Source organism: Glycine max, chromosome 6 (assembly GCF_000004515.6).
Source record: "Glycine max cultivar Williams 82 chromosome 6, Glycine_max_v4.0, whole genome shotgun sequence".
Taxonomy (NCBI): domain Eukaryota; kingdom Viridiplantae; phylum Streptophyta; class Magnoliopsida; order Fabales; family Fabaceae; genus Glycine; species Glycine max.
Genome location: NC_038242.2, coordinates 5,420,105 through 5,957,414, shown reverse-complemented (window position 1 = coordinate 5,957,414; position 537,310 = coordinate 5,420,105). Strand labels below are relative to the sequence as shown.

At 32.3% G+C, this 537,310-nt stretch overlaps 56 protein-coding genes, 3 long non-coding RNA genes and 3 pseudogenes across 117 annotated transcripts; 29 read left to right on the top strand and 33 right to left on the bottom strand.

The window, feature by feature from the left end:
* The first annotated feature begins 2,978 nt into the window (after positions 1-2,978).
* Positions 2,979-4,772, top strand: WRKY37 (WRKY transcription factor 37). Its single transcript, NM_001251732.2, has 3 exons — positions 2,979-3,668; positions 4,120-4,245; positions 4,323-4,772. Exons 1-3 carry the CDS (start codon positions 3,058-3,060, stop codon positions 4,486-4,488), a joined length of 903 nt encoding a protein of 300 aa, NP_001238661.1. The 5' UTR covers positions 2,979-3,057; the 3' UTR covers positions 4,489-4,772.
* Positions 4,773-8,348: 3,576 nt separating this feature from the next.
* On the top strand, positions 8,349-12,953 carry LOC100802812 (cyclic nucleotide-gated ion channel 18). The gene is made up of 6 exons (XM_003527764.4): positions 8,349-9,077; positions 9,166-9,378; positions 9,448-9,761; positions 11,415-11,526; positions 11,618-11,854; positions 12,018-12,953. The coding sequence occupies exons 1-6, from the start codon at positions 8,601-8,603 to the stop codon at positions 12,741-12,743; spliced, it is 2,079 nt and encodes a 692-aa protein (XP_003527812.1). The 5' UTR covers positions 8,349-8,600; the 3' UTR covers positions 12,744-12,953.
* On the bottom strand, positions 11,190-12,179 carry LOC113001940 (uncharacterized). The gene is made up of 2 exons (XR_003267350.2): positions 12,022-12,179; positions 11,190-11,880 (listed from the first exon to the last, which is right to left on the bottom strand). It is a non-coding gene; the product is annotated as an uncharacterized lncRNA (long non-coding RNA).
* Positions 12,954-23,015: 10,062 nt separating the features above from the next.
* Positions 23,016-24,507, top strand: LOC100776044 (uncharacterized). Its single transcript, XM_003526410.5, has 2 exons — positions 23,016-23,648; positions 23,953-24,507. Exons 1-2 carry the CDS (start codon positions 23,359-23,361, stop codon positions 24,419-24,421), a joined length of 759 nt encoding a protein of 252 aa, XP_003526458.1. The 5' UTR covers positions 23,016-23,358; the 3' UTR covers positions 24,422-24,507.
* Positions 24,508-30,512: 6,005 nt separating this feature from the next.
* LOC100820405 (putative peptidyl-tRNA hydrolase PTRHD1) lies at positions 30,513-33,148 on the top strand. The gene is made up of 2 exons (XM_003526409.5): positions 30,513-30,885; positions 32,626-33,148. The coding sequence occupies exons 1-2, from the start codon at positions 30,535-30,537 to the stop codon at positions 32,806-32,808; spliced, it is 534 nt and encodes a 177-aa protein (XP_003526457.2). The 5' UTR covers positions 30,513-30,534; the 3' UTR covers positions 32,809-33,148.
* A 1,967-nt stretch (positions 33,149-35,115) lies between these two features.
* LOC102666450 (uncharacterized) lies at positions 35,116-35,534 on the bottom strand (annotated as a pseudogene).
* A 1,629-nt stretch (positions 35,535-37,163) lies between these two features.
* On the bottom strand, positions 37,164-39,129 carry LOC100802282 (F-box protein AFR). Its single transcript, XM_003527763.5, has one exon. The coding sequence runs from the start codon at positions 38,733-38,735 to the stop codon at positions 37,536-37,538; it is 1,200 nt and encodes a 399-aa protein (XP_003527811.2). The 5' UTR covers positions 38,736-39,129; the 3' UTR covers positions 37,164-37,535.
* An 11,346-nt stretch (positions 39,130-50,475) lies between these two features.
* Positions 50,476-51,732, bottom strand: LOC102660753 (uncharacterized protein At1g10890). The gene has a single exon (XM_006582423.4). It carries the CDS (start codon positions 51,730-51,732, stop codon positions 50,476-50,478), a length of 1,257 nt encoding a protein of 418 aa, XP_006582486.1.
* An 8,352-nt stretch (positions 51,733-60,084) lies between these two features.
* Positions 60,085-64,514, top strand: LOC100819874 (E3 ubiquitin-protein ligase MBR2). 3 transcript variants are annotated; one of them, XM_003526408.5, is made up of 6 exons: positions 60,085-60,238; positions 61,853-63,038; positions 63,109-63,159; positions 63,239-63,337; positions 63,646-63,810; positions 64,158-64,514. In XM_003526408.5, exons 2-6 carry the CDS (start codon positions 61,875-61,877, stop codon positions 64,302-64,304), a joined length of 1,626 nt encoding a protein of 541 aa, XP_003526456.1. In that variant the 5' UTR covers positions 60,085-60,238; positions 61,853-61,874; the 3' UTR covers positions 64,305-64,514. The 3 variants fall into 3 exon arrangements, with proteins under 3 accessions (XP_003526456.1, XP_040872268.1, XP_040872267.1); XM_041016334.1 differs by lacking the exon at positions 60,085-60,238 and adding an exon at positions 60,446-60,466; XM_041016333.1 differs by lacking the exon at positions 60,085-60,238 and adding an exon at positions 60,519-60,844.
* Positions 64,515-67,474: 2,960 nt separating this feature from the next.
* On the bottom strand, positions 67,475-72,979 carry LOC102666090 (uncharacterized). The gene is made up of 2 exons (XR_414621.4): positions 72,379-72,979; positions 67,475-68,452 (listed from the first exon to the last, which is right to left on the bottom strand). It is a non-coding gene; the product is annotated as an uncharacterized lncRNA (long non-coding RNA).
* On the bottom strand, positions 69,860-72,520 carry LOC100819343 (uncharacterized). The gene has a single exon (XM_003526407.5). The coding sequence runs from the start codon at positions 71,615-71,617 to the stop codon at positions 70,358-70,360; it is 1,260 nt and encodes a 419-aa protein (XP_003526455.1). The 5' UTR covers positions 71,618-72,520; the 3' UTR covers positions 69,860-70,357.
* A 1,724-nt stretch (positions 72,980-74,703) lies between the features above and the next one.
* On the top strand, positions 74,704-81,525 carry LOC100818803 (uncharacterized). Of its 2 annotated transcripts, none has more exons than XM_003526406.5 (13): positions 74,704-74,859; positions 75,880-75,927; positions 76,103-76,151; positions 76,226-76,274; positions 76,880-76,950; positions 77,394-77,452; positions 77,597-77,689; positions 78,727-78,784; positions 78,961-79,097; positions 79,180-79,236; positions 79,713-79,810; positions 80,565-80,755; positions 81,208-81,525. In XM_003526406.5, exons 1-13 carry the CDS (start codon positions 74,782-74,784, stop codon positions 81,276-81,278), a joined length of 1,059 nt encoding a protein of 352 aa, XP_003526454.1. In that variant the 5' UTR covers positions 74,704-74,781; the 3' UTR covers positions 81,279-81,525. The 2 variants fall into 2 exon arrangements, with proteins under 2 accessions (XP_003526454.1, XP_006581410.1); XM_006581347.4 differs by lacking the exon at positions 74,704-74,859 and adding an exon at positions 75,673-75,723.
* A 1,512-nt stretch (positions 81,526-83,037) lies between these two features.
* LOC113001939 (plasma membrane ATPase 4-like) lies at positions 83,038-84,018 on the bottom strand (annotated as a pseudogene).
* A 45-nt stretch (positions 84,019-84,063) lies between these two features.
* LOC102665489 (uncharacterized) lies at positions 84,064-85,533 on the bottom strand. The gene is made up of 2 exons (XM_006581346.4): positions 85,136-85,533; positions 84,064-85,033 (listed from the first exon to the last, which is right to left on the bottom strand). The coding sequence occupies exons 1-2, from the start codon at positions 85,164-85,166 to the stop codon at positions 84,507-84,509; spliced, it is 558 nt and encodes a 185-aa protein (XP_006581409.1). The 5' UTR covers positions 85,167-85,533; the 3' UTR covers positions 84,064-84,506.
* Positions 85,534-85,680: 147 nt separating this feature from the next.
* Positions 85,681-93,089, bottom strand: LOC547525 (plasma membrane ATPase 4). The gene is made up of 16 exons (XM_003526404.5): positions 92,932-93,089; positions 91,036-91,155; positions 90,696-90,932; positions 89,495-90,256; positions 89,291-89,413; positions 89,099-89,203; positions 88,863-89,007; positions 88,602-88,766; positions 88,191-88,429; positions 88,064-88,096; positions 87,875-87,956; positions 87,624-87,784; positions 87,359-87,532; positions 86,626-86,808; positions 86,353-86,534; positions 85,681-86,011 (listed from the first exon to the last, which is right to left on the bottom strand). The coding sequence occupies exons 1-16, from the start codon at positions 92,977-92,979 to the stop codon at positions 85,915-85,917; spliced, it is 2,856 nt and encodes a 951-aa protein (XP_003526452.1). The 5' UTR covers positions 92,980-93,089; the 3' UTR covers positions 85,681-85,914.
* Positions 93,090-102,028: 8,939 nt separating this feature from the next.
* Positions 102,029-106,174, bottom strand: LOC100817371 (COP9 signalosome complex subunit 5a). 2 transcript variants are annotated; one of them, XM_003526403.5, is made up of 6 exons: positions 105,629-106,174; positions 105,268-105,549; positions 105,018-105,165; positions 104,764-104,846; positions 102,451-102,528; positions 102,029-102,364 (listed from the first exon to the last, which is right to left on the bottom strand). In XM_003526403.5, the coding sequence occupies exons 1-6, from the start codon at positions 106,073-106,075 to the stop codon at positions 102,275-102,277; spliced, it is 1,128 nt and encodes a 375-aa protein (XP_003526451.1). In that variant the 5' UTR covers positions 106,076-106,174; the 3' UTR covers positions 102,029-102,274. The 2 variants fall into 2 exon arrangements, with proteins under 2 accessions (XP_003526451.1, XP_040872266.1); XM_041016332.1 differs by having other exon boundaries at positions 105,018-105,549; positions 105,629-106,163.
* A 1,004-nt stretch (positions 106,175-107,178) lies between these two features.
* On the bottom strand, positions 107,179-115,151 carry LOC100801201 (protein KAKU4). Of its 4 annotated transcripts, none has more exons than XM_006581343.4 (13): positions 114,647-115,151; positions 114,155-114,219; positions 113,526-113,602; positions 112,534-112,646; positions 112,325-112,461; positions 111,984-112,157; positions 111,246-111,513; positions 111,030-111,109; positions 110,897-110,924; positions 110,493-110,559; positions 110,081-110,166; positions 108,254-108,353; positions 107,179-107,877 (listed from the first exon to the last, which is right to left on the bottom strand). In XM_006581343.4, exons 1-13 carry the CDS (start codon positions 114,927-114,929, stop codon positions 107,547-107,549), a joined length of 1,809 nt encoding a protein of 602 aa, XP_006581406.1. In that variant the 5' UTR covers positions 114,930-115,151; the 3' UTR covers positions 107,179-107,546. The 4 variants fall into 4 exon arrangements, with proteins under 4 accessions (XP_006581406.1, XP_006581408.1, XP_006581407.1 ...); XM_006581345.4 differs by having other exon boundaries at positions 113,526-113,593; XM_006581344.4 differs by having other exon boundaries at positions 112,325-112,455; positions 114,647-115,148.
* A 2,081-nt stretch (positions 115,152-117,232) lies between these two features.
* LOC100800661 (uncharacterized) lies at positions 117,233-121,317 on the bottom strand. Of its 15 annotated transcripts, none has more exons than XM_041016329.1 (6): positions 121,055-121,317; positions 119,656-119,717; positions 118,900-119,572; positions 118,659-118,761; positions 117,838-117,874; positions 117,233-117,732 (listed from the first exon to the last, which is right to left on the bottom strand). In XM_041016329.1, exons 3-5 carry the CDS (start codon positions 119,525-119,527, stop codon positions 117,838-117,840), a joined length of 768 nt encoding a protein of 255 aa, XP_040872263.1. In that variant the 5' UTR covers positions 119,528-119,572; positions 119,656-119,717; positions 121,055-121,317; the 3' UTR covers positions 117,233-117,732. The 15 variants fall into 15 exon arrangements, with proteins under 15 accessions (XP_040872263.1, XP_040872262.1, XP_040872261.1 ...); XM_041016328.1 differs by having other exon boundaries at positions 117,233-117,642; positions 121,055-121,314; XM_041016327.1 differs by having other exon boundaries at positions 117,233-117,874; positions 121,055-121,315.
* A 4,435-nt stretch (positions 121,318-125,752) lies between these two features.
* On the bottom strand, positions 125,753-126,822 carry LOC100816826 (fasciclin-like arabinogalactan protein 10). The gene has a single exon (XM_003526402.4). The coding sequence runs from the start codon at positions 126,603-126,605 to the stop codon at positions 125,886-125,888; it is 720 nt and encodes a 239-aa protein (XP_003526450.1). The 5' UTR covers positions 126,606-126,822; the 3' UTR covers positions 125,753-125,885.
* A 5,587-nt stretch (positions 126,823-132,409) lies between these two features.
* Positions 132,410-136,589, top strand: LOC100816305 (uncharacterized protein At2g24330). Its single transcript, XM_003526401.5, has 6 exons — positions 132,410-132,689; positions 132,848-133,117; positions 133,784-133,928; positions 134,853-134,962; positions 135,397-135,823; positions 135,987-136,589. The coding sequence occupies exons 2-6, from the start codon at positions 132,851-132,853 to the stop codon at positions 136,262-136,264; spliced, it is 1,227 nt and encodes a 408-aa protein (XP_003526449.1). The 5' UTR covers positions 132,410-132,689; positions 132,848-132,850; the 3' UTR covers positions 136,265-136,589.
* A 3,228-nt stretch (positions 136,590-139,817) lies between these two features.
* LOC100815770 (ubiquitin carboxyl-terminal hydrolase 26) lies at positions 139,818-151,896 on the top strand. 5 transcript variants are annotated; one of them, XM_014776225.3, is made up of 17 exons: positions 139,821-139,974; positions 140,099-140,136; positions 140,631-140,729; positions 140,828-141,424; positions 142,150-142,405; positions 144,552-145,288; positions 145,375-145,483; positions 146,520-146,698; positions 147,075-147,359; positions 147,436-147,634; positions 147,967-148,038; positions 148,299-148,529; positions 149,051-149,314; positions 150,214-150,361; positions 150,522-150,607; positions 151,400-151,515; positions 151,606-151,896. In XM_014776225.3, the coding sequence occupies exons 3-16, from the start codon at positions 140,650-140,652 to the stop codon at positions 151,412-151,414; spliced, it is 3,258 nt and encodes a 1,085-aa protein (XP_014631711.1). In that variant the 5' UTR covers positions 139,821-139,974; positions 140,099-140,136; positions 140,631-140,649; the 3' UTR covers positions 151,415-151,515; positions 151,606-151,896. The 5 variants fall into 5 exon arrangements, with proteins under 5 accessions (XP_040872256.1, XP_014631711.1, XP_014631707.1 ...); XM_014776221.3 differs by having other exon boundaries at positions 139,822-139,974; positions 140,625-140,729; XM_014776223.3 differs by having other exon boundaries at positions 139,833-139,974; positions 140,071-140,136; positions 140,625-140,729.
* Positions 151,897-153,928: 2,032 nt separating this feature from the next.
* On the bottom strand, positions 153,929-164,620 carry LOC100815240 (protein arginine N-methyltransferase 1.5). Its single transcript, XM_003526399.5, has 23 exons — positions 164,290-164,620; positions 163,116-163,233; positions 162,888-162,997; positions 161,712-161,801; positions 161,541-161,606; positions 161,163-161,242; positions 160,920-160,995; positions 160,730-160,816; positions 160,459-160,525; positions 160,046-160,137; positions 159,924-159,959; positions 159,742-159,810; positions 159,128-159,196; positions 158,941-158,994; positions 158,747-158,821; positions 158,263-158,355; positions 158,080-158,183; positions 157,815-157,863; positions 157,640-157,726; positions 157,356-157,461; positions 157,185-157,272; positions 154,380-154,473; positions 153,929-154,262 (listed from the first exon to the last, which is right to left on the bottom strand). The coding sequence occupies exons 1-23, from the start codon at positions 164,425-164,427 to the stop codon at positions 154,179-154,181; spliced, it is 1,932 nt and encodes a 643-aa protein (XP_003526447.1). The 5' UTR covers positions 164,428-164,620; the 3' UTR covers positions 153,929-154,178.
* Positions 164,621-165,897: 1,277 nt separating this feature from the next.
* Positions 165,898-170,189, bottom strand: LOC100527232 (uncharacterized). 2 transcript variants are annotated; one of them, XM_006580894.4, is made up of 5 exons: positions 169,906-170,189; positions 169,055-169,269; positions 166,377-166,655; positions 166,170-166,213; positions 165,898-166,075 (listed from the first exon to the last, which is right to left on the bottom strand). In XM_006580894.4, the coding sequence occupies exons 1-3, from the start codon at positions 169,993-169,995 to the stop codon at positions 166,385-166,387; spliced, it is 576 nt and encodes a 191-aa protein (XP_006580957.1). In that variant the 5' UTR covers positions 169,996-170,189; the 3' UTR covers positions 165,898-166,075; positions 166,170-166,213; positions 166,377-166,384. The 2 variants fall into 2 exon arrangements, with proteins under 2 accessions (XP_006580957.1, NP_001236754.1); NM_001249825.2 differs by lacking the exon at positions 165,898-166,075 and having other exon boundaries at positions 166,177-166,213; positions 169,906-170,098.
* A 4,352-nt stretch (positions 170,190-174,541) lies between these two features.
* Positions 174,542-179,206, top strand: LOC100814719 (glucan endo-1,3-beta-glucosidase 5). Its single transcript, XM_003526398.5, has 2 exons — positions 174,542-175,257; positions 177,987-179,206. The coding sequence occupies exons 1-2, from the start codon at positions 174,923-174,925 to the stop codon at positions 179,098-179,100; spliced, it is 1,449 nt and encodes a 482-aa protein (XP_003526446.1). The 5' UTR covers positions 174,542-174,922; the 3' UTR covers positions 179,101-179,206.
* A 1,890-nt stretch (positions 179,207-181,096) lies between these two features.
* Positions 181,097-189,562, top strand: LOC100800133 (DDB1- and CUL4-associated factor homolog 1). The gene is made up of 15 exons (XM_006581333.4): positions 181,097-181,251; positions 181,368-181,560; positions 181,838-181,919; positions 182,040-182,156; positions 182,240-182,421; positions 182,569-183,388; positions 183,539-183,636; positions 183,728-184,151; positions 184,272-184,874; positions 184,947-185,129; positions 185,274-185,840; positions 186,089-186,199; positions 186,463-186,581; positions 186,701-188,270; positions 188,781-189,562. Coding segments are annotated over exons 1-15 (5,772 nt in total). The 5' UTR covers positions 181,097-181,250; the 3' UTR covers positions 189,483-189,562.
* A 2,158-nt stretch (positions 189,563-191,720) lies between these two features.
* On the top strand, positions 191,721-193,063 carry LOC100814183 (acetylglutamate kinase, chloroplastic). Its single transcript, XM_003526397.5, has one exon. It carries the CDS (start codon positions 191,882-191,884, stop codon positions 192,911-192,913), a length of 1,032 nt encoding a protein of 343 aa, XP_003526445.1. The 5' UTR covers positions 191,721-191,881; the 3' UTR covers positions 192,914-193,063.
* A 989-nt stretch (positions 193,064-194,052) lies between these two features.
* Positions 194,053-198,909, bottom strand: LOC100799592 (DDT domain-containing protein DDR4). 3 transcript variants are annotated; one of them, XM_006581332.4, is made up of 7 exons: positions 198,712-198,909; positions 198,420-198,539; positions 198,172-198,292; positions 197,448-197,534; positions 197,309-197,346; positions 197,136-197,217; positions 196,571-196,927 (listed from the first exon to the last, which is right to left on the bottom strand). In XM_006581332.4, exons 1-6 carry the CDS (start codon positions 198,729-198,731, stop codon positions 197,211-197,213), a joined length of 393 nt encoding a protein of 130 aa, XP_006581395.1. In that variant the 5' UTR covers positions 198,732-198,909; the 3' UTR covers positions 196,571-196,927; positions 197,136-197,210. The 3 variants fall into 3 exon arrangements, 1 of the variants encoding a protein (XP_006581395.1); XR_001388594.3 differs by lacking the exons at positions 197,309-197,346; positions 197,448-197,534; positions 198,172-198,292; positions 198,420-198,539; positions 198,712-198,909 and adding exons at positions 194,053-194,668; positions 195,057-195,099; positions 196,158-196,284; positions 196,394-196,486 and having other exon boundaries at positions 196,572-196,927; positions 197,136-197,219; XR_001388595.3 differs by lacking the exons at positions 197,309-197,346; positions 197,448-197,534; positions 198,172-198,292; positions 198,420-198,539; positions 198,712-198,909 and adding exons at positions 194,053-194,668; positions 195,057-195,099; positions 196,158-196,284; positions 196,394-196,486 and having other exon boundaries at positions 196,572-196,728; positions 197,136-197,218.
* A 1,681-nt stretch (positions 198,910-200,590) lies between these two features.
* On the top strand, positions 200,591-228,563 carry LOC100813647 (uncharacterized). 4 transcript variants are annotated; one of them, XR_414615.4, is made up of 37 exons: positions 200,591-201,556; positions 202,647-202,779; positions 203,406-203,684; positions 203,806-203,973; positions 204,074-204,289; positions 204,921-205,015; positions 206,291-206,465; positions 207,082-207,506; positions 209,841-209,964; positions 211,388-211,462; positions 211,571-211,642; positions 212,527-212,664; positions 213,187-213,340; positions 213,787-214,154; positions 215,083-215,546; positions 216,181-216,519; positions 216,905-217,129; positions 217,783-217,873; positions 218,387-218,464; positions 218,694-218,984; positions 219,111-219,308; positions 219,938-220,426; positions 220,681-220,842; positions 221,025-221,354; positions 221,455-221,537; positions 221,653-221,757; positions 222,255-222,483; positions 222,806-223,165; positions 223,655-223,756; positions 224,173-224,316; positions 224,878-224,966; positions 225,666-225,748; positions 225,856-225,971; positions 227,155-227,240; positions 227,523-227,622; positions 227,826-228,032; positions 228,169-228,563. XR_414615.4 is itself a non-coding variant. In XM_014776218.3 (36 exons), exons 1-36 carry the CDS (start codon positions 200,781-200,783, stop codon positions 227,889-227,891), a joined length of 7,428 nt encoding a protein of 2,475 aa, XP_014631704.1. In that variant the 5' UTR covers positions 200,591-200,780; the 3' UTR covers positions 227,892-228,563. The 4 variants fall into 4 exon arrangements, 1 of the variants encoding a protein (XP_014631704.1); XR_414616.4 differs by having other exon boundaries at positions 201,342-201,556; positions 202,652-202,779; XM_014776218.3 differs by having other exon boundaries at positions 227,826-228,563.
* Positions 228,564-229,358: 795 nt separating this feature from the next.
* On the top strand, positions 229,359-235,966 carry LOC102660627 (potassium channel KAT3). Its single transcript, XM_041016321.1, is given in 13 exon segments — positions 229,359-229,728; positions 229,820-229,981; positions 230,268-230,429; positions 231,055-231,112; positions 231,200-231,517; positions 232,235-232,461; positions 232,568-232,676; positions 232,757-232,789; positions 233,421-233,606; positions 233,844-233,921; positions 234,764-234,830; positions 235,386-235,538; positions 235,741-235,966. Coding segments are annotated over 13 exon segments (1,848 nt in total). The 5' UTR covers positions 229,359-229,537; the 3' UTR covers positions 235,845-235,966.
* Positions 233,155-236,717, bottom strand: LOC100798551 (uncharacterized). The gene is made up of 4 exons (XM_014776219.3): positions 236,612-236,717; positions 236,280-236,331; positions 235,973-236,130; positions 233,155-233,180 (listed from the first exon to the last, which is right to left on the bottom strand). The coding sequence occupies exons 1-3, from the start codon at positions 236,676-236,678 to the stop codon at positions 235,983-235,985; spliced, it is 267 nt and encodes an 88-aa protein (XP_014631705.1). The 5' UTR covers positions 236,679-236,717; the 3' UTR covers positions 233,155-233,180; positions 235,973-235,982.
* A 14,421-nt stretch (positions 236,718-251,138) lies between these two features.
* LOC100812576 (FCS-Like Zinc finger 10) lies at positions 251,139-253,630 on the top strand. 3 transcript variants are annotated; one of them, XM_014776215.3, is made up of 3 exons: positions 251,139-251,364; positions 251,779-252,906; positions 253,094-253,630. In XM_014776215.3, the coding sequence occupies exons 2-3, from the start codon at positions 251,795-251,797 to the stop codon at positions 253,248-253,250; spliced, it is 1,269 nt and encodes a 422-aa protein (XP_014631701.1). In that variant the 5' UTR covers positions 251,139-251,364; positions 251,779-251,794; the 3' UTR covers positions 253,251-253,630. The 3 variants fall into 3 exon arrangements, with proteins under 3 accessions (XP_014631701.1, XP_014631702.1, XP_014631703.1); XM_014776216.2 differs by having other exon boundaries at positions 251,357-251,484; XM_014776217.2 differs by lacking the exon at positions 251,139-251,364 and adding an exon at positions 251,443-251,669.
* Positions 253,631-257,035: 3,405 nt separating this feature from the next.
* LOC100812023 (C2H2-Zn transcription factor) lies at positions 257,036-262,848 on the bottom strand. 3 transcript variants are annotated; one of them, NM_001289383.2, is made up of 12 exons: positions 262,707-262,848; positions 260,067-260,317; positions 259,892-259,979; positions 259,424-259,483; positions 259,276-259,308; positions 258,870-258,947; positions 258,587-258,630; positions 258,365-258,405; positions 258,176-258,258; positions 257,989-258,080; positions 257,773-257,884; positions 257,036-257,565 (listed from the first exon to the last, which is right to left on the bottom strand). In NM_001289383.2, exons 2-12 carry the CDS (start codon positions 260,252-260,254, stop codon positions 257,455-257,457), a joined length of 930 nt encoding a protein of 309 aa, NP_001276312.2. In that variant the 5' UTR covers positions 260,255-260,317; positions 262,707-262,848; the 3' UTR covers positions 257,036-257,454. The 3 variants fall into 3 exon arrangements, with proteins under 3 accessions (NP_001276312.2, NP_001354429.1, XP_040871956.1); NM_001367500.1 differs by having other exon boundaries at positions 260,073-260,317; XM_041016022.1 differs by having other exon boundaries at positions 257,151-257,565; positions 260,067-260,685; positions 260,787-262,746.
* Positions 262,849-266,624: 3,776 nt separating this feature from the next.
* Positions 266,625-271,968, bottom strand: LOC100798025 (uncharacterized). 5 transcript variants are annotated; one of them, XR_414613.4, is made up of 9 exons: positions 271,845-271,968; positions 271,345-271,616; positions 270,332-270,949; positions 269,466-269,665; positions 269,124-269,368; positions 268,649-268,784; positions 267,897-268,511; positions 267,457-267,695; positions 266,625-267,053 (listed from the first exon to the last, which is right to left on the bottom strand). It is a non-coding gene; the product is annotated as an uncharacterized lncRNA (long non-coding RNA). The 5 variants fall into 5 exon arrangements; XR_414609.4 differs by having other exon boundaries at positions 267,897-268,784; XR_414614.4 differs by having other exon boundaries at positions 268,296-268,784.
* A 2,741-nt stretch (positions 271,969-274,709) lies between these two features.
* Positions 274,710-276,176, top strand: LOC100797490 (molybdate transporter 1). Its single transcript, XM_003527756.4, has one exon. It carries the CDS (start codon positions 274,743-274,745, stop codon positions 276,129-276,131), a length of 1,389 nt encoding a protein of 462 aa, XP_003527804.1. The 5' UTR covers positions 274,710-274,742; the 3' UTR covers positions 276,132-276,176.
* Positions 276,177-282,149: 5,973 nt separating this feature from the next.
* Positions 282,150-285,125, top strand: LOC100811494 (syntaxin-32). The gene is made up of 5 exons (XM_003526393.5): positions 282,150-282,695; positions 282,801-283,051; positions 283,134-283,309; positions 284,057-284,251; positions 284,890-285,125. Exons 1-5 carry the CDS (start codon positions 282,458-282,460, stop codon positions 285,047-285,049), a joined length of 1,020 nt encoding a protein of 339 aa, XP_003526441.1. The 5' UTR covers positions 282,150-282,457; the 3' UTR covers positions 285,050-285,125.
* Positions 285,126-286,339: 1,214 nt separating this feature from the next.
* On the top strand, positions 286,340-290,351 carry LOC100810956 (syntaxin-32). Its single transcript, XM_003526392.5, has 5 exons — positions 286,340-286,922; positions 287,009-287,259; positions 287,343-287,515; positions 288,843-289,037; positions 289,978-290,351. Exons 1-5 carry the CDS (start codon positions 286,691-286,693, stop codon positions 290,135-290,137), a joined length of 1,011 nt encoding a protein of 336 aa, XP_003526440.1. The 5' UTR covers positions 286,340-286,690; the 3' UTR covers positions 290,138-290,351.
* A 2,174-nt stretch (positions 290,352-292,525) lies between these two features.
* Positions 292,526-295,261, top strand: LOC100810419 (nucleolar protein 12). The gene is made up of 3 exons (XM_003526391.4): positions 292,526-293,360; positions 294,081-294,342; positions 294,639-295,261. The coding sequence occupies exons 1-3, from the start codon at positions 293,037-293,039 to the stop codon at positions 295,019-295,021; spliced, it is 969 nt and encodes a 322-aa protein (XP_003526439.1). The 5' UTR covers positions 292,526-293,036; the 3' UTR covers positions 295,022-295,261.
* A 2,457-nt stretch (positions 295,262-297,718) lies between these two features.
* On the top strand, positions 297,719-318,993 carry LOC100796955 (protein TIC236, chloroplastic). Of its 3 annotated transcripts, XM_041016293.1 has the most exons (24): positions 297,719-299,887; positions 300,217-300,415; positions 300,524-300,583; positions 300,666-300,770; positions 301,414-301,554; positions 301,810-301,872; positions 303,035-303,265; positions 303,362-303,445; positions 303,941-304,098; positions 304,309-304,831; positions 306,797-306,967; positions 307,116-307,175; positions 308,251-308,373; positions 309,620-309,895; positions 311,481-311,546; positions 311,939-312,067; positions 312,156-312,977; positions 313,056-313,336; positions 313,520-313,776; positions 314,541-314,782; positions 314,913-315,080; positions 315,979-316,251; positions 316,565-316,756; positions 318,861-318,993. In XM_041016293.1, exons 1-23 carry the CDS (start codon positions 298,011-298,013, stop codon positions 316,706-316,708), a joined length of 6,453 nt encoding a protein of 2,150 aa, XP_040872227.1. In that variant the 5' UTR covers positions 297,719-298,010; the 3' UTR covers positions 316,709-316,756; positions 318,861-318,993. The 3 variants fall into 3 exon arrangements, with proteins under 3 accessions (XP_040872227.1, XP_003527803.1, XP_014631700.1); XM_003527755.5 differs by lacking the exon at positions 318,861-318,993 and having other exon boundaries at positions 316,565-317,063; XM_014776214.3 differs by lacking the exons at positions 314,541-314,782; positions 314,913-315,080; positions 315,979-316,251; positions 316,565-316,756; positions 318,861-318,993 and having other exon boundaries at positions 313,056-313,395; positions 313,520-313,615.
* LOC100809891 (psbP domain-containing protein 5, chloroplastic) lies at positions 318,063-322,983 on the bottom strand. Its single transcript, XM_003526390.5, has 11 exons — positions 322,805-322,983; positions 322,555-322,718; positions 322,303-322,411; positions 321,727-321,776; positions 321,397-321,464; positions 321,227-321,325; positions 320,401-320,460; positions 319,490-319,549; positions 319,349-319,403; positions 318,936-318,985; positions 318,063-318,375 (listed from the first exon to the last, which is right to left on the bottom strand). The coding sequence occupies exons 1-11, from the start codon at positions 322,876-322,878 to the stop codon at positions 318,277-318,279; spliced, it is 888 nt and encodes a 295-aa protein (XP_003526438.1). The 5' UTR covers positions 322,879-322,983; the 3' UTR covers positions 318,063-318,276.
* A 2,967-nt stretch (positions 322,984-325,950) lies between these two features.
* LOC102660748 (uncharacterized) lies at positions 325,951-328,426 on the top strand. The gene is made up of 3 exons (XM_006581326.4): positions 325,951-326,040; positions 326,264-326,585; positions 327,522-328,426. Exons 2-3 carry the CDS (start codon positions 326,277-326,279, stop codon positions 327,552-327,554), a joined length of 342 nt encoding a protein of 113 aa, XP_006581389.1. The 5' UTR covers positions 325,951-326,040; positions 326,264-326,276; the 3' UTR covers positions 327,555-328,426.
* A 929-nt stretch (positions 328,427-329,355) lies between these two features.
* On the top strand, positions 329,356-331,184 carry LOC100809355 (polyadenylate-binding protein-interacting protein 5). Its single transcript, XM_003526389.5, has 3 exons — positions 329,356-329,471; positions 329,797-330,127; positions 330,909-331,184. Exons 2-3 carry the CDS (start codon positions 329,798-329,800, stop codon positions 331,026-331,028), a joined length of 450 nt encoding a protein of 149 aa, XP_003526437.1. The 5' UTR covers positions 329,356-329,471; position 329,797; the 3' UTR covers positions 331,029-331,184.
* Positions 331,185-332,802: 1,618 nt separating this feature from the next.
* On the top strand, positions 332,803-335,873 carry LOC100796426 (dnaJ homolog subfamily B member 1). The gene is made up of 3 exons (XM_006581325.4): positions 332,803-333,402; positions 333,970-334,346; positions 334,907-335,873. The coding sequence occupies exons 1-3, from the start codon at positions 333,238-333,240 to the stop codon at positions 335,343-335,345; spliced, it is 981 nt and encodes a 326-aa protein (XP_006581388.1). The 5' UTR covers positions 332,803-333,237; the 3' UTR covers positions 335,346-335,873.
* A 385-nt stretch (positions 335,874-336,258) lies between these two features.
* Positions 336,259-343,000, bottom strand: LOC100808809 (death-inducer obliterator 1). Of its 2 annotated transcripts, none has more exons than XM_014776212.2 (5): positions 342,820-343,000; positions 339,773-342,083; positions 338,315-338,435; positions 337,464-337,514; positions 336,259-337,376 (listed from the first exon to the last, which is right to left on the bottom strand). In XM_014776212.2, the coding sequence occupies exons 1-5, from the start codon at positions 342,977-342,979 to the stop codon at positions 336,450-336,452; spliced, it is 3,570 nt and encodes a 1,189-aa protein (XP_014631698.1). In that variant the 5' UTR covers positions 342,980-343,000; the 3' UTR covers positions 336,259-336,449. The 2 variants fall into 2 exon arrangements, with proteins under 2 accessions (XP_014631698.1, XP_003526436.1); XM_003526388.4 differs by having other exon boundaries at positions 339,773-342,142; positions 342,820-342,957.
* Positions 343,001-347,842: 4,842 nt separating this feature from the next.
* LOC100795904 (E3 ubiquitin-protein ligase At1g63170) lies at positions 347,843-352,293 on the bottom strand. Of its 2 annotated transcripts, XM_003527753.5 has the most exons (5): positions 351,872-352,293; positions 350,957-351,650; positions 349,783-349,908; positions 349,293-349,578; positions 347,843-348,423 (listed from the first exon to the last, which is right to left on the bottom strand). In XM_003527753.5, the coding sequence occupies exons 2-5, from the start codon at positions 351,529-351,531 to the stop codon at positions 348,190-348,192; spliced, it is 1,221 nt and encodes a 406-aa protein (XP_003527801.2). In that variant the 5' UTR covers positions 351,532-351,650; positions 351,872-352,293; the 3' UTR covers positions 347,843-348,189. The 2 variants fall into 2 exon arrangements, with proteins under 2 accessions (XP_003527801.2, XP_040872241.1); XM_041016307.1 differs by lacking the exon at positions 351,872-352,293 and having other exon boundaries at positions 347,845-348,423; positions 350,957-351,772.
* A 4,675-nt stretch (positions 352,294-356,968) lies between these two features.
* LOC100808283 (serine/threonine protein phosphatase 2A 57 kDa regulatory subunit B' kappa isoform) lies at positions 356,969-360,270 on the top strand. Its single transcript, XM_003526387.5, has 2 exons — positions 356,969-358,760; positions 359,632-360,270. The coding sequence occupies exons 1-2, from the start codon at positions 357,606-357,608 to the stop codon at positions 359,968-359,970; spliced, it is 1,494 nt and encodes a 497-aa protein (XP_003526435.1). The 5' UTR covers positions 356,969-357,605; the 3' UTR covers positions 359,971-360,270.
* A 1,060-nt stretch (positions 360,271-361,330) lies between these two features.
* On the bottom strand, positions 361,331-367,163 carry LOC100807750 (cyclin-A2-2). Its single transcript, XM_003526386.5, has 12 exons — positions 367,045-367,163; positions 365,996-366,340; positions 365,523-365,748; positions 365,011-365,144; positions 364,516-364,608; positions 364,136-364,269; positions 363,619-363,694; positions 363,454-363,530; positions 363,136-363,169; positions 362,869-363,018; positions 362,638-362,772; positions 361,331-361,793 (listed from the first exon to the last, which is right to left on the bottom strand). Exons 2-12 carry the CDS (start codon positions 366,281-366,283, stop codon positions 361,731-361,733), a joined length of 1,410 nt encoding a protein of 469 aa, XP_003526434.1. The 5' UTR covers positions 366,284-366,340; positions 367,045-367,163; the 3' UTR covers positions 361,331-361,730.
* A 2,668-nt stretch (positions 367,164-369,831) lies between these two features.
* On the bottom strand, positions 369,832-373,046 carry LOC100795377 (glucan endo-1,3-beta-glucosidase). Its single transcript, XM_041016308.1, has 4 exons — positions 372,854-373,046; positions 371,243-372,778; positions 370,917-370,987; positions 369,832-370,571 (listed from the first exon to the last, which is right to left on the bottom strand). Exons 1-2 carry the CDS (start codon positions 372,927-372,929, stop codon positions 371,706-371,708), a joined length of 1,149 nt encoding a protein of 382 aa, XP_040872242.1. The 5' UTR covers positions 372,930-373,046; the 3' UTR covers positions 369,832-370,571; positions 370,917-370,987; positions 371,243-371,705.
* A 6,157-nt stretch (positions 373,047-379,203) lies between these two features.
* On the top strand, positions 379,204-386,011 carry LOC100807222 (protein TIFY 8). Of its 4 annotated transcripts, none has more exons than XM_003526385.5 (6): positions 379,204-379,734; positions 380,445-380,632; positions 380,750-381,186; positions 381,312-381,402; positions 385,155-385,383; positions 385,680-386,011. In XM_003526385.5, the coding sequence occupies exons 1-6, from the start codon at positions 379,527-379,529 to the stop codon at positions 385,766-385,768; spliced, it is 1,242 nt and encodes a 413-aa protein (XP_003526433.1). In that variant the 5' UTR covers positions 379,204-379,526; the 3' UTR covers positions 385,769-386,011. The 4 variants fall into 4 exon arrangements, with proteins under 4 accessions (XP_003526433.1, XP_006581386.1, XP_040872239.1 ...); XM_006581323.4 differs by having other exon boundaries at positions 379,219-379,734; positions 381,315-381,402; XM_041016305.1 differs by having other exon boundaries at positions 379,236-379,734; positions 380,453-380,632; positions 381,315-381,402.
* A 12,387-nt stretch (positions 386,012-398,398) lies between these two features.
* Positions 398,399-400,326, top strand: GA3OX2 (gibberellin 3-beta-dioxygenase 2). The gene is made up of 2 exons (XM_003527750.5): positions 398,399-398,930; positions 399,692-400,326. Exons 1-2 carry the CDS (start codon positions 398,434-398,436, stop codon positions 400,236-400,238), a joined length of 1,044 nt encoding a protein of 347 aa, XP_003527798.1. The 5' UTR covers positions 398,399-398,433; the 3' UTR covers positions 400,239-400,326.
* Positions 400,327-403,334: 3,008 nt separating this feature from the next.
* Positions 403,335-408,707, bottom strand: LOC100806690 (coiled-coil domain-containing protein 93). 3 transcript variants are annotated; one of them, XR_414607.4, is made up of 12 exons: positions 408,460-408,707; positions 408,212-408,377; positions 407,655-407,735; positions 407,261-407,374; positions 406,990-407,169; positions 406,597-406,676; positions 406,075-406,114; positions 405,805-405,912; positions 404,735-404,815; positions 403,946-404,068; positions 403,506-403,644; positions 403,335-403,409 (listed from the first exon to the last, which is right to left on the bottom strand). XR_414607.4 is itself a non-coding variant. In XM_006581322.4 (11 exons), exons 1-11 carry the CDS (start codon positions 408,603-408,605, stop codon positions 403,624-403,626), a joined length of 1,140 nt encoding a protein of 379 aa, XP_006581385.1. In that variant the 5' UTR covers positions 408,606-408,707; the 3' UTR covers positions 403,424-403,623. The 3 variants fall into 3 exon arrangements, 1 of the variants encoding a protein (XP_006581385.1); XR_414608.4 differs by having other exon boundaries at positions 403,556-403,644; XM_006581322.4 differs by lacking the exon at positions 403,335-403,409 and having other exon boundaries at positions 403,424-403,644.
* A 13,002-nt stretch (positions 408,708-421,709) lies between these two features.
* LOC100806164 (probable 2-oxoglutarate-dependent dioxygenase AOP1.2) lies at positions 421,710-424,300 on the bottom strand (annotated as a pseudogene). Its single transcript, XR_414605.4, has 3 exons — positions 423,844-424,300; positions 422,226-422,546; positions 421,710-422,125 (listed from the first exon to the last, which is right to left on the bottom strand). The product of XR_414605.4 is annotated as a probable 2-oxoglutarate-dependent dioxygenase AOP1.2 (transcript).
* Positions 424,301-433,195: 8,895 nt separating this feature from the next.
* On the bottom strand, positions 433,196-446,306 carry LOC100805628 (transcriptional corepressor LEUNIG). 4 transcript variants are annotated; one of them, XM_003526382.5, is made up of 18 exons: positions 446,050-446,306; positions 445,579-445,676; positions 445,311-445,420; positions 444,178-444,528; positions 443,993-444,081; positions 443,588-443,666; positions 443,431-443,506; positions 443,175-443,224; positions 442,243-442,554; positions 441,913-442,119; positions 440,807-441,052; positions 440,578-440,722; positions 440,025-440,134; positions 439,695-439,844; positions 435,126-435,281; positions 434,796-434,912; positions 433,959-434,165; positions 433,196-433,550 (listed from the first exon to the last, which is right to left on the bottom strand). In XM_003526382.5, the coding sequence occupies exons 1-18, from the start codon at positions 446,079-446,081 to the stop codon at positions 433,407-433,409; spliced, it is 2,679 nt and encodes an 892-aa protein (XP_003526430.1). In that variant the 5' UTR covers positions 446,082-446,306; the 3' UTR covers positions 433,196-433,406. The 4 variants fall into 4 exon arrangements, with proteins under 4 accessions (XP_003526430.1, XP_006581383.1, XP_006581384.1 ...); XM_006581320.4 differs by having other exon boundaries at positions 440,807-441,037; positions 446,050-446,302; XM_006581321.4 differs by having other exon boundaries at positions 440,578-440,695; positions 446,050-446,300.
* Positions 446,307-457,726: 11,420 nt separating this feature from the next.
* Positions 457,727-463,647, top strand: LOC106798914 (uncharacterized). Its single transcript, XM_014776209.3, has 8 exons — positions 457,727-457,788; positions 457,902-457,965; positions 461,457-461,766; positions 461,854-462,072; positions 462,166-462,429; positions 462,508-463,068; positions 463,231-463,338; positions 463,570-463,647. The coding sequence occupies exons 3-8, from the start codon at positions 461,461-461,463 to the stop codon at positions 463,645-463,647; spliced, it is 1,536 nt and encodes a 511-aa protein (XP_014631695.2). The 5' UTR covers positions 457,727-457,788; positions 457,902-457,965; positions 461,457-461,460.
* Positions 463,648-468,034: 4,387 nt separating this feature from the next.
* LOC100793803 (probable indole-3-pyruvate monooxygenase YUCCA4) lies at positions 468,035-471,205 on the bottom strand. The gene is made up of 4 exons (XM_003527749.5): positions 470,398-471,205; positions 469,528-469,776; positions 469,281-469,403; positions 468,035-468,506 (listed from the first exon to the last, which is right to left on the bottom strand). The coding sequence occupies exons 1-4, from the start codon at positions 471,013-471,015 to the stop codon at positions 468,288-468,290; spliced, it is 1,209 nt and encodes a 402-aa protein (XP_003527797.1). The 5' UTR covers positions 471,016-471,205; the 3' UTR covers positions 468,035-468,287.
* A 10,329-nt stretch (positions 471,206-481,534) lies between these two features.
* Positions 481,535-482,600, bottom strand: LOC100805091 (uncharacterized). The gene is made up of 2 exons (XM_003526381.5): positions 482,082-482,600; positions 481,535-481,964 (listed from the first exon to the last, which is right to left on the bottom strand). The coding sequence occupies exons 1-2, from the start codon at positions 482,162-482,164 to the stop codon at positions 481,607-481,609; spliced, it is 441 nt and encodes a 146-aa protein (XP_003526429.1). The 5' UTR covers positions 482,165-482,600; the 3' UTR covers positions 481,535-481,606.
* A 3,665-nt stretch (positions 482,601-486,265) lies between these two features.
* LOC100804558 (probable protein phosphatase 2C 22) lies at positions 486,266-489,594 on the top strand. Of its 3 annotated transcripts, XM_006581319.3 has the most exons (5): positions 486,557-487,100; positions 487,797-488,006; positions 488,415-488,626; positions 488,886-489,442; positions 489,525-489,594. In XM_006581319.3, exons 1-5 carry the CDS (start codon positions 486,975-486,977, stop codon positions 489,527-489,529), a joined length of 1,110 nt encoding a protein of 369 aa, XP_006581382.1. In that variant the 5' UTR covers positions 486,557-486,974; the 3' UTR covers positions 489,530-489,594. The 3 variants fall into 3 exon arrangements, with proteins under 3 accessions (XP_003526428.1, XP_006581382.1, XP_006581381.1); XM_003526380.5 differs by having other exon boundaries at positions 486,266-487,100; positions 488,886-489,594; XM_006581318.4 differs by having other exon boundaries at positions 487,800-488,006; positions 488,886-489,594.
* Positions 489,595-491,616: 2,022 nt separating this feature from the next.
* Positions 491,617-499,758, bottom strand: LOC100804030 (pleiotropic drug resistance protein 1). Its single transcript, XM_003526379.5, has 24 exons — positions 499,168-499,758; positions 498,896-499,016; positions 498,694-498,782; positions 498,513-498,597; positions 498,277-498,436; positions 498,087-498,163; positions 497,915-497,968; positions 497,725-497,815; positions 497,304-497,605; positions 496,923-497,204; positions 496,504-496,820; positions 496,250-496,410; positions 495,850-495,953; positions 495,571-495,727; positions 495,376-495,483; positions 495,123-495,286; positions 494,432-494,764; positions 493,922-494,212; positions 493,761-493,844; positions 493,540-493,673; positions 493,196-493,423; positions 492,927-493,098; positions 492,533-492,787; positions 491,617-492,159 (listed from the first exon to the last, which is right to left on the bottom strand). Exons 1-24 carry the CDS (start codon positions 499,485-499,487, stop codon positions 491,902-491,904), a joined length of 4,347 nt encoding a protein of 1,448 aa, XP_003526427.1. The 5' UTR covers positions 499,488-499,758; the 3' UTR covers positions 491,617-491,901.
* Positions 499,759-511,753: 11,995 nt separating this feature from the next.
* Positions 511,754-513,393, bottom strand: LOC100500647 (uncharacterized). Of its 4 annotated transcripts, none has more exons than XM_026128685.2 (6): positions 513,132-513,393; positions 513,022-513,064; positions 512,800-512,955; positions 512,558-512,653; positions 512,393-512,470; positions 511,779-512,064 (listed from the first exon to the last, which is right to left on the bottom strand). In XM_026128685.2, exons 1-6 carry the CDS (start codon positions 513,248-513,250, stop codon positions 511,978-511,980), a joined length of 579 nt encoding a protein of 192 aa, XP_025984470.1. In that variant the 5' UTR covers positions 513,251-513,393; the 3' UTR covers positions 511,779-511,977. The 4 variants fall into 4 exon arrangements, with proteins under 4 accessions (NP_001237319.2, XP_025984470.1, XP_025984473.1 ...); XM_026128688.2 differs by having other exon boundaries at positions 512,800-512,945; positions 513,132-513,230; XM_026128687.2 differs by having other exon boundaries at positions 512,800-512,950; positions 513,132-513,225.
* An 839-nt stretch (positions 513,394-514,232) lies between these two features.
* LOC100306322 (putative histone H2A) lies at positions 514,233-516,098 on the bottom strand. Its single transcript, NM_001250079.2, has 2 exons — positions 515,974-516,098; positions 514,233-514,818 (listed from the first exon to the last, which is right to left on the bottom strand). The coding sequence occupies exons 1-2, from the start codon at positions 516,085-516,087 to the stop codon at positions 514,522-514,524; spliced, it is 411 nt and encodes a 136-aa protein (NP_001237008.1). The 5' UTR covers positions 516,088-516,098; the 3' UTR covers positions 514,233-514,521.
* A 1,134-nt stretch (positions 516,099-517,232) lies between these two features.
* LOC100803494 (EG45-like domain containing protein) lies at positions 517,233-519,327 on the bottom strand. Its single transcript, XM_003526378.5, has 3 exons — positions 518,812-519,327; positions 518,419-518,719; positions 517,233-517,439 (listed from the first exon to the last, which is right to left on the bottom strand). Exons 1-3 carry the CDS (start codon positions 518,924-518,926, stop codon positions 517,433-517,435), a joined length of 423 nt encoding a protein of 140 aa, XP_003526426.1. The 5' UTR covers positions 518,927-519,327; the 3' UTR covers positions 517,233-517,432.
* A 2,936-nt stretch (positions 519,328-522,263) lies between these two features.
* Positions 522,264-529,235, top strand: LOC100793268 (probable 1-deoxy-D-xylulose-5-phosphate synthase, chloroplastic). 2 transcript variants are annotated; one of them, XR_414602.4, is made up of 11 exons: positions 522,264-522,579; positions 523,606-523,725; positions 523,831-523,995; positions 524,218-524,368; positions 524,604-524,872; positions 525,586-525,871; positions 526,423-526,715; positions 526,918-527,196; positions 527,387-527,671; positions 528,122-528,356; positions 528,677-529,235. XR_414602.4 is itself a non-coding variant. In XM_003527748.5 (10 exons), exons 1-10 carry the CDS (start codon positions 522,430-522,432, stop codon positions 528,272-528,274), a joined length of 2,151 nt encoding a protein of 716 aa, XP_003527796.1. In that variant the 5' UTR covers positions 522,265-522,429; the 3' UTR covers positions 528,275-528,478. The 2 variants fall into 2 exon arrangements, 1 of the variants encoding a protein (XP_003527796.1); XM_003527748.5 differs by lacking the exon at positions 528,677-529,235 and having other exon boundaries at positions 522,265-522,579; positions 528,122-528,478.
* Positions 529,236-531,908: 2,673 nt separating this feature from the next.
* Positions 531,909-537,290, top strand: LOC100792745 (boron transporter 4). The gene is made up of 15 exons (XM_006581316.4): positions 531,909-532,140; positions 532,232-532,350; positions 533,127-533,232; positions 533,346-533,428; positions 533,555-533,747; positions 533,859-533,997; positions 534,088-534,253; positions 534,370-534,536; positions 534,790-534,963; positions 535,065-535,160; positions 535,255-535,371; positions 535,457-535,764; positions 535,922-536,189; positions 536,293-536,430; positions 536,919-537,290. The coding sequence occupies exons 3-15, from the start codon at positions 533,138-533,140 to the stop codon at positions 536,940-536,942; spliced, it is 1,968 nt and encodes a 655-aa protein (XP_006581379.1). The 5' UTR covers positions 531,909-532,140; positions 532,232-532,350; positions 533,127-533,137; the 3' UTR covers positions 536,943-537,290.
* Positions 537,291-537,310: the final 20 nt, after the last annotated feature.

Sequence of the window (537,310 nt, the reverse complement as noted above, 5' to 3'; positions counted from 1 at the left end):
ACAGGACGAAAATAACAGTGGACAATAAAATATAAGATTAAAGTTTCCCCAAAAAAAAAAAGAAAAAAATATTTTTTTTGGGGATTGGATGTTCCAACAACCGGATCCAACTTAAAAGCGTAGTCCTTGAGGATATAAGAGACAGATGAGTGTTTTTTTTTCAACAACAAATATAAGAAGGGATCCCTATTCATAATTCATCCTCCCCCTTATCCTTATTCATCCGATTGGCAGATCAGATTTTTTATTCCACTTAAAAAAGAAAGGGAATTTCAAAGGTTTACATATATATGGATATTTTTGTGAAACTAATTTTTAAAAAATTTTGAACAACAATAACTAAACAAGTAGAAACAAATTAGAGAAACGGAAAATGTAAGTTTGGCATTCAAATTGCGCGCTGTTAAACTGCTAATAACTTAATTCAATATGGTCGACGTGTTGTAATTTAATATTCATTTACCAAGTCCAAATTTCCTACATCGATCCTTTTCAATCCCGTGGAAAACACATTCAAATATTCAATCCCCTTAATGCATGAAATGACAACCCTGGTACCGCATTCAATCTTCAATTTCAGTATGAGAAGATCAACCCGTTCCAGAACCATATGCATTTCACCTCAGAAAAGACAAGTCAAAGTTTGAACTTAAAATTTATTAAATTTGACATTTTATCTTATTTCACTTAGTGGTTGGATGGGAGAATTTATTAAAATTAAGAGGGTGAAAAAAAAATCAATAAAAAAAAAAAGAAAAGATATGATTGGTATGCTAGTTATACGTGTTCGTCTACATTTATATCCGATTGATGTTTCACGAGTTTAGACTTGTTTCTTGAAAAAGAAGACTATAGAAAAAGACTTTCAATTTCTCATCTTTTAAAAATAAATTAAAATTTTAGATTTTTAGTTATTTAAAATTCTGTTTTAAAATTCTAAAATTTTAAATTCTTCAAAAAAAAAATATCTAAATAATGAATTCTAGACGATAGAAATTCAAATTTTCAAGATAAATTATTTTAATCAGTTAGAATTCTCTATCCAAACGCACTTTTAAGAATTTTTTTAGAAAAGAAAATGATAATTAGTAAAAAGGGACTTACTAAAAAAAATTGTCTACTGAATTGTGACTTAAAGATTATTTCTTTATATATATATAAAACTAACGATCACCTTCTAAGTGTTTTCGAATTAGGTTGTGCATTAACTATTTAACCTGAATAGCAAATGTTCTTTTAGAAAATTGAAATAAATAAATTGAATATGCTATAATGTTTTTGCTAACTAAACAATGTAATTATCAAATGAATTTTATAAAATTTTACCAAAAATATATTTAAAAAATAACCTCGATCCCAATTAGAACAGAAACTACTATTTAAATAAAGAAATGGGAAAATGAAATTTGAGATGCCTCTCAATTTTCCACCTCCACGAGTCTATTCTTCTGCAAGACTTGTCAACCTTGCTAAGTGGTAACTCTTGCATTGGAAGGGAAGAACGGGTCCATAGTCCATTTGAAGTATGGTAATTGCTTTTGTAGATTTTTTTTAAATGACTTTTCTAGATTTTGGTCCTTTAAAATTTGTATTCCACTCTTATAATTTATGATTTAGGATCGATGACCCACTTCAACGTTGACCACACACAACAAATTCCGCCCGTTAGTTACCGATTACAAATCCCCAAATTCATTAAGATGTTCTCTCTCTCTAATATACTTATTTTCATGATTTTTCTCAATTTTAAGAGTATTATATCTGTAATTTATTCTTATTTAATATAATAAAAATATTTATTATTAATAATAAAAATATCTATTTTTAAAAATTTATTTTAAATTATAAATCAATTATGTTTACAATTTATTAGATTCCTACACCAATATATAAGTTTCTCTTTACTGATAAAAAAATAGCAAAAGGACGAATTTTAAGTAGGTTAAAAATTTAGATCCAGTCTTGTTTGTGAGATACTTCAGTAGTCGATTATAAGCTACTTTAATTTGCTTATAACTCATAATTTAGTTTGACGATAAGTTGATTTTCATAGACTATTTTTATGTATCATACAAAAATAAACTAACATATAAATTATTATTTTCTTTTTCAATTTTATCTTCTATACATACAGGTCATATGCTTGGTGTATATGTCTTATACTCAGACATAACATAATACAATTCTCATTAAGGGATAGTGGAGAAATCGATAAGGAGCAATTATCAAGTTATGACATTGTCTTCTAATTCTAATTGTGAGTTAAGGAATTAATATTGTGTGATTTAATTAAATATGAGGATAAAATTTATAAATAATTTTATCGAAGAATAAAATCTAAAATTAAATACAAAATAGAAGATCAAAAATATAATTTTACCTATTATATATTCAATAAGATAAAGGAGAGAAGTAGATTTTTACTCATCTCGATATACATATAAACATATTGTACTTAATTCACTTAATGGTTGAAATTATTTTTACATGTCCTTTTACTTTAAAAAAGAAAATTAGAGATCATTCCAACGTTAAACAAAAGAGAAAATTGAATTACTCGACTAGTGATCTTGATAATAACATCTTTGTTAATATATTTGAATGTTTGATTTTAAGCTAAAGCAACGAGAAATATTTTGTATAAAATAAATGATGAGGAATACCAATAAGATTCTCTTTAAAACTAATTCTTTTTATTATTGACTAAAATTATTAAAAATATAAAATTTAATTAGTCTTACTTTTAAATTAAATAAAAAGTAAAACTTATTAAAATTTGTAGAATTTTCTAATAAAAACTCAAGATAAAAAGAAACTCCTACAGTTGTACTTAAAAAGTAAAAAGGCAATTTGGCTGAAATGCAAGTATGCAACACACCCATATTCTCTCTCTTACCCGGTCATCCAGTGACCTTTCTCCCCAATATATATTCCTCTTCCCCTCCATCTCCCCAAGTCTTTTTTCCTTCGTAACATCTTTTTTCTCTTTTTCTTCCCATAGCATTCTGACTCATACCCAAATTATTTATTGTTTGTCTACGAAAGCAGTGAAAAAAAATGACAGTGGAGCTTATGGGGTTCCCCAAAATGGAGGAACAGAAGGCAATTCAAGAAGCTGCCTCCGAAGGCCTCAAGGCCATGGAACACCTCCTCCGTCTCCTATCCTATCAACCCTCTCACCTCCACGCTCACCACACCGACGCCACCGTTTCCAACTTCAAAAAACTCATCTCCTTACTCAGCCGCCGCACCGGCCACGCCCGTTTCCGTCGCGCACCTCTCCCTTCCCCGCCACCGGCTAACCCGGTCACCCTCCACCAACCTCCCTCCACCTTCGTCCCTTCGCACTCCCAGTCTCTAACCCTCGATTTCACAAAACCTAGCATTTTCGCCTCCAACGCCAAATCCATGGACCTCCAATTCTCTAAAGAAACCTTCAGCGTCTCCTCCAACTCCTCCTTCATGTCCTCCGCCATCACCGGCGACGCCAGTGTCTCTTACGGCAAACTAGGATCCTCCCTCTTCCTCACTCCTCCGCCAGTCTCAGCCGGAAAACCTCCTCTCTCCTCCGCTCCGATCAAGAAGAGGTGTCACGACCACCGCGAACACTCCGACGAGATCTCCGGGAAACTCTCCGGCTCCAGCAAGTGCCACTGCACTAAGAGAAGGTACACCGTACACCCGCGTCTCACCCTATAATAATAAGAATAATAATTTCCCCTAATCGAAACCCTAGAAACAATTTGACTCGGTCCGAGTGTACGATCGAGAGTCAACGATTTCGGTAGTGGTGCAGTTGTTACTTGTTAAGGGCATTCAATGGATAGTCACAAAGCACGCGTGATGGTGACAGCAACTTGTTTTTCTTTTTTTTTATCTTTCTGACCTTTTTGTCCTGTGCCGCGTTTGTCAATCCACGATTTTTTAGAAACCATGTCTCACAATAAAGACAACAAAATGGAACTTCCCCCACTTAATAATGTTGTTATCCATTTTCGCTGTTACGAACCACCTTTATTGTTACCATTTGACTGTTGCGCGCCGCGCATGTTATCAACAACGGCGCATCGTAGTTGTTTTATTTTTAATTAAATTAAATATTTTTATTTTGCTTTTCAGGAAGAATCGAGTGAAGAAAACGGTAAGAGTTCCGGTGATCAGTTCGAAGATCGCCGATATTCCGCCGGACGAGTACTCGTGGAGGAAGTACGGGCAGAAGCCGATCAAGGGATCGCCGTACCCGAGGTGAGTGATTAGTGGACGTTGATTTGGTGTTGACTTTGCTCAAAGATGTGTTAACTGACGTTGATTTGTTTCCTCAGGGGGTATTACAAGTGCAGTAGCGTTAGAGGGTGTCCGGCGAGGAAACACGTGGAGCGTGCTCCGGACGATCCGACGATGTTGATTGTGACATATGAAGGGGAGCACCGGCACTCGATGCAGGAGAACATTTCCGGGGGAGTGGGTTTGGGATTCGAGTCAACGTGAGGGTGGTTGCAATGTAAATCTGACATTATTAAAAGAAAAGATTATATTACAGGGGAATCTTAATCTTCTCCCACCAAAGTCTTCTTATTCAACTTTTTGAAAGTAGTTTGGAGCCAAGTGTGAATTAGAAGGGTAGTTTGTTTAGTGGGAATGGTAAAAGGTCCCAATCCAAGTTGATGCCTCGGAATGGGAAAAATGGAATGACGTTTAAACTCCATTCTCTTCCCTTCTTTGCGATCCACTTAATTGCGCACACAAGCGTTTCATTTCGTCAAGTTAATATCTTGCAAATCAAATTTTAAAACTAGTTTCAGTTCTTTTTTGGTAAACCCGAGTAGTAAGTCTAATTAAAAATGTCTAAGGGACATGGTTTTTTATCCATTATATTACACTATGTTTGATTTCTAATGTATTCTTAATTTCCAATAACTTCAATATTTTCAAACAAAAAACAAACTTCAGTCTTCTTACAGAAAAAATTATTACATGGTATTTTATGGTACCTTTTGAGAAAACATCTTAATTAACATTCATTGAATAAAAGTTTATCATATAAACACTTATCTTCAAATTTATTCTATAATCGAAATGATCTAATTAAACTATATTAATTAGTTATCTTAGAGAGATTATTAAAATAAATTAAAAAAACTTATAAATATAATAAATTTTTTTTATTAACTTTTTTCAAATACTTACACAAATATTAATGTTATAAAATAATTTTAAATAAATTATTATAAACGCCTTAGTTTGATATTCCTTTCTTAATTGTTACTCTAGTGTAATTGTCTTTAGTTTACGTTTTTGCTTTATATTCCTTTCGGGTGACTTTCTCCCTCTCTCCCTCTCTCTCTCTCTCTCTCTCTATATATATATATATTGTCAGGAAGGTTTTTTAAAGAATTTGAAACGGGTTTATGAGAGCAAATTAGAGCATTTGTGCCTTTACCCTTCTTATGGATCACTGAAATATCCAAGTTTTCACTTTGAGATAGAATATATGGATTTTATTTTTTTACCGAGAGCATATGGAGTTTGAATGCATTGAGTCCATTGACTTGAACATATTTTAGTCCGTAAACCCTCGTTAATTTACGATTGTTTTTATTCGCTGAAATTATTCCCTTTCTCAAAAGTTGTAAAAAATGAATCGTGGAGTTTTCCTTTAGCCTCAATGTTTCTCTGATTTTTTTCAAAGACTGTTAAGTCTTTATCCACCTTTTACTTTAAATAAAATACTCAGAAAAGTAGTTAAATTAAAATACTTACATACAAATGGAATACGTTTTTGTTTCACGCAATTGAATTTACGTAAACTGAAATGGAGTGTGAAAATTTATCTATATTTTTCCTACGAGATGCATGAATTATATCTAAGATCATAATACCGTGTAAGTGTGAAAAATTATCTTTTGCGACACTTTCCACCCTCAAGCACTGAATAAATAGGTTAAACAAGAAAAGCCAGCTATTACTCCATTTGTCAAAATGGTTGACAAAGCTTCCTCCACGAGCACTAGCTACTAAATAAAGATGACTTAAACGTGCGATCAACGTTTTATAAAATTCCACCAGATATTCTTGACCAAATGGAGTTTAGTCATACTAATTCACGAACCAACCATATCAGATCAGCTAGTTCCCCAATACCAGGTTATTGAATTGAAACCCACTTATTCTTTCCGTAGATTTGTGATATCTTGACTATTTATTCAATTATTGTCCACGCACCATATTCTGAAACATATTTAATTTATTTATCCAGGACTTGGAAGACTTGCTTAGTCCATGGTTAATTATACTCCCAAGTAAACCATGTTACGCTGGATAATTAGAGAGAGATCATTTTTAGCACTTTAAATTTATATAGTTAGACACAATAAAAATATTAACTTTTATTTTTTTCATTTTCATTCATTTTAGACCTATAACCGTAGTATTAAAAATTCACACATGATATATGTGCCTGAAATTGAGGATTGAAGTGTGTCATTTTGATATAAACATGAAATCAGTTAACTTGATAATTTCGTTATAGGCTGATTTCCTCATATTTATAAAATAACTGTTATTAAAAAATTAATTTTCTTGTCACCAATTGGGAAAATAATTTATGTACACCAAATGCTACTTAAAACTTAGAAAGAGGAAGTGTATGTATAATAGGTGATATTATATAATAAAAAAATAATAATAAACATCAATAAAGTGTTTAACATATAAAAATATTCTCATTCAAGCCATAAAAAATTATTTTTTTTAGCCTAAATCAGAGATCTAAACTCTAAGCCATTTCCTAAGTGTACTGTGTAAAACAAAACCCATACAAAGGTTCTGGTTCTATGATGGGTTCTCTCTACCCACCTCTACCTGTTTTTTGGGTCAAGAAACTTCTGACCTGTGATGTGGACTCCTTATGGTTGTCTCGGGCCTGTCATAGAGTTCAATAATGGGCCTATTTAGAATAAGAAATTCAAGAATGTGTCCTGATTTTTGTTTTCCGCAACTGATTAATCACCTAACTTTTTTTTAGACCTACTACGCATGTATTTAAATGAGTTCGAAAATTTGATTTTAGATGATTTTAATATAATATACTTATTTAATGATTGTCTCGGGTCTATCATAGAGTTCAATATTGGGCCTTTTTTATTCAAAAAAAATGAGTTCGAAAATTTGATTTTAGATGATTTTAATATAATATACTTATTTAATGATAGTCTCGGGTCTATCATAGAGTTCAATATTTGGCCTTTTTTATTCAAAAAAAATGAGTTCAAAATTTGATTTTAGATAATTTTATTAAAATTAAGTTTAAAGTCAAATGATTAATGTTTAAAAACATTTCTCAAAATTAAGTTTGAAGTAAAACTTACACAAAAACTGTAAAAAATATGTTTTTGTTAAAATCACGTTTAACTATATTTTCTTAATTGAAACAAAAGCTTCTTTTTGATATAATCTTAAGTGAAAGAAACCCTCAAACTTGTTATGAGATTTCCAAGAGCGTCAATATTATGGTTATTAAATTTGGACCGTTCTTGTTGGGATGCCTTTTTCTCTAGTGATTCATTTGCATCCTTTCTTTTGCTAAAACAAATAAGTTCGGACCATTCCGACAAGGTTCATTTGTCACACTCTTGGCTAAAGTGATTTTTTAAAATCCTCATATTCGCCGATTCAATTGCTTTGTAGCAGTAGGATTGTTGTATTATGATAGATTTTATGTACAATTTTGTATACTCGGAGTGAAAAGGCTTAGATTAACAAAATATTAGTCCTCAGAATCGTGGGACGAAAAGTGGTAAATTAGTCCTCATGTTCTTCTGTTGCTCGTTTTAAATCAACACATTAGTTTCACCTATTGTGCCGTGTGGTGGCAATTCTATTTTCTACTTTTTGCTATAAAAAATCATCGGGTACAATTATGTGTTCAGTTTCTTGTGGAATTTTTTTAGTTTTGAAAGCAACTAGACCATCCGTAGTTACTGCTGAGAAGTAATCACATCTGAAGGTGTCATAGTTAACTAGTTATGATCAACCACATCTGAAAGGTGACACTAATATATAATGAAAAATTATTACATAGTACAAAATTATCACATGTTTATAGTTCTAATTAATTTCTACGAAAATCTAATTCAGTTTGAATAAAATGTGTGAATTATTATGATACTTTTTTTATGAATAAAAAAATCAATTTTCATGTAACATATAATTTAAATTTTCAATTTACAAAAAAAAAATTAACAACTCTCAAACTGAATTATATGTCATGTGAAAATTGTTTTAAAGTGAATGAAAAAAATAATAATATTTTTGAAGAGAATGTAAAATAAGAAGCGAGTTTTGAGGCATATTAAGATAGGAGGGAAAATGTTTTAAGAAAGCCCAATGGCCTTCCCTACGTTTACGCAATCCCTTTAGTTTTGCGGGAAATTCTGAGCTTTGAAAAATGGTGGGTTGAAGAGGTAGAGAAGATCAGCAATAGCACTTTGTCTTGTCTGTGCCCTGAAGCCAGCCATCCAAACCCCGCTGCGATTGTCCTCGTTCTCGTTCTCGTCCTCTCTCAGCCGCGGAATCCGTCCCCCCGGAATCTGCCATGGAAGATGTATAGAATATTATCGACGCCGGCGTCGAAGTTCCGCCAGTTCCGGCGACTCCGGTCTCGACCGAAGGCAGCGACAGCGACAGCGACAGAGGAGGAGCACGCGTTCCAGATCCTATGGCGTTACCAGATCCTGGACCCCGACAGCGACATCGTGGCCTATTGGAACCGGGTGTTCCTTGTTACGAGCCTCCTCGCCCTCTTCATCGACCCTCTCTACTTCTTCCTCCCCACCGTTGGCGGCCCCGCCTGCCTCCAGGCTGATCCCAAACTCAGCATCCTCGTTACCATCCTCCGCTCCTTCGCCGACCTCTTCTACGTCCTCCACATGATCATGAAGTTTCGCACCGCCTTCGTCGCCCCCAACTCTCGAATCTTCGGCCGCGGCGAGCTCGTCATGGACGCCCGCGAAATCGCCATGCGCTACTTGAAGTCTGATTTCGTCATTGACCTTGCTGCCACCATCCCTCTCCCCCAGGCACAACACCATAAATTTATTTATTAATACTTTCTTCTTCTTTTAATTAGACAATATTGATTATTTCCATTCTGTTTTCCTTTTGCAGATTGTTATTTGGTTGGTGATTCCTGCCAGTAGAAACGCAAGAACTGACCATGCCAACAACACTCTTGCACTTTTTGTTCTTATTCAGTATGTTCCTAGGTTGTTTCTTATCTTTCCTTTGAACCAGCGTATTCAGAAAACCACTGGAGTTATCGCCAAGACTCCCTGGATTGGAGCCGCATACAATCTTGTTCTCTACATGCTAGCTAGTCATGTAAGTAAATTAGCACCTTCACTTTGTTGTTCCTTCAGCTCAATGGAATTTTAATTATCGTGGCTACAGGTTACAGGAGCGACTTGGTATCTATCATCAATAGGGAGGCAATTTAGCTGCTGGAAAACGCAGTGCCAACTGGAGAACAAATCCCATACCCTCTCTTGCTTTTCTAGTTATCTTGATTGCAATAGTTTGAACCTCCCTGATAGACAATACTGGCTAAACATCACCCATGTAATCAGCAGATGTGACGCAAAGAGCAAGATCAACATCAAATATAAGTTTGGTATGTTCGCAGATGCTTTCCTCAATGATGTTGTCACTTCCAGTTTCAAGGAAAGATACTTCTATTGTCTTTGGTGGGGTTTGAGAAATTTAAGGTAGGCCATCCTCATCTGCCTACCTTTCTGCCTCTGCTACTATTTTGTGACAAATGTTGAATTTCATGTCTTGGATCATACAATAATAGAGTTTTCTGAGCAAGTTAACATTTGCAATCTCTATCACAAATGCATGTTCATATGTAAAACACTACGAGATACTGTAATCATTTAAAGTCTCCCACCTCCACTGCCAAGGACCCTTAAAAGTAAATTATGTGGATGGTTTTAGTTTGATTTTTTTGGGGACCAACTTCAGAAACTTGCAATGCAAATTATGGTGTTTCACGTCTTTCTCTCCTTTCTTGTATTATTCTATTTAGACTTCTAAATACATTTAAATAAGAAGAAGAAGTGCACTATTCCATATTAAATCCTCACTTAGGTTATTTTGAATAGAGGAAGTTATGCACCCTTCCACCAGATTTCGGCTTTTGTTCAATTTTGTATATAAGTGGAAGTTACTAGTTATTAGAACGGCATCCATCCTAGTCTAATCCTCATGCTGATATTTCCTACAGTACTTATTGTCTGCTTTGGAAGTGACATCTTGTGCTGTTGCTTTCTTACCTTTCCTGTTCCAAATGACAGAAACTAGATATTTAGTTTAATTTTAATGGCCCCACAACAGAGTTGCTTCTTTCAAAATTTAAGATATGGAAAGGAACATTAGATTCATTTATAAGTAACTATCACCTGCATGATGAAGAATGTTGGTAAAATGACCAATAATGGTGATTTTGGATAACTAAATATCAATGTGAGTTGATCTATAAAGTATTTACTAATGTGGATGATTCAAGCTACGTTGGATTTGAGCAACGTTAATCAATAATTTGTCATTTGGGTGGCACTTCACAGAGTCGCGTCACAAGTTCAGGTATTTTTACTAGCTGGGTGGTATAACCCTAGGTTGCTTCATCCAGTCATTCTTAATAATAATTAAATAATTTTAATAATTGAATAATATAAGTGATTTTATATTTTAATAATTTTAATTTAAGTGACTTTAATTAATTTTGATGTTGTTTTTATTTTTATAAATTGTTGATTTTAATAGTTACTTTCATTAATTTTGAATGTTGTTTTAATATTTTTAAAAGTTTAACTTTGAAATATAAAATCTATTAAATTCTAAGAATAACCACTCATTAATAATATTTTTGAAGCAGTAAAAAAAGAATGTTTTTGAAAAAAAAGAGAGAAATGAATGGCGTGTTTAAAAAGAAAAAACAACATTCAAAATTAATTAAAGTTACTTAAATTAAAATTATTAAAATATAAAATCAGTTAAAATATTTAATTATTAGAATTACTTAAATTAATTATTAAAATTATTTAATTATTTCTAAAAATGATTGGATGAAGCTATTAGGGTGATATGACTGATCCACTCAAATTCAAAGTAGTTTGAATCACCCACAATAATAAATACTTTGTCGACTAACCCATATTAGTATTTAGTTTCTTAAATCACCCTTATTGGTGAATTTTCCAAGAATGTTTTACAACTTAGATGAACTTCAAATAAATTACAAACTAACTTTTGGAATAGCAAAAATCACCGTAACATTTTCATCCTATATTATCTTTTACACATTATTACTACATACTACATGCTCATTGAGATCACACGGTAATTCCCCTTCGCAGCTCATATGGACAGAATTTGGACACCACCACATATCTTCCAGAGACACTCTTCTGCATCGTCTTATGCATTGCTGGATTGGTTCTCTTTTCACTTTTGATTGGAAACATGCAGGTAAGAATGCGAGAAAACCATATTGACTTGTCATTGAGTGATTTGTAGCATTAATTTTGGTTAATGAATATGTTTTTCCCCCTTGTCAAAGACGTACTTGTCATCAATGTCAGTTAGACTTGAAGAATGGAGGATTCGGAAAAGAGATACTGAAGAGTGGATGAGGCATCGCCAGTTACCACAGGATTTGCAGGAACGTGTCCGTCGTTTTGCTCAATACAAATGGCTTGCAACAAGAGGAGTCAATGAAGAAGCCATACTTCTTTCACTACCTTTGGATCTTCGTCGAGAAATTCAACATCACTTGTGTCTTTCTCTTGTGCGCCGTGTATGTCTCTCTCCCTTGGCTTGATGCTGCATATGTACCAATGCAAAACTAAGTTAATAAGCATTAAGCAGTTGAGAAAGCAAATTATTTGAGAAACTAAACCTAATTTCACTTCCCTAGAGATTAATATATAATACAAAACTTGCTCTATTAATTTGTATAGGTACCCTTCTTCTCACAAATGGATGATCAACTTCTTGATGCTATATGTGAACGGCTTGCGTCATCACTGAGCACCGAAGGAACCTACCTATTTCGAGAGGGTGATCCAGTGGATGAAATGTTGTTTATCATTAGAGGTCAATTGGAGAGCTCCACAACCAACGGAGGAAGGTCTGGATTCTTCAATTCCATCTCACTCCGGCCTGGTGACTTTTGTGGGGAGGAATTGTTGACATGGGCCTTAATGCCAAACTCAAACCTCAACCTACCTTCTTCTACACGCACAGTCAAAGCACTTACTGAAGTTGAAGCTTTTGCACTACAGGCAGAGGATCTGAAATCTGTGGCAAGTCAGTTCAAGCGTCTTCACAGCAAGAAACTTCAGCATGCATTTAGGTACTATTCCCATCAATGGAGGACATGGGCTTCTTGCTTCATACAAGCTGCTTGGAGACGGCATCAGAAGAGAAAAGCAACAAGGGAGTTATCCCTCAAAGAGGGTCTCTACTACCTGGCATTGTCTGAGGCTGAGAGGGATGGAAGTGGAAATTATGAGATCGAGGAATCCTCAGGGAGTGTGAAAAAGGTTCAGAATCTAGGTCCAACTGTTTTTGCCTCAAAGTTTGCTGCCAATACAAAGAAAGGAAACCATAAGCTACAAGATCCTGTGCCCCAATTGTTCAAGCCAGATGAACCTGATTTTTCTCTAGACCACGAACAAGTTTAGTGAGCACAAGAACCAATCACCAGCTCAAAAATGTGCTTAACACCGGTTCAATACCAAGTTTTATGACTTGGATGTAAATGGTACTGATAGATTAGTAATGGTGATCACATTTTTTTTATAAAAAAAATCTGTCTTGATTGCATTCATTTGCATGTACTGTATCCCCGAGACAGATATTTAGAAACAAAGTAGATAGAATCCCGATCAGTATTTATTTTACAAGAATAATTATTTTTTTTCTTTGAAAATTGGTTTGTAAAAATTGAAATCAACTTTAAATTGCATTTGTAAACTTGATTTCGCCATATAACCAATACGTTTATATTGAAAAAAAATAAACCAAAGTTAACTGTGTGAATAAAATAAATACAAAAAATTGTTTTAATCCCAAAATTAAAATGAATGAAATAAATAATTATATTTTTTTAAGAGAACATTAAATTATGTAAAATTAAATTTTGACTTCTTAAGAACCGACTTTTGAGCCATATTATAATAAATGTTACATAGGACCCAAAATGTTTTAAGAAAGCTCAATGCTACAGTAAAACAAGCTCATTCCAATGAATAAATAATTTTGCTGGTGGAGTTTTGTTGTGATGTGCGTAGGCTCTTCCCCGCCCTTCCCTACGTTTACGCACTCCCTTCAGCTTTGCGCGAAATTCTAAGCTTTCAAAAATGGGTCGAAGAGGTAGACAGCAACACCAATTGCGTGAAGTTACCTAGGGTGGGACCACCAACTTAGTAAAAATATCTGAGTGGGTGGTGTCACTCAATGTGGTATTACTCAGCTGATAAGTTGCTGATTAACTCACTTAAATTCAATGCCCACATTGGTACATATTTTGTGGACCAACCTACATTGATGTTTAATTTTCCAAAATCATCCTTATTGGTCAATTTTCCCATCATGTTTGTGACTTTGTGCTACTTCAAGTCACTACTTCTTTTTTCCTTTTGGTTAGTGGAGGTCCTATCATTGTCCCTATAGCTAAAGGGTCACGGGGTCTCATTAGGAAGTTCATTGTGATCCGATGCTAACTCTTTGAGAAAATTTTTGGTAGGTAGATAGAGTTTTTATCATTTGAACTTCAATTAATAAAGACATTTTCTAAAGATAGGCGCATTTCTAATATAACTCACATCCCAACTAATGGTTTTTTTTCATGCTATGACGTATCAAAGGATTAAAAGCACTTCCTCATAATGTAATGAAAATACTTAACAGTACCCCTAGACCCTACTTCATGTTTGGGCTACTTAAACATATGCTGCATTATTGACACTAAGATGGAGTTCCAGGATAGCATTGACAATTCATTTTTGGATTGCACTTTATCTTATCAACTATTTTCGCCATTTTCTATTGTTTCATTCACCTTTTTTCCATGGCCTTAATGCATCTAACTGATCTAAGTGACTAAGTGGACATTGAAACTTCATAATGCTTGATGGATCAAGTTTTCCTAAAAGCCCGATAACCTATTGTTCATATATGTTGGTGTCGAAGTTAGGCACCAGCCTCCATTCGAATGATTGCTTTTCGTAGCCAAACCAAACTTTCTTGTATAACACTTCCATCATTCATTTGGGACGCTACAATGTTGCTTCTCGACATTGACGCTCACTTTCGAAAGTAGAAAGAGACAAAAGCAAAGTACTGCGGTTTATCATTGTCTTCTTTTATTGATGGAGTGGTAATAAATTATTGTAATATTACTACTTATAAGTTTCATTGCATTTTTGTGTGTTATATCATTTATTCTATTTCACATTTTTTCTCTTTTCTCTTATATTTTTAAATTTGTAATAAAAGATTTTATAAAAAAATAATTTCCCTTAATTAAATGATAATTGAAGTCACAGTTTTATATTTATAATTGTGCAATTCCGTTTATACAAAAAAAAAAAAGTTAGGCATGAAATCTAACTTTCGCGCAAGTTACGGTTAGGAGAAAGTACAAAATTTGGGTAACAGTAATTAAGTATTTTTAATGTTATTCACCTCAATAATCAATGCTAACTTTAGTGTTAATTTTAAATGAACAAATTTAAAATTCCATTTTTTTATAAAAAAACAAAACAAAACAAATTATAAATCACTGCACGTCATATTTATCTTCAAATAAATCATCTAAAAACAATACTATTTCCCATAGCATATAAGTTCACTTTTACTCTTTAGTCTTTACTATAACTCATCGGGGCACAATCAATCAATGGTTGCCTATAATGGGTTTACCAAGAGGCATTTAAAATACTTTTCTTAAAGCATCTTTAACGGAGTATAGTTATTGGGTTTCATATCTAGGTTTTCAAAGAAATATTAGTCACACAATGAAGAAAGTGACTCTCAATGCAGCAAAAATTGATGACAGAATAACAGTATATATATCACCGTTAAAGTTGTTTATAGAAGCTTTAGGTGTGTCTTTTGTTTTAATGTTAAACAATTCTTTTATAAGTTATATTTTACATTATTAATAAACACATTTCTTTAATATTTTATACTGTATAATGTTAATTTTTCTGTCTTGTTGCATTTTATCAATTACTTCATCTCACATTTTTCTCTTTTTTATGTGAGATAAGATAAGAAGTGCGTGTTTTAGGACCATGTTTGAAACGCGCGCAGATTCATACTTTCCCTCCATACGTCCAAATTAAGACCAAAAAGTGGAAGTTACTTCAGATGTTTTAAGTGGATGTTATTTTTCATGTTTGTGATGAGTTTCATTACACACTAGAAATTCACACAAGGTAAATAACACACTTGACACTTCATACTCAGAGCTTACTGTAATTATGTTAAGAAAATATCATTGGGCTGATTTCTAAACATGGTGCATAAGATAAAGTTATGTACTTTATTTGTTTTCATTGAGTAACAAAATTTAGAGTTTTTTATTCTTTTAGAAGGTTACTAGTAGCATATGATAATGGTAGAAAAATATCTTTCTTTTATTTGATTTCCATGCTCTATTGATCAATGACCTAAATAATATCCAATAAAAGTTTTAATGTCTGGATCAGTATGTAGGGTCATCCTACTAGGGTGTTTGGGACAAGAAAAATTATAGTTAAGTAATATTATTAGTATTAATTCAAGACACATTTTCTATGGTTTTTCTTTTGTCTTGCTTGATGTTTAATTTGTTGGCTTCCACATTGGTATATTGGCTTTCCCTTCTCTGGTATGCGATGGGCAGGATGATATGGGTTTCAAAATTCAGCATTGATCTAATTTTTAGAGTAGTTGTAATTGAAGTTAACAATCTTATTATATTATATATGACAAATTATGGTCAAACAAAAGTGTAAAAAAGATTTATATTGTTAGTATATTTAAATTAAATTTTAAAAGATACAAGAGTAATAAATTTTAAAAATTGCTGTTTTCATATAAATATTTTTAAATTTTATATGAATTTATTTCACCTTTTAAAAAGAAGTAATTTTCGAAATAAGTTACGTGAAACATTTCTTTAATATATTTCTTTACTTCTTTAAGTACTTTCAATAGTGTATTATACTCAATATAAAAATTTATATGAATAACCTATACAATGAAAAAATAATGTTTGCTTCTAAAATAAAATTTATTTTTAATATAAAATTATATCTAAAAAATGTATCGAAATAATTATTATTAAATAATTTTTTTCAATTTTATTAATTTTATTGGGTTGAGTGACCCGGATAACGATGATGAACAAAATAGTCAATTGGAAAATTTCAGGATAGCATTAGCATACTATGTATTAGAGTCAGCAAGTAAAAACATACTACGTATCAGTTCACATGTAAATACAATTAAACATAAAGATTCTTTATAAAGATCCTCTGTCAAGGAAAGGAATATTAAACACATAAATTAGTTTTAACCTTGTGAACTGATTTATCACAATATATAAAAGAATATTAAATAATTTGGTTTGGGTTGAATTTAGTTAAACTTATAATTCAACTCAATTAAATTTGAAACCATTTGATTTAGGTCAATTTTTAAGAAGAAAAATATAACTCAACTCAAATCAACTCATTTGTAAACTATTTGGATTGGGTTGAATCAACGAGTCAAAAATATTTTATTTTGTTTGTTCCTTATTAAAATACAATATTTTTTATAAGTTAAATTTTTTATTAAATGAATCAAACACAACTTTTTTTGTTGAATTTTTTATTTTAAAAAATTGTGATGTTGTCACTCTTTATTTCACTGCATTGACTCTTATCTATTTATATATTTATGGAGATGAAAAATTAAACATATTATATTTGAGACAAGAAATTTTAATTAGCATAGGGAAGATCAATTTCATACACTTTTTTCTACTAAAATTAATGGGACATTATGAGGTCTATTATTTGGTCTTGAAGATTAAGGATACATTAATGTTAACTCAATTCATGACGATAAGTATATGTAATCAATAATATTTGATTTTTAAAACTTAAAAATATATATTATATATTACATACATTATTAATAATAATAATTTAATACAAATTAACGGATTAACGAGTTAATGGATTCAAATATTAAAACTCATCACCCAACTCGAAATTAAATAATTTTGATTGATTGAATTTGAGTTTAATTCAAATACAAAATTTTTTTAACTCAAATTATTTAAATTAATTTTAATCAATTTAAATTTAAGGTTACTCGTATCCACTTACCCCCTTAATTATTGGGGTGGTATCCAAAATCCTTTATAAAGATCGTAGCAAACCCTAACCAGATAAGACGTGCATAATGACCCAAATATGCTTTATATAATAAAGACTGCAGACATTATCTCTCTCTCTTTATGATTCTCTCTCTTTTTAAGTCTAAAATATAATTTAAAACTTTTATAATATGCAGATCGCAACAAACGCTCACTTGATTTGACTTATATATCTTCGAAAATTAAATATATTTCATGATATATCATTTTATAATTTTAACATGAAATGAACGGTTAACTTAATTTTTTTTATCTCTCTCCGTCTATTAATTTTTATTTCTTTCATTCTAACTTGAATTTAAATATATATTTTATAAGTGATCTATTGATTTTTTAATAACTACCTTAAAATTATATTATAAACAATAATGTATAATTAAATGATAGTATATAAAATTATCAGAGGATATTGAATCGAATAATAATTAAAATTTTAGTTTAAATTCAATATCTTGTTTATAAAATTTACTGAAATTCGTTTGGTGATGAAATATATTAATAAACTGTATTAGAATTTAAAACTTGGCTGCTTAAGCAAGAAGTGATGCCAACTGGATCAAGTGCATAATTGATTAAATTAGTCTATTGAAAGAGATAAGGTAGGTCTGCAAGAGTCACTTTCCAATTTCCTCCGATCATATTAATCTCATCGCAGTATTTCTAACTTTTTTTATTATGAAATTTCCTTATTTTGGAATATCTGTCTGCCAATAAGCCAAAGTCCACCAAAATCAAACTGTGATATTAATTGGTATTTTTTCTTTTTGTTGTTCAATGTCGCCTTGTACCACTCTGTTTCTAGGTCTTCATTGCTTAATTAAATCAAACACCTAAATATGTCTATCCGTCTCCACACTCATTCCCATAAAAGAATATCTATTTAATAATGGGATATTTACCAACTAGTAGGGACATTAACAACTGCAAAATTCGTATTAAAGCCATGTTCCGTACATTATTATTGGTGTGATCTACTAGTATTAAAAACGTCCTTATCTGTGGCCTGTTGCTTTTTTATCATCATGCTTCAATTATGATCTCGATCAAGTTGGCATTTTAAAATATATTTTTATTTGTAATATTTAAAAATAATATCAAAAAATTTATAATAATTTATATATCATGTTTAATGAATTGAATTAGGGCTATATTGGTTGAGATTTTAAAATATGAATTCCTATTGTTGAAGTAAAAAAACTAGTTAATTAATACGAGTAAACTTAAAATAATATGAGAATAAATTCGTGATATATGTAGTCAAATTTATGCTAAATACAAAAAATATATAATAAAATACACACGTCATGATTTTAACCTAGCAATCGCCAACATACACATCATCGCATCTTTTAAGATGCCCATTTTCCCCAACATTTCAAGACCTTTTTCGTGGGTATAGTCATCTGAGATCCCAGATTCAGATATTTATTTTATGCGAAGACGGGAATGGGAAAAAAAGAAAAATGAAACTAAGTTTCAACTTCCTAACATGGACCATATCACACTTTATTCTCCTCGGACAAAAAAATCTCTGTTTTGCGGATGCGGAACTTTCATATAATAAAATTATTTTTAATTATAAAATATAACTTTTATATTTTTAAGTAATTGGTTTGAACAAACTGTGACAAAGAGGCTTCTTTGAGAGCTTCTGCAAACGTATGGATCCAAAAAGACTATTTTAGGGAAAGATAGGAGCTATTGTTTTTATTTCTTTTATAACTATTTAAACATCCCGTGTTTAACAAATAACGACTTATACAAAAAATATTTACCCATTTTATGCACAAAAATAAAATTTTATTTTATTTCAAAGATAAAAATAAAATATTTGATAAAAAAATTGTATTGCCAAAAAATATTTCAAACAATAAAAATTCTATAATTCATATCAGATATCAATTATTTTTTTAAATAAAATAATTAAAAATTTTGTTATATAGTTTAATAAACTATTTTGTATAGATATACTACATTGTTAAGTAGTTTGTAGGAATATTCTATCTACTTGTGAATTTTATTCATTATTATTCAAATCATTAAGATGATAAGTGAAATCAGAAAAGTGTGCAACATGCATAAAATTCTATAGAACAATACATCAAACATTATGATGAGCTACGACTGTTTGTCTCCCTCATGCCACTAATACAGAAAGAATTTATCTCTAAAACATAATTGCTAAAAACTTCAAACATTGCTATTAGTACTATTTTTAATGCTTTGGACGATTTTCTAGTCTCAAAAACTCGACAATAAATAAATAAGATTCACATCAATAATCTCACAATTCAAAATAAGAATGAAGTCATCATATATAATAATAATAACTGAAAGTAACTAAATTTTATACTGCTTTCATTCCTAATTATCAAATCATTTTAACTAATTCACTCCTTAAGAAAAATAATTATCATATTAAATTTATCAATTATTTATAATATCATTTTAAAATTATTTTTTTATTTTCTCTCTAATCACTTATTTATTTCTTATTAATGTTTGGAGAATGAATAATTAAGTAAGGGTGTGTAAAAAATAATTAATACATATAGAAATTAAAAAAAATCTTATATAAAGGAACAAATAATTTTTTTTAAAAAAATCTTATAATTAGAGACAAAGGGAATAAGAATGATATATAATGTAATACCTAGCCTTATTATATATAAGAAACATATACCTAATTCATTAACATCAATAAATTTAGTTAAATTAGTTGATTATAATTAATAAAATCATAAATTTATTTTTCATTCCAATAATTATAAAAATAAATTATTGAAGTAGTGATTATATTTAATGATAATACTAATAGTTTAAGGGATAATTTTTTCAACCAATAAATATGACATATATGTTAATAGCTCAATAAATATATTTGCTTTCAGGGTAAATGAGTGGATATCTCATTAGTAGAATACACAATAAATTAAGCACGTAAAAGGAAATAAGCAATTAATAATTATAAAAATAGTCATGTGCTATAATTGAGACACAAAAATTTCTAAAATTAGTGTCGCATTTAAGGAAAAAAATTGTCTTCAAATAAAATAAGTGTTGCATTTAACTTTTCAAATGTAATATTAATTATTTTTTTACTAAAAGTAACACTTTAGTTTTTTAATGTAATGTTAATACTAAGGTTAGTTTTGTAAAATAATCATTATTTTTTTATCTATTTATTAACTTTTTTTATTTGTGTAAAATAACTTTAAACTAAACTTATTTTAAGACAAAATGAGTATTTTTTTTCTATAAACATTATATAATATTTAAAATTGGATAAACATAAAGGTTTGTCATGTACTACAGTTTGAAAAGAAAAATAAATTTTAAAAATAATGAAAAAAGGGTATCCGAGTGTTAGACAAGTACCGAGCTTTGATTCAAAAAAAGATGCAAGTGTTATCCGAGTTTTGAACTTTATTGTAAGAACCAAGCTTGGATGCAATAAGTAAAAGGTGTTGGGCAAGTATCAATGTCTACAATATTTGGACATAAAAATATTAAAAAGAAGCTAAATGGATTCTAAGCTTTAATGCATAAATGATTTAGATGTCTGATAACTTTTGGACTTTGATGCTATTAGGCTCAAATGAAGAGGTCAAGCACGGATTGGGCTTGGATGCAAAAGTGCAAACCATGTCTAGCATATTATGGGCTTTAATGCAAATGATTTGTTCATGTAAAGTTGTTGAAAAACTATTTTAAGATCGTTTGGATACGACAACCAAATATATTTTTACATAGTAAAATACAAAAAATGATATGAATGAAGGTGAAAGGAAAAAACATTATTGAAAATTTTGAGATTAATTTGAAGATGATATTCTTTGGGAAAGAAACTGTTAGAAAATCACAAGCTTCAAATGTTTAAATGGGCATGAAATGATTTTTTTTTAAATTGGCTACTCTGATATCAATTTTTCTCTCAATCACAAACTTATTTTAGTTATGGGAGGTTGTGCTACAATTTAATGGGATAATTAAGTTTAGTTTTCAATTTTGTTATTATTTTGTATTAGTACATGTTTCTTCTAGGGTTGTTATTGTCTACCTAGAGCATGAATACACATAACTCCATTATCTGTTAGGTCTATTTATATAACAATTCATAATAGATAATTTTATCATAACTTGTTTCCTAAAATTTGGACATAAAGATATGATGATATATAATCAAATATGTAATGCTTTTGATTGTTAACTTCTCAGTGATTCTCATACTATGATATTGCATATATTGCATATGGTGATACTTTATTCAACTTTTTGTTGGTACATATGCAATATCATAGTATGAGAATCACTGAGAAGTTAACAATCAAAAGCATTACATATTTGATCATATATCATCATATCTTTATGTCCAAAGTTTTTCTAAGGAAATTTTTTTATAAAAATACATGGGTGAGTCAAATGAATCTCGTCTAGCAAGTTTTTCTAAGGAAAAATTGTAACCGTAGACTTGCCTAAAGTTGTTAAATACGGATTGCGGTAACACGAGCCTATGCAAAATGTCACATTCATTTATTGCTTTAATAGCATAAACCACAAACTGAATCGAAGTGGTTTGCATACCCAACTTCAGATGAAATGACAACTTAAATGAATAAATTATTTTTTAAATTATAATTATAAATTATCAATGACAGACAAGTATACAATATCGTTCGTTCTTTATTATTATTGTCGCAATCTCTCTATTAAATATCCTACCAACTAAACATCAAAGTCTTTATTCTCATTTCATCCCTATCCTCCCAGAGCTCCAAGATGTACAACATCTTATCCAAAATAGTTTGAAAAGATAGTAATTTGCATAATGATTATTGGCATTTATAGTAATGTAACGTGTTCGGAAGAAAACCATATCAAATTATTTTTTCCCGCATCTATTTCTTCAAAAATATTTTTATTGAAGATACAGTCTAACACTAATTATGAACAATTCTCTTAACAAAAATTCAACTCCTTGGTCCCATATTGAATGATTGAACTCATTCTCTAAAGACAGAAAATATAAAACAAATAACGTAGGAGTAGAATTTTACGGGTTACGATGGGAAGTTAAAATATTTAAAAGGAATGCGGTTTCAGGTTTCAACATTCAATATTTTTAAATTTTTACTATATTTTCATTTATATTTCATCAAAATTAAAGTAAATTTCGAAAGACGTCTATAATTTAAAAGCAACAACAAATGATCTTTGACATATATGCAAACCATATTCAGGAAACAAAATCTTGGTTTTAAAAAGACCGATAACTCTAGTACTTCTTTAACAAAACAAATTAATGAAAATTGACAAGGAGTGTACGAAAAAACCTGGTGAATTATTCTATTATTCTTGTCCTCCTGAGAATTAAGGAAAACAAAATGATTCAATTGAAATATACGGAATCGAAATTCCCGAATAAGGAAGCATGTGCTTGGTGTGATCTAATAAAAGGAAACACGAGAGGATAAGCATCGGACACCCATGATGAACAACAACATTATACACATTCAAGGTAAACGGACTTTTCTGGTCCCTGTCCTCGCCACGTCATACGGAACGTGTCATATGCTTCTATCTCTCTCTCTCTCACACTTTCATTTTTTATATAATCCTTCCCTCTTTCTTCATCTCACTTCATTTTTTTTCCGCCTTATCTTTCTATCCTCTCTCTCTCTCTCTCTCTCTCTCTCTCTCTCTCTTTTCCTTCGGAGTGTGTTTGCAGATTGATGACAAGCAACCCCATTACGTGGAAGCCTAAGAGGAGAAGACGACGAAGAGGACAAGGTTAACTGAATCGCCGCTTCTGTGTGGCTTCGTTCTTTCGTTTTAGTTTTTTCATCTTTTTAGCTTTAGAGGGTAATACATTCTTTAAAAAAATGGAGGTTTTGGTGGGTCCCGCTTTCACCATCGACGTTCCTTCGTCTCCGCCGCGGGATGGCGGTTCCGAAAATCGGATCTTCCTTAACGGGTCACCCGAAAAAGATGATGGGTCGAACTTTCGGATCTCGGGCCCACCCAAGTTCTTCGCCGGCGGCGAGTCGGAGAGTTCGTCGTCGATCGGAACCCCCGATGACAGCGACAACGAGGAGGAAGAAGTGCAGAGCCAGTTGAAGATACGAACTGGGTTGGGTTCTTTGGATGCTATGGAAGATTCTCTTCCCATCAAGTTAGTTCCCTTAATTTCTCTCTCTTTTTCCCACTTCTTTGATTTGATGCTCTCGTATTCATCGAATGTTTTTCTTTTTTCCCTTAGATTAGGTCTTTTTTATTTTGGGTTTGTTTAAATTAAAAAGTATATTAATTTTTTCATTTATTTTAGGATGTTTAAAAAAACTAGAAACTACTGACTGGTAATTGCCTAATGGGTACTAGGATGTGACTACGTGTGATGTGTGTGATTTTTTCTGTTAATTTGATTTTGTATTATGGTAACTAATATGTGTTTTGGGATTTTATGGTAAGCGATGCAGGAGGGGATTGTCTGGTCATTTTGATGGAAAATCAAAATCGTTCTCAGATCTATCACAAGTGAGTAATTTGAGTAATCTGAAGGAGTTGCAAAAGCAAGAGAGTCCTTTCAACAAGAGAAGAAGGGTTTTGATAGCATCAAAATGGTCCAGAAGATCATCTTTCTATTCCTGGTCCAACCCACAATCCATGCCTCTTTTGCCTGTGGATGAGGATCAGGATTATGATTATGAAGAGGAAGAAGAAGATGAAGAAGAAAATGCTAGAAAAGTTCCCTCTGCTTCATCTTCTTCCTCTTCCTCCTTGGCCGAGGAAAAGAAACAAGAAGATCAAGTTCAGCTAAGATTCAACAGAATGCCAGAATCTTATGCTGCTCATATGAGGCTTAGACTTGGAAGCTTCAAGGCTAGAAGCTTTTCTCTTGCAGATCTGCAAGAACATGATGATGAGGAAGAAGGTGATGATCATTAAATTAACATTTAACATAGGGTTTTATTTTTGTTTTATTCTTTTGTTATTGTGGTTGTTACTAAATAAAATTAAATAGTATTAAGTAACTGTTAAAAAACTTATCCTTTTCTTTTTTTACTTTTGTTTTAAAAAAATGGATTTTGCTAAGGGGTGTACTGTGCATATCCTGTGGGTATTCTAGTAAAGTTATGAAAGCTTCTTGGTTTCATAGAATGACAGGAGTTCTGAGCTTTACTTTTCTTTTGATGGTGTTTGTTTGTTTGCCAATATAAAAGTGGATATGGAAATTGGGACGCAACGCATTCATATTTTCTACAAGATGGAAAAGATAAACAACCAAAATTGGGTGAACAATATCAATACGTTTGAGTTTGTTGGTTTTCTTTTTTCTATTTTTTTTTTCTTTTCATACATAGTGGCCAATTGGAATGAGATAGGTGGCGGATGATGATGGCCATGAAACCATGGTCTCTTGGTCAGTGTTTACTGTTTAGAGCGTATCTTGAACAAATCTTATCCTATCTTTTAAACTATATACTTCACCCAAAAAAAGAAAGGGTTTTTCTATAATAAAAAAATTATCATTTATTAAATTATTTATTTTATGAATTGCAAGTTGTGCCCCCCTTGTCTCTTGTTCAATAAGAATCGAATTTGAAGTGTATGTAGTCTTGATCTACCTAGGTAGGCATTGCCATTTTGGTTTTTTCGTATTATCTTAACTTGACTTCGACTTCTTTGCTTATTGGCTAAGCGTATAACATGGCTAGGGCTGACTTTTCAAGTCTCATATGTAAGAGATTTGTTGTAGGTTCCCTTGGGGTATGTGGATGAGGGAGTGTGGACCCCTTCTATTCTCTCCGATAATTAATAATATTGGGGAATTGGGGATGAGCATTGGATTCCAAGTGTTTTATTATTATTTTTTAAAACAATAGTTAGTTATCTTTACATCAAAATACAAATAATCTTGAGGCAGCTGATTGCATCTAGCTAGAATTAGTGCTTAAAATTAGCCACCGATAACTTCAGAATTCACATGCCAACTGCCTAAACATATTTTTGGGTGAACATCTCAAACCATGAGGCTCGTATTTCTAATAAAGGTAATTACATTATATATTAATTATTATTCGACAGACATAATTATTTGATTAATTTTAAAAGCTCCATGTTAAAGGATTAAGCTGAGATCAAACTAGGACACACATGCCCAGAATGAAGGTGTTTTTTCTTTGGGTAAATAATTATTTTTATTTCTGAATGTGTAATGTGTTGACAAATTCATTTCCAAAAGATAAAAATTTAAATTTTAGTCCAAGAAAATAGAGAAAGTGTAAAAGTGTGATAAATTCATCAATTTAATCTTCATCTTTTCTATTTTTGTATCGTTGCAAACATATAACATTACAATAAATACTTAAAAAATAAGAAAACAAGCATAAATTAGAACAAACTCAATAATAAATATAATATTGATTGATAAACATTATAATTTTTAGATACTGTTACATTATAATTTTTAGAACAATAGATAGATTCTGTCATGTTTTCATGTTCCAATTGAATATTTTTCTTTTTTATTATTCTTAAAGAAAAATATTTTTCTTTCTTTTTGCCAAACATATGTGAATCCAATCACGATCATCTAATAAGAACAAGAAATCTTTTTTGCGATCAATCCTTTTATCGTCCCATTCTTCAAAAATCAGAAAAATCATTTTCAATCAAGTTTGAATTTTTTCGTTTGGAATCCAGACTCTTCTATTACATTTTTATTTTTATTTTTTTATTTTTTTTTTCTTCCATCATTCCTTAACTCCCACAAGGTTTGGTCATGTAGAATCTGATCCATTTTATCATTGAGTGAAAAGTATGAAAAAAAATCAAATTAATTTTTCAATCAAAAGTATGTAAACTCTTTCATTAATGGGCGGACAAAAGTTAATAAATTAATAAATTTATCATATTTTTTTCATTTTTGAAAATTAAAATTAAAATTTTTATCTTTAAGAAATAAATTTATTAATATTTTACACATTCAGAAATAAACAACACATTCAAAGATAAAAATAATTATTTATTTAGTTTTTTCTATAAAAATAATTATTTATTTAGTTTTTTCTTTGGTGGCGTTAAAGTGGAAAAGGAAAAGGATAAGATAATAAATGAAAAACAGATGAACGCTGTTTGAAGATTCGCATATGTTGATGACAGAACGGTTAAGATTTGATAAGATGTTGGTGGAAGGGATGCATCTTGTTAGCAGCCTAGTTGCCGCTGCGAGCCTATAACTTGATTTGCCACTCCCAACAAACAAACAACAATTTCATCTTCTTATCTATATTCAGAAAAAATGTTATAACATTTTCTATTATTTGACTAAAAAACATACGAAAATTATGCCGAAACTCATAATTATTTTTTCTCTTGACGCATAAAAAAATGAAGTAAAGATTTTTTTGTCATTCACTTGTTTACTAGCCCCTAGCCTGCATCTTTATATCAGGGGATAATAGTTATTCGAAATAATGTTCTAACAAAATGAGAAGAAAAAATACATTTTCTATCTTTATTCGCACAATAGATAAGATATTTTTTCTTCCCTTCTGTATATTTAATCTTCTTTATGAATCCAAACATAACAGCCCGGGGTAGAGTGATAAAATATCAATGTTTTGCAGAGAGTGAATGAGGATGAAAAATGAAAACGTGTTGGCATGACCGGCTAAATGACCTATGTCTAGGCTCCACTTTTATCAGGTTTTTGAGGATTTCAAAAACAAAGACTAAATTATAGAAATTGATGAGATTTAAAGAAATTATATATTTTTTTAAGTCTTACTTAAATCTCTCTTAATATTTAAGAAAATTATATATGCTTGTTTTTAATTTTTAAAACTTTACAAATTTTTCTAAATCTTTTCCAAACATTAAACGGTAATAGATTATGTGCAACCCATTAATAAGTATTTTTTTTTTAAAAATATCATCATCTTCCTCCTTTAAGTATAGAAAATTTTGATAAAAATAAACAAATTACATAAAATTTAATCAAACTATCATATAAGTAAACTTATAAGTCAAATGATCAGCACCCTAAACAACTTGACCAATCAACCTCATTCCAATAAATAAACCCATAAGTTAAATAAATAATTATAGATTTCAAAAATTAAATGAAATTATCTAAATCAACTTCATACCAGCAAGAATAACATATTATAATATATATATACACACACATATTCGAATTCTAAACTAAAAACTTATAAAAAATGATCGAAATCTATAAATTATCGAAATCTATAATCGAAATCTATAAATCATAAAATTTTTGTATAAGTTTTAAAAAATAAAAACGTGTATTATTTTTTAAAATTTCCGAAAAAGGCGTGTATAATTTCTTTTAAATCTCTAGATTTGATCCATAATCAAAATATATTTAGGTTAGACTAGATTATTCCTAAAAAAGTTAGACATGTTAATAATATAGACTAAAATATAATTTTAGTCTTTATTTTATTTATTTGATAATTTAATCTTCTGTTTTAAAATACAGAAATTTAGTTTTTTAATTCAAAAAATTCGTAATTTCGATCAAATCAAAACCTTATATTTTAAAAGTAACATGTCGTTTTTTACAGCAAAATTATTCTCATGTTACTTTGTTGTTGATGAATTGTGCATGCTTCATGGATGCTCAAATTAAACAGTACATAAAAAAAATCAGTCGGGTGGATTTTAAAAACTTTTGCGTCACCATTTTTTAAAAACTTTTGATTAATCCCTCACCACCACCAAAAAAAATCAAGAATGACTTGTTCGCATAACAAGTTGGTCATAGCTTAGGTCATAGGCATTGACAGGTTATCCAACGTGCTCTCTCATCTTCATAATGAAGGAAAATAATGTGAACCTAATTTTATGCATTTAATAAAAGAATGTTCTTAACAAATACAGTACTTATTTTAAATATGAAATATAATTTTTTAATTATCTAGTTAAGAAATGATATGTTTTGATAAATAGGGTTAGGGTCAAACACTTTTGATGCATAAATATTAACGGCGTGTTTGATAAAAGCAAAACATACTGAAAAATAAGTAAAATGAACAATAAATTTTTATGAAATTTACATTTTTATTTTTTACTTTGAATTAAAACTTTTTATCTTTTTATCTTTTCATTTTACCAAACATACACTAAACATCAGACTAGAAGCAAACTCCTTCTACCATCCGGACAACATGTAGTGATTACTACATGTAATCATAGATAATGTTTGGTTATTTTGATTTAAGTGTATTTGTGGTGAAAATTTTAAAAATTGATATGGGTTTTACGCTTTTATACTACTACAATTCAAATTTATTTTCTTAATTAATCTTTTTTCCCTTTGACACCCAAACATAGCCGTAGACCGTAGTCCGTGGATACCAAGATTTTATTAACAAGAATTGCTAACTCCAATAACCTCAACTGGTCCGTTATTTGACTTATATTTTTTCGCTTAAAAAAAATCCAAACCAAACTAGATCTATAATAATGTATATCAACTTGAGTTTTTCTGATTCGGGTAGAATCCTATATAACTCGGCTGTGAACAATTGTTTATCATCCTTAACAAATGCGTAATTAATGAAATGAATCTTAAACAATTTGAATGTATGGTTATGCTCCGCATTATGTTTTAGCACTTGCACAAAACGAGACTAGGACTTCGATATTGAACAAACCCATTCACACCATGTGTAAAATACGTTGAAAGAGGATCCAGTTCCAAGGGTACAAGACACGAATTTATTTTAATAAGAGCACATATAACTTATTGGGTTGAAAGAAAGTTGCAGATTAGATTGTTTTCAAGTTAATATTTCTTCCAATGCACGGCATTTGTGATTTATATATTCCAACTTTTTTAGAAAAAAATGAAAATTCAGAGACTTTATTAAATTTCACATATAGTTCAAGCATCTTCAGATTAATTTAACTAATTTTATAACTTACTGTCACTATAATTCCTAGAATGAATGAAAAATTTTAACTTAAGGAACTTTTTTTTAGTCTTGTACTCTTGTTAATTCTAAAGACTAAAATGATTACTTGCTATTATTTTTATAACACATAAAACTAAAAAAAAAAAAATCTAAATTTCAAAGTATTTAATGAAACAAAAATATTTTTTTTAAAAAATTTAAATTAACATGCAGGTCTCTAAATTATGTGACAATTTTTAACTATGTCGTTAATCATGTTTTTTTTTTCTTCATTTGGTCTTTAAATTTTTACTTTTTTATTAATTAAGTCACTGTAATAACAAGAACCTAATTAAAAAATAAACACAAGTTCAAATATTAAGTTAAAGAAAAAAATATAGTTTATGTATCTTATTAAATATTGTTATAGCTTATTTAGAAATTTAATTAAAAATGGATAACTTTCGATGTTAGTATTATTCTTACCTCGGCAGAATGAATATCAAGTTTTTTTTTACTACACCGTAGATCCAGGTTAGAACATGAATATGTGATGATAATAGTCTATAGAGTATAGAGGTTATTTAATAATAATTTTTTTTTAAATCTTGTCATTTTAGTTTCTTTAATTCTTAATTAACACATTTCATTTCTTACTCTTAACAAGTTCATGATTTTAATTTATTATTTTTTTAATTAAAACATTTCGTTTCTTCATTTAAAAAAAATCATAATATGTATCTTTATTATTCACATTACAAACATTTTTTTAACTTTAATTGTTAACAAACTTATTTTATTAAAAAAAATACATAATCAAATATAAAATTAAACAAAAAAGATGAAAACTATAGATTTTTAAAAATTGAAAAATATAATGTTATAATTAAGAAATAAGAAAAAATAAAATTATAGATTTTTTAAAAGTAAAAGATAAAATATCTAAATTAAAAAATTAAAAGAACTAAAATCACAATTTAAAAAAATATGTAGAATAAAATTAAGTTTGAGTATTTTAGCCTAATTTTTTAGTAGGATGTTGAATTATTTATCCTTTTAAATTAGGTTTTGGAACCAATATATTAAATTTATATTCTGTGAGAATATTTTCAATAAAGATTATTGTGGTGATAGATGGTAGCTAGTGTAGGTGTGAGCTTATCAATGGCCTGCGGCATTCCATTACGTCTCTCCGCTTTCCCAAGCACCACAATTAGGGCTACACTTCCCCATTTACACGCGCCTTCTATCTCCAGCCGCCCGAGTCCTCTCAGCTCCAACTCAATGAGTCAACCCGCCACAACGAATCACGCGGATGTTGTAGTGCAGTACGTGGTGCTCCGCCGAGACCTTATCGACACGTGGCCGCTAGGGAGCGTGGTCACTCAAGGTTGCCACGCTTCTGTTTCCGCCGTTTGGTTCAACAAAGACGATCCTTTCACCGTCGATTATTGCAGCCCCGATAAAATTGATTCTATGCACAAAGTATGGCTTCTCTCTCTCTCTCTCTCTCTCTTTTTTGTTTTTGTCTTATTCTGATGAGTGAAAGTCAATGTTCATAATCTGTTGTCAATTTTGGGTTTTCTTGTTTGTAAAATTTGTTTAATTTTGTAATTTTGTGGTTGAATTTTGAAATTGAACAGTTATTATATTGCAAGCATTCCTTTCTGTGGTTCCAAGTTCCAACTAAGAGTTTGTGTTGTTTGTTGTTTGCCTCTGCAACCAAAAATGTACCTACCTGTCCCTAGTAGAGCATCAAATCCTAATGCGTTGTGATGACTATATGGTGTTATTACTCGAAATCAACTACAGAAGTGAAAGAAAAACTTAGAATAATAGAATTTGTATTGGGGATTTCCCCTTAATATCGCTTTACCTCTTAATTAACAAAGCTAGATGGATGATCCATATTGGCATCGAAAAAATCTTGATTAGATAGAAATAAGGCGTTGGAAAGAACCTTTTCTTGAACTTATTCATCGGAACTTGCTCATTGGCATCAAAAAAGGGTCAACAGTTGCGATCGCAGCTGCAACATCAAGATTTTTGGCCTTTTGGGGTTTCTGTGACCCACAATTGAGGCTGCATTTGTCTGCAATATCAGTGATTGTGATAAAAATACAATTGCAGCCACTACTGCAATTTAAAACATTGATTGACATTGGGTTAGACTGATAGTTAGTTCGTGGTAGTAAGGTCTTCTAGAAACCATGTTAATGAATGCTCCGGCCTAATTTTGGCCCCTTTCTATTTCATTTTTTAAGGCGCAATATGTGCTAAATGACAACATAAGACAGAAGAAATTGATGATTGTTGGTGACCTGTAGTCTGGTTTTGGGCTTTTGACCCTTCTAGGTGGTGCTTTTGGCCAGGAACAAATGTTCTAGATTGCTATTGGCTTGCTGCATACTTGGCTGAACTAGAGGTTTTTCACATATTAGATAGATCAAGATTCATCTTCGTACTTATGGAGCAAACTGGCAGTGCCTGTTTCTCTCCGGCTTCACTAATTAATTCCATTCTCTCTATATTAGATTTTGAAGAGAGTGCAAAGAAGCATCTAAATATGATTTTATGCATATTGTGAAATCTAGCTATTTCTTGCCCACTCTTTGTTTTTGAGGGCAATACAAAAGCCTTTTGCTGTTTGAAGATTAGTGAGCTGTGTTTTCTTTACTTTCTCTGTCTAGCGAGTCATTGTTCAAATGATAACTTTAGAGGAAAAAAAACCCAATGAATTAACTGCAAAATGTGTGTATGTATTATGTTGCTCTTTATGATGGATGGAGATCAGCTTTTAGTTTAATTCTATCCACATAAATATATTGTTCTTCCTCTGTTTACTTTTATAAGAACTTTTTCGGAAGTTTGTTTAAGTCTTTTTCATAGACTCCTGCCGAATTATTTACTGCATTATGTTTTTGCAAAAATACCCTTAAGTGGAGATGCATTAATTAGATTAGATTAAAAGAGATTAAGAAAATGAAATCCCAATAATTTTAAGGGTAAATTTGGAAAAATATACAACTTGTTGACAAATTTAATACTACTAATTAAATCCGCTAAATTTCTTAGTTAAAAAGGTTTTATACATAGGACCAGTAATAGTAGTATCTATCTATGCAAAATGATTTTTTCTGCTCTGGGCCATGTAGATCCGATTCATTTGTGCTACAGCTGAGTATCTGGTTTATGCGTTAAATGGTTACTGAACATCAATTGTAGGTTACACTTGAAGTAAAGGGGGAACCCCAGATCAAAAACTTGTCTGAGAAACTTACAGCTGGTGGGATTATTCACAAACTGTGGATTGAACAACCTGAAAACATACCTACGTGCCTTGCAACAAAACCTTACCCCAAGTCAATCGTGTCTTCATATTTTAAGAAGTTGAAACTATGTAAGTGATTTCATTTTTGATGTTGCTTTTGTTATCCCTCTTGCTCCTATTTGGTGGAAAATGCACTGAACATCAAGAGGAGGGGAATTTTTTATTCTTTGCCTTCTCCCCTAAAAGTCACATTAGAGCAAATGACTGTTAAGTTTATTAACAATTTAAGCCCAATTTTATTTTGACTTGAGAATATCAAGAGGAGGGGCGGGGGTACGTTTGGGCCATTTAAAGGTGGTTTTGATTTTCAAAGGTTGTCGTTTATTTAAATCGTTTTGGGCGTTCTGAGACTGTGCCTTTCTGCACTACTACTTGACGAAATCTGAACTGGGAAGAGGCCTTGTTTTCTTTTGGCAAGTAAATTGTTGTTCTACTTGTTTGCATTTGAATTTTAGAGTACCCCTCATGTCGCAAATTAATGTAATTATCTAAACCAGTGTCTGGCCTTTCAATTTTTTAAAATGACCATAGAACGTCCACGATTCATTATTTTTACTGTAACTGAAGCAGAGTCAAGTTGATAATAATAAAGTATACATTTTAGTATTATAGTTATAATATAAAACATTGAGCTAATATAAAATTATTAAAAAGTTAAGTTAGATAAAACTTTAAACGAACTGAAGATTGGTTAAAGTATACCTTTGGTACGTATCTTATTTTCAGATTTAGTCCCTTATCAACTTTAGCGAAATTGTCTATCTAATGTCGTTACTAATGTGCCTGACAAATTCTCATCTATTAGTGGTACAACCTATTCCCAGCAGATTCTGGCTTGTAAAAGTTTCTTACTAATGTCATTACTAACGTGCTAACGTGCTTGACGAAGTTCGCATTCATTAATGGTGCAACCTATTACCAGAAGGTTCTGCCTTCTAAAGGGGGTGTTAATGATTTTGCCTTATTTACATCAAGGGTAGTCAACAAAGGGATACTTATTCAATCACTTTGCATGCTGAATTGAATTCTTCCATGAAGATTTGGGTGAATAAATTAATGGACTCTGAAGAACTCTAGCAAGTCATTAGTGATCTTGTGCTTTCTTGAAAGTTTCTGAAAGGCAACATTGCAAACGCATAATTGCATAAGTATCATTTTTCTCAGTGAATTAGCCGGTAGCTGTGTACTTAGAAGCCAGGTAACACTTGGCTGAACTACCCTTTAGCGCAAAGATATTTAGTGAGAAACTTATATAGGCTAGAATATGCTAGTAACAGATTGTACTGCCGATCGATGAGGACCTTGTCAGGCATGTCAATAGGTTAGTAAAGAAATTAGGTGGATATGACGATTTTACCATAGTTTTTAACATTTTGTAAACTAGATCTATTTGGTATGAAATAAAGATATTGGATCAATAGAAATTCAAAATAAGTTAAAATACCAAATTGAATAATTCTGTACCACGAAATTGGTCCAAGTAGTCCATTCAACAGGCTCGCTAATAATTTAATTGGATTGGGTCTGTTACTTTTGCAAGCATTAAGCTTTTTAGGATTTTTTTGTCATAAAATAAATAGAAAAAATTTATGCAATGATAATGTAAAATTTTTTACACCCATTCAATTATAATTCATCATGATAAATTTGTTGACTTTTTAAAAAATTATTTTAAAGTAATTTAAGTGGTGATTTAAAATTAGATGATAGTGTAAAGATGTGTTTTATATTATGAATATATAGACATTAAACTCAACAAAAAAAAAATAAGGGACCAAATTAATATCTAAAAAAGAGATAACTGGCCAAAGAAATATTTTTGCCTAAAAGAATCTGTTGCAAATTTTAGAAGATAATAAATCATAGTAAGTATTTTTTTTTGTAAGAGATAAATATTATTAGTTTATGATTCTTTATTGATCTTAGTGATATTTTTTGACCACGATATCTGCTGCCCCGGTTGACTTAGTTGTCCAATCTAAAGTGGCACTTTTTTAACTACTAGCAGTTACCATTATTTTTCACAACAACAACAAAAAAAAAAAGTAGTTACCAATTTCAAGCAAGTAAACTGGAAATCCAGTGATTGTCACTGCAGGAAAGAGCCTTTGAATTCGCATAAATATGGAAGAGTAACCTCAACTAATCCTCAAAATTGTATGAATTAGAGTTTAGAAATCATTGAGTAGTTGTTTTCTGATTTACTTTAGTCATTTTTAAATTCAAGAATGAAGTAAAAATTAAAATAAATGACCTTTTTGTATAGTCAATATGACTCATGGAAGATTTGCTAAAATATCTTACAAATACAACAATCTCGGAGACTTACTTAGCAATTTAATAAAATATGGCAATACGAATTCCTGAAATGGAAAAACATTATATTTTGATCAGAAAATCATATCATATTATCGACTATCAAATCCATCCCAATACTAGTTTTGGTATACAAGGCTAGATCTTATGCAAAAATCCAAAATCCACATCTAAGCTGATCCTAATGATTCAATCAAAACCCCGCATATACATGGAAATTGAAAAGTAGTAAATAAAACCCGAAATAAAAATGTAAGGCGAGGATCGGGTTTTTGCTTGGTCTGTATGATGATGCAGCATTACTGAAGGACGAGTTTTCTGGTGCACATGGTGCAGTAATGCCTGCGCTTGGTCTTAGAGTACAAAGGAAGGAAACAGAAACTCCATTGGCTCTCAAAGTCCATAGCCTGGATCATCCCTCCACAGTAAGGACACGCTCCTGGTGCTGGCTGCCTTGACACCACCCGCACACAAACACCAAACACATATTCTCTGAATATTATGTTAAGGTAACAATACTTGTTTGCTAGCTATGTCGACAAGGATGTTCTTATTTGTATTATTAGGAGGGAAGAGATGAAGGATGATTGAGTATGAAAGAAACAAATATATAATCAGAGTCTAGAACCTCCAGCTCAGACTTTTCTTATCACCGCCTCATGCTTATACTTATTACTTGCCACGCGTATCACCATTTCTCGTCAACTGTCATGTCTCCATTGGACCATTTTTTCAATTTATTTTTTTAGGATTTTACTGTTATGATATTCGTTAAGAATCTAAGAGTAGAATTTTTTTCCCCTTCAAATCGTGCATTCCACATATGTCAATGCTAGTATTATATCATATGGATTAATTATTTTTTCAGAATAATGTGATTTATAGTTAAAAAATATATTCTGTAATTTTTTTATTGCGAAACAAATTAAGAAGTCGGACAGTACCTCATGCTTAACTTTTTTATTGTGAAAAAAAAATAAAAATTACAGGTGACGTTTACTTGCCGCCGTAAACTTTTCGCTAATTGCTAAAGCAAAATTAATGCGTGCTAACTGCTCCACGAAAACAATCCTGGGCACCATAAGAAAAATTAATTCTGAGAAAAATATTATTGCGCATCAATTCTTACACATTCCTTGGTCCTTATATATATACCACGCCATTTTAAGGAAAAATAATTGCACAATGATTTTAACACATTCCTTTGCAGTAAAATACTAAAATATAAAGATAACATAATAAGAAATAATGTAAAAATACATGGTTCTCCTTTCTTTGTGTAGAAGAAAGCTCACAAGTATGGTGAAAAAATAAATTTTATGAAAGGCTGATAGTTGTTTAGATTTGGGCCCAAAGACCGATTCAGTCAAAACCAAACTGATATTTTCAAGTTGTTGTCGATCATGGAACCTTAGCTGGTTTGTTGCTTTCAGGAATGTGAAAACGGGCTAATCCAACTTAACCTAATTGATCCTTAATTCGTGAAAATATAATAATGTTATAATTATAAGAATGTTATCCAAATGATATAAAATTTTCTTTATAATTTATAATAGCCTACAAAAATAATGTGTAACAAAATAATGTTTATTCAAACAATCATAAAATAAAAATTATACATTATCAGCTAATAAAAAAAGGAAATCATTCTTGATAGTTTTTAAAATATTACTATAAAAGTCAATAAATTTAATATATATGTCATTTTTTGATTAAACAAGAGCATAAAAACTTTTGTACGCTGAATGTAAATATTATTTATTCATGCTTTTAATCATACAAAAAAACGAGACTTAAATTTTAAGGTTTTATATTTCTATTACTTTAGATAACCGATTAGCATGAACTTTATGTTTGGATCAAAGGAAAGAAAATAATTGTTTTTATGAAATTTAAAATTATCTTTATCAGTTAAAAATTAAATAAGGAGGAAAATAATTGATTTCAATTCTTTTTTCTCTCGACTCAACTTTAAAATTATCTCCTTACATGGTCTGTGTTGTGATCCGGTGATTGAAAATAAATAGTCTCCCACTTGCTTGTTAATTTTTTTTACTGATTTATTTTCTTTCTATTGGAATGATAACGATGATACACTGAAAAGGAACAAGGGATGTAGATCATAAAGCGAAATATCAGTATATTTCTCTACTTTTTAAAAATAATATTAGGTTTAAATAATTATAGTAGTAGCTCAGAACATGGCCTCCACGATGAAGCTTGAAAGCTATGATTTCCCTTTTTCCGAATCCAAGTTGTAGGCGAAGAAGACATGTTGAATAATTATGGTGTTATCCTAGCATGCTACCACACACATTGTGTTCCTAATCTGCACTACAGAGACTGCGATTCAGACTGAAGTAACAACTCTAAGATCCACCAAAGCCACTAATAAAATAGAAATGAGTGGCAAAGTGGGATCCAAGACATGTTATGTTCACTTTGCCTAATAGAACAAAACTAGTAACATGTCCACCCTGGCCACAATTCAAGCATAGAGCATTTGGCAACTAGAAGGAGAGAATTCACGGAAAGCACGCGGTGCCTCCACAACCTCCCACGTCACACTCACTTGCTCATTATTACTATTCACACCCACATTAATTTTCCCAATGGCCACGTTCAAATCCAAAGACGCCACGTAGATTCGGTCCTCCAACCCCGTGGCGCAAAACGGCCTCTTTATAACGTCCCTGGGAAACCTCCCCCCTTTCACGTAGCGCCACGTGTCGAACTCCTCGTCGTAGACCTTCACCGGTGCGTCCCCGTACTCCGCGATCACGAAAACCCTTCCCCCGACCGCCACACTCACCCCGCTCCATCCCTCCCTCATTCCGCTCCCCATCTCCCGCCACGTGTCCCTCTCCGTTTCGTACACCCATCCCCGTGGACTCAACATGAACGGCCACCACCACCCCTCGCTCACGTAAACCTTCCCCCCCGCCGCCACAACCTCGTACCTCTCCAGCTCCCCTCCCAGCGTCTTCCCCTCCCGCCACGTGTCGCTTTCCGGATCGTAGATGTCCGTGCCGCCGCTCCCAACGGCCACGATCTTTCCCTCCACTCCCTCCGCCGCGAAGAAGCCCCTCCTCCTCCCACCCGGCGTGGGCGCCGCCAGTGCCCACTGGTTCGTGGCGGCGCGGTAGACGAGGGTGTCGGAACCTTCGCCGCCGCCGGCTATGACAAAGAGCTTCCCCTGGCGCGGCAGCGCCGCGCTCGCGAACGCCGTGGAGGAAGTGTTTTCCGGCAAGGGCATTTGCGGTAAAACGAACCAGCGCCCCGAGGAAGGGTCCAAAGCCTGCCACTGAATTTTCCCGGTTTGTGAATGAAACGCTAGTACGAAGAGATGAGGGTGGGAGAGGGTCTTCTTGGAGTAAATAAAGGAAGGGTGCGTTATTGCTCTGTTCCACGTGGACGAAACAGAGCGTGACAGTGCCTGGTACGGATACGGAACGTGAAGAAGGCATAGCTCTGCAATTTCGTAGGGTAACCCGGGAATAAGCTCCTCTTTCTCCTTTTCGCCTCCCACAACCGCCATGGCTCTAAAGATAGTGAATTTTATGTTGGGGTTCAGAAATAATCCAAGAGAAAACTCGGGAAGGAAGGTCTTTATAAATATAATTATTTGGAGTAGGAGTAGTAGATGGGATGAATGAGTGGTGATGGCCAACACAAAAGTGTTAATCATTGTGACCCAAATCCAAATGGACTTATAATTTTGATATTAGTTGGAGGATGGGAACGCGAGTGGAAGTGGGGTCTGGTGCTTCTGTGGCCGATATGCGGGTTTGGATCAGATATCTCTATAATTTTTTTTCTGCTCTGTGGGATGTTGATGGGTGAAAGATATGTATGTGTTTGCTTCTCCGCATGAAGTTAACGCCCCAACCAAGGGTCATCGCCCCCACACATTCCAGTAAAACATGTTTTTCCTAATATCCTTCCTTCCAAAACCCTTTTTTTTATTTTTTTAATTAATTTCAACTTTTAGACCTGCACCCATCGTGATTCTTGCTCCAGATACTAGTCACCCCACCTGGATGCTATTGTCTTGTCACTTGTCACTTCAAATTTCTTAAACCCAATTCATCTTGTCACAAAAGGATCACTGTACTTTTGGATCCGATTACTATTAAACTCTGTGCGAACATGCATGCTTAAAATTATACTATTGTTTATTTTCCCCTTAATTATAGGGTATTCATATAAGTGAGTCAGCAAGTAGCTATAATAGCTGATTTAAAAGTACCAAAACAGAAATGGTTGAAACTAACAACAGACTTAAAAATAGAATTACGGTGCAGTTAACATGTTCCATCAAGTTGGGAAGATAGATGTTTAATATCCCTAACTTGAATGTTAGTGAATGAAACAAAAGTCTTTAGCTAAGCTTTAATGAATGATTATGCTGACAAATCTTGGGATTTGAAGCGCACAAGTTTAAGAAAATTGGAGAGAGCATGTTTTCAGATAAAGTGGCAGTCAATTTTTAAATATTTTGTGACATGTAAGATTACTAGTTATTTGAATGAGAAACTTATGATGCAATATGTACGAAGAAAGATCTGGTTCCTCAAATAGTAACTCTAAAATAGTTTTTGTTCAAAAAATATTTTAAAATAGTTATTATTTATTTTCATAATTCATTTTTTTAAAATTTGTTTTTAAAGAGTAATAAATCTTATTTATTAAATTCTAAGAAAATGAACTATAAGAATTAAAAGCAACTCTTTTTAGAATAAAATTAAGATGGACAATAAATTAAAATTGAAGTGTAGTTCTCTATATACAGTAACAAAATGAGTCTTTTATTCTCTGATAATTACTGTTGGAGAAATTAGTTTGTTCCTCTTTTATTCCCTCTTTCTCCCCCCTCTCTCTATAGCACGAGAATATTTTTATTACAATTGTATAAAAACGTTTATTCTCGTATAAATATATGTTTAAAGTATTAGGCATCATTATAGAATGATGTGAAAAGTATATCCAATGACTTCAGCATTTTTGTTAATCTATTATTTGCAAAATTTGTCAAAGTTTGCGTTCAAGCCAACTGTGTGGGTGAGGCTCATAGGACTTACTCCAAATTTGTCTACTCATGCATAGTGTACCCCAAATTTTAATTCCAAATACGTACACAATACACAAAAAGGGCAGTAAGCAAGTAGCCAAGTAAAGCAGGAAGTGAGGAAGATGGCAAAATAGTTTTCTCCCCCATTATTCGGTGTAGGAGGTCAAAGGCTACGTGTCACTGCACAAGCAATTGTGGTAACATGTGATTTGTGAACATTTGTGGCATAGATATTGAATATATCTAAGAAAGGGGAAAAAATATATCCAAAAAGAAATGCAAAATGATAATATGCATGTTTAAATTTCAGTTGCAAATGCCGTGCAACAAAATGACTTTTACAAAAGAATCTTCATTCTTCCTTTTATGAAATAAATTTAGTAGACAATTGATTTAATTTCAAAATTTGTGCATAATAAATTGAACTAAAACCAAACAGCCACAATAAAGAACCGAAGCAATTGTTGTGAAAACAGGAAACATGGTCCGTGACCATTTTCTAATTTTCTTGAGTTCCTACTTCCTACTACCCCCCTGCTTTTCGAAATTTGAAAAATGTTAAAAGAAGACAAAGAACCCAGTTTGTAACTGTATACAGAGAGCTACAATTCAATTTTAATTTCTTTCCTAAGCCTTATATTTCTTTTTATAAAATTTGAATACAATAAGCATTATTTTTTTTTATTGATTTATCATCCTTTAGTTTCTAGTGGACCCCGCATTACACATCATGGTGTTTATGCCTTGGCCCCAAAGCATCCAATTCCATCTTGATTGGGAGAAGCATGGGTGTTGTACTTAGAGGCATAAGGATCATCTTTTAAGATATAGTTAACACGATCGAAAAAAGGTAACATCGAACTTAAGCGAAGCGAATCTTTTGACCTTTGTTGATACTTTTTGGTGGAGAAATTTGGATGACTACAAACTAATTTAATTTGTCGTGCAGTCAGCACCAAGTGTCCATGATTAATATCTTCTTTCAGGCCTTTCTCAGATGACTTTTTACCCTAGCTATTTTAAATTGATTATCAGGTTCATGTTATGCCTAACAAAACACTGAGACAATAATTAAATACTTTTAATTTGAAAATAGAAATTTGTTAACGTATATTATACCCTTCATTCTATTAATACCTTTTTTTCTATTCTTATCAGTAAATAATATATATAGTTAACAACATATTCTATAATCATTTTTCTACGTACTTATTTTTAGTGAATTCATGTAGGTCTCACTAAGAGAATTTGCATGATGTTTCTCCTTGATACACGCATAAAATGTAATACTAAACACAATAAATATATGGATTATATTCTTCACATGATAAATTCTATGTTTAAATGAGTATGACTTATATAAATGTTAATCATTAAAAGAGAGAATATTAGAGCACTTGTCTGAATAAGAAACAACTTGGCAGGGCATGGCAATGTAAATTCCTTTTCGGTTTTGGCCTGCCCGCAACCATAATGCATCCTAATACATAAGTCTGATCTAAAGTGCGCTCAATTTACTTTTTCACTTTCCAAATATGAAAACACAGGGAGGAGAAATCCAATCAATTAAAATGTGAAACCAAATTCGTCAACGCATGTATGTGAGTACTAGTATTACTCAAAAAGAATTCTGTGACTTGTGCAGCAAAATGTGGGAACAATTAAATGATGAAAGAGGAAATAATTGTGGTAAACTCGCTCATGCATTATGAACTGACTTGACACAATGTAAACCTAAATCTTGTGGTAACTTAATGATCTTAAATTAAATTGGGCCCATTATACCCCACTCTCACATAATGGCAAAAAATGTGTCGGGTCAGAGCCTAGCCCAGCATGTACAATTTCAAACAGTGTTCGCCTCTTCCCAAACATAAGATTCAGGTCAGGATGCTTCTTGAACATTTCTTTGACCTCATGAGCCAGCTACTCAAATACTACATTTAAATATCATGGAGATATAATTTAATTGGTTAAACACGATGTTTAATTGATTAAACAGGGTGGGTGTGAGAGTGTTGTAAAGGTACTTAATACCTTTGTTTAATTCATATGAATAAAAAAATACTAGGTTTGAAATAGAAAAGTAAAAAATAAATAAAATGGATGAAAATTAGAATAAATTTAAAACCTTTTGAATGAATGGAATTGAAATAAAATAATGATGATTTTTTATACTTTTTTGTTTGAGTTAAAAATTAAAAGAAAAGAAAAGAAAAAGTAAATTAAAAAAACATTTTATGCTCTACGTAATATTTCTGCCTTCTAGTTTCAGTAAGCGATTTTAATTTATTAATAATATCGAGTATTCAATTATTATATTAATTCTTATAATATTAATTCACAAGGGATCGTAATAGAGCCCTATGAATCTATGATCAGAATATTGAGGTATCGGAGCCCCTAAGCAACACCAACACCGTACCATGCTGCTCTGAAGACCAAATTATGCATGGAAGAAGCACTACACCACAGAATCACCACCAATCATCTTCCTAACCCACTTTTTACCTAAAGTTTATGTTTGTAGGAAGGATTTTAACATTTCAAAGAATTTAAAATACATGAAATTTAAATTAATTCTATTTAAAATTCTTTTATTTTAATACTTAATTTAAATAAAACAGTTTAAATTTATTATTTTTTAAAAATAGATAAAACTATTCAAAGTTCTTACTGGTATAATTGTATATACTTGGGTGGTATAGTCTAATAACACACTCTTCGATATATATACGTACTCTCCCTAATTTCAATTTTGCTCAACAAATCATCGCCGTACCACAATTGAATACCATCAGTCCATCACATGTCTTATGACTAACAACACAAAGCTGCTCAACATTGTTCGCGTTTCACCCACACATACACAATGTTAATAATAAAAAAAAAAACAAAATATTCTAAAAATTCCACAAAATCATGAAAAAATTAACATACATATAAATTAGAATAACCGTTAATAATAATAATAATAATAATAAATTGTTTCAATTAGCTAATACAGGAAATTGCAAAAATAGTTGACACAGAAATTTTTTTGAAAAAAAAAAATAGTGCTATTGAAGCTAAGATATAAAGTTTATGTATCTATTAATCAAAGTCAAAATACGGGTAGTGTGAGACAAGGAATTGTGAATACTAACTCAAAACGTAAAGTATACAAAAGTCATGTGATCAATACATTTACTCAAAAGCATAAATACCAAATTGTCTTTAGAGTAGATAGTTGCTTACGAATGTGTCAAGAGGAGCATATATATTGAGAATCACTCACCACAAAACCATTAGGACCACCAAAGATCTCAAAAGTCAAAATCATGCACTATGAATTGGTTTTTCCAACAAACTCCTCCGAGAAATAGAAGAACAATATGAGGGGTGAGGCTTGGAAAAAAAAGATGATGATGATGATGAAATGTAAAAGTAGCCAAGGCTAAAATGTTTTTTTTTTTTTGCATGCTATTTTTTTATCTATAAAAATTAAACATAGTATCACAGAATTTATAACACTCTCAACCAATTGAGCTCTGCATGCTATTATCTAATAAAAAAATTATCATATATAACTTGTAAGTTTATTCACTTATATAATAACTATCTTGATAGTTATACTGATAATGATTTTTAATTAGTTAATAATATAAAAACTTCTACATCCAGTCACCAACAATGTATGTTTGATAAACTAATTTCATTAATGGTAAAAAAAATATTGGGAAAAAATGATTTGTCATTAGCATAAAATAATATTAGTCACGAATTTTAATTTATCCTTATAAGATCATCATTAATGCAAAATTTATTAAACACTTAAGAAGTAATTTTGATAAATTTTGACTTTGATATATTTTGAATCAAGTTTTTTTTTTCACAAAAATTTGTATTAAGTTCTCACTTAAAAGAGTTCTTAATTATAAAATTCATGTGTATTAAGACTTCTTTAAATTAATAATATTTAAACTTATCAAGTTTGCATGTAACCGCAAATAAATTAAAATTATTTTTATTGTACCTAAAAACAAAACCTAAAGAGATTAATTGCACTTGTATGTTGCTTCATCACCTGCGATATGCTCCGGTTAGCTAGTTACTGTTGGATGGCTGGATGCCATATGCTTAAGAGATATTGTTTTTTGTATGAATAATTTAATAAAGTGTTTATTTAATACTTTAAATATAATTAACTTTTATTTTATAAGTACTTATACATAAGTTATTTTTATAATTGAAAAGGAAATATAGTTAAACTATTTTTTATTTCAAGTTGCTTTTATAAGCTCCAGATACAAAAATTGTTGAAATAAATTGAAAACAACTTATAAACATTTCAAAAGCTATTTTTATAGAATCGCTAAAATATTTACACAAATATTTATATCATTAGATATACTAAAATGAATTATGAATAAGTTTTTCTAAACACAAACGCACCAATATATATGACTCCTAAAATGAATTATCGCTAATATACTGGATTCTAAAAGAAGTTTCTGCAAAACTTTAGAATACTTGGATTTTCCGGTTGCAAGCTTTTAATTTTAACTTGAAGACTTCTTGTGTTGTGTTCAAATTAAGGGAAACATTATTTACAAGTTTTATCAGCAAAGAGCCTATTAATTCATGCGTCGTTCACAATTTCTCCATAAGAATCAAAGAAATCGTAATATTGATTCAGATTCTGCACTGAGCCATGTTGTAGATGTTTGCCTTTCTGCTTGAGGGTTGGAAGGTAGATTGTAAGCGAGAAAATGATGTGCAATTATATGTTTTTCTCTCCCTTCATATGTCTCAACTAGGAGAGAAATTAAGAAACATAAAATTTTAGTTAACATTTAAATATAAGAACTTGATTGAATAAGCTTTATTGTAATCTAGAAATATTGAGGGTATGGTCTAATGGTACTAGATGCAAGGTTAAGTGGGAGGATTTATCCACTTAGAAGTAGGAAACTTAGGAATGAGATCGAAAGGGGCAGTAGGCATCAATTAATTACTTATTTAGAAGTTAAAGTAAAAAGAGAATTAATTAGAGTTAATTGGATCCAGGGTTTAATTAAAAATAATTATTTTAGAATCTATTAAGTTAGAAAAATAGCTTAAATAAAAAACATTCCTATAGCAACTATACACACACGTACATCCAAATTTATAAGCCCATCAAAAATGACGATTATACAGTATAATCACATAGAATTGAAGGTCCTATAAGTTAGAATCTATTATGTTTTTATATGTTGGAACATATATAAGGTTGTGATAATTCTATTTATGTGTGTATATTAAGGTTTAATGAGTAGAAGAATTTGTTTATAAAGTGTTTGAGCATAATTCTAACAATTAGATCAATTATTTATACTAATAGATCTAAAATGATAAATTTTAGTTGCAAAAATAATCGTTTTAAAAAGTTATAAGTGATCTAAAAAGATTATGACTTTTTAAAATGTAACTTTTTAAGATGACAGTATAATCATTCTAAAAAATCATTTTTAACGATTCTAAAAATCTTTTATCTTGTAGTGATTATTTTGTAAAGTTGTGAAAAGATAATTTCTCAAAAATATACTCTTCTAATTAAGTAGAGAAAAGTATCTCCAGTTATTTCATATGAATAAGAAAGTCACCGCAAAATAGGTATATTTTATAATTTTTATTATAATAATAAAAAAAAATATTTTTTTCATTATTTGTGGAACAATATTTTTTCAAAATAAAAGTGTTTAAATTTTTATAGTATGTACAATATTATTACACACATTAAAAAAAACTACAATCCCTCCCTCAGTTCTTTACTTTTTCTCAACAATATCTCTCACTTTCCTGATTCCTCCCCCGATTAACTAAACCTAAGACTACCAGAAAAGATATCCAAACGTGTCCCACCAAAACAGAAATAACGCGTCCATGAAAGAATTTTCTTTCACCATAGAACAGTAAGATAAATATTTTTATACAGAAATAATTTTTATATAATCATGAAGGATACTCAATTGATAATAGAACAGTAAGATATCGATTTGTTTGAATAAATATTTTACTTGTTATTTTTAATTATAAAAATATTATTTTTAAATTTTTTTCTTTAATGATTATATAGAAACCTTGAAAACAATAAAAATATATTTATTATTTTCACTAAATAAACTTATTAATATAAAAAATGAAATTGAAATAATACTTTTATAATTTAAAATCAAAAACATTTTTTCAAATCAAACCGTTAGCTAACATTCTTGTATATTTATCAGGAAAAAACATGAATGGCTTCCTAGAAATGAATCTGATATATATCTAGACTATTCTGCTGGTTGGTGGCAACATCATTGTAAAATATTTAACCTGGGATAAACAAAGTCATTCGTTTTTGCTACTCTATTTCTTGAAACCCACCACGTAATTAGCCGAAAACTTCACTTGTTCCAATCATTTGAGTTTCTAAGCTACGCGCTATAGAAACCTTCCTATATAATATTTTAGTTAACTTCCAGAACTGCAGCTTCTGTAAGAAGCTTATTTGTTTTCTCTCCTATATAAGCAATTAATAACTAGTTTTTGCATATGATCATCAATTACAAAAACCAATATATATAGCTTCTACAAGAACAAATGGATAGGCAAAGATCTTCACCCCTCATTAGACAATTACTGAGGTCTATGAAGAAACTGAAGTCTCTAATGCACTCTTGGCGAATGCATTCTAGTGTATCCAGAAGTTTAAAAAAAAGATGGTTTAGATTGTTCAGTAAACAAATGGGCATGCAAAGGTTCCTTGAGGATGAAGAAATCACTGATGAGGATCATACGGTACAATATAAAAGAACAATAAGTTGTGTTTGGGAAGATGATATTGATAAAAGGGCTGAGGCTTTTATTGCTAACTTTAGACGTCAACTATGTTTGGAGAGAATAGTTTATTATTCGCAGCCAAAGTGTTATATAAGTGGACATAGTCTTTAGGGTGACAAATTAGGAAGTGATTCAACTATATAGTTATTTTCCAAGTTTTTTTTTTATGCGTGTCCAAAGTTGTGTTTTGGGGTTTGCTTTAAATAATTCAGGTTTGCATGAACTACACTGTAGGCTAGCAGTGTTACATGTTTTTGTCCTCTTAGCCGCCCAACTTATCACATGTTTTCTTTGCTCTCCTGCTCGACAATGCAATTACAGGAGACTGTCTTGACGATGTTTTTGAATTTCTTCTAGTTAAAGAAATAATGAAAGCAATGAATTGTAATTTTTTACCAGCAATATATTATAATTAACTACGCTTGTTATGAATATGGTTTTGGTTTTATGGATATGTGCACTTATAACTATTGAGATGTAAAAAAGGTTATGAACTAAGGAATTCATAAACATGGTCATTCACAAATATTAATAAGTTTTAGAGCTTAACCGTGATGTCCTCAAAATATAAACTAATTTTATAGGGTCATTAATAACAAATTACCGTTAGTATGTTTTAAAGATAATTTTATAAAAAAATAACAAATTTATCATATGTATATGATAATTTACAATTAGATAACAGTATAAAATATTACAATATCAATGTATAACCTTTAAATTCTAAATATAATTAACGTAGGTTTTATCTTTTTCAACAATTTTTTTTTCAAAGTCAACAAGTTTTGTGTGTCACAAATGTACTTGGCCTAATTTCTTTCAAAACGTACATATCATCAAAATAAGTTTTATCTTTATCTTTTCGTCTTTGTAAACAAATTTTTTCATTCACATAATAAGAAACTGACAAAATACTTAAAAAATCTAACTATCTATTCACTATATTGGACCTTATTATTTAGTTTATTTAAAAACTGGACACTAATAAGAAAAATATGAAAATGGGCTTGCATATATACTTAGAGGGATCTGCTATTCACACCTCCAATATTCTCACTATCCACTTGGGTGGCTTTTCCTATATTCTGAAAATATCTTTCACACTTAATCATAATTTTATTGGCAAAATATACAACAAAATCATATATTTGTTGTGTAAAGGGAAGTACAAAGAACACACTCAATGAAAACATAATTTTGTTGTGTTTTTTTTATTAATAAAGATGTGATTTGGTTGTGTAAGAGAGAGTGAAAAAAAAACATATAATAAAAATGTGATTTTATTATTTATTTTGTCATCAAAATCATATTTATGTTATATATTTTTTTATAATTTTTAAAATTAATTAGAGATATAAGTTACTTTTTTTAAAAGTAATCAAATTAATTGTGACATAAATATTTTAAAAAATTGAAATTAAGATACAATTTGTCATTTTAACGGTAGTCAGTATGATATATCATATATATTATTTGTTTTAATTAAATTGAATTAATTAGATAAAAATTAATATTTATAAAGGTAATCAAATTAATTATTATATGATTTGCCTTTATTGATGATAATCAAATTAATTATGACATTGATTTTGTATCATAATTACCTTTATAGAAGAATTTTGATGATTGTATTTGGGCACTAAACTCTTAATAGAAGGGAAACTTCAAATGGGTAATCCTTTTTAATTACCTGTGATTTTCTTTTTTATATCGCACAATTATTGTATAAAGAATGTTCTTTGTTGTGGTGGACATTCGTGTGATGTTCCCTGAATCATGCTTCTTTTTTAGGTTTGATTTGGCTTGTCTGCTGTTTAATGCGATTTATTCAGTCTTGCCAACTGCTTGTTTGATAAAATGTCTAGACTAGTTGATTTGGCTAAATCTCAGCTCTTCGCTACCGTCCCTTGATTTCTGTCATTTATTCGAAGCTTTCTCAACGTTTGGGGTTCAGCAATATCATGTTGAGTGTGTGTGTACGTATTCTCTGTACGTTTGACTTGGAGTTTGTTTACTGGTTCAATAAAATGCATACATTCATGAGAGGCTTATGATGAATGACTCTTTCTTTGTTTTTAGTCTTCGTGTTCTATTCATTAGTTTTAGCTCTTGGTGTGATTTTAACTCCTGGTGCTCCTATAGTTCAAACCAAAAGACAAATATGCAGAGATTGATATAAATGCTTTTAGTTCTCGGTGCTTTTAGGGTTCAATGACTGAGTTTCAAAAAGGGACACCATCAACATGTTTTACTCCGCATGCAAGATTGGTTTGTTTCATAGCAATTACATAGTACTACGTGATTGGAAGAAGCTGAGTATTGAATGAGACACTGGTGCATCGCTCCTCTGCATTTTCGTTTCTTCATTCTTCATGCTTAATTCTTTTCTAGTCAAAGTCTCCCGGTTAGTTTTGTCCCCTTTCTTATTGTATGAATGATTAAGTTTTGCATGTGTCACGTTTATGTTTGCTACACTAGCTTCCCTTTTATTCTCTTTTTGCTAACTCTTGGTTTATAATGTTTTTATTGTTTTTTTTTTTATTATTAGCATTGCTTTTATTTGGGTATGACATCGTGATTTTGGTGCATCAGGGACGTCACTCTTTTGAGTTAAAAGGTTTTGAGAATTGTTCAAAAAGAATTTAAGACAATGGATTTGGAATGATAATTTAGATAGGTAGTATTGATAATAAACGTTAATAATTATAACTTAATTAGGTAAAATATATATATATATATATATATATGGATATTTAACTATTTATAATTTAATTTAATGAAATTGCTTTAAGGAGTTGGCTTTTCGTGTAAACCTCTGTCAATTTTATATATTACGACGTATGAGTTACAGTTGAGATTCAAAAATCTTAAATTTAATACATATAAAATAGTAGGATGTTAATTCTCCGTTTATCCAAAAATAAATAAAATAATTCTTTGTCATTGATTTTCATTTTAGGGTGAGGCAAACACTTTTCTTACAAGTAATTGACTCTCGAATTTAATTTTAATTCTAAAGACTATTTTTTTTTCAAAACATTTTTTTTCCGTAATTTTACTCTTAATAAACTATCTCGGCCACTCCTCTATTTTAAAACATTTTTTTACCGTCCCGTCGCATTTCAGTTGTGAGAATATGGAAGTGAGATTATTACTATCTAAATGAACATTTTCATAACCCAGACTTACTTCAATAGCATAAACTCAAAAGGATAAACATTACACAAGGGATAGTAATATATAACATGCAATAGATAATAACATACATGCATTTAAACCCTATAACTATACATACACAAGTTACAATAACATTAATATTACATATGTTTAAGGAAATCCACTAGCCAAGAAAATCAACAAATGTTTAACACATCTCTGCACCTACTCTCAGGTTAGAAGAGGTGTGAACATTAACATCTCTTTAACTTAGGCGTTCTTATATTCTGTATCTATTTCTCTTGTTAGTATCTCATATGATCAAATTTATACAAATGGTGGCTTGATTCGATCACTTGGTTTTTTGATGGTCAATGACATTCTGAAATGCACCAGCCAATGCTCTAACTTTATTCCTCCTCGCTTCCAATTGCTTCCTTGCATCCTCTTCGATCACATCATTGGATACTGGAGACTGAGCCTCTTTCTTCTCTTGCACCCCACCACCTTCTTCTACTTGCTTTGGCTTTGGTGACTCAACCTTTTCTTCTTTAAATTCACTCTCTACTTGTTCATCTTCATTTTGTCCTTCCCTCAACTCTTTAACCTCTTCACTTGTTACTTCTTCAACTCTTTCCCTCTCTTCCACTACCTCTTCCTCATTGTTGGGCTCACTTTTGTGATCTTCTTGTACTACAACCCCACTTTCTTCTCTTTCTTGTTCTTGTTCCTCTTCTTTCGCTTCAACTTCTTCAGTTGTTGAATGATCAATTTCTGGATGAATTTCGTTAATGTTGCACTCATCTTGGTTTGTATTCTCATCCTTTTTTTCTTCTGGCACTGTAGGAATGTCCTTCTCATCATCATCCTGAACATGAGGTTGATCAGACTCATCGAGCTTTCGGCCATGTTGTTCACGATCATGTTCATGTTCAGAGCCAACTACTTGACTTGGTTCTTCTTCATGATTCTCCACATTTTTCACTTCTCCAAACTTTTCTTCATTTATAGCTTCTTCAGCTTCTGCAGTAGTACCACTACTCTTTGAAAAGTTGGTTGAGTTAGCAGAAGCATCGTTACTTATTACCTTCTTACTAGTTGAAGTAGAAGCGTTGTTGTTGCTCTTCTTGGCACTCAGTGGTTGTATTCTCCCTTCCTTTGGGGTCTTTGAGAGCCTCTCCGGAATGGGTTTTGAAGGGTTATTAGTAGTTTTAATAGGAACACTCGAAGATCGAAGTTGTAGGGTTCTTTCACGTGGGCCAGGGGACACAAGGGCCTTGTTTTGTCTTGAAAGAGAGGGTGTGTGTGCGTGTTTCTGTAACCTTGAAGATGATGATGGATCAAGAGATCTTCTTCTATTTAGAGTGGGCTTGGTGGGAGCATCATTCCTAGGGAGCTTGAAGGAGGAGTGAGAATCAAGGAGTGAGCTGATTGTGGGCTTGAGATAGTTAGGGACTTGTTTCTCTGATGGGCTTGAGGTGGCCTTGTTTGTAGAGCTTGTTGTTGATGCCTTGGTTGGGATCTTTTTGGTGCTTGTCATGGGAGAATTTGAAGATTGAGCCTTCTTCTCCTTCCCAGCCACACTAGTTTCTTTTGCTTTTGTTGCCATATATATTTCGCTGGCTCTCCTAAGAATTTATTCAGAATAACCTACATTTGTTACCAAAAATCTGAATGTGAGATATAAATTATTACCATGAAATTACTAATTAAGATTCAATTCAATTATCAATCTGAATTTGAATCTGAAAGTAAACCCTACTATCTTCGATTCAATTAAAAAAATTCAACCGTGCCTCCTGGAGTACTGATTTTGAGGAAATGCTAGCAATACATATGATGTCCATTCCACTCTTCGTTTTTTTAGTTTTGTTAATGATCAGCAACATCAATTAGACTTTCTTGATTTTTCTTTATTTTATTATAATGAAGGCAATAAGCAGCAAAGCTCGATATTATCAAGAGGTGAAAGGGTTTAATTCAATCACATTTGATAGATGATACACACACATTATCACAATTAATTAAAAACAAATTTACAACACTGATCAACAACTTTGACATAACATGTTGCAATTGTTCCACCGTGTATTTTCTGATATTAATTCAGAAAAAAAAAATTAGTATGATGGAATAACATGAAAAGTCTATTTCAACTTTAACCAGGAAAAAAGAAAAACATATTCTATCTCCACAAAAATAAGAAAACGTTCCTTATTCCCTGACGTAAAACATACGAGAAAGCTTGTCATAATTGTACATCTAAGCCCATTAGTACATGTTCCTTCTTTTTTTTTTTAAATCATTCACATTAATGGATTCTTGACAGGAAAAAAATCCATCATTGTCAGAAGATGTTTTTAATTACGAACGAATTAATTGTAAATGTAAAGAATATCGAGAGATCTCTCTTCAATATACATAAAAAAAGAAAAAACAAAGATACTTAAAGTATTTTTAGTCAAGTAATTATAATCAATTAATCATCATGTATGGATATACTTTAAAAAAAAATCCATGTTCCTTCAAAATGCAAAGAAAAGAAAAACAACTAATGGACATGTGACACAATGATTAACTTGCACTTCTTTTTTATACCAGGAGAAGCAAGCAAGATTCAAGAACTCGATGCAAATTGAAGTTCAACATTGAAAGAATGATAAATAAATAAAAGAGTAGATGTACAACAACCAAAGCAAAGAAGATCAGGGTTCAGAAAACGTACCTTGGTAAAAGAAAGTTCATGGAAGAGTGAAGTTTTGGGCACAAAGCGAAAATAGCTTTGAAAGATGAGAATAAATTAATGAAGAAAGTGGCAACAAAACGAAAACAAAATATTGGTTGGATGATAAAAATCAGAAAAAAAAAGGGGGTATGGGATGCCTAATAATATCATAACGAAGCGCAAATTTTGCACAAACTAAAAGGTGGTGATGGTGTTTGTGAAGGTGTTAATTGATCAAAACAATAAATTGTCTTATTTTATCAAACAAAGCTGTGAATAACCGGAACAACTGGGTTGGATAGTTGACCTTTTCCTTCATAATCCAAAACAAATAAATAAATTTGTTTTTCCAAGTCAGTTTTCTTCAAATGTTAGTTTGTAATATACGAATTCTCTCTAATTGTTTCGTACTTTCGCAGCCGTTTTAAGTCTAAATATGGATCACTCATAATATTTCACGTTATCTATTTATAGACAGATGGTGTAAAATACTTGAATTTCTCATTAATTTAAAAATTGAAAGTTTCGTGAATATGAAAAATATTAATACATTATAAATAAAATATTTAATTAATAAAGTTTTATAATAATTTTATCGAAAAGTAACTTTTAGTCAAACGTACATGTGAAAGATTTCTTGCAGCTTTGTAATTTTCTAATCGTCCAAATTCACCACTTGCTTCTTGCCCATTTCTTATTCTCTTCTAAACGGTTACAAAGAACAACGTGTTTCTAGATATCTTCCCTTCTTTGCTTCTCTCAGACACCTTTATCTCCTTCTTGCTCATTGAGTTTCATTGTAAACGTGGTGGCACCACCTTCAAGGGTGGATGAACAAGGGGGCTTGCCCATTTTATTTTATTTTTCTGTTTTAGAGATAAATACTCCATGTTTTTTTTTTTTTGTAAATTTAACTTTTTTGGGCATCGATTAATAATTCGTAAAAAACTAGAAGTAACTTTTAATTAATGATGAAGTCAACTTCCCCATCCTAAGGGATACTTTCCCATGCCATAATGGCCTTCTTATTATAATATAATAACTCGTCAATTTGTATTTTAATTTTAACAACAAATTCGTTATTTAAAGTTTAATAATCAAATAATTCTAACATCTAACTCTCTCAATGACGTACAATATATTCAATTACTATTGTGCAACAAAATTTATCTCAAAATGCAAGTATTATTAACAATATTTTATAACCATTACACGCATTAAAAAAGTTAATTTTTTTAAATATAGTTTAATACTTTGAATAGGACATTAATTTCTTTTATATTAGTATTTCTTTTTGTACCTCCAATTTAAGGGGAAAAAGCCAAGACTACTAAATATCAATGTTTTTTATTAACATATTATAAGTGAAAAATATGCATCAAATTTTTCAATAAATAATCTTTATAAAAAAAATTGGCTGATTACTTTTAATAGAATTTATCTTTTTAATCACATTTTTTTTCATTTTTTTAACCTATGTATTGCTGGTAATTTTTGAAAGAGTAATACAATATATTTTTATTGAGTTATTAACATTGATACTAATGTTTTAATAACCCATTGGAAAATAAAATTGTAATATTCTTGCTAAATTCAGTCAACTTTTACTAATGACATAGTATTTTTTTTATTATTTTTCCCTTCAAATAATATGCTATTTTTTTAGTGTTTTTAACGTATTGCCTGGGCCAAGCCCAACTGGAGTTTATGTGATGTGGGCGGTCACGCGGCAATGCCGGAGAGGTGTGGTGGCGTTGCATTTGGCACTATCACCGTATAAATGTTGTTGGCCTCGCATATACTTTTCCATGTTTTTTCCCATTAAAGTTTGTCGCTTATAAACACTCACTGTCTATTTTTTATTTTTCTTAAATGGCTGAGGAAGCCCATTCTCATTTATTACAAAATATTCATGCCCAATTGAAGAAGAGAAAAATCTATTGTTAGAAAGAGACATGCGGTTTACTCTATTTTATTATCACTGATAAATGATGTAAAATTGACGGGTCGTCAGAAAATAGCATGGCCTCACAATTTTTTTGATAAATACTGACAATTAGCCGGCAGAAATATATATTCAGATGTTTGCTTACAAATGTTCATATTTATCAGTTTAAACCACGCAAAGTTATTAAATTAATAATTAGTTTGATTTTTCACGATACATGTAATACATGATCCACAATGCTTCTTATGGTTGATTTCTTGAAATTGCAAACATGCATAGGCCACGCTGTCATTTTACTTTATTCTTGGTTCGTAGGCTGTCATATGAACTCCTCCATTTTATGTTGTTTTATTATTTCTTTTGTAGCTGAAAATACGGAAAATCTCCATTATGGGGTAACCACGTTGGAGGCTTAGGTGTTAGAAACCATTTCCAATTAATGGGTGCCAAATATTTGTGGAACCCTACCAACCACAACTAAATATGTTGGCAACTGACCCGGTTGGCCTTGAAGCAATGGTTTTGTTGGTGAAGAGATATAGCTTTTTTATGAGTTGCAAAAGTGTTATTACGTTAGCTAAACTAATCCCACGAGTTGAGCCTTGCCCTTAAAGCCTCACCACACCAATAACAACTATGTGATGGTGGCTAAGGCCAACCATAGTGGACGAAGCCAATTTGTCCATTATTGTTTGGTTTGATTTAAAATATATTGTTGAGTATATTGAATGCACTGAATGGTCCAAATTGGCCACTTCCTAGTTCCTACCCCACTCATATCTTTTGTGGGTTTTCTTCAGCAATGCCCCCTTTTTGTGTGATTAATTAGCCTATGACGTTATATGGCCAGATAGGCTTAAGCTTATCTAAATACTTAGCTACCAAACAAGACCTTAGGTAAAAACAAAGTATAGCTAACAAAAGGGTTACATCACCAAGTGATAGTGGTGGAGGAATGAGCATGCGCCATCCCCTCCCCGTGTCACACTTGGCTTACATGCAAACCAGTCGAACTTTAGCCTATGTTTTTTCTCTTTTGGTCGGAAAACTTTTGTTAATTATGTGTTGTTCTTCCCAAGTTTATACGTGGACTTTTTCTACTTATGGATCCTTATAATTTATTCGATACGAGAGCTTGTTTTGTGACAATCTACGTTTGTTGTTTTTTGTTGGGAACAATTGGATTGGGATATATATAATTGAGGTTCTCTATGCGAGTCTCTCTGTTTTCCTTTTTTTTTGGGGGGGTGGGAAAATTAATATGCGAGTAATGCTGCTGGAGATAAAGTTGGTTGGCAGAAAGAAGAAAATGAGAAAAACATAGTGAGTTTGATTTTTTCTTTTAATAAATTAATAATTAATATTTATCAATAAAAAATAAGTAATCATTTATTACAATAGACTTGTAATATTGAAGTATATATTCATTTGAAAATATCATATGTAAGATATGTCCTTATGCGAATTTATATGGAACGGTAAGGAGTTTCTATTTTGAAAAAAGAATAAGTTTTTTCAATTTATTTTCTATATCTAATTAGAAAAATTTTATTTTCTTATTATTTTTATATTTTCTAAAAATCATTTTCTATAATTAAAATAAAATATTATTTTTTCAAATGAAACGATGATTGACCAAGTCACTATTTTCTCAAACAAGATTTAATTAGCTTCGAATATACTAATAATTCTGACTACTTAGACCATGGTCCCATTTACTATTTGTAGTGGTTAAGTGGGGAGATAACTTGACGAGTTTTACAAAAGAGTAGACCGATATTTATTTAATATCATATTGAATGAATGTTCCAATTTTTTTCTTACTTAAGCGTCTATTCCTTAGGGCGAATAGAACCTACCCAAAGGCAAATAAATACATTACTTTTATTAGGGTAAAGTTTGTCTGACTTATAATTTACTTTCATTTTTTTAAAAAAGGAGACTTATAATTCACTTTCATTACCATCAATCACCGGTGGATTAAATATAGTATAACTTTTTGTGAAATATAGTTTAACTATAAGGTTAAAGGTTCAAACTCGTCTTAACATAAAATACGAAAGATACTTTGGTTTTTCGAAGAAAAAAATTAGTTTCTTAAATATAAATGTGGAATGTTTTAACTTTAGTCCTTTTATATTAAATACATAATTAGTCTATACAAAATGAACTATATATTAATTGAGTCTTTTGGAAAAAATTTCACAATTTAATTTGAACTCTGAAAATATTAACTAATGACTAATGAGGTAAAGAGTGAACAAGATTGAAATATGTAATGTTTGTAATTTTGATAAAATATTTTTTTATATTTAAAGTGTTTTCATAGTTTTTTTTCTTCATAAAATACTTCTTTCGTTTCGTGATAAATATAAAAAAATAATAAATAAATAAATAATTATAATAATTTTATAAAATTAAACTTGTTATCAATATTATATTAAAAAATTAAAGTGACACTTATTAATTATATTAGTGAAAAAATATTATTAAATATTATATTAAAAAATTAAAATAATACTTATTTTGAGATTTGTTTTATACATGACACTTATTATAAGATGGAAAAAGTAATAAAATAGGATTTAAATTAATGTGTTTCCAAGTCAAATAAAATGCGACATGAGGTAGTATTTATTTATTTTATTTTTTTTGGGGAAGGGGGGTAAGTGACACGGTAGTATATCTTATGGGAGTAAATATTTTGATTTTTTTTAGAGGAAATATTTTGATATTAATATACTAATAAGTACTAGTATACTGCAAATTCAATGCAACGAAATTGTTTGCAGTTTGATCGTAAATAGAAGATTAACCAAATGATACAATTACATGGGGAATGTATAACTATCAAAATAAGGAATAGGAAAATGTAAAGTCATTTTCTATTAATTATGATCGATGATTCTCGTGACTTTCGTGGTGGACAATGTGCGTGTTTTTGATAAAAGAGGAAGGACCGAAACAGTGTTTTATTAAACCTTCTCCCCCATGTATATATATATTATTTTATTTTCAACTGCATAATTCTCCTCTTATATCATACATCCAATTATCTATTTCAAATAAGGACATTTATAATGCTTATTTTATTTTAAAATGAGTTACGCGATTTTGAAAATATCAACTCTTAAATTTATTTTCTAATAAATTTTTTAGAATATGTGTGAATTTACAATTATTTGATAATAATGATATTTTAAATATTTTTTTTATATATTTGAAATATTTTATAAAATATTCAAAAATAATATTTATCTGTCGGGGTTATTACACTGGTAATATATATGTTATTTATTTTTTGTGCATATATACTATATGTTCATATATTTTCTCACTAAATTTCCTTTATATATAAAATAAAAATTACACCAATATGATATGTAATGAGATAAGTATAGCCAGTGTATCAAATAATTAATTATTCTATCGTTTCTTATTATAATCGATTGTTTTGTGCATTGACAATATATACTTGCTCGGTAAAAAAAAAAATACTTTCTTATGGTATCATGTTAATATGTCAATAGTATATTTTCATGTTTAATACGAGGGTTGAATTAGAAAATAATATATAGTTATTTTTTCTTAACTATTACTATTGCCGTCCTTGACACTTAAATCCCATTATTATTGTTGCAATAATATATAATTATTTTTTGACATGGTTGATATCATGAATGTTTCTGTTATCGTTATTATTATTTATATTATTATTATTATTTTATTTCTGTTAAATATAATACAAAACAATACAATATTACTTGATATGTACCAAATATTGAATAAAATTAGAATTTATTCTATTTTATCTATTTATTATATTCTATTATATCTTTACCACCAAATATATAATTTGAGTAAATAAAAAAAATAGCGACGGACTGACTTGGCATTTTAAGAATCTATTTCATTTAAATTTCTAAATAATTGAATTCTAGAGGCTAGTTGAATAGAATAATCTGTGTTACGATTACAATATTATTTATTTTAGATAACATTCATTAATAAATTCAATTTATTAAATCAATCAAATCCTGGCATGAAAAGTAACAGAATTAAAAAAAAAAATAAAGAGAAAATAAATCAGTGGGTTTGGTACGGGGAGGAAGAAAAGAAACGTAACAACTCATATACACACGTTATATTCTAAAACTTTTGTACTAACGACTAAATATTTTTATTTTATATTATTAGGAGAATCTTACTTAGTTAAATTGATTCAACAATATAAATCAATTGGACACCGTGAGCTAGACCTCCTTACATCTCTTTTCTATTTTGAGAAAAGAAATAAGTGAAGTTTTTTATTAGATTGAATTGGATTTGGAATTAATTTTAGAAATTAATTGAATTTAATTTATTTATAGAAATCAAATTCAAGTATTTATAAATTTATAACAAATTTATGCACAATGCTCGTCCAATCAAGTTAGACATCTTGATTACTTAATTAATTTAATCTAATCTAATTAAACTTAGACGTGCATATTTATATAAAATCCATGATTTCATTAATTTTTTTTATTTTTATTATATTATAAAATTATCACTTAACTCATAATTATTTATGAAAAATATATCTAATTATTTTTTTAATAACTACTACTTCATATTAATTATATAATGAATTATAGATAAAATATTTGATAATCAAAATGTATAAATGTACGTATAAATCATTAGTTTGAGTGGTAGTGAGTTCTCTGTCAATAAAATGGTTACTAAAAAAAAATTACATAAATTTTCTCCAACAATATATATTTAAAGAATTATATCAAATATTTTATCTATAAGTGATTATAAAGTATTTGATATCTAGTAAAAAATATATTTGATATTTTAATTTTTTATTATATTTATTATGCATTTTATGATTTATTTTTTACCAGTATCTTATCTTTTATTTAATAATTTCTCAAATTCCGCTACAAGTATCTTATCTTACACGCGCTTATATTATTATTTATGTAACTTTTTTTTTTGGAGAAAAATATATAATTAAATATAAATTTCTAATAAAATCTATCAAATAATAAACTGGAAAGATTAAATTAAATATATTTTTTTATCTTGAGAATCAATGAAATCCAATTCACAATTTGGCAAAGTGATTGAAAAGCTGAGATTCATTGGTAGAGAGGTGAAGAAATAGAATTTAGGATTGGGAGTGGCTTTCCCATTCCTTTCTTGGCAGCAAGGTTCTTTGAGTGTGACACTACATTAAATCCAGGCCCTCCATTATCCTCATTACCGATCAACGGTCGAGATCTCCTCCCTCTGGCTTTTCAATTAGGACGGCGCCACTATGGTTCCGCTCCTCAAACCATAAAAATAAGATTATTATTATAAAAGAGCTTCATTGGATTAGAGGACTGAACTTTGCTTCTCTCTCTCTTCTACGTCTCCTTCCTCTCAAACGGAAAACAACCGCAACAGCAGGTAGCAACTGAATTCAATTTTCTCGCCTCCACTCACGCCTATTCTATTTTCTTTTTTCTGTCAACCTTATTTGAAAAAAATATATTGTTTGTATCAATTTTCTTGCGTTAGTCCACGTCCATCTATATATATATAATAATACCAATAGTAATAAACCACGATTAAATTTTAATTTTGATGTTTTTTCTATTTGGTTGTGTGGCGGAGGTAGTAGTTATTTTAATTTTGGTAAGTATGGTGTGGTTAGTGTTGTTGAGCTTTTTATTAAGCGCTGAAATAGCGTAGACGAAGTCCTTATGATTGTGTGGAGAATATTTGAGGCAAGCCTTCGTCCTTTCAAAACGGAGCGTCCTCCCACTTTTTCTGGAATCAACCATTTACGCCCCTCTTTTACTCTTTTTCTTCCTTTTGCGTTTACTCATTGTTGTTTTGTTTCACTCTTAAAAAGCATGTTGCTTTGTCGAGTTTTTTGGTTCTTTGGAATAGACTGGTTTTGAGGAATTGGGTTGTTTCTCTGTTTCGTAGTGGAATTTTTTTTTTTTTAAAAATGTTGCTTTGCTGTTTGCCTGATCATGGTTTCTGACGCTTGGCTTTCAGCGTGTTTTGGTTTGTTGTTTTCTGTTTCACTTCCTTTTTGGATAAAAATTTGTGCTTCAGGTTTCTTGTAACGCTAATAAATTAAAGGAGAAAAATTATTATATATTGTTTGGTTAAATATATTTCTTTGAATTCTGACCACATGAGATTATTGGATTTATTTATTATTGTGTTGAACTGATTATCTGATTCTGAGTATTTGCTTTATTCTTTATTGACATTTCGTGTTTTTTTACACCTGCAATACTCTTCAATGTTACTACCTGTTTTCTAGCTTTTTTTATGTGATTTAATACACTTGCTTCGGTGTCGTTCAATTTCCCTAAGCATGTATTTCATTGAACATGCAGAATTCAAATAAGTAATTCAGTTGAACCTGCGATATTCTGAGAGATAAATCTTTCTAAGTAGTATGAATTTGGCATCAGAGTAGCTTGAGTTTTGCAACAATGTTTCCCATTGATTGAATTTTCTAGTCAAAGGGATTTCTAAGTGTTCACTGAGAATGGCTGCTTTTACCTCCCTAACACCGCGAGCATGTTAACAATGACTTTGTCTTATGACCCCTTTTTATCTTATAAATTGTTGAAAATATTTCCTCTTCTCCCTTTCATGAGCTTTGTTTAAATTCATCTGAAGCTCCCTGTTAAGAATCCAATTGAAATATTTTTTATAACTCCAATTTTTATGTAAATACAAATATAATTTTACTCTGTTATTTCAATGCATAGAATTAGTATCCAGAGATTATAAAGAAGGTATTGCTATGAAGACATTTATCATTGTTACAGGTCAAGTTTGTAGATATTAGTGGGAAATTGTCCTATTCCCTGATGGAATCTGAAACCAAATTTATGCACTAAGTCTGAGTCTGACCAGTCTTTTATGTTGTGGCTTGAATTGAGCTCTTCACATAAGTCATTGTTATCAATATACTAGTAAAAATTATTGTCTTGTACAATTGTGTAGCCTGTTTGAGCTTTTGATGATGTAATAAACCATTCTTTCATGTTACAGATTTGAAGGGAGTACGCAATTGATGGATGGATATTCTGGTAAAAGAGCCATTGATGGGGTGGTAGTCCCTAGAAAGGGGATGGGCCTTGCATTTAGAGATACTGCTAATGCTAGAGATCGAAATGGTCAGGTGTGCAGCCGCATTACTTGCAGCAGCAGAGTCAATACTCCTAAAGGCACTCAAATTGGTTCTTGTGAAAAAGGTAAATCTTTGAAACCTTCAATCCAATCTTCTTCAGCTGGCAAGGAAGCAATTGGAAGCTCCTCTAGAACATGTTCCAAGACTAGTAGCCCTGGAAAACCACCTGTAAAGCCTCGGAAATCACCATCATCTCAGTTAGAGACAGATTCATCTGAAACTAGTAGTGTACAGGATGATTCAGAAGCTTCAAAACTCACCTCTCCCCCTCAAAAAAGTCAGACAGGGGGTCAAGCTGAATTGGAAAATACAGTGTCTGGTAATGTAATGATGGAGGTAGGAAGCTCTAGTATAGTATCCAATACAAGATCTCGGAGGAATTTTCATCCAAATTCTGGATTACGTGGCCAAGAAATTAAAAGCTCTGGTTCAGTGACTCGTGCTGGTACCAGTAGGTATGGATTGAGGAACCTCAAATGCAATACTATTTCTGATGTCATCCCTGCTGGTTGTTCACCTTCAGATTCAACCCTTAACAGAAGGAAGGATGTCATAAAAAAGAGAAATTGTGAAGGGGAAGGTAGTTCCACTACTAGAGGGAAGAAAATGAGCGGGTCTTCATTAGAAGCACGGAATTCTGGCCCCAGAAATGGCATATCTATCTCTGATACAAGAATATCTAGGAATACTCCTCACAGGGACAGGTCAGACAGCAACATGGCACCAGTTAGAACTCGAAAATTGATTAGTGGTCATACCAGGGGAAGGCTTTCTAGCCAAGGAAATGCTAATCCTGTGCCACCTAATGAGTCCCTTGTCATGATACCTTCTTTGCCTCGTTCTGGTGGTCTTAATATTCCAGGTGTATCACGTCATACTTCTGTAGATAGTCCCTTAAGTTGTCCTAGCTCTCATAGCAGACCAGGTACTGGCAATGAGGAGTTATACGGTGTTATGCCTGTGTCTCCTTCAGAATATGGCCTCACTCATTCTCTAATGAATCTGGATAGCTTTCGACGACGTTACAACATTGATAGTATTGCAGAGGTATTTTCCATTATATATAAGGTCTTTAATGTGAGTGCTTTTAACTAAATTAGTTCATAATTTTATTTAGGTATTGGTGGCACTTGAGAGGATTGAACAAGATGTTGAGCTAACACATGAGGTAATTATTGAATCCTGATTAAAAATTTTATTTGACATAATGATCAGTTATTTGATGCATTCATTTGTCATCTTTGCAGCAAATTCGTTTACTGGAATCCAACTTGTTCCTTACTGGACTGAACTTGTATGATCCACATAGAGACATGCGATTGGACATTGATAACATGTCATATGAGGTTTGTTAACGTCATAAGGTGCTACAATTCCGTTTGTTATAATTGTTTGCTTGTTTACTTCTTTTTCTGATAATATCTACTGTGTTTTGATAGTTCTGTGATTATTATGAAAACATTCTTAAGAATACATGCTATTAAAACAATGTGGAGGATTATAATGTAATTTTTAAGTGCTGTTTATTGGTACTACCCTGCTTCAACTTTTGAGGGAGTGGTTTGAATTTAAGCTGAGTTGCAGGAGATGGCTTTTAGTGTAAAATTTATTTTTCCAACTATTCTCACCTCCCAGAATTTTCTTTAAATGACAGCAATTGCTGGCTTTGGAAGAGAGGATGGGTACTGTGAGCACAGCTCTAACAGAGGAAACACTATCAGAATGCCTAAAGAAAAGTGTCTACCAGTCCTCACCCTCTGACAATGAAGCTGAGAGTTGCAATGAACCTAAGGATGATACAAAATGCAGCATTTGCCAGGTATCTCTCTCTCGTTTTGAACCTTTCAAGGCACTCAGGTTGTCATTAAGCACCATCATGGCTCTAACTTATTTTCCATGATGGATTGATGGTCTACCTGCGTCTTGTAGCATTTTTGATTGACAATATCACAAAATTGGTATTTCATTCCAGCAGAGCTAAATTAAATGTTGGTTGGCAAAAGGGTCTGCCTCTTTCTGTATATTTCATTGTAAAGGTTTATAAGCACTTAATAGCATACATTTCACTCCTTTGCAAAAAGTAACTTAGGACAAGCCATTATATCTCTCAAACTGATATGCACTTTATTGTTACAACATCTGATTTTAAATTGACTTGATTTGTAGGAGGAATATGTGGCTGCAGAAGAAGTGGGGAGTTTGCAATGCGAGCACATGTATCATGTGGCTTGCATACAGCAGTGGCTACAGCTAAAGAACTGGTGCCCTATTTGCAAAGCATCAGTGGCACAGTCAAATTCATCACCATCCTAATGATCCCATCAATTGCAATGTTAGGCCAGACGAGGGAGACTGATTTCTTTGTACCCCTCTTGCTGTTCATTTTTTTCTTCATCACTTTTGTACAAAATACAGTTGCTCCTCACTTATTTTTATTGGTCATTTGTACATAGCCAATATTTTCATTCCCATTATACAATAATCCAAGCCATTGGCCTGATATAGACTGGAACTTCTTGATAATCTGCTGGTGCAATGTCTTACAGCCTTCCTCTTATGTTCCTTTTTTCTTTAATCCATACATAAAGCACTAAGGAATTAGGAAGGAAAAGTAAAGTGTAGGCAAGGAAGTTTTTTTATTTTTATTTTTATTACGATTAAAGTGTTTGACAACTTTTTAAAACCTGATATATTAATTTGGGGCTGAGCTTTAGATGTAATTTCTTTAGTTGTCACCTAATAAAAAAAGTTCTTATCTGAACTAAATTTTGAGAATTTTTATTTTTTTTTGAAAATTCTAGTTGAAGCTCTAAGCTCTTGTCATTCTTATTTTTGCTTTTCTTAACCAAGATTTGAAGATAGTTATTGGGTAAGGTAAGGAATTGCTTATTTATCTAATGTTAACTTGGTAAGTAGAGAGAATTTTCCTAACGGGAGTCTTTAAGATTTAATATAATATATTGTTTTTATTAAAACTGTATTAATAATAATTTTATATATTTTACAAAAACTATTAAACAGTGTCTTTAACATTCTCTAATAATCACAATATTTATATTTATTTATAAATTCAATATTGAAATAGTTTTTGGAAAGTTTATGAACCAAACCAAGCAAAGTCTTATATTGAATTATACCGAATTGATGGTTACGTTTACAATGGAGTAGTTCTTTAACTTTTTATTGTTATGTAGGAGATTATTTGCGCGTTTAACATATTTAGTTGAAACAGAAAAATAAGTACACTCATAGAACACTTAAAGCAAGCAGCTTCAACTTTACAACCGGGAAAATGAAAGATCAATCATTGAAAAAGTATCTTTTGAAGTGAAAGTTTTGTGGAGGGAAAACTATAATACGCTAGGTTTAGCTTAAATATATTTATTTTAATAAAATATTAATACTCTAAAGATACTAGTTAGAGAATATTAGTAAAAAAAGGATGTTATCGATATATTTTTATTATGATTTGCAATAATTATTAATTTTTTAATGAGGACATTTATTTGTCTTTTATTTTTCGCACTAGATTAATCTATAATATTGGATCCTGCTTTCAATGAAAAATGAAATTTGAAATTGTTAGGATTCATCGTAAGATATGAGACTTGAGTTCCCCTTTTAAAATATGAAATTTTAGTATGGGATCTATAAGATTTTTGATTCACCAATTACAACAAGTAGCTTTTATGGTATGGTTGTCATTTCTCCCAAAGTTTAATTGGTTCCATAATCTTTCACCATATCTCTTACGTGCAAATGAGTGATGTAGACAGTAATGTTGACATTACAGTGTTCGAGCATGTTTAAAAATTAGGTAAAAAATGACTTTTAAAACAAAAATATTTTTGTATTTTACTTTTATCTATTAGATTTACATTGAAACTCGTATTGTAGTAATTTCAACCGCAAGTTAAATATGCATTTTGTCTGACCCATGTCAAAGGGCTAGTTTGCAATTGGAAGGTGTGAGACTTGTAAAGCATGGTGAGATAGAATTCAATTGCAAGGTGTGAGACTTTTTATTAGAAGTAGGAAATTTATAAGACCTTGGAGTTGGACTCTCCAACTACAACAACTAGCTTTTGTGGTTAATACACTTGGACCATGTTTCATGAAAAAAGAAGAAAAAAATCCAATATTGTAAAGCTTGTAAATGAAACACTATATAACCTAGGTCCTTTTTTCATTTTGTATTAACAAAGGGAAGAAGGCCGTGACAATGCATCTGTTTGATATCTAAGATACATGTTTACAATGTCAAATCTTGTTAACGTCCTACTAGAAAGACATTTTATGTTTTCAACCGTTCATTCAAGTGCATCACAAAAAGCTGTAGTGACATTTTTCAACAAAAGGGGAAGGAAGAGGTTTGTACAATTGTACGAAAAGATGAAAATATCTTTTTTCGCTTTTGGATCTTCGATGGAAAAGGTTACGAAAAGGACTAAGTTCGCGAGGACTAACACCTCATAACCGAATATAGTTTTCAAATTTGTTTATTTGTTCGAAGTATTATGCACTGCCAGATGGTGATAATGGCAGCTTTTAAGAATTTGAAGACATTAAAAAATTCATTTTTCCACTCCCAAAATTATACAAAACCAGACTATTCAATAACTCCAATACAATTGCGTATATTAATTCTTAAAATTAAGCAACTTCAGAATACTATTAGAACAATGAGTTAAAGTTCTTATAGAAGAATTATTCCTTATATAAGCACCTACAAGCAAGTTGTTCAACCATTAAAAAAGTACTTTTTCTTTAAGTCAATATGAAAGATCATGTGAGGATGGACAATTAAAATGAGATCCACTAAATATTTAGTAAAAAAGTTCAAGTTTTATCATTGGAGTGAAAATCAGTAAAAATCTTCAAATCTTATGTAAACAATAAGAGATCTATTAAAAAAAATTAAGAACCCGTATTGAGTTATAGCATTGGAGATATTTCCAAGTCATTCAAACATGCTGCATACAGATAATTTCTAGCATACCAAACAATGCACATAATACATTAACAATCGTCGGTTTTACATTTGCAGACGCAATCTACAAGGCCATGTCAAGGTCATAGCTTCCATTTCCTGCCACTGGTTGTAAAGGAGTAAAAGTGTAAAACCTCCTTGCTGTTCTGGTGATTCTAGTGACATGGGGTGACATAACTTCATATTAATACCATAGATGAGCAACTAAGTGCACCTGATCAGAAACACAAATGACGGTATCCAAATAGAATTGTGGTAAGAACAGTACAAAAATTTCTGTTTCGCAAGATTTCTTGCAAGTCAAACTTATATCTTTCCCAGTAGATTATGAAAGATGATTCAGCAGGAGGGATGCAAATATTGCCTTTTTGGAAGCATAAGTGTTGGTATGTTTGCCAAACTTACAAGGAAAATGGAATGCTAGAAAAATGAATGAGGAAATTAATAGATGACAGTTTTAAAAGAAATGAATTCCAAATCAATTGGACGGCCATTTTGAAAATGTCTGTATGCGTGTGTATATTCAGAGTCAAGTTTTTCCAAGCTGCTTTAGATATGCACAAGCACATTTAAAGAAAAAGATCAGAGACAAAAGCAGTCAAAAGCATTATGTATTCTACCTTACCCCTCTTCAGCCTGTACATTCTTAATTTTCCCGAATCTGACAGCAACATGCATTGTCTAAGTAACTAAGTACACACTTAACCTATAGAATGGACTTAGAATAAGCTGAATCTGCAGTCTGAACAGTGTGCTTGTTCCACTTTATACAGAGAATCACATCACCTTATTCAGATAATCAATATAAATATTCATAACAAGTCAACAAGAACCAACTACAGAGCAAAATAGCACATTTCAGTCTTTGGGAAAAACATAGTACCCAGCACCCGCTTCAACTTTAGCCTTTTGGAATCATTGTCTGTATTTTGATAAATTTGCAGATGGCCGAATCTGTATCCTTCCAACGGAAAGTTTATAACCACCAACTGAGGCATCGACACTCAACAAAAAATGACAGATTAGGTGGAAATGGCTATTTACAGATTTTTTCCCAAACCTAGGCTCTTGTAATATCATCTTTATAATGCTGCCCTGAGGGTTCCGTCATATCTTCTACCAGTTACCTGAATCCTCCGAGAAACACCAAACCTTTTTTTTTTTGAAACGGCAAAAAATAACTCATATATTAGAGCAAGGACTTTAGTTATCATGCCAAGATAGGAGTCATCACAAAACCACTATCTCAGTAATAACTAAGACCTGCAAGCCTGCAGCAATACATCTAAAACCTTCCCATATTAAACCCCACAACAACCCCCCAACAATCTGAACCAACCAGATCATCATACATAGTTGACCCATCTCCCAATATGACCCAGCACCCCAATATCCCTCTGTTCCACGAGGAATAGCCTTGGATACATACTCTCAGTTCATTGGCCGTGTCTTCATCCAATCTTAGTTGCACCTGCAGAAGATTGAAAAGATGCCATGCACAACAGCCACTCAGATCACACATGGCCGTTCAAAGTTATAAGATACAACACAAATAAAACCCAACCTCAATATTCTAAATAATTAATATACCAACTCAGTAGATTAAGTCATTAAACACAAATCTTCCAGTATCATTTAGGAAGAAAATGTTTTACGTTGTATATTATCTAAGGGACATCATCAGAGTGACAACCAAGAGGATAGAATAGCATAATTCCTAAATATTCAAGAAGAATTAATAAACAAGGAAACTTCAATGCTCATTAGCATTGACATCAAATCAGTTTCCACAATGTAGCCTGATATGGATTGTATATTCTGCACCACACTATACAACATTCCACCTTTTGGTATTTACTATGGATTATTATTGTCACAGGCATAACCACTTGAAGCTCAGTCTATAAATATCCAATAACAGGAAGACAAAAAAAAATCATGTATCATGTCTTCAACGCAAGGACAGAAGGAACATCAGTTAAAAATGTATCATCGAACAATCAGTACCTAGTACCTAATGACAACACTGAGAGATTCAGGTAATTTTCAGCATTATTGGTTGTGTGATACCAAGAGGAGAACAAAATGCTACCAAAAGCAAATGTGTTGAGAACTTTTGGTAATGAATAGCATGTTATGCCTATACACCATGCTACTATGACATTTGCATGCTGCAGCTAAATATGTCGAAAATTTTATTTTTCACTAAGCTGTGAATGGTTACAGATTTTATAAATTTATGAAATTATCTTCATACATTGTGTAAATTGGATCTGTTGCGAGTTGTAACAAATAGTAAAAACCCAGAAATGGCAAGATCATGATTAAAAAGTTTCTTTTTCTTTGTCTCCTCACTGCATTCATAATCATAACCAAGTTTTCCAGTAGAACTTTCATCCATTTTAGGCCTACTCTGCTTTTAATTCCAAAAGTTTGCAGATAAAGATCACATCCCATATGCCACTATGATTGTAAAACACAAAAATGTACAGGCGACTTTTATTAGTCATATTTTACACAAATTCATCAAAATGGATAATGATCAACTAATACAAGGCAAAAGTATGACTCCTTTTCATTCACAGACTAAAAAACAGATAATTAAACTAATGAAACATCAAATGGATATGATACCTCAATAGGCATTCATAAAAAAAAAAGAAAAAACTCTGTACATTAAACTGACCAAAAGGAAATTTGTCAAAATTTATAAATCTCACATTTTATTGAAAATAACACTTACAGTCACCAAAATAATTTGCACTAAAAAAGTAGTGTAAGTTACAAATCTACACAAGACTAGAAAACAGAAACACTACTTTGGGTATTGAAGAATTTGGACATCAGGGAGTACAACCATAAAACTAAAATGACCATAAAATTTTCAATAGATGTTAATGTGTTATTGATATTGAATTTCAATCAATCCTCAGATTTTAAAAATACATACAGAGCGACCCTGGAGCTCTTATACAGGTCATAGTTCCTTGATCCCAGCTACACAACAGTATCCCTGCAAAACTTTCTTAGTTTTCTTTCTCATCGGCTGTAATGCAAACAAAAACCTTGAGATCTCTAGCAATGGCAAATACAGAGAACATCAATGCTAAAAACATACAACAGTGCAACCAATCCTGGGTTTGATTTGATAGTACCCTTGGTTGCAGTTAAATAAATCTCTGACCTATCCAAGCCCTACAAATAGCAGAGAATCCAGAGATAAGACACTTTGAATCTCAAAACCAATACTTCATCCTGAAAGGGCTAGAAGTATCTATTTGTCACCATCTGGTTCATACTGGCGCAGAGAACTGAACCACTGATCACCAACCATTGCTGAGCTATCAGAACTAGAAAACAATTATTCATAAATGAGTTATTCCTCAAACGATTGCATGGATATTTTCTCCATCAGCAAAGGCCAATCTTCTCCAAGTTGCCGTGGATTTAGCTCCATGGCAACTTTAAAATCATGCAAAAAAACTGAGCATGGTGGTCTGTGTTCAGGCACACCTTCTGCTGACCCATCAGCACACTGTACGTGTAAATGATTATTTGGCCACATGCCGTTGATGACCTTACCCTGCATCTGCTGTTTGGGGGCAGGGGGCATCCTCAGCTCATTTGTAGACCTAGCTCCAACTAATTCAACACAAGACCTGATCAACCGTTTCAAGTACACATCCAACATACTATTCAACATATTTGCACATTCCATAGAAACAGCTCCAAGACCTTGTACTGCAGCAATCTGCTCCATGCGCCTCTGCAGTGTATTTGTATCAGACAACCTACCACTGTCACAACAATTATCAAAATCACCAGCACTACTCACTGGCAATGTTTTGCGGGCTCCCCCTACACTTGCTGAGCAGTAAGGAATTCCAAGAGGTGCTATCAAGGGACTTCTAGAGAAACCCAGGCGACTTAACTGATCCACTTCTTCCCCGTCTTCAACAATTGACATTTCAGCTGGCCCTTTCCCGCGTATTCTTGGTTTTTCTGTAGGTCTCCGAACAGCATCTCCCCTTTCATTCTCAGGTAGCTCCGCAACAGCTTGAAGATGCTGTATTGGTCTCTGATAATCACATGGAGTACGAATTCCATTCTCCATGTCAACCTTACTACCAGAGTCTTCTGAACCCATGGATTGGTGAGAAACAGAATCAACCTTCCCATTTGGTCCAAGAGGGCTTGGTCTATCTCTCAGCTTCCGTTCACGTACTCCAGACCTAACCTTGGGGGATGCCGGCAAAAACCCATTTGACCAAATGGGTGCTTTCTGATTCTGATTTTGGAAGCTGGCAACACTGTGTTCATGCCCATCTTCTCTGCCAGGAGATATGTCTGAAGCATGTTCTCCGGACTTCAGGGGACCTGGCGGATGGATTGGTGGTGGGGTCTTGGCTTGGCATGCATTCTTCAAAATTGACTTTATAAAATGATTGTGCAATGGAAGATTCTCCCTCCCAAGCACTCGAAAACATAACTTATCAAACTCGGACTTGCTCAGCTTCTGACTCAAAAACCTGTTCAAGTAATAAAAGTACCGCTTCGACTTATCCGCTCCAAGCTTCTTTACAATCTGTGCTCTCAATTCACCCAAATCAATTCTTGAGCTCTGCTGGGGTTGCATTTCTCACCAGACAGATTCATACAACGCCCAACAAATGAAAAAAACAACCCACCCACCAAAAACCTCAATTCGACCCAAATTGCAGCTATCTCTGCTTCCAAATAACACTAAACTCCCCCTCCCCCATATCAGCTTATTCCAATTTCCAAATCAGCTAATTACAAATCGTACATATATCAACAACCAGATGCATGAGTGATACTAATGACAGAGTAACCCACAGTGAAACTTGCAATTCTGCACAAAAACAGGGTTACCCTTACACCTAAAAAAAAATCCAAATTCAGCAACAAAATAGAACACACAATGCAAAGCGAAATCCCATATGTTCCTCACACCAAAACCCTAGAGATCAAACCGCAACAAAACTCCCCAACTTCGAGCACGAAAATCCACAAATCAAACTGAAATTCGTTGAATTGAATGGCATATCAAAAACCCTAAGTTTGAATCACCAAACCCGGGTCCGAAACGCCATTGTCGTGTCGAACAGCGCGAAGCGAACATTACATCACTGCCACCAATTTAAACCCTCATTGTTTCGCCGAATTCTATGCCTTCGAACTTCGAATTTCGAAATTCGAAGTATAGGGGAAGAGATCAAAACTGAAGTACCACAAAACAGGAAAAAGGAAGGAACCGAAACCGAACAAACGAAAAATTCAAATTGCAATGGAAGGAAGCACAATGAAGAAGAAGAAAAAGAAAGACTAAGTGTTTCGGGGGAAAACAAAGTAGTTATACATTGATTGAACTCTGACCTTCGCAAAGTTCACGAATTGCTCACAAATCTCGAACCTCACTCACTGGGTTTCCATCTTCCAAGCTTCGCCTTTGCCTCTCTCTCTTCCTTTTTTTTTTCTTCTTTTTTTTATCTCTCTCTCGATTTTTTTTTATTTCTATTTGTTGGTGATTTTATATTGAGTTTTGCTCTTCTTTACTCGATCGCTGCTAATAATATTACTATCCTTTCTTCTATTAGCCCTATCTGTTTTTTTTTTTTGATAAAATTACATTTTTTTCCTCTAGTTATATCTAATTTTGATTTTAATTTTTCTTTAAATTTATTCATTAATTTAGTTCTCAAGTCCATATTTAAATATTGATAATAAAAAATATTAACAGACATAGACATATATCACGTTCTTATTTAACTTTAATATTTTTATGTTTATTGTTCAATCAAAACATGACACATGTGACATTTAACATTTTTTTGTGACAGTCAAAGTCAACATTTATAAATTTGTGAATCACATTTAGAGACTTTGATATAATTAAGAGATTAATTTGGTGAATAAATTGAAAGAATAACTAAAATCGAAATTACAAACAACCAAATGATAAAAAATACAATTTTACCTGTTTTTTTACACTCATCTTCTCTTAGTAGTGGGTCTTCTTCATTTTATTCTTATACAAAAATGTTATATTTATTTACATTTATGATTGATGATTGAATATATTGTTAATTAAAATCAGTTTTTCTATATCTACGCAATCAAATAGTGTAAAATTGTCATTGTAATTATTATTAAATATTAATTATAAAAAAATTGATAAATACTCGACATTAATATTTTAATATTAAGTTTATAGTTGTGTTAACTCAAGCATAATTATTTGGTGAAACAATTTTGTTCTCTAGTTGTTTATAAAAAAAAATACTCTCTTGTTAGTCTTTTTTTATGTTTTATTTATGTAATTAGGGGAGTGTGTATTTCCTATTTATTTGACAGAATAAATGTCTATTTTATATAATTGAAAATATAAATCATAAATTTTATAATTAAAATTTATGAAAAATAAATATTTTTAAAATATAAACTATATTTTATTTTATAGTTAGTAGTTTAAATTATGATATAAGTTTTTTTTTCTGACAACAAATATGTAATAAAGAGAGAAAAATGACAAATGAAGATTCATCACACCCAGGGTTAATGTCCCTTGGTAGGAAGTCGTGACAATACAAATGGTGACTATTGGAGTTGCACATCTTATCTACTCTAGTATCGTATAGTTCAAAATTACTCTCTTGATTTTTTTTTTAAGCACAAGCTACCATTTCAGTTGCGAGAATTCATCACATGCCTCTTCAACAGAGCTAGATGATGATGATGACTAGATTATGAAGAAAAAGGTGTTGGTGTTGATCAAAGCTCGATGTGAGATACAAAGTTTTTAAGCCTTGACTATATCCTTCCACTATTATTATGTGCTTTTAATGAGAGTGTTTTTCAAAACATTGAAAGCGGTTGTTTTTTATTTTGTGTAAGTGATCAATTCCTAATAAAATGGGAGAGAAATGTATATTTTTTAGAAGATAAAGGAGATGAACAATAGAATGAATCTTTGTAACAGGAAGTCTGGTGAGCAAAATATATGTGCCGTCGGCGACTCCATCATACCCAGCAAGTAAACCAGCAAGAAAACTGGTGTTATCTTAAGTCCAAATAGTTTTTCGTGGAACAATTTATGGGATTTTTTTAATTATTATTTTAAAATTTGAAATATGAAAATCTTCATATCTTTATCGTTATACTTGCTTAAAAAAATTCTTTATCTTTATATGATAAATGTAGGTAGGTATATGATATTTTTGCATTTTAATTTTCCCGTCGTCCAAATGAAGGTTAGTTATATCAATTTACTTGAGGATTTCTAAAGCCCATTGATGATTAATGTAGATTTTTTTTTTTTGGTGAATAATGATTAATGCAGATGGTGTTTCGTGCAACAATTTATGGAATTTCTCTAATTTTTTTAAAAATAGTAAAAGACAGCAAAGAAAATACTGATATTCCACAATAAAGATGCTAGAAATGAGAAAGGGCTAACATTTCAGAAACATGGACGAAAAACACTAGTGTATAAAAGGTTAAAAATTCCAAACAAAATATAATATTGTTTTCATCAAGGGTATTTTTTTGGAAAAAATAAATTAAAAAAAGTGGGTAGTGGGAGGAGGAAAAAGGAAACTGAGAATAACATTGCCCTTTATTTTTTCTGGGCCATATCTAATGTGGCCCACTCTAGCAGGCCGACCGTCACTTAGAAAGCCCAGCACTTTTTTTTCTTCTTCCTTTTTGGGTCAGCACTACGCACACTTTTACACCAATTGCATTGGAAGAATGCATCACCGCGTTGTGTTGTGATTGAAAATGGAGAGCGATGTTGAAGAATCTATGCGGAAGAGGCCCAGAAAATATCCTTTCTCCGCCGATTCATCCTCTCGCAAGGTCTCTCTCTCTCTAGTCATGGAACTGTGTCCCAACTCTTACTTGCAAATTGTAACTATCACTGTGTTTGATGTGTGACAATAAAACCTAGTGTAGCAGTGTTTATTCATCTAAATTTCTCTATTAATCAAAATTCTATCTGTGACTTTACCTCATTCTAGAACGTTTTGGAACGATGTGTTTGTTTGATTTATCTTGCTTCTTCTAAGCTGAGTTTATTGGCGATATTATTTCCTTCCGTAAAATTGTGAGGTTATTGATTTTATGGTGGTTTTTTTTATATGGTGCTGATTTCTTGACATTTACTTTTAGGCTCAATCCACAATTTTGATCCCTCTATTTTAAAATAGAGACATTTGCTCCCTTTTTAAAAAATCTGCGATTTTAGTCTCCAATTTCAAAATAGAGTCATTTGATCCTCCTATTTTAGAAAATTTACAATTTTAGTCCAATCCTCAATTATGCCCACGTTTTATTTCTTTTATTTTGTTCAGTTAAACTCTAGACCTATCATGTTCATTTAAGGTATCATTAAAAAATGATTGAATTAATTAATTATAATGTAAGAAATAAAATAGATAAAATTAAATATTGGACCAAAATTGCAAATCTTCTAAAATATGGGATCAAAATAGTGAATTTTCTGACCAAATGTCTCTATTTTGAAATATGGGAACTAAAATCGTGGATTTTTTAAAATAGAGAGACCAAATGTCTATATCTTAAAATGGAAGGACCAAAATTGTGGATTGAACAAAATAGGGGGACCAAAATTGCATTTAAGCCTTATTTTTACAAAGATATCCTCGGGTAAGGTTTGGGGAAAGTTCATCTAAGATGCTGATGGCTTCAGTTTTTTCAAGTGTAGTTACTAATTAATTACTTGTAAATTGTAACTGTGACATTGTTTTGTGCCGTTTTTGTACCTGATGAGTTGATTGTTTTTTCGTTCATGATTATTTTCTGTTTCATTATTGTTTTTTTCCCTCTCTATGAGCTGATGATTGTTGAATTATGCAGCAATTTGAACAATATTCTGGACGGACATTTGCAATTATGGGGGAAGTGGTAATGGTTCTCACTTTCATAAGAATAAGTTTTTATTTGGATGAACATATGAACACGCTTTTTTTATTTTATTATTTTAATTTCTTACAACTGTCTCCCTTGTTTATGCAAGTTACATACGTATTATTAGTAAATTTTCTTTGCTGAAACTATAGCTGGGTTCTCTTTTTGTCAGAATTTTATGCAAGATGATGATAATCGTTTGGAGATTACCCGAACTAAATGTAAGTCTATAATCTCTTCAGCACTTTTTCCATTTTCTAGATAACGTCAATGATTCTATTCTTTTCCATGGCAGTTGGAAGTTTGCTTAAAAGACATGGAGATTTGACAGAGCGGCTTGCTAGGTAAATCACTCTTGCAGATGCATGTGGCTTCTTTCTGTAATTGAACTGCAAATTAATACTTATAGAATAAACTCGATCGTGCTTAACTTTGTATAGTGTGCCTTCTTTCACTTTGTTGGTTACTTGTATACCATGGGATGGGGTAGGATTAGAAATATATTTAAAGTACACCATGGGAAGGGAAAATGGGGAGAATTTAGATAAGTATAGCTGATATTAAAAATTCAGTCAAATTCTTCTTGCTTATCAGAGGCTAATAAATGAGAAGCCAGAAATTAGGAATAGCAACCATATCTTGTTGGTTTTTTTTTCTTTTTTCGAAACAAAGTAAAAGAAATTAGAAGTTATGCCATTTGATGCCTTGACCTTATATTTCATACCAGTGAAAGTAATGAGAAGCCAGAAATTAGGAATAGCAACCATATCTTGTTGGGTTTTTTTTTCCCGAAACGAAGTAAAAGAAATTAGAAGTTATGTCATTTGATGCCTTGACGGTATATTTCATACCAGTGAAAGTAAAGTGATAATTATCAATAAGGCTTTGTTTCTCAATTTTGCTTTTTTTCATTTCTATTTTTTTTTTTTGGATAATACTGGGTTCACAGGGATTCTGACAAGATAATATTTGAGCGTCTACAGAAGGAGTTTGAAGCTGCACGAGCTTCTCAAACTGAAGGTAGCTTACTTTGGTCTTCATAGATGAATTCTTTAATAAACTAATAATGGACAGTATATGGATATGTCTTGTCTCAAGTTTTTTTTCCCATTTATTTCCTTTGTTGTACTTTATTCTAGCTGATACGATTCTTTACCTTTGTCAACAGATACGTTTCTAACTCATGAACTGGACCCAAATAAAATAAAAGATTATTTTTGTAGAATTTGTGTAGAATAAATATCAGGGCTATTTATGCATGGAATAAGAAAAGGGAATTGAACAGAAAATAAATATTCTATAATTTAAAGCATTTTAACAAGATAAGATTATTAAGATTTGAATCCTGGTTCAATTGATGAGATATACTTTTGTAATGAAGTACTGACCAACTTTTGTTCATTAATTTCTGTATAGATGTCCAGAAAATGCTCCTTAACCACTTTTTTTTTTTTTTTTTGTAGAGATATGTTTAGACGGGGAAGAGTGGAATGATGGTCTACTAGCTACAATAAGAGAGCGGGTATTGGTTATTGGATTATTACATTCTCATTTCGATTGGTGTTCTGATATTTGACCTTGGTGGTCTGTGTAATTATCAATATGTTTCAGTTTCACTATTGATGTTCATAATAAAGTTTGATACATTAAAATTTGTTCATGTCAGGTGCATATGGAGGCGGACAGAAAAGCAATGCAAGGGGATGCGGACATATTAGCATGTCCCCTGGAAAAAATTACATATAAAATTGGAAACAAGGTAAATGTTATATGACTACACCTGCCTGAAACACTTCTCATTGTTAACAAGTAATGACTTGTTATTTTTATTAAAACATTATACTTGTAATTGTTAAGCATAGATTTCAAAGATTATTGACATTAGCCCGAGAAGAAAAAAAATAGGGACATAAGGTAAAAGATTAGAACTTGGAGGTCATGTATAAATCAGTTGTGTAAGAGAGAAAAAAAGCTAGGAAGTGTTCAAGAGGAGTTGGGGTTGTATTTTATGTGGATATTGATTTTCAGTTTTATGGAAGCTTTGTGATACTAAAATTACCAATAGGCGCTCAAGGTTTACAGATGTATGTACTTAATAGGGAAATTGTCTTGTATGGATTCTAGGTTTTGGTATTTGACATTGACTTACAGAGATTATTGTTCTGAAATTATGAGTACTGAACGTGAGTTTTGGTTTCTCTTTTCTATTTGCTGAAACCGGGTGGGGGGTGAGAGGAAAGAAAAGGGGATCCAAATTTCCCATCAATCAATTAAGTGAGGGCTCCACGTCTCAGCATCTAGAAGAATCGCCAGGCATCAGTTTGAGTTCGAGATCGTGGGAGTAGGCAGTTCTCTATGAGCTGGATGTTGAATTATCACAAAGATTTGTGGAAGGCGCTTCTTCGATTAGGTGTCTGGTGGCAGGGGTTGTGCAAGTGTTGTTATGTAATGCTAGGAAGTGCTCATATTGTTTAGAAACTATTAGTTCTGACTTCTGATTTCTGCAATTGTGTGGTGAGAGTGGATGGAGCAGAGTGCTTTTTTTTTGTGTCTCTTTTACCTTGTTATGGGACTGGATTATATTTATGGCTCTTCTTTGGTATTAATTCTGCTCATGTTTTTTCAAGGAAGTTGCCTTTCTGCAATTGTTTTGTTTTCTTAATAATTTTTTAATCTCCCTCCAAAAAAGTTTAAATTGTTGGTATGTCTAATTAATTGTGTTTAGATTAGTTGGCATTTTGTGTATTAACTTCCTGACCAGATCATAATGGAATTTGTTTGTTTATTTATAATCAGGTAATTTGCTGTTTGGAAGGGGCAAGAATCGGCGTACAATATGAGACATCGTTTGCTGGTGATTTGGAATAAAATTTCTTTTGACTAACTTATTCACGAACATGATCATGTTATTTAACTCATAAGACGACAAGATGGAGGCTGGGTCTTTTTTATTTATTTGCTCCTTCCCTTGTGTCTTTGCCTTTGCCATTAGATGATGATAAATGATAAAGCCTGTTCATTTTTTAACAGGTGAACCTTGTGAGTTTTACCATTGTGTGCTGGAAAGCAAGTCATTTCTTGAAAAGATGACTGTCCTTGAACACACAGTTCCATTTTTCCTGCCAATACGAGAAATAGAAAATGATCTCCATTCATCCAATGCAATGGTAAAGTCATATATATATTTACACCATGTTTATTTCAATTATTTGTTTTCTAATTAGCATTGTTTTATTGGTTTGCTTTCAGAAACTCATAGATCATGTTGGAGATCTATTGCAGGCTTTTGTGGATAGACGGGAACAGGTAGATTGCCCATGTATGTAATCATTATGAAAAATTTTGATTTGTTTATTTTTTAGAATAACAATATTATGTATGGAGCGAAGGTTTACAGATATACAATCATGCATAGGAAGTACTTTCTGACTATTTTTCATCCATATGTCCAGAAACAATTTTGGTGAAATATATATATGAAGTTGGAAATGCAAACAATTTACTGTATCTTTTGCCCCTTATATGTGCAAGGAATATAATTGAACAATGTCTGCATTTATGTGATAAAGGTTGGGTGCATAATAATTCGACATCTGCCCCAGAATATCTTTGAAGAATTTAATTAGAATGCATTGATATTGTAAATGTTTGGACTTAGTAATCCATTGTAGAGAACCTTTTATTTATAAAATCTGATAGAGAACCTTTGTCATCTAGTATGTTTAAATTATTCTGATACAAAAATACATGCATCTTTTTTTTCTCTTGTGAATATCATGCAGGTCAGACTTATAAAGGAGCTGTATGGAAATCAGATTAGAGAGCTGTATCATAGCCTTCCCTACCATATGGTCGAATTTGTATTAGATGATTCTGATTGGTTAGTATCTTATAGTGATCTAATTTTTCACAACCATTTTTTTTTCAAATTTAGTATCTTGGTAGCCCTTTAAAATTTTCTTTCCTCCACTGGAATCAATGGGAAACTTGGAGGTTATTTCAGTATGCTTGAATAATCGAATAAAATGTTTGTTGAGGCGAAATCATTGGTGAAGTGAGTGATACTGGGGTGGTGGTTTTTTTTTTTTTTCTCTATCCAGTTCTTGTTTTTCTGGACATTCTAATGTGTGATCTGATGCTAAAAGTAAAAGGTGACTAGGGTGAAGTTGGGTGTGCTGCAGCTTTCAGTGCTACAAGAAAGCACATGTTAATGGTGATTTTACACTGAAGTTAATACATTTTGGTTGACCTTGACACATGCTGATCCGGAATTGAATTACAATTACCCTCCCATCAATTTCCATCTATATTTGCCTTCTGTCAACCAAGTTATGCTGAAATTTGGGTCAAGTAGCTTGGGTGCTGGGAGAAATGGCTTATATGAAAGGAATATACAATTTTTATTTGTTTGCACCTTCATTTTGAAAGTTCATTTGTTTATTTTTTACATTTAGTAACATTTCTTTGTGTATTAGAAATTTATTATTATAATTTCTTATCTACATTTCTTTTTAAATTCAATATCCTTTCCTCCAATGAAATTGAATATGCATGTAGAGAGAAAAAAACTAAAATGAAAGGTTAAACGATATTCTCTGCTCAATGGGTTCTTTATTATTATTATTTTTTTGCAGCAAGGTGACAGTCAGCCTTAGATATGCAGATCTCATTTCGGTGCTTCCAACTCGAATTTCAGTGCTAGCCTGGCCTATGTTCAATAAAAATACTATGAGTAGGAAGGAAGATGGACTCTCGGGAAGTCATTCTTCCCCAATTCGCCTAACATATGCAGAAGATGCCTTACGAACCATGAGTTTACCCGAAGGTTCAAAAACTATATAACTTTGCTGAATGCGGTTTTCTATTGTGCATAAGCACTTGATAACAAGTTAAAAATAAAAATAAAATTATTAGTAAAGAAAGTATTTATTATATTGAAAACATAAAAGTCATTCAATACTTGCCATTTTAAATTAATTTAAAATATTTAATAGGGTGCATTTAATGTTTTCATACCATGTACTCATGGATGGACACACAATAGACCGTTAATTTATAAGAACATAATTATTTTTGGTCTTTTGTCATCAGCTGTTCATGTCCTAATCGGATGTGTGCAGCTAGCCAGCTAGGTGAAAAATTAGCATTTTTTTTTTAAGTTTCTCCAAGTTTATTTACAAGCCGGCTTCTGTGTTCCTTTAATTGTGGCACATATTTCTTCATTGTTCTACTCATAGATCTCTCAATACTGATTTTATATTTTCTTTCCCATTCCAGCATATGCAGAGATTGTATTAAACTTACCACAGGCGATTCGGCAGACGTATCATCAAAAAGCCACCGCTTAGAGCTTTGCCCTTTCAGTAGCCTAGATGCATCTGTAAAAATTCTTGGTAGAGATGTTAAATATTAGAAAAACAACTTCAGAATTATTACCTATTTACCTAGTCAAATTGCTCAGGTTGAGTTCATTTTGCTGTAATATTGTCATATAGCATTTAGCATTTGTACTTCGGCCTCTCTGGCCTCGTTATTCCTTCAATACCTACTCCGGTGTCTTGTATCATTAATACAACAGGGCTAGGTTTACATCTATTCAAACTGCTGTCATTCATCTTTTCTTCATAATTCAATATGTATATAATTTGATTTCATATAAGTTCCATCTTTTTTACATGGCAAGCAAAAATGGCAAGTATGAAGGCATGATCATCTGCTAATTGTTTAAATTTGAGATAAGAATAAATGATACTTCATTCTGAAGTAAATGTCATACAGTGCAATACTGCTATGATTGCGGGTAAAGTGCACTTGGGGTTTGGACGGTTTTGTGTTGTTTTTAGTGGACCACGGGTAGATTTGTTTTTACGTCAAAAATTGTTTTTGAATTGTTAGAATTGATTTTGAATTGTTTGCTATTTTCAAAAAGGTATTAGGTACTCAAAATCCTTCTTGAGTAGGTAATTTAATGCATTTCATTAAGGTATTAGGTACTCAAAATCCTTCTTGAGTAGGTAATTTAATGCATTTCATTATGTCAAATTTATTAGTGTTTGTAAGGATTGCACTCATGCAAAAAATTACTTAATAACTCTATCAACAACGAAAAAGAAAATTGGTAGGCACCATATTCGGAATGCATCATTGTAAGTTGTAGGTGGTGCAGTTCGAATAGACTTGCAATTGTGAAAATCTTTTAAAGTGGATAGACATCGAATTTGTGAAATTATCACTTTATTCCTTTGGAATCTCTATCTCCAGGCAGCGCAACAATAAAATTATACTTGTTGAGGGCAACTTTATCTCATAACCGACAAGCCTTAGTGCCCTAAGCTGACCACCAAATTTCTTTGTAAGAATGAGGAAGAAAATAAAATTTTTGAAATTGCTAAAAGGAGATTTAGGAGCTACGATTACAATTTTTATAAGCAATCACGGAAGGATAGATCTTACCTCTGGATGGTTTAATTCCATGGATTAACAACCCCCTCGTTAAAATAAAAAGGGTGTGGTTGATTTCTATTTAGTTTTTAAAATGTAACCAAACAAGGTTATTCAAACACATAATAGTGTGTGAAATTGAGGGAGAAGTTACACAAGATCAAAACAAAGCTGATAAAATATGTACCTTTTGTTTGTTTTTTGGTTTTTAAAATACTTGTTTTGAAGATATTTTTTTAAAAAAAAAAAACTTAATGGATTTCAGTTGAGAATTGATGGCTAAGAAGTTTGAAAATATTTTGGAAAACAACTTTTGAAATAAAAAAGTGAGAAGAGAATCATACACGAAAGATATTGGTAATGCTTAGTTTTTAATTTTTCGCAGTATTTCAAAGATTAGGGCATTTCCACCTAAAACATTATAACATTGCTATTCCATGTAAAACTTAGCTTGATATTGGGCATTCACATGGATTCAGACAGGAGGAACATGTACTTAGCCCATGAAAGTGAAAAAGAAACGTACATGAGGACCATCTTATGCACTAGGGCTGGTGAGGTATAATTGGGGAATCTATTTAAAGGCCAGTATCAGAATCCATCTTCCTTTATCCTGATAGAAAATCAAGATAGAAAATATATTTTCTTCATCAGGAAAAAAAAATATAGAGCCTTAAAGTGACCTTGATATCATTATCATTCTCAAAATAAGAGTAAATCATTCAGATTTTGACCCACAAAAGGACTTTCATCTTAATCTAAAGGCGGATTAACTTGGGCCTTCATTATATTTGTTGTTCTAGTTCTTGGACAAGCACCAAAGTGTGTTCTGCTTGAAGGTTGTCCAAACTCCTTAAACTTTATAATGCTGTTGGATTGTATCAATGTCTTCAGCTTCACTGATTCAACATGTCCTTTCAAAGTATGAAGCTCCCTGAGCATGTGAACCAATTTAAAAAATCTCTGTAAGACACTATCACATGTATAATTTATTAAGTCATCCCTCAACATTATAATTGAAGGACAAAACTTACATATAGTATTCAGTATGTGCTTTTAGTGTTCTCCAATTAAAAATTAGAGTTTCATCTCAGAAATTGCTGTAATAAATGTTTGCATACAAATTACTACTGAGATGAAACTCCAATTACGATTAGAGAACAAAATCAAAAGTACCTATAGAAATCCTTTCACACACAAACTTAATGCCATACTATAGAACAGTTAAAGTGAAGTCAGTGGCTTACCTAGCATCCTCAGCATGTCTCTTAGCTTGCTCAGCAATCTCTGAAAGCTCCCTGTAACTGTTCTTGTAATTGAAAAGGTTGGCTGTTTCAGGTGGCTGAAGACCATGAAGAGTCCTCTGTGCAGTTGCCCACTGTGCTTCTCTCCCTTCTTTGCCATAGTCTCTTTGTAGTGAAGGTAGTCTGTCATAAACAGGTTTTGAACTTTAAAGTCTCTGAATTAAGATCAACAATGCAATTTGTAATAAAATAATAACGGAGATGAAGAAATTACCTTGTTCTCCAAAAGATTATTCCAAGCCTTCCCACTCAGAACATAGCAGATTGCGAATTTGAGAATATCTAGAGGGATATATGTCAATACACAGTAGAGCCAGATTACACCAGCCCAACCCCATCCCATTCCCTGAATTCTTGCAAAGCCCCAATTAGCATATACTGCTAGAAAAGTTGTCACCTGTCAATCATGAAGAAAGCCAAAGGGGGTCTAATGTTCACTCCGTTGAGCTAGTGAACATTTAATAATACCATCAATAACAGCACAAGCACACAGGTCTAAGAGATGTCTATAATTCTACTTTAGAATTTCGTATGTCTCAAATGACAAATCACCAAATATTATAAATTTAACCTTTGTGACAAAACATCATGTAACTAAATATTGGTTTTTTTCTGTATTGTAATATGCCTCAACCATTAAACCACAATTCAGACTATCAATCAGGGTGGTGCATCAAAAAGAGAAAATGATAGCATCATTAACCATTTGCAAACACCACACAGTAAGTTGCAAATGCAGATCCACGTAAAGCGATAAAACAACCGCATAATCAAACCTGCTATAGATTATATAGAGTAGTATACATCCATGAATGAGCTCAACATAAATCGTTAACAGTTTATCTGATCCCACTCTCTTAGAAAACTGCCAAATAATGAAAGCCTAATTTGAAAGAATGGTGTAGATTTAAACAGGGAATAAACTATCAAGAAAATTGACCATCTAAAATAAGGAGAAGTGTATGCCAGCTTTGTTAAACAGTATAGGAATTCCTGCAATGTGAGCTTGGACGACCTCTTCTCTGCAAAATCTCCCTCTTTCAAAACACCCAAAATCTTGTCCTTGAATTCAGATTGCACCTCATCTGCTTCCCCATCCTCAACTTCCATGTCATCATCCATCTCCATACCTTGATCATCATCAAAACTAGAGAAGTCCATTTTAGTATCTGCTTCCTTCAGTGAATCTGCACAATTGAGTCGACGAGCAAGGGGTGAGAATGTGCTGACCCTTTGACTTCTGGAACGATATTCCGCCCTGGTAAGGCATGTGCTTCGGCTGCTGGAGCTTCCCCTTTTCCTTCTTCCCTTTACCTCCCGCCATTGAATTGAAACAAACGCACGTTCCCGCAAAGTCACTGTTTGTTTTTATTCAAGTTTTGTAAGCGACAGCGTTAAGAGAAAACTGATTTCAGAGTGAATGAAGGCGCGAATACTAAGTGGGGTTTGCTCATGCTTACCAGAGAAGATTGCGGCTGCAGTAACCACCATGTACTTCTTAAGAAAAAGGGTATAATGGGTAATTAAGAGGTAGAAAGGGGATATAAGGGTATACTTAGAAAAAAGGAGATGTATATAGCAAGAGCCCACACTAAATAGTTTTTCTTTTTAATTCCTTAATAAATTAGTAAGAACCTAATTATAATAATGAGCAAGAAGAGATATTTTATCAACTTCCTGAAACCAGTTGTTTTCATCCAACAACACAACATTCATTTTTCCTCTCATTGGTTAAGAAACTTAAAGATAGAAAAGAGAAACAAGCACAATGGTTAACTGTACTACTACTCTTATTTTCCTCTCATTAAATTATCAAATACTAAATTTTTCTGTTTAATTTCAATGGTGAGGTGTACGTTGGTGCTTCCACCACTCACTCATCTTTTTTAGGCTGAACATGAACGAATGCAAAAAAGAAACATGGAGATTGAACTCATTATTGAGCAACATTAATCAAGATCGGAAATATATTGAGTTTTTTCATCAGAAAAAAAAAATATATATATAGAGCCTTAAAGTGACCTAGATATCATTAACATTCTCAAAACAAGACGAAAAGTAAATCCTATCAACCACGTTATTTGGTATGGAATAGAAGAGTAAACCATTCAGATTTTGACTGACAAAAGGACCTTCATCCTAATCTAAAGACGGATTAACTTAGGTCTTCATTACATTTGTTGTTCTTGTTCTTGGATAAGCACCAAAGTGTGTTCTGCTTGAAGGTTGTCCAAATTCCTTAAACTGTATAATGCTGTTGGATTGTATCAATGTCAAGTCCCTTCAGCTTCACTACTGATTCAACATGTCCTTTCAGAGTATGAAGCTCCCTGAGCCTGTGAATCAATTTTAAAAAAAAAATCTCTGTAAGACACTATCACATGTATAATTTATTCAGTCATCCCTCAACATTATAATTACCACTTCATGAAGGACAAAACTTACATATAGTATTCAGTAGGTGTTTTTAGTGTTCTCCAATTAAAAATTATAGTTTCATCTCAATAATTCCTGTACTAAACGTTTACATAGAAATTACAGAGATGAAACTTCAATTATGATCAGAGAACAAATTCAAAAGTACCTATAGAATTACATCTAAGTATTGTCCAATCCTTTGTCACACACAAACTTGATGCCACAGAATCGAACACTAAAAGTGAAGTCAGTGGCTTACCTTGCAACCTCGGCACGTCTCTTAGCTTGCTCAGCAATCTCTGAAAGCTCCCTGTAACTGTTCTTGTCATTGAAAAGGTTGGTTGTTTCAGGTGGCTGAAGACCATGAAGAGTCCTCTGAGCAGTTGCCCACTGTGCTTCTCTCTCTTCTTTGCCATAGTCTTTCTTTGTAGTGAAGGCAGTCTGTCACAAACAGGTTTTGAATTTTAACGTCTCTGAATTAAGATCAACAGTGCAATTAGCAATAAAATAATAATAGAGATGAAGAAATTACCTTGTTCTCCAAAAGATTATCCCAAGCCTTCCCACTCAGGACGTAGCGGATTGCAAATTTGAGTATATCAAGAGGGATATATGTGACTAAACTGTAGAGCCAGATTACACCAGCCCAACCCCATCCCATTCCCTGAATTCTTGCGAAGCCCCAGTTAGCATACACTGCCAGAAAAGTTGCCACCTGGCAATCATGAAGCAAATCATTATTGCCCCAGAAGAAAGCCAAACGCTTTTTCAATTAATCAAATCATTTGTGTTGCTAACTGAAAGTGTAACTCCTTAGATTCTAATTTACTCACGTACTGGAGTACTATGCCAATGACTAATGCTTCCTTCCTAAGACAACTGAAGTATTGAGTCTATTGACTTAATTTTGATTCCATTTCAATGCTTAGTTTAGTTAGAGATCTTTTTTTTTTTTTTTTTGAGGGCAAAGGTGAATTTTATTAAAATATTAAGGTCTCTTATCACAAGTCGTGACAGAGAATACAAGTTACAGGCAAAGGTGATTTTGATTCCATTTCAATGTTTAGTTTAGTTAGAGATCTTGTTTATCAGTTTACATTATTTTTTCAATGGTGGATATGGATGTTGAGTGAGGACAAGTGAAGGATCATGGAGACCAGGTTCTTGACAAAACATAATGACATGACACTTCTTCAATCATAAAATCAGAAGAGAAACTAACAAATAACTATGTACTAGGTTGCTGATATGAGGTTTAAGATTACCAGTTGTGCAATCATAAAAGCACTCAGTAGGAGAAGACCAGGTCTTTCAACATAGGACCAGCTGCGGGACCTTGTCACAAAAATTAGTGCTTGACTTATAATACTGACTTGTAGGTACAGGGCTGCCATCATTTCTCCGGGGCTGTTCCTTATAGACCTCACACCGAACTTGTCCTGCAAGAAAGGAAGTTATGTTCATAGTTATTACGATTTTCGCTATGAGGTGTTAATAATATTGAGGGAAACACAAAATATAAATTATTACCGAGAAGAAGTCGGTATCCTTCATGAGCCAGAAAAATACTACTGTCATTAGTGCCATGTAAGCTCCTAGCACAACACCAGTGGCAAATATCTCCCTCAGCTTCCAGCTGTCTGGCATTGGAGATGGTTTCACTCGATCCTTGGATATTGTCATGATGGTACCTAAGGTATAAGGGTGAAGGAAATCAAATTAAACATTTTCACAGCATAGTCAAAGTAAATAACATGAAAGTTAAATGAATAATATCTTACCATCGTTTAGTATGGCAATAATCAACACCATGAAGGGTGCAAAATCAAATTTCCAAATCAATGCAATAAACATGAAACCAAACTGCCACAAAGAGAAATAGATCACATAAATTATATGAACCATGTATATATAAGCATGCAAAGAATGTTGACATGTTTTTTTTTAGTTAACTTATTTTCTGCACTTACCACTATACGAATGGTGATTGACACAGCATAGATCTGCCATAATCAACAATCAACATTTCTGAGTTTAGATTGTTAAAGATATTAAAATAAAGTCAAAAGATTAAATCATGCATGCAAGGAAACTAACAGTATAATTCTTCATCCTTTGGAAAATTGCCCTGCTGGTGAGCACTGCACTAATAATGACACTCAGACCAGGTTCAGTGAGGACAATGTCCGAAGCACTTCTAGCAGCATCTGTAGCGTCAGCAACAGCAATTCCAATGTCTGCTTTCTTTAATGCAGGAGCATCGTTGACACCATCACCTGTCATTCCACAAATATGCTTCCTCTCTTGCAGCCTCTTCACAATTTCATATTTGTGTTCTGCCGTGTCATAGAAAGAGGGGAAAAAGGATTAAAATGTTGCCAAATGTAAGGCGATTTGAAAAGGTAAATGATGTTTGAAATAGTTGAAAGCAAGAAACTAAGTGTGATACTGATAGAGTGATGCTACAAAGTACCATCATTATTATTATTATCAAGGACAAGGACCTACCAGGAAATACTCCAGCAAATCCATCAGCCTTCTCAATCAATTCATCAACTGGAACTGCTGAAACAGCAGCATCCTTGCTTTGACCAAGCAATGAAGAAGATGGGTACATGTTTGTTCCCATCCCAAGCCTTCGGCCAGTTTCTTTGGCAATGGCAAGCTGATCACCTAGAGAACAAGAAACAAACAACTTGTAAGCTACATGATTTCATTTATAGTTGAAAATATGAACTACAAGAATGTAACAGCTCCCTCCAATCTTACCGGTGATCATCTTAACATTCACACCAAGGTTTAGAGCTCTTGTGATGGTTTCCGCACTGTCATGCCTTGGAGGATCAAAAAGTGGTAGCAGACCAACAAATTGCCATGGTGCACCAGGACTATCCTTGTTTTTCTCAGGTACTTCCTGTTACAGACAGGCCATAAAAACAACAATAAATGAAGGGAATTGAAATAATAGATTTGAAACTAGAGATGTTAATATCAGCCTTGCTAACCTGTCTAGCAACACCTAAAGAACGGAGTCCACGCTCAGCAAACTTGTCAATCGTTCCATGAACCCTTTTCCTTACATCCTCTTTGCAGTTGCAGAGGTTCAATATCTAAGCCAGGAAAAGAAAAAAACATATATTAGTCATCTAAAATCTTCACAAATGTAACCAAATGGTGCCAAATAAACACATATATACCTGCTCGGGAGCTCCTTTGCTAGATCGATGCCAATTTCCATCAGAATCAATGTAAGTTAGAGCAGTCCTCTTGTCCACAGGATTGAATGGAAGAAAGTGGACCTCCCTGATACCAGCTCGTGCCTGATCAATTCACAGTAAAAGTTAATTTATTTATCACCATTCATCCCAAATCATAAGAGAGAATCATTTTGGCATATGTACCTCCTTTGGATCAGCAAGCATCCCAACTATTGCAGCATCTATAGCATCCTGATTCTCAGTCCTAGAAGCCCTTGCTGCAAGAAGGATAACATAGTCCTTCTCAACACCCTTGGCAAAAACCTCAATCAGGTTTTTATCAACACTGAGCTTATTCAGGGTCAGAGTTCCAGTTTTGTCACTGCAGAGGACATCCATTCCTGCCATTTCCTCAATAGCTGTCATACGTTTCGTAATAGCGCCTTGCTGCGAAAGCCTGTGCGAACCAATAGCCATAGTGACAGACAGAACAGTTGGCATGGCAATTGGAATTCCTCCAATCAAGAGAACCAACAGATTGTCAATCCCATCTCTGTACTTGCGGTGCTGTATTGGGTACATGACTATGAGCTCAATGATTATTCCAACCGCGATGGAGCAAATGCAGAAGTTACCAATTGCTGTAAGCACTTTCTGGAAGTGACCAACTTGGTTGGTGCTATCAACCAGATGAGCAGCTTTGCCAAAAAAGGTGTGCACTCCAGTGGCAATCACCACTGCTTCTATCTCACCCTTCTTAACGGTTGATCCAGAAAACACTTCTTCAGAGGGATTCTTTGTCACTGGAAGAGATTCACCAGTCAGAGCAGACTGATCAACACTCAGAGCATCACCCTCCAGAAGACGGGCATCAGCAGGGATGATATCTCCCAGTTTGATGCTGATTATGTCTCCCGGGACCAAAATTGCAGCATCTTGCTCAGTCCATCTCCCATCTCTAAGAACCTGAATTTTTTGTTGCAACAACAAACATTTAGGCTGAGTTTGATTTCTGTTTTTAAAAACTAGTTTTAATTTTCCAAAAGCAACTAAATAAGGTTACTCAGACAATTGAGAGGGCAGTGCAATGTGAAACACACTAAATTTTGTGATTTTCAATAAATTTCATCTAATAAAAGAGTGTCTTCCTAACATTTCTCTTGAGGACAGAAGATGAGAAAACATCTCCCAACTGTTTCTATTTTTTGGTTTTTAAAACACTTGTTTTGAAAACAATTTTTAAAACTTAATAGAAATTAATTGATGATAAGTAGCATGAAATTGTTTAAGAAAAACAGTATTTAAAACCAAAAAGTGAGAAGGGAAACATAGAGATCCTAGTACAATAAAAAACAATACATGTTGCATGCATGGCACAAAGTTAGATTATTTAGAGTGAGGTTACCTTGGTCTTGGGAGCCAAACCAGCCATGAGTGCAGCAGCAGCATTACCAGCATTGTTTTCTTCTATGAAACTGATTGTGGAGTTAATGAACAATAGAGCAATGATACCAACAAAATCTTGCCAATCCGGAGGCCTTCCTCCACCATTAGCCAAAGCAATGGCCATTATAGCAGCAGCTTCCATGACCCATGATAAGGGGTTCCACATGAAACCCAGAAACTTCAAAAGTTTGCTCTCCTGTTGTTCATCATGCAACAATTAAATAAATGGTGACAACTATAAACATAACTGCAGTGTGACATTAGAAATTAGAAACCAAAACAAAGAAAATGAAAAGGACCTTTTTCTCTTCCAATTTGTTTGGTCCAAAAACTTGAAGCCGGCTGGCTCCTTCGTCTGATGTTAAACCTGCTCTTGAACATTTCAGCGACTCAAACACTTCCTCTACTGGAATTTTTTCCTGAAATTAAATGGGACACTGCCTCGTTATTTCTCCAATTACACAACACCATCAACTAACTTTAACATCATGATGATGTACTTAGCTCCTTCATTTTTTCAGGGTTATAAAGTAGAATTCACCCAGTACTACTGCTACTGAAGATTTTGGGCAGCAACTAACAAATAAGTTGTTTGTCAAAAAAAACAGCACAAGTTTCGTGACTGTATAACTCTTTAATAGAATTTAATTAGAGACTTAGAGTGCGTAATGGAAGAATTATATGGTGATTGTTAATAAGAATTTTTATTTTGTAATAATCATTTGAAAATTAATACTTAAGATGATTTCAATTATTGATAGACAAGATTTAAACTCAAGAAAACATAATCAAAATTCAAATAATATATGTTAAGAAGCACTGCGGATGCATCTCATCATCTCAACGCAAGAGTAAGACAACCGGAAACCAATTGAAAATTAAGTAAATAAATACATATATTATTATTATAGGTTGACTTGCCTGCTTGCTTCACGAGTTCTCCAGTAAGAATGGGAAAAATAAGTCGCTAATTTAATTTTAATGAGTTGAATAATAATAGTAGTAGTAGTAGTAGTAATAAAACGTTATTTGATAATAAAAAAATGAAATAATTTGATAAAATAGTAGTAATTACTAATTAGGAATCGTATGCAAAAGAAAAAGGACACAGAAATGGAATAGAATGTTAATGGTGTGAGGGACACGCGTCTGAAGCTCGTGAAGGGAAGCTTGTAAAAGAATAATCGGTTCAGAAAAGCCTATTATTTGTCGTGATTCTTTCTTTCCGTGCTACAGTGGTGTAGCTGTACTGCCGATTTATAGCACTCTTTTTTTCTTTTTTTTTTTTTCTTTTTTCAAGAGCTGATTTATAGCACTAAAAACAAAACAGTTATTGAAGTCATCAGCCTTTTGTAATATTTTTTTTAAAAAAAATATACAAGTCAAATTTTAAATAAAAATTTAAGAATTTTTTGAATAAAAATAATATAAAGTATATATTTATTAATAATGATTTCATTTCATTTCAACCTTGAAATACTTTTATCTGTTTCTTTCTCTTTAAAATCTTTAAAATACAAAGCGTCATAAACACTAAACAGGGAAGATGCGGGAATGAAAAGAAGTGTTAGCGTAAAAAGGGGTTTCGGATTCACGCGGCAAAAGGCGCCACATCACGTTTCTCCTATATTGGCAAAGTGTTATAAATATACGTATTGATATAATGTAAAAGTCATTATTATAGAAAAATAAAAACAAGTGATTTTTTTTTTGGTACAGATAAGATCAGAAGTAAATTATATACGAATAATCAAACTTAAAAAAAGTTATATATAGTTACATAGTAACTTAAAAAATCACGTAATCTTTTTTAATAAGGAACATGATTTTTATAGTTTAATTTAGATTATTTATAACTTAATAATTCAAATTTTATTTTTCGTATTCTCACGTATATTTTTTTCAGAAGTAATGAATCCGTAAAATTTTCGAAAGAAAATTGTGTAGTTATATTTGTAAACACAAAGCTCCGTCCATGTGCATGAGAAAAAACTCAAAGCATGGTTGGTGTAATTAGTGTAAGCTTAACCGAAGAAAATAAAGGATTTATGTTTTGTTGTCTGGAGTTGGGAAGAATAAAGGATGCAAAAATGCAAAATGAAATTGCTCACTGATTATTTATTTTCTGTGGAATGAGAGAGAGAAAGAGAGGGAAGAAGAAGAATGGTAGAGAGAAAATATATATATGTATATACCAGATCGACGTTTTCGTTTTTGATTTCCTCAAGGCTGATACCGCCCATGTTGGAAGGTGGAGTAGTGTCGTGGTTGCAATCAGAATTGAAGTAGCAATTGAAGGAGAAATTAAGATGGTAGTGGGTGCAGTGCCTTATGGGGTGCTATATATATGCAATATTGTGGGAATGGCCTTGTAAGTTGTAACAAGTTGTAGGTGAAAGAGAGAAGGGTGTGTGGTGTGGTTTATGCGATTATGTGGGTGGTGGGGTACCACAGAGCAACACTTTTTATGCATTGACCTGTGCTACGCGCGCCTCATCCTCATGCTATCAGGGGTAGGTCTTTCTCCCTTCCTTTTCCCTTTTATTTGCGTACCATCTTTTACATTTATATTAGCCTACATAGTCTATTTAGTTTATCAATTAACTTTTTTTACTGCAAAAAAATTATCACATTTCATTCAAACCAATCACATCAATACAACCGACTACATCATAAAATAAAAAAACTATGGACTAGCATGGAATTTAAACATCCTGGCTAGTTCTTACATTTTTAAAATAATCTATTTACTTCCTAAGTGTATAAATACTACCACAAAATAATTCAACTATTAAACATATTAACAATTTAGTCTTGTGACAATGTCAAAGTGGTTTTTGTTTTGGGATGTAATCCCTCATTTTTGTTTCAGTAGAGTTCTATAAGAATAGAATTGGTCTTCATATATAATTATATAGGTTCAAATAGTTTGTTTGCATGAGTTTGGTTTTTGTTCCCCTATGGTTTTGCATATGATCTTGGATTTGGTTTAATGAATTTCGTGAGAATCTTTTGGTAAGTTTTACGTTGGTGGCGTCAATGTAGTTGGAATCAGGTCTATTTTTGTCTCTCTTTGGATCTTCTTTCTTTTGTCTTAAAAAAAATAGTCCACAGGGATGTATATGACTTGAATTAATTTATTATAATATTTACATATTTTTAGAAAAAATTTATCATTTTAAAAACATAGAAAATAAATTATCAGACAAATGCATATAAATAAACTATTTAGTCTTTATATTAATTTGAAACGTAATCACATTTTATTTACTTTGGTACATCACATTTATTTTATACAGTCATTTACTTATTTACTTCTCAATCCTTTATATGTATATCGTTGTTACTTGTCAAATTTAATTTGATATCTAACCTGCTATATTTTTTTAGGAGAAACGTTTAAATTAAGAGAAGATACGTATTGAAAGATTATATTTGACCAAATGTGGTAATTCATGTTGACTTATATTTTACAATGGCATCAAAACTTAGTTTTTTGCAGTAAAAAAACACTCCTTTAAAAGTATTTTTTTTTTAAGGTTTTCACAATTGAAGAGTATTTACACAATTGGATCAATTTAAAAGTAGCTCAAATCATATTTTTCTACACAATTTGAAGACAATATACATCAAGCTAGTCAGCAACTAGTACACGTGAAACTATATTTATCTTTGGAACTGAGATTCTCCTTTTTAATATTATTCTTATTTTCTTAATCAATTTCTATGGATACTTATTAATAAATTCTCCAACATGAAAGATAGCTATTCTACGAGTGACTTGAAAATTTACTTCATATATTATATGAATTTAACCATTAAATGATGTGATTGTCTAAATTATTTCATATACCAAATTTTAATTAATTAATTAATCATTCATAGATACTTCATATCATAACTAACATTTAAATATTTTTTAAAAGGCATATGATCATTCGTCAAAATGAAGTTGATTGATAAAGTATATAGGCATGTTTTTAAATTATATGAAAATGTGATATACTTAATTACTACTAATTGAAAATTAGATAGATGAAATTTAATATTTATAGATAAGTTATTGGAAGAAGTACGTTTACCAACACTTATTCTTGACAAGTGAATTTCTTTCTCTTTGTATTTCATTTTTAGAACGTTGTATGGAAGTTACCCTTTTAAACTTATGAGATTTTTTTTTTTTTGCTTTTAAAAGTTATACAATTATTATAATTTTAAATACATTTTTAATTAAAAATTTATATTACAATTTTTTGTCAAACGGGCTAAATGGTCTAACTGGAAGACACGAACTTATTTTCTTTTTTTGATTGAAGTTTTTTTTTATTAGTTTCATAGATTGAAGTTTGGAAGAATGAGGAGGAAATTATTCTATTTTAAGGAATAATTAAGTATTGACGAGTAATTATTCTATTTTGGTTTGCTCATGAATTGCTTAAAAAAAGGTAAATTACTAAACCATGAAAATCGAACTAATTAACATAACGCGTTAACTGAACCAACCATGTTGTGTGTTATCCTTTCCAAATGTGAAACTCACAAAACGATTCTGCTGCGTTGGTGTACAATGACAACTCAAAAGACGTCGATTTTGCAACTATTGTTGAACAATTAATGAAGACAACTTAAAGACGTTAGCGTTTCTTCTCAAGTCAGATGTAAGTTAATATTTGATTTAATTAATCATTTCATCTCAGTGGTAAGTAATTTTTTTCCCTATAATTTACATTTTAATCTTTTATTTTTTATAATTTAAAAATAATCTTTTTAATCTTTATATTTTATATTTTAATTCTCTTTTAATCTCGAAAGTGATTTTTTTAATCCCTTCAATTTGTATTTTAATTACCTTTTAATCTTTGTTAAAAAATAACATATAAAAATAATTGGGTACAAATTAGTTATAAATCATCAATTATTTTTTATTACAAATCATCTTATGATAAATTAGTTACAAATTATTTTTAATTTTTTTAGTTAATTGTAATTGATAATGTTATTAATATAGTTTGATGATAAAAACTAAAAGAAAATTAAAATATAAAGTATAGGGACTAAAAAGAATATTTTCAAACGAGACTAAAAGAGAAATAAAATATAAATTATAAGAATTAAAAAAATCACTTTCAAATTATAAAAATTAAAAAAAATTAAAATGTAAATAATAAGGATTAAAAAAATAACTTTTAAACTATAATAACTATAAACTTATAGGAACAAAATGGGTATTTAAGTGTTAATATTTTATGCCGGTGAAAAAATAAAACAAAAAGGAGGACAAACTTGGTAATAACATAATTGCCACATGCATTTGTGCGCTGGAGATACATGCATCCATTATACTGTAAACAGAAGCAGCAAAGTGCAAAGTACTGCAAAAATACTTTTCCAATCTAATGATTGGTGGCAAAAAAGTGGAATATAAGAGTTTGTTATGGTTCTCCATTTCTTTCTCTGATCGTGTGCTACGCTTTAATTTGAGCTTAAATGCTTAATATGTGCATATGCACCGGCAATTTGGTAGTTCGTTCTTCTATATAATAAAGAAAATCGGAAATAAATGTTGCATGATAAATATATATATATAAATTAATGAGTAATGTATATTAGTTTGGTTTCAACAGACATTTTAACTGAACTATATTCTCCACTTTTGTTCTTGTGCTAATATTGAAGTAAATAACAAATATTTATCCATTATACTTTTCTCCTTGGGTTCAATTTATTCAGAAAAACTACCATGGGCTTGCTTCATTCATTGGCCCTGGAATATATAGATAGCGATATGATTGGGACCTTTCATGTTGTCTTTTATTTATAAGAAACATGACAACAAAAATGGAAGAATGTATGTATTTATAATAACAATGTATATATGTTAAAGGAAATAAACATGCATTTAAATAGGAAAAAAAAGTGAGTGGGTAAAGAAGTGAATGTCAGAATGGAAAGATGACATGCTAGACGCATACATGTCACATGTCATGAGCGTAGTAGAATCACGCAACACGGGAAATGATTAACACAAAAACAGAAATCATTGTGCAATTAATATTTTTCGTCTTTCTCTGAGTTAATTGTTATCTCAAATTCTTCTTTTGAAAACAAAGAAGCACGTGTAGCTTGATCAGTGACTGGAGTTACAGAAATTGTGTGCACTTGCTGGATTCTTATTCTCGAATTGAAGGCTATTTTCATAGTAAGAGAAATGCTACATTGGACGAAAAAAATTAACACGAAAATATAATCAACTTCTATAGCTATATACACACACACTTCAAAAATAAAAAATAAAAAAAAATTCCATAGATGAATCAGATAGAAATAGTTTAACGCAAATCAGAAAATCATAAACCAAGAGATCCAATAGCAAAATGTGACGTCAATTATTTTTGGGCTTTTAAGCATTATAAGATTGAAATAGGTTAATTAATTTAAGATTATTATAATATAAATCTTAATAAATCCTAATTTGACTCTAACACTTATATTTTGACATGCTATATCAACAAATATGAAAGATTTATTTTAAATGTTATTTTAATTTATCATCAATTTTAAAAGTCTTGTTACCTTTAATTTATTCTTATTTAGTATAAAAGAGAATTTATCATTAATAATTAACATATATTTTTATTTTCTTTATTTTTATTTATACATTTTTTCAAATTTAAAAATACTTGTATAATTCATAGAAAATTTGCTAATTGTTATATATTAGTGAATCTCTCACTAAAATTTAATAATTTACCTTTTTATATTGTATGATATACGTAATTAAATTTGTACCTTGTGCCCAATTTAGATTTTTTTTTTATATATTTAATAATAAAATAAAGTAGTATTTTTTTATTTATCAATTAAAAATAAAATGAAATATGCTAACAATATTTTTTCAAACCAGCCGGCCAGATCTGTAGCTTTTGAATACACGTGGTCTTACTTCGGTTGGCAAACATGATATATTATGCCTTACATAAATTAAAGAAAAATATTTTTTTTCCACATACCTATATTCCCCCCCATATATAGCAAGAAGGCAATTTCCACCTTTTAGGCCCTTCTACTAATAATAAAAAAAAAAAGAGGCAACTAGCCAAGTACAAAACGTTGCTGCCTAATATAAATTTAGGGCATTTATTCTAAATGTCCCTATTAAGCTTGTTGCTTTTGTGTAATAATACTTCTCTATTCCGTTTTTGCAATTTTAATTCGAAAGGATAAATGACACAAGGCCTAAAAATTAAAATGGCTAACTCTATTTATTTTGTGGAAATTAAAGCGGCAAACTATTTATTTTGGCCTCATCACATCGGAGATTTGAGTGTCATCTGGCATGCCATTATCGAAAAAAGTGTATGTTGGAAACTTTGAAGTCTTCGATATATATAGATGTATTTTAGCTGACAAGATAAGCTGAGGAAAGTTAGGGGGAAAGAAGAGAAGAGATAGGAAGAGGGTGAGGGAAGAAGAGAGAACTTTCATATTTTTTAAATTGATAAACCAGAAGAGGGAGAATTCATTTTCACGTTTAGATGCAAAAGTAGTGATAGTGTGTGCTTGAAATACACCTAAGTACTTCAAATCCATGTCCAATGGAAAATATATAATTTGTAATTTCTCTAGATCTTCTTTACAGACATAAACAATTCTGTCCAGAATTTTAATCTCGTTATGTAGATTGATGTTGCTGACAGAATTAAAATTGTATCTATAAATCCTACTTGTGATTTAAATAAAAAAATAGAAATATATTTTTTCTCCCTTTGCTTAAGTAAGAATCTCAATAATGCGAGACTAAATTATGATCGAATTATTAAGGCTGGTCCTCCTATAAATCGTTTTTCGCGGAAATGAAGAGCTTTCAAAAATGTCAATAGGAAGCTTTCACCATGGACTTTATTCACTGTTTCTTCTTTTCTCTATGCCGCATGGAATATAAATAAGCATCTATGCTTCAAAAGAAAAAGATATGAATCTAGATACATAGAATAAAACTATATATGATTTATAAAAAAAATACAAAACTATATATGCAAATAGAATTCAAGCAAGAAGGACGTGGTTGAAATTGAATGGCATACATAAATATTTTCAATTCAATAACAAATTTGCAGTTGCCCCCTAACATTGTTTATATTCTGCAAAGTGGTCCTTGCTCATTGCATTTGCATCCAAACATTACCCCACAAAGTTCCTTAGGTTTTCTCTTTTTGACCTACCAAATTATATAGAAGATGGACACGCCTCGAGTATAAAGTTGAATAAAAAAAAAAGGGTTGGGAAAGAAAGGCAGAGATAAGAGATGCCATTAGAATAATTATTATTGCTGACAAAAGTTGAATAAACTATAGTTGTTCTCAAATTTTATTGGCACACTAACCAAAAATTAATGTTATATGTGATGAGGACCAAGTGGAGCAAAGATTCTTAGGAACAGCCTTACACAAGGACATGCGATATGGATTGGGTATGCAAATTCCCTGCTGGTTGGGTCAGGACGAATGTATACGATGGAATAGTGAAAATTTAGACAAGTGTTTTAAGGCTCAGGCATTGTAAAATCATCACATATGTTGTTTCATTGTCACAAAGGTTTTAAATTGGGGTGTAGGTGACAATTTTCTTGCAACTTTTGATATTGTGAGAAATTACAAATAAATATGACGGATGTGATGTGACTGTAATTATGATTGCAATAACCCCAAAAACCTTCATATTAATTTGACCAGCATGATTACACTGATTTCAAAAATCTGAAGTTACGACTATAATTTTGTTACCGACATTTTGAATTGTGACTATAATCTTGTTACAGATATTTTTTTAAAACTTGAGTGTGACTAAGAAACACATAATACATAAAGCACAATTGTATAGACAATCCATCCTCAAGTGGCCAAGGCATTTTTCTCTTTGTGATAACTCCGAATTACTTCTCGTTACCGGTCAATTCTGATGAATTTCAGAACCAATCATCTTCAAAGTAAAGTTCTCTTTTCTTTTTGTCCCCCACCCTTGTGCTACTTCTACGGTGTTATCTAGCGGTATCCTCATATTGGTCACTCAATATAAAGTATAAAATACAACATTTCATTTATTCTTGACTTTTTTTCTTCAAATTTGAAGTTGTAAAAAACAAAGAAAACAAACTTATACTGTAGACATACGAGGCCACGACTACGCTTAAAGGAATTTTTGTATACACATTATAATACAGTACTAGTGAACATACATAAAGTTTGTTCAATAAGAAATGATGTGACGATATAACAATTTTTTAACATTCTTTTTTTTGTTCTTTATTGGTTGCCTTAGATACTGTGAAGTCGTGATAAGATTATGATACGATCTTAGACACTAGAAGTTGGATTTCTCACGGGAAGGAAGAGTGGTAGGACGTGTCTCCAGAACCCAAAAGAAAAATTGGTTGGTGAAGTTGGTAAGGGGGTAGTGGTCACAAGAAGAAGGGATTAGCAAGAGACAAATATAAATAATATTTGGCAAAGTGAAAGAAGAACATATGATGGTCTGTTTTGCCAGATTGTTGGATTCTGAAAGTTGCTTATGGAAGTAGCTAGGCTTTCATGATATATTGTGCCAGATTCTAGCAATAGAAAAGAGTGGAGTCCGTGGGGGTGGGTTAAGTTAAGTACCATGTGAAATTGTCACAGGTACAAATAAACAACACCATAAAATAAAGAGGACCATTAGCTTGTGAATGAAGACGTCCCTTATTTTGTTATCCCCTGAGAATCTTATCGAACGCATGTTGCTTTGACAAATGACAATTGACAATGAGAGAAAAAAAATAAAGTGGAAAGAATTTCTTTAACGGACTTTAGAGATCATTTACCAAAAAATTCTCATATTAACGGTTACTATGTCCAAAGACTTTTTTAAGAAAATAAAAAAAGTAGATTTTTGGTATGACCAACACAAATATACATTTGAAAGTTAATAATAGTACACAAAGCTTTTCTAAAATATTTTGAGTGACAAATAGAGAGAATCATGAGAAGCGTGACATTTTCATTTACGACTATTCACAATTTGGCAAAGCCAAAATAGAGCCTAAAATAAAAATTAAGCTAAAAGTAAGATAATTTGGAACTTGGAAAGTTCTGTTTGGCTTGGCTTTTGGTTCTGAATGGGGAAGAAGGACAAAGAGTACGTCTTCACTGAGGCCTCTCTTATTGGGTATCTAAATGATTATAATGTGAATTTATCGTACATAAGAAAACAACTTGTAAAATTGTAGCCTTCCATGTATATTCATGTGCAGACACAGAGACTGAACTAGTCTAGAACCTACTTTTTCTCATAGCCATCCATTGATACGTAACCAATTTCACCACTGCTGTCTAGTGTGCATCATAGTCTAGTTTCAACGATCCCTCAGATAGATCAAATCATGGCGTTAAATCTAAGTTTGCTTACATTCGTCTTATTTCGGCGCTTAATCTCTGTTTATGCCGTTATTAGTTAGTATCATTGTAGGATGTTAGCAACATATTTATTTACACTTTCTTTTTAATTTTTTTAATCTGGTGTAAAATATCGTGAAGATTATCCTTAATACAGTAATAAAGTTGCTGACTTGACACTTGGGTTCAAATCCTAAAAGCGTTTTTCAGTTTTTTTTTTTTGGACCAGAAACAGTTTTTTCTTCTTTAAGACTGTTTACATTTACTTTCTCCAGACATTCATTAAGTGAGTGCCTCATGCATTATGCCACTACTTTGAGTAAACAAGCATGCTGACTTCACTAAATAACTTGAATCTTCTATCAATTAAATTAGTATAAGATTTTCTCTAAAGAAAGAAAATGCTTCAATATAATAAAATTTTAAACATTTCTCTAATGTATTGGTTTTCACCTTTTCTGTGACATGACAATTGCCAGCCGAATTGAGTTATTGCCTTTCATGTACTAATATTCCCTTCTGTTTAACAGTAACTATAATTATAATATTTTTTATTTTGAAATTTTGACTTTAGACTGATAAAATAAAATTCTTCGAATCCCACGACTATGTATAATATTAATGACTAACTACTCTTTTAAATTCTCTCCAGTAGCTCACAAACAAAAAATTGCAACTAATTTATATAAATAATGATGGATGCCACGCCATTAAGACGACCCAAGCAATCCAACGTCTATTTGTGATAGTGAGTCTAGTGGCAAATTCAGCCCTAAGACTGCATCAATCACAACCAGCATAATTGAGTCCGTCGATAAACAGCAAGAAAATTAACTCAGCTGCAACAAGTAATAAAAGGCTAATATTAAAGCACAGACAATTGTATTTGTTAACTTAGTATTTGCCAACGGTTTTGTTTCTGTTAGATGAATTCCACTGCATGGTTGACAGTACATGCATACTCTTGTGAAATAAAACAAGAATATGCACAGCGCGAGGGAAAAAAAGAGGCAAAATACAAGGCTAGATTTACTGTTAAGAGTTGGCCGATAATGAGGACATATCCAAAAAAAGGAAAGAATATATAAACGCATGTCTAGCTGAGCCAGAATCAACTTTCAATCATTGGTTCGGGACCAGATGGTTCTGTGCGAGTTCTGTTTGCTTGATGAACGGAGTTAAACAGAATGTCCTTGATGACCTACATAGAAGTAATTGGCCATTATATATCAGCAGCCTTGCAAAGAATAATTTAACAAGGGGGAAGGAAGGGGCAATGCAAGTCACCTGCGACATTAGACCATGCACTTGCTCCACAGTTATTTTTGCGCTGTCACGAGTAATCTTAGCAAGTGGAGATTCCTCCTGCAAATCATAGAAATGTCAGTATCAGGTATGCAAGGACAAAATCGTTAATATCAGCATTGAGTGATATTCATGAATTCTGGTTCACAAAGTTGACACACAACAGCTTCAAATGATTAACGGTCACAGACCTAATATACATTTGCATGGTTCTCTATCAGTTTCAATTTTCTTTTCTCAATTAAGATTATAAGAAAAAATAGATTAAAATATTCAAGAACAAGGATCAATCAGGAATTTATAATTAGCAATTGCAATTTGTCCCAAGATTTTTGCTTCTGTGACAGGTCTATACTTCTTTTTCAATAGAAAAAAAAAAGGAAGCCTTTTGAAGAAAGGGATTAAAGAAAACAGAATTGAAGATACAAAAAACACAAAAATAGTTTATCCCTCCATTTTCGGGAAAGGGGTATTCTCATATATATACCACTTAGCCACAGTGCCATAACATATATATAGTTTTGGCGGCATAACTAAGTGGTATGCACATATATGTGCAATGGGCATACCCATGATCATGACAAGGCAATATACAATGAAATTTTACACATTACAGTAGAATTGCCCCCATCTAAGAAACAACTGTTCATCATGTAAATGTGGAAGTGATATGTTACCCAATAATATCTTGTAAACTAATCAAACTTCACATGATTTTTGCCATTTTGTGCATGCTACATGTGAGCACAAACACACACATGCATACTTGTAGAAAGGTAAGTAATAATAAACAGTAAGTTGACCAAGTAAATCTAGGATGTCAAGGGGAAGCCAACATTACAAATTAAACCAGTAGAATTTCAGTCGTATTCAACAAAAATTAATCAGACACCAAGTGCAATTTAGTACTCCAGTAACTCATTCACTTGATGGTTTGACATATGACTTGGCCAAACAGAAACAGGGTCCCAGAGGTGACAAGTGACATCCTCATTTGGAAATGCAATTATCCAATATTTCAAAGGGTTTTTTTATTATTGTGAAAACAACACATTGAAAGGGAAAAGTAAAGATTAAAACTAAGACCAAGTGTGATTCTCTTTTCTTTAGCTATAACATATTTTTGTTATTGTGAAAACAACACATTTAAATGGAAAAGTAAATCTAAGACCAATTGTGATTCTGTTTTCTTTAGCTATTAAGTATGGGATGGAAAATTAACAACAAAGTGAATATGGGGTACTGGGGTTTTGAAAAATCATCTTGCAAACAAAAAGACATTGGGGGGCAAAAAACATTAGATGCCAAAGCAGTAGTTAGTCCAACAAGCTCAACCATCCACATATCCAACAACCAAATCGTGATCTTTTGAGGAATGGAAGTAGCAAACAACTTTACCAGTTAAGTTGGCCAATGTCAGACAAACAGTTGAAACTTCATGAATGTAGCAACTAATTACATGTATGACACTTTTAAACCCCTTCCTAAAGAACAAGTCAATAAGATTCACACTTATTTTAATAGAAAAACTCTTGCATGCATGCATGCATATCTTGATGCTGACATATAGCTATTGAGCTATGAAACCAGTGTGAGCAAATCCATTAATGGCATGCATTACTTTAATACTCAAATGAAAGTTGGTATAAAACCATACAACCCGCTTCTCCTGACTGTAGGCTCTCTTACACCTATCATTTTGGTGTTAGTTTTCTAAGAAACATAAACCTCCATTATACATAGATGTATGCATATTTCAAAAATTACAATTATAATAAATTTCATTTAACTTTACAACATATATAGAAATCAGACAGGCAATCCTAGCAGTCAATCACTTCAGTGTAAGTGCCAGAACACATAATTATGATCTTAGAGGAAAATTTTGTTTGGAATAAAGGGCCTAATCTTATGACATGACAAAGTGGCACCACTGCTGAAGGAAACTTCGCAGATGCTTACAAAACCATAAACAAAGGTATGATTATTAGTCTTGTTAGGCTCAATTTTTCTTCCCTACAATTTCTAGACTGATGATGAGAAAGCAAAATGAAGTATACTGATCATGGATTCTCACAGCTGACCTTTAGAAACAGTCTTCAAAGTTTCAATGAGTAGATGTATATCTAAATTTCCATGCAGCATGAAATAGATGACAACAGATAAACACCCAATAAGGTTTTTTATCATCAAATGCTATGCTGCCATGAAACACTTCAATAATTCAAAGGAAACCTCAATACAGAACATCCAATAAATGAAGTAAATTAGTAAAATACTGCAACAGTCACTCACCTCTTTCTTTCTAGGCGTGGGTGCTATTAGTGGCCCAAAGCGTGAGTGTGCCAACTGATTCTCTGCCTGTTCTAGCTTCTCAGCTGCAATAAAGGAATTCTCCAACTGAGATACATACTTTTAAAACATAATAGTAACATTGATAAAAGCCATTCTCCAAGACCAATGCAGAACCATTCTAGTCCACAATCATGTCAACAACAAACGGCAGAACTCAAACCAAAATAAAAAATATACTGCAGCAAAAAGAGTACCTAAATCAGAGATTTGTCCAGCAACATAATCTCCATTGCCCAACAGAGGAGAAGACGACAGTGTATTCACCCAATACTTGTTCCACAGCAGGTCCAAGAGGTGTGAATCAAGAGAGGACTTAAAGTAAGTAATATCCAAGGCATAATACTGCAAAATCACACAAGTGAAATCGAAAAAAAAAAACAAATAAATAAAAATGAACCAGGGTAATTGTATATAAATATTGGAAAAGAAAAAAGAAAAAAAGACCTGTTTACAGTGAACACCAAAATCCTCAATCTTATTGAGAGGAATAGTCTGGTACTCAGAAATAGGCTCATCCGGAGGCTTATACCCTTCAGGATAAGTCCTGAAAGCCCCAATCTCAACCTTCCCCGCCGAAACAGTCCTCGTCGGGTCAATCACAACCGCTAGAAACGGCTCTTGAAACTGCTGATTCAGCATCTGCGTCGAAACATCGATCCCCGACAGCCAGCAACCGTAACCAGGATGAGAGTGATACCATCCCACAACATTCTCCAACCGCCCAGCCTATATTTAAAATATATATAAAAAAATCAACCAAAATTGAAATTAGGGTTAGGGTTAGGGTTTAGGCGAACGAACGAACCTGTTTGTTGGTCTGGGAATAATCGACCATGTACTCGTAGGCATCGGCCTGGGCATTGACGCGAGTCTCGGTGCCTTCGACTGGGAGGGCGAAGGCGTCCATGACGATGATGGCGTCGGCGTCGGTCTTGCCCTGCATGAGGCCCATGACCTCGATGGTGCCGCCGGAGCGCGCGTGGACGACCATCTTGAGGAGCGCGAGTGCGGAGATCTTCACGCGCTTGAAGTAGTGGGGGTCGTTGGCCCAGGGCTTGTCGCGCTGGAACTCGTTCTGCCCCGCCTCGTCGTAGTAGAAGATCGAGTCGTCGGCGTTGGTCGTGGTGGTAGCGGTGGAGGAGGTAGCGGCGCCGCCCGGAGTGTCCATCGGGATGATGTTGTTCTCGAGTTCCCATGTTTTCTGCGCGATCGCCGATGAAGACGACAACCCTTCCATTTCTTTGCCTTGCATATTGCAGCACTTGGACCAGACCGCTCTTCTACTCTCTTCACTATCACACTCTCCTTTTGTTGCCTCTACACAGTGAAATTTGAATTAACAAGTATTTTCATATTATTCGAAGTTTCTTTTTCTTTTATAAGGGTACTTTGATATTTTCAGAGATTTTTTTTATAAATAATAAATTAAAAAGATTTAATGCTATCTTTATCAGGACTGCGGATAGTATGTAGATTAGAGTTTTAATGTATTTTTTATATATTAAATTAATGTAAAAATCATACTTAATTTAATTTTATTTGAAAATAATGATATCTTTATTATAATAATATTTTAAAAATTATGAAATTTACTAGAAATTCAAATAAATTTTAATTTAATTTTTTATTCAAATAATAGTATTATTACAGTTTAAAATCAAATATGGTTTCATTTAAATTTGAAGATAGTATATATTAATAAAAACAATAATAATTTAAATTTGAAAAAGTTGTATTTTTTGTTAAAAAAAAACAATTTTGCTTTAATAAATGGAGATGGGAATTACTAATTTTTAATTTATGGAGTATTATGTAACAAGAAAAAAAAACATAAAAATTAAATTATAACCAATTTTACAAGTCAATTATTACAAAGTTATTTCAACTTTCTTCCATAAAGTTTAAATTCAAAATTAACACTCAAACCAATATGGACAAACTTGTCTGACTTTAACAATCACAAAACACAAATTCTAACTAATCTGTAGTTTAAATTCTTTTACACTAACAATGCATACTAAACTCCAAACTTTAAATCCATCAGTTAATTGTTTTTTAGGGATAGTTACAAATTATTATCTAAAATATTATATTTAGGAATTAGTGATAATCTTTCAATAACCACAATGAAATATCGACTAAAAAAACTATTTCATATGAACGAAAAGATTATTTAAGTCATTATCTTATTTTCTTTTTATTAACCTTTCCTCTTAAACCTGGTAAACCAAACTATGTACCTGAGAATTTAAGTTAAACAATGTGCGTAAATCCTCATTATAAATTCCTGATTCCAAAGCGATGCATACAAAAACCTTTCTAGTCATCAAACTCAAACTAATTCGAGTACTTTGATGTTACAAAATATTATGATTCACTAGAGGAGCCTCATAGAGAATGCTAGTGCAAGGACCAGTGTTACCATTCAGGCTGCACATGTTCGTGCATGTCATAAATCCATGTTACCTAGTTAACTAGGTAAAAAAAAAATGTCGCTAATTTAACTATTTATACAGCAAATACATTTCCAATTCCTGAACCTGATTTCCCTGAACGTAATCACCAAAAAAAAAGAGAACAAATGAAAGAAAAAAATAAACCTGTCTAAGTTGACGTAGACTCATTCGTGAATATTATTAATCTCACAACAAATGACCTGCAGAATCCCTATACTTTCTAAGCTAACAGTGACTTACAATTTAACATACATAATACAACAGGCATCATTTGACACCCTTGCCCCTGCCCCTTCTGTTGTATCTGGTTGCAATTCTTCTTCCCTTTTGCTTAGCAATGCTAGTTGGTGTGGTTGACAAGCCTGATTCTACACCCGGCTGAACCTCATACACACTGGAACTGTTCTGTGAACCAGAGACAACACCGCCAGCAACGGAGTCGTCCCCAATCACATCAGGCACCTCCGCTGATTCACGCAACGTCTGACACTCCTCTTGCTCAAGACCCTGAGCTGTCCTTTCCTGACTTGAATCAGTCGTATTAGGTTTGTTGTCCAATGTTTTTGTGCTCTGTTCAATAACCTGCCCTGGATTGAAACTAGCAAACAGGAAAATGGCAGAATTAATTTAAATTTCCTATTTAGATAACTGGAATAAGAAAAGAAGGGTTTCCTTTCCCAGACAGCTGGGGGGGAAAAGTCAGTTGATTTGGCCATATATTTGAAGTCAAATAAAAAATTGTTCATTCCAAATTTAGCAATTGAGGAAGTAAGGTTACCAACAGAGAATCATGGCTATTTGGTAATGACTAATGAAATTAACTTAGTAGCATGATGAACGTAAAAGTAAAATTTAATCCACAAATTTACACTCCACTGATTAACTAAAAGCAAAAGGCACCTAGGTTATATATAAATAGGTTTTACATTGAGAACATTCAACATCAAAGAAAAGCCAGTGAACCATAAATTTACCTTGGCTCTGAAGAGGGAAAACCATTTGCTAATGCATCTTCTGCTCTAACCTTCTCTTTGATTACTAAGTGGTTACTATCTTGTAATCTAGAATTTATTGCTGCATTCAAATGAAGGATCAGCATAAAAATGAAAACTAATTAATGCTGACTTAAATATTTAAACTCTAGAACACAAGGGGGAAAATTATCATAACCGAACAAGGGGAAAACACCATAAATCTATCAACACATGCAAGATTCTGTAGATTACCACCCTGATTTATGTAAACATATCCTTATGAAAATGCATAACATATTTAATCAAGAAACAATAAAATTGGATCCAATCATACTCCTCATAAAATGCGTGGATCATGCCCTAGCTAAAGGGCAAACTCAAGACCTAAAGTGAGTAACAATAAGTGAATAAAGGTTTGGTTATGTGGAAATTCTAACAGAGAGAATATGAACACAATGAACTAGTACAAAACTCAAGGAAGCTTATACTACCCATATAATTTTTAGAAGAATAGTGCACTGGCAGCAATAAACACAGTAAATATGAAAAACACATCTATTTTGAAATACAGTGCATAATACACACACACAAAATAGTCCCTAAAATTACAAGCATTGGTCAATTTAATTCTTAAAATTATAAAAATATCATTTTAATCCTTGAAATTGACAGCCAGTCATTTTATTTTAGTTTATATGGTAGTAAACTGTAATTTTAAAGACAAAAATGAACATTGTTTGGTAATGCCTAGAATTAAAACAACTATGGTTGGACTATTTGGTGCAATACTAAGTAATATATATACAACTGTTGCATAAAATCACAAAAAAGAAAATTATTTCTAAAAGTAATATCTAAAATGACAGAAACTGAGAGTCAGGGACAGCTTTGTGTAGAAAATGACTGTTTTAGAAACTAATTCTGTATTAGAAGCTCAAATAATTGCGTTAGAAAACAGTTGTGTTGGAAATTGCAGAATAGTGGTTATGTGTAGAAAAACTGTCGGCTGTTATATATGAGTATATATCTGATAGTATATTGTGTAATTAGGCAATGTGAAGTTATTTGTGATTTGTGGACAGAGAAACTCTCTGTAGGAGACATCTTTCTCTGGGACAACAAGTGTATAGTTGTATTTGTGTAATAGGAGATTTTCATCTCTGGGACAGCAAGTGTTTTGCTGTAATGTGTGTGATTTCAGTGTTTAATATTATTTTATTACTCTATCAATTGGTGTTCTATTATAATAATTAACTCCTGTCCCCACAAAACCCCAAGTGAGATGATCAGGGCTACAAAACACTGCAAGAAGGGCCAGTGAGACATCACAAATCACAATCATAAGTTGTGATTTCCCAAAGTACAGAAATAAAAAAAGGATGAAATTTCTCTGCATGCATTGCACATTGCAACAAAACATTGAATGAATTACTTTAACCTGAATGAAGGACTACAAGCCTCCACCAACAATCCAAACACTCTGGGGATGTCAAAGGCCTACAATAGTCAGATAGTCCCCTAGCTTATGGGAGTTATGGAGTTGTGTTTACTCAATTTTCAGCCAGATTCAACACAGAAAGCCACATGAATTGCACAATTTCTCTGAGCTTCACTAGCAGATACTAATGCTATGAGAAGACACCAGTGATTTCAAGGTTTCAAAAGTAAACACTAGGCATTGTGCAATGGTCCATGGTGCACTGCTAAACGCTATAGTATCTCACAATAGCATTATTAACAACTGTGACTATATAAGTTGCAAATAGCACATTACATCAACCAAGCATGTTTTCTGATCATAAGACAGCCAAAGGAACTGATTCATACCTTCTCTAGTTTCTTCAACAGAATCTAGCTGATGACCAGGCCCATTTGTGTCACTGATGCCATTGACTTTAACCAGACCGCCATCCCTGTTACATTCAGAAAAATGCTAAAATTAGAAAACAAATAAGACACAGGGCCTGAATTCATACAAAAAGCTTGACCAAATCTCTGTACATGGGACACTTGGTAATCATAGACATTGACAGATCAAACTAGAGATTATTGAGGAAAGTTAAAAATTCAGCAAACTAGAGATTATTGAGGACCTTATATGCATTGTATAAGATAAAGTCGGGGTGACAAGGGAGAATAAGGTAATGTCAGAAAGTAAATGAGAAAACACTTAACCTGACGAAATAGACCAGCACAACTTTATTGAAAAGAAATGACAACATGATAGAAATACTCTAACCTGTGCATATCATCCGAGGACCCATCTCTTAGTCCTGAAGTAGTTATTTCGCCGCCATCTTGTGTACCTATGTGGCATGGATTTTCATAAGCTAAGTAAAATTGTAAAACTTCTACTGAGAGACAGTGGAACAAAACTATTGTACAATACATGAAAAAGAACTTTATCTGCTAGTCAGGTTCCGTTAACACAAAGAACAATGGATTTATACATGTAAGTAGTTAAATCATACTTGTCTGCTCGAATAATAACAATTAGTAAATAACATGTATGCCAAATTGCCCAATTATAATTCTCCTGAGTATCTCAAAAGCAAAAGCATTGATAATTAACAAATGGTTTTGATTCTAAAACATATTTGACTAACATATTAGGTATATTGTCATAGTCAGCAGTTGCGTTACCTCTGGTCTGCTGAACAGCAACAGAGCCCTTGGAAAAAAGAAAAGAGAATTGTGTTAGGCATGAAATAGAGTTTATCTTTAAAATCCTTGAATGAAGGGGGGTTGTTATATAAACTTCAGTTCAGATGCACACCTGATTCTGTTCAAAATTAATGTTAACTGGATTAGACAGCACAGATTCAGGTTGGAACTCATCTAGTTTACTATCCAAATCTGAAGAAGGGAAATGAAGTTAAATGAGTAAATAACCAAGAGGCTCTATATGTTTTAAGGAATAAATATGTTTTACCAATAAAAAAATTTATCATCAGAATAAACCAACAGGCCTCCTAAAGCAGTAGAATCATACCTGGAGAGACCTGAGAACCTAATCCTCTGGCCAAGTTCGCAGATGCATCCACTAAATTTGTTGAATTGTGTACTCTCTCTCCCAAACTAGCTCCAATATTTTCAATAGCTGAAGAGTTTACATTATTTTTATTCTCCATGGCAAATGCAGACCAATCAATTTTTGAGGATGGAAGTGATCTAAGCAAATCCTCTGTTGCCCTGGATCTTACTCTTCGTATTTCATCCTGAATACTCCATGAACCAGTAGCAGCAGAATCCCTTTTCAACTGCATTCCAGTATCAGCCAGCCCAAATAAAACAATCCATCAACACAACATCTGAATATTGTAACCCAATCAACCCAAATGACAAATGATATTCCAGAACATGAGAAATTCTATCAAGGCACATCACATACCATAATAAAATAATTAAGGCAGCTAAATGGTGAAAAAGGAAAACATAAATCCTCTGGTAAAAATAATTAAGGCATATCACATAATTTACTTTGTATTGCAACAACTGTATTAGTTTTCAAAATTTTAAGTTCATGAATTTTAGTAATAATAATTTTTCTGGTTTAACTATGCCTCGTGCCAGCAATATCTGCTCAAAATGTAGAACCCAATATTCTAAATAAAATTTCCAGTAAAGTAAATGACATATAGGTAAAAATCCTAGTTTGAAAACAAAATTAGCTAACAAAAAAAACACCAATAAGATATATATGCGAGTTCCAAAAAATAAAAAATGGCACCTTGGAGGGTGGTGTAGAATTGTTGCCAAATAGATATGGTGTTTCTTCTTTAAATAGCTGAATTCCAGATGGTGTTTGAGGTTTAGTATGGTCTATGGAAGGTGATGCCCATGGAGGGCGTGTGCGCATATACAACTTAGCCACATCCACTGGTGATCCTTCATCTTTGGGGTCCTGCATATCAACCAGGTATACAGGTAAAAACAAACCATTAATCTGAAATCATATTACCATGATATACATTATACGAAGGGAAAAGGGGAAGGAGATGAGATAGCATGTACAACGTTGAAACATCAATATATGTTTCTCCACAAACTGAGAGAGAGAAAGTTACTAACTTGTGGTAATGCAACCAAATTCAAACTAGGACTTCCATAACCTATATCTGAATTTGTATCTAAACCTGACTTCTTTTCCCGCAGCCATTTCTTTGCCTCCATAATGGCAGCACTATGGAGCTCAGGTGAATCTGTATCTAAGAAATAATTAGACTCCATGGTCAGGAAACAGTAATATGTTAAAACTGAGTTAAGTCTGTAGAGAGTACCACTTCCAAAAATCTTGTTGGGTATATCCGTTGGCCTCTTATCCCCATCATCATCATTTGCAGGATCTACCACTCTTGATCTTATTATTTTTATCAGCCTATCACATTCTTCCCTGATCAAATATTACACTCTATTAGAATCTTATACCGAACAACTAGAGGAAACAGTTTATGTATCCATAAATGCAGTTCCACTCTCTAAAGTTTATACAACATATATAGCTAAAGGTCTAAAAAGTTTAGTCCAAAGCATTGATGTATTCAGCTATTCTAACATGATGGGTGCACTTTATAAGGTAAGGGTCGTATATCTGTTGACTGATAAATAAATAAATCAACAGTTGAGATTTTAACAACTTTATAGTTTGTTATACATGTGTATATATTTTATCACAATATCAACCATTGATTGAATCAGTTATAACTTTGCACTTCACCTTCTAAAGTGTATGCCTCATATTAGAGGAGTCAAATCCATCGCTGATATATGCAGCATAGCACACTTTACATGATCATGTTCTTTGTCTGGCCTGGGTTAATGCTTATTTTTTTATAGTTCCCAAACTTAGGCAAGTTAAAATCACCAAGATAGTATATGAATGGAGGAAATTTTGAAGTCAAACAACGCTGAGTATTGCTATAAATTTAAAAATTCAGAATTGCCTTCTATGATTTGAAAACTAGCATCAGGGATTCTGGATGGTAATCATGGTATACAAATAGATAACTATGTAAGAATTATTTTAGAGGCTAAAATTACTGCTAAGTTTAAATACAACTCTATGGAAAATAATAGATAGCCCTAAAACCAGGATGCATACATAATTACATATAGTGTGATTTTATTTAACTACAGGAAATTACATTGTTGACAAAAGAGTATCAACAACTTTCCAACCAATTATCATATTCTAAAACAAGGGTAAAAAAGTAAAAAACAACAAAGGAAATATCCACATTTTAAACTTGTAATTAATATAATTCTTCAGTACCTTGAGAATGACTCCTTCATAAGTAGTTGCTCAATCATATGCTTGCTTTTGCTATTCCCAACACATGGCTGGAGCCCCTTCACAGAAAAATTGATCAGTTCAGATGTCCCATACTTTCATCACAGATATCAATAAAAATGTGCAATGCTATTAAACGAAACCAGGGGATTCATGAACACAAGAAACCATCGATCAAAACTGTAACTGAATGGAAACATAATCTACATTCTACAGTACTGTCAAAAGCCCATGCATTTCTAAAAATGATTAATGCTTCAGAAAGTTACCAAAGGCCCATAAGTTTGTGAAACAACAAAGTTGTCTAAGAGGAAGGAGTGAAGACTTCTAAAATTACCAAAGGCCCATAAGTTAGTGGAACAACAAGTTGTCTAAGAGGAAATATTAAGAACAGAGTCATGTGAGTTCATGTGTCAACATGCATTGCATGCATAATAAGTAAAAGCACGTCAATTTCCCAACCAAAAGAAAACAAAGAAAAATTAGCATTCATAATTTATACAGATGCATTACAAACCAACAAAAACAATTGAAAATACCTACTTCCTAGAATAAACATAAAAAAAGCCTTAAATCTCAAGAACAGAACAACATAACAGAGAGTCAACTACCTTGCTCAATGCCACATCACCTTCAGAAGGGTTATCATTTTCATCATCGAAAGTACCAACTTCCTCTGCAAAATTAAGCACCAGGCACATCTTTTAGAAGGGGACAGCTATAGCAACAGGCCAAAACCAAAGGGCATATATATTTTGTTTTTTCAACAAAGCACGACCATGACCATGAGCATGACCCATACTCAACGCTAAATTTAAAAGACATAACACATTCACCCAACTTCGTCAATTTTTCAAACCCAATCAAGCACTTTAATTACAAGGCACCACCTACCTCGACTACTAGATCTACCAAACCTAGATCAACTAAAGTCAAATTAAAATAAAGTCAGCATACAAAAGCTCTGTTACTCCACATACTCAACATAAAACAAAATCCCTATATTAACGAAATTAAAGCCAGAAAGTACAGAAACCCTAGTAGTTCAAGTAAAACAGTATAACAGTAACAAAAGTGCGTATACATTGAATAGAAATCATTACCAGCATCGGAATCGTTAGCGGAAGAGGAATGAGAAGACGTAGCAGAGGAAGAATCAGAAGGAGAATTATCGAGATCCAAAACAGAGGAGAAGATTTTTCCGGCGCCAGAAGCAATGAAACGCGAGGGAGAGATAACGAAACGAGAGATCCAATTAGGGCTCGGAGGCTCCGGCGGCGGCGGCGGCGGCGCGGGGCGGTCGTAGGGGGTGCGACTCCTTGCGGCTGCGCTCCGGCGCGTGCGGACAATTTTGCCGGCGGATCGAGATCCGGGAACGGAAGCCATCGAAGCACGTGGGAAAGTGCTTCTGTTTTCGTTGCAGAGTTCAAATTTTCAGTTCCAAAAACACCACTTAACTTCACTCTTCTCTTCTTATTTCCCAGAAACAGACGCCGAGTTTGATTGTTGTAGCGGTTATCTTCAGTTTATTGCGTTTTTTATTTTTAACTTTTTTCTTTTAATATTTGTTTTTATCGTCAGTGTGTGTTGTGTGGGCCAGGAAAAATGTTGCCTCTTGTGATTTTTAAATAGAAAAAAAAAAAGTATATGCTCGTGTAGGGTCTTTTATTTTATTTTATTTTCCGTTGGAGGCTAAAGTTCAAAGGTATCTTTCGGGAATAAATTTGTGTGTTACAGCTTTTTTCAATAGAATTATAATCAGAAAAAAAATTGACGATCGCTAAAAGAATGAGGTTTATTTTTATATAATTAAAATTAAATTTATAAAATAAATATTTTTAATATATACATTATTATGATTAAATTTTATAATAAATCTTCAATATATAAATTATATTTTAGAATTATAACAAATAATTTAAATATTAATGTAAATGTTGGCTCAAGCAAAATTGTTTGAGAAAATAGTTGAATGTAAACGTTGTTTATATTTTTATCCAATCAAACTCTATTATTGTTAAATTTGTTAATTTTTATAATAATTTTTTTAAAGATCATAAGAAAAGTTTATTTTAGATTAATTGATAGATAGTATGACAAAAATTATAGGAAAAGTGTATGTCTATTAATTTCAATTTTTTTTCATAAATAAATATTTATAATTTATAATCCTAGACAAAAAGAATAAGGCACTATAAAAATGCTAAATAATTGATCCTTCAAAGGACGATAAAAATTGGAACCAACGGCCACACTTTTGTGTAATGTTGGTTCATAAAAAAAAGTCACCAAATTCATGTTTCTTCCTATCTTTGTCTTCGTGTTCAGTTACTTTCTTGGTTTTTGACTCCTTATTTTCATAGATGGCTATAGAATGATTGACTTGTGAGTTTTTAAACAAAAAAAGTGTCTTCGAACACACGACAATGTATGAAATATGAGTTAATTATTAGAACTGAAAATGAAAAGAAGAATAAGAGGAGCAGAGAAGAAGGAAGAATAAATAATCCTTCGATTTTAAAGGACTCAAAGGAGAGAAAGCAATGAAAATTGCTTAATAATATGAAAGCAATTCCGGACAAAATATTATAACGGAATAACATATTAAAATAGATAGAAGACGGTTTTTGTTAATATACTTTAAATATTTTAAAATTATCCAAAGTTTGTTTGAATATTTTTTGTGTAACTGAAAAGTCAAATATTCTAATTAGAGTGATTTAAAAAAAATAAGGTAATTAGTATGCAACTATTGGGGAAGATCCTAGATCCTAGGTCTAGAAGCTTTGAATGGATGGAGGAGGGGAAAACGACATCCATAAGTTGCAGCATATTGACAATCCCAAAAAACATGAACCATAGACCCAAAGGGCGTGTGCATCTGTCATGGAGTCGAATTACTTTTGTACAACCATTAGCCATATATTCCATTTCCGCATGTGAGGCACGACACAAGATCCTTCTCAATTTATTTAGAAAAAAAAAATACGGGAATAGATGGAGAGTCTTTTATAATAAACAAAATAAAACCATTCTTTCTTCTAATTATATTATTTTACATTTTACCAGTTTAAATCAGCGATTAATATGACTAGATTTTCCTCTCTTTTTTTTCCCTCCAAACCAATTATACATGCTAGAGGTACCTGACATTTCTTTATCTTTTCCTTTTATTTTTATTAATTTAAATAATCTAAAAATGTACTACTCTTTTTTCTTTCTCTTCTATTTGTTTTCTTTTTTCTTTTTCTTCTCAAAACTGAACAAAGGCTATGTGCTTGTCTTGAATATGTTTCTAGATTAAAAAATACTTTTACAGTATATTTTAATATGTTTAGATGAGTTTTCTTTTCTTTTAATTTTGTGCTGAAGAACTAAAAAAAAACCATTTATTTTTCTTTTGTGTCTAGAGTTTTGCTCTTCTTAAAAGTACTCTAAAAAAAATCAAACTATAAAATAGGGACATTTCCCAAATTTAACATATATTGTTTAAAATTTTAAGAATTATGCACTACCAATATAAAGTAGTTTAACAAACTTCCATACCTGGTAATTTGTAATTGTATGATAATACATAATCTATTTTCTATCATAAAATAGTTTTAATATTTTTAAAAAGATTTTTCATAAAAAATATCATACTTTTTATTAAATCTATCCACATGAACCCTAAGTTACGTGGATCAAAATGGGGGAGGAAAAAAAAACAAAAGTTTTATTCAGTGACATGGAAACATCCCTACTTTAGAATCATTATAATACATCACAACTAAGCGGCTATATATACAAGGAAAAGAAGTAATTCATTGTTCTACAGAGCATAAAGCTAGCGGAATCACTTTGGTGGCACAGGAGTAAATTAACAGGCTCCCAATGGCTAGCATACTAAATGGTAGTTAATGGTAAGCATAACAGAAACTTGGAATATAATCCACATTCAACTATCAATCTTGTAATGTTGATCCCTCAAGTTATCACAAATGCATTAGATGACCTAAATGTAACCTTTGCGAGTTGTCACACCAGCTGCATCAAGATCACACTGGTTTCTATGTTGAGTGTATCTCTTCCTCTCATTCTGCTTCCTTCAGTTCAAATACTGCTCCAACACTTGAAAATTAATAAGTACATTAAAGGGAATAAAACAAAAGAGCTCAAAATACCAGGGTCTCACCACTGCTACCTCATACTTCAAGTCAGAAAGAAATATACTATCAGTATCCAGTTTAAAGTCGTCACAAACTTCATACAATAACAGAAAGGACAATGAAGGTTATTTGTAGACATAACTTACCTAATTGTCATTGGAGCGAGAATGACGTCTCCGCGATCTGCAAATAGGACAACTTAAAGTATTAAAATATAATATATTACTTTTACATGAGCACAACAAACTTGGCGTTATGATTAAAAAAACCAAACAACACACTAAATCCCCCTGGTAAGTCTATTCAAACACAGTCACTCTCAAATCTCAATATTGATTGCCAAATCACATTGAATTCTGGAAAAATGATACTGTTCAATCACTTAAATTCAGTTTAAATCTCATTCTTAAAGGCTATGAGAAAATTAGCCATTCTATATGGCTAGCTTCTAAGATAAACGTCCAAAAAGAAAAGACAGTAAAAATAGCTCACCATTATCTGAAAATACAACAGGAAGAACATAATGTATTGAATAACAAAAAAGGGTATTCTGAAAAAATGCACATATATAACAAGTAACAACATATACCAGATTGCTAATAGTTAATAAATGATAGAGATTATGATTTCTTTTCCAGTTAGTATGCCTTGGAGGAGGTATGTATAGATAATATATCCTTTGCAGTAATGATAATGACATATCCCCTCAAGAGTCAAGATGTTAAATTAGATTATTAACATTCAAATGTCTAAATATAAAGAATTTGATTCTAGGTGGCTAAAGACGGGTAGACATATCAGGGTGATGGGTGATGTTCAACATGGAATCAGAGAAAAATCGATTTCTTGGGATGTTTGTTAGCTTCATATAAACTCAGTTTTAGCCTTAAAAACTCATCAGAATATCAATAGAAATGTCAAAACTGAAAAGAAAAGAAAGAACAAAGGATGGAAATGTACTACCCACCTGCGAAAACCACTTCCACCTCTCAAGTGGCCAATTGTACTAACAAAATCATCATCAATCTCATCTAGCCTATACTCGCCATACTCTACAGATGCTACAGAACCTTCATCAGAATTTGAAGTATCAGAACTTAAATGGCGATTAACCCTACTTTGATCACCAACTCTTGTCCTTCTTCGGTTTCTAGAACTTCTAAAGTTATTGAAGGCATGATACAAAATACAAGAGGTCCACCAGTTACCTTCATCTCCAGGGAAGTCCTCAAACTCATCTGCACTGTCATCATCCCCATATTCAATCACATAATCTCCCAAGACCACTCCCCGTGGAATTTCTGAATGAATAGTGCTCAAAACATCTATGATCTCAGATGACTGCTGAAAATTTTTCCAATCAAGCTGTCGGACAGGATCAATTTTCGATGGACAAGCATGAGGGTGTTCCAGTTGAGCATGTTTTTGTAGCTCGGAGTAACTTCCAATAAATGCACATTGCTCCTCTTCACAGCAACGCTTCTTCTCATCAAGATGCACACGAGCTTTATCAACAATAATCCACCCAAAAACATCACCTCTACACAACGGACAACTCAGCTTGTATTGACAATCAGATACCACTGACTCACTATTTGCCATGGAATTTGCATCAGACATTTGGGAGGTTGAATCATATGTTGAAGAGGATGGCATGCTATGTGTGCTTTTAAAACGATCCAAGCAATTTGAGTGCAACTGACTTGTGTCACATACAAAAGAACGACACCCCTTATCATAAGATGAACACTGAAGGAGCACACTATTATGAGGGACTTCCAAGCATATGGGGCAGATTACATCTTCCCACCTGGTATCCAACAGAATATCCTCCATGCTGCCTGCTCTAAGTTGGACAGTTGGACTACACTACCACAAAATCTGAAACCAAGCACAGGCCACTTACATCAAGTAAATAAATAATCAGCAGTGTGTGTTTGTATAGTCTATGGCATGCTCCTTACTATTCTCTTGTCAGATTATATTGATGCAAACCTAAGTAGCAATCCTGGATTTCAGATCAAGCCTAAGAAAAGAAGACAAAATTTGAATTTAGCTTGGAACCAACAATACACAAGTATATGGTAAACATGATCTAAAATTTTAAATTCAGGGAAATTATAAACCCAACAAGAATTTTATTTGTAACACTAACATGGTGTTTGGTTAGAGGAGAATGGAATGATGGGAAGGAAAGTAAGAGGACCAAAATCCCTTCCCACCCATTTTTGCCCTCCCTCCAAACATAGGAGGACTTAAAGGGGAGGAAAAATACTAAAAGTTTGTTGACTGTACAAACTAATTGTCCTTGGTTTGAATACTTGATTCGAATGATTTTATTTGTCTGCTGTGAGTGTATAATAATAAATTATTTTATTTTCCCTTTCCTCTCCTCCTATGTACAACGGTTTGATGTGCTTCTGTGTGACTTAGAGGTCATTGATTTGTGTCATGGAATCATCCTCTTGCAAATGCAAGGTAAGGCAGCCTACTATGGATACATAAAGAGTCTGGCCCTTCCTAGACCTCAGCAGCGGGACATTTATAGCACGAGGTTGCCATTTTTTCCCTTTCCTCTCCTTATGGACCAAAGAAGGAGCCCCTTCCTTCATCCTTCCCTTCCCCTCCCCCTCCTTTAAACCAAACAAACACACTATTTTCATAAACTCTTCGAAGGATTTGCATCTTTTGATACAAACTATCATAATTATTGACACAATATATAAATGGGTGGCCTAATTCAGAACACTCCCACTAGGTAGAAGTAAACAGCCTTTATCACTGCAAGCTGGAAAGGCTGTTTCCAGAAAATAAATCAGTCGAAACTAAAAAAATCAGATGAAAATGAGGTCAATTGGCAACCTGATACTAACTTATTAACACGAACTGGTTTTCAGACACAATCCAAAAAAAACACATAACGGTGCATCTAGAGCTCATCAGATACACTAGATATATCATATATCACCCACTCCTTAAATTAGATTAGCGAATAACTAAATATTTATATCAAACAAAATAATCAGATCAACATAACATCCTCTAATTAACAAGGCAAGAATAACTCAGTAGGCCTTCTTAACAAGAAGATTAAAAAATATATATAAAAAAAAAATCAATAGGATCGTACATCAATAACCAAGTTGACCAATCTGAAACAACAGGTACGGCCGATAAATTATAGAACTGTTAGATTCAAATGAACAAAAAATCGCATTATAAATTTATTCATATATTAGAGGGAAAAGAAAATGTCAATTGCTAGCCCTAACCAGTGTGGTTAAACATAAATCGAAGAGGAGACAAAAATAAAGTAAAAATAGGAAAGGAGAAATGTGACATTGAGAAAAGGTAGAAGCTGACCTGATACGAGAAAATTGATGAGTGAATAGGGAAAATTGGTAGGGATATGGAGATTGGTGTGTGAGTTGAGTCAAAGTGACAGGGGATGTTTCGACTTTCGATAGTAGGTTAGGTTCGTGCAAATGCAGATTAATTGCAGTTAGGGAAAGTATGAGGTTAGGTAGCATATACAAATTCCAACAGCTACGCACGCATGTTAGAGAGAGAAAGAAAATAAACATAAGTAAAGGTTGTCGTGGTACACTAAGTTCAGCCCCAATGACGTAAATGCCCTTTTCAATGTCCGGAACTAATTAGTAATTAGTTAATTACCATAAGCGTGTGCTACTTAGGTAACTTAGTTTGTATTTGATAGAAGGAGAAGAAAGACCAACAAGATTCATTTCTCCTTGCTTCTTCTCATCCAAACTAGAAAAGACCAACAAGGTTTCTAAAAATCTCTGCAACATTTTGTCTGAACTGTGCTTAAAAAATTATTTTTTATTTGTTTTGAATAACAAATCCTATTTATTTATTAAATAAATATTTAAAAAAATACGTATTTTTAAATTATTTGTTTTAAGTTTAAATAAGTTTGTCCACTATATATAATATGTATTATTATTCTGGATTATTCATTGATCCAATAAGTCCACACGTCTTAGCCTAGCAAAGGCTCATCACATCACACGCTTTGAACTGACAGGCCAAGTTGTTGTCTAGAAGTCAATTTTATTTATATTTTATCAAGGGGAAATAGAAGTCGATATTTCTAACATGTAAGACAATAAATTGTTGTATAGTCTTGATTCACCTCCACGTGTTATGTAACTGAGTAATATGCCTATGAAGTTAATTCTTTCTTGTAAATTGAAAAAAATTCAATTAATATCATTCCATTGCGCACATAAGATATCATTTTTAGTGGGTAAAACCGATTGTTATGATATAAGTGTTCATAATATTTGCACCGGAAAATTAAAATTTATTTTTCATTTAAAGTATATTACAATAATAATAGATAGGAAAGAATGATTTGTATATTTGGATGTGTGTTTTTAAAATAATGATTTTTTTTCAACAATGTAAAAAAATTATTTATAATATTAAAGAGATATGAAATTAGATCTTTTTTAAAATTAAGAGATTTTATTTAAATTTATTTTTTATATTTTTATTTTTATATTTAAAAATAAAAATTAACTCATATTTTATCTTAAGAAACTTCCTTATATAAGACAAATATAATTTTCAAATAATCACATAATTATATATTATAACTAATTACATGATTTGATTATGATATATAACAATAGAATTTTATTATTATTTGGTGGACAACTTTCACATTTATAAAATAATATATTTTTATATTAATTATATGTTTGGTGCTAATAAATAATATAATAATATTCCACTAAAATATTGATTTGATTAAATTAATTTTTTTAATTTAATTATTAAATAAATTATTTTCTTTTCTAAATATTAAAATACTCATTTATGTATGACTCTAGTTCAATACTAAATTGAGACTAACTTTATTATAATTAATTTATTAATCAAAGTATGTATTATTAATCAAGGTAAGCATCCAATAACTCTTTAAGATTCGAGTAACATGAAATAACATTTTTTTACCTTCAAGAATTAATAGAGGAATCATGTAATATTTGTTTATATTATTTATAGCTCAATGTTAACATTAGAGTATTGTATTACTATCAAACTCAAATTTTTTTTCTTTCATTAAATTGTTTTGATCATGATCTTAATTATATTAGAGTTCAAACTCATTACCAATATTTAATGGACTCCTTTTTTTTATGAATAATTGATTCTACAAGCATTTAATCATGTCTAATATTCATTCAACTAGTACCCTAAAATATTAGGTGTTCGAGATTAAAATATAATAAATAACTTATTAATTATTATGATAATTTTAGGTTAAATGAAACTATTACATTTTTTCTTGAGATATTCATATTGATATATTAAGATAATATTAAACCATTGGAAATTCTCAATTGAGTCATTTCAATTATAACATCTACATGCACATCATCTATATATGTAATTTAATAAATAAGATCTATTAATTTTTATTTAATAAATATCATTACATATATATTGATCTATCTAAATTATTAATGTCTTATTTATTATATTTTTACAACCAAAAATAATTTAGATTAAAATTATTATAATTTTTTTCTTGTTATCATAATTTAATTATAATCTCTATTATGATAACAAGTATCTAATTCTAATAAAAAAAATTCAAATTAACAATTTAATAAAAAAATATGATAATAAAATAAATAACCATTTTTTATTAAAATTAATAACATAATAAATTATATCTCTATCATACACATTTATTTGTAACAAAATCTTCGGAGAATTTAATATAATAGGATCATTTTTAGAGGATACATAAGATATCATGCCTAACTTAAATAGCTCTAGCTCACTTAATGATGCTTTTTTTGCTTGCATTTTCATTTTTTCTGGTGGGTTTTGATTTAAGGAATCAATCACTCCCACATTATTTATGCTAGAAATGCATCAAATGGACATCGGGCACCCACACATCAAATCTGGGATCAAATTTGATTTGTTAAAGTTGTTGTAGCATTTATTTTTGTTTTTTTATTGGATTGATGATATATAATTATTTTTGCCTCAATGACAATGACATATTAATAATAAGGTTTGATAACGTGATAGATAAAGTGTTATGTCATCACTTAATAAAATGAGATAATAATCTAAAAATAATATATTTTTCGGACATAAAAAATATATTTAAGTCCTTTATTTTTCCTCTATTTAATCACATCATCATATCATCTCATTGAAGATGTACTCGTAATTAATTAAGAAAATTATTCTTATCTAATTGAAAGGAACTTTTTGGTTGATAGCTTTTTTATAGTCAGAACTTCACATAAGAGTTGTACTTGTGTGTATATTGAAAAAAATTATGCAGGCAACATTTTTTTCATAGCCATATTATCAATGTAAATTACTATACACTGATTTGATCGATAACTAAAATTTATGAAATATCCCTTTTCAACATCTTTATGTTCTCCATTCAATACATATTTTTTGTTTACATTTATTTTCTTACCAAGTTCTCTCGAGGCATTGTTTGCATGAGAAAAATGTTAGTTGACACTTCTTGACATTCTTTTTCCGGCAAGTTATTAAAATCGGAATGGGCGATTGGTTTGACTGATTTAACCAGTTAGGTGTCCGGTCTGATATGACTACAAAACCGATAGATTAATAAACCGGTCAAAACCGTTTAAATCGATCAAAAACCGATGAAAATCGACGGTTTTTCGTTTCAAAACGGGCTGATAGAATCCGTCTGATTTAGTAGAAAAGACCCTCACTAGCAAAGATCTTTTCGATCGAAAACCGATAAAGAGTTATTAAAATCCGTCAAGATCTTTTCTTTCCTCACTAGCAAAGATCTATCATAGAAAAGACCAGTCTCCCTCTTCGTCGGAACCACCACACGGGCCATCTTCTACCTTTGCCTGCAATATGGAGCCGCCATGGCACCGCTGCCTCGTCTCCTCTGCTTGCCCCTGTGTTGTGGCTTTTGAATTTTGGAGTGTTTAGTTCTCAATTAAATATTTCACTGCTTTTGCTATGTGTTTTTTATTTTTTCAATGTCAATCAACAGCTGAAATAGCAAGTCATAAATCACGAAATTTTATTTTTCACTGTCATTTAGTATCTTTTCTTTCACGTAGCTTTCGAGCTTGAAAGGTAAAAGTAGCTTTTTGATTTTTGGTCTATCCTTGACACTTGACACCTATTAACTCTTTATTACAGTTTATATAAAAAGAACTCTTTATTACAATTAATTTGTAAAGACCTGTGGTTCATATTTAGAATTTTGTAAGTTCACTTTTCATTTTTTTTATATTATTATTTTGTTTAAATATTATTTTGTGTGTAGGTTCATTACTAAATGTTTAGACGGTTGGTTATTTTGATGTGTGCATATTTTTAATAATTCAACATTAATACATTATATTAAACATTTAAAATTATTATTTAATTATTATCGGTTGAACTATGGTACTTCAACCTAGTTTTAACCTTTGAACTTTAAACAAATGGCTTTACCGATTCTGATTTTAAAAATCTTATTTTTAAGGATTCTCTTTATAATTGATAATAATTTATTAGAAATTATCATTTTTATATATTTAATTTTGTTTTTCATTTAATAAAAAATAAATTTATCAAAATTAATAATTTTTAATAAATTATAATTAAATATAGAAATAGTATGGAAGGGAGAGTGCTGCTAGCTAGCATTCCACTTGTTAGCATTTACAACCATACTGTAAAATGATCTTGCCAAGCAGGACCTTTAATTTGTTTTAAAAATTTGATAAAAAAAAATTTTCATTAAAAAGTACACGGAAAATATATTAGTAACACTAAATGCTAACTTTTTCATTCAATTTTTAATTCTTTAATCGGGTTCTCTCAGTTTATTGGTTAGTATAATTATATTGATCTGCATATTTATATAAAATGCATTTACTTTATTCTCTATTTTGTACGATAATATTTTTTATATACCTTATATGAAACAACTTTTATTATCTCTTTTGCGTTGAAGTAAAACAGGGTGATACGATAGATAGAGAAAGAGAGAGTTAGAAGTTAGAAACATAGAAAGAATATTCAATCAGATCAAAGAACGAATCCCATCAACAGACTAACATCATCATAAACAAGCGTTTTCGCAATAATTAACATCTCCTCATCCGTGATAATTAACAGCATTGTTTATCTTAATTAATTTTCTCGTCATTTAGAGAGCGAGCATCACGAGGGAAGCGATGGCGGAAGCAGCACCAAAGAGTCCCATGTAGACGCGGGAAGCATCGCTGCTGGGACCTGGTGCCAAAGCAGAAGGTGACTGTGCAATGTTATCACCGGCACCGTCGGCGGCGGTTGTTGCAAGTGGCACCGTAGCAGATGTCGCTGCTGCTGCCGCAGATTCAACGCCAGGTGCAACGATAGGCTTGCTAACCTGAAGAACCGAAACGGTGTCGGGTTGGCTCGTCACGGACCTCACAAGCACAACCTCGAAAGGTGCATTCGGTGCGGCGGCGGCGGAACCGAACGCAATCTCCCCCTCGTTGATGAGCGCCACGTAGATGTAACCCTGGTTGGGCTTGGCGACACCGGAGGATTGGAATAGGGTTTCGACCTTGGTGCGACTACCTTCGGCTTCCATCAGCTTCTTCTCGTCGTAGAAGTTGACGAGCACATGGGTGCTAAGGATGGCCTTAACGGCGTCTTGCGACTTGCCGGAGAGGGAAGCCATTGCGGCGTCGTCAAGGGCAAGGACTGTAACGGCGTTACGGCTGTTGATTTGGTCCGCCAGCTTGGTTTCAGTTAGGTATTTGTTGAACTGTGCATATTCGGGATATTCGCCCAACAATTTGGTGATGTCCAAACCCTGAATGCTTGAACAGAATGCCAAGACAAGAGCCACGGACAGAAGAGAAGATCTTGTGTAACCCATTTTATTTTTTTTTACTTTTTTTTCCTTCTCTTCTGTTTTATTGTTTATATCCGAAACCAATCTGGATGATGAAAATGTATGGGATTGTTGTGTTGGGTATTTATAGGGGTTCTGTGGGATCAATTGAAGGTTATTTTTAGTTGGAGTCAAATTTGGGAGCGAAAGACTCTATCTGGGTGATCATTGCTATTTTTGATGGAGGTTTTGGTTGGTCAAGCATGGTTTGTGTAATGAAACGTACGTGCATGACGAGGGATATAATAATATAAGCATGTAAAACGAGTATTTATTGGTGGATCGTGATGCGATGCTAAATATTTAACGAAAATGTCTCAACCGATTAGCAGATCAGCAAGAATCGCAGAATAATTCTTTTGACTAGAAAAACTGCAGAATAATGTTATGTTATATTTTTGTTTGTATCTTTTCAACCAGTCGTGACCGTCTCAACAAAATTATCTTCTCTCATGTTAATTTATTCTTTTACCAACATGCATGTTGAGCGTCCGTTCTTCCTTTTCTCTCATGCAAAGGGCTATCAGAAACCCGAAACCCGATACCCAAGTGTCCATCTTCATTTTTTTTTAACAAACTTTAAACTTAAACTTAATTATAAATGAGTTTTATTTTTTTACAAACATGCATGTGAAATTATCTGAAACCCAAATGTCCATGCATCTTCATTTTGCACTTCATGCGCAACCAATGCAAAGAAGTCTTGTATATTCAACCTATTTTGTTTTCTTTAATTTGACCATTTTTAGTTAGATGATTATTGAACTATTTTTTTGTGATTGAGTTCCTTATTTTTTAATCAGATCAAGCATGCCGATATCTTGACCAATTTTCACCATCGCATGCATGTAAGATTCTTCTGAAGCACTTCCTTTTGTGTTTTTAACCTTACAAATGAATCTATGTCCTAGATAGAATAATTGGTATATAAAAGTTTAGCTTCAAACACAAAACTAAATTGAAACTATTCATAATAAAATTATTCAAAAATGTTGCATATGTATTTTCTTTATTTCACACTTTAATCATTTTATTAATTCATCTTTCAAGTCATCTTAATATATGTTTTATTTAGGTTATTTTAAAGAAATAATTAAAAAAAATTAAGAATAAATAATATTTTTAAATTTATGTTGTTAAGCATGTTAATAATTTTTTATTTTTTAGAAAATATAAACTTCTTTAAGAAGTTAATTAAAGTATACTAATCATATAAATAATTTTTTCAATGTAAATATGAAAATATTATAAAAAATTAAAAGATAGTGTCATCAAGTCCTGAGTTTGTAACATAACATACTTAAAAAGAGAGTTTTATTATTCATGTTATTCTATTTTGAGAAAAAATAATTTTAAATATTATAAATAGTTATTTGTGTAAAATAAATAGATGATTAAAATATTTATATATATTTAATATTAATATAGTTGTTTTCTAAAAATTATTAGGATCATATCCAAAAAAAGATACCATAGTATGTTAACAACAGTCTCAAGATTAGATAGGAAAATCTTAAAAAAAAAAAAAACTGTTAACAACTGTGTGACCTAAACATTCAACTAAAAGATAGAGAAAGTCTCATTTAAATACTAACCCACCTCATTCACAAAAATCAACGAGTCACACCATTTATCTCATTGATCTATCTGCTAGCAAGCAACGTTTCCAGCAAAAGGAAAGAAGAAGGTCCAAGTTTGCGTTGGAGCTCTGACAAGTCGGCGATCACAGATGAGAGTGCTTTGGCAGTAAATTTCGAAGAAAGAGACAAAGATGGTGGGGAAGAGGGCGGCGGAGATAAGGGACCTGTCCCGCTGCTTGCGATTGTGAACCCTGACCAATTTCATAACTCGCCGGAAGACTGCCATGATCTACAGTGGTGTGTGGTTACTGATTTTGTCAACGGAGGCAACACGGAGAGAGACGGTGCATCCAGGAGCAGCGACAGAAACCAAACCAAAAAAATGCTGACTTGTTGATATATATTTTTTTTTTCACGCATGTCAATTTTTGATTTGTTATATCTAAGGATATGCGTTGGTTAATTTTTAATTTGTTGTGTTTAAAAACAATGTCTACAAAACTTTATTCTAAAAGATAAATCAGATGTTGAAAGAAAGAGGGAAAATATTACTTAGAATCTTCACATGTACGTGGAAATAGAATCTTCTTTTATTACTCTTGATAGAATAGATACGTTGACTGAAGAACACATAACAGGGATTGAGAGTTTGTAAAGAGCTTCAACCATTAAATGCACAGAAACACGCAATGTAAAGGGCCAACGAACTACAACAGCTAGCCAATTCGTATGATCAGGGTAGGTGGGACATTAGTTTATGTTAAGAGCCAACGCAATAGCGAGCCCTTTCTCTTATTCTTAGCTAGGCAGCTGCATTAGTTTATGTTTAAAAAACATTAGGTGTTGCACAATCATTTGTTTAAATTCATTTGTATAAAATAATAAAATAAGTAATTTTTTTTTTACTTTTTGGTCTGTTTTGATTTCAAAGGAGAAAAAAATAACTGCTTTTTTTTATACTTTTTTTAAGAAGAAAAATTTATGTGTTTTTAAAAAAACTTTTTTTAATTTTGAATAAAATGGCCCATTATAATTTTTGTATTTTGGAGGCTGGGTCGTTTGAGCTTGGAATTGGTCTTGTTCGATAAGGTAACACCTAATCATTTAAATTAGTATTGACACTACTAACCGTAATAATTTAATCATTTTATCTTTCTTTTTCTTAATTACCCTTTCAACAATCCTTCTCCTTTACTCTCTCACTTCTCTATCATAACACTCCACCCCATTTCTCTTTCTCTCTTGCACTATTTTCTTCTCCTCCTTTTTAATTATAATCAAATTAAATATGATACAAATTAATATCATAATTTGATTTAATTAATGTTAATAAAGATAATTTATATCTAATTAATTCAATTTTAATTACAAAATATATTAATTATTAATAAAAATGATAAATTGTTTCACAATTAATTACATGTTTAGTTAATTAAAAAATTCATAAAAAAAAATACGTAGGAGTAAGTACATGGATAGGCATACGGTAGCAACTGGCCACGTAACAACAAACCTCGAATGCCATGTGTCACACTTTTCAAATGCTTGACTACACCCACCCCTCAGCAAAACCCAACAACACCAACGTTATACATGGCCATTCTCCCCTGCACGCCACTCCCATTTCTTTCTCTGAGAACCACGTTAACCTCAACACTGACAAACCCACCAACAACGAGAATTCGGTTGTTCCTAGCATTGAACACATTCGCCAAATTCGAATCTGTGTCTTCCTCAACCTCTTCATCATCATCATCAACAACGTACCAGCAGGTGCCGGAGCAAAATGCTAACGACATGGACTGCATAGCAGATAACATGTTTCACAGGTACACATCCAACGTCACCAAGAGGAGTGGCAAAAAAACAAGCATTGTGTGAATAATCATCGACTATTGTCAGGAAATAAAAAGCAGCACAAGTAAAAGGAGTTCTATATGATCCCCATAAATCACTACTGGATTTTTGTTCACTCAAAGGAAATTTCTCTCAATCTTGTTTGGTTCTAAAACAGACTTCACATGTTTTATTTACTAAATTGTTATCTTGTGTTTTTCAACCTCAAGAATTAACTAGGTGATTTTCAAAAAAGGATGTCCTAATTATTTGTGCCACAAGTCCATGAAATACAAACCATCAATTTTGTAAGTTCTCACTTTTCTCTAGTAAGTTCAGTTAAACTTGAACTGTCTTCTTATGATATTCTAGTATTTGCACTTGTTTCACATATGATGGATGAATTGAAATGTGTTGTTTAAATCACTAATAAGTTATGTGTTATGTATGACCGAATTTCGAAGACGTTAATTGAAACGGGTGGACAAAGGGATGAGTTCTATTTTCTCATAGGGGTTCGCACTTTTCCTTGTCCAATTCTCAGGTCATTGGAATTCAATTTATACGGTGATGAAGTTTTCCTCACCATCTTATGTTCTTCTTATTATTTATGAGACTCATTCTTAAGAGTCTTCTCTTCATAATGATTAATTGTCACCAAATTTCAATTCTAATACCATAAATGATTATATCACGAAATAATTATGTTTTATATTTTATATTTTGCTAAAGTATAAATATATATAAAAGAATTACAATAAAATCTTCTAAGATTGAACTATACAGATTGATTATCTAAATAAAACTCCTAATATTATATCTAGACTAAAAACAAATTAATTTACATAATATTAATAATATAAGTTAATATACTAATTACACATAATTACTCACAAATTTATTATATCTTGTTATCTAAGTCATGATATCATTAAAATCTCCTTCTGCATCGTAGCATAAAGTTGCCATTCCCTGGTTATGTTACTTAATTGGTCCTAGGGGCTTTGCTCGGGTGTATCAAAAAATATATTATGTATCTTTTGGAATTTTAGCTTTTCATAATTTAAATTCATTCTTATTGATAATTGTTCTGTTATGGCAGTTTTCTTTTTCTTAGCTGTAACGTAAGAGGAAAAAAAGGTTTGAACCCCGACACTTGAAACATGAACCTATGCTATTAGGTAAAGTGAAATTATATATACTTGTTTATGGCTTCCACCGAGTATATCTTCGTAAAATGTTCCCCAAAATATTTGAACCCCTGGCACTTGTGCATATAATTTTATGTGCTTTATTAGTGCTTCGATTTATTTATTTTTGGTACATTCGATATATTTGAAAATGCAGAGAGGAAAACAATTAGAACGTTAATTAACAGCATCTTTTAATATACTTTTTTAACATTTTTTTATTAGATAAAATTCATATAAAAAATAAGTAAGGCGGATTATACTTCTTAGTGAACTTCGTATAAATTTCACTTAATAACAAATATTGTGTTGAAAAAATATATTTTAAATACTGCAGCAAATGCATAATATAAAATTATATATAGTTTATTATTATTTTACTTTATTTTTTAATATACAAGTATATATTAAAGTAATAATTTAATAAACAACAAATAATTTAAAGAAAATATGATAAACAAAAAATAATTAAACTATAAATAAGTTGAATGAATTAAATTTAGATTAAAATAATCTATAAGTCTCTTAATTATTTAAAATTTAAATAAATTATTATATTTTAAAGTTTATAATTAATTCCTTAAAATTTTTAATTATTTCTTATCACATTCCTATTAGGACTCTGTTAACTTCAGAAATTTAATTATTTTTTTTAAAATAACTCAGGGACTAGATCACTGGTTTAATTATTCATAGGTCTCAATTTTTTTTAAAAAAATAATATGCCGAATGAAACATAAACTTTAGCAAAAATGTGATTAAAGAAAACAATTTATAAATTTAGAAACTTAATACTTATTAAAATTTTCTCAAATAGGTAAAAGACTTGCGGAAAAATATAAGTATATAACCTTAGATTTAAAATGTGCAAAAGCTCAAATAAACGAATCAATTTTATTAGGAACAATATAAGTATTAGTTTAAATGTCCAAGTCAAACTCAAATAAATCAATAAATTATATACAATTTTTATCAGGAACACAAAATAGGTATATACACATAGATTTAAGTAATCTCTAAGACTCTAAGTCAAACTCAAATAAAGGAATCAATTGTGTACAATTTTTTATTACAAGTTATTTAAATAATATGTCTTACAATCTAAGTTTCCACTAAGAAATAGTAAAAATTACTACTGGTAGAACTACGGTATTTCATAACACCATTTTCACGTTACCCCAATGATTAAGGTATTGTGGTTCGTGGGGTTTGATTTTGTTGGTGCCAATTAAGAAACCTCACCCCTCGTATTGTTTTCCAATTCTAAGGAATTGAAAATTCATTCATTGAGTGGAATCCACGTATTCGTTTCCTTCGTACTCCGTGTTTACGTCGTTCGTGTCTGGAAAGTGGGGAAAAAAGATAACACCACAATTTCAAAGCCCCATTGCTTTTCCTTCTCCTCTAATCCAATCGCCACACACACTTGCGAGATCTAATTGTTCCAGAGAACCAACAATCAGGTATATTTCTCCAATTCACTTTCTTCCTTCGTTGATCCAATTCTTCAAAATCATCATCATCGATGACTGCATGAATGAATTCACGGAATATCTTGAGACGATTAGTTGCTGAATTTGTTGGAGCGAATTTGAATCGTGGAATTATTATTAATTTGCAGGGGATGGCGGACGATGACAAAGCGGTTGGGGAAGGTGAGATGAAAGAGACGACGGGTGGTACCAGTCCTTCTGGGAGTGGAAAGAAGAAGAACAAAGGTTTCTTGTTGCGTATTTGGAACGGGATATTTAGGTTACACGGCGATGATTTTGAGAAGAGACTCCAGTACATTTCTAAAGAGGAAGCTCAAGTCATGACTAGAATGAACAGGAGATCCCGATCCTGGAGGAGAATTTCCCGCAATCTTATTGTATTTTCTGTCATATTTGAGGTGCGCAGCGTTAATAGTTGATTACACTTTTCCTCCCATTCAATATTTTGTTGCCATTCAATAGTGCATGCTTTTCTGCATTTCACTGTGAGATTGTTATGTGTGTCAGTTTTATCATATTTTGTCCTTTGAACATGACAGAAGTTTCAGTTGTCCCTTTGCCAATGTGAATTAATATTTAAAGGATTTATAATTTGAGTAAATAGTTTATACACTTTACTGTGTAAAGAGTTTCTATGTTATCATCCAATCACAAATTACAGTTTATGGTAAGTTCATTGACTTTTACAATAATTGTCTTAATCTTAAAAGTTAAAAGTCTTACCAACCTACCATGATTTGTGATCGGTTGACAATGTGAGGGATTTTATACTAACCCTTAAAATTTCTAACTTGTAACTTCTCTACCAACAAATTGATATTACATTGCTGAGTTTTTTCGAGTTTAGGACCATCAGAGCTAGTTAATTACAGTTTTACAGATATAGGATGGAATAATAAATCAGAGTGGTCATTCATTTTTACTAATTACCCAACTAAGAGGTTACTTATTCTCTCTATTTCTAAATAAGTTGGTCTTGTGGTCCTACTCTGTTGTTACAGCAATTTTTTAAATGGTAATTAAAGAGAAAGAAGGAATGTGCTTAAAATAGTTTCAACTTTCAGGTCGTTGCTGTAGTTTATGCTATTATGACAACTAGATCAATCGATCTGAATTGGAAAATGAGGGCAATCCGGGTTTCGCCAATGTTTCTTTTGCCTGCACTAGCAGCTGCTGCCTATACAACATTTGTCAGCTTCACAAGGATGTGTAAGTGTCTTAAGCTTTACAATTAACATGCACATCTTGCAGAAGCTAGTGTACATTTTTGTTTCTAATTTTAACAATTGAAATTTGAAACTTTGGAAGTATTTTTATTTCTATGTTACTTTTTTATTTATCGGCAAATATCAGTTGTTAATTGTTAGTGGGGGGATTCCAATCCATGCCCCCTCCCCCTCCCTTCTCCCTTTCCCACTAAGCCAACACTATATCTCCTATTTCCATGTCACTTAATCTGCAGTTGTCATCTATGTCAACGAAATCTTAACTTTTATGTTGTAATTCTCAAATTTGATTTTGTCATGTGGTCCTATTTATGATGCAACTTAATATTGAAAAGAGCTTTCAATTCATCTGTCATTAGAATATTTTCTCCAATAAGTTAGGATGGCAAAATTTCAAAAGTGAGTTTTAACTTTTAAGCCAATAATTGTTGATAAACTTCTGTGAGCAATGCCTTCAATAATTAAGAGAGCCAGAGGAAAAGTCTATCGTTTAGTCCTTTCCTAGGTGAATGCTTTTTAGGAAAGAGTGTCTGATTTTCTTCATGCTATCATATTCATTGCTCTGATGTAGCCTGCAAATGCGGATATCAATGCTGGATCAGTATGTTTTAAATGCTATAAAAATTCCTGAAGTTCGTGCAATCATGTTCAAACAGCTCTAATGAAACTTATGTGTAGAGAAAGATGCATGAAGGTGCAGCATTTGATACTAATAAGTAGTTTCTCACTGTCAATCATTAGTTATAAAAGCTATTCTTCACAATTGTAATGATTTTAATTTTTAAAACATTGGATTCCAATTTAAAGATGCACACCTTTTGGACCGGCAACTAGTGCTTAGAGTTTTATAATTTATATGCCAAGTGAAAATAAAATTCCCTTACTTTTTGAATTTGTGATTTTATAGGTGATCGCAGGGATAAGAAAATTCTTGAAAGGCTTCGAGCTGAAAGGCAAGAAAAAATTGATGAGCTCAAAGAAAGGACAAATTATTACACTACACAACAGCTCATTCAGGTGATTGTTTGAAGCAAGGCTTGTTACATGGTTTTCAATATCACCATCTTTCATTTCTGGTGTTTGGAGTGGAACTTCGGGGTTGTAGTCTGCTGGGGTTCATTAATATTGAAATCTTAAGTTGAAAGACAGTTCATTATTTAATTTTCAGAATCCAATCAAGTTTGATGACATGGCTCCTAATTCTCAATTAGTTTTTAAATTTTTATCCGTGACATTCAAAATTCAATGCTTCTATTTTTCGAAAGAATCAATAATGTGAACATGTGAATAAAATCACGTGACTGCTGTAATCGGGTTCATTTATTTCATTGATTTAACAGCTATACCCATGTATATACTTTATAAAGTGCATTACTGAAAGAGCAGCTCTTGATGGCAACTGTTTGCGACTGGTTTAATATTATTGTGTGTTTCACTTGTGATCTACTCAGAGATATGATCCAGACCCAGCTGCAAAAGCAGCTGCTGCAAGTGTTTTAGCATCTAAGTTGGGTGCAGATTCTGGTTTGAAAGTGTACCTGGGAGATGAATCCAGTCCCAGTGCTCCACTGGGGAGGAGCAATGACATTGAAATTGTGCAGTCCTCTGGACTTCGAAATCGGAGACAACTTCAATCTAGATCCACTAGTCCAGGGACAACCACACCAAATTTTGCTGATCAACAACTAGTTGGTCCAGGAGGAATCGATCAAACTCAGACTTTTGAGCTCAATAAGCCTGTTGTTGTTGAACATCACTTACCTCAAAGTTCAACCACACAAGATGGAGGATGGATTGCACGAATTGCAGCTTTACTTGTGGGCGAAGACCCAACACAGTCATATGCGCTCATATGCGGTAACTGCTATATGCATAATGGTAAGGGGGCTAGATTTGATCTTTTATGATCATGTCCTTTTGCATTTATTGCAGAATAAAGATGATTGTACAAGTGCTATTTTGTTTTTTTACAATAGACCATGTTAATAGATGAATACAACAGTAAAAAAATGTGTATTCTTATCTGCTTATTTTCTTTCAGGTCTGGCTCGGAAGGAGGATTTCCCAGTTATCACATACTACTGCCCGCATTGTCATGCCCTGAACAAACCGAAGCAATCAGATGAGCATATCTCTGGTCTTACTTCTCCAAACACGGGGGGGACTCCAAACACAGATGATGGTGTGACGGATGCAGTTAAGAATGCTAGGGCTTCTGCAGCCGAGAGTGTAATCACAAGCAGTAGTCCCGGAAGTGCTTCTAGCTCTGAGATTGAGGAAGTATCAGAAAGGGCAAGCGTGGATGAGAAAATTGATTAAAAGGACAGCTGTTTTCTTTTTTATGATTCAGCTGTCGGAATTACATGTCATGGCCCTTGTTCTGGACACAAACTGACTATATATAAGGGGAGAATTGCAATTGGTTTCCTTGGTGGCTTTGCAACAGGAAGAGTGATGAAATACTTAGATACATAGATTACACGTATTGCTTGTTAAGGCAGTTTTGGCTTTATTTTTTCGTTTTTTTGTGACATTATATCGTGACAGTGTTCTAGTTCTAGTTTTAAAACTTGGATTGTACCTGAAAGAAATTTTGAAAACGGGATTTGTATCCATTGTGTTTAATGGATTTAAATTTGATGTATCCATGAGCTATAATTTCATTCTAGGATTACCGACTTAGTCCAATGTTATGTTTCTGGTTTTTTGTATATATACTGTATACGCAAGAATTATTATTCATTTGTTTCGAACATTTATTACTGTACTTGGACATAATAGAGCACTGTTCATTTGCTTGGCCATTATTTCATTAATATGATTTATAAAGGAACATAAAAGCTACAAGTAGTATGATGGAGGTATTAAGCTTATGGGTGATGATATATATATGTCACCTGCCCAATTTTAGGGGTTGACTTGTAAGAAGGTAGGGATTTTTCATTGAACAGAACTTCCATATAGTTTTACAGGTGTTGAATGTGTTGTCCAATTAAAATTAAAATTTCATATTGATAATATGCTTAATAGGCATATTATTAAGCATATTATCGAGATAAAATTTTAAGTTTAATCGGATAATAATACATGTTATATTTATAGAATTATATGTAAGTTTTGTCAATTTTTTATTATGATATGACTACTAACAGTATATGTTATATCAAAATGAAATAAAGTTAATAAATAGTATTAGAAATTATAATTATATAATCACATGATATAAAAATGATATAGTTATACAGTATAATTTTTTTTAAAAAAATAATATATGTTTGGATTGGCTGGTGTTTCTCAATCCCGAAATCCTATATAACATCAAATTTGTAATTTTAAAACCCAAAAATGAACTCATGATTGAAACCATTCTATATTTTTTGCTTCAATTTTTTCAGATTGATGGAATCATTGAATCAAGTCGGATTTGTGTTCACCCTTAGTTAAAATTACTGGATTAATTAAAACATAAAATCAGTAAAAACATATTCTCTAACATATATTTTACAATTGTCAATGTTATGTTTTTCTCTCTCTATAATTTTGTAACTGTTATGCATAATTTGTTTTATAATAAGTATTCATCAAAGGTGTATCATTTTAAAACTAATTTTAATTAAACTATCAAACTAATACATCTTTTACATATTATTCATTTTATCCGTAAAAAAAGTTGTGATAAAAAAAAATGAATCGTCATGTGATACCACTATAAAAAAGATGAATTGTCTTGTGATACCACTTGAAACATTCATTTATGTCATAGGTTAAAGTAATAATAAACTCAAATTCTTTTTTTAACATTAAATATGATCAAATTAATTAAAATTTGTATATATTTAAAACCAATATATATATATATATATATATATATATATATATATATATATATATATATATATATATATATATATATACCTTAAAATTTATTTATGTAATAAAGTTAACTAACAAAAGAATAAGTCTTTAACTCTTTTGTTCTAACAACTTATTTCTTGTGTTTTGAAAATAACATCACTTATAATGTTTATGATACATAATTTTAACGAATGAAACAAGTTTTAAAGTAGTTCATAAATAATATTTTTTTTCTATTGACGTGATAATCCAAAAAATTAATCCTAATATCTGTAATGAAATTCAAATAAGAGACTATAAATAAAATAAATATATATTTCAATATAAAGTCAAATTAAAATAATCACTATGCATTTTTAATAAATAAAATATTTAAATAAACATCAACACATTCAAATAAATATCATAACAAAAAATCACTGGATGATTCAATTTTTTAGTTACCAAAATTAATAAATCTTAAATTGTTTAAAAAATTTATAAGTTCATATCCATACAATAATATTTTAGTATCTTTCCAATCATAAAAGGGAGCATATTCAAATTTTGTTCTCCTTCCCAGATGATGGAGATATTTATCGCCATATTCTCAAATATCATCATTTTTTCTTCTTTTTTTTTCCCCCTAAAAGATAGTAATCGACTCTGACGATATTGATAAGAAACGTTTCATCTAAAATAACTGCTAAATGAATTCTCAAATTCCAAACAATTAATAATAATTTTCAATGTCGTGGTGGGCAACACTATATATATTTGAATGTAATATATATATATATGTGATAACAAACGCAAAGCACATGTAAGCTAGTAAACAAATCTTCAATGAATAATTGACACAAGTCATAAACCAATAAAGTCACAAGGTTCAAGGCATATTCAATCCATAATTAACTCGAGACTTGAATCACGGAATGACTTCAACACATTTTAGGTCCAGGAAATAAAAATTAACGGCAGCACCTAATATGGTGAATATACAGAACAATGACTATTTCCTCCCTTTAGAGATTCCACTCGGGATACCCGCATGACCAGTTGTAATTCAACTATAATATCTACAACATTATTAACCCCCAAATCTCATTTATCATAAACACTAAAAATTATATTCTTTGATTAACATATCATGGATGGTCTTTAAAAAATTATTTTACTCACTGAAGTATAATCATTTATATTATTCATCTTTATTTTTTCTCTTCTCTATCAAAAAAATTTGTTCTTTTTTCTTCTCAATCCTACGTATTTTACTAAATAATTTTTAATTTTTTGAGAGAAACTATCTATAAATTTTTAGGAAAAAAATCATTCCTCATCTTTTTTTTATATTTTATCATCTAAATTTATCTAACTATTAATATCATCTAATATTTTATGTTATTTTAAAATATATTAAGATAAAATATAATAAGATTTTAATGGTTCTAGAGATCTCCAATTTAAATATAACAAATATTTAACTCAAACTAAATATACAATATTATACTATTATTATAATAGTTATCTTTCCAAAAACAAAATTATTTTAATAGCATATGGAGTTGCCACACTGTATTTTATAATTAATAAATAATCTTGACAATTCTCATAGAAACCTTCTAATCATTTTATTGACAGAATAATTATCTAACTCAATCAATTTAAAATAAAATAATTAAAACAATCATATTTCTTTAATTCAATTAATTTAATATATCATAATTCAAAAATTCAAAATAATATATATTATAATTATTTTAATTCAAATAAATTTTTAGACTAATATTTTTATATTAAAATTAATAATAGTTATATTAAATTTTAGATGTTAAAATCCAAATATTCTCATCACAATATCCGGACATTCTTATCATAATGTTCAATTCAATTCTATAACGATTTTCAATAATTTTATTTATTGATTTAATTTGTTCAATATCCCACATAATTTTGAAAAAAAAAATAAACAAAGGGATAATGTAAAAGATAAAAAAATATGATATGAAATTTAAAAAAAAAAAGTGATATGTAGGGGTAATCTCTGGCACAGGAGCTGAGTCCTCTGACTCAAACTTGACCCATCCATTCCCCCTTCTTAGTTCTGACAATCCAAACCCAACATTAACAAAGCTCTCTCTCTCTCTCTTCTTTCTTCACTCTCTTTGCCTCTCTGACTCCCACCTCTGCTTAAGGTAATTCTGTAATTTTCCTTACATTCAGTAATTTTATATAAAAGTAAAAAATAAAAAATAATTCTTCTATCTCTTATTTTATTTTCTTCTCTCCAGAATCGTAAGCGTTTTTTTGATCTTGCAGTTCTGAGCAGCTTTGTTTTTCTCCTCTCTGTCTCTCAGGTAATATCGCTATAACAAAAGTTTCTCAATTACTATCATTCATTTAACAAGCTTTGGGTTAATTATTTTCGATTTTGAAATTAATCTTCGAAACATTCGCTTGTTTCGAAGCATTACGTTACTTCTTCTTCTCATTCGTCGAATTAGATACAAAATTCTAGGGTTCTCTCCGGCTCACGGTTTTGTGAATTTCGTTTGTGCCTTTTTTTTGCGGTGGAATGATTGCGGAAACGCGGGTTACGGTAATGTGTCTGCATAGACGGAATGGAAGATAGCTACTACTTAGCAGAATTTTTTTAATGTGCTTTATGGGATCATAGTCTTCAATTTTGAGTTACATTTCTAGCATACATGCTCGCAAGTGATGCATTTGATATGAATATGATGTTCATTTGATACGCTGTTATTCTTGGAGTTTTTAATGGATATATGGAATTGTTGAAATGGTATTTATCAGTTTTGCCCTAAGTAAGTTATGTTGTTGCCAGGGTTAGGTTGCACTTGTATTATAGAATGAGTAGACCGACAACACGGAGTAAAAATAAAAGACAGAAACAAGGGGATGATGGCAACGGCACTGGCGAAATATGGAGGTACCAATAGATGTTCAGTTATTAGTTTGTGGAATGAAATGAAATTTGTTACTCTGAGCTTCTCAGTATGTTGATTGTTTTAATGTCTTTTTGTATAGGAAAATTCATAATACAGGTGTGGTAACTGAGGATGATATGAATCAATTGTATATGATTTGGAAGCCAGTTTGTTCAGGCTGCCGTGTCAATAATAAAGATAACCCAAATTGCTTATGTGCATTGGTTCCACCTCCAAATGGAGCCCGGAAGTCTGGCTTATGGCAAAAGATGTCAGATATTGTTGAGAGTCTTGGCCATGACCCAACCAAGGATCTTCGAGCTTCTGCTGATTCTCCTGCAGGTCTCACGAATCTTGGTGCAACATGCTATGCCAACAGTATACTCCAGTGCTTGTACATGAATAAATCTTTCCGAGAAGGCATGTTTTCTGTAGAACGAGATGTTTTACATCAACAGCCTGTGCTAGATCAGCTGGCTCGACTGTTTGTGCAGTTGCATATTAGCAAAATGGCTTTCATAGATTCTTCTCCATTTGTAAAAACTCTGGAATTAGATAATGGAGTTCAGCAGGATAGCCATGAGTTCCTGACATTGCTTCTCTCTTTGCTTGAGCGTTGTCTGAGCCACTCCAAAGTGCCCAAGGCAAGAACAATAGTTCAAGATCTTTTCCGGGGAAGTGTTTCTCATGTGACGACGTATGAATCATTCAATCTGAGAAACTTATTTACTAATCAACAATGATTTTTTCCTTATAATAATATTCTAGCTTTTTAGCCCATTATATATTTGCTAGATATTGATATTGTTAAATGGCGGTGCCATAGTCGCCATGGTGGAATGGCATGTGGATTTTGTGCCAACCACCATAGCCAATTTTGAAGGGAGGCCTGCTATAGTAGTGCCATAGGCTGCAATGGCGTGAATATATATGGTTGAATTTTGGCCTTCCACCATTGATAACACTGCTAGATATCCTATAGTTTCCTCTATTAATTTGGACCCATCTCACTTCTTCCTCCAAAAGTATTAAAATAAAATCCCAAAAAGCAATTATAAAATGTTGCTAACATGTCATGTGGTTGTTTGGTGAGTGTTGTTGAAGCTTTCCACAGAATGTGTATTCGAGTTTGTTTTCTATGAAAGAGTATTTTTCATTTTTCCTTTGATTATCTTGCATATATGTTACATACTTTAATTCTAAGACTACTGTTGGTTGTTTGTAATATACTTCACGATAGTTAATTTTTTCATAACTGGTCAAAACTCAGAAGTAACTCCAGTTATTTATGTACATTTGATCTCAAATATTGTCTTCATATAATATGCTTTCATGTTAAATGTATGTTTAACCAGTAGTGGCCATGTTAATGAGTTATGGCTCATGACTATGACTCTTATAATTCAATGACTTATTATGCAGGTGCTCAAAATGTGGAAGAGACTCTGAAGCTTCTTCCAAAATGGAAGATTTCTATGAATTGGAGTTGAATGTCAAAGGATTGAAAAGTTTAGATGGGAGCCTAGATGAATATCTCACTGTTGAAGAGCTTAATGGAGACAATCAATATTTTTGTGAGTCTTGTAAAACAAGAGTTGATGCTACTCGCAGCATCAAGCTGTGTACATTACCCAAAGTACTTAATTTTCAGCTTAAACGTTATGTCTTCCTTCCTAAGGTATTGTGATAGACTATATAAATTTCCATCTTCTTTATTATTATTGTGAGCATTGTTCAACTAAGTAGAATGCATTTTCATTTTTTTTTATTTCTTTTTTGTTCTATTGTAGTTTTTTAGAGAGCAAGCCCTGGCACAACAGTACTGTTGTGCCTTGGTGACCAATTGGTCATGGGTTCAAATTCAAAAATAGCCTCTTTGCGTATGCAAGGATAAGGCTGTGTACAGTAACCCTTTCCCATACCTTCTCACTGCAAGGAGCCAAGGAGCCTTTGGCATTGGGGTATGTTAGTTTATTTCTTATTGTAGTTTTTTATGCATATAAGAGGACACTGATTTGATAAAAAAAAGGAACAAATATCAGACAAAGAATGATAAGGAATTTTATCAAAGATAAATACCATATAAAAAATTCACTATAATGAAAAATTATCTTTCTTCTCTCTGCATGTCTTCATCAGCCTTATAAGGGAAGGTCATTCAGTACAATCTTGATGATTTTATCCCAATGCAAGTTACATATTCAATTTCTGTCCTTTTAGAAAACTAGAGTTCCTATCTAACGAAGTGCATCAGTGTTTAGAAAACTCACTTTTCTAAAATGTTTTGTCCTCATTGCAAAGAAACTCAGATCAATTTAATTAAATAAAAAAATCTCTCCAATTTAATTTAAGAAAAGGAGCGCTGCAAGTACCTTGATTTGTTTTTGTTCTTAATATGCCTTTTTGTTCTTGGTTTCTTCTAGTGAGATATCTTATCCACTTCTCTTATCTCTCTCTTCTCTAATAAAAAATCTTCTTTATTAAAAAAGAAAAGAAAAAAGAGGGAAATTCTTGAATGGTTTTGACTTATATGTTATAATTATATAATGTTTGATTTAGTTTGTAAAACTCTTATGGTTCTCGATAAGTTTAATTGTTTGTTATTGTACTTGTAGATTTTCTGTAAAAATTTTAGTAGTGATTATCTGAAGTGTGAATCTATCTTAGTAATTACGTTTCTTTTTCTTTAGGTAAATTACACTCCCATTCCTAGAGAGATGCTTAATTTATACTGTTCTCCCCTCTGCTTTGAAAAATTACACCCTCATCCGTTGATGTGCTACAATTAGTCCATTTTAATGTAATCAAACCCTTTATATATTTTTTTTTCTCGCTCTGCAACTCTCAGTGTCATTGGCTTCTATTTTTTGAACACTTACTATCAACTTATGACTTTAGAAGATGAAATGACGGTTTTTGGTGAAGTTCCAAAGCATAAAGGATGTTCGAAACCTATGTAGCATTTACTTTGACACAGGCACTGGACATGGACACTTTCACATCTCTAAAATATAGGACATTAGGACACTGCATAGTAATGTAACAAAAATTCTAAATTGATAATCAATATTTGTATATATTCTTGTATACTCACCTTTTTCTTATGATAATAAGCCTCAAAATATATTAAATAAATAGACATTGTTTTAGAATGAAAGAACTTGTTCTCTATAAAAATTATTTATCTGTTAAGAAAAGTATATTTACCTTTCCAAATCAATTAAGTTTTTTCTATGATAATTAGCCTTACAAAAAAAGTGATAGACATTATATTTTAATAATTCATATTATATTTTAAACCGACTTCTCTAAAAGTTAAATAATGAATATTTTTAATGAAATTATTGTGCTGATCATTTAAGGTGTCAGCTTAAGTATCCAAACTGACAATATTTTTTTTAGTTTGACACTTAATGAAAAGTGTATGAGTCTGAGACATGTCTAACATGCATCAGGGAGGTGTCACTGTTGGAAATATACCGAACCCTGTGGCTCTTCAAAAAGGAGAGGTGTCTTTGCTTCATACTTCAAAACTTTATTTCATCTTCTAAAGATAAGCTGAAGGGTATTCAAAATAGTTGTTAGTGGCATTGAGAGAAAAAAAATGCCCTTGGGAGGGTCATTCATAGTTGCTCATTTACATTCAGATGAAGCATAACATATTTTCATCTCTCAAGGAAAGGGAATGTAATTTGTCATTTTTCTTTCTTAAAATAGTGGTTTTGTAAAGGTTGTTCTCTATATATGGTATAAAGTTTGATTTTCTTTACCACTCATTTCTATTCTGATGGTGTATTTCTTTATTTATCTATTTGTATTGACAGACTACAACAAAGAAGAAAATTACTTCTGCATTTTCATTTCCTGCTGAACTTGATATGCGGCATAGAATGTCTGAGTTGTCTCAGTTCAACTTGGTATATGACTTGTCAGCTGTACTGATTCACAAGGGAACTGGTGCTAATAGTGGCCATTACATTGCTCACATCAAGGATGTAAACACTGGACAATGGTGGGAATTTGATGATGAGCATGTTACTAATTTGGGTTTTCATCCATTTGGTGAAGAGTCTTCAAGTTCTACTACTAAATCCATCAAGACTGATGCAATTCATTTTGATAATTCTGAAGCAATGGTAGCTGACAGCAATGGAAATGGTTTAAGTGCTACTCATTCACAATCTTCAAAAGTGGAGACATTTTTGTCTAGTGATGCGTACATGTTGATGTACCATCTTAAACATACAAAAAGTGTTGGTAAAAGTGGGGGTGTAATTTGTGGTGTTAACCATAAAGAAAGAGAGGGTGTTGTAGTTGCTGTGCAAAATGGTGTTCCTCTTCCATCTCATATTTATGATGAGATTCAAAGTTTCAACACCTCATATGATGATGCTTGTCAGCAGTACAATAACAGGAAAGAGTTACAATTGAGTCGTATTAGTGAGAGGAGACAGGAAGTTCGATCTGTTTTAGCTGAAGCTCCTGTGCAATCATTGGAGCAACCATTTTATTGGATTTCTAGTGAATGGCTTCGTCAATGGGCCGACAACATTATTCCAATGTTAGTGCTTATTCCTTTCTGACAATTATTAGGGTAGGGTTAATTGATGTATTTTAAAGGATGCTTACTTTGCAATGTATATGCAGTCCTCTTGACAACACGTCAGTCCAATGCTCACATGGGAAAGTCCCAGTTTCAAATGTTACCTCAATGAAGCGGTTGTCTGCTAAAGCGTGGGATATGTTGTTCTCCAAGGTAACTTTTTGTTAGTATGCTGTTACATATTTGTTTGGATTGTTAATTGTCTACTTGTGGTATAATGCCATTGGGGTTTGTTTAGTGGTCAAGATATGATAAGATATGGGAGATGGATAAGAACAAATATGATAAGAATAGGATAGAACAAGAGCAGGATAAACTTTAAGCCTATTAAATGTTTGGTGCACATCAAATAACTATATAACATAATTGAGTATCTGCTTCTGTATGTGACATGGACTAGATAATGACAAAATTACTCTTTCATTAAAATTACATATATTTTTCTAAAAATAACTTTTAATTTAATTTTTAATTTTTACAAATTATAAGAAATCATAATATTAACTAAAATTACACAACAGTTTTTATTTATGTAGTTACTTTTCTTAAAAATATAAAAAGTCATAAGATTTTCAAAGTTATAATTATATATAAGATAATATACTGAATACAAATCTTATATAATACTATATAATGCATGCATGCATACATACATACATACATACATATATATATATATATATATATTCAATTATTATATTTAATATATATCATTCTAACTTTATATATATAACAATTTATACCCTCTTAGGATAAGAAATACATTGCATGGTTACCAATGATTATTTGTCTTGGGAAAGGATAAATTTGACCAGGATCTCTCTTTCAATCTATTTTTACATATTGCGTTGGACAATACTGGTAGGAAAGATGAAAAGAAAATTTATCAGATGTAGTGGAGACAAATCTAGTGTTCTATTAGTGAACATTAGAAGTTGAGGGAACAGAAACTTTCTGACAGATGCTTATGTGAGAAGAACGCCGTATACTTAACTGAATGAATTACTGTATCTAATATAATTAGCAGGAAGTCCATGCTCTGCTGAGAGATTTAGATAATGATGATTTTCTTTGTTATGGTTTATTTGTATATCTACCCCAAATTCTTGTTCCTATTGCTACTTTGGCTCTGGCCATTTGCTGTTATAATATAAATGACATGTTCCCTTTATTGACTTTTGAAATTCAGTATGGTGGAGGACCAGCATTGTCTCATGATAACCACTGTCGGGATTGCCTGATTCATGGGGCTATGACAGTGGTGTCAGCTGACACCTATCGGGATAGAAGAGAATCAATGAAGTCACTTGCACGGGATATTCTAGATGGAAACTGCCTAGATGGAAAGTATTACATATCCAGACCATGGTATGATAACATTTTGTGTCATCTCCTGCCATTCATGCTGCCACAGAAAGGGGACTGAAAGGGGGTGGGGGTTGGACTAATGTTCTATTTCATGTATTTTGAAAACTGTAAATAGCTGGGCTGGCTGAACGGTATCACCTGTTTTCATTAGCTCCAATTTTTCCTTCACGATACTATAGAGAAAACTATAGGCAAATCAATAGTTTGTCTATAAACATAATTTGCACAAAATGTTGTGGCATCATATGATCTATGTAGTTGACATCACCTAGTAGGAAAAGGTTTGGTGATGATTGTTTATTCTTCGCTACACTATTAAGATGGTTTTAAAGCAATGGTTTTAGATGATTTCATGCTGAGGAACATGCTTTTGTAGGTTGCAGCAGTGGTGGAAAAGAAAAGTCCTTGATGCTCCATCTGAAGCTGATGCTGGACCAACAGCAGCCATTAGTTGTCCACATGGTCAATTGATGCCTGAGCAAGCTCCTGGTGCTAAGCGGGTGCTTATTCCTGAGAGCTTTTGGCTCTTCTTATATGAAGATGCTGTTTCTGTAACGCCTGATGATCCTTTGGGTGGCCCAACTTTTTCTTCAGATTCTGAAGAGTGTTCCCAATGCAGTAATGAATTATCTGAAGTAGCATGCTTGGAGGACTCCTTGAGGTTTTATCATTCATTCATTGCTACTAATATAGAGCTTATGTAGACAAATAAAGTGACTTCTGTCTTCATGTTGCAGATTAGTTAAACAAAAACAACGTCAGAATCATGAGAAATTATTCCAGGCTAAAAGTATGCCACTTTCTATGCACAGCAAGTATTTCTTGGTGCCTTCGTCATGGATTTCAAAATGGAGAAATTACATTAGTCCAACCCTGAAGAATTCAGATAAACCTGAAACTTTAGATGGGGTAATTGATTCAATGTTGTGTGAAAAGGTACATTGCTACTTCACCTTTATAATCTGTCATATTTTGCATCTTTTTTTCCACAGTATGCATTTAGTTTGCTTTAGTTACTACTTAATATGATTTTGATTGGTGTTTAGTTAAATTTGAGGAAAAAGAAAAATTTCTGTGCAACTGTTATGAGGAGAAGATTTGTTGCTCAAAGGTATCCTATCCTGCATGTGATAGGGACTTTACTAGCAAAGATTACTCTTGTCAACTGACAGAGTTATTGGGTCTGCACATTGATAACCTTTTCATTCTTTCTAATTGAATCTTTAGGAAATTGTGATGATGAATTTTGTGTTTTTGTTTTGCATCAGCACTCACAGCTGATTGAAAGACCTCCTGAATTGGTTTTCAGACGTGGTGCTATAATCCAGAGGGAATCTTCTGTAAGTTAAAAAAGCTGATATTATTTTCTGTAATTGTGTCAAGCAATCTTATGTTATTTTTTTATTTGAAACAAACTAAATTCACTTATTTTAGTATGCTTTAAATCCCTTTAAAAATTTAAACAATTAAATTATGATTTCTTGTCATCCATTTACTCTTTCATTTTGTTTCTTTCTCCTTTTACATATTTCAATGGGTGCAGTTTTAGTTACTTAATTTCTTGCCCCTATCTTACTTCCATCACTTTTATGGATTCTAGGAAGGTTGCTTAACCATTGTATCTGAGAATGATTGGAAATGCTTCTGTGAAGAATGGGGTAGTATTGAGACCAAAGGAATATCAGCAACAATTGATCATGTTAATGATTCAGAGAATGTATTGACTGGATCCAGTGAGGAGATGCTAGTATGCAAGGATCAGTTGAGCACAGCAGATAAAATGAATTTTGAAAATGGGACTGGACAAATTTTAATTAAGACATGTCCTGAGGTAATCCAAAACAATGCCTTAGTTGGCTATGCTATGTGGCCCCCATCCTCCATTTCTTGCACTTTAGTCTTTTAGAAAATAAATCTTGCAGTTTCAGATTTTCATACAAACTGTACTTTAGATTTGAAAGTCGTTTTCTTGGTTTTCTTATTTTCCCTCTGCTAGCTCTTAGGTCCTTTCATATTGATATCATTTTGGTTCCTTAGATGTTGTTGAATGAATGCATCACATGTGAAAAAAGGAGATTCTCAATTTGTGCATCTAAGTCAACTGGCAAAATAATCTTGAGTTAATAATGTAACTGAAGTCTGAAAGATATCTATATTTATTCAGATGACTGAATATTATGTCCCCCTCTTCTACGTTCTCTCCCACAATTCTATAATCCACTTTTGTTGTTGCATTTTGTGTTTAGTTTAGTTCATTCTGATATTCTTGTGTAAAATTATCTTTCTATTATTAGATAATATATTTTAACCCTTGTTTGAACAAACTATAATTTTTTTCCTCTCAATATGCAGGTTTGTGAGAGTTGCATCGGAGAAAGAAAGAGCTGTGAGCTAATGCAGAAGCTTAACTATTGCAATGAGGACATATGTGTAATTCTTGTTCGTGGTAAGGAGGTACCTAGATCAATATTGGAGGCTTCAAAGGGATTCGTTGAAACAGATCGGCGAGTTTCCAAGCGTTCCCGCAAGACTAAAAATGGGAGTTCAATTAGTCTAAAAGTTTCTGCTTCAACATCTTTATATCAGCTGAAAATGATGATATGGGAATCCTTTGGGGTAAGTCTAGTCTATGTTGTATGCATGTACTTTAATTCGGTTTAAATGTTGTAAGTAAGCACATGTTAAAAATAGCTAATGAGTTTCCCTAAGACTTAAGCTCACGTGTATATTACTGTATACATTGAAATACATGTTTTTAGTCCCTCCCAACATGTATTTTTGTAAAAGACTGGGAACCAAATGGTTTTTTCATAGGGACTAAATCAAAATTGTGTAATTTTTCAGGGAATAAAACATATTTAAGCTAAATTTGTCTTAGTTTGGGTCTCCAAACTTGTCTGTTTGAGTAAAAGTGTAAGGATCTCATTTCGATGTGAAGGTAGAACTGACTTCAATGGGTTATGAATATTTTGGCTGGTGTCACTATCACCTTTAGTAGTTTTAGATTAAAAGTATCACTGGTATCAATTCTCCTGTGTAATTCCAATAATTTTCTTGTTTAAGGAGGTAGAAAAGTGGGATTGGGCATGAAACGTATTGAGGGACAGAAAGCTTGTCATTTCCACTAATAGTTGTATGCCATATTAAAGGGCAAAATTTGTATGAAGACCATGAAGTATATGCAAGTTGTAATTTTCTGTGTGCTAAGCAAGTGTGAAGAGACTTTTTTTTCTAAATTTTCCATTCAACCAAACACTCCCTAAATGTAGATTATAAGATGGAGAAAATGTTGGTTGCTTCCCTTTTGTCATAAGACTGTAAGAGAACGTTAGCTAGGCATTATCATCATAAGTTATACACATGAAATGACTGGGTAGGTGTTTGCTTTCACTTTTATCATATAGCCAGTGTTATTTTCAGCATTAATAATAATCAAAGAATTGCTACAAAAGATAGCAAAGCTTCATGTCTAAATTTTTGTTCATGAATCTTATCAGTGATAGTTGTCCTTCCAGGTTGTCAAGGAAAACCAGATACTACATAAAGGTGATAGGATAATTGATAGCGATAATGAATTTGCTACCCTCGCAGATGTGAACATATTTGCTGGAGATCAGGTTATAGTGAGGGACTCTGAGATCCATGAAAATCGAGATATTGCTGGTAAGCTATTTGATAGTGCCGTAGTGGCAATGTGGTTTGCCATTCTATTATGTTATTCCAATAGGTTACATAGGAAACATGCAAATAATCTTTTTGATCTCCATAAAGTGGAAATTTTAGGTACATAAAGTCAGAAACGAATAATATTCATCTTTTGCAGATGAGCTTTGCGATGATAAAATGGATCTGCAGCATACCGAGGAAGGGTTCCGAGGAACACTTCTCACAGCAAATGTTTCATCCCAGGTTGTTTAAGAACTGCACTTTCAGTAGCTGATATGTCTTTGTAACATCTTTTGTTGGTGTATATATATCTAAAAGAAAAATCAGTTGGATGAAGTAGTCCGGTACAATACCACCACGTAAATCCATGTGCCTAGTGCTTTTTATCCCCCAAAGCCAAGATAAAGGCAAATTTTCGAATGTAATTAATAATTATCTGCTAGTAACTCGTGGAACACTAGTGTTCATTAAAAGAAAGTTAAAGTCTAGAATGAGGAGCGGAAAACAGTTTGGAAAAGTGGATATTTCTGTATGAGTAAAAAATCATATTATGAGTACTTATCAGTTATCATGAAGTCCATATATTTTCGGGAGAACTAAAATTGCTGAATCATATTTATATTTCTGTTTTTCAAAAAGTTACACTAATTGAAAGAGAATCTCGTGTTGTATACAAAGTAGCTAGTCTTTTAACTCTTGCATAGAATACAATATATATTAGAATTTAAAGGAAGCTTTTTTTTGTCAACCAGACACGTTTGGCTATTACTGATGGTTGTTATTTGGCCATCAATAGCAGTTGCAAGTTATAACTTGTATTAATGGTCTTTTATTTCCGTTTAGATTTATACAGTGATAAGTTTTAGTCTAATTTTCAAGTTTTTGTTAAATTATCATTTCAAGATTTGCAAGACAAAATAAAAATAAAAATACTCAGACCAACGATCAAGTCGAGTAGAAGGATAAAATGGATATGGAGTAAATTTAATTATTGTCATTTTATTACAGTAGAATGATCTTTTGTTGTTCTTGCAGTTGCAGGGGTATTGAACTGTTAAAAGTTTCTAAATCCAACGTTTATGACTTCATGAACTATAGGAGCCTCCACCGAACCATCGATTCCAGCCTCTACTGGATCTTAACACCTGCTAGTACGTGAGCTATCAATTTGCATATCATTTATTTATGATATTAACATATACTATCATAACTTGGATCAATAATTATAATGTTGCAAACAGTAAGATGATCACTTGCAAGGAAGCAGTAGATCAGGAACGGATTCAGCGCTTCAAATGACACTGCACAACTACATCGCCCATCTAATTTAGATGATGTGAAGTAACCAAAGACCCTTTGTGTGCCATAATCTTAAGAAAAATTGTAGTTGTGTATTTTTGCTTTTCTGCAGACAGTCGAGTATCCACGAATGCTTAAAATTTCATCCAATTCTTCGTGCATCGTCATATTCATCTTTTTGTAATTATAGCCAGATGAGAAAAGTAATTATATCCACGAATGCTTTTTTGTTAGTGAACATTTTTGAGAAAAGTAAAAATGTTATTGATAGTTTGTGAGTGAAAAGTAAGTTAACTAACTAGAAACCAAGTAACTAACTATCAAACTAATAACTTTCCTGATTACGTATATTTCTAATAGCCCTCTGTAAGTTGGAACGGTATGTTTTCACCTTATAGCTTGGAATGGGTAATATCAAAGAAGTGCAATCAAATTATTAAAATACAAGTTTCAAATATGAGAATAATCATCCAAGCTAATTGACAATATACTTAACCACTTTCTAGAACCATTTCGTGTTAGTAAATATTTATTTTATAATTTAAAATTTATAAAAATATATTACTTATATTAATTTTACTTTTATAAAATAAAATATTTGTTGTAAAATCTCTTAGGTAAAACTAGAATTTTTTTCTTTTAGGATTTTGCATTTAGTAGGTCAATTTTTTTTACGTGTAAATCAAGGATATATTTTTTTTAACATTACAAGTAACTTTTGTTTGTTACATTTTTTTTCATGTCTTTCAACGTTCACTAGATGTGGTAGTTTTATTTTAAATTTTTTATGTTGTCGCATAAAGGAGTCTATGTCTATATATATCTCTCATTCTTTAGGCAATAAATACAAGTAGTAAAATATTTTTGCTAGACATTACAAACAACAATATTTTTCTCTAAATTTCTTTTTTTTCCTGTTCTTATAAAAAATTACTTTTTGAAAAAAAGAGCATTAATGTTCAAAAGATTTTCGAGGATCATTTCAGTGCACATGATCGGAATCGAGTTATTATATCTTAAGACACGAGTGCAATTAGATTTTACTACCAGTATAATCAGAGTATTTTCTCTCTAAGGATTACTTTTTGTGCACTTCAACTCAGACTATTTAACAATTTTCCTTTAAAGATGTTTTTCTTTATGCTGTTCTTTTATTTAGTTTGAGGTTTTGTATTTTCTTCTCATTTATTTATTTTATTTTCTAACATTATGTAAGGCACAAGCTACCAAGTACCAACTAGGGACGAATTTACTTGGGGAAGGAGGCAAGTTACCCTAATTTTTTAATAATTCAATTTTTATTAGGTATTATTTTTTTTTGACAAATTCCGTTTAACTTTCATTGTTTAAATATTGCATTATTTTTCTTTAGATAAAATGAGTATCTATTATTTTGTATCATCTATAAAAGATGCAATTTTTTTTATCGTATTATCAAAGTTCAACTATATAAAAAAATCCTTCGTAAGAGATGAAAAAGTAATTTATATCTGTAGCAAAAAAAAAATAACAACTGATATCCCAAGTCCTAGCCAAAGGTAAAGCCAAACTTCTTGGATGCATTGCAGAAGTCACCTCAGAATTATTTTAATCAATGGAATAGCACAAATCTCCTTAGAGTGCGTTTGGATAGAGGATTTTAACTGAGGAAAATAATTTATCAGATCATTTGAATTTCTGTAATTTAGAATTCATTGTTTGGATACTTTTTATGAAGAATTTAAAATTTTGAAATTTTAAAACAGAATTTTAAACAACTAAAAATCTGGAATTTCAATTTCCAAACATACCAATCATATTTTTTTTTTCATCCTCATAATTTTAACTTTTTTTTATCCAAACACAATTTTGAAAATAAAAGAATTTTAATTGAAATATTTGAAATTCTTAAAATTTAAAATTTTTCAAAATTTAAAATTTCTCCATCCAAACACACTCTTAGGTTCTTTCCATATTACCCAATAAAATACATCACCATGTCATGGTTTATAAAGTTCCAATCAAAATTTATAATATTTTGTACAACCTACTCAGTTATCTATATATATTTATCGAATTTTAAAAATTAAAAAATTATTTGTGATTGCCGTTCAAAAAAATATATATTTCAGTGATTAACAAAAAAAACTACGCCGAGAATTCATTAGTTAATCTCAAAAGATGCATATCATGTTTAAAAGAGTGTCACCATACTCGGGGAACGCTAATAAGCAAGCCACGTACACAAACGGGAGAAACAAATAATAGAACTTCGAGATACACGAATGCTATAAAATTAATTACATTAGATCGATGCATTAAGGACACTAATAACAAATCAAATATCTTATTGTACAACAAAATTTCCCACAATGAATTGAAATGAAGAGATCCACCGTGATGCTTGCTCCAAAAAACATTGTATTCAGCTTTTGCTTGAATCTTGAAATGACCAGAGTATTTACTTTTCACCCTGATTTGCAACATTATAAACTTAACTACTCAAGTCTATGATTGTTCTAGAAAATACAAGGCACTAAAGCCCAACCCAGTATGAACGTCCATTACTGTTGTGAATTGGGGACGACGAGGGAGAGGCAACACACCACTCATACCAAACCTGTTTCAGATTCCAATAAGAAATAGAAATCAATATTATTAAATGGAAACACAGATGACTGGGTGAACAAATGAAAAAATATGAAACGTCAGAAGTTGCAAGTGAAATCAAATTAACCTTTGTAGAACCACAACAACGCCAAAAATGTACTTCTAGTGTAGAACCGGGATCCACACAAATGGGTGTCCTTAATGGGAAAAATATTGCAAACCTGCAGAAGGGGAAGAAAATGGATGGTTTGAGAAATTGACTCGTATACACTACAACAACAACAACAACAACAACGCCTTATCCCACTAGGTGGGGTCGGCTACATGGATCAACTTCCGCCATAATGTTCTATCAAGTACCATACTTCTATCCAAACCATTAATTTCGAGATCCTTTTTTATAACCTCTCTTATAGTCTTTTTGGGTCTTCCTCTGCCTCGAATTGTTTGTCTTCTCTCCATCTGGTCTACTCTCCTCACTACAGAATCTACCGGTCTTCTCTCTACATGCCCAAACCACCTAAGTCTATTTTCCACCATCTTCTCTACAATAGGCGCTACTCCAACCCTCTCTCTAATAGCTTCGTTTCTAATTTTATCCTGTCGAGTCTTACCACACATCCACCGCAACATCCTCATCTCCGCTACACCGACTTTATTCCCATGTTGGCTCTTGACCGCCCAACATTCTGTTCCGTACAAAATCGCCGGTCTTACCGCAGTCCGATAAAACTTTCCCTTTAGCTTGATCGGTACCTTTGCATCACATAACACCCCCGATGCTTTTCTCCATTTCATCCATCCTGCTTGAATGCGATGATTCACATCCCCTTCAATTTCCCCATCATCCTGTATTACAGACCCAAGATATTTAAACCGTGTGACTTGAGGGATAATATGGTCTCCTATTTTCACCTCTGAGTTAGAAACCCTCCTTCTTTTGTTGAACTTACATTCCATATACTCCGATTTGCTTCTGCTTAGGCGAAAGCCATGTGTTTCTAGAGCTCGTCTCCAAGTTTCCAACCTCTCATTCAATTCCTCCCTCGACTCTCCAAGGAGGACTATGTCATCTGCAAAAAGCATGCATCTCGGCGCTATCTCTTGGATTTGTTCCGTGAGGACATCCAGAATTAAGGTAAAAAGGTAGGGGCTAAGGGTTGACCCTTGATGTAAACCAATTGTGATGGGAAAATCGTCTGACTCTCCACCCTGTGTCCTAACACTAGTCGATACCCTATCATACATATCTTGGATAGCTCGAATATATGCAACCCTAACCCCTTTCTTCTCTAGAGCTTTCCACAAAATCTCTCTAGGCACTCTATCATACGCTTTCTCTAAGTCAATAAAAATCAAGTGCAAGTCTTGTTGGGCCATGCGATATTGCTCCATCACCCGCCGTAATAAATAAATCGCTTCCATGGTCGACCTTCCCGGCATGAAACCAAATTGATTCTCAGTAACTTGAGTCTCCTTTCTTAATCTCCGTTCGATCACTCTTTCCCATAATTTCATGGTATGACTCATGAGCTTGATTCCCCTATAATTTGCACAATTTTGTATATCCCCCTTGTTCTTATAGATTGGCACTAACGTGCTTCTCCTCCATTCCTCCGGCATGCGTTTTGACCTCATAATTTCATTAAAGAGTTCGGTGAGCCACTCAAGACCTCTATCTCCAAGAGTTTTCCACACTTCAATAGGTATGTTGTCTGGCCCCACCGCCTTACCATTACTCATTCTTTTCAACGCTTCCTTTACTTCCTGTTTCTGAATCCGACGATAGTACTTATAGTTCCGGTCCTCTTCTCTTATGTCTAGACTGCTAGAGTCATATCCATATCCATCATTAAATAAGTTGTGGCAATACGCCTTCCACCTTTCCTTGATATCTTTTTCATGCACTAAGACTTTGCCTTCTTCATCCTTAACACACTTTACTTGATCCAAATCTCTAGTCTTCCTCTCTCTACCCTTAGCAAGCCTATATATAGATCTTTCTCCGTCCCTGGTTCCTAGAGCTTGGTATAGTCCGTCAAAAGCTTGGGCTCTTGCCTCACTCACCGCCTTCTTGGTTTCATTTCTAGCTATCTTATACTTATCCCAAGTTTCAGAATTTCTACACCTAGACCACTCCTTGAAACACTCCTTTTTTACTCTAACTTTGCTCTGAACATTTTCATTCCACCACCATGATTCTTTACCCCTAGGTCCAAAACCTCTAGATTCACCCAACGTCTCTTTAGCCACTTTAATAATCTCTTGGGACATCTTGTTCCACATATCATTTGCACTTCCTTGTGATTGTCCACACCAACCCTCACATATCATTTGCACTTCCTTGTGACTCGTATACACTAATCTTTTAAATTTTCAAAAGACACAAGACTATTACTGCACTGTTTTCATTTTGAGAAGAGTTTATTCAGCAGTGAAAAACAGCATATATATAGTGTCAACTGTTAAGCAACATCATAATATTTAGAGCTAACACAATTTAAATAAATAATCCCCTAAATCTCATGGACTATATAAAACATCAAGTATTTCTTGTAAGAGAATCATTTGATAAACATCTTGCAAAATAATGCATAGAAGCCATTAGGGATTCTGATCCTCAAATGTAGTGCTATCAACTTGTCCTAGGAAGAGTCATGGTATTTTTGAAAACAATGCTGCCATTCAAATTAGCAGATTATCACCTTCAAAAACAATCCCCTTTAACAAACAATGCCAAATTATTCAAACAACAAAAATAAACAACACATAACATCAAATAATCTAATTTACTTAATTGATGTGTTTAGTTTGTTTACTATGGTAAGGATGATATATTATCCTTTGATATTTTACTTTCCTTTTTGCTACACCAATAAAATTACTTCTCATATCCCAAAATAGAACAAAACAAAGAAATAAATCTCAATACCAACTGAACATGTTTGGCGTTGCCGTTGAAGGTTCAATTCCAAGATGCACATCCTTGTAAAGAGTTGCATCAAAATAACCAGCAAATCCTATGATCAAGGAGAATACAAGGTTAATCTCAAAAAGATAACCAAAAATACTCAAAATTGGATTCTATAAAAACATCACATACCGTGTACCATTGCTGACCCAGTGTCATTAGGTATCACAAAATTCAACTTTTTATGGCGCTGATTGCTTTCTTTATCAGGGTGCTTTGGATGAGTAAATGTAAAAACCTAAACAGATCAAAATAAAATGAGCAGAAAAGAACCAATATAAAATTAATGAGGCAAAAACATATTTAGTATAGCAAAATTTGAAACAATGCAAGGACTTCAAACGGCATAGAGATCATCAGATTGGTGGATAGATTGAAGTGAAAGACAAAAAATTAAACTGTGTAAAGAAACTCACAGGTTGGGTTGGTGCAAGTCTGGCTACATTGTGCATTTTCACAACATAAGCAGTTTCAAAGTGTACAAGGTCTTTATGAGCCTTAACCTGAAATACAACCACAAGCAAATAATATGAAGTACTAACTTTCTAAATGTGAATTTAACAAGGGAATTGGGAGGTAAAAGATATATACATCATTATATAACTTTGAAGCTGTCACTGGTTGGAGGAAACTTGTGTACCTGAAACATCCAAGATTACTATGGTTAGCACAAACAATTCCTAAAATTTACATTGAGCAAAATACCCAAGAATTCCTATGCAATTCTCTGCAGCTTTTAACTAGAGGGACTTAACATGGGGTACAGTAAAATTAAATAACCCTAGAAAAAAAAAGAAAAAAACTAAAAAGAAAGATAAGTCAGTAACAACAAATGGAGTGGAAGCAATTTACATACGAAGATGGTATTGAAATTCCATCTTGCTTTAGAAATCTCTGGGCTCCATCAAGGCACTCAGGAGACAGTTCGTTGTCGCCAAAAGAACCTAGCAATTCACTAACCTAAATTCAAAACAACAATCAGACAGTGGAGTATAAACAATACAAGTCAAACAATTGACTAGTGAGCATAGATATATACCAATATGTCAGCTTTTTCAGGGGCATTCCAATGACGCATGTCACTTGAGACTATGGTCACAGTATACTCCCATCCTTCTAACTTGACTAATGCCTGTTCCAACAATAAAGTGACTTGTGTCTAAAACAAAGGAAAGATAGTACTAACATTCAAAAAACAATGTTACATTGACCAAACATTGACACCCAAGACAAATGTTTCTTACTGACTCAAGGCACTAGGTAACAAACCATTACAGTTAGTAACTTAGCATAATGTTAAAATCACATTTATGATTATAAAAATAAAACAAAATGCACAACAAAGAGATTTGGCAAACATTTAAGTCTGTAACAAATATTTTTACCAAATCTAAAACTTACTGAAATTTAGGTCATGTATTTGAATTCACCAAATACAGTAAAAAAATACTAATAACATTATACTGCACAATGGCACATAAATTCATGGAATCATCATAAATGTGGAAAGATCCAAAACTTACATGTAGGGTAACAACAGCATTCGGATTCTTTTCAACAGCATAAACTTTGAGCTTCCGCCCAGTTTCTTCAGCAGCCTAAATATGAATATGACAAAAATCACCAAGGAATAGGATACACCAAAATCCACATTTCACAGAACGTGATTTATACTAAACAATGTCAAAATTCATCAATGTAAGGAACAAAATCACACCTGTAATGAAGCCCGCACAAGAGGCCCACGCCCTGCCCCCACAACCATCAATACCTGGCCACATGAGCAAAAAAAACTAATCTTCAATTCTCCACTGGTGCATGAGAAACAAATCTTCAATTCTATGTATCACACCCTAAAAAACTAATCTTCAATTCTCCACTGGTGCATGAGAAACAAATCTTACAATGGTTTTAACAGATGCCTCTTCATCAGGAACCCTGTCCAGCAATGCTTTACTAACTGCTCTTTGGTACTGTCAAAAGGAAAGCTAACAGTTAGATTACACAAAGAAACCAAAAACTCAAGTTATCCCCCAAGTCACAGCCTTGAACTTCATTGACAAAAAAGACAGCTTACTAAGGTCATTTTCTCAAATATATTTTTGACCAAACAAGCATTGACAGAGCACAAACATCTTTCTAATTGTATGCCAACGAAATACAATAATGTTACATAAACCATGCGTAATTCAAATGCCTTCTATTATATACCTTCATTTCCAGGAATATTGAAAATCAAATTGTTCCAAAAACTCATATATAAAATACAATCTAGATCACCTCAACTTATAAAAAAACAAACATCTTTGGTTGATAGGATAGGCCAATCATAATGCTCATCACATCAACAGAAGTGCTATAACTAATCAACTTCAATCAGTACTCTAGGCAGCTCAATTGTTGAAGAATCACATGCCATGGGGACTCTGCCAACTATCAACTACAATGGTTTCATAAAGGAAATATATTCATAAAATGGATACATTAAGTTGAGAATAGCATGCATACATTGCCATACCTGAATGTATTTCATTGCATCTCTCTCAAAAGTCTCGTAAGTCTGAGCCTCTAAATTATCCATCAAAGGCTGCAAAAGAATAGTAAAACCTTCAAAATTATTTATCTCAAAGTGCAGAATAATCAGATAGTAACATAGAAGCCAATAACAACATAGAAAGAAGCAGAGGAAGGAATGCTTACTTGCAAGGGTGACTGTAAAAAATCCCTGTAACCAAGCTGGCATAAAATGCTGAGAGGGTCAAGCAAAATATAATTGCATATAATGCTATGCCTGTAAGTTCAACAAATGTCAAGATAGATACCTCAAAACGTTCTTGCTCAGGAAGAGGATCCATTCTTTGGTAAAGATATCCAACGTAGTCCAGATATGGCCGCAAGGGATGTCTTTGTGAATCTGACATGCAAAAATACTTACTATAAACAGAAGACTTTGGCCAAGGGCAACATATTTGAAGAAACAGTGGAACAACAAATCAAAACTTTCACATTCCATACATGAAGCACAAACACACACAGAGAATGGAAGAAGAGATCCCTAAATAAATTACATAGGCAATAGTGATGGTTCTTGTAACCTAGACGCAAGATAAATAAAAGTGGGATCATAATAATTAGGAAAACATTGAAAAACTAGTTTAAGGGGAAGAAAAGATATTCTAACTACTGATCTTCAAAATCAAGATACCAAATCTAAAAACCAAGAAAAGGAACTTACTTGTACCAGAATTATCATTTGCATCCATACTTGCTTTTGTATGAACTGAATTTCCAGATATAATGATCTACACAAATGTTTCAAATTATCACTCAGTACCCTTTCAATGGAAAACAAAGACATGAAACTTAAATTCTATATCTTATTATCAATCAAGCAGAAATGCATTATCTAGAAAACAAGAATTGTAAGACAGCAAGACAGTAGAAATCCTCACAAAATATTGCTTCAATATTTACAATACAACATTAAAAGAAATTAAATGGTTTACCTGAATAGAATGATTAAAAACACCAGTAATTAAACTCTGGTGACGCTTGGAGAGGCATGGAGAGCCATGAGAATTAGTTAGAAAGCACTGGCAAAATTCCAATCAAAACAAACCATTATGACTTTAGACAACAAACAGCATCACCATTGTTGATATTTGAAAAATGAATTATAAACCAAGTTATACTTACATCAGTATGTAATATAGCTGCTCTAAGAGGCTCCCCAAACCAACGTCCTAGTGAATTTGGGGAAGGAAGAGTACTCCTAATGAATAAATTTCCAAGAAAAATCAACAGGACTTAGGAACTCAAAAAAATTGAGACAATTATAAAAACAAATTTAGGAATTAGGAACAAAAATCCAGCCACAAAATCCAAGATCAGAGTAAACAAAGTATAGATGATGAAAGGACTAAAGTGTAGACTACTCACAGAATATCAAGTGCAACTGAAAGTTGACTATGATGCTCACACAGCAGACGAAATGAATTCCAAGTTTCCCAGTAGTCAACCTAAAAATCAGGATCATTTAGTTCTGAAAAAATAAATCAGCATCCAAACTTTTTTGGTCTAGAATGAGCCTTAAATTTCATGACCCAATCATCCAACCCTCAATAATTTGATCATCAGCCCATTAAACATAGAAGAGAAAAAAGAAAAAAAAAACACATGGAAAAACAACAACAGATAAATCTTGAGTATTGTGTCTTGTTCAACTTAAGAACCAAAAGTTCAATATCCAGCAGTTTGAGTAAAAAAGTATGAATTGAAGACAAGACATCCACAACATCACTGTACTTATTTACTCACCAAAGCAACAGACTTTGCATCCATAGAGTCATCATCAGGCTTCACCAATGGAAGCCTAAGCCACAACTGCATTACAAAGTTAAAGAAAGAATAAATATAAGATTGGAGAAAATGACATTCATGAAGGAAAGACAAATAAACCAGACATAAAACTTCAACATAGAGTGACACCTGCATATTATTTGAACCCTGTAAAATCTGATTCACACATCTAGCATAATTAGCACAAGAAGTTCCCTTGGGGGCAGGAAGAAGGCAGGCCTGCAACATATTAAAAGGAATTAGAAAAAACATATACAACTCGGCCAATAAAGGATTTTTCTGTGGGTAACAGGTCAAAGTATGACACAATGTTGTGTTACACAGCTTACTAACAGATATAAGCATAAGTTAACTCAATCAATAATACTTTACCCATCGAACACAAAAGGTGACTAAAATGTACACAACAACGACAGATTTTGCAGGGCAAAACTTAACCAAAATTAACTTTCTACATAATCTACGCAACAGAAATATGGAATCTACTTATGGTAAGGAATAAAGCATAAAGCATAGGTACAAAAAATAATAAGCCATACACATCCATTTACATACCCAATACAAAAGTGTACTTTTATCCCCTTAATGGTTTGCATGCCAGCCAATACAATTTGGCTCTCCAAGCCAGTACATCTTAGGCATGAAAATTCATCAAAGGCAGTGTTTTGGCTGTGTTTCAAGAAACTTCAGAAAATTTGTGCAGCAACTCCCTATTCCTATATGAATACTGAAATAGAAAAATCTCCCTGGAACATGACTTGGGAGTTGCAAAGTATTCTGATTCAGTGCCATGCAGCAAAGGTTTTTTATTGTATTGGTTTGGAATTCATTGATAAATTTATCTAATTCTATTTCTGCAAAAAAGTTGATGGAAGTATTACATAATATATATCACTAAATGCACTTTTCTATTACATTTTTTAAAAATAAAAAAAATGAACAGGAATATAATTATTAAATGTGATCTAATACAGAATCACACAATATCATAATTTGAAAAGTTGCCATACTACCATCCATACTCATACTGGTACAGCGCAGGAACCATAACCATATCCATGCAACCTAGAGGAATAATAATAATATCATAGATAATCAATCAAATTTCTAAAAGCACAAAAAAATGTTAATATTTGTGAATGAAAATGAACATTAAGCCTTTTTGTAATTTAAAAAAAAATAAGCAAAGTTTGAAACTCAACCAATTTAACATGAGTAAAACTACTGATCTAAGGAACAAAGACCAATCAAAGCAACAAAATTTGAACTTTGAAGTTTCTTCAATTTGGTTATACCAAAGCAAACCTGTAAAGAGAGATGAGAAGCCCAAGCAATTTCTTGTCTAAGAGTGGTTTCAGAATCTACCCTGAGGGTTTCATCCTCTGAATCCAAATCTATCCATGAGCTAATTTTTCCTGAATAAAATGCAATAAGCTACGTGAGAACTTTCACACAGTTGTGAATCCAACAAGACTGTCAATAAAGAATAGAAAATTCACTATCAAATGATTTTAAGACCAAGATAGCTCGTACCTACTACATGACTGCTCCATTGGGATGGACTCAAGACCAAGTCTGACCCAGCAAATGGCAGAAGACCAGACCCCAAAGCATCATTTTGCACTAAACTTGGCCTATAAGAAGGATCCATCTGAATTGCACCATAAAATCAACAGGCAGTAGGAAACAACATAAGTTTTATTCACAGATGACAAAATAAAGTTTAGTAGAGCCATACAAAATAAAGTTTTACTTCAATGATGTATAATGGTAAATTTTATTCACAGATGACAAACTGACAAAGTGTATAAACATATTTCACCAATAGTAAAATAGACTGCATATACTAAAGAAATCCCATGAAGAATATACAAAGACCTAGTTAAACCACTTTAGCAGGCACAGGGTTTTACCAGGAAACTTCATTTCATTACATGCAAGGTTTCAACAGTGTAGTCTAAAAAGCTCTTGTAGAGTGAAACCACGTTGAAACAGCTTCACAAATAAACCATCAGACATTGTTACTTTGGGTATGCTTACTGACCAGACATACATAAAATGCAGCAGCAAGCCGCTATATGACTGGCTAATTGGCTACCGTAAGAGTAAACAAAACACGCCAAACACAACACACAAGCACAAACCCTACTTAAGTTCTTCTTTGAGCAAAACATGGTGAATATGAACGTAAAAGTTTGGTTTTCTTTAAACAAGGGAGATTTTAACCCTCAGAAGGTAAGGCATAAGGAAATGGTGGTTACATTTGACATGTGTTGTGAAATGTAGTTCAGTAGAGCCATACAATGAAACCCCAAAAAGGCTCGCTAGTGGAGCAGCTTCACTGTAAAAGGCCCCTTTGAGCAAATTTCGTTTAGGTGAGCTTACTGACCAATCACACACAAAAAGGAGCAACATTAAAGTTGCAGTGTGAGTGGCTAATTGGCCACCATAAATTAATTACTCTATTTCACTAATCATGTGAGGTAAAACACGCAACAATGACCACCAAGTACGTGGATCAATTGCCGTGGGTTTATTGGGTTCGAGTCCTGATATGCAGTTGCGTTAAATACTTGAAGGGAGAATATTATCGTCCATAACGATCCTATCTGAGTCCAACAAGATTGTCCCAACGGAGGATACCTGAGGTCTAAGACCAAAAAAAACACGCAAAAATGATTAAAAAAGAAAAGTGAAGGGCACGAACCAGAGGAGCAACAACGAAATCGAAGCTTCCAGAATAAAGGTTGAAATGGAGGACGTGCGCCATGTCATCGTTGAAGTCGGTCTCTACGCCGCAGTAGCGAGACTCGCTCTTATCCCCTGACCTTTCTCCCAGAGGCATTTTTCGCTGCCTCAACGATTACTGTGGTCGTGTTAGGGGTGGGCTCAAGCGATTTCAAACATGGTGTGTTCACTTCACAGAGTGGTGGTGAGGGTTTTGGTAGGGTTTTGTAGAAGAAGCTGCTACGGCCACCAAACAAAAACACTAGGGTTTCGGTGTACAGTCAGAGTGGGCTTTTTTGGAACTATCCGTTGAGGGGTTTCTTAACACTGGAAATAAAGCCCAAAACTGAAAGAAAATTCAAAAATTGAAAATGAATACACCCGCTTCTGATTTTAATGGAACTAGGTTGGATTATTTTTATGTTACAGATACTTAAGATTTGAATAAGCCTGAACACATTCTTTAAGTTTAACACGCGCTTTTTTATAGTTTAACAAAAAAAACATTTTTTATTGATTAAAAATTATTAAAAATAAGAAAATCATAAACACAATTTGTTAAATAAGGTATCAGACTTAATTTTGTAATTTTATCAATAATAATAAAGAATATGTAAACAAATATGTTTTAGCATTTTTTTAAAGGTTTTCCTGAAAAAAATCACTTAAATATATTTTAAAAAGTTATAACAATAGTACATTTTACTTTCTTTTTTTTGTACTTATTAAAATTAAAGAAGAATATCTGACATATTTCTTATCATGTCTTTAACTATTTTAGTTGAGAGAGAAAGGGGAGAAATTGAGAAAAAATTATATGAAACTTATGTAGATCTCATATCTCTTATATTCTATTTTAATTAAAAATTTATCTTATACTTATATATTTTCTCTTTCCATCCTCTAAATTAAACACATTCCAAGACTCAAACTCCATTATTCTACGACTTCATTTCATGTTGGGCTTAAACAATCTCACACTCATTCAGAAAAATCACAAAGAACTCTAGACATACTTTTTCCCTCATTCATTACAGTATTTATCATCACAATGATATTTGACAACCTTAATTTATTTTCAAGTTGAAGTTTGACTTCAACCTCAAAAACTTGAACACATATAAATATCGATCAAGTATAGGTAATCATATATTGAGTAATCATCCATGGACGTATTAAAGCATTATTATTTTCATTCCAAGATCTTGTAGGAAAGGGAAAACTAATTTAAGACATCCTTGACAAATGCCACATAATTTTCTTTTATTTTTTCCCCTTAATACACTTAACGCTGTCCTCAAAATGTGATAAAATTAAGGGTTCTAAGAATTTTCTCTAACACAAGACTTGTGAGTTGTTGGCTTAAAGAGATATCAAATGTGGCTTAATGCTTATGCAATAAGAAGGCAGATTTCCCAATTAATTTAAGCCTCGCACCATTATATTTGATGCAATATCACGTTATAAGAATTATCAACATCAAAACATTTACAAAATATCAATTAAAAAAAACAAAATCAATATTTGAATTATAAAAGAGACTAAGTTTCTCATTTTCAAATAAAAAAGAATAACTAAGTTTGTCCAATGGAGAAATAGAAATCAAATTTCATATAAACAAATCTGCAACATATGTCTCGAATAACTCAAAAGAAAAACTAATCTTTAATTGCATTTTCAGAGTTCCTACAGGTCCTACTACAACTTTATTGTCGTTGTATATGTAGACTTTCAACATCACTTGGTATATAGTTCCAGAGATAAACCTGCATAAACATACTTATATGAGCAACAACAAATTAATTTACTAACCGAATATCTGAAGTACACAAGTTAGATTAAGCAAAGTGAAATACTTACCCTTCCTTTCACGCTAGATGGTATATTTGGAGACGCCTCTTCAACTTCAATATAACAACCAACCAAAGTCAATTTCAATATATCAAGTTAACAAAATGTAAAGTATTTACTTTCATATTTCATCAACACGTTTGAAAACAAGGAAAAATTAACTATGCAGTATGATGCTTCTATATTTATTCTCTGTAACACAACTCAAGCACTTACATTCACTGCTATATGACCATATCTGCATGATTAACATGTGAGGGAAGTTCAACATCTTTGTCTTCATCCAAAAAATCCTCCCGAGCATTGTCAGCCAGCATAAGTGCAACTAACCAAAAGAGGGATGAATCAAGGGATAAAAAGGCACCACCTCCAAGGAGACCAGTTTTAGCAGTGGGGCATGTATATGTGAGATCATGATGCACATTGCGTTTAAGGTGAAGGTGTTCAGTGATTGTTGGCCATAACAGCATAGTTAGAGCTAGTCCAGTCGAAAACCTAAATGAATACATAATTATACGAAGAAAATTCATTCAGCGGGAATTACAAGATATACAGATAAGGAGATGAATATAACATAAAATTAATAATATAATATAAATAGGTAGAGTGCATAAGGATACAAAGATTCCAGAGTACAGTCAATCCAGTGCATAATCTTTTATATCATGGCTGCCAGGTGCTTAGTATAAAGTACTACCCAGAAGATACAAAAATGTTTCATACGAACTTCAAAATGGGACAACAAAAATGTTGTCTGATTTCATTTTAGGGAGTACTTTTTAGATTCGTGTATATAGAAAAAGTAAAATAAAAAATAAAAAAATGAGAGATACATTGCATATAAATAATTGTATCAGATGTCACATGGTATTAATTTTTTTTAATGTTCAGAGAGTGAACTCCATTAATTAAAATACCATTTATGGTGTCAGATAGTTGATGCATTCTACATTTCTACTAGCAGCAATCAACATGTATTTTGCATTGCATTGACTGAAACAGACTTATTTTGAAAAGAGTTTTGATTTTAGGACACTCAAATAATACAAACACTCCATTGGCATCTGTCTCTAGGTGTAGACACCTTTTGGGTGTCCAAGTATCTTTTTCGTTTTTAAAATATAAACAATTTGGAGGACACATAACATAATGAATCATGAAACCAAAGTAGGAAGAGTAACAAGTAATTTGTTGCATAAGCCACCCTAGAGAAATCATGTTACATACTTACATTACAACTAAAACTGCTCACTTGTCAATGGAGTTGTAACAACCTTTTATTGAGGGAAACAGAAAATACCCAATATACGTTCATTTTTTCTCTTCCATCTCATTTTCACTCTATCTTTTTTCTTCTTATATCTCTCTTCTTTTCACTGCAATTCACCTAAACAGGGTCCAGCATTTTACTCTCAGAAGATACTACAATAATCGAAACTCATCTATATTTTGTCTTGGGTGTTGGAGGCACCATAATAATAATAATACACATTCTCTTCCTTTGTTTCTGGTCTAGTTCTATCAACTGGTATCAGAGCTCCAATCTTGGAGCGTGGAATTGTTAATGGTGACGAAGGCGAACGCGAGAATGGAGACGCGCATGGAAGCCATGGAGAAAGTGAAAGAAGAGAATCCCAAAGTAGTGGAATCGCAGTTAAGTTCGATCGAAGGGATGATACAAAGGTTGGTAGCGGCATGGGAGAAAAAATCTCCTACTACGAACATTCACACAGTTGACGCGAGCGGAGGAGATGAGGGCGCTACGGCGCATGACGGCAATCGGTGGAGGAATTTGGAAATGCCCATATTCGACGGTGAGGATGCTATGGGCTGGTTGACAAAAATCGAAAGATATTTTCGATTGCGTGCCGTAAGGGAAGAGGACAAGTTGGAGGCTGTAATGGTCGCGATGGATGAGGAAGCTCTGGGTTGGTTCCAATGGTGGGAATCTTGGAACACAAATCATTCTTGGGATGGATTCAAGATTGTTGTCACCCAAAGGTTTCAAGCTTCTAGCCTGGGAAATCCTGTTCAATCGTTGCTAGCACTGGAACAAGAAGAGACAATGCAAGGATTCATATGTCAATTTGAGAAGTGCGTTGGAATGGTGAAGGGGTTGGAGGAGTCATTTCTGGTGGAAGTGTTCCTCAAGAGGTTTATGGAAGAGATTAGAACTAAGGTAGGTAAGGCTTCATGAACCAAAGAACTTGATGGAAGCTATGATTAAAGCTCGAAGAATGGAGGATAAGAACAGAGTTCTAGAGAAGTTACCCTTGAGTAATAGCAAGGGGTATGATCTACATAAACCTAGTTATTCGAGTCAGAAATTTGTAAGGGATTGGCAACTAGCAAATAATAAGGTAGTTGATATGGCAAGGTAGAAGAACCTTCCATAATTTGTCACAAACCGAAGTAAATGAGGAAATAAGAATGTTTCACCTGGGAAGAAGAGTACAATCCTGCTCATGTGTGTATGAATAAACAGTTCAGATTGATGATTATGGAAGAAGGCTGTTTTCCTCAACTCGACCTTGAGGACAAGGTCCATCTTGAGGGGGGGGGGGGGGGGTTATTGATAGATGAGGAAAAAATGTATGTTAGCTGTCAATTAGTTAGGATAGCTAGGATAATTAACTGTTAGTTAAGAAACTATAAATAATCTATTAGAGGGGAATTAGAGGGAACGAATCTATTAGAGGGAAGGAGGGATTAGGAAGTGGAGGGTGGTGAAACCTCGAAACTCATTTCTATTATGTCTTGGGTGTTGGAGGCACCATAATAATAATAATACACATTCTCTTCCTCTCCTCTCTGCTTCTGGTTCAATTCTATCACGGACACAACTCCAATTGAAAAATTAAACCATAAGAAATGGATAAGAAAACACTACTTACAATGCAACATTGAAGAAAACCATGAAAGTCGTGCTTTTAAAGAGAACTCTTTGTGGAACAGCTTTCCCTTTGTAAGGGTAAAACAGAGAGAGATATCCAACCACTGTGGAAGCAATAAGAAAAATTACAGAAAGATACCCCAATGCAAGTGTTAGATCGGCTGAGAACTTGCATGTCACACCATCCTTGACGGGCACGGGCATTCCAGCAGGAGGCTGTAATTATTAAAACAAATATTCAGAATTTCCGCTCTATTTTTTATCACACGCTAAGCAATTTCATATTACCTTGCATCAACAAATTTGATTTTTTTTAAAGGTCAATGGTGATTAATTTATTAGTTTTTTGTCCGCCGAAGGGTGAAATTTATGACCTTTCATTCTTTTCATTCTTTCTTAATCCCCAAATCAATCTAATAACTCTTATTAACAAATTTTATGTGTACACATAATTATCACATGACCCAGTTCATATATGTCATTTTTTAAACCTAATATATCTTGCAAATTCCAAAGTACAATAACAAATTTGAATACACCAAATGAATAAGAAAATAAGTGTTGTTTAGTCAGTAAATATGTTTTTGAGTTTTTTTAACTTTAATCCAAACATCTATTAATATATGAAGGACTAATCTTTTGATATACCAATTATCGGGATCTATTTAAGGAAATTAATCTCCCAATTCTAACCATCAAAATCTTAATCACATACTTAACTTAACAGACAAGTTATATATCAATCATATCAGACAATATTCATACTCAATTTATAATTGATCAAACAAAGATTAACCCGTTCGATTTAAAAAGATGTCACAGATAAATACTTGCAGAAAAATAATTGATTACCTTTTTGTTCTCGGCTATGACTCCCAAAATGAAAGACAAGAGGCCGAAAAAGGAAACAATGAGAGCCATTAGTTTGACGGTGACGGCCATAGTGTCCTGCGTCGAGAGGAGAAGGGAAGGGACAAAGAAAATGTACCGCACAACGAAGCTGAACAGAAAGCGTAAATTAAGAGTGTGAAGGGATTGTGTGAATAGCGAAAATCTCGATTACGTTATGGTAGACTAGGCTGGCAGCGACGACTGCTAAAACGTCAACTTAGATAGAATCACCCGTAACAAGGACGGCGGAATCATTACGATATCGACATTTATTTATCTATTTGGTTAATTGATTTTTTAAAAGTTTAAATTTAAATTGTTTATCGATACTTTTTTTTATCAAACATTAAAACATTTAAATTTGATTTTTTAACATAATTATTATCTTTGTTTTTATCAGTAACGATAATTATTATCTTAGTGTTTACAAAAATAATCATTTTTCCAAAATAATCCGTCCCGAATTAAAAGCGTTTGCAGTTAAGACTAGGTTAGATCTTTTTTACTCTCACTCTTGATTTTTAAGGTTCACACTCACACTCTTGATTTTCTTATGGACAAAAAACTATTTTTTTTTCTTTCAAAAAATTATCTAAAAGGAAGGATAATTTTGTAGTTTTAGCTATAATCTTTTCCCTCTCTTTAATCAGTGTTGGCCCACGAACTTCAAAAACGTGAAAGTTTTCACATACCAAAAACAACCGAAAATTGATTGGCAGTGGAGATATCTCTAAACCAATAAGTAACAACCAAAAACAAAAGATATCATCATTGCTTTGATAGAGCACATTACAAAGTGATTTCAGACCATGGCATTAGGGATCCCAATGGATTCAATATGTATAATATTTATCTTTATACTTGCATACTCGTAGTCATGTAATATTTGTGGAATAACTACTTTAATCTTATTCTCATTCCTACTTGATATTTATATACACATATTTTATCTCTAACTCACACTTTATTTATATATAAAGTTAATAAATAAATGAATAAAATATATTGATTAAAAAATTATTATAAATAAATTAAAAATTTACTCTTAAGTAATCCAAATATAACATTAAAATAAATAAACATAATATTACATTTGATTCTCTCTATATATATAATAAATGATTACATAATTCATCATCAAAAATTTAAGAATAATATAAATGATTAGATTAGTTAATTTCATAAATTTTTATTTCAAGACTACTCGTATGATTTAAGAGATGATTATTTTTTAAATATATTTTTTAGCTAATGAGTAAACATTGTTTTGTTGATAGCTCAACAAGTATACTCATTTTCATAAAAAAAAATGAATGCATATCATTAATATACCTCCTAGTTAACTAGGATTAAATAAAAAAATTAACAATAAAATAGTCCTGTGTTTCTCATCATTAGGACAAAAAAAATATTGCATTTTATTTCTTATATATGAGACCGAAGGTATTATTAAAAATAAACAAACATTGATTTGTTGAAATTTACTTCATAAATAAACATTATAAATATAATCATCAAACATTACAAAGATAAGCCATTAAATATGGACAAAAATCTAAACTACTAATATAAGCACCAAATATTTTCAAATAAAAAAGTTGAAGCTTCGAATAACACAAAATATCATTCACAATTTGAAGTCAGTTTTAAAAGAATTTATTGACAAATTCATAAATTTGCACATAAAAAATAATAGTTTAATATTCTTAAATAAAATATTAAAGAAATTTAACATAAGATATGTTGAATTGGAATTCACTATTATATGTTAAACTGTTATTGTTAGTCACAAAATTAGAAAAATATAATTTTTTTATAAAAAAGTATATATATAATATAAATTATTTACATAAGTAACATATTTTAATACATTAATATTTAATATTTATGATATATATGTGAGGAGCTAGGCAAGCATAACGAATACTATAATAGTCATTCTTGCATCCATTCTCATGATAAAGTGTGGGTAAATATCTATCCCCAACCCCAATAAGCGATAAATTACTTTCATTCATACATTACCTCTCTAAGATGTGTGTTTCGAGAACGAACCAAACGAAAACCAGTGGACTTGTAACATTTGAGGAGTTGACAAGGGGGGGAGTGATTGCATGGGCAAAAGATATAAGGGATGGACAAAGAATAGCTCATCACAGGCTTCTAACGTGAGCGCGAGAAATACATGAATAAAATGAAGACACCTGAATGGAGGAATCTAAAAATTATATAAATATGAGGCTCTATAATTAAAAAATTATTTAAAAATATATTAATTGATACTACCCAACCCGCCTCCCTTACCTCCTATTCCTCAAATATAAATACAAAGAAATCATTATCTTCCTCCTTAATCTCTAAGAACTTTACCTCCTCCCAGCAATGTCTTTCGCATTCCTCCTCCTTCAATCTTCTTTCAACTTCTTTTTTTTTAGTTCTCCTTTTACTCTTGTAGGTTCTTCAACCCACCTGCCATCAATTTCATCATGTTTTTTTTTTTCTTCTCATCCACATTACCACCACATGGCGGTACTTGGAATTTACATCTCTTTAATCCCCTTAGCTCTTACCTTTTGTCTCATTAAAGACTCGTTATGCATATTTATCATCTGTCAAAGTTATTGTAAATTATTCTTCCAAGCAACATTCCCCTCACTTACAGCTCCTCATCTCCCTCCCTATCCAAATCATTTTTCTCCTGTTCAATGTGATGTATTATCGTTTGTAAGTTCCCCAAAAAAATATTGTTTAAAGTCTTCAATTTCTACTTGAGATCTTTTTAAGTTATCCTTTAGTGTATGTTTGCCAGGGTACAAAGAAAAAAATGAAAATTTTAAATTAAAGTAGAGAATAAAAGTATAAGTTGCACAAAATTTTAATGTTCAATCCACTTTTTTTCACTCTCTTTAATCTCTACCAAATGAAACCTTAGGATATATTTAGTTGGGGAAAAGGAGATAAATAGAGAAGAAATCCAGAAAATCTCATGTGAATCCTATACTTTAATTTAAAAATTTATCATTTATTTTTATCCTCCAAATCAAACATGCTCTTAGTACGTACTCATCCCATCCACTCACCTCCAAGCTATCCCAAGCCTTCAATGTTGGATCAAGTTCAAACTATATTTGAGTTAGTTATCATACATAGCTTCGGAATGAGTGAAATACCAACAACATTGTTCAACTTTTAATTAATAGAATTAGAACCACCAGTACATCAGGTCTATCAGCGAGGAGGAAACAACTTGTTTAAACACCAGTTTATGTATGCATGCCTACCTTCCGAATATCGTCTGGCTTCTACATTCAAGATTCTTCTTCTTTTTTTTCTCCTCTTAATCCTCTATACTCCATGCTTTAATCAAAATTTAAATAGCAAAGCATATTGTCGATAAATGAATAAAATATAAAGGTAGAAAAAAAGTTTAAAGCAAAAACTTGCGAATTAGAACTTCGTCGGGCGTTGAGGCAAATGTTATCCAATATCTCGCACGCGGCATCACAAGACTCCGGAGTGAAGGAAGGTACACGTCTGGGTCACGACAACGAGTATTGATTGATTAAAAACTTTCATGACAATGTGATTTTTCTTTCGGGAGAATAATAATAAAAAGTAGAGCAAATAGTCAAATACGGATACCTACTAGTTAGACGCTACAAGCCCACAACAAACCCGTCCAAGTAATTTACTCATTAAGAAAAATATCAAATAATTTTAAAAAATTATAAAGGTGAGATATTTTTTAATTAAAATAGTTTCAAGAATTAATTTAAGTCATTAACATTTTTTTAAGAATTATTTTCTCCCCCTTGTTGTATTTATGGGAGAACCACTGTAATGGAAAGACAGATTCATATGTGTCCAAAATTCTATTAGATTAGAAAATCCTACAAAATCCCAATAGGGTTTTCAGAAAGTTTGTAAGAACAATAAAAAAACTTAAAAAAAAAAAACAGCAGAAGAACCAAAATACTTCATGGAGACATGGACTATATTTATTTTAAGATCGAGATATGGACTATTTAATGATAGGCTTTCAGAAAATATGCAAGAACACTAAAATAAATAATAGAAGATCCAAAAATTATTTAATGCTTATAATTTTGAAGGACTATTTTTTTTCGGAGATTAAATTGAATCAAATACTTTTTTCAGAAACTAAATTAAGTGCTCATATAAAAAATTAAATTAACAAAAAATGCTAATTAATATCATAAAATATTATAAAACTAAAAATATTTTTTATTAAGACATCATTAATACAACATATCTTATGTTATTTATTTATTTTTAATTATTTTATAAAAAATATTATTAATTTCTCAGTAACACCCTAAAATAATAAACTTATTATTAGCATGCAATTCCATTATTTCCACAAAAAGAGAAATTTATAAGATGCGTTATAAATTATCTTTTATTTTTTTCTCATTTTATCCTTTTCCCTTTTCCACATCCACGTCTCAACAGTACTATCATTTTTTTCTTCCTTGGATAATCCAACAGTACTTGAAAGTTGAATGTCAAAATATCCCACAAAACATTTTCCTCGTAATAATTGCAACTTAAACATGTGATTTTCGAGGTTTTTTTTTTTAAAAAGTCTGACACGGACACCACTGTGCTGTGCTGCTTTGCTTTGCTTTGCCTGTTTTTATTTCAGTTGCAAAGTTAAAAAGAAAGGAAAACAAAATAAAAAGATTCTCCACCACTTAACTTGTTCCTCATTCCTCCGTTTGTTTCCCTGTACTTATTAATGCACAAAGCAGCTTAACTCAAAAGCAGAAGCAGCAACAACAAACATGTCCTTAGGATCCGTTCTGCACTCACAGTAGTTAATGCCTCATTGTGTGTTTCATTATTATTCCCTAACCAACTCTCTTGACCCTGACTTCTTCACTTGTGCTTTTTTTTTTTAGATCAACAAATTAAAGTATTAAACTTTGAGGATCAGATTTTGGTTCTTGTAATTATAATGATGGGGGGTGGGAAGTTTAGTAGTTTTTTTGTTGTTTTTGTGTTGTTGGTGGGGTCAGGGAGTGGGATTGGTGTGAATTGGGGGACACAGTCAACACACCCTTTGTCACCGTCGAAGGTGGTGAAGATGCTGAAGGACAATGGCATTCAGAAGGTGAAGCTTTTTGATGCTGATGCTGGTATCTTGGATGCTCTCAAGAAGTCCGGAATACAGGTCATGGTTGGGATTCCAAATGACATGCTTTATACGCTGGCTAACAGTGTGGAAGCTGCTGAAAAATGGGTTTCCAAGAATGTCTCAAAACATGTCTCTTCTGGAGGAGTGGACATCAGGTACACACTGCACACACACACACACACACACCCTTTTCTCTGTGTTGGGAGATTCTGTTACCAACCATTGGCTGAGTTGAAGTTATGCCTTTACTTGTTTGTCACCGTTTACATTGCTTTGCTTGGTTGTTTATTGATGAAATGGATATGCATAAAAAGAGTTTTTTTTTTTTTTATATATAAGAAATGTGAATGGAAAATGTCAGTTTAATGTAACAACTTGGAATTTATGGTGCAGCCGGGAATGCGAGTTAACTTGGGGCTGAAAATTTCAAGGGAATATAAATTTCTGACTATCTTTTTGATTTTGCATGTTATCCCTAATTTCAAGAGATGCAAAGTAAGGAATTCTTGACAGCTCTGGTTGTTGAACTCTGAAAAATATACTGGTGATGAATTTGTTGCTTCCACAATATTGTAGGACAATCCCTATGAATGTATGACTTCTAACTCAGCTTGCATTCTGTTGGCTGTTGCATGTATTCATTACTGTAAACATTAGTCCTTCTTCTTCTTCTTCGGTGTATTCTTCGTACCCTATGTTTTTGCTCCCTTAAAAATGCATAGTTTCTCTTTGCTAAGCTCTGTGTTTTGCAGATTTTAATTGTTTGTTGCGTAGTTCTTTTGTTTTGGATATTTGTCCTGGACACTAAAGGACTGTGTTATGTGATACAAAGCTTTTGAGTAGTGGTGGTAGTGGTACTGTAAATGTTAGAAGGAAACATTGCAACTGGAGAGGAAGTGACTTCTAATGAATGGGAATTAAGTGTCTTTCCTAGATGAAGTTGTAGTGGAATACGCAATGTGATGCATTTGTTTCAGGGGTTTAGTTTGTGCTTTGTTATGGTCATATTCAGTTTGGAAGATTGTTCAATGTCTAATCTTTCACATCTTTTACTGTCTAATATATTCCTCTAAATTGTCATATATGCTGATCTGGGAAGGTCCACTAATTGATACCTACTTGGAATGAAATGATGCCCCTTGTTTGAGGTTTCTTAATAGCCCAATCTCCTTAATTTTACATTCATCTATTTATGTAAATGATTGTAGATTCTTATGTCAGAAAGTCATGTGCACTCTTGATGACCAATTGGTCAGACTTGGTTCCTGCCAAAACTTGAAATGGCAATTATATTATATTTTGTTATTCATGAATCATATGGAATCCTTGTTCTCGTATGCAATTAATGGGGAAGTTTCCCAAACATCATTAGATTCGGAAGGTTATGTTTAGGTGGAATCCTTGTCCTTACAACTATTAGCTGAATTTTTTCCTTGTATTTTTTTCCCCCCAATGCCAAAGCCCATTTATGATTTTTTTTTTTAAAGAGGTTTTTTTTTTTTTGATGAATTAAAAGAAAGAGGTTATTGTTTCACTGTTAGTGGAAAGAAAAATTGCTTTTTGTTGACTTATATTAATCATCCTTGTTTTTTGTTCTCTGCATTGCTGAAAGCCATTCTATTGTTAATCTCTGCAAAATGTGGAGCTTAACTTGTTCCTACACATTCTTTCAAAAAAAAAAAAAACTTGTTTCTACGCAATTTACCAAACAAGTTTTATGTAAATAAATTGTGCAATTAGAGTTGGAGTTCAACTACTCATTTGATGGCATGTGATCTCTGCTGCAGTAAGATTCCTCTGTAATATAATTCGTGGGTGTATATGATGTTTATTTCTATTCTGATCCTTTGCCAACTGGGGAAAAAACAAGAGATTTTCCTTATTGGGTCAACAACACTTACCTTTGTAAGAATTAATGGTTTCCCTTCTAGAAGATCAAGATTCAAGAAAGTATATGTCAGCATCAATGGTGATTTATCCTTGTTTTTTGTTCTAAAAATTAGGTTTATTAATTCATTTATCATCACTTCAGTAATTACTTGAGCTCTATGGTGATCGATCTTTTTTTTTTTTTTTTTATCAGCAAAGATATATATATATATATATAAAATCTGAGTACCAGAGGTTCTAAAATACAAAGATTTGGTTAACCATACATTTGGTTCCAAATATCAGACTAAATGAAGTCTAGATAGGAACCAAAGCCAGGCCACAAACATGGTAGTAATAGCTACTGTTAGTCTATGTTTCTATCCTCTGCTAATACACAAACCCTGCTCTAAGATTGCTAGACCATTGATTAAAATGGATTGAAAAATCTTTCTCCAAATTTCTCAGCCATGTCCAGAGTAAGAAAGCTGCCCCATCCATCAATTTGTTGTTTGGAGAAAATTATCTTGTTGCTCTGTTGCCATATAGTCCAAGTCAAAGCCAATCACCAACATTTCCACCTATTAACCCTTATCCCATCAGCCATTATGGATCCATGTTGGAGGAAATGATGTCTTGGGTTTTGCGGAAAAACACCTAAGATGTTCACCCAAGACAAAGATTTTCACCAAATAGGGGATGATTTTACTGCAGTGAAAGAACAAGTGTCATCCTTATATCCAGCCCTACGTAGTAGCATATGAAATTTGCGAGGCTCAAAATGCATGTCATCCTAATTTTTTGTTGGAGGCAGTATGTGGTTAGAACTCACAAGGAGATAGATAGGAATATTTGCTTTATTGAAGGAAACAGTGTTGCAACTTTATTATCAGTGGATCTAGCTCATGCATTATGGATAATGCCGTGTGTTTCCTACATTTCTGATTTCACCAATTGTAAACTTCACACTATGTATTATTTTTTCTTACACTTTATACCTTGTGGGTTTTGCAAGGTACGTTGCAGTGGGGAATGAACCATTCTTGTCAACCTACAACGGTTCCTTCGAAGCCACAACTCTTCCAGCTCTCCAAAACATCCAGGCAGCTCTCACAAAATCCGGTTTGAGCAATCGTGTCAAAGTCACTGTCCCCTTAAATGCCGATGTATACCAAAGCTCATCCGAAAAGCCATCGGACGGCGGTTTCAGACCTGACATCAACAATGTGATGCTGCAGATTGTCAAGTTCCTTAACAACAACGGAGCTCCCTTCACAGTGAACATCTATCCTTTCATCAGCCTCTATGCAGACCCCAATTTCCCTGTTGACTACGCCTTCTTTAACGGCTACCAGCCCGCCATAAACGACAACGGAAGAAACTATGACAACGTGTTTGATGCCAACCATGACACTCTAGTATGGGCACTGCAGAAGAATGGCTTCGGAAACCTGCCTATAATTGTGGGGGAAATAGGGTGGCCAACAGACGGGGACCGAAATGCAAACCTTCAATATGCACAACGTTTTAACCAAGGTTTCATGTCACGTTACATGTCTGGAAAGGGTACCCCAATGAGGCCTGGTCCTATAGATGCTTATTTGTTTAGTCTCATAGATGAAGATGCCAAAAGCATTCAGCCAGGTAACTTTGAGCGTCATTGGGGCATGTTTTACTTCGATGCACAACCCAAATACCAACTTAACCTTGGGTCAGCACGAGGTAACGGGCTAGTAGGTGCTAGTGGTGTTGATCATTTGGCTAAAAAGTGGTGTGTTTTGAAACCCTCAGCAAACCTTAATGATGACCAACTTGCACCTAGTGTGGCCTATGCTTGTCAAAATGCTGATTGCACTAGTCTTGGGTATGGAACTTCTTGTGGCAATTTAGATGTGCATGGTAACATTTCTTATGCTTTTAATAGCTACTATCAGATAAATGACCAGATGGATAGTGCATGCAAATTCCCCAGCCTTTCCATGATCACTGACAAGGACCCTTCTGTAGGAGATTGCAAGTTCAGAATCATGATCCAGACAGATTCTGCGGAGCTACATGGAAAAGTTGGATATCTAACAACAGTGCTATGTTTTTTTGTACTTTTGCTATTCTGTAATCCTTGGTTTTGATTTGGCTTGCTTTTCGACTCGTATCGGATCAAGTAAACTTTGTAGCAACTAGCAAGTGTAAGAAAGAAAACGCGTTACAATGTTTTATCACTGCACTAATGTTGTCTGTCGTACTTGTCCCTGTCCCATAATTGTTTATTTTCTTATAAATTTACATTAGAACGTAAGAAAGTACTATGAAAGGATTATTTAATGTTTTAAATTATTTTTTAGAAAATGTAAGGATGATTTTTGTGTTTTGGATGTAATAAATATTTTTTAATTTCTTATCACGTGTTCATAAGTAGGATTGTTCAACGAGGGTTTACCGGTTGGTAGAAGATTTTGATAATATGCACAAAGTTAGGTTATGATGTCAATGTAACCATTGCACACACAAAGAAAGTATTCATATTAATCATTGTGGATCAATTATGTGTGAGCTTGTTTTAGCTAATACTTGATGGAAAAGAGTTTTATTATTATTTTATCCAACTAAAATAAAATTATATTTAGTATAAATTAGAGCAATTTGCTCCTCTAGCATGACATGCAGACACAAAAATACACTGTACATACTTTTTAAAATGCCAAAAAAAAAATATATATTCTTAACATGTGTAACTTTTTTTTACGACTGAACAATTTTATATATACTATTGATGAGATAAAAAATATGACACGTGTCTCAATAAAAATTGTATTATTAATCATCTCTATATAAATTATAATAGTTTTCTTGAATGAGAGTGCTTGGGCATTATTCAATTAAAGCATTTTTAGAAATTTTTCTTTACCTTTTATCTCCTTCAACCTATCCATTCTAATTTATTTTAATTATAACTTAATCTTTAATATAAATTGAAAGTAACATTGTACTATAACAAATTATTTATTATAAATCTAAAATATATTTTTATATTTAAAAATATTTTACTTATTATTAATTTTAATTATATTACTTTATATAGTTGATTTTTAGAAATATTTATTTAGTATAAATTTTAATTATATTGTTTTTGCTTTACTAAAATTTAATTATATAAAATAAACACTTGTACAACTAAAATAAATAATTAATAATATATAGATAACAATGTCTGACTGCCCAGCAGAAGAAATAGTAATAGATACTCCTTGCCTTCCTATTTATAATATCTAAACTTTGCATTAATTATTTTTATACTAAAAATATCTCATAATAAAAGAAGAAAAATAATGTATTTGACAAATAATTAGAAGAGAATAAAGTATTACTAAAAAAGACTTTAAAAAATATATAAATTTAAGATAAATTTGTTGTTACCAACTAAATTAATCACTTTTTTTTAATATTGATGAATTAGATATTGAGTCTTATAAATAAAAAGATATAAAGTAATCTTGTGTCTCTGAGTATATATGACCATTTTTTTAATTTTAGATGCATTAATTATATTTTTTCTTATCCATTCTTACTTTTTTTCTTACTTAACTTGTATACTTTTACTTAATTATTATTATTTTAAATATTAATGAGAAACAATTAAATGAATAGAATTATAAGAAAGATAATTTTGGAATGATGATATAAATAATTAACAGATTCAATATGATTAATCAAACTAATTATTTTTTAAAAAATGTGAATGAATTGAAAGGATTACACAAAGAGTAACATATAGATTTCGTTGATAAAAAAAATAGATTCTATTTAATGATCATCGATATAAAAAAAATATAAAATAAGCACTAACTAATACAAAGTAATAGCGGTTTGTATCTTGTATCTATTAATGAAGTTCGAATTTTAATTGGTTATCCATGAAGATTAATCACCACTTTCACCAAAAAGTATTTGGTATCAATATTATAATAAAAGAAGTAAAAAATATACAGCGCAATAAAAGGTACAAAATATACAACACATAAAAAAACGTACAAAATATATATAATGTTTGGGCCTGGTCCTTGAAGGTAACGGGCATTTCCTGGGTAGGTTTAAGAAGCGGGTCGGATATCTCCGGAAGCTTCCGATCCATCATCGCGTTGGTGTTAGTTTATGCGGTGCCCTTTCTCACTGTTTCTCCTTCTTTCTTTTTCTTTCTTCTTCATTCATTTATTCTCTCTTTCTTTCGCTCTCACCTTTGTAACAAAACAACTCAAACTCTGCTTACGATCATATCAACCCTAGTACGTAATATAGAAGATACATACATATAGCATATTCATAATTAAACACTCACAGAAAAAAAAAATAACTTAATCAAATCATATATTATCATCATCATACGGTTATCTTGTCTCAGTGTCGCTGATGATGGAGGATCAAGCGAATCAAGCGCCACCGCCGCAGGATGAAGAGGAGGATTCTAAGAAGGAGGAAGAGGAATTGATTGCGAAGGTCAACAAACTCATGGAGAAGATTACTTCTGCACCTGATAACCCTAACGCCACCGTCCTCCACGCCCTTGCCTCTATTCTTGAAGCGCAAGAGTCACGGTATGTTTTGTTATCTGTGTTTTTGTTTTAACAGTTTTCTTCACACACGCTCGTCATTTATTTGATTCCTTTTGGAATAGTTTCTTAGGTGTTGATATCTGAATGTATCTGTAAATTCGGTTTTTTATTTTTATGAATGTCAATTTTATGCCATCTATGTGCTCGGTTCTGGTTTAGATTCTGAAAACTGTACCTATAATATTTTTGGGAGTTTTATTTTCTTTTTTTTTTCTACTGCCTTCTAGTTTTCTGTGGATAATTTATTTTTGCAATGTAGATACATGGAAGAGAATGGTCATTCTTCCTCCAGCACTGCACGTGCTGCGCATATCATTGGTCGCCTTGGCGGTTTAATCCGGGTATTTTCTTGTCCATTATTGATTATTCTTTTTGCTAATTTCGGTGTAGAGTTTTTTCTTAAGCTAATTTATTGTATTAAATTATTGAGATTGTACTTTTGGCTCTTCTGGACTTTGCAGGAAAATGATGAGTTCTTTGAGTTGATATCTTCAAAGTTTCTGTTAGAAACAAGATACTCGACTTCCATTCAAGCTGCTTCTGGCAGACTTCTCCTGTGCTGTTCCCTCACTTGGATTGTAGGATTTCGTTTTTTTTTACTTGTTTCTTTTTTGTTTTAATTCTTTTCACCCAATTGTTCTGATGAAGTGTAAATGGACAGTATCCTCATGTTTTTGAAGAATCTGTCATGGAAAACATAAAAAATTGGGTGATGGATGATAACACCGGGTTGCCTGCTGAAGAGCAGAATTTGAGGCATAATCCAGGTAGAAGTGAGGCGGCCTCAGATTCTGAAATGTTGAAAACCTATTCTACTGGACTCCTTGCTGTGTGTTTGGACGGGTATGCTATGCTGCTCAATCTTTAGGATATTTTTCAGATTTATTGCTTTGATGTTTGGCTTCCAGTTGATGCTGGTGGTTATCTTGCTTATCCCTATTTTATTTCTTTCTTATTTTTTTTCCTTAATTAACTTTGGAATGATCTCAGTCAAGGTCAAATAGTGGAAGACGTATTGACATCTGGCTTGTCAGCTAAGCTAATGCGTTATCTTCGTATAAGCGTGCTGGGAGAGACAAGTGGCAACCAGAAAGATGTTACTCATATAACAGAGAGTAGGCATGCATCTACGAATACTTCAGCAAGAGGTAGAGACGATGGTCGTGGTAGATTTCGCCAGCTCCTCGAATCAAATCATTTAGATGATACTAAGATGATTGATGAGAGATCTTTAGATGACGTAACTCTTGAAAGGGTAGATGGTGAACCACCCGATGGGCTTGGTGAAGGTACTGATGTCCACAAGGTAGATTCTGATGGGGAGGATACATGGCGCTGTAGAGATATACGTGATGGAAGGATAAAATATGGTGAGCATGACGATAATATTAGAGATGACTCTTCAAGGCGGCGTGCAAACCGTGGATGGGGAAGATCTAGAGGGAAAGGTAGGGTCAATGAAGGGGCTGTAGAAAGTGATCCTATTTTGTCGTCTCCTGGATCTGGAAGTAGATTAGGACAGGGGCGGAGTGTTAGAGACAGAAGCATATTGAGGAATGCTGACGTTAGGAGGGGGGCTGATTCTAAGAAGACCCTTGGCAGGATCCCTTCCGAGGCTTCTGCTTTTGAAAGAGAGGATGATGATGATTGTTTCGAAGAGTGCCGAATTGGTAGTAAAGATATTACCGATCTGGTCCGGAAGGCAGTCCGATCTGCTGAAGCTGAAGCTAGATCAGCCAATGCACCTGAAGAAGCTGTCAAAGCAGCTGGTGATGCTGCCGCTGACCTTGTTAAAACTGCAGCTTCTGAGGTATGCTTGTGTTCATTTATTTTTTTCTCCTGAAACCTAAAATTGTACTTTGTGCTTACATATATGCCTATGTGATTGTGATTGTGATTGTGTATCAGTACTTTATAGTTTAAACTCAATACTAAAATAGTTTGTTTCACATTTTTTCAGGAATATAAATCCAGCAATGATGAAGAAGCAGCTTTTTTGGCTGCTTCGAGAGCTACATCAACTGTTATTGATGCTGCATCTGCAGTTGAAGTTTCAAGGTATGTCAGAATATAGTTTACAAGTACCTTTTAAGATCTGATTATATACATGAACTGTTCTTTAATAATGTTGTTCTTTGGTTGGTGGCAGGAGTTCTATCTGCGACAATACTGTGACAGAGAATGTGAGTGGCAAAGAAACGGAAACTAATGAGGATGTTGAAGAGTACTTCATCCCAGATACTAAATCACTTGCACAGTTGAGGGAAAAATATTGCATTCAGTGTCTTGAGTTACTTGGAGAATATGTAGAAGTTCTTGGCCCTGTGTTGCATGAGAAGGGGGTTGATGTGTGTCTTGGACTTCTGCAGAAGAATTCTAAACATTGGGAGGCATCCAAAGTTGCTTTGCTGTTGCCTGATGTCATGAAGCTAATCTGTGCTTTGGCTGCACATAGGAAATTTGCTGCACTATTTGTGGACCGTGGGGGAATGCAAAAGCTGCTTGATGTCCCTAGAATGCCACAAACTTTCTTTGGTCTTTCTTCTTGTCTATTTACTATTGGTTCTCTTCAGGTATTCTTGTTGTTTAATAGTAGTGATAATTCCGAATTGAGATGCCCACAAATGTTATTAAGTTCTCTCTCTTTCACACACAACACTGCTATATTTTCTGACCCTAAATGATTATTTCAGGGAATCATGGAACGAGTTTGTGCTCTTCCATCAAAAGTTGTTAATGAAGTTGTTGAGTTAGCTCTCCAACTCCTTGACTGCAATCAAGACCAAGCCCGTAAGAATGCAGCATTGTTTTTTGCTGCTGCATTTGTCTTCAGAGCAGTTCTTGATGCCTTTGATTCCCTGGATGGATTACAAAAATTACTTGGCCTTCTAAATGATGCTGCTTCAGTAAGATCAGGAGTAAATTCTGGAGCCTTGAATTTATCTAACTCAGGATCACTTCGAAATGATCGATCATCTGCTGAAGTGCTGACGTCATCTGAGAAGCAGATAGCCTATCACACTTGTGTTGCTTTGCGGCAATATTTCAGGGCACATCTCCTTGTCTTAGTGGATTCCATTCGTCCAAACAAAAGCAACCGTAGTGCTGCTAGAAATATTCCAAGTGTAAGGGCTGTGTACAAGCCGCTTGATATTAGTAATGAGGCAATGGATGCAGTATTCCTACAATTACAAAAGGATCGGAAGTTAGGTCCTGCATTTGTGAGAACACGTTGGCTAGCAGTTGAGAAGTTCTTGGCATCTAATGGACATATTACTATGTTGGAATTGTGTCAGGTATGACAGTTATTTTACACATTCCCCATATCTTGCAATTTATTTATTTATTGTTCTCTTGGTTGTCTGTAGGCCCCACCTGTTGAGCGATATCTGCATGATTTGCTTCAGTATGCATTGGGTGTTCTTCACATTGTTACATTGGTACCTAGCAGTCGTAAGATGATTGTAAATGTAACATTAAGCAATAATCGTGTTGGTATCGCGGTAATTTTGGATGCTGCAAATATAGCTAGTAATCATGTGGACCCTGAGGTAAGCTTCTTTTGCTAGCAATTTTAGTGTACACTGCCCTAATTTCTGCAGGTGGTAATAGAAAGTCTTTTAGGATTTTGACTGACATACTGAGTATCCAATATGGTATCTTAACTTTTGTTTGCAAACACTTTTCCATTTCAGATAATTCAACCGGCATTAAATGTTTTAGTCAATCTTGTTTGCCCTCCTCCTTCAATCAGCAATAAACCAGCTATGGTTGCACAAGGTCAGCAATTGGCATCTTCCCAAACATCTAATGGTCCTCCCTCAGAGGCTAGAGATAGAAATGCTGAACGTAATGTCTCAGATAGAGCTGTTCACTCTACCAGCCAGATTGATCCTAGGGAGAGGAATGGGGAGTCCAATGCTGTAGATCGAGGCAGTGCTTCAGGATTAAGTACACAGCCTGTTAATAGTCTTCCACAAACTCCTGTTGCTTCTGCAGCTTCAGGATTGGTTGGCGACCGAAGAATATCTTTGGGTGCAGGAGCAGGTTGTGCTGGCCTTGCTGCACAATTGGAACAAGGATATCGTCAGGCAAGAGAGGTTGTCCGCTCTAATAATGGTATAAAGGTTCTTCTGCATCTCCTCCAACCGCGCATATACTCACCTCCTGCTGCTCTGGACTGTCTTCGTGCTCTAGCATGTCGAGTCCTGCTTGGATTAGCCAGAGATGATACTATCGCACACATATTGACAAAGCTTCAGGTGAAGAACATTAACTGATAAGATTTCTATTGAACTCAATCATACTCAAACTGGACCTTATCCTTTTGATGCTGGTTTTTGGTGGGTTTGGATTTGTCAGTATCAAGTGTTGACATTGAGATAACTCCGCTTCAACTTTTTCCTTGTATACCAGTTTAAATTCTGTTCTAATGATGGCTTCCGAAAAAAAATACATTTTGCCAAATGTTGAATTCAATATCCTGATTTTTTTTGTATGGGTGTTCTAGGTTGGGAAAAAGCTATCGGAACTGATTCGGGATTCAGGCAGCCAAACACTTGGAACAGAGCAGGGTAGGTGGCAAGCTGAACTTTCCCAGGCTGCAATTGAGCTAATTGGGGTGAGCATTTCCATTCTTTGGTGAAGCTGAAGTTTGTGTTTCAGGGTTTATTGGTTGGATTAAAAACCTTGTTCTGGAGCTATGTTTTGTGTTTACTGTTTTTCATGTGCATCTATTTAATTGACTTGTAAGGTGAGGGTTGCCCCCCACTTATATGTGCACTTATGCAGTGATCTTGCATAAACAAAAAAAAAGATAAATAGATATAGTATTGTGCTTTATGAAGGCTGATATTGATACTTCTGTTGAAATTGTATTTGTAGATTGTTACTAATTCAGGGCGTGCAAGTACATTAGCTGCTACTGATGCAGCTACTCCAACTTTAAGGCGCATAGAAAGAGCAGCTATAGCTGCTGCGACTCCTATTACTTACCATTCAAGGTTTTTTTTCTCTCTCTAAATTTTACTGTTCAGGATTTTCCTATTCATGTGCTGCCCCCCTTCCACCCCTTGGTGGAGCCCTTTTGATGACTCTTTTGTGTTATGTTTATCTTGTTCAGGGAACTCCTGCTCCTAATCCACGAACACCTACAGGCATCTGGATTGGCACAAACTGCTTCTATGTTGCTTAAAGAGGCTCAGTTGACTCCTTTGCCATCATTGGTTCCTCCCTCTTCTCTTGCACAACAACCCATCACACAGGAAGCTTCTTCTACACAAATTCAGTGGCCCTCTGGTCGTGCTCTTTCAGGATTTCTCACTCACAAATTAAGGTTTAATGCAAAGGATGATGATGCTGGCTTGAAAAGTGATTCTGTCTCTGCAAAGAAAAAATCACTGACTTTCTCATCATCTTTTCATTCAAGATTTCAACACCTTGACTCTCAGTCATCAGTGAAGAAATTGTCAGATACTGGTAAAGAGTCATCCGAAACTACTGTGGTAGAGACTACATTTGGATCTTCAGTGAAACATAACATTGATACTGGATCTCAGTTTAAGACTCCAATTACCTTGCCAGCGAAACGTAAATTATCTGATTTGAAGGATATATCAATGTTTTCATCGTCTGGAAAACGATTAAACGTTGGAGATCAAGGATTTCGTTCTCCTATTTGTTCAAGTGTAATTCGTAAAAGCTGCCTGCAGAGTGATGCTGTTGGGCTTTTCTCACCAACCTGTAACCTGAAACAGAGCCGTTGTATGGGTGACTTGGTGGATGAGAACCATAGTATTTCAAATCTAGTTCAGATGACACCATCTTCTCAAGTATTAAATGACCTTCAGCCCAACAATGCTGAGCGTGTAACATTAGATTCTTTGGTGGTTCAATATTTGAAGCATCAGCATCGCCAATGCCCAGCTCCTATTACCACTCTTCCTCCACTGTCTCTTCTGCATCCACATGTCTGTCCTGAACCAAAGCGAAGCCTAGATGCCCCTTCTAATGTGACAGCTCGGCTTGGTACACGTGAATTTAAATATATGTATGGGGGAGTGCATGGGAATCGCAGGGATCGTCAATTTGTTTACAGTCGGTTTAGGCCGTGGCGTACTTGTCGGGATGATGCTGGTGCCTTGTTAACATGCATTACATTTGTTGGGGACTCTTCTCATATTGCTGTTGGAAGCCATAATGGGGAGCTCAAATTTTTTGACTCCAACAACAGCAATGTGGTGGAGAGCTACACAGGTCACCAGTCTCCTTTGACTCTTGTTCAGTCTTTTGTTTCTGGTGAGACCCAGCTATTACTTTCTTCAAGCTCCCAAGATGTTAGGTTGTGGGATGCAACATCGATTTTAGGTGGTCCTAGCCATTCATTTGAAGGATGCAAGGCTGCCAGGTTTAGCAATTCTGGGAATGTTTTTGCAGCCTTGTCATCAGAATCTGCACGACGGGAAATTTTGTTATATGATATCCAAACATGTCATATAGAGTCAAAGTTGTCAGATACATTTGCAGCTTCTACAGGACGAGGTCATGTTTATTCGTTAATCCATTTTAACCCTTCTGACTCAATGCTGCTTTGGAATGGTGTCTTGTGGGACCGGCGGGTTTCTGGGCCTGTTCATCGGTTTGATCAGTTTACAGACTATGGTGGTGGAGGTTTTCATCCTGCTGGCAACGAGGTATGCATAATCTTGCATCTGTCTAAATAATAGAATTTTGAAACAACCAAGCCATATTGTTCTATTACAATTTATCATGTAGGGTAATTATAAATTTGGAGGAAAATTATCTTATATTGACTACAAGTGAAAACTGAGAGAATAGTCATATGTAAAATGTAGGTATACTTATTATTCTGTATGGAAGTGGATGAAGGGATGCTTAAAGGTTTGAATATAAATCTTGTTGTGAAAAAAGATTTTTGTGATTACCCCCCGATAATTCTAGAATTATTGAATTTGACACAAGGACTGCATTATAGTGACTGTAAAAGTCTCTGAAAAGTTAAAGGTACAAGACAGATTATATAACCAATGACCTGAACTAATGGGCCTATGGCCCAATACTGAAAGATATTCTCACAGTGACCATATAGTATTTTTAATTATTTGATTTGATTATACTTTTCATCTACAAGGTGGTTTTCTGACCTTTATCCATTTATGCTGGATAAAAAATTGTTTAATCAGGTTATTATAAACTCTGAAGTCTGGGATTTGCGCAAGTTCAGACTGCTACGCAGTGTACCTTCATTAGATCAAACATCAATAACATTCAATGCACGTGGTGATGTAATGTATGCAATTCTGAGGAGAAATCTTGAGGATGTAATGTCAGCAGTCCACACTCGTCGTGTCAAGCATCCTCTTTTTGCAGCTTTCCGCACAGTGGATGCGATAAATTATTCTGACATTGCAACTATCCCTGTGGATCGCTGTGTTCTTGATTTTGCAGCTGAGCCAACAGATTCATTTGTTGGGCTGATTACTATGGATGATCAAGATGAGATGTATGCTTCTGCCAGAATCTATGAAATTGGTCGTCGGAGGCCAACTGATGATGATTCTGATCCTGATGATGCTGAAAGTGAGGAGGAAGACGAGGATGATGATGACGACGATCCTGATGTTGATCCTCTGTTAGGCCCTGGTCTTGGTGGGGATAGTTGCAGTGATGCTGATGACATGAGCAATGATGACGATGATGATAGTGTGAGTGATCTGGATGAAGATGGAGATTTCATTTTGGATGACGTAGATTTTGATGGAGGACCTGGCATTTTGGAAATTGTGACAGAAGGTGATGAGGATGATGATGATGATAGTCAGCTACTTGAATCCCTAAGTAGTAGTGACGATGAGGATTTTGTGGGTAATGGCTTTGGTTATTAATTTTCAATCGAGGAGAAGCTGTAATTATTTATTTCTTCATCATATTCATTTTAGAGCGAAATGTTAATTTTGGCTCAAAATTTTGCTGTTTTCTTTTACCTTTTTATGTCCTCTGCGATTTTATGATGCTGAAAGGGTCTAGAAGCGCAGTTGTATATAATAATGTTAAAAAAACCGATGGCCTATGATCTTTCTTTTTTGATCCGGATGTTGGGAGCAGAGATGTCAATGTTCGTAGTAACAAGGTTATAGAGGAAGAAAGAGTATATTCCTTAACTTGCTTTATGCAACTTCTCAATTTCGTGTTCTATCCGGGGTCACTTGGAAAGTGCGAATATAAATGCATTATTGCACGCTTAATTAAGAGTGTCTATCATTTGTTTTAATTTTTAGTTCAGAATTTGAAAAGAAAAAAAAATCCGGTTTATCTAGTTTTTATTTGCTTCCGTTTTTTCATCTGGTCTCATTTGTGAAAATCATAATGCTCTTTAAGCATCTTTGTGAATTGAATTGAATTGATTTTAAAGAGAAAAATAATTCAATTGAATTTTTTTGATTTTGTTAATTTATCATTTCATTAGTTTAATTTAAAATTTTAATTCAATCTGATTCAATTTAAAAGGTGAATTGGATGATTTTGTTATATGTAGTTTTTTAGCAAAAGGGGAAAAATAAAAGTAAGAACATGTTTTTCCTATATATTTTTCTCCTTTTGCAAAAAAAAAAAATTACTATTTTTGTACAAAAATATTTTTTTTATTCTATATAAGATGCCAAAGGTCGTAAAAAAATGAATCTGCAATTCTCGAATTTACAATCAGTCAATACAAGATTTAACGTTAAAATTTTGATAGGCTAAACTAAAGCACACATTAAAATAAATCTCGTTTAAAATTTGGGAATTACTTATGCGCATACACTCTTCTTTTAGAGTGTATAAATTTTTAACAAAAAATTGTTCCTATTTGTATGTTGTTTTCAAAGTTCAAAATAACATTATGTTTTTTTCAATTATACCATTATTCCAATTAATTATTTACACATTTTTTGAAAATTGAATAATAAAGGAAAGAAATGCTTCAATAGAGAACATAAAGGTTGGCTTCAAAAAATGAACGTTGGCTTGGAGAGAGAAACGAGTTAACTAATAGGAAAATGGATGTTTTGTCTTAGATAGAGAGATATAAGTCAACTAATAAAAAAAAACAGGTTAGTTACGGAGAAAGAGAGGGAAAAAATCATGATAGTTAATTAGGAAAAGAGAAATGTGGAATGGTTGAAATGATTTGTTTCAAAGGATACAATTGGAAAAGTGTTTGCAAATTTAATAAAAAACAGTAATAATTTTTGTTGGTTGGAGTGCAAAATCATTAAACAACTATGATAAAGGAAAGGAGGAAGTGATAAATTTAATTCAAAAATATCAGTCATTTATCCTTTAATTTAAATAAACCATTTCTATCTTCTCTTTAATTTCTAAACAATATTAAATTAAAAAATTCTCTCTCCTCTCACTGGCATTAATTTTCTGAGTCTCTCTTCTCTCACCTCATACTATAGAATAGATATATCATAAAATTTTTGTATATTATAAAAATAAGTATATGTTTTCAATTATAATTTTTTTATAATTTCATGTGCATATTAAATATTTGTCTAAAAATCTTACATTTGATAATTTTAGTACACTTATTTTTATTAAAAATTTATCAAATGTAAATTTTTAACAAAAAATAATAATTTATGTTTAATACAAAATATTACTATATTATGTTGGTTTAATATGCTTCAAAAATTATTTATGCTTATTATCACAACACCCATAAGCTAAAATTTATGCATACCCTAAGCTAAAATGTACAAAAAATGAACGTAAGTTTTTATTACGCTTAATATATTGTGCATAAAATGATTATTTTTTCTCTATGGTTACTTTTGGAGAAATATTTAATATGTAAATGAAATTATAAAAAAATTAAAAATTGAAATATACAGATTTTTATAATACATTTATAGAGGTGACAAAAGAGAAATTTTTTTTAAAAAAAAAGATAATGTTGGTTAGAGGAGAAAGAATTGTTACATGTAATGCTGGTTGAAGAAATAAAAGAGAGAGAAATGATTTATTTAAAATGAATGATAAATTATTATGATATCTTTAAATTAAATTTATTGTTATAAATGAGTTTGTTGATTTTTTTTCTTCAAAATTTATGGTGTTAATTATTAATATACTGCAATCTTCTTAAATTATAATATAAACAAGTTTGCAGTTTGCATAACACGTGGAGAAAGAAAATTACCTTAAATAGACAGATTTATTGTCTTGTATTTGAAACAGCAAGAGCCATAGAAACCCGAAACCCTTCTTCACTCTGCAACTTTCACTTCACACAACAATGATGATGGCAGGTGCAGCCAAAACCCTAACCAATCTTTGCCCCTCTTTCCCATTCCCAACCAAACCCCAAAACCAACTCACCACTAGCCACGCTTTCCCTTCCACTCGCCTCCGCCACCGCGCCATTTCCGCGGTGGCGAACGCGGCGCAACCTCCACTCGCCGCCGCCACCGCCACCGAGGGTCAGTACCGAGTCGATGTGCTCTCGGAGTCGCTCCCCTTCATCCAGAAATTCCGCGGCAAAACCATCGTCGTCAAGTACGGCGGCGCCGCCATGAAGTCCCCGGAGCTCCAGGCCTCCGTGATCAACGACCTTGTCCTCCTCTCCTGCGTCGGCCTCCGCCCCGTCCTGGTCCACGGCGGCGGCCCCGAGATCAACTCCTGGCTCGGCCGCCTCAACATCCCCGCCGTCTTCCGCGACGGCCTCCGCGTCACCGACGCCGACACCATGGAGATCGTCTCCATGGTCCTCGTCGGAAAAGTCAACAAAACCCTAGTTTCTCTAATTAACAAGGCCGGCGCCACCGCCGTCGGCCTCTCTGGCATGGACGGCCGCCTCCTCACCGCCCGCCCCGCTCCCAAGGCCGCCGACCTCGGCTACGTCGGCGAGGTCGCACGCGTCGATCCCGCCGTCCTCCGCTCCCTAATCGACACCAGCCACATCCCCGTCGTCACCTCCGTCGCCGCCGATGAATCCGGACAGCCCTACAACATCAACGCCGACACCGTCGCCGGAGAATTGGCAGCGTCGCTCGGCGCGGAGAAGCTGATTCTGCTGACCGATGTGGCGGGAATTCTGGAAGATCGGAACGACCCTGACAGCTTGGTGAAGAAGATTGACATAAAAGGAGTGAAGAAAATGATGGAAGATGGAAAAGTTGGTGGTGGAATGATACCTAAGGTTAATTGTTGCGTTAGGTCCTTGGCGCAAGGGGTTATTACAGCGAGTATTATTGATGGTAGGGTTCCGCATTCTTTGTTGCTTGAGATTTTGACTGATGAAGGTGCTGGAACTATGATAACTGGATAAGTTTATTTATTTATGGTGTTTGGATTTTTTCTTTTCAATCAAGCCTTGAGTTGAGGTTGCATTGCAGCACTTGTTTTGTTAGAGATTGGTGATTGTTTTTAAGTGCGTGTAATGTGAGAGATGGTTGAATTGAATTGAATGTTTCAGAAATTGCTTGGATTACATCCAAAAGACAAGAAAATTGGGATAATGGATTCCGGAAGAAATGTTAGAGAAAGAAACTAATTAATGAATTCTGCAAATTTTTTATTACGGCCATTCTCTGTCACTGCATGCTAAAGACAAGGTTGGGTAACCATTGTTAAAACAGCCAAGCTTTTTATTATCAATTACATTAGCATGTTTCATGTTTGACAAAGCAATTACTCAAAAGCAGCGGGAAAGAGAACCCCCCAAAAGCTCCATTTAATAATTGAAAAAATTATTATCATCATTGTACATGGATGATCCTACAGGGCAAAGCAAACAGAACATTTACCAAGATAACTTTGTTGTCACAGAAAACATAATGATTTATATATAAATTTTCATTTGATATGAAGACGCAAGGAAAGTAATTTGTAATCCCCCAGGATCATGTATAATTCCTACAAATAAAAAAAGGTAATTTTTTTTTAAAAAAGTACTCAATTGATAATATTTAGAAGTATAAAGCATAAAGCAGTGTGATTACTTGTCACGTAAAATTGTATTTAGCCATTAATGATTCACTGAATCTATTTCACATGCATGCTTAATTAGATAATCATATCACAAATTCCTGCTGTAAAAGGGAAGATCAAATTAAGAATAGACAAGACCGTATGATGATACGAAAAAAACAGTAACATTTACAACATACAACTAATTTAATAAAATTTACATATAGGTATCAATTTGAAAATCTGCAACACATGTAAGAACTAAATCATATGTTGAACATATACTATATCCATCAATTGTGGGGGAAACCACAGCCAGCATTATAAAATTTATTTCATTTCAATTTCCTTTTGCAGTAAAGGATGTTCACGGTCTTTGTTGTTATTTTGCATTTGTTTCTTGCCAATCATGTACTGAGGTTGCGGCACTTGTTTTGTTACATTCATATGGTTTAAAGTGCATGTCATGCAAGAGATGGTTGAATTGAAGGCAGCAGATGCGTCAAACTAACGGTATAGAGATTCATTAGCCATATCTGTATACTATATACTCAAATATTTCAGAAATTTCTAGGATCTCTTCAAGAGACAAAAAATTAGGTATAATGATAATCCTAGAAAAAGGATAGCTTCAAATCTCCCCAAATTTTGACGGCAAATATTCTATGCCACTGCTCGCTTTGCATGCTTTAGCCAAAATACAGGTTAATACCAGGCCTAAGTAGACTCGGACAAATCTCTCTTCCCTTCACGTGCTTCGTCCTCTGAATCAGATACGATGACAGATTCCATAGCAGAATTGCGGGTGGGTCTTTGCCTTGGCTTTCTAAAATAGTGTGGCTAGGAACTCCAGCTAACTGCTTGCAGCAGCGAAACCCTTTTGGATAAAAAACTGCATGGCTTGAGGGTGTTTCCAAGTTGCCCAACTCACCATCAACAGCAGCATCCTCCTCACTGCTACCATGATTCTCAACTTTGTAACCAGTGTCATCACTATCATATATTGGAGACATAACCCTTTCCGAATCACTGTCTGTTGAAATATCTTGTGTTGGATTTATTTTCAGATCCTCCGGATTTATCTTGTTCAGCAACAGGAAACTTTGTCCTTTTACTAAACATTAGTCAAAATGAAAAGTAAAAATTATTAAAGCAGAATCAGATAGAAATGAAGACATTTGAAACAACAAAAGTAAATATTAGCATGTTAGACTACTGCAACAACCTTAGGTACCATTGTTAAAATAGCCAAGGTTATTATTCTCAATCTCAGCAAGAGCATGTGTGACAAAGCAATGATGCAAAAGCAGCAAAGTACAAGTTAAAGGAAAATTTAATTTGTACCCCTTTTTTTGTTTCAATCTCAAGTCTTGACTCATCAAAGCCTAACTAAGTCCACTTAATAACTGAAAAAATTATTATTCCCATTCTGCAGGGATGATCCTACACTACAAAGCAAACGGAGCATTTACTAACAAGGTACAATATCATGTAAAACATACTTTGTTAGCTGTATGGCCTCCTTCATTGTTCGATCATAAGCTTCTGCAATATACCCAAACAGAAGTAATTAACATCTAAAATTCCAATTGATATCATGAACAGGCAGGAAAAGGAAAGAAACCAAAACTACTTATACTCGCAATAGATAATTTGGTAGAAGCATCAAACAACTAGTGATTACTTATCACATATGTGCCTTTCGTCATTGATGATTCACTCAATCTAATTCACATACACATTAAATTAACAGCAAATGAGGAAAACATGGTAGTAATAGAAATTAGAAATGCAATTCTAACATTGAAATATATATTTTAAATAATTTAACATCTTAGATTGAAACAACTATTTGACACTTAAATGTTTCATGTAAACACTACTCATTACTCCCTAAGACTAGAAACTGAAACAAAATCGACAAAGACTGGTGGAAGTGAGATTGAATATGTTTGATAAAAGAAAGTTTAGATAAAACAATTCCTAACAGTGAAAAGTAACAACTCATGTTCTACGCATGATATTGTAAAATGTAGGACATCTCACAAGTGCACAAACATTCTTACCTGCTACATTGACAAGACCCACCCTCACTAACAAAGCAAGCAATACATAAACAATAAAGTACAAAATAGTGCACAACAAAGTCAAATCCACCAAGGTTGTGTTTGTTTCAAGGTATTAAAAATTATTCCCAGGAAAGTGAACATGAGAATATCACATTCTCTGCTTTGCTAAAGGTCTTAAAAATATATTCTCAGCATCATTGACTCCCGGGAATTTGAAATGCTATTACTAGTCTTATTTCTGATTTTCATGGTGAAAGGTGGGCATCTTACATTTCCATGGGGATGGAAGTTACTCCTTGCAATAACTACCTATTCCCACCCTCTTCTTCCACATTTTTTTATTAAATATTTTTTTTTCTAAAATTATCAAATGTCTTCATGGGAATAATATTCCTAAGTATAATATTCCATGAAATGCAATAGTAAACCTTGAAACAAAAGCCCCCCTAACAATTGTCCTGTGCATTAGAATCTGTAAATGCTAGAATGCAAGATGTGTATGCCATGTAATTGAACATATAACACACATCTTACCAAATGTATAACTAATAGGCCTTCGAGCATGACAAGAGCGTGTATTTCCAGAATAATGAGGATTCTGAAAATCCTTTTTTAACAGCATATCCTGCCTTTGCTTTTGCTTTATTGCTCTTTCTTTCTTCTGCATAAATCAAAGGTGGTATTCCTTTACATCAAAACATCACAACCAAAGATGAGGGTGTTCCCTAGAATGTACAACAATCAGACACTAAACAAAAGGATGCCCATACCTTCCTTAGCTTTTCAAGAGCAGGAATAGCATCATCTTGAAGCTTCAGGCTAACAGCAACTTCTGCAGCACACTTGCTGAATGCAAATTTTTCCTGCAGTTAACATTTAAAGGCAAAGTTAATAAGGTTTCAAATCCAGGGGGAAAAGTAAGACAAAAGGTGGTTAACATGATCTTACAGCTACTTTTGAAAAATCTTCAAGATTGGAAGCAAGTGTTTCCCATTGAATGGTGGGGAGTGATAAACATCCTTCATCCTTATCATTTGGAATTGAGTCTGATGTGATAATCTCCCTGTACAATCTGTGACTCTGGCCTTTTGAAGTTGCATCATACCTATAACAAAAAATAGACACGTTAGCAACAACAATTTTAAGGTTTTGAGAATCTTCATAAGATTTGGAACATTTTTAAAAAGGATAAATTATCAGTAAGATGTGTCAGTTCCATCTCTTCCTATGGCATCTTTGCGAAAAGTTGAAATTTGGTTTCCTTCTTTTAAAGCATCATTGATGTATGACACTGCACCATGTTGCTGAATATAAACAAACACCCAAGCAAAATAATTTACATCAGACAAAACTAAAACAGCAATAGGGATTAAAATAAATAAATAAATAAAAAAAAAGTAGAAACACCAAAGATGATCAGTAACATAGACTAGGAAGATTATCTAGTCATGAGAATGCAAAAGTATCCATATATTAATTTATTTAATAAACAAAAACCGGAAATATTAATACCTGAGCTCTAACTTCACAAAGCGCTTTTAGCAGTAGTAAACAATCTGACGGATCAGGTTCCTTGTACTTGGATATCTACTCTCTGAACAAGCATTGATGGCAACAGTTTTTTAAAAAATGTCATTGCAATTAGTAACAATGTAACATGATCAGTGCATCTCAGTAGTTAGTACCCTTTAGATGGTACAAGTGGAATCTCCCCCTCAGCAACCTGTAGCACAGATCCAGGCAGCAAGTGAAAGTAATTAATTCAATCTGCAATGGGGAGAAAAAATAAAAAGCAAGCTCAAAAGCAACATCTCAGTGACTTACACATAGCCACCAAGCAGTCAGATTCTTACAGGGTGCAGTAACCCATTTATCAGAATCCTCCAATGTTTTACTCACAGGTGGTATTCCCTGGTAGGAATACAAATGAAATTAAATCCACATTAGGATGGGAAGCCATCGACAAAAAAAATGAAAGAGTAGAATAATATGTTTGATTTGAGGAAGTTAGACAATTTACAGAATTAGTATATTCAACTTCCTCTTTAAAATGCATTTTCCTTACATAATTTGTGCTGTCCTCGTAATTTCATGTGTAAAAGAAAAATGCTCATTTCCCTATATCTCCATTGGAGTTTAAGTAATTTGCACAATGGATCTAATGCACTTTTGGGAAAACAAACAAAGATTTGAAAACAAAGTCAGTAATGCTACAAGTAAAAGCTTATAAATTGGAGTATCGAACAAAATAATGCCAAGCAATTTTCACCCTCCATCATTTCTTACCCCACCAGACACTACAACAAAGAAATGGAAAAACACATAACCATTTCTCCACCCATTTTACACACACTAGAACTCAAAACTAGAAACATGAAACAAAGAATGTCCAAAGCAACAAAATTTACATTTGCACAACACCTCCCAACTAACCACTACCAATTGCATGCACTGACACATCAGTGAACAACCTTTCTAATTATTCCAGCAAATTAAACGTTTTCAACACAGACTAGCAACGTTTCAATAACTACATAAAACAAGGTACCTTCAAAAGTTGAATGTGAAGCCGAGAAAGCGAAGTATCAGGCTTAACAAGCCCAATCTCAATATCTTCAGCAGAAAGCTTCAAATCTTTACCAAGTATCGGACCAAACACCTGAACCACACTGTCACAATATATAATAAACATTACTAGTCACTCTACTTTCACTGAAAAACAAACAACACACAATGTCCTAAACGATTTCGTGACCTAATAGAAACAATTCCAACGAAAACTTCCAGATCTCTTACGTCCAAAAAATTGAGAACAGAAGCGAGTTCCCATCGCCCGCGCAACTTCGAAATCTCCGAGTCCAAATCGCTTTCTTCGAAACGCGCGTTTCGCTCCTCGCCGCCACCTTCTTCCACGGCCTGCATTGTCGGTCCGGAACAGTAACTAAATGCTTTCAATTAGAAGGAGCGAAAAATGATTGAAAGAAAGAATGTGAAAAAAATAAATTGGAGTTTTTGTGTTATATTGTGTGAGAAAGAAAAGAAGAACAAAGGACAGTTTCCCGCTCAAATCGTGTTTTTCACTTTTTACCAGTTTGAAGAGTTGAACATGTCTGGTTTTCTTTCTAGGGTTATTTCAGGATCTCGCGCCTTGCCAATTTTCGTTCCCTCGCGACGTTAAACGTACCGTTCAGTGCTGATTTTGCCGCAGTAAAATGCGGGTCATTTTGGATCCTCGATAGAATGGAGGCTTAAGTAATTGAGTTGAGCCTTTCCAAAAATAGTAAAAATGTAACTACTGCCATCGCTTCTAGTAATCAAATTTTGATCGCTATTTCGGTTAAGAATAAATAATAATGCATGTACTACTGTCATTCAATGATAAAATTACTTTAAAAATTTAATAATAATAATTTCTTATTGATTGTTAGTGTGACAGTGAATACATTTAAACTTTTTTCCACCTTAAACAAATCTTCTTTAATTTATGTAAAATAGCAATAAGAGTGTGAACTCACGTGGCACTTGGGTGAATTCAAAGAGAGGATATATTTTGTATATATTAGAATATTGTCATAAAATAGCAATATTTTTTATATATATTAGAAAAAGAAAAGAATATTGACATCTTTATATTGAATGAAAAACATTTTATGTTTGTTAAAATTTCTATAATAGAACACATAATTTGGCTTTTTTTTTAGAAGAATAACATATAAAGTGTGTTTGAATTTATTAGTTAATACAAAAAGATAGAAGATCAATTCACTTACAAACATTTGTGGCATCCTTATTAAATAGTGTTATTTCCAGTCCTTTATATAAAAAATAAATAATTGATTTATCAACATTAATAAAAATAGTTAAATTAGTTAATTTTAATTAATAATTTTAGTATTTAAATTTTATTTTATAAATACTTGTATTTTTTTTGCCAATGAGTATGACCTATATAATTAATAGATCAATAAATACATCAATTTGCATGAAAAAAAAAAAAGTGGGTGCCTCATTAGTAAACTCCACAATGAATTAAGTATGGAAAATAAATTAACAAATACAACAACACATTTGAAAATGAGTTAATATTTCTTATAACTAGAATAAAAAATTTATACTAATTTATTTCTTATATAAAGGAATGGAGGTAGTGTTTGTAAAAAAGTTATTGAATCATTTTTATGTTATTTCTATAAGATACATGAACATTTTAAATGATTCAAATTTAAATAAAAGATTATGATTAATATTTTACTAATTATTTTCTTGTTTTTTGAGTTGACTTTCATGTCTTTTGAGACGATTCACACATCATCTAAAGTTATTTTTACTTGATAATTTTATCAATTTTATCCGTACTTAGTTATGTCAGTTGTCTCCGATCGATTTACCTATACTAATCATATGCAATTAGTGTCTATTGTTCCATCGACTAACTTTTTAGAAATTAATGAAACCAAAATAATACAATTATAAAAATATTTAGTTGGTACAATTAGAACTTGAAAACTAAACATACACCACAAGAAGAAAAAAAAATTATAATCAAGCCTTAAACACTAATGAATAAAATGAATTTGTTAGGTGTGTCCTAAAAAATAGAGAAATCATACAAATTTACAGGTCTTTAAACTATTTTAGAATTTATAATTATGTTTATTATTTTATTTTTAATTAGGTTTTGATTTTGTATTTATTTTTTAATCAGGTCATTGCATAAAAAACCTAATCAAAAAATAAATATAAATTCAATTAAAAAATAATAGTAACCTGATTTATTTGAAATTTGATATAATTACTACTAAGTATTTTTTCTCGAGGCAATAATTATCATATTACCCCCACTCAGAAAAAAAAAAATCATCACATATGAAAGTATAAATTTTTTAGAGGTTATTTCAATTGATTCTTTCACTGCGTAATGATAACCACAATAATCTCCCCTTAATAAAACACTCCAGGTGGACATCTCACAGTTTCATACTCTTTTCATTTCAGGTTCCAACCCTTCTGTCTCACTCTTTCTTAAATTCCAATCATCACAGTTTCATACCTTCATCTTGTGGCGAGCCAAGCAGAAAATTCACACGCCTCAAATTCACCCAGCAGCTTCCGATGCAGTGAAATCGCAATCATCATCATCATCATCATCGCAGCACAATGGGGAGAGAAACGGAAATCCTCTCTCGCCTCGTCGCGAACCACCTCCACCTCGCCCAATTCGAGCCCCTGCGCGGCGTCCTCCTCGCCCTCCGAGCGCGAAACCGCGACCTCGCCCGCGATATCCTCCAAACCATCGTCGCGCGATCGGGTCGGGTTCCCAACGTCGCTTGGTCGAGTTCGTGTCCCTCTCCCGCGCTTCTCACTTTCTTATCCACGCTCGAATTGCTGCAAATGGACAACGCCTCCTCCGCGTGGAACTTCGACGAGGAAACGCTGCGTTTGCGCGCCGAGTTTCTGCTTCTAGTTCAGGATTTGATCGATTTAGTGTCCGAGTGTGATGGAGAATGGGGGAATTGTAGGAGTGTTTTGGATAGGGTTTTGGAATTGGGCGTGAAGAGGTTGAGAGTGGACGCGGATGGTGAAAATGAAATTGACGGGATCGGAAGTGGGAATGGGAATGCTGCTACTGTGGTTGAAGAAGCAGAGTTTACGAGTCTGAGGAAGTTGATTTTGGAACACGCGCGTGTTTTTGACGCGCTCTGTGTGAATGTACACAGGCAAATTAGGCACTGGGAGAGTGAGGATTCGGGTGAGGGAAGTGAGGAGTTGGAAGAGGAGGATGTTAAGGTGCTTCGCGGGATACAGAGGACGGTTCAGGTCGTTCATTTGGATGCTATGAGAGAGAGTCTTGAATCGGGTGATGCAGAAGGGGCTGTTTCTCATATACGGTTTCTGCATTTTGATTATGGAATTGAGGAGCAATCTGAGTACCGGTATGCCCCTACTTCATTCCCTTTTGCAAACACATGCAACTTGTGTGGTTTTGTTTTATGTCTTTCTTGTCTAGTGAATTGTCCCTGCCTTTTGTCTTTGAACTTGATATGCATGCATTTGCTTAGGGAATTCGGATTATTCTTTAATGAAGAAATTAGTTTCCCTTTTGACATTATAACAACAACAACATGGAGATATAAAGTTGGTTTAGTGGTGAAGGGAGAAGGGAAAGGGGAGAGGTCGCTGGTTCGAATCCCATCGCTAACAAAAGCTAACAATTAACATTTGTTGATAAAAATAAAAACCCAGCAATTCAAGCCTTATCACACTAGGAGAATCCCTTATGATATTGAGTGAATAAAATAAAATGGTGTATCGTCAACTTCAGGAACAGGAAGCCATAAATCTATTTTGGGAATAGATTTTGTACTTTTGTTTCTAGATTTTATTTGAACTATGAAAACTTCTACAGTAAGCAAATAATGTATATTTATTCAATTCATTCTTATTTAGTTGTATGTTCAATGGTATGGTGGACTCTTTTCTCAAAATCATCATTATTATTTAGGAAAAAGGAGAATGGATAATAGAAAGAAAGGAGTTGAGGTATGTTTGGGAGGAGAGGAGGTTAGGAAATTTTACTAAAAATAAAAAAGTAAAAGAAGACACTGAGGCAACGTAGCTCGAGAAAGCAGTTGTAAGGGTACCCGTCTTTTTGAATGTTTGTAATTTAAATTTAAATTCATGTAAAACCAGTCATGACCCATGATTAAGCACCCTTAAAGATTCAATAATTCAAACCCTATTCTCCAAATTGGAGGATTCATGGAAATATTTAATTCCTATCCAATTGCGTGTAAGTTTACAATGTTCCTGTGTTTTTCTGGGCTTTTCCTCCCTTTTTCATGGATATAATCAGTGTCTTGAATGAATGATAAATCACATGCCATTCTTTTATTTGTTTTTAAGTAGTTAAGGATCTTTCTTATTCTTTCTTAATTAATTGTATTATATTTGCTTTTTTAGTTCCCTTGCAACATTTTCGTGTCCTAGATGTTCATACCCGCTTGTTTTCTAATTCTTTTGTAGCATAGTTTTGAAAGATCTTCTGAAGGTTGTCTTATCAAGAAGTGAGAAGATTGGGGACACGCGCAATCAATTGCTACAGATTTATAGTGAAGCCATTTCATCAAATTGCAGTGATATTGTTCAAATGTTGCAGGTCAGTCTCCCTTCTTTCTTCCTAGGGTTTCATTTGTATAATTCTTTCCTGAAGATATTATGTTAACAAAGCCTTCCGTTAGTAGCATACTTCGATTGCTGCATGGTATAGGATTTATTTATCTTATCACATTCTTTCATTGCTCAAGAGTTTTATCTCTAAGCTTGTTCATATGTAAATTAATTAACATTCAGGAAGTGGCAAAGTGACCCAATCACAAAATAATAAGAATCATATAATTCTGAAACACCTCATGTTAAAGAAAGCATGCTAAACCATTGTTCAGGCAAGCAGAAATTTCTGGAAATGCGTATGGTCTTTTAAGAGTCATTTTGATGATTTATTAAAGCATTCCAACTTCTGGTAAATAAGGTCCTTTACTGAAAACCATCAATACATTTTCGGTTGTCTTCCTCTTCCTCCCTCCATGAAACTAACTTGGAGAAATTGATTCCACAATCACTCGTATCAGTTCAGTTTTTCACTTTATTATGGGGTTTATTCTATTCCTTTATTTAAAAAAAGTGGCTAACCATTGATAATACAAGTTTAAACCTATAGAGCCCCCCTATAGCCATTTAATAAGATTTTTTTTGTTTGTTTTTATATTAAATGCTTTTCTTCAGAGCATTCATGACGAGTTATTGTCTGAAGAGATTGAAATGGATAGAGTTCAAACTGAAAACTTCATTCCACATCCTCTTGTACGTCTTCAAAGATATTTGGAAGAAGTGAAGTCTGGTAAGAATTCAGATGATAAGGCATTATTCCTGAATGAGGTAATCAGATATTGCAAGACAGATATGTATCATTATGCTCGTGTTTCTGGACTACATGTTCTTGAGTGTATTATGGATACTGCCCTGTCTGCTGTGAAGAGGGAGCAGCTGGATGTAGCTGGCAATGTATGTACCCATTTTTGTTGTCTCTATGTATCTTCATTTGTATAAAAGTTGATATTGTATCAATTGTTACATGAATTTCCAACATAAGTCTCCCTACTTAGGCACTTCTTGTTTGTGGCAGGTCCTCCAATTGTTTCCACTACTTCAGCCTTTGGTAGCGACCATGGGTTGGGATTTTTTGGCTGGTAAAATAGCAGCACGGAGGAAATTAATGCAACTTCTCTGGACAAGTAAGTCACAAGTTATTCGGCTTGAAGAATCTTCTCCTTATGGTAATAAAACAGATGAGGTATTTTTCGCCTTTCATGTTTCAAAATGTGTTTTTATGGTACTAAATGAATGAAAAGGTGGGAAACTTTGCTGAAAAAACTGATTTAATTTTCTGGCAGATGACTTGTGTGGAGCATTTATGTGATACCTTGTGTTATCAGCTTGATCTTGCCTCTTTTGTTGCCTGTGTGAATTCTGGCCAGCCTTGGAATTCAAAATTCTCATTAATGCTTTCTGGAAAAGAGCAACTGGAATTTAGAGACGAAGATACTTATTCTGATCCTTTTGTTGAGAATTTTGTGCTGGAACGACTTTCGGTCCAGAGTCCTCTTCGGGTAATACTTTATGTCAAATGGATGGGCATTGTATCAGTATGCTTGGAGTTCTTGCCTTTCTTTGGAAGGGCTACAATTGTATATAAAAAATTACTTATGTGATTTGCTCATATGTAATCTTATTCCTCTTTTCACTCAATTAGTTCCTTCTTTATGGGATGCGGTTGAATATTTGAACTTTATGCTTTTTTTTTTTACATGATGGTAAGTATAGCAGCAATTGCTGGGACTGCCTTTATTTTTATTATTACAATTACAATGATCTTGGATGGTAACATACATTCATTCTTTATTTTGGTAACAGTGTGTAAACTATCATGTGGCTGCAAATTTATCGATGCTATTTGACAATATTGTACTTTTGACGTTTACATAGCGGATATATATTTATTGATGAAAAGAGAATTGATTAGGAAAGATTATGTTTGTTGATATGTAAAATCATAAAGGACAATTACTCAGCCTTAAATAGAACTTAATCACTATAAAATTGCAGCCTTTATTTTAAAGGAAAATATATCAAAAGTTGATAATAACATCAATTTTTTAATGAAATATTTGAGAATTTATTTTAGATTTATTATACTATGAAATTTGAATGTTAAATATGATAGCATCATCTTCTCTGTAGGTACTATTTGATGTTGTTCCAGGCATAAAATTCCAGGAAGCCATTGATTTGATCAGTATGCAGCCAATTGCTTCTACTGTAGAAGCCAGGAAGAGGTGTGCTTATGATGTCTTTTCTCTCAGTGTTTGCTTTTAGAGTCATGTTGATATTAAGACAGATATTTCCCAAGTGGCTGTTTGTACTGAGTTTGTTTGTCAATTCAGTAAGACACATCATTATAAGAGTATATTTTTCATAAAGATTAACCAGAAAAGGAATACTTTTTAGAAATATTTTCATTTCGGAAACAATCAACCAGTCAATTGGTACTGAGAAGTGAGGATTCATTTTGTTGTCTTGTTTGCATGCGTGTTTGTACTTAATAAACTTACATTTTGATTGGAAAATAAAGAAAGAAATCTATTTCCTATCCTAGATGTACCATTCATTTATTTTTTTCTTTTAGGAAAAGGAAATTTTATAAAGAGCTTAAGAGAAAAGTGAAATGAAAGTGTTGAATATATATATAAAAATATCTTTCAAAGTCCAAAGCTGATAGAACTGGTATCATAACAGTGAGAAACATTAAATATTAACTTAACAACAGGGAATTCAGGGAAGAACTCCTCAATTTACAGAAAAAAAACTGACATGGCTAAACTTCAATGGTTTGCACCTCCCAATGCCCAAAGGTCACAATTCTCTCAAGTTTAGACAATGGATCTCTCTCTCCTCCCTATTTATAGGCAAGATGCCTTATTTCTTCAATCAACTATCCTAACTAACATGTAAGTCTTAGATTTTGGGCTTAGGACCTCAACCCTACAAAATCGACTTATAAGGTGATTATTTCCCGAGCTTTATAAGGACTTGGTCATATCTCTGGTTGATGCGAGATTTCAACACCCTCCCTCATGCTTAGGACTGAACATCTGGAGTGTGGACAAATATGGGTGCCCTAGTAACAACACTTCATGCCTAGGAGTAGACATATAGAGCATAGACAAGTATGGGTGACCCAATAGTGGATCTAGGATTGACTTTGATATCATTTTAGAATTTGGGTATAGGACCTAGCTTCACCCCACAAAACTGCGTTGTAAGGCAAGGATTGTTCAAGCTTTATAAGGACTACATTGGCCTTACTCTAGTTGATGTGAGATCTTTTCTGCACCATTTGATATGCCTTTGGATTTGTCTCAACTGTATCACCACTTTTTTGCACATATTGACAAGTAATCTGATGGCCTGGATTGGGTGTAAGCCGTACTTGTGTGGCCACACTTTCTTGACATTAAGCATTCAAATTCATAATCTCTTATGATTACTATGATGTTTATTTTGCTCTTTAAGCCTTATTTGCTTTTCTGAATTTCCTTCTTTTGACATAGGAAGCAAGATATAGAACTCATGCATATGCGTTATGCTTTAGAATCAACTGTTCTTGCTTTAGGAGCAATGGAAAGGAGTGTGTCTGGCGAAGTTGAAACCCACCAAGATTTGCCATTATTTCATTTAAAGGACTTGCAGAACCATTTGGATGCAATTAGTAATCTTCCGCGCAAGGTTAGTCCCTTTTCAGTTATTTTTTCAAATTTGTCTAATTGGTCCCATCTCCGGATGATGATCATTGCAAGCAGTTTTCTTCATGTAGTTCTGTATACCAAGATTTTCTCATAATTTTATCCTCCTCAGTCCACACATGTATTTTTAATTTTTTCTATATTTTTCTTTTGGGATTGTTTTTTCCCTCCTGACTTAGATGAAACATCTCTCCAGTAGCGAGTGCTATGTGCTGTATTAGGATATTTTGCTAATTGCCTTTCTTTCTTCCTCTCTAATATTACTTCCATTTTAAAATTGAAAAAAAAAATATGTTGTATTTGTATCCTGCAGTTAATTGGTTTTCATTAAAATAAATGTAAGGGAAAAGTTTATGTAGGATATAACATACCATGTATTAGTGACTAGTTGTTGTAAAAGTTATCAAGTAATCTTTATGTGGTATGATTCATCTAAAGAAAAGGGTCTGTGTGACATTGTTTTGCATTTTACATGATGTTTGATCTTCTTTAAATTCTGATGTTTAAAGTGTTTATATCAAATGTTCTAAGACTAATAATTTCCTTTTCCAGTTATTATTATACCGTACTTATCTGATGCCAATTTTTCAATGATGTAGATTTTGATGGTGAACGTCATCATTTCAATGCTGCATATGGATAATATCTCTGTTAACTTGATGCATTGTGGATTACCAGGAAGCAATTTTAAATTATCCAATGCATGGTCTTCAGAAGATAGTTGTTCAACTGGAAGTGAAAGGGGGAATAAAATGGTTATATCTTTTACTGGTTTGCTACTTGATATATTGCGTCATAATATTCCATCCTCTATGATTGAATTAGAAAACACACTAGATGATGGTGTAAGCACAACCAGCAGACAGGCCCTTGAGTGGAGAATCTCAATCTCAAAGCGTTTCATTGAAGAATGGGAATGGCGTTTGTCAATTTTGCAGCATCTACTACCATTATCTGAACGCCAATGGAGATGGAAAGAGGCACTAACAGTGTTACGTGCAGCTCCCTCCAAGCTACTCAACCTGTGAGTTTTACCCATTTCTAATGCATAAAATACAATTAATGTGCAACAAAATGTTTATTTTACTGTAATGAGAACACATGAAAGGTGCATAACCACAATAACTTTGTTTAACTTTTTTCTCTTGCTAATGAAAGGGTTTGCTATCTTTTTGGCCCCTAAACTTTTTCAAATTTATGCTTTTAGTCCCTAGTCTAAGTTTTTACTGGTCAAAGTACTTGAACCTTTTCTCTGTTAACACCTTTAATCTTTGTTGTCAAGTAACAACATTAACGGTTAAGGTGACAATGACGTTGGTAATCCAGTGACTTGTTATGCCATCAAGGAGTCTAACGAGATAGTCACTGTAACTTTTTTTTTTGTTTTGTTAAAATACTTTTTTGGTCCCTTAGGATCCGTTTGGGGTGGTTGTGAGTTTTTGGGTTTCAAATGCAATTCTCAAAACAAAAAGTGTTTGGCAAAAATGGAGCTGAAATGCTTTTTAAATCATTTTCAAAATATTTTTACACTCAGTTTCAAAACCAAGAAAAAAGGTTTTCTGAATTTGGTTTTTAATTTAAAAACACACATTTCTCACATTTGACAATGACATTTTGTGTTGTTACCACCGCTATCGTTGTCACCACCATTGCCACTATCAACGCTACCACCAGCAATACTACCTTCGTTATTGCCACCACTACCATAGTCACCAGCATTTCTATAAACACCACCACGCCTACCTTTATCACCGCCACCACTTGGTGTCACCACCAACACCACTGTCACTGCCACCATCGTTGCCATTGACATCACCATCATCATTAGCATTGCTACCACCACCACCCTCAATGTCATCACCACCGTCATTGTCACCACCATCACCACTATCAACAAACCACCTTCATCACCTACCAACAAACCACCTTCATTACCACCAGCACTACCAACAATACCATCTCTATCACCGCCACTACAACCACCACCAACATTGCTGCCACCGCCACCCCACCACCTTCATTGCCACCACCATCGCCACTAACACCCCCGACACTACTACCACCACCACTAATACCACCTCCAATGTCGCCGCCACTATCATCACTAATACCACCACCACCACCACCACCAACACCAATGTCGCCACCATTGGCTGCCACCACCAACGTCGCCACCACTGGCTACCACCACCAATGTCACCTCCACTGTCACCGCGACCACCACTGACATCTTTATCGTCGCCGCTACTGTTGATCACCACTATTACCATTGTTGTCACCAACACACAAAAACACTCTTAAAAACTAATTTTAATACGATATGCAACTTTCAAAATGAGTTTATTTGAAATTTAATCATATTTTAAAAATTGGTTATTTTTTTAAAAACTAAAACTGGTTGTTATTTTTAAAAATTTTGAAACTCAAAACTAAAAATCACCCCAAACAGGCCCTTAATTTATTTAGTAGGTTCAATTTGGTTCAAGTAGGTTTAACAAGATGATGATCCATTTATAAAAATGATGTGACAAGTCACTGAGCTAGCAACATTGTTGTCATGTTACCAATTAACGTTGCTGTCTGATGGTAGGGACTAAAAGTGGTAACGGAGAAAATGTTCAGGGACTTTGGTCATTTTTATAAGAACCAATCTAGAATGTCTTTTGCATTATTTTTATTATTATTATTATTATTTTTTATAAAAATACCTGTATTTATGAGTTACTTCTCTGAGGTCTATAAATAGCATGTGGGAATACATTGATGTCTTAAGGATCTTTTGGAGTCTAACTTTGTCTTGTATAGAGAGAATTTTGGGAAACTGTACTTTGTCCCTTCATATACATAGCCAATAAAAATTAAGGCAATTAATATATTGTTGATGAGAGAGATTAAAAGTCAATAAAAATATTTGAAAAAAGAATAAGAGTATATCTCATTCATATTAAGGGTAATTTTGAAAAAATATGTAAATTTAGGACAAATTTAATGCTAGTAACTAAATTAATTAATTTCTTAATTTTTGTGAATTAGTTAGTTGGTCTCATAAGAAAGAATGGAGAGAGTAGTTCACTAAATGATGGGAGTTTTTATTCTTGCATTTGCACTTTGCAGCGAGAGAGTGATTTACTCTTCCCTGTTGATGCAATTTATAGTTTTTAGTTCTGGTTTCTTTTCTTGGTCTTGGTTCTTCTGTAATAGATTTTGCTAAGAGTATTAAATATCTATGGAGTAATTTTCTATTACCGGTTTTCTTTCTTTTGTTGTTTGGGAAAATTTATTGTCCTCCTTCTATGTACTTATGTCTTAATTGGTCTTTTTTGTCTCCAAAAACTTGATATTGTTTTTTCTTCTGCAGTTGCATGCAGAAAGCAAAGTTTGATATAGGAGAAGAAGCTGTTCATCGATTTTCATTATCTGCCGAAGATAAAGCTACTCTTGAGTTAGCTGAATGGGTAGATAGTGCCTGCAAAACACCATCTGTATGTTCTTATGGTTTTGATTGAGTTTTTCTGTCATATCAATGTGTTATTGAAACATTTGTGCAGGACCTAGTAATTGATTTTGCAATATTTACCTCATGTGTTCCTTTACTAGATGCTATTTACATTTCTGAAAGTGATTTTCTTGCAAGTTGCCATTCTTTTCTGAGGCATGAGGTGAAACTCAATGAGAAGAAAAATGAAAATACCACAGGGGAGGTGAATGAAGCTAAAAAATTCAATTCATCTCTGTATACAAAGCGACAGAGAAGCTTACTTTAAAAAATTGGGTAGAGCAGCAATGAGATATCCTAATAACACTCCTACCCTATACCTTTTGTAAGTGCAACAAGACAACCTTGCAAATGTTGGCTTCTTCCAACCAAATAATACATATAACCACACAAATTGTACACTACTATAGTGTTTTGGCCTTCTCATTCTTGACAAAACCCTTCAAACGTCTTATGAGAAACTACCCCTAGGTCAAAGGACTCATGGTAATTGCCAAGTGCTCCAAACAGATTAGCCCATAAAATAGTAGCAGACTGACAATGAAATATACATGGAAAGTTGTGCCCAAACTGAACCTGCTTTGGAGGATGACTACAAACAAAAGCGAAGTTTGGTGTTTGATAAAGAAATGGCAAGGGTTTGAATGTTTGATATTAAGTTTAGTCTTGTGAAGGCCTATGATTGTAGGAAAGGTTTTGGAGTAGGTAGACCACATATCAGAGACGGCTAAACCCTTAAAACATCCATGGGCAGACACCAAACAGGAGCTAAAAAATTATGGTCATATTCCATAGCAGATTTAAGGGCAAGGAGACACCCTCATGCGTGTTGTGCTCCAACCAGTTGCACTAATTCTGCCAAGACATTTATAATTAACCAACAAAAATTGCTTATACGCAGTGATCATAATAACCACAAAGAGATTGTTCAAAAGTAAGGTGACTGCAACGTAGAAGTGCTGTGTTCTTTCAAAACTGGATTGCACCTAACACAACTAAGGAGAAAGAGCAGTGTGAGGCATGATTTTATTATTTTTGGTTGTTAAAATGGTCATAAGCTGTAAGCTTGATAGGCAGGATACCCCCTTCCCAAATCATTGGTCTGTATGATTTGTCTCTCTCCACACCCTTTTGCTTCTTTTTCTTGATGTATGGAGCAATTTAATGAGCGTAATTCTTATGGGTTTTGTATTATATGCTAAGATATGTAGATGCTGTTATCATTTTCAAATTATCCAATCCTTTTGTTTTATGTAACAAAATATACTTCTTGATTCAGTATTACCTACTCAGTTGAGACTAGTCATGGTTGCAATAATTTGTTTGACTTTCTTTGCATTACATTCTTAACGGTTTCTAATTGCTTGTCATGAATGAGAAATACATATACTTTTGTTGCATGTATGCAGGTTGATGATGTGGTGTCCCTTGTACAGGATCTAGATTTTTCCTCTTTATGCTCCCAGTTGGGTCTCTTGGCTACAGTAAGTGCTTAAAATGTTAAGAGAACAATTTAGACTTTATTATTTCAACTGAGAAGGGACAAAATGCTTTGTGTATGGTTCGTTCTGAGAACGTGAATTTCTTGCCAGATTCTTCTTTGTATTGATGTTGCTGCAACTTCTGCTAAGTCAGCAAAGATGTCTCTGCAATTACTTAAACAGGTGCTGCTATCTTTCTTCAATATATTTCACTCATGTTATTTTTCCCCCTTGACAAAAGAAATTAGATTATCTAAAGGGAAGGGAGAATGGCAAGATGAAATCAAGTAGGAATAAAAGAGATTGCCATGACACACCTAATTAAGGACTTGATTGACATTGTAGAAGTTTACGGATTGTAGGTTTAGAAAAGCTTGTTGACTAGTTGTAGAATGTGTATTTCTCTTCGGGTTGTCCAAGCCTTTATATGCTTTAGTCATATCTATAGTTGATGTGGGATCTCAACACACCTCTCATACCTAGGATTAGACAACTGGAGTGTTAAGATTGTAGGACTGAATTTTTTAATATTGCATTGAGAAAGCTACGAGACCAGGTATTTCTTCGGACAATTGATGGTGGCCCAATATCAGATCTATGGTAGGCTCTGATACCATATTGGATTTAGGTTGGGTCTAACTCAACCGCAAAATCTAACTCATGAGGTGAGGATTGTCCAAACCTTTTATAAGTTCTTTAGCCATATCTATAGTCGATGTGAGGATCTCAACATACATTAACGAATAGGGTGAAGCCAATTCTTGTCATTAGTTTTATTTCTTCTTTTTATGGAAGAACTTGGAAGTTGTAAACAAGGGAGAGATTGTTATGTTAGAGTAAAAAAAGTAGGAAAATTTTTCATATTGTCTGGAACTAACCGTTGTAGAAGTATTCATTGTACTGTTAGGTAATTTTTTACCAAGAATGTAACCCACTTGGCAAATTTTATTTTCATGATAAGCTGTTGAGTCACATTGATATCTAATCCTTCTTTGGTCCTTTACTCTTATAAGCTTTTGTCCTGTTGACTTCATGTTGTTTTTTTTTATTATCCATACAATGCGCAGGCCGAAAATATGTTATCTGATATATATCCAGGAGGATCTCCCAAAGTTGGCTCCACGTATTGGGATCAGATCCTTGAAGTGGGAGTCATCTCTGTGTCAGGGCGTCTTCTGAAGCGCTTACAGAAGTTCTTGGAGCAGGTGAGGACTTGAATATTATTTAATGGTGTAAGAATCACTTTCAAGAAAACCAGAATGTCCCTTACAATTTGCAAGCTATAGTTCCTTATTCTGATTTTAAGCAGTGGCACAAGCCAACTATATTACTATGTTAGCTTTTGTTATTTCCATTATGGTGATTGTATATGCAGATACAAAACACTTTCTTTGGCCTCGGTTAACAGTTTTAGTTTTTGAAGTTATGTGATTGCCTGACACGGTATCATAGGTTCTCTGAGCGATTAATTTAGAGTTCAATACTCTCTCACTGAGCAATGCAAATTTAGTTCCCTCTGTCATCTGCAGTTTATTAACATTTTCAATTTCCTTTTTATTGTGATTTTCGCCTTACATTTTGTGGAGATTGCGCCAAAATTCCACCTATACTTTTATGCTCCTATCCTATTGAGAGTATATACAAATGCCATACCAAAGTAGTACATACAAATGCTGTGAAGAAGGCTGTGATCTTTGTTATGGTTTTTATATGATTCACTCCTCCAGGAAAATCCTCCAACACTTCAGGAAATCCTATCTGGGGAAATTGTCATCACATCATCGAAAGAGTCCCACCGGCAAGAGCAGAGGGAGCGTGCTCTTGCTTTGCTACATCTGATGATTGAAGATGCTCATATGGGCAAGCGGCAGTTTTTGAGTGGTATCTCTTTCTTTCTTCTTTAATGGTGTTGTTGTTCGGAAAAAATTTATACTTATAGGTATGGGTATTTTATTCTTCTTTCTTAATATTAATTCTGGCAATAAGGTAGACTCTTTGCTCACTAAAAGAGTTCTTAACAGAATTGAAGAAGATGAGATAAAGAGAATAAGAGAGAAAGAACTTTTAGAATCAGAAAATGTTATTATGATTGGGCAACTGATTTCTGTTACAAAGAGAAGTATATATAGAGTTCTAGAACAGTTAGTTATTACTAACTAACCTTCTAACAAACTCTCAACTAACACTGACACTTAACTTAGAACTAACTTGGTAACTGTCATAGTTAAGTGAGTATACAGTTGAATACTGCACCTCCCTTTCTACTACTCTAATACTCACCATGTGATATACTTATATGATTATAATACATTTTATACTAAAATCAGGTAAGCTCCATAACCTTGCAAGAGCTGTTGCCGATGAAGAAACTGAACCAAGTACTACTAGAGGTGAAGGATTGTATGCTGATCAGGGTGTTATTTCCAACAGTGACAAGGACATTGTACTTGGGCTTGGGTTAAGAGTTGTTAAACAAATACCGTTAAGTTCTACTGGAGGAGAGTCTACCCTGCAGTCCACTGGTTATGACATTAAAGATTCTGGGAAGAGAATATTTGCTCCCTTGAGTGGCAAACCCATGACTTATCTGTCACAGTTCATTCTTCATGTTGCTGCAATTGGTGATATAGTTGATGGGACTGATACTACTCATGATTTTAACTTTTTCTCCATTGTTTATGAGTGGCCTAAGGATGTAAGGTTCTCAAAATATTTAAATTATTTGACAGTGCTTTATTTTAGACATGACAACTACTGTGATTATGAATATCTTAAACAAGTTTCTGTTGCACATGACATCAGATCTATTTTCACAACCAGAAGTTATTCTTATCTCTCTTTGACCCCTCTGTACTGCAGCAATTGTACATTTGTTTTTTTAAAATATACAGAAATGGGTAAGTTATAAAAAATTTACGAATAAGTGTAAGTCGTGTTTTGTAACATGACTTGTTATATATATATATATATATATATATATATATATTTAATTTAAATTACAAAAGTCATATTTTTAAACATGACCTTTTTTTAATTTTTTTTTTATAGTCATGATTTGCATCATGACTTCTGTTGTGATTTTTTTTTTTATATAAAAAAACCTCAACTTCTGTAATTTAAATTGATACACACACACACACACACGTATATTTGTGTGCGTGTATGTACTATTTATGTATCACAAGTTGTGTTTTGAAACACGACTTGCCCATATTTTTAATTTTTTGAAACAATTGTCCCTTTGATGTTAAAAAAACCCTGTACTGCAATTGTAGAAACACATGGGAATTTTGCAAAATTTTGAAGTATATTATTTTTAAATAAAGTAAAAAGCATGTTTTATTATTACATATGTTCAATATTTACAATATAGTTTTTATTTTGAAATAAAGTAAAAACATGCTTTATTATTACATATGTTCAATATTGACAATATTTGTATTTACCTCTGCAACCATTTCAGCACTCTCACATATAAATAAAGGCTAAGTGTTTAATATTTGTTTTTCTTTGTGAAGTCATCTCCTTTTGTGTCATTTTTTTATTATAAATTTTCGTGTTATATGTATTGAGCATATTTAGCTTTGGTTTGATTGCCTATGTTTTACTGTTCTATCTTGCAGCTTTTGACCCGTCTTGTTTTTGAAAGAGGCAGTACTGATGCAGCTGGGAAGGTAGCTGAAATTATGTATGCTGATTTTGTACACGAGGTGATTTCTGCATGTGTGCCTCCAGTTTATCCTCCTCGGTCTGGACATGGATGGGCATGCATTCCAGTTGTTCCTACATTCCCTAAAAGTAGCTCTGACAATAAAGTGTTGTCTCCCTCATCAAAAGATGCAAAGCCTAATTGCTATTGCCGCTCTTCAGCAACGCCTGGAGTGGCTTTGTACCCTCTCCAGTTGGATGTGGTGAAACATTTGGCAAAAATATCCCCAGTGAGGGCTGTTTTAGCGTGTGTATTTGGGAGTAGTATACTGTACAACAGCAGTAGCTCATCAATTTCAAGTTCCTTGAGTGATGGATTACTACAGGCTCCTGATGCAGATCGGTTGTTTTATGAGTTTGCTCTTGATCAATCTGAAAGGTAGCAGTCCTATGTGTGTGTATTGGTTGGCATGGCAGTTTCATATGTACAATGTTTAGTCTGAATCTTAATATTCTTAGATACTTAATCATTAATGCAAAATATTAAAACTCTTATTCTTTTTAATAGCGATAAATTTTTCATCAAGTATTTTCTTTTGTATACCATGTTCACAAATGCACAATTTACAGTTTTTTTTTTCAGATATAAATAACATTATACATCTACCATTTCATAACTTTATATGATGAATGTACGAGTTGGGGTATGTCAATTAAGAATTATTTTAGTAGGTCATAGTAGTTTTTACTTTTTCTGAAGCTTTTCTAGTAAATCCTTTCAGATGGAAGGAAATATTTCAGATCCTTTCATAATGTGATCTCTTTGTGGGGTTTTGGTGCTTATGGATGGAGCATAATGCTAGAGATTTTCTCCATACGTTTCTTTGCCCACATCTCATGTTAGCATTGTGCCCTTTTTTGATTTTGGGGACTCATTTTGCCTCTATGGAATTTTTTTTTCATTGTGCTTCTTATCTTCTATAAATTCTTTTACTTAAAAGAAGCCACAGGGGTTGCATGCCATCAGACAGTGTTATTGAATAATTAGTTTAACCTTTTCTCCTGATGTGCAGGTTCCCAACTCTGAACAGATGGATACAGATGCAAACTAACCTCCATCGAGTGTCAGAATTTGCTGTAACTGCTAATCAAACAGTCGATGACGGCAATGTTGAAGCAAGAACTTCTGTTAAGAGAGTTCGTGAACATGACACTGAGACAGAGTCAGACGCTGATGACATTGTTAGTAGCAGTACAATCCCTGTAGCTCTGACAGACCTAAATAGCCATGGGATTGAAGCCACAGATTTCTGGCTTGATTCCTCAAAATCTGAAACTGCTCAAATTGACACCACAGTTTTCCTTTCTTTTGATTGGGATAATGAACAACCATATGAAAAGGCAGTGGAACGGTATTATAGTTCAAATTGTTGTTCAAACTATAGTTTTTTTTTTCAAGTTTCATTAAACATCCCTGATTTAGTCAATGTTACTTCATATTAGTTATTAGTGATGCCATTTTAATTGCAATTTAGCTTCATTCTTGTAATCTGAACTTTGCATTGACTTCAAATTAGAATGCCATTGTTAAACCTTTTTATTAAATTGTGTTGTTTGATAAAGACAATGGGGGTAAGTATAAGTAGAGAACATGCATGCTTTTAACCATGATCTGTGTCTACCAATTTTCTGAATATTCTTGTATTTTCTTTGTTCATAGTTTTTGTGCTTAAATAATTATGACTTGCCTTTCTTAGCAATTTACATGTTACAGTGTTCTTTGTGCTTCTGTTTTAGACTAATTGATGAAGGAAAGCTAATGGATGCTCTTGCACTTTCGGATCGCTTTCTGCGGAATGGGGCCTCTGATCAGCTTCTTCAGTTAGTCATTGAACGAACAGAAGAAATCCATTCAAATTCTGCACAGCGTCAAGGATTTGGAGGACGTAATATTTGGAGCAATAGTTGGCAGTATTGCCTAAGGTTGAAAGACAAACAGCTAGCTGCTAGATTAGCACTGAGGTTTGCAAATAATTTCCTTTTCATGATTTTGTGGGAAGCAAGTTTATGTATCTGATGAAGGGTTTATAGGAAATGCTAGCAACACACTTTTTAAATTACTCTTTTCAACAAACTATTATTGGGTGAATTTCATGTGGATGAGTGGATCCTACTAAAAAGAGAGTAGCCCTAAGGTTTTCATGATTTTGTGGGAAGAAAATTTATATATCTGATTAAGGGTTTATAGGAAATGCTAGCAACGCTTTATTTGAAATAATCTTTTCAACAAACTATTATTGGCTGAATTTCATGTGGATCCCACTTAAAAGAGAGTGGCCTAAGGCTTTTACTCTGGCCCATTTGACATTCAGCAATAATATTATGTTGGAAAGAGTGTGCTGCTTGCATTGTTCAAGGGTACTCTTGTGATTGGCAATTCCTTCCGTTAGAAATATGAAGCCATTCCTAAGCCTCCACCTAACAGCTTAAGTATGACCAAATGGTCAGGAATTCAGTCCATTCTACCTCATTTTTCACAAGTAAAACACATTATTCTCGTGTCCACCTAACACTTTCAAATGTTTTCTCTTTATTTATTGCATGTTTATAATTATGATAATTATTAGATTGCGTTATCCTGTGATGTCAATTTTTAATTTCAAAATTTATAATAGGTATGTGCACTCATGGGAATTAGATGCTGCTTTGGATGTTCTCACAATGTGCAGCTGCCATCTTCCTGAGAATGATTCTACAAGGAAAGAGGTGAAGTTATCCACTTATTCTTCTTTAATACTCTATTGCTATATCAATATTGCTACTATGCTTTGATTCCTGGATATTCTTAAATGGTTTATGTATCTGTACAAAGTACGTACCTGATGTAGGCTATTGGGTGCACATGGGTACATTTTTGCTATTAAATGTAAGAGAAATGGTATTAATACTATTTCTCTTACATTCAATACCTTTGGGAACATCTTGGTCAAGAATTGCAACGAGTTTGACATCACTCACGTACAAGGCAGCCATGCAAAAGATCATTTTTTGCTTTAAATTAAATAAACTGCAACTTTGTTTCTTCAAATCCTATGCCCTCTTAAGGAATTTTGCATTACTACATTTATTTATGAAATGATGACTTAATTGTTTATTCATTTTTATATTTATACATAATATACTCTTCCTCCCATACATGTACCCTTGTTTTAACTTTTTCCGCATATCTTATACCCATGCCTTTTAGTCTTAATTGACATGATTCGTTGTGATATTTAGGTTTTGCAAATGAAACAAGCTTTGCAGAGGTACAGCCACATATTGAGTGCAGATGATCATTATGCAAGCTGGCAGGAGGTTGTATTCTGTTGTGAACTGTTACATCTCTGATATGGAAATGCCATGCCAGTTTTATCATTTTTTCCAGAAGTTTATATTGTTTTGTCTGTGTACATGATAGCTTAAATTAGAACTGCCTGTAAGTGGTATGTCAATAATATATTAGCTTTCAAGGAACATATTTCACTTTCTCGATTTCCCTTTTTCTTATGGCAGCTCATATCCTTAAAATATGTTTGTATTTCAGGTTGAAGCAGATTGCAAGGAAGATCCAGAGGGGCTGGCACTTAGGTTAGCTGGAAAAGGAGCTGTTTCTGCTGCACTTAAAGTGGCAGAAAGTGCAGGATTATCAGTTGATTTACGGAGAGAATTGCAGGGGCGGCAGCTTGTGAAGCTTCTGACAGCTGATCCTCTTAATGGAGGAGGGCCAGCTGAAGCCTCACGCTTTCTTTCTTCGTTAAGGGACACAGATGATGCTTTGCCAGTTGCTATGGGTGCAATGCAGCTTTTACCCAATTTGCGGTCAAAGCAACTTCTTGTAATCAAGCATTTATCTAGCTATCTTCCCCCTGTTCAATTATATAAATTTCTTTAAACTGTCCTTGTAGATTTTTTTAACTCCGTCCTCATCTCAAATGACCATTTCACTATGCATTATTTGAAGGTTCACTTCTTCCTTAAGCGAAGAGAAGGGAATCTGTCTGATGTTGAGATTTCCCGGCTTAATTCATGGGCTTTAGGACTTCGTGTGCTGGCTATCTTGCCCTTGCCATGGCAGCAAAGGTGCTCTTCCCTGCATGAGCATCCTCATCTGATTTTGGAAGTGCTACTGATGAGAAAGCAATTGCAATCTGCTACACTGGTAATTCAATTTTAGCTTCAATATTCACTAGCATGCTTTCCTTTCCATTTACTAATTTATTTGGAAGTATTCATAGCAAAGTTGTCAAAATCAAGATCTTGTAATGCATGTAAAATGTGTGATGGTAACACATTGTAAAATCCTCCCTAAAGTTGTCTCTTTGATCTTCCCTAATGATCCCTCCATCTCTCAATCTCTTAGAATATGGGTTTGGGCCTAACACAACCCTACAAAACCGGCTTGTAAGGTGAGGGTTGCCCCCCACTTATGAAGTTTAATTTGGCCATATCTCAAGTTGATGTAGCCATGTAGGACTAAACCACCACTCTTTAGGCTGCAATTCAGGTAACCTCCAAAGAGGCCACAACCAAGGTGAGCTAGGGGTGACTGCAATTAAGACGGCTTTCCAACACAATATTGTTTAGGAATGGTACTGGAAGCCTCATGAAAAACAGAATTGAAATTTCGTAGACGCAAATGTGCAATGATAGTGAAGCATTTAGGATACCCTTGCCTTTATGTATGGCTAGTTTTTGTTTATAATTTGTAATTTTATGCAACATATTCTTTACTGTTCTAGAAGATTACTTGTCTCTCATTCAATGTAATGTTTGCTGGTACTTCTGTAGATATTAAAGGAGTTTCCTTCTCTACGAGACAACCATGTAATTACTACATATGCAACTAAGGCTATTGCTGTCAGTATCAGCTCGCCTCCTAGGGAACATCGCATATCTGTTTCAGGATCCCGACCAAAGCAGAAGACAAGATCAGGTGCCCCACAGAGATCATCTTTTACAAGCAGTCTAAGTAACTTACAAAAAGAGGCTCGGAGAGCTTTTTCATGGGCTCCAAAAAATACTGTGGACAAAAATGCTCCAAAAGATGTTTATAGGAAAAGAAAAAGTTCTGGATTGTCTCCCTCTGATAGAGTTGCTTGGGAAGCAATGACTGGAATACAAGAGGACCATATTTCATCTTTCTCAACAGATGGGCAAGAGCGGCTTCCTTCCGTTTCAATTGCTGAGGAATGGATGCTTACAGGTGACCCACTAAAAGATGAAAGCATTCGTTCATCTCACAGATATGAAAGTGCCCCTGACATTACACTGTTCAAGGTATAGCATTGGGTTGATATTCTAGTAGTAAAATATCATATTCAGAATTTACTGCTATTTTTTTGTCACTTCATAGAATATTTCTGCATTTCTAAGCTCTGATATAATTATAGCCATCCTAGTTGGGAGTCACTGGGTGCTGATAGTGATAACTGAAGCGATTGTTGTTGCTTGGTGTCTTCATAGGATATACCTGTATTGTTTTTATAAATCTCATTTTGTTTCTGCTAAATGCTTGGGTGTTCACTTTGTAGGCACTGCTTGGTCTTTGTTCTGATGAATCAGTCTCTGCCAAAATTGCCCTTGACTTGTGCATTAATCAAATGAAGAATGTCTTGAGCTCTCAGCAGTTGCCTGAGAATGCATCTATGGAAACAATTGGGCGAGCATATCATGCTACAGAAACATTTGTCCAGGTATTTAATGGGAATAGAGTAATTTATTGATTTTAGTTTTCATCAGTGGTTAATAATGATGGGTCTTGAGCAATATGTTTATTTGTTTTACTTGCACAGTAAGATGACATCATCATTGCGAATGTCCATCAATAGTATTTTGCTTGTAATTAAAAATGCATTTATTAACGTTGAATTTGCAGGGTCTAGTTTATGCTAAATCCCTGCTAAGAAAGCTCACGGGTGGTAGTGAATTGCCAAGTAATTGGGATAGAAATAGAGATACTGATGATGCATCATCTGATGCTGGTAGCTCCAGTGTGGGTAGTCAATCCACAGATGAGCTATCTGAAATCTTGTCACAGGCAGATGTCTGGCTGGGTCGTGCAGAGCTTCTCCAAAGCCTTTTGGGATCAGGGATTGCTGCTTCTCTTGATGACATCGCTGATGGACAGTCATCCGCCCGTCTGCGTGACAGGCTGGTTGCAGATGAACGGTATAGCATGGCTGTGTACACCTGCAAAAAGTGTAAGGTAGACCAATTGCCTGCCTGTCAGTCCTACTCTTATTTATTTATTAGAACTGCTACATTTAAGTTATTATGAGTTTTAAAGAAAGAATATTTCCCTTTAGATTGATGTCTTCCCAGTGTGGAATGCATGGGGTCATGCATTAATTCGGATGGAGCGCTACGGACATGCTCGTGTGAAATTTAAGTAGGTTAACCTTTTTTTTTGTGATAATGCTTTTGCTCATTCATCATCAAGGCTTTGAATCATTTTTAGTGACAGGACTCAAGCACAATTAAATATCATATCTATTTCATTTCAGGCAAGCTCTTCAATTGCACAAGGGTGATCCTGGACCTGTGATTCTTGAGATTATTAATACAATAGAAGGTGGCCCACCAGTTGATGTTTCAGCTGTTCGTTCTATGTAAGATGTTATGCATTTATGCTAGTTGTCTTTTTTCTGTAATGTACTAGAGTTTTTATTGTTATATCTTGTTCAAGAGTCAAGAATGTCTCTAACATTTGTATTATTTTTCTGTTCAAATTTATATTCTTTTTTTTTCTTGGTTAAAGGTGTTGTTCGGATAGTTAGATAACATGATGGTTGGGTAACTGGATTTTGCTGGGAGTGCTGCTAATTTTGCACCTAAATGGGGCTGTCTAGGTTACATATTTGAGCAAAAAGTTATCTGGCATCTAATCATGTGCTTTCCTGTACTCTATTAAAATCCTAAATATGTTTATGCTTTGACTTCTGACTGGTAAAGCTGGTTAATTTTTTTAAAGTATTTGCAATTTTTGCTGGGATAATGGGAAAAGGAAGGAAACCAATGGGGAAAAAATTGGAAGTGCAGACACCTTTAGATCCTGGTCATTGCACAGAAAAAAAAAAAAAAAAAACTGATTATATTTCTGCTTCAGGTATGAACACCTGGCTAAAAGTGCACCCACAATCTTGGATGATTCTCTTTCTGCTGATTCATATCTCAACATCTTATACATGCCATCAACATTTCCCCGTTCAGAGAGGTCAAGACGATCACAAGTGTCTGCAAATAATAATTCTGTGTATAGTCGAGATTTTGAAGATGGTCCTCGGAGTAACCTGGACAATGTTAGATATACTGAATGTGTTACTTACTTGAAAGAGGTGAGTGTAACTCTCCCTTATCTGCAAATAAATGGAAAACAAATGCTCTCATAAATTTAACAGTTTGCTTTATCTTTGGTCAAATTAAATAGCTACACATCATTTTGAAAAATGTTCATACATTATTGGGCTTATGTAGCTAGTCTCTGTTTTACTGTTAAAAATATTTTTTTATTAAACAAAATTTTAAAAGATTTTACTCTGATTTATGTTTTGCTATATATGTGTATATATTGTATAATCTTATTATATTCAGAATGCTTTCTAACCTTTACAATTTGCTTGAAATTTTTGGATTTCCTAATTGTTTCAAATTTTGCAGTATGCACGCCAGCAGTTGCTTGCTTTTATGTTTAGGCATGGTCATTACCATGATGCTTGCTCCTTGTTCTTTCCTCCTGATGAGGTCCCACCGCCACCACAACCATCAATCACGAGTGGAGTGTCTTCTTCATCACCCCAAAGACTAGATTCTTTGGCAACTGATTATGGAACAATTGATGATCTGTGTGAATTATGCATTGTTTATGGTGCTATGCCTATTTTGGAGGAAGTCCTTTCAACTAGAATGTCATCAACTCAATCCCAGGATGCAGTAAATCAGTATACAGTGACAGCCCTTGCTCGTATTTGCCTCTATTGTGAAACTCACAAGCATTTCAATTATTTATACAGGTTTCAGGTATAAAATTGGAAGCAAGGCTAAAATTTTACTGTGGAGTAACCTTCTTTATATATTTGGAGAGCATTGTGTCTGCCTATTTTTGTTAGAACACAAACAGCAATTTAGAGTTGTATACTTGGATTCTTTGTTTTTTTTCAAGAAGCTCTTGGCTCCTGGAATTCTTTCTTTTTTTCCCCTTCCAAATTCATTTGCTCAGTATATTAATCATGTTGTGTTCATTTTGGGATACTTAATAACTTCCCTTCATGCACAACCTTATCCGAGGAAGCAAAGAGGTTGTTTCCATTACTAGAACACGACATGGTTAATACAAAATTTCCTGCATGGAACAAAACTATATTGTTTGTGGAACTTTTATTTTCTGCATGGAATGAAAATTTTCATAACCACAATGACAGGCTTGAATATAATGTTTTATAACTTATAACATTTTTAAAATTTTTCTAAGGGAGGTTTTTTAGTTTTCTAATGATTTACAATATTCAGGTAATAAAAAATGACCATGTTGCTGCTGGACTCTGCTGCATTCAGTTGTTTGTGAATTCTTCTTCACAAGAGGAAGCCATTAGACATTTGGAACATGCCAAGGTATGTCCATAATTTGATTTTAAAAAAAGGAAAGGTAGCATGGTAACTTTTGAGCATGCTCAAGATATTTATGCTTATTTTTATTGAATATATCACTAGTAATTGGCTTGCTTTTCTAAAACAACTTGTTTTTTACTTTTAAGTTGCATTCTTGTAACTACAGGAATATTGAATTCTGTGTTTTTCTTCTCTATATGCTCTGTTTTGGCTACCTTGTTATTTGACTTACGAAGTTAAAAGAGGCCTTCAACTGTCACCCTCAGATCCTTGCACTTGTAAATATTATTAAAAGAACATAATGCAACAAATCATAAAAAGATATTTAATTAACCTTATTATATATCAATTATCACAATTTTGTTTAATTTATGTTGTTCTTTGTTAATAATTCTGTGTTTCTTTGCTTATTGATATAGATGCACTTTGATGAAGGATTGTCTGCAAGGCACAAAGGTGGGGAATCTACTAAGGTTGTCACAAAAGGACTTAGAGGAAAAAGTGCCTCTGAAAAGCTTACAGAAGAAGGTCTTGTAAAATTTTCTGCTCGGGTATCAATCCAGGTAATTGGATATACCCAAACCCAATACTGAAATCTCTGATTTAGTAATTGGTTTCTGAGGACAAATATGACAAACCAATATTGTAACTTAATTACATTAGAGACTAATAGATTTCTATGACAGAAAGAAAACATAAAGTTCTTATTGAATTGATGGAATAAAAAAAGCCACCAATGTTAGGTGAGCTGAAATTATTTATACCTATACACACAAGCACTTAACCATAGTGCACTTATAATTAGTTCTAACAGACTAGTAACTAACTGTAACCAACAGAGAACAAACAAAAAATACATTTGCAATGTATATGGTAATGGACAGTATTATGCCTTTGAAAGAACATGCAAATACATGTGGCTGCTTAGTTGTAGACATGTTTTTGTTGGGAAGCTTTGATTTGACAAGGCACTATCTCTTATTAATATAATTTTCCATGGAATGTATGCTTCTTTGTTTTGGACTACTTGAATAATTCACTTTAATTTTTCTGTTGTTTAATATATGTTCATCAACAGTTGTTTGTCAAATCCTATGGTTATGCAGATTTGTTGTGTTTTGTAGGTTGAAGTTGTTAAATCCTTTAATGACTCAGAGGGACCACAATGGAAACATTCACTTTTTGGGAATCCAAATGATCCAGAAACTTTTAGGTTCGTCTAGTTTTAAGCTTTACTTAGTAACTTTGACCATCCATTTCTCTTTGTTGGAGTTAGTTTGATATCCCCTGAAAGTTCACAGTAAAAAATTTGGGAATGTATTTTTTTTAACAACTTTTTAAAATAAACCCTCCTGAAATTTTCAAACCATTTATAGGGGACTTCAAACTGACTATTGAATCAACTTGCGTAAAAGCTTAAGTTGTTGGGTGAAAACACATGAATATTTTTTAAATATTTAAAATGTTCCCTCACTCAAGAATACGTGGACAATGCACATGTCCACCCTACCTTATGCTGAAATAGCATTATTTAGAAGAATGGGGGTGGCAAGTGTTTGATACCTTGTCATAAAGCATCTATCCTAAAACCTAAGATGTTTGATTAAAACAATTTTTTTGTTTAAATGGATTCTAGAACAACTTAGAATTTAATCTTCCATCTCAAGTATCTTTTGATGTTGTACTTTCATATAGAATTTTTAAGTCATTTGATAATTTTAGGGTCAACCATCATTAGTGTTCTTAATGACTGCTAAGGTTATCTGTAGAATGTTATTTGGATTTGTCCGCTATCCATATTGCATGCATTCAAATGCGAATGCTTTCTCTTGTTGTGACATGTAATATTTCTATTTCATGGTTTTATATAATGACAATAATTACAAATACTCATGATGTATTTAAATTTCAGACGAAGGTGTAAAATTGCAGAGGTTCTTGTTGAGAAGAATTTTGATTTGGCATTCCAATTGATCTATGAATTCAATCTTCCTGGTAACATTGATTTTCCTCTTTACAATCTGGTTTTGTTGTCTTGTGTTTTTAGCTCCACAAAGTGTTGTCGGCATACTTAGCTAGTTTTTTTGTATTGTATCATGCAGCTGTTGATATATATGCCGGTGTTGCTGCATCTCTTGCTGAGAGAAAAAGAGGCAGCCAATTGACAGAATTCTTTAGAAACATCAAGGGCACAATAGATGACGATGACTGGGATCAGGTAATCTAATCACATTTTCATTTTCTCTACTACTCATAAAGAGATTTTTTAATTTCAGTTGAATGATTTAATGTGGCTCAAAAGTTAAACGACTAGAACTATTTTCGAATGTATTTGATTCTACAAGCTTTATAGACCTAAAATTCAAGGTAAAATTCCACTAAGAAAAATGGACTTCAGTTCCTTACACTAGAGGTGTTCTCTAACAAAACCCTAAAAGACACTGCAAGACATACAGGGGAAAATAGAAGCAAAAAGGAACATGGAAAACAGGAATCAACACTGGACACAGTGCCACTCCTCCTGCTCAAAGGTTTTGTCTTTCCTAAATTCTTTGATGATTCCCTCATATTTCAGCTCCTTCCCTACATCATTCTTCTCATCGTTCTGCCCATGATTCTCCAATTCCCTCTTGCCAGCCTTCCATATTATTAGTCATTTCTCTAATCCAATCAATTTTTTCATTCCTTCACTCCCTTTCATCCAGTTGAAAATATATGCCTAAATATCTGTAATTTGAATTTGAATAATTTAGGTTTTTGAAATTTTTATTATGTTTTAAATTTTAGGATAGTTTAAATAAAGATAAGGATGTTATTCTTATCATTTAGATTTAGAATGTGTTCAGTTTTATTTTAAGATTAAGGTAATGTTAATATTTGAATTTTGTGTTACACTTTAGTTCTATTTCTATATATAGAGCCCATGAATAAAAGTTTAATAAGCTCCTCCACATGACATATCCCTTATTCTCTTAAAAATATAGTTTCTACAACAAAAAACCGACATCCTATTTCCATCCTTGCCCCCTTATTTTTCCTCTCATTCTCTCATAACCAACTTCCCTTTTCTCCTGTTAGGCCTATCTTTCTGTTTCTTTCCTCTCCTGTAAATGTGTGTCAATGGCCCATCACACCACCAGTTTTTTTATATTGCTTTAAATTATTGTTTTGTTCATGGTAAAACCTTACTCTATAAAATAGCTTCAAAGAGGTTGTGGCATAGATGGACTTAGGCTTTATATTGTCAAAACAGGTAAGGAAATTGAAATGTGCCTTTTCTTACCACTTGAGTTTATGGTTTATTATTAGTGATTCTTGGTCCTGTTACAGGGGGGAAGTCTATATACTGTAACCAGAGAACTTATCTTTAAGAAATATTTTCAACGTTCTGAATGATGCAGGTCTTAGGTGCTGCAATAAATGTATACGCCAATAAGCATAAAGAGCGCCCAGACCGTCTGATAGACATGTTAACTAGCAGCCACAGGTTAGGGCTTTTATCTATTTTTCTTTTTTGTTAATTGGGATTTTTTATAATAAAAAAATTCTCTGATATTTTTATAAATCATTCTTAATTCCATAAAAAAATTTAGGTACAAAAATTTGAAAATCTTATGTCTATTGCCATCTTTCAAAAGAACTAGACAATCAGTTTGTAGCTACAATGCTCTCAATACATGATGCCATGTGCCTTCTCCATAGTTTTTTCCCTGCAACTATTCAGCAACCATTGTAACATGTTTATTTTATTTTTGAATTGGGCATGCAGGAAGGTTCTTGCTTGTGTAGTTTGTGGTCGTTTAAAAAGTGCATTCCAAATTGCTTCACGGAGTGGAAGTGTTGCTGATGTTCAATATGTTGCTCATCAGGTTAACTTTCTATCAATTTTGGCCTCCACCTTTGTTTTCATGTTTCATGACTTTCCAATGGAAAATTAACTAATAAGCTCTATTAACTGCCAAGTGAGGTTTACATAGTGTTTTAATATTACTACCGCTTTCATGGTCTGTAGAATGTATTTTTGCTAATAAAATGTTCAATTTCTCTTAACTTAATACCATTCTTCTTGCAGGCACTGCATGCAAATGCACTTCCCGTGCTAGATATGTGTAAGCAGTGGTTGGCTCAGTACATGTAACCTACTGCTAGAAGCTGATTGTCCAAAGTGCATATTTTGGTCCATTAATTCAACATATATGTCTACAAAGCTGGAGTAAGATCATAACCATTTCCGAAGAGAAGTGGAAAGAACCAAAGCAATGGGAATCAAGTATTAATTGTAAGAATCAAGAGTTCTTTTTTTTCAGTGATTTCACAGTCCCTAGATTTTGTTGAAGTGGGTTTCTTGATCTTGAGGTATATACAAACATCCAAGTTGGTCCAACATATTTGTCTGGTACTGCTACTGTTGCCAGGTTTGAAAGATTGGTGGAGATAAATCATCACATGCCCTACGCAGAAATTGGTGCAGTTTTATCCTTGAATCCCATGCAAACACTAAATTTGGGACCATCTGAATGTCAACAACGATACATGAACTTCTTAAGCACTCAATGGAATTGAACTCTCTTTCAGCCAAGGAAAGTTACTCTTTAATACGGCATCGGAAAAGAGAAGTCTACAATTTTTAGCAAAATAATGATGTTTAAGAATAGAACATTTGTACATGATTTTTGAGCATTTTTCAATGTATCAAAGTTAGTTGTTGTAAAGATGTCATTAATTCGATTTTACGAGTGTCACTCGATAAGACAACGATATTAATCAAAAGTAAGGTGGATCATATTTGCCTGATCTGCCGATTCAATTATATTTATCCCTGGTTGTATGGTTACTGAATCTTGAACCAAATTACTAGGAACTTGAAGACCTGGATCACCGTTAAATCAAATTGTTGATCTTACATTTGGTAATAAAAAATTAAATGAAGTTTTGATTTATGTTTTACATAAACCACACAGCAAAATTTGGTAAGAGTTCGTTCTCTTTATATTTCAAAACGTATTTTTAGAGAACATGTTAATAAATATCATTAAGATATTTTTATCAAACAAATGATTTATTATACGCAATCAATACATTGCTTTTATATATCTTAATTTGTTCAAACAACGTTGTTCTAGTAAATAGTAGCTTTTACTTTTTTCTAAACACCGTTTATTAGAACAACTACCTGAGTTAGGGCTTCGGCTTCTTCCCCTAATTTTTTTTCTTACAAAAAAGAATAATAAATATAGACGACGGCCATAGAACTAACAAACACCACGTGCATAGCGTTACGTCAAGAAATGCCCATTGAACATGTAAATATTTAGGTAATTGAATAGAGAGGAAATGAAATGTGTTGACACGGTCTGTTAGGTTATATGAACATTCTTAAACCATGGATAATTATTATAGGAGAAGCTTTTGCTCAAATTATTGTTAGTTTTTCCGATGAAAAACCAAACATGCACAGAGGGTTTTTGTTTTCTATATGTTCTGCATGTGGGACAAATCCTTGGATCTCCCTCCTTATACAAAGTTATGTACCATTGTGCCTAATTATGTCGTTAAGTTGTACAATAATATAATCAAGAGTCTGAAAGCTCCCTGCCACCTCCCTCGTATAATATTATTGTAATGCTCAGGGAGCCTGTCAACAAGAAGCTACGTTTTTGTTATCTGAATAAGAAGCCAAATTAAAGGCTTGCCTTGTGCATATGTGTAGCAAGTATACACACAACAACGTTGATAACAAGAATTGTTGATCTCTCTCTCTCTCCCTGAGGAAGCCATTTTGTCATGGTGGCTCTAAGAATGTCCATGTCATTGTCATCTCTAGTTAGAAGACGCTCAAGCGACGAAATAACCAACTCGGCCTCGGTTTCCAGTAGCCTCTTTCCAGCATTTGGCACCACCATCTTTGATGTTGAAGGTTACTCGAAGTCGAACCTAAGAAAATATGTCATTGCTCCCTATGACCGTAGATATCAGTACGTATTAAATTTAGCTATTTGAATGTATCTATATATGCATTATTATACTGCGATGTGGAATTGCAATTTGTGATAAATATTTATGTAGATTGTGGCAAACGTTCCTTGCGGCATTGGTAGTGTACTCTGCATGGGCATCTCCATTCGAGCTAGCTTTCCGGGAACTGTTAGTTGGGTCGCTGTTGCCCGTTGAACTTCTTTGCGGTTGATATAATCTCCTCGTTGACGACCATAAGAAGATTGCTCTCAGGTGCCTGTATATACCATGCATTTCTTGCAAGAAAAACACAAGGGAAAATTTTATACCCTTACTATCTTAAATAATATAGGAGATATAAGATTGATCTAGTGATTAAAAAAAGAAATTAAGAATAAAGGGAGAAGGGAGAAGGGAGATGGGACGAGAAAAATAATGAGTTTGAATATCTCCACTAATATTTTTAACAAAAATTAACAGCCCTTTGTTTAATTATTTTAAATGCACAAGTCCTTTTGTTCCTCTTTTTTATCAATTTTTTGCGATTTCACTTCAACAGGTACGTCAAAAAGTTACACTTCACCATGGATATAGCCTCCACTGTGCCATTTGAGCAGATACATCAAATTCTGACGGGCAAACCAACCAAAAGCGAGGTCTTTGGTTTCCTAATTATGCTTAGACTATGGCGATTGAGGCGTGTTAGCGAACTCTTCGCAAGGTACATTAAAAAAAAAGAGTGAAATCAGAACTTTGCAAAAGCAACTAACCAAAATCAACACGCACTTAAATAACATCCTTCTTCCTTGTTAAGGGTGTAAATTACGAAGATATAATACGTATTTAAGTGTGCCACCTAATTTTGAAAGTATTTAACATATTTCAAGACGAAATATATAAAAGTTTAGATTTGCCATATTCATGTTTGACTTTATTAGACTTAAAACACTTTATAAAAAAAATTACAATTTAACTTTTAACTAAGTATATTTTTAAGAAATTCTCTGCAAGAGTCGTTTAATAAATGAGGTTGACATAACTTATAAGTCATCCCTCTGCAAATTATTTTACTTGTTCCTATCACTATTGTACTCAAATTAAGTAATTATGAACAAGTCTCAAAATAACAGGAAAACAAAAACAAAAAGATAAAAGAGAGAAGAATGTAGATAAGATCATATGATAGGTAATATTAATGTGACAAAAATAAATATAAAGACAAACAAGGGATATCAAACAGATGTTTGTAGTATGAGTTAAGTATTAATTATCGATTAAGCTAAAAGGGAATGGCTTTTATGATCAGCTTTTCCTATTTGTAACTGAAACTGCAAACTGTTTTCCACGCTAGAAAAAGACATACGAATTAACTACCCAGCAACAAGATTTTGCAAACTTATATGCGTGAGTAAATCACTAAATCTTCTGTTTAAGCATAGATTCAATCAAGTAAGGTTCGTTCATGCTTCCCATTTCGTTGGTTCATCACAGGTGACGCTATTTGCAGTGCACTTCGCAGGCTGCATGTATTTTTGGTTGGCTGTCCAACTCAAAACACCCAAAAACACGTGGATCGGGAACAAAACAGAGGATTTTAATGATTTGAGCGTCGGGTTGGGTTACACTTATTCCATGTACTGGTCTGTTGCAACCCTTACTACTGTTGGCTATGGAGATTTCTATGCAGTGAATTTAACAGAGAAGCTTTTCAGTACTTTATACATGCTGTTTAACATCGGCCTCACTTCATATATAATCGGAAACATGACAAATCTGTTAGTTCATAGCTCTGTCGGAACATTTGCAATGGTAAATTTTATGAGAATTTCCATGGTCGTTTAACCCTTAGCTGTACATTTGATAACACTAGCATATCAAACCTGGCAGAAGATAAACAAGCTTTTGATAATTAAAAAAAAAACGCGTTTGTCTTCTTCCTAGAAGTTAAAGGAAGAAAACATATACTGACATTAAGCTATATTTGTTGACATCTGACATTCTCCCATTGACAATATCTAAGCTTACCTCCTCACATTCTAAAATGTCTTGTATTAAAAAAAATCTAATTTAATATGTTTGGTTTATCTTATTTTTAAAACATAATTAATTATCTCTACCAGTCTCTTACAATTTTTTTAAAATTAAGCGATTATTTGTTAAATCCCCAAAACCTGTCACTTTGCAACAACAAACTAGAAACTTTAAGGCATGCTTGGTTATAGAGTTACAATGATAGTGGGAAAGTGGAAAGTAAAAAGAAAAATAAGTTAGAAATGCATCTAGATATAATTAGTATTTACCTCCTCTCATTTTCCAGTAAACATTTTCACTGTTAATTAAGGTTATCAAATGGCACTTATGAAAACCAAACAGCTTGCTTTCTTAACCAAAGCCAAAATTGGACAAGAATTTATTAGAAAGGTGCCTGGATTGGGCAAATATACTCCCATCGAAGCACTTCTGGTCCTAAAAAACATAAGAATGGCTATACCCAAAACTAATTTGTTTCCCCACCAGGCTTTACAGAGGAATGCCTTCAACAGAATATTACAATATGCAAACAAATATAGACTCCTGGAAGGCTTAAAAGAGCAAATGTCGGCACACATGCAATTGAAGTTTAAGACTGCAGAGTTACAGCAAGAAGTGCTACAATACCTACCTAAAACAATAAGATCCAATATTGCTCGGCATCTTTTCCAAAACATAGTTGAAACAGCATATTTATTTAAAGGAGTCTGTGATGATTTTATCGCCAGCTGGTAAAGCTTTTTCTTTAATTTTATTTTCTTTTTCTCTTTTAGGTAGCGATTGAATAGATTCTAAACATCTCAACAGTGACTAAAAATGACATCATGACACTAAACAGGTGTCAGAAACGAAAGCAGAATACTACCCATCTAAGGTTGACATTATCTTGCAAAATGAGATGTCAACATATTTCTACATTTTGGTATCCGGATCACTGGTAAACATCTAGACCTTACTCAAATCCTACCCTTATTTAAAGGCTTAACTAGCTAACTTACTGAACTATTCTAACCGCAGGATGTGTTGATGTACAAGAATGGGTCCGAACAGGTAAGATGAAATCTCCCTAGCAATTAATTTCAGGGTATAAGTAACATAATCAAGAGAAAGTAAAGTGGTATGTGGTGATAATAATATAACTCCTAGATACCTAGTGATTTGGAAAGAGTAATTCATAAACCACTACAAAGTATCATGCGGGAGAATATGGTTTAAACTTTAAAAAGAGGAAATAAAGATAAAAATTAATCTCATTAGGACTAAAGATTTAAAACTGTAATTGATTTAGCTCTGAAATCAGGGAATCCTTGTATAAAAGAATATCATAGACTGCATGACATTGACAACTAATGCGTTAACCTGAGGTAGAAGTCATTTGGAAGATTAAGTTTTCTTTACAGAATGAGGTTTTTTTAATCTTCAAGCTCTTTCCGGTAACCTGCTGAAGCAAACACATCAAATTAAGTTTCAACTCGTTACTGTGTCTAAAGAACATCTTCATCAGACACGTAATCCAAATAGGAGGTTGAAATGAGAAACAAGACACTCAAGTGTGCATAGCAACCAGACAAATTTTAGAGTACTAATAAAGAGAAACAAATAATAACTATTTAAAAGAAGTATCTATGTTTCTGCACTAATTTCTCGCATTGCTTGATTGAGCTCATAAAAGTTTTTTCAGTTTTTGTTCAAACTTGAATCTGGAGGCATGGCAGGAGAAATAGGCGTGATGTTTAATATTCCACAACCTTTTACAGTGAGAAGTAGAGGGCTCTCCCAGGTCAAACGAATCAATCATCGTCATTTCAAGCATATGGTGCAACCATTTAGTGATGATGTGAAGGCAATCAACTACAACTTTATTAAGGTTTGAGAGTTCACCCATACATAAAAGTAGACAGACAGGAAGCCGTATACATTGCCGTTTGAAAACTAATTAATTAATTAACACACTTCAAAATTGACCAAATTTCATTGCAAGCCACAAATTATGACTGCAAAATCCTATGTGAATTCACTTTATCCAAATTTTGTGTCAGTATCTCAATTCACATGTCAACAAGCCCATACATTTTCAACTTAATGCTGGTTCTTCTATTCTCAGTATTTTAAGGGCCTCAAAGGCAAGGTGCTAGAAGAAATATCATATATAACAGAATTGATGGGTGACCTTCATGATGAGGTATTTTTTTTACCTTTGAATTTCAACCACTAAAACTTCTTACTGATCTATTGAGAAGCATAAACCTTTTATGCATGCACAAATATAAATGCACAAAAAGGATGCACAAAACCCCTTGGAAATTAAACGTTGCATTTGCATAGCTAAAATTTGGCAAACTTATATACAGTTAGCGTATGAGAGAGTGATGGCTGCCAGCCTACCACAATGCAGAATTTTGAGTGAAAGTCCCAAATATCTTCAATCTCCTGCTTTGGACCATGTTTCTGAGAAAGGAGACGGTGGATAAATTAAAAATAGAAGAAAAGCCTACGAAAAATAGAAATCTTCCCCTCAAATACACTCCCTTTGTCTTTTCACAAACAGGACCTTTAAGGTTACCTGATGATGCATGGATAATCACTTTTTTTTAATTGAACGTATGTACTGCGGAGATGCACGTTAGCATCTCAAAGATGATTTAATTATATTATGCGTCATGAACTAACTCAACAACTCCCCAGAAAGCTTAAGGTGAAAGCACAAAAATAGTTTTATATTACATCTCTAGCATTATGTATGTATATATAGATCGGCAAATGACTAAATAAAGAATTCCTAGATAGTTTACACTCTAGAAAATAGATTTTAGCACAGAGAAATAATTCTATTTTAAATTTGGCCAGATATGTAGTTATGTACACATAAGAAAAACATACTCTATAAAATACCTTTTCAGACACATTATTATTGAGTGAATTTTGCGTTCACTAAATAGTAAAGGATGTGTGTATGTGCTACTAGTAGTCCTTATGTACGTATATATGAGTCGCTTCATATATGATGAACACTGGTTTTTGCAGCATTTAATGCAAAATGTGGGTACAGACGATGAAGTTTCAAGATATCAAGAAGCTTCATATAAAGAAGGTAACCTTAATCCTATGTCTAATAAAAGCAATAAGACATAGACATTTTAACAGTCTAATCTATAGTGGGTAGACACTATAGAGGCATTAAAACAAGAAACCATTAGACAATCAGGGGTTCTCTAAAACAGCACCCTAGAAGCAAGAACCATTACATTCGCTTTGCTTAAGAATATTTATAATTTTTTCAAACATTATAAATTTTTGTTAAGTGAAGCAAGGTATGCACTAAGCAAGATTGCTCCTGCCCCCTTGGTAACCAATCTTGGATCATGCATGAAAAACAGCATTCGTTCTTGTAGCAAACTAGATAGATCTCCATTACGAATAAACCAGCTCCATTTCAATATGACAAAAAAACTTGAACTCTGCCTGACAGGAACCTTTTGATATGGAAAGGTCGCCTGGGTTGCTTTCTTCGGTTTCATTGCTTGACCACTGTGTCCAAAATTGAAAATACTATAGAATTCGTCAATTTTTTAACAGAGATTTTCTGAGATAAATGACATCATTTACCTGCTTACCTAAATTACTGGGCTCATGATACTAATGGCAGGAAGAAAAGGAAATTCCAAACCACTGTCAAGTCCAGTCCCCATTAGAGTTAAAATCCACGGACACCATCCCAATGAACACAAAGTGGGAAACGAAACAACACCAAAGATCATACTTCTCCCAAATTCGGTAGAAGATCTTTTCAGTGTTGCAGGTATGACTAATTTGACTACATTCGACATGCATGCATTCCACGGAAAGGGCTCATTATTTTAAAGCCTTTATGTTCAGCAATAGAAATCTATTGGACAATAACATTACTATAATTCCGCTCTTGTATTCATAGAATTGAACAATATTGAGGTAACAACAAATTCAATAAGATAACTAAGTTGATTGGAGAATTGAGTACGCAGAGAAAAAATTTGGAAACAGAGGAAGCAAAATTCTTATGGCTGACGGCTCAGAGGTAGAAGAATTAAGCGCAATAAGGGAGAATGATAAGTTATATATCCTCTAATGATCAAATCAAACAGAGATTAACCAGATGCTGGTCTTTTTGATAAGTTACCATCTCAGGTGGCAGTTTTCATAACCAAACAGGATATAGGGATGCAATGTATAGAAATGAAATATGTAGAATGATACCTAGAGCGTTTTACTCTCTGCTGAGCATGTCAAGAACAGCATAAGCAGCTTTTTGAAAGTTATCCTTCTCTTCATCTAAGGCTCTTTTCCTCTCGAGAGCAGAACCTTTGCATTTCTCTATCTCCTCCTCTACCACAGCAGAACTTTGATTAATTTCACTGTAAACGAGAGACAAATAGCTGTTTAGATTACGGAACACAAAATAATCGCAAGTTTTGATCCGAAATCTGACGAATAAATAGTAAATGAAAAATGGAAAATATCTTAATATCAAATCAATCATGATGATTAGGTAGCTGAGCCTGACGTGACAGTCTTAAACATGTTCTCCATGATCCCTTGGACTTCATTTGATATCTCTGCATGGATTAGCAGAACAATCAGAAATCGAAGCGAACACACATAATTAGGAAATTCGTTAATCGATCGAGCATGCGTTGCTTAGAATTAGATTACATTACATTACACACACGCAATCAATTTAGTCCGTTGCAAGTAGATAATCGTATTGCATCACGTGTGGTTTGAATAAACAATTAGGTTTAACAATTGTTGCGACTGTTAAATCACAAGGTTTACGAATGTGGATGAATTATTACAAATTTAAGATGGAACATGGAAGAAATGGCTATGGCTCACCGTAGATGAGAGAAGAAAGGTGGCTTTCGGGCTCTGCTTCTGGAGGTATTGGCTCTGAGGACGCCATTGATGCAAATCTTGCTTCGGAGCGAAATGAGGAACGCGCGCTTTTGACTCTTTTTTGAATTTGTGAAATATATATAATTTAGCATGAGCATTTTACCATTTTACCCATGATTGGATTTTGTTTTGTTCAGGCCCACTTTGTTTAGTTTCAACAGAGTTTTTTCGGCCCATTACTGGCTATTATGGTGACAAAAGCATAACAGTTGGAGAAAAAAAGAAACAGAAAAGCTTCTAAAAATATATTCAGTGGTTAAATTTGATTTTTTTTAGAGGAGTATTTAAATTTGATATAACTAGCATTTATGATTTTAAAAATTATGAATTTTACTATAATGTATTGACAATATACACTGGCATCCAATCATATATTTTTATGTATGATAAAATTGTTAATTTTTTATAATTATTTAAAGTTATATTTAAAATAGTTTTGAAATGATTGACATTTTTTTTACAATAATAAATTTTCAGGGCGTAAAAAATAAAATCACACATTATGTTCTCCATAACTATAAAGTTTCTATAAATGGATTTAAAAGGCTTATACTCCTTTTCCTTAACAAATAAGTTATTTCGACCTTCTACCACCTAGGAATCGTTTGTCCATAAGTCAAGGTGAAATTAAATATTCTACTTTCCGCCAAATATTTTAATTCGAGAATTATGTACCAAAAACAAAATTATATTTCTACCGGACAAATCTGTGGCATTTGGAACAAAATCTAATAAATTAGTATTAAACAACAAGATTACTTGAGTGGCATCCTTCCATGTTCACGTGTATTCATAAACTAAATCAAAGGCAGTGCCCACGAAACAATACAAATTGGCTTAAAATAATGCTGCGTTTCATAATTCCCCCGCAAGAATTTTTGGGTACTTGGGAACATAGGAAGGCTCACATAGACGTTATAGAAATGATAGCGCCAAAAAATTACCAACAAAATAGGGTATAATATTATAAAGAAGATGATGACGCCAAAGAATAATTTTTCTTTTTAAATTGATGAAATGGTCGCTAATAGATTAGGATTTATTTTGTGTCATCTACCGTATCTGTCGGCTAAATGTCCAGCACATTTATGTTTGTTTAAGATCGATATGATGTATTTATTACGGTTTTGCTATTTAAAATTATATAATAAATGTATTAAACAGAAATATTTTATTAAGAATATTTATTACATTGATTACGTAAATATATTCAATACTTGAGATGTGCGATCCCACGACTTTTAAAACTATGATGTTTTTTTTTTATAAATAATTCTCTTTAAACTTTTGGCACATTTCTTCTTTTAAATTGAAGTAGGCTTGACTAACATATTTCTAATATTTTTTCCAAGTATTACATTTATTTATTTTTTTAGAAGTGTTACACTTATAATAATTTGAATAAATTTACGTCTAAGTATTACATCTATTATTGTTTTTCTAAGTATTACGTTAAAAATTCAAATGCATATTTTTTTCTTTTTCTCTCTCTTATTTTTATATTTTATTATACAATTTATTATATAAATATAATTTCTCTTATTTTTTATAAATCACATTTTCTATTCTTTAATAGAAGGCGCTTCATCCTGTAAATATATATATATATATATATATATATATATATATATGTATATATATATATAAAATTAAAAAAATATTTACAATTAAAGTGTTTTAATAAGTTTAGGAATTATTCATTAATAAGAGAATTTTTTTAAAAAAAATAACCTCTTATATCTTTAAATCTATCTTTCTTGTTTTTATATCTAAATTAAATATCAATATTGTTAAAAAATGTCAATAATTAAAAAAATTGTGAACTCTAAATAACGTACAGGATAAGATATGTAGGTTGAATCTAAATAATAAACTAAAATTATATGACCTGGCTTGAATGAATCAAATCAAACTGGAATAGCCTGTAAATTTTCAAATATCATGAATTTTTTTATACATAGGAAAATTAAAGAAAACGAAAATTCAAATATCATGATTAACTATTATAATTATTTTCTTGACAAATTTTTCAGTCTATTTAGTTATGTTAAAATAAAAACATTTGCTTTTAATAATAATTAGTCTTTAATATTTTAATGCAAATTAATTTAATTTCCAATGCAGTTTAATTACATAATTTATTTAAATTTTATATTTGTAAACTTTAATTATACAATAAATAATATGTGGAGTAACTATTAGTACAATTAATTGATGGCTTGTAAAGGTTGTCAGCTGAAGCTATTGCTATGGCCTATAATTGATCCGTTGAAAGATGACTAGTTTTATACCCATCCAGTAATAGGCCGGCGCAAATAAGGCAAGAGGGGTTTGAATTGATACCCTGTATCTTAAAAAATGAGAGAAGATATTCTGTCAGGTACTTAATTAAAAGATGTGTTTGAATTAAATTTTGCAACTTATGATTTGATTTATCAGAAGAAGAAAAAATCATTACTCCTTTAATCATCATTAAGATTTAAAATCATACTCAACCCACTGATGATTTTGTCAAACCTGTCAGCGCGTGTAATTAAGTGAATAACGATAAATTTTATTTTAAATAATTCTAATTTTACAAAAAATAAATTCAGTTTAAAGCAAGAATGAAAATATTTCAAAATTATCTCTTAGTTGGTCCACAATCAACTTGCTATAATATGGTTCATCTTGTAACTAAGTCTGCATTGGCCATAGCCATAGCTTTTATTAGCCATAGTCTCAAATTTTTTGTAAACATTTTAGCACCTCTGGTGCATTTTATATAAAATTTATGCACTGCTGATAAAAAAAATCGTTAAACATGACTCCATTAGTTACATAAGGAGTCTTCAAGCGTTATCAAAAAAAAAAAAAGGAGTCTTCATACAACCAACTTAAAAGTTAGAACAACTTGATTAAACACTCATAAGACATTATAATTAGCACAAAGCCTATTCTTAAATATTTTTTTTGGGCCTGACTAATCGTGCACTTTTAAGATATTGATTTAAAAACAAAAAAATATTTGTTGTAAAAAATGATAGAAAAAGCATAAACGACACAGTTTTATATATCCTAATAAAAAAATAATCATTTTAGTTTTTTAATCACACTAGTTAATATTTATCAATTTTATTTTATCTAAAACAATTGGCACTTATAATGGAACTACAGTAAAACTTTTTCAAACCATAAACGAATCGTTTATCATTTGTTGTCTCTTTTCTTTTTGTTTTTTTTTTCACTGTATTTTCTTTTTGCTCTTGATCACTAGTTTTCTTCTACTAATTATATACGTTGAAGGATTTAATAAGTTATTGGTTTAATACAACGTCTATTTTCCATTGCTCACCTTAAGTTTAATTTGGACATATGCACAAACAACTTTCCAACTTTTTTTCCTTGAGTTTAAGACTCAACTCAATGTCGACGTCTTACATCACGTTTTTGCTTGCAGCCACACATTTATGGTGTTTTGTATTTCGTTACATTTAGGTTGAACGTAAAAGTTTGAATTTGCTTGGGTCACATTTACAGGTTTGGAATGTGAGAAATTGTTTGGGAAAGTGTGAATGGAGAACGTAACATGTTCCCAAGCACACCCATAACATTCTCCTAAAACCATGGTAGCAAAGACACTCTTGTGCTGGCCGGTAATGTTAACATGAATTTTATTTAGAAGTAAAATAATAACAGAGAACGATTAGGTTGGTAAGTCTCAGCAAACAACCACAATCAGGATCAGATTGAGGAGGGGACAAGCAAATTCTCATAAATTTACTCCTAAGAATATCAAGTTCAATTACAACATAACATATGTCAATTTCTCATAAACTCATTACTTGGAATAGTAACAAGTTCAGGAAATTATGCATGCTATGTGTGTATGTTATGCTGCGATAAACTTCCGATTAGAATAGTGGTTTCAGTTGTGTTGGTTTTACTAGTGAGTCTAAGGTGGCACACCACGTGGACTTGCAATCCTTCTTTTACAAAAAAATAAAAATGTTATAACATGGACCCAATCTTCCTAGTCAAACTAACGACTTGACCTAACCAATGGTCAAGAGAGCCTTATGCTAGTAAGATGTTTTAGAATCAACCCATATTGATATTTTTATTTATAAAAAGTAATCCAAAATAATCAAATTACCGAATTACTTTGTCTTACGTATAAATATACAAGATTAAGTATTTAATTCATTCTAATTAAAAATTTAACTTAATCATAACTTAATTAAGGTTTTTTATTGGTCTTTGTTAGGGGTGACAGTAAATTAGATTATTTGTTGAGCATCTATAGTTCGACCTATTTAAAGTTTGATTTGACCTAATTCATTTAGTAAAAATTTTAAGTTGAAGCTTTTTAAAAAATATTTAATTAAATAGGTCAATTTATAAGTCTTAAGAAAAAAACTACTAAATTTGATAGAGGACTCATTTTACAATAATATTTTATAATTAAATTATTATTATTAATATGATATAATATTATAATCATTTTATATAAATTATAAAATTATTTTAATAGTTTGAATTATTTTAATTAATGCTTAAAATAGATAACTGAAATATAAATTCTTTTCTTTTGGTAAGACTTAAAAAAAATTTGTGACATGTCACATATAATGTTTATAGTCAAATTTTGTTCATATTTTATGAATTAAAATCGTCTTAATGAAAATCTTTAATTTTATCTAAAAAAATATATTTTACACTTCTTAATATGCAATGAACCTTTAAATGAATTAATGAGTCTAATAAACTTTTATAGTAATTGAATTCAAAGCTAAAAATAAACTCGTAATAAATAACAGATCCAAACCCATACTAAAAAAATATATAAAACATACTATATTAAACTTAGGTAAGACCTGATTTAGTTGAGCCCATTTTCATTCCAATATTATTTTTAAAGCAGTTTCACCCGTCCTTTTTCCCGACCATATTAATTTGCTAGGCCTAAATCTATTATTTCATAAGGAGTTTTGTATATATAGATTAGACTCTGAACAAGATAACTTATCTAACACAACTAATTTTAAACACTTGTCCATAACACACCAATTAAGGATTTAAATATTCCCAATAATTGTCCTAGTGAGAACAATCTCAAGAGTATTAATATTCGACTTAGACGTTTATATTTTTTTCCTTCTATTAATCTAACATGCTTTTGGAAGCAAAATCCATATTAATGAAAACCAATCATATCAAACATATATAATTATTTTTATAGCAGAGTCATGTTTTTGTTTTTAAACGTATGAAACGTTGTTGGAACACGTATATCCTAACAAGCAAAACACTTGTGAATAAACAACAATTTGCATTCTACAAACTAAGGTTCAGGGTTCGCTGCCTATATATAATCCAAACATGCAGAAACAAATCTAGGTTAACCAAACTCCACCAAGAAACCTCTCTTCTTTTGTGTTTTGTGCCTTGGTCAAAGGGTTTGTAGCTTATATATAATTGTCGTTGGAGACAAAATATACGGAATCGATCATAAAATATTCATTATTCGAAAAATATTACAGTACATACTAGGTACATAATTTCCTGCATTAGACTGTCCAGGCACAAGATAGGTCCTTTATAATTAGTACTAGCTTGGTTAGGCTTATAGGTAGCTGTTTCATAACTTTCATTGGTCGAACGATTGACAGCGTGCATGTGCAATGCATGATCGTGGATGTTGAACCATGCATCGTTCTTGGATCAAGTTCCCTACACCTACCACCTTCAAGCTGTGATGGAGTATAATATATTTCATTAATTATCTATATACGTTCGTTCAAGTAAAAATAATAAGAAGAAAAATAACATTTTTATTATTATATACTTGAGAATAAAGTAAAAAATTGTAAGTCTCACGTATAAAAATATTTTAATCTTAACTTGTCATAAAACATGAAAAAAATGTTAAGAAGTCTGACAACAATTTCTCTCTCTCTCTTACTCTTTAATGTAAGTTTTGTTTTTTCTTTTTCTTCTTATTTTTCTCTATTTAAATAAGCTAAAAGAATGATTATGTGTTTTTTAGGCTTAATTACATATTTTACTATAAAACTATCATAATTTTATCATTCTAAGTTTTTTAGCTTATTTTACCATAATGGTTTTCTTGTTTGACAATCAATTATCAATTGCTCACAGTCACATTATTTTTTGTTTTTCACAGCAAAAAATGTCAATTTTTATATTCATTTTCTTATTTCTCTGTTTTTTATTTCTTTAAAATCAATACCTCTAAAATCAAATACATTGTTGATTGTATTTCATTTTTTCTGTACATAAAGTGTTTGATAAAGTAAAATGAAAATAAATTAAGATAAAATTTTGAATTAAAGTAAAATACAAAAATATGAACCTTATCTTTTTAACTTATTACTTTAATTTTTTTAATCCTCTTTTACGACAAACAAACAGGGACTAATCAATCCAATGGTAAAGAAACCCAAAAGGCCAAACCCCCCGACCCAAAGGGACACTATAAGCAAGAAAGTAAGATCAATGACTATGTTATTGTGTCAATCTCAACCACATTACAAAAATAGTGAAAATAACGCTATTTTATGAGAACAAAAACTATTTACACGATAGATTAAAGTATTTTAATAATAATTAACAAAAAATTGTGATTATGTGGAATTTATAAAGCTAGAGAATAAGTAAGGGGATAAGCAATTGACTAAGACTCAAGAAAAAAAAAAGCAATTGACTAATTGAGAACCGAAAAGGAAAAAGAGAAAAAGAAAAAGTAAAACATGAGCAAGCCTTAACCAACACGCCACTCAAATTATAACACGTGCGCCGGGTACTGGGTCCGGACCTGTTGCATAATAAAGCAGCACAAATGCACAATAAAAGGTAAAAAAAAAAAATGAGTAGAAAAAATAAAATGAAAAAAATTGCTATCATCACTGTTATTACAAACAAATGGTTAGTTGGATTGATATTGAATTTCATCTTTTATGTAAAATGTAAATTTAAGTGCAAGTCCTGTTAGTAAGTGTTTTAACACATTGATTAAAAATTTTAAAAAATATATTTAATATAAAAATCATAAAAAAAACAAAAAATATCATTTGTAACATAATTTTACACATGTTGATATTTTTTTTAAAAAAAATTAATCAATAATACCCTAAAAACACCAATTAATATAACCTTCAAGTATTAACCATGAAAAAAAATGACTAAAAAAATTCACAAAAAACAATCCATTAAATTCTTTTAAAAAGTTAATATTAGATAAAATTAATGAATATTTCATACAAATATCAAGATATCAAGATTATTACTCCCTTCATTCTTATTTATAAGACATTCAAGTTTAAATGATACCTATTCTTTTTATAATATTGAATTTATAAATTTTTTTATTAATTATTTTTAGACTAAAAATATCTTAATTTAAAGAAGAGAGATAATATACTAATAAAAAATTAAAAGATAAAAAATTATCAAGTACAGAGATAATTTTAAAAACTTATGAATTTAAAAATATATTATTATCAATTAAATTAATTATTTTTAAAAAAATAATTAATTGAATCTTATATATTAAAATAAAAGAAGTATCGTGGTAAAAGAATCTTGCAAGGAGGAGCGTTGGATTATACGGAGATGAGCGAGGAAACACACACGTGCCTGGATACTGTTCACTCTCTTTCTTAGCGAGTACTAAATCATGAAAAGTAGAGTCACAGAAAACGACAAGCAAGGACTGAGCAGTGAGCATCTTAAGGTTACAAAGGCCATAAAAAAACACTACTGCTATGCAGTATGCATTGCTCACTCCATGCCAAAGCACTTTAATTGGTGAGGTGAATTTTCTCTCTCACAAGTCACAACACCCAGTTACCACCACTTCGTATAGGGTCAATCCTGAATCATACTCCTGATCGTATGTGAATCAATCAACCAATTCTGTCTCTAGTTATTTACTTGAACATTACTGGTCTTGGAAAAGTTAACTTGTAATGTAACCTTCAGACGTATAGAACGTCATTTCATAACAATTTGTTTTTTTTGTTCCAAGGTTCACGAGAAATATGACATGTCATATTTTACAGTATATAATATTCTATGTTCTTATTTCCTCATATCTCATTTTTAAAATAAAAATACACACTAACTAAGAAATTATATGAAATAACTTTTACAAATTAACATATAGATATAAACTAATTTAAATTTATGAAAAAAATTGTTTCATTTTTTTTATTTTCTTCTCCTCAAAATTATTTTAAATAAATTCTGCTCAAATAAACCTTAACAGTCTTGCAAGTTAACAAGTCTATCGCAATAAATAAATAAATAAAATTATAAAGTTTATCGAGTATTAATAACAAAGGATAAGATTTTCTCTTCAGAAAAAGCCGAAGAATTTCTCACGAATGAACACACTCAAAAGTTAAATTTAAAAAAAAAATGTATTTTATTTCGTAGGAAATACTACTCAGATTTTATTTTTGTTCTTTCCTATTTTAAATTGTAAAGTATCTTCCCTTAATAAATAAATAAATATTACATTTAATACTATTTTAATATTAATGAGTTTTTAGATTTCAAAACCCACAATAGAAGTATTTGAACACTACTAAAAAAACACTTGATGATTTTTAAATTAGAATACTGATTTTATATCGATTTTTTAAAAAATCATGTTCCACAATCTTAGACTTTTTGTTTAAAGAATGTTAAAAAAACTAAAACATTATAAGACATAATAAAATACTCACCATTGGTTTTATTAAAATTATCATCACCACCACACAATAACACTCTTAAATTAATTTTAATATGATGTGAAACTTTTAAAATAAATTTATTTAAAATTAATTGTATTTTAAAAATTGATTTAAATTTTTTTAAACAAAACTAATAAAAGCTACAAAACTCAAAATTAAAAATCACCCCAAACAAGCTTTAAATTAATCACTTTTTTTTTTTAAAGGATGTAAATTAATTGAAAAAAAATTATATATAAGAATAGAGGTAGAAATACTTTTGTGCTTTATGTATATATTAGTTTAATTCTGTAAAGAAGTTGGGCATTGTCAGCTTGTTAATTTTTAAGTTTCATAATATTATTTTTTAATTTTACATATATATATATATATATATATATATATATATATATATATATATATATATAATTAGTCCTCTAATTATTCCGATTTTATCGAAACACAAATTAAAATACATATTTAGTCCATGAAGTCCATTGAATACAAATTTCCAATATTATATTCGGATTTGGGACAGACTTTTTTCCATTAAAAAGTTCAAAAGAATGCAATTTATTTGTTGCTATTATATATAACTAGTTTTTGAGTCGTGGGAAGCACGGGTAAAGTTTATTTATATAATTATATGGTGATTTTTATTAAATAATATAGTTGTAGAATGAAAAAAATTATTCAAGATTTTTATTGAATTATTTTCTTTGGCATATAAAAAACAAAACATTAAAAAAACAATTTAAATTAATAAAAGTAAGATAACATGCGTTATTATAAAATAATTATTGTTGTTACAAAGAGTTATAAATATATGTAAATTGTTAAAACAAATACTTTTTTCACATGTCTCAAACATTTTATCAAAGAAAATAAAAATAAAAATAAATCAATATTGTATTAGTAATATACATGTAACTAAAAATATTTGTTAGTATGTGATTTTTTATCTAATTTTTTTCCCCAACAAAAACTATCAACCCTATTGAGTAAAAGACGTTAATACTTTTGAAATGAAGTGGGATTGTAGAATAAATAAAAGTGATTTTAGTGTATATAAGAAATAGAAATAATATGAGATTATTTGAATAAAACACTATAAAAACGTAAAATGAAATAAAAAAAAAACTGATGTATGTGAAACACGAAGTAAATTCATTACCAAAACGAAAATCAAACTTAAAAATTTTAATTGAAAGAAAAAAGCAACACACTTGAATTATGAGAAATGTAATATTTTTTTCAAACACAATTAAAAGAGAAAAAAAGAAAGAAAATGTAAGAATATAACACGAGTAAATAATTTTTTTAAAACCAAAATGATGATAAAATTATTCACTTGTACCCAAGATACCGCTAAGGTTGAAATCGTGTACTAATGCAGAGAGAAATGGAGAAACCATCAAAGATACAGTGCAAAACATAATATTTATTAAGAAGGAAATAGTGCAAAAAACAAAAAACTACAATAATTATTTATTAAGAAGGAAATAGTGCAAAACATAATATTTATTAAGAAGGAAATAGTGCAAAAAACAAAAAACAATGTTTAAAATTATATGATGTTTTATAATTGAAAGTTACGAGAGGATGCGGTTTTTTATTATTACATTTAAGATTTGAACAATTAAATAATAAACATTAAATATATTTAGGTTCAAAATAATTTTTTAATAACAAAAATTAATAATATTTAAGATTTTTAAAATTAAAAATTAATCATTTGTTAATAAATTAAAATAAATGATCAATATTTCTATATCAAAATAAAAATAAAATTAAGGTAGTGTATTATTTGTGGACACTCTATAAACATTATGGTTTATACCATAAGAATACATTTAATAGTTATTACTATTATAATGATATAATGATGATGATTAAAAGTCTGATTTTATAAATTCAAAAATATTTAAACCACTAAAAAGAATTAAATATGATTTTTTTATTTACTCACCAAAAATATATTTTCATAATTATCTCACATTTTTTTTATATATAATGATAAAGATAATGTGGACTCTCAAGACTCACGTGCAAGATCATCGACATTAGGCGCTTACTACCGAATTTTCTAGTAAATGTTTCATTATAAGACAATTTTGTAACCAGTATGATTTACCTGTCCATGCCAATAATGCTTTTTAATTAAGGTCAAAACGGTTTAAATAAAAACTCGTATTTTCTTTCTTAAAATGTAAAATCTCTGCCCATGGAACGGAAGAGGAGTTGGTATCGATATCATAAATGAAAGTTGAAAATGATGCCAAGTTGGTGTGCAGCACAATAACTTGGCAAGGGTCTTTGTACATGAAAAAGTTGCATTTTAATGTCATTTGGCAAGAAAGAATCTAAAAAAAATGTCTTATTACAATCATCATTATTAGACATCAGTAATGTTAGTAGCAGTAATACGCCTTTTGTTGTTTACTTATTTGTTTTTGAAATGTGCACTTTTTAGTATTAAATAAATTCCATTCAGGTATGAAGTATAGTTTTTTTAATCAATGAGCAATAACATTTGCATAAACATGTTTGAATAGAATGAAATGTTTCTCTCCATGATATACGTATTTTATGTTTTTGGTTCTTATATAAAGAACATTAACCTTTTCACTCCTCAAGCCTTTCTAATTAGAAATAGTCTATTAAGTGACGAGTTATTTGATGAAATTTCATGTTATCAAGGATCCATTTGGCACTCATCATTACAGGTAAACGAGATAATTGACAAAATTTTATGTCAAAAATCTATTTAACACTCATCACTACAACAAAAAATTCGTATTAGCTAGTTAGTGTACTCGACGATAATCCGACACTAACAAGTATTATCGTTAACTTTTTATTAATATATATTTTTCTTATCTTTTTTAGCTTGCATTGGTTGAGGCCGACGCTAATAATATTTTAAAAAAATAAAACTTGAATAATTATGCTGGCCTAGTCGAGGCTAATTAATATTTTTTAAAAATTAAATATATTTTGTTATTAGACACAACTATATAGGTTGACACTTAAAAAGCGACAATTTAAAGATAGTCCTATTAAAAACATCAATCGAATTTCTCATTAAAAAAAAAAAAAGATGGAAGGTAATACACATTAAAAATATTTCTAAAGTATCATATTTTCATACTATGTTGATTTGTTAACATAAATAAAGTGGTAATGAAAACGTATCAGGCACAATATTTTGTTGATTCTATGCTCATATACGGTAATATTACTACACTCTACTTACATTACAATAGGTGGTGTATCTTCTTTCATGTCTTTGTGTCTCTCTATGTGACGATGTCTGTTTGTCTTGTCAGATATGAGGAGATGTTTGGAGAGGTCTAAAAGCTTCTTTTTAGTCATGGGGGCTCATGTCTTATGTTGTTTCATATAAATATAAGTACCCTATCGTATCATTAGTCCTTTATTATCTAAGCCGATATATAAATTGGACAATTGTGACTAGTCATTTGCTGTTTGGCTGAGTCTCTCAATCAAGATAGGTTTACAATGTTGGATTATCAAGCTCGACCATGGCCCAAGGAATTATGAAACTATGCTTAGGTCGAAGTTATAGTCTTTAAGCGTTGAGACTTGATTTAATACTTGTCCTTTTTGGTCAATCGATATTTCTAGGTATCTTATGGTCCACAACCCATCAAGCATCAAGTTTGGAAGATGTACATATTTGTTTGAGTCATCCTCTTTATTCAGTTGGTCCTGATGAAGACCATACATATGATCTAAAACCTCATGAGCAATGAGTTTGGAAAGCATAAATGTTTGTAAGGGTCATCCTCGTTCTTCAATTAGTCCTTATCAAGACCAGACAATATACAAGTTGTTTGCTGATAAATCATCATTTAAACTAAAATAATCAAATATGAGTTGATTCACATGATAATTTTTAAAACAAAAAACTTAATTCAGTTCAGCATTAATAATATCATAAATAACAATTAATAAATTAAGTGATAAATAAATATTTTTTTAATGTTTTGAATTTAAATTTTATATGTAGAAAAATTCTCTATTAAAAACAGCCAATATCATAATATATTATGAATATTATCCATTTGAATAATATATATTTTTTATAAAGAATAACCGTAATTTAAAGAAAAATTCCAAATATTGAAGTTACAAATTTCTTCGACTTGTCTTCTTTTTGAGAGAAAAAGGCAAACTATTCTTCGGTTTAATTTCCTATTTAACTTTTTCTGAAACAAAACTAAAAACCGAAATGAAAAGAAGAAAAAAAGATTTATCAATGAAAAAGAAAGAATGAATTGAATATGAAGGATAATTAAAAATGGTGCAGTATTTTTTTATTTTTTTCATGAGCGTGTTGTGGGCCTCAGTTAGTTCAGTCAACTGACAGGATCGTGACGCATTGTCAGTTTTAATTCAATCATCACAGCTCTCTTTTGTCGTTTTGTGATCACTCTCACTCTGTAAACCCCTTTCAGACTGTAACTACTGTTCCCTCTCTGTTACTTTTTTCCCCTTCTATGCTGCCAAATGCTTCATCATTATTTTGCCACGTAAACAACAACGACAATTCTCATACCACATACACAGTAATCATAGCAAACCCACCCTTTTAATACCACTCGTGAATTTAATATATGGTTTTTGTTAAATTAGGTGCCTTCTCATGAAATTTATATGAATTTCACCGAATAGCATTTTTGTAAATTTGTTTTAAAAAACTACTAACAAATATAATTTAATAATGTAAATGTAAATTATCTATCTATATTTTAACAGTCATTCTTCACAAACGCTCGTGTGTATGCATAGTTATATTTTTTTAACTAAGTATATTTATACAAGAATAGCCATTTAGTATTAAAAAATTGTGTATCACATTATTTTTACTTTCACTAACAATCCAACTTATTGCACTTTTGTCCCTTACTATTGCTTGTACACCTGTTCTTTATGAATTTGATTTTTTATTATTTAAATTGTGTAATTTTAATCCAACTATTAACTTAACGTCTAGTATTTAATGAAAAGGTACACTTGTTATATTGCAGCATTAGCTCATTCTTGTTTCTTCATAAAAAAAAATAGCTCATTCATGTTAACTAGACACTCTTCTATACTACTAAGTTAATATTTCTATTAAATGTTGAATATTAAATTAATAGATAAACTAAGTTTTGCCATTAAAACAATAAAAAATAAATTAATGAAAAAAGGAGGGCCAAATTTTAAAATAACAATAATAAAGAAACTAAGTCAACTATTAAGCCTTACATTTATTATTACTTTACTATAGACATTGCATAGATAACATTATTCTTTAATCTTTATTTATGAACTACCACAGATATTTTGGAAACAAAATTCATTGTGAATATTGTAGCAACACCCCACATTAAATTGCCAAGATTTATAAATGGAAGGTATCAATTATCTGTGTGTATATTTCTGTATAGAAATTTATGATTGATTCAGACACTTAAGAGTAGATTCGGCAAAGGAGAAATCTATTGTCCACAGAAAGTGCAAACAGTTGTCTTAACCATTTATTAGTAGTTAATTTAATTAAGACCATAACCCTTCACCACATCCATGAATTATAATTACAATTGCCAATTGAGTGGTATTATGACTATTACCAATTACCAATTGTGCAAAAAAAGAAGCACCGTTTTGCAATGAACCATTGAGCAAAAATGGGGAAAGTACAAAGGGAAAACAATTCTGTGGGCAGATACAGTTTTTTTGTTTTTTTTTTATTGTTGTATAGTACATTTATTTAGAGAGAGAGTGTGTGTGGAGTATTTCAGAAGCTCACTGCTTCGCTGATTTTGAGGCATGCAAGAAGAGAGAGGAATCGTACTACACAAGTTTCATACTTCCCCTCATTTTTTTACTGCATTTGGGACTCTTCACTCTTCTCCACACCTTCATCTTTGTCAAGTTTCCATAGCATAGAGACAAAACCGGGTGGGTTTAATTGGCTTTCTTTTCCTTTCCCTCGGATTCTTCTTCTTTTTTTCACTCTCTGGTTTTCATGCCTCATCTCACTAATTGTGCCCTTTAGCTGCTTTTTTTCACTTGGAGTTGGTACACTCATTCACTCATCTTTCAATGGCATAAAAAAAGTTTTTTTTTTTTTTTTAATTCACTTTTGCATTTGGAGTTTATGGGGTGGAATGAAATGATGGCTTTGGCTTCCATTATTATTGGTTTCTTCATTTGCATGTTTTTTTTTTCTCTTCTGGGTTTCTAGAGAATCTTGCAATTACAGTGTGAGATGAATTTAAAGTTTTGATTTTTATTTTCTGGTGTTTGGCTAATTGTGTAGTAGCATTATTTGTGATTTGAAAAATTGGTTGTTTGTGTGTTTGTGTTGTTCAGGTGCTTTGAGATAATAATGCTGAGGAAGAGGAACAGGTCAGTGCAGAAGGATCAACACCTCATGTGTGAAGTCAATTCGGAGCACTATTCTCAATCTCATCATGCTTTGGGGCGAAACAACATTAAGGGCCACTCAATTTTCAATGTCCCTTGTCTTTTTGTGGGTCTAGGTCCAAAAGGCTTGTTGGATTCTGATTCAGTTAGGAGCCCCACTTCTCCACTCGATGATGCTAGAGTTCTTTCAAATCTAGGCAAGAACCCTGTTAGGAAGCCAAGATCTTCACACCATGAAAGGAGCTGGGATTGTTGCAAAGTAGGTCTAGGCATTGTGGAGTCTTTGGAAGACTGTTCTAGTTCTAGGTTTTCTGGGAAAATTCTCCAGTCACCAGAGAGCAAGAGAGTTAGTCTCAGTCCCCAAATGATGATGATCAAAGCCCCAAATTGCCAAATCCACAGGGATTCTTCTCTTGAGGGATCTAAGTCTTTGCCCAAAGATTTTTGTAAGGCTCCTCCTTATTATGCCCACCAAAATGGATCTGTTGTTATCCACAAGGGTGAATGTGAATCTGAGTCCACTGTTCTTTTTGAGATTGGGGAAAGTGGCCTTGAGCTTGAGCCGTTTGGGAGAACCAGGTCTTGTTCATTGGACTCATGCAGTCCACTGAAAGCTCTCTCTGGTGTAACCACTTTTTATTCTAATTCAGACACTGATAATAATTTTGCTGTGAAAGATGTGAGCTCCCCTCCTCGTTTTATTGGAGGAAGCCAGAACTCAAATAATAACTTCACACCTACAAAGCTGAATTCAACCACACTTTCCATTAGCCCTTCCAATGATATCATCAAGTCTCTATCAGCTAGTGAGATTGAACTATCTGAGGACTACACTTGTGTGATTTCCCATGGCCCCAATCCCAAAACAACTCACATTTTTGGGGATTGCATTTTGGAGACTCATTCTAATGCATTTAAAACCCATTTCAAGAATGAAGAGAAGGAGCATGGAGTGAAGCCATTGGGTAGCAACAAGTTAGGGAGTCCTAAGCCATATCCCTCTAGTGACTTCTTAAGTTTCTGCCACCATTGCAACAAGAAACTTGAAGAGGGGAAAGACATTTATATTTATGGGTGAGTTAGCACTTAGCACTACGACATTTATATGTGATTTTTGACATTCCTGATGTAATTTTAAGAAGCTAATAGTCGTAGCATCAACATCTCAATTCTTTACTCTTCCAAACATGCTATCAATGTTTGTAAGATGAATATTGAATTTGGTTTCTAATAAAGGTTGGCTTGGTTTGATATGTTGCAGGGGTGAAAAGGCATTTTGCAGTTTAACTTGCCGTGCCATGGAGATCATGATTGATGAGGAACTAGAGAAATCCAACACCAACCCTCCTTGTGAAAGCTCTCCAAAGCCAAAACTTGGTGAGCTGCTTTTTGAAACAGGAATTCTCACAGCTACATAAAGAGGCTTTATTTGTCACATGCACACCACTTTGTCCATGAGAAATGGTACACGCACCTGATCATCTGTTCACAATTGGAGCTGTTTTATGTGCATCTATTAGCAGCCATGGATGATGATCGTTTTGTACATCATTGCGTTTGCCTGGAATTGGTCTTTAAGCTATGTCATGGTCTTTTTTGGTGAATTGTGGCTTTCATTAAGCTAGTTTTTTTTCTCTCCATATAAATAGAGATATATGTTATCAACCATTGATAGCCTGCAGAAAATTAAAGGGTTGAGGCCTATTTTTCTGGCTTCCCCTTTTGGATTTTCTTTGCAATTATCTCTATATTGTGTCAATGTATACAACCCAAAAAAAAAAAAAAGTTTTTTGACTTCTATGATATGTTATTTATCCTAGTTTATAGTTTATTATACAACCCCCTTGCCTTTTCCTTTGAGTTTTGGACTGAAAATTGGAAAACTGAACTGAGTGTTGGTTCCTTTTGGCCTTGAATATGCTTCATTTAGATGGTTCTTGTGATTCCTGTTTTAGTAAAAAGAAAGAAAAAATTCACTGTCAAGTCCCAAGAAATAATACATTTTTATCATATACTGTCATACAACAGTGTGTAATTTCTTTCCAATCTTTTCATTTTCCTCACATGCCAACACTGGAAGTTCCACACTTTCAGAATTACATTTTATTGATTTAAACCTTAAGAGCGTCTTTGAATATAGAATTTTAATTGAGAAAAGTTATTTATCAGATAATTTTAATTTTTGTAATCTAAAATTTATTGTTTGAATGTTTTTTTAATGAAGAATTTCAATTTTTGAAATTTTAAAATAGAATTTTAAACAATTAAAATTATGAAATTTTAATTTTCTTTTAAAATGTGAGAAATTAGAATTCTTTTCTTGATAGAATAATTTGATAGAAAATCTTTTAAAACATTCGTGTTTTTTTTTATAATTTTTATTCTCTCTTTCACATGAAAATTTTTGAAATTTCATTCTCAAACTTGCTACTCTTTCTTTATGACGATGGTGTGGTGGTGTATGTCATCGTGTCTCATATTTTTCTGCGACTTTTTATGTCGCATTATTATTCTTTTCTTTCAAAGTATATCAATAATATCTTTTTTTTCATTCATTTACTTTTATTTTTATAATTTTAATTTTTTTATCCAAATACAAAATTTTAAAAATAAAAAAGTTTTAATTCAAGTATTTAAAATTTTTATAATTTTAAATTTTCTCGTCTAAATAAACTCAATATTGTGCAATGTCTTTGTTCATATAGAACTTTAATGCTTCAAACAGGACAAGGGTGCGTTTGCCGAAGTGAGACTCTGACTTGACACCAAACTCTGCTCCTCAGAAACAGATTAAACATTGGTATACTACAAAGTACAAAATTTAGATGTAGTTGGTGCTCTTCTTTAATTAGATTGAGATAACACTTTATATTTATTGGAAAACAGTACTAAAAATATTTATGAGCTGTATTTAAGTTTTGTAAAAAAAAAACGAATTAGAAGTTCTCACTTAGAACTTTGGTTTGCAATAAAAATTTGGGTTAAAAAGAAGTTATATTTTGTTAGCTTTTACTTCTCAAAAGCAAGGGTGAAAGTGTCGGATTATCTTGCAAAATTACCTCCTCCTTCTATGACAATGTTCCTCATATTTCTTGTTTTGAAGGATATTTCTCATTTCTTATGAAGCATTAAAGCTAACAGAATTTAGTTTTATTTATTATAGTCCGAGCTTAGAAGGAGGATTAGGTGCTAAAGTATAAACTTTATCTGGAATGGAAGTAAATCGAGCGAGAGCTAAGGTGGTAGAGTTTGAACCCAAGTGCCTAACTCAAATTCGGTTCAATAATAAACTAGGATCGTTTTGTGGGCCCACATTCAGAGCTCATCTTCTCAGTAGCCATTTTAGTTTAATGAATCAACATCGAATCTTGTATTAGTTAAATATTTTAAGCATAATAATTAATTAATTAAAATAATAAAATCTACGTTTTTTTTAATGTATGACATATTTAACTACTTTAAAACTTATTATAATTCCTCTATAAAAAACTAATTATAATTGAACGTTCTAATAGTGGTTCCGACATGTTAAAAAATATGCGAGTTGTATAAAATAAAATAGCAGTAATTTTTCAATTAGAATATGAAAGGCGAAAAAAACATTTTTATACACTAAAACATGGCATAGCTTGCCTGACTTTATTAAAGACTTAAATGTAAATTTTTTATCCTTTGGATAAAAAAAATAATATGTGGGAATTTACAATAACTTAGATATTTTTATTTCAACCGAGTTAAACTTTTTTTTTATTTTAAATGTAATTTAATTGAGCAATTTTAGTCTCAAGATTTTAAATCAGATGTTAAAATTGATTTTCTCTATTAGTGTCATCTAAATTTTGTTGACGTTTAAATTATAACAATTTGTTGACGTTTAAATTATAACAATTTGTTGATATCAATTATTTCTTGATTGACAGACTAATTCAAGTTAATAAAGCATTTTTCTTCATAAAGTTTTTCAACCATCGACAAATACAATGCATGTAAGGAAAGTGAAAAATACATTTTTCTCTAAAGTTATTTCAACAAAGGTAAGTGCAATGTATGTAATGAAAGTGAAAAAAATTTCACGTAAACTCTAATCCCATTTTATAAAAAATATTTAGATAGGTCAAATGCTTCACATTATTAGTTATATATCATGCTGACAATTAAGCAAAATATCATTAATTAGTGAAATATTGAAAAATTTAAGATGGTGTCAAGATATAATATATAAGTAGAAACATCTCTTATCTTATAAGTTAGTTTTATAAAATTAAGTTAAACTCTTAATTCTCTAAGATGAAAGAACTTAATTTTAAAAATAATAAAATTTAAAAATTAAAATTGCACAATTAAAATTATCAAAACCCACACTAACTTGAAAAGGTTCTTCTCTTATCTACGTGACAATCTGCGACGTAAAATTTGAACTTGTTTGAAGATTAAAAATGACTATTATTTATTGATAGTTGGATACAACCATAAGAAATAATATAATAAAACATTTAATAACTTAAAAGAAGGGATGAATAAGAGTAATCGCAATTTTTTAACTGAAAAAAAACACTTAACCAGAGAATTCAAACATTAAAGTTTATGCACACGATTAAAAGAAAATTGGCAGCTGAGTTACTAGAGTCAGTGGTGAAATTTGAGTAATAAGCATGATGATTTGAGTGCCACTAGGGTCTAGGATCAGCATAGTGGTAAGATTTGAGTAGCATGCATGATAATTTAAGTTTGATCTACATGACCGCCACTGTAATATATATATAGCCCGTGCTTAAGGTTTCAGACTGAATGAGGCAGAGAAGAACAAGGTGAATAATCATCAAACAGTGACTGTCTATTGTTTTGCATATCTCAACAGTTGACTACCAGTTTAACCAACTGATTGAATAATTTTGGGCCTCTGGCCTCTTTACAACCCAAAAGTGATCAAACCGTCACCTGAAACATGCCATGCTCAATTTACTTGCTTGTACTTCAAAATGCTTCTAACCTTTCCGAAATGACATGCATATTGGGGGGGGTGGTCCAGTCCAGCACCAACCAATTCCTGTTTCTCAGTTTCTTTAATTGATTTTCGTGTGCCAAACCGTAATTCTCATTTCAAGCATTTTTTTCCCTCGTTATCACGGAACACAATCCTTGAGTTTTTCACCCCCCCCCCCTTTTCAGGGATATATCTCATTATTTTCTGGCTATAGTTTGATTCTTGTCTATTATCATTTTTCTTGTTTATAAAGAGAATTGAGATCCATACGAGATGAAGGTTACATCTTAACACAACTTTTAAGACAGTGTTACGATTCTACAAATATATAAAGTAACAGCTAATTTGAAAGTTGGCATTAATCCCAAACAAACATTACAGGAGTGAACACTGGAACACTAAAAGGGTTTCCCCAACACGAAATAACCAACACGACAATTGCTGACTCTACACTACCCTCGACACCACATCAACGTGATAAACCGTTTTTCTCTTGGATGTGGTTCGGCCTGCCTGCAATTAAATGACAATTCCCACATGCATTTTCCTCAATAAAGGATGCACTTGGATTGCCACTACACCTACACAGCAATGAAGTGAGAGCAAAAGTGGTCCTATAAATAACCATTACCACTTGCTCAGCCTCTTGTTTCCCGTGTGTTGTAGGACTTGCAGTTCAAGCACTTTTGAGCAACAAGATGGAACTGCACGTGAGAACTTTTGCCACAATCATTGCAAAGGATCCAAACCTGTTAGAGAGTATTTAATCGATTAATTCACAACAAAATCATATAAGTCAACTACTAAGTCTCTACCACTCTCTCATTTGCCTAGTCAGAACAAAGTATTAAAATCAAGGACTAGATATTTAGTTGTTGCATGGTTAACATCATGATGATGACCTACAATATCCAACATCATTATACAGAAAGGAAAAACAAACAAAGGATACTGACCATTTTGTTTTGATACGGTTCAGGCATTGGTGTAGCAGCAATCTCCAAGTCAAATTTCTCCCAAACCTTTGACATATCACAAACCGACTTCAAGCAGAGAGGGCATGCATACCTGATGCAGAATCAAACACAAAAATCACAACATTTACTGCAACAGGACTTTGAGCAGATAGAAATGGACATGTGAGGAGACAAGAAGAGCTCCGTGATACTCACTGGAAATGTTCCCTCATTTCCTTTAGGCAGCTCTTATGTATTGTATGTCCACAGAGCAGAACAGTGACATCATTCACAGATTCAAACAAATACTGTAATCACCAAATTTGGTGCAAAGTCAATTTCAGCAATTCAACAAATTGGTAATATTCCGTGCTGATGAAATAAGAAATTTGTATAATGTTACCTCAAAGCAAATGGGGCAATCATGATGCATTGCTCCTTCCACGCAAGGGTGGCTGTTTTTCAGCTGAGTTGAGTAGCAACAACCTGTGCAAATAAATCATGAAAGCATGATCAGTAGGTAAATCATTAAACCATAGAGTTGATATTTAGTATTTATTAAAAAACATAGGATACAAAGAATATTACTTACCACATTTGTGGCAGTGGAAGAAATTTTCACATCCTCCAGTTCTGTATCAAAACATATGAGAATCAATCAGTCTAAATGACTAAATTCTGATATAAAATACAGTCAATCTCAGAAAGCAAAGTATGCCAAAGAGTCAAACTATATAAAGAACAGGCACAACCCTGGGATAGATATAGCAGATATTTGAGACAAGTTAACTTGACAAATTAGCAGTTCATATACCTGCAAATTCCACAGCCACTGCAATGATACTGCTGCTTAGATACCTGCAGCAGATAAAATAAATAATATTGTCTTGTAGTCAAACAACATTCTATGTTTACAGAACATGCTACACAATGATAATCTGGATGGTTTAACAGTTCTTACAATCAATCCAATATCCATCACCAAACTACTTGCTACAGTAGAGAGAATAGACACTGGCTTGGGCTCATCTAACATATTGAATAAAATAAAAGTATAAACACGGAAAAAAGAAATAGTTCCAGGACTAATAACTTACATCATCATCAAAGAGCTTACACGTCCCACAGAAGTACTTGCCCATACAAACGCCACAGTTAATACAATTTTGCTGAACCTGGAATAAATTGACTCAAGAAAAAAGTATTTTCACTCAGTGTTCATAAAGATCCAATGGATGGCTTGACAAACAATGTATGAATAATTCAGTGGTTTCAACTTCAAGTGGTACATTGCCCAGTCAACAATGCATTTTTCTGTTCTTTCCGTGTATATATATGAGTGCTCTTGCAGTCTCACAGGCAGAGATCATTTCTCTATTATTTGACAAAAAATAATGATTTAATCCAGCTTAATCAAGTATTTAAGTCTTCCCTTACAATTAACATATCATTGTGGAGGATTACATACAAAAATACTAAAGAAAATCTAAACTCACTACTCACCTCTTGTTCTGTCTCACAAAGAGAACATATCACCTGGATATTTCAGAGTTACTGATTAGCACTGCCCCAACAGTGAAATAATAAAAGGGAAATGAAGCACAAAATTGTGGATATTTAAATAGGGCTGTGTTAAAATAAATGAGCGTACCTGTTTAACTTGATGGCGGGGAATATCGTGTCTATGCTTCTGGTCAATGTTGATATTATTCTACCAAAAAATAGATAATAAAAACCAAAATTAAAAACAGTGCCATTTCGCTCTAAATTCTAAGCCGTAAATAATCTGAGTCTGCTTGCACATAGCTTATGGAGACCCTATTATAAAAGAATCATGCACTAAAACAAGCAGTAACTTGAATCAACTAAATTTGCTGTTCCAGTTTAGATGACCTTTTCTCTAAGAAGGGCCACAAAATGACCCCAGAAATAAAAGGCCAAGAAACAATATAAATTAAAATCACACTATTCCTTTAGTACTATGCATATTGTCTCGATTACAAGGAATCAAAGAAAAAGAAAAGGATTTTCTAAGGCATATCTTGAAATATGACATAAGAAGGAACTTTATCATTTATGTCAGCAAGCCAACAACCATAATACTGGGAAATTAACTCACTTTTGCCTCATTGTGACAATGGCGGCAATCAAAAATCTCATCACAACAGGGGGCCCTAATACGGCATCTTCTTCGGTAATGTTGACATCTGCAGGAGAAACTTAAGGCTTTTACAAAAGAAAAGTGAATGCAAGAACTTAAATAGCAATAATTAGAGTAGGAACATGGACTTTACCCATACTTCATGTATCCTCTCTCTCTCAAATCATTGATCTTTTTGTCATTTGATGATTGACTTGATTCTTCTCCAAGTATGTGCTCTTCGTTTGACAATAGATTATATACATCTTTCTCAGTGATATGCTTCATGTCATTGCAATCAAACTGCAGAGGCTCAGAATGCATTACTGCCACCTCTCCCATGATGATATCTCTATCTTCAGATAAGATTATAAGCTATTTAGAAGCAGGCAGTAGTCCGGTGACCTGCATGTAAGAAAATATTTAGAAATAAGCCCAAAACTTCAAAAAGGCATATGTTGTCACCCTCATCAAGCCAGGTAAACACCAAATGCACTGTTGTTTTGTTCTGCACAGCTGAAGATCAACTGAAAGCAGCAGCAAAAACAAATTGAATTAAGGTTGGCTAGCTCCAATCAGTGATACTCCAAGAGAGAACACACCAAAACAAGAGTATATACAATAATTCCACATAAACTACAATGTAGCACTCGGGTGCTTGACAGCCCCTAGCTGTAAATAAAAATCAATAGCATTAAATGATCGCTTGATTCCTTGAAGAACTCCTGGAACCAAATCCCACTATACTGGAGCCAAACAATAGATGCTCCAACCTATGTTAAAAGCAATAAATCACTCGATTAAATGTGATCTAAATAATGATGATAATAGAATATATATGCTTGACTTTACTGTCCATGAAGGACAAGCCTACCTTACTTGGCAGTTCTGCATTGACTCCACCAAGAACTGAAACTTACCAAAAGCAAATACTTAAAAGGTAATTATTCAGTTGGTCCTTATTCTTTTTACTAAATTTTCAAATAATCCATTGTAGTTACTAAATTTAATTTAACTGAATTTATATTTAAAAAACTTAATTTGATAACTTGTTCGTAGACCTTTTCTCAATAAACTAAAAAAGAACTTATAGGAAGGTCAGGTCATAAGGCCGAATAAGCTCTTTCAAACACTTTTTACAAGTTTTTATATAGGTCCTATTGGCTAGTGCCACTTAGCCTCCATTAATGATTGTTCATAAACTCTGCAGGCCATTCTGTGTAATTATTAAAGTTCATATTTGCTTGGGATTGAAATAAAAGCTCATTTAAACAATAAACACCAATTTAAAATTTTTAAGAGTATAAAAATATCGTTAAAAATTTACAAACTACAAAAGTGTATTAAAAAAAATCAATGAAACTATAATAACCAATAATTTAACCTATTAGTATAAATTTCATACATTCTGCACCTTAATAGATCCCTTTTGGTTGAATTTTTCGTTTTAGTTAGTTCACTTGACAAAGTTCAAGGTCATGGCCCCTTTGCCAAAAGGAACAATCAAACTACTTGAAGGACTAATCCTTATTCAAGATTCAAGAACATGAAGTCCTTTTTCATATTCAAAATAGGTTTATCTATTCAAGCAACCTGACCAGGCTGTAGACGAAATGCAGGATGGAAAAAGAAAGAAACGAAGATAGGTATTTTGATAATTACAGACAGAACAACAGGTGAAGGCGTGAAGCATCAAGCCAACCCTTTCACTGTTCATAATGGGCAAAGAAACAAATGCATAATCGTCATGAATTATGCAAAAGAAAATTCCATAACATGCTTCAACCATACCAAATTTCAAATCGTATATGGTTTGTGGCGCTAATAAAGGAGATATTAATGATAGACAAAAAGGTAAGGATAGGGCAATAAAAGATGTGCTTTATAATAAAAAGTATCCTTGTGGTGTTTGCAATTTGGTGGTCCACTTAGTATACAAATTACCATTTCCATCACCAACATCACTCTTCCACCTCGAAACATCCGTAAATTTTTGTACTCACAAATCCCCTATGTTAGCAGCACCTTACTTACCTATCCATATAACTGGCAAATAATAGGTATAACTATACAAGATTAAAAATGATGTGTTAACATATGAAAATGCTAACATAATACTAAAGTAGTTCAAATGTTAGCGTAATTTGGTGAAGTCCAAGCCCACTGATAGGCAAACGGAAAGGATGGTTATACTTTTTTTTTTGTTAGAATGTTAGTTTTGTAACTGGTGACTTTTTCTCTCTTTCCTTCTCTCTTAATCATCTAACCCACCTTATATCTATCCCTCTCTTAATCATCTAACACACCTTATATCTATCCCTTGAGGATGATTATACTTGTTGGAGCCGGATCTGGCTCACGTGGCAGGTATAACACTCAATGCCTCACTAAAACGGCTATTTGTGATTCTGCAGTTGAATGCAGAATAATACACACTCAGGAGCTGCGCATATACACGTATTCTGTTATTAGTCTGGGTAATATTTATCCACAATAATACTTATTGATGTTTAACAGAAATGCAATGCTTGGTAGACCATTAATGGACATGATTATCCATCCAGAAAATAAGAGAAAACACAAACAAATAGACGCAATTGCACACATTTGGATTTGACAATTGAAGCAAGTTTTGGAAACACAAGACTTGAAATGATGCTGCATTTCTCCAAACAAGAAAACAGCAGAAAAGTAAACGCAAAGAGAAGACAATAGTAATAACTTAAAACAGAAATGCAAGCAAAGATAAGAAGGAAAAGAAGAATGGTTGAAAATTGGTGAGGGAACGACGAACTTTGGAGCTGGAGAGAGTGGTGGGCGATCCAATTCCAATTCCAGCAGAAGGGAATAGGAATGGGGATGGTATTTATAAATATGCCTCTGAACTTCCTTCCACAGCCTTTGTGCTTGTCTTCTGTCATTCCAAAACTGCCCTCCTCTTTCTCTCCCACACGATATTCCTCCGGAAAAATATACTGCGCTCATAAATTAAGTTTGTAAACATAAAAAAAAGTTATAATATTTAACAATTAATTTAATAATCAATTATATTTTTATGATTAATTTAACATTAATTCACAAAACTTAAAAAATTATTTAACATTAAATTACGTGTAAAATTAATTTGTTACACCTTTTAGATGATTAAATTTAAACTTTTGGATAAATTTTTGTTTGAATTATTTATCCATAATAATATCTGCATGATGTTTCAAAATGGACGTGTCAGCAGTAGATGTCTTGCTTGAGGGATGTTGTGTTAGGACACACCGTCCACACACGACAGCGACACCGCCCTACCCTCCGACATGGTCGGTTTGTCTTTCCTGTTGTTACCATTACCTGCACATAGAATTTTCCAACTAATGTCACTCTATTTTATTGACAAAAAATAAAAAACCAATTTTAAATTATTATTATTAGTGTTAAAGTTTAAAATAGTTCTAAATCTTGGTATAAGAGTTTTTTGTCACTTATTAAATAAAAATATTAATATACTTATTTTATATTTATTACTTTTTGTAGAAAATATTAAAATAATAAAATACATTAGTTATATGTATGGATGAGTTTCTTAAACGTATGAATAGGGGCTCAATTTTCTACTCATATATGGATAAAACTTTGTTAAAGAAATAAAATCTACTTTGGCAATCATCTTTATGTTTTAGATTAGTCTCATTTGCTTAAAAAAAGATTAGTCTAACGTCTTACGAATCATAAATCTGATTTATATTTTTTCTGGTGGTCTCATAAGAAAAAATATATTCATCATAACTAAAAAAAAGTAATTAATCATAATTAACTACATCAATTTTAATTAATTTTTTTTTAATTATCCTTCGTTAAAATTTGATATTGAAAATAAAAAATAACCATTAAAATTAAAACCTCAATTAAATAAAAGGTACATCATTTTATTATTATATTTTTTTGACATAAATAATTATGTCACAATATCATTACACTATTTTTATCCTTAATTATAATATTTTTTTAACTAATTCATGTTGTTTAAGAAAAATAATTAATTTAGTTAATAACATTATATTCATTAGTCTTAAAAAACATTATATTCATTAGCAAATTATATTATTTTCCAAAATTACTCTTAAAATTATTAGGATTCATCATCTCTCTTCCCCTTCTATTTAATTAATTAATGTGTGTTAGTATTTTTTTTCCAATTCTTAGAAGAGATAAAAATGCATTTATCTATTCAATTCATAATATTTATTGTAAAGTAATTAAGTGTATCTGAATCTAAAAATAATTAATGCAAAATATAACTTGAGAAGAGAGTTATAAAAGAAGAAAAATAATTTTTTTTAATAAAGTTTTAAAATAGATTATATTATGATAGTATAAAATAATTTTATATTTTCATTAATCATAAATTAATATTGTTATGATTTTCATGTTAATTATCATAAAAAAATTAACAAACGATGATAGTTTATGAAGTTATTAGTTTATCAGGATTTTTGCAACAAAGCAAACACGGTTTATCGGTGTCTTTAATTAGGATGTTCTTATAAAAAATACTCCATAAAAGTATATTTATTTGGTGTTTTATGTTTCTTACGTTTTTTTTTTCCGATCTAAGTTTGAATAAATTGATACAATGATTGTTGTCTTTTATTGAGGCAAAACTATGAAAGGATTGCTTACGACCTACTGGAATGGTAATCTCTCTTTAGCTTTCTGAACAATCATTCAATTTCAAAGCTTATCTCTTAAGAAACAATTATTAACACGAGAAGATGCATAGAATTTTACCATGTGAATGTCTAGATCATACGTGGCAAGGAAATATGTGCACTTCGGTTGTTATCTAATTCCGTAACTATTAGTTTGAGTATTTATAATCAACATAGTTGCTTTCCTTCGTTAACCACTGAAATTTAGCTTAACAATGCCGGAAGAGGAAGAGCATGCCTATGGCCATCTTTATGTGCCAAGTGGAAAAGCTTCGTTTATCATGTTCTCAATAATGCCTTTCGTGACAAAAAAGCTTTCTAGAGTGTGTTTGGACGAGAGAATTTAAAATTTTGAAAAATTTTAAATTTTAAGAATTTTAAATACTTAAATTGAAATTCTTTTATTTTTAAAATTTTGTGTTTGGATAAAAAAATTAAAATTATGAGGATGAAAAAAAATTAATGAAAAAAGAAAAGATATAGTTGATGTGCTAGTTATATGTGTTTCTCTATGCTCACGAGTTCAAAGAGTGTTTCTTGAAGAAGAATGTAAAAAGAAAATTTTAATTTCTCATCTTTTAAAAGAAAATTTGTTGTTTAAAATTCTGTTTTAAAATTCTGAAATTTTAAATTCTTAAAAAAAAAACATTCAAACAATGAATTCTAAATTATAGAAATTCAAATTTTTTGATAAATAAATTACTTTTCTCAGTTAAAATTTTCTATCCAAACACACTCTATAGTCTCAATCATCATAAGATTTATCGAATAAATTATTTAGGCTGAACACGACATTTGTAAACACGGATCAAATAATAGTTTTAGGGTCTCAATGTCACGTTGGTATGATTTTACTAGCTAGAAATCATGTTAAAAATATATTAAAAGCCATGATAAAAATGCATTAATTTATTTTAATATATATATATATATATATATATATTTGGTTTTAATTTTCTTAATCATTATCTTTAAAACACCTGTTAATATTTTCCACAAACTTACATGCACATGAGCAATGTTACATAACTTTACTTGCTACTAATGGGATAAGTACAAAAATAGACAAAATTTATACACAATCAAAGAAGTCCAATTCAATTGAATAGAATATCTAAATATTACAAATTCTTTAATATCATTTTTAATTTATATGGATAAAAGAAACTTATACATAATAGTTTTCTCACAAGGAGTGTGTGCGCGCGCATACATACAAATACATGAAATCAAATTATCAAACTAAATATTTGACCATACATTAGTTTTGATTTAAGCTAGAATGATTACAATTTCATCTAATTTTTTTATGAAGATTTTGTAACTTAAGAAAACCTAATAAACATTCTAGTTTTGATTTACATTAAATCACGATTTATTTAGTGAAAAAATCATGTTTGATTTTTTTTCATTATAGCAATTATTTGAGTTATTAAATCATTTTTTACTAAATAGATTATATAAATTAAAAGAGGACGAGCCCTGGTGCAGTGCTAAAGTTTTTTAGATTATATAAATTAATTCAAAGGATTGATGTAACCATATAAAATCCATTGTGTTTACATGACTAAAAAATAATTTATTTGATCATGAATGAAATTAATATTTGACTCAGAAAATTAAAAGTCCCTCATAAAACATTCAATCATGCCTATGATATTTGTCCCTTACTATAACGACAATTTTTTTTTTATACAACATAGTCGGGGGCTGATATATTATTCTGGCCACACCAATGACAAGGAAATAAGAGGTATAGAAAAAATATTGGACGGCGTGATGTGCAATCATGTCATCTTTTTTTATTAGATGGAAGAAAACAAATAATTATCAAGGATGTTATATTATCATTTTTTTCTTAAACTTCGGATAAGACAAGAGCGAAACCACACCTGTAATGCAGTGTGCGTCTTGCAAGTGCTGCACAGGTAAGTAAAACTTGAATTCTAACACATCTTTTTAACGTAACTTAAAAAGTAAAAAATTGTGTTCAATCTATGTACCAAGGAATACAACGTAAAAATTTAATAAAATAATGGTTGATCTGCCACATAGCAAACACTACTCTACTAGTATTTTTATTTATTTTACTTTTTGATAAATTGTTTAAAAAACTACCTTAAACTAGTAAAAAAAGCCCCAAATGAGTGTGTCCCCTTAGGTAGAGAGAAAAGCAGTAATCTTGAAATTTCAACCGATGTCAAACTGTACAAATGGTTGATACCTCAACCGTGGAATTCTATTTTTCTTTCTGAGATAGTAATATCCCTTCTAATGATGCTCTTGTTGAACTTAAGTGGGGTGGATCGGCTCATTGCCTACGCACACGTCTTTTTTCACATTTCTTTGCAACTTGTATTATGTGACATCTAACGATTTATCACCTGTGTATCCTACACCAGAAGACACCATAACTGAATATCCCCTCCAATAATCACCACCTGAAAACCATCCAATCAATTGAGACATGTAATAAATTCACAAATATTGTATGGAGGGAAACAAATATGAAATTTAATGAATATGCCTATTCAACTATTAGAGTATTAGTTCGCATCGCTCTATTGCACAAGTTGAATGGGTCCATGCAGGTGCCATGCAAATGCAACCACCACATAATTGGCCTTTTCAGCACAAAAGCCAAAAATCTCCTAAAGATAGATAAGAAGATAAGTAGGTAGATTTCAAAGCAACTTCAAGCTTAGAGAGAAATGCGTCTAGTCATAGAATATCTAAAAAGCCCCATCATCAAGCATGAATAACTTGAATTCCAGTGAATATAAAGCAAATTAGCAAAGCATTAACACAAATTTGTTATATTAGATTTGAGAAATATTTGCTTACACTGACTGCATGAAGGTTTGATCTGCAAAACACTTTAAAGTCTCAATGCATGTTATGATCCTCAACGTGATCCTGTTGCTTTGTTCCTTCCCTTCTCATTTCTTTTGGCACCCTAGAGTTCATCCTCCCCTCTAAGTGGTGAAAGCATCTGATGGTATATTGTACCTGCCAGATAACAGCCTCAAATATGCTATGGAGAAGCCACCTCAAACTTCCAATAACCATGGGTCCGACTCCACCTACAATGTATTTGGAAGGTCAATAATCTTTTAGCTTACTTGAAAGAACCAATGCATAAACAAATGTATCAGGAAAAAAGATAACATGCACATTCCCAAACGGATTTTAATAACACAAATCTTCCCCCTCCCACCCCATCAACCCCAAAGGGAAAATAACCGGAAAGAAAGAAAAGAACATTGACAAAGAAAGGTTCAGACCATAAGTAGCACTTCAAGACAGTTACTTCCGCAAAAAGAGTGTTGTGGTTTCATGAAGCAAATAGTTGTGGACCTTCTTAAAAGCAAGGTTATCCTTTTTTATTCTTGCAAATTGATTGATCAAGGATCACAACATTAGCCTCAAAAAATAAGTTTTAACCCAAACACAGTCAATCTGTTTTTAAAATGGACCAGTCACTGGATGCGCTGAAAAAGCAGAGGATTTTCAGGTTTGAGAACTTAAATCAGGAGCTATAGGCTGGAGCAATCCATTGTTGGAAAAGTCTTCCAAGGCCTTAATGTCTTGTTGCAAATGGGTCACATGTAGAATTGTGAGGTCCAGAACTAAAGGATCATCAGGAGGATTATGGAGAAGGGTGAGCAAAGCTTGTTTATAACCTTGAGTAGACAATGATGGTCTCGCAACCTGTTGACTTCTACAGAAAGTGGCCACCTTGATGACATGTTTACAGAGGTTCCCCAGCCTAGACCAGGAACAATCACAAAGTGAAAATTCTGAACCAGGATTCCAAACTGTATACACCAAGCTTCTGTCAGTCTGGGATTAAACTTTGGCAAGATGGAGATTTTGCTCATCCAGTATCACATCAACATCTGGAATATGAAGAGCATGGTACCAAACATTAGAGGAGAAAGAATTGTCCCGTAGATTCTCAAAATACCCAGTCTCTAAACTGTATTGATCTAGCCAGTATAATGAGTGAAATTCAGTAGTTAAAGTGTGGATTAACCAGTCAACCCTTGGCCAGAAACTGGCATAATTCTCCTTCAAAAGCATGGATTTTAATTTTAGGTGATAGGATTCTATTGCAGCATGTGGCTCTGGAGTTGTCACAGAGAGTGATTTTATGGCATTAATCCACATATCTGCATGAGAAAGTACAGTAATATGATTATTCAAGAAACAGTATTTTTTTTTTTTTGGAAGGCATTCAAGAAACAGTATTAATGCTCAGGATACTCAAATGACTGGATAGTCCACTAATTATGATGAAAATAATTAGTCAATTGTAGAAAATGCTAGTGTGAGCGTTGCCCAACAAAACTAAAGGCACTCATCTGGAGGTGGGACTAAGAATGAAATGAATTTGATATAAAATCTGAATCAGAATGTTTCAGATCAAAACTGATTATGATGTAAGGCTACAACAGCAAGAGCAGGTATTTCTTCAATGAATACAAAATGAATCATCACTTGAAGAATACCTATACTACCTAGCCAATGGCTCTTGAAATAGTCCATGAAGGCACACTGGTCAACAAAAATTTGCATAAGCTCTTCAACTGCATCCATAGCATTTGGCCCACATTTTGTACAGTATAAAATCCATCCCAAATGCCTAAACATCTCCCGTTGCACTTCAATGTTGCAGCATTTTTTGAAAAGTTTTTTAATCCAAGTACGGCGAACATGCCAGGCACATAATAGGATGCGACACCGGAAAGCCTCTCTGCAATGAGCAAGATCTCACTCCATTTGCTATTAAGGTGGGGGTCTCTTAAAAAAAAGTTAAATGAAACTAATAAGAACCACACTAATGTCTTTACCTTATGATAGAATAGTCCAAAGATGGATCATCCAACAAAATAGCATTAGGCCTCCATCTGGGATCCTTGGTTCATAATCTTTCAGATAGCAATACAATCCATTTATGAATAGCTTTACCAACAAAAGATGAGGTGATGATCCAGGCAACCGGAATTGCATTTTGAGATGAATTGAAAACAAGTAAAGAACATATGGGATACTGTCAAGGACAAGAAAGAAAAAAAATATAAGACATTCTGATGAAGTCCTGCAGGATTCTGCTGACATAAATAATTTTTCATCATAAGCAAAAAGAGGGATATGCATATATGATACTCCCTCTCTTCCTATTTATAAGACCCAAGTTTGAAATGATGTTTGTTCCTTTTTATCAGGCCCAATCTAAAATGTTCATTGCATTAATTATTTTTAGACTAAAAATACCCTCATTAAAAGAAGAAAGAGAATGTATTAACAAACCATTAAAAGAAGAAAGAGAATGTATTAACAAACCATTAAAATAAAGAGAAGTATTAATGACAAGGATAGTTTTGGAAAAAATTATAAATTTCAGACAAATTTATTGCTATCAACTAAATTAACCACTTTCTTTAATCTTGATAAATTAGATAATTGGGTCTTATATATAGGAACGGAGGGAGTACTACCTTTTATTCATGTACAATATATGTACTAATGATCTACAACTTCTATATGTACAACATATGTTTCAACTAAATATGTTTTTCCCTAGTTAAAATTCAATGTAAACAAGCTAAAAATTATACCCTTGGCGTCCTGACTTCATGCCTAATTAACTTAAGAATAAAATGTGAATAAATAGTTTCCTTGCTTGAAAAGGTAAATACAAAAAAATATGCAATACCTTAAGCTTCTTCAAGCCAAAACTTGAATGAAAAGAAATGAAACTATTATTTCCAAAACGAAGCATTTGTTGCAACTGCCAATCTGTTTGTATGCCCAACACAAATGGTTCTGAACTTGAGTTATCTTGAAAATAGAAAACATGCTTCTGATGCTGCTGAACCCATATCTTTACACTGCATTCATCATTTTCGTGTAGCTCATTTGAAGAATTACGAACAGTCCTTTCCATGTTACGCACATCATTTCGAGTGAGAAAATCATCACGGTTTTGGGGGCCACCTTGCTTCTGCATATCCTCTGCATGGTGCTGGATTATCTTGTCCAAAGATATTCCAACATAAAGCATGGACATCACTTTCTGGCGTAACTCATCCGAAATTCGCGGAGCATGCATACATAGCTCTCGTCCCTACTGCATCCCTGTCAAGTATTCCATGACATGGCGCCCGTGATTTATCTGCATGCCTTCTTTGGTTATATATGATTAGTGCAAGGAGGGGACGGGTGTACAGCCTTTTAACAGTGAAATGGCAAAGACACCCTCTCATCATGTGACGCCTCCCCTACACCCGAGTCACTCTCTCGGTAGTCTTTGGGACCATAAGAACACCAGTATCTAAATATCAACGGATAATTCCATATGGCCAATTAGCGAAATCTTCTCAGATTTCAAGTCAACATAAGTTTAAATCACAAATTATAAAAACAAAAAGAGCCAGTCAATTCAAGGGGAAAAATGAATAAATAGTCTATACACTAACAGTGTAAATAGTTTCTATATTGTCATTCAATCTCAAACTGCAATGTAGGGTAAGTTTATTTTTTTTACAATAACTACCTTAAAAATCATACTAGTTATTTTTTTTTTGCAATAACTACCTTAAAAATTATATATTAATGATTTATAATTGGTTGACGTAGATACTGTCAGTGCATAGAAATTAAACTAAAAAAAATATTAAGTATATTTTCATAATTTGTAAGTTTGAATTGAAAGAAAACTAATCTTACAATGTATATTCAAGATAGCCATCAACCCTTGGTTTGGCAATGCTTCCTACAGGTCTCTTCCTTCTTGATTCTAAGCGAAAACTCGCAGGGCATTCGGGGTTGGAAGATTCCCCTTTGACAAAATCATCAACTCTGGCAAAAGGAATCAGAGCAATATTATCACCACATTGGCGACCACCTTCCAATTTGACCCAATTTATGTGAGCAGCAGAAAACTCGGGACAAAGAGGGTCTTGCACTGGAAGGTTCAGAATGCCCTCCATTCTCGGCATCTACAATTCCCAAAACAAAATTAACACAACACCCATTTTCAACTTCAATTCATGAAATAGCGCTACAACCATTAACAAGTGACACTTCCAATTCAACCAATACCTAGTACCTAACATTCTTGTTTTTTGTTCATGGTTTTTTCATCCACATTCTCAAAAATTAAAGCGTGTGAATTCGTGTAACACTGGCAGTACAAAATGTTGTTTGGGAAATTTAGTTTAGTTTACCTTGGTCGCATTCGCGTCAGCGAAGGGAATGCAATGTTTTGGGATTAACAATAAGTAGAAGTCGCAGCGAGTGTGTGTGTGAGAGAGAGAGTGTGTGCGTGAAGTGGACGACACCAGAGACCAGGCACAAACGAACAAGAGTCACCGTTCAGGCTCTGTGCTTCTGGTAGACATGGGCTTGCTAAGCTCGATTGCACGGCCCATCAAAATCTTGGGCTTCAATTTGTCAATTTGGATTTCTCAAGCTACTTGCTAATTAGACCCCTCTTCTTTTCTGGAAATGTGTCTGCAGAATAATATATATTTATTCCAAATGTATTTCGATACCTATATATAATTCTGGAAATAGATTTCTAGAATAGTTATATATTATTCTGAAAAGATATTTTGGGCATTAGAAAATGAACACGTATCTTATCTCTCATATTTGTTAATCTTTTATTTTATTATATCATCAGTAATCTTTAAATTTTATCTAAAATTTTATTTTCATTGTATTTTATTATTCTTTAAAATGAACACATATGATTTGAAAGGATTTAAGTGGATTTTATGTAGTTTGAGTGAGATTTTTTTATGGATGTTGTATTTATATTTTCTATTAAAAAATTCTATAAAATCTATTAAATTTTATCATAAAAAATAATTTAGCAAAATTTATATATTTTTAATACCAGAAAACTTTAAAAAATGTTATAAAAAAAATATTGATTGAATATCAATAAATTTTGTTGAACTCTTTAAAAATATTTATTAAATACCTCAAAATTTATTTTCAATCATTTAAAATTCTTAATTGAATATCATAAAAAAATTATAATAAAATAATCTTTTAATTTTTTTTATGATATTTTACACATAATAGATTTGACGAAAATTATGCACGGGCTTTTTCTTTTTTTTAGCTAACAATTATGCGCGAGCTTTAATTGGACAGACATAGCGTAAAATCCATCGTTAACCCAAGCTTTTAAAAATGCGTTTGACTTTTTATGTCTTCCTCCTTAGTTTATTCTTCTTGTCAATTTAGAATCTTTCTTCCTTTTACCGTATATGTTTTTTCATAATTTCCGTACTATAATTATTCGTGAGTGTGATAATTACCGTATCATTCAGTAAAAAAAATAATTCAGCCTATCATATTTTTAGCTAATTTAAAACACTCAAAGGCTATGTTTGTTTTAAAGAAAAGAAATTTTATATTATATTGAGTGAGATTCACACCTCTTATATTCAATTTCTTTTTTTTTCTTCTTTTAAACCAAACACACCCAAAGTACATCAATTATTTTATAATCTAAAAACACTTGAAGTACAAAATATGAGAAAAAAATATTATACATTTATACTGTAAAAATATTATTATTTAATCATAATCTATCTAATATGATAAGATTGTTAATTTTTTGATAATTATTTTAAAAATTATATTAACAATAATTTGTCAATGAATAATGATGTAAGATTAATTTACGCTATCAATATATAACCATTAAATTCTTTCAAAAAACTATTTTTCTTTCTGAACTAATTTTTTATTAGCATAAATTTCCGAACAATTTTTACTATTCTAGATTTTTAACAACTAAAAAGCAAGTTTAGAGTTAGAGATGAGTTAGATACATTTTTTTACTGCAGTATGCCCATATCAACACATATAAACAGAAAGAGAAATAAAAAAGAGAGTATATTTTCATTTTATTTTTTATTTTTAAGTGAAATTAAATATAAATTTTTAAAAGTATCAGACTTATAGGTATAGCACTTGAAATCTTAAATAAAAGTACATATAAGTTAATTGTATCTAAAATATATAAGCCACATAATATAAATAGATAGAGAGGGATATGACCTAACAAATGAGAAGTGATTGTATGAAAAAGTGAGATGAATAAATTAGAATTATGTAAATAATTAAGATTAAAAATTATTTAATAGTTATATGATCACATAAAAACTTATTTAACTTTAAATTTTAATCTTAACAAGATTTTTTTTTTTAAAAAAAAAAGTGTCAACTCATGTGAAAGAAAAATATTCTTCACACTTTTTTATAACTACATATTCTTTATATTTGTAACTAATAATATACACATGATGGTGTCACGTGATTAAACATCCAAACATATTTATCTCTCTTCAATATAAGATAGAAGTTAGATCTCTAATTCGAACATATAAAAAATAGTTATTGAAAGGTCAATATTAATCTTTAATTCTCAACTAAGGATACTCCATATTCATCCAAACTAAAAAAAAAGTAACTATTGTACCAAAAAAACTACTAGTAAAAAGTAAGTAGTAATACGGTTCGCTATTTCTGATAGCTAAGGAGCAGCAAAGTGATGATGCCCGAGATAGATGTGACAAATAGGTCAATGAGGAAGATGCAAATAATATGGTCGTGACAGGAGATGCCTGGCGACAGTGGAAATAAGCAATATTTTTTGCTTTGATTGGACATTAATGGAATAATAGGTATTGCGTATACACAATTCAATTGATCGTGACTTTGCAAGTGATGCAGATGAACGTCAGAGGTTGGGTTAGTTGGTGACATTTATCATTTATGCTTTTTGGTTTGGAAGTGGCATCAAATGTGATTAGAAAAAGTCAAAGATTAAAAGACTGTGACATGTTTGGTTAAATAGGAAGAAAATAAGTTTTAAAATTAAAAAAAGAAGTTAAATAGTTAAATTTATTATTGAAAATGTGAAATATTAATAAATTAATTTATAAAAAATAAAAAATTTAAATTTAGTTTGATTTGTTGCGCCATTAAGTGAGCTTACAGTAAGATATTCATTTAAAAATGGAAACATGCTCTCCACAGAGTCCCCCCCTATAAATAGAGAATTTCCTTTTTTTTCCCATATCGAACTCTCTAACTCCAATTCCATGGCACCACCGAACCCCCCACCCACTTCAGAAGCAAGTTCCTCCGCCGTACAGAAAGTGAAAAGCAATCTCGTCTTCCGTTCAACCTGGGCCGAACTCAACGGCGCCATGGGTGACCTAGGTACATACATACCCATTGTTCTGTCCCTAACCCTAGCCAGTGACCTCAACCTCGGCACCACATTGATCTTCACCGGCATGTACAACATCATCACCGGCGCCATCTACGGCGTCCCCATGCCCGTCCAGCCCATGAAGTCCATCGCAGCTGTCGCCCTCGCCGACCCCACCTTCTCCATACCGGAGATCATGGCCTCCGGTATCCTCACCGGAGCAACCATGTTGGTCCTAGGCGTCACCGGGCTCATGCAGCTAGCTTACAAGCTCATTCCCTTGTGTGTTGTGAGGGGAATCCAGCTAGCACAGGGTTTGTCCTTTGCGTTGACCGCGGTCAAATATGTAAGAAAAGTACAAGATTTGCCTCGGTCCAAATCAATGGACCAAAGACACTCGCTTGGGTTCGATGGGTTGATTCTCGCCATCGCATGTGTTTGTTTTATTGTCATTGTAAATGGTGCTGGCGAGGACCCGAATCACGATCATGATCATGACCACGACGAAGAACCATCCCACCAAATCCAAGCCAGAATAAGTAATAAAGTGAGAAAAATAAGAAGGGTTATTTTTGCGCTTCCTTCGGCTTTCTTGGTGTTTGTGTTGGGAGTGTTGTTGGCTTTCATAAGAAGGCCTAGGGTGGTGCATGAGATTAAATTTGGACCCTCTTCTATAGAGGTGGTGAAAATGTCTAGACATGCATGGAAGCAAGGTTTCATAAAGGGCACAATCCCTCAACTCCCATTGTCAATTTTAAACTCTGTGATAGCGGTTTGCAAACTATCATCAGACTTGTTTCCAGGTAAAGATTTTTCAGTGACATCACTCTCAGTAACTGTAGGTTTGATGAACCTTGTGGGAGGGTGGTTTGGGGCCATGCCATGTTGCCATGGAGCTGGTGGGCTTGCGGGGCAGTATAAATTTGGAGGGAGGAGTGGAGGGTGTGTTGCACTTCTTGGTGCGGCTAAGTTGATTTTAGGGTTTGTGTTGGGAAGTTCTTTGGCTCATTTTTTCAACCAGTTTCCTGTGGGGATCTTAGGGGTGTTGCTCTTGTTTGCTGGGGTTGAACTAGCCATGGCTTCTAGGGACATGAATACTAAAGAAGATTCTTTTGTTATGCTTCTTTGTACTGCTGTTTCGTTGGTGGGGTCCAGTGCTGCTCTTGGATTCTTGTGTGGGATGATTGTTTTTGTGCTTCTTAAGCTAAGGGATTGGATAAATGGTAAGCCGATTAATGCTATTTGGAAGCATGAAGGCCCTGATGAGCAAGTTTGAAGCAAAAATTTAGGACTTAGGAGGAGAATATATATATATATATATATATATATATATATATATATATATATATATATATATATATATATATATATATATATCATTAATTATCTACCATGTTGTTGCTTGCTTGTAATGGGTAATTATTATCAGTGTCTTCTGGTGTAAATATATTTGTATGGCTTAGAATAATTGCGTCGCATATGCAAGTTTATTTTTCTGTCAATTATTCTCATCTGGGATTTGATAGTGAAATGGGGTTTCACTCCTGTACGTCTTGTATTTCTAAGGTATGAAAGAATATATATTTACCATGAACTTCTTCAATTTTTGGTGGTTCTTGTTCAATCTGCGCATATGCATATTATATGTACGTGCCTACTTATGGTAACGTGTAAGTATGTCACTGTCAATATTTTTGCACATTTGTTTCTTTTATGTCATGTTTACACCCACTTTTATTTTTATTTCTCTCTTCATATGTTGTAATTTCACTTGTTAAGTTTTCTGTTTTCTTTTTTCTTTTATCTTCCTCTCCTGCTTCCTTTCACCTGTATATCTCACTCTCCATGTCGGGCTGAGATTCATCAATAATTAAACCATCAAAGAAACTTTTTGTTACATCCCTTTCTATATATTGCTTTTTGGCTGAGTATTATTCACATGATGTAAATTGACCTCTCTTTTAAAAAAAAACATTTTATACAAAATAATAAATCATAAAAAGGTTAGAGTTTTCTCCATAAATTTATAGCAGAGTTTTCGAATATATTTTTATTGAAATAGCAAGTGACCAAACATGAAAGGTTTTAACACAAATTGACTTTAATAAGATATATATAATTACTAACTTTTTAATTATATATATAACCCTAAAAAAACACGACTTTAAAAGTTATTCTAATTGAATTGACTTAATTATCATGTTTACGATATTTACAATGAAATTATTGTTTTTATGACAGTAACTACCAATAAAAGAGGAATATCTTGTATATATTCTGAGCAAATTAATGATATCAATTATCAACTTTTGGAATAAAATTTGATGGTTGAATGATTATGGTTTGACAATAACTTGTCCACACTGGCTAGCTACACATAAGTTTTTATCCAAGAAATAATTATATACAGGAATTTATTGCTTTCAATCGCGTAGTCAGCTAGTGTTATCTGGTGTAAATACTATTTTAATTATTTTATTTTCTATGAGTAATATTATTATAATATTTTTTATATTTATATTAATTCTATTTAACATATACATAAAGAGAGACTTTATTTGTATTTTTTAAAATTTATTTATCCTGTATCAATATGGTGTGGTATGGTAATTGACAAATAGTCATGCATGTCCTTCAAGAATGGTTAGATTCTTAAGTCGGTATACATGGAATAACATCTATTCAGAGAATTAGTAAGTCTCTTGAATGAATATTAATAGTTTGAGAGATTAATCTTTAAATCTTGAGAAAAAATATCTTCATTTTAACCAAAATAAAAAATAATAATATTTTTTAGAATATTATTTTCTTTTTCATATTCTATTTGATATAAGTACCTCAACATGTATCAAGTCTATATATGTCTTATAAGAATGGTTTCGAAAGTTTTGTTGTTGTAGTTGTACACTTTTATTCTTATTCTATAGAATATTATTTTATTTTTAGAATATTTTTCTTTTTTATATTCTCTATTCTATATAAGTACCTGTACCACAGCATTTATCAGTAGTATGTCTTACACTCTTACAGGAATGGTTTCGTATAGTTAAGTTTGTAGTTGTAGTTTTTTTAACTCGATTTGTAAAATGGTGTGCTACCAAACCAACTTCTATATATTAGTAAAAACATTTGGTAGTCATTACCTGAGTCTCGCTTGATTTACGTACCGAGCCACAAACTTGAGCCTCACTTATATATGCTCCCCCAAGCTAGCAACCAAGTCTACCTTATTCACCTCCCTATTCAGCAGGCATGCACCTGCATGCATAAATTAAGCACTCCTTTTACTTAGTCCATGACAAGCTAATTAGGAGGTTAATTAGGGCACTCCCTTATGAATTAATAATTATTATTGACTTGATTGCGTCTTTGTTCATACATATATCATGTAAATGATTGATGTCTCTGGGGAAATTTGTACAATACTTCAATGGCAGCAAACAAGAAAAAAAAAAAAAAAACTTTCCATTCTGAGTTAATGAGTTTACCATTTCCATTAAAGTATGAAGATTTGATATGCTTGAATGATTAAGGGTGTAACAAGGGATAGCTAGTCCTCAATTAACCTGGCTATGGAATTTTTATCCAAGAAATGATGGCATGACGCCATTTCCAACTTTCAGGATTCGCCCAACAAAAGGAACTTACCATTACTAACAGTGTTAAATTCCTTTCTCCTTTCTTATAATTTGTATTGTCACTCAACCATTGTCAAAGATGATTAATTTTTTTTTTTTATAGAGTGATATGGTATCCAATAATGTTGGAATTTTAATATTTATTTAGTATTCCTTATTTAATTATATATATATATATATATATATATATATATATATATATATATATATATATATATATATATATATAGAACAAACCGTCCTAAGTTGTAAACCATCTTAATTTTTTTAAGATTAAAATAAATAGTTAATTTTTTATTTAAGTGTTCTTTAATCACAATAGAATCTTTAATTTACAATTGATAGATGATTTTACGATTTTTTCTTAACCTTATTTATCAATGAGATGTTCATTACTTTTCAGATGGAAAACCATGATTTCTAAAAATTGAATTATGAGAATCATGATTTTTAAAAATGATTAAAATTTATTTGATTGGTTAAAAATATTTGAAATATTTATATAAAATTTTTTAGAAATCAAAGAGTATGCGATATTTTTTTATCATAAAATTTATTTATTTATTACGTTAAATAATTTAAGTTAATATGATATTTTTATAATAGTATTTTTTTAACTTGAGAAAGATAAATTCCAATCTTCTACATAAGAATAATTTTGTGAGAAACATAACTAAAATAACATTTCCATAAAATATTATTTCCGTGAATATTATTTTTTTAAAAGTAAACCAAACATTTCAAATTTCTGAAAAACTAAATAAAAATATTGCTCTAAACGCCCCTAAGAGTTTCAGTATAATTATTTTTTTAATCAACAATTAAATAAGTTTAAACATTCCAAAAGAAATAAAATAGAAGAGTCAGCTTCAATAATTTTGAACCAATAGTTAAATGAGTTTAATCATACCAATATAAATAAAATAAAATAGACAATTTCAATAAAACCCATGGGGTCAACTTTTTTTTAAAGCATAAATCATGGACTTAGTAGTTAAAGGTTTGGATAATATGTATGGGGTGATAAGTTTTAATCTTAGCGCGATCATCATTTTGTAGGGAAAAAAAATCTTAGTGCAACCATAAAAATAAAAACAGTTTCAATAATTGAAAACTCATTAGTTAAACAAATAACAGTACTAAAATATTTAAATTTTTATGGATACCATCAAATTTCTCTTATATTTAATTAGTAGATATGTCAATGGCCAAGAATAGCCCTTTTTTGCTTTCACCAATTATGTCACAGATAATAATGAACTCTAGCACGGTGAACGTGGTGGTGAAGAATAAGAATAAAGATTATGACCATATGATATGCTTTGAGAGATATGAATGAAAGATTAACCACTTAACATGCCCATACTCGTTTTAAAAAATTCAAATAGTTTATCTCCATCTCAGCTATATAGATTACCCTGGAGTTCTGTTCATCCACTTTTCCTAAAAAGTTGCAAATTAAGATAAAAATATTAACAAGATAAAACACAATATCTAAAAGGGAGGTAAAAGAAGAATAGTTAATGCCCACACAAGTTATGCAATCGATCAACGAAAAATAATGAGTCAAATGTAAGAGAAGAAGTTTTACGTTGAAAGACTCTTAAATTTATGTGATTTTTAATTGACATAATATTATACACATTAGTGGATTCTTCTTTGAAATTCTATAATGTGTTTAATAAAATAAAGCTGAAAATAAAAAAGGATAGTTAAATCAAAGTAGAATATAAAAAGGATGAGACTCACATTTTTTTATTTATTTTTCTTATACCTGTTTTAACAAATACACTCCTAGATAAGAATGTTAGGAACAATTTTTTCGGAACATTCTAATTTATAAATATTTTTTATTAATTAAAATTTATGTTAATATTTTTTTTATTTATTATGAGTTGTTAAAGAAGAATAATTATTGGATTAGTGATTAATGTGCTGAAGTTAATATTGAATTGTTGAGATATTATTCAAATTTTATCCTTAATTAAAATAATTCTTAATCAAACTATCGAATTTCAGAATAATCAATATTCTTTTATAAAAAAGAATATGATAAGAATGTATTGATAGTCTTAAAAACATGTATTTATAATATTTCAGTCTTTCTTAATTCTAACATGGCTCTCTTAATTAATTTTAGTGGTTATTTTATGTCAGTTTCATTTTTGGCAAAAAATTCTTTAAATAAGATTAATAAAATTAAATAATATTAGCTAATTTTTTGTTTAATTAGTGTTAAGGTTAATTAATTAAGTTTACTTATATTTTTTTACAATTAATTTTACTTATATTTAAGTATGAAGAAAGTAATTTCATCTGGTCTTGTCTTGAGCAAAGTTGGAGCATAACCATTTCTCAAATGAAAGTTATAATGTAACGTTTCAATCATGGATGCAGCATATACAAAGAAAGTGACTTGGAAAAGTGAAGGTTAATTGTATGCTTGGTTTTAATTTCCCTTGTCATGCCACCAAACATACATTTGTCTAGAAGCAATGATTTCTTACTTCTCATTGAACCGACTTTTGAAAGAAATGTTCAACACAGTAATGGATTCAAGAGAAGCTGAAGCTTACGCATTCCACTGGGCAATAATTACTGCAGCTGAATTGTTATTACTGTATACCTTTTTTGAAACTGATTGCTTGAAGCTGGTCCAACATTGGAAGCAGAAAGAAGTTTCAGGTAGATCTCTTTTCCATGGGATAGTGGCTGACTGTAGGAGATTAACAGTAAGTTAGACTAGCATGCAACAAGAACATTTCATGGTAGGATATTAAAAACTAAGTGAGTGATAAACTAAGATGGCAGTTTTGTGTGCCAATAATTCATTCAGAACAGGCAATATATGCTCAAGCATGATAGGCCATGTGAGCTATGTATCATTTTCTTTTATTTAAACAAAATAGAAACACTATTTTTCCCTTAATTTTACAGCCAGATTAAATTAAGAGGCTTTTATTTGAGACATTTGAAAGAAGCAAAAACACGTGATAACAGAGGAACTAAGGCTTCATTAACAGAGTTTTAATAAAAGCATCAACAAAAAAAAAAAAAGTAACTGGGAGAGAGCATTAGCAGGTCAGATGTGACATTATCGTGAAAGAAGTTAGAAGAGATAAAGATTAGTGAATTTAGTCAATATAAAACACTGATCTTAACAGATAGGAAGCTTTATTTTTATTAATTGATTTGTCAAACCCATGAGAATTACAAATTTACATTGAGAATTGGTTTGAACTTGTTCTGTGTTGTGCTACGGAGAGACAAATATCCATGTTGATTTTTGCTGCCGCCAAAACGACCGTGGATATGGAACTACTCCTTGCTGCACCCTAATATCATTCACCCATCAGTTTCAACTCTTCATCACACACGTCAATATATTTGCATTAAACTGTGTTTTTTTTTTACATATCATTTTGATCTATTATGTATTAATTTGGTAGCCCTATTTGTGTTTTAAATTTAAATTAATTATTCATCAATATAAAATGATAAAATAATTAATTTAAACATTGTGAGGGTACTATCATGATAATTTATAATTATCATTATATTAAAATTAATTATTTTAAAATATAAAAATAAGAAGAAGAAAATCATATTTTAGCCTTAACTTTAATTTTAACATAAATAATAATAAGTCACTCTGGATAATGCAGATGCCAGATAAAGACACGATGTTAGAACTTTGAAGTCGGAAAGAAACGAAGAAGCAAATTCATTTCATTCAATTCAATGTAAAAAAACACAGTAGCCACCCAATACATAAAATTTGTTTATGCTTTCTACACGCACTTCCTCCTTCGTATCCGTCTCTTCCCCAACCATTGGAATACATTCCTTAACCCACCGCAAATCCAAATCCAAATTCAATTCGAGCTGAACCTAGGGTTTGTTCCTTCCTATTGCCTTCACGGATCTCGCATTCTCCTCAAATTTCCGAAACGGGAAAAAGAAAATGCACGCGAAATCGGCGCAGTCGTCGTTCCGGGATCGGACTCAGGAATTCCACAGCATCACAGAGAGGTTGAAGAAGTCCGGATCAGGGCCCAATGGGCCCAGCAGCAGCACTTCTTCCACCAGATCGGAGGAACAGCGATCCGCGATCGCCAACCAATCGGAGTTCAATAGAAGGGCCTCCAAAATCGGATACGGAATTCACCAAACGTCTCAGAAACTCGCCAAACTCGCCAAGTGTAAGCAAAGATTACTATAAAACTTATTATAATTGATTTTAGAATCATATGATATGAATTGGTAATTATGAAGTTATGGAACTTTCTATTTGTTTTGATTCGCAGTGGCGAAGAGGACGTCGGTTTTTGATGACCCTACTATGGAAATCCAAGAGCTTACGGGGGTTATTAAGCAGGATATTACTGCTCTGAACTCTGCCGTTGTGGATCTTCAGTTTCTGTGTAACTCTAGGAATGAGAGTGGGAATGTTTCCGCCGACACCACTAGCCATTCGAGCACTGTGGTCGATGACTTGAAAACACGGTTGATGAGCACCACCAAAGAGTTTAAGGATGTTCTCACCATGAGAACTGAGGTACTTTGTTGTGTGTGTTTAAGGATTATGGATTAAATTCAATATTGATATTGATTGATGTTGTGTTGTTGTTTTTGTGAAGAACATGAAAGTGCATGAGAATAGAAGACAGTTGTTTTCATCTTCTGCATCTAAGGATTCTGCAAATCCTTTTATTCGGCAACGGCCGTTGGCTGCAAGGGCGGCTGCTAGTACTTCTAATGCCCCTGCTCTTCCCTGGGCTAATGGGTCACCATCTTCATCTCAGGCGTTTCCTAAGTAAGTTTAACATTTTTAGTATTTCTATTATATGTTCTTTTCTTGGTTGTAGGATTTTAGTAGCAAGTGTTTGTTGTTTTCTTGCTAATATTTTCTGTAATGTGGGTAAACTAACTGGCGAGATAATTTGAATTAATATGTTCTCTCGTTACATTGTCTATTGTTATTATGCTTGGTTGGATTATTAATTGCATAATTTTTGTTCAAAGGAATTGATGATTCTAATTTGTAACAAGGCCGGTTGGTTTATTTGTAAAAGTGTGATTAAAAACCTTTCTCTTTTTTTGTTTTCATTGAATTGTTATAGAAGTGCAACTCAAATTTGCAGAATTTGTAACAACCATTGTGCCAATATTAATATCAACTTATTAACTTTGTTGTGATTGCATTTTGCATCAATGCATAAGTTCACAACATCTGCTTTACTGAATTAATTAACTTATTCACTTAATTTAACTTGTGAACTTCTATTGCATGTTTGGTTACAGTTAGACCTGTTAAACAGTCTGGCCGTTTCATACCTTGTTTTGTTGGCCTAGCCTGGTCAGGAGAATTTGGTGAGTCAAACAGGCTGGTTTAAAATGCATGTAGAAAGGCAGGTTGCCCCACCCAACCCATTTTCCTTTGTTGGGCTGTCTTGGTCCAACAAAAGGGATGGGAGTTGAAATGCCAGGTCTATGCTGCAAACAGTGGCTATCATGGTCCAAATTTTGTTTTGAACTTTTTTCATGGCTTTTAAATCTATAGGAAGCAAGTGGATGGGGAGAGTCAACCATTGTTGCAACAACAGCAGCAGCAGCAGGAGGTAGTTCCATTGCAAGACAGTTACATGCAAAGCAGAGCTGAAGCTCTTCAGAATGTTGAGTCCACTATTCACGAGCTTAGCAACATTTTTAATCAGCTTGCAACACTTGTTTCCCAACAAGGAGAGATTGCCATCAGGTTTTTATATGTCTCACTTGTGTGCTATATATATACACCTCAATATGGTTCTGCATTTCTGTATTCCAATATGATGTTCAATGTATGTTACCATTAGATCAAACCCTATTTGTTTTGCCCATAGACCAAGGAGGGAAATTGAAATTTTGGTGTCTATGTGCCAAAGAGGTAAAGTTTAAGGATTGATTTAAACGAAATTAAAGTTCATGGTGCCTATTTGCAAAAGAGATAAAGTTTAAGGGTCAATTGAGATAAAATTGAAGTTTAGGGTGTCTATTTGTAAAAGGAGTAAAGTTCAAGGCCGCTGAATGCTTTTTTCCATAAATTTTATTGCTACTGTGCAATTATGAATTTACGACCATTAGATGTTACTTATCAATGTGGTTTTATTGTTATTTTTAGATCATTCTAGTAATCTTTTGTTATGGATATCAATATATGCTATTAGTTCTGGCTAAAGTGCCAGTTTACCAGTTGAGTTTTCCCCTCCCCGAGTTTAGTGAAGCTTACTCGTTTGACAATTTGTGGTCAGCAATTGAATACGTATAATACTTATATATGGTGAATTGACTTTTGCTTGATTTTTCATATTGGCCAATTGGGACATAGTGGGGTTGATAGAGGTACTTAATTTGCAGGATTGATGAAAACATGGACGATACATTGGCAAACGTAGAGGGAGCACAAGGGGCTTTGCTGAAGTATCTGAACAGCATATCTTCTAATCGGTGGTTGATGATCAAAATTTTCTCTGTGTTAATATTTTTCCTTATGGTTTTCTTATTTTTTGTGGCATAGTCATTTAGGTGACAGAAATGAAAACAATGACACGAGTGTCGGCATTCTGTATTTCTTTAATATTTATTTCTCCAAATATATATTCATTCTTGCAGAGTTTAACTTAAGACCAAGTTTGTCAAATAATATACTGGTTAAGAACCGTAAGCACGACTATTATACTACAGTGGAGGCTTTCTGTAATATTTTATGCAAGGATATGTTGGGGCATAAAAAAGCATTGGCTTGATAATGCGTTCATGAGTTATTTTTTGATAACGCGTTCAGGAGCTGATCACAGATAAAAGTAATATGAAAGAATTTCCATTAACAATATTTGCTTAAGTTGTAACTTATAATAACTACTTAATGTAAAAAAAAACTTATAATAGCATGCACTATAAGAACAACAAATTTAAAGAAGCAGCGACACAAAATATCAATGCGTTAATTCCTTAACTTTTCACTTTTCACTATATTGATATTTTCTTGCATGAGAAAAAATGAGTTATTATTTAGGAAATTGACTACGATGAAAACTGTAGAAAATTGTTGAAAAGTTGAGCGCAGAAAGTAGGTCTTGAATTGATGATAAATATAATTTTAATTTTAAACTATAAATATGATTAAGATTCGTGTCTAAAATGTTAATTTGACCCTTCTGGACTAAGGTTGGGCTAAATAGCTGACCAGAGTCCACCACAAATGAATTGTTTGGCAGCAATTCTTTATTTTTTCTAAACAAATTTATTTAGTATTTTAAAATTTCTAAGGCACAATTTTATTTTTAAGACCTAAAAAAAATATGATCATCAAATAAACCATAAGTCAAAATAACTTATAAGATATTAAAATTTTCTTATCAAACATTCAAATTGGCAAAAACTGAAAAAAAAAATAGAAAACTTACTAATAAAGTAAAAATATTTTATATTATTATCCAATTATAAATCAATGTTTACAATAAATTTATTAATAATTACTTCAACAATTTTAATGAGAATTTATTAAAAAAATTCATACTCTTGGCCAATAAAAAATAAACTTTAAATTAATTATTATAAAACTGAATGTATATTTTTCAATTCAACTAATAAGTGGAGTCTAATTTAATTGATTGAATAAAATTTGTAAGTGTTATAAATAATTTGATATTATATTGTTATTTGTTAAGTCTAAATTTTTCTGTGAATTCCAGTTAGGTTTAAATATGTTTAAAATTATGATAAATACTTAATTTTTGTTTTAATTACCTTGATAATTTGTTTGTTATTCTAAATCTTAATATATTAAAGTTTTGTCTGTTACTTGAATTGTATCTTCCATTCTATTTCACTTATAGTTCAAAGAAACAAAATGACGAAGCAGTTAACATGAGTTCCTATCCAGCGATGTCGGGGTAAAATGTACAAAATCGAAAGAGGAACAAGGTGCTTCGCTGCTATTGCTTTCTGCAATGCACCTTTTTTCATTTCCATAACTCTTTACAGTTACACCACGCCTCCTCCTCCTCCTTTAGCCATTCCCCTATCCACAACAGCTATTCCAATTAGATCTAGGGTTTCCTCTTCCTCACTATTCACCATCCCTCGCCGGAGAACAACACCGATTTTCCGGCGCCGGCTTCACGGATCTCGCATCAGCGTCTGATACATTGGCAAAATGCACACCAAATCGGCGCAGTCATCGTTTCGGGATCGGACGCACGAATTCCAGAGCATTGCGGAGAGGTTGAAGAAAACAGGGCCAGCGCCGAATGGACAAAGCAGCAGTTCATCCAGATCGGAGGAACAGCGATCCGCGATTGCAAATCAATCGGAGTTCAATAGAAGAGCTTCCAAGATCGGCTTCGGGATTCACCAAACCTCTCAGAAACTCGCCAAGCTCGCCAAGTGTAAGCAAATTAATCGATTTTAGAACCATATGATGTGAATTAATAATTATGAAGTCGTGAACCTTTCTATTCGTTTTGATTCGCAGTGGCTAAGAGGACTTCGGTTTTCGATGACCCTACCATGGAAATTCAAGAGCTTACGGGGGTTATTAAGCAAGACATCACTGCTCTAAACTCTGCGGTTGTGGATCTTCAGTTACTCAGCAACTCTCGGAACGAGAGTGGGAACGCTTCTACCGACACGACTAGCCATTCGACCACGGTGGTTGATGACCTGAAGACACGGTTGATGAGCGCCACCAAAGAGTTTAAAGATGTTCTCACCATGCGAACTGAGGTACTTTATTTGTCGTATTGGTGTGCTTCTGTTGTTTATTTGCCAATTTCCGACACTGGTGTGATGCTATTGTTTTTGTCAAGAACTTGAAAGTGCATGAGAATAGGAGGCAGCTGTTTTCGGCCACTGCTTCTAAGGACTCTGCGAATCCTTTTGTCCGGCAACGGCCGTTGGCTACGAGGTCGGCTGCTAGTACTTCTAATGCCCCCGCTGCACCTTGGGCTACTGGGTCATCTTCATCTCAGTTGTTTCCTAAGTAAGTTATGCTGTTCTTTTTGTTTCATATGTTATTTGTACGATAAGATCAATATAAATGTGTTAGAACAATGAAAATAATTAATCTAAATGGGATCGATAAAGTTGTGCATGAGTAAGAGGCAGTGTTATCAATAGCAGATTGTGTAAAATGGCGGGAAGCCAAAAATCCTCTAGCAGATAGCGTCATAGGCAAATAACAGAAGTTGCATAGGGGTTGAAATAATCATGATGACAAGTAATAATCACAAAAGTAATAAAAAACTTGTCATCATGATTGTTATCCACTCATTACTGTGAAGAACCATCTAATCATTTAAAAAAGACTATGAAGAAGCCAACAGATAGTATGATAAGAACCTTGGGAGAACCTCACCATACAAGCTAGCCGATAGTTGGAGAGTCCAAGGCCTTATTATAACCCACACAGCCACACTAGAATCCCATACTGTGCAATTAGATCCTAATATCCCATTTGTAGCCTTGGCACACACATGAGCTGGCTATGCACTACCCCTTTGGCTAGTCTCCGGTGAACACCGCAATGCTGGCGTTGCCATTCACACCCAGATAACAGGCTGATCTTCCCCAAGAGCTCACATCGGCGGGAAGGTTTGGCACCTCAATGTCGGCTTTCATTTGTATTTTGTAGCTAAGAGATGTGTTGTGGAAGGCTCTAAATCTCTACGGCCAATTGATAAGAATGTTGAGAGAATCACACCACAAAAGCGAGTTCTTGTATTGTAGTTGCAGATCCCCAAGCCTTATAAATCTCACACTAGAATCCCATACATCCAATATGGGACTCAAGTCCCATGCCTTGCAATGGATCCTAACATCTTATTCTGCATATCCTCGCACCAATTTTTAGAAAATTATTTAAGGATACAATTCCTGAGTTATACTATAGAATACACCTCCCTAAAATGAAAAAGGTGCTAAAAATTCATTTCCTTAAATTTTCAAGTTGTTAGTATACCTCAAAGAACCTAGATAAGCACATTCCAAGGAGATGGTAGTGTCCCCTTTCACTTTAGAGTACCATCTCTAACTCTAGAAAGTTATCCGAAAAGTAGGTTATATGAGAAAGGGAATGAATAGGAAGTTTCACCAAATTTTCAAAAGGATGATTGGTGTTAAGAGAAAAGGGAGAAAATATGCAATATGTTTGACCAAGACAAAAAAGGATTTTGGTTACAAGGCATGATTGGATCCTTTTCTAAAAAATGATTAGAATTTTGGTTATTCTCCAATATTAAGGTTGTGATGAAATTATATCTGAAATTATGCTCTCACATAATTTATTCTATGGCCTTTTAAATCCACAGGAAGCAGGTGGATGGGGAGAGTCAACCATTGCTGCAACAGCAGCAGCAGCAGCAAGAGGTAGTTCCATTGCAAGACAGTTACATGCAAAACAGAGCTGAAGCTCTTCAGAATGTTGAGTCCACTATTCATGAGCTCAGCAACATCTTTAATCAACTAGCAACTCTTGTTTCTCAACAAGGAGAGATTGCCATCAGGTTTTTATATTTCTCACTTGAGCACTGTATAGATACATCCTTGTTGTCCTATATTGCTTTATTTGAATGCAATATATGATTATTTTAGTATAAGATACAAGCTTGCTTGATTTGTTCATGGTTCTGTTATGATCAAATGAGTCATCCATAATTCATAATTTTGGATTTATGATAGTAGATATTATTTATCAATATAGTATCAGTTTTTTCCCCTTTATATCTTTGTAATGATTTTTTGTGATGGATATCAGTCTATTGTTATTAGTTCAGCATGTCAATGGGCATGTGGGAGTGCTGACTGGGTTTTTGCTCAACCTGACCCCCAACTGCACCCTCTAGGGATTTAAAAATGAACTCCTTTAGAAAATTATTAGCAGAACCACACTATACCCATCTTGTCCTTACTCGAGAATATTTTGAATTAAATTAAATTTATACAACATTTAAAAGTCATATTCTTAAAATTAATCTGCTATCTCAAAATAAGATATGCGTTTACTAATTAGTGTTTAAATTAATCAGTAAAGATGAGTTAATATAGTTGACTTTATTGGTAGCTAAGATAAGCATGAAAGATGCTTATGTTGACATGTGCTGTAGGGCAGATTGACCCTAAGCCCACACCTGCCCTATCCCATAGCAGAGCATGTTTTAAACTCTCACCATTCCTGCCCCCCATGCAGGGTGGGGCAAGTTGGGTTCCCACGGGTTAGGGTTTGTTGGCTATTAACTAAAGTAGGGGGGGTGTAGAAGTTGAGTGTGCCCCTCCATGAGCTTTGCTTGTTTGACATCCTTGCTGCAATAATTTGAAACTAATGTACTTTGACGTGAACAATTGCATACCTTTACTTTGATTGCTGATAAGGTGAATGGACTTTTGCTTGATTTTCTTATTTTAATGGAGACATTGGTGGGGTTGATAGAGGTACCTAATTTGCAGGATTGATGAAAACATGGATGATACATTGGCAAATGTAGAGGGGGCGCAAGGGGCTTTGTTGAAGTATCTGAACAACATATCTTCTAATAGGTGGCTGATGATCAAGATTTTCTTTATATTAATATTTTTTCTTATGGTTTTCTTATTTTTTGTGGCATAGTCATTCTAATGACAGAAAAATGAAAACGAGGACACACATGACGCCCTTATTGCTGGTGATAAGCGTTTTGTATTTCATTAATAATATTTCTTTCTTCAAATCTATATTCATTTCGACAGAGTTTAGCTTAGGACCAAGTTTGTCAAATTTTATACTTGTACGTATCGATACATATAACGAGGTTAAGAACTATATGAATTGCATGTTGTCCATTTATCTTTCTGTGAATGATGATTTTTATCCAGTGTTAACTTTCTGTAATATTTATGCATATATCTATCTGTATTGGGAGCTTAGAAAAGTAGCTTGATAATGTGTCCATGCGCAGCTTATCACAGGAAAAACATAGTAAATCATTGCAATTGCAATAATGCTCGTTGTACAATTTTTGTTTTTTTTAATCTGCTAATACGATTTACTATATTTAGAATAGAACATAATAAATCTTGCAATTTCTTTTACATGTTCGGTTGTATGTAGCTTAACTGCAAATATAAACTTTTTAAATAGCTGAATGTACAATTTATTTTGACCGGGAGTCATAAGGCTGGATTGATAAGAAAGTCATGAATTCAAATATCTTCACTAACTGTCCGATAAAAAAAAATAAACAATTTATTTTGAGCAGTCTGAATGTACAAGGTTAATGCTGTTTCCAATCAGTTTGAACAAATATACCACAAATCTAGTAGCCAAATGTGAATTGATGTAGTCATACATGGCCTTGCATTCTGAAACGATTTCATAAGCTAATCTGGAAGAGTTTGTATCAAAGTTGTTTAGATTTATAAAATGTAATGCATGATGTTTTGATAATTTTGTTTAACTTTTACGATTAAGCTTAGGCTTAAGTTTATAATATAAATTTTAATAGAATAAACCTAATGAATAAACATTTCATTAAATTGCTTAGCTGCTCAATGTTCATTTATGGCAGTCGGGCAGGGTTACAAAGAGATACAGTATATATTTTTTTTCCTCTTTACATATTAATTTGTTTATTTTTGTAAGAAATACTTCGGACTTGGGGAGTGGGTGCTACGGATGGAGGAAATGGAAGAGCATTCTCCCACCTTAAAAAGAAATACGCTCTAGAATCTAGATTATGCAAGTCTAACTTATAAACCTGGAGCCTTGGTGAAGTTGTAAAAAATGCTGACAAAAAGTCTTAAAGGATCTTGTTTAGGGTACGTTTTAAAGAATTAAAAAAGAAAAAGGTTTTATTGGAAAGAAAATACTTGGGAGCAGCCGAGCAGGGGGGCCACAGCCTATTTAAAAAAAAGTCACGAGAGAGCCTGTTTTTAGCATCTCGATAATTTTTTTTTTACTTTCTCAATTAATGTCACACTAATTAAAAAATTATTTAATTACATTTAATTACATCAATTTTAATTAAAAAATATTTATCTCAACTCATCTTTTATTAAAATTTGATATAAAAGATAAAATATTATTAAAATTAGTACCTCAATTAAATGAATGATATTTTAAAAATAATAACATTAAATAAAATAAAATTAGTTGAAATTTTTTTATATTTAAAATTAAAAAAAAATCTATTTTTTCTTATATTTGAAACTAGATAAAGTAGTGTCTTGCCTAAATTTCACATGGGAAACCTAACTTTTTTGTTCTTTTAACATTTTTAAGTTTGATTTTAGTTTCTCTAAATTTTTTTGTCCAATTTTCATCTCTTTAATTTTGAAAGTAATCATTGTTGATCCTTAAAATGGTTAAGATAACATATTTTAAATGTTATTAATTATTAAATGTCACCTAAAAACAAAAAAATATTTTATAGTCTTTTATCTTTTTACGAAATTCACTTTTAATTTTTTAATGTAATCTTGGTTGGTCTTTTTTTTTTTTCTTAATGAAGGTTTTAGTCCCTCATTTTTCACAAATTTTATTAATTAGTCTCAATAATTTTGTGATCAGTCTTAATTCTTGATTCATGTTTGTCATTATTTTTAGTCTATTCCATCACTATTAAATAATATTTCGTGCTTAAAAAATTATCAAGGAAATAAAAATGAATTTGGTGAATAAGATGAAGAAGTAAGATCAGTAAAAATTGTTGAGTAATTAAATGTCAATTTTGTAAAATAACGGGGAATTAAAAATATAATTTCTAAAAATAATACACATCAGACTGTTTAATAACTTTAGAACTCACATGATTATCATACCATCATTTAATGGCAGAGAGCAAAAGTGTTAATGAAGAAATAATTTAATAATTAAGGTTAGTGAAAATTTTGATCAGACTAAAAACAATAAAGTTAAAATAATTTAAGGACAAAAATATAATAATAATTTTTTAAATATAATAATAAAATTACAAAATAAAAATAAAAAACCATATAAAAGCTCCGTTCCGGGTATGGTTCCCTTCATTTCGTTATCTTCTTCGTTTCGTTATAACCCTAGCTGGGAACAAATACCATCTCTCGTCCATTGTCTGCGTCTCACTCATCCTCTCCCTTCTCTTACATTGTTCATTTCTCAACTCTTTCTCTCTTTTCTTCCAAACCCTAATCTGGATTAGCCTCTCATCGGATTTCAATTCTCACGGTCTTCACCGACCGCCAGATCTCTTAGCACCGCTCTTCTTTTCATCGATTAAATAACAAAAAATTGGCTTAATTTTATTCTAACATCCTAAGCAAAAACTAACGTTTTCACCCGATTTTAACATTCGAGAGAAGAGTTAGTTTATTTTATTGTATTTTTTTATTAAGTTACTGTTTCTATTTAAATCGATAAACGGCGAGGTCGAGCGTTAGAATTCGAAATCCGGAGAAAAAAAATTACAGGTATTATTATCAGGGGAATCGCGTGGAAGCGTTGTTGAGGAGAGTGTTGTGTTTGATCTGAGGAAGAAGAAAGAAAAAAAATAATGGTGGGAGGTGGAAGCAGGAGGGATGAAGGGTCGTTGGTGTTGAACAACACGAACGTGTTTGCAGCGCTGGATACTCTGAAGAAGAAGAAGAAGTCCGATAAGGAGAAGAAGAGCAAGGGCTCGTCGACGAAATCGCAGGCCCAGTCCGCGAAGGCTGAGGCCCCAGTGTTTTGGGCCCCGGCGCCGCTGAACGCCAAGTCCTGGGCCGACGTCGACGACGAGGACGACGACGATTACTACGCCACCACGGCGCCGCCCCAATCGGTGTGGGGCGTTTCTGAACCTCATCACAGTAAGGAGGACAAACATGGGAATTTTGAGGTGCGGGGATTTTGTTTGTTTTTGTTATTTATCTGTTTTTCTTACTGTGTGGATGGATAACGTGGTTCTTGAATTTGATTGCTTCTTCCTATTGTTAAGGGATATACCGGTGTTTAGTTTTCGTGGATGGTGATATCGGGAGTGGCTGTTGTAAAGTTTGAATATTCTTTATTAATATATACTGTTATTCTGTAAGTTGATTCCTTGTGAATTTAGTTTGTTTGACTACTAGCTTCTTATAGGTGTTTAGTTTCATACCAAAGGGTTGGTATAGCGGTATTAGTGAGAACCATCTATTTAGTTAGAGAACCCGTGATCAGTGAGAACCATCTATTTAGTTAGAGAACCCGTGATCGATTCTCACTGTGTGCAAAATTTCCTTGGACCAGGACAGTCATGAGCCGCAAGTGAGATTAGTTTCTGACACACTGGGTTGTGGGGACACTCATGGTCCATGACCCAAGACCAATTTTAGGTTTCACATTGCAAATTTGATTTCTTACTTATCAAGAGTTTCCAAATACACTATTAGTAAATGTATAAAATCACATGAGATGCGGAACCAACCATGCTAATATAGTGTATTTTCTCTAATTTGCCAATAAAAAATAAAACTAGTAGTCTAGTACAAACTAAATGGCAGACAAAAACAAACTATGTGGCATCACTGGCATGCATTCTTCCCAAAGATAAAGCACAATTATAACAAAAATGTTACAGGAAAGTGAGAGTGAGGAAGATATTTTGGATGAAGGGGATGATGAGGTTGAGGAAGAGCATGATCATGAACCAGAAGAATCTTTGAAACCTGAACATGAGGTTAAGAAGGATACTGAAGTCCCTTTGCCGCCACCAAAGGAGACAGAAAGGCAGCTCTCTAAAAAGGAAAGGAAGAAGAAGGAACTTGCAGAACTTGAGGCTCTTCTAGCTGATTTTGGAGTGGCGCCAAAACAAAGTAACGATGGTCAAGATGAGTCTCAAGGTAAATTTGTAGAACTGTGGCATGTTATTTTGGATATTATATTATGTGTTTTGTGAGTTTAGGTTATTAATTGGCCATGGCATGCTTTTCTTCTTCTTTGATGGCCACTTTCTTCTGTTTTGCATCAACAGGTTTTTCTATTTAACTACAGAAGACAAACCTTTTTATCCAAACCTCTTTTTTTATTATACTTTTATCTGTGAAAAGTAATTTTTCCGTGTGTCAAGATGCAAGCACTCTGAGCTTATGGCTGTTGAATCTTGCTGAAATAAGATGTTGTGAAATTGCATTTGCAGGTGCTCAGGATAAGAAAGGTGTTGAGACTGATGGAGATGGAGAAAAGAAAGAAAATGTCCCTGCAGAATCCAAAACTTCCAAGAAGAAGAAGAAGAAGGATAAAGCTTCCAAGGAGGTGAAAGAATCTCAAGATCAACCCAACAGTTCAGACACAAACAATGGGCCTGATTTGGCCACAGGCGCTGAAAATGTGGAGGATACATCTACTGTTGATGTGAAAGAGCGTCTCAAGAAAGTTGCTTCTACAAAGAAGAAGAAGTCCAGTAAAGAAATGGATGCTGCTGCAAGAGCTGCTGCTCAAGAGGCTGCTGCAAGGAGTGCAAGGCTTGCTGCTGCAAAAAAAAAAGAGAAGAACCATTATAACCAGCAACCCGTCCGGTAAAAGAACCCTGCTCCTTAACATCAATACAGGAATTTGTATTTCTTGTTCATATGTTGATGCCGAATAAACAGTGGTCTTTAGGTTCTGGTGAGAATGGTGATGATTCTGGTCGTATTACTGTGGACCTGGGAAATTTTTCATGTAGTTTTTTTTTGGGAATTAGACAATTAGTGTTGTTCAATTGTTCTGGACTTGCTATTTTGGCAGAGAAAATTTTAGCTTTAAACATTACCGGAACTACATAGTTGTGTATTGTAGTTCTTATATCTCTTTGTGGCTGATCAGTGATCAATTAGTTCTGACTGAGAGTGTTTATATTTAACTATAGAAAGTGCTGTGTTGCTTTAAATGTTATTATAAACCTTGCGAAAATTGATCCAATTTGTTTGACGTTGTTGTTTTCGGTTCAATTAGAATAGTAGATATTAGAGAATGCCATATATCTAAGTTATCTAGCTTGAGATTTATACTGTATTAGTATACAGATGTTTTCAGTTATCACCAATCTAAACGAATAATAGAATAGAATATAGATGTGGAAAAAGCGATAGGCTAGTTCTCTGGAGACTATATAGATAGGTGATGTGTGTTGTAGTAAAAATAACTTGGATGGAGTGATTTTGGTTTCTTTCATCTAGGGGTTGTCTTCCATTGGGTTTTCTGGAGACTGGACTTGGAGCACCTTTGGATAACAAAACAGGCTGTTTAGACTCTTAGTAGTAAAGCTTGTTTTCAACTCAAATATTCTATTTCTATATATGCTAGTTTAGAGTAAGGCCATTATAATAAAAAATAGATTAAGATATAGTATTATATAAAATGATGTATAGTTGTATTTCATCCTTTGAATAAGCATTTAAAAGTTCACAATCAATAAAACTAATTATTCTTTAATTCATTTCATGAAAAAGTGCTCCTGATTATACATCCGATTAGTGAATATTTTAATGGTTTTTGGCTGTGAGGAGGCATGAGAGGGTGATACTTTCATATTATCATGATTCTTTTCTTTTTATTGTATAGTCTATTTCCTTAGTAATAAAGTGTAAAAAGAGAATTAGATGGTGCATTTTTCTTTAGAGAAATAAGCTTTCATCTCACATACGGAGGAAAATTTGTACAGTATAAAAAAAAAGGAGAAAAACATACTTTTTTCTTCTTCAGAACAATGAAAGCCAGAGGATCTTGAATTGTTTACACCACCTTCTATTTCACACGATTCTTAACAGAGGAATGATACATTCAGCAACTATGTTAGATGCTGTTCGTTGGAATAGTTGATCGATTATCAGTCTATTAGCTATCAATAACGAGTATAAGTGCAATTTTGATACCTAACAATTCCGCTGATTATTGAAATGATTTTGGCCACGTGATTAGTTTTTAATGAATATCACGTATTTTGCATTTCGTCAACTATGATTTTGAACATATTTTAATGACTATCACACTTAAACTATAAAATATCATAAAATTTTGGAATAATTATAATCATTTTGATAAAAAAAAGTTAGGTGTATTACAATTCATGCCTTCATCTTTATGTCAGATAATAATATAATGAATAGATTAAGGTAAAAAGATAAAAGAATGATAGCAACATGGAAGAAATTATAAACAACATCACGTAAGAATGTGACTAACCGTAAATTTTATAAATAAGTAAAAATGTGTCAATTTTTATATAATTCGTTAATTATGTTTATTATTTTTTATTTAAAAAATAAGGCTGAATACATAATTTGACTTCAAAGACAATGATTAATTTATTATCAATCATTGTTAATCATGTAATTTCTAAAGTGTAAATTTTACATATTATTTTAATGATAAAAGAACTATTAAACTTTTTGAGACACTGTTTATAAATATTTCATGACAACTTCACTGAATTCAAGGTCCGTCGATCAATTCATCTCTCGTGTTAAATTTAATCTCAAAGACAACGATTATCTTATCATCAATCATTGTTAATCACACAACTCCCATGAGTTTAGATCCTATATACAAAATTATCACTTGCATCTCACAACAAATCTCATTAAAAGATTTATCATGTTCATGAAAAAGGAGTTTTTTAAACTTCATGAAACACTGTCTAAAAATATCCATGACAACCTCAACCGAATTTTGACTTGAGTGTCAATCGACTGATTCATATCTTTTGTCAATAAGAGTCTAATCTACTTTTAAGAATAATGATTACTTGATTATTAATCACTCAATCTCTATGAATATAAACTTCATATATAAAATATATCACTTGTATCTCACAATAAATTTTACTAAAGTACGTATCATATTTATGAAGAAAAAATCATTAAACATCTCACGACATAGTGTCTACAAACATTTTAGAGTAACCTTAATTGAAAATTTCACTTCAGCATAGTTAGAGAAAATGACAAAAGTCTAAAAATCAATCTTAATGTTAACTTATTTAGTCAAAACTAAAAAATTTAAAAAGTTTATATAAAATCTAAAATTCAAAGTTTAATGCTCATTATAATAAAATGTTTTTTTCCTTTTACCATATTTTTTTAAATATTAAAATGTAAACAAAACCGTTTGATTTCTATTTTATTTTTCTCTCACGGGAGTAGGCAGCTGTATATACTTTCAGTAACGACATCGTTAAAGGCATTTTTTCTTTTTCATTTGATTTCCCTCAAGACAAGCAACGTAACATTCATTCGGAAAAGAAAAATAAAACGAACGTAATATTCTTTGTGTCTCGTTCTTTCTTGTTTCCATTTCCCACTACCAAAACATACATACTGCAGTGCACTATAATAGTTCCAACTCCATAATCAATGATCTCACTCTCATTTGAGACACCAAACCAAACGACATTGATTGCTTTCCAGTACTTCACTTCTCAATCCCTATGCTCTATTTCGCATGCGCGCGCTTTTCTGAATCGTTAATGAACAGAGAATAAGAGCTTCTTCGTCCCTCCCATGTTTCAGGTTTATGAGAGAAGGAGACAATGGACACTTTGTTTTTTGGGATAAAGCTTCGTGCTTCTTTGCAAGGTAACAACACTATCAAAAGGGTTTTCCCCAGAAGCAAGAGGTGCAACGTTTCTGCAAAACACGTTCGTTACCCATTGAGGCATGCTTTTAGGTTTTGTGGCCAAAATGTAAACTTGTTGAAGAAACACCATGTTTCCGCAAGTTGGTCTAGGTTGAAATGTTTCAGGGAAAAGGAACCACCCTTTTCTCTCAGTGTGAGTTATTTCACCCCATTGTGGAAAGAGGGGGTTCTTTTGATGAGGGCCTCTGTGTTCACTGCTGTTATCTCTGGTTTGTGTCTTTTGGTTTGGTTTGGAAGGAACAAAGCCTGGGGTTTTGTTGAAACAAATATCTTGCCTTCTGTTTGTTCAGTGATCAGTGAGTATGTTCAGCGCGATGTTTGCTTTGGCAAGGTTTTGAGAATCTCACCCTTGAGTGTAACATTGGAGTCATGTTCATTTGGGCCGAATGAAGAGGAGTTTTCTTGTGGTGAGGCTCCCACCGTGAAGGTTCGTTTTCGCCCTCTTGCTAGCCTGTGGAGGGGGAAATTTGTGTTTGATGCAGTATTGTCACATCCGTGTGTCTTGGTAGTGCAGAAGAAAGACTTTAGTTGGTTAGGCATACTGCCATCTCAAGGGGGCATTCAGAGGCGCTTGTCAACCAAAGAAGGACTTGATCATCGCACTAGAGTGAGGAGGGTTGCTCGAGAGGAGGCAGCTGCTAAATATGTGAGAGAAAGGGATGATGCAGCTAGGGAAGCTGCAGAGATGGGTTACTTTGTTTCTGAGAAGAATTGTGGTCCATCCAAGGGCGATGACGATTTAAAGGAAATTGCAACTCATTCAGTAGGAGGAACAAACTCCAAGAGTTTTTTCTGCATGAAGGAGGTGGAGCAGCATGGTCATCGTTGCGTGGGCACAGGTGTTGATTATGATATGAAACATGCTGATTTGGAGGAGTCATTTAGGGTAAAGTTTCCTGAAAAAGGACTTAAGTTTTGGAAAAGAGTCATAAAAGGGCATAGAAAACACAAATTTAAGCCGAAGGCTAAAAGGAGTGACATCAGTGCATCTGGTATTGCTCTCAGAAAAAGAATTCTTGAACGCGGTGCATTTGCAGCAAATGCATACTTTCGCAGTCAATCACATGGGAAGTTTGAGCAGCCTTTGTCTTCTTCTGGATGTTTTCATGCTAGAGATCATGATAGGCAATTGGTAAAAAGTGATGACAAAAATGATGTATCTGTTGCCAGTGGTGATGATAATAGAAATGGTGATCACCGAAATGGAACACAATTCAGAGATCTGGGAGTCTGGTCTCCTTCAGCTAATGAAAATATTAATGGTCATTCAAATGATTTAAATTTTTGCAGTGATCTGCATTCACAGACAAGGGAGAGTAAACATGAAAATTTACAATCTAGTGAGGATGTTGCAGAACATGCCAATGCTAATATTAGTACAGAGAAAAAGGAGGAGTTGGGACTTCATGTTGCACACAGTCCAATTGATGTTAGTGCAACTAGGGGCCAAAGAGATTTGGTTTCTGTGAAGCCTAGTTCTCTGTTGGCAGCATATTTTCACGTTCCGTTTGAGACCTTGATTATGAAATTTGGCTTAAACTCGTTTTTTAGAAACATTGAGGGGTTGAAATCTTTCTTCCTTTCTGGTCCCATTGAAAAGTTGAAGTCTGAAATGGGTCTGAAAGTTGAAGGTACTGTTTCTGAAAATGTAGATGGGGTAGATGTTCTGCAGTCTGAAGACCTAACTAAGATTCTTCCTGTTACATTGGATTCTGTTCAATTTAGAGGTGCAACTGTGATGCTACTTACATATGGTGACAGGGAAGTTAGGTGAGAGCTATTATCATTTATTATAGAAATGAAGTGATGAACACACCTTTTAACCCAGCTTATAATTTTAATGATGTAGGTTTTTAGAGAGTTTTTGTTAGATCCTTTTCTAAAAGTCTAAATGCTATTTTTTCTACCCTCACACTAACCTCCCTTAATTGTTTGAAAAACATTACACCATGTCCTCTTATAAGGTAGGTTGTTGTGAACGTTAAAGAAACAACAAGAGTTTGTGAAATCTCATGAAACCTCAGGGGGTGTCAGTTTAATTTACTCTTTTGAAAATATGATTTGCATCAATTTAAGTGTTCTATATGTTTTACTTTCAGGGTGCTGGAGAATGTCAATGGCCATGTGAAGTTTCATAACCACTACGACCATATAAATGTAAAACTGAGTGGAAATTGTAAGACTTGGAGATCAGATGATATATGTGAAGGTGATAGCTGGTTGTCTGTTGATGTTTTTGTTGACACTGTTGAGCAGAAATGGCATGCAAATTTGAAAATTGACCACTTTTTTGTCCCGGTAAAGTATATAGTAACTTGAAGTTTCAATATTTTGTTATCTTCCTATAGTTCCATTTAAGTTGTATGCATGATTATGTAGTTTATGTCTGTGTTATGTTCTATGCAGCTGTTTGAAAGGATCCTAGACATTCCAATTACATGGTCTAAAGGAAGGGCCAGCGGTGAGGTGCTTCTCTAACCTTAGTTACATGAGAATTGATAATTTGATATAACTTCACCTGTTTGATATATTGTTTCCCTATACTTAGGTTCACTTGTGCATGTCAAAGGGTGAAACTTTTCCAAATCATCATGGACAGCTTAACGTAACAGGGTTGAACTTCCAACTATCAGACGCTCCATCGTGTTTTTCCGTATGTCTTCATTTCATCTATGTTAGGATGCCTTGTGCAATTCCTTTTTGACACTTGAAATTTCATTTGTGATATATTTTTTATTCTTTTGAAAGGCAAATGAGCCATTACATACACATTGTATTTTATAAAACAAAAAATATACTTTATATTCATGGTGACACATGCCTAATGAGTTTTATATTCATTAGGTTCTTTATGAAATATTAGAAGCTCTGTTTATTAGTTAAATATGTGAAATTTTTGTACCAAAAATAATACTTACTCTTTATTTTCTGACAAATAAGGATATTTGTTGTGAAGCCTGGGAAGAAGAATGCAGCAATATTTGTATGGGTGATTGCCCTTTCTTGTTTGATGTGATGCATTGAGTGGAAATCTAAAAATGTGATTTATTGGGGAGGAGGGATCATGCTTGGTACAACCCCCTGTCGTCTAGTTTTTTTTTTTAGTTGTTTCTGCTGATGAGTAATGAGTAACAACTGCATACTAGTAACTGTTGATGACTACTGGATCTTTGGTCTCATATAGAGTGTTTAGGCTTATTGATCTACAACCATACTAAATATTTCTGTTGTTGGCACACTTGAAATTGAAAGATGTTCTCCTCTCGTGTTTGTACTTTGTGTGCTTGTTCTTGCAGAACATATCAGGAAGTTTATGTTTTCGTGGTCAAAGTATATTTTTACACAATGCATGTGGCTGGTTTGGCAGCATTCCTCTAGAAGCATCAGGAGATTTTGGCATTCATCCCGAGGAAGGAGAATTTCATCTTATGTGTCAGGTACTTATTTATGTGTGTGTGCTTGTGTACATAAGTACTTATTTATTGTTAGTAGATAGTAGATTTACTAATAGTGGGCTTGGATTTGCACTAGGGCTTGACCTGATTAGTAGTATAAATAGTTGCATTAGGTTATTGTATAAGTGTGAGTAACATCTCATAATACATTGTTGGCTGTCATTCTTTCATTTTTCTTGTCTAAATAAATTCTTAAACTTTTCATCTGCCCTAATACTTTGTTGACCAATTTTCCAGGTTCCTAGTGTTGAAGTGAATGCTTTGATGAGAACTTTCAATATGAGATCTCTCTCGTTCCCAGTATGTTTTCTTGAGTTCAATGCATTGATTTAACACTTTAAAGTTTTTGAGTAAAATGATCATTTCCATCTTTATATTTTGTTTTCTTTTTGTATCTTATAATTTTTAAATTTGAAAATGGCAACATTAAAGTTTTATGCAAGTCATTCATAAAGTTCTTTCATTTTTGCTTCATTGTTTCTTGTTATTTTTAAAGTGCAGTATCAATGTACCATCATTTCTTTATACTGGTTATACTTGATAGCTTATAAGTGAGCTTTTGATAAAATTTAGGTTAGATTTTCCAAAACTTTTGAGAATCTATCTATGGCTTATTATGAAAGTTACGTAGATTTTCAAAATTCGAGACATGACAAATGCCCGAGGTCAATTAAAATTTTGGTTGCTACAGTAAGCCCTGGCACAACAGTAAAGTTGTGCCTTGGTGACCAGGTCATGGGTTTGAATCTGGAAACAAACTCTTTGCAAATGCAAGGGTAATGCTGCGTACAATGACCCTCCCCCATACCTTTGCATAGCGAGGAGCCTCTGGGCACTGGGGTACACTAGTTTTTTTCTCTTGAATTTGGGTCAGACCTAACTCAACCCCAAAAGCTATCTCACAAGGTGTGAATTGCCTAAGCCTTTATAGGCTCTACTTTGGCCATATGTAAAGTCGATGTAAGATCTCAACAAGTTCTTACATGAAGACCCTACATTTTGATCTCTATATGTTTTTTGTTTAACCAAATTGATCCCCACCATTTACCGAAGTTATAATGGTGTTAGAGTATTTTTCATATAAGGACCAAAACAAAAAACAGTATGTCATGCGTAGGGACCTAAATTAATATAAAGTTTCTTACATGTAGGGACCTAAATGCACTGCAATATGTTTTTGTTAAGGGATTAAATTGAAAAACGGTGTCAAGTATAGGGGCAAAATTTAACAATGTTATAATTTCAATAAACAACAAGGATTGATTCATAAATGATTTTCCTTATAGGAACCAAATATAAGATTTTATTTTTTATTTATTTTTATGTATGGACTAAAAAAAACAGTGTGAACTGTGAAGTGTAGAGACTAAATTTATAATTCAACCAAAGCAGTTGTTAGCTTATCCAATATCAATCCTTGTATTTCTATATTTTTTTCATAATTAAAGTTTATTTATTGCAGTTAGCAGGGTCGATAACTGCTCTATTTAACTGTCAAGGCCCACTGGATACTCCTATATTTGTGGGAACTGGAATGGTTTCTAGGACATTCTCTTCTTTGCATGTTGATACTCCTACAACTGTAGCATCTGAAGCACTTGCTAAAAGTAAGGAGGCTGGAGCGTTGGCAGCATTTGATCGTGTACCATTTTCACATGTATCTGCTAATTTCACTTTCAACACTGATAGCTGTGTAAGTTGAAAGTGGTAATAATTTTGCACATGGTGGTTCAGAGTTGAGTTGTGACTCATTGTTTATGTTTGGTAACACTTCCACTGCATAGCACAGATTGCTGATTTGTATGAAATTAGAGCAAGCCTTGTGGACGGTGGTGAAATTCGAGGGGCTGGGACAGTATGGATATGCTCAGAGGTATATTGCTTCCTTAATCTATTAGAAAGCAAGCATTTTTTCTTTCTTTTCTTAGCCACAAGATAGCATGCTTTTATTAAGCAAATAGTTAGCACTATGAGGGGGGATGGATTCTTGGAAGCTTTGGCACAGTCATGTAATTTTGCCACCATTATACACACTTATTATATGACTTTTTTCAGGGAGGGGATGAATTTTACAATAAATTATTTTCATTTTCTGTCACCTGTTTGCTAAGGATACTAATTTATTCTTTCTCTTTCACTTTAAAATTTAAATGGCTTTCTTCCATAATCCATATGACATAGTCAAGTGATAATCACACACTGAAAGGTGGTGAACTTCACACTCACAAATCAGGATATTAGTAGGTTTCATTGATTTGGCTAAAACAATTTCAGAATGTGAATGTCTTTTCCCATGTGTATGCTGTTGCCCCATTTTTCTCTACAGTTTGTCCCTCCCCTCTGCTAATGTATACTATTTTGTTCTCAGGCTGAGAATGATGAGACAGCAATAGATGCAAACTTCTCTGGAAGTTTGGCCTTTGAAAAAATTATGCTTCGCTATATTCCCAGTTATCATCATTTGATGCCACTCAAATTTGGAGTTTTAAGTGAAAACACAAAACTTTCAGGGTCTCTTTTAAGACCGTAAGATTATTCCTTTTTCAGTTTTGATTAGTTTTTATTGATTAAGATCCGGTATTATTGTTGCTTATTATATATTTATATTATCAATCATTTTTCCACTTTTTTTATCATGGATATCTATTGTACTTCATGTTGGCTATGTCCCAACTTGTTAATACTTCTTTCCTGTCTCAATGTGAGTTTTTTTTTTTATCATATTTTTAATTGCAGGAGGTTTGATATAAAATGGACTGCATCGAAAGCAGAAGGATCTTTTAGTGATGCTAGAGGAGATATCATAATCTCAGATGATTTCGTTACTGTTAATTCTGCTTCAGCTGCATTTGATTTGTATATGAAAGTTCAAACATCTTATTCTGATAATTTTTCTCTTAAAAGAGAAGAGTTTTATGCACCAAGAGCCATTCCATTTACCGTTAGTGGAGTTGAGTTTGATTTGCACATGCGTGGATTTGAATTCTTTAGTTTGGTCACTCCTTATACATTGGATTTTCCAAGACCTTTGATTTTGAAAGCAACCGGAAGGATCAAGTTTCAGGGAAAGATTTTAAAACCTAGTACCACTGTTATTGAACAAAATTTTGACAAGAACAAGCAGCATGTGCAAATGTTGGAGAAAGGAAGTGCAGATAGTCTTGTTGGTGAGGTTTCAATCTCTGGTCTCAAATTGAATCAATTGATGCTTGCACCTCAAATGTCTGGGTCGTTGAGTGTTTCTCCCGAGAGTATCAAGGTGATGGATAAACTTTTCCCTTCCTAAAAATGTTTCATCGAGATATTATGAATTTAAGAAACTGCTTGGTAGTATTACCTTGTGGTACAATCATGGACAAGGATTCTGTTTTTTTTTTTTTTTTTTGGGGTGGGGGGTGGGTTTACAAAATCATGGACTAGGGATTCCACTAAAGAGATTTGCATTTAATACGGGTGGGGATGGGGGAAGTAGTTTTTTAAATTCAACAACAACAACAACGCCTTATCCCACTAGGTGGGGTCGGCTACATGGATCAACTTCCGCCATAATGTTCTATCAAGTACCATACTTCTATCCAAACCATTAATTTCGAGATCCTTTTTGATAACCTCTCTTATAGGCTTTTTGGGTCTTCCTCTGCCTCGAATTGTTTGTCTTCTCTCCATCTGGTCTACTCTCCTCACTACAGAGTCTACCGGTCTTCTCTCTACATGCCCAAACCACCTAAGTCTATTTTCCACCATCTTCTCTACAATAGGCGCTACTCCAACCCTCTCTCTAATAGCTTCGTTTCTAATTTTATCCTGTCGAGTCTTACCACACATCCACCGCAACATCCTCATCTCCGCTACACCTACTTTATTCTCATGTTGGCTCTTGACCGCCCAACATTCTGTTCCGTACAAAATCGCCGGTCTTACCGCAGTCCGATAAAACTTTTCCTTTGGCTTGATCGGTACCTTTGCATCACATAACACCCCCAATGTTTTTCTCCATTTCATCCATCCTGCTTGAATGCGATGATTCACATCCCCTTCAATTTTCCCATCATCCTGTATTACAGACCCAAGATATTTAAACCGTGCGACTTGAGGGATAATATGGTCTCCTATTTTCACCTCTGAGTTAGAAACCCTCCTTCTTTTGTTGAACTTACATTCCATATACTCCGATTTGCTTCTGCTTAGGCGAAAGCCATGTGTTTCTAGAGCTCGTCTCCAAGTTTCCAACCTCTCATTCAACTCCTCCCTCGACTCTCCAAGGAGGACTATGTCATCTGCAAAAAGCATGCATCTCGGCGCTATCTCTTGGATTTGTTCCGTGAGGACATCCAGAATTAAGGTAAAAAGGTAGGGGCTAAGGGTTGACCCTTGATGTAAACCAATTGTGATGGGAAAATCGTCTGACTCTCCACCCTGTGTCCTAACACTAGTCGATACCCTATCATACATATCTTGGATAGCTCGAATATATGCAACCCTAACCCCTTTCTTCTCTAGAGCTTTCCACAAAATCTCTCTAGGCACTCTATCATACGCTTTCTCCAAGTCAATAAAAATCAAGTGCAAGTCTTGTTGGTCCATGCGATATTGCTCCATCACCCGCCGTAATAAATAAATCGCTTCCATGGTCGACCTTCCCGGCATGAAACCAAATTGATTCTCAGTAACTTGAGTCTCCTTTCTTAATCTCCGTTCGATCACTCTTTCCCATAATTTCATGGTATGACTCATGAGCAATTATTTGGCTAGCAGCTAATATGTTGAAAGAACAGTTAATAAGTAACTGCTTGTTGACTTAATTAACCAGTTGAATGGTTAATTGTTCCCTACTACCAATATTTTTACCAAGAAATCCTTTTTAAAATATCCATTGATTATCATGTTTGATATTTTGATGGATGAAATCTATAGATGTATTCCCATACAGTGAATACATGATAAATATAAACTTTCAGCATACAGTTTAAATCTAGGTCAACTCATCCACATGTGAATTATGTTACCTGTTCATATTTCTCCCCTCTAAAAGTTTATATTTATATTTTATTCCAAAAGGAAATTTCCCCCGTAGTCCCCATATTTAAAAAATATAGTTATTTGTGAAAGGTAGACATCTTTATGTCTGCAAGTTTTGGACATCCTTATGGGAAACCATTTCAGATTTTCTGGCTATATACTAATATATTAGATTTTCTAACTTCCATTCTTTATTGGAGTGAAGTTGAATGCCTCTGGTAGGCCTGATGAAAGTCTTGTGATGGATTTTGTTGGGCCACTACAGCTCAGTGGTGAAAGTGGTCTGAAAAGTGGACAACTGGTGTCCATTTCCCTTCATAAGGGGCAGTTGAGGGCAAACGTAGATTTTCAACCATGTCATTCAGCTAGCTTGGAGGTACTTATATTTAATATTGGGTCCAATGTTTGAATGCAGATATGTTTGTTTCTATGCTGGCATTTTTTTGGCACTCAATATTAGCCCAAAAGCTAATGTTGAAAATCATTCTTTTCATTTTTCTTGCTTTTGTGGGCCGTACTTGTAGGTATGGCATTTTCCACTTGATGAGCTGGAGCTTGCTTCTCTCAAGGGAACTATACAGTGGGTAAGCCATAATATTACCTATTTGACTTCCTAATTCCTTATCATCCCTGTCGTTTGCTGTAACCTCCTATGCATGTCTTGATCATAATGAAGTTGACCCAGTTTTGTGAGGGAGATTAGACAGTTTTCAGTATTATGTTCTGCATGAGTTATTCATCTTGAGGTTTGACCCTAGATTGCTTATAGAGTAAATGTAAGATGACTTTGTGGACAAGAAATGATTATTAGTAGTTGATAACCATCTCTAAATCTTAAACTGCTACAAAATCAAGCAATGGTTATTTGTAGTTAATATCTTAAAGGACGTACACAAAACAGTAGGTTCTAATCAGTGTTAAGGATCAGCATCCCAAAAGCTCAAGTTATTAGGAGAAAGTCTAGAATATTTTTATAATGAGAGGGTAGCTGTGATGGTGGTAAAAAAATAATATAATTTTATTTAATCATATAAAGACATGACAAATATTCTTTTTAAAATAGTTTTTAAAATAAAATTCCTTAAAAGTAGGGAGCGTATCTAAGATGGAATTTGTGGTTACTTTAAAATGGTGATTTTTTCCAGTTTTCAATTACAATAAAAATCAAACTTAAAATAGAAAAGTGGACATCAAATGGAAGAATCCCTTTCTATAAGCAGTATACATATTTCTAAGACAAAACATAGCAAAGATGCACATAGATGAAGAATGGACACATAGCATAAAACTTAGAGGAAAATAATTCTAATATGCAACTTTTGATGTTTCTATCAGATTTGTTGCCATTTCTTTTACCTCTTCACTTCTCCCTTTTTCTTTTCAGTCTTGCCTGAATGATGACTTGGTCAAGGAGGTATTATTTAATGGTCATGGTCTCATGTAATGTAAATAAAATGTGGTGTTTTTCAGCTGGTTGTCTTTTTTTTTCCAGGCAGAAATATCCAACTCTTAGCATTTCTATCAGATTCTTTTTACCTCTTTACTTCTCCCTTTTTCTGTTCAGTCCTGCCTGAATGATGACTTGGTGAAGACATTATCTAATGGGCATGTAAGGAAAATAATGTGGTTTCTTCAATTGGTTGCCTTTTTTTTTTTCAGGCAGAAATCCAGCTTAATCTTCGAAAAAGAAGAGGACATGGAATCATATCTATACTTCGGCCAAAATTCAATGGAGTGCTTGGTGAAGCCCTGGATGTGGCAGCTAGGTGGAGTGGAGATGTTGTGAGTTCCTAAGTTCATTCTCTTATGTTGCGAAGAAGAGAAAGCAAGAAATGAGACTAAATCCATGTGCCAATGTACACAACAGAGTTTATTATTATATAGCGTGGGTACTAATTACAGAGAAAATAATAATTGATAGAGTACTTAAGAGCATCTTTAGTAGGGGTTCTTGAGCTCAAGAACCCCTGTCCACCAGACCTACCATTTTTCTTGCTCAAGAATTCTCCATTCTGGAGGTTGGGTTCTAGGGGAAGAACTCCTCTTTTTTCAAAAAATATTATTTTTAATCTCTTGTTCCCTAACTAATTTCAAATGTGAAACCTACAAAAAGTGATCCAAGAACCCAAATTGGAATTTACCACTAGAACAAAAAATGAGCAAAGTTCTTGTATCCTATGTGACATTATAGGACCCACAAAAAGTGCTCCGAGAACCCAAAATGGATTCTTCCACTAAAGATGCTCTTAATGGGGGTTCTTGAGCTCAAGAACCCTTGTCCACCAAATCTATCATTATTCTTACTCAAGAATTATGCTGGAGGTTGGATTCTAGGGGAAGAACTCCTAAGAACTCCTCTTTTTAAAGAAAAATATTGTGTTTTAATGTAAGTGAGGGAAAAGAGAGGTTCTGTTTTATTTTGTTTTTTTTTTCTGTGCAAGTAAAATCCAAGAACCTAAATTGGATTTTACCATTAGAGCAAAAAATGACAAAAGTTCTTGCATCCTATGTGACATCATGGGACCCACAAAAAGTGGTCCCAAGAACCCAAAATGGGTTCTTCCACTAAAGATGCTCTTAGCATATCTCAGTGTTAGAGTATTCTCTGTATCTTGTACATTAGTGATAAGCTGACTCAGATGCTGAGTCAGCATTAGTTAGCCAGCTGTCATTCTGTTAGAACAGCTGTTGTCTGTTATAGGTGTTGAAAAGCTTCCTTAATTGCAGTCACCCCTAGCCAGCCTTAGTTGCGGTCTCTTTGGAGGCTGCCTGAATTGCAGCCTCAAGGGTGATGGCTTAGTCCTACATCGACTACAAGTTGGTTTTGTTCGGTTGAGTTAGGCTCAAACCCATATTCTAAGAACATTGTAACAGAAATGAGTCAAATGACATCGTTTTATGAATCATTTTGTCGTAGTCATGAGTAATGATATTATGTTGTGGTTATGTTGCATAAATAAAAACTTATTAAGAACTGTAAATTATGTCAAGTTTGTTACTGATTGTCAGTTGATGTTCTTTTGTTCAGATCACTATTGAAAAAACTATTTTGGAACAAAGCTACAGTTATTATGAAATGCAAGGCGAATATGTATTACCTGGCACTCGAGATCATAACCCTGTTGACATAAAAGGCGATGGCTTTTTAAAAAGCTTCTTATCTGGGCATTTTGGTAGTGTTATATCCTCGATGGGTAGGTGGAGAATGAAACTCGATATTCCCAGAGCTGAAGTTGCTGAGATGCTCCCTCTTGCAAGGCTACTTTCTCGAAGTATGGATCCTGCTGTTCTTTCAAGATCAAAGGTTGTTTTATGTTTTATATGTCATTAATCGTCAGATTCTAAATCAGTTGATTTAGATACCTTGCTAATGATTCTATCTTTGTAACATGTGAGTTGGTTAATTCAGGAGTCTAGCCGCATGGTTTATTTGGTGCTAATGAAAACCATATAGCATCACCTTTTTACTTTTTAAGGTTTCAAGTTGATTTGAATGTACTTTGGCTTTCCGTGCTTCCCCTGCCCCAACTCGCACCAAAAAAATTTTTTATTTTCCAAAATATGGGTAGGTATAAAGCTAGAGGAAGCCAAATTCAATTTTAGGTTCTTCATGCTTGTGGCTTTTTTGTTTTCTTGTGGATTGAGTTTGAACCAAAGTAAATTTGTGCTTGTTGAAAGCTTTAAAACCTACCATTGAACTAATAATAAAAATATCACCCTTGATTAAAAAATGAATATACATAACAAATCACATTCTGTCTTACTTTTATATTATATCAAGTTGAAGTTTATAAGCAGTTAAATAACTTCTTTGTAAGATAACAAGAATACCTGCATTCTACAAAGATGGAGTTAGACTTCTTTCTCTTTAATTCTCTATTGATTTTAGGCATTAAATCTTGAAAATGTAGTTGTCAAACTCTAGCATCTAAAAGGCTTGAGGACAGTGAAACCCTGTAAATGAGAGCTGAACTCTATTAGAGGGGTTTGTTCATCTCCATCCATATTAAGGAAGTTTTATGCTATGATAATTTTTTGAATAAGACATAAAAGTTTAGGAGAAAAACTATTGAAAAAAAAAAGAAACTTGCTCTAAATAGTTTTACTGAAGATTTACTTTTTGATAGAGTCCACTAGCATTAAGTGTGCCATGTAGCCAAACCCTGTTGAGTGGTATATGGCTTGGTTGTTATTGTTGTTACTGATGCATTAACGTTGCCAATACTTTCTTTTTAATTAGTATTGTGTGCAAGTAGGTGAACCCATCCAGTTGGGTTAAGGCTTCATTGTTGCTGTACTGTATCGTATTGTACTGTACTGTACTGTATTGTATTGTATGTAAAGTACTAGTTTTCTTGGAGGTTTACTGGTGTTATACTGATATTAATTGTTATTCCTAAAACAAATATCTATCTCCTAAAGTATTGTTTCTGCCACAGATTATTCTTTTGAGAACTCAACAAGTGATGGAAGCCGTAATTAAATTTATTGACCTTACTAGACTTAAACTTAAGTATGAAAATTAATTCAACTTGGGCAACAAGAATATACTATAGGGTTGAAGAATCTGAATAAATAAGTATTATATCACCATGCTTCTGTTTCTATTTTCTAGTCAACCTCTTTTTTGAGTTATAATTGTAAATTAATAGAACATTCAAGTTTGAATAACATATTTGAAATAATTTTTCCCTGTAATTTTATGTTATATATGCTTGCAGGTATTTATCTGCTAAATTTTTTAATGATTGTCAGTTGTTTATTACATATATAGACCTTGAGAAAAGATAATACTAATGTTTGTTACCTTAAAACCTGTGGTTAATCCTGTATACTTAGTTTTTTAAGAAATAGAATACTGATTATGCATGTTACCATGTCATTTGTAGGATTTTTTTATTCAAAGTCTGCAGTCGATGGGATTATATTCTATGAGCACTCAACAACTGCTTGAGGTATCATCAAGCAATCGTTGTATTTTATTTTCCTTTCAAAAGCCACGATATACTTGATGCATCTGAGTTTGTGCTCCCAATATGAAGTGGGCATGTAATGTTTATTTATCAAGGAAAAAACTTAGATGTAGTTCTTTAGGTGCTTTTGGTGTTGCTCACTAATCAAAATTGGAGTTTCAGCTCAGTAATCTATATAATAAAGGTTTGCATTAAATGTCAAGCTGTCAACATAGATTACTGAGATAAAACTCTAATTCTGATAGGAGAACGACACCAAAAACATCTATCAAATTGTATCTAAGTTTTGTCCATTCATTAATTCATGATCCAAATGGTATTCACTGCAAAAATTGAAGTTTCTTTATCTGTCATTAATGATACTCGACTTGCAGTTAAGAAGGGAGCATCATGCTCCGTCAAATGATGTTCTTGATGATTTGAGCCTTCCCGGTTTACTTGAACTCAAAGGTCGCTGGCATGGTTCTCTCAATGCCAGCGGTGGAGGGAATGGAGACACCCTGGTAAAAAATTGTTGTTGTTTGCATTATTGGGAGTTAGCATAAATCATCTACTTTTTGATGATTGGCTTTCTATTCTATTCCATTTCAGGCAGAATTTGACTTTCATGGGGAGGACTGGGAGTGGGGAGAATACAAAACTCAGCGTGTCTTGGCAGTTGGTACTTATAGTAATGATGATGGTTTGAACCTGGAGAAGTTTTTTATCCAGAAGGAAAATGCCACAATTCATGCTGATGGAACTTTGTTAGGACCTAAATCCAACCTTCATTTTGCTGTCTTAAACTTTCCTGTTAGTCTGATACCAACAGTAGTTCAGATCATTGACTCTACATCATCCAATGTTGCTCATTCTCTGCGGCAATTGTTAGCACCCATTAGGGGGATCTTGCATATGGAAGGAGATCTTAGAGGAAGTTTAGCAAAACCAGAATGTGATGCTCAAATTAGGCTACTTGATGGCGCCATTGGTGGAATTGTTCTTGAACGAGCAGAAGTCGTTACCTCTCTAACCTCAACCAGTCACTTTCTATTCAATGCAAAATTTGAACCTTTGATCCAGAATGGTCATGTACTAGTTCAAGGAGCTATTCCTGTTACTTTTTTTCAAAGTAACATGTTACAGCAAGATGTGGAATTAGATAAGAGTAGGACTACTTGGGTTCCTGAATGGGTGAAAAAGAAGAGCATGGGGACTACCGATGATGCCAGAGACAAAAAAGTTTCTAGACGCAGAAATGAAGAAGGTTGGAATACTCAATTAGCTGAAAGCCTTAAAGGTTTAAATTGGCAAATTTTAGATGTTAGAGAAGTCAGGGTTGATGTTGATATAAAAGATGGGGGAATGATGCTGGTAACAGCTTTAACTCCTTATGCCAATTGGCTTCATGGCAGTGCTGATATCATGCTTGAGGTAGGTGATGCCAATAAATTTTTGTTAAATAATTATTTTTACTTGTCTAAAGTATTGTCATGTGGATTGACTTAACAGGCCAGAGGTACAGTTGATCAACCAGTGCTTAATGGATATGCATCATTCCGCAGGGCATCTATATCTTCACCGGTGTTCCGAAATTCACTGACCAACTTTGGTGGAATTGTGCACATGAAATCAAACAGGTTATCCATTCCCTCACTGGAGAGTAGGATAGGCAGAAAAGGAAAGCTTCTTGTAAAGGGGAATCTTCCCCTCAGAACTAAGGAACCAGCTCTCAATGACAAGATCGAGTTTAAGTGTGAAGTTCTAGAAGTGCAGGCAAAAAATATTTTAAGGTTGACTTTTTACCTTCTGGCAGAAGGGATCTAAGCTATGCTTTGACTTATTAATGGATGTATGTAGCTAATGTGATCATCAAATCTCAAATATTATTGACTTTTGGAAATGTCACTTTTATTTTATTAGATTTTATTTGCCTTGTATGATTTTTATTTTTTAAAAAATCCTACTTTTGTCAGTGGCCAGGTTAACTCCCAGGTGCAAATAACTGGTTCCATATTGCAACCTAACATTTCTGGAAATATTAAACTTAGTCAGGGAGAAGTATATTTGCCACATGATAAGGGTGGTGCTGCTTCCAATGGATTCCCATCTTATCCATCTGCAGTTCCCCGTGGTGGCATTGATAAATCATATGCTTCAAGATATATTTCACAGTATTTTGGCTCAGAATCTGCTTCTCTGATGGCCAAAAATTCCCAATCCTCTGGCTCTGGTAATACTTTGCATGGTTTAGCATGCGATTTCTCCCATTTCTTTATAATATTGCTCTATAATCATAACTGCCTTGCTTATTATTGTTAATGTATCACTCTGGATTTCTGTACTGTCACATAATGTATTCAATCTAAATCATGCATATACATTTTTACTCAAATTATTTTTGTTTAACTGCCAACTATGAAGTTAGCATTGTGATAAATCATGATGATATCAATGTAACTACCATGATCATAACTATTAGGTAGTAATCTTCATCATTCAACCTTGTAATAAGTCAGGATGATTAAGTGCAATTAACATACTTGTTCAAAATTAATTACATTACCAATGAAAATATCAATTTGATGTAACATTATAAACATGCTTTTACGTTTTCTTGTTAAGAAGGAAAAGGGATACAATGAAAATTTATGTAGGCCGAGGAAAGAGTTGATTAAAAAAAATTAGAGGATAGTTACATTTTTTATGTTTTAAATATAAAAGGAATAATTATGTTACTACTTACTACTTTTTATTTTTTTATTATTAGAACAGATTTGTAGAACAGGTTTATTTCTGTTGAGTCTTATTGTAAATAGCACTACTTTAGGATGCTATTTCCAAAAAAAATTCTCTGTACAAGTACAAGTTTGTTGTTTTATTTCCTTTTATTATGAAAGATTAGCTTTTTTTTGTGATATAGGTCTATTCTAGGCAACTAGTTAATATTTTTTGGGTATATGATGATATTCCTTTGAAAAAAAACACACATGGCAGTCAATGAGTCAATTCAGGTGGAAAAGGATATGGAGGAAGTGCAGATAAAACCAAATATAGGAATCCGCCTTAGTGATCTGAAGCTTGTGCTTGGACCAGAGTTGAAGATAGTTTATCCTTTCATCCTTAATTTTTCTGTTAGTGGAGAGCTTGAGTTGAATGGTCTTGCCCATCCCAAATGCATAAAACCTAGGGGCACACTGGCATTTGAGAATGGAGAAGTTGATCTAGTCGCAACGCAGGTTTGTGTGAACCTTTATTTTGAAACTCTTATGAACAGTAATCACAGTTTCTTCTCGGCTAGTTTTGTTTTGGATGTCCCTAACTTTAGGAAGCCATTGTTTAGGTTGATAAAATTCACTTTAAATGCAGGTGAGGTTAAAACGGGAGCATCTCAATGTTGCAAGGTTTGAACCTGATAATGGACTAGATCCTATGCTAGATTTAACCTTGGTTGGATCTGAGAGGCAATATAGAATTCATCATCGAGCTAGCAATTGGCAGGAGTTTGTAGAACAGGATACACTGTCACCAATTGAGGTAAATGACACTGCTCTCCATTATCTTGCTTGATCATTCTGGAGCTCTAAACTATAGTGCTGTGTTCAACTTGTAACATGTGTTGTCATTGTCAAACAACACAAATAAGGTGCATATCTATGCTGATACTTTTGAAAAGTTACACTTACCCTGCAAGTTTCAGTGTCATTTTATTCTCCCAAAAATAATAAGAAAAAAAATATGTAAGGGGAAGATGTAAACTTGAGTAACTTTTCTGTCCAATGGCCTTTATTTGCACTTGTAATTTTTTGGATGTGTCAGACTTCTTATTCTCTCCATTCTAGGAGACTCCTGCCTCCTTCTCTGACTGCCAAACTATTTTTTAAAAAAATGTATGCCTTTGTGAATTTTGTTCTCTATTGACCCATGAAGTAAATCAATCACAATCATTCTCAATAGAAGACAACAACTTCACTCATTTCACAACAGTTAATAAAAGAATGAAATCTCATAAGTGTACGAGCCAATTTATTTATTTTTGTTATCTATTCTCAGAAGAAGCATTATTACATAAGAGTTGTAAATTGTAATCATTTGAAACTTGAGGTCCCATATCCTCCTTATTGGGTTTAGGGTTTAGGATCAACTGGTCCAGTCTGGTTAGGGTTGGAACAGGTCCTTGAGCTGATGAAGCTCTTAAAATCCCCAGTTGAAGCCAAACAAGTAACTCTCAGTCTTGTACCATTGCGTGTGCACATTAACATTCACTTTAACTGTGTTATGGTCACAAAAAATCTCCATGTGCTGCTGGATCTAAAAGTTGCTCTAATTATTCGAAGTTTTAAAGTCAGTCAAAAGTTTCATCTGTGAAAGATCAATATTCTCATGATTTTTCCTTCCAGTAGCATGGTCTTATTAATTATTTCAACCCATGCAGGTTGCCAGAAGACTTGATAGTCAGTTAGCAGAATCCATTTTGGAAAACAATGGTCATGTTGCATTTGAAAAGGTTGTAACTGCTACTCTTGAAAAACTAATGCCACGAATAGAAGGGAAGGGAGAGTTTGGCCTGGCTAAGTGGAAGTTGGTTTACGCTCCCCAGATTCCTAGTTTGGTTTGTTCTGGTGCTACAGTAGATCCTTTCACGTTACTTGCTGCTAATTTATCATTTGGTACGGACGTTGAAGTCCAGCTTGGGAAACATATTCAGGTAATAATAATCATTATAATCAAATAAGTTCATATTTCCAAGCTTTGGTTTCCAAGAACTGGATTTCTATTAATTTCAGCATACTTCTCTTGTCAATCGATATGTATCAATAGAGGGAAATTATTAGTTATAATGTTTCTTTGTAAGTAAAGCAAGCAACAGATGCTAAAAGCTCTATTTTGATCATGGTACTTAAAATGTAATGGAGAAGAACATATAAAGTATTCTATATATGTCAACTAAAAAACATCTATATGGGTATGTCAATGAGTATTCTATAAGTGTCAACTAAAAGCAACTGTTTTTCTTGCAGGCCAGAATCGTTAGGCAAATGAAGGAGTCACAGATGGCAATGGAATGGACCTTGACCTATGAACTTACAAGTCGTTTGCATCTGTGTCTAAAGAATGGCTCATCCAAATGCATACTTTTTGAGTATTCTGCATCCCAGGATTAACTAACATCCAAATAACATTTGCACTTTGGAAAATCAGTCTTACCCTAGGTAAATGCATAGCTTAAATACATGCCAATATCAAACTTACCTCACATGTTTTGTTCAAAGGGTACTCTTTGAATAGGTAGAAGTAGTTAAGATGCATATCATTCTTTTGCTCAGTTTGAGCTTTTTAATAGGGTAGATGCTAAATTCATGAATAATCCCACCTTAGTTTTGAATAGAAATTCTACATTAATGGAAAAAAAATGTAGCTTGATTAGAATGAGGGATGCAGTGTAAGAGGGGTTTGTTTCTTTTCAGCCTCACAGAAGTCCGAACCATTGAACCCTATTTACTTTCAACCATTCATTCATTTTTAAATATTAAAATATAATAAAAAAATTTCTAAACTAACAAACAGGAGAATTAGAATATCTCACGTGATATTCAGTTCCTTGTTTTGATTGATTTCTTTTATTTTACCTTTTTTATAAAGTTCAGAAATTTTAGTATTTGAAAAATGAATTATGAAATGGCCATGAATTACTGAGATTTAAGGTAAATAAACCGATGAAATCTCTTCTCAATTAACAATTTAACGTCAACACAAGGCTAAATATATAAATGAAAGACTAATCAAGACATTCAAATTCGAGACATTTATTTATAAAAGTGACAAATTTTAAGGGATTTTAATGCTTTATTTCTTTTTCCTAGAAAGTTCACAAAATATGGTACTAAAATAAGCTTATAAAGTAGGGAAAAAATCTTATTCAAAACAAATATATCATTTCCGAAATATAAGATTTTTTTTAATTTTATGTTTTTTATAAGATTTTTTTTCAGGTTATCTTTTGTATTAGTTATTTTTTGTCAAAAATACGTTAATTACTTTATAACAAATGTTAAGAATTTTCTATTTAAAAAATAAATATTATGAATTAAAAAATAAATACATTCTCTTTTACAAAAATTGAATATCAAGCACTGATTAGATAAAAAAAGCAATTAATTAGAAAGAGAAAGATGATGAGTTCTAATAATTTTAAGAATAATTTTAAAAATAATATAAATTTCCAACAAGTTGAATATTTTCTAATTAAATTAACTAACTTTATTAAAAGTATAAATTAATTAAAATAATCTTATATTTAGGTACATATAAATTATGAATGTACAAATGGCTCCCAGTCTTTTCATCTCCTTGACTCCTCCGTAAGTCTAGCAGGTGCCTCCCGTTAAAAGAGAGAGAGAGAGAGAGAAAACGGAACCACACTTAAAACAAAGATTGAAAAAACTGAGTTTTATTATCGATGTTGGATTGTTTCATGGTCCAAACGATGTTGTAGCAATGATAAAAATAAAAAGTACATTTAGCAAAAAAAAACAGAATTACAATTTACAAGGCCTCAAGTTCTGCTCTCATCTTTTTGCAAGAATCTAATATAATTTGCGACATAACCCAAAGAATATGGGATGCTAATTAGGTTTGCCTTCTTCGAAGAACAATTAAATGATTACATAAATTTCACGCCTAAAAAAAGATCCCATGAATTGATGAATACAATTAAAAATAAATTGAGATTTCACCAAAATCTCCAGGGATCTTTGTACGGAGGAACATAATTTTCTGTTGGGCTAAGAAGACGAAACGAATTCACCGCTTTATCAAGGAAAGGCCCCAGCTGCATCAAATACATTGTATTGTTAGAGCCACACCACATAGATATTCTATTTAGAATTGCAATAGTAATACTTTAAGGTGTCTCATAAATGACCGAATTTTATTATATGTCCCTAACAATTTTTTTGTTGTGAATCACAAAAATATTGAAACTTTTTTCTGCTTTTGAGTCTCTGTCATTAGTTAAGTAATCACGTATCTCCTTACAAACTGATCTTCTCAAGGTTATCCACAGATGTGATGATATCATATCATTACTTAACTAATGACAAAAACTCAAAGAAAAAGTTTTAAAATATCACGGACTCGACAAAATTCAGTCATTTATCAGGGATTAAATATATTTAAAGCCTACTTTGAGCCACATTTTAGATAAGCGTCTCAATTAACACTTAAGAGAAGAACAAGACACATTTGATCATTGGCTGAGGAAGTGCTAGATATTTTTAAGTTTATTTGCTAACTGGTTTTATGCTGCTTCTACAGGTTCTTATATAAATCATTTCAGTGAACAAACATCAAGACACTTGCAGACATGAGAGAGTGAGAGAGAAATGGTACTTTTTCCCACAGAGGGCTGACGGTTGAAGCACTGATAGAGTACAAATAACCTGCAATCAAGTGTTTAGTAATAAAAGAAGAGAATTTCTAAAATGCAACACCAGAAAAATAATATAACTTGAAAAGCTCATAAGTAGCATAAAGAGAAACAATGGCATGTGAATTAGCTCATTGGTGAGCTCATAAAAATATAACAGAGAAATATAACTTTGTCTTGTTTTGTTTTTCTTCCCATTGTTCCTTGTATGTCTGAAACAAGTGTGGTTCTCATTGAATGAGAAATGGAAAAGAGAACAAAATCATTTCCAACAGGAGCTTCCAAGCACTTTGTATCAATTTGCAGAGGACAATCTCATATTAGATGTGCAAAGGTAGAAATAATCTAAACCAATGAAAAAAACTAGAAGATATACCATCTCTTTCAGCTGTTGAAGCAAGATAATGCCTGTAAGTGCTTGATTCGTCGGTCTGTACAATGATGATTTACAAATTAAAAGTAAACATTACAGCCACATCTTTCCATGAAAAAAATTATACCAAAAGGAAGTGCTTACAAGTCTCAAAGGTGCTTTACGAACAAGGTATTCATAATACCAGTACATCTCACCATCAATCTGTGAGGAGACAGACAGATAAGTTTCCGCCGTGCATAAACTTCAACTTAAATATGTAATATCCGGAATATTCATTATTTGAAGATGTAATATCTGGAATATTTATATATGTAATATATAAATGTAGTAACATTTTTTAATATCTGGAATATTCATTTATCATTAACAAATACATGTTTGAAGATCTTCCTGTTCTTATTTGAAGATGTCTATTTATATTAAATACATTTAATCAGCAGATATTTATATTTTTTTTTTTCAAAATGATATTTTAAAAAGCTACACCTTGAGTTATTTTAAGAAAATCGAAGTTGTAACTTACTAAAATACTCCTAAAAAGCAGGTGAGTGTACATTAGCAAACCACATCAGCAAGTTTGCTCATGTGCACCAACCTATTTTTTAAAAAGAGTATTTTAACAAGCTATAAATTGGATTCATTTTAAGAAATCTGAGTTATAACTTACCAAAATACTCTTTCCTAAAAAACAACTGAATATGTGAATGTACTTTAGCAAATCTCATAATAATATAGGAAGCATATCAGGTGAGAGATGATAGTGTGATAGGAGCTAATCTCAACCATATAATTCAAATGGATGGGTAAGATTAAAACTAGCTAAAACAATCTTGACCATGAGTAGTTGTATGACTAAGATCAACTCCACTTATGCTCTCACTAGATATGCGCCGCCCCCCCACCCCAATCCATCCACACACACACAGATATATATATATATATATATATATATATATATATAGAGAGAGAGAGAGAGAGAGAGAGAGAGAGAGAGAGAAAGTGATCCATTATATATTGGAATTCAAGAAATAAGGATGTTTTATGAGGCTTACTTCACTAGAATGGGTATTAAGAACCGAACTCTCTTCTAAGCGCTGACTTGAGGTAACTCGCTGCAAAATGTTGTTATCAGAAATAAATGTGAAGGATTTTCAAGGCAGATGACAATCAATGCAACTTTGTGATGTACACAGTTGGGTGTAACTTCTGTCTGTCTAAACAATAAATTTCAAAAGGCCATGATACTTTGCATATATAAGAGCTTAAATAATCCATTAGAATCCATTTTAACATGACAATCCAAAAGCTATTGGCTTAGAAGGCTGACTAATATTTAAACAGTTATAGGACATCACATCCGCACGTGGCGAAACACTAAAATTATTATCTCATTACCCCTAGCCTTCATGCCCAAGAATAGAAATGGTAAACTAACCAACTGGGATCCAAGAAGAATAATATTTGCATGTGGATTTCTCAAGCAAAGGAAAAGTCCAACATTATGTTAACCTCTTGGAGGTCAACTATATTTTAACCTCTTGGAGCATCATTGTTCGCTCTGTGGTCTGTGAAAATCCTCAAAACAGAAAAAATTTAATTTGACATGTTCTCTTCCCATTTATAATTTATAACTTGAAGTTTAGCCACCATCCAACATTTGTGGCCATATTACCACTCCTTGTTTCCACTTTCCAGGTAGAGATAATCTGTAGTAAGTGATAACTGATGAGTGAATACTAAATCTCTGAATTTTAATTAATACTCATCAATAGTAGCAGTTTCTTGTGGTTTGAAATGATTCCAAAGAGCATGAATTTTGTTTCCAATAAGAATAGCATGAACACACAAAAAATGCGTAATAAAGGAATGACCACTTACCAGGGAAGATCTGTCAGCTAAAACTGAATCAGCAACATCTTTTGCAGTCCATTTACTCTTATCCTTTGATTTTATATAGCTTGAATTTGGTGGACCTATCTGAATTTAGTACAAAAAACTTGAATAGATAACTAAAGCTCCATCAAATAAGTATGAGGCTGAGAAAATACCGTGACAGAAATGATGACATTATCAATAAAGTCAAGACGCTCAGACACAATGCGCAGGCGTGCATCAGCTGCATGGAATTACAGTGCAATTTTTATCCAGAAAAGGAAAATTACAAAGCAAGCATCCAGTATCTTTATGCAAGAGATCAGTATTAACTAGTGCAAAGTGAAAACTTCCTATCATTCAGATATTTTAACCACGGAGCTGATAGCTATTAAATCTAAATGACAGTTGTAACAACTAACAAGTTCACAATGAAACATGACCTCTATTCTGAAATTATTGATAAGATAGATTTTTGCCTTGCAAAGGAAAAGAACAAAACTTACGAGAAAGTGGTGCAGCTGATGAATATCGTTCTGGCTTTCGGGATTCAATCCTTTAAATATATGGAAAGTGTTAGCTTCCTATTATAATCAAGGAAAAACTCCAGACAAAAAATGGAGTTGTAAACCAAATATAGTTATGTTAAATACATTAGCATTAAATCCCATCGGATCAAGCTCACTGGACATATTACTGACACTGTTGAATGGGGTAAAAAGCATTAGATAAAGCTGGAAGTGGAAACTTCCCTTATCGACTTATCGTTTTACTTACTATGAGTAAATAAATAAAGGGTAAAATGTGTTTTAGGTCTATTAAGATTTTATCAAAATTTGTTTTTGTCCCTACAGTTTATAAATGCTTTTAGTCATTGTATTTCTAAAATGTTGTGGATTTCATCCCTTGACCCTATACATTGTTTTTACCTTATGAGGGACCAAATCCACCATATTTCAGAAAATACAAGGACCAAAAAAACCCTTTTTAAATATAGGGACCAAAACCAATTTTGATCAAAACTTGAGGGACGACTTGAAACACATTTTACCCTAAACAAAACGTATATGTAGTTGGCATACCATTTGAAGGTAAAATTATCGGAAGGTAACTCAACAGGGTACATATAAGAATAGGCATTTATTTCGTCAAGAAATGAAGCCATTTTTGGTTCTTCTTCCGCAAGTGTCACTGCAAGACAGAATAAGAGAAAATATGTCTCAATTGTATCACACAATAAAACACATAGCCAATATCAACATAAGTTCTTAAAATCTCTTTTTTTTTTTTTCTTAACAAGCACCAAAATCACACGAAGAATGAAAGAGAGATACCTGAAAGTGGCATTGTTGGAGATAACGAAGTAAGGCCTAACAGCATCAAATCCCTTCTAAAAATCCTGTTTTGTGAAGTGGGTTTTAGAGCACAACATGAAAAGCGTGGTCTTTCCTCGGAGAATGGGCATTTGTGTTGATTAAGGATTGCCCTGGTATTGTTTCTGATGAACATAGATAAATTGGCTAAGAAAAAAGAGAGTAAATATAAGCACAAATTATTGAAAGGTTTAATAAGTAGAAGGAGTACCTGAAGATAAGGTTATTAGGAAGCAGAGTGGGAATGGGGAAGAAGAGGGAGAGGGAGGAGGAAGGAAAAACCATTGGAAGCTCTCAGTTGTGTCATCCACTACTAACCACAGTCCTGTAACATTATCTCACTTTCAACACTTTCCTTTTATTACTCTTACTCTATCTAGTCTTCTATTCTATTCTGACATCATCTAATCTCATGTGTCTCTTAACTTGTTCTGAACAGCAAGGGATAAAATAGGTTCAGAGTAACATCAGTTATTATTATTTTAAAAAATAAAATAAAATAAAATAAAATAGATGGAATTTGTTGTGTTTTGTTTTGCATATATTTAATTAAGTGAAAAAAAAATTAATTTGTCATTCATCATTCTTTTAGTTTTTTTTATTCATATCATTACACCAATAATTGGATAAAAAATGTTTTGTTATAAATATTTAAACAATAAAATCATAATTTATTATATAATATTTAAGTTATTATTAAATATACAGAGTTTGGAAGCTTTTATGAAGTAGCTTTTGATAAAATATTTAAAATAAGAGGATGGTAAAAAGGTGTGAGAATGTAACTTTATTATTTGAAAATGGTTGAATTAGTTGTTAGTTGTTATTCATGAGTTAGTTTGATATTGAATATGTGCAAGGAATTAGCGTTTTACCTCCAATTAATGGTTCTTTTTTGTAGGAATTGTACATATTTTACTGTTTAGTGTGATTTTATAGAGTAAATACTCCAATCTCGTGAATTAATGTTGAATTCAACTCAGTTCAAGGTCAAAAAAGAGAATGTTCAAGTAGTTAATGACTCGCTCAGAGAGACAGATCCGCTCAGCGAGTGACATCCGCTTAGGGAGAGGCATACAGCTCGCTTAGCGGGTTGGGAAACCCTAGAAGATGATAAGTCAGAGATGTGCTCGTCCAACGCACATACAGGCCGTCCAGCAAGGTTGTTGTCTCTTTTCGCACTCAGTGCACCCAGTCTTGCTTAGCCAAAATTTACTTACTCTCACTTAGCGAGCGAGTCACACTAAACGAGTCTTCGGAAGCTGAAAGGTCCAAGAGCCTTTAAAACAATGAAGTTGGCGGAAAATTAATATAATTTTTGGAGAGAGCGCGTTTTTGGAAGAATAAGAGACACAAAGAGAGCAGCAGAGAGAGCTTAGGTTAGAAGGAGTGAAGTTTAGGGTTTAGAGGTTGTAGGAGACATCCTCAACCATCTTTTGCCATTTTCTTTCACTCAAAGCTATTCCTTCCTTGTATTGTGAGATTGCATTGCTTGTAATGAAAGGCTAAGCCTCTTTGTTGGGGAGCTCTACTAAAAAACCTTGATGTAACACTCTTATTATCTATTTAATGTTATTTTGATGTGTTCATTGCTTCTATTTATACTTATTTTGCATGATTATGGTTTGATTACCCATTTGTATGTATAGTTAGAATTTTTAGCATTGGAAAATGCTTTAAAGCCTTAGAACTTGGTAGAGCAAGCTAGAAATCTATATGTCTAAAAATGGAGTGTAATGATCTAGTCCATATTATGTTGTAGGCTTAATGCAACTCTTTTATACTAAATTTGTTGAAGGATTAAGGACGAAGTTTTAAGAGAGTTAGACTCATTCATTAGAGGGATCTTGGTTTGAGTAGTTTCTCAGCATAAAAACACTAGGATAACGTTAAATAGAGAAAAAAACGTATTAAACATCAAAGAAAATTCAGTAGAACGACCCAATGCTCTTAACTTGATAGTTTTTCACCTTCATTTTGTTCATGTTCAAATAGATTTTCTAGTACAAAACTTGATATTTACCTTACTTTTAATTTATACTTGTTTACTTACTGAATATACATAGTCTAAGTGAAACAAATTTCCTGTGGACTCGACATTTGATCTTACAGTTTTATACCACTTGTACCAATTGGTACATTTGCCGATGTTGCAAACATTAGTCTATAGGTTTGATAATTTTTAATTAAACTCTCAAACTATTTTTCTAATTGTGTTTTTTTTAAACAAACAACCAAAATCATAACAACTTTATATTGCTTAATTATATATTAGTATTTTAACTTATACAATGTACATGATGAATATTCATTGTATATATCTAAAATTTATAACACATAAATATTCTTAAATATATAAATCATATAACAATTAAAATTTATAATAAATATTTTTTAACATATAAATTATATTAGATTTGTGATAGATAACTTTAATGGTGACACAATTAGATTATTTTTTTATTGTTGACAATTTAAAAAAAACATTAAAACTTAATTCGAAAATAAATATGAAAAGAATAGTTTGAAAGTGATACCAAGTCGAGAAAAAAAATCTTACTTGCAATTGAATCTCTGTAACTCACATTTAATAATACATGTTTTATATTTTATTGCAGGCCTTACTTTTGTCCCAAAGGCTTTTTAGTTGTACAATTTTGATCTTTTGTTTTCATATACATTAATTGGGTTCATAAAAACTTGTCATATGCAAATTGAGTCCTTTTATCAGTGTGTTGTGAATTTTTAATAAATTATTTATTTAAAATGTTAGAAATGGCGTGACGTTAATCTATAATGGTCTAATGCATATGCGGACACAATACTAAGAAATGAAAAATACATAATCATACTATGTTTTTAGAGATCAAAATTACACACTAAATTTTATTTCATTTTTTATTTCCTTTCTGCTTATCTTTCGTATTCAATTTTTTTAAATTATTAAATTCAAAATTTAAAATAATATTCATAAATAAATAATGATGAAAAGGAAGGAAAAATAGAATGAAAAAAAAAATTGAAATGTCCTTTGCAAGAAGAGACTCTAGGTGCTTTATGTTTGGGCAAGAATAAAAGAACATAAATCTAAAAATCATTTTGGCCTTTTTTTTCATCATGATAATATGTCTTGTCTTTCACTCTCTTTTTCTTTCTTTAATTTTTTTCTCAGTTTTTTTTTTCAATTAATGCTATTAAAATCTGTACTAAGGATACTTTAAGGATGAATTGTTTTAAAAAAATTAAAAGGATACTTTTAAGAGAAAAATGAAAAAAAGTGAAATGGAATGGAATGGAGACGTCGTCAAGTCGTCGCATATATATAATTCATTGATGGATTTGCCAGCAAGTAACAGAAAATCATATAAAACCATCTCCCTTTTCCAAATTTCTTCAGAGTTCAATTCATTCGTCTATCAAACAGAGTTCCGCGTTCACCTGGTTTTGGTTTGTTCCCTCTCTCATTTCCTATTTCCTTCCCTGCATTCACGTCCAAACTCAAATTTTCACTTTCGTCAATTCATCATTTTCTTTTTCATAAATTACTTAGAAAAATGAAGAATCATGAAATCTTCAAACTTGTTATCTTCTTGTTGGAAGAACGTTACACTGAAAATTAATTACTAATTTTGTTGTCTGATTCTTTGTTTTGTGCACATGGGGTTCCAAGAATCAAGTCCACAATGAAAGGAAAAAGGTTTTCATTGAATCCATATGTTCCACTCTCTAAATGGAATGCAGAAAAAGATTCCAAGAATCATGATGATGAGGCACATCCTCAACCTCAGCACCTTCTTCAATCGAAGGCTAAAAACATGCCTCAGTCTTTGCAGAATGTGTCAGAATGGGAAGTGCAACAAGCTGACCTGGAACTTGGATATCTAAAGTCGGCATTTCTTGATTCTGCTAAACAGTCCCTTAGTGATGCATACTCGGCAAACAATTCTGATCTGGATAATTCAATTGACTTGCTCCACCACTTTGATGATGAGGTAATGTTTTATATTTATTGTTTTGGCTGTGTTAGTGTTGAATGAATAGCTGGATATGGTATGATGATCATGAGTGGAAATTTCTACTTATTCAGTCCCTTTTCTCTTTTTGTTTCAATACTTATTTTCTCCCTGAAGATTGTCATCTTAAGGTTGCATTGCATGGAAGCAAAGATTTTCATCTTATGGTTGTTAAACCCTACAAAGTGATTTCAGATTGCCAAAGGCAAAGTTTGAATTATGGAATCCTGTTTTCCCTCTAAATTCTGAATGATCATTCTTCATATTTCATGTCTTCCTTGGTTCCTTTATTTTAGTGGATAGTCTTCTTTTCTTGGAGATGCATTTTCTGCTCTAATGATCTATGGTATTTTCGTACACTGTTATGTTATGTGTGTGTGTTTTAAATTTTCTTTCTATAACTTTGTTTAAGGGATGGAGATACATACTACTTAGTGCTTGATGCGGAGTTATAAAGTTAGTCAGATGTTAGAAAGGGGGTGAGAAGGTTGAGGGAGAAAGGGAGGGGAAGAGAGATCGTGGGATTGGATCCTCTCACTAACATTCTAACAAAAATTAACAATTATCATGGCAGATAAAAAAAACTGCTTAGCACCTGATGCAAGGAAAGATTTGTTATGTTCTCTAATTTATATGCAAATGATAATGAGATTTAAAATGTTAAGAATAGTCCCTAAAATTTCTCTTACCTATTAATGTAGGGGCAATCTGTTTCCTGATATAATGAATTGCTAGAATGATCATATAGTGGTTAACTTAATTCATCAAATTAACACTAGCTTAGGAGCGAGTACTTTTGGAGTCATAGTCACTTCACAATCATCGCATTAACTAATTATTCAATTTATATGCATTATACATTCTACTTCTTTATGTTATACTACTTTTTGACCAGTAATTGTTTTCACCTTACAGATTAATGATGATAAGTTTTCTGTGAGACACTGAATATTGGGAATGTTCCAGAATCTGTACCAGCAGCTGATTCTGCTTCTCCCAACCCGAATAATACAGCATCTAAAGCTGGTGCTTCGTCAAATCTTGCATAAGTTTAAAAGTGAATAAATTTGCAACTCACATTAGTGCATAAGTCTAAAAATAGGGAAGGTTACATTGGACAACACACATACATGGTTCGTTTTTTGTGTTTTATTATATAGTTCTAAGCTAGCTGCGCCTTATTTTGCTTATGGTCTGAACTCTGAAGTGTGCCATTAATTGTGCAGCTTTCACTTGTCTGAAATGGTGGAAGACCAAAAAAGATACACTGTAAAAGGAAAAAAGAAAACCAAATGAAATGATTTTTGCTTGGGATTTGTAACTGCAATGAAGATATATTCACCTCTATCAATTTCATTTATGTATGTGAGTGGGACTCGAATTTTTTTTCTTTTAACCGGCTCATGTAGTTTGAGTTAGATTCATGATTACCTTTTAATTCTTTGTTTAAAAATGGATTTACTGAAGTGGTTTATTTTTTTAAAATAAAGTAAATTTTTATAGGATTAAATAGTGTTTAAATTTTTTTTTGGAAGTATAATTAGTTGAATTCTTTTTTTTGATAAAAGATAATTAGTTGAATTTAACGGATTAGCACCATCTAATTATTGAATTAAGTTTTAAAATTATTAATATCAATTATGAAAATAAAATTTACGATATTTTAATTGGTAAATATTAATTATTTGAGCTTATGTTGTGATCAGTTTGAGTTCTACGTTTTTTTTTACAGGAGTTTGAGTTCTACTTAGTATTTGTTCTTATCTAATTGCTATAAAATTCTCTTCTCATCAGACAATTTTTGTAAGACTAATTAACCAGCGATAGACAGATGTGTGTTGTAAGCATAATTGATTTAATTTTGAGAAAGTTTTTGAGTTTCAATTTCTTCATGTAAATTCAATCCAATTATTCATTCACAAGTCTTACAATTATTTGGCCTTGTAAAAGGTTAAAAACTCACAATTGATGAGTTGCACTTACAACACACTCCAAATGTACTAATTCAGTGTCTTACCTCTCTAATCAAGTGTTTGTGATTATTTTTTCATAACAACAATGAAAAAACTCAATTAAATATAAAGTCAAAAATTCTAACCTAAAATTTTATAAAAAATATAGGGACTCGGTGGATCAATTTAACCTAGTAATTTTTCCACGACTATAATTGTTAATAGTATTTTGTATAATTGTTAGCTCACGGACCATGGAAATGATTATACAAAATTTGTGCAATTTTAAATGATTTTTTATTAATAATAAATAACTCTATTGATATATTATTTTTATTGTGATTACACCAAAAAAAATATTATTAATATGATATGGGATTAATAGGGTGTATTTTTTGTTCTGCTTGTGTCAAATGCTGTTTCATCATTCTATCGTGCAATTTTTTTTAAAAAAAAAACATACACTAAATCTAGAGAAAAGCAAAATTTTCACTATATTTAATAAGTCTCAATCATAAGATTGTAGTCGACTAGTAGTTTAATTTTTAATAAATTTTGACTAAAAAAGTACTAGTACCGTGTTATTAGTTATTTGTCATCCGCTAGAACTCTAATTTAAATCTAAATAAAGTAAATAGCATTGGTGAGTGGTGACTTTTCAAATAAATCAATTTAATCTTTTTAGTAACAGTTTTACTTACGAAGCGTTTCCATAATAAATAAATAAATAAAAAAATTCGAAGCGTTTCGATAACAAATAAATAAAAAATACAAAGCGTTGATTTTTTAATTGGGCACCAAGTAACGCCAAATCATATAAAACCATTTCCCTTTTCCAAATTTCTTCAGAATCAGAATTCAATTCATTCGTCATTTCTTCAATCAATCAGGGTTCCGCGTTCAACTGGTTTTGGTTTGTTCTCTCTCTCTCTCTCTCTCTCTCTCATTCCCCACTTTATTTCCTTCCCTACTACATTCACGTCCAAGCTCTAAATTTCACTTTCATCAATCCATCATTTTCTTGGATCGCCCTTGTACCAATGGAAACCCGCATTTTCATTTTCATAAATTAATCAGAATCATGAAATTTTCGAACTTGTTATTAGTCATCTTGTTGGAAGAACATTGCAATTAAATTAAATAAAAAGTTCATGACTAACGTGTTTAATTAATTAGGTTGATTAAATTAACTAACTTTGTTGTCTGATTCTTTGTTTTGTGAAAATGGGGGTTTCAAGAATGAAGTCCACAATGGCAGGAAGAGTAAGGTCTTGTTTGAATCCACATGCAGCCTCATTTGTTCCGCTCTTTAAAAGGGATGATGATGAGGCACCTCCTCAACCTCATCAGCATCAGCACATTCTTGAATCTTCTTTGCAATTGAAGAAGACCAACCCTTCACCACCACCGCAGCTGGATGTGACAGAGTTGATAGAGGAAGATGCTGACTTGGACATTGAATTACTGAAGATAATGTTTCCTGATTTTGCTGAACAATCCCTTAGAGATGTTTACTTTGTTAACTATGCTGATCTCAATGCTGCTATTGACATGCTTGACCATCTTAAGGTGATCTTTTATTTATTTTTCAAGGTTTTATACTATCTATAACTTTTGTGCCTTTATGCAGTAGTATGTTTTGTTTGTTTAGGCTGTGTACATGTTGAATTGAATCACTGGATATGGTATGAACCGTATGATGCTGATGAGTGCAAACCCCCTATTTGTTTTAATACTTTTTTTTTTCTCCCTAAAGATTGTGATCTTCTGGTTGCATTGCATGGAAGCAAAGATTTTCATTTTATGTTTGCTAAACCCTACAAAGTGATTAATTTGAGATTGCCAAAGGCAAAGTTTAAATTATGGAATTCTGTTTTCCCTCTAAATTTGTGAATGACCATTCTTTATATTTCATGTCTTCCTGCTTCCTTTGTTTTAGTGTTTAGTCTTCTTTTCGTGGAAATGCCTTTTGTCTGCTCTAATGCATAATACTGTCCATTTTTTGTGTGGTCTTTGGTCTTTTCATGCATGTCACTGCTTGGAACCTGATGCAAGGGAAGATTCGTTATGTTCTCTGATATATATGCAAATGATAATCAAAAGTTAAAATGTTAGAAATACTTCCTAGCTAGAATTCCTTACCTATTAATGTAGGGGAAATCTGTTTCCTGATATAATGAATTGCTAGAGTTACAATATATCGTCAAACACCAGCATAGGAGCAAGTACTTTTGGAGTCTTGGTCATTTCACAACAGCATTAAGGAATTATTCAATTTATGTGTAATGTGCACAACACTATTAACATTTTATGTTGTACTTTCTGACTGGTAACTGTTTTTACCTTACAGTTTGATTGTGATGAGTCTTCTAAGACACTGGATATTGGCAGTGTTTCAGAATCTGCACCATCAGCTGGTTCCGGTTCTCCGAAACTGAACAATACAGCAGCTAAAGCTAGTGCTTCGTGAAATCCCCCATAGGCTTCAGCCAGCAAGTGAATAAATTTGTAACTCACATTAGTGCAAAAGTGTACAAATAGGGAAGTTACTATTGGACAGCACACATGCATGGTTCGTTTTTTGTGGTTTGTATAGTTCTAAGGTAGCTGCGCCTTATTTTGCTTATGGTCTGAAGACTGAAGTGTTTCATTTTGATGGGTTCTTACTTGTGCTTTGGGCCATTATTTGTGCAGCTTTCACTTGTATGAAATGAAAAACCAAATAAGATAGTAGAAAGCAAAACCGAAAACTTAGTGAAGGTGATTTTCACTTGTGTTGAAAAAAACCCACGTTTCACCTTGTCTAAAAATAAAGACAAATTAGAATATATAAGTGAGGGATAATTCACGCTCCTTGAGTTAACTTTTGGGGTTGAGTTAGGTCTAAACTCAAGTTGACAATAACTAGTGTTTTCACATATTATAATTTTTTTTCTTAACTGGATCAAGTTCACAGGTAGGATTAGACACATGATTACCCCTTCATTCTTTATTTAAAAATGGGTTTATATTGAAGTGATTTACATTTAAAAAAAAATACAAATAATTCAATAATGATTAAAATTGTTTTTAGAAGTATAATTAACTGGAATAATAACTAATTATTTGCTTAATTTTAAATTGTTTTTAGCATCATATTTGATACATTTTAATAAAAGACGCTGCTCATTTATTTTCCAACAATACAAATAAGAGATTTTTAACTGTTGTTATTGTAAGAAAAAATGAATAAGCCTTTATTATCTATGACTAAATAATATGAATTTGTTAACTTAGCATAACTAAAAGGATTTACTTTTTAATGAGATTTTTGAGGTTATTATTTGGCATAAAGCATATAATTATAATAATCACAAGAGTGATGATAATAAAGATTACAAACATTTTTTTAAGAAACATGATTTTTTTTTCTACAACGGATTGTGTGCTTGATATATATCATCATGCATAAGTTTCAGCGGAACTTACACAATAATGCAAATAAATTATTAATCTACCGAAATTCATATTTTTTAAAACTAAAATAGCCAACAACTTAATTACAGTTCTTGTTTATAAGATGAATAAGTATTAGTTCGGACAATACATGTCTAATTATTTTCAATTAAAATCTCAGATATTGTATTATATATGTGTATATATATATATATATATATATTGATTTTCGTTATAATAGTTTATTCTATTTTTGGAATAATTTTACTTTTAATTAAAGAATCTAGGTTGATAAAATTAAAAAACTTGAGCATAAAAAAATTAAAAAGAAGAAAATATTCTAATATTCTTTAAGTTCTCTTTCATAGTCATGTAGTTGCAAATAATGTGCATCATGAGCGTATTTAACTATTTATTAATATTCACTTTATCGCTAAGACATCTAGCTTAGTTAGTTAATTTTTACATTTTAAAAAATTCATGGTTTTGATTTGATGTTTAATTTTGGATACGTTTATTTTTTATATTTTTATATTTTAATTAATCAAGTTATTTTTATGATACCTTCAATGAATTTATTCGATCTAAAATTCAATTAAACTAAAATGAAATAAAATATATTAAATACATTAATATTTTAATAATAATAAACAGAAATAACCATTATAATTTAATTTTTTTACGGGTATAATTTAAAGATTTTAGAGCTACGCATTTTATTTTTCAACAAATAATACGTATATATGTGGACAAATTTGAAAGTTGACTTATATATTTTATATTTCCCGTCGCTCTCGGTCACAGTTATTGTCATCGTTCTCAATGATCCTAAATTTTCCGTTTAATTTCAACGAGTTCTTGGTCTGTTGTTGAAAACAAAAGAAAAAGAAAAGAAAAGAGAGAGTATATATGCACTTTCAACGGTGGCGTTGCATTAAAAAAAAAAAAAATTCTGCAACAATAGCAAACCGTTGAACGCTATCAATTGCAATTTTCCGGATTTCTGAATTGTTGTCATTTGATTTTGATTAAGCAATTCTAGTTCTCTTTTCATGTCACGTCACATATTCAATTGACCTTCTAGGAAGTTTTAAACCTTGATGGAAGAAGGGTTTATATTCGTAATCGGGTGTCCATGAAAAGAGTCTAAAATTTTAGAACGTTTTGTACTTTGGAATCCGGGTTCTTATTGTAACAATTGCAAGATTCGATTTTTTCTTGGAAGAAAAAAACGAAAAAAAAACATGGGTTTGGATTACTATAATGTGTTGAATGTTAACAGAAATGCTACAGAGGATGATCTAAAAAAAGCGTATAGAAAGTTGGCCATGAAATGGCACCCTGACAAGAACCCCACAAACAAAAAAGAAGCTGAAGCCAATTTCAAAGAGATCTCTGAGGCATACGAGGCAAGAAACGTCTCCCATCTCTTTTTTTTTTTTTTTTTCATGTCTGTTTAGCCATTAGATTTTGATAACACCTGCAATAATTTGGCTGGTGGGAATATGGAAGAAACAAACAAACAAAGAATGAATTTTTCATGTCCTTGATTCTTATTACACGTTATTTCATTTTCAAAGGTTAGAATTGTGTCGATATGATTGTGCAAGGCAAATCGATGATTTTATACTCATGGTGGCAAAATTTGAGGGCCATTGAGGGTTGTTCTGTGTGGATTCTGCATCAAAGTGTGATCATAAATTGAATGATTGCATGTGAACTTTATGACACTCAGTTATTGTCATTTTTTTGCTTGAGATTGAGTTCCCTTGTCCAAATCCATGCTAAAAAAATCTTATAGTTTTGTGCAATGCTAGAATATAATCCAAAAGTAGTACTTGTTGGTTTGGTGCGAGTTTTTCTTCTAATTATAGGTGTATACAATTTTAATAGTTTGTTATTAACTGTACAAGTTTAATATTTAACAATGGGGTTGGGATAAGGAGAAAAATTGAGAAATTTTTTGGTGAATTCAGGTACTGAGCGATCCACAGAAGAGGGTGGTTTATGATCAGGATGGAGAGGAAGGGCTGAAAGATAGGCCACCACCAGGTAATGAATCAGCATCAAGTGGGTTTAATCCCAGAAATGCAGAGGATATTTTTGCAGAATTCTTTGGAAGTAGCCCTTTTGGATTTGGGTCATCTGGGCCAGGAAGGTCCAAGAGGTTCCCATCTGATGGAGGTGGATTCAGTGCAACTGACAATAATTTCCGAACCTATAGTACAGGACGGGCGAATATGCCAAAGAAGCCACTACCTGTGGAGACCAAACTAGCTTGTAGTTTGGCGGAGTTATACTCTGGATCTACCAGGAAAATGAAGATCTCAAGGAGTGTCGTGGATGTTAACGGGTAAGTACAATTATCTTATTAACCTCTACATTTGCTTCTTAATGTTGTTTTTAAGTCAGTAGTTATAAGACTGACTTAGTGGTTGAAGGATGAAGGGGGAAGGAAAAGGTTGTGGGTTTGAATCTCTCCCACTAACCAAAAACTAACATGTTAACTACTAACATCTACCGATAAAAAAAATGTTGTTTTCAAGTCAGTTTTGGATAAATATCTGGATAAGCACTGATGATAAAGATGAAAGGAGAAAATAAAATGAATCTCAAGTAAGTTAAAAGAATTTAATTGAAATGCAGTTATATTATAATATGAAAGTTTTTTATACTGTCATTATTATATATGATAAACTCCCTTATTTAACATCAAAACAAGTTCATGTTGATGTTGATGCACTAAGTTAACACTAGCAGAAATTTGGTTGTAAATTTTGTCAGATAGATAAATGTATGTTTTACATCATGAGAGCTATTATTAAAGACACTAGCATTCAATCATTGTCACTACTATAATGTCAAAAACATTGTGAATTCATTCTTCTACGGTTATGATGGCAAAATTTTCAGACAGGCAATACCAGAGACCGAGATACTAACCATTGAGGTGAAGCCGGGTTGGAAGAAAGGGACAAAGATTACATTCCCAGACAAAGGGAATCAGCAACCAAATCAACTGGCAGCAGACCTTGTGTTCGTGATTGATGAGAAGCCTCATGATTTGTTCGATAGAGATGGCAATGACCTCATTGTGAGCAAAAGGGTGTCACTGGCAGAGGCCATTGGAGGAACCACAATAAATCTCACCACACTCGATGGACGCAGTTTGAGTATTCCTGTGAGTGACATAGTGAGCCCTGGTTATGAGATGATTGTTGCAAATGAAGGGATGCCAATAACAAAGGAGCCTGGTCATAGGGGTGATTTGAGGATCAAATTTGATGTGAAGTTTCCAACAAGGTTGACACATGAGCAACGAGCAGGACTCAAACGAGCATTGGGAAGTTGACTCCTTTGAATTTAAGTCATTTGAATGTTGTCATTTATCTCCATACATATTCAATGTTTCTCATATTCGCATAAGAGATCCTTGGTTTTCTTTTCATCATTTGTGTGTTTTTTCCCTCAACGATTTGTTGTAATTTTTCAGTGATTCTTTATTTGGGGGTATAAATGTGCAATATACGGCTCCTTCTTATTGTTGTAATTCTTTGCTACAATAGGTTCTAAATTGCACATAGCAGTCGAAAGGAAGTTTGTTCATACATCTTGTACCAAGGTTTTTTGGGTTGTAACAAGACAATGATGTTGTAGTTTCATTTTTCTTTTCTTTACTGGTATGTTCAGAATCGCATCAAGGCCATGTGCTGATTCAGATAGATGGATGTCCGGAACCTCTAGCATACTAAACTCAGGTAAAGTGATTCTAGCACGTCATTTTTGTTGTTTATTGAGGGTAATACTGTTTCGTAGCAGAAAAAAATAGGCAAAATACAAGCCATTTCCCGTTATTTTTATAAAATTCTGACTTTCAAACGTGCACACGTGTATTGGTACAGAATACACGAGATTCCTTTTCATAAGAAAATACCAAAACTCTAGCTGAAAACACTTTTTACATGCAAATATCCCAACTCCCAAGGATCATGCAAGGTACGTTCGACTACGAGTACTACATAGACCATATAAGATGTATTTGGTTTAACTTATAGATTGAAGTGACACATTTTCATAAATTGTGAGAAGTAAAAATTCAAAACTTTTAATTCAACTGCTGTTAAAAATCTCTCAACGATAAATCATACACACACATAATCAGTGGTGCCGATAGGCATTGAGGCAACAGTATGCACGTTGCGGTGTATATAAAACAAAGTAACGAAAGCATCATGGAAATTTAAAACTAACTAAAAACTAAAGCATGCAAAATTGTTGTCCTCGTATTTATTCAACTGAGCACCTACTGCTGTCAAACTAAAACAAGAGAAAAATGGTCATTTGTTTGTTCTACGAGGTATTGATGCTACAGAAAAAAAAAATAGCTCGACACCTTACAATAAGCTTACATACTACAGTATATGAAAGACATGAAAATAAAAATAAAAAGAGGAAACTAATATCCTCTACTTCTAGACGCATCTTGAGGCCAGGTAGTGCCTTGCGCATAGGGTGGTCCACCTCCTGGCTGTAGGTTGCTACCCTGGGGAGAAGGAACCCACTGAGGGTCAAAATTTCTTTGACCATGGGTCACATTCATTGGGGGTTGAAGATATTGTGGTGTCATTATTGGCTGTTGCTGTGAACCCGGAAATGATTGATTCAAAATGTGAGGCCTAAGATGAAAGTTGTGCATTGTCTGTTGGGGAGGAAACTGATTCTGGGAGTTTTGGGGCTGCCATTCAGGTATGTCATCATCATCATCATTCCAGGGTTGAATTGTTCCCCCAAATTTATCCTGCCAGTTTACCGAAGGTACATTTGGTTTGTTTTGCCCATATTTGTGCACAAGTTCCCTCATTTGTTCTGCAGGGCGTGGTGGGGCTGGGTTAGCCGAGTGTAATGGGACCATATTTGGTGGTCCCATTGATTTTTGGCCCAAATGTGACGGATTTGAACTGCCGGAAAAATTAAACTCTGGCAGGTCATCCTCCACTCGGGCCGCTGGTGGCCCAAATCCGGGAGGCACATCATCATCATCATTCTCAGTTGTCTTAACGCCCATAGAGGGCACTGCTTTATGGGTAGAATTGGCATTCACATTTATATCTTGCTGTCTCCTACTGAAGTATTGTCTTTTAGAGCTATGTTTGTGATGTGATGCAGTGGTGGGTGATATAGACGAAGTTAAATTAGTTTTTCTCCATACAATAATACCAATTAGGCCATTATCAATAGAATTAACTGGCTCAATTTGTTCCTTTGGAAGTATGTTGCTGAGCATTTCAACTGTTTTCTTATGAGGTGGGCAAAAGTAAAGTTCAACTCCAGGGACAGGCTCAGCAAATCCTACTCTCTCGTCCAAAATGTACGAGTCAGCCACCTGCATGCAAAAATATCTTGTATATATCAGAAACAATCCGCCGCTAAAAAGTAGAAATGAGAACCAAACTAAATATTATCTCATTACCTCACGTAGAGTTGATTGATCATCCGACTCTTTGGAAACGAAATGCGAAACCTGCAATACAAAGAAAACTTTTAGCCCAAAAAGGAAGTGACGTGAGAAAGTTTCTCATTAGTTACACAGATTTCCTTCAGAAAAGGTAAAAGCAAGTGGTCTGACTAAGACATGCAGCGTACTCAAATCAGTTAGCCACGCTCGTCTATATTCCTTGTTACAACATCCTCATGGTCCCATGCATCACATCGAACCACAGTCAGTTTGGTGTCCAACTAAAAATAAGAGAATTTTCGGATGATTTTTTGCTTTGTTTTTAATATAAAACTCATTCTAGAGTATTTTACCCCCATTTTTCATTTTGTCAAAATATTATATTGAAATTTTCGTAGCATGGAGACAATCGCCTAAAGGATGAGAAACTTAGTTCTAGTCACCAGTTATCGTATTATTTACCAAAATCAATTCAATCTCGTAATACATATTCTAACAGTGACATTTTTTTAAAAATCTACACAATCCAAATATTCAACTTCCACCACCATAACAACACATTTTTATGGTTTCATTCATAACTTGTCACTCCAAAGAATACCTCATTCAGCCAGTCTTAAAAACTATGCGTCATTTCTCATGTACAACCCCTAACCACGTCACTGCCCCCTTCATCAGCAAGGGAAAAGAAGCAAACAAATTGTATAACTCAAGATACTTTAAACATGAGATTAAAAAATGAAATAGCATCAAACTGTAAAAAAAAAAATCCTTTTTTTAATCATTGTTTTCTTTATGGGTGGTGGTGTGATCAACAGACAATATTCAAATCTAGCTCTAGCACAACAAAAGGAAACTTGAGATACCATGATTGCACGACTTCTGGACTGTCGAAGGTCTTGCAGAAATTTCTCAAATGCATCAAGTCGAACCCTTCCCTTGATCTCGAGAAACCCAGGCCAGTCTTTAGCAGCAGTTTTCTCACCACTGCACAAAGAATATTCATGTAAGATCAGAAAAAATCACTGAAAAGAAGTACTCTTTGAACAGTACATATCAAAATCAAAACTATAATTTCAATATAAATAAATAAAATAATGACACGTGGTCCGCCACCCAAACCCGTCCAACTCTGAAGATAATATGGTTCAAAGTAATCAAAGAGGAGTGTTCATAAACTGAACTAATACAAGCCAAAACCGGACCAAACAAAACAAAAAAATTGATTAAACCAAAACCCAATTTTTTTTATTGGATTGGATTGGCTTTCCAATCTAATTTTAAAAAATGATTCAACCCAATCAAAACCAATCTTATATAAACATACATAATTTTATTTATAAATTTTCCATACAATTCATGTTATTTCAATTTATTTTTTCATAATTTCATTATTTTGGCTTATTAGGATGTGTGTCAGTTTTAAATTAACTTTTATTATAATTACTGTGTATATAGATTTGTATCATATTGACTACATGTTTAATGGCGCCTCCAGACTTGAGAAATCACGAGACTTGTTTTCATAAATATATACACAAGACTAAATTATACGGCACAATTGACCTCAATTTGAATATAAAATTTGGTCCAGTCAGAACAACAGACCACATTATAAAAGGTACAAAACAATTAATGCAACATTTCATGTAGGCTTAAACAAAATTGTAATTAGTCAATGCCACATATTATGAAACAGTGGAAGCAAAAATGAGCGACGAAGGCATAGACAGTTCCAAACTCTTATAACAATTGGGAAACAGGATATACATGACAGAGGAAGTGGCACGCTTGGTCAAATAATCACTCCAAAATCAAAACTCACAAAATAGCCCAGTCCACTCCATTACTGCTGTCATATTAAGGACAGATTAATATCAATGGTCTGTTTGTTTAAGCTTAGAAAAAGAAATTTATGATACAATTATAAAAAAAAAAAAAAAGAAACACAAGCTATTAACTTTAACTTTGGAGAAAAGGCTAAAAGCCTAAAAGAACTAACACAACTTTTTTTATAATTTTTCTTTATTCATAAAAACATATAATTACTATAAATTTTATTTAAAAAAACTTCCTTTAATTAAAAAAGCTCTTTTCTTTATAAAAAAAAGTCACAATTGAGCCCATTATTGATCTTTCACCTCTTTTCTACACAGTTTAAGAACACTTGCTTCAGATGCTAGATGAAAAGAATGACACTATCTAGTTCATGATCCTCGCGACAACATACATATAATAAATAAAAAAAGGAACGATCCAAAGCCATGTTAATTCACGCATAAAAGTTCACAGCTAAAGATGTACTCAAACAATTAGTAGACTACCTCTTAAAGATGCTTATGACTGAATGAGTGCTAGAGATATTTGGTTGAAGCATTCCCTCCCAGAGGCATTCACCCTTAGTGGGGATTGCATCCTTCGAGTACCTATTGTCATTATCATATCTCTCTTCCGCACGAAAGAGATTGCCTCTCAACTCAGCATCGCTGGAAGCAGACTTCACATCATCAGTTGACCTTTCCTTGGTACGACCATCAGTTGACTTCATGTCAGCTTGACTCCCACTGTATCCCACATCAGAAGAAATGGCCCCAGATTCAGCATTAACCTTTTTCTCCTTTAAAGAATCTGAATTTACATGTGTGCTTTGAAACTTCTCAGACTTATTATCACCAGTGATATCCGCTTGCTCATTTGGTGTTAAATCAGCAGGTTTTGATTTTGTTCCAACCCCGGAATCATCCTTGTCTGAGGTAGGTACCACTTTCCCAGATTCTACTGGTAAATTTTCAAATGGAGGCGCATATGTAAGAGAATACATGAAATCATCAAGAGAAACAATTGGTTCAAGAAAGTCAGAGTCCTTTAATGCATCATCAGTAATAAGCCCTTGCATGGGATCAGCCCCGTCGTTGGAAGAAATGGTGATGGAAAATGTATCATCCTTCTGCAAATTGCCTTTCTCGGCATCAGTTTTCACATCAGGTTTGGAAGGAGAAGCATCTTCCACATCCTTTTTTATAGTTTGGCTTCGAGCAACAGAGGTTGTACCACCTGAAACCTCCTCCACAGGGACATTGTCTTCGTGTTCAACTTCCACTTGAAATTCACCTTTATGTGTCTTCTTGACCAAACGTCTAAAATCACCATCTGAATCAGGTAAAACCACCATTTGAGCAAGCTCCTCAGCCTTGGCTATCCGCCATTGAGAGAGCTCCTTTGAAGCAAGTTCTTCAGCTGTCATAGAACATAATTGTTCTGGAGGAATTTTACCAAACATGACCCTTTCTCTAAGTTCAGGATTATTGCGATCTTTTAAATTGAATAAGAGAGACCTCCCTTTTTCTTTGTACTTCTTATTCACACCTTGAAACAGCTTGAAGAGTTCTGCCTCTATTCTTGATGCCAAAAGTTCAGGCAAAGGGACCTCCTCCCTACAACCTCCACCCGTTTCCTCAGGTTCTGATCTCTGCTCTATATTAGGTTGACTTTCCCTTTGATTTCCGACATCCACCATATCAGATAATACCCACGAAAGACCATTTCCCTGCAGAAGATCATCTTTCATAAAGAAACCGTCACTGAAAGGAACATCATCAGTAGTCAAAGTATAACTTGACTGGAAATCTTGCTTATCACAGTTCAAGACATGCATAGAACTCAGTATGTTTTCATTGTCCGATGCGTTTGTGGATCCTGCTTCGAAGTCCTTGTATTTTTCTGGAAAATCTTCATATGTTGTACTTTGCATGTGCTCTCCTGCCGCATGGCCAACTGAATCAGCCACAGCAAAAGAGGAATTAACTGATTGAGAAATATCCTGCCTTTGCTCCAGTGAAGCATCGATGGATGCAGGTGCTGATCCAGCACATTGAGAGCTGTTCTCTAATTTAACCCGAGTATTGGCAGCATCATTCGGTGTATTATTGTTTGGGGGCTGAGGTTTACCTTGCTGAGAAACCAAGGCCAGAGCAGCAGCTAAAGACTCTCTCATCTTGGACCTAACACTATCAGATGATTCAGTTTGAACCTTGGAGGACTGCTTCATCTGCGTATTTTGACTTTTAGAACTCATGGCCCGAGGTGTCCCAGATTTACTGGGAGTGTTATCCAACTGTGTTTTTCTCTTGCTAGAAGCTGCCAAATGTTGTGTCCTAGAGGCATTTGATGGGGATTGCATCTGCAGAGAACCTTTATTTGATGCATTAGGTACTTGCTGCAACCAAGGTCTATTTCCCATTGCTGCAACCCGCTTGTTAAAGGAGATACTGGACGATAATTCCATTGGTGCCTTGCGCTTGGGAGTTGTTGTCTGCTGCTGTGGCCCTGAGCTTTTCAGAAGCATACCCATTTGCATGGACTGTTTGTTAGCGGAAAGAATTTGATGCATTCCTGGATTACTTGCTTGTACTTCTACCCGCTCACTGTGCATGCTCAAAAGGGGCAATCCCTGAGACATAGGTTCACCAGGCACAGCTCTCAATAATCCAACATGTTCATTCGAGGTTCCCTGCGACTGTGCCACGATATCACTGGATACGGGACCCAAGAGCCCCATTTCAATCTGTCTCCCTGACGAATCAACCTTGTTCATAAGGGGCTCCAATTGAGCCATCTGCATACTTGGTATCGGCTCTGAAACCAGATTGTTGGACATTCCAGACCAGTATCATTAAACATATATACAAACACACCTGAAACAGTTCATGACACGTCACCCATCAATCATTCATCAAGAGACACTCAATTACTCAAACAAGTAACACAACAAATAAACAACATATATCCCATGGCAACCACAATATAACAGTCTCGTCCAACATAAAACAAACTACTATCCCCAAGTGTTTAATCTAACAAATACACAGTGGAACCTAGCCCCAGAGCACTGATAAAATTAAATTGCACCAACAATTAATAAATTAATTAATAAAAGAAGAACACATGACAAGAGACACTCAAACATAAATTTCACACACATGAAACAGTTCATAACACGTTACAAACCCTTAATCAGGAGACACTCAAACAGTCACACAATAAATAAACAGCAGACATCTAATCTCACAGCAGCCACCATAACAGTCTCGTTCGAGTGTTTAATCTAACAATTACACAGTGTAACTCATCCCCAGAGCACCGATGAAATTAAATTACACCAATAATTAATTAATCAATTCAGCGAATTAAAGCTAAAAAAGAATAACAACACACGCCAATTATTCCACAGATGAATCCCTGTAATTCAATTCAATTTCGGAAAAGCGGAAGAAGCAATATCAATAGCACGAAAAAGAGTTACTTTGTCATATAACCGAGAAAAGTAGAAAACAAATCGATAGAACGAAACGAATGGAGAATTATGAGATACCTTGACGAAGAAATGTTGCGAAGAAGTGAAAGGGAGCTGCTATGTATGAGCGGCGCCGAAAGCAGAGTGTAAACCCTAAAAGAGGATGTTCGACGGACAAAGGAAGGAGACGATAACGATAGCGAGAAGATATAAACAAGTCACGCGATATTAACCGCATCTCAACTTCCTGATTCTTCTGAAGTTTATCCTTAAACGCATCGTTCCACTACCTTCTTTGTTCTTCCCATTTTCTATATTTTAAAAAACAAAAAACTTCCCTAACATATTTATTAATTTAATTTTTAATGTTAATTTAATTAATTTTCGATATTTAAATATATATGTATGGATTATTATATAAGGTAATTAATTTTAATATACTGTTAATTAATTTTTATATTGCATATTAATTAAAAATTACCATAAATATAATTTTTAAAAAAATCATTATAAACTTTTCTAAAAAATATCATAATAAAGGTTATCACTACTGGAATCAATGATAAATTTTCATGAAAAATTATGAGTACACAAATATTTTCTTTCTGATACGATCTATTACATATTCATCCAGATCCAATAAGGATATATCATATGACAAATTGATTAAATGATAATATTAATGTATTAATAGGATGCCTTTTAATTGGTTCATAGTACAAAATCTTCGTACTCACCATAAATAGAAAATAAATTTATTTAATTGTATAATATTTTGTAATTAGAAGAAAGAGTATAAATGTGCATTCTGATTAAATTTTTACTCCACTTGTTACAAGCATTATTTTAACATTTTATACATTATCTTAAGAGAAAATAAGTTATGCATTGTTAAACAATTTATCCTATTATTTAGTTATAAATTATAAGTTTTTTTAGAAGGAAATTAATTTTATAATAATTATTTTAAAAATTAAATTATTAATTGGATTGACAATATAAAATTATTTTATGTTGTAAGTGCAAAGTTATTGAAATGAAATCTTATTTTAATTTTCAATTTTTTAAGATATATTTAAAAGTTTTGTGTATTTTGTTATGTTAAAAAATTTTAGAAATTATTTTTAAATATCATAAAAAAATTCCTAATATACTAATAATTGCACAATTTATTTTGAATGAAATTATTTTGATAAAATTGATTTTAGAGTAATATAATTCACGTATGAATCTCTTTATTATAAAAGCAAGTTAGCATTAAAATTAAGTATAAATTTTTTAAATGAATACAACATATACCTAAAAAATTATTTCAACTTGAACTACAATATAAAACCAAAATGAATACTTAAAATCATGTTAGGAGGTATTTTTAACGTGATTTATTGAAAATTTAACATAAAACTAAACACTCATTATTTTCCATCAATTTCAAATTTCTTAGCATTTAAATCATCAAACGATTAAAAAATTGAATTAGAAGTTAGAATATAGAGTCTAGACAAAATGTGATACAACTATTTAAAATTGTGTTTGTTTGGATAATATTATTTTTTATATTTAAAATTATGTTTCTTTGGATAATATTATTTTTTATAGAGGGCGATTATTTTATTGCGAGCTGTAGTTTCTTCTCTATTAAAGTTTCATCACTTTCATGTATTCAATTTTTGTTTTCAGTGAAATAATTACAGTTCGTAATATAATTATAATTTTGTTATAATTAGTCTGTCAGTTGAAATATTAGGAATAAATACCTCTATGAATGAAAAAGAGACTTCACTTTGAGTAATGTTATACCCGGAAAAAAAAAATCTTCAGAGATTCATATTTATAAATCTGGTCTGTATCATTCATTTCCTTTTCCTTCATATTTCTCTCTTATCAAAGTTAACTTGAACTTTGTGAGCCTATGATTATGAGAAACAAAACCTCTGCAAGTATAATTTCATTCACTTATATAATTCAGCTGCATAAACAGCAGGATATAGCTGTAAGAGCTATTGAGAGGATATACCTGTACAAGCTAGGTGTTTCATCAGCAGAAGATCGTCCTCCACAAATCCATAAAAAAATTCCAGCAGTAAACCACATAAAAAAGAAAGTAATCTACAGCAAATTTGAAGAATTCCACAAGTGGCTCCAATCTGCTAGACAAGTGGGGGCAAGCTTAGCAACTTTATAAGTTATTTCCAAATTAAGTCATAGGCTTTGATCATTCAACAGTAAATTTTCAAAAATAAATCTCTCAGACAGCAAAGGCCAGGAAACAACCTTAACTCTTTCCTTAATTGTTACGGATAGATTCCCATGTCTCGTAAATTCTTTAGTCTGTAGTAGTATCACTATCACATGTTGTCAATAATACCCTCTTCATACAGCCCCCAAAAGAAAGTCCAACTTCTAAATTTCCAAATGCACAAAAACAGTGAAGCAATGCAAATCAGCACCAAGAATACCATATTCTTATGAAATGTGATCAGCACAAGGAATGCTGCTTGTACATTAGTATACCATTTCTCACTCAAATTAAAACGATGACTGCAATTAATGATCTAAGTATTCCATAACTATCACAACAGTTTAATTAGTTTGTGAGGAAAGCACCCCAAGAGGGAGACATGGATTCGTGGCAACAAGACTTTGTAACACACGTGTTTTGCACTTCTTATTAGGTTTATAATTTAAAAATTAATATTTGTAAAGTTAACGGATCATGAGAAGTCATATAAGTGAACCTGACACCACATCTTAACCCAAAATCTTAATACTCATGTTAATGGGTCTTATCTTTATTTATATAGTGTTCAATCTTCTCATTCCTACACGATATGAGACTTCATCTCATACTTGTACTAGTCTCCCTCCGGAAGTCATTTTCAATCCTCGAGTATTTAATGATTGTCCTTAGAGCTTAACCATGATTATCCCAACTCGTCTAGTCATTGTCGCCAACATACTCTAGTACCTTGTACCACCGCCAACGTACTCTAGTACCTTGTACCAAGTCACAATCAAGCTCTGATACCAATCGTTGTACAACCGAGGGGGGATAAATACCGGGAAGATTTATACCAATGAGTCATGAACAATCACATAAGTGAACTTGATACCACACTTTAACCTAAAACCTTAAGGCTCAGGTTTATGGGTCTTATCCTGACTTATATGATGTTCAATCTTCTCATTCCTACTTAATGTGACACTTCACCTCACACTTGTACTCTAACAATCTCCTCCTCAAGTATGAGCCCCTCCCACATGGTAGCATTCTCCTCAAGTGGAAGTCATTATCATCCACGAGTATTCCATGGTGATCATTAGAACCCACATGCTCTAGATACTTGTATCACCACTCCACCCACGAAACACGCCACTTGAACCAACCTCTAGGAAGACTTTCTATACAAGAGATCATCAGGCCTAGGATCCATCACCGTCATCTTACATGTCAAAGTTGATCACCAAGTCGAATTATATCTCCCGCTACCAAGAAGACTTTCGATACAAGGAATCCTCGAGCTTAGGATCCACCGCCATCATCCTACTTATCCAAACTGGTAAACAAGTCAAACCAAGCTCTAATACCAATTGTTATGCAACTAAAGGGGGGAAACTAGGGAGATTAATACCAATGAGTCATGAGCAATCACATAAGTGAACTTGACACCACATTTTAACCCAAAACCTTAAGGTTTAGGTTTATTGGTCTTATCTTCATTTATATGGTACTCAATCTTTTCATTCTCATTTGTGAGAGTTCACCTCAGACTTGTACTCCAACAATTTGAATTTAAGCAAAACTAGCTAACAACAAGACAACAATTCAATACCTTATAGAGAATGCCCTCACGTGATCTTCTGCTCCATTTGCCATGGAAGTCGAAACAAGTCTCCCTAAAGGATCGTTCCTTCAAACACGCTAGTTATGAAGACAATAATGCCAATAAAGAAGAGGAAGGGTAACAACAAACCCAGATGCATACCCAACAATCCACACAAACAATTGTCCACGTGGATGCTCATCATGCTTTGACAAAGATAAAATGACAATAGACATAACAATTTGGCTCTGTGAACACTAGCTCAACACATATCCTTAACCTTAAACGAAACAAGCTCCTAGAATTCAAAGAACCATCATTGGCACATGTGTCATTGGCAGAGGAAGAAAAGGAAGTGAAAGGCCCTAAACTCACCGTGATGTCAATGATATGATGAGTAGGGTGTGCCATCCACAAGGTTAAATATCAAGTCTTCAATTTTTCGTTTAAGTCTAACACAACTTTATAATAAAATTTGTTTATGAAATAAAAATTGTCTTTTTTTTATTCCCTAATCAATAGAAGGAAAAAATCTATTATTATTTAAAAAATATATATTTTATCCATATAAGTTTGCATTTTTTTTGTCCATGTAAATGTTTTTTATTTTAATTTTAGTTTCTATAAGTTGGACGTTTTCTAATTTTAGTTTTGATAAGTTTTTTTTTTCATTTGTAGTCCTTATATGTTTTTATTTTTTAATTTTAGTTCCTTTAAGATTTTAATTTTTATTTCATTTATAGTTTTCATAAATTTGCGTTAAAATTGAAAAAACAAAAACAAAAAAATTTATTAAGGTCAAAATTAAAAAATATGAACTTAAAAAGTAAAAAAAAAATTAAGCCGAATGATTAATCACTTTAGATAATTTTTAAAAACAAAATATCAAAATGAGTTCTCTCAAAACAATTTACTAATGAGTCTAGTTTGACTTATCAACAATCACACAAACCCCTACCAGTAAATTATTTTGGAATAGATCCATATTGATAATTTGTTTATAAAAATGACCCAGAATGATTCATTAATCTATTAAAACCCAAAAAATACTTACAAATCTTTATTTTATTTTATTTCTTCGCCTATTATTAAATGTGTCAAAGAAAAGAAGCTAATTTTTCGAAAACCACAGACGATTTGCTAGGTTTGTCAAATAAGCCAACATAAACTCATAAAATTAATAAATTTCTGACCACTAACAATAAATAAATATATGTATATATAGAAGAAATATCTCAGTACATACTAAATACACAGGATATTCACATTCATAAATATTGTTTCTATCATTCATTTTCTTTTTCTTTTTCCACTTTCTCTTCATTTTTCTCTCCCATCAAAGTTCAACTTAAACTTAGTGAGCTATGAGAAGCAAAACCTCTGCAACTCTGCAAGTATAATTTCCATTCCCTTATAATTCAGCTGCATAAACAGCAGGATACAGAAGGCAATAGCCATGTATCAGCCAACTTAAGTTCCAGCAAGATAGAGAAAACATATGAATAAAAATGAAATGGAATGATTAACCTCAGGATCAGACATCCATCCAATGAAGAGTTGGCAGCATAGGAAAAGCTTTACAAGACTACAAAGTGTGTATATGACTATATGTATATAAACTACATTACGATGAGGTGTTGGTGAGGCCATTCTCAATCCTGCTTTCACCCTGATGTTGGTTGGCATCTTCCCCAGAGACTGATCCTCTTACGTTCTCACTAACCTCACTCTTGCAAAGGGGGCATAAAGCATTTATCTTCAACCACTTGTCGACACAGTCTTTGTGAAATAGGTGAGAACAAAGCAATTCTCTCAGCTCATCGTTATTTTCATACTTTGCCAGGCAGATGCAGCAAGCCTACAGAAAGTACAGTAACACAGTCAAGGCCAGTTACACGAACTCTTTCAACATGAAAACAATCAAAGTCATCACAAAATAACGAAAGAATTATCAAATCCAAAGTCCTGGTACTAGAAGGCATATAAGAACAGGATTTGCAAGAGACTGATTCAGAGAAACTTGAAAATTAGGAGTGTAACTCAACAAAAAACAGGGGTAGCAAGCTATAAGGGATTCTGAATTTCCAAGAAGCATATGCACTATTGCATTGCATGGAAGAGAGAAAGACTAGCAGACAATATCCAACGACTGCTTCCAAAATGATAGAAGATAAGATAGGCAAAACTAATCCAAGACAAAACTCAAGAATAATCAGGTAGAAAAATAAATGGGCCTCCCTATTTAGTTTCAATTTACATCATGAAATTGGATAGTAACCTATAACCTGTAACCCACAAAACTGGCTCCCAATTCATAATATCAATGGTTACCGAAACTAAGCAGGCAATTATAGATTTTTTGTCATGCAATTACCAAAAGTTGATGACAAAAGCAGTGACACCGAGTCAACCCTAATTACCTGAAGGGTTGAGCATATGTGACGAAAAATATCGCAAGACTTATGGGCAGGAAAACTTGAAGAAACAAAGTATGAAGAATTTGAGCAGGCTTATAAGGTATACCCTATAATCTTGTCTAAGATTGTTCCCTCCATAGACAAATACAAAGAGTCCAGTGTTATGAGATACATGATTTTCATAGGAAGAAGGTTTTTCTTACCCAACTGGGCATGTGTAGCTAGACAGTAGACAAACAATGAAATAATGTTGGATGTTATAAAGTTTTGCCTAAGCATCCAGAATAAATAATGATCAGGTTGTACTTACTGCATCTTCTCCAGAGATCATACGTTCCTTTTCAGTTCCTGAAGCCACAACTCCACCTTCACTAACAGCTGAGTTGCTTTCCCCTTTGCTTTTATTTTTCTTCATTTTGAACTTATAAGTCGGCAGAGAATTAATTGATTCAGAGGATGCACCTGGGGTTTGTGCCATATCCTCTCTAACCCCAAGGATGGAAATTATGCAAGGCAGGCAGCAGCAAATTGTTGCACATAGAATGAAGGGCATAGCATAACCAATACAGCTAAAAGTAAGAAACACTACACATAACCTGCCAAGCAAAAGGAAGCAGATATAATCTGGAAGCTCTAAGAAATCAGAAGATTATTTGTGTATTTGGTTCAACTTAATTTGGAGAAATAATTGCTTGTGTTTGCTAGCTTCGTGAGAGAATTTTTGAAAAATAATGATTATTTCCCTTGAAAAAAGTTTTACCAAACACATGCTAAATGTAAGAGCTGTTGAGAGGCTATACCTGTACAAGTTAGGTGCTTGATCAGCAGATGAATGTCCTCCAAAAATCCATACATTTCCAACAATAAACCATATAGCAAAAAAGCAATCTACAGCAATTTTGAAGTATTCTACTAGTAGCTTCAATCTGTTAAGCAAGTGCAGGCATGCTTAGCAACTTCATAAGTTATTTCCAAATTAAGTCATAGGAATTGATGATTGAATTGAACACTAAATCTTCAAAACTGAATCTCTCAAACAGCAAAAATAAAGAAACAACCTTAACTCTTTCCTTAATTATTAGGTTCCCAAGTCTTGTAAATTCTTTAGGCTGCAATAACATCACATGTTCCCAATAATATTCTCTCCATACAACCCCCAAAAGAAAATGCAATTTCTAAATTACCGAATGCACAAAAACATTGCATTACTGTTAGAATGTGGGGTATGAACCTAACTCAACCTTACAAAATCGACTTTTAAGGAAAGGATTGTTCCCCACTTATATACTCTATCTTGACACTATTTCAAGCCAATGTGGGACTTCAACACACCCCTTTTTGCCCACAGCTACCCGCCACAATGTGACACTTCAGCACACCCCTCTTCTACCCACAGCTACCCACTACAAATCTACAACTAAGGTGAGCTAAGGGTGACCACAGCTAAGGTGGCTTTCCAACACAATGCAAAGCAACACCAAGAAGACCATTATTCTTATGAAATGTGATGGCACAAAGAATGTTGATTGTACATTAATATATCATTTCTCATTCAAACTAAAACAATGATTGTACTTAATGATTAAAGTATTCCATCATTATCACAGTTTAATTAGTTTGGAATGGAAGCAGCCCAAGAGGGAGACATGGATTCATGGCAAGAACAATTTGTACCATACGTACATATTTTATCATACAAAACAATGAGAGAAGGAAATAACGTCCAAATTAGAACCCTTACAAGCTAAAAGCTAAAACTTGTGGACTAGAATGTTCAAAGTCTAAACAAAACCTGTGCTTTCAGATCCATCTTCCACAATAGTAAGAAGAATTAAACAAACATTAAGCTTTATAGTTCATTCAGCACTAGAGCTTTCATCCCTTTCAGCATTATGCAAAGACAAAAACAAAACAGCAAACACAGAAACATTTGAATTTAAGCAAAACCCAATTAACAAAATAGCAACTCAATACCTTGCATTCATCAACCACGACTCTTGGTTGCTTCTGGAAGATGCCGGAACATCTTCCCCTCCATTCGTCGTGGAATCGGAAAGAAGTGTCCCCGAAGGATCATTACTCCTCAGAGAGGCCTGAGATGATGACTCTAGCTCCCGAACAAGGCAATTATGATAATACCGCCAATACAGCAAAGGGAGGGTAGCAACACACCCAGACGCAAACCCAACAATCCAAGCAAACAGAGGGGCACGCGGATGCTCATGCTTTGACAACGATAGAACAACAACCGACGCAACAATCTGGCTCACGGTGATCACTAACTCAACACATATCCACAAACCCGAATTCAAAGGACTCCTATGCTGCCTACTACTACGCGTAGTATCCCCTCGCCTTCTACTAGTCCTAGAATTCAAAGCACCAAAATCCACATCATTGGCAAGCCTATCATGGGGTGTGGAAGAAGACGAAGTGGACGGTCCGGAACTCCCCGTAATGTCAATGACATGGTGAGTAGGGCGCGCCATTAACAAGGGGTGAGTGTCAAATGGGACTTCAGAATGTAGCTGTGGCGAGACAAAGTCCATATAAATCTTGTACCAAAGGAAGCATCAAGTTCATCAAAAGCATAATCACAATCACAATTCCGAATTCTTCCTCAACTTGAATAATTAACTACCAAGCCAAACCAAACCAAACCACAGTTCTGTTAAGAAACAACATTTCCAAAGTCATTCATAGGAATCAATCATCATAGCAGCAAGCAATCTTAATTCTTATGTTAAATAAATGATAATAATAACAATCATATGGTATGGTTAGTTACTCAAAGATGGTAAATGATTGAACTGAAATTACTTTAACCTGGGATTATAGAGGTTTGAGAAGGAATAAATATAAATAAAAATAAAAGAGGGGAGGGGATACCAGAATTAGCGAAAGAAGCACGTTAATCATATTCTTAACTCGTTGACTGATATTCAAAAACGATCGTGCACTCAAGGAATAATAGTTGAGACGGAAAAATATTTGAAATTAATTGCAAAGACAAAGGCAAAGGAATGAATGAAGGAGTCATAGGCCTTTCAATCCCATTCTCGTCATCATGCCCCCTGCATTGTTATTGCCTCGTAAAATTCCGAATTCGCAATATCGTTTCCTTTTTCGCTTTTTGTTTTTTACTTTCTCTTTGTTTTGTTTTGTTCACTTGCTAAATTCTCTTTGAAGGGGATGACGATGTTAATGTAAGTTTTGTTGAGTGTTTGTATTAAATTAGAGCAACTCCATCCAAGAGGGAGGAGCTTTGTTTAGTTTAGGAAAAGGAGGGTCAGCCAATGTTGGAGGAGCAGGCCGCGCCGGTACTGTAGGTTGGGTTAGTGGAGTGGCTTCTAACTTCTAACTCTTTTCTGTGTGTTTTTTTCATCGCCTAACTACTTTTTTATTAATTTATTAGCTAGAGGGGCCTGATCAAAATGAACTGATCCGGTTTAGCCTGAGTCTCTCATGCTAGTAGCATCCAAGTTTTTTATAATATTCCCTTTTGTATCAACTCCTTTATTGTGAATGAAATGCATTAAGTTTTCTATTGTAAAAAAAATAAATAAATACTTGTTATTGGTGATGTGGAGACATTAAAGTCTAAAAGTATCATGCACCACTATCAATAAAAAACACAAATACTTGGAGTATTTCATAAGGATAATAAGTGGAAAAAATGCTTCATGAGAATTGTAAATACATTATAAAAAAAGACCATCAATTCATTTTAAATAGGGCATTATATTAAGGAATGAAATGAGTAATTTTAAACACCTCATAAAATAATTAGAGAGAAAATTTAAACATCCACAATTATTCTTCTTAACTTAAGCACACATCTGTCTCGAGTAAAATGATACTTATTATGTATACTAAATTAAAAATTTATAATTGAGTCCTTTATCTTATGTGTTTTTTAATTGGGATTTTAGAGTTTTTAAAACCATCATAAATTACATCTTTAACAATATCAAGTCATTACAAATTAATTCTAAGTACACAATTACATAATCTTTACAAAATAAAAGACCCCATAAGAATTTTTAGTTTTTTATTTATAGAACACAAGTATCATCTACTAGAGATCATCATGTTCAAGACAAATAAGATCACAATAGATGACAAAACTTTTTCTTATAAAGAACATTAAGAATAAATGTATTATCACTTATGATTTTGTCATTTATAAAAAATGATGCAAAGATCAACCTAACTCAATCCATAAGGAGCTAATCCACTTTAAGTCACTAAATTTTTGAAATAGGTATGATTGAGCAAAAATAAGTTTGAATTTTTACACCTCTTATGAAACAACTAACACCACGTCATCCAGCATCATTATATTTAATAATACTATATTTAATAATATTATCATTAATATTATGACTATCACTATTTCAAGCTAGTGATAATAAAATAATAACGTCAACAACTATCATAATAAACAATGATAGATGGGATGATAATAATTATGATTTAAAATTAATTTTTTAATCTTAATCTTTTTTTTAATTTAAATTTAAAAGTGATCATTTTTATTCTTATTTAAAAAAGTCATTATGATATGATATATTTCATACAGGCATACACATATATTACATTTAAAAAAAGACAATGAGACTTAACAAAATAATTAATTTTAAAGTGTATTTTTTGTCATATATAATATATTTTTAAAAAATTGAATCTTTGTCTCGCGTCATAATAATTAAAATTAATCAAAAAGTGAGACTAATTATCTTACTTGCCTGAAAAACTACTATAGATATAGGATAAAGATAACCAAGTATAGAAAATAATAATTATGTCAGTGGGGAAAACTAACATGTCCGGCTGTCCGACATAACTAGATTTGGATAACGCGGGAATTTACTTAGTAACGCATAATTCTTAAGATTTTGGAGATTTCGTGTGAAAAACGAATAATTTGTAAATACATATCAGAGTTAGAAGCTAGCCAAAAACAGAAACGGTTGAGCAGAGTTAAAAATAGTCATAATTGATTGGAGTGAAATAATTGTTAACAAGGATAATCAATGCGTATTAATAGATTTAGACACTCAGATTTACTTTTCTTTCACTCAAATAAGTTGTCATCATTACTTTAACTCATGACATACATTTAAAATTACTTTCGTTCTAATTACTAATTTATGGAGAGATTGATATCGTAAGTACTTTATTTTACTTAATCTGAATTAATTGAAATTTAAAGTGAATTCTAAATATTACTACTACGATTTTCTGTCCCAAAAGAATATATTACTAAGATTTAAGGAAACAAATTATTTGATTTACATTTAAGCCAACACCATGTTCTTGTAAAAAAAAAAAAATCCAACACCATGTTAAAAGCATTAATATTAAAAATCATTTAATTTTGGAAATAATATTTTTAAAAACTAATAAAAATATTTAAAAAGCAAATTAAAATATATATTTTTAAAAAATAAAAATATTTTAAAATTCCAATAAAATTTACATTTAAAATTAATTACATATAACATGTAATTGTCAAATTTTCTCAAAATTATTTAACTCCAAAAAAATATTTTTTTATCTAAAAAAACAAGCAAACAATTAATACTGTTTCAAATTATTTTCATTGCCGCAATTGTATTTTAAAAACAAAACATCCTATTAGTTTGTTATAAAAGTTACTAGCTCTTCTATTATACTCCACATCGACATTTTTTATTACCGGCCAAAGATTAAAAAAGCTCAAATACATGCATGGAGACTTAAAAATTACGTAGAGAAACATATTTAAAAAAAAACCCACTAACATCAGCTGATACAAAAAAAAAACTAGCAATTAATTAAAGATTTTTTAAAACAAAATTACAATAATAATCATCATTTGTTATTATAATCATAGTACCAAAAAAAATTCTTTGGAAAAATATATTACTGATAACTGTAAAATTTGAGTTAATTTGATAATCAATTTTGGTTTAAAATTATTGTAATTTCTTCATTTTACTTTTATTTTTAATGAAACAATAAAAAAATTAATATCATTGTAATTTTTTACTAACAGAATTAAAAGAAAAAATTTAAGTGCAGAGCTCTCTAATAGATACATCTTAAGCCTAAACATCTTTATTAAGGGAAACTTTCTTTTTATGCTCATTATCTCCTTTTCTTCCTATATCGATCCCTCTTTTTATTGTTTCTTTTATGTGTTTTATTGTTGTCGTGTGACTTGATCATCCATGCATTAGTTTTAGGATTATACATTGGCAAATAATAATTTCTAAAAAACTCAAAAGAACATCTAAATAATTCATTGCTAGGGTTTGTTCTCCCTCTGCATGTTATGTGATTTAATATTCTATCTTTGTAAAGTGAGTTGGGAGAGAATAAATAAATTAAGCTCTTCATCGTCAGGGCTCGTGATGTCTTAGTAGATATAGATAAAAATTAAGAAAACATTAAATAGAGAAAAAAATATTAATATTACATTAAAATAATTAGGCATGCTAGGCCTAAACATACTTTTAATTCAGAATTCATTTTTTTATCATTGTCTTTATCTTTTATTTTCCTTATATTCTACATTTTTTATCTTTTACTTTAATCGCTTATCTCTTTAATTTTTATCTTATCTCCTAATCGTCTATTTTAAATTTCTTATCATTCCTCTCCTTTACTTTCTTTAAATTTTACATTTAAATTTCTTATCTCTTGTTTGTAAATTAGATTTGCATTAATGTAAGTACAAGTAAATGATTTGACACTTTAAGACAATTTAATGCACTTGCCAACGAGTTAACATATGTCTCACTCTTTTATTGAATTTTATTGGTCTAAGGGTGGATAATTTATAGGAGTTAAAAATCACTACAAAATACAGGGGAAACAATCACACAAATTTGTAAGTTTTTCTTTTCTAATCTCTTTTTCTAACTTGCTTCATCTTCTTTGTCCACCACGCTAATATGAGAGAGTTGATTTCGAAGGTCAAGTTGTTGAGTTTGGGAGTAAAGTGTTAGGTTTTTTGAAAGTGAGGAGAATTCAAAGAAAAAGAAGATGACACGATAAAAAAAGTGATGTTAGTCATTCCAATTGAACAAAACATTTTAAAAAAATAAAAAATTATTTTTTTAAATTCAAAGAAGATGAAAGAAGTTAAGAAAGAAGGTGATTAAGAAATAGAGATTTATAAATTTGTAGATTTTTTTTCTGTCCTCAACTTACGTTTGGACAAAAAAGTAACATTTCTTATATTTTTTAGAATGAAAAAAGACTCAAAATTTCCAAGAAAAGATTTCAAATATTTCGATATTCATAGGAATGAAAAATATATTTTAGCCTATAATTTAAGTTTTAAAAAATATCAAATAGGCTCGGATTTGTCCAAGTTTAACTTTGGACCAAAAAATAATAAATTTCAATTTTTCAAGGATGAAAAAATTTAAAATTTTGTGAGAATAAATTTTAAACTTTTCAATATTTATAAAAACAAAAAATATATTTTATCTTATAATTTAAGTTTTAAAGAATATCACGTAAATTAGAATTGATCCAAACCTAACTACAGACAAAAAAAAATAACATATCTTAATTTTATAAAAATAAGAACATATAAAAATTTTTAAAAAACAAAATTTAAACTTTTTGATATTTATAAAAAAGAAAAAATATTTTAGCTATTTTCACATCTGTACATACACGAGCAAGAAACCATCTCTTGTCCCTAATTTTAGAGGCTTACTTTCCTGACTTTTCCCTTTTCCTTACATAAGCACAGTAACACGTGTTCATGTCCAAAATCTACCCATGCTTCTCTTATCTTTTTCCCCTCCTCTTCTTTATTATCAATATAAAAATCCACGAATGCATCTCAAACCAAAAGAAAATTACCCAAAATCATTATGTGAGTGAGGCAATTATGCCAATTTAAATACCATGCAAATATATAATGCAGATTTATAAAGGGCCTTTTTTGATATTTTGATTAATGCCCCAAAAGAAGTTAAAACCAGCCATTGGCCTCATTGTACTTTTTTCTTCTTTTTTTATTTTGTTTATTTCAGAGTTCCATGACGGTGGATCACATTATTCATCAACAACAAGAAGAAACAGCCCGAGGGTTTCATTGCCCAAAAAAATCATAGCACAAAACTTCGTGATCTGCATCACATTCCCTCTTTCGATTTGTGCTCTAGATTGAAACTCCCCCTCTTTTCCACGTTCAATCTTAACAAGTTTCGTTTCCCTTTTTCCCACATTCCCGAGAAAAAAAAAAAATCAGAAATTGCCGAGTCTCTATTTCTAATGTTGAATTGTTAATTATTCCTTTTGTAACATTTTTTTTGCATTTTTTCCCCTTCCTGGCCTTCACAATCTTTTAAGATTCAATTTCTCACAAATGCATGCAGAAAAATCGCAAATTTCCCTCGACCCATTTAAATTCTCCGCCTCAATTTCATGCATCTCCTCTCACATTGCTTGCAATTTCCCCCCATTTTCCATGACCAAGATCTAGGGTTTCTCCCTCTGTTCCTCCCTCATTCTTCCCTTTAAGAAAACCCATTAATTTTGTGCCACATTGTTTTTCCTTCCTTAATGGGTTTCCTATAAAGCTTCGAAATTTACCGTTTCAACCTTCTGGGTCGCCATGCTCAAGCAATTCCTCAGCAAACTCCCTCGCAAGGCACCGAAACCCGACTCGGACGAGTCATGCCGAGCCGACTCGTCGAGCTCGGACGATTCCCCACACGCCGCCGGCAGAAACACCCGCCCTCCCGGCGGCGGAGGAGCTTCCGGCGCCGCGAAGAAAGCATCCTCGTCGGCGGTTTTTCCGGCGAGCACGGTGTCGTTGATTGAACCTTTGGTGCCGTTTAAGGATGTTCCGAGTTCCGAAAAGATGAACCTTTTCGTGAGCAAGCTTAGCCTGTGTTGTGTCACGTTCGATTTCACGGACCCTGGTAAGAACACGGTGGAGAAAGAGGTGAAGAGAAGAACCCTTGTTGAACTCGTTGATTTCGTTTCCTCTTGTGGGTCCTCGAGGTTCGGTGAACCTGCTATTCTTGCTGTTTGCAGAATGTGTGCTATTAATCTCTTCCGTGTTTTCCCGCCAAATTATAGGTCCAATCGTGGTGGTGAGAATGATGATGATGAGCCAGCATTTGATCCCGCTTGGCCTCATTTGCAGCTTGTGTATGAATTGCTGCTTAAGTTTATAACCTCAAATTGTCTCGATGCTAAGGTGGCTAAGAAGTACATTGACCATTCGTTTATTTTAAGTTTGTTGGAGTTGTTTGATTCGGAGGATCCTAGGGAGAGGGACTGCTTGAAGACGATTCTGCATAGGGTTTATGGCAAGTTCATGGTGCATAGGCCCTACATAAGGAAATCTATTAACAACTTGTTTTATAAGTTTGTGTTTGAGACTGAGAGGCACAATGGGATTGCGGAGTTGTTGGAGATCTTTGGGAGCATAATTAGTGGGTTTGCTTTGCCTCTGAAGGAGGAGCACAAGATCTTCTTGTGGAGGGTTTTGATCCCCTTGCACAAGCCCAAGTCTATCGGGGTGTACTTCCAGCAGTTGTCTTATTGCGTTACGCAGTTTATCGAGAAAGAGCCCAAGTTGGCAAGCATTGTGATAAGGGGGATGTTGAAGTATTGGCCTGTAACCAACAGTCAGAAAGAGGTGATGTTCCTGGGTGAACTGGAGGAAATTTTGGAAACAATTAACATGGTAGAGTTCCAGAGGGTCATGGTCCCGTTGTTTTGGCGGATTGGATGCTGCATTAACAGTTTGCACTTCCAGGTACAATTTTTATTCACTTTAAGTGAATCCTCATTATCTGTATGCCTTTATATAGAAATAAAATCCATGATTTTTAACTATAGTTTGTGTAGTGTGGGGCTCTATATTCTGGCAGTATACTATTAAGCACATCAGCAAAGACTCCCCTATTGGCTCTCTAAGGTGTAGAGTAGAGCCCATGCTATAATATGGGGTTGTGTTTCACACCCAGCCAATATGGGACTCATGTATCTGTGACATTGTTGTTGGGTTGGAATGGGCAAATCCATGAACACCAGGGGGATTGAAGTGTGTATCCCCTATTTGCTTGGTCTAGACACCGAGCTCCTGTTTAAATTGAAGGAAACATTGCTTCACAGACTGGCTTTTATCGAAGCCTGGTTTATCCGTCCATAATGGGAATGCAGGAGCATGAGTCTTGTATTGGTTGGCTGGGAGTCACTAAACTAAACTCCCATATAAGTAGAGGCTTTCCTCTACATGACAGAGTAGAGACTAATAATGCTTAGCTTTAAAGTTCAATTTCAGAACGTAGTGCAACTTTTTTGGGAGTTTTTTCTGCAAAGGTGATTCATTTGATTACATTAATTTTGGGCGAGACATCACTCATAGGATGTGAAACAGAAAGTAGTTCGTATTCTTTTTGGTTTCATCAGAGCTCTCCATGTTTTCTTGGAGTAAATTTCCAAGTTCCTCAAACCTCCTTTTGGGAATGGCAGCTGTCTCGCTTTTTTAAATTAATGATTTAATTGCTGCTATTTTGTCTCCATCTTCATTCATTTGCGTATCTTTTGAGAATCACTTCTTTCTTTTAACATGATTGTTAATTGATAAAATTATAACCTTTTGCATTCAACATGGATTCTTTCAGGTAGCTGAAAGAACCCTTTTCTTATGGAACAACGACCATATTGTCAACTTGATCGCTCACAACCGACAAGTGATCCTGCCAATCATATTTCCAGCCTTAGAGAAGAATTCTCAGGGCCACTGGAGCCAGGCAGTGCTCAACCTAACTCATAACGTGAGAAAAATGTTTGTGGAGATGGATGAGAAGCTGTTCCTGGCTTCTCATTCTCAGTTCAAGGAAGAAGAAGCAATGCTAAACACAGCAGCGGAGAAGCGGAAGGAAGCATGGAAACAACTAGAGCATGCAGCCAGTCTCCAGCCTGTGACTGGAAATACCCCAGTTTTAGTGTCTCCAATTTGATAACCTGTAACCAATGATTGTATGCATGTATGTATGTATGTTGGACACTCAATCCTTGTCTCTTTTCCTCCTGATATGGTGGAAAACCACTAGAAAAAAGTGGTAAATGGCTGTTGTTGGGAGTAAGGTTTATCTTTTTTGGTTCCTACATGTTTTTGATGCTTCTGGCAGCCTGATGTTGCACCCTGTAACATGCTTTTGATTGCCACTGCATGGTAACTTAATTGCCTCCTTCTGATAAGTGATGAGAAGGACCATGCAGCGGATCAAACCATTTTCTGTATAAGCCTATTTCCAAAATGTGCTCCGTGCTCCTCAGTGCTTCCGTTCTCTTCCCCTTATTATAATAAGTGAGCTTGGACAATAACCACGAAGGATTTGCCATACAGACATTGCAAATTAAGGCACTATTAATCAATTAATGAATTGTTTACATGATTAAGGTTGTATTTCAAGTTCTTAAGACTTGTCCAACTTCACGACCATCTAATAATTTTGTGCATTTGGAAGAAGATACTAAAATGGAAATGGAGTCTACACGTGGGAATGATTTATATTAAAAGATGATAGGGTTTTTTCCCCTTAAGGTTCTTATGAAAAATTGTAAAATAGAATATTTTAATAAAATGCATTAATTCAATCATACACTTGGCCTCATTTTTACATTTTTAGATGATTAAAGAGTTTGTTTGCTTCTTATAAGCAAACTTATTAATTTAAATTTATTAAGTATTGCAAAAGCACCAAAATTACTTGGTCAGTTAAAACGCTAAACATTGCCAATAAAGTTTGACTGAAATTACAACCGACTTTTATTGTGATTAATCAGTCGATCTTCAACAATTGCCTAATTACAAAAAAAGTCGATTGGGTTTTTAGTCGGACTTTTTTGCAAGTGTTTTTGTAAAAGATTAACCACAATTGTTCGATCAATTTTCATAAAGAGAAAAATTTTCTTTTTAGAAGAGCTTCTTTTTCTTTCGCGTCAAAAGGAAACTCTGGACTTAAAATATAGTTACTTGGGCCCAGAATATTCTTTTTAGGCCCACTATAGTTACAACACAGTAGTTAATAGTTTTTTCAACAAAATTTTCCCTATAGCAGTCGACAACTAGTTATGCATTGCGGTTCACACTTTATCCAATTGGTTCAAAGTTGAATGCTTCAAGATTAAAACTAAACGACAGGAACTATCCTGTTACTATATATAAAAAGTGAATGATTTAAGTGTCCCATCCCAATATGTAGAAACTCAAATAACTACCACAAACCTGAACACTTATGACAATTTTCCCATTCAAAAGTTAAATCCTTGGGAAGCTTAGCTTTGCAATTGTCTCTTGCAGTTATGACACATTGCTGCAAATGTAAAACGGTAATCTAGAAATAGAAAATAAATTGTATGTAATGTAATTTTTATTACATTACAAATGTTTCAGTACAAAATGTTGAGAGCAAGCAACTATACGACTTTGTTGCTTAATGAGCCTAATTGGTGTTAGTACATCAACTCACTCTTTGAACTGTATCATCCCGCAACAGTTTTCCCTTTACAAAACAAAGAGATCTGGAAGAACCAGAAATTTGACATCATCTTACATGTTACAATTACGGAACAGACACTACTTACTAAGTGGGGGATTGATGATGAAAAGAATGGTGAAATATGTAACAACTGATGATGATGGTTTCAACCATCACTGCCAGAAATTCTCTCAACTCATCCTTTAAGTCTTTAATATGGGAGCAGCCAAAAACATTTACACTTTGTCCTGGAAGAGTGACTGCACCGGTTTTGGAGACAAGTTTGCCACACAATTGAACTGTCACAAGAAGCAAAAGTCACACTGTCATTTCATTATCTCAACACCTTTTTTCCACAAGGATATAAGGACGTGCACATTATTTTGCCGGTTCATATACTTTACTCAAATGGGGAATATAGGTTAAATCAAGCAGAATAAGAATCCCTTAAACACCCCATTTTCCCAATAATTATTGTATAAATTGATATAGATTATATTAAAACTTTGGACTTCTTAATCACCGTTTTTCAGTTTAGTCCTTACGTAAAAAAATGATTACGAATTGATCCTGCCATTTACTTATAACAGTATTAAATTTGATCGGTACATGATACCGTTTTTTATCTCTACATTTAATAAAAGATAGGGACTAATATGTAAATAATTTTTCATGTGGATACCAAAATATAGAATTTTTATTCATGTAGGGGCTAAAGAAATATTGGATATATGTATTAAATATATAATTTAACCATTAACATATATCCCAAACTGAACACGTTTCACATTGACAAAAGGAGGGTGGGGTGGAAAGAAGTTCTTGTGAACCGTACAATTATATTATGTATGTCTTGTGATATGTAGCAATTTCGGTGTGGAGTTAAAAACTTTAGTCAACTAGAAAAGGATTGGAAGAACTTTAGTCAACTGGACCGAAAGGGGTTGTTGGATGAACTTTTTTTTTTATAAATATTTATAGAAATTGAATTTCTCTTGTAAGTGTAACTTTTATAGAAATTCTCTCATTTAATTTCTCCAAAAACTTGTGCACAATTTTGTTTTAGCTTATGAGAAAAGTTCAATTTATTTTACTTTCTTGTAAATGTTCTTGGAGAAGTTCATTCAAACAAATAATTCTAACCTTCTGTTGCTTATACTTCTCAGGGACAGCATTCAGGGAGCTTCCTTTGGTATTAAGTTGCAGATCTTGCAGTGCAAGAACAACAGTCTTGAGCTCTGAAGCTTTGTATTTTGTATAGTGCTCCAGAGTTGGATTCTGCAAATAAATAAATGCATGTGACTCTTGAAATTAATTTACATCCACACAAAGGTGAAAGTCAACTTGCAATATTAGTCAGTCAATAGTTCATACCCATGGATGTTCTGACTCATTCAGGGTCCATTTGGCAAGGAACACAGCGGATGCAGCTACAAGGGAAGGTAGAAACTGGAAAAAGTTGCATTCAACAAGAGCAAGCTCTGCTAAATAATTTGCCAGGAATTCCAGTTCAACGCAAGGAGCCTGTATAACATGAAATTAGCAAGCTAATTTGCATTTTACAATACTGCATAATATTAATGTCATGTCACCTTCTCAAAGTTAAATAAAATGTGGATAGATAGTGGATAACTGTAGTACCTTGTAAGAAGATTGTGCTGCTTGGATGAATCTCCTGAAAACCAAGAAAAGATATTCATGAACTCATAATTCAATAACTAAGCGACGTTTTCCAACAAAACGTGGATATATATAAGAGGGATATTAAGTGACAACTCTTATTATTAATAAAAAATAATTATAATAAATATAGACCATTAAATCATATTTCGAATTATGAAGATTAAAAGATAAACACACATGACTTTAATTAATCACTCTGAATTTTGACTATCCATATATTGTTGTATGGTCTTTTTGAAATAAGAATAGTTCTCACTTTACATGTATGTTACATACCTTAGAAAAGTTTTGATTGTGGGAACAGATAACTGAAAATGCACAAGATCCAGTACTTCTCTCTCCATTTTCAATACCTGCTAAATGATGCTAATTAGGTGCAACCATCATGAATACTACTTAAAAAAAGGTGGAAGATTCCAGCTATACTACTATATACAGTACCTCTTCTTTTGAGTATGTATTATCTGTGATGAAGCAAAATTCCTCCACTCGAGGTGCACAAATCTCTTCGTATTTTCTTAAAGCCAAGAAAGAAAAGAAACACATTTAAAACCAAATGGTATTGATGGAAAAATAGATATGATATCTTACTTTACTACTTATGAGCATCACCAAATGCATTCAATCAAAATCAAGAGTTTCATGAATAAAATTAGGAGTTCATTGATATTATAAATGTCCAAACAAAGTTTCATGACCAGCTTATTTGCAAAACCACAGAGCAAATTATATCAAGAGAAATCTGTAAAATTATCTACACATACAAGTCCAAGACTAACAAGTAAAATAACTATATAAGGGACTACAAACAAATAATAATAATCACCATCACCACCATACTAGACAGAGGATGACTAACTGAGAGTCATTGTCAAATTTTTATCATTTTTAAAAGTTTTAATGTCCTCAGTTCAGAGTTCAAAGAGAAGCATCAATAAGTGTAAAGTTTGGTACTTACGATGCAATCAGCATGCAAGTAACACCAAGCAACTGGAGCCTTTGCTTCTGAATGAGCCTTGTTGAGAGATACCGATCAATGAGGTTCACGGTCAGGTAAAGTGTGTCTGGAACCAACTTGTATTCCTCAGAAACCTGAAAGGGGATACAAGAAACCTTCAGCAAACCCACAATCAAAGCTTGATGGCCATCTCAGACAGCAATCACAGATTGTGTATTTCAAATGTGACTATATCAAGAGCATGATGATGAATAGTAGCTATCCATCTAATTGTCAATATCCTATAATTCAACCACATTTTAATTGAAAGGCAGTAGACAAAACTCATCATATGTACTCAAGTATCAAAATTTACATAATGCTGCAGCCATGAGACTAACCTCGACAAGCCAATCAACCAGAATTCCTCGCATAGTTGGATTAATATCTTTCTGCAGCTTATCCATGTAGTTGGCCACTGGTTTCCTTTGAAGCTGGAGTGATTTCACCAAAACAAATTGTCAACATTTTTTTTTAGTGAAAGTATCCTCTTTTTTCAGCATTATATGAGTATTACAATGTAAAGTTCTTTTTAAGCAGCAATATTAATATTATTATAATAATAATACTATTATGTTACTAAACAAAATTTGCTCTCTGCTATCCAAGAACACTTGCTATTTTGCCAACAGTGGATGTTATATTCTGAAATAACTTTAAAATGCAGTCAGACTGTGACAATAGCAGAGAAAGCAGCAATTAAGGTTTATATAATTATATCACACAACATTGTTTTACAAAAGCTATTGAAATGTCACCACATTAACTAATAGTACAGTAGCAACAAATCGGGGGGGGGGGGGGGGGGGGAATAATTACATCACTAAATCACAAACCTCTGTGACTTGAATATTGCTGTATATGTCAGGGGCATAAGAACTCCAAACTTGAGAATCCTTTAACTCAGAATCAATGTCCACAATAGTCAGGGAGTCTGAGGCTCCTAGCTTCTCCCAAATCATATGTATGTCTGCAAAACCGAATCAAGAGAACAAAACAATAACCACAGGATTCTAACTTCAAAGATAACTACAGGATCCCTGAACTTGAAAATTCCTTGTATAACAATACTAGTACTTTGCATTCTCCAACTTTTAATCATAAGAAATTCAGTTCAATTAATTAATAAAAACACAGGAAACTAATATATTTTTGAGAAAGTAGAATCTGTCAACTAAAAAAGTTCAATAAACCTCAATGTTAGAGCCTATGTTCCGAGGAGCATTTAGTGCTTTGTAAGTTCAATCAGAGAGTTACATGAATTTTATTTGTATTAGTAATTTAGTATGCCATATTATATACCTAAAATCTATTGCATACTAATAATAACATGAGATTATTGAAAAACCTTTGTTTGGAGAGCTCTGGAGCTCATCAGATTTCAGAGAGTTTTGCATTGAAAGTGCAGTGTCTGCTGTAACACCTTCTCTTATGGTGTCCTTTGATTCTACCATCCTTATTGTGGATAATTCTTCAGCCAACTTTGCTCTAACATTCTCTTGTGTTGATGAAACCTCAGTGGAAACACCTAAGGCTGCTAGCTTGGTGGTTTTCTTTGTATAAACTCCTTTGGCCTACATAATGGATATTCAACCAGCATCACCAACTGATACCAATGAATTTGCAACTTAGTAGAATTATAAAAATTATTTTGGGATGAGCAAATACAGTATACTGGATCAAATGTTTTTGTATTTTGAAACAAAAACAATTCAAAGAAACAAATGATTACTTCTCTTATCACTACAATTATTTAAACATTGATGATTTGAAGAAAAAAAAAATCTGCCTTTGACGACAAAGTGAGTGCTTCATGCTTACCTGAAACTTTGATGACTTAGTACACTTATCATGTGGTTTTGCACACATGTTTGATACATCTGAAAGCACTGCCCTTCCCTTCTGTTGGACAACAGCAGGAACAACCACAGAAGTTTTGTTTTCAGAAGATGCTGCTCTTTTCGGATGTGCTCGAAGCACATTTTTCTGCTCATTTTTTAAGGAGGGTCTTGAGTATGGAGTAATCCCTCTCAAGGCTCTAGCTCTTGCTCTGGTGATTCGGAGTGGACGCTCTTCATCTTTGGCACAAACTCTATTTACTTTATCCATTGTGTGTGCCTCGAAGAAGAGCAACCCAATTCTTTCAAATGAAAATCTTGCTCATACCTGTTCTTTAAACACCAAATTAACACCCATTCATTAGATAATTGGATTATAACAATCAAAAAACAGTGCCTAAGAATGGCCTAATGCTACATCATGATTTTCAATCAAGGGCTTTTTTTCTCTTAACATTCTTGATTTTGTTTGGAAAACAATAAAAAAAGTTTGTGAATTTGTTTCACCATGATTATGATTACATTACCCGCTTGGTCAAAAGTCAAAACCAAGAAAAAATTGTAAGGTATGGCCCAAGTCTTTTTCTTATTATTTTTTCCCTTTTCTTCCGTCACGATTTTCTTGATTCGTCTAATAAACAAAAATGCTGTAACTAACAAAAAGGCTTAATTGCTGAGAAAAGGTGTATGAACACATTCACTCAACCCTAACACATATACAATAACAACCACCACTGAAAAACAATTCCCAAGACCAAAACACAATAAAAAAAATCCCACCATTTCCATAATCTTTAGAGAGATCATTAGAAGAAATTAGAAGGAAAAAAGCCCAAGTGCACAAAACTTCAGCCTCCTTATCCAATAAAAAAGAAATGAAATTTACGTAAATTTGAAGAAGTAATGCTGCCTCAGACAAGATCCATATATTAAGACAAAGCATCCTTTAACAGAACAAAAATACCTCAAAAATGCTCTAATCTGAAACAGTAAAAAAAAAAAAAAAGATTGTGTTTGCCCGTAGAAGATTACCTTTGAAGAGAAGAGAAAAGCAAAGTGGGTTGAGAGTGATAACCGATAATATAGGCAGAAGAGAGAGGAGCGTGAGTGAGTGGGCGGGATGTGGACACAGTTCAAAACTTAAAAGTTTGCAACCTTGTATCTTTTTTCTTTATGTCTAATAATTTATATAAATTGATATTATTAAAAAGAAAGTTTTGCATAACATTTATTGCAAGACTAAAACATTATTTATTATAATAATATTATTATTCATTGAAACATTTTTCTATTATTTTTTACAATTTACTTTTTAAAAATTTAATTAATATAATATAAAAATCATTATATATATAAAGCATACATAAGTTGTCCCAAGAATAATTTTAAGAAAGTTATTTTTGATTTTCATAATTTATTTTTTTGAAATTTAATATTTATAATGATTAATTCATATTAATTATTAAATTTAAAAAAAAATAAAAGGGTGCAGATGAATAAATAATTTTTTTAATTACTCATAGTATAACTTGATCACATATATATACATGTAAAGAAGAATCAAATTACACATATTCATCTTATAATTTTATATAAAATATATTTTTATCGATCTGTAAAATTATATATATATATATATATATATATATATATATATATATAAGGTGTTAATTTTGATAAAATTAAACAAAAATAAATTAATAAGAATATGATCAAATTATTTATATTTTAGTATATTTTTTTAAAAAAATATTTTATTAATTTTAGTCTGTATAAATGAGATATCAAATAATTTTATATTAATATAAATTTTTGTATATATGATCTATGCGAAAGAATCTTTAGTCCAATTATAGATTTTAATAAATATTATTCAATTAAAAATTATTGAACGGTAATTGTTAGCCAAAGTTACGTCAATATAATTTAATTTGTCTTCTATGTAATATATTTATCAAACAAGCTAACACCTTTTTAAACAAAAAACATGCAAACATTTAAACCATAAATAATTGTATGATTTAATAAATTATAACTCCTCTTGAAAAAATAAGACATTATGAGAAATTAATTAATAATGTTAGACATAAATATTTTTATGTTAATTTAAATAGGTTGACATATTGGATTTGAAAAACTTTTTAAATGACTTAAAGTGTGATTGTTTTAACTAAACGTACTTTAATAAAAGTATCTAGTTCATTTACCTTTTTAGAAAATCCCAACTTGTATTTATTGTTGGTCAAGACACAAGTTATTAAGTTATCTCACATATTTCTACTCCAGATCATTTTTAATTAAATATTTTATTTTAATCGTATTGTTTTATTTATAATTATCAAATGAGATATTTTTTAAAAATATGTTTAAATTTAGTTTCACTCGAATCCACATAATTTCACTAAAGATGTAATAATTTATGTAACTTATATCAATATACTCCTAAAATACATGCACTCACACACTAGTAAGTGTAAAACTATATGCACACACCTGCACCTGCATACGCACACACACATGTGTATATATATATATATATATATATATATATATATATATATATATATATATATATATATATATATATATATATATATATATATATATATAAATTCATTGTAACATCATGACATAAAATCTTAACTATTATATAATTTTAGTTACTTCAAGAGTTAATTTTATTAAACAATTTTAATTTAATAAGTTAATTTTTTAGTTTTTAACTACCAATTAACTTCTGAGTTTCTAACTAAATTGTAAAAATAATAAGAAAAATGTTACAATGAATAATATTGTTATTACAATAAATAATGTTTTAGTCTTGTAATAAATACTGTGCAAAACTTATCTTTTTCAACATATCAATATCAGTTTATATAGATTATTGGAATATTATCCGTTTTTTATTTTTGGTTGTTGTAAAACTCATTAATAATTTATTCATAATCAAAATTATTTAAAACAACGATAACATAAATAAATAATATTATTCTAAAATTTATTATCAATAATAACATTGAGTAGTTAATAATTCGTGTTGAAGTTTATTAAATTTTATTCATGAGAAGTGTATATATATGCCTTATCTTTTCATAGAGATCAATTTCACTTAAATCATCTGAACATGGTTGGAAGGATAAAAAATAATTTGAAATTTGAAGTATCTCACTATTGCTCATTTTTCTTACAATAAAAATTCAAGAAAATTAGAGTAATCACCTTTTTCATTTATATCATTAAAAAATGAATCATAATAATATTTATACATGTAGGTTATTTTTTTCTCAATATTCACTAAGTTAGTGCATTAAAACAGGTAAGAAATATTACACACACACATATATATATATATATATATAATAGATTTATCAAACAAGCTAACATTTTTTTAAACAAAAACATGCAAGCATTTGAAAGATAAATAACTGTATGATTTAATGCATTATAACTCTCTGACAAAAATAATGCATAATGAAAATTTTAATATAATAAATATTTTTTATATTAATTTAAATAGGTTGACTTGTTAGGTTTGAATGACTTAAAGTTTATTCATTTTAACCAAATAGACTTTAATAAAAATATTATTGGTGTATTGGATTAGGATCTTAAAAGATTATTTTAACTTAAAAAGATGTTTTGAATTTTAAAAATTATATAATAATGTTATGATTTATCAGATTTTTTTTAAAGACTTTTATGATAGTTTCGATTTTAATAAATTTATATCATAAAAATTTAAAGATTTAATTTTTTTTATAAATTTATAAGATTTAAAATCACTCTAACAATTTTAAAAATAAAATATAAGATAGAAACTACAAAAATAATTAAAATTACATTTTACAAAATAATATAAGCCACTAAAATAATACTAACATGTTAGAGCCCAGGAGCATTTAATGCTTTGTATGTTCAATGTTACATGAATTTTATTTGTACAATTACTAATTTAGCATGTCATATTATATACCTAAAGTCTATTGCATACTAATAATAACATGAGATTATTGAAAAATCTTTGTTTGGAGAGCATCATATTTCAGTAGCACTTTCTCTCATGGTGTCATTTGATTCCACCATTTTTATTGTGGATAATTCTTCGGCTAACTTTACTCTAACATCCTCTTGTGATGATGAAATTAGTGGATACAACTGAGGCTGCTAGCCTGATGTTTTTCTATGTATAAACTCTTTTGGCCTACATATATGGATAGTTAACCAGCTAGCTTTACCAATTAACACTAATGATTTCTCAGACTTAAGTGTAGATGAATTACAACTTTGAGAATATATAACATGTTTGTCTCTGCTACTTTACACTGTAAATCTATCTTGCATGTGTTCCTACAATGTCTGTCTTGGTTTAGGGACTGTAGAATGACTTTGAGTGTGTTTGGGAAACCATTCAAATGTTGAACGGTTTCCCACTTTCCCAATGTAAAAACGCAAAAGAACGGGAGGGCTTGCTTTGAGTTGAACATGGGTTACATTTGATACAACTCCAATACAAACACATGCTTTGTGGTGTCCTCTGAAAAAGATTGGGGCAGACCCTACTGAAAGAAATAATTCAAGTATATGGTCATTCTTTAACTCAAATATATATGCCCATTCTTTCAAGCTTAAACACTAATTAAAAGCATGGTGCAACTTGTAATCTAAAAGGATATGGATTATTAAACATTCTTTCATGGGACAAAACTATATAAGTGAATTGGGGATATTGTCACAGACAAAAGGATATGGATTAACACCACACAAGCCCATGTAAACTCAAGCACACATACTATTTAGTTAAATAACATTTTGACACTCAAAGCGGGAAACAACTTGATCTGCAAATAGGTCTCTCTCTCTATGTATGTATATTTATATAAACCAGAAACAAAATATATACTTACTATCTTGTCCTTTCCAGAATTTGATTTGAGTACCCAAAGACGCTGAAATCAAAACCGAGAACTCTGAAAAGCTGAAACTCTGAGAATTAATACGAACTCAAAATAAGATTAAAAAACGATAGAGAAAGCAGACACAGACATATGTTTGTTTCAGATAACCACCGATGTCGTATTTCTTTGGAATATGGAGAAAAGGAAAATTAGCATATCATGGGATGGGGTGTTCACTACATATTCATTTTACATGGCATATTGGCATGCCACCATGCAACGAGAATGAAAAAGAAAAGAAAAGAAAATCACTTAGGAAAAGTAAAAGAAATTACCTCAAAGAGATCAACCAAATTCAGCACCCACGGTTTGAAATTCGAAAGCTTGCTTGAGTGTTGCGTCTCGTTCCAACTGTGATCCTCCAAGCACCTCACCTTAAACATGTCCTCCAACAACTCCATTCGGATTACTATAGCAATCCTTAGGGTGTTTTCCAACATCGGAAACACATGCAAAGTTCTTCAACGCGTGACATTTTTAATTTATGCATGCTCTGGGAAACTTAATTTTAATGTTATTTTTTCTTTAAAAAAATGATCTAATTAGGTGTTTGAAAATTTAGAGTGTTAAAAATCATTGCACTAGCATTAGTTTCTAGAATATGTTACTGAAAATAATTAGTTTTCGAAAATTATCAACAACCAAAATCTGAAACTAATTTATGAAAAAAATAATGTTTTTTTTAAATTACAAAGAGTACCTAAATAGAAAAGGAAAGTGCAAAAACAATTGTCAAATTTAAACCCATGTACAAATCAAGCTTAACACAATCACGATTGACAAAAACACTTTATAATGACTATTAGCAACGACAGCTACATTGTTCCTCATTATTATGGGGACGTTATAAACAGGAGTCATATTGGGCCAAAAAAGCCCAAAGTTCCTCTCACAACTTGGGCCAGGCTTTAAATTTTCATCAAATAAAGCAAATATGTAGGTATCAAAAGTCCTATTCGGCATAAGAGGTGTTCCAGCTCCAGAAGTGACGTGTCTAATGAGATTCCCATTGTACTCAGAAGCAGTCTTCGGGTTAACACCAACTTGGGCCGGGTCACAAACCGAGGGCCAGCCCGTTTCAGCAATAACAATCTCAACATCCTCAAAGCCCAAAACCTTCAACGCCGAATAAACCGCGTCAAGTTGCGCATCCAACATGTTCGTGTATCGGAGCTTCGTGTTATCATCAACAACAAAGACACCTGAATTGCTTCGAAAGAGTGCATAATCAAGGGTGCTGCTGGAAGTGCATCCGAAGAAAGGGTAAGGGTTAACCATGAATGGTGCATTTGCGTCTTTGAGAAAGTTAAGCATTGGTTTGATCACGTGCGTGTCGTAGCCTTGTCTGAATTTGGCGGCGGAGGGTGGGCTTGAGTTTGACAAAATGCCCAACGAGTGTGGCGTGGAGATTTTAATGTTGTCGTCTAGTGATGCTGCCACGAGGGCCACGTGGAGGGTTTGCATGGCGGGTACAAGGGTGCTGACGAGGAGTTTGTTGGCGGTGGACAACACTTCGTTGCCTACGAGGATTCGGATTAGTTTGGTCGCGGGGATGAAGGGTTGGACGTTGGTTTTGACCCATTGTTGTGCGTAGGTTAAGTTTGTGATGTCGGGGATTTGGTCGTTGGGGACGGTTATGGTTACCTCTATGCCGGTGTTGCCAAATGCGCGTAGAATTTCAGGGTTCGCGTCGAAGAGTCTCACTTTTTTTATTGTGGTGGATTTTGATAGGAATTTTGCAACCATGGCTGGTGGAGGAAGGTTGTTTGCTACTGTGCCATAATTAACACCAATTCCAATTCCATGTGCTCCTGTGAGGAAGTTAAATGTCAAGAGAGTTGAAATAATACAACAATGGAGAATTGGTATGATGGGCTTATACATACCTTGGATAAGAGCTAATATTGCAACAACCAACAAAGTTGCATTGAGTATTGAAGCCACAAGAGGCGTTTGCTCCATGGCTTCGGTGGATGTGATAAAAAAAAAAAGTAGCTAGTCAGGTGATAATGGTTGATTGAGTCTATGATGAAGTAAACTTGAGATGCTTTGCTTTGGGTTCCGGTGAGGGGACACCTTTTTGTGTGCTGTTTGCTTGCTCCATTGCATCTTCTCTTTTTCTTTTGAATCTCCTATCTTTTTTATCCCCCTTAATCTGTGACACTTTTTTTCCAGGTATATAAATCACAGATATTCTTTATGAAAGAAAATATAGTCTTGTTAGAATATGGTAAAACTAATAGAATAAAAGTGCATAGACACTTCTATATTACTTGAGCTCTTGAGAGAAAATATAAAAATATAGTATGATAGATGATATAATTTAATAGGAAGAGAGAAATAAAAAAAATAAAACTAGATGCATATGATATATGGGTGTCCAAAGACCGGAACACAGATTATTACAAATGATAATTTTTCTTTAAAATATATAACATGATTTCTTAAAACTCAAATTTAAAGTTATATGAGACTGATTAATTAAGCTTAAATAACATGTACCAATTGATATGTGGGTGGTAGTTCCTTTGTGACATTTAGTATAAGAAAATAAAATCTATGCTACATTGCTCGACATTAAACTACTGTTAGCATCTGGAACTGAAACTTATTATAGAATTCAATGTGAATATAATATATTATCTATTAACCAATGAGTGTAACAAAAGCAAGCAGGGAGACAGGGGAATAATCTTTCCTTGCGAGGATGGAGAACAAGGCTTTGGTCAAATTGTACAAAGGCTCTCCTAACAAGCAATCTTCGCCTCTTAAACAAATAACAAATATAAACAAAGGGAGAAAGAAGTTATCTCGAAAGAAGGCAGAGTTATAGGTTCGTTCCATCCATGAGATGGGCAGTGATTAGTTTTTCGTTTATTCCGTATCTCGCTTACTTCTCTTATTTAAGATTTTGAACATCCTATGTAGTAATCCAACAAAAAAAATGGTTATTATCCAACTCAATGAAATAGGCCTCTTTGTAGTCCTAGCTAGGAATGCCACTCATATCCTTTGACTCAACATTAATTAATTCATCAGATTAGGTGTGGCTAATTACACAAACTAATAGATTGGATCACCTAATTTATCTCGTTATATAGCGATTTAGGAAAATTAATTAACCCATCGAATTTAACTTGTTTTGCAACTGTTAGTGATTGAGATTGATGCAAATGAGAAAAAAAATGGCATACAAAATTGACCCGTGGGAAAAACCTATGTATATTACCCATCCATGGGCTGCAATTATAGAGGCTGGGAAACAAATTTCTTTGTGGAGTTTGACAAAGACAACAAACATGAGCATTATAATGGATCAGGCTGCACGTACTTTATATATGACTAGTCCTTCTCTGTTCTCTCCTCCGTCTGAAAAATTGTGCTACTACGTATATCAACTCGGTTAAGCAACGATTACCAGCATCTTTATAAATAATTAGCAATGCTCATCAAATCTGTTTATTCCCCAATTTCATGAGATTTGCTAAACTCATGATACCACTTGTTATCAAAGAATAACGTCGTACCTTTGATACCGCCTCCGTTATAATACAATTTAGTTTTCTAGTCCTGAATTTACATAAACTGGTGTATGTAAATGGCATTTTCATTACCTATATATCCTTAATTAACCTTCAATCCAACAACTGAGTCGGCAAGAAATTATCATCCAATTGTGGATTCTGATTCAGAAATGAGTTTATTGGAGATACAATTAGTTCACGCGCGTTGTGCAGAAATATCGCTAGCATCGCCAAATATATAACACTTTATTATGCTTCTTTTTTAATTTACGCTTTTATTGGTTGATTGATACATTTAACTTTATGAGTTGAATAAATAAAGTTGTACTTTTCATAGAAATCCATGTTATTAGGTGATCTAATATTGATTTTAGAATTACTTAATAGTATGTGACTTCATACTCACCAGTAATCTTTGGCTTAAAAAAAATACCCACCACCTGTAATCTATTATACACTTTCTTTTTCTTTCATGAGAAAATTGTGGAGGAACGAACTCATATACCAATGATTGTAGTTGACTAACTTGACATAGTGGTCTATAATTAGATGATACTGTTTTCTTTTATATTTTTTTCTTTATATCTTTTTTTAATCACAATTCATTTTATATAACATTGTTTTTTCTATTTCTGTTTTTCTCTTTTGCTATAAAATATATGTTGTGGATTTTTGTTACACAAAGAACATTGTTCCTGTAAGGTTTAGACTTGCCTGGTTGGTAATTGAAGCTAGCAAGGAATGAAGAAAATTAATGAGGCATATGAAGGGTTATACCACTTGGCTAATTGGCTTGCTTTGCATTGCAAGATGCATAGGAGGGGGGAATTTTTTGTAGAATCTGAGGACATGATACCCAGGCCAGGGTCTTGCCCACGAGTTAAAGAGAGCATAGACATGACTTGTGGCTGTGGTTCGAAAAGTTTGCAACTTGATAACACTTTGCAAATATAACATATATAGATGAAACAGAAGATCTATAATTCAGAAAGCAAAAGCATTTTTTGATTTAAATGCTGAACAACTGTAAGGACCCAGTGAATTGCTAGGAGTAAAAAAAAAAGGTTCATCAGAAAATGTGTTTGGTACCAACACGAGAGCAATAATTGACAATTTGAACCCATGGGAATCGCTTCACATTTATTCACAGCAGTTAATAAAGATTTTTCTTCTTCTTCTTTTCTTTTTTTGTATTTTTCAAGACATTAGTGATGGCACCAATCTTTCTTTCACATTTCTTCCACATAGATTAGTATTTGCCAACACGAATACACAGTAATGTTCTTTACACAGTAAAATATTATTTGTGAGTCGATCAATTGTGAAAATTTTTGTAAAAATAATGACAACTAAAGTTGAATTAATAGTTTAAATGAGTCTTGTAGATACATGTGTTACTGTAGAACTAGTAATATTAATTCATTCACAACATATTGAATAGCCTTGGTAGGAGCTGAAATTTGTAGCCAAAAGCATGTACTCATGTGCAACTGCATGAGTTATTTCAAATTATGCAAGAAAAGGAAAATTTTTCAGATTTACGTACTGTATATGCAGGATAAAGTTATATAAAGTTTTACTTTGTTAAGAGAGTGAAAAGAAAAAAGTAGGAAAAAGAAGGATTTTTTTTAAAAAAATTTTAGTAGAAGAAGATTTTTTTTTCTTATCTCACGTTTGAATGTGCAAAAATAAAAAATATAAAAAAAAACATGTATGCAAAAATAAGATAAATACCTTCAAAGGGAAGAAAAGCATGAAAATAAAATGTCTACATCGTCTTTAAATAAGAAAAAAGTCTTCTTGGGACGAAACCAAAATTAGTGTAGCTGAGCTAAAGCTTTCCTTTATCTCATGTTCATAAATGAATCAAACGAACTGCGTTAAGGAATATGGATGAATATTTGGAAGTTTTTATTCCTTTTATATTCATTTGCTCTGTTTTTTCAACTGCAAGAAACATATTTTAAGAGTAAGTTTGACGAGTTGTTTATCTCAATTTTAGAAAAAATAAATATTACCTGGATCTTTGGTATAGCCAAACTTACTTCCACAATCAACACACTTTTTGTCTTTGCTTCAGTGTAAATATAGAAGAAAAAAAATTGTAGCGAAGATAGAATGAAATTATAAAATTTTCTTTATTTGAAATGAGAAATAAGATGGAAGAAAAAATTTAGTAGGTACTACACACACAAAAAATTAACTTGCCCTAAAATGAGGGGAAATATTTGTTTTATTATTATTTCTTTGTTTTACCTTTTAAGTAATTTTTTTAAAATAGAAAAACTTAAATAAACTTTATTCTCTATAAAATAGGTTTTATTTTTATTTTATTTAGTCTTTTAAAATTTATTATTTTAGTTTTTACTATTAAGAAAATTATTACTAAATTATTTTTTGATTAAAAAATAGTTTACAAAGGACTTAAATAAATTATTTCAAAAACAAATATCTATTATCTAGCATTTTTTAATAGCCGCGACCCTTGTGATGAACGAGGACGCTTGTTACTGGCCTCCTATCATTATCTCATTATCCAGGTCGTTCGTGTGTGCAATAAAGATGTGGAATTGTGGGTGTTATTAGCGATGTCACTTGTAAATCTTGACTTTTTAGTGACACATTTCAATAATGATATTTTTTTAATATTAAATAGCTATGGCTATTATTATTGATTGCGAACTATGATATAATATCTCCTTTCTTCATTGATCTGAACTCAGGCTGATGTATGTACAATGCAATAAAGATTCAAGAGTAGGTATTATCTCTACAAATTTATTAAATGCATAGATAGCCCATATGCACATAAATTTATTTATTTTTTATATGTAAAAATTAAACAAACTACAAAATTTACAATATTCATATATTCTATTCAACCAACTAATTAAACTACACCTCTTAATATATAATTTTAGTTTAGATGACATGTATAAATTGAATTAATTTTAAAAAATTAGAGACTAAATTAAATTTAAAAAAACAAAAAACTAAATTAAATCTAAAAAATAAATTAGAAAAAAATTAATTTAATCTAAATTAAAAGTATTAGGAATGAACTTGGTTGTACCAGTTATTTTCTTAAAATTAATTAGTTTTTTCTCTTAAAAAAATATTTTTTTACTAAAAATAAGATATGCTTACTATGAAAAGTTATGAAATTAACTCTAAAAAACATTGAGATCACCAAATAAATTTTATTTCTTTAACAAAATTTTCTTTGTAAGAATGACCAAAAAAAATCCCTATCAACAAACTTAAAAACAAGATATTCTTATAACTAAAAGTGATTTCACCAATCTCTAGAGGCAGAAATATCTAAAAATCGGTTTGCCTACCACATTTTTGGGCTAATAGTTTGCCTTTTCTGCACTTCGCACGTATTCTCATGCACTCCACACATTTCTACACTAGCTAGCATCTATACTATCTAATGTGCACTCGATGCATTTCCTGGTATCAAAGTCTCTTGCTAATTTGTGTTCAACACTTAAATTTGTGTGCTTATAAGTATTGTTATGAAAATTAATTTAAATGACTAGGATAGGGAATTTTTGAACCAAATTTTAGAATAAAGAAAACTGAGTTTTAAAACTAAAAATAATTCTAAACTAAAAACTAATTGATAGTTTTTTAAAAATTTCAAACTTACTTGAACATATTTTTTTAGCTTAATTATCTTTTTTAATTCTTGAAAATTTGGATAGATCCGTCTTGTCCCCAAGTTAAAAAAAAGTTATAGTCTATAATTTCAAATAGTTTTTTTTAGTAAAATACAAACAGCATTAATAAAAATAATGATTTGACACTTGTATGTTCTTGTGCGCCACATTATCATTTTTGTTAATATTATTTCTCTTCCTAAACTAAAAATGGATTGTCTTAAATTAAAAGGACTCAAGATTTTTTTTTTAATTTGGGAAACTAAAACAGATTCATCTCAAGAAATATGTTAACAACATCTCTTCAACACATTTTTTCTTTTTTAACATGTTCTTTATCATTGATTGAGTTTTATGGGAGATCTCAAATTTAAAGGAATTTCATATTTCATGTAATGATTCATTCTCTTAATTGTATAATTTTGAATAAATTTTAATCAGCATTGACTTAAGTTGTGCACTGTGTTAAAAAACAATGTTAAAGAATATGTTATTAGTAGTGTTTTTTTTTTTATCTTAACTTTTAGAGACTAAACGATAGTTGAATTTATTTTTCTTTTCTTTTCCTAATCCTTTAAATAAATTTACTTGACCCTTAAGATAGCCTCAAGCTCACCTGAATTGAATCGAATTAAACTAACTTGCAAGGTCCGGAAAGAAAGAATGCCATATATTTCGAGCAATTTCATTACTCGACATAAATATATAAATAGCATGATTGATTAGTAAACAAGTGCCGTTTATACTTATTTTAATAAGAATAAGAAGAGACACAATGTAAATCACATCACATTCTAAACAGATCCATTTCCCCAGATTAGACCATAATTATTAGTTAATTTAGTTAGTTTTCTCTCTCTCTCTCTCTAATGTAAGGTTCCATTTGCTAAAGATGAATAAAAATTTAAAGAAAATAAATTAGAATAATATTTTAAAATTAAATAGAATATTAAAATAAAAATTTCACATCATTTTAATATTATTTTTTTTAGTCTTTTTCCTCTCTTCTGCAAATCAATTCACCTAAGAAGAGAAAGAATACAATCTGACAAAAGTCACAACAAGTTTATCATTACAGTAACGACAACATTAAATATCCACACACCCAACCACCCACAGTCACAGGCCGAGGAAGGACAGCATAACAGAGACAGACATGCGTCCATTAAAATGAACAGAACACACAACACAACAATTGCGAACAAAGAAAGAACCTTTTGCTTTTCTTTTTTTCCCTCTCTCTCCCTCCGAAAAGAACTGATTCTCTCTCTCTCTGTGCCTTTTATCTTTTTTCTTTCTTTCTTTTTTAACAGATCGTTCTTCTTCTTCCCACTCACTCTCACTCTCTGTGTTGGTGAGATGGGTATGTCATGGCTGTGCTGCTGAGAATGGCTCAGCCTCACAATGGCAACACCAACAACACTTCAAACCAGCAATTGGTACTCCATGACTTTCTGGGTATGAGGCCCGCCGCCGATTCCCCCAAAACCGCCGATGTCAGGTTACCGGAGCCTTCGGCCTCCGCCTCTTCCACCGGAGGACGCGGCCCCTTCTCCGCCACCTCCGACATCGCTTCCGGTGCGTGCTACTTTGCTATAAAAAAAATAAAAGCCAAATATTTTTTTAAAGGGGCATTACTCGTTGCCCTTGAAGCCCTTATTTTCTTAGCATTTAATCTCATCCACTGATGTTATCTACCATCTCTTTCTCTTAGTGGGGTACCTTTCTGATGGATTAGATTAGTGAGGTCAGTGTTCGGTTCGGTTGCTTCTGTTGTCTTTGTTTACTTCATATGCTTTCTTTTTTTCCCCCTTTTTTCTCGAGTTTTTGTTACTTCATTTTCTGATGTCTTTTAACACTTTATCATCTAGTGTGTTTTTAGTTGGTTGGTTTTTCTTTTTTCTTTTTTCTTCTGGTATGTGAATATATTGTCAGGGTTTTTCAGTATGGTGTTTTGATTTGACACTTTGTTTCTCTCTTCTACAAGTTTAATTTCATGTACCAAGTGGGGGGATTGAATTCATGGTGAAAATTTCTGTTGTTTTCAGGTTATGTTCTGTCAACATTTGTGCATAGGGTAATAATGAGGATATCGGGTTTTGGGTTTTTATCACAATTATTGATATTGTATTGTCTCTCTTCTTTTATTGGCCTTTTCATCTATAAACGACCATTTCCTTTTTTTTAGTTATAGTTGAAAATATAAATTATTTATGGAAGTGTTTATTATCTTTGAAGTGTTTTTGTTTTTTTGAATGTAATGTTTTTCCCCCTCATCAATTTGGTAGAAAAACAGGTAGGAAATCATCTCGAGGGAGTTCCATTCTATGGCCCGAGGAGTGATTTTTCTGGCACTGAGATAAGCAACAGATTAGTGGGAAGCAAGAGAAGTAATTCTGATTCCACTTTTATGGGTTCCTCCAGAGATGCCTTCCAATTGGTCCCTGATTCCTTTCAAAACTCACATTTGATGAAGGTTGCTTTGAGTTATTGCTTAATTATTCTTCTCCAATGTTCTCAATGACCAAAAAGGAAAAATACTTTTGCTTTTGTCTTCTTTGCTTTGATATCTTGGATATCTGATTTTACACAGGTTCTCCGGAATGCAGCTGGAGGAGAAAGGCCTAGAAGGCCCAATGATGATGCAGTGTTACTTGGTATGCAGTCAATGAAGCCATCTTCTTCTCAGATATTTCAGCCTCCCACCAGCACTAAGATTGATGCCAATAAATGGGAACGGTCTATTCTCATGAATGTTGGCCCTTCCATGCAGCATCCACCGCGTGGGGTGCAATTGGCACCTTTTGTGCACCAAATGGCTTCAAGCAAGATTAGGGATACCAATGCTGGCCCTTCATTCATTTCTCAGTCAGCTGCTGATGAAGGTTCTAGAACTGGAATCAAGGGCCCTGGAATTTTAAGTTCTGCAGCTGCTACAGCCACTGAGAAAAGTATTCCATCTGCTGTGATGCTTGGTGGCAGCAGGCCAAAGCCTGGAACTAATGTAGTAGAATCATCCACACATCCAAGGTAAATTCTTTCTTATAAATAGAGTTGCTCAATTCCTCTTGGTTCTTGTTTATTTTTCACTCCCTTTAACTTCGGAAAAAGGAGAAGTTGCTTGACTTTATGCATTTCATAATTGATACTGACAGCAGTCAACATGGGCTAACTTCTGCCAGCCGCCAGATGACTATTTTTTATGGAGGCCAAGCTCATGTTTTTGATGATGTCCACCCTCATAAGGTCTGGCCTCTACTTGTTAGCATGACATATTTGTTTATTGCATTTAGTGAAATAACAACAACAACAACAACAACAACAACAACAATGACAATAGCCTTATCCCATTAGGTTTGGTTAGCTACATGGATCACATGATGTCATTAGGCTTGGTTAAAAACCAAATTCTCGGGATATTTTTTTTTTTGTTTTTTGAAACAATTCTCAGGGTATATTATTCACCATGAGACTTCTTTTAATAATTTCCTCCAATTTCCTTTTTGGTTTCTTTCTACCCCTTTTCACAAGGCTAAAAACCATGCAATCTGTTCTCCTCGCTGGTGGCTTCAGCAGCCTTCTTTGCATGTGTTTATACCATCTTAACCAATTTTCTTTTATCTTTTCCTTGATAGGTGTCACACCAATATATTTTCCTATACAATCATTTTGTATCCTATCTTTTCTTGTGTGGCAACAAGTCCTTTACATTCTCATTTATGTTACTCTATTTTTTTCTCTCTTGTTGACCCTTTAAAGCCCAAATACTCACTACCACAATATATTGTATTTGATTCCTATATGTCTCCAAAGTTCAAGTTTAGAGTTAGAGGTACTATAAAATTATTCACATGACTTCGCCTAATAGCTTTTTTTTTTTGACAAGGATAGCTTTAGCTTTTTGGGTTTGTTGGTTCATGACATTATATTAGAGCTTTGTAAGCTATAGCTCGAGGGTGAGTTTTAGAATATATGAAAAATATTTCCTAATATCAATATTGTATCTTAAGATACTTAAGAGTGTCTTAGGTGATATCCTAGGATTGTTTTCCATATTTTTTAAAATTTCATATTCACTTTCCTTATTTAATTAGGATTTGAAGTCTAGTACAAGTTTAAATAGGGATTGTTGTTTTGTCTTTTGTAACATATAGTGTTATCAATGGTGAATGGCTGAACACTGAAATTCCACCATATAAAAATGCCATTGCACCTTATGGCGGGCCTTCCTTCACAAATTGGCTATGGTGGTTGGCAAAAAATCCACTACGCTGTTCCACAATGGCCGCTATTTAACAACACTGACATATCTAACACATTGCAAATAATATTCATACATACTTTCTCTATTTTTTATTGGCAAATGTTAGCCGTTAGTTTTGTTAGAATGTCAGTGGGAGGGATTTGAACCCATGACCTCTTCTTCCCCCCTTCTTCCTTCAACCACCAAGCTAATCTTATAACTCCCCTTACCTTCTCTACCTAAATCCTTTTAATTTCAACAGTCTCCATTTGTCTAGACTCTAGATCAAGTTGAGTTTGAACATAATGTAGATAGACCAGACCTCTGCATTGTCCACCCTTCAAGTCCAAAAGGCTCTTGCATGAGAGGGTATGTTAAAGATTTAATATAGTATGAAAGCATTCATGTGCCTTCACATAATAGCTTAAGCTTTTGGGATACTTAGTTCATAACAGTATGCTCTTTGTCCTGAAATGATATTTTTAGCAGCAATGGGATGCAGCTCTGGGAGCTCTTTATTGTCTTGAGTTTCAAAATTTGTTTGCATTTACTACTGGTTTTCATCAATTTTCTCATCTGTGACCCCCTTATAATGTAGATTAATTCAATTGAAAATCTATTTGTTTTATGCTTAGCTTCTAATCTTCTATAGATCTCTTATTCATTTACAGATATATTGTTATTAACATTGATGTGATGCTTTAAAACTAGTTAAACTTATGAGATACTTTAATTCAAAAGGAAATAGATCCACACTTGATACACATTTTCACTCTAGAGGATCCAAGTCTGTGAGTATGTGTGTAATCATTGCCTTGTCTTTGAATGGGATATTGGGATCAGGTGCTGTTTTTTACACATGTTTATGACAGCTATCATACAACTACAACCAAATAATGGTGGTATGATACAGCTCATATAGTTTGGAATCAAATAAAACCAATGTATGATAACTAATGCTCTTTCAATAAAGTGGGGTGCAATGCTTCTGATTCTGAGTGGAAAAAAGGGGTAAAACCCCCTGTGGTGGCCACTAAGCATTTTATCTGTCAAAGAGCCATTGGTGTAAAACCCCCTGTGGTGGCCACTAAGCATTTTATCTGTCAAAGAGCCATTTCTATAAAATGAAAGACACATCTGATGGATTGGAAGTCGTTTGAATTGCTGAACGTCTTGTTTGATATTGTATATTAATTCTGAGGTGCTGGTTATTGTTTCCCAATGTTATTGTTTTGTTGTGGTACATTTTTGGAGAATCAGAATCTTTCTTGTTAATTTAAAGTTTTAACAATAAAATCAAATTAGGAGGCACACAGGCTGTGTTGGGCCAACGAAAATTTGCTGATTAGATGATTTCAGATTGGATTGGTGTTGGTAAATTTGTCAAATAACCTGATGCAAGGGTTAAACATTTAATTTTTGTATTTTTTAAATAATAATAAAAAATTAAAGAGTAAGAATTTCAGATTATACACACATGCACACATGTCCAGCATATGTAAACCTGATACCTGACCAGATTATATTAGGTTTAAGGTAATTCTACCCAATGTGGCTTGTTATTCAATCCGACAATTTTTAATTGGAATGAGTTTGGTTGATTGGGTTGGTATGGTTTGTCCAATCTGTGGGCAACCCTAATCAAAATACAGTGAGGATCTGTTTAATTGATGTACCCTTAATTCTAACTTGGTTAGTGTTAGGCGATTGACAAGTGTACCAAATGTCCAAGTAATATAGTCTTGAAAGCCCGAGTGAATTTCACAGGGATTTTGTGTTGTAATGATCTTGGATACTTTTCAATTTATAAGTGAAGAAACAATAAAAGAGAGGGGTAGAAGAAAGAATAGGAAACAATAATGGTGAATTATAAGTAATAAAAAGCAAGAGAATTAAAAGCAGACAATTAAGAAGGGAATTCAATGAAATGCAAGTGTTAGGACTTAGCATGCCTTTTCTGCCTAGGATGTATGAAGTTATGATTTTTCTTTATCAATTCAATTGGATCTATTCTATCCACGTCTATTCATTTACTTGCCGCCTGATTCCTCACGATGACAAACCTATTTTATTTATCTATCTCCCAAATCCCTTTGAAAAGATTCAACAAATAAAATGCATTAAGTCTAAATTCTAGATGTTCGCAAATGCATGGACATAAAATTATCATTCTATGTCTAGTAATGATTTTCTTATGAAATCTTTTCTTGTTGTTTTATTAGAAGTTACCCTTTTCCGAGTGTTTAACCCCTTAAATTGATTCATACATACTTTCTTTAAACCTTAATTAGAAGTTATCCTCTCCCAAGTGTCTAATCCCTAAAAGAATGTAAAGATGAAAATGCAAGATAAAAATAGAAAAGATAATAGAATAGAAAAATCTGGAAAGAACTCCTGTCCAGATTTAACGAAACATCAATTCTTTCACACTTAAGCGTAAATAATTGCTAAATAATTATTTTTAAAGATAATTTTACTTAATTTTCTATTATCAAAGTACAATTATTTAGCTGTTATCAGTTAGCTTTTCCATGGAATTATTATTCTTCTGTATATCTGTAACAAACTTATCTTAATAGCTAGGTTTGAATATTAAGTATGAGCAAGCTATGAACTGAAGTCATAATATAATAGACTTTCTTTTATTGTTAACTCTGTTGGGTCATTCCGCTGATCTGAAATTTATGTGCATGCAAAATAAGCAGTATGGTTTCGGATTTTATAGTGACTTCTGCATGCTCTGTGATGCATGCAGGCAGATGTTATAATGGCTTTGGCTGGGTCAAATGGAGGATCTTGGTCCACTGCATTCTCGCCTAAATCTGCTGTAAAGATGGTTAATGATGGTATCTTGCATAGCGGAGAAAATGAAACAGGTGTAGTTAGTAATGCAGCATTCCCACAGGAGCTTCATGGGAAATTGTCTATTACTGGCAGTTCTAGCCATGCCATTGGGCTTGGTGATCGAGTAACTACTCCAGCGGGTAAGCCTCGAACTGAAACATAGTACCTGGTTTGGTTTGGCTACATTCTATTGTCATATCATACTCCGAATTGTGTTGTTTGCAAAATAAAAGATATTTTACCCCATAACAATAGGAGAATACTGAACCTTCAGTTGACCTTATAGGCCATGCTTTCTAAATTCAGTAGAATGTCACATTCTTTGACCAATAAAAATAAGTGGACCATGGGTGGTCCAAAACTGGACCACTGTATAACAACTCATCTTTTGAACTAAATTTGTTACTGATTGACATTGCTGAATAACTGGTCATAGGGAAACACCATGGAAACGTTTTTGCGAAAGATACAAGAAATCCGGTCCAACCACCAGATCCCAGTTCTGAAGACAAAAGAGCACAGTGATAGGAGTTTGAGGCTGAAAGGTTTTTGTGTTCCTATTTATTGGAAGGCTTATTTTGATTCCCGTCGGGGTATCATTCACTTCCTTTGTCAAATTTTCTTCAGATCTTTCAACTCCACCCCCTCCCAATTGGTCTTTTCCTCCCTTTTTTCAATGTATGTGGGGAGCAAGAGTAGGATGATTGTTTAAAGAATCCTAATAGATATATATCAAGATAGTTTATGAAGTGCTTTCAACGTTAGAAATATCTTTATTGCAGATTCTAAACTGTCTAACTTATTCGGAGAAGTAGCTATGCGATTACTTTTAGTCTTGTGCATCCATTTAAACACTATTAAAAGATACAACAAGATGATAAGAGATGATGAAAAGTGAAAATGTGATTCTAATTCAGATCATTGTACACTTGACTGCTCTTTATATGCACATGCATGAATGCTATTGCCGTGGATCAAAACTACCAGATAACTACTGTAACGAAAATATTATCTATGTAACTGTCGGGTGAGATAATTAACATCCCTAATGTTGTCTTTGTCTTCTATTTGCGGTGACAAACAACGCCTTGCATCCTTCAACTGCCGTAGTTGTGTTTTTTTCCACCTCATTATTGGACTAAATATTTATTAATTTTATTAATAACGGAGAACCTGAAAATCACTTAGTAGGAAATTTCTTTATTCATAATATTCAAACCTGATACTAATGGAATTAAATTTAGTTTCACTTTGACTAACAGTACAATTTCTTTATTCATAATATTCAAACTGCAGAAAAAAGGTAAACAAAATCAAATAAATAAAGAATTTATTATAGATTCAGCAAATATACCTAAAAAAATGCATTTACTCTTTAATCATCTAGGAAAAATATATCTATAGATACTTAAATAGATATTCATACAAATGAATCATGTGTCAAGAACCAAATTTGAATTGATGACTTTAGTCCTTTACTCTACCAACTGAGTTATTTCGACCATTTTTAACAATAATACTCATTTTTATTTAAAAAAATTAATGGAGTATATGTCATTCAATCTATATCAACTAAGTGTAAAAAAAAAGAAAAAATAGAAGTTTGTAAGTTAATTTCAGTAGTAGGAATTATTGATACTAATGAATTTGAATTTAGTTTCACTTTGACTTTTATTCATGTTATTCAAATGAATTTGAATTTAGTTTCACTTTGAGTAAGAGTACCTTGGTTGGAATGGTGTCATACCGTAGGAATACAGTAAACAAACTTTAAAGTGTCTAACAATGACTTCCTAATGAAGCATGGGGAGGGTTGTGTCGATGTCTGTGCACACCGATCCCTTACCCAAGAGCTGAACTGAGAGCGAAAATGCAGGCAAGTGCTTATAATACAGGATAAATTACCATTTATCCCTAGTTTCACATTTTTTTAACTTATATCGTCACTAAATCTTTTAAAGTTGAAGTAAATTTGAATAAGTTTAAAATTGGGATTAAATTATAAAAAAAGTTTTTTTTTTAGCTCAAACTATAAGAGTTTAGTGATAGCAAAAAAAAATATAGGGAGTAAGTTGAACAAAATGTAGTTTATCATAAATTTTGGACAATGTAGTTTTGTTTCAATTGTTGGTTCCCAACAATTGGTGCAAAAGCCGGAGTAACGTCACGACCTAAATCATCTATTTCGGATCACATTGGTTTGGGAATTTTTTTTTTAATTTCTTAAAGCATTTACAAAAATATTATTTTTTTTCTTAATTTTAAAATACGCATATAGATATTTCTTATACAAATACTTTAAAATAAAACAAATATTAGTAACAAAAATCATGACTGACACTAGTTTAAGCCTAACGCTACCTTCTATCCGTGTTGGAACCAATGCTAAGTTGCTAACTACTTACGCTATTTTGCAAAAATATTATAGCGGCTCTAGTCTGTTTTCTGTTAAAATGTTTCAATTTTCAAACAAATAAAAAATCTACCTCAAAATGAACTTTCTATATAAAAAGATAATCAATCTTAAAACATTTCAATAAAAGTTTAATATGATGATAATAATATTAATTTATATTATTATTATTATTATATTATATGTCTACTTATTAGTACTATTATATTATTTTTTCAAATAAATCGATTTGTGGCTTACAATATTTATTAAATGACTTTAAATATGTCATTTTATAATGAATATTTTTCTTTAAAATCTTGAGCTGAGTTATTTGACTTGATGTTAATTAACTTGACATAGATTAACTCATATATACCCGATGACTTTTTTTTGACGAATTCGCGAACTCATCTATTTTTATCCTAAGATTATTAGATTAAGTCGCAATTATTTTTATGTCATTGGGCTATGTTATATCAGCTTGGCAGAACCGCTGCACAACTTAAATAAGGTTACTAGGTTATGTTGGATTAACAAATAGATAGCATGTATAATTATTAATGTGACTAAACTCACCATCTAAACTTTATAAATAAACAATTAATACGTTCGTGTATATAAGTTACAAAATGATCTTTTTTTTAAAGAACAAAATTAATCTTAATTAGGAATTGTTTAATTATCTCTCCAAACATGATTTACTGTTTTTTAATAATAGGAAGAGAAAATAGACACTAAGACATTTATAACAACTCATTCTTGTGATCAAGTGAGATAGATTCACTTGTTAAGGTGTTTTTTTTGTATGTGGTAGAAATACAATGATAGAAAGAAAACAACTAAAAGATTAGTTGTGCCTCATAAATAAGATTTTTAGGGCATTGGTAAAAATATCAAATGGGTTCCTTTTATAAATCATTTATCTAAATGGGTCTGTTTTGAAATTATTTATCCTGTGGGTCTGTTTTTCTATTATAAAGCGCCTTCTCGAAGGGCGCGTTTCCCGTGAAGGTGACACCAGACATGACTTGGGACGTGCCCTGCGTATAGGCGCGACAGGTAGCAAAGACGCGTCGGGTCGTGTTGGGGACCCAGGCACGACCCAACTGGGTCGCATTTTATTTAATATTTTTTATATTTTGTATATTGTTTTTATTTAATTTTTTTATATTTTATTTAATAGTTTCTATATTAAATAAATTCTTAACATTATGTATGATTTTAAAGTCATAAATAATTTTTTATATTGTTTTTATTTACTATATTTTTTATATTTTATTTAATATTTATATATTAAATAAATTCTTAATATTAGAAAAATAATAATAATAAAATATAAAATATATTAAATAAAATAATATAAAAAAAAATTATAAAAAGAATATACAAAAATATAAATTTTTTTAATAAAATAATAATAAAATATTATTTTGAATAAAATTATTTATGACTTTAAACTCTAAAGTTAATTTTAAAAAAATATAATTTTTTTTACTATTTTAGTAAAAGAAATAAAAAATAATTTTGAACATGTAACAAGAGATGTTTCTTTAAAGTAATAAATCATTTTATGATTTTTATTTTTTTACTAAAATAATAAAAAAAAATTAAAAGACCATAGAGCAAAAATATGTGTAAGATATTTTCATCTGCATTTAAAGTAATAAGATATTTTCATAAAATTATTTTTTATTTTTTATACTAAAATCGTAAAAAAAATTATATTTTTTTAAAATTCAACTTTAGAGTTTAAAGTGATAAATAATTTTATTTAAAATAATATTTTTTTATTTTATTAAATATTTTTATATTTTTGTATATTGTTTTTATATTATTTTATTTAATATTTTTTACTTTTTTATATTTTATATTTTATTTAATATTTCATTTATTTTTTTCTAATATTAAGGATTTATTTAATATATAAATATTAAATAAAATATAAAAATATAGTAAATAAAAACAATTTACATAATGTTAAGAATTTATTTAATATAAAAACTATTAAATAAAATATAAAAAAATTAAATAAAATAATATAAAATATATTAAATAAAAACAATATACAAAATATAAAAAATATTAAATAAAATGCGACCCAACTAGGTCGCGCCTGGGTTTCACCGTGACTCGTCGCGTCTAGGTCTCCAACACGACCCGCCTGCTGCAGTAGCGGCACTACCTGTGGTGCCTGTACGCAGGACGCGTCCTAAGTCTTATCACGTGTCACTTTCACGGAAAACACGTCATTCGGAGAGGCGTTTTATAATAAAAAAATAGATCCAGAGGATAAATAATTTTCAAATAAACTCATTAAGATAAATAATTTGTAAAAGAAATCTCATTTGATATTTTTGCCTTAAGACATTAATCATTAACATAGGTTTTAATCTAAGAGAACAAATACCCAAAGTAAAAAATGACCATTCTTGGAACTTTCCTTTTTGGCCTCATAAATAAGGTGTGCTTTATGTGTGCGCAGACGTGCATGCAAAGGATAAGGATCAAAAGGAAAAAAGAAAGCGTCGGAGGCATCCGATGATGTGCCTACTTCCTTCTCCTCGTTCTTGGATTTGTTTATGGATGAGTCGGAATGAAATTGAAATTTTGTCTGCACAGCACAGACCAATTTGACTTGTACTTTTCTCAGTTTTAAGTTTTAACATATATCTTGTTTCCAAATATTCAGTATACGCATTGAAGAATGTCGTTAAAATTAATTATCAGTATATAGGAATATAAGATGGGTCTTGATATTTTATGTGTGAGAGAGAGTGTAATAATAATTAAAGTCATCTTATAATAGTTAATGAATTCGTTAAAATTAATTTATTGATATATCTTATTCTAAAATCTAAATTTATATATATTTAGAGATGCTCACAAATCCACCCCATTTAATAAAATTGAAAAATTAAAAATTGTTTTTCTTATTAATTTTGAAAACTGCTATAATCCAACTTTTGACTTTATACATAACATAAGTATATATCTTTATTTATACATTTATGATATTAATTATTTTTTTATATGTTTGTAAAATTATGACAACTTTATATATATATATATATATATATATATATATATATATATATATATATATATATATATATATAAAAGATAATTTATTGGTAAATATTTGAGTAAAGATCCATAAATATAATTGTGTAAATTTATTTTTAATAGCTAATATTTGAAGAATTACACTACTATTAATTATATAATAATGATTTATAAATAAAATATTTGATATTTTATACAAGTTTAAATTTTTCAAAAAAGATGTATTATATTTTTTGTTGAGAAAAATTTATTAATAATCAACAGAGTACAAAGATACTCTAATTCAAATACAAAAATCTTAGAAGGACATATCAAAAGAATAAATAATGGCAAGCTATAAGGTCAATACATAACAAGAGAAATGAGCTTTGTATTCAACTTAAAACCAATTACACCAAATGTTCTTTATCTAGATTTTATTGCATTTACACGTAGAAGAATGATATATTTTAAGGGAGAACTTGTGTTTAATTTTATTTGTGTATAATTTTTTTTTGATTTAGAGACAATTATACAATAAAAATAAAATTAATCTCTGATCTACGTGGGCACCTGCTATTTATAATCCAGAAAAAAAGATCTCATAATGATTTACGCGTTTAGTAATTCTCAATAATTAAGAGTCTACGGTATACTTGTACTTTGTAAGAAAATGGAATTTATCGCCCTAAATACTAGTAAAATTAAAGAGAAGAAATCCCATTCTCACTCTTTGTCGATCGACACATAACATGATGATAAACAGTTAACCATTTCTTTCTCTTCATCATTTAACACATGACTCCACTCTCAATCAGATCACCCATCATTCAAGCAATTTGGCTTTCCTTCTTTGAGACCTGCGAAAGAAGCTAGCTCAAGTAATCTTTCTTGTCAACTTTTTGAACTCCTGCTCCGCATAAAACAACACTGTGATATGATATAAGCATTCCCATCTCAACTTTTGAACTTTAACCATGTGAATTGAATCATCCTTTCTTATTTATTTAAGGCACCAAAGACAACAATCGCATATCACACACTTCTCTATATGCTATGCTGGAAGCCTTCAATAACATATGTAAATAACATGATGTGCCACTTACATAATATGTAACATTTGTCTCCATCAATAAGATCTCTGCCATGTCCTGCCACGTATAACTTAATGAGACAAATCTATACAAAACTTTTGTTGTCAATATTAAGACACTCTTAAATACCCCAAAGTTAATTAGACAAATCCATACAAAACTTAATGAGACAAATCTGCCATGTCCTGCCACGTATAACTTAATGAGACAAATCCATACAAAACTTTTGTTGTCAATATTAAGACACTCTTAAATACCCCAAAGTTAATTAGTATATGTTAGAGTTACATTGGCAGAGTCAGACCTTGCATGTTACGAGAGCACTGCGAAAAGAAAACATTATAATATTTTAAGAATATCATGACACATATGACGATAAGCCAAAATTTTAGAAAGTAAACTACAATTTATTCGAAGATTCTAACACTTAATTGAAGTTTTCAAAAGAATTGACAACTAGATGTTGCCAAAATCTTTTAATTTTTTCTATGCTATTGCCTTTTTTTTTATTCAACATTAATATATGGAACACCTTAATATTTTAAATACATATTTGACACTTTTATTTACTATTATTTTCATCGCATTATATCAAATATTATATTTATCTATCACTCTTCTCTCTTCTCTCTTCTCTCTTCTATATCTCTCTCACTCCAGGTCAAGATAAGATTTAGAGTGTTCACAAAACGTTTTCCTTTTCATTCACGAGAGATTCTGTGCCCTCATAATTAACACGTTGCTCTGCCACCAAGTCTTGGCATGTTATTAGTAAGTATTTTTGTCTTCTGAAACTGATTCTGTGAACTAATTAATTGTTAATTAAAATTTACGCAAAAGGATTTGTGACACGTACTTAAATTTTTTAATCACTCATTTTTTCTGCGATTTTTTTGGTTAAAGTTTTCTTACATAATTATGCACATGAAGTAGTCATTGCTCAACTTCTTATCATAAAAATCATACTCCAAAAAAACGTCGGAAAATTCTGTGTTGAACAGACAATTTCTGTGTTTATTAGTTTTTTTCCCCTTCCTAAACGTGATAAATGCGTGCCCCTTTTAGAGTTTTAGTTCACAACAATGGTTATTTCTAGATTTTAAATTTTTTAATGCGTTGATTTTGTCTGTTGGGGTGTTGGTCAACTTGTGCATTGCTGAAAAAGTGAAAGCTTAATTGAGCCCAAAGACTGAAACTCAGCCCGCAAAAATCCACAGTGTAGCACGTGAGTGTGTTGATCAGTAAAGACAACCAATTCCGCAAATCTAGGAATAGGTGTCAGAAACAAATACATTGAATCCTTTCATTTCACATTAATTCTACTATTTCAATATACTAGTATATATTTATAGATTTTATATTTGTTTGTTCGAGTTTGCTAATTTATATCAACTTGTTAAATTATTATTTTTAAAAAGTAAGTGGATATATGTTAATAAATACTTATATAATTTGTTAATTTATATTCACTTATTTTTAAAAGGAATAAGTTAATACTTTATAATTAATTTTTTTGTTAAAATGCATTATATCATATGTAACTTTTAACTTACTCATTTTAAAAAACAAGTAGGTGTAAGTTTGTTTTTTTATTTAAAAAAGGTGAATATAAGTTATCAAATACTTATTTATTTATACATAGATTCACGTATTTATAATCAAGGGTTTTGCATTCCCCATTCGCAGTTCCTGTGCTCTGCACCTATTGATGTAGGCTTTGCTTCACACAATAGCAATTGATAGGAAAACATAAATTTGTTCAATCCTATTGATTTTCAAAACTAACAATAATTCTAAGAAAGAAATGCAGAGTTCATAAATCCCATAAAAAAAAATCTTCACAATGTAATTCATGTCTCCATGCCCCCAAATTAAAGGTAAAGTGAAGAATTGAATACATTCATCCCCAAAATTAGATGCAAAGCAAATTTCCCTTAGCGTATATTCATATCACCGGTAGGGAGAAGCTATGAAAGGAAAATATCAGGAAGAACAAGGAATGTGAGTGTTTAAAATGAAGGTTTAATCTTAATCCTCTATTAATTTTAATTATAATTTAATGGTCATCATTATTTATTTTCATTTTTCATCATCAGAATCTTCTCACTTGAAACATCCCCCTCCTCTCTCTCTCTCTCTCTCTCTCTCTATATATATATATATATCCTAAAAACAAGCCTTAAAATTTTAGAAATTATTTTTTACTGTCTCAAAAGTTATGTTCACAAAACATGATTCACAACACAATTCGGAAAACCAAATTGTAATTAACCACGCCAAATCTCCCACGCAAGCAAATTTTTTTTTTGGAAACAGTTGCAGTTGCAACACTAATGACGACTAATCTCAAGCTGGAGTGACCATTGGTTCAAGTATTTTTCTTTAATTATTGTTCTAATTAATAATGTAAATGAAAGACTTGGTTTTTAAATAAGTTTAATTATTAATTTGACTCGATTCGATTTAATTTAAATTTAATGCATCTTTCAAATATTGAATAGAACTATATACTTCTATCATTGGATATATATGACCCGTTTATACTTCGTTTTAAACCTTTATTGAATCTTAACTTACCTATTTGTTCCGTAAAAAAAAAAAAAAACTTACCTATTTGTAGAGATTTTTTTTTTTTTAAGAGTACCTATTTGTAGAGATAATAAAGGCTAAATCCATTTTTTTTTAAAAATTCCTTCAAGTAACCTAAAATAATTTAGTTACGGGATATAAACTATAAGGCGAGGAATTCAGTTCTTGCAATACCTTTCACTCTTTTATCATTCCTTCATCGATCTTCTCTTCACTCTCCTCTTCATATGAGTCTTTCATTGAACATTTTTCCTAAAAAGAAGTAAAATAAATAAATAAAATTAATATATTAGAAATTTGAAGATTATAAAATTTTATAACTGAATAGAGTTTACACACAAAAAATAAAAACTTGAGAAGGGAGGATAATAATTAAGAACCCATACAAAAATTAGGAGGAGAAAAAAAAAAAAGGATTGATGGGTCCTATTTAGTTTTTTTTTTTTTTTTTCCTTTTACAATTAAAGCACGTGGCTTGCCTCTTCCTACTTTATGCAGTTGTTGTTGCAATTACAAATTTATATTTTACTACAATGAAGAGATTCAACAATGACTTTGCCTGCTTCAACTTTCCTAATGAATCACCTTCCAGTATGTCAAATCCATAATAGTAAAAATACAATAAGGTTAATGCTATACCCAACAACCTTGAATCAATTGAAAATTAAACATTAGTAAAATAACTTAAATGTTTTTAGTATATTTTTTAGATATTAATTTTGTTATGATTAAATTTATAATAAGAAAAATTTAAATACAATTTTAGATATAAAATTTTAATAATTATTTTTTTTGATATTTTTTTAATATATTTATTAATATGAAAATTTATTTATTTACAAAATGTATTATAATTAATTAATAAAAAATTGATTAGTATTACATAATTTTTTTGTTATTAGTCAATTATAAGTAATTCAATAATTAAATATTTAATTCTAATTATTTCAAATCAATTACATGTAATTAAGATTTTTAATCTTTGCGATTTGATTATTTATTGATTATTTAAGTTTAATTTAATTATCATTTTAAATTCCAAATATATTCTTTATTCATTCCTTTATATATTTTACTTTTTTTTTTATTGTTTAACTTTTATTATCCTTTCTTTTGTTTTGTCTCTTTTATCTTATATTTTTTTCATTATTTTCTAATGTTTTTTTTCAACTTTATAGTGTGACAAAGGTATTCCTCTCAGGTAAGGTAATGATTTCTCTACTTTTTCATTTCTCACATACTAATTCAAAGAAAATATTTTATCCATCATTCTTTACACTAATATTAAAATTGATCTATTATGTTGTTGCTTTTTTAGATGATGGAAATAATATGATGGATGTGCATGTAATGAATAAATCTGATAATTATTATGATTATGAATGAAGTTGATTATCACTATGAATGATTAAGATATATAATATTAAAATATTACATATTTATCTATTATATGCTATAAAAATATTATTTGTTTGTGAATTATAACTTTTGTTGGATTCATTTTTTAATTTGGGTCATAAACATAGTGATTAGAGATAACAAAAAAAATATATATTAAAATTTTTTATGGACTAAAAATAAATATTTTAATGGGTATTTGAATTTAAAAGTAAAATAAATCAGTCTACTTGATTATCAACGGGACATAAATAAATAATAACTCAAACTTAAGATACCAGTAATTTGAAATTACTTAAATAATTTTATATATTTTAAGAGTATTTATTTTAGTATAACAATACGATTCAAATTTTTTTGTTTTTAATTTATTTATTTTTTAATATATAACAAAAAACATTACAAGACGCCTATAAGACACAAATTATTACACTAGTAAAAAATAACAACAAATAACTAAATGTGCAGAAAAAATGCAAGCAAAAAAGAAAACGGTTTTCTTTTTTCTCAATCTTTGCATATCCACACTAGTCCAAATGTTATATCTGAACCCTTCTCCTTCTCTAAACATTTCAACATCTTTCAAAATAATTTTTTAATATTATTTAATTCTATTAAAATATTTTTTTCAATAAATAATTCTTTTAATGTAATGACAAATTTGAAATTTTTAATATTTTGATTTGTTTTATATAAAACAATTCTTTTAATCAAACGGTAAAGTTTAAAACAATTATTTTAAAGATTTGATTTGATATTTTGTATCAACTAAATTAATATAAAAAGTTAAAAACTACTTATTCAATTACTTATTTTATACGACAAAATTTAATAACAGCAACAATTAGCAATTAATTCACACAGTTTTATATTAAAAAGTTTAGAAACAGTTTCAGTCAGCAATTAGTTAACAATAAATTAATATAAAAATTGCTTATTCAATTTACTCATTTTATATGACAAAATTTAATAACAACAAAAATTAATAGTTAATTTACACTTCATTAACATTTTAAAATAATACGTTACTTTTGGGCATTAATTTTAGGTATTTGAATGTATGCATATAAAAGATAAATTGTTTCATATTCAGACGTTAAATATTAATTTAATATTTTTCATTCAATTAATGCTAATGAATGCATACGTAATTCAATTAGAATATTAATTTACTTTTTTATTCATTTACTCATCAACCTAATTGTTTTATATTCGGACATTAAATATTAATTTGATTTTTTCATTAAATTAATGTTAATTAATGAAAACATAATTCAGTTAAAATATTAGTTTACTTTTTTTATTCAATTACTTATCAACCTAATTGTTTCATATTCAGAATTTAAATATTAATTTATTTTTTTCATTAAATTAATGTTAATTAATGCAAACGTAATTCAGTTAAATATCAATTTTATTTTTTTAATCTAATTATTCATCAGTCAACATTCAAAAATATATTTCAGAAATTAATATAAAAACTACTTATTCAATTACATATTTTATACAAAAAATTTAATAACAACAACAATTAGCAATTAATTTACATAATTTTATATTACAATTTTTAAGAAACAGTTTCAATCAGCAATTAATTAGCAATAAATTAATATAAAAAATGCTTATTCAATTTACTTGTTTTATCTGACAAAATTTAATAACAGCAACAATTAATAATTAATTTACACTTCAGTAAGATTTTAAAATAATACATAACTTTGGGAATTAATTTTAGGTAGTTGAACGGTGCATATAAAATGTAAATTGTTTCATATTCGGCGTTAAATATTAATTTGATTTTTTTTCATTCAATTAATGGTAACTAATAAAAATACAATTCAGTTAAAATATTAATTTACTTCTTTTTCATCCAATTACCAGTCAGTCTAGTTTTTTTATATTCAGACATTAAATATTAATTTGATTTCATTAAATTAATGTTATTTAATTCAAAAGTAATCCAGTTAAAATATAATTTGTTTTTTTTTTCATCTAATTATTCATCAGTCTAGATTCAAAAATATATTTTCAGAAATACCTCCACCTATTTCTTTATATATAAAATAAATTACGTGTTTTTTATAAACTAAAATTACCTTATAAACAAGTTAAATTATAGCTTTTTCTTTCAAAAAAACTAAATGAAGGAATTTTTAAAATTAACTTATATATGGATAAAGTAATTTAAATTTATGAAAGAATCATTTCATTTTTATTTTTTCTTTTCTTTTCGTACAAGAATTTATTGATAAACTAATACAAAACAAAGCTTAATTACATTAAGTTGCACCCCATCCACTAGCTTTAATTCTAGTCAGCACTATATTGCACAGGAGAGCAACCCGGATCTTGTCTTGTTTCTTTTTATAATAATGTCTAAGACTTTGAGATGCTACAACCTCTTCAGAATACTTTGTTCCTTTCTTTGTCTTTTTCAAAACCATATATTCCAAAACTCGACACAACTCAGTCCAATAGAAACCCCTCTTCCACCTGTATCATTTTAACCTAATCTCTCCATAATTAATAAATTCATACATATCCCCTAAATATTCTTATATTTACATATACCCTTATATAATTTCTAATCAATCAACATAGCTATATATATATATATATATATATATATATATACCCTCCTAATCTCTTGCAATTTCATATCTTAATTAAAAATGAACACTACTCTCTCTGAAGCCTACAAAGCACACCCTCTCCACCTCCGTGACATTATTCCCTTAGACTTTTCTTCAGCCCATAGCTTACCTGATTCTCACGCATGGTCTCACTCTCAACCCAACGATGATGATTATGTCTCATTCAATGATGATGCATCATCATCATCATTCATACCCATCATAGACCTCATGGATCCAAATGCCATGGAACAAATAGGCCATGCATGTGAGAAATGGGGTGCTTTCCAATTGAAGAACCATGGCATACCCTTTTGTGTTATTGAAGATGTAGAAGAAGAGGCTAAAAGGCTCTTTGCTCTTCCCACTGAACAGAAGTTGAAGGCTCTTCGATCTCCTGGTGGTGCGACGGGGTATGGCAGAGCAAGGATTTCACCGTTCTTCCCAAAGTTCATGTGGCATGAAGGGTTTACCATCATTGGTTCTCCCTCTCATGATGCCAAAAAGATATGGCCTAACGATCATGCAGGGTTTTGGTAAGTACAATATTACAGTCTCATCCGCACTTCCATGCAACGGACACACTAATACCTGCTAACCAACACTTCTTTTTGTTACACGACTCCAAGAGGATTACTTTCGGTGGAGTAAACCTGTGGTCTAAAAAAACACTTCTTTTGCTAGAAATGAAGCCATTGCTTCCAGCTATAGTGCCTATAAATGAAAGGAAAACAAATATAGACTCGTTATTTTGTCCTTATATAAGCCATGCATGATTAAATTAAACTAATCCAACCACCACATGGTATACAATAAACTTACTTGTGAAAACTAAGGTTTAGAGGTCGTTTTCCTGTAAAATCAAGTAGTTAACAAAAGTCTTGAAAACGCCAACTCTAGTAGTAAACACGTACTTATCGCTGGAATATTGCATAAGCTAATAACGATAAACTCTCATATAAATTTAGCCTGGCATAGAATATACAGAACCTGTGTCATGTAGCTAGCATTATTTTTTTTTTCTTGCTATTCCCCTCTCAAAATTAGTATCAATTAGAATTATCAAGATGAAAAATAACATTTATAAAGATAAAATGTGGATTTGAATTATAATAACATATATACTACTTCTACCGTAACTTGTTTCTTATATAAAGAAAATCTAAGACAAATATACTGGGACTTGTTTTTTATAGATAGAATCGGAGACCGTGTTTTATAAGTTTTGTCCTATTTAAAATTCCATGTCATGCATGTTACAAACATTAACCTAAGAACTAATAAATTAATGGTGCAGTGATTTGATGGAGAATTATGAGAAGCAAATGAAGGTTCTAGCGGAGAGACTAACACAGATGATGTTCAGCTTAATGGACATAAGTGAGGAGAAAACAAAGTGGGTTGGTGCAAGCAACATAAGTGGAGCTGTTCAGTTAAATTTTTACCCAAGTTGTCCCGAGCCAAACCGAGCCATGGGCTTAGCCCCTCACACAGACACTTCTCTCTTCACAATTCTTCACCAAAGCCGAATCACTGGTCTTCAAATCTTCAAGGAAGGAAAAGAGTGGGTTCCTGTGCACCCTCACCCTAACACCCTGGTCGTGCACACTGGAGATCTCTTGCACATCATTTCCAACGCCAGGTTCCGTAGTGCACTTCACCGTGTAACGGTGAATAGTACACGGGAACGTTACTCTGTGGCTTATTTCTATTCTCCACCGTTAGATTATGTGGTTTCTCCTTTAGTTGACTCTGTCGCTCGTTTTCGTGATGTGACTGTGAAGGAGTATATTGGGATCAAAGCCAAGAATTTTGGAGAAGCATTGTCTTTGATTAGTACTTGAAATTATATGTATCTTAATTATGTTATGTATTAATTCCTTAAGCATTTATCTAGTTAGATGCTTTATTAATTTAATTTGCTTCTTATAATTTTGTTTCTTTGTGGATTTCCTATTTTTGTTGGTTGTTAGGAAGTGGTAGATATATGATGTACGTGGTAGGAAGGATTGGGAACAGCTTCACATTTTAAGTGCAAAGTTGATGTCTCATTAACTTTACACCAAGTTTTGCTTCTAGCACATTCAAATTTCTGACCTTCTATGCCATAGTGGAAAATAGATTATGCTAGCCTTTGTTAAATAGGTTTCTTCTTTAAAATGAATTCAAGTTTAAGTATAGCATGTTTTTGAAAGATTTGTAAGTTTGATTTTTATTCCATTAATTAAAGTTTTTAGTTATGCCTAACCGATTATGATTATTAAATCTATGTATTATACTACTAATTAAGTGCATAAGACAAGAGTAAAAATAAATACACTTATTTTAAGTATTTTTTTATTGTTAAATGTTAATGGTTAATATTGTTAATTTTTTTATTAGTAGAAGAGATAAACTCGTGATCTTTTTCCTTAACCATCCAATTCACATATATTTTAAGATATAATATGATTTTCATGACAAGATACTAAAAAACTTATTTTGTAATGGGGTTTTTTTTTACAGATTGTAATAAGGTTTCTAAGTAGAACACATATTCATCCTCTAATAAACTTGTAGGCTTAATATTTAAAAAGGAAAATACATGTATACATTATAAAAAATTAATTAATAATAATCCTAGAAAAAAAATCATTATATATTTATTTAAATAAGTCACCTTCTTAGACCAAAAAGGCCTTTTGAATAACCTAACTTGAAAATAGATTAAGTCAGACTAAGCTATGATAAGTTTGAGTTTAATTTTGATTAAAAATACATGTTTTTTTGTTTAACTTTATTTGTTATAGATTTTTTTTAAAGGATGAACTGGCCAACAAGCCTAATGAGAAATTTATGATAAATTTACACCAAAATAAAGATTTTGCTGGACTTTATAAGATTGAAATCTAACTTATTTATAAGATATCATTATATTTTTAAGATGTAATCTGTTATTCATGATGATAATTCTTGGTTGTACGTAGTATTTTCATATTCTTAACTTCCAGACTAAGGAGAAAAGAAATAAATTACTGTGAAAGTTTATGGTCGATTAAAATGACAACTTTAAAAAAAATATGAATTTTATGAGAAAGCCATCTAATAAAGCACTGGTCGGTAATACAAAATTAACTTTTTGTTTCCACCGATGTGTTACACAAGGGATCGATCACTTGTATCTATATTCTATATTTATATACAATTTATTAAAGTAGGTTTTTCATATGGTGTGCAATGACTTGACCCATTTCAAGCCATCCAACTTGTTATGTCAAGTATTAATATGACATGTATAATGTACGCCATGGTCTTGACACATGATCGCATAGCTTCCACAAAATTTTCCAAATTATTTAACATATAAATTAATGTACGCCATGAATAGTCAATGATTCATGACACTCTTTAAACAAGTCTAAAATTTCAATTGAAAACTTTTGGCAAACAGTGACCGATTAATACATATTTCAAATATTCGAACATTACTAGTGCTATTTTAACTTTTACGTAGATATGTTTAGCGTTATGTGTTTGTTTGTTATTAGTTTATTTTATTACCAAATTTGGATTTATTATTATTGTTGTTGTTAATTAAATTTATTATCTGTTACTTTTACGTCTTGGGCTGCCACGTGTACAATAATAGAGTGCTATTTGTTCTTAACCCCTAAATACTCACTCATGATTGCACTGGAAGAAAAAAAGGTATAAAAGATTATATTTTTGAGAATTTATAATATAAAAGTAAATTTAATTATATTTATTTGATTTTAATATCGAGAACTTTAAACAAATGGCCTGATGAACACTGTATTAACTCTATATCTGTACAACTTTCGGCGTTCAGTTAGCTTCGTACATGTATTTTGGACTTACGGAGAGCATGTAAAACACTTGGATATATCATTCATATATCTAGGATAATAACTAGGAAGGTTCATGCATATTCTAACGCAAGACTCGGTCATTACCTTTATAAAGTTTTCTTACAGTTCCACAAAGACGTGTACTGTATTAAGAATAAATTGAAGAAGAATGCGTTAGTTCAAAGCCATTTCTTAATGAGACTTTGACTGCTAAAACAACGAAGAAGATGTGAACAGAAAGAAGAAACGGCAGACGAGAAACATACAATAAGAATAATAAGATAAATCAACACCAAATTTCAACCCCTTCATTATTCGTATATTTCCTGTGTGAGAGTAAGGGCGGTTTTAAATTCACAACTAAGTATTTATTTAAAAAACTCATTAAATAAGAACGTAAATTATAAAATATGCTCAATTAAGTTTAAAAACATATTTTAATAACTTAAACTAAAAAAATTATAAGCACTTTCCTAAGCGTAAATAAGTTACATATCCCAAATTTTTTTGTTTTAATTAGTAATGGGTTTATCTTTGACCTAGCAAAACCAACATAGAATCTTTTAACTATGACAACATAGGAATTTGTAATAATCATGAATTAGATCTGATAACATAACAAATCAAAGAAAAATGAAGTTGGAAGAATAATTGATTGATAAAAAAACGCGGAATTCGTCAAGGAACAAGACAATGGTATTTCCGATCAGTATACTACCGACTTCAATTTTAAGGAAACGGGGAGGGGTTTACAAGAATTCAATTTTAATTGTAAAACATTGTCAGTGATTAATGAATAGGCTGATTGTTTATGCATTATATATTTTTTATGCAAATAATAAATCTAATTATTAATAACCCTATATTATGTGAATTTAATTATTTTTTCTCTGCACATCTAAGCCAGCATTCGTTGATGAAATTATAACTTTCAAATAAATTTATAAAAACTCTTAAAAGTTCAACTTGAGCAAATATTCACATAACATTATATAAAAATACGACATTTACGTTAATGAAATTTTTTTATTAATTTAAAATATTATTTTATCATTTTTCAAAATTGCAGCTATAAAAAAATTCAATCCTTAGTAAATTTACGTTAAAGTAAATTTCAATTGGAGAATTCTCCACCCTTACTGGGATCGTCTACAGTTACAGAGAAACCTGTACAAAAATTCGAACCATAAAGAATGTTTTATATTACTGTAAAATAAAACTGTAAATAGCAATGAAAGAATGTGAATCATCATAACTACATACAACTCATGGCATCAGCTTTAAAATACAGATTTTATGAGCATGAACGCAACCTCTACGCTTTGACGCGATACAGTACTTTGTGCAACTCAACCTCAAAGTTGTCTTGTCATCGAAACCTCTAATTCTTCGCACATTGGGCCTAGCCATTAAAGAAATCTAATTAATCAGTTCCCAAAAAACGGCCCAAATAATAACAATAATAAGCTGAAATTCTATTTTAAACACTAGAGAGAAAAACATTATAAGATAGTTAAGTTTATTATGTGATTTTTGAAACAAACTAGATGCTATGCAAACTACCAATTCAACAATACAATTCTTAAATCAACCGATGCCTTATCAGATAGACACAGAATTATCACCCACAAAGGATCATAAACAAGCTTAACTCTGCACCATGGCACCACCTACATGTCATCCGATGAACAGAAAAAGCTTACCTGAAAAGCTTTCAACAGAGAATAGCAGTGCTTGTGCTCACCGGTTGCTGCAGCATACCTATCCTTCAGATCATTACGAATTCTCTCTTCTTCTTGAAGTCCTACATGAACCCTTTCTAGCTTCTGCACATTAGTGCAGCAGTTAAAACTCTTACAGAAAGCACATTTAGCGAACAAAGATAAACAGAAAAATCACATTTATATCTATTAAAATTAATGTCCACACCAAACGGACAATATAAGTATTTATTTTAATATAATGTATAAGGATTTTCCCCAAATAATTATCATGAAACTGAACATTGACTCAATATATCTAAATCATAATTATAGTAAGGACGTAATTGGAAGTTGTAACCAATGCCGATTAGTCAATGCAGAAAGGAATGAATGTGGGTTAACTCTGCACTGTATGCAGTTTTAAAAAGTCATTTTAAAAGTTGTTTACAGAAGTTATTAAATACATCAATAGTGTTTTATTGTAATTTTGGTAAAAATATTTATATACCTCCTGTGTTAGGAAAATGTAAGCCCCCAAGTTTCTTGTAAAAGCTTCTCGACATTTTTTAAAGCTTCTTGTGCCTTGTGTTCTTTAAATACAATGCAATGACAAAAAAATTCAAATAGGACAAAAAAACATGTGTTGGGTGAGGTTCAGACAAACAATTTATCTGCAATCAGATTGTTTAATGTTCTTAGAATTCTTAAGTTAAAATCAACACAACACCTGACGAGCTGAAGTTAACTCATCCAAATTTATCATTTATGAAAGCTAGAAAACAGCATTACCTGTTGACTTCCCTTGACAATTCCTTCCATGGAATGAACAAGTTTTATACGTCCATCAGTGCTACTAAAGGCCTCTTGAAACTGCAACCAAGTGAAAAGAAACACAACAGCTGAAAATCTGAAACTGTTTAGATAACATGAAAGAAAACACACAGATTTCCCCTATAAACAATGAAATGCTAGGTCAAACAGTTTCTATTCTCCACTGGATGGCAACAGACCCTCACTACCTTCCATAAACCTGCCCCTACCATTTATGAATAGAGGAAAAAACCTTAACCTACCCTCAATCAAACCCGGTTAAATTGGGTTTCTCTCATCAAATAAGGACAGGGCACACACCCATGAGTTTTTTTTGCCATGTCACCACTCTAGGACTTTGAGGTCAAGAAAAACCTCAGACCAGAATATTCTGTAGAATCTCATTGACGTTGATAAGAGGTGATAAAATCATCCGTGCCTTTCCAATGGCTTAAACTATTAGTCATTTAGGAAAGTTAGTTATCAATCCCAGATAACAGTGACGAGAGGCCAACCCAAAAAACACTATAGTGGGATAGCAGATAACTGCTATGGCTAAATTTTAGATACAAGTTATATATATCAAGCTTAAATATAAAAATACCCCAAATTAGAGACATTCATATTCTGGTAATAGAGAACAGAGATGAAATCATTAAAGACCTGTAAGAGAGGATTCATGACAACAAAATGAAAGGGCAGAACAATGTTTGGACACAAATTTCAACATAAAAGGTATCAGTTAAAAGAAATAGGAAGATGCAATGATACAAAATGCAAAAGGTCTACTATGAATCTGCAGGCAACAAGAAATACCAAGTTGCTGAAAATTAATTACCAAAGAGAATTTCAATTTAAGAAAACCCAAATGATAAATTGAAAACTAAGACATTTGATCATCAGGAGTGCCAAGCATATATATAATCGGAAGAATCATCTCAAATAGGTGCAAAGATTACATAGTTTACTTTAAAAAGAAAATACAAAAAAAAACCAAACAAAATGCTAAAGAAAAATTTACAGCATGTTTCCAATTCTCCAATGAATACCTGGGAAATGATCGAATTCAATAAAGATGTTTCCTTTAGCATCAATTCTTTTATTTCCAAGAGAGCATTGTAGGTAGCATAGTATTTACGAGTTTGTCGATGTTTTCCCTGTGCATAGGCAAAACCAAAGACATGCATAACAATTAGAAGTTAAGTGAGAACCAGAGTGAGTATGATTTGATAAACAAAAAAAAGTATTAGCCTCCCACTAACTTAACTTTTCCTCTTTTCTTAATAATAAACTCTTTTTCATCAAAACAATTCATGAACCTGGATTTGTGCATACAGTTCTGAGAGCCGGCGTTCGTACCTTCACACACATATGAAGAAACATCCAGTAAATAATATATTTAAGACTGACATCTACCCAATAAACATGGATGTGGTATCTTTCTATCAAATTTCCTATCCAATTTAAGCCTTATCAGTCTCTTCCTATGCTGTAATAAAACCCTCCCCAAATGTTTAGGATTTTTTTTGTTGTGAAATTAAGAACATATTATTTAAAAGTAAAAAAAAAAATCCATTGAGTTCTTATTTTCCCTACCTCAAGTTGAAGGTGAGTTCAAATGGCACAATTGAAAATCAAGTGATGCATGTGTTTCAAAGAGTTTTAAATAGTATAAGGGCATTGTAAACATGTGCAAAGGAAATTTGAAGAATATATCCTGGATTAGTTTAGTTGCACATAATTAGAACTAGGTAAGAACATATTCGACTTCATTCAGCAAAGAGTTTAAAGGAGTATAATGAAAATTATGTACAAGTGAAAGGTGAAAGAAACAAACATACTGGATGACTTCTGATTGGCACGGTAGGTCATCAATCTGTCGTCTTAATACCACAATATCCCTCAGTCTAGCAGCAAGTTGCTAACACAAAGGGAAAAGGCATGAGGTTGATAGTAATTGAAAGTTGAAACAATCAAACAAGCAACGATCAAGAACTAGTCAAAGGGAGTATATGGTTTTAAATAGCAGTTTCCAAATGCAATTGCAGCAGCAGTATTACAGTTTGGGAGTTTTTTGCAACTATATCCTGACTACAATTGCAACCACATTAGCCCACATGTTCCACAATTTCAGTAATTGTGGTGCAACCACAAAAACAATTTAAAACCATCAAGTGCCACAAAATGAGAATAAAAGAAGAATGAAACAAGCCCACTTATTAAAGCTGGCTTACCTTTTTCATCAAATTGACTTTTTCAACTAATTCACCAAATGAATGATGTAGTTCATCAGGAAGGTTCTCATTATCACTGTCATTTGTTATTTTCCTCTCTAATTCACTAATATCATCTTGAAGTTCTGAGTGTTTAGCATCACGATTGGACTGAAAGTATTTTTCCTGCTTTTCAAGATTCTGAACCAAGAGTGAATAACATAAGCAATACATAATATTATAGTATTTTACAGTAATTGTTAATTAAAAATTAGTTAAAGAAACAATTCACCTTCAAAGATGTCAGTAAAGAAAGCAACTTCTGTACTGCAGAATCAGCACCCTCCTTATTGATTCTCTCTTGTAGAATATATAATTGCTTCACAACATTCATCTTCCGCTGATTCTTTAGACAAAAAATAAATAAAAAATATAAGAAGAAAATTCAATAGCAAAGCCAAATAAATCTACACAGAACATAGATGTAAATGTTGCAAAGGATAGCAATTAGAAATAAAGCAAAAGAAACAATTATCCAATTTCTGTTAATAATTAACAGATTGGGCAGGAGAAGCACAACAGTAACAATCAAAGAAGATTACAAAAGGGGAAAATGAGGTATGAAGGCATGTTATCATAAAAAAGGAGCCAGCTTCATATTCTAACATCTTATCCATCTCACCAACCAGTTCATCCAAGTTGCCACTTAATGCCTGAATCGAAGTTCTACACTCATCCACTTCAATGGTATTTTCAGCATGATGAACCTATACGAAAAATCAGCACTGCATTAAACAAGTAATAAACACAAGGCAAATGTGGAGAAAGGTTGCAACAGGCATTTTTGTTTTTTAGTTTTTAAAAACTATTTTATAAAGTCATTTTTAAAAACTGATTTTTAGAAAGTACAAGTGAAGAAGAAAATAGAGTTTATTTCTATGCACCATCAACCAATCAGAAATTATCTTTCATATAACTTTTAAATTAGCTATCGTAAAAGGCAATAGACTTAGTATACACAGTGTATCCAATGGTGGTTTGTGATTAGATGACATTGTAAATTTTGTCTATCCATATACTATTTACTAAAAGTTATAGTAATTTTAAAAGCAGCTTTCAAAAATCAAAACAGAAACAAACAAACCCTAAATAATCAGAATAGCTCAAAACATACTCGAAGCTTCCGATCCTTTCAATTTATCAGAATAAAAAGTTCCGATCACTGTTAGCAACAGTCCAATACCTCATTGACACAGTGTTCTTGATTTTGCCGAATGTGTGACGCAAGCCACTGAATTACAGGAAAAAGAGCATCGGTATCAAGATCCTGAATGTGAGAGGATCGCAGAGGGTGCGGGCATCCAACTAATCCAAACGATTCCTCGATGTCACGTGTGTTGTCGTCGCCTCTGCGAGATGAATTAGGGGGATTGAGGGCAGAAGAAAACCCTAACGAAATTGATTGAAAGGAAGGAAGAAAGGGATACTTGCGTTATGGCGGCGATGCACCAGGAGAGGCCGGCGGCGATTTTCTGAGACGGCGGCGCATCGGGATTTGTGGCGTCGACGTAGCCGGCTGCGTAGAGAAGATTCAGAATCTGCTCGACACTGCTTGAGTTTGAGACTGTGTGCTCCATACTATGCTCTACTCCTTCTCGCCTCAGTCCAGTTTGGTTTACTGTTTACATATGGTTTGGAATTTGGATCCTGATTTTCTTTCTTTTACAATTTGGCTAAATTACTACTCTTATCGTTTGATTTTTTTTTTTGGCATAAAAAGATCATTTGAGTTTATTTTAAGTTGTAATTTGATACTATTATTTGTTGTACTGTAACCTTTATTCCAAATTTATCAAATTCATGGTTTTAGTTTTTGATTTTTAATTTTATAATATTTGATTTTCTTAATTTTATAAATTAACATTTTAATTCCTATAGATTATTAACAAATATTTTTTATTAATAGAGTATTTAATTTAATTATAAATTAATTAAAAATTATTAATGGTTAAAAACTTTAATTAAAAATTATTAATTTTAATTCTCCACAATCTGCAGATACCTTTGTCACTGTCGTACTTGACTCATATAGCAATACCATGTTAAATTTAATAATATTTTAAGGAATGCATTAATCAAGAACTAAAAGTGTTATTTAATTATCTTTTAAAAGCACATAAGACAAACTATATTTAATTATATTCTCTTATTAGTAATGATAAATATTATTATTATTATATTAATATTTTTATTGTATTATATAGGTATTTTTAAGTAAAATTTAAAATTATAAATAAATTTAATATGCCTAATTAACTTAAATAAATAAAAAAATCTTACCACTCGGACCCGCAACTTTTGATAGAAAAGAGTAGTTTGAATGAATATTCAAGTACACTAATTATTTATGAAAATGATAACGTGAAAGTAAGGTACTAATTAACGTGATAATATGTATGCTTAAAAAAAGTGATAATATGTAGATTATTTCTGTCAAATTAAGAAATCAAGATAATGAGTTGAACAAAATTTCACAATTAAAATATTGATAAGAAATCAAGATATTTTAATTATTTCAGAATTATAATCAAGACAAGTTACAAGAACATGCAACTAATTTTGACTTCAGCTTGCTCGTATCTGGTATAGTTGTACAACGTATCAACGATAGTGCATACACAGATAACCTATTTCTAACGGAAAAAGGACAAACTACAGATGTGCAACGCCTCTTTCACCTTTAAATACAACCTTCTCAAGCAAAGCACCTTTCTAGTTTCTAGTGTTTTTGATGCAACCTTCTCACTATATAGAATAGTGTTTGTCACACATTACTTTCACAATCTTTTTATATCACTTTCATATTTGTTTTACTACTATGTATATAGTTAATTGAGGTCTTTGCTCTCTCTGCTGACAGAACCCCAAGTATTTCTGCAGGTTTGGTTTTTTAATTTGGACAAGCTATGAAATTAACCTTGGTATTATAATCTGCTATATCAATTTTCATATCATAATATCTCTTACTTCCTTCATACGTACATTACTTTTTTGTAATATTGAGATTCAGTTTTCAATATTTTTTGCTGTCAATATACATAAACAAAAATGAGACTTACGTAAACGTGAAATAATTAAAATATCATAAAACCAAGATTCCATTTTTCTTTTACAAGCAAGTTACAAATGTTGTCCACTAATCAATAAATGTTAATTTAAACATAGCAAGTTTTGACATTTAGATGTGGCCGGGGGCTCTATCTTAATTAACTAACGTAATTTTCCATAATATATGGCTTTAATTTCCTTCTGTCTTGATATATTTCTTTTGTTTTCTTTCTTTTCCTTAGAGCTAGCTATACTGTTGTATGACCAACTTTCTATATATAGCGGCACTTTGTCTAAGAACAATCCACACAGTTGGAGAGAGAGGAAAATTAATGGAAAGTGAAAGTGAGAGTGAGATAATGACGATCCAAAGTTTAGATTTTTGCAAGGCATTAGAAGAAGGGAGTGAGGAGTGGAAAGAGATGAGCAAGAATGTTAGACTCCTGAATGTCCATGGGTGGTGGTGGAGTGTATGTGGGTGGGGAGTGGGCTAATGAAAGCACCATTGTTAAATAAGAGAAAAATTATTATCATTACTCCTAATTTTATAACTAAAAGAGATCAAGATAATATTTTCGATTGTTCATTGATTCTCTTTCTTTCCTTCCTTCTGATTACATAGTATATATAGATAAATACTTATAATTTACTCTAAGAGAATTATAATAAGCTCCTTCTAGAATCTACCTAAATGAAATACTATTATCCATATTTGTTAAAAGATAAATAAATGATATTAATAGTACTAACAATGGACCTAAGAGTGTACAACACTACTAATAGTCTATTGGGCCGCATAATAGTGCTATTCATAAGAATAGTATTCCCGTCAAAATCAACCTTATCTTCAAGGTTGTATAGGGACTTCAAATCATGGCTTCAAGGTAAGCTTCAAAAGTAGGAAACAGGAGTATCAAAAGTAATTGGAGTACAAATTTAAAAGACATAAAGTGGGAAAGTAAAGTGGGCTTGGGAATTATTGTGGGTTTATGTAAAACTTGGGCTTTTAAAAAAAATGTGCAAGGAGAGATGAAAAGACATTGGACATTACTATATGCATCTAGCAAAATTGTTGGTACATTCAACAATTGTACATTTTTTCGTTTTGCCCTTTTATAAAAGGGATATGGATTGACTAATTCGTAAGTGTTTTTTTAAAAAAACATGTTTTACAAATTAATGGTCCAAGCAAGAGTTAAACCTATGACTTTCGCATTATTAGCACAACGTTCTTACCAACTGAGCTAATAGGTTAATTGTATTATAAAACAAATAATGTTTATATATATAACACTAAAATTTCTAATGTATACTTAATGCGTATGTAAATTTAAATAATAAATTTTGTGACAATTAATTTTGATATAATTCATACAAATTAGTTAATCTGTATGTTTTTTTATACATAAATAAAAACATTTACTATTAAAAAAATTAAAATTAATTTATTAATAAATTAAAAAAATACAGATTAGCTAATCGTATGAGTTATATCAAAATTAATTGTCATAAAATTTATTATGTAAATTTATATGCACATTAAATATACATTAGAAATTCCAATGTTATATATAACAATATTATTTATTTTATAATATAATTAACTTATTAGTTCAATTGATTAAAATGTTGTACTAATAATGAGAAAGTGACATGTTCGACTATTTCTTAGACCATTAGGTAATTCATTGAAGCAAAAAACACTTAAAGAACATTTTTAAAATTTTGTTTTAAGACTGGATGCGCAAGCAATATGCATGGTGCATCTAGGAACCCCGAAAGACATTTGCAAGTGCATATGCAAGTGCTACCAATGTGGGGTCCAAAGACATGAGAAAGTGGGTACTGAAAAGTGAAAGGAGCCGTTGGATTAAAGTGAGTGAGGGCATTGGGGAGTTTGTCTCCCTTGAAGGCAACGGCTGAGATTGAGAGCAAGTGAAATGTTGGAAAGAAAAGTAGGGAGATGGTGTGGTGAGAGAAGAGGTGCAGCACGCGGACACGGGAGAAGTTGGACGAGTCATGGTTAATTACTTCCACTTGATGTGTTATGAGTACGTGAAGACATGCTTAATGGTATGAGACCATTCTTTGATTTGCCTGAAGAAACATAAGTCCAAATTAAGCCTTATAGGGGCTACAATGGCACGAACTCTATCATTCCCCTCTGTCAAAGCTTTGGGGTCGATGATGTTCCATTCTATCAAACCTCATGTGGCCTCAAGGAAACCCACATTTCTGGTACTTAATTCTTCCTATTAATTACTACTTTGTATATTTGGCTACGCACATGCACTAGCTTGTATTGTTAATTAGTTATTGATATATTAGGCAGGCCATGGTATTGTTGTTGATTGTGACTTGAAATCCTGGGTTTCAATTACAAAATAAATATAGCAGAGCCACCAAACTCATCATATATACCTGCGGATATGTCATATTTATTGGGGGCTTGAATTATTATCACCATCCAATTTAAGAATTAGTTGTTACAATTTTTTTTCCAGTCTTGGTATCAGGATTAATTTCTAAGCATTGAATTAAAAAAAGAGAGACTAATTTCTAAGCACTAATTATTGAATAAATCTCACTATATATCTCAATTTCATTAAATATATTTAGAATTATTGATTATATCCTGTACATGTGAATATTCTCGTGTGAACACACGTGAACAGGTGGAATCATTTCTTGTGAAAGATATTTATAATCTAAACCATGCAAATATAAAATTAACATTTTTTAAATATTGAAGTAAGAATTCTGAATTAAAATTATATATATAAAGAGAGATATTAACTTCACAGGCAGAAAATTAGTGTAAAATTCTCCTTGTTCAAGAATAACGGATTCATTTAAAATACTATTTTTATTAATTAGTCATTAAATATCTATTGATTGCCCGTGTTCATAATAAATATCATATAATTAATAACCATTAAATGTTTTATAATTCATCAAAGTAACAATTCATTAATAAAATATTAGTAAAAAAAATAAAAAAGTGAAAATAAATTAAATGAAGTGAACAATAAAATAAAAAATATTTTAATAAGAATTGAACTCAAGATCCTTTGTTGACAAAAAAATCGCAAACACACTTACTCTATTTAGTTAATTATTAATATTATTCTTTATGTATTATTAGTCAAAAATTATTTTTTCTTCTTCAAATTATCAAAATTTATAAATTAAAAAATATTTAATATAGAAATACTTTTAATTTTATTTTATATCATTTTATATGTTTTTATTTGAATAGTTTACATATTTTAATTTTTATTTAACCAATTTATAATTAAATTTCATAAATTAATATGTAAATTATTTATATATTTTTTAAAATTGATTTTAATATACAGATTATTTTTACCCTAATTATATATGTAAAATTAAAAATATTTATATTAAATATTTTTTAATTTAAAAATTTTAATAATTTGAAAAAAAAAATAATAACTCTTGACTAATGATACATAGAAAATAATATTAATATATTTAACTAAACAGCACGAGTGTTTTATTGCTTTGTCTATGAATAATTTTATTTAAACAATTAGAGTAAAATAATATATATAATTTACATATTGATTTATGAAATTTAATTATAATTTGGTAAAACAAAAACAAAAACAAAAATATGTAAACTATTCAAAATAAAATAATATAAAATGATATAAAAAAAAATTAAAAATATTTATATATTAAAATATTTTTAAATTTATAAATTTTGATAATTTGAAAAAAAATAATAACTCTTAACTAATACTACATAAAAAATAATGTTAATATAATTAACTAAACAAAAAGTAAGAGTTATAGTCATTTATTGGTTTGTATATAAATAAAGTGTTATAGGAAATTAAATGTTTTGATTTAGAAATATGAGAACTAAAATGATGGATTTAAATTTATAGGGGAAACAAAATTGTAATTTAACATAATTTTTAAAAGAGTAAAATTCAATGTAGCATCCTTACCGAAAATGTTAAATTGAAGAATTAAGAATCAATTTTTGTTTCAGATTTTTTTCCTCAAAAGTGTTTAGAATAAAATTTAAAAGAGACAAGGTGAAAAGGTGAATTGTTATATTAGCAATTTTGGAGGAAACAAGAATAAAAAGGAAAGACTCGGACGATCGATTTTATAAATTAGTAACTTAATTGATTTGGAATATATTTAATGAATAATAAAAAAAACATGTTGAAATTAAATGTGCATATACAATTTCAACTTTTAATAATAATAAAAAAAATAAAAAACTGAAATCGTATGTACATATACGATTTCAGTGTAACAATTTTTCGAAAACAAAATGGTGCTTTAAAATACATTTCTTCATAGTAAAATCGTACTTCAAAGTATGATTTACCTATTTTTATTATTTTTTTAAAATATACCCATTATGGGAATTTTTTTAAAAAAATTACTCCATTATAATGCAAGAGCCTATTTTTTACTATTTCGGATAAAATTTAAATTCATAAAAAAATGGTTTATGTTTTAATTATTTTTAAGGATGTGGGTCATTATATTTGACATTTATTAGCGGGGGCTCCAAGTCAACGTTTCTTCCCATAATATACGGCTTTAGTTTAAGTTCCTTCTCTCTTCATTAATATGTTTATTTATTTACTTTTATCTTCATTTCTTTTCATTCTTAGCTAGCTAGAATATACAGTGTTGTATGACCGACCAAGAAGTGGAGAGTGAGAGAGAGGGAAATGGCAATGGAAAGTGAGAGTGATGAGATTATATGATGATCCCATGAATGAAGAAGGGGGTGAGGAGTGGAAAGAAATGAGCAAGAAAGTGAGAGAAGTATGGATGTGAGAGTTAGGGTTGGTTTCCTCTTGACGTGTGACGAGATCATCGATCGATCGATCCCCAACGTGAAGAGATGTTTAATTGTATGGAAGCATTGTTTGATCTGCCTAAAGAAATAAAGCAGCATCACAACAGTCCACAGTCCTTATAGGAGCTACAATGGCAAGAACTCCGCTTTTTCTTTCAGTGGAATCTTTGGGATCGATCATGTGTTCCTCTCTCAGCTTCGGCTGAGGCCTTCACAACCTCATGTGGCCTCAAGGAAACCCTCTCCTTTCAGGTACTTTTTTTTTTAATTTCTAAGTACTACTAATTACTATTAATTAGAACTCACTATATATATTTCAAATTTATTAATATGTTTTGAATTATTTATTATATGCTGTGAAGTTTTTTTTTATTATTATTTAAACAGAATTGTTCTTGTAAAAGAAAGACAAGAAATCACTAGGACACCTAGCCTAATGATGGGAAATTTTGACAGGTATGAAGTCATTAGTTGTCATGTCAATACTATTATCTTTTATGGACTCCTTTCTAATTATAAGATTATTTTAATTAATTTATATCTTTTAAGAAAATAATTATTATATTAAATTTATTAATTATTTTTACTATTATTTTATTCTTTTTTTATCTACTTACTTATTTATTATTAATACTTGGAAAGAATAATTAAGTAAAAATATATAGGAAAAAAAAATTAATACATCTAGAAATTAAAAAATAATCTTATAAAAAGAGATAAAAAAATTTTAAAAAATAATATGGGATGGAGAAATTACTATCAATACTACGGGTAAAAAAAACAAAAATAAAGACACACATTTATTAATTCTTATAAAAATTAAATATTTATTAATTTTTTGTGTTCATTATTATGGTATAATTAATAACCAATAAATATTTTATAATTCGTCAAAAGTGATAATACATATTTTCTCCATTCCTTTTTTATCAAGGTTATTATGTAGAAATGAAGAAATACAATAAATTTTCTCGACTTTAATAAAATAGTTGTAATTTTTTTATTTTTATCCATTTATTTTTCAACTTTACAACAAATGTATAAATAAATTAATTAAAGATTATGAGACTATTGATGGTATAATTGATAAAATAATAATTAATGTGATCTTGAACTGCAACACATAAATAAGAATAAAAAATTATATAAAAATCCGATAATTAAAAAGAAGAGGAGGTATTATTTATGAAAGTAAAACCACACTATTATCAACAACAAAAAAAGTAAAACCCCACGAACTCATGAAATGTAAATGGACAGTGTGGTGATTTTTAAAACAAAATTGATTAAAAGACTTAAAACAAATATCAAGAGATTTAAAATAAATACGGGATATTTTACAAAAATCAACTATTGTGAGGTTATAAGACAATTTTGGAAGCGTAACAATTTTTTTCTTTCGAAGATATGTTAGACAAAAGTTCGACAAATTATATTTGTACATCTGCAATAAAATCTTACAATAAAGAAAGAGAAAGAGAGAAAAGTGAAAAGAGAGAGAAAATTTTAAATGTAACAATAATATGATAAAAAGAGAGAAACATATAAAATAATGTTATATAAATTGTTATACATATATCATATCTCATAAAGTTTTCACTAAACAACATGAAAAACAGTGGATTGTTACATTAACAATTTTATAAGACAACAAAAATATAAGAGGAAACATCCAATCTTGATTTCAGTACTTCTCTTAATTAATTTGAACGATGAAATCTATGAATTCCAATAATTATTGTAGAAAAAAATTAATTACTATTAATTATGTATGTGTATTTTTCATTTGAATTTTCTTTTTGGATGGGGTGTCCACAAAGACATAGTGGTATCACTTTTTACCTTCCATTTGATTCGATTTCATGTAAAAAAAATCATTCTATAATGATAGAATTTACATTGATTCTAATCAAAATCAATATAAAAATCCTGTTCTAACTGATGTAAAACATCGTCCTCCACTAATGGAGAAACCAAAGACCACAAGCTTAAAGATGTTAAAACTAAGTTTCTTCATGTTAGAAATGATAATGGAGGGTTATGACCTTCCCTAACATTACATTTGGGATGTTGACAAGTAGGAGGATAAATTACACACATTCATATCCTTTGAGTAGGAAAAACCTCAAACCCTAGAGGAATCCTATACTAAAACATTGATACCCATCGTGAAATCCTATAGTAAAACTCTTCGAAGGGCCAATACTACACTAATAACCTACAATCTCATAGTAAAACATTGCCTTTCTTCCCTAAGTTTAAGTAGGTCACTTGCCTTCAATCTCGATCGCAAACAAACTAAATAAGGCAGAATCGCATTAATACTTCTGACACTTTCTCCCAATGAAGTTGAAGAAACAAACTAAATAAGGCAATCTAGAGCCGCGTGTCAACCGAATTCGAGGGATAACATGCCAAGCCAATTTGGACTTACAAACTTGAGATAATGGTGAAATTCCTCAAACATAAGTTCAAGGCTTTTTGTAAAACCACAACTAATTTGGAAAAATTGTTTTTTTTTTTTTTGCTAAAACATCATACAAAAAATCTGTTATGCTTCCAGAATGAAATTGATTCATAATTATTCAATTTACCGAATTTCCGGTCTGTATGCTATATTGAATTTTAGCTCTTCAAAAATTATTCCAACATGTTTTTAACGTGTCGTTATTACTTTGGTTATTAATTATATCATATGTCTTATTATGAACACAGTGACAATCAATAAATATTTATAGCTATAAGGGAAATTAATTTTGCCCTAATTTTTCTGTTTGTAGAGTTAATTTCACATGCAATTAATATGGCTATATATATATATATATATATATATATATATATATATATATATATATATGTATATGTTTAATTTTAATTCATAATTTGTACTTCAATATGTTTAATGAATGTTTTATATATATTTTTGAGATAATCAAGTCCCTAATAAATATGCTATCTTCAGGTATGATGAGTTTGGTGGCTGATATATATATATATATATATATATAGTAATTGAAATCCAGTATTTCAAGTCACAATCAACAACAATTATCATGGCCTATTAAATAGTAACAACTACAACAAAAGCTAGTGTGCAGTGCGTGGCCTAATATATATACAAAGTATAGTAATAGAAAGAATTAATAAAGTACCAGAAAGGGGTGTTTCCTTGGGGCCACATGAGGTTAGTGAAGGCCTCAGCTGAAGCTGTGAGAGGAACATCCATCCCAAAGCTTTGACAGAGGGGAATGATAGAGTTCTTGCCATTGTAGCCCCTATAAGGCTTTGAACATATGTGTTGCTGCTTTGTTTCTTCAGGCAAATTAAACAACTCTTTCATACCATCAAACATGTCTCCACGTACATCCTTAGGGATGATCTCGTCACATATCAAGAGGAAATAACCATGACTCTCACATGCTTCTCTCACTCTCTTGCTCATCTCTTTTCATTCCTCACTCCCTTCTTTTAATGCCACCCCACCCTTGCAAAAATCAAAGCATGTGATCATCATTATCTCACTCTCACTTTCCATTTAATTCCCTCTCTCACTCCAGCTGTGGATATTGTTCTTACAGAAAGTGGCGCTATATAGAGAGAGTTGGTCATACAACAGTATAGCTAAGGAAGACAAAAGTAAAATATATTAGTAGAAATTAAAGCCATATATTTTGGAATGTAACGTTGGGTTGGGATGGAGCCCCACATATAAATGTCAAAACTAGCTATGTTTAAGCATTTATTTGATTAGTGGACAACATTTGTAACCTCCTTGTAAAAGAAAAGTAGAATCTTGTTTTTTAAGATATTTTAATTTATGTCATGTTTGCGCAAGTCCCATTTTTGTTTCTGTATATCGACTGCTAAAAAATTGAAAAATGAATCTTAATTCCACAAAAGTTATGTATATTATAGTATGAAAAGTGATATGCCTGATTATAATAGCATGGTTAATTTCGTAACCAACCTAAAAGATCAAAATATGTAAGAATATTTGAGATTCTCTCAGCAGGAAGTCATCTTAATTATGGTAGTAAAAACAAAATAGGAAAGTGATATAAGTTAAAAGAAAATGGTGAAAATAATGTATAACAAATACTATTCTATATAGAAGTTGAAGTCAAAATTAGTTCCATCGTCCTTCTAACTTGTCTTTGATAGCCATTGACTCAAACTATGCTAAGTCTACCCATTAAAAGGCTTAAGCAAAACAATTGATAAAAAAATGATATTAGAGAGATTAAAATTAATTATTTCTGAAATATTTTGACTCTTAAGAATGTGACATGCATATATATGTAGATTACATTTATTATTCATTTTCAATGTAGAGAAAGATCACGTAAATTCGAAGGCCAAATCTGAAAAATTCTTTCCATACATCATATTTTTACTTCTTCTCTCCTGTTTCTTTTTAGATTGAAGCAAGGCATTATTTGTCCTTGTTTAGTTGTCAAAACTCCAAACTTGAACGTTTAGAATGATCGAAAATGAAAATTCAGGTTCCGTGTATATCAAAGGAGGAATATTATTTGTTCATATCTGTAAATTGGTGTCACATTTGGAAATGCGTAGAATCGTTTAACTAATTTGTTTTTGTTATATACTGTATCTCTTTCTCTGTCTCTTTTCCATTTGAATGAAGTGAATGGTTAATCTCTTCGCCTAAGACAATTACTAAGTTGGAAAAGATTGAGATTGAGAAGGAAAAAACAGACATTGATGCAATGGCTGTCTGGTTGCAAAAACGACAATAGGTTGAACACGGATCACACAATTTCAGCATTTTGTTTGTTATGTTTTTTCCTTGTCCTCCAGGGAGGTCACAACCAAGGCATGCATTTCCTGTAATATGTTCCAAAATAACACAACCATATGCTCTTTGTAGCGAGAATATGTCTGTTTCTCTTTCACTTTCACTGGTGGCTTTTGCTATTTGAAAATTAAAGAATCTTCTTAATCTTAATTAGTGTCTTTAGAATATTAATTAAGAAATTAAAAGAAAAAAACATTTACTGTGAAAATTAAAAATCATAAAAGAATGTAAAAAAATTATAAACAATATACAATTTTAAGTATCTCAACAAAAATATTTCTCTCTTTAGTTCTTTAATTAATGTCTCAATTACATAATTATTAGCATTTGCCTTTAATAAATATGATAAAATGCACAAGAAATTCTATTAAAATTGAAAACTCTTAATATGGGGACCGGAGAGGTTTACACATCACATCCTTTAGCTGTCATCACTTCCAGTTCCTGTATATAATTTAGTAGTTTGGTATTTACAAATTAAGTTGTAGTATCTGTTGGGTGAGCAGGTTGATCAAGCTAGCTCTTACCCTATTGGGATAGCAGAAATAAAATAAATACTAAAAGACAAGGGTTATATTCCATATTATTAAGGAGATTTAATAACTTCGACTAGTTTAGCATATATATTCGGTGATACAAATTAGTTGTGTGCTAACATTGTGTACCAGTCGTTTAAAGAAGCAATAGCATATTTATCATCAAATTAATGTTGAAATTTGGCCACTAAGTAAATCGTGGGTCATGGTGGGTTGAAAATGTTGGTATTGGTAAGTTGTTGATGACTTGTACGTATTTGAAACCGACAGCCCCTTATATAGTAGTTCAAGTTTTTTGGGACACGTTTTTAAATGCTAATTACCCTCCAATTCCTTATTAGCCACAAATTAAGATGTGAAATTTGGGTGTCTAGACTATAGATTATACAGCTAGGTCTCTTGCCACGAGTGGAAACTTCAAAGGCCTTGAATTAAATACCCGGCCTTCATTAGGATAAAAAACCATCCAGTTATCAATAAGGTGAAAAATACACTATTCAAGTAAATTAATTTGATGTTTGGTTCAACACACTTCTATTTTCTATTGTAGTACACAAACAAACATACATTTTTTTTATTAAAGAGCAAATCTTTGTCGTTCATATTATTTGCACTTTAATAATGATCGTCAAATTAATTAATTCAGGACAAACCTGTTAAACCTTTTTATTTTAACGACCAAGTATTTTCTATTTTATCACAACTTCATTTATTCTCATCTTTTTTTTTTCCTTTTTCAGGTTCCACACGTTAGTTAGAAATAATATATAATATATACTATAAAAGATCTGTATGTTATTCAATTTGGTTAAATACACTTATCTGTCACGAAATTATAATAAAAGATAGTATGTTTAAGCAATTGCTCTGATATTGTGCATTCTATGAATTTGTTAATAGGAAAAGAAATTTAAAGGATATATGAATGAGATGAAACATAAATCATAGGGTGACATATGAAAAATCATCTTTTCATCTCATTTTAGGACTTAAACTCTGGAAATGTTAAGCAAACTCCATTAAATAAGTTATCTCGAAAGAGGTCATCCGATAATTTAAAAATTGCTTTTTAGCATTTATTTGAGTACAAAAAGTGTAAAGATTATAAAAGAACCAAATGTTCCAAGTACTATGCCTGAATCTTTTTTAAAATTGATTTGAAATAATGTCAAAGTATGTTCGATTTTATTATTATACTTATACATTCATTTTTTTACTTTTTATTTTGTAATGCTCTATTTAAGGATTGATGCTATATCAACAACTATTATTCAAGATTATTAGCTTTTTCTATCATTATACGTATTGCATGAATATTAGAATGGTATTGAAGATGTACTTTCAACTTAATTAATAATATTAATTTTTTTTATCTTAACAGTAAAGATGGAAACTAAATAAAAGAATAATAATGTGCAAATAACTAGAGTGACAAAAATAAATATGTATAACACATACGGAGAGTTTTATTAATGTAAAGTCGATCTAAATATTATTCTGCATTACACAATTAAAAGGAGTTCTATATATAGCAATCTCTTGTATATTTTGCCTTGCTCCTGTATTTATTCATAAACAACTAGTATAATGCATAAAGGGCTTTCAAAGACCTGCAAACACTTCAAGAGCATTTTCTTTGAGATTTGAAACAAAGTAAGAGATGTACTCTCCATATTTGAATGGATGATAACGAAGGGGATGAATTTTCTCATCCACCAACTCAATGGGTACCTCAATGTCCATCTCTTCCTTTGGCATTGTAAAAAGCCCAAATGAATATCTTTCTTTGTCTCCACTCATCATCACTCTGTGTGTAGCTGCATGAAGCCTCCCATTGCTCCACGCCTATTAATTTATGCAACATAATTAGAATTATTTAATAAATATTTTAAAAGAATTAATTCCAATTCATTATAACTAGGTCTAGTAATTATTTTACATATACCTTTAGTATATCACCAACAATGACCACAAAGCCATCTCCAATTCAATCCAATTGTCTGTTTTGGACAGTACTTGGAGTCCTTGGACTTCGTTTTGGCATATAATGGTTAACGCATTTTTGTCCGTGTGAGACACCAGGCCAGTATTGGAGTCATTATTATTTTCAGGAATTTTGTATTTGATCAATCGTGAATTGCTAGAGCTTTTCATCTTTTCAACATCTGAGATGTAATGTTGTTGAATGCCATAATCTTCCACAATCATTTTCAGGATGAGAGAACTTAATTTTAACATCTTTGAGCTCATGATCTTTAGTGTCTCGCTGCATGCCATTTACACAGAAAATGATTCAAAAGAGAATCAAAGAAAAATACATGTACTTAGTTGATTAATAGTAGTTATTTTTCTCTACCAAATTTTTTGAAATTCATTCAAATTCAAGGTGTTGATTTTAAATGGACTGAATAAAAGAGATTCAAGATAAATCATAATTCATAGATTTCGTGATTCATATCAATTAAGAGAAGTACTAAAAGTCTAAAACCAAAACATACATGTTTCCTCTAAAAATTGCTTATATAGCAGTTCACCACTTTTGAAACTTAATTTTAACAGCTTCAGAAACAAAGAAAAGAAAAAAACTGTTACGCTACGTTCGACATGAACCTGATTCTTATAATTCTTCAATTTACTGAAACTCCAGCGAGGATGCCACATTGAATTTTAAACCTTTAAAAATTAATATATTTTCAAATGTGTCGTTGCTTTCATGATCATTAGAAAATATTTATTGGTTAAATATATCATATACTTTAGTATGAACACCGACAAGCAATAAATATTTAATAACTCATGAATAATTTTTTTTAATGAATCTGATATTTTTTTTTTTGAGGTATGAATCTGTTATTCTTGAACCAGGGGAAAGTTACTCTTTTTTTTTTTCTGTTTGTAGAGTTAATTTCTAGCAGATGATTGTATACATGTTCAATTTTAATTTAGAATTTGATTTCATTATATTTATTAAATTAATTTTATATTTTAGAGTAGATCATAAATATCTTTTTACAAGATATAATGTAAGTTTAAGTCGAGAATATTCACAGTATATATATACAATCAATAACTCTAAATATATTTTATGAATTTGATATATATATATATATATATATATATATATATATATATATAATATAATATAATATAGTGAGATCCAATAAATAATTAGTTCTGCTTTTTTTGACAGGTCAATATAAATATGATACCAACTCTAAATATATTTAATCTTGATACCAACTAAAAGTAAACAAAACAAAAACTATAAAAATTAATTAATTCTTAAATTGAATGGAGATAGTTAAAAGCCCCTAATAAATATGATATCCACGGGTATATATGATGAGTCTGGTGGCTGCTATATATATTGTAATTGAAATTAATCCAGGATTTCAAGTCACAATCAACGATAATTCCATGGCCAATGTATTAAATAGCATGTCCATATTATTTAGGTTTAGGGAGTAACAGCACAAGCTAGTTTACGAAGCTAAGACTAATTAATATACAAATTAAAGTATATTAAGTAGTAATTAATAGAAAGAAAGAAAGAATTTAAGTACCAGAAAGGTGGGTTTCCTTGAGGCCACATGAGGTTGGTGAAGGCCTCAGCCGAAGCAGAGAGAGGAACATCATCGATCCCAAAGGTTTCACTGAGGGGAATGACAGGGCTCTTGCCACTGTAGCTGCTATAAGGCTTTGGACTTATGTGCTTCATCTTTCTTTCTTCAGGCAAATCAAACAATGCTTCCATATTACTAAAAAACTCTTCACGTACACCCTTAGGAATCATCTCATCACAAACCAAGAGGAAGCAACCGTGACTCTCACATGCTTCTCTCACTTTCTTGCTCATTTCTTTCCACTCCTCACTCCCTTCTTCTAATGCCTTGCCAAAATCAAAACATGGAATCATCATAATCTCTCTCTCACTTTCCATGTTCCTTTCTCTCTCTATAGCTGTGGATTATATTCATACACAAAGTTCCGCTATATATAGAGTTTCGGTCATACAACAGTCTAGCAGGAAAAGAAAGCAAGACAAATAAGTAAATAAATATATTGATTAAGACAATAGGAAATGAAAGTCATATATTACGTGGAACTCGAAAGAGATTATGAAAAGATGGTTAAAATATAAGTATGAGTTCACGTCTAACATTAGTCATAAATAAAAAAGTATTTAAGCATCTCTATATAAATAAAAAATTCATAAATTCAAACTTTAAAGTTAAGTTAAAATATGATATTAAATTTATTTATAGTTCATTAATGAAAAATCTTTTCAATTATACTCCTTCAATTTTCCAATAGAAAGTAATATTGAGATATATGAAGCACCTATAAATGTGAAAACAAGTTGTTTGTAGCTTCACTTATCAAAGAAAACTTGATTTGAGGAAATCTTGTTTCATGTTTACGTAAGTGAATTGATCATTTTTGTTTATGGACATCGACCGCAAAAAGAAAAAATGAATCTTAGACATTAAAGAATATTATAGAATGAAAAGTGACATAAGAAGATGGTGAAAGTAATGTATAACAAACACTATTCTATATAGAAAGGTGCTTGTTTTAGGAGACTGCATTAAAGATGAGAGAGGGCGTTGCACATCTGTAATTTCTCCTTTTTTCAGTTAGAAATGGGTTATGTGTGTATACATTGTCAATGTACAGCTGATACCAGATATATGAACAAGCTGAAGTCAAAATTAGTTGCATCGTTCTTCTAACTTGTCTTGGATTTTATATGCATTTGATATCCGGCAATTAATTGAATTTATTTAGACAAAAACTAAATGAATCTTACGCGTTTACAGTCTTCGATTATATGCATTTGATATCTGCCCAAATTAAATGATTACTGGTGGAACAAATTAAAATAAAAAACTATTTTTTAGAATAACTTGACATGAATCATTTAGAGAGTTTTACTATATTTCAACAGTAGTGAAAAATAATGTATTGTGTATATATTACTAGAACTGTTGAGCACATTGAATTAATTGACACTAAGAATTATCGCAACTTAACTTAGAGTTTCAAATTCGAGTTATAAATATGTATCTGTATTGAGAAATTTTTTGTCATCAATAATAATTTTACTTAATTTCCACAAGATTGTCTCCAATATAAAATATATGTTATTCATAAAAAAAGGATTAATGAAAAAAAAAATCTACTTTTCTTTTTTCCTATCAAATATCATTTAAGGTTTTTATAACCAAGAAATACAATAAACTTATCGTTTCTCGTAAAACAGATATTAAATCTCTTGAAGTATCCTTTAGCAATTAATCAGAGGTTAAGTGAAACCCCCTAGTAAGTTAGCGGTAAAGGATTTTGGTAGTTTGCAAAGTCTTAGGTTTTGTCATTGAAAAAAAAATAGTGGTTAGATAAACTTTCTAATAACTAATTCACTTTCATGATAATGTGAAAAATAATTAAAATTAGGTGGAGTATAATTGACAAAAATTAATGTTATTTTAAAATTTAAAAACAATAAATAAAGAAAATAGAAATTTAAAAAATTCAACCCTTGAAAATGAATGGAGAGAGTAGATGGTAATGGTATTACTGTGGGTCCACTGATCTTGCATTCAATGCGTTTTATTTTTGGATAATGATTCCCAGCACTTGAAAAATAACGGCATGTGATGCCGCCACAGTCTAATGGTTTATTAAGACAATTTTATATTACTCCCACCATACTCAAATTTAAATTAAAGTATCTAACTTTACACTAATTAAAAATGTTAGATAAATTTATTTAATTTTTTATTTCATATAAAAATTATTATATTTCCTAAAGTACTCTTAACTATTAAAATACTTTATTTATATTTTTAATAATTAAAATAGACAAGAGTATAAAACTAAAATCTTAGTTCTAATAAATATATATATATATATATATATATATATATATATATATATATATATATTAAAGAGAAATCATTTTACTCCAAAAATAAAATTATTTTTCATCATCGTCATCTATTTTCTTGAAATCATGATAAAAAAATTGAGATATATCAAATATTATATTTTAGAGAAAAAAAATTATTTATAATATAACTTTTTTTACATAATTATCTAATCATGATTTATTATGTATTGTGAATTTTTTTATTTTTAAACTAATTATTTTAAAACAATTCAAACAATGACTTAGACATGAAAGACGCGGGTTAGATATTAAATTTGATATTTTATTGAAATAATTTATTAACTAACTGATTTTGGTATATAACTTTTTTTAAAACACACAATTATGTACAATACGCAGTTGTAAAAAAAATGTACAATATGCTCATAGAAGAATAAAATTTGTCATTGACTTATATATTTTATTTATTTAAAATTTGAAATTTTTTTTAAACTTAAAAAATAATTTTAAAATAATTATTTTTAAAAAAAAATATTTAATAGATATTATTTATTTTTTAAAATAAACAGAAAATTATTTTTATCAAGCAAAATCAGTTTAGACCGTTACACTAAAAACAAAAACTATTTATTTAATTAAAATAAGTACTTATTTGATCAAATAAACTTAAACAAATTAACTCATTATTTATATTATTGTTATTAAGAATTAACTCATAATGATGATTATTCTTTATTTATATATTATATCACGTATCATTATTATTTTCAAGAGTATGACAATAATTTCTCGAATGTTTTCCCACATCTCTATCTCTTTCATTATTTGTTTATTTCTCTTGAACAATACCTTCATTTTTTACTTTATTTCTCACTTTTTTTCCCTCACTTATCTTATTTTCGTCTACTTTATTTTTACTCGTCGATCTTATTTTAATCTACTTTGTTTCTCTCCTAATCAAACAGAGCATTGATTCATGTCAGCCTGTTTGTTAGCAAGTACTGATCGTGGGACTCTTAAACAAGTCGGCAAAGTCACATGCTACAAGAGAATGGAGGGTATTTGACACACAATTAGCTACTTTGCTGTTGATCCAACAACCATGTGTCAGTTTAGTACATATCACTACATTCAGTTGTTGACAAGTCATCATCAATGAGAGAATAAAATTATATTTCTGAAACACTTTTTGACTTTGGAGAATGTGACTTGCATATGGAGATTACATTAGTTATTATTCCTTTCCAACGTTGAAGAAAAGATCACGTAAATTTGAGTGCCAAATCTGAAATTCTTTCCATATATATATATATACTTGAATTTATTTTTACTTCTCCCCGCATCTGTTTCTTATTCCATTGAAGCAAGGCCTTTTTGTCCTTGTTTAATTGTCCAAATTCCAAACTTAAACATTTAGAATCCGATCGAATATGAAAAATCAAGTCTCATATTGTACATGACTGCAAATTTGGAAATGTGTAGCATCGTTTAACTGATTTGTTTTAGTTTACCTTAATTTCTCTATCTATTTCCCATTTTAATGAATGCTCTTCAGTTGTACCAAGAAAATTACTAGCGAGTTAGAAAAGATAAAGACAGAGATTGAGAAGGGAAAAAAAAAAACATTGATGCACTCGGTGTCTGGTTGCAAAAAAGGCTTTAGGTTGCACTGGGGTCACACAATTTAAGCACTTGTTTGCTATTTTTCTGCCTTGTCCTCTGAAAGGTCACAACAAAGGCATGCATTTCCTGTAATGTTCCAAAATAACACAACTATATACTCTTTGTTGTGAGAATATGTCTCTTTCTCTTTCCCTGGTCATTTTTGCTGTTTGATAAATATGATAAATGCATAATAGGTTCTACCAAGTTGGAGACTCCTAATATGGGGACCAGAGGTTTATACATCACATTCTTTAGCTGTCATCACTTCCTGTTTATAATTCAGAAGGTTGGTCTTTCAAATTATGTTGTAGTATCTTTCTTTAGGGTGAGGTTGATCAAGCTCTTAACCTATAGACTATAGTGTTGTGATGGGATAGCAGAAAGAAAATAAATAAAAGACAAGAGTTGGATACATATATTCCAAAATTCCATATTACTATTTTTTTAGACCATACGTATTTTTGATTTGAGGCAATTTTATTCGAGTCGAATAGGACCATTATGAATAATAAAGTTCTTTTTCTGAGTATTTAATACAACTGCATACCAAGACTTGGATCTGACACCGCTAGGTAAGCTGAAACAACTTCATATTACCAATTTGGAGAGGAGAAAAAATAACTTGAAATATATAGTTTAGCATATTCGAGGATACAACATAGTTGTGTGCTAACATTGTGTACCAGTAGTTTAAAGAAACAAAGGATATTTATGATCAAAATAATGTTGAAATCTGGTCACAACCGCCTAATCCAGAAGTAAACAGTGGGTCATGGTGGGTTGAAAATGTTGGCACTGGCAAGGTTGTTGATGACTTGTATTTGAAACTCACAGCCCCTTATAGCAGTTCATGCTTTTTGGGACACGTTGTTAACCCTCCAATTCCATTATTAGTCACAAAGATGTGAAATTTGTGTCTAAATTATATAGGTAGATCTCTTGCCATGAGTGGAAAACTGCAAATGCATTGAATTGAATACTCGGCCTTCGTTCGGGAATAGAAATTAGAAACCATTCATTCAATTAGGTTAGAGCACATTATCTGAGTAAATTAATTTAATTCATTTAAAACAAATAAACGTAAAATAAAATAGTGTATATTCTAATGATAATTTTTTCTGCTCTTTTTATATGACATAATTATCTTGTCTGACAAAATCCTCTAACATCCAATTGCTAGTTTAATTAGGCTTTCTAAACTTGTATATGTGTGTGGAGGTCATTAGAAGTCAAAGTGAAATTTAGCGTTTAGGAAAAGAATTAACGAAAGAAGCATTATTTTTGGAAAGAAGAAAAAGTATGACTTGCAAGAAACGGAGAATACGATTCAGGTGTAGTTTTCATAAAGTTTGGGCAATGTTGGGATGTCCAGGATTTTAAGTCACAATCAAGCGACAATACCATGGCCAATCTATTAAGGAATAGGAAAGAAAAGGGACAATGGAATAAAAAGATAAATTCATGACATCGAAACATGCAATAAAACTAAATGGTTACATTTTTTAGTGTTTTATTTCAATTGACTTTTGTTTAGTGGTTACTGGTCTTACCAAATAATGAATATGTAAAGTGAAACTAATTAAGAGCAGATCATGATATAAGTGTGTGTGTGTGTGTTGTGCCTCGTCCACGAAACATTGCTATGTGATCTTCTATAGTCAAGAGACGAGTTCAAAAAGCAATGACAGCAAAATCCAACCGTGTTGAGTGTTGCTACAGCCTATAACTCTTAGATTTTTATTTTTTTTATCAATAAATGTTAATTATTAATTTGTTAGTTTTTTTTTAAGTAGGAGAGATAAAACCACGAACCCTGTTGAGTGTTGCTACGGCCTACAGCTCTTGGTGAGGTCACCGTGAAATGGTTTCCCTTACAATGTAACTCCCTTACAACTTTAACTATTTCCATTTTTTTTTTCTGGTGTTGGGATGAGGAGAAATATAATTCATATATATATAAATTAACAATGTGATTAGGATTTGGGTGCTGATTGGATCACATGGGGTTAGAGTTTATGTAAAATCAAAATTGCTTGAATCTTTGATGGCAGGAAGACAATGTTACATCAGGACAGTAGGAAATCGATTAGTAAATAAGCAACCTAAAGTTGTAGCTAAAAAATCACCAAGACAATTAAATATACTAGCTCCAATGCTGTCAGAGAGATTTAATTATCTACTATAGGGTCGACCTAGTGGTGAAGATATGGGTAGCTTTCATGAGGTCTTACCTTTTAATCTCAGTGTCACCATTGTACACCAAATAAAAAAAAAACGGAGGGATTTGATTCTCATTGCAGTTATAACTTTATAACTGATTTTTCCTACCTAGACTTCCCATAAAGACAGATAAATAACGTGACATTTAAGTATTGTCACTAACATGGGAATTGAGAAGAGAGTTTCCTCAAGATTTGCAGCCATTATAAAAAGAAGTTCCTCGATTGAACTTGGCAATTTAAAAGAAAACAGCAGGGGATCCTTGCTATTAAAAAATTATATTCGATAAATAATACATATAAATGTTTTGTTTTGAATTAGACAATTCTAATCAAGAAGACAAATTCCATTCAAGTTTTCCACTCTATTTTTATATATCCTTGGTAGATGGCGACTAATTCTTTCATGAATTCATTCTTCAAATCTATGCTGATTAATTCTTTAACCTGCGGCCATCTGAAGACTCACACAAACTTCTATTTGGGTTTTCATTTGGTTGGACAACAACACCTTGATTATGAGAAGATACTAGCAAAATTTTACACCCCTTCTGATCGTTTCCAAATGGAATTCCTATCTTACCCAAGTTGATTGCACCCCAAAGATCATTTAGGATGATAAGGATCTTCTCTTCCATCTTTATCCTATTGCACAAACAGGTAGCTCTTCCCTCCAGAGTTTTCTCTTGAATTCTTCTTAAGTCGGGCTTTTTCCTCACACTTGACATCACAACCAAATCAAACAGCTGGTCCCTCTGAACTCTCCTCGTGATTTTCTCCACCACGTTGCCCTTTCTCGCATTACTTGATCCATGCATCCAAAGTATGATAATATTTGGTTGACTCAGAGCCATCATAATTTCATTTAAAACTGAGGTCATGGATTCAGAGACCTCACAACTTGCATCCCATGGTTTTTGAAATTGCAGTTGCTGAGAGCTCAGAAACTGCTATGTTGTTGCCTAATTTGTTCTCTGCAGTCAATACCATGGTGCATCCATGTGCTGTGTGACCTCTGAAATCACTGCCCCATTTTGCATTTTAGGGTAGTACTTGATCTTGTCCATTTTACCTTTATTATAAAAGATAAAGCATTTTTGCCAGCCAATTGGGCAGCATTCTTCAAATTTTCTAGTAATATTGGAAACCATATTTTCCATTTTTCTTTCCGAATACTGATATTCCATACTTGGGTGACTTCTCTTATACTTCGGATTTTTTTAGTGTGAAAACTATATATGATGAAACATGATATATCAGAAACAAATCCATTAGGAAACAAAAACATTAAATACAGGTTTTAAGATTACCTTTACTGCCTAGTGACGGATCAATGGAATGTTATGGTCTTATATCAGCTGTTTCATCAGTTTATCCTGTAGAAGAAACTACAAATGGAAGAAACAATCATTACTGTTTTACTAAATAAAATAATGCCTAACTGCCGCCCAATTAGGCATTCTTAGAATTTTCTGGCAATATTGGAAACAATAATTTCTTTTTTTCTTAATTATCATTAAAACATAATTACAGTGTTTTACACGCAGTATCACTCAATGTACGTGATTAATTTGGTTAATTTTGCCTAGTAAAATTTTAAATATGAATTAGTTATACAATTTTGGCCCTCCTCTTCTTTGCAATCCAGAATTTTGATGCTGTTTTAAAATTAAGATGATGTCCATTAATTTCTTTAAAGATAACTCTTACATGCCAGTATTTTAGTATTTCAGTGACATAAGATTAAATGTTCTATTTTAAAATGCTGAATAGATAATGATTTAATATATGTTTAATTAGAAAACGTAAGATTATCTCCCGCTCAGTGTTATTAAAACCGATATGGTCAAAACGATAGCGTCGGTGTATCACTAATTGAATCGGTTTAATATGTAATAAAAAATTAAAAATATATATATATATATATATATACAATATATGACATCTTCAAGTCTTAAAGATTGCAAACATTAAAAATCAATATAATTTTATGAGAAACAGTCACTTACTACTTACTAATAAAGACTTAAAAGAATTACTCCAGCACCCAGCCAACTCAAAAAAATGTATTTTATAGCTATAAAAGAAATGTACAAAACTAAGATAGCAATTGCTAAATGGCGTTTGATGTTTTTATTCGTCTTAGTTTCAAAGAATTGTAGTAAAAGATTTTCCTTTTGTTAATGTTAATCACAAGGTGGGAATTTAGACCTAGTGTATAATCATAAATCAGCCAATTCAATATTTGATCTAGTAGCTGCTATTTTTCTTTTTTCTTTTTTTAAGATTAGTAGCTGCTTGCAACATAGCAGTTTTTCACTTTTTTATGAAAAACACGCACAAGCTGCCAAAAGGTTCCCACGCGAGTTATAGTCTCATAATCTCGGCTCCTTGTTTTTCTCACATATTCATCCCAGACACCTGCATGGGAGCGTCCCCTCCTATTCACTCGATGCCCTTCACTGCTGAGATGAGACAAAACAGCTCCACCCTCTGCACCACCAGTTGTGCGATGGAGGAACAGAGATGCACAAACGAAATAACACAACAAGGTCTCAGTTCTGAAAAAAAATAGAATGTTCAACCTGTATCAGGTCACAACTCACCCAGGTCACCGGTTTTCGGCAAAACGGATCAGACTTCACTGGTTTGATACAGGCTAAATGCATGAACGATCTAATACCTGACTTGGACCGAACAGACCATCGGATCCCGGTTGAACCGGGTGGTTCGATTTTAATAATTACCCTTCCACTTCCTGAAATTTGTTATTTTTTAAAAAAAAATCCTAATCACCTTAGGATAAACAAATATGGCGCAACATTACTTAAGAGTATGCCATGTGGAAGAAAACCATATTAAACATGAAATATTGCTATGTGATCTTCTATAGTCAAGACGAGTTCAAAAAGCAATGACAGCAAAATCAAACTGCGTCCAAAAAGAATAAAAAAAGGGAGGGGGGGGTTGGACACTAGTTTGAAGAACACAAGTCAAAAATATTAGAACGACAAAATAACAAAAAGATAAGATCAACCTTCATTCGAAAATTCATGATTTGCTGAGTAAATGGATCACCAATTGACCACTAACTTTGAGGGAATATACGCACAATATGAAAAAGCAGTCCAAGCCACGATATAAAAACATAAATAATATCCAAGTAAATATTTAAATGGAAGCTGTAAAAGCAGGAAGACAATGTTACGTTACATAGGTTAGTAAGCTAAAGATACAAAGAAAATCAAATTCGATCAAGAAGCAAAAAAGGGAAATAAACTACAAACATGTGAACAGCATTGACAAAAGACCTAATGTATTGCCATTATGGTCACTTGGAGGAGACACACACTCACTTCCAGAGCTTGAGGAACTTGTCATGACTAGCTGAAGCAACCAAACCATTTACAGTTGAAACAGCCAAGGAAGTAATGAGACCATCATGAGCAGACAGAGTCATCGTCTTGTTCTCGCTCATGTTCCACAACTCCAATGACTACACAACATTAAATTTACCAAGCATAAGATGTCAAAATTACAACAGGATGTATGGATTGCATGTACTACTCACCATTCAACTAGGACAAAATACAACCACAAGCAGCCATATAATCATAACAAATAGGATCAGCTTTCTTTAATTATAATGCTCAAATTATTAGTATTCTTTCTATAAAACATTCTTTTTATCGACGACTCAGACTCTATCTGTCATCATACTCAGTTGGGGAGTCAACAACTACTTTCTGATAAAGCTTGAGACTGACCTAAAGCCCCTTTGTTTCAAAAAACACTTCTTTGTCAATTAATTTCATATTTCGGGGGCAAACAACCGAATTCACCAAAATAAAAATAAAAAACGAAAAGAAATGAAAAAAGTAAATAAAAAAGAATGTAGACTTGCCTGGTAACAGCCAATGACCAGCAATGAAGGGTACGTTGGGTGGAAAACAGATTTATGAAACTTATTTCCGTTACAGCTAAGTTCATGAACACATTCCCCATCACTCCCTGATCCAAGAGTCCAAACCCTGACAGAGTCCTCACTCACAGATGCCAGCAACTCCCCAGAAGGGTCCCAACACACACAAACCACCGGTTTTGTGTGTCCCTACAACCATAGTACAACATTCCAATAAAGAAAATCAATTGGTGATATTCTTGGGACAGTAGGAAATAAAATTATTGCTGCTGTAAATTGTAATCGCCAAGAAAAGTTATATACAAGCTCCAAAGTCATTATTTGTTAGGATATATCAATACATGACTGTCAGAGAGATTTGATTCATATAGCAATTATAACTGATAATTCCTTCCTTGACTTCTCTCCAGCAAAGACAATTATAACAGATATTCTAGGGACAGGAGGAAAAAATCGCATGTTCCCATGATTTTGGATTTCTGTGTGGCAATTCTACTGATTCTGCTCATTTGCGATTTTGAGCATACACAAATTCACAAGCATGGCAGAAGCATAGAATAGAATTGTGCAATTGTGCGAGTCGGTCAACTCATAATTTTGACTACCATGAACACAAGATTTGATCCAGGTTATTCTCCTGACTAAACAACATTCAATTTATATTTTAAGTTTACCTCTGAATTTCTGATGATAAACAGAGAAGATTAAAATGCATAACACTGAGTACTGACACTGACTTGAGCAAAATTTCAAGCCTCTAATTGAAAGAATTTATTTTATATCTCCAAGAAGAAACTTAAAAAAGGCATGCAAACAAACCTTTAGTGAATATCGACACACTTGTGTCTCCACATCAAAAATAGACACAATATTCTCTGCCGCTGCAGCAAGGTACCTCCCGAGACGAGGCTGAAATCTCATCTGTGTGGTGCCACCCTAATCAGCAAGAAAATTTTAAGTTAGAAGGCCAAAATGAATGCATCATAACTTTAATGCACAAGCTACAAAATGAGTTTTTTATATCAAATATGGGACAACCTGGTGCTGCAAAGCATTTATTATGCAAGACCCAGTGAAGGGTTGGACCCGCTATGTGGGTCTTGATATGAGAAATGAATTTAAAATATGCTAATAATGATAACATTCTACCTTGGAGACTCTAGCACAACTTCCATTGTTTATGCTCCAATACCGTATCTCACCATCACCATCACAAGAGCAGATGAGGTCATCTTTATTTGGATGAAAATCTAGTGACATAACAGATGTTGAATGTCCCGTGAAGGTGCGAAGTGAATAACCAGGCTGCATAGTATTTATATATTCAGTTAAATCAGAATATTAAAACCAGAAATGCACACAATTCATCAACTTAAGGGCAAACAAACTTACAAACCATCCAAGACAGCGATCATTAACATCCAACCAAATAAATAGTCACAATGTTTAAGTCAAAATACATTAAAAAAAAAAAAAAATCATAGCCATATTGATAACTGTTGTGTATAGGTATATTTTGGGATTAAATCATATAGGAATTGTTAATTTTCCTCCCTTATTTCTTCCGTTTTATGTAAATAATTGGAATTTCAACATCATTTAAGTTTTTGTAAAGGTATTCAAGTTTGTGAATTTATAGTGCTTGGGGAATAATTGCCGCAGAAAAACAAAGTAAAGCCTGAAAAAGCAAATTGAAGATCTGTGACGATGCTCGCTCAATGCGACGCAGTTGCTTAGCAGGCAGAACATGCTTAGCACAAGAAAGCATGGAGAAACCTGATTCGTGAAGACGCGCTTAGCGAGAAGCCCACATCTATGGCTTAGTGAATTCATACGATCTGGGGAACCTTTGCACTTCTAGGATTTTTAATGAACGCTCTAAGCCATTGTTGCGCGCTTAGCAAGTTCATACTTTCCGTGAGCAATTTCTTATGAACATGCTAAGCCGACTGGGCGCGCTAAGCGAGTTCTTGAGTTTCATGCAATTCTAGATTTTTGATGAATGTTCACGCATGGCTTATTGTGCAGTTTGGGGCTAAAGCCCCAACGTCTGTCTGTTTCCATGCATGGGCTTAGTGCGCAATCTTGCACTAAGCCCCACCTTATGTTGCATTGACGCTAAGCACCCCATGGCAGCTTAGCACCACGTTTATAATTTGAATTTATGTTTCTACTTCTCATTTGTTTGACTTAATCTAAATATTTTGATTGCTCCTATTTTTGTTATCTTTTACAGATGGATGGCCTCGAGGAAGTGTAGAGCGGGCCCTAGTCAACCTCAAGGGGGGGATTCAACTTGGGACTCCTTCCGTTTTGCTTCTGACACAGCCTGGCTCCGCTACCATGACAACATTCACCTCCAGAACATTCTTCCAAAGAAGAATGTGGAGCTCGCCCCCACGATATACGACGAATTCTATGGGAAGCTCTAGCGGAGGCAATGGCATAGACGAATGAGAAACAGATTGATGTGGTGTTGGTGAAGAGTTCTACTCCAACTTTTATGACCCGGAGGACGACTCTCCGAAGCAGTGCTGAGTGCGGGGGAAGACCATCAAATTTGACACTCAGACATTGAACGATTTCTTAGGGACCTCGTAATCATTCTGGAAGGGGGAGCAACTAACTACATATTCCCAGTACCTCCAAACTTATCCTGACCTCCCACACCTCTAACCTTAACATGGACCGGGCCCGCCTAATATACAGACTCGTGATGAAGATGGACATGGATGTGGGCAGTATGATTTCCTTGCAAATTACCCAGATCGCTCAATCCAGTACGTCTAGGCTTGGCTTCCCCACTTTGATCACAGCACTCTACGATGCACAGGGGGTCGATTCAGACACTTTTACTTTTGAGTATCTAAGCCCTGTGACCAACTTGGCTTATATAAAGGAGAACTGCTGAAATCCAACAGACCCATCTATAGTATTTCCAGGGCCAAGGCAGGTCCAGACCAGAGCCACTCCAGATGCTCCATCCGCACCACCAACAATGATTCATCCTCCAGTCGCTTCATCTTCCATTGGCCAACCTTTTCTTCTTCTCAGTCAGAGCAGCTCCTCCCCATGCGACAAAGTTTCCACCATGGTCAGTACCTCTTGATGCAGAGCCTTCACCAGCTATCCCTTCAGCAGCCAGTGATGATACCAGAGGCATTCCTATCTTAGGTTGTTTGGCCAAGAGTCCAACTTCCTTCTATAGGGGAGGGGTGATACCTCTAGTGTTGGTAATGATGATGCTACAGATACTGGAGCTCATGATGATTATGTTGCGAACATCACTGTGTGTCGGCTTAGCGCGTTCATTAAAAATCCCAGAAGTGCAAACTTCGTTATTTTGAGGAATAAAAGCTAGAGGCAACCATGATCAAAGAAAATTGTTTGCGCTGATAAAGAGTAGCAAAACAATAAGGTTGGTGTAGTGAAAAAAATGAGTTACGGTTTGTCAAGAATTGGGGAATAAATGTTCTCCTAGAACCTAAACTTTAAATCCTAGAAAAACTATGATTTCTTTATCTCAGTATAATTAGTTTACTTTTGCTTGAGGACAAACAAAGTTTTAAATTGGGGGAGTTTGATAAGTGTTGTGTATAGGTATATTTTGGGATTAAATCATATAGGAATTGTTAATTTTCTTATCTTATTTCTTCCGTTTTATATAAATAATTGGAATTTTAACATCATTTAAGTTTTTGTGAAGAAAGAATTCAAGTTCGTGAATTTATAGTGCTTGGTGAATAATTGCCGATGAAAGTATTCAAGTTGGTGAATAATTAGAAAAACAAAGTAAAGCCAAGAAAGCAAATTGAAGATCTGAAGATGTTCGCTCAACGCGTCTTAGGTGCTCAGCGCGACGCAGTCGCTTAGCGTGCAGAACACACTTAGCGCAAGGAAGCATGGAGAAGCCTGATTCGTGAAGACGCTCTTAGCACATGTCACGCGCTGAGCGCGAGAATACCATTATTCTCGCTAGGCGCGGCAATCGCGCTTAGCGCGAAGGTTGCATGAAATCCAAGCTGAACTGCATATATAAAAAGAGGAAGTGGAGAAAGAGAAAAAACACAAAATATTCAAGAGAATATAATTCCTTATAGAAGGCAAAGGCTAAGAGAATCAACCATTAGGAGTCATTCCTTCCCTTCATTCTCTTTCTTATCTACCACCTCCACTACCCATTACCCTCTTGCAGTTATAAAGCCTCTCATGACAATGAGGCTAAAATCCCTCTTAGGAACTTAGCCGCCAACTACTTTTGATGTAATTATTTTTATATCTATTTAATCTTATTTCAATTTCATTGTCTCTTTTCTGTGCGTAATTTTATTGATTGTGGCTTGATTACTCATATTCATGGTAAGTTTTAGGGATAGCATTAGAAAATGTTTATCTCTAAAAGAACTAGAAAAGGGCATCAAAATAATTCATATCTAAGGATAGAATGATTTTATTTAGCACATTATGCATCTTTTTATTAGTGCAATTTAACTGTTTTACCTCTTGAAGGAATTTAAAAGAGAAAATAGATAAATTAAGCTCTTTCATATGAGGAATCATGGTTAGAGTATATGAGTAGATGTAGGTGATAATTGGAATAATATTAAATAGAGAAAATCCTTAACATTACATCAAGAATAACTCTGGTAGGCTAGGCCCCCAACATATTCACATTTTGAATCAACTTCCGCTTCACTATTCCTAGTGTTTGTTTTTCTTGTCTGTTTTAATTAATTAATTAATATTTATATTTGTTTTTCTTGCTTGTTTTAATTAATTAATTTAAATTTATATTTGTTTTTCTTGTTTGTTTTAATTAATTAATTTAAATTTATTTGTTTTTCTTGTTTGTTTTAATTAATTCATTTGTGCCAAGTTATTTTTCTTTTCACAACTATTTGAACCAATTTATTAATTGCTTGAGGATTAGATATACACCTACCTAAATATAAACAAAGTCTTTGTGGACTTGACACTCAGAACTCCGTTTTACTTTACTACTTGTACACATTGGTGTACTTGTTAATCGATCAACACATATATAGCTCCATAGCAAAGATGTTAATCTAGGAGCCAAAAAACTAAGCATAGATCACATGATCTTTAAACTTAGAAGATTTAAATGATTAGAAATTATGGTGGCATTCAACATCCATATTGAACACAATACAATCTCAATAAACATCTATTAGCTACAAAAACTAAATATTGCCAGTAATAAGAATTCCCTACGCTTCTTAAGCACTATTGCACCACCCTAATTATCTTCACTACAAACAAATAAATATAACCTTTTTGTAAATAATTAACATTTTCATTGCAACTCACCATATGAGCCACATAGCAATAGTAATATAGAATAGTGGAACCACATCTACGAACTTCTACAACAGAAACACAACTTCAAAACAAGATTATATCTTGAACAAAATACATGTCAAACTCAATACTCAGTGAGGAAAGAGTTGTGCACTTCTTTTTGTAATTTATTATTTCATACAAAACAAGCACATTAATAAGTTTTGTCATCTATCTCACTATGTACAGATTTTCAGTGAAAAGTGGCCATATGCAATTTCGCAGTGTGCTGCTTCAAGTCATGGAAAATATTAATATATGATATGTATGGTCAAGTTACGTCAAACCCATCGAAATATACAAAAAAAATTCTTGAAAGTTGTATACAATTAAAGTAAAACAGTAAATAAATCAACTAACATTGTCAACATCCCAAACCCTGACAGTTTTGTCGAATGAAGATGTTGCAAGACGAGGCATGCTAGGACTGAAACGGACATCAGTAATCAAAGATGAATGCTCTTCAAGAGTAGCTTTTTGTTTTAGAGAATCTGTGTACCATAAAACAACCTGTCGTACAAAACAATCAGGAGGAAAAGGCCATATTATTCCAATCTAAACCGAATAAAAGGAAAAATAATTTTCTTGATTTTGTTTTTCAATTTAGGTTCACTGCTTATTTCAGGCTGAACAAAGAGAGTACAACATAAAATATTACTATCAATTATTAACACTAATGCTACCACCAACCTTTTTGTCATGGCCACCACTTGCTAGTAATTTCCCATCAGATGAGAAATGGCAACAGGAAACTTTGCTTGTGCTTGCCCGTACAGAATTTACATCAGAAAATGTGAAGCCTGAAAATAAAACAAATTCATGCCCTTAGTGTCTAAATTATAAGTCACTGCCTCTTTATGCTTATGTACGTCAAGGAATTAAAGAGCAAGTAGCAACCATGTAGATGCACATATAAAAAATAACAAAGCACCTTCTAAATTATATGACCAACAATGTTTATTTATCAAAAAAAGAATTGCACGTGTTCATCATAAATGTTGTAAAGAATATTCAAGGGGTGAAGAAAGAGGCATCACAAGTCATTAAATCATATTTGCTTGCTGTTTAAAATTTGTACTTCATTTCATTTCACCATAACAAATTATCTATTAATCTATTCAAAGAAAAGACATCAAACTTTCACATTGGAGTGAGGGAAATTTAGACATACACTTTGAGAAACTCTTTTGCAAGGATGATGCCAGAATATTTTATGATCAATGTAAAATGGTGTTTACTGCACCTTTGCTTACATCCATACAACGGCCAACAGTATCTCTAGGGTCCGTGTCATCATGGGACAAAAAAGACTCAACATTTTCATCTAGAGATCCATCCTCCACAAAGCGATCCACATCAGCCTGCAATTCAAGATCCTTATCATCCCACTGCCAAAATGGAATGGCAATGAGTACATGCAAGGAACTTCATAATTCCTTCCATCAATTCAAACACACAGAAAAACCACTCACCAACTGGTTAGATGGTGACGTAAGGGTTCCAGTGCCATCTGTGCTAAACATCATTAAAGGCTTCGAAGAACTACCACTATGAGGCAAGGCAGGCATTGATATCACATCTCCAGGCGTATGAGTTGAAGGAGTTGAGGGTGCTGAACTTGGTGATGGACCTGTAGTATTTGCTGTTCCTGAACTATTGGCAGGACCTGACGAGGAGCCAGGCTGTTTTCTCTTTCTCCCAATCTGGTTTTTTGAAACCTTAAAGTGCATTCAGATAACCATGTTAGGAACCTATTTCATACTCTTCGTAAGGTATAAAAAAATCAGATGTCTGTCAAATTCAGGGACAGAAATTTACAATAATGTCATTTAATAGAAATAGTTTTCAAAATCTCGTAGCAAAGACATCACCATTTGTTGTATATATATGATATATGATTAACACTTTCAAAGAAACAAACTAGTAGTTGAAGTTGTGATTTCCACATTGCTAATGCAGAAAATAAATAAATAAATATAGCCGCCTCTGTTGTATACTTGTAGTTTATATAAAGAGATCATATCTCTGTTCAGGAGAATTCAAAGAACAAACAAAGTAAAATCCTTTGCCAACTATTCAGTTCTGGAAGGCTTGAGATTATGGAGATCATATTTTGCAATACTTGAATTCAAAACTACTGAAGAAATGAACAAGGAAATAAGTTCACCATGCCTTAATCCAAACTGCTTGCCACCATATAAATTCTCATTTTCACAAATTCACAATCATTAACTTCAAAAAAGAAAAATTGTTGCAATCTCCAAAGTTATAAAAGCATAATAACAGCAAAATTTATAACACCAACCACAAAAAGGAAGGCATAGCAAAGGGAAAAGTGGATGATATTTTTAATTGTGCAATTGGATATCAGATATTATAATAAGCATAAATTAAATGGCTATTTTTATATATTTAGCAAAATAAACTAATTGTGTACATCAGAAATTCGCTAGCCATTATATGGGTCAATTATAATACATACATTCTTTTACAAGTCAGAAGAAACATACTGCCCAATGATAAGAAACAACTACTGCTTCAACATGTATGTGGTATCAACAACTATAAAAGGACTGACCTGGTCATTTCCTCTAAATGAGTTTGACATGCTACCATCCACAGTGACACTGCCACCACCACCTCCACCTACTTTATCTTGCTGGTGCATGCTATGATTAGAAGTCTGAGATTGCTGGTTTGAAAGGGTGTGCTGTTGAAGCTGCTGCTGCTGTGCATTGGTACTTGACTGTTGTTGTTGCTGCTGCTGTAACTGAGCCAGCTTCAACTACACATACAAAAACTTCAGAAGATAAATCACAAAACTTTTGGTAAATATAACGAAAAGTATAAATGAAACAGTTTAATAACCACAGTGAAGATGGAAAGCAAATTAAAAGCGAACTAACACCTTCACTAGCATATCTGTATCTCCACGAGGAAAAGGAGGACCACCACCTTGAAGTGGGGATCCAACATTTGATACCACATCACCAACAGGATTTGAAAGACCATCCTTATTTAGACCAATATTCCTATTATTTAATAGCATTCGCAGTCTTCTACTTTCTTCACTGGCAGATGGTGATGCCAGATTTTGTTGTGCCAGCATAAGCTGTTGCTGATGCTGTGGTGTCAACATTTGGAGTTGATGAAAAGGCTGAGGAGCCTGCATGAAAGGTTTTTGTTGCTGGAGTAGACCAGAGCGCAGTTGCTCCAAACCCTGATAAAGGATAGAAAAAGTTTAATAGCGAAAACTAATAACTAAAGTTCTATGTTTCAATAATTCAAGATGTTTAGATGGCATAAAACTCAGTAGAAAGATTGCTAGGGACTTCGGATAATAGAGGCTGCCATTTCTAGCATTTTTTTTTTTTATCAGCCAAAATAAATATATAAATATATTGGATGAGTACCAGAGGTACTAACAAGGTACAGAAAAGATTACAATTATGACCTATTTGAAATCAGCCCACTGTTTGGTTCACCCCAGGATGGGGCACAAAACAGGCCCTATTACAAATGATTACCCTGCCCTCCTACTGATTACTACATCTAAAACCTTATGTCAGAGCCATTTCTAGCATATGATGGGCAGTTTGTAAGGTTAACACATTCAAGGTAGATACCACAGATTCATAAGCTTTGTGTACACTGAGAGCAGATAAGCAAGTAAGAGAGGAGAGGCTACATCCTTATCTCACTCTCTGCAGACTACAGCATGCCACAATTTTGAAGGGTATATGTTATGAATATGATGCCACATTTAAGAGGACAGAATATAAATCCACCAAGAGAAGTAACATTAATTAAAATAACAATAAAATAAAAAAGATTACTCACTGTGAGAGGCCACCCTTTCAAAGTCAAATTATTGCTACCTGGATTTGATCCTGTCACAAGAAAATCTCTTGTTTACTCCATTTATGCGCAAAAATAGTAATTAAACATCATAACGAAATTAACACTAAATCCCAAAATATCCTCAACCAACCATGAATAAATTGCAAAGGAAAAAAAAATTCCATCAACTTGCAGCAAAACAGTTTCAAAATAATAAAAATCAGTTACAGCTGGAAAAAAAATCGTGGAAAAATACCAGGCATTCCCATCAATGATCCTTCAGGACCCACAGCTCTGGGATTTAAAACAGGACTAATCTCACCCTTTATATCCTGATTTCAAGGGGCAAGTTAGGGAAAACAGCTGATAAGAAATATAGGAATTAATGAGATCCTCAAAGAACAAAGGTGTACCAGAGTAGACCCTGGTAATTGTTGAGTACGTGCTTGAACTTGTGGAGACATCCCACCAGCAGCACCATGCAAAACTTGCCTGAAGTCAAGAAATTTGGTGCAAACAAAGTCAACACCCTTAAATATAGAGTGTTTAACGCTATGAGAATTAAAAGTCAAATAACTTTTTTTAATAGGAAACACATGACTATCGATTCTTCAAAGGCAGGAACACACCATCCAGAAAAAACTAAAAGGCAAAAAGATCATCTTTTTTTTTTTGCATTAATAAAAGTAAGCTTTAACTCAAAATTTCAGATCAAACTTAAATTATCTATGTTACAGATTAATCAAGTACAAACTACCCTTTGTCTCCAGAAAGACTTGAAACAACAAGCAATAAAAGTGAAATTTTAAAAATGATACCCTGAAGGCTGGCCAGGAGCTGCAGCTGACTTTAATATCGGTGCATGATTTGGGTCCAAGAGCTGGCCCATGTTCTCACCAAATCTTTGCTGTATAATATACCAAAAGAAAGCAATGAACATATGCATCATAGAAACAGATTTTTTATCTTATAATTAGATTAGATAACCAGAACATCCCCCAACCTTCGTTGCTGCATCATCCAAAGAGTCCCTTTGAAGGGGAAGTTTTAATCTTTCCTCATACATCTTTGTTGCTAGTGCATTTGCAGTTCCAGGGTTTCCGACTAACCCATTTGCACTACCATTTAAAAGATGAGGCCTATCCCTACTTTGCTGTTGTTGTTGTGGTTGTGACTGCTGTTGCTGCGATTGTGGCTGCTGTTGTTGTTGCTGCTGCTGCTGCTGTTGTTGCTGTGCTCTCTGCAACAGGAGCTGTTGCATCTGCATGTGTTGTTGCTGATGCTGTGATTGCTGGGGCTGTGGCTGCTGCTGGTTCTGCTGCTGTTGTTGCTCCCTTGCCTTTATTAATTGTGTCTGCAGATAGAGTTTCACAAACCATAAATGTAAAGTAGGGCCTGTTGTATTTTCTCTTAACTTAGAAACTCTTGTGTAGAATTGCAGATTCCAGTACACCATCATTTCAAGAAGGGCAGTGTGGATAACAGATGATTAGCTATAGAAACCTAAAGTAGTTGCCCAAACTGAAATGGTTGAGTTCTTATCACTCAGCTAAAACAGTAGTCCATAATTTCTGCAGCTTAACAAAGCAGTCAATTGGACCAATTCATGAAATATTGGAAGGAGTCTGGAGACGAAAAGAAAATGTAAGCTCTCAACATAAATCAGAGAAATATAATCCAAGCAAGTGAATTTATCACAGGTTGAGACACCTCATAGGCCAAGAGGCTCATTAAGTATTAGATCATATTGCTAGACATATCAACCTGGAACTAAACAATAACCATCTTTAAACAATATTATTCAACAAAAATTGACTCTAAAGAAAGATTCCTAACTTTCCTTATATACTATATACAGAAAGCAAGGAACAGCAAACAAAATCAGTCCTTCATTAAGAGGAGTAATTATGTTAGCTAGAGAGACTGAAAAGTTGAACCTAATGGAATGAAGAAACTTCCTTATGGAATACTAGTGCCATTTTTTCAACTGACAGTCACATTCAACCCAAAAATGTGAATATGTCGCAATACTGCTTTTTCTTTCCCGAATTTCTAGTACCCTCCTCGTCCTACTTAAATTTGGCATGGTAGAAGGTTGCATAGTGTGAAACCAGTGAAAATTTGTACCCAACCAACCTCAATATACGATGCAGCAACCTCTGAGTGCTTTTCATTTGTCCTTGCAATAAATATATCCCAGAAAACCGACCACCACTCGAACAGAAAACCTCCCGGGGCATCAATAGCTGCAACCCCACATTGCCATCCCACACGCATGCGCACACACGCACACAAGCAACCAAATCAATAACAAAACACACGGAACCAAAATAAGGAAGTAGTAAAAAAAAATCCGACAGTTAATACAATTTGTACAAAAGAGTACAAATTTGAGACATCTCACCAACAGGGTCCGATGATACTTTTCCTTCAGCTTGAAAAGCCTGAGCAGAAGCCTTCAAATCCCTCTTAACAAGATAATCATGGATGTAAACATCTAACCTGAAACCTCAAAGTGCAAAACCTCGTTACATCATCCAAGTGAACAGTAAGAGAGAAAGATTTCACTATTTCAACTTCAAATTCACGAATCCCAAAACATCCAACAAAACCCTGTGACCCACCACACAAAAGATTCCAAGTTCAGCAGCCAAAATCAGCAACTTCCAATAAACCCCACAAAACTTGCGGAAAACCACAAACCCTAAGATACCCAGAAAGAAAAATTGAAACTTTAAAAGAAGACATTAAATACAATACACAAGCTCGGTTCATAAGAAAAGAAACCCACAAGCCAAAAAATCAAAGAATTGAGCGTGAAGCACAAAACCCATGTTGCAAAAATGAAAGAAGAGAAACGAAAAACAAAGGTTACATCTTGTCAGCTTCCCAGTTGGTCTGAGACATGGTTGTGGAAGCGAAGAAAGGTGAGCGAGTATGTCGAGGGGCGCCTAAAGAATGAGTTGGGAGCTGTGAAACGCAGAAGGAAGTAGCGAAAGAGTTGAATTTAGTTGGTAGAGTTGCGTCAGAAGCAAAGGACAAGAATGGAAAAGAAAAGAGAATATAGAATAGAATAGATAGAGAAAGAAAGAGAGAGAAGAGTAGCGAAGAAGAAGAAAATCCAACAAAGAACAGAACGCCTCTAGATTTTAGGAATTTCATATTTATTAAACACTTAATAAATTTAAGTTTTTAATTAGAGCAAGATAATTATGTATTACCAGTATTTTATTTTATTTCCTGAATATGTGGCTTTATTAAATATTTGAAATAATAGTTTTGTTATGCACAATAATTTTATCCGACCGACCTGAATATGATTACATCAATTATATATTATCAAGAATAATGTGGTTTAGAGAAAAAAAAATATTTTATTTCCATTAAATTAGAGTGATACCAATAAATTACACTTGAACAACATTACACAAACTATTAGTATATATAATAATTATTAGTCAGGTCAATAAATCATGAAATATATTTATGTCATTCCAGCTTTAAAAATCACTTGATATAACTATCTGTGTTAATAAATAGTGTTTTAATATATCTTTGAAAAGGTAAGCACTGAAAATTTAAATTTCTAAATTAATTACTAGTATTATATAAATTTTTTTATTTAGAAGATAAATTTATGTGTGTGTTTTTTTACAACTTACAAGTGCTGGACATATACTATGTTTTGCAATTAATTTATTGTGTTGGGTTTAAATGTGTTTATATGTTTTATTGGTTATGTTTTGCAAATAATTAAGGTATGAAATAGCATTTCTAATAAACAAAAATATGCAATAGCATTCATATAGTAAAAGTTTTTTTTAAATAAAAAAAAAAAAAAAACAAAGGCTTGTATTCAAATCTTATGTTTGAAATAAAATACTAAAATAATTAACTCCACCTATGCGGATAATAGGTGTGATCTTAGTCCAAAATAATATTTTTGTTTGATTGAAGCAGTATGAGTGATGGGTTTGGAAATGGACATAAGTACTCATAAAATACAAAAATTAATACTAAAATTACAAAATATAAATAAATATAGTTTTGGCAATAGATATTTTTATTAAATACAGATATGAGACTAAATATTATAGCATATTTTTATGCCTTTTCCACGCATAAAGAAAAAGAGAGACAACTGTATCATTGTTAATTATAACAGAATGAGACGCTGTTTAAAGCTATCATATTTATCCACAATTATATAACCTTAAAAATTAAATAACGACGAAGCAGAATCTATAACAACTTGGCCTGGATGCTTTCTCACAAACAATATAGGGCCTTTCAATTGTTTTGAAAATCAAATGAATCAAATCTTTCATTGTCATTTGCATGAAATACATACAATATATGGAGACTGATGCTCTCAAATCTGAAGAAATCCACAAAAAATTCGGAATATTCTCTAATAGTCTTGAAGAATTTTGGTCCATCAATTATGTGTCCCAAGATTTAATAATTGAAAAACATATGATTAAAAATAATGATTAACAATATGTAAAGGAAGAAAACTTGTATTAAATTATTAACGTTGTTACGTTTTTGTTTTTTATGTAAATTTTGTCTTTTATTAAAGTACTTCTTGCTTTTCTCGATTGCTTTACTGCCACCCCATCGTCTATATATGTGTCTTAAATATTTTATTAGAGATATAGGTACTTAGAAATTAATAGATAGTAACTGATAGTTAATTTCTTCTTTCATAAAACTGTTCGAATAATCAAGTTTTTTTTTTCATTTTATCCATAACAAAATTACTTATTTTACAACAAAAGATATCATCTATCCTAAACCACGTTTTTAACATGGTATTAAAGTCATGATATCCACCACAGAAAGAAATATCCTTTTGCTGCCCAAACACTCGATGGAGACTATAGTTAGTAAGGAAACACCCACAAGATTATTGGCAGAATGGGCATTTTAAAGTGCTGTGATATTGATGGTTATTGAGACTTTTATTTATTAAAAGATAACTTTTTAAGAGCTTTCTATATTTAACCTGAATTCTTTTAAAGTAAAAAAAAAAACTGACAGCAAGAAGCCAAGAAGTTAATTGAATACGTAGCCTAATTATAATTCTTCAATGCAATATCTGATGACCTTTCTTTTTTATTTTTTATTTCAACAATAAAACAAAACGAATATTAATAAGTTGTTGGCCCCAATAATATTAATTTCATCATGTTAACAAAGATTTTGAATTCGAGTGAATGAAAAAATATGATTTGAAAAAAAAATTAATCCAATTTTCTAACAAAAATTAATTATTAATAAAATCAATCAGCCTTCAATACCAATAACAACGTAATAAAAGAAAAAACGAACCCAAGGCCGTCACTTTTTTTTGGGGTGTTTGTCGGAAAGAAAATGATGCTTAAATTTTGGGCTGGGCCTTCAGTAAAGCACTTCGCTTGACTACAGACCCCCGACCCCAGGTTTTCGTGGGCTCTCTAATATGTTTTTGTTTTAAAAAAAATATAACTTTTGTCAAAACTTTTAGTTTAAAATATAATTTTTTTCCTATTTTCTTAAATTTATGCATTATTAGTTTTTTTTTTCTAATTAAGACATCTTATCTTTCACTTTAAAAAAATTCATCATTTTAGTCTTCACTTTTTAATTGAGACATTTCGTCTCTATTTTTTAAAAAAATCAATTATTTTAGTTATTGTGATCAATCTTAAATGTTGATTTATTAATTTTGTAAATGTTGGTTGAAAACTATTATTTCTTATGCACATGAAAAATGTTTTTCTAAATTTTTTTAATTGCTAACAAGCTTAATTTATTAAAAAAAATAAAAATACTGTCAACAAGTCTAAAATTAACCAAGAAAATTAAAATCATATATTTTTTAAAATAGAACAAAATTATTTAATTAAAAAATAAGAAAACTAAAATTACAAATTTCTAAAAAATAGAGGATAAAATATCTTAATTAAAAAATATAAAGGATTAAAATCATAAATTTTAAAAAATAGAATGACGAAACATTCCATAGCAAAAAAATCCACCCACCTCACATACACACATTTTTTTCTTTTTTACTCTTGCCAATAATATCAGCATCATAGTTGTAAAATTTGATTCAATCTAATCAAATCCGGTCGATTAAATATTGGATTTCGATTGAACCGGTTCAACTCGGCTGGTTAAAAAAAATGATCACTTCTATGATATTTTTTAATGTCTCATTATTATCAATTGTTATTTTGAAGTATGGATATGAACTTTTCCTATTCTAATAATATTAGTTATATACTTATATATAATAAATACATATATAATTTTAAATTTTTAATATATATCAAGTCAAACCGAACTAATTCCTATTTCATTAATTGATCCACTAACTTACTATGTCGCCGGAATTAATTTTACAACTATGATCAGCACAGAATTTTTTATAAACCTTTTGACATCTTAACATATTAATTATTTTCTTACATTGTTTTACTTATCATTCTTATCATCATCTAAATAACTTAGCTAATTTGTTCATGAATGAGAAAGGAATAGAAACTCAAAGGAAAAGGACTAGTTAGGGTGATCGATCGGAAGGCCGGGGTGAATGAACGTATTACAGACTACAGAGCTCATCCACGACATGTTTGGACAAAAGTAAGGGAAAGAATAATTAAATGATACTGCAAGTTTTATTAAATATTCTGATAATTCTTTATTGATAAAAAAAGATTTTTACAAAACTAGATAAATTTGATAATATTTAAAAGACTTAAATATGTTTAACATAGGATTACACTTTTGTTTATAATACATAAGTATATTTAAAATATATAAATTATATTTTATATTTACAGAAAATAATTTAAATTGTAATACAAAATTATATTTAATTATTGGCATATTTTAAAACTTATTAAAATTAAATTTAAAAATAAGTATAAAAGATAATTTACAATGATTGAGATATAATTACACTTTTATTTAACGGTGGTGGTAGGGGACAAAAAGTTAAAATTCTCTCAGAGTATAGTTTGTTTTTTTCTCTATTTATTATTCTAACTCATCCTAACACCATTCAAAATACTCATTGCCATAAATGTTTAATTGCATCATCAAGTTTTGCTTTGGTAATTCCAAATAAATCCTGCAAGTACTTTGGCATCGACAGAGATGTGTGAGTGAGCTAGAGATGGATATGACGCAACAAAAGGGAGGTCATCAAAGGTGAACATTGCGATGTCTCTCTCTCTCTCTCTCTCTCGCTGCAATTAATTTCAAACGCTTACCTTCATATTGTGTCGTTTGTGTCAACGAGTTATACCTGATGGCATGGAAAAGCAACATGCCACTGAGATCAAGTGACCTCACAGAACCTGAATCGAAGAGAATTAATTCCAGCTATTACTTCCACCACTATATTATATATCAAGTTGTAAATAAAGATTGATTCTGTTACTAGTGATCAAACTCATATCTTATAAGAATGAGTTTAAATATAATTATTACGTAAGAATTTTATTAATAAATGATTTGTAAGTATTTTTTAAATACTTAAAATATATTTTGATGCTACTAAATTATGTAAATCTAACTCATCTTAACTTTCACCAATAAAAGAAATATATATATCAAGCTAGCTAGTAGGGAGGGGATCCTCTTAACTATGACCTCATAGCATGTATCATCATCACTTATCACTGCCCAAAACAAAATGCAACAGTTCTGCCTTTGGAATACAATAAAACAAAAAACAAAAAAATGTACATCATAGAACAGTATAAACTGACAGAATATTGAAAGAGGGTGTGTCAGGTATGTGTACACGTGGGCCCCGTGCCTTACTTGCATTGCATGCATAGTTAAGAGAATTTATATATATCTTTGCATGGGGATATATAGATCGAAGAACAGCAACGAATACCGGCATGCCCGTTTCAGTCTTGCCCTCGATTCAGACCTGATTTTTATCAGTACCTTACCTGTACATGCCATATCATGCCAATACATACTTTTGCTAAGATACAAACCTACATATAAATACATGCGTCACCTAGCTCTTTCAACCTCTAAAAAAGAGTAGTGGAGTACAGTAAGCTAGCTATAACCTAACAAAATTGAAAAAAAGATACGTGGATGGATACCCCTTGTGTACGTACGTGTAGACACATTAGAGGTGGATATCATTGATGATGAGATTTTTAGTGTGGATATCTCTATTGAAAAAGAGACCTAGCTAGAAGATAAGTTATTAGGTGGATAGTATGAATGTATGATATTCACTCATTTTTATATGAAGCATAATTATAATTTATTAATCAAAATTTGAATATGTATAACATAGAAATGAGTCAAAAATTAATTAATAGTTATAGAATTGTTTTTTCCCTCAAAGATTACAAGTATTTTTTAACTTATTGATAAAGATTCAAAATTATGTATAAACATTATTTTCTCTTGTTAATTAATAATTTATTCATTAAGAGAGAGGGTGAGATCAGAAAAGAAGAAAGATAAGTAATAGGAAAAATATTTTTTTTGTTGGCAATTATGTTGTGTTTGATTTAGAGGAGAAAATAAAGAAAAAAGAAATAGAAGAATTTTTTTTAAATAAAGCAAAGAAAAAGAGATCTCAATCTCACACAATAAAGTACAAAATTGATATCTAAACTTATTTTTCTCCGTTGAAACAAACACAATCCTAGTTAGAGATAGTGAAAAAAAAGAAGAAGAAAAATATGTATGATAGATTATATGATGTGATAAGAGAGAAAAATAAGAGTTATTGATGAAATGTTTAAAATAAGTGGATGTTGAAATATATATGATTGTTTATGTAATGTAAATGAAGTGGGAGATAAAAAAAAAAAAAAAACACATGACAAATATTAATTTAAGTGTTTCAATTGTTTAAGTGTCTAAAAATTAACACTCCTATGATAGAGGGAGATGCAGAGAAAGGAAGAATATAAATAAGTGTGCTGTTGACGTATATATAAATCATGATTCAATATTTCCCCAATCTATCTTCACCAAATTAAGGTTCACTTGTCTTCCGTCAGAGATCTAGATTATGCTGCATCGCTTGCAATCACCGTTAGATACAAGCTTCTTAATTGGCTGGTTTATTTTATCCTTCATTTTTATTCGGACTATATATATCATGACTATGAGGGTTCGTTTATTGTATTGCTGTTGCTTATGAGTGACTCATTGTGTTTTGTCTTGTTTTGGGAGAGTTAATTAGATGGGGTAGAACTTAGTAGGTACTTAATTTAATGCATATTCAGGGGAGGCTAGCTTGTTCTATGAGCAATTTATTAATTGTATTTGTTGTTCTTTTTGGCTGGGCGCACACCGGCCCTGTGCTTTTAACCAAACGATTTCTATTTAAATAAAATGACTTCACTTATCCTAAAAATAAATCATGATTGAATTAAATTTACACGAGCATGATCATTTGATGGAGAACAGTGTTTCCTTCATGAACTTGAGCAAAATTAAATTTACTATAAGATAATAATGTATTAAGTAAAATAAGAATATAAAACTTAATTTTAACAATTGATAAATAAGTAACTAAATGGTGTTTGACGCCTTCATTAAGTTCTCATTGATATTTAATGAAAATTAGAATATAAAACTTAATTTTAACAATTGAAAATTCTGAAAACTAACCACAAATAATAAAATAAAATTACACATGAATTAAAGTATAAAACAAAAATATAATTAAGTAAAATAGTTAATGGTTGAAGCATTGAAAAGATTTTTTTTTCTTCTTTCGTTCTCTCCCTTGCAAAGCAATAATTTAAAAAATATTTTATTTTTACTCGCTTTTTTTATTCATTTTTCTTTTGTTCTACTTTTTTTCAAACTAAACAAAAGAAAAGATATTGTTATTTCATGTTTATTTTCTTTACACTTAACCAAACATGTCATTATAGAGAGAGAAAAAGAAGAAGAGTAAAAAAGATAAATAATTAATATTGTTAGTGATATAATAACAAGACAAAAATAGAAAAAGAAATATTTTGTAATGAATAGGAAAACTGTGTATGTGTGTGTGTGTGTGTTGAGGAATTTATCTCTGTAGCTAGGTACTTGTCTATATACCTCTATAGACTATGTCTCAATCAAAGTTAGGGTAATTGATAAGAACAAGATTCATATTTTGAAAGGAAATTATAAATAAAAAAAAACGTTAATTCGAATATAACTAGCTACTGCAGGTCAATAATAACTCTATAAAATTATAAATACTAAAGCATGATCGAGCACTACACTATTAACTTAATAGACGCCCAAAGTTAACTCACCTAAATTTTTAATTTGAAAAAATAAAATACTATATGGATCATGCTGAGCGGACGGCATTGTTTCTTTCCTTACATTGTTGAGTACTACGACGGAATCAAATGGAATGAAACCATCCAAAGGGAAAATATTGTAGTCTGCCACCAAAGTCCTCTCTGTCTGAGACTCAGTACGTACTGCGTTAGTAGATAGGGGAGAGAGAATGTGTCATGGGATAATTATTAACACAAGAAGCGTGTGAATTGTGACAATGGGAATGTGATGGGATTTGTGATTGCAAGCGCAATAAACTAACCAAAGTTATATTATTGATATATTTTAAAAAAAAAATTAATATAAAAAATTGACGCACACATATTAAAAAGAATAAGTGTGTGTATGTTAATTAATAAATTATATTGTTATTGTATTTTAAAAATTCTCTAATTTATTTATACCTAAAAGGCAAAAACTAACAGTAGTACTTGACCAAACGATTAGATGTAACTCTAAAATTTTCTCTAATTATAATTTATTAATGTGATAAATAAGAACATGTCTGTGACTAAATCCTACAAACATTTGTTAAGATTGTGGTACTTAAAAAATAATGGGATTCACAAGGTCCGCTGAGTCATTTGGGATGAGTTTGAGTGTTTGATCGGCAAATTGATATTGCGTTAACGAACAACTAAAGAGATATAAAATTACAAATTCAACGAGTTTCACTGTTTGATAGGTTAATAGTATGAGTGTGCTATGAAGAAGGCAACTCAACTGCAACCAGTGGACATAAAACAACCAAGCACGACAAGCACTAGCATGCATCAAAGGACCACACCACAACACCTAAGGGATTTTGTGTAAATTCATTTTGTTACAAGAATGCCGAGTTGGCAGGATGGGATTGGCTCATGAGGAATATACTATCAACCATTGTTCCTCATTGTGTGGCACCATTCAACGATACATTGCACATTTTGATTTTGTTTTATTCCATTATCACAAATATCCCATTTTTTGTTATTCTCTTGCATTCTAGGCATCTTCTATTCCGTGTTAGCACTGCTGGTCATGGCCCTATGTAAAGGAATGCTTAGTTTGTAATAGATATCAGAGAAATAATATTCAATTTCTTTCCTTACCTTGCTTTTCTGGAGGTACCTAGACCTCAAATGTTATGATTCATAGAGCAGAATTTTTGCTTATAAGAAATTGGTGCTTTCATTGAACTCTAATGGCTGCCTTCCATGGCTTCCATGTCAGCCCAAACCACCTCTTCCTATGGCATCCTTTCCACACAGCCACCCACCAACAACCATTTTTGCAGGATCCTTCCCCTTTGTTTTCGCACACACCTTATCCTTATGTACATCTAGCTCAATCCCTTGGGATTGATTTTGAGAGCACCCGAAATTGTTTGCTAGGCTTGTTCGGTACCAGGAAAACTCTTCATCCATCATCTCCCACCTTACCCCTAAAAATGGAAAGCAATTTCCACGTACATGTTACTGGCTCTAGCAATGACGGCAACAATGCGGGGAAGCTTGTAGTACCACACTATTACAAAAAGTAGTTTTAACATCGGCTTATTAACATCGGTTTTTTACAAAACCGATGTTAAGTTAAACGCGGTGGCATATTTGTAAATAAAGTATCATTCTTAACATCCGTTTTCCAAAAAACCGATGTTAACTAATGCTAATATCCTAAAATATATTTTATTAGAGAAAAGATGAGATAATTACATTACCCCCTATTCACATTATCTAAAAGGAGAAGATAAAAATCAGATAATCCAATCTCTCCTTATATAAGAGACCATTGAGACTTTGATAAAACATTTTCTAATTTAAACAAAAAAAACTACAATAAAAAATGTGACAAGAAATAAGGAGAAATAAAAAAATGAAGTTAAAACTGAGAGAGAAAAAAATACTAGTAAATTAATAATAACCCACGTTGTAAAATACGATTGATTGAAGACGTAGGAAGTACAAATGTGAGACAGCATCTTCTATCAGTAACACATGACATGCAGAGAAGAAATGACTATCTATAACAATCAATAATAAGAAGGTGGTTGCAGAATGGTTTTGTTGCATAGAGTATGTGATTTGATTCAATACTGGAGAGAGCGACAACGACGCGGCAGGTAAAGTATTTGTTCTCTATGAAGGAAACCAGTTTCAACAATTTTAACATTTTGCTTTAAGTACGATATCCAATATCATATATTATTCGTATTAATTAGCACTAGTATTAGAACTTAAATGTACGTTCATCGGATTAACTCCCTCTCCAATCATTATATATGTAGGCCAGCCTGTAATAAATGCTATAAAATTTCACTTATTTAGTATATGTTGGATAAAATTAGTTAGAAGCTATGCATAACTGAAAATTGATAATTAAAGTTGAAAAATTAATTTATTTAATTATAAATATTTGATAAATTTAGTTGTTAAAGTAATTTAAAATTATATACCGACATAAATAATATATTTAAAAAATAATAAAAAATTGAATAAATATTTGAAGAATAAAAATGAAATAAAATATAAAAAAATAATATTTAGTATTTTAAAAAATATTATTTCAATTAATGTTTAAAAAATATTAGAAGTTACTAAAAAATATTAAAATTATTTTAAAAAATTTGTTTACGGAACAGTTTAACGAACTTCTCAACTAATAAAAAAATTAAAAAATAATTAAAATGACTTGCTCAACTTAGTCTAATTTTAAGAAAATGCTCGTCCTAATACGTACGTACGTAGCTCTAGCTAATTAGAAAGATAGTTCCTATATATAACCATGATTAACCTTAGCAAGTTAATTACTAGCATATTAGCTTTCCTTGTGTATTTTAATTAATTAAGTTTTATTCCTGCTTTGAAGCCTATCAGGTAGTTTTATTCAGTAACACTTACTCCATATTCGTTCTTAGGCAATTCGGAGATGATGATAGTTTAGTAATTTTTTACTTCAAAAATTGTGATAATGATAGTTTATTTCATTTTTTTATTTGTAGTATTATTTTCTTAATATGCGTATTATTGTACACCCCCAATAAGTAATATGCATAGTCTAAACATATAAACTATCTTAACCAGTTTTCAGACTCGACTTTAATCAGAGTCAGAGGAATTAAACATGAGATAAGAAAATGAAAAAAAAAAGATAGAGAAATTATCTTATAAACCCGATGAATAAAAATTAGCTTGGAGTCCGGGCAAATCAGCGAGACAGGAACAGCCCTAGCGCGGACCAAAGCCGGTGTTCAATTTCCATCTTCTTCCGAACACGCCATTTTCGTCTACGATAAACGCTCTCAGGTTCATTCCTTCTTTCGTTCGCTTTTCCGCGTCACACTGTGCTACTGCAATTCCTCTTTGCAATGCCAGCGTTTTCTTTAATTTTTCATTGTTTAGCCGCCAATCGTAGTTTAGATAGTGAAATTTCGAGTAACTTTTCAGTCAGCGTTAAGTGATTTCCTTGGAATCGAGCAAGAGAGAGCCAACTAACTCGTTCCCGCTACTGCTAACTGTTCTTTCTGAAGTTGTGTGGTTTGTATTTTCTTCTAAATCTCGCATTCTATGTTTTTGTATTAATGCTCAAGTGGCTGGACCTTCATTTGAGTATTTTAAATTTGTGGCATATTTCCTTATTTCCAAATCTCTCTGTTTACTGATTTGCATGGTATCCATGTCCGGAATTTCATATATAAAGCATGAAAGCAAACACTCCCGTAGGTATTGATTTAAGGGCTATTATACCGAGTTCGAGACTATGAAATTGCACAACTAGTGAAGTAATGCTATTTCCTTTCTTTTGTGTTCTCATTTGTTAAAGTACATGCTGACCTGCTATTGTAAATGTTATATCTAAAATTATTTGATGCTTACTACTTTCATTATTTACTAATTTTCTGGATTTAAGGGTTATACTTAATTACTTATTATTAATTTAAACTGTCTTAGATGTGGGTTTGTGTTTTCGGATTGTTTTTGTTCTCTTTTTTCTCTTATATGAAAAGGTCAGTCGCTCTTGCTTCACTTTCAACTTGAAGATTGCTTAAGAGACATCAACAACTCTAACATTCAACTTGAGGGCACGTACTCCCTAATTCAGCTGAAGGGCCACTGAAAATTATCGAAACGTACTACCAGGTATATATCTAATTGTAATCACTTTTCTACAAATATATGCCTTCTCTTTTCTTTCTAATAAATAAGCAGAGAGTAATGAGATTTGATTTGTCCAATTAGAGAACACACACAAAACTCAGCGCAGTCGTGTTTGAATCCCCACCTCCCACATCTCTCGTGTGATCTTGTGAGAGGTAATAGAAGTTGTGTGTATAATTTAGAATAAATTGTTCTCGTATCTTCTGAGCGCTTGTTATACTTAATCTTACTCTTTTTTTTTTATCATACACAAGATTGTCTTATGTAGGTGTTCATTCAGTTATTTCTTTGATTCTTGTTTTCATTTTGGATCGTGCTGCTCATCATCACAGGTACAAATGTTTGTTACCAATGAATATTTTTATTACGTGTTCACTGCCATTAATGACAATTGATATATGCTATATAAATTGTGTTCATGATGAGTGAACCTTAGATTCCCGTTTGAGATTGGATGCAATGATTCTTGCGGATAGTTTGCATTAATCATTGTATTTAATCTTGAATTGTCCGTTTGGACAGTTTGGGGAGACTGATATTTTTATGGTAGATTCATGTGTTAAGGTTAAAATTATTTTGTTTAATTTGATGAAATTTCGGTAATGCATTTCTAGTTGTTCTCTGGGTGCATACTTGATTATCGGAAAATTAATTTCACCGATTTCATGTTGTGTACTTGGAGACCAATGCGAAATGCTGCCAAAATTTTGTCAAATTTAACAAAATAGAATTAACCCTGATGTATGAAGCTACCATAAAAGACGGTCTTCCCAAATGGGATAGGGCCACACCTATAATAAAAAAAGTGAGATTTTCATGCATCGAATAACTTTGAGAGTATGACTGAGTTATTACTTAGATGGATCGAAGTTGGATGAATGAAAGTCGCATCAGCCCAGAATATGAGGAAGGCGTCGAGCAATTCTTACAATTTGCTTCACAAAGAGGTCAACCGGATGAAGATGGAAAATATTATTGTCCTTGCATCAATTGTTTGAATGGAAGACGACAAATACTGGATGACATACGAGAGCATCTGTTGTGTGATGGAATTAAGAGGAATTATACGACGTGGATATGGCATGGTGAAATGACAGACATGCAGAGTGGGCAACAATCCGAACCGTTTGATGTAGAAATGGGAGATCGCTTGGAGGATATGATTCGTGACCTTGGACAAGAGTCTTTTCAGCAAGCACATGCCCCTATGTATGATACATTACAAACTGATTCAAAGAAACCTTTGTATCCGGGGTGCAAGAATTCGTTGACGCTGTTGTCGGCAGTTTTAAGTCTGGTTAATATCAAATGTTTGCTAATGGAGACGACGCAAAAGACCTTACATGGCATGCAAATGAGAGAAACTGTGATGGAATGCTTCGTCATCCGGCTGATTCCTTGCAATGGAAGAAGATAGACCGTTTGTATCCGGATTTTGGCAAAGAGGCAAGAAATCTTAGGCTTGGACTAGCCACTGATGGAATGAATCCATATGGCAGTTTAAGCACGCAACACAGTTCGTGGCCAGTTTTGCTAGTGATTTACAATTTGCCTCCTTGGTTGTGTATGAAACGAAAATACATGATGTTGTCTATGATGATAACGGGCCCAAGACAGCCAGGAAATGACATCGATGTTTATCTCAATCCCTTGATTGAAGACCTTACAAAGTTGTGGGACGAAGGAGTTTTAGTGTTTGATGGGTTTCGAAATGAGACATTTAATTTACGTGCAATGCTTTTTTGTACCATTAATGATTTTCCAGCATATGGGAATTTGAGCGGTTACAGTGTTAAAGGCCATCGTGCATGCCCCATCTGTGAAGAAGACACAAGCTACATACAACTGAAACATGGAAGAAAAACAGTTTACACTAGGCATCGACGTTTTCTTAAACCTCATCATCCTTACCGACGATTGAAAAAAGCATTTAATGGAAGTCAAGAGCATGAAAATGCACCGGTACCGTTGACTGGTGACCAGATTTTCCAGCGGGTTCAACACCTAAATACAATATTTGGAAAGGTCCAAAAGAAAGACAAAAATAAGACTTGCATATGGAAGAAAAGGTCGATTTTGTTTGATCTTCCGTATTGGGTTGATCTAGATGTTAGACATTGTATTGATGTTATGCATGTGGAGAAAAATGTATGTGATAGTCTCATTGGGACGCTCCTTAACATTCACGGCAAGACAAAAGATGGTTTGAATACTCGTCAAGATCTAGCTGAGATGGGTATTCGAGCGTCGTTACATCCAAGGTCTGATGGTAGAAAAATATACTTGCCTCCAGCTTGTCATACTTTGTCCAGAAAGGAAAAGTTCAGTTTTTGTCAATGCCTACGACGGGTCAAAGTTCCACAAGGATACTCTTCAAATATTAAGAGCCTTGTGCATTTGAAGGATCTTAAGTTGGTAGGCTTAAAGTCTCATGATTGTCACGTCTTGATGCAACAATTGTTATCGGTGGCCATACGAGACATTTTGCCTAACAAAGTCAGGCTTGCCATAACTCGGCTGTGTTTTTTCTTCAATTCTATATGTAGCAAAGTTCTTGATCCTGTGAAGTTAGACGAACTGGAAAATGAGGCTGCTATTATATTGTGTGAGTTGGAGATGTATTTTCCGCCTGCATTCTTTGACATCATGGTTCACTTAATTATTCATCTAGTCAGAGAAATCAAATGTTGTGGTCCTGTTTATTTGCGGTGGATGTATCCGGTTGAGCGATACATGAAGATCTTAAAAGGGTATACCAAAAATCTACACCGTCCTGAAGCATCTATTGTTGAAAGGTACATTGCAGAAGAAGCCATTGAATTTTGTTCAGAGTACATTGAAAAAGCTAAACCTGTTGGGCTTCCCGAGTCTCGGCATGACGAAAGAGTAAGAGGTAAGGGTTCAAGAGGACTGCATGTCATCACTCCAAGTGTAGAAGATTTGCAACAAGCTCACTTGTATGTGTTGAATAATAGTAATGAAGTTTTGCCATACATAGTTCGTCATGAAAATTTAGTCAAACAAAGTAATCCAAAAATGTCGAAGAACTCAGTGTTGAAAAAACATAACAAGACTTTCCTAGATTGGTTTAAACACACAATCTTGGCTGATGATAATGCTTCTGAAATGTTGAGAAAGCTAGCAGATGGACCTAAAAGAAATGTTATAACTTGGCAAGGATATGATATAAACAAGTATTCCTTCTATACAAAAGCACAAGACCAAAAAAGTACAATGCAAAACAGTGGGGTTACCCTAAGGGCTGAATCTCAGCACTTCGCTAGTGTACATGATGACAATCCTTGTGTAGCTTTCATCCCTTACTTTGGTTTCATTGAAGAAATTTGGGAGCTTAACTATGTCAAATTCACTGTCTGTGTTTTCAAATGTAAGTGGGTTGACAGTAATACCGGTGTGCGGACCGATGATGTGGGATTTACGTTGGTGGATCTTAACAAACTCGCATACCAGAATGATCCTTTCATTATGGCAGAACAAGCGAAACAAGTATTTTATGTCGAAGACCCTTGTGATCAAAGGTGGTCAGTGGTTTTACATGGAAAAACAATAGGTGTCAATGTTGAAGATGATTATTCATACATTGATACTTATGTTAGTCCTTTGTCCACACAATTGTCACCTAATGTCATCGGAGAAGAAACTGACGATGTTCATGCTAATCGTAATGATCACGATGAAGGAGAATTAATTAACATCGTCTAATGTAATTTTTTTTATTTTGTACTTAATTTCAATTCATTTAATTACATTCATACGCATTTATTTTTTATAACATATTGAATTAATGTTTTTTTTTTCACAGCCAAATGGCTACACAGTCAAACTCTCCTCCGCCTCCTCCTCCTTCTACTGGTGTAACATCGCATTCGTCGTCACCACCATTGAAGCGGACTAGAAAGGCCTCACGCCTAAGATTATTGGCGACTAGACCAGTTGGGGCAGAGAGACCCCTTGTCCATGTGGATCCTGTTACTGGCAAAGCAGACGGTCCCCACAGCAAGAAATTTAGAACATATTTAGGGATCGTTGCTCGTGATAAGGTGGATGTCACATACGAAAATTGGAAGCATGTCCCTATTACTCAGAAGGATTTGATATGGGAGGATATTCAGGTATCATGTATTATTTCATGTTCCATATTGTTTGTTAGCCAAATATTTGAATTTAGTATTAATAAAACCTAATTTACTCTTTGTTAGGCTGAATTTGATATCCCTGAAGCATCTGATTTAAGGACAAAAAAGAAAATACTTCAGACTGTGGGGGAGCGGTGGAGACAGTTTAAGTCTGATTTGACGTCGAAATGGGCACTTGCAGCTGACAAGGATAGTGTTGATGACACTGTATGCAAAATGTACGGCATTAGCAAGGAGAAATGGACCCAATTTTGTCAGAGCCGTAGAGACCCTTCATGGGAGGTAACTAATTTGGGATTTTCATTTTTTTAACTTTAAATGAACTTATTATAATACATTGTAATCATGAGTTTCATTAATGTTTCATTTTTACAGAATGTTCGAAAAAAAGCACAAGCTGTCCAAAAACAAAACACTGCCCCTCACGTGATGTCTCGTGGGGGTTATGAATATTTAGAAAAAAAGTTGATGGATGAGAAGAGAAAGAAAAAACTAGAGGAAGCAACTCAATCCGGAAGCACTGACACCGTCATTGATCCTCCATCTCCCATCAAACGACACGTGAAGTGGAAGCTAGCCCGCACCAAGAAAACTGGTGACATGACATCTGAAGCAGCAAAGGAAATTGCTGACAAGATTGTAAGTCACTTTCAATTCATAATTGTAATTATTTTTTTTATTGTGTGATTAAGTATAGAATAAATGTGTTCTTCACAGGATGCGCTTGAGGAGCAGGCCTCACAGGGTTCCTTTGTTACCCATGGACGTCATGATATACTGACTGCTGCCATTGGGCGACCAGAACACCCTGGTCGTGTGCGTGCTGTAGGAGCCGGTATAACCATCAAACAATACTTTGGATCAGCTTCAAGGACCTCCTCCATTGCTCCCGAATACCTGCAACAGTTGACGCAACAAATCAAGGACCAACTAGAGGATTCAATCACAGAAAAAATCACTCGACGGCTAATGTTATCCTTCAGCCAAATGCAATCACAGGGACTCGCACTGCCTCCTGAACCTGATGTTGGTCCTTCAGCTGCTCGTGTCAGCACAAAGGAGAGTTGTGTTGATCCCTCAGGGAACGATCTAGACACCGGTGACTCATACAAATGTGGGTTGTATATTGAAGAATATCCTTCTCGCCTGGTTGCCCTGGGAAGAGTTTATGAGGGATCTACAACAATTCACAACATTCCTTTGCTGCATGATCAAGTTAAGGTTAGTGTTGAGGAAATTAGAGATGTAGATGCTCCCATTCCTGTACCCACTAAAGAGGTTAAGGTCGTGGGACAGGCTCTTAACACATTCCTTGCTTGGCCGACACATCTAGTCAAGCGTTTATCAGAACATGTATTTTAGTGTCATTAAATGCTTATTTTTCCAATTAAAATGTTTACTGTGATTAAATTATGTCAATTAATTATGTTGGATAAACAGGGAGCTGTGAGACCCGCGAAACCTGCAGATAGGCCGGATGATGAGGTCGATGATCCGCTATATCTAATGACATTGACCATTCCACAGCTTTTTCTGAAGCCATTGCAGGTTATGTGGGATGCTACCTTGTTTGGCCTATTTAATGAAAACTTTCCCTTGTACATAAAGCATGAAGATCTGTCTGAAATTGCACATGGTGGTCAATGTCTCAGCATATCTGTTATACAGTTGTGGATTCTGTAAGTCAATTTAGATTATTGTTAGTTACCTAATTTATTGTTTTACCTTCATGCATAATTTACTTTGTGTTAACAATAATAGGCATATGACTGAGACAAGTATGCGAGCTGGGAATATCGATGTGTATGGATTCCTCGAGCCACAGTCTATCCAGAGATCTGGCCAATCACAATTTGAATCAGAAAATTACATTAAGAACTGGATGCAAAATTCAAAACGAGATGTGTACCTAGGAGCCTACTTGAATGGGTAACTTAAACTCAACAAATGAATTTAAATAATGTATAATAGTATAATAACATATATTGGTCTCCACTGCAGTGCACATTGGCAAATGGTCGTCATTTTGCCTAAGGAAAATGTTGTCATTTGGTTTTGTTCGTTGCATAATAAGCCAGACAACTACCTCAAAGGCATAATTAATAGGTCAGTGTTGTTTTTTAATATATTTGCATTAGCATTAGTCAGGTAAATCAAAATTTTAAATGTACAATAAGAATCTATGTTTGTATTCAATAGTGCTTTGAAAGGACTTGACGATACTCAACAAAGTAAATCCAAGACTCCTGCTAGGTGGATTGTTGTTAAAGTAAGTTATTTAAACAATATGTTTTCACTTATATTTTAGTATTGTGTAGACTAATTTGTACTGAACGTTGCATATCTAAATTTCATAATGTATTTAGTGTAATAGACAAAAAGGAAGCACTGAGTGTGGGTATTACGTCATGCATTGGATGTCAACTATAATCTTAGGAAATTTCCAGAATAATTGGGAAATGGTAATTTTTAATTCACCAAATTTCATATTATTATGATTGCTAATATATTATTAACTTATGTTTTATTATATCATGCAGTATTTCACTGATCCTAGACCACTGGAACCAGAAAGATTGAAGGCACTTCGCAACCAGTGGGCAAAGTACTATTTGAAAGTGAAAAATGAAACTTAGGATGTTTAGACAATCTTGTAATTGTAGTTTATATTTACTTACTTAATTTACAATTCATGTCTCAACATTAAATATGTTTTAAATTCATAGTAATTAGTAAATTTCTTATTGAATTTTCTGGTAAAAACTGTTTCAAAACAGAATGAAAATTATATATTGTGTGGTCTGATTTTAAAATTTGCAGGTTATTTTTGGGATTTATTGAAAAAACAGACATCATGTTAAAAATAAATTTCTAAAACAACATCAGTTTTTTAAAAAACCGATGTTAAATGTTACTTACAACATCAGTTTTTTAAAAAACTGATGTTAAATGTCACTTACAACATCAGTTTTTTAAAAAACCGATGTTACATGTCACTAACAACATCAGTTTTTTAAAAATCGATGTTGATTTATAGATTTATAACTTTTTTTTCTTCATAATTCATATCATATAACATCGCCTATTTAAATAACCGATGTTAAATATCACTTACAACATCAGTTTTTAAAAAACCGATGTCACATGTCACATTTAACATTGGTTATTTAAAAAACTGATGTTAAATGTCACTTACAACATCAGTTTTTTAAAAAACCGATGTTAAATGTTACTTACAACATCAGTTTTTTAAAAAACCGATGTTAAATGTCACTTACAACATCAGTTTTTTAAAAAACCGATGTTAATTTATAGATTTATAATTTTTTTTTTTCATAATTCGTATCATATAATATCGCTTATTTAAATAATCGATGTTGTATTTATTAGTTAACATCGGTTTTGAAAAACCGATGTTAATGATACTACTTTCCACATTGGTACTTTCAACATCAATTAATAACCGATGTTGAAAGTCTTAAATAACCGATGTTAAAACCTTATTTTCTAGTAGTGCCACTTCACCCTGCCTTGCCTCTTGAGAGCATAAACAACTTCCATTGTGGTAATAGTCTTCCTTCTCTTGTGCTCAAGGTAAGGAATCGTGCCGACAAAAAAGTCCCTTGTGACGCCACGGAGGAACTTGTCCCTTGGTGTATGATAGAGCTACTTATAGGTACCCCAACCAAGCCTCAAGCTCTACCTAACCCACCAAACACTCTCCTTGATACCAAGTGGTTGATTGGTAGGCGCTTTGGTGATGCTCAAACACAAAAGGAGATGAAAGTGGTTCCATTCAGCATTGTTAAGGCTCCAAATGGCGATGCGTGGGTGGAAGCTAATAGGCAACAATATTTCCCTAGCCACATTAGTGCCTTTGTTCTTACCAAGATGAAGGAAATTGCAAAAGCATATATGGGGAAGGCTGATGAACCAGGTGAGCTTAGGTGGAACAACCCTTGGGATCCTGGAGTACCTGGACAGAAATGGGATTCAATTGGATTTTGCAGTCCTCTGGTACATGAACGACCACGATGTCGTCATCCCACGGCGTCGTCACTCACAGTCGCTATCAAGTCGGAATCAATGTCGACACACACAACCACTATGTGTCTTCTTCCACCACCCTGGCTATCAATGTTGTTTCCTTTCACAACACACTTGACCATAGCGTTATCACGCGCGACCACCATGAAGTCAAAATAACACCACCACAGCTTTTGCACAAGGGTCTAGAACCCCATATCTCCTGTGTGTGACCTTTGTGTTATTGCAAAATCCACGTTTTTTTCCTACACCTACATCTTTTCCACAACAAACCCAAATCACTATGGCCCAAACTGCACTCACGTGTCATTTTTTTCTAAACCCATCTCATGTTTTTAGCAATTTTGTTTTGAACTGTGTCACCAAGTTGTTTTTTTGCGATCTGGATTTGAGGTCCCAACACCTTGAAGATAAAGTGTTTTTGATGGGTTAGGAAATGTTATGAAGAAGGCAACTTAGCCACAACCAACGAACATAAAACAACCAAGCACGACAGACACTATCATGCATCAAAGCACCACACCACAACACCTAAGGGATTTTGTGTAAATCAATTATGTTACAAGAATGCTAAGTTGGCAAGGAGGGATTTGCTCATGAGGAATATACTATCAGCCATTGTTCCCCATCGTGTGACACCATTCAATGTTGCACTGCACATTTCATTTGTTTTATTCCATTATCGTAAATATCCCATTTTCTGTTATTCTCTTCATTCTAATACCTTTCATTCCATGTTAGCACTGCTGGTCATAACCTTATACAAAGGGATGTTTAGTTTGTAATAAATATCAAAGAAATAATATTTAGTTTCTTTCCTTATCTTCATTTTCTGGAGACCTAAAACGTTAGGATTCATAGAGCATAATTTCTGCTCATAAGAGAGTGTAATTCTAAAACACCATCATGTAAACTTTTACCCTATATGATTAATATATCTCGCACCTTAAATAGATGCCTTAATATTGTTTAATTCTTTAAACAATGTACAACAATATTTACATTGTTATTTAATAATAATAATAATGTAAACTTTTTATACTAAAAACATATTGTTAATTAAACTCTAAATGTGCCGTTTTTTTAGGTTCTAAATGTGACATTATTAACTCTACAAGCAAAGTTGGAGGAGAGCGCACTCAACTTAAATTTTTGTTTGAAATTTTTTTATTATTTTAGAAATTCGATATTAGTGTAAAAAACTTTGCCAACTATATCCTGCACAGTAATTAATTATATTTCAAAAATAGCTATATTGCTTCATATATATATATATATATATATATATATTCACTTTTTTCTCTTAAATTAAAAATTAACTAATTAATGAGGATATTAGGATATTTCAGTTAAGATGTACTCCCTCTGTTTCTTTTTAATTGTTGGATTTTTGAATAATTTGTGTTTCTATTTATTTATTGTTTATAAAGTTTAAAATTATGTTACTTAGTATTTTATCAATTATATTCTTATTTGTTTTTTTGTTCTTAATTAATTTACTTATTGTGGAGTGGAAAAATAAAACGGCGAAATAGAAAACTCCCCAATTATTTTAATAAATTCAAGAAAAAATATTGTATTTTTTATTTTTAAAAAATAACCTTAAAAGACATAAAGAAGGAATAGAGGTGGTAATTTTCATATTAATGAAATATTTCATAATTTGTGCATTTCAACCCTAAAAACAATAATACCTCCGTTGTTTTGAAATCGAAGGAACGTTTTAACTTCACATTCTTTTTTCAAACGTGCAATTAAGCTTGTGTTGGACTCAGTGACCCTGCATGTTTGGAAATAATTTTTAATAATTATTTGTCAAAATTTTATTAAAAATTAACAAAAAAATCAAACCAAAGACAGCCCAAGTCAAATCAAGTCGCAACATGTTCAGCCAAAATAAACATGTTAGGCTTGATTTCGTTGTTATTGGTTAAAACTTATTTTACACTCACGTTTTTATTTAAAAACTTATTATACATGCTCAAAAGGTAATAAAATTAGAGAAATTAGTCCATGTGGTAGTATAAAGGAAATTTACAATAACCTAATTATAAATTATCATGAGATAAATTATTTTGTTAACTTTTTATAATAATTATTTTAAAAGTTAAATATTATAATTTTTTATTGGTTAACAATATAAAATTAATAATACCGAGAAATTAAATTCATAAAATAAAGTATGAAAAATGATAGGCAAGAATATCATGCCTCATTGATATAGAGGCATGGCCATAACCGACCATTTTGTTGTCCTTTCTTTGAACAAGGTATTTCATTTAGGAACTTAACTGTTTAATTTTTAAACACAAAGCCAAGAGGTGAAAAGTTTAGACACAAAAATGCTGTTGAACTGCAAATACAAAATTGTACATACACAAAAAAAAAAAAAAAAAAACTCTGTAAAGAGGTAGAAAAAAAATTCAGGACATTTTTATTTACACGTGATCCTATGTACTCTTGAGAAAGATGATGTGGGAATTACAGTATGATCTGTCCTTAACGGTCATCCATTGATCAGCGATGTCTTTAGCAATTTTTACGGCATCCGATGCAGTTCCAAGAAGACCTCTTCTCGTGAACCCCACTGTATACAATCCGTTCTCTCCCTTCCAACCCATTGGAAACGGCGTTTTAGGCATTCCGTCTTTCGTGAAAGATTCACAACTCTGCAGTTTCATAAATAATTTTGAATTTAATAGGCATGCTATTGTTGAGTATACAAATCAATCACAAATTATTTTTTAAAAGTAATTATTATAAAAAAAATCATGATTAAATGGGGAGTTGTAAATTTTGTCATTTTAGTGATGGCTGGCATGCACTGATCATTTTGCCTGACCCAGAAAAAGAAAACTCAAAAAACTGGTTTGGAATAACAAAGAAGAAGGAACGCTGAGAAGGAACAAATCAGATTACTGCAGTTTTTCAACTCAGAAGCATTTCAAAACTCGAACGACGGAAAGGAACAAAAGGGGCATTGTTTTAGGTGTGATTTTACAAGTAGCTAACGGGATATTTCACATGAAACTTCACTAGAATGAAAAAGTTTCAAATTTGCAACCCAAAGTCATTTTATTCTCTTTCTTTCATTGTTGTTGTATGAAGAAAAGAACCCATTTGTTGGTTTCTGCTATGCATGTCCCAACTCCCAAACCACCAACTGACTCAACAAGTGCTTGTACGTATGAAATACTAGTACTACTATTTTAGAATATATATAAGAGATAATTATTTGTTTTTGATTAAATAAAAATAAACTGAATAAAATGCAAAATAAAGGTTTTTCAGATCTTCAAAAAGTGTATATATGCCTTTAAGAAAATAGAGCAATAAGAAAAGAAATAGTTGGAATTGCTGATATATATATATATGCAAGATAGAGGTAAACATGCAGAAGGCAATTAAGGTCAATTTTTTTTGTTTTCCTTTTTTTTTTTTACCTTAAGCCAAGTGGGCACGTTGCTTTTGTATCCCGTCGCCAATATTATAGCGCTGAACTCCTTTTCTTGTCCATCCATAAACTTGGCACCGTTTCTTGTTATCTCCTTCACTCCTTCCATCACCTGCAACAAACCCTAACCAAACTTAGCAAAATTGAATAGCTGCTTAATTGCATTTTTAAAGTACATTATTATCAGAAAACGAAGCATGGTTATATAATTTGGTTTCATTTAAATACAGATGTACCTTGATGTTACCGGATCTTATTTGAGCGACTTGTCCAACATCAAGCACAGGGGTTTTCCCGGTAACTAGTTTGAGCTCGATAGGCCCTGTTTTGGGCCTTCTAACGCCATAGCGAGCGGTGTCACCCAACATTAACCTAGCCGCCGCCAAAACCAACTTGTCTACTAACTTTATTGGAAGCCATTTCAAGAGAGCCATAGCTATTCCAAACGTCGAAAACCCAAACATCTCCATAGGCAAAACATGTACCTGTACCATAAAACCATGAGTCAACACACACACTTTTGACCATTATTTATCATATTTTAACGGCAAAACTTGGAGTCTTAGATGTAGTTTCTTAGTCAAAGTTAGAGTTTCACCTGCATAAACATGCATATATAAAGATTGATCTTTAATGTAAATACTACTCCCTCCATCTTAAAATAATTATTGTCTAAAATATTTTATTAAGAAAAACTAATAAATAAATAATAATTATTTTTTAAAAAAATTAACCTTATATCATCATTAATTAATTTATAAATTTTATTGTGTATCATAAAAAATATAAATAAAAAAAATATTTAATATTATATTAAAAAATTAAAATATAATTGTTTTAGAATATTTTTTTCTTATATAACAATTACATTTAGACGGATAAAGTGAATAATGAAGATATTTAATGCAAACCTTTATCAAAGATATCTTTATTAAAGATCAATACAAATTGTCCAAATAAAACTTCAAATCTGATTGAAAAACAATTAATTAAGTAACTGCATCTAGGTTTTGTTCATATTTTAAGTAGTTACCCAAATGAGAAAAACATGCATGGGAAACAAGAGTACATGTGTATACACTACTAGTACATGGTTAGTTACATACTGTGTTTCTTGCAACCATGTAAGGGTTGGCGTTGTGCCTGCAAAGATCCAAGCTAACTTCCATACCCGAGTTGCCGCAACCAATGACCAAAACCCTCTGGTTCTTGTAATCAGAACCAGATTTATAGACGCTGGTGTGAACAATGGGTCCGCGAAACTTGTCCATGCCAGAAATCGAGGGAACAACGGGTTCAGCATTCTCTCCAGTAGCAACCACAAGCCACGGCGAAATGTACTGAAAACCATTGGTTTTGACGACCCAAAGCTGAGAACAAGGGTCGAACTGGGCGGTCTGAACGGACTGGTTGAACCTGGGGCGGATGTTGAAGCGTGAAGCGTAGGAGTTGGAGGGGTATTTTGGGAAATGGAGGGGAAAGGGTATTAAGGGGAGTTCGCAGAAGTGTTTAGGGAGGTGGAGTTTGAGGCGGTCGTAGGTTCTGTGTTGCCAAAGTGAGGTTATGCAGTTTGTTCTCTCGAGAATGACGTAGGGTACTCCGTGGTGGGAGAGGCACGCGGCGACGGCTAGCCCTGAGGGTCCTGCTCCTACGATGATAGGGCCATGAACCCACACGCACTTCACTTGCTCCTCTCCTCCTTCTTGCGCCTTTAAGGACTCCATGATATTCTCAGCAAGAAAATCCCAAGAAAGGAAGGGATTAAAGAACTTGGAAAGAAGAAGAAGAAGACCCTGTTAATTATTTCTTTCTTTGTGTATTTGTTTCTTGCCCCCCAGTGGTACCCCTCTTGTGGGAATTTAAAGAAGTGGGAATGGTGAGTCAGTGAAGTGCACTAGTCCAGGGAGTGTGGCTAGAGGGGTGTGTGCGCCTTTTAAATGCATGGAAAGCAAAAATTTTCATATATAGAGAGAGAAATTGGAAAATGTTTGATAGAAAACTCAAATAATATTTAACGCCTAGACAAAAATATAAATATAATAAATTTTATAATGTAATAAGAAGAGAGATAAAGAAAAATTAGAAGTATTTGTGAAATATTTAAAATAAAAGATTATTTATATATTATTAGTTTGAGAAAATTTACCACCTTAATAATTTTGAACAATAGGTGAGTTATTATTTTTTTCAAGGACAAGTGATATTAATAAATATTATTCTCCTTCCTGTAACGAACACTCGTTCTATTTAATAAATATTAATTAAGTATTTTTAAATTATTATTATTTTTTCAATACTTAAAAAGATTAATATATAAAGAATATAGTAAAAAGATATAGCGTTCCTCAGTCAAAAATGTTACACGGGCCCCCACTCTGCTAGCTATTTAACAGTTAGAGAGGGGAGAAAAAAGAAAAATAAAATATAAATATAATAGAATTTATAACGTGATAAAAAAAATAAAAAATATTAAATGAGTGTTTAAAATGATAAGATATTTATGGATTATTATTCTTTTGTTTGTATAGGTGAAAAGAACTAACTGGAGGTAGGTAACTGCCAAATGCTGTAATTGAGACGTGAAGGTAAATAAAAGATATGGAAATCTTTTAAGAAAATATGAACCTAGCTATTTTTTTTTTTTCATGAGTTGATCGAAGGAGATAGAAAGAAAAATAATAATAAATATAATAAATAATATGATAGAAAATAAAATAAAAAAGTGAAATGTAAAAAAAATCATAAAAATAATAATAGAAGAGTTATGTAATTTTTTGTACACTTTTATTTTTTAATTTATATCGTAATTATTCTTTTAATTTTTTTATATCATCGCCCAATATAAAAGTACGTACTCATTTAGAGAACCGCAATCTCATCCCACTACTGAAAGCAAGGAACTGAGGGATATTTACTCGTTAGTCTTTACCAAGATCAAACACAGTGCTTCAAAATTCAAACTAAAAAAAAATCCAAAGAAAACAAAGATTCTGAGAGGTTGTCCCAGAGGGGGTTAAAGCCTTTTTTTTTTCTTTTCAATTGTGTGAAAAGCCTCTCTTACCATCATCCAAATCTTTCAACAATCAATGCATGCATGGCTTCCTCTCTAGCTCCAACCCTACTCCATTGATCCTTCTCTTATTGGATGCCGCTCAGCTTCGTGACAAGCCGATGCTCCACACCTTACTGACCTCTGCAATGAATTATACATTCCCATTGTTGTCTTCTGTTTTATAGCCTACAACTACATTTAACCTCAATCACCCCACACATTCTTAGCATCATATATGGGAATTTGCATGTGGGTAAATACTGTAATTGAGGAGAGCTCAAAAATCTTCATGTTGTGGTCAAAATCGTAGTCGCGGAAGGCTCAAGGATTCCAAGCATATGGACTTTATTCACAGGCAATGCCAAGACTCCATCCAACCCTCATTCTTTTCTCCTTTGTCTCTTGAAGAATCATTGGGTATATAGTTCTATCTTCCTTTAAAATCCAAAGTGGACGAGAAGAAGCAATAACTGAAAGTAGAATTAATAACACCCACGTACGACGATATCGGGTTTCAAACAAATCTGCTGCCACTCACTGTTCATTTTCACTATGCTAGCTTCTGCTTAATTTCCGGATATAGTTTTACGTTTTACTTACAAAATATGCAATGCAAAAGCCTAAAGAATCAAAATTTACAATAAAACTTGGATTTTCTTGCAAATAAGACCAACTAATCATTCATTCTTTTCAATCTTGATGCACATATTGTAACATCTCACACGCTATTATTTTATTAAACATTCTTGTTGGTCTTTATAGATAATCTTTTTTAGATCTGAATAATAAGTGTTTTTAAAATCAATAAATGATCCTAGAAATTAATATAAGGCTGTTCAATATGTTTTGATGATACTTACACGATTTTTGATAAATTTTTCAAAAAATCATTCATCTCAAAATCGTTTAAGTAAAACACACTTAATTATGAAATTATTAAGTGGTGGACTATCAAAAAAATAAATGCATCTTGTTAATATAGGTAATACCAATTAATTTCTTTAAGTCATTTTCAACTATACAGTCACACATACCTCTGCAATCTTTAGATCCCTTTCATTTCGGCATAATTGAGTATTACACATATACTTACAAAAGGTAGGGAAAATGCCTTAAATATATTTTGGAAATTAATATTTGAAAATGCCTCTCTATTTAAATTTATTTGTTTTTAAAAATATTTATCATGACTCATTTTTTTTCTCTATTATGTAACTTATATTATCTCACACTTTTTTCTCCTTTTCTCTATTTCCCATTTAGTTCAAAAATTTATTAATTTTAAAAAATTATAAACAAAACATAGAATTATAGGTCATTTTTAAAAAAATATTTTATTTAAGATAAAAATATAAAATAATCATGTGTTACAAAATGAGTAAAACACGTGAATGAGTGGATAGAAAAAGATGATGTAATAATTGTTATTCTTTTTTTAAAGAGTACAGACTTGATTTATATATATTTTTTTAGAATGCATACTCTCTTATTGAAAAGGTATTGAATATTGAGATGAGAAGGTAAAAAAACGAGGAGAAAGGAATTAAGGTGTGGTGAATGAATAAAAAGAGTGCAGTACAGTGTTAATTAGATGAATAATATTCAATAATTTGTTGAAATAATAAATCACTATTCTAATAAATATTAAGACATTGCTAAAAAAATTGTAAGTAATTTCTTTTATAATACATTTTTTAATATTCAACTATTATAAAAAAATTTAAATAACATTAAAATATTAAATTTTTTAATAAATTGTTATGAATACATTATCATTATAAATTTAATATTTTTTTAATGACTTCTTAATCAGTGTCTTTAAGATAATTGTTAGTAAGACTCCAAAAATATTGTTATCTCCGTCGACTGACAAATTTGAGTGGGAGACAAAGAAAAAATAAACACAAAATGGGAAACATAGTTTTGAAATTTTGTATCTGCCGTCTTTAGCACGATTTAAACAAAATATTAATTTAACAAAAAATAAAAATATTAAATATTAAAATTAGCATGCTTAGATTTTAATTGAATATTGAGATTATAAAAAATAGAAGCAAATAAGATGTACTGAATGGATCCCAGAAAAAAGTGTAGAGCATGCATGGTCTTAAACAGGAATAAAATTTAATAAACTTTCTAAAAAAATAGAGAACATTAGCTAATTATATAATTAAGTTATTGGTTAAAGAATTAAATTAATTTATTTACATAAAATATAATAAAATGTTAAATTTTTTTATTGAAACACTTGTCGATAAGACTCGAATTGTCGACAAATATGAATGGAAGAAAAAAAAGAAAAAAATAATAAAGAAACACAAAATGGGGAACATTGATTTGAAATTTTGAATATTCTTTATTTTTAGTATGACTAAACTAAACACGAATTTACCAAAAAAAAATACAAAACATTAAATATTATAATTTGTAGGCATAAATTTGTCTATAAAAAAAGGCCAAAATAATTTTTTTTCTTTTACAAATTAAACTGTTTTGTAATTGTGTAGTTTTAAGGAGATATGCACAAATATTTAAAAATGATTTTATAAATATTATATATTTTTATATTATAAATTCAAATTCTCATTTTTGAAAACAAAATAATTTATATAATTCTTCTTTTCAAACAGACACTTTTTTTTATGTTGCAATGCAAGTCGTTCGAGCTTTTATCTGAAATTAAAACATTTTAATATATTTTCATTAATTATGTAATTAATTAAAAGTTATATTTTGTTTAAATTATTTTAAGAATGTTAAAAAAATTCCAAATCAACATTACGTAATAATTCTCTTTTTACAAATCCTCACCAAAGTAATATCCTATATTTCTATTAGCTGAACTGGTTTTAATTTTTTTTAACGAAAATTTTCTATTTTAAATTATTTTCATTACTAATGAAACAATTAACCCTTAAATTATTTTTAATTTATTTTTATATTATATATATTTACAGATATTGTGCAATATTTAAAAGGCATAATCACCTATTTAAAATACTTGATAACTTAAAGTTTTTTTAAATCCATCTGCAATCTCTCTGGTTGCCACCCGTTATTATTTTTGGGAACAATTACGCGGGATATTTGATTCTTTTTTGGTAGAATAAAGTTATATACTACTCAACTAGCAAGTTGCCATCAAGTTGGAGTTGACGTTTGTGCGTGAATAAAGATTGCGTTAATAATAGACCTTTTGATCCAACCAATTAGATGTCTGCAGATGAAGAAACACCTAAGGAGCATTACAAAACTTGAATCAACGACGAAATGAAATCCGCATAAGTGACTTTCACTGAATATATTATAGTGTTTTTGATACGAGGATCTACATTAACATGCATTTTAGATTCACCTGGCAGAAAATCTCACATGGAAAAGGATTTCTGGGCACTAGGGATCGACAGGGATCTTTCGTGGGATATATACTTAGTTGGACTCCATCACAACTCACAAGCCTCCTAAATTAATATAAAGTGATAATATTATTTAAACAAAAATTCAAATGATTTTTACGTTAACTAACTTGTTATATAACAAGTATTTAATTTTCAGCAAATATAAAGCATAAAAAATAGACACACACTTCTCTAAAAAAAATATAGTCACACAAATGTACATAATTTTTTATCCATAACACGTGTGTATGAAAAACATATATTAAGAAAAAATAATCTCTTAAATAGATATTAGTATTTCAAATAATTAATCTTTGACTCTTAACTCAAGTATATCCTAGTTCCCCTAAAATATACGTCATTTTTAGTTGTAATAGGGCATGTTGCGATTTTGCTACATATGGTACGGCACAAGAACATGTATGTTGAAGAGAAAGTGCATGAGCTGATGAACAGGATAGAAGATATATAGAGGTTGATATTGAAGACTCTGAAGTGTAGGCTGAAAATTATAGAAAAGAACGAGTCAACGAGGGCAAGCATCTCTAACCCCAACAAGCTCCTCCTTGATTGGGGCATGCTAGATGTAGTTATCTTGACATGGACTGACAAGAGAACACCTACTTCCCTTTCCGTAATCATTTATAATTGAACAGTTATATATATATATATATATATATATATATATAAAATTCTTAGAATGAAATACTTTATAGTGTACCCTCACTATATACATATATATGTCTCATAATTAAAATGACCTCATTTAATTGTATTGTATGAGATAAACCGATACGAGGATGATGTAACAAGGTGAATGATTATATGCATTAAAAAAGATTATCTTAATTTTTGTAATCTTTAATTTTGCTCTCATAATTAATTGCTGATGATATATTACCTAAAATGACCTTATTATATGTTGCTCCTTTTGATTTTGACAAAAGTAGACAATGATGGGAAGTTGATAACAAATTAAGAGGTATGTATAGAAGCTGCATGCTTTAATTTGGAAAAAGATCGAATATATGTAATGAAAGGGAATTCTGAACAGTAATATGTGGGCTGAGACTGAACAAAGGGAAGTTGGAGGCACAGTTTGGTCTGCCACAATGACGATAACAAGCCATCAAACACTCAATAATATTATAAGTTCCCCACATCACAGCTCTATATAGCTCCAACTTGAGAGCTAGCGAATCTCTCCCTTTCGTCTTCATGTGTGCACGAGACAGCCAGAGCGGGGGCTTGTTTTTATTTGTTTTGATTTGGCCTTCACTCGGTATCTGTGATCAGATCTTCAACGATTAAACATGTATCAAATTAAACATTACATCACTTTGGGTGCACATCGTCTTCTGATGCATCTATTTCAAAATTATAAACTGTTTTAGGTTGACTCCCGTAAAACATGGTTCACAACTTTATATCTAAATATATAACGAGTTATATATATATATATATATATATATATATATATATATATATATATATATATAAATTATTAAAAATAAATTAAAATTGGAACATTGGTTGGCATTATCTGTCATAGAATTTTATTCGATCATGAACACACACAGGAGTTCTCATAACATATTGACATGAAATGGACATGATTCCTCTTCGGGCAGAGTTATCTCTAACTCTCTACAGTTTTTCAATCTTTTTATTTCTCCATCATTTGTTTTCTTCTTTTCATTTTTTCTATATATGTGCCTGGGCTTTTAATTTTTCTAGGTGTAGAGATGGATCCGGAAGAGGATCTTTGATATGAAATGTGGATATTATTAATTAGTATGAACACAAATTGAAATGAACGAAAAAGTTATATTTGATTGGACATTAATCATGTCATTTCGTACAAATCTCATGAAAAAAAAATTGAACTAACGAAAAGTACTTATTAGATACTGATGGTCTTTAGTTTTTCGTCCATACAAAATTCTCAAATATATAAGCAAAAAGTGATAATTAATTGTTTCTTTGTTTAGGTTATAATTAATCGTTTCTTGATAAACAAGCACAAAACTTTTATCAACAGAAAATCAAACACGCGCTACATTATTAAGGGTTTAAGGTGGAGTTAGAAGTTTGTTCGTATGGGCCTATGTCCAGTCTGCGTTGGCGCGTTACACCCCTGGAGAACATGACTAGAAAAGGATACAAACAAAACCTAAGATATCTAGATCTTGCCTATTTACGTCCAAACTCTAACACAATGATACCTTTCATTCTATCTAATCCATCACTTTTGGAATGGAACCCTCGTCTCGTTGCCATATGAGACAACAGAATCTACTTTCGCAGATTCTATTATCTTCCGAATCGAGCACATTATTTTCTATAAACACAAGCTACTCAATCGCTTCTTTGACTTTATACAGTTGTACTTGTATTATGAAATTATGAGCTTAACATGATAAATGAGAAAAAAAAAATGTTATATTAATTCGAATCTCTCATTAATAGCAACTAACAAATTAATTGATAAAAAGTTATACTTTTTTAGAACAAAAAACAGTTGTACCTGTGCATTTTTTCATGAAATAACTTGTGCAATACTAGTCGTTAATGTAGTTCAAGAAATAACTTCTATTAGTTAGAAAGGAGGGAGGCAGAAAGAGAAAAATAAAATAAAATGTGTGATATGATAAAGAAAATAGATAAAAAAAAAAGTTCCAAAAATATATTGCAAGAAATTTGAGTGCAATAATTTATAACAGTATTAGAATCACTGGCGGAGTTTGACTAAAATTTTGGAAGGGCCAAAATAATTAAACTTATAAAATTTTTATGATATAATTTCTTATGGTAATTTAAATATTATTAGTTTATTAATAATACTCTTTAGGTTTTTTTAACGAGTTTATTCCTTTGTCTACTACTGAATAATTTCTTTTAGAGAATTTATGTTTAAATTAATCTTATGGAAACTCTACGAGTCAAATTAAGTTATTTGATAAACAGAGTTTGTACAAAAATACATAAAATCAATGATTTTTTCAACAAATTTAAGAAAATAAACATATTTCTGCCAAAATCATAACCAAATTTGAAGAAAAAATTCATAAGAAAATCACAAAATTCATATAAAAGAACTTAATTAGAAAACCTACATTGACCTTCTATGGCTTCGGGAGGCTGAAGAATCCTTCGTTTACATTGACCTTTGTGCTTACTCTCATGAATGTTGATGAATGGTGATGCTTATAGGTTCATTAAGTAACACAGGAAGCTTATGCAGTTTTATTTTGGATATAAAACTTAAGCAATTTAGTTGAAATTATAAGGGGTGATATTTTCTTGGTGGAAATATAGCTGGAAGATTTGGCCTCACAATGTTTATTTAATGTTTTGTGAAGTTTTTTGGCCCTAAAATGTTTTGACTTAGGAAAGCTAGTCAAGTAATATATTCGAGCAAAGAAAGGAAAAACACAGAGACAATTGTGTTTCGTATTTTAGTTAGAACATGTGCTTCTTACAACATTAAGTGGCTGTTATAGCATGGGCATTTGGCTTTTTCCTTATAGAATGTGTGAAAGTCTATTCTTCTAATTTTAGTATGTATGTAGTATGACTCATATAGTATATAAAACTAAAAGTTTGAGTGGCCATGGCCTCCCTCAGCTCCTTATCAGATTCGCCACTGTTTAGAATTTAATTTAAATATATTGATTGTCATTCAATTATAAACAATTATAATTTATTAATTGTTTGAATAATTATTTTAAAATTTTATCTTAAGGATGATTTTGAATTGATTGTTGTTTAAATTTTTTTATGACAATTAAACTCGTAACATTATCCATAACTTTTTAATTCAGTCATACTCGGGTAAGTACCAAGTAACGTGTAATTGTGCTTTGGTTTTTTGCCATGTAGAAGAGTCTTCAGTGTTTACCAAGACAGTTAGTATGATTAGCTATTTTACCTATTTAGCTTGATGAGAAATGAAAGATATTAGATATATTATTTTACAGAATCGACGTTTAATTATTTAATATATATATATATCATACTACTAACTTAATATTTGCACTCTCGCTTTTATCATCTCACACGTTTTAAGAAAAAATATTTTTAACTTATGGAAATCACAATTATTTTTATATTTAAACCTTTTTTAAATATTTGATAATCCTTAATATATTTAAATAAATTTTAATAAGAAAAGCTTAAAAAAGTATACACAAGATTGCTTAATATCGTTGGATTCGATCAATTTAGCTTATTCTAATCGAAAGAATAAGAACCTGACAAACCACAGCTGACAAACTAGTTACACAACATTTTCTTTTTGTCCATTGTTATACAACCAAGTGTCCATTTGACAACTAGTTACACGATATCTTTTAAAGTTTAATAAAGTTGATTTAACTGGTATTCATTGTGAATCATTAACTATAATTAAAATAGACGTTTAATTTAATCTGATAATTTATTTTCATTAAATGTTCGAGAATTAATTTTCTAACGTTTAAACATTAAGCAAAGTAACTAACACACAATATTAATATTGCTGTTTTACATGTAGTTAATTAGAGTGGTATTATAGTTGATTTCTTTAAGAAAGATTTTAAATTTAATTTTTTTTAGATGAAACAAACATGATTGAAATGAGAGATTTTATTAATTGACTAGTTAAATTTTTCAATAAAAATTAATTATCAATAAAATCAGTTAATATTTTATACTAATATTATGATATAAAAGAAAAAAAAAATATTGATCTTTTATTTTATTTTTTTAGGAAATAAATCGTGATCTTTACTCGTGAACCATTACCCTATTGTATATTGAACTGGAAGGGCTTTGTTGGGTCAAGGCAGAAAAATTAAGGACTACGAAGTTTCAGGTGTTTACGGCCTTTATTTGTTTGAAGTTTATCAAACAACAACAAATGAGGCCAGGCCCATTTATCCTTGTTATAGGTATGCTAGTGTCGGACCTATATTTAAGCCTGACATAATTTTAGTGTACTTTTAGCTTTCACAATTAAAAAAAGTATTCATCTCGAGCAAAAATAATTCCTAACGTCAGTGTGCGTTTATATGAGATTATTTTCAAAATTATTTATCTGTCATGTGAAATAAGTTTAATATTTAAATATGTTATGTGAAAAATAATTTTAAGAAAATTTATTTCACTTAAGTTTACTAAAATAACCCTTTTTATAATTAAATTACAGAAAAAGAAGTATCAAGTTAATTATAATACTAGTTAGTTTTGAATGTAAATTAATGAATTATCGGAGACAAAATAGCTCTGGTTGGTATGTGATTCAAGAATTATCTTTGCATGGGAGAAATTATTAAGTGATTCTGTGGACTTCATAGTCCCATCAATATTTATATAACACGTAATTTAATGTTTTAAATTCTTTTTTCTTAAATTAAAAATTTAAATATAAATCGCATAAAAATTGGCGGGGACGATGAACAGATAGCAACAATTTAACGAGGAATGTGCGTTAGCGATAATGGCCTGATGAACCAGCCCAATAGAAAGCGAATAGGGCCGCAGGCCTATAAAACTAATGGGCTTCAGAAAGCAAACAAAAACGAAACAACAAGAAAAGATGGGAAGCAGTGTAGTACAATGTTTGTGCTTGTGCATGGTTTAAGATAGGTAACGAATTAGAATTTGTACTACATGTACTACAATCACTAAAACTGCATAAATCCAATCCAGTACTAGTACTATTCATTACATACAATTATTCGTTAGATATTTTTGAAGTTTTCATCCAAGAAATAAAAACTTGACACATGGATATGATTATGAAATTAAAAGTTTGTGTGAAAGGCCAAGCAATTAAATTAACAATAATCATGTACAAGTAAATTTAATTTGATTTAGTATTTTTCACATGGAGAAGCAACTGCCCTTGTTGCTTTGGACTATGATCGGGGCGGAGAGCGGCGGCGCAGTCTTGGAGGAGGAACGAACAGCCTCGTATCTCCGCCGTGCCGACGGCCGGGGAAGATTCTCCGGCACGATCGTTTCGAGCGAATTGCCTTGCCAAGGTGGGCACATTCTTTTCTCGCTCCATTTGGCGCCACCGTAAGAATTGCTATTTGATACTACTTGGTTACTAAATGGCATGGTCTTGATTTCAATTGCTTCGTGGGCCATTGCCACTGAATTGCACATTTCTAGTCCAATAATGGATGCCACTCCCATCACAACGCATTGCCTCTTCCAACATGCTTCGTTCTTCACCCTTTATTACAACGCACACGGTAATGTTAGTGACATGAGTCACATAAATGACATGTAAATTGTGACCCAACAAGTTAAAAGAAAATATATGTATGTAGAAACAAAGATGAAAACTTACGATGAAAGTTGAGGATGTTTTGGGGGAATGGAAGGTTGGTTTGAAGTAAAAGGGGGAAGGCTTAGGAAGCAACTGGTCCTCATGGTGAGAGTTGAGTTGAGAAAATTTATAAATCCTTCCACGATGACCCTCTTACCTTAATTATAAAAGTCTTGACTTAGAACTAAAGGAAGCAATATATAGAGAGATATGAGGAAGCAGAAAAGCTTGAAATGTAAAATAGTAATTAGGAGATCGAAAAAAGTGGGAGTTATTGTTTGGACAAGTGGAAGAGGCGTATTCCAAATGGCAAAGCCACCATTATTTACTTTTAATTAATTGGTTGAGTTTAGCATCTTGTTTTTGGTGCTACCTATTGCTTGCCGTGTTTGCAGCAATCTCGCGTTGCCCAGTAGAGGACACGCTTGTCACAGTCTCTCCATGCATCTTGGATGAAAATTTGGACTTCCTCGATCAAACTTATGTAAGTTTCAAACAAGAGGATTCATTGAAAAAATTATGTCAAACAATTTCGTAATAGGGAAACTAACCGATTAAACAAGTTTCCCCTTCACTCTTCTTCTGGATTTAGATATTTCAATTCCGTAACTTTCATTTTATTTTTTATTTTTTAAAATCGATTTAATTTCATCAATTAATTTTTTTAATTTTAATTTGATCATCTAATTTTTTAAATTAATTTATTTTTCGGTGATATGTGTATTTTCGATGATTTAAAATTACTTATCACAAAGTATAATTTCTTATTTAAACTGAAAAAACAAATTAAATTAATTTAAAGAATTAAATAATCAAATTAAACCTAAATTAAGGCACTGAAATACTAATTTAATCTGATTAATATCTTCACTTACCGAAACTCTGAAATTGACAGACATCCGAAAGAACAGTTTTTGAAAAATGAGTTGTTTATGAATTTTTGTGGGTCAAAATTGTCCCCCCAATATTATGAAGAAAAAAAAAAATACAAAGACCGGCTCCATTCGGATATTAGCGTTACGAGTTCAATTTCGTTTTTTCTTTTTTTCCTATATGCTTTCCTCGCCCCTTGCCATCGCACTGACCAAGTTCATTGACAACACCGTTTTGATCAAACCATTAGGGACAACAATAGAAGTTTATATTTTAACACCAAATAAAGTCTGCGAAACATGTAACCAAGCTTATATCATGCATATTTACTATTTTATAAAAAATAATATTTTAATGATGAAAGTATTTTCTATATTTGATAAGGAGCATGTTTTAATGGGGGGAAAAAAGAGCTACAATTGGATAGCGAGACCAAAGTTTAAGCCTAACATCAAATACTTTTCAAAAGTACTTCCACGATTACATTCATTTATAGAAAGATATGGGTAATTGCTTACAAAACAAGTCAAAATTTTAGGTTAACATGTGAACAAGATGGCTACTTTTATAATCAAGCTAGTACGTTTGGAACAAAAGACGAGGAATAAACAACTTATATTTTTGGAATTTCGTCGACAATAATCATGCTTGCAACGTACTTCTTATCCAACGGAGCTAATAGCTTTGTCGGCATAAAGAGGAGTAGGTTTTGACTGTTTTATCATCTATAACTACCTATTTGTTTATGAATAAACTCTAATCACATTTTATTAATGGCTGTTCTAAATAATGATTGAGTAATTAAAAATAAAAAATACTAAAAAAAACATAACATTTAATATGATATCTCTATTCCCTATTGTAAAAAATAAAAATATGATATCGCTACCGTGCTTTCTAACAAAACTTGACAACCTAATTAGAATATCATTAGAGTCTTAGAGACATACTTATTAAAAACCACATTGACTGGGAAGTTATTTGGTGAACAGAAATTTCGATGAATAAATATTTCATCTCTAGCAATTAATAAATCAAGAAAATAGTGTATCTCTAGCAAGCCCAAAGAAGAGAGATGTGACTGGAGTCGCAATATGAACAGTGGCATGTATCCATTTTCGATGAGTATCTATGTTTATGTTTATGTTTATATCTTCAATAATTTAGAATTAAAATTTAACAATCTCAAAAGAATTCAGAAAAAACAATTTTCTCAGGTAATTTAATATAATTACAAAAATTTAGGAAATATATTATTTACTATCGTAATTATTAGATAACTTTCATCCGTTGACATAATTATAAATAATAATTAAAGTCCTTTAAAAAGAATTTAAGGTTTAATTCTCAATTATATACATGAAAAATAATTTATTAAAAGATTATTATTTTTTACAATATTTAGAGAGATATCAGAAAAATATATTAAATAATTTTTACTTTTACATACATTTTATTGGTATTAATCGAGTGTTAGTAAATTATTTTTCCTTATCATAAAGGAAATTTACAATATCCATAATTAATATGGGGACTAGTCTTTATTTATGATATTGATATGATTAAAGACATAACATAATTGGAAAACATTTGATGTTCATTTGGTGAAGATAAGTTTGATTCTCTTTGTAACGAAGGGAGAGAAATAATATTAAAGAGAAATTTTATATTTTATATAGGATTTATATGATTCCATCTTTTACACTTTATTTTAAATTTAACATTTCTCTTATATTTTTATCATCTAAGTTAAATATATCAAAACTTTTTATACAATTGGTAAATAATGTATTAATTAGATATATCTATTTATATAGGTATGAGTCACATTTACTTTTATTTTTAATTTTTAATAAATTTGAATAAATAATAAAAACACATGTTAAAAAATCATATTATTAGGATTTCCTAAGCGATTATTTGATTCAATGTCTTAGTTTCAACCATAATAAGTAATTTTTACTATAAATAATCATGTTTGAGTCGGATATAATTATTGTAGATTCTAAATTTTCTACCAAATATTTAACAAATATATATGACTCAAATTTGAAATTATCATTAAGTTGTAAAAATATTGTGTTAGTTTATTGGTGGTTTAAAATAAATGATTAATTAAAGTAAAATAAAAAATATACAAAGAATTTGAATTTAAATTTGATAGAGATTCAATAAGTCAATCTAAATTTTATTTGTATGACATTGAAGTTCTTATGACTAGGTCTAAGATTAAAGAGATGATTTTTTTTTGCAAAGTCTAATTATGAATACGTTAATTAAGTTTTTTAGTCTTCTAATTTATTATTTTGTTTTAATTTGATTTGATAATTTTTTTAGGTTTAATTTGATACTATAATTTTTAAAATTAATTTAATTTGGTCCTCTATTTTTCAAAACTGATCCATTTTTTTTGTTATAATATGTATTTTGTGACAATTTAAAATAATGATAATTCTGAATCATTACAAAATGTGATTTCTTATAATTATAATTTAGTTTGAAGGATCAAATTGAATTAATTTAAGAAATCAGAAGATCAAATTAAACTTAATAAAATTAAAAAAATTAAATTAAAAAATAAATAAATTAGAGAATTAAAAAATAAATTTAACCTTATGAGTATAAAAAAAAAGTTTAACCCAAAGTAGGCGAGAGGCTTCACCAAAGCAAGTCACTTTTTTCTCAATATGGTAATGATTTGAGCTCAACTTGAAGACATTATTAAAAGTCTAAATCCATGGTATCAAGAAGTATTTATGGTTGTAGTTTAATTAATTTTGGAATTGAATAGTAAATGAAGACCTGTTTTGTTATTTTTCATGTAATTTCACACTCAATTTAGATGGAATCAGTTTAGATGTTTTTTTGATATTCTCTAAGTCATTTTTCTTTTATTCTTTTTAACTTTTCCAAATCATTATGATATTAATGAGACTCACTGAACCATTGTGTTAAGTTAGTCGAAATTGATTTCTAGTGAGAATTTATTACTCAGTGGAGTGTTTATTTTGAATCCTATTTTTTATTTCTCTACTTTTGTTTATAATTTTGACTATAATCTCAAAATGATGCAAGTCAATAATCATGGTAGATTTAAAAAATAAAAATTAAAACAGTATAATATATCCTACTCCCACTCCCACTTCTCCATAAAACCAAGGTAAATCTAATGTTAGATGTTTATACGATGTTGACTGAAGAAGGGAATCATGATTGGGGAACAAATGTAATCATCATTTTAGTTGATACTGCTATATTATTGAAACTTGAAAATGTAATCATCATTTTAGTTGACACTGCTATATTATTGAAACTTGAAAATGCAATTCATCAATCACCCCGCATTCAGATCCCCTGAATTACATATTTTTTTTTAGATGAGAGGTTAGAGGTATATTTAAGTATTTAATGTAGTTGGCTTGAATTATATTTTCAAGCATGTAAAGGAAATATTATTTTAGAAATATAAGATTGATTGATTAAGAGAGAAAAGAAAAAAATAGTTTTATCTTTATCAACAAAAAATAATAATATTAATCATTAAAATTTATCGATAAAAAAATTTATTTCTTACTAAATTATTTTCTATTAATGTGTTATGAAAAAGACGTGGGCGGTGCGCCTCTCTGAAAAAACAAAGTCCCTTGCCGTTAAAAAAGCTCAAAACTTTACATAGCCATACGACGTCGTCATGAACCTGCCACCGCATTTCGAAAGTTAAAACCCCACACTAACAACCGACCACCGCCTTCAGATACGACGGTGAATCTCTCTCTCTCTCTCTCTCTCTCTCTCTCTCTCTCTATTCACAAGATTTTTTGTGCAAATCCCTTATCACCAATCCCTGCATTTGCGATACCATGTTCCCTTTGAATCGCATAGACCGACCCACCAAACCTAACTCCAAAAAGACCTAATTTTTGCACTCGTTATAGCTACCCAATAGCTTTTTGCAATCTGGGTCGAACCCATTTCGTTTTGTGCTCTCTGGGTCGAACCCATTTCGTTTTGTGCTCTCTGGGATCTTATGGTGGAGAAAGCATGGAGGAGATTGAAGGGGTGAATTGTTGTAGTGAAAGTGAAAGTAGGAGCTCCAGTGTGACTCGACCTCCCAATCCCAACCCACCTTCGTATCGCCAATGCAAACTTGTTCGCCACGCTTCTCTCGTGAGTTATTCTTTCTCAAAATTGCTTTTTTCCTCTAAATATGTATATTTTTAATGCTAGTGGGGTCAGTGTGTGCTTATTTTTCCTTTTAGACAGGAATAGGGCAATTTCTTCTTTTGTTGTTTGAACAGTAATGGGAATTTCTGAGTTCCTTAAAATGGTTCTAATATCTATATTTGTCAATTTTTAACACCGTTCCTCTTCCTTTCCATTGCCATTTGGATGCAGTGAGAGATTTTGGAAAGTTGTTGCAATGGAAAGTGATCGAGTCATATGTGCAAGTAGTTTTAGCTTTTGGGTTATATTTCTTTTCTTTCTTTATAAATGAAGCATAGTATTGGGGTTTAGGATAGAAGGAAATTTTGTTGGGAGAAGTAATAATGTGAAACACCGATGGTGGGGTTGGTGTAGTCAGATCGTGCAGACAGTAAATTAAATTAAATTATGTAAATAATATTGCACTTTGTTCCTTCTTGTCATTTAGATGCGTACCTCGAGTGTGCTAACATCGTGGGGCTCTTCTGAATTTGTCCATCTCTTTCGTTTATTTTATTTAGTTTTCTTGTTGATATCGTTTACAGTCTTGTCATTAGTAAGCAATTACTGCTGTCGTTATCGTTCTTTATGGAGTTTCTGGTTCCTTTCTGCACTTTTTATGTTTTTTTCATTTTTTTCTGACTTTTATGGCAAAATCAGAAGATGAACACGAAGTTGTCTGATGTATCTGCTGAGCCGGAGCATGTAACTGAAGATTGTCAGTCTGATTTCTTTCCAATGCTTCGTTCTGGAGCTTGTACTGATATTGGATTCCGGTCAAATATGGAAGATGCATATGTTTGTGTTGACAATTTTATGGAGGATTATGGACTCAAGAACCATATAGACGGACCCAGTGCTTTCTATGGGGTATATATCTATTTTTGGTGCTTAACTTATTAGTACTGATTCTTGTGTTAATGAATTTTAGTTTTTCTGTGTGGTTTTTTATTGTTTGTCATTTTCATGCACTGTTATTTTCTTTTCTTTGTCTTCCTTCACTCTTATGTTCCACATATTTGATGACTTTTGTTTTGGAATTTCTTTGCAAATCACATAGTTCACAATTCACATACTAATCTTCTTTGGTAGTAATGCATTGTTTTACCTATGGTATGAACTATTGATGAATGCATATAAAGACATTTTAGACACAATATTGCTGATCCAGGAGTTTTTACAGCTGACAAGAATAGAGAATATTGTGTTTGTTTCTGGCATTTGTTTGAAAACTGTTGTGAAAGTGAGGTAATGTATTATGGTTGATGGCTTGGTCAGGTATTTGATGGACATGGGGGAAAGCATGCTGCTGACTTTGCTTGTCTTCATCTGCCAAAGTTCATTGTTGATGACAAAGATTTCCCTAGAGATATTGAAAGGATAGTTGCTTCAGCATTTCTGCAAGCAGACAATGCCTTTGCAGAAGCTTGCTCTCTGGATGCCGCACTTGCATCTGGGACCACTGCATTAGCTACTCTTGTTATAGGAAGGTTAGGATTTTGATGTTTAATAATATATATATATATTCTTCCAAATAGCGTCAAAATTATGCTATTTATTTTTCTTTTAAGTTTCCACTGTTTTGAAGGAAGTATGAAAGCCATAAATTATTGGAATGAGGTTCAGGAGCTTTTTGTCCTGCTACAATAGTTGGCATTTTTATGCTCCTCCTTTTCCAAAATAAAACCAACACGACATTAACTGCATACCCTTGATAAGTCGTGTGATGATCATAGTTTCTGATTGCAGGTTGCTGGTGGTGGCAAATGCAGGAGATTGCCGAGCTGTGCTGTGCCGTCGTGGAAAAGCAATTGAAATGTCAAGAGATCATAAACCAGGTTGCAACAAAGAAAAGAAGCGTATCGAGGCATCTGGGGGGTATGTCTACGATGGATATCTCAATGGACAACTTAATGTTGCTCGTGCACTTGGTGACTGGCACATGGAAGGAATGAAGAGCAAAGACGGTGGACCACTGACTGCAGAACCAGAACTTATGACTACAAAACTGACTGCCGAGGACGAATTTCTCATCATTGGTTGTGATGGGATTTGGGATGTATTTCGGAGCCAAAATGCAGTGGATTTTGCTCGGCGCAGGCTTCAGGAGCATAACGATCCAGCCATGTGTAGTAAGGATCTGGTTGACGAGGCTTTAAAGAGAAAAAGTGGAGACAATTTGGCTGCAGTCGTGGTTTGCTTCCAGCAGCAACCTCCTCCTAACTTGGTGGCACCACGCTCTAGAGTACAACGGAGCTTCTCTGCTGAAGGTTTGAAGGAGTTGCAAAGCTTCCTGGACAGCTTGGGTAACTGAGTTGGTACAACTCCTTCTGCTTTAATTTTCTTTTTGAGGTGAGAATTAAGATTCATTTGTAATTGTACGTGCAGGCTGAGAGGAAACTTTGACTGTAACATATGCGGCATCTAGTCGACATTTAATTTAGTCATTGGATATTTAGAATTACTGTCATTGCTTTATTCTTACTACATTTTTTGCATGGTAAAAACCAATCAATACATAGCTTCAGGGCTTGTGTGGTTCTCACTTCTGACTATGAGCCATGAGGGGCACTTCCTTTGCGGTTTCGTGTGATGAATGATAGTTGCTCTTTTCTTTACTTGGTTAATTGAAGATTTTATCATTTGAGGGTCTCAGATACTGCTGCCAATAATGTGATGCATTTGAAAATTTATGCCTTTGCCCTTTGCCCAATATGTGATGTATTGGAACAATTTTATTGTTAAAGAGAATGCATTTTTTTTTTTGGTGAATAAAGAGAATGCATTTTAGTTTAGTAATTAATTCTTTCTACTTTTGTTTCTTCTTTAAAGTTAAAGTGTTTGTGCAAGTCTAAAGTACGTGAGTTCAAATCTTTTCCTGCTAATAATTCCGTGCCGAATTTTTTATAAAGAGCATGCCCTATTTGAAAAAGATAGACCTATACTGCTTTTTAAGTTGTTAAGACTACACTTTATGCTTAGAGGAGCTGTTTTTTTATTTTATTTTATTTATATATTTTATATGTAAATAAGGTTGGTGAATTTCCTTGCGAGACTTGTGTCTGAGTCTTTTATTACTAAATCCCTTCCAATAATATTAAGTGTGTAAAGGGGAGAATCCTAGTCGTTTGCCCACATCTTGACTAGTGCCTAGTGATACTGTCTTTAATTCTTCTAGATAATTTCCAGAGATTGTTTGGGTACACTCACTTTTTTTTTACGTGTACCAAAAGAACATACTTTTTTTTTTTTAACTATAAAATAAAACTCACTTCAAATATATTTTTTATTTTTTAGTTAACGAGAATGTAAGGAAAATAAAGTAGTTTTTTTTTAAATCAAATATATTTCTTGCTAAAATTTCAAGGTCCCAACATAGTTTTATATTTGTTGTGCGTTGTACCTTTTTTTTAGGAGATTGTGCGTTGTACTTTAGAATAATTTTTTTATATTTTTCAATGCGTTGATTTTTTTAATTATATTTAGTGAAATAGTTTGATAAAATTAATTTACAGTTGTGTAATTATCTAATTTGAAGTTTAATTTAGGATAATTTTTAAGGAAATTAAAAGGCAAGAACATTAACACTACATTTGAATGAAAAGAAAATATATGGGAGAAAATTACTTTCTTAACACTACATTAGAGTCGGTTTGGTGCTAAGACAATTTCATTATTTCTTTTAGACTATACAATAAGTATCTTTTATGATATAATTTAACACTCAAACTCAAAATTATTGATTAAAGTAACAAAATCTTATATTAACAGATTTAGGTACTCGATAATTATTAAATCCCATTATTAACATCGTAGATAAAAAAATACCAATAAAAAGCTCTCCCCCTTTTGAGTGAAAGTGGGGAGAAGACATCCTACTTTTTCTTTATATTTTTAAAGTTAAATAATTTTTAAACATAAAAAAAGTTAAGAGATAATTTTTTGTTAAGAAGAAGCAAGAGTAAACGATTTAAATTTTTTGAATTTTTTTTCAATTAGTATAAAAACTTCTTTATACAAATAATTTATTTCTTTTCACTTAGTATTTTATTTCACTCATTTAAATTACCACATATAAAATTTTCTATTTTCTTATCTCTATTTATTCAAATGATACATTTTTTTTTTATCTCTTCTACTTCTTTCTTTCATTAATTTTTATTTAACATTTTCAAAGTATTCTTTTTCATCAATTATTAGCCTATATTTATTTGGTAACAAAAAAATCTACAATTAATTTGAGTCAATTAGCACATGACATCACTCTTGTAGTCATAATAAACACTGAGTGTAACGTAACATCGTTAATTTAGTACTTTTTTTCCAAATAAATGGCACGTGACCGTACAGTTATTATTGATAAGATTGGTTAAAATGGAATCAATTTGATCAAGATGAGTAGGCGCAAAAATTATTTTCGTTGCTTTTGTTGGCTTTCCATTTATCTTAGTTGAGTAGATAAATTTCTCTATCAATTAAAACTGGCGGGTTTATATATAAAATAAAAAAATATTTTTTAAAATACTAATGTGAAAGAACTTGCATATTAATTTATGGATTAGTCTTTTCACAAGCAGCAAGAGAAGTAGCGATAAGATGGATGGCAAAGAGAAATAGTTGGAGCGAAAGATGCTGCAGAAATACAAATACTAGCAATTCTCACAACAAAGGAGAAGTGTATCTATGGTTTCTATATATTCCTTTGTTCAACAAAAATCTGGAATGTGATCATTCATTTACAAGTTGTTGTATAAAAGTAAAGTGGTCATCTCTTTTGGAAATTGAATGCCTTGATTGAGAAGGCAAAGGTAAATCCAAAAAGCAGTGTAAACCCAACAAGCACAGCTGCAGCTACGCCTACAAAGTCATCTCTATACCCAAAATAACTCCTAACAAACTCTTCCACAGTCTCTCCAGTATCTATAGGTTCTTTTATGTCACCAAATTGTGAAGTCACCAATCCATATAAGGTCCAAGACACTGGACAAATCCAAAAGTACCATCTCCACCACACTGGCATTCTCTGTTACATATAAGGATCACAATAACATTTGTGAGTTACTAGTTTACTATCTAAATGTACATAGTCTAGTATTAACTAAAATGAGGTCTAATTATTCATTCAGTCTCTGTATGTAGCTGCACAATCTTTACATTTTAGTATTTGCACAATTACATTTGAAAACAATTCTCATTTTAGAGACAAACACCTTTTAACTTGTTTTACAATACATTTTTTAATCCATTTTAGTCCTTACAATTTTGAGGGATAGAGACTAAAACAAATTAAAAAAAAAATGTACCAGTAATTTTCTAGGCATAAGGAATAAAACCTAATGATTGTGTATGTATATTAACTAAATGAATAATGAAGCTAAAGGAACACATAAACTTACAGTTCTTGGAATGACGAATCCTGAGAAGAGGTTCCATATCATGTAGAACCCAAAGGAAACTATAGCAGCTACGTTGTGATCCGGTGTGAGACCCACAGCCATCATGCCATAAAAGGTGAAGTATAAAAAGGTGAAGAACATGAAGAAGAGATACCAAAAGAACTTGCTGAACGTCCAATCAAACCCAATCATAGCATACACTATGACTCCATACACGAGGGTTTGTATGAATATGTATGGGATCTCAATAGCAACCTGAATATTTCAAATGTGGAGTGAGTTGACAATATTCATTTTCATTCAATATCATAATTAGTGTTCTATAACTTGAAGAAAACTTTGTTAATTAATTGTTAATATTCTTTAGTCATTACATGAGCAATTTCAAGCATACCTGTCCAAATGCATATGGTAAAGCTGAGTACATTCCAGCAGCTCTTTCTCTATAGAAGACAGTTCTCTCAATGGCTACAACTGGTTGCACAGATGTAGCATTTTGTATCCCAATGAAGAGGACTGCAGCATACATGGATCCCATTGCATTAAATAGATCTTGTTTTCTTTGCCTGCATCAGAAGAATATATAAATAAAGGTAATAAAATAAGAAAAAGGAATTTAGAGACTATGCAAAGAAATTAAGGACAGTGGTTTCATGTTGGTACCTTTTGGAGCCAATATCCCAAAATATTGTCCCAAACAATAAGGCTATGATTGTTGTGAATAAAAGTCTCACTGCACTATATGGGGGATTTCTCCAGTATGATAGGTGCTGTTTCCAAAGGCAAGCCATGCATTGAGTGAAGAAAGTCTGTGAGTACTTTGTGGGGAAGTATAAGTCTTTGGAACCTGTTGGAGGTGTGGTAAGTTCCCTGATCAAGGCCTTGTTTCTCCTGAATGTAATTGTGCAATATTGGTTAACCATAAAAAAGCATAATAACAGTAACAATTATGCTTAAAGAGTAATGATTTCATGTGGATTTTGATTTGAATTTCAAGTTGTTCCTACCTATATAGGTCAGAATTCTTGTATATTTCAGCGAAGTTAACTCCAAGAGCTGCTTCTTGTGCTTCTGAAGTAACCTCCAACATCCAAGTGGCAGGATTATAACCATTCTTAATTTTTGGCACCCCATTAATTCCCTACACCAAGCACAACTTACTTGATGAATAAACTGTTTGATAATAGTATTTATCACTAATTAATTAGTAATTAGAGATGGTGCAGACCTCAAAGTGATTGATCAGATGAGAACAATGCTGGCCTAAAGGTCCCACATATATTTCCTCACCTCCACGCTTCAACAGAAGTAGCTGTAATATTACAATATATATGTTCAGCCTCGAGACACTGAATTTGTGTAAGCAAGTTAAGGAAAATGGCCACTGACCTCATCAAAAGCATCAAATATATCAATGCTAGGCTGGTGGATTGTGCAGACCACAGTTCGGCCGGTATCAACTGTATTCCTCACTGTTCTCATTACTATAGCAGCAGCTCTGGCATCAAGGCCAGAGGTAGGTTCATCCATGAATATAATAGATGGATTGGCAACAAGTTCAACTGCAATTGTTAACCTCTTGCGCTGCTCCGTGGATAGGCCATTCACTCCAGGCAATCCCACCAAGGCTTCTCTTAATGAAGTCAGCTCTACCAGCTCCATAACTTCCTCAATGAACATCTACAATCCATCAATAGGATTCATAAGAAACTAAAATGACATTGAACACTTGGAAGAAGGTACAATACTACAATGTCATTGGTTGTGTGTGCACTAAGCAATTCTAACACAAGTGCACAACCAATAAAAAACTCAATTTCCACTTTTCAATTAGTGATTGGATTCTCCAACTTTTGTTCTGTTAAGATACTATGTATGATCTAATTTACAAAAGCTTACCTGTCTGGTGGAAGAATCAACCTCAGGGGGTAAGCGAAGCCATGCAGAATAAACCAAAGACTCATAGACTGTAACATGGGGAGAGTGGATATCAGTCTGCTCACAGTATCCTGCTATGCGAGCAAACGTTTCTTGCCTTTTAGGGTACCCGGAAATAGTGATTTGCCCTTGAATATAACCTGCTGTTTTTCTTCCAGATAATACATCCATTAGAGTTGTTTTACCAGCCCCGCTTACACCCATTAGAGCTGTAAGAACTCCTGGTCTAAAAGCTCCATTAACACCCTTCAACAGTTCAAGTCGATCTTCAAGAATGCCTTGGCTCTTCATTTCCTGCACACATATATATAGATAAATCTTAATTAGACATATAAGGTTGACCTAGTGGCTGGGGAAGGAAGAAAGGAGAAGGAGGGGGGGAGGGGTCGCGGGTTCTAATTCTCCCAACTGACACTTCTAACAAAACTAACAAACTAACATTTGCTGATAAAAAAAAAAGATAAATCTTAATCTATTGTCAGGAAACTATTGGAAATATATCAGGAGGGAGACTACATATGACTCTCACTTTTTATGCTTGATTTACATACAATCTTCATAAGCCACTATCTTATGCTATGTGCACGTAGGATGACTTATTTTAATTCTCTATTACAAAAAAGACTACTCCATTTGAAGTCAATTATTGTACCTGTGGCATCTCCACCGAATATCTGATTTCATCAAAAGTGATAGAAAGGGGTGTGAAAGGAAGAACCATCCCTCGTTTCTTGTTGTGTTCACTTGCACCAATGCCACCCACTCTTGCTGACAGTGTTCTAGAGGACACATTTCTACGACTTTCATTCCCTTTATCTGCATTGAAATTAAACTACATGAACAGGTGCAGTTAAAATAGAAAGAAAACGTGACAATGTGAGACTGTGAGTGAACTTTTAACTCACCAGAAGAGCCTTTGATTCTAGACGATAATTCGATGATGTGTTCGTTTCTGCCAGCATTTCTCTCAGCCAAGGCTTCTTCTGAGATTAATGCTTGTGGTTTACCAAATGCTGCAGAAAAATGTTTCAGTTGTTAGAGGCTTAGAGCAATGTTTCAGTTTCACAAATTGAAAGGTACGTGTACTGTAAGATACTCACGGTCAAGATAATGCAAGGCCAAGGGGAAAAGGAAGTTGAATAGTAACATGTATCCAATGGAAGCTCCAACTCCAATCCAATACCAGTATGCTTTGGGGAAAATCCCACGTGACTTCAAGACCTTTACTCCTAATGGTTCTGTTGAATTAGGAGTAACCTGCGCAATGCAAAAATATTCACATGTTGTTATAAAAAAAAAACTGATCAAGACTGTTCACTAGTTACACATTTTTATTCTCGTACATGTTTCATTCATGAAAATGTGATTTTATTTCTTACATGTGACCAACTCTTTCCGAGGAATTCATTCACAGCTAGAGCATTTTGTCCATACATCATCGGCGAGAACCAGTAACCCCACAACCACCATTTCTTCACATCAACTGGTTCAAAAAGAAGGTAGCTGTGTGAGATTTTGATATCAAAATACCTTGGAACATGCAACGTGCATGTTTCCAAAGAGTTTGATTTTTCATGGATTATCAATGTAAAGTCTTTTACACAGATAGTGCAACACTCTTAAAGTATTACCGTGTTAGCTAATTAGAAATCATCATCGTTGTGACTTTTAGAGTAAGTATTACAAAAGTCCATATTATCTAGTAGTTTATGATCGGATAATAGTGTTCTAATTAAATTTGTTTAAAATAAACTGCATTAATATTTATTAATACTTTACCTCTAGATAGGATAAATCCACCCATGACCATAACTGCAAGTAAAGCAAATGACCCAACTGTGTTTGCAACAATGATGTTCCTTCCAACTGCTCCCATAAATCGAAAAAGTCCAGATGCCATTTGGTTGATACAAACAAGTAGAAAGTATTGCTTGATGAACCTGCCATAAGGAGCTATTAGTTAGCACACTACAAAGAAAACTCTGAAGCCTATGCATGAAAAAAAGAAAGAAAAAAAAAAAGAAGAATCTCACCTTTCAATACTAGGATCAAAGCCTATAACATAGTAAGTCATCACAACCCAAATACCAACTTCCACTAAGGTGATAGGAATCTTAAGGATCCATGTGGGCAGAGAGTATGCCCAACAAGGAAAAAAGAGAAGGTCCCTTTGCTTATAGAAAACGGGGAGTTTCATGATGGACATGGATAGCTCGGAGTATCCATTGAACATAATCACAATTAGTACGAAGAACAATGCACCCATGTAGATCCCACCATCAGTTTCTGTATCCCGGTGCATCTCAGTTCTCAGGAACAATGTCATTGTTATGAACCCCGTTAAAATCAGCTGAAAATGAAAGAAATGAAACATGAATTAATCTAGTTGAAACAACTAATGCTAATGATTGAGGAAGAAAAAATATGGAAGCTAGAATAGAACAGTGCTTACTTGCCACATCTTGAAAATATAGACAAAAGAATTCCTTTTCATAAGTAAGAATTCTCTGGACACACAGGCTTTCAAAAGTTCCTTCTTGCAAACACCAAACTTGTTTTTTGTCAACACGGCAGGGTGGCCTTTGGACATGTCAAATGGAGTGGCAAGTTCATCACCGAGTTTTCGACCTGCGTGAAATGACTGAAATGCTTCAGCAAACTCTTTAACAGTAACAAAGGAGTATGGCTCATCTTTATTTGCCCAATACTGTTCTTGGTCTTTTCTTGATGTTACCTGCCATATACATGACCAAATACAACAACTGAGTGGTGTTTTCTTTTATTTAAGGATGAAAAGAGGAAAAAAAGTACAATGAAGCTTAGAGTTAGTTACTTCTTGTAAAAAATCTGCTACTCCTTTCCTCTCTGGACATTTGAACCCCATGTACTCAAAGAACTCAAGCACATTTTCCCTTGGACCCTGATACACAATTTGCCCATCTGAGAGGAGAATTATATCATCAAATAACTCATAAGTTTCTGGTGCTGGCTGGAGAAGAGAGATCACAGCTGTTCCATTCAGAATGTGGATAGATTGTCTTAGAGAATTAACCATTTGGAATGTGGTAGAACTGTCTAAACCGGTTGATATTTCATCCATGAAAAGTGCTCTTGCTGGTCCGACTAGCATCTCACCTATAGATCATTGGACACAAATAATAAATCAAATTGGTAATTGGTAGTCACATAGAGTTTCACAAAATATAAAAATAAAATCATTTTATGTTAAACAAATAACAAGTTTTTTTGTTTACCAGTCGTGACTCTCTTCTTTTGTCCTCCAGAAATACCTCGAATCATGTCATCCCCTACCATGGTATCAGCACAAACTTCCAGTCCCAAAATCTGCCAAATGTTAGAAACAGGAACAACTAAGTTTTTTACTTCTTTTTTTCTTAAAAATTAAAATGTTATATAACAAATTTTCAGAATTTACTGTGCTACCTTCATTATATAATCTGTAACTACATTGGTTTCTTGGCCTTCTAGTGCTGCCGCCTGAAAATTCAGTATGCTTAGATTAGCCACTTACATTTTTCTAACATATTCATTGTGGACTTAATTTGAAAAAATGCAAAAGAAGTTAAATTAACATTTAATTTTGATCTTATGTCACCTTCATATAAATATCAAGATCAGGATCTGGCTTAATGTTTGCAGCCTTCTCTCTTCTTGACAATTCTGCCAGCATCTCTGCAAGTTATACAAATTGAAAACATTTCAATCAAAGTTAGGTGACATAATCCCTTTGAAGTCCAGACATCAAGGTTGACTGTGTTGTTTTTGAAGGGCTAACGTGAACTGACCATATCGGGTTCCGATCCCTTGACACCTTGCAGAAAAGGCCAATGTTTCTCTGACTGTCATTTCTCCTATGTGTAGATCAGTTTGACTTATGTAAGCTGATGTTCTCTGAGGCACAAATTCCTCCATCCCATGTCCATTATACGAAACTCGCCCCGAAAACTGCAATTCATCAGCAATAGAATTGAATGAATTATAAGCCTTAAATGATTCTGATTCATCAGTTGCTGAAACTTACTTTTAGATCTTTACTAAGCCTTCCAGCCAGTGCCAACAATAATGTGGTCTTTCCAGAGCTTGGAGGGCCTAAAAGCAATGTCATTCTGCATAAGCCAAAATAAAAATGTTTAGAAAAAGATAGTTTAGTTCCCCAACTATCTTACATACCAATTCCACAAAGGTCAACTCCACCCTCTTACCTTTTTGGCTTGATGATTCCACTGACATCATCAAGAACTGTGAATGGCTTCTTTCGACTGGGAATAAGGTGAAGAGAATTGAGGAACCCCTTCAGAAAGAGAGAGTAAATGCACACATATATATGAACTTGTCAGTGTTCTCTGCTTCAAAAACAACTCTTGTGACAACATCCAATTTTATTGACCATTCACAGTTAATTACCTCAAACAAATTGATGCAGAAGTTAAAGATTGTAGGTAGTGCCCTGCTTCCCACATGAGCTTCTGCCTCAACATTCAAGTGTTCAAAACGGATTTCAATCGTCGGAATTTCAAGTCCAACACTGCACTTTCAACACACACATTATAAATTTCTTTATACATGATACAGAAAGCACATAAGCCCTAAAAGATCCATTATTTTCCTCAACAAGTTTAAGATCTCAACTAAAACACACATTCACGCACACGCAGGCACACATGTTAGTAGCTTACCGATCAATGCGGTCCCTTAATTTGAACAAGAACTTCTCATTATCTTGTTCCGCAATCTTGACGAGCCTCTCCACCAAGTTCTTCCTCTGAAGTGGACAAAGTTTGTTTATATCAATCTCTGTAGGTTGGCCTTCTGTCTCAGTGAGAATTCCCCTAGTCATGCGTAGATACGTGGGGAGTTTCTCAATTGCAGCCCATTTAAGCTCTTGTTCATCATCATCCCTTCTTGAAGACCCTGAAAACACGTCAATGCTGCCGCTTCTCCACACGCCGGAGCTCCCTATGCGTGCACTCGCCACTCTCAGTTCACCACTTTCCATCTCAACTTTCTCTTTCAGTTTATGCAATCAAGTTAATTCTGATATGTGATCAATGTACTATAAACTTGTCATATGCAATAAAAATGCAACTATTGAATGAATGGCTTATTCCTGGTTTAAGAATCAGAGGATGATAAATTGATAAGTCACATAAATGTTGATGTGTTAATGTTATGTCCTCTCTTTCTGTGGTAGCAACAGGTTGAAGAGGATTGATGGAATCTTAGGAATGGAGGCACCTACTTATATAGTGGTGGAAGGGCTCTCTCAGTCAATTCTACATGCAATCTTCTGCGTTGGCTCAATAATGTACATTTCTTATTGAAAGATGACAGGTCCTCAAAATCATACCCATTTGAAACCTCTCACGTTAGTTAACGTGATTAATATGTTATGACAGTGGGGAAGATATAAAAATGAAATCCATCAGTTTTATACAAATAATGACAAGTCGTGTACTCTCCTTATATTAGTTAATTTTATCTCATCACATAACATATTATATTAGTTATTGAATAATTATATCTAAAAAAGGCCACGCTTTTAGATTAAAATCTTAAGACTTAAAATTCATCTTTCAAGTTCTCGTGAATAAAATTAAGTCATCTGAGAAATTATTGTTGTTTGGAATTATATGATCCGACTAATTTCTACAAGGCATGCTAACTTTTTTTATAAATTAAAAAAAATATGAATATGTATAAATTAAATGGGACTACAGGATTTCGGATCCATGTAGAAATTTTTACAGTTTGAACAGAAGTGATCAAATTAAAAGGATCAGAAAATCATTTCTGAAAAAATAGAAGTTGTCTCGTGTAAATACTATAATGGTGGGTCTGCTATAAAGAATGAATCCTCTCTGATTGATTAATGTTCTGACTTGAACAATAAAATAAAATGTTCAACCGGAATCTATAATCATTTTGCTAGTAATAGACGGGGATATCTACTTTGAATACAGAACCCAAGAAATTTGATGGTATTCAATAAAATTTGGATTTTCTCAATCAAAAAATAAAACAATAGAAGAAAAAGAAACATTATATAGAGTTTTTTTTTTTTAAATGATTGATAAATGTTTTTGAAAGTATGGTTTTCTAGATTCGGGAAGATTGGCTTTGAAGTTTGATCCTGCCTATAACAAGTGCAAATTTCCATCTGTACTTAAATGGAACTCCCAAGTTATATGCAGAACTATTTGCCGACCTCACATATTTTATTCTATAAGTTAAGAGGATGGCTGCTAAAGCAAAATACATATTATGCGGAAGCAAATGAAGAATGACTTCCTCCTCCCACTATTGTAGCAAATTTATATGTTTGGGTTTAATTTCATTTTAGCCATTTTTTATTTAAAATTAATTTCTTAATTTTTAATTATTATAGCTAAGTATTTTTTTAAATATTTTTTACACTTAAAATATTTGAATTTCTGTTTTCTATTTAAAATATCACAAAATTTCACCATTTACAAGTTTTTTTTCACTTAATATCCATCAATCCGTACATCAAATTTTATGTAAATTAAAGAAATATATTTTTCTTCTTTTTGAAGCGTTACCATATTTTAAATAAAAATCATTCTTTTTTTTTCAAATTTTAAAATTGAACTACTTAAATAATTTCATATTCCAAATATCACATACTCCCATCATTTGAGTTGAAAATGGGAACAACGAAAGATAGAAGAAATTAATTATATAATATGCAAGGGTTGTGCTTATAAAATATATCAGGTGGCAATTGTTTACATCGAAATAATATTAACTATATAATTATGTTCAAATAATTAAGATTAAAATGAAATAAATTTGATCTTAATCATTAATATATTCTTACATATAGTTAAAAATTACTATTCCAAAGAAAATAAGTTACACCTAAAACACCCAAATTCAGATATTAAATATAGTATTTATGAGTTTGGATCAATTCCATCTAAATGAAAATTCATCTCAAAACAATTTAATTGGTTCAAATTTTTGTTGTTAACACACTAAAACTCCATCATGCTTGGTTCAAGTTACAAATTCGTTGCTTTCAAACCCAGCAATCCTAAACTTGATTAAAATGTATATAATTATTATTATTATTTGGAAAAAATATATTTGTAATCCATTATGCGTATATCATTACACATGTAATATCCATGTGAGATGAATGACTTCATATACTTTCATCTGTTTATTAAAGCAATTACATTTAAGTCATTTCAAAAAGACGAATGTCAAATGCGAGACCTTATATTGTTCTATTAGATCAAACCCTTGGAATTATAGAATAATCATGACCAGCTAGCTTATAAAGGTTACATTTAGGAGTTTTATTTCTTTATAATCACACGTGCGCGTGCATATATATATATATATATATATATATATATATAGTTGTCAATAATATAGTATGAAAATGCAGATGAAGAAACAAATTATGGATTCATATTATCAAAGTGTTACAAAGATGATTTATATAGAAAGGGAGTAATTAACTAACTGTTTAATAACTAACTAACTATCATTTATAACGGAATTGTGATACCCCTCAAGTTGGCGAATAGATGTTAATCATTTCCAACTTGACAATGAATTTATAAAAAACTGGGCCTAGAAGTGCTTTTGTAAAAACATCTGCATCTTGGTGTTGGCTCTTAACATGGACAAGTTTGATTACTTTGGACTGAACATACTCCCAGATAAAATGATGATCTATGTCAATGTGCTTGGACCGTTCGTGGTGGGCAGGGTTTGAAGCAAGATTTATAGCAGATTTATTATCACAAAATAACATCACAGAGGGAACATCAACTTCAAAGTGAAGAAGTAACTTTCTTAACCAAACAATTTCACTAGTAACATAAGATAAGGAACGATATTCAGCTTCAGTGGATGATTTAGAAGCAATTGGTTGTTTCTTAGAACGCCAAGAGAGAAGGTCATTCCCCAAAAATTCACAAGGCCAGAAGTGGACCTTCTAGTATCAACACAGCTGACCCAATCAGCATTAGCAAAAGCAGTGAGGTTGAGAGAGTTCTGAGCAAAGAAAAACAAACCTTGTCCAGGAGCAGATTTGAGATACTACAGAAGATGATGGATAGCATGTAGGTGAGGAACTCTAGGTGCTTTCATATACTGACTTAATCGATTCACAACAAATGTGATATCAGGTCGTGATATGGTTAGAAAAAGCAATCTACCACTTAACCTTTTGTACATGGAAGGATCAAGGAGTAAGTCTCCATCATGAAGATTGAGTTTCAGATTGGGATCCATTGGCAGACTGGAAGGTTTGCAGGCCAAGAAACGAGTATCCTCTAAAAGAGATAAAGTATAAATTCGCTGGGACAATGAGATACCTCTGCTGGATTTGGCTATTTCTAAGCCAAGAAAATATTTCAAAGGGCCAAGGATCTTCAATTGAAACAAGGGCTGCAATTTGGTCTGAATAGCTTGCACAGAGGCAGAATTTGGTCTTGACAGGATGATGTCATCTACATACACTAGTAAAATGACTAAGGAATTTCCTGAGCCAAAGGTGAATAGGGAATAATCATGCTTGGATTGATGGAACCCATGACTAAGAAAAGTAGTGGAGAACTTACAAAACCATTGTCTAGAGGCTTGTTTAAGTCCATATAATGATTTGTTAAATTTGCATACCAAGGAAGAATTGGCTGACTTGTAACCCTTGGGAAGTTCCGTATAAACTTCTTCAAACAAATCTCCATTCAAAAAGGCATTGTTAACATCTAATTGAAGGAGGGACCAGTTTCTAGCAACAACAATACAGAATAAAACTCTCACAGTGGTAAGCCTGGCTACTGGAGAGAATGTATCAGAGAAATCAATCCCAGCTTGTTGAGTATATCCTTTGGCAACCAATCGATCTTTTTATCTATCTACAGAGCCATCCATTTTATATTTAACTTTATACACCCATCCACATCCTATATAGTGCTTATCAAGTGGTAATGGAACAAGTGTCCAAGTAGAATTTGCTTCAAGAGTTTGGATTTCCTCATTCATTGCCCGACGCCATTCAGGATAAGGAGTAGCTTGATGATAAAACTGAGATTCATATATAGCTGAAATATGGTTAATGAAAGCTCTGTAAGGAGGGCTAAGAGACAACAAGGAACAATGATGCTGGATGGGATATGCAGCCTGTGATTGTGATATGACATAGTCAGACAAGTATAAGGGAGGCTTAGAGTGACATGTACTCCTTCTTAAAGTAGCAGAGGGAAAAGGGTCAAGTTGATCTGAGCCAAGGATTAAGGGTGAATCATTTGGGTCAAGGGTAAAGCTATTAGGTGGATGTAGTGATTGGCTAGTATTTTGGTCAGGGTTAGGTAAGGTATTAGTGAGAGGAATAGGGATAACCAAATCAAGTAAGGGATCAGGAATGACTTGGGGCTGTGAAATGGTTTGAAATGGAAAAATGGATTCATGAAAGACAACATCTCTAGACACAAAAAATTTCTTAGTGTCTAAGCTATACAATTTGTATCCTTTATAACCTTGTGGATAGCCAACAAAAATTACAGGTATTGCTCTAGGAGAAAACTTGTTCCTTGATGATGGAAGGGTGGAAGCAAAGGCCAAACAGCTAAAACTTCTCAAGGCATGATAGTCAGGTTCCTTCTTGAATAGAATATTGTAGGGTGAGTTGTGTTGCAATAATGGTGAAGGAGTTTTGTTGATGAGAAAAGCTGCAGTGGTAACACAATCACCCCAAAAAGAGATAGGGACTTTAGAATGAAAAAACAAAGCTCTTGCTACATTGAGCAGATGTTGATGCTTCCTTTCCACTACTGAATTTTGTTCGGGTCTCTCAACACAAGAAAATTGATGAAGAGTGCCCATGGAAGCCAAAAATTGAGTGAGAGCAAGTTCCTTAGCATTATTAGACCTGAGGCATTTGATAGATACACCAAATTGAGTCTGAACCATGGTGAAAAATTGTTTCACATAGATTGAAGCTTCAGATTTGTGCTTAAGCAAAAATAGCCAAGTGAATCTTGAGCAGTCATATACCAATGTAAGGAAAAATCTTTTTCCCTCATAGGTGGGATAAGCATAGGGACCTCATATATCACAGTGAAGTAAGTCAAATGGTTAGAGTTAGGAAAAGATAATCTTCTAAATTTAGCAAATGGACAAACAAAACAATTAGAAGAAGAGAAATTAGGAGAGAAGTGTAAACCAATCTTATTATTCAAATGTTTGAAAGCTTTGTCTGATAGATGACCAAATCTAGAATGCCAAATATAAGAATTTTTACAAAGAGTGGAGTTTGTATGTGAATTGATAACAGAAAAAGTAAATTTGCAATCAAGAGTGTCCTTAAGGTCTAAGACATAAAGGCCTTGGATGAGATCCCCTTTACCAATCCTCTTGCAAGCTTGCTTCTCCTAAATATCAAATTCATTTTGGGAAAAGGAAATGGACAAATTAGGATTGGTTAGAAGGGCACTAACTGAAATTAAATTGAATTTGAATTTAGGAATGTAGGCAACATTATGCAAGATTAAGGTATTGGTTAAGCAAACTGAACCAATGGCAAGGATAGGTATAACATCAATGTTAGGCAAAGTTATAGTTTTATTAGAAACAAGCTGATAAGATCGAAAATGATAAAGAGAACAAGTAATGTGAATGCTTGCACCATAATCTAAAAGTCAACAATCATGAAGAAAATTAGAAGTGAGAGTAGAAAGGATCATATCATTGGCAAAAGAAACACCTTGAGGGATGACAACATTGGTAGGATGACTTTCTAAAAGATTCATCAATTGGCTATATTGCTGGGCAGTAAGTTGAAACTGGGAACCCAAGTCACCAAAGGAAGGTTGTGAGTGAGGCATATCAACAGATACTTGTTGAGCAACCTTGTGTGGTGATTCAGAAGAAGAAGAATACTTCTTGACTTCTAAGGAAAAATCATTCCTTTTATAATTCGGAGGATAGCCATGCAACTTGAAGCAACGATCCTGAGTATGACCCATCATACCAGAATGAGCACACAAGGGGCGATTCTTGGAAGAGCCTTTGAAGCGGTTGTCAGGATGATTGCGTGTAGCAGAGGAATTCTTCAAGGCAAAAGCATATGAAACTTCACTAGCAAAAGTTCCAGATGTGGAAACACCAACCTCTTTTTGCTTTTCTTCTTGAACAACTAAGGCAAAGACCTTAGTTATTGAGGGAAAGGGATCCATGGATAGAATTTGACCTCTAATAGTAGAAAAGGATTCGTTCAGCTCCATCAAGAACTGCATAACATGTTCCATTTGTTCAAAATCGCACCATGGTTTAATTCCTCCACAAGTGCAGCTATATGGTGGCTTCAGTTCTGATAATGACTCCTAGAAAGAACGAAGTTTGGAGTAGAAAGAGGAAACAAACATGGATCCTTATTGCAGAGTGATCAATTCATGCTTAAGCTGAAAAATTAAAGGGTCATTTCGTTGTTTGTAACGTTCTTGGAGATCATCCCAGACTACTTTGGCAGAAGAACTATGTAAGATACTTATTTGCATCTCTTTTGATAACGAATTAAGGAGCCAGGATGAAACGATATTATCGTTGCGATGCCACAAAGCATGAGTTGAGTGACCCAAAGCAGGTTCAAGAATTGAACCATCGACAAACCCATATTTGTTTTTCCCATGAAGTGCCTTGCGCATTGCTTTCTTCCAAGAATTGTAGTTGTCACTTGTAAAAGGGTGAAAAACTAAGGCAATGCTAGAATTGTTGGAAGAATGAAGAATGAAGGGGTTAGAATCATCAATGGTAGTCATGGCCATGAGAGAAGAAAAAAAAAACAGAGACTAGCTTCAAGAGGAAGCAAGAGGCGCAGAAGGAAAATCTTCTAATACCATATCAGATATGAAAATGCAGATGAAGAACAGATTGTGGATTCATATTATCAAAGTGTTACAAAAATGGTTTATATACAAAGAGAGTAACTAACTAACTACCACTTATAACAGAATCGTGATATATAGATAGATATTATTCTTTGTCAATTTTGATTTTGTTTTAATTTCAAGTCTCAAATTTAAATTTTTATTTTTTTTTTAAAAAATAAGCATTGCAAAAGCTTTTATCTCTTTAAAAAACCCATGAGACTTATAATAGTGAAGACTCGAAGGATATCATATCAAAAAAATGAACAGCCTAATAGAAAACAGCACACATTAACGGCCAATCAGACAACAAAGAAGTGATCGAAGACAAATTCTGTTGCAGAGCAAATTAAGTTGTTAATTGTTAATATTTAAATGAAATAGTGTGTCCCATGACATAATTATATTTTCGACCTGGAACAGAATAGATATAATTGGCACAACACAATGTTGTAGCTAGGATGTGGATTCAAATCATAAAGGGAAGATAAGAAGGTGTGACCCGAAACCCGACAGATGAGTTGTGTGGATCTAGGATCAAAGAGATACCATGTGTACCAAAATCCCCATGGATCCGGAAAAGATCTTTTGGTCCATGAGTCAACGAGTATATATGATCATACTTACTACTCTTACTATTATTAATTATATTTCCTAGCTAGAATATGATTATTGTACGTATTCCCCCCACATTCAGATGCATGTGCTGGGTTGGGCTTTGCTTGACCTAAAATAATGTTAATGTGTCATGCATCACCTTCTTGATTAATTTACCACCTGCCAGTGAAGTGAGACGAATTACAAAGCACGAGTATAATGAAATAGGATCAATTAATATTTAAAATATGAGGTCTATCGACAGGGTAGCATAAATGGCAAGCAAAAAGCTTTCAGTTTAGGCAATTGAAGGCTCTTCATTAATGTACGAAGATTAATCCTGCGATAAAGCAACCGTACTTCAGGATGTTAGTATCTTAAAAACGAATATTAGTCTCGTCCAAAAAGGTGCGAATACCTCGTAAGATTTAATTATTTAAATTGAGAGGCAGGGACAGTAAAAAAATGTTGACATGTGGTAGTGTTGGTTGGGTGATGAATCCTCATTGATTGGCAGCATGCATGGGTGGGGAATACATGGGTGAGAACATATACTAGCTAGTTTGGTTCAAAATAAGTTATAAAATTAAATCAGAGATAATAATATCTTGAAGATCTTTAATTTGCAGTAGGGACAAAATCAAGCTAGCTCAACTTTTATTTCCAATATGCGAGATGAATAAATGGTAGCTCATAAAGTGATAATAATTTGTGTTCTTTAATCAAGTGGTCCAAGATTCGAATGCTAATTGATTATTGTATATGAAATAAATCATGTTGAGAGAGAAATATATATTCTATGTATACGATTTTCAATGAAGATTAATTATCAATAAAAATTATTTCATACCAATATCATATTCAGTAAATATAAATATGTGGGGATCACTATGTGTATTTTGTGCAGACCATTCTGTATCAACTAGTTAAGCTAACTCTTTGTTTAAAATTGGGAGGATAATACAGGGAGGAAGAGAATCCAGTTTCCTTCAGTTACAAATATGCTTTTGAACGAACTAATGAATTGTGACTAAAACAACTGATATCACACATCAATGACGTAAGTTATGTTGATGTTTATCATTTTTTTTCCTAATTAAACAGCAGTTCAGATGGAAAAGTTTTGCTTTGTTTTTTTCTGTTTCCAAAAGAATTATTGTTATTGGCCATATAAAAGGGATTAGTTAGCCAGGCAGATCATCAATCCCTATCATCCAAATGAAGAGTACGTTTGATTTGATCAAGGTATATATTGGTGGGCCGAAATTGGGAATTTTGTTTTAGCATATTCCATGCATGCGTTAGTGATTCGTTGAAAATGCTAAGTTGCTAACTAGCTCATTAGGATACAAACAAAATATGATATCATTTTAGTGCCACTAGTTAATTAGTTTTGTTTCATTTTGACAATGGCTTGATAAAGCATCAACCAGGAGAATCAAATGCAGTATCACTGCATAAAATAAAATTAACAACTGGGTTTTTAAAAGTTAGATACTAATAATTATATAAACCATTGTTAAATATGTTTAGGTCTATTAGCATATATTTAATAATGATATATCTCAATTTTGGGCTAACAAAACAGCGTAGTAGTCCAACGGTTAGAATATTTGCCTTCCAAGCAATAGATACGAGTTCAACTCCTCGGCTGATGCAGTTAAATATTAATACTACAATTTTTTTAGACTTAAATATTTTTGTTGTCTCTGTATTGTTTTAGAGATAACTACAAAACTGTAATCGTCCTTTTTATATATATATATTTTTCCTGTTTTTTCAAACTACTTTCTAAAACTATAAAAGTCTGCTCTCTAGGTAATGCATTTTTTCTTATTACTTTTAGTAGCAGGTACTTTAATTAACGTCCTCCAACTATATTCCCTTTTGGTTGACTCATTATAACATCTTATCACAATCACACACTTTATATACAATAAAACATATATACAGATAATAAATTATATATATGAGAAGTAAGGTGACGAACAAAAATTCATATTTAAGCCTATAACATAATATTATACCATTTTCCTTTTCTTTTCAAGCAATGTTTTAATCTTACTGTATAAAACATAAAATTATACTTGCTATAGTTGATACATTTAATTTTCTCGTTATTCTTTTTGAGAGCAGGACCATTAACGCCCTCCAACTATATATTCCGCAACCGCAAGTTGACTCATTACAATATTTTATCATCATAATCATAAGAGTTATATACACAATGCATGTATATATGGATTAAGAAATAGACAGCACACATATATATCTTATAAATAATAGGATAGGTAAGGTGAGAAAGAAAAAAGAAACAAGAAAATGAAAAGAGCAGCTATGATCCTTTGTACATGGACATGGTCGACAACTTGGAAAGTTGATATAAAGTTAGAATGGGAGACACAATCAACATGGGAAATATGAGCGTTGGTAGTAAAGTACATGGCAAGCTCTGTCCCAATGCTCAATCACACACCTATACGTGTATATGTAAAGCACAATTCATTCTCATTCACATTTCATAAGTGGGTTTCCATATATGAGCCAAATCAATGTTTTTAAAATTGGATTTTCCATTCAATCAACAAACATACTAGTTTAAAATTCAACAATTCAACTGTAGTTAAATTGGTATAATATTTTTTTATAATTTTAAATAAACTTTGTTAAACAAAAAATTACATGATTTCATAATATAAAAAATTAAATGAAAACATCATCGCTCACAACATATAACATGCAAGATATACAGAAAATCTTAATTTAATTCACAAAAGCATATTTCTTTTAAGTTGGTAGAACATGTTCGCATCAAAATAACCCTAAACATGGTCCAAGATTCAATTCGATAATTGATTTATTGAGCATGATTCAAAAATAAAATGAGTTAACTTGAATTGAAAACTGAGTTCATCAAATAAACAACCTGAACTTGAACTTTGTATAGTTTGTTGTGTATTGGAAATGTATGAAAATACATTTCCATTATGTATCTGGGCAAGATTTTTCGACAGCAACGTAATTATATTATATATCTCAATAAATCATGTTCAAATACACAACAAAAATTAATTTCTGTCAAGGGTATTTTTGTATGAAAAATTGAAGAAGTTGGAGGTGAACTTAGCAAACACGGGGAGGGAATCCCTTCCAAAAATATTCTTTTGTTTTTTGGGCCCCAGCCTTAAAGCACCCGAAGAGTGGGCTATGGGATCTTCCAAGTCAACACCACGTGGATTGGCCTCAAGGCTTTCCCTCCATCTCTCTTTTCATTTCTTCTGCTTTTGTTTTTGCTTATTAAATAAACTTTTCATGATACATACTACGTATTTCTCATTGCCTATGATATATTTTTCTCATCTCAAGTGATTTGTTTCGTGTACTTGTTGTACCCTTCAGGTAGAGATTGTGCCCTTCTCAAGTCACTGTTGAAGTCATTGTTGGTTCCAAGTACTCAACATGAAGTTAGTAATTACATCTACAACTCGGGATTTTGTTATGATACAGCCAACGAATGTGATCTTCATCTTGGCCAGTACCCTGCATCACCGTATCATTGACATATGTTTGAACTGATTAGTTGTAATTCTTCATATGTAGGTTAGCATATATATGAATAATTGGAAATGGTTGTGTGTTGTCACATGCTCATAACTCGTCTCTTTTTCCAAGATTCTTGTGATTCAGGTCTTTGGTGGCGTGCTTGTAAACATGGTTTTATTTTGGGAATTATCATGTCTGCTCAACCAACATGGTCCTCATGTTTTTGCACTTGCAAGTTGCAACGATTTAAGTCTAAGTTTACCCATGTTTTTACTAATGTAAAATTCAGCATATAGTGACTGGCCTTCACTGCAGCTTTAGTTTGTATCGTTTACAATTGGAATTGTTACAAAGGCTTGTGTGTGTCTTCAGAAATAAAATATCAGAGAACATCCCAGCGACATATGGTGATTAGTATCTTGATTTGAATATCTTTATGTAAGTTTCAATAAAATAAAAAATAAAACTACCACTTCAATCAAACTCAAATTTTAAATATCCTGGTTTTATATCTTATTAAAATCTTGATTAGAATTTTGTTATAAACTTGTCTTAAAACTGACAAGTCATATTTTGAGAAAGTGAAACGTGATATGTTGAAAACGGATTGTGAAGTGTACAATACGTGTGACTGAAGTCGGAAAGGGAATGCGATATAGGCTGAAATTACAAAAAATACTAAAAAAGAAGAGTAATTAAGCCATAAGCAGTGTGATTTTGGTTGTATTTGAGAGAAGTGTTGTATTTGAATGATGTCGTTTTAGTTAGTTGCACTTGTTTGGTTTCTTGTTGGTTAACCGGTTCACCACACAACTAAACAGAAGAACAGCCACTTGATGTAGCTTCTGAATTGGCAGAATTGATGAAAACAGAATCACACACCCTACGCATCCCAGTGTCAATGAGAATCAGTCTCACGCAGTTGTTTGCATCTTTCGGCAAGCAATTGCAAACGATAGAATTTTTAATTTCTAAATCACATCACATATATATTTTGTACTTAGTGCCTGCCGTGATGTAATAATTTCTATAAATGCCATACAATAATTCGAGCTCCAAAAGGTGATAGGATATAACGTACGGTTTTGATTAACCAGGGGGCAACAAATTTTGAACCATTCTATAGTATAAATGAACCAGAGGGTGCATTAAGATGCACTCACAAGATGGTGTGCACAAATATGCAGATGTGAGCATAAGCTCTAAAAGTATGTATGGCAGCTCCTGCAAGATATTCAGTAAAATGTACAAGAATGTTTACATTTGATTAGCGAGAACCAATTATATCCCCTTATTCAACACGTATTAACAGCTGAATTTCTTACATATATATGTACACAAATTATACAGATTAGGATAGTGATTGCAGAAATGCAGATCTTTCCATGCTTTTGATAGTGAAACCTCATCATGAACCTGATTCCTGCATTAGATGGTGTCTTTTTAATATGCTAATCCACCAGCAAATGTATCAGTATCGTGAAGCAGAGACTCTGTTAACCAGTAACCATCCCAGCATCCACCAACCTTCTGCCAGTGACAAACAAACAAACATGAGATACATGCTTGGGTTAAAATTAAATTAAAATAAATCAGATAACAACAGGGAACTAATAATATGTAGTACTAAATTTATGAAATCAAGAATTCAAATATCTATCATTGAATTAAGAAAAGTACTATCAGAATTAAATACATTTCACAATCTGCCGTAACTAAGTATCATTGTTATTTACTTTCCAAACAAAAAAAAAAAAGGCATCATGTTTTGCAAATAAACTGAACCAAACAAACACGTATCAAATGGCATGACAAGTATGACTATGATATGAAGTAGTAGAAGAAATTATGATCAAACCTGAGCCATTGTAAATTGAAATATCTCCTCTTCCTCCGGTCGACTTCCACGAATCCAAACCCGCTGCTTGTATTTGTTCTGCTTGAAGTTCATCATCCCATAACTTCAGTTTAGATAACAGAGAAAAACTTGGAAAAAAGATGAACAAAAAGCAAAACATTGTACCTCCTCGACAAACAAAGTGCTCATGATCTTTCTCTCCTTGTGACCTAGTAAGACTCGATAAGTAGAATGGTGAAAAATGCGCCTAAACCTTTCAAACTGCACGCACAAACAAGAAGAGGTGTACGGATTATTAGCACCAATTTCAACATTAACATATCTCAGTAAAAGTATGTATCTAACTATCTACTAATTAATTAATAATAGTAATAATTAAAAAGAATATAAAGAATATTAGTACTAACCTGACCCAAATCAAAGAAAGGGCCAAAATAGGGAGACCTTTCAAAGGGATCAAATCCAGCAAACCTGTACATAACCTCGATTCCATAATCTGGACGGGGCTGGTCATTATACTTCAAGGCTTCAAGCTGGTAATGCACCGCATCTTCTGCACTAAACTATAGCAAAATAATGATTTAACAGAAAAGGACCAAAGAAAAAGTAATGGTTAGTGGTTAACTTACATCTAATCGTGGGCCAAAGGGTCTTTTCTTGCGAGATTCAAACCTGCAAATTGGAATGAATATTCGAGAATCAATTTGAATATATAAAAAGACGGAAGAAGAATAGTTACCAATCTGCAGAGAGGAAATCGGGAACTTCGGCGGTGGCTTTGAAGCGGGAGGTTCTGTTTCTGTTGGACAAGAATTGAAGGGTATGCGAATGAGACAACAGAGAGGACCCAAACGACATCGTCCTGGACTCTGATACGGGAACGAACGCAAATTCGGAATCAGATCAACGTTTTCTCTTCAAAATTACTTCTGAGCACGACGTCTATGGTCTCTCTTCCTCCGTGCGCGCGCGTGCCTTCTACTGTTTCTTACAATTATAAACTATAAATCAATTCAATACATATATATTAAAAAAAAAAAAGAACTAGCGTAAATTATAATCTAGAGAAAATTTTGTTTTAACTTTTTTTTATGTGTTTGTTTAATTTAAAAAATAAATTGAAGAATTGATTAAGTTCTAAAATAATTATAATTACTAGAGAAACAGACACTCCATGTCTAACTATTTTTTCATCTTTTTTTAAATAAAAAAAGATAATAAAGTTAATGAATGGTTTGTAAAGATAATTGTAAGGATAAAATAATAAATTACGAATGTAGTTATGGGAGATAATTTGGATATAAAATGTATAAATTAAAATACCATATTCTCTTTATATATAAATTACATATTAGTGACTTTCAAAACAAAAATACCAAACAATTATCTGGACCTTTACAAAACTATTATATTAGGATTTTATCTTGGTGGAGTCCCAGAGTTGGTTTTCTCTTGTGTTCCAAATGATAGAAAATCAATTTTTTTTCCCACTTCTCATTCTCTATCAATCCAAACAATCCGTTATAGTTTTCAAAAGGTTTAATTAATTATTTAGTTCCAGTATTTGCACAAACTTTTTAAGTTAGTTCTTATACATATAAATTTTATGTTTTAATCCTTGGGAGCAATTTTTTATATATTTTAGTTCCTATAATTAGTTGTAATGTAACGACGATAAATAAGAATATGGAATCCACTCTACCCAGACATAAGCATTTCTTCTGTTAAACCGTTCTTATATTTGTCTATGCAACTTAGTTCTGGCACAAAAGAGTAACCGGAAGCGACTGAAACGAGCAGCAGAAGACTCCCCACTAAGGATTAGACAAATCTTGCACATGCCAAACAGTTCAAAACATTGAAACATCATAGATTAATAGGTTGAACATAATAATTAACCATGCTTCAATATACATCCTAACAGCTAGTTTCATGTAGCTAGCTTGCAGCAACAGAGCACAGAAGCCAGTATGTCAGTCCATACAGCTCAAATAAAGATATCAGAACTGCTGCAGGATGTCTCTTCTACCAAACTAACACAACAAGCAAAATATCCACAAAATAAGATACCATCAAATTTACAGGAAAACTCATCTCCAAGGTTAATTCAAATATTTTTCTTTTAACCCTCACTCCTTTGAGGATTTGTTGATTAGAGACTTGTGGATATGAGGAATAACACCACCACCGGCAATTGTTCCTTTAATGAGGGTGTCAAGTTCTTCATCTCCACGTATAGCAAGCTGTAAATGTCTAGGGGTAATACGCTTCACCTTCAGATCCTTGCTTGCATTACCAGCCAACTCCAACACCTCTGCAGTTAGATACTCCAGTATAGCAGCAGAATACACAGCAGCTGTGGCCCCAACTCTTCCATTGGCACTCACCCTTGACTTCAAAAGACGGTGAATTCGTCCAACAGGAAACTGTATCAAAACATGTACAAGATGACATACAAAAAATATGTTACGATTATTATACTAACAAACAAAAAGACTTCAAACACGCTGAAATTCATCATGATTTGAACCAATTATCCAAAAATTTCTTCATGTGCATAAAAAACCATGACATAATAATTACACCATTCCATGAATAAAAGAAACACATGGATCAACAACAGGCAAATGACCCTTGAGCATGTAGCTCATCTTAAAAGACTTCAATGAGATGATAGGTTAGAGTTTTGAACATTCCATCAGGATGCTTATTTTCACACTCAATTTGACCAATTAAAAACAAGATAAATTACTTGCAGCCTTGATAATGATTACACAACCCCTTGAGTATAAAAAGGAAAGCAGAGTCTTTAATCAGTTACTGATTAATAGCTTGTTTGGGCAACCATTTGTAAGCCTCAGAATCATGTTTAATGATAGAAATGTGACTCTACTAAAAACATGTTTGGTTGTGTCCCGTCAATCCTAATTCTGCATTTCTGCTCATACAAGTGTGTTAAACTAAAAGTGAAAAAAAAATGAAACTTTTGCGATAGCTAGAAAATTTTATGCTAAGTTTCATTACCAACTTTTTAGAGATAAAATCCATCAAACATAAAACGAAAATCACTTCACTTCAAATCCACATTTATTTAAAAACAATTTCATAAAATCAAGATCATCCAAAATTAAATTTACAACAACCACTCAATCAAATATGCACTAAGTCAAACACAAACTAAGTTACTGACATATGATGTCATATGACATCATCGCCCTCCAAAGTAAAATTTTCAAATTTCCACAAGATTTTTGTTAATTTGTTGTAGATGAACCTGCTCTAATAGTGACACCTATGCACATTCAGAAGGAACCAAGGAAATAGAGAACTAGAGAAGAGAGACAAAGTGAGGTAAACTAAAAGTGTGTGCGATTCAATTTTTATTTTTTATCGTCAAATCAACTTTATGGGAACCATAACCAAAAAGCAGGGGAGCAGGAAAAGAAACACAAAAAATGGATTTAATGAAAAGTGAAACCGAGAGTAAGGAACCAATCAGCAAACAAATCTAGAACAACAATGATTTCATTTTAAAATATTAGTTTTGGTAAGTAAAAAGAATGGAAGTGGGAGAGAGGGACCTGAAGACCAGCTCTAGAAGAACGAGAAACGGGTTTCTTCTTGTCTTTGTCTTTGTCTTTGGCTGAAGCTGAGGTTTTACCTGTTATCAATCCCTTTGCCCCTTTTCCCGACATATCGATCGATTAACTCACACCAAACCCTTTCTCTCATTTTATATCATTCACTCCACTTTTACTAAATTACCCTTCCTTGCTTTCTCATTCCGACAACACCTACCTTCACTCACAACTTGATAGTTTTAGTTGCTTCAAGTTAACGGTGAAATTAATTCTTAAAAAAAATCATAAAGTTTAATTATACAATCAGTTTCTTCGTTATATTTTAAAGGTTTAATTATTATAAAGGTATAATTAATTTAATATCTCAATTATTTAACATGAAATAATTATACTTTTTTTCATGTTTGTTAATTATTTAACGAAAATCCAAATTTTGTACAACTATTTGTATAATTAATTTTACAACTATTATACTTCCAACTTTCAGTATAAAAAAAACTATTATACTTCAAACTATTGAATTTTGAAAAAAATTACGTTAATATTCCACACTTGTAAAGTTACACAAAGTAACTATTTCTTTTTTTTACTCTCACAAACATTTTTTAATTATTTAAAAAATATTGCATTTAACATTCTTTTTTACGTTACACACACAGTTCCTTAATGTTTTAAAAAAACATTACATGGTCTACGAGAAATCATCGTAAGGATAAAATAATCAATGATATTTTCTGTAATTTGACAAAATTTCAGGAAGTATTAGTGTAATTCACTCTCAAATTTTTAACTAATAACTACAATTTGCTCTTGATGACTTTTTAATTGATAATTTATTTAGCGATTAAAGTAAAATTTACAAAACGCTTAGAGACCAAAAATATAATTAATTTTTTCTAGTTTTTAAGATAAAAATAATGATTTCGTATTTTGGAGAAATAAAAATCAAAGAAAAGTATTTTACAAAAACCAAAGTTAAAATTGATTCTTTTTACAAGGATTAAAATACGTGTTGTTTCAATTTTTCTTAAAACCTATTCATTAAGAGATTAAAAATATATTTAAATTTATTTTTAATTAATTTGTTGACCGAAATTCAGTTAGTTTGATTGAATTTAGATTCACTTTTAAAAAATTTGCACTCTTAATCTAACTGAACTCGATTAAATTTAACTTATTTAATTTTAATTTTTAATTCAACTCGATATTTAATCATTAAGAACGTAAAGAACGCATATTTTAACCGATACAGACCATTATTAAAATAAACATAAAAATGTTTAACCTTACTTACTTGTGGGTCCACATGGATATTAAACTAGTTATTAAAATAAAAATGCAAGTTCATGTACATATTGACTGTAACAATCTTCACAGACACTTTTCTAGAGTAACAAATTTGCCCGGCTCCTTATTCCCTTTGCTTTTGCATGATGCATCCAAGAGCTACTTCCCGTTTTCAAACCCTGCAAATGGACAAATTACAGTATTTTCAGTGTCGATAAAAATTATTTTCTTTCACATTTTGATAAAACCAATAAGCATTCAAAGACTGGAATAAAAAAAGTTCACAAATGAATGAATATATAAATTTTTTGTTACGATTAAAGGGAATGAATGAATATATTTAATTGGAAGTTTTTATTAATTGATGGTATTGTGTTATTTAATTTACAAAGCCAGCTCATAAGTTCAGTTTGAGACACGACTACACGGGTGTGTCTAGGAAGAGCTCTATACTCCTGCAATAAAACTTGTAATACTCTTTGCTAGCTACTCTCGTTTTCTACCCTCTTATTTGGCTTTTATATACACCTTTTCTTTTTGCAAGTTGTTAAGAATTCCCAAAACGATGCATTTGCATTTGCGTGTGGGGGATCAGAATACAATTTGTGTGTGAGTTGTTTGTCCATTAAAAAGGTATTTAGGTCACTGTTTATTCTTTTTGTGTTGATCAGATTATTTAAAGGTACATATAATGATTTGTTATAAAATATTTATTAATTTTATTGATGATTAATATATATTAAGAAATCTGAGCACAAGATTCAAATTTAAATTTTTACTTAAAAAAATTAAGTCTAATACCACATAGACCAATGATTAATTAGTAATAATTGACATTTTAATTACTACTTACACTATTTCAATCTGTTGTGAATCTTTTGATTCACTCCTTCTATTTCCTACCATAACCTTCACAGTGATTTAAGACATAACAGGAACAAAAATGAAACAGTGTAATTCAGAAGTCTACGAAGTATTCTAGATTTTTGAATTTTTTTTTTTTTTTTTGTAGGTAAGGAGAGTAGTCATAAGCATTCAACGTTTGATTTTTCAACAACTAACCTTGATATGTAGGCAATAATAGGTCACCAAACAAAACCAACACGGAAACATAAGCAATAAATTAATGATGAAATAAAAGCAAAAGAAGTAACTTACTGCTGGAATTCAATGTTAATGAATGACGCAGAAACATTGGCGATGGCCTGGAAGGCAGTGACGGAGAGGACCATGGAAGTTCCACCTAGGGAAGGCCTAGAAACCGATGATTGCGCTCGATCAACAATCTTGATCTGAATCGTCTGGCCAGGAACACAAGTCCTGGGTGCCGCAGCGCTGATGCAGCGCACCTGATACTGCCTCCCACACGCGGCACCATTGTCCCATATACCCTCCCCGGCCGCAGCAAACATGTTACTTGACGGAAACTGCGATGCGTCTCTGCCGAAACATGTGGTCGCTGTCTCATCAGAATTCACAACAAGACATATTAATTCATCAACCCATTATATAGATATCAAAGTTTCAAATTAGAGTTTAATTTGTAATTACGCAAAAAGGGAGGGCCATATTGGGCAGCAGTGCCAACATCAGCTAGAGAGTAGTGGATGAAGAGTGTTGAGAGGATTAGGCCATGGGAGAAATTCAAAAGACGAACCTTGGACATTATTGCTGCTGCAAATTAAGGAATCCAATCCAAATTATAGATTGTTGAATAAACTTATCAAAAGTCAGCGCTTAAAACTAATCACATGCCTTTATAGTTTTAGATATTTGAAATAATTTATTTTTGAATATAAAAGGGATTAATAAACTTCGTAAATATATTCTTAATTTATTTCAATAAGTTTAATATATAAAATAAGTCATTTGAAATAATATTAAATAATAAATTTCGCATTCAAACATATGAACTTTTTTTTTTGTTGTTGAATAAGATCTTAGAAAATACTTAATTAATAAAATTTATGAATGGAAGGTTTTCGTAACTCTTCCTTTTTTGGGACAATATCAGTTGAGAAATTATGTAATCACTTAAAAAAACAAAACAGGTTAATCCAGAACGTACTTAAAATTATTAACCTCCTTCCTAAGGGAATGAAAAATGGAGTTATCGGATGTATCCGAACGGTACGAATAAAAAAAAAATGGATTTAAGTATACGAAATTAATACGAGAAGGCATTATCATATGATGGTTGCTTGCAAGGGATACATTGCTTTTGGTTCATCCATTGACTCGAATCTTTCTAATGAGAAAGGATTAATTATTTGGATATTACATATTTTTGCAAGTAACGTGCGGCCAACGAACCTTCCGGCGCGGAACAAGATTCAATTTTTAACCTATCTAATCCTATCACTCCACGCTTTATTTTGACAGATAAGCAATTTTCAATTTCAATACAAACGGAAGAAATCTTTGAATGGATGGAAACCATGGCCATGTCAAAATGCTTTTATTTTGACTTATTTTAATTTTTGTCCACTTTATTTTTTTTAATAAATTGTACAATGAGAATATATTTTTGTTATGTATTCTTTTTTATCTCCTCTTACACAACGAAAATTATTATTTTGTTGTATAAATATGTGTATTTTTTTTCATCTCCTCTTTTACAAGGAAAATATGAATGAGATTTTGTTGTACAAGTATACACCAAAAACATTTTCCTATTAAAAGGGTATTTTGAGAATGATTTTTTAAGCACATGGGTTGGAAAAGAAAAATTAGAGGTGAGAATAACAATTCACGAATACTTGCATCTGATGAGCTTCACTTTCATCTCCGGCCAATTACTTCTTGCATTCTCTTTTTGCTTCATACGCTTCCAAAAAGATTCAAACTGACAAAACTACCCTCCACCCAACCCCACCGCTACACCCAAACACTACCACCCGAAACCACCATTGGCGACTCTAGTGCAGGGAAGAGAGGTGTAGAGCGCAACCTATTTTGAAAATCTTTTTTTTAAATACTCTAATTTTTTTATACTTCCAAAAAAGCATTTCCACATTTCCAGGAAAGAACTTGATTCATCAACAATGGTGTTGGGTGGTTTGGTGAAGTGCGTATACACCACCCTCTTCTACTCAACACCTTTAAATATGCTTTCAATAAATTATATATTATATATATGCATACTTACTCATTCCATTTTTTTAGAATTATTATGGAAAGGTAATTTACTTGATAATTACAAATAATTTATACATAAATTTATTAAAAAAAATTAATTATTACACATGCATATAAATATATTTGTTTTGTCATTCTATCTGTTTAAATTTGTTCATTACTAAATTTTATTAAACATTTATAATTTCATCATTTAGTTTATTAGCTTTCAAACTTAGGTTACAAGTAACATTTTAGTTTTAAACTAGTTAGGTCAAACATAAGCTTGACCCTGAACTTAATAAAACAAACTAAAAAAAATCGCAATATTTAAATAAATTAAAAAAAAAACTTATGAAAATGTCATAAATCGTATTTATAAACTCAAATAATTTCTTCCACATATCCTTTTAATAAGGTGAGTCACTCACTACTGTTTGCTTCTTCCAATGAGGTGCCCGTAAAATTAAATACCACTTATGAAAATGCTGGGTTAGAAATGGAGGATTGGTCTTCTCCAATGTGTGAAGCTGATTAAGCACCAAACGATTACTCACGTTTTTTCTAGAGTTACGTTGTACAAATTTAATTGAAAAATTAATTGGAAATTCAAATTTTAAAAATTATTTTGTTGAATTATAAATTTTTAGTAAAATTAATTATTAAAGTAGTTAAAAAATATAAAAAACATAAAAAACTATTAAAGAAAATTTATTTATCAGACAGTTAAACAAATTTTTTAATTAATAAAAAAAATAAAAAATTTATTAAAATATCTTAAAAAATATAAGCTTTCAAGATTGGATGATTCTAATAGACCACAAACAAATCAATGATGACTCAACAACCTGCTAAATGCCTTTCTTGTGCATGGGCCTCTTTCCCAAATGAAATAATAAACACATTAACAAATAGAGCAATGCAAATGATTGTATTATTATTATATGATGAATAATAAACACTACAAACACATATTTATATAATCATTTATTTTCATGTATATTTTTTTATTGGTAATTCTCTCTCACACACAAACATTTAAAACAACGGCATTACTTTGTCACTTATAAATCACTTGGTAGAAACAACCGCATTTAGTATTTCTCTAAAGTCACTCTAGTGACATAAGAGCTGCTTGGAATCTATTTATCAAACTTTGACTTATGGAATTTTAAAATTATCAGAGAAGTTTATTTGTACAACTTGATATTACAAGTGTTTGTTTTTTCTCTTTCAAAAGGAGTGGAACTTAGTTGGAGGATAAATTTATTAAAAATATCAATTAAGTTTAATGATGAATATTAATGATCTATAAAATTAATAAATATTTTGTATGAATAACATAATAATTTTAAAAAAAAAAATTTCTGCTCTCACTAAATATTAAGTATCATTTGGGGTGTTCAATGTATATTTTTTCTTATATTAAATACAATTTATATTTGAGGTGTCTTTATATTTATACATTTTCCCTTATATAAAGGATACAATTAAATAATACTTTCTTCATCCTATTATAATTTATAATTGTCGTATTAGAAAAAATTATTCTAAAATATTTATTATTTTAACTTTTTAATGTAATATTAATTATTTTTTTATTTATATCTTTTATAATATTAATGATGAATAATAAAATTTATAAATAAATTAATAATAATATAAAATTAATTTTATAAAATTATTATTATTATTATTTTATTTTTTAGTCTGTGTAATATAATATATGATGATAATTATTTTAAGAAAGAATGAGTAATAAAAAAAGAAAATTTGTGATTTTGATGATTCCAAGTAGTTTGTCATAATGTCATGTAAATCACACTCTGCTAGCGTCTTTTGGTAGAGGCAAAAAAAGGATGAAAAATAAATATTTTTCTAGGACATTGCATGGTTTTCTAGCACTTTCAATTTTCAATTATCCCATAATATCAATTTTTCTTTTTTAAATAAATATTTTTGGTTCATCATCATTCATGCGAAATAGCTAATAGCAGCTCCAACTTCTGGAATCATGTGAATGTTGAAGATCTCAGTGACAACACTTTCTCCATGGCTGCTACTACTCCTTCATCTACATACCCATTCGGAACCCCTTTCCACTCGCACACTCGAAGACTTGATTGCTCAACCTCAACCTCCATGTTCCCCCTTCATTCAGACCTATCTACAATTTCTATGTGCCCGCGTTCTGCTTCAAAGGTATCTCTCTCAATTGTCGTTTTTCATGAATTGCAGACACCTCAATTTCAATGTACAATATATATATTATCCATGCTTGTGTGTGAGGAGGATTTGTCTAATTAGTTAAGTTGGTTAACTGTTTTAACACTCATTAATGAGATATGGTTTCCTGAAAGAATTGAGATGCCAAATTGGCTTTAACATTGCACTGAATGTATTTGTCTCAGGTGAAAGCCCCAAAGAATAGTCCATATCCATTAGAATCTTACTATTCACGATTTGAATCCTATGATTTGATAGGATTTGCCTACCTATCGATTCATATCATGAGATGAATCTCTAATGATTACATGAATGAATCAATGTAATTTCGTATCATTGATATGAATCACACGATTCAACAATTCATGATTTTTTTTTACTTTTCTTTCACTAATTCCCATGAAAGAAATTGAAAAGTCACATAAGCTTAAATTGTTAATGAAAAGGAATTGAAGGTACACTTTTGAACTTATCCGCATTCAATGCATGCACTCTGTTTGGCTATTTCATTGCTTTGTTTCCATTCTTCTAAAATAGAGACTTCACAAACCCAGATTAGATATAACTAATAAATTGGTTTTATAAGACTTACAATTAAGTTGTTTTTTTTATCTATTTCTAGTTTAAAAGTATTACATTGAACACTATATAGCATCAGTATAATATACAAATTATGATTCACGATTAAAAAATTAGCTTGGCAATTCACGATCTGAATCTCAATTTGATAACCCTTGGTTTGAAATATGATGCCGTCCACATGCTTTTTAAGTCACTTCATGCTGGACTTTGAGGATCTTGTAATATTAGAACTTAGGGTGCATTTTGAAATAATAAGACATCAAATCTTAGCTTTAAAATAAAATCAAAAATAAAAAAAAATCTTAGCTTTATTTATAATGTTATTTACCTCCCCGATTGAATATTACTAATTACAGCAAAAAATTACATGTAATTAATTACTGGATGAGTGGGTAGTATCTAATGGGATTGTTGATGCAGGGATTAGTTGATCGAGTATATGCACAGCTTGATGGTGATGATTACCACAGGGAGAAAGTTCCAACACCCATTCTTGACATGGTTGAAAACCCTCTTTGCTTGAAGAACTTATCTCTTAAGGTTAGCTGTAAGCTTGTTATCATTTTTATCATTTTCATTTTGCTTTTACACCATTTCTACTTACAATCTTGAAGTATCTCATTCCCTAAATACTTGTCTTTGCAGGAACTGAAACAACTAGCAGTTGAAATCCGTTCAGATTTGTCTTCTATTATGTCAGGTACACAAATATCACCGAAAGCAAGTATGGCAGTGGTGGAGCTGACAGTTGCAATACATCATGTTTTCAATGCTCCAGTAGACAAGATATTGTGGGATGTTGGGGATCAAGTAAGATTTTAAGTTATAAGCAAAAATGCAAGTGCCCTTTTCTTGCTTTAAATTTTCTTATCTCCCTTTGGGGGTGAAAGTTGAATGCAAATTGCAGGTTGTTAAAATAATTGTTCCTTTAGAGTTCATTTTGCGACAAACCAATGAATATTCCATCTTCTAAGAATTCAATGAATGACGTGGTTTGGATAATGTAACAACCATTTCATTATTTTTGTGCAGACATATGCACATAAAATTCTTACAGGAAGGCGATCACTCATGACGACAATGAGAAGAAAGAATGGTCTTTCTGGTTTTACTTCCCGATTTGAAAGTGAATATGATGCATTTGGTGCAGGTCATGGATGCAACAGTATTTCTGCTGGACTTGGTAGTTTGTAAATCCTTTTCCCTTTTTTGATAATATTTGTTTCTTCAAACACTATTCAGACATTGTTCGTATTGTTTTTATTGTCATTCACTGGTCTGAGTATGTTTCTGGGGGTTTGATAAATTGTACCTTTTCTGTAATGAATAAGGCTGCTTTACATTTTCCTTTTTAGATGAATAAATAAAATTCTTAAAGGTGAAATTTAAAATGACCTTGAAGTCATATTTTATTTCAGGCATGGCAGTTGCACGGGATATTAAGGGGAGGCAAGAACGCGTAGTTGCAGTTATCAGCAATTGGACAACTATGGCTGGTCAGGCGTATGAGGCAATGAGCAATGCAGGATATTTGGACTCAAATATGGTTGTGATTTTGAATGATAGCCGCCACTCTTTACTTCCAAAAATTGAGGAGGGGCCAAAGACATCTGTCAATGCCCTATCTAGTACCCTGAGCAAGCTCCAGTCCAGTAAATCTTTCCGGCGATTTAGAGAAGCTGCTAAGGTATGCTTCTTCACCTCATCCTCTGCAAGAAAAGAATGCTAGATAGCTTCAAATTAGTCTTCAGTATTTGTTGTTTGCATGCAAGGTCCATATGATAATGTCATGTTATTCAACTTTAAAATGAGCCTACTAAAAAAACAGCATGTTTGAATGCTAAATAACTCATAACTTTTAGTACAAAATGGATTAAATTAGTACATTAAGAGTAATGATATTATGTATTTGTGACCTGTCAAAAATATTCATCACTTTGTTTTAATAGCGTGACAACTAAGATCTGCTTTTGTGTACATTGAGAATGATAAATTAATGTGCAAATCTGATTTCCACTCCCTAATGTGTGGTTGTATGTGCATCTTTTTCTAGAATTTTATATATTACCTTCTTGAGGGCAAGCCCTGGCGCAATGGTAAAGTTGCGCCTTGGTGACTAATTAATCATGGGTTCCAATATGAAAACAGCCTCTTTACATATGCAAGGGTAAGACTGTGTACAATAACTCTCTCCCATACCTTGCATAGAGAGGAGCCTTTTACCACTGGGGTATGATAGTTGTTTATATATTTCCTTCTTTTGTAGAATAATGAGTGATATGTCTAATAAGTAATAATGATGGTCCTTCTTTTTTATCCTAATTTTCACATCTCAATAGTCAATGCTCCGTGCTTCATATCCAAATTTGCTCAAGTGTCAATTTGTCTGCTTTCTCACAGGGTGTCACGAAACGAATTGGTAGAGGTATGCATGAGTTGGCAGCTAAAGTTGATGAGTATGCTCGTGGTATGATGGGTCCTCTAGGTTCTACTCTTTTTGAAGAGCTTGGGTTGTACTACATAGGCCCAGTGGATGGACACAATATTGAAGATCTCATATGTGTTCTGCAAGAAGTAGCTTCCCTGGATTCAATGGGACCTGTCTTGGTACATGTGATAACTGATGAAAATCAGGGAGATGATAACAGTCAGAAAAGTGATATGTCAGATGAGCAGAAAAATGAAGGTATTTCTTTTGGCATTCTATGTTATTTATATTGTTTTAACTGTTTCATCGAATGTTATTTCTTGTAAAATAGCTTATCTAGTGATAATGAGTTTACACTCTATTTATTTATTTTGGTTTTCCTCTGTTTCCCTTTTGGTTGTGTGCTTATTTCAAATACCTTTAGCCTTTCAGAAAACGAAATGAATCTCTTCATATACTGATTAGCTTATAGACTCTATGCAGTAGCTTGAAGATAACTTACACATAAAGTACACGATATACATAAACAACAATAACAACAAACAAATGAGTCTTATCCCACTAAGTGGAATCTGCTATACGGATTAATGGACACCATTGGACTCTACCAAAAACTAAAATTTCAGTAAAATAATTATTTAGAGCAAATTATTTTTTTTCAATTGTTTTCTCTGCTTTCATAGGTTTTCCTGAATGTCAGGAGATTATAGTTTAGCCTCTTTATGGGATTGACCTTCTCACTATTTTGAAGTTTTGATTGATGTGATTTGACCATAGTTATTTATGAGTTATCTATGTTTACTTTTCAGGTTTTGTTAAATCTGATTTGTTAGATAATCCTGTTTGGCCTCAAACATATGGCAATTGCTTTGTGGCGACTTTGGTTGCAGAAGCAGAGAAAGACAAAGATATTATTGTTGTTCATGCTGGATTAACGATGGAGCCATCACTTGAACTGTTTCAGGAAAAATTTCCGGATAGGTTTTTTGATGTGGGAATGGCTGAGCAACATGCAGTCACATTTGCTTCTGGTTTGGCATGTGGTGGCTTGAAGCCATTTTGTGTCATACCTTCGTCCTTTCTACAAAGAGCCTATGACCAGGTCCAACCTTATATCAACTTAAAGCCTTAAACTACCATGATAACCACTATTTATTGTTCATAGACCATCTGGATTTCTTTGAGAACAGTAGTATATTTGTAGTTGATATAAATTATTAAATAAGTAATTCTGATATTTGAGAACAGTATAATTATTTGATATAAGTAATTATTGTTTTTAACTTGTTACATATCGCATATAGGTGGTACATGATGTTGATCAACAGAGAATTCCAGTGCGTTTTGTTATTACAAGTGCAGGATTGGTAGGTTCTGATGGTCCCCTTCGATGTGGAGCATTTGATATAAACTTTATGTCATGCTTACCAAACATGATTGTCATGGCCCCATCTGATGAGCTTGAACTCATGCACATGGTGGCTACTGCTACTCGTATCAATAATCAGCCTATCTGCTTTCGGTATCCAAGGGGTGCCCTGGTTGGGGAAGGCTACACTATAGGTGATGGAATCCCCATCAAGGTAATTAGGTGGCTCTCTATTTTTCGATACATTTGCGTGTTATGATGAAACTTTGAAACGGGTAAACTGATTAATTAACAAAGCTAAGGTAGTTTCGTTCATTTTTAACATCCCCAAAGATTTCTCATAATATTTTTTTAATATATCTTCCTTCTTTAATTTTGGGGTGTCTTTAATCATTCATACACAGATAGGAAGAGGAAGAGTTCTTGTTGAAGGTAAAGATGTTGCTTTCCTAGGATATGGATCGATGGTTCAGAACTGCTTAAAGGCTCATTCACTCCTTGCAAAGCTTGGCATTGAGGTCACGGTTGCTGATGCAAGGTTCTGCAAGCCCCTTGACATTATGCTTCTGAGGCAGCTTTGTAAACACCACTCTTTTCTAGTTACTGTTGAGGAAGGATCTATTGGAGGATTTGGTTCCCATGTTGCTCAGTTTATTGCAGTTAATGGACTGCTCGATGGAAGAATTAAGGTAATTAATTCAAGCTATGTGGGAAGGCTATACTTGTTTCATGGTTCTAAGAATATTTGGGATTATAAATGTGTTATTTAGCTTCTATTTATGATTGGTGTAAAGATATAAAATTAACAAATTTCTGTGTCTCTTTGAATTTCTTGGTGGGAAGATATAGGTTTATCTTTTCGTAACACAAATATTTCTGTTGTGCTGTGTTGTGTGTCTGTGATTTTCAAGATAGTCAATCTGAATGCTGGATCTTAAAAACATGGTGTGCACACATGCAAGTAGCTTGGCTTCCCTTTCATGCAGCATATTGTTTTGAAGATGATTTAGTAAATTTACATATCTTGTGTATGTGCATTTTTAAATATACATAGCCTTGACTGGCAAGGTATGACTAAATTTTTTTTTTGTGACCTAGTTTCTGATTTTTTTCTTCTTTTTCTTGATCAACTATTCCAGTGGCGACCAATTGTTTTACCAGACAGATATATTGAGCATGCATCACCAAATGAACAGCTTGACCAAGCAGGGTTGAGTGGACATCACATTGCTGCCACGGCATTGAGTTTACTAGGCCGTACCCGTGAAGCTCTCCTATTTATGTGTTCGTGACTTGCTTCGTGCCCTTTTCCAGATACGATGAATGGAAGTTGGATAGCTCCACAGGAAGAAGGAGAACCAACAAAGCAAAGATGTAAAGAATGTCATTTTCTCTTTAATCTGTACAGAACTGATGTTAAATAGTAAAAAGGAACTTAACGGGAGTTTTGTTTTTTTGGACATCTAACAGGTAAATTGTTGAGAAAGTGACTTTTTAATGCAGTGGTTTTAGTTTGGATAAGTCAAAATAAGAAATTAAGAATATGTCATTTTTTTAGTGGATAAGTGATAACTGCTAAATAATTGTGAATTTATAGGAGTTAAATAGTCAAATTTTGGCTTAAAAATTAATTATTTAGCAGTTATTTGTAATTAAAAGTGAGAAAATTAATTTAATTGAATTTCTGGTTGCAGATACGAAAAATAAGGTTGCATTTAGCAAAAGTGGCACAGAAAGGAAGAAAAAAAAAAAAGAAATTCTGAAGCAGGCCCAATCCAATAGGGGCGCTAAGCGTGCATCAGGCACTAAGCGAGCAACTAACTGCAGGCGCTGGACGTGGCGTTAAGCACGAAGGTGAAAACCGTTACGCGCGCTAAGCCCAGCTAGGCGCCTAGCGCCCGATCCAACAGAAGCACAGGCCCAGCGTGCATGGCGCGCCCAGCGCACGATCTGAACGCGCTAAGTGCGAGGTGTGGCGCTGAGCGCGACTACGAAGGCCCATAAGCCCACTTCAGCAACTATAAATAGAGAGGCAGTCCCAAGGAAATCCCATCTCAGAGCATCACTCTCAGTCCCTCAAGCCTGAGTTCTTTTCTCTCTATATTCTTTGTTTTGTTAGCCTATTCTTTCTTTCATCCCCAGTTGTAAGCCCTCAATGGCCATGAGTGGCTAAACCCCTAGCTAGGGCCTGGCAGGCCTAAAAAGCCAACGATGTACAATGAGCTTCAAGAGTTATCAATGCAAAGGAAATTATTCCAGGTTTCTCTGTTCTATTTCTTTTCTTTTATTCTTGCATTTATTCTTAGATCTCTTTTTGGGTTTTAATCGCTCGGGAGAGGGTAATTCTCAATAATATTTAAGATTCAATGCATGCATCAGTTTTAGGGGTTATAGGGTAACAACATCTAAAGAAAAGAATCATTGGGTTAGCATTGCTAGGCATAGGATGATAACTCACTGCCCATGCATTTAGCAACATCTAGAACTTAATCTTAATGCATTTTAATTATTGAATCTTCACAAAGGCATTTGGGAGATAAATAGTTAAAATAGGCTTGTCAACGTGAGGCATCAGGGGCAAGTAGTCAACGGATGTGGGTAGAACTAATACCATTTCATTGATAATGAATATCCTATTTACATGCATCGTAGGCCAATTAGGTTTGTCTGGTCTTGGCATTTCTATTAATTGTTTCCCCTTTTTCTTATTCGTTTTAGTAATAGCACTCTATTCCTACTTTCATTTCTATTTTACTATTTTACTCCCACTTACAAATTGAGAGGTATTGAATAAGTGCAATAAAATCCCTGTGGACACGATACTCGGACTTCCGAGCTTTACTATTTGTCACTGCACTTGCCAAAGTCTTAACAATAAGTTAGTTTATTTTATTTTTCATTGTCGGCAGGAGTTCCTAAAATCATGGAACACGTTCTTTTATTCTGCTATTTTCAATGTACTTATTAAATATAAGTTGCATGCAATAAACATGTATGCTTGTAGTAACAACATACTCTCGGTCACATTGCTTTCGAATGGGTTGCTTAAAATAACAACAAAAACTCAATCTAATTATATTTTATTGGGTTGGGTGTTAAATTAAACAGAACTCCAATCAAAATAATAATAATAATAATATATCATATGAAAATGAGTTGAAATTATGATAATCTCATCAATACTATTATAAAAATCATCTGGCTTCCATTTTGGTGTCCACGTATTGATTGTATATTGTTCTGGGCTACACACTTTGTTTATATATATATATATATACTTTTTTTTCTCTTTTTTCTTCTAATTTTTAGTACACTGTACTTTCAATTTCAAGTTCCAAACACTCAAACATGATCACTGTTAATATTTTTCTTTTCTTGCCCCATCTGTGCAAAGCACATGCCACAACCTAGTTATATAATAATTTCTCTAAGGGATAAATAATTAACATAATTTATAACATGATATAACAAGAAGATAAAGATAGAGAAGAGATGTTGATGAGGTGTTTGTGTTAATCAATCGGGTGTCCAAAAATTAAAATTCTTTTTTTTAAAAAAAAAATATTTTATTGATGATATGTGACAGGGAGTGGAGTACAAGATGTGTCCACAACCAAGCCACCTAAAATTACAAAGACCTGTAAAGAAGACCAATAATTAGGACTCTAACTCTCTCTCTATATATTAAATTATTGATGATATAGATTAACAATTAATTTCTCCAATTTCAGATTGGATCCTTACCGACAAAAACAAATGAACGTATATCAGATTGCTATTAAACATACTAAAGTATAAATTTGATTTGAAATGTATTTTGCAAGTCTGTAGTACTAGATTTTGTTTGACTCACCAGACAAATAACTGATTAGACAAGATAGGGTTAGATTAAGATCTACAAATAGAATTTTAGATAAATTCGATCTTTAAAACGTAATTTTAAAAGAAGAATTTGCAAGAAAGTGATATATGCTTTAAATTTATTGTCTAAAAAGAAAATTTTAGCTGAATAAAGATTATTTGAATAATAGTGGTTGAAATTATTTTTGGTGTATAATAATTAAGAATGATGTTTTATTTTATATATTCTCTCACTATATTTTTAGACGTGCCTTAACAAATAACACGAGTGTTATTATTCTTTTTATTTTATATTTAAATTATAAAATAAAAAAAGTGCATGATATTTTAGACTATTGAACAATAACCTGTTAAGAGAATTTGATTATATTGTTAGTGTAGAAAAGTTTTGAACTCGTTTTATAATGTTACGAAAACATCAGCCTCTAATTTTAACAAATGATGTGATAATAATAAATTAGGTAGATTTGGTTTTTTCTTCTTCAAAAAGATAGATTTGTTTTGGTTCGCCTAAGGCTCAATGACAATGTGCATTGAAATTAAATTTTAGGAAAGAATCATATTTGATAAAAGTCATAGATAGTTAGTACTGTACTAAACTGTGGTCATAATCATTCGGGTTTTCCGATGGGACAAATAGGCTAACATTCAAAGAATCAAAACGAAAACAACAAACTAAAAAGGAATGTGGAATGTATGTAAGTATGAGATTTCGAAGCAAAACACCAAACTAATGCCAGCTGAGTCATAATAATACCATACGCGCTTCGGTGATTGTCGCTTTTACTCTCAATATTAATCATCAGTTTCCGTGTGTGTGACAGCGATGCAACTCACGTTTATGTGGAGAATCAATCTCTTCCAAACTCTCCAAGAATTCGTTGTTTTCTGAGTATTTTTAGTCTAAATAATGGTTAGAGAACTATTTTTTAAGAAAATAACTAAACCCACTATTCAGTGGAACAAAGCTGATGGTTTGAGAGCTATTTTTTGAAAGGAAAGGGTTTATTCGGCAGAGAGAAGAAATAGAGGAAAGAAAAGTAGTGAGGCGTGTGGGCCACAGCAGTTACTACGTATGCAAAGCAGTCCGAAATCCTAGGACGTTAAAACGGATCTCCCTAGTTTGGGTCCCACAAATCCCGGTTTTAGTATGCTAATTTTAGCACTCTGAGACCCCTCTCTTCTCCGATCTAGGGAGAGAGTGAAAGGTGTGGGTCCCACCAGCCAACAAACATACTACTTCTCTTATTATTTCCTCTTCGTCCGTGTGGACCCCAGCCAGCCCCTTCTTCATCAAGTGCGCTTCACTTCTATTCAATTATGTTTATCTTAATTAACCATCATCTTCATTCTTAATTAATCATTCTTTCTTTTTCTTCTCTTTTAAGTCATCATGGCTTGGTTGTGGCCTCCTCAAACGCCTCATATACTTGCCATTGCCATTGCCACTGCCTGATATACTTCCTCGTTGCTTTCCTTTGTTCTACATTGGTGCATTTCTGAACAAGTGAGCACCCCTTTTACGTTACTCTTCTTTCATCATCTTCATGTGTCTTCTCATTAGTTTATGTTTTGTCAACATCATTTTAGATAAATGTTCACGTATTTGATTCTAAGTTTTCTTTTTTAAAAAATCTAGTATAGATTTAGATAAAAATAAATAAATTATACTGCTCTTTTAGAATATAATATAATTACAATACATGTCTGATGTAATTTTTCTTTTACACAAACACGCGATTTAAAGCTGTTCATATAAAATAATTGGCATTCTGTATATCCCATTTTTTATTATTCAATTATACGATTTTTATTTTTTGTTCTGCTTTAACCCACTGTCAAGTACTAGTTGATCATAGTCCATGTCAGGTTGACCTGTCTTTGGTTTCCTAGATTGCCATAAAAACAAGAAGCAAGAATTGGATTCCAAAGATTTCCTATGTTTTAAAATGTTTTTTTCCCAGTTTTTTTTGCGGTATACACACGCGGCAACTGAATAAATGCATTTTCATCACATGTATCCAACTATTGGCTGTCATTTCTTGCAGTGTCATCTTTTGTCCCTTTGTTGTTTTTTCTCTGTGCCTTTGACTCCATTATCCATGTCTCATTCCCTCCTTTCTTCTTATTTAAATACATGCTGATAGATTTCATTTCACTAGCCAAAAAGTTCCTCACATTTACATCACACATCCTGACTATCTTCAAATGCAATCAATTTTCTGAAAGTTATTAATTGGTATATCATATCTAATCTGTGCTGTGCATAATTTGCTCCATCAGCTGTGGGAAACATGGGAGCACCATTTAAGGGAATAATTCAAGATGTCAAGGGAAGAGCTCAATTCTATAAACAAGACTGGATTTGTGCAATCTGTTCTGGCGTTAGGTAACTCTTGTTTATCTTGGGAAAAAACATGCATGCTTACTAGGAATTTTCTTTTTGTTAATCCCTAAATGTATTGCATTTATTCTTATTCATGCTTCTTTGATTAATGGCAGCATATTGGCTCCAACTTTCTACATATTCTTTGCTTCTGCTCTTCCTGTCATCGCCTTCGGAGAGCAACTTAATAGGAATACAGGCAAAACAATCTCTTTTATGTTTTCAACACCTTCAAATCTTTGAGCTAATAGTTGGTTTCAGTTTTTTGTTGGATATCATGTTTAATGTTCTATAAGTGAGCTTCAATATGGTGTTTTTTTAACAGATGGAACCTTGAGCACAGTGGAAACATTGGCATCTACTGCTATATGTGGAGTTGTTCACTCAATATTAGGTGGCCAACCTTTGTTGATTTTAGGAGTTGCTGAACCCACTGTCATAATGTACACTTACCTGTACAGTTTTTGCCAAAAGACACCTGAACTAGGTGGCAAGCTCTTTCTGCCTTGGGCTGGCTGGTACGGCACTTTTTTACATTATAAATTTGTTTCTGCTTTTCACGTATCCTAAAATAAATCATAGTACATTACATGTATGTTTGTCTAACTTCATCGTTCACTGTGTTTCAGGGTTTGTGTTTGGACGGGAATCTTTTTGATTCTGCTTGCAATTTTCAATGCTTGCACAATTATCACAAGGTTTACAAGAATTGCAGGGGAGTTATTTGGCATGCTCATAACTGTTCTCTTCTTTCAAGAGGCTATAAAGGTGTTGCTTCCACTTCCTATCAAAAATAGATTGTAAATTTGTTGGCACTACAGAACTCAACATGGCACTTATTTAAACCTTGAATCGCAGGGATTGATAGGCGAGTTCAACACGCCAAAGAATGAAAATCCTTCCTTAGTGGAATTTCAATTCCAGTGGCTGTATACAAATGGATTACTCGCAATCATTTTCTGTTTTGGACTACTTGTCACTGCCCTTAAAAGCAGAAGAGCAAGAACGTGGCGATATGGAACAGGTAAATAATCCAAAAAAAAATCATACAAGATAGAGCTTGTATGCAACACAATGTTTTTGTGTTTGGTTTGATTTATCTCGTCACTTAATTGGTTCTTATTCTGGCATCCAATGCAGGGTGGCTACGAGGATTTATTGCAGATTATGGGGTTCCAATGATGGTAGTGTTATGGACTGCACTATCTTATGCTGTACCAGGCAAAGTTCCAGATGGTGTTCCTAGAAGGCTCATTGCTCCCCTTCCCTGGGATGCTGCATCTCTCTATCACTGGACAGTAGTGAAGGTACTGTTATACATTGTGTACAGTTTTTTTTCCATCCTAATTGCATTCTTTTGAAACAGAATTATATCAGTACTTGGCTTAGTTTGCTAAGCAAAATACATTGTTTGCATGCTTGCGTTGATTCTGTCCATGCCATGTACGCGTTCTGCTTTTATGTTAGGGTGTTGGTGTTCAACATTGTGAACAGCAAGCAGTGATCATTTTAGTTTAGGCAAGTCCAAATATCTTATCTAACAGCTACTGAAAACTGCAGGATATGGGGAAGGTACCCGTGGTTTATATATTTGGGGCAATTATTCCAGCTCTGATGATAGCAGGCTTATACTTTTTCGATCACAGCGTAGCTTCGCAGATGGCGCAACAGAAAGAATTTAACCTTCAAAAACCATCTGCCTACCACTATGATGTTTTGCTGCTTGGAATAATGGTATGTTATTTTGTCTCTAACACCCTTCTTCCTAAAACTTGGCTTTTATGTTATTCGGTGTTGATAAAGTTATATATCTGGCATATCTTTATGGTTCTTAGACTCTGATTTGCGGGATCCTTGGCCTTCCTCCTTCCAATGGAGTCCTTCCACAGTCCCCCATGCATACAAAGAGTTTAGCAGTCCTTAGGAGGCGGGTAAATATCATCTATTGCATCAAGACTATCCTAGGTTCTTATTTATTAAATATCAACTCAATTTAGATTCTTGTTTTACGTTATAAATTTGCAGTTGATCCGAAAGAAGGTGGTGAAGAGCGCCAAGGAATGCATTAAGCAACGAAGGACCAACTCTGAATTATATGGAAAGATGGAAGAGGTGATTGTAGAAATGGATACAGACCCTACGGTAAGTATTGTTGGCTCGATACATGTGTGGAATTTGTGTATGCAGGGATGCCCAAGAGTGATACAATGTTGTGAAATTGATACAGGTTAAAGAATTGGAGAATTTGAAGGAAGCTGTAATGCAATCTGATAGCAAGGATGGTGCAAGGGAAAAGTTTGATCCTGAGAAACACATAGATGAATATTTGCCAGTGCGTGTTAATGAGCAAAGAATGACCAACTTATTGCAGTCCCTCCTGGTTGGCGTATCAATCTTAGCCATGTCAGTTATCAAAAGGATACCAACCTCGGTTCTTTGGGGATATTTCGCTTACATGGCAATTGATAGTCTCCCAGGGAATCAGTTCTGGGAAAGGATATTGCTTCTCTTCGTCACCCCAAGCCGGCGTTACAAGTAAGTATAGCCTTATGTAAATTAGTTTCAATGCATCATGGTTTTGAAGTTGAGACATTGATCACGGCCTTCAAATTTACATTTTCACTAGGCATTTTAGTATACTGTAAGAAGCTAATTACGTATTTTTTGTCATGGTTCTTGTCTGTTTGGGCAGAATTTTGGAAGGTTCACATGCCTCTTTTGTGGAGACAGTACCATTCAAGACCATAGCTGCATTTACAGCCTTACAGTTAGCGTATTTTGCGTTATGTTTCGGGGTGACTTGGATACCTATAGGTGGAATATTGTTCCCCGTACCATTCTTCCTTCTCATAATTATAAGAGAACAGTTGCTTCCAAAGATGTTCAAGCCTAGCCATCTTCAAGAACTAGATGCTTCTGGGTATGAGGAAATTGCTGGTGCTCCTCATGGTTCACTGAGGGTACGATTTATAGTTGAATTCTTGTTATGCAAGACCATGTGTTTTGTACATTTGTTTGTATATTCCAAGCTTTCCAACTTATGACCGGAAAATGTTTAATCAGGATAAGGAGCCAGATACTGATACTGATGGAAGCTCAGAAGACTTTTACGATGCAGAGATATTGGATGAGATGACAACCAACAGGGGAGAGTTAAAACTTAGAACTGTAAGCAGCTTCAGTGAAGACAGACAAACTCAGGTAAATGACTTATATAGAATTCTATAGGTGACGTTTGGTACAAGAGAAAAAATTGTGTCCAATATGGAAATCATGATTTATAGCAATAACTAAATTTATTTGGTTGATAAGAAATATTGTGATATTTTACTATAAAAGAAAAATAGTATATTTATTATAGTTTTTAATTATTTATCTCATTAAATAATTTAATTAGAATAATGTGATATTTTACTGTAATTAAACTTATTTTTTTAACTCAAAAAATTTAGATTTTCACATTTTTCGTGAGAATATTTTTGTGAGAAACTTGACAAAAAAATTTCGAGGCAACATGTTTGTTGGGAATGTTATTTTTTAAAAATCAAACCAAATATAGGAAACTAATGTACCTAATTTAAGATTCTTGTGAGAAACTAAAAATTTATTTTGTGCCCCCTTAAGGTTTCAACTTACAAATTACAATACATGTCTAGTATTGACTAAGTTATTTTCATGGACTTGGACAGGTTTATCCAGGAAATGCTGTCTGAATATGGTGAAATCTCACTGCACTAACCATTTTTAGGATGCAGAAAGGATTTGACATAATAGTAATGTTCCTCTGGAAAGGAGTGCTCATAATTTTTGTGTAGTCAGTTAAGGTTGAAGATGATCTTCTGTGGAACAAGAAAGGATTCAATCGGTGAAAGAGATGAAATGCAAAATGAAAGACAAGTGGATAAAAAATATGCATTTGAACTTTGAAATGGGCTTTCAATATTGGTAGGAAAACACACTGAAATATTGAGATCAAGGGTCAATTCCTTCCTTATTTGGCTACAAAGTTCTCAAAATAATGAGTCAGGTTCGGGTGGAGGGAAAAGACATCAATGTTATGAGGGGGAAAAGGAAAGGGGAG

What these genes read in the sequence shown, in the direction of transcription:
- WRKY37 (NM_001251732.2), top strand. Translation starts at nt 3,058, where the DNA reads ATGACAGTGGAGCTTATGGGGTTCCCCAAAATGGAGGAACAGAAGGCA. An exon ending in TGCCACTGCACTAAGAGAAG is followed by an intron (nt 3,669 to 4,119) that starts GTACACCGTACA and finishes TTTGCTTTTCAG; the next exon opens with GAAGAATCGAGTGAAGAAAA. An exon ending in AAGGGATCGCCGTACCCGAG is followed by an intron (nt 4,246 to 4,322) that starts GTGAGTGATTAG and finishes TTGTTTCCTCAG; the next exon opens with GGGGTATTACAAGTGCAGTA.
- LOC100802812 (XM_003527764.4), top strand. Translation starts at nt 8,601, where the DNA reads ATGTATAGAATATTATCGACGCCGGCGTCGAAGTTCCGCCAGTTCCGG. An exon ending in CCACCATCCCTCTCCCCCAG is followed by an intron (nt 9,078 to 9,165) that starts GCACAACACCAT and finishes TTCCTTTTGCAG; the next exon opens with ATTGTTATTTGGTTGGTGAT. An exon ending in TGGGGTTTGAGAAATTTAAG is followed by an intron (nt 9,762 to 11,414) that starts GTAGGCCATCCT and finishes TCCCCTTCGCAG; the next exon opens with CTCATATGGACAGAATTTGG.
- LOC100776044 (XM_003526410.5), top strand. Translation starts at nt 23,359, where the DNA reads ATGGAGGTTTTGGTGGGTCCCGCTTTCACCATCGACGTTCCTTCGTCT. An exon ending in GAAGATTCTCTTCCCATCAA is followed by an intron (nt 23,649 to 23,952) that starts GTTAGTTCCCTT and finishes TAAGCGATGCAG; the next exon opens with GAGGGGATTGTCTGGTCATT.
- LOC100820405 (XM_003526409.5), top strand. Translation starts at nt 30,535, where the DNA reads ATGGTAGCTAGTGTAGGTGTGAGCTTATCAATGGCCTGCGGCATTCCA. An exon ending in AAATTGATTCTATGCACAAA is followed by an intron (nt 30,886 to 32,625) that starts GTATGGCTTCTC and finishes CATCAATTGTAG; the next exon opens with GTTACACTTGAAGTAAAGGG.
- LOC100802282 (XM_003527763.5), bottom strand. Translation starts at nt 38,735, where the DNA reads ATGATTAACACTTTTGTGTTGGCCATCACCACTCATTCATCCCATCTA.
- LOC102660753 (XM_006582423.4), bottom strand. Translation starts at nt 51,732, where the DNA reads ATGGCAACAAAAGCAAAAGAAACTAGTGTGGCTGGGAAGGAGAAGAAG.
- LOC100819874 (XM_003526408.5), top strand. Translation starts at nt 61,875, where the DNA reads ATGGATGGATATTCTGGTAAAAGAGCCATTGATGGGGTGGTAGTCCCT. An exon ending in ACATTGATAGTATTGCAGAG is followed by an intron (nt 63,039 to 63,108) that starts GTATTTTCCATT and finishes AATTTTATTTAG; the next exon opens with GTATTGGTGGCACTTGAGAG. An exon ending in TTGATAACATGTCATATGAG is followed by an intron (nt 63,338 to 63,645) that starts GTTTGTTAACGT and finishes TTTAAATGACAG; the next exon opens with CAATTGCTGGCTTTGGAAGA.
- LOC100819343 (XM_003526407.5), bottom strand. Translation starts at nt 71,617, where the DNA reads ATGCAACCCCAGCAGAGCTCAAGAATTGATTTGGGTGAATTGAGAGCA.
- LOC100818803 (XM_003526406.5), top strand. Translation starts at nt 74,782, where the DNA reads ATGGAGAGCGATGTTGAAGAATCTATGCGGAAGAGGCCCAGAAAATAT. An exon ending in CATATAAAATTGGAAACAAG is followed by an intron (nt 77,690 to 78,726) that starts GTAAATGTTATA and finishes ATTTATAATCAG; the next exon opens with GTAATTTGCTGTTTGGAAGG. An exon ending in AACCATGAGTTTACCCGAAG is followed by an intron (nt 80,756 to 81,207) that starts GTTCAAAAACTA and finishes TTCCCATTCCAG; the next exon opens with CATATGCAGAGATTGTATTA.
- LOC102665489 (XM_006581346.4), bottom strand. Translation starts at nt 85,166, where the DNA reads ATGGTGGTTACTGCAGCCGCAATCTTCTCTG. An exon ending in TGCAGCCGCAATCTTCTCTG is followed by an intron (nt 85,034 to 85,135) that starts GTAAGCATGAGC and finishes AAAAACAAACAG; the next exon opens with TGACTTTGCGGGAACGTGCG.
- LOC547525 (XM_003526404.5), bottom strand. Translation starts at nt 92,979, where the DNA reads ATGGGCGGTATCAGCCTTGAGGAAATCAAAAACGAAAACGTCGATCTG. An exon ending in ATTTGCTGGAGTATTTCCTG is followed by an intron (nt 88,430 to 88,601) that starts GTAGGTCCTTGT and finishes ATGACACGGCAG; the next exon opens with AACACAAATATGAAATTGTG. An exon ending in AGACGTGCCGAGGTTGCAAG is followed by an intron (nt 86,012 to 86,352) that starts GTAAGCCACTGA and finishes ATTGATTCACAG; the next exon opens with GCTCAGGGAGCTTCATACTC.
- LOC100817371 (XM_041016332.1), bottom strand. Translation starts at nt 106,075, where the DNA reads ATGCAAGGCAAAGAAATGGAAGGGTTGTCGTCTTCATCGGCGATCGCG. An exon ending in ATTCCCAGACCAACAAACAG is followed by an intron (nt 105,550 to 105,628) that starts GTTCGTTCGTTC and finishes TTTTAAATATAG; the next exon opens with GCTGGGCGGTTGGAGAATGT. An exon ending in TGCATGGTCTAATGTCGCAG is followed by an intron (nt 102,365 to 102,450) that starts GTGACTTGCATT and finishes ACTTCTATGTAG; the next exon opens with GTCATCAAGGACATTCTGTT.
- LOC100801201 (XM_006581343.4), bottom strand. Translation starts at nt 114,929, where the DNA reads ATGGCTTCCGTTCCCGGATCTCGATCCGCCGGCAAAATTGTCCGCACG. An exon ending in CAACAAGATTTTTGGAAGTG is followed by an intron (nt 112,462 to 112,533) that starts GTACTCTCTACA and finishes ATTATTTCTTAG; the next exon opens with ATACAGATTCACCTGAGCTC. An exon ending in AGGTTCTCAGGTCTCTCCAG is followed by an intron (nt 111,110 to 111,245) that starts GTATGATTCTAC and finishes TCCCTTCTTCAG; the next exon opens with ATTTGGATAGTAAACTAGAT.
- LOC100800661 (XM_014776228.3), bottom strand. Translation starts at nt 119,527, where the DNA reads ATGGAGGATATTCTGTTGGATACCAGGTGGGAAGATGTAATCTGCCCC. An exon ending in GGTGGAAGTGGTTTTCGCAG is followed by an intron (nt 117,875 to 118,658) that starts GTGGGTAGTACA and finishes TCCTATTTGCAG; the next exon opens with ATCGCGGAGACGTCATTCTC.
- LOC100816826 (XM_003526402.4), bottom strand. Translation starts at nt 126,605, where the DNA reads ATGGGTTACACAAGATCTTCTCTTCTGTCCGTGGCTCTTGTCTTGGCA.
- LOC100816305 (XM_003526401.5), top strand. Translation starts at nt 132,851, where the DNA reads ATGGCGGACGATGACAAAGCGGTTGGGGAAGGTGAGATGAAAGAGACG. An exon ending in TATTTTCTGTCATATTTGAG is followed by an intron (nt 133,118 to 133,783) that starts GTGCGCAGCGTT and finishes TTCAACTTTCAG; the next exon opens with GTCGTTGCTGTAGTTTATGC. An exon ending in CTACACAACAGCTCATTCAG is followed by an intron (nt 134,963 to 135,396) that starts GTGATTGTTTGA and finishes TGATCTACTCAG; the next exon opens with AGATATGATCCAGACCCAGC.
- LOC100815770 (XM_014776225.3), top strand. Translation starts at nt 140,650, where the DNA reads ATGAGTAGACCGACAACACGGAGTAAAAATAAAAGACAGAAACAAGGG. An exon ending in AGTGTTTCTCATGTGACGAC is followed by an intron (nt 141,425 to 142,149) that starts GTATGAATCATT and finishes CTTATTATGCAG; the next exon opens with GTGCTCAAAATGTGGAAGAG. An exon ending in ATTCAATGTTGTGTGAAAAG is followed by an intron (nt 147,635 to 147,966) that starts GTACATTGCTAC and finishes GTTTTGCATCAG; the next exon opens with CACTCACAGCTGATTGAAAG.
- LOC100815240 (XM_003526399.5), bottom strand. Translation starts at nt 164,427, where the DNA reads ATGCCTCTGGGAGAAAGGTCAGGGGATAAGAGCGAGTCTCGCTACTGC. An exon ending in ATTTCGTTGTTGCTCCTCTG is followed by an intron (nt 163,234 to 164,289) that starts GTTCGTGCCCTT and finishes GGTGCAATTCAG; the next exon opens with ATGGATCCTTCTTATAGGCC. An exon ending in TTGTGCGGGCTTCATTACAG is followed by an intron (nt 158,822 to 158,940) that starts GTGTGATTTTGT and finishes ATTCATATTTAG; the next exon opens with GCTGCTGAAGAAACTGGGCG.
- LOC100527232 (XM_006580894.4), bottom strand. Translation starts at nt 169,995, where the DNA reads ATGGCCGTCACCGTCAAACTAATGGCTCTCATTGTTTCCTTTTTCGGC. An exon ending in TCATAGCCGAGAACAAAAAG is followed by an intron (nt 169,270 to 169,905) that starts GTAATCAATTAT and finishes TAATAATTACAG; the next exon opens with CCTCCTGCTGGAATGCCCGT. An exon ending in GTTTTCTTCAATGTTGCATT is followed by an intron (nt 166,656 to 169,054) that starts GTAAGTAGTGTT and finishes GTATTCATTTAG; the next exon opens with GTTTTCGACTGGACTAGCTC.
- LOC100814719 (XM_003526398.5), top strand. Translation starts at nt 174,923, where the DNA reads ATGATGGGGGGTGGGAAGTTTAGTAGTTTTTTTGTTGTTTTTGTGTTG. An exon ending in TCTGGAGGAGTGGACATCAG is followed by an intron (nt 175,258 to 177,986) that starts GTACACACTGCA and finishes GGGTTTTGCAAG; the next exon opens with GTACGTTGCAGTGGGGAATG.
- LOC100800133 (XM_006581333.4), top strand. An exon ending in CTTGAAGCGCAAGAGTCACG is followed by an intron (nt 181,561 to 181,837) that starts GTATGTTTTGTT and finishes TTTGCAATGTAG; the next exon opens with ATACATGGAAGAGAATGGTC. An exon ending in CCTATTACTTACCATTCAAG is followed by an intron (nt 186,582 to 186,700) that starts GTTTTTTTTCTC and finishes TATCTTGTTCAG; the next exon opens with GGAACTCCTGCTCCTAATCC.
- LOC100814183 (XM_003526397.5), top strand. Translation starts at nt 191,882, where the DNA reads ATGATGATGGCAGGTGCAGCCAAAACCCTAACCAATCTTTGCCCCTCT.
- LOC100799592 (XM_006581332.4), bottom strand. Translation starts at nt 198,731, where the DNA reads ATGTTCAACTCTTCAAACTG. An exon ending in TTCACATTCAACTTTTGAAG is followed by an intron (nt 197,535 to 198,171) that starts GTACCTTGTTTT and finishes TATTCCTACCAG; the next exon opens with GGAATACCACCTGTGAGTAA. An exon ending in TGACTGCTTGGTGGCTATGT is followed by an intron (nt 197,347 to 197,447) that starts GTAAGTCACTGA and finishes TCTGTGCTACAG; the next exon opens with GTTGCTGAGGGGGAGATTCC.
- LOC100813647 (XM_014776218.3), top strand. Translation starts at nt 200,781, where the DNA reads ATGGGGAGAGAAACGGAAATCCTCTCTCGCCTCGTCGCGAACCACCTC. An exon ending in CAAGCGGCAGTTTTTGAGTG is followed by an intron (nt 213,341 to 213,786) that starts GTATCTCTTTCT and finishes TACTAAAATCAG; the next exon opens with GTAAGCTCCATAACCTTGCA. An exon ending in GTTTCAGCTGTTCGTTCTAT is followed by an intron (nt 221,758 to 222,254) that starts GTAAGATGTTAT and finishes TTTCTGCTTCAG; the next exon opens with GTATGAACACCTGGCTAAAA.
- LOC100798551 (XM_014776219.3), bottom strand. Translation starts at nt 236,678, where the DNA reads ATGGCGTCCTCAGAGCCAATACCTCCAGAAGCAGAGCCCGAAAGCCAC. An exon ending in CCTTTCTTCTCTCATCTACG is followed by an intron (nt 236,332 to 236,611) that starts GTGAGCCATAGC and finishes TAATCCATGCAG; the next exon opens with AGATATCAAATGAAGTCCAA. An exon ending in AACATGTTTAAGACTGTCAC is followed by an intron (nt 236,131 to 236,279) that starts GTCAGGCTCAGC and finishes TCTCGTTTACAG; the next exon opens with TGAAATTAATCAAAGTTCTG.
- LOC100812576 (XM_014776215.3), top strand. Translation starts at nt 251,795, where the DNA reads ATGCTGAGGAAGAGGAACAGGTCAGTGCAGAAGGATCAACACCTCATG. An exon ending in AAAGACATTTATATTTATGG is followed by an intron (nt 252,907 to 253,093) that starts GTGAGTTAGCAC and finishes GATATGTTGCAG; the next exon opens with GGGTGAAAAGGCATTTTGCA.
- LOC100812023 (NM_001289383.2), bottom strand. Translation starts at nt 260,254, where the DNA reads ATGGGAGAGGTGGCAGTAATGCATTCTGAGCCTCTGCAGTTTGATTGC. An exon ending in GTAAGCTCTTTGATGATGAT is followed by an intron (nt 258,631 to 258,869) that starts GTAAGTTATTAG and finishes TATCTGCTGCAG; the next exon opens with GTATCTAAGCAGCAGTATCA. An exon ending in GAAATGAGGGAACATTTCCA is followed by an intron (nt 257,885 to 257,988) that starts GTGAGTATCACG and finishes ATTCTGCATCAG; the next exon opens with GTATGCATGCCCTCTCTGCT.
- LOC100797490 (XM_003527756.4), top strand. Translation starts at nt 274,743, where the DNA reads ATGGCACCACCGAACCCCCCACCCACTTCAGAAGCAAGTTCCTCCGCC.
- LOC100811494 (XM_003526393.5), top strand. Translation starts at nt 282,458, where the DNA reads ATGCACGCGAAATCGGCGCAGTCGTCGTTCCGGGATCGGACTCAGGAA. An exon ending in TTCTCACCATGAGAACTGAG is followed by an intron (nt 283,052 to 283,133) that starts GTACTTTGTTGT and finishes GTTTTTGTGAAG; the next exon opens with AACATGAAAGTGCATGAGAA. An exon ending in CAAGGAGAGATTGCCATCAG is followed by an intron (nt 284,252 to 284,889) that starts GTTTTTATATGT and finishes CTTAATTTGCAG; the next exon opens with GATTGATGAAAACATGGACG.
- LOC100810956 (XM_003526392.5), top strand. Translation starts at nt 286,691, where the DNA reads ATGCACACCAAATCGGCGCAGTCATCGTTTCGGGATCGGACGCACGAA. An exon ending in TTCTCACCATGCGAACTGAG is followed by an intron (nt 287,260 to 287,342) that starts GTACTTTATTTG and finishes GTTTTTGTCAAG; the next exon opens with AACTTGAAAGTGCATGAGAA. An exon ending in CAAGGAGAGATTGCCATCAG is followed by an intron (nt 289,038 to 289,977) that starts GTTTTTATATTT and finishes CCTAATTTGCAG; the next exon opens with GATTGATGAAAACATGGATG.
- LOC100810419 (XM_003526391.4), top strand. Translation starts at nt 293,037, where the DNA reads ATGGTGGGAGGTGGAAGCAGGAGGGATGAAGGGTCGTTGGTGTTGAAC. An exon ending in ACAAACATGGGAATTTTGAG is followed by an intron (nt 293,361 to 294,080) that starts GTGCGGGGATTT and finishes AAAATGTTACAG; the next exon opens with GAAAGTGAGAGTGAGGAAGA. An exon ending in TGGTCAAGATGAGTCTCAAG is followed by an intron (nt 294,343 to 294,638) that starts GTAAATTTGTAG and finishes TTGCATTTGCAG; the next exon opens with GTGCTCAGGATAAGAAAGGT.
- LOC100796955 (XM_041016293.1), top strand. Translation starts at nt 298,011, where the DNA reads ATGGACACTTTGTTTTTTGGGATAAAGCTTCGTGCTTCTTTGCAAGGT. An exon ending in AATTTCATCTTATGTGTCAG is followed by an intron (nt 301,555 to 301,809) that starts GTACTTATTTAT and finishes CCAATTTTCCAG; the next exon opens with GTTCCTAGTGTTGAAGTGAA. An exon ending in GAGGGAATGGAGACACCCTG is followed by an intron (nt 312,068 to 312,155) that starts GTAAAAAATTGT and finishes ATTCCATTTCAG; the next exon opens with GCAGAATTTGACTTTCATGG.
- LOC100809891 (XM_003526390.5), bottom strand. Translation starts at nt 322,878, where the DNA reads ATGGTTTTTCCTTCCTCCTCCCTCTCCCTCTTCTTCCCCATTCCCACT. An exon ending in CCTAATAACCTTATCTTCAG is followed by an intron (nt 322,719 to 322,804) that starts GTACTCCTTCTA and finishes TATGTTCATCAG; the next exon opens with AAACAATACCAGGGCAATCC. An exon ending in TTCAACAGCTGAAAGAGATG is followed by an intron (nt 318,986 to 319,348) that starts GTATATCTTCTA and finishes ACTTGATTGCAG; the next exon opens with GTTATTTGTACTCTATCAGT.
- LOC102660748 (XM_006581326.4), top strand. Translation starts at nt 326,277, where the DNA reads ATGAAAGGAAAAAGGTTTTCATTGAATCCATATGTTCCACTCTCTAAA. An exon ending in TCCACCACTTTGATGATGAG is followed by an intron (nt 326,586 to 327,521) that starts GTAATGTTTTAT and finishes TTCACCTTACAG; the next exon opens with ATTAATGATGATAAGTTTTC.
- LOC100809355 (XM_003526389.5), top strand. Translation starts at nt 329,798, where the DNA reads ATGAAGTCCACAATGGCAGGAAGAGTAAGGTCTTGTTTGAATCCACAT. An exon ending in ACATGCTTGACCATCTTAAG is followed by an intron (nt 330,128 to 330,908) that starts GTGATCTTTTAT and finishes TTTACCTTACAG; the next exon opens with TTTGATTGTGATGAGTCTTC.
- LOC100796426 (XM_006581325.4), top strand. Translation starts at nt 333,238, where the DNA reads ATGGGTTTGGATTACTATAATGTGTTGAATGTTAACAGAAATGCTACA. An exon ending in AGATCTCTGAGGCATACGAG is followed by an intron (nt 333,403 to 333,969) that starts GCAAGAAACGTC and finishes TGGTGAATTCAG; the next exon opens with GTACTGAGCGATCCACAGAA. An exon ending in AGTGTCGTGGATGTTAACGG is followed by an intron (nt 334,347 to 334,906) that starts GTAAGTACAATT and finishes CAAAATTTTCAG; the next exon opens with ACAGGCAATACCAGAGACCG.
- LOC100808809 (XM_014776212.2), bottom strand. Translation starts at nt 342,979, where the DNA reads ATGCGGTTAATATCGCGTGACTTGTTTATATCTTCTCGCTATCGTTAT. An exon ending in GTCATAAGCATCTTTAAGAG is followed by an intron (nt 338,436 to 339,772) that starts GTAGTCTACTAA and finishes TTCTTTGTGCAG; the next exon opens with TGGTGAGAAAACTGCTGCTA. An exon ending in ATCAATCAACTCTACGTGAG is followed by an intron (nt 337,377 to 337,463) that starts GTAATGAGATAA and finishes TTTTGCATGCAG; the next exon opens with GTGGCTGACTCGTACATTTT.
- LOC100795904 (XM_003527753.5), bottom strand. Translation starts at nt 351,531, where the DNA reads ATGGACTTTGTCTCGCCACAGCTACATTCTGAAGTCCCATTTGACACT. An exon ending in TCGTGGTTGATGAATGCAAG is followed by an intron (nt 349,909 to 350,956) that starts GTATTGAGTTGC and finishes CTTGCTTAACAG; the next exon opens with ATTGAAGCTACTAGTAGAAT. An exon ending in TGATCTCTGGAGAAGATGCA is followed by an intron (nt 348,424 to 349,292) that starts GTAAGTACAACC and finishes TACTTTCTGTAG; the next exon opens with GCTTGCTGCATCTGCCTGGC.
- LOC100808283 (XM_003526387.5), top strand. Translation starts at nt 357,606, where the DNA reads ATGCTCAAGCAATTCCTCAGCAAACTCCCTCGCAAGGCACCGAAACCC. An exon ending in TTAACAGTTTGCACTTCCAG is followed by an intron (nt 358,761 to 359,631) that starts GTACAATTTTTA and finishes GGATTCTTTCAG; the next exon opens with GTAGCTGAAAGAACCCTTTT.
- LOC100807750 (XM_003526386.5), bottom strand. Translation starts at nt 366,283, where the DNA reads ATGGATAAAGTAAATAGAGTTTGTGCCAAAGATGAAGAGCGTCCACTC. An exon ending in TGGTTGATTGGCTTGTCGAG is followed by an intron (nt 364,270 to 364,515) that starts GTTAGTCTCATG and finishes ATCCCCTTTCAG; the next exon opens with GTTTCTGAGGAATACAAGTT. An exon ending in ATACATACTCAAAAGAAGAG is followed by an intron (nt 363,531 to 363,618) that starts GTACTGTATATA and finishes ATCATTTAGCAG; the next exon opens with GTATTGAAAATGGAGAGAGA.
- LOC100795377 (XM_041016308.1), bottom strand. Translation starts at nt 372,929, where the DNA reads ATGGAGCAAACGCCTCTTGTGGCTTCAATACTCAATGCAACTTTGTTG. An exon ending in AATATTAGCTCTTATCCAAG is followed by an intron (nt 372,779 to 372,853) that starts GTATGTATAAGC and finishes ACTTCCTCACAG; the next exon opens with GAGCACATGGAATTGGAATT.
- LOC100807222 (XM_003526385.5), top strand. Translation starts at nt 379,527, where the DNA reads ATGGCTGTGCTGCTGAGAATGGCTCAGCCTCACAATGGCAACACCAAC. An exon ending in CACCTCCGACATCGCTTCCG is followed by an intron (nt 379,735 to 380,444) that starts GTGCGTGCTACT and finishes TCAATTTGGTAG; the next exon opens with AAAAACAGGTAGGAAATCAT. An exon ending in ATGATGTCCACCCTCATAAG is followed by an intron (nt 381,403 to 385,154) that starts GTCTGGCCTCTA and finishes TGATGCATGCAG; the next exon opens with GCAGATGTTATAATGGCTTT.
- GA3OX2 (XM_003527750.5), top strand. Translation starts at nt 398,434, where the DNA reads ATGAACACTACTCTCTCTGAAGCCTACAAAGCACACCCTCTCCACCTC. An exon ending in AACGATCATGCAGGGTTTTG is followed by an intron (nt 398,931 to 399,691) that starts GTAAGTACAATA and finishes TTAATGGTGCAG; the next exon opens with TGATTTGATGGAGAATTATG.
- LOC100806690 (XM_006581322.4), bottom strand. Translation starts at nt 408,605, where the DNA reads ATGGAGCACACAGTCTCAAACTCAAGCAGTGTCGAGCAGATTCTGAAT. An exon ending in GTGGCAACTTGGATGAACTG is followed by an intron (nt 407,375 to 407,654) that starts GTTGGTGAGATG and finishes TTTTGTCTAAAG; the next exon opens with AATCAGCGGAAGATGAATGT. An exon ending in TGAATTCGATCATTTCCCAG is followed by an intron (nt 404,816 to 405,804) that starts GTATTCATTGGA and finishes ACTTGGTTGCAG; the next exon opens with TTTCAAGAGGCCTTTAGTAG.
- LOC100805628 (XM_003526382.5), bottom strand. Translation starts at nt 446,081, where the DNA reads ATGTCTCAGACCAACTGGGAAGCTGACAAGAT. An exon ending in GCTCCTGGCCAGCCTTCAGG is followed by an intron (nt 443,667 to 443,992) that starts GTATCATTTTTA and finishes TCTTGACTTCAG; the next exon opens with GCAAGTTTTGCATGGTGCTG. An exon ending in GTTGTGCTAGAGTCTCCAAG is followed by an intron (nt 434,913 to 435,125) that starts GTAGAATGTTAT and finishes CTTGCTGATTAG; the next exon opens with GGTGGCACCACACAGATGAG.
- LOC106798914 (XM_014776209.3), top strand. Translation starts at nt 461,461, where the DNA reads ATGGCTACACAGTCAAACTCTCCTCCGCCTCCTCCTCCTTCTACTGGT. An exon ending in TGATATGGGAGGATATTCAG is followed by an intron (nt 461,767 to 461,853) that starts GTATCATGTATT and finishes ACTCTTTGTTAG; the next exon opens with GCTGAATTTGATATCCCTGA. An exon ending in AGGAAATTGCTGACAAGATT is followed by an intron (nt 462,430 to 462,507) that starts GTAAGTCACTTT and finishes TGTTCTTCACAG; the next exon opens with GATGCGCTTGAGGAGCAGGC.
- LOC100793803 (XM_003527749.5), bottom strand. Translation starts at nt 471,015, where the DNA reads ATGGAGTCCTTAAAGGCGCAAGAAGGAGGAGAGGAGCAAGTGAAGTGC. An exon ending in TAAGATCCGGTAACATCAAG is followed by an intron (nt 469,404 to 469,527) that starts GTACATCTGTAT and finishes GGTTTGTTGCAG; the next exon opens with GTGATGGAAGGAGTGAAGGA. An exon ending in ACGTGCCCACTTGGCTTAAG is followed by an intron (nt 468,507 to 469,280) that starts GTAAAAAAAAAA and finishes ATGAAACTGCAG; the next exon opens with AGTTGTGAATCTTTCACGAA.
- LOC100805091 (XM_003526381.5), bottom strand. Translation starts at nt 482,164, where the DNA reads ATGAGGACCAGTTGCTTCCTAAGCCTTCCCCCTTTTACTTCAAACCAA. An exon ending in AAACATCCTCAACTTTCATC is followed by an intron (nt 481,965 to 482,081) that starts GTAAGTTTTCAT and finishes GTTGTAATAAAG; the next exon opens with GGTGAAGAACGAAGCATGTT.
- LOC100804558 (XM_003526380.5), top strand. Translation starts at nt 486,975, where the DNA reads ATGGAGGAGATTGAAGGGGTGAATTGTTGTAGTGAAAGTGAAAGTAGG. An exon ending in GACCCAGTGCTTTCTATGGG is followed by an intron (nt 488,007 to 488,414) that starts GTATATATCTAT and finishes TGGCTTGGTCAG; the next exon opens with GTATTTGATGGACATGGGGG. An exon ending in GCTACTCTTGTTATAGGAAG is followed by an intron (nt 488,627 to 488,885) that starts GTTAGGATTTTG and finishes TTCTGATTGCAG; the next exon opens with GTTGCTGGTGGTGGCAAATG.
- LOC100804030 (XM_003526379.5), bottom strand. Translation starts at nt 499,487, where the DNA reads ATGGAAAGTGGTGAACTGAGAGTGGCGAGTGCACGCATAGGGAGCTCC. An exon ending in TCTGCATCAATTTGTTTGAG is followed by an intron (nt 498,783 to 498,895) that starts GTAATTAACTGT and finishes CTCTTTCTGAAG; the next exon opens with GGGTTCCTCAATTCTCTTCA. An exon ending in TACCATATGCATTTGGACAG is followed by an intron (nt 492,788 to 492,926) that starts GTATGCTTGAAA and finishes TGAAATATTCAG; the next exon opens with GTTGCTATTGAGATCCCATA.
- LOC100500647 (XM_026128685.2), bottom strand. Translation starts at nt 513,250, where the DNA reads ATGTCGTTTGGGTCCTCTCTGTTGTCTCATTCGCATACCCTTCAATTC. An exon ending in GATTTCCTCTCTGCAGATTG is followed by an intron (nt 513,065 to 513,131) that starts GTAACTATTCTT and finishes TCCAATTTGCAG; the next exon opens with GTTTGAATCTCGCAAGAAAA. An exon ending in TTCAATTTACAATGGCTCAG is followed by an intron (nt 512,065 to 512,392) that starts GTTTGATCATAA and finishes TGTCACTGGCAG; the next exon opens with AAGGTTGGTGGATGCTGGGA.
- LOC100306322 (NM_001250079.2), bottom strand. Translation starts at nt 516,087, where the DNA reads ATGTCGGGAAAAGGGGCAAAGGGATTGATAACAGGTAAAACCTCAGCT. An exon ending in CTTCTAGAGCTGGTCTTCAG is followed by an intron (nt 514,819 to 515,973) that starts GTCCCTCTCTCC and finishes GTTTTGATACAG; the next exon opens with TTTCCTGTTGGACGAATTCA.
- LOC100803494 (XM_003526378.5), bottom strand. Translation starts at nt 518,926, where the DNA reads ATGTCCAAGGTTCGTCTTTTGAATTTCTCCCATGGCCTAATCCTCTCA. An exon ending in ATATGGCCCTCCCTTTTTGC is followed by an intron (nt 518,720 to 518,811) that starts GTAATTACAAAT and finishes CTGATGAGACAG; the next exon opens with CGACCACATGTTTCGGCAGA.
- LOC100793268 (XM_003527748.5), top strand. Translation starts at nt 522,430, where the DNA reads ATGGCTGCTACTACTCCTTCATCTACATACCCATTCGGAACCCCTTTC. An exon ending in TGAAGAACTTATCTCTTAAG is followed by an intron (nt 523,726 to 523,830) that starts GTTAGCTGTAAG and finishes TTGTCTTTGCAG; the next exon opens with GAACTGAAACAACTAGCAGT. An exon ending in TGCTCGATGGAAGAATTAAG is followed by an intron (nt 527,672 to 528,121) that starts GTAATTAATTCA and finishes CAACTATTCCAG; the next exon opens with TGGCGACCAATTGTTTTACC.
- LOC100792745 (XM_006581316.4), top strand. Translation starts at nt 533,138, where the DNA reads ATGGGAGCACCATTTAAGGGAATAATTCAAGATGTCAAGGGAAGAGCT. An exon ending in TTTTGCTGCTTGGAATAATG is followed by an intron (nt 534,964 to 535,064) that starts GTATGTTATTTT and finishes TATGGTTCTTAG; the next exon opens with ACTCTGATTTGCGGGATCCT. An exon ending in AAATGGATACAGACCCTACG is followed by an intron (nt 535,372 to 535,456) that starts GTAAGTATTGTT and finishes AAATTGATACAG; the next exon opens with GTTAAAGAATTGGAGAATTT.